The sequence below is a fragment of the Macaca nemestrina genome, chromosome 15 (assembly GCF_043159975.1).
Source record: "Macaca nemestrina isolate mMacNem1 chromosome 15, mMacNem.hap1, whole genome shotgun sequence".
Lineage (NCBI taxonomy): Eukaryota > Metazoa > Chordata > Mammalia > Primates > Cercopithecidae > Macaca > Macaca nemestrina.
In genome coordinates, this window is record NC_092139.1 from 28,054,567 (window position 1) to 28,562,937 (window position 508,371).

At 49.2% G+C, this 508,371-nt stretch overlaps 6 protein-coding genes and 3 long non-coding RNA genes across 46 annotated transcripts; 5 read left to right on the forward strand and 4 right to left on the reverse strand.

Annotated features, from left to right (window-relative positions):
- The first annotated feature begins 7,848 nt into the window (after positions 1 to 7,848).
- Positions 7,849 to 98,059, forward strand: LOC105496525 (NDRG family member 3). 3 transcript variants are annotated; one of them, XM_071079369.1, is made up of 16 exons: positions 7,849 to 7,931; positions 33,864 to 33,968; positions 49,519 to 49,554; positions 65,031 to 65,136; positions 66,214 to 66,334; positions 70,060 to 70,122; positions 71,763 to 71,823; positions 73,451 to 73,537; positions 78,199 to 78,255; positions 83,848 to 83,951; positions 84,929 to 84,994; positions 85,117 to 85,168; positions 90,456 to 90,503; positions 94,899 to 94,934; positions 95,022 to 95,073; positions 97,753 to 98,059. In XM_071079369.1, the coding sequence occupies exons 2-16, from the start codon at positions 33,912 to 33,914 to the stop codon at positions 97,932 to 97,934; spliced, it is 1,128 nt and encodes a 375-aa protein (XP_070935470.1). In that variant the 5' UTR covers positions 7,849 to 7,931; positions 33,864 to 33,911; the 3' UTR covers positions 97,935 to 98,059. The 3 variants fall into 3 exon arrangements, with proteins under 3 accessions (XP_070935470.1, XP_070935472.1, XP_070935471.1); XM_071079371.1 differs by lacking the exon at positions 49,519 to 49,554; XM_071079370.1 differs by lacking the exons at positions 7,849 to 7,931; positions 33,864 to 33,968; positions 49,519 to 49,554 and adding an exon at positions 55,896 to 56,093.
- Positions 98,060 to 105,447: 7,388 nt separating this feature from the next.
- Positions 105,448 to 142,843, forward strand: LOC105496298 (Src like adaptor 2). Of its 3 annotated transcripts, XM_011766613.3 has the most exons (9): positions 105,449 to 106,089; positions 109,937 to 110,024; positions 111,278 to 111,411; positions 117,813 to 117,912; positions 119,489 to 119,575; positions 120,419 to 120,522; positions 140,014 to 140,163; positions 140,941 to 141,073; positions 141,388 to 142,843. In XM_011766613.3, the coding sequence occupies exons 3-9, from the start codon at positions 111,321 to 111,323 to the stop codon at positions 141,506 to 141,508; spliced, it is 786 nt and encodes a 261-aa protein (XP_011764915.2). In that variant the 5' UTR covers positions 105,449 to 106,089; positions 109,937 to 110,024; positions 111,278 to 111,320; the 3' UTR covers positions 141,509 to 142,843. The 3 variants fall into 3 exon arrangements, with proteins under 3 accessions (XP_070935486.1, XP_011764915.2, XP_011764914.2); XM_011766612.3 differs by lacking the exon at positions 109,937 to 110,024 and having other exon boundaries at positions 105,451 to 106,089; XM_071079385.1 differs by lacking the exon at positions 109,937 to 110,024 and having other exon boundaries at positions 105,448 to 106,089; positions 140,941 to 141,518.
- On the reverse strand, positions 142,816 to 149,434 carry LOC105496299 (RAB5 interacting factor). 3 transcript variants are annotated; one of them, XM_071079386.1, is made up of 4 exons: positions 149,139 to 149,429; positions 147,702 to 147,805; positions 145,839 to 145,968; positions 142,816 to 143,378 (listed from the first exon to the last, which is right to left on the reverse strand). In XM_071079386.1, exons 1-4 carry the CDS (start codon positions 149,250 to 149,252, stop codon positions 143,361 to 143,363), a joined length of 366 nt encoding a protein of 121 aa, XP_070935487.1. In that variant the 5' UTR covers positions 149,253 to 149,429; the 3' UTR covers positions 142,816 to 143,360. The 3 variants fall into 3 exon arrangements, with proteins under 3 accessions (XP_070935487.1, XP_011764916.1, XP_011764917.1); XM_011766614.2 differs by having other exon boundaries at positions 142,816 to 143,360; positions 149,139 to 149,425; XM_011766615.2 differs by lacking the exon at positions 145,839 to 145,968 and having other exon boundaries at positions 142,976 to 143,360; positions 149,139 to 149,434.
- Positions 149,435 to 161,101: 11,667 nt separating this feature from the next.
- LOC105496294 (TGFB induced factor homeobox 2) lies at positions 161,102 to 186,198 on the reverse strand. 8 transcript variants are annotated; one of them, XM_011766601.3, is made up of 3 exons: positions 186,155 to 186,198; positions 179,177 to 179,398; positions 161,102 to 164,100 (listed from the first exon to the last, which is right to left on the reverse strand). In XM_011766601.3, exons 2-3 carry the CDS (start codon positions 179,366 to 179,368, stop codon positions 163,579 to 163,581), a joined length of 714 nt encoding a protein of 237 aa, XP_011764903.1. In that variant the 5' UTR covers positions 179,369 to 179,398; positions 186,155 to 186,198; the 3' UTR covers positions 161,102 to 163,578. The 8 variants fall into 8 exon arrangements, with proteins under 8 accessions (XP_011764903.1, XP_011764899.1, XP_011764900.1 ...); XM_011766597.3 differs by lacking the exon at positions 186,155 to 186,198 and adding an exon at positions 186,027 to 186,101; XM_011766598.3 differs by lacking the exon at positions 186,155 to 186,198 and adding an exon at positions 185,934 to 186,054.
- LOC139358468 (uncharacterized) lies at positions 186,148 to 272,889 on the forward strand. 3 transcript variants are annotated; one of them, XR_011613380.1, is made up of 4 exons: positions 186,148 to 186,566; positions 188,117 to 188,219; positions 209,402 to 209,490; positions 265,479 to 272,889. It is a non-coding gene; the product is annotated as an uncharacterized lncRNA (long non-coding RNA). The 3 variants fall into 3 exon arrangements; XR_011613379.1 differs by lacking the exon at positions 209,402 to 209,490 and having other exon boundaries at positions 186,148 to 186,767; XR_011613378.1 differs by lacking the exon at positions 209,402 to 209,490.
- LOC105496295 (myosin light chain 9) lies at positions 218,866 to 227,207 on the reverse strand. The gene is made up of 4 exons (XM_011766605.2): positions 227,094 to 227,207; positions 223,639 to 223,848; positions 220,472 to 220,633; positions 218,866 to 219,606 (listed from the first exon to the last, which is right to left on the reverse strand). The coding sequence occupies exons 2-4, from the start codon at positions 223,820 to 223,822 to the stop codon at positions 219,434 to 219,436; spliced, it is 519 nt and encodes a 172-aa protein (XP_011764907.1). The 5' UTR covers positions 223,823 to 223,848; positions 227,094 to 227,207; the 3' UTR covers positions 218,866 to 219,433.
- LOC105496296 (DLG associated protein 4) lies at positions 238,936 to 473,011 on the reverse strand. 23 transcript variants are annotated; one of them, XM_011766607.2, is made up of 13 exons: positions 472,867 to 473,011; positions 410,437 to 410,667; positions 341,926 to 342,996; positions 338,296 to 338,537; positions 334,756 to 334,870; positions 331,847 to 331,897; positions 327,648 to 327,888; positions 278,031 to 278,392; positions 275,781 to 275,860; positions 274,503 to 274,915; positions 242,688 to 242,779; positions 241,537 to 241,692; positions 238,936 to 240,732 (listed from the first exon to the last, which is right to left on the reverse strand). In XM_011766607.2, exons 3-13 carry the CDS (start codon positions 342,922 to 342,924, stop codon positions 240,514 to 240,516), a joined length of 2,970 nt encoding a protein of 989 aa, XP_011764909.2. In that variant the 5' UTR covers positions 342,925 to 342,996; positions 410,437 to 410,667; positions 472,867 to 473,011; the 3' UTR covers positions 238,936 to 240,513. The 23 variants fall into 23 exon arrangements, with proteins under 23 accessions (XP_011764909.2, XP_011764908.2, XP_011764910.2 ...); XM_011766606.3 differs by lacking the exon at positions 275,781 to 275,860 and adding an exon at positions 275,438 to 275,526 and having other exon boundaries at positions 472,867 to 473,010; XM_071079373.1 differs by lacking the exon at positions 275,781 to 275,860 and adding an exon at positions 275,438 to 275,526 and having other exon boundaries at positions 240,605 to 240,732; positions 241,466 to 241,692.
- LOC139358470 (uncharacterized) lies at positions 294,424 to 295,638 on the forward strand. The gene is made up of 3 exons (XR_011613382.1): positions 294,424 to 294,669; positions 294,842 to 294,934; positions 295,295 to 295,638. It is a non-coding gene; the product is annotated as an uncharacterized lncRNA (long non-coding RNA).
- LOC139358469 (uncharacterized) lies at positions 297,855 to 312,731 on the forward strand. The gene is made up of 3 exons (XR_011613381.1): positions 297,855 to 297,992; positions 302,515 to 302,726; positions 312,380 to 312,731. It is a non-coding gene; the product is annotated as an uncharacterized lncRNA (long non-coding RNA).
- Positions 473,012 to 508,371: the final 35,360 nt, after the last annotated feature.

Sequence of the window (508,371 nt, forward strand, 5' to 3'; positions counted from 1 at the left end):
TGCCATTGCACTCCAGCCTGGGCGACAGAGTGAGACTCTATCTCAAAAAAAAACGGAGGGCTGGGCATGGTGGCTCACACCTGTAATCCCAGCACTTTGGGAGGCCGAGGCAGGTGGATCACTTGAGGTCAGGAGTCCGAGACCACCCTGGCCAACATGGTGAATTCCCATATCTACAAAAAATACAAAAAAAATAGCCAGATATGGTGGCACATACCTGTAATCCCAGCTACTTGGGAGGCTGAGGCAGGAGAATCACTTGAACCCAGGAGGCAGAGCTTGTGCCACTGCACTCATGGGCAGTGCTTTATCCTGGGCGAAAAGGCAAGACTCTGTCTCAAAAAACAAAACAAAACAAAACAAAAGAGTAGGAGGGTTTAACAGAAAATAGGATTCTTTGCCAAGATGCTGAAGTGAACAGTAGTGTTGAGCTATACCTCTGCATTAATTACCAGTAGAACACCAACTAGGCCAGGCACTTTGGGAGGCTGAGGTGAGTGGTCGCTTGAGCCCAGGAGTTTGAGGCCAGCCATGAGCAGCATGCCAAAACCCGGTCTACAAAAAATACAAAAATTGGCTGAGAGTGGTGGTGCATACCTGTATTTCCAGCTACTTGGGAGGCTGAAGTGAGAGGATCAATTGAGCCTGGAAGGCCAAGGCTGCAGCAAGACATGATCGTAGTACTGCATTCCAGCCTGGGCAACAAAGTGAGACCCTATCTCAAAATTTAAAAAATTAAAAATAAATAAAAATAAAAATAAAAAAGGGCCGGGCGCGGTGGCCCACACCTGTAATCCCAGCACTTTGGGAGGCCGAGGCGGGTGAATCATGACGTCAGGAGATCAAGACCATCCTGGCTAACATGGTGAAACCCCATCTCTACTAAAAACACAAAAAATTATCCAGGCATGGTGGCGGGTGCCTGTAGTCCCAGCTACGTGGGAGGCTAAGGCAGGAGAATGGTGTCAACTCAGGAGGCGGAGCTTGCAGTGAGCCAAGGTCACGCCACGGCACTCCAGCCTGGGCAACAGAGTGAGACTCCGTCTCAAAACAATAAATTAATTAAATAAATTAAATTAAATTAAAAAGCCACACACACACACAAAAACCCACCATCTAATTTATTACTTACGTTTCTTATTCTGGCCAGGAATGGTGGCTCACACCTGTAATCCAGCATTTTGAGAAGCTGAAGTAGAGATCACTTGAAACTAGGAGTTCGAGATCAGCCTAGGCAAAATGGTGAGACCCTCATCCCTTCAAAAATTTTAAAAATTAGCCAGGCTTGATGGTGCGTGCCTATAGTGCTCATGCCTGTAGTCCCAGCTACTCAGGAGGCTGGGGCAGGAAGATCCCTTGAGCTCAGGAGTTCAAGGCTGCAGCGAGCTATGATTGTGCCACTGCACTCCAGCCTGGACAACAGCAAGACCCTGGCTCAAAAGCTAACTAACTAACTAAATAAATAAATAAATCCAGGCAGTAGGTGCCATGGCACACTTATGGCTCACTGGACCCTCAACCTCCTGAGCTCAACCAGCTCAAACAGCTGGGACTACAGGTGTGCACCACCACATCTGACTAATTTTTGTTTTGTTTGAGAGGAGTCTCCCTCTGTTGCCCAGGCTGGAGTGCAGCAGTGCCATCTCGGCTCACTCCAACATCTGTCTCCTGGCTTTAAGTGATTCTCCTGCCTCAGGCTCCTGAGTGCATGGGATTACACACACGCACCACCACACCCAGCTAATTTTTGTATATTTAGTAGAGATGGGGTTTCACCATGTTGTCCAGGCTGGTCTTGAACTTCTGACCTTAGGTGAGCCACCCGTCTTAGCCTCCCAAAGTGTTGGGATTACAGGCGTGAGCCACTGCACCTGACCTAACCTTTTTTTTTGTGTGTGTGTGTGTGTGTGTGTGTGTGTGTGACAGAGTCTCGCTCTGCCGCCCAGGCTGGAGTGCAGTGGCGTGATCTTGGCTCACTGCAAGCTCCGCCTCCCGGGTTCACGCCATTCTCCTGCCTCAGCCTCCCAAGTAGCTGGGACTACAGGCGCCCGCCACCTCGCCCGGCTAGTTTTTTTATATTTTTTAGTAGAGACAGGGTTTCACCGTGTCAGCCAGGATGGTCTCGATCTCCTGACCTCGTGATCCGCCCGTCTTGGCCTCCCAAAGTGCTGGGATTACAGGCTTGAGCCACCGCGCCCGGCCGACCTAACCTTTTTTTAGACGGAGTCTTGCTCTGTCACCCAGGCTGGAGTGCAGTGGCACGATCTCGGCTCACTGCAAGCTCCGCCTCCCGGGTTCACACCATTCTCCTGCCTCAGCTTCCCGAGTAGCTAGGACTACAGGCGCCCGCCACCATGCCTGGCTAATTTTTTTTGTTTTTGTAGTAGAGACGGGGTTTCACCGTTTTAGCCAGGATGCTCTCGATCTTCTGACTTCGTGATCTGCCCGCCTCGGCCTCCCAAAGTGCTGGGATTACAGGCGTGAGCCACCACGCCCGGCCCTGACCTAACTGTTGTACTGTCGTTGGAATGGGGTTTCTCCATGTTGCCCAGGCTGGTCTCAAACTGGACTCAAGATATCCACCCACCTCAGCCTCCCAAAATGCTGAGATTACAAGTGTGAGCCACTGTGCTCAGCCAAAATAAAATGTTTCTTATTCTCTGATCCCACTAAAGGGACAAATCCCATTTCAGTTAAACACCCAGTCTTAATCTTAAGTCTTAAACCTTGGCGCAAGTGCCAGTTAATAAGAGATGACATCTCCTTGCTTTGACCTACATTTGTTCTTTATTCCTTTATATATTTACTGAGGACCTGCCATATGCCACACACAGTTCTAGGATTGGAGGGGCAAGCAAAGAGCAAAAACACATGGGTTCTTTCTCAAGATGCTCAGTTTCCTGACGACACAAGGACCAAGAAAAAACACTGCAGAAGAGATATTTCAGTTGACTTGAGAAAGATGAAGGAGTTAAATGGGACATTTCAGGCAAAAGGAGATGCAATTTTCAAAGGCTTGAAGAGCAGAGTGGAGCATGCTAGGATACTTAAAAAAAAAAAAAAAAAAAAAAAAAAAAAAAAAAGGCCGGGCATGGTGGCTCACGCCTGTAATCCCAGCACTTTGGGAGGCTGAGGCGGGCAGATCACAAGGTCAGGAGATCGAGGTCATCCTGGCTAACACGGTGAAACCCCGTCTCTACTAAAAAATAAAAAGAAAAATTAGCTGGGCGTGGTGGCGGGCGCCTGTAGTCCCAGCTACTGGGGAGGCTGAGGCAGGAAAATGGCGTGAACCCGGGAGGCGGAGCTTGCAGTGAGCCGAGATCCCACCACTGCACTCCAGCCTGGGCTACAGAGCAAGACTCCATCTCAAAAAAAAAAAAAAAAAAAAAAAAAAAAAAAAAAGAATAAAGCAGGAGTGCTGGGCACCAGCAGAAGACTGGCCTGAAACAAGTATAATTGAAAGTTATTAGAAGGTTTCAAGAAAGGGCGAGAGGACAGAACTTTATTTTTAAAAGATTACTTGGCCGAGCGCAGTGGCTCACACCTGTAATCCCAGCACTTTGGTAGGCTGAGGTGGGTGGATCACGAGGTCAAGAGATCAAGACCATCCTGGCCAACATGGTGAAACCCCGTCTCTACTAAAAATACAAAAAACTAGCCGGGCGTGGTGGCGGGCGCCTGTAGTCCCAGCTACTCGGAGGCTGAGGCAGGAGAATGGCGTAAACCCGGGAGGTGGAGCTTGCAGTGAGCCGAGATCGCGCCACTGCACTCCAGCCTGGGTGACACAGCGAGACTCCGTCTCAAAAAAAAAAAAAAAATTAGCTGGACGTGGTGTCACGTGCCTGTAGTCCCAGCTACTCAAGAGGCTGAGGCAGGAGACTCGCTTGAAACAGGAAGACCGGAGATCGTGCCACTGCACTCCAGCCTGGGCCACAAGAGTGAAACTCCATCTCAAAAAAAAAAAAAAAAAAAAAGATTACTCTAGTTGCGGTGTGGGGAAAAGACAGAAGCAAGCAAGGTGTGGGTGTGAGAGACCAGTTAGGTTATTGCAGGCGTCAAGGACAGAAATGACAGCTTGTGCTGGGTGTTTGCAGTGGACGAGTGGGGTGAGACTGCTTCTGTTGCCCACAGTGTCTGGAACATAGACATGGAACCTAGGTATTAAAAACCTTACTCTAGCCGGGTATGGTGGCTCACACCTGTAATCCCAGCATTTTGGGAGGCTGAGGCAGGTGGATCACCTGAGGTCAGGAGTTCAAGACCAGCCTGGGCAACATGGTGAAACCCCATCTCCTCAAAAATACAAAAATTAGCCTAGCATGATGGCAGGTGCCTGTAATCCCAGCTACTTAGTAGGCTGAGGTGGGAGAATCGCTTGAACCCGGGAGGGGGCGAAGGTTGTAGTGAGCCAAGATTGTGCCACTGCACTCTAGTCTGGGCGACAGAGCAAGACTCTGTTTCAAAAAAAAAACCCTAACTCTGCCGGGCGCGGTGGCTCACGCCTGTAATCCCAGCACTTTGGGAAGCTGAGGCGGGCTCACGAGGTTAGGAGTTCCAGACCAGCCTGGCCAACATGGTGAAACCCCGTCTCTGCTAAAAATACAAAAAAAAAAAAAAAAAAAATTAGCTGGACGTGGTGGTGGGCCAGCTACTCGGGAGGCTGAGGTGGGAGAATCGCTTGAACCCGGGAGGCGGAGGTTGCAGTGAGCTGAGATCGCGCCATTGCACTCCAACCTGGGCAACAGAGCAAGACTCTGTCTCAAAAAAAAAAAACAAAAAACAAAAAGCACCTAACTCTGCCATTTATTTATGAGATGGAGTCTTGTTCTGTCACCCAGGCTGGAGTGCAGTGGCACAATTGGCTCACTGCAACCTCCACCTCCTGGGTTCAAGCCATTTTCCTGCCTCAGCCTCCCCAGTAGCTGGGATTACAGGCGTACACCACCACGTCCAGCTAAATTTTGCATTTTAGTAGAGACAGGGTTTTCACCATGTTAGCCAGACCGGTCTGGAACTCCTGACCTCGTGATCCACCCACCTCAGCCTCCCAAAGTGCTGGGATCACAGGCGTGAGCCACTGCGCCCGGCCCTTCTGCCATTTATTAACTGTAACTGAGAAATTTATTTAATCTCTTATCTCGAAGGTTGAGAGAATTATAGAACCTGTATCACAAGGATGCTGTAAGGATTAAATAATATAAAAGTTTAGTGGTATCAGTATGCTGCAGAAGGTGAAGCTTGAACAGTGGATAGATGATGGAGCAGTTAGAGATGGGAAAACTAGTTCTATTTGGGATACCAAATGGAGAAATCAACTGGTCTGTCAAATAACACAGGTGGAGAACTGGGTGGAGAAATCTGTACTGGAAATAACATTTGAGAGTTGTTGGTGTCTAGTTATTGATGACTTGAGAATGAATGATATAGTCCACAGTAGAGCAAGAAGGGAAAGTTTGGATGGTCTCATGGAAATCCAACATTTAAGAATCAGAGGAGGGCAGGACACAATGGCTCATGCCTGTAATCCCAGAACTTTGGGAGGCCTAGGCTTGCTTGAGGATTGCTTGAGTCCAAGAGTTCTAGACCAGCCTGGGCAACATGGTGAGACCCTCATCTATATCTATCTCTATTTATCTGTATCTCAAGAATCAGAGAAATGCTCTTAATTGCCTACTGTTTCATAAACAAAGTAGTAAAATGGAGAGAGTTGGAGTGAATTTTCTTTTTTCTTTTTTTTTTTTGAGACAGAGTCTTGCTCTGTTGCCCAGGCTGGAGTGCAGTGGCACAATCTCAGCTCACTGCAAGCTCCGCTTCCCGGGTTCATGCCATTCTCCTGCCTCAGCCTCCCGAGTAGCTGGGACTAAAGGTGCTCGCCACCATGCCTGGCTAATTTTTGTATTTTTAGTAGACATAGGGTTTCACCTTGTTAGCCAGGATGGTCTCGAGCTCCTGACCTCATGATCCACCCACTTTGGCCTGCTGGAATTGCAAGCGTGAGCCACCGCGCCCGGCTGTGAATTTTCATTTTATCCTCAATCTCCTCATCTGTAAAATGGGGATAGATTATCTCTCTAAAGATGATTATACCCTCCCTCATTTTATTTATTACATTGTATTGCATTTTTTGCTTATGAGGATTTGTTCAAACTCAAGAAGTATGTTTTGTATCTTCAACAACAGCAAAACAGGAGAGAATAAAGAAAAATAATACTTACTGAACTCTAAGCATTTTACATGCATATTATCATTCAGTCTTTGCCACAACCTTGTAACTTCTATTTCTGGGTGTGTGACTATAGATGAGGAACTGGGGCATGGAGAGGCATGGAGAGACTTAATCGTCTAACCAAGGACATATGGATACATAGTGGATGGTAAACTAGAACTAATTTGAATTCAGTGAATGTTAACAAACATAAACCATATAATAAATGGCTGTGATCAATTAATGTTAGTTTTCCCTCCAACTAAATTTGGTTCAGGAATTGTGCTTGATGAATAACAATATTATTGTTGCCCTCTGAGATGTTCGGTAATATTTATTTGTTCAGTTTGCCTTAATTAAAAGAATATACTTCGGGCACGGTGGCTCAAGCCTGTAATCCCAGCACTTTGGGAGGCTGAAGAGGGCAGATCACTTGAGGTCATCAGTTTGAGACCAGCTTGGACAACATGGTGAAACCCCATCTCTACTATAAAAAAAAAAAAAAAAAAAAAAAATACAAACATTACCCGGATATGGTGGCCTGCGCCTGTAGTCCCAGCTACTTGGGAGGCTGAGGCAGGAGAATCGGTTGAATCCGGGAGGCAGAGTTGCAGTGAACCGAGATGCTGCCACTGGCTCTGGTTTAAAAAAAAAAAGGGGCGGGGAGAGTGGGGAGGGGCTGGGCGCGGTGGCTCACACCTGTAATCCCAGCACTTTGGGAAGCCGAGGCGGGCAGATCACTAGGTCAAGAGATGGAGACCATCCTGGCCAACACGGTGAAAATCTGTCTCTACTAATAATAGAAAAATTAGCAAGGCCTGGTGGCACACGCCTGTGGTCCCAGCTACTCGAGAGGCTGAGGCAGGAGAATCGCTTGAACCCAGGAGGCAGAGGTTGCAGTGAGCCGAGATCGCGCTAGTGCACTCCAGCCTGGTGGCAGAGCGAGACTCCGTCTCAAAAAAAAAACAAAAACAAAAAACAAAAATAACTTTTAGTCACTAGTACTTAATGCGAAAGAAATAATAGATAATAGAGGAAGAGAGTGTGTCCTATACATTTTGGTGTTGTTTAAATTGTTGGGTCATTAAGTTTAATATCTGCAATCATTCTGGGAAAAAAAATTCCATCTCTAATGTTGTATTCAAGAAAGTATATGATTTGGCTGACAGTTGTAATAGGGGTGATACAATGGAGGACTGATAATTCGGAGCTCAGAGTCTTGGAGTCTAGTTCTTAAATTACTATGTTCATTCACCAAAAATTTACTAAGCTCTTTCCACGTGCCCAGCACTGTGCTAGGCGCCCTGTGACCTTGGGTATGGCTCTAGGGCACCTTAAAAGGAGAATGCCATACCCTGCAAGAGCTTTTAGGGATTTCATAAGGATGCGACTCAGAGAACGGAGGGAAGCGCTCCAGACGCAGCGGTCAACGGCCCTCCCGCCCAGCGCCTCCAAAATCTGAGATTCCACCCTGTGGAAACTCCGCAGCAAGAAAAACTACATCAAAGATGGCGCCGCCGGCCTCTCCCGGCTCAGCCACCATCTTCTCGGTAGTTCCCGAGGTGGACGGGCACAGCACGCATGAGCGGCCCTGGCATCCTCGGCGCGCCTGCGCGGCCGCAGCACCTCCCCCGCCCCCTCGCCGCCGCCGCCGCCGCCGCCGCCGCCGACGCCGCTGCCGCTGCCGCCGCTGCTGCTGCACTCACGGCGGGTGCCCGCGCCTCAGGTGAGTGAGCGCCTCCGCCCGGCCCGCGGGGGGCGCGCGGCGCCGCATGCGGGGGCGTCGTTCCTTTGCCCTGCTCCTTCACTGTATCATCTCCGTGGCACAGCGAGGCCCTGGGGGCCCGTGCTGCCTGCCTCCCCCTTACCCCCGGGGCCCTCTGCCCCGCCCCGCCCGCGGGACCCAGGTCAGCCCGGCTTTCTTCGGCGGCTCCCCGAGCCCAGCCCGCCGGCGACAGCGTGCGGGCAGCAAGAGAGCCTCTCTCCGGGCTCAACGCCCTAGGTCACAGGGACGCCCCCCGCAGGCGCGAACCCTTCTCTCGCTCCGGCTCTGCAGGCAGCAGAGCTCGATGGGCCTTGGGGTTGTTCATCCATCTACCTCGCCCGCTCCAAGAGCCCAGATGCTTGGAAGAGGGACTGTGAGCAGCCGTTGCACCCGTCCGGCCCCAAAGCAGCAGAGGGCATCCTCTAACGGGACCCTACTACTGCCCTACCGGGGAGAGGCTTCTTAGCCCCACTTAACACCCAAGGAAACTGAGGCACGGAAAGGTGAAGTGCCATGCCCAAGGTCACGCAGCTGACAAGTGGCAGGGTCAGCTCTCAACTCAGGGTCTCGGGCTCTCAGGCCAGTGCGGTTGGAATTTGATCTCGTACCTTTGAAAAAATTTTGAAATCACTTGTCATCTCTGAAGTTACTCTCGAACGTCATAAAAGTAGGCTGCACAAAGAAGATTTCCTTGTTGTCGGAGTACAATTGAGGTGTTATTGTAATAGTAATAGTGTTATTAATATAAGAGCTAACGTTCTTCCAACGCTTGCTGTGTGCCAGGGGTCTTGCTAAGCATTTTATTAAGATAACCTCGCATAACCACCTCTGCATGTCCCAATCCAAATGCTGCCCCCTTCCTTGTCATGAAGCCCTTTTTTTTTTTTTCCTGCAGAGCTGGCCTCCCTATCACAGGTAGGAGCCCCATGGCTTAGGAGGCAGGGAAGCTCTCCTTTGGTGGCTTACTGACACAACAAGAGTGATCCTTCCCTACTGGCACCCAGATCCGCCCCCCCCCCTCCCGCCCCGCGCCCCCCTCCCTTACCCTGGCCCTCAGGGGATATTATTAGCCGTCCTTTCTCGGCTGCCCAGACAGCAGGACTAGGCTGACTGGGCTAGCTGGGCAGGCTGGATTTGGAGGTGACAGAGCAGATTTGGCTAGCACTCACCTCATTCCGGGGCTTTCTGGTTCTGCCCTAAGGTTAGGCTTGAACATTTCAGTATTTAAGATAAAGTAAGAAGAGAATGAGAACATTGATAGAGTGGTGCTGAATTTAAGAAGTCTCCCATGATTTAAAGTTCCAAATGAACAGCTATAAAAATATGTGAATGTTTCTCCCCCAAAATAACTAGCTCAAACTGTCGTTTTTCTCCCTTAGCAAATCCTCCTCCACATTTCAAAGGCTCCACTAAATCACCACCTTCTCTGTGAAGCCTTCCCTGCTTGATTTTCCCAGTTAGAATTACACGTTCACAAAACAGGGTCTTAGCCTCAGTCTTACCCTGCGGACTTCTAGCCCCTTGAGGGCATGGTCCATCTTTGCAGCTCCAGATGCGTGGCTCACAGTAGATCCTTGGTAAGGACTCAGTGAATTTCCACTGCCCCTTTTCATTACTCAAAGGGTGGTGTTCTGCCCTTCTGTTCCTCCTTCCTGCCCTTCAGTTTCTCTTTGCTTGTCCCTTCCTTTAGATTTAACTTGTCATCACCATTTACCACTCAAAGGCCTCCATCCACCCTGTCGTTTTTGAAAACTTGCAGATAAGAGCCTTGCATCAAAAAGCCTGTTTCTGGTAAGGGCGCGGTGGTTCACGCCTCTCATCCCAGCACTTTGGGAAGCCGAGGCGGGCGGATTACGAGGTCAGGAGATCGAGACCATCCTGACTAACACGGTGAAACCCCGTCTCTACTAAAAAATACAGAAAATTAGCCGGGCATGGTGGTGGGCACCTGTAGTCCCAGCTACTCCTGAGGCTGAGGCAGGAGAATGGCGTGAACCCGGAAGGCGGAGCTTGCAGTGAGCCGAGATCGCGCCACTGCACTCCAGCCTGGGCGGCAGAGTGAGGCTCCGTCTCAAAAAAAAAAAAAAAAAAAAAAAGCCTGTTTATGTTACTCGAACGTGCACTCATAGTTGAGCTGCTTTTGGTTTTTCTTGTTTGTTTGTTGAGACGGAGTCTCGCTCTGTCGCCCAGGCTGGAGTGTAGTGGCGCGATCTCGGCTCACTGCAAATTCCGCCTCCCGGGTTCACGCCATTCTCCTGCCTCAGCCTCCCGCGTAGCCAGGACTACGGGCGCCCGCCACCACGCCCGGCTAATTTTTTGTGTTTTTTTAGTAGAGACGGGGTTTCACTGTGTTAGCCAGGATGGTGTCGATCTCCTGACCTCGTGATCCACCCACCTCGGCCTCCCATAGTGCTGGGATTACAGGCGTGAGCCACCAGACCCGGCCGAGCTGCTTTTGTTTTGTTGTTGTTGTTGTTGTTATTATTATTATTATTATTATTATTATTATTATTATTATTTTGAGACAGAGTTTTGCTCTTGTTGCCCAGGCTGGAGTGCAATGGCGCAATCTTGGCTCACTGCAACCTCCCCGTCCCAGGTTCAAGCAATTTTCCTGCCTCAGCCTCCCAAGTAGCTGGAATTACAGGTGCCCGCCACCATGCCCAGCTATTTTTTGCATTTTTAATAGAGATGGATTTTCACCATGTTGACCAAGCTGGTCTTGAATTCCTGACCTCAGGTGATCCGCCTGCCTCCGCCTCCCAAAGTGGTGGGATTAGAGGCGTGAGCCACCGAGCCCGGCTGCTTTTGTTTTATTCTAAATTGTTACTTTTGAGCAGGGAAAAATGCCTGTTTATCCTCAACAGTGGAGTTGGTATATGCTGTTTCGATGTACAGGTCAGTTTTCATTTGCATGTTGCAGTAGGATAGCCTGAGGCTTATACTCCTTTAGTCTGTCCCTAAATGCTTGAGAGATCCATTTTTACATTCTTTTACCTTCTGTGGCTGATTGCCCCTGGTTGTATCAAAGTAATCACAATTTTTACTGTATATCATTACATGGAATTTATAATAACAGATATTCAAAAGAGTCCTTTGGGAGGCAGCAGATATGTGCATAGATTCTCTATTTAAATGAAGCTTCTAAAAGTTTTTCCAAATAATTTTCTGTAAATATATTAACTATGGGTAAGGCATGGATGTGTGGCGCCTGATATGATGGAAGATTCGCAGTTGAATCAAACAGGGTCTTGTTGAGAGAGCTTACTAGCTAATTGGGAAACATTGTATCTAACTGTACTAAAATCAAGTCTAAACATTCTCATATTAATGTTACAAACAAAGCAATATTAGACTATAATGGAATAAGATATTCCTACATGGGGTGTTTCATAAAATTGTATGTTATTCAGGCTGAAAAGGAGCATTGAGTCATTAAGTGACCTTTTCTTTTTTTTTTTTTTTTTTTTGAGACGGAGTCTCACTCTGTCGCCCAGGCCGTAGTGCAGTGGCCAGATCTCGGCTCACTGCAAGCTCCGCCTCCCAGGTTCAAGTGATTCTCCTGCCTCAGCCTCCCGAGTAGCCGGGACTACAGGCGCCCGCCACCGCGCCCGGCTAGTTTTTTGTATTTTTTAGTAGAGACGGGTTTCACCATGTTAGCCAGGATGGTCTCGATCTCCTGACCTCGTGATCCGCCCGTCTCGGCCTCAAAGTGCAGGGATTACAGGCTTGAGCCACCGCGCCCGGCCCATTAAGTGACCTTCTCACTTAGCACTGTGATTTAAAAAAATTAATTTACCAAAGAAAGCCCTGAAACCTGGTAAATATCCATAATCAACCTAAGTTTTTGTGTGCTATTTTCAAGTGCTGTTAAGAAAGAAAGGTGGCGGGGGGCATCATCCTGAGAATTGAACTTGTCCACGGTCGCAGAACTGGGGCTACGACTTGAAATTCCAGACTTTTTAGCCACTAAAGGTTTATCAGTATTTTTCTCAGTGAATTCATCCTTAAAGACATTAACCAGGCCGGGCGTGGTGGCTCAAGCCTGTAATCCCAGCACTTTGGGAGGCCGAGACGGGCGGATCACGAGGTCAGGAGATCGAGACCATCCTGGCTAACACGGTGAAACCCCGTCTCTACTAAAAATACAAAAAACTAGCCGGGCGAGGTGGTGGACCCCTGTAGTCCCAGCTACTCGGGAGGCTGAGGCAGGAGAATGGCGTAAACCTGGGAGGCGGAGCTTGCAGTGACCTGAGATCCGGCCACTGCACTCCAGCCTGCGCAACAGAGCGAGACTCCGTCTCAAAAAAAAAAAAAAAAAAAAAAGACATTAACCAGCAACTCTATTAAGATTCCATTTATGTGCTTAGAACAGGGGTGGGAGAAGACATACAGAAACATGATCCATGTCTTCAAGGAAGTTATGGTCTGTTGGGGAAGAGTAAAGCACTGTTCTCTAATGTTGAAGTCAGCATATATGTAATTGTTAAATTGTATGGTAGAGGGACTAGTTGTATCATGGGAGCTGGGGAAAGGGGGGCAAGAAGGATCAGTATGAGATGTGGTGGTGAGACCACTTTGGGTTTTGACTTTCTGGGCTTTGACAGGTGGATAGGGTCAGCATTAATCAAAAGGACAGCAAAACATTTTGAATCAGGGGCTGATAAAACAGACCAGATAGCAGTGCCTACCATGTTTAACGGACAGTAAAAAAATTGGCTTGACTGGCTTAGAGCAGTGGTTCTCAGCCTTTAATGTGCACCAGCATCACCTGGAGAGCTTATTAAAACCCATATTCGGCCGGGCGCGGTGGCTCAAGCCTGTAATCCCAGCACTTTGGGAGGCCAAGACAGGTGGATCACGAGGTCAGGAGATCGAGACCATCCTGGCTAACATGGTGAAACCCCGTCTCTACTAAAAAATACAAAAAAAACCTAGCCGGGCGCGGTGGCGGGCGCCTGTAGTCCCGGCTACTCGGGAGCCTGAGGCAGGAGAATGGCGTGAACCCGGGAGACGGAGCTTGCAGTGAGCTGAGATCCGGCCACTGCACTCCAGCCTGGGCGACAGAGCAAGACTCCGTCTCAAAAAAAAAAAAAAAAAAAAAAAAAAAACACAAAAAAACCCATATTCCTGGGCTTGACCTTCAGAGTTTCTGATTCATTAGCTCTGGAGTGGAACCCGAGAATTTGCAGTTCTAACAAGTTCCCAGATGATGCTGATGCTGCTAGTCTAAGGATCACACTTTGAGAACCACTTCATTAGAAGGTTGAGAAGCTAGAATCAGAAACTGTCAAATAACTTGTTCCAAAAAAGTGCATGTGTGTCAGATGTGAGGGTATACTGACATGGGAGAGTTCTGGAAAGATACATACCAAGCTCTAATGGTCCTCACTTCTGGGAGTGGGATTTAGAGACTTGGGGAATTTACTTTTTTACCTTTCTGTATTATTTTTGTATTGTGCACATAAAGCTTTTGTGTTTTAAAAATGAAAGAAAAATAAGAATCTTTTTTGAAGATATATAGTAAAATATTTATGGATTAAAAAAAGACCTTGCTAAAGTAATCTGGTGTCATCCAACAAACATTTTTAGAGTGTCTGCTATGTGCCAGATGCTGCTAGCTTCTGGAAATGCAAAACCTTTGCTAAAGCTTGCAGGCTGGTGATGGTGATTGAGATGGGCAGATAACAGCTTTAGTTAGTATCATGTGAGCTTCGTAGGAGCAGGGACCAGGGTCTAGCTCTGTGCTTGGCTGATAATAGGCACTTAGTAAATGATGAATGAATGAGCAAATCCAGGTAAGAATTGAAGACAGAAGGAAAGAAAAAAAGGCCAAATGGGAGATTCTGGAAGAAAACAGGCAAGCCTGGATAGGAATGGTGAAAGGAAGGGGTGCATCAAAAAGTACTTTCAAGTACAAAGATTGATAACATTTTGGGTTTACTGCAGAACTGGATGTCAAATTGTTTCTTCTAAAAGATGCCCCCCCCACATTTCTTTTTTAATAGCGCTTGAAAATAGCACACAAAAACTTAGCTAGCTTGATTATGGATGTTTACCAGGTTTCAGAGCTTTCTTTGGTAAATGAATTTTTAAAAATCACAGTGCTAATTCTATAAAACTAATGTATAATATTTACCTACAATTAATTGTTCTCTCATTCATGTGAAATTAACTGATATATGAAGGATGTTTTAAATGTTATACAAAAGTGGGTAGTATTATGTCTTTTGATTTTATCTCTTCAGTGAAAGGGCTAGTAGTCTACTCAAAGTTCTGTGATATGTCTCATAGTAACTGACAGAATTTGACATTTTATCAGTCATAAACAAAAATTTGTTGCCCAGGTGTGGTGGCTCATGCCTGTAATTCCAGCATTTTGGGAGGCTGAGGCAAGCGGATCACGAGGTCAGGAGTTCAAGACCAGCCTGGCCAACATGGCAAAATGTCTCTACTAAAAATACAAAAATTAGCTGGGTATGGTGTCACGCGTCTGTAGTCCCAGCTACTCAGGAGGCTGAGGCAGGAGAATCGCTTGAACCTGGGAGGCAGAGGTTGTGGTGAGCCAAGATCACACCATTACACTCCAGCTTGGGTGACAGAGTGAGACTCCGTCTTAAAAATAAATAAATAAATAAAAAATTGTTGTTGGCCCAATGGGGTGCACTTTGGAGGAATCCAGCTTCTTTGCCTTCTGAATTTAATTCTGTATAAACACTAATTACAATGGCAAACATTAATTAATGTTTTTGATAGGGAGCTGATGTCCTCCCTGGATTTGGGAACAATGTGTTATATGGAGTCTTTTTGTGTGGAGGTGCCAGTTTTTATCTTCCCTAGAGATTTAATATAGTAAATGAAGATTAATTTTCTTTTTTTTTTTTTTTTTTTTTGAGACGGAGTCTCACGCTGTTGCCCAGGCTGGAGTGCAGTGGCGCGATCTCGGCTCACTGCAAGCTCCGCCTCCTGGGTTCACGCCATTCTCCTGCCTCAGCCTCCTGAGTAGCTGGGACTACAGGCGCCCGCCACCGCGCCCGGCTAATTTTTTGTATTTTTAGTAGAGACGGGGTTTCACTGTGGTCTCAATCTCCTGACCTTGTGATCCGCCCGCCTCGGCCTCCCAAAGTGCTGGGATTACAGGCTTGAGCCACCGCGCCCGGCCATGAAGATTAATTTTCTAAGTACAGTGGTGGTTTCCACCAGGCTTTAGCTATAGCATTTGACAATAATCCCCTTATTACCTAAAAGTACCCATGGTCTACAGTCTGGGGTTTTCAATTGATCAAGTAAAATTCTGGATATAGCCACTCTTTATACTTAATTTTATTACTTACTACGTTTTTCTATTGTAAGTCTTGCAGTGTTTTTTGTTTTTTTGTTTTTTTTTTAGACGGATTCTCGCTCTGTCACCAAGGCTGGAGTGCAGTGGTGCAATCTCAGCTCACTGCAAGCTCCGCCTCCCTAGTTCACGCCATTCTCCTGCCTTAGCCTCCTGAGTAGCTAGGACTACAGGTGTCCGCCACCACGCCCGGCTAAGTTTTTGTATTTTTAGTAGAGATGGGGTTTCACCGTGGTCTCAATCTCTTCACCTCATGATCCACCCGCTTTGGCCTCCCAAAGTGCTGGGATTACAGGTGTGAGCCACCGTGCCTGGCCTGCAGTGTTTTTTCAAAAGATGCTGCTGTTTTTAGTTTTAGGGCAATAGCTGTCATTTTGGGGGTACCGCTAGTGTGATGGCCTAAGAAAATCATAAACCCAATAAATCAGAGTAAGAAAAATTGGCCGGGCGCGGTGGCTCAAGCCTGTAATCCCAGCACTTTGGGAGGCCAAGACGGGCGGATCACGAGGTCAGGAGATCGAGACCATCCTGGCGAACACGGTGAAACCCTGTCTCTACTAAAAAATACAAAAAACTAGCCGGGCGAGGTGGTGGGCGCCTGTAGTCCTAGCTACTCGGGAGGCTGAGGCAGGAGAATGGCGTAAACCCGGGGGGCGGAGCTTGCAGTGAGCTGAGATCCGGCCACTACACTCTAGCCCGGGCGACAGAGCCAGACTCCGTCTCAAAAAAAAAAAAAAAAAAAAAAAAAAAAGAAAAATTATATGTAGCTCATAAAGATAACATGAAATTGCTTCCCATTTCCTTTTTTTTTTTTTTTTTTTTTTGAGATGAAGTATTGCTCTGTTGCCAGGCTGGAGGTGCACTGGCATGATCTTGGCTCACTGCAACCTCTGCTTCCCAGGCTCAAGCTATTCTCCTGCCTCAGCCTCCCAAATAGCTGGGACTATAGGCGCACACCACCACGCCCAGCTAATTTTTGTACTTTTAGTAGAGACGGGGTTTCACTGCGTTGGCCAGGATGGTCTTGATCTCTTGACCTTGTGATCTGCCCACCTCGGCCTCCCACAGTGCTGGGATTACAGGTGTGAACCACCATGCCTGGCCTTCTCATTTCTAGTAATAATTTAAGATCAGAAATCAGGCCAGTCTCTGTAGTCCCAGCTACTTACAGGCTGAGGTGAGAAGATCACTTGAGCCCAGAAGTTTGAGACCAGCCTGGGCAGCATAGTGAGACTCCTGCTCAAAAAAGGTTAGAAATCATGTCTGCTTTTCCTTTAATTTGTAATCATCATGTGGTAATCTTTCCAGAAATGCGTGCTTTCGAAACAGATATGGTTGTTTATTTATTTTTTTTTTTTTTGAGACGGAGTCTCGCTCTGTTGCCCAGGCTGGAGTGCAATGGCCGGATCTCAGCTCACTGCAAGCTCCGCCTCCCGGGTTCACGCCATTCTCCTGCCTCAGCCTCCCGAGTAGCTGGGACTACAGGCGCCCGCCACCTCGCCCGGCTAGTTTTTTGTATTTTTTTAGAGACGGGGTTTCACCGTGTTAGCCAGGATAGTCTTGATCTCCTGACCTCGTGATCCGCCCGTCTCGGCCTCCCAAAGTGCTGGGATTACAGGCTTGAGCCACCGCGCCCGGCCTGTTTATTTAAAATGACAGTTTTATCCTTACAGTGCTTCCATATATATATATATTTTTTTTTTTTGGGGGGGGGGGTCAGGGAAGGTGCTTCTTACAAAAGGGCAGCTGCAAAATACGGAGACTTCTGGAACAATTATTTGTTTTTTCTTAAAGCGAAAAAATGGGTGGGATCCAAGGAATCAAAGCAGTAGATGGACAAACCAGGAGCATCCCCAAGTTATTTTCAGGAAACAGAGCAACAAAACACAAAGGTAAAATTTTCAATCAAGGAATTCTTCCAACAACTTAACTTTAGCTAGTCTCGGGGATTCCGAAGCCCTCCCTTTCAGTGGAAAAGTATGACTTATTACTGCAAACACATTACTCCACTACAATAAACACCTTAAAACAGAGTTTTTGATCACATCTGTTTAATTGCACACAAGTAATACTACTGGGTAACTAGAACCAGGTGTGAATGTGTTGAGATTTCTACTGTTTTGCATGATAGTGCTTCTACAAATATATATACATATATATATATTTTTTGTTGTTGTTGGTTTTATTTTTTTTGTTTTTTTTTGAGACGGAGCTTCGCTTTTGTTGTCCAGGCTGGTGTGCAATGGCACGATCTTGGCTCACTGCAACCTCCGCCTCCCGGGTTCAAGTGATTCACCTGCCTTAGGCTCCCAAGTAGCTGGGATTACAGGCATGCAGCACCACACCTGGCTACTTTTTGTATTTTTAGTAGAGACGGGGTTTCGCCATGTTGGCCAGGCTGGTCTCGAACTCCTGCCTCGACCTCCCAAAGTGCTGGGAGAAAGTGTTGCTTTTAAGTCATTTTGTTTGGATGGTTTTAACCAGGGTGTTCACTAAAATATAACTTTGGATGATTAGTCCACAGGGTGTATTGCATTTCCAATACCCCCAGATAGGTACAAGTCTCATATTAAAGTAGTAATGATAATAACAGTACCTAAATTTTGTATGGGGCTTTTCAACGTTCAGAAATTTTTTTTTTTTTTTTTTTTTTTTTTTTTGAGACAGTCTTCCTCTGTCACCAGGCTGGAGTGCAGTGGCACAGTCTCAGCTCACTGCAACCTCCACCCACTAGGTTCAAGCAATTCTCATGCCTCAGCCTCCTGAGTAGCTGAGACTACAGGTGACCGCCACCACGCCCAGCTAATTTTTTGTATTTTTAGTAGAGACGGGGTTTCACCATGTTGGCCAGGCTGGTCTCAAACTCCGCCCACCTCAGCCTCTCAAAGTGCTGGTATTGCAGGCGTGAACCACTGCGCCCAGCCAATTTTCAGAATTATTTTATAGTAACATCCTGGTAAGCTCCAGTAACCTAACCTGAGAGTGTGCGTTAGAAGGATTAATGATCAGATGGCATCAAGTGGGGAAAATTGGTTATAGAGGTCAGGATGCAGATTGCTCAGGTTCATATCCTTGCTCTGCTGCTTGCTAGCTGTGTGACCTTTGGCAAATTACAACAAATTTCATCTGTAAAATGGGGTGGATTACAGTACCTAGCTAAATATGTTGGGAAGCAAAATGAAATCATGAGTCGATAAAGTGCTTATCACGGTACCTGGCATAATGTAAGTGCTCAATAAATTTGGCTAGTATGAGTATTATATACTGCATTTTAGGGCTCTTGTTTGTCCTTTACCTCACTCAGGCCGCCTTAAAGTACAAATTGTTTTCAGGGATTCCGCCTTACATCTGTCAGGAACCCGGTGCCATCTAAGAGCACGCCCAAGGGCTTTGCTGGTGGTAGCTTTCCTCGTGTCCTGAGTGGCCTTCTTCAGGAGTGGAAGGCAGGGGGTTGTGCTTCTGCTTTTAGAGTTACCTTAGTATGACTCCTGTGTTAAAACTTCTGCTGGCCGATGGGTGTCTGGGATTAACCAGAAGGCTTCTAGATGGATCTTGCTTTGTTCTAACAGTTATTTATACCAGGACCCTGGGATGGATAGAATTAATATATAGGACAGACTCAGATTCCCAGCTTGGCAGTCTCTACAAACCTCTCATTTACCACCTTCTGCCAGAACCCAGGAGTGACACAACAGGAAGGTGGGCCTATTGCAGGGATTGCTGCCCTTTTCCTTTCAGGAAAATATGAGGGGTGTGAATGGCTCTTATCTAGGCCTGAGGATGAGCAGGGGTACTTCCTGTTACAGTGAGGATCTGTGAGCATATGGGCTACTTAAGTAGCTGCCTTTGATCCTTCCCACCCCTTAGCTTATGGAGATAGGGGGGATAGCGTCTCTGAGAGTATTTCTTCTGGCGAAGAGGTACCCAGACTTTCCTTTATGCAGTGAAAAATCTCAGTGAACTGTATTTTTAAAAGTGTTCCATGGAGCTGGGTGGTTTGGCTTGTTTATCTGGCTTCCTGGGGGAATCCCCTGAGATCCTTTGCTTTCCTAAGGGCCCCCAGGAGACAGCAATAGAACCAACATCCGTTACCGTTACCGTAGACACTTGAGGGGATGTTTAAGTCAATAGTTTTATGATTAGATTAATTCAGGCTTTAACCCTGAGGAAACTTAAGAGCCAAATCTTCAGATAATTGTGCATCTTCTAGACTGAAGTATGGAATTTAGCCCAGTACTCTGGGATCTCTTTCAGAGCTGAGCTAGGAATCCACATGCTAGTTCCAGCTCCACACCTAGCTGGCTGCGTGAATTCAGAAATCACTTCAATTTTCTGGGCCTCTTTCCTCACTGGAGAATGAGGGCATTACTGTAAACCAGTGGTTCTTAGCCCTGGCTGCATGTAAGAATTACCTGTGAAGCTTTAAAAACAATACGCAGGCCCTACATTAGCCCAATTAAATTGGATCTTTAAGGTTGAGGCTGAGTCGTTGATAATCTTCTCTGCTTCCCAGGTTTAAGTGTAGCTAAGATAACTATGTGCACAACATGACCAAATTTTATTTTATTTTATTTTATTTTATTTATTTATTTATTTATTTTTTTTGAGACGGAGTCTCGCTCTGTCGCCCAGGCTGGAGTGCAGTGGCCGGATCTCAGCTCACTGCAAGCTCCGCCTCCCGGGTTCACGCCATTCTCCTGCCTCAGCCTCCCAAGTAGCTGGGACTACAGGCGCCTGCCACCTCGCCCGGCTAAGTTTTTGTATTTTTAGTAGAGACGGGGTTTCACTGTGTTAGCCAGGATGGTCTCGATCTCCTGACCTCGTGATCCACCCGTCTCGGCCTCCCAAAGTTCTGGGATTACAGGCTTGAGCCACCGCGCCCGGCCAACATGACCAAATTTTAAACAAAAAAAAAGTTAAGCTTCTGTGTCATTATGCTCCTCAGAAACCTTCAGGGGTTGTCTGTGTGGTAAAGTCCAGCTCAGGTGCTCTGCGTTCTGACCCAGCCTACTTCTGCAGCTTGTCTTCTTGTCCAGCTACATTGTTCTTGGTGTCTCCTGAATGTATTGTCCTTTTTTTTTTTTTTTTTTTTTTTTTTGAGACAGAGCCTCGCTCTGCTGCCCAGGCTGGAGTGCAATGGCGCAATCTTGGCTCACTGCAACCTCAACCCTCTGGGTTCAAGCCTCAACATTCTGAGCTGGGATTAAGGCATGCACCATCATGCTCAGCTAATTTTTGTATTATTACAAAATTAATACAAATTTTGTAATAATTTGTATTACAAATTATCAACATGGTGATAATTTGTCACCATGTTGTATCACCATGTTGGCCAGGCTGATCTTGAACTTCTGACCTCAAGTGATCCTCCCGCCTTAGCCTCCCAAAGTGCTGGAATTACAGGTGCCCTGCCTGAATGTATTGTCTTTAATTCTTTCCCAAACCTGATGTCCTCACCTGTAATGTCTCTCTTCCCTTCCCCTTTTCAAAACATATCCCTTCAGGGCCCATCATTCTCCCCTCCCTTGGGAAACTCCTGACCATCCTAGTCTTTAGTTATTTCTCCTGCCTCTGCATAGGTTTTGAGCTTCATTAGCTCTGAGTGTATGTTCCGAACACTAACTGCAATGTAAACATGATAACTCAAGCAACATTCAATCCTTCAGAGAGTGGGACACATGTAAATATAGATTGAGTATCCTTTATCCAAAATGCTTGGGACCAGAAGTGTTTCAGGTTTTGGATTTTTTCCAATTTTGGAATATTTGAATTATACTTACCAGTCGAGCATCCCTAATCTGAAAATCTGAAATCCGAGTGCTCCAATGAGCATTTAGTTTGAGCATCATGTCAGTGCTCAAAAAGGTTTAGATTTTGAAGCATTTCGGATTTTGGATTTTCAGATTGGAGAGGCTCAATATGTGCCACTGGGGTGACTTGTATACTGTTAAACGTGTGATATGGTGTATTGTTGGCTCTTTCATTATGTATGTATATCTTGTAAATATTAGTTGATGGATAGCTATCCATGACCAGCCTCCAGCTGTCATTTTTATCCTTATTTCCTATTTCCAGCAGACCTTGTGCCTTCTCATCTCCTTGCCTTTAAGTTGTCCTCCCTTTCTGGAATTTCTTGTTTTATTCTTATTCTCATCTACAGAAATTTTCTCTGTTTCTCAAGGTGCAGTTCAGATATTACCTCCTCCATGAAACTTCTTCCCAGCACCCACAAGCTGCATTGCTTCAATTATGCCGTAAACCTCTGTAACCCTTAGAGCAGTGGTTCTCAATTGGGAGTGATTTTGCCCCAAAGAGGACATTTGGCATTATCTGGAGACATTTTTGGTTGTCACAGCTGTTGGGAGAGTGTGCCACTGTCATCTAGTATTGTAGGCCAGGGATGCTGCTACACATTCTACAATGCACAGGACAGACCTCCCACAACAAAGAATTATCTGGCCTAAAATGTCAGTTGTGCCAAGGTTGAGAAATTGCCTTTGAGTTTGTCCAGTTCGTAAGCTTATATGTATACTGCCTTGAACTGTAACAATTTGTTTATAGACCTTATCTCCCCTACTTAATTGAATTAATGGGTGAAGACTAATTCCAGTCTTCCATCTGTGCTTTCTTGTTATTCACTACATATCAGGGCTTAATCCTAGAGCCTGTGGCCTAATCCTAACTGCTTAAGCAGAGATAAAGACATGTTCAGTGTGGAGTGTGTGTGGTGAGGCAGTCTTCTCAATTCTGAATTTCTCTTCTTTTCACTCTCTGTCTTTTCATCTGTGATGACCTGGGAGAAAGTGTGATTTAGGGCATAAAGTGAGCATTTGGGATAAGAATACCTGGGTTTCAATTCCAGCTGTGCCATTTATTAGTTGTGGTATTTTGGTCAATCCATGTCACCTCTTCTATTTTTTTCTTTTAGACAGAGTCTCGCTCTGTCACCCCGGCTGGAGTACAATGGCACGATCTCGACCCACTGCAAAGGTGATCCGCCCGCCTTGGCCTCCCAAAGTGCTGGGATTACAGGCATGAGCCACTGCGCCTGGCCATGTCACCTCTTTAAGCCTTAGTTTCTTCATGTCTGTAATAGCCATGATGCCAGTGCCTCAGTGTTTTAGCTCATGGTACCATCATGATATTCCAGTGAGATGTTAAATGTGAAGGTGCTCTGTAAATTGGAAAGTGCTGTAATGATTACTCATATATCCACTGTTCAAAGGTATAAAGAGAGAGGATGTGAATCTGTTTGCTTAGGAGCTCTGCTGACTACCTTCCCAGCTAGTCCCCTGGCCACTTCCTGTGGCTTTCTAACCATAACTGCTTCAGCATCAACTCCAGCTGACCCCTTCCAGGTTATTCTCTCCAGTGTGCCTCCTTTGTTTGTTGCCTTCATTCTGTTTTGGTTATCTGTCTGCAATCTTCCCAAAATCAAAAGTGATCGACTCTGCCCCTAGAATACTAGCTAGTGGCCTGGTGTCAGCACATCCTGGCAAGGCCTGACATAGGCCAAACATGGTCATGGGAAAAAGCTATAAAACAAGACAACTTGCAGTTTCAGAAGCCAGTAACTTTCTTATTGTTCTTGTTGTGTTTATTAAACTAACAAATCTATTTTATATATGTGTGTGTGTGTGTGTGTGTGTGTGTGTGTGTATTTTTTTTGTGTGTGTGACAGAGTCATGTTCTGTCACCCAGGCTGGAGTGCAGCGGTTCAATCTCAGCTCACGGCAGCCTTCACCTTTTGGGCTCAAGCAGTCTTCCCACCTCAGCCTCCTGACTAGCTGGGACTACAGGCACACGTCATCACACCCGGCTAATTTTTGTATTTTTTATAGAGACAGGGTCTTGCCATGTTTCCCGGGCTGGTCTCAAACTCTTGGGTTGACCCTCACTAGGCTAATACCTGGGGAAATGCTTAGGATGTAGTAAGGCTCATGCTGGGGAAGAATGTGAAGTACTACTTTTACAGGGAGCTTCAGGGTCACAGAATGCCAACCCTGTCAGGGACTCAAAAAGGTCATCCTTCCCAATCTCTTCCCTTGACAGATGGGGTAACTGAGGCCCAGAAAGGGAAAATGCTTTGCTTAGCTCCATTGAGCTATGTAGGTGCCCATCTAGGTTTAGAATCCACATCTGATGTGCTTACAGGCTCTTTCCATTACTGGAAGAATCCATGTGTCTCTGCGTGTCTTGTCTTTTTTCTGAGTGAACAAAGATTGCACTCTGTATTATCAGGCTTTAAACTGTGTTCTGCAGAGCCCTAGTGGTCTCACCACCACTTCAAGCACAGCTTCTACATGTTTTCTGTTTTCTATTTCAGAGTTTTGCTGTAAAACTTGAAAGTCACTGATCTTGTTGATCTTTTTTTTTTTTTTTTTTTTGAGACGGAGTCTCGCTCTGTCGCCCAGGCTGGATCTTGTTGATCTTTTAAAGCCCCTCCCAGTATGTGTCTCTCCTGGATTCCTGGTGAGATTTTTGCTTGCATTTCAATTCAGAAATGTTAGTTTCTGTATTTCTATTATTTATTTATTTATTTATTTTGAGACAGGGTCTCACTCTGTTGTCCAGGCTGGACTGCAGCAGTGCAGTTGTGGCTCGCTGCAGCCTCAACCTCCTGGGTTCAGGCGATCCTCCCACCTCAGCCTCCTGAGTGGCTGATGCTACAGGCATATACCATCACGCCCTGCTAATTGTTTAATTTTTGGTAGAGATGTGGTCTCAGTGTGTTGCTCAGGCTGGTCTTGAACTCCTGGACTCAAGTGATCCTCCCACTTCATCCTCCCAAAGTGCTGGGATTACAGACTTAATCCACTGTGCCAACTATTTTCTTTTCTTTTCTTTGAGATGGAGTCTCGCTCTGTCGCCCAGGCCGGAGCGCAGTGGTGTGATCTCGGCTCACTGCAAGCTTCACCTCCTGGGTTCATGCCATTCTCCTGCCTCAGCCTCCCGAGTAGCTGGGACTACAGGCACCCACCACCACACCCGGCTAATTTTTTTTGTATTTTTAGTAGAGACGGGGTTTTACCATGTTAGCCAGGATGGTCTCAATCTCCTGACCTCGTCATCCACCCGCCTCAGCCTCCCAGAGTGCTGGGATTACAGATGTGAGCCACTGCACCTGGCCTAATTTCTATATTTCTAAAAAGTGGTCTACATAGTCATGGACTTTTCAGCATGGAGAACTGAACTTCATTTTTCCTAGATTTTGACACCACTGACTTTTATTGTCCAGAGTTAATGGCCCTTTCATAGTCTTCATCCTCCTCCTTTTTTCTTCAGCATTTGACAGTTTTCCTCTACTTTTGTGTAAATCTCTCTTCTCCCTTGAATTCTTTGACATTGTATTTCTGCCTTTTAGCATCTCTGAATATTTTTTCTTTGTCTCTTACTGGTTCTTTCTTTTCCATCACTGAGTTGTCCTTCAGAAGAGCCCAGGCCTACAGACCTCCTTATCTCTGGTTTGGTGATCATTTGGAGGCTTACCTCACTCATTCTCACTCCCAGTTGTCCTTGGGTCTCTCTTGGATTCCTGACTGAAATTGATTTTCTTTTTAACAAATCAGTTTCTCTGTTACTTTTTCTCAGCTCACTCATTTTCATTCATTGTGCCATAATTCTTTTATCTCCCTAACTGAAAACTTTGGCAAAATCTAACTCTTCTCTGACCTTGTTCTATTTTCTACTTTTTTTTTTTTTTGTCGAGACAGCATCTCCCTCTGTTGCCCAGACTGGAGTGCAGTGGTGCGATCTTGGCTCACTGCAACCTCCTTCTCCCAGTTTTAAGCGATTCTCATGCCTCAGCCTCCCACGTAGTTGGAATTACTACCACGCCTGGCTAATTTTTATATGGTTAATAGTGACAGAGTTTTACCATATTGGCCAGGTTGGTCTCGAACTCCTGGCCTTAAATAATCCTCCCATCTTGGCCTCCCACAGTGTTAGGATTATAGGCATGAGCCACTGTGCCCTGGCCAACCTTGTGCTATTTTTACAAACTTTTTATCCCAGAGCTCCCACTCTCTCTCTCTCTTTTTTTTTTTTGACATTTTGTAATTTCAGGAGTCTAACAGCCCCTTGTTACCTTTCAGCAAGGTTTCTGCAAACTATTTTGTTTCTCCAGTATATTCACATTTTAGTTGATCAGACCTGTTGAGTCTTTAAACAATCGCATCTCAGCCTGGGCAACCTAGTAAGACCTGTTTCTACCAAAAAACAAAAATTAGCCAGACATAGTGGTATATGTCTGTAGTCCTAGCTCCTTGGGAGGCTGAGGTGGGAGGATTGCTTGACCCTAGGAGTTCAAGGTTACAGTGAGGTAACATGGTGCCACTGCACTCCAGCCTGAGTGACAGAGCAAGACCCTGTCTCAAAAAAAAAAAAAACAATTTTTTGGCCGGGCGTGGTGGCTCAAGCCTGTAATCCCAGCACTTTGGGAGGCCGAGGCGGGCGGATCACCTGAGGTTAGGAGTTCGAGACCAGCCTGGCCAACATGGTGAAACCCCATCTCTACTACAAATAAAAAAATTAGCCAGGCGTGGTGGCAGGCGCCTGTAATCCCAGCTACTTAGGAGGCTAAGGCAGGAGAATCGCTTGAACCCAGGAGGCAGAGGTTGTGGTGAGCCAAGATGGTGCCATTGCACTCCAGCCTGGGGGACCAGAGTGAGACTCCGTCTCAAAAAAAAAGAAAAGCAAAAAACAATTTTTTTTTTTTTTTTTGAGACAGAGTCTCGCTCTGTCGCCCGAGCTGGAGTGCAGTGGCACAATCTCAGTTCTCTGCAACTTTCCGCCTCCCAGGTTCAAGCGATTCTCCTGCCTCTGCCTCCTGAGTAGCTGGGATTACAGGCACGCACCATCATGCCTGGCTAATTTTTGTACTTTTGGTAGACACCAGTTTCACCACGTTGGCCAGGCTGGTCTCAAACTCCTGACCTCAGATGATCCGCCCGCCTTGGCCTCTGAAAGTGCTGGGATTACAGATGTGAGCCACCATACTCGGCCCCCAAATTTAAAAATAAAAAATAAAAGTTCCATCTAGTTTACTGAAATTTTGGAATAAGGCAGGACAAAATCAATGGAGTCTTTCTTTACCCCATCCTCACTGATCTCTATTGAAGATTGTTGCTAATTGGCTGGGCATGGTGGCTCACGCCTGTAATCCTAGCACTTTGGGAGGCTGAGGTGGGTGGATCGCCTCAGCTCAGGAGTTAGAGACCAGCCTGAGCAACAAAGTGAAACCCTGACACTACAAAACGTACAAAAATTAGCCAGGCGTGGTCGCGTGTTCCTGTGGTCCCAGCTGCTTGGAAGGGTGAAGTGGGAGAATGGCTTGAGCCTGGAAGACAGAGGTTGCAGGTAGCCAAGATCATGCCAATGCACTCTAGTCTGGGTGACAGAGCCAAACTCTGTCTCAAAAAAAAAAAAAAGATTGTTGCTAATAATAAGCCTTTCAGTTCATCTCCTAACCTCAGATTATCTCCACCTCTCCTCAGTGATGAGGGCACATGTTAGATTTTCATCACTTAAAACTGATTATATCTGAGATCCTAAACAAGATTCTCAGGTGATAGATTTTGAGGCTCACTGTTCTAACAAGCAAGAAATAGCCCTTGCCTCTGAAACTGGTTGCCAAGTAATAGCTAGAACTTCATTTGTCTTTTCTCTACTCATTCCACATCCTCTATGCCCTTAGTGTTATAACTACTGAGATAGTGAGGGCTCTTGTCCTGGTGTGATGACTCAGAGCTTCATTTCTAAGGTATCTGAGTCATTGTTGATATGTATAGGATTGCTTTAGGCTTCTCTTACCTCAAGGAGGTGCCACAGGGTGGGTAAAGAGAAAAAAAAACTTGCTCAGGGTCCTACAATCAGTAGATGGGGCCTGGCACAGACATTATGGTACGTGAGTTGAGTATCCCTTATCCAAAATGCCTTGAACAGCCTAGGTGTGGTAGCTCACACCTATAATCCCAGCACTTTGGGAGGCTGAGGTCGGTGGATCACCTGAGGTCAGGAGTTTGAGACCAGCCTGGTCAACATGGTGAAACCTTGTCTCTACTAAAAATACAAAAATTAGCCGGGCATGGTGGTACATGCCTATAGTCCCAGCTACTCGGGAGATGGAGGCAGGAGAATTGCTTGAGCCCAGGAGGCGGAGGTTGCAGTGAGCCAAGATCGAGCCACTGCACTCCAGCCTGGGTGACAGAGTGAGACTGTGTCTCAAAAAACCCCCCCCAAAAAAACCAAAAAAATGCCTTTAACCAAAAGTGTTTCAGATTTTGGATTTTTTCTGATTTTGCAATATTTGCATTATACTTGCTGTTTAAGCATCCCAAATCTGAAAATGTGAAATCTGAAATGCTCCAAAACCCCAATCTTTTTGAACATGGACTTGATGTTCAAGGGAGATACCCATTGGAGCTTGTTTATGTATGTGTGTGTCCATGTATCCATCGACCCATCCATCCATCTATCCATCCATCTGTCCTTTGTCACTTCTTCCAGGAGCCCATTGGAGCATTTTGGATTTCAGATTTTTGAATTTGGGATGCTCAACCTGTAATGGGAAAGCAAAGGTTTTAAAATCCTTTCCCTATTATTCACTTATTTAGAGGCAGGGTCTTGCTGTGTTGCCCAGGCTGGACTCAAACTCTTGGGCTCAAGCAGTCCTCCTGCATTAGCCTCTCAAGTAGCTGGGACTATAGTTGCATGCCACCACTCCTGGCTCTTTATTAGATGTGGGGATTTTAGAATAGTTACTTAACTTCTCTGAGCCTAAATTTCTCATCTATAAAGAAATAAAGGCTGGGTGCGGTGGCTCACAGCTGTAATCCCACCACTTTGGGAGGCCAAAGCAGGCGGATCACCTGAGGTCAAGAGTTCGAGACCAGCATGGCCAACATGATGAAACCCCATCTCTACTAAAAATATAAAAATTAGCCAGTCCTGGTGGCGGGCGCCTGTAATCCCAGCTACTTTGGAGGCTGAGACAGGAGAATCGCTTGAACCCAAGAGGTGGAGGTTGCAGTGAGCTGAGATTGCGCCATTGCACTCTAACCTATGTGATGAGTAAAATTCTGTCTCAAAGAAAAAAATAAATAAATAAAGATATCTAGGCCGGGCAGGGTGGCTCACACTTGTAATCCCAGCACTTTGAGAGGCTGAAGCTGGCAGATTACTTGAGGGCAGGAGTTTGAGACCAGCCTGGCTGACAGGGAAGCCCTGTCTTTACTGAAAAATACAAAAATTAGCTGGGCATGGAGGCATGTGCCTAATAGTCCCAGCTACTCAGGAGGCTGAGGCAGGAGAATCACTTGAACCTGGGAGGCGGAAGTTGCAGTGAGCTGAGATTGCACCACTGCGCTCCAGCCTGGGCAACAGAGCAAGACTCTTGTCTCAAAGAAAAAAAGAAAGAAAGAAAGATATCTACCAGAGAGGATTGTTATGAGGATTAAACATAAAGTGCCGAGATTATAATTCCTGACAGAGTAGGTGGCCACCTTTTCTCCTTTCCCTTTCTTGCCATTTGGTATCAGCCTCATTTCCTTAATTTGAAGATGGCTAGTTTTTCCTTGTCAATCCTCCCTCCTACTCATATGACTAGGAAAGAGGCAAAAATTATTTACTGCAATTTATAAAATCCCTACTAGCCTTTTGAAAATATTAATAGCTTTTAGTACCAGTATGGGATCTGGCAACCCTACCATTTGTGCAGATGCTGGAACTGCAGGCCTTAGATCCCCAGGAGGGAACCTGTCTGTGTAGCTGAGGGATCTGGAGATGGAGTTTTCCACCAGAATCTTAGTTTTCTTGTATATGTTATACAACTGCTCACTGGCAAGGGCTTGAGACATTGAAAGTGGAGCAAAAATGGAGTCTCCAGAAGAATGCATTAGATCCCCTAATACGTGGAAGGTGAATGTCTACTGCCGTGATGCCAAATCCTGAGTCACCCTGGAGCAGCTTACTGTCCTGCACAGCATTATTGCCCGAGCCTGCATTGGGCCTAGCTGATAGGGACAGCCTTGTCATTTAATTTGTGTCTTCGTTCGTTTGTTGGTGTAAAAATTGCATTTTTCTTCATCTTTAAAAAAATTACATAGTGCTGGGTGTGGTGGCTCACACCTGTAATCCCAGCACTTTGGGAAGCCAAGGCAGGGGGATTGCTTGAGTCTAGGAGTTCAAGACCAGTCTGGACAACATAGTGAAACCCCTGTCTCTAAAAAAAATTTTTTTTTTTTAATTAGCAAGGCATGGTGCCACATGCCCGTTGTCCCAGCTACGTGAGAGGCTGGGGTGGGAGAATTGCTTGAGCCTGGGAGGTTGAGAGCCATGATTGTGCCACTGCATTCCAGCCTAGGTGAAAGAGTAAGACCCCATCTCAAAAAAAAAAAAAAAAAAGGAACACTAGGTGAACGCCTGTCACTTTGGACTTGAGGGCGCCTTAGGCCTTTCTCTGACCTTTTGACAGGCCCACCCATGTGGAGTCATATTTGAATAATTCCCATCTTGAAGTGCATTGCTTTCTAGTGAGTGAATTAAAGTAGGGAATAAAGTGGGTGAGTTGAAAAAACAATTTCAGGAAATCACCATTTAACTGGGAAAAAAGAACAAGTGGAAATAGGCTAAAATGGCTTTCTTTAGATGGAAGGACTATGAGTAAATTATCTGTTCATTATTCTGTGATTTCTGTATTTTCTTTTTTTTTTTTTTGAGACAGAGTCCCGTTCTGTCACCCAGGCTGGAATGCAGTGGCATGATCTTGGCTCACTGCAACCTCTACCTCCCGGACTCAAGTGATTCTCCTGCCTCAGCCTCCCGAGTAGCTGGAATTACAGCACCTGCCACCACACCCAGCTAATTTTTGTACTGTTAGTAGAGACAGGGTTTCACCATGTTGTCCAGTCTGGTCTCGAACTCCGGACCTGAGGTGATCCTCCCACCTCAGCCTCCCAGTATGCTGGGATTACAGGTGTAAGCCACCATTCCCAGCTGATTTCCGTATTTTCTTCTTTTTTGTTTTTTGAGACAGGGTCTCACTCTGTCGCCCAGGCTGGAGTGCAGTTGCGTGATCTTGGCTCACTGCAACCTCCACCTCCCAGGATCAAGCGATTCTCCTGCCTCAGCCTCCCGTGTAGCTGGGATTACAGGCGTGCACCACCACACCTGTCTAATTTTTTTATTTTTAGTAGAGATGGGGTTTCTCCATGTTGGCCAGGCTGGTCTTGAACACCTGACCTCAAATGATCCACCTACCTCGGCCTCCCAAAATGCTGGCTTATAGGTGTGAGCTACTGTGCCTGGCCGATTTCCATATTTTCTAAAGTGAGCACATATTGCTTTTATAAAAGGGAAAAAGCTGGTTTTGTTTTGTTTTGTTTTTAAATTTTTGAGACAGAGTCTTGTTCTGTTGCCTAGGCTGGAGTGCAGTTGCCAGATCGTGGCTCACTGCAACCTCTGTCTCCTGGGTTCAAGTGATTCTCATGCCTCAGCCTGCTGGAGTAGCTGGAATTACAGGTTTGTGCCACCACATCCAGCTAATTTTTGTACTTTTAGTAGAGATGGTGTTTCACCACATTGACCAGGCTGGTCTCGAACTCCTGACCTCAGGTGATCGAGCCTCAGCCTCCCAAAGTGTTGGGATTACAGGCATGAGCCACCATGCCCGGCCGGGAAAAGGTTGTAAGTTGCCATTTTAAATAACTGATAAATAGTAAAGTTCAAATAAAAAGTAGCCACAGTTTATAGTGTTATTAATAAATAAGCAAGGAGTAGATTCCAGTTAGGCCAGTATTTTGAGAGTTAAGTGGGGACTGTGAAAGAGAGAATGTAGGTGCTGGCTGAAACTCACTGTGTAAGAGTCAAACCACCCCATCCCCTTTTGAAATGTGACTGGTATAAAAATAAACAAAAAAAATTCAACTTCTGGGCATTAAGTAGCTCATTCAAGTATATGGGTGCTTGGGATCTGACAAAAGAACCACTGTCCTATAGGGAGGTCAAACATCATCAAGCTTGTGGTCTCTAGGTGGTTCATACTTTTAGAATATTCACAGTTAGCATGTCGGGTTCATAGCCTGAGGAGTGTTCTCAATAGACATCCCCTGGGTCTCTTGAATAAATGATAAGAGGGCTTTTTTTGTTAGTCTGTTCTAACATAGGCGTAGCTGGGAGCAGGATTTATTTCAGTGAGTTGGCAAATAATAGCTAAAAGGTAGCCTGGGACACATACCCTCTCCATAGGTAATTAAATCAAAATCATGTCATTCTATCTCTAGAAGGTAAACAGAACAGTGGATTAATATAGTACACTAGGCTGGGCGCAGTGGCTCATGCCTGTGATCCCAACACTTTGGGAGGCTGAGGTGGGTGGATCACTTGAGGGCAGGAGTTCAAGACCAGCCTGGCTAATATGGTGAAACCCTCTCTCTACTAAAAATACAAAAATTAGCTGGGCATGGTAGCAGGTGCCCATAATCCCAGCTTCTCAGGAGGCTGAGGCACGAGAATCGCTTGAGCCCAGGAGGTGGAGGTTCCAGTGAACCACGATTGTGCCTGTGCCACTGCACTCCAGCCTGGGCGACAGAGCAAGACTAGGTCTCAAAAAAAAAAAAAAAAAAAAATATATATATATATATACACACACACACACACACACACACACACACGTATATATTAGACTGATATCTTTGGAAGGCTTTCTTGATTCCCACCAATCAGACATAATTGCTTCCCCTTTGAATTCCTATGGCCCTTCTTTTTATTTGTCAATTTATAGATCAATGTCATCTCTACTCTTTAGAGGCAGGGACCCTTTTTGTATATTCCACAGTGCAATGGGTACTCAATAAATGGTTATTAAGTGTAAATCCCCAACTCTGAATTAACATTTTTCCTGACTTGATAGGTTTAGGGCCAAGACAAAAAGGATGATGCCTGAAGCTGTGAAGTCTAGGTGGGAATCACTTTCCTGCAATATTGAGTATTTGCAGCCTATCTCCATGGCTTCTTGCATGGTGGGATAGAAGAAGAATCTGTAATTCATTACCCTGCCTATCTCTCTCCAACTTGCCTCTTCTCTCTGAACTCCCCATTCTGCTCTCCCTCTGTATTAGCTCTCTATTGCTAGAGATCACTCTAAAACAAAATTATTATCTCTCATGGTTTCTGTGGGTCAGAAACTTGGGAGCAGGCTTGGTAGGGTGGTTCTGGCTTAGAGTCTCTCATGTGGTTGCAGTGAGATGTCCCTGGGACTGTAGCCATCCAAACTCTTGACTGGGGCTGGAGGATTCATTTGCAAGGTAAATCATGCATATGGCTAGCAGGTTGGCACTGGCAAGTTGGTTCCTCTCCACATGGGCCTCTCTAGAGGGCTGTTTGAGTGTCCTGATGATACGGTGGCTAGCTTCCCCCAGAACTAGCAGTTTATAGTGTCTTGAAGCAGAAACTGTAATGTGTTTTATGATGTAGCTTCAGAAGTCACCTATTGTTGCTTCCTCCATATTCCATTAGTTACACAAGCCATCCCTGATTTATTTGGGTGGGGGATTATACATATGTGTGAATGAATAGCAGGAGTCAGGGATCACTGGGCTCGTTGAAGGCCATCTTGGAGCTGACTACCATACCTTTCATCCACTGCTGTGATTCCCCAAATGAGGATTAGTAAGCTTAGCCTTGGTTCCCTCCTCCTTCATTCCCACTGCCATTCCTAATTCAAGGCCTCATCCTGCAGTAATAACCTTCAATTTTTGTCCCCGCTTAATCCGTCTTTCAGTGTGTTCCAAGCATAGCTTTGAGTATGTTGTTTCTTTATCCATCTTCAGTAATTAAAATGTGTGCTCCATGAGAGCAAAGACTATTGTATTAATTGTATTAATCTGTTGCTGCATAAAAATATTACCACAAATGTAGTAGCCTAAAACAACACATATTTACTGTCTCACAATTTCTGTGGTTCAGGAGTCTGGTGTGGGTTGCGTAGGTCCTCTGCAACATGGCGATCAAGGTGTCGGGCAGCTTCTTATCTGACACTCAGCTGGGGAAGGATCTGCTTCCAGGCTCCTGTTGTTGGCAGCATTCAGTTCCTTGCAGATTGTTGAACTGAAGGTTTCAGTTTCTTGCTGTCTTTCTGCCGGAGGCTGCTCTCAGTTCCTTGTTACGTGGCCCTCTCACAGCACATCAGCTTGCCTCTTCAGACCTAGCAGGAGAGAGTGTCCCTCAGCAAGACAGATGTGAAAATACTATATAATGTAATCATGTAAAGTCACTCATATACATTCCATCACTTTTGCCATATTCTAATGGTTAAAAGCAAGCCACAGGCCCTACCCACACTCACTGGGGGGATTATGCAAAGGTGTGAATACCAGGAGGCAAGAATCCTGCAGACCACGTTAGTGTCTGTCTGCAGTGACTATGCGTCTTTAGCGCCCTGAGCAGGGCATGGCACAGAGTAAGTCTCGTATTTGAATGAATGGGTGTACTGTGACTATTATGTTTCCAACTTCTGGCTTAAGCCTTTTTCTTCACTTTTTTTTTTTCCGTTTCAGAGTTACCAATTTATTCTTGAGACTCCTCTACTCTCGTCATCTGACCTCATGGATGAACTTCAGGATGTTCAGCTCACAGAGATCAAACCACTTCTAAATGATAAGGTAAAGACTTCTCTGTTTTCACTAAAATATGGACAAGCCTCTTCTTCTGATAGTATTTCATTTTCCGTATCATCTAAATAGTAACTTAAAACATATGTGGCTTGATTTTCAATGAAAGGAATACTTTAAACATCTATTTCTTTTTTTTTTTTTGAGATGGTGTCTCACTCTGTCCCCAGGCTGGAGTGCAGTGGTGCAATCTCGGCTCACTGCAACCTTCGACTCCCTGGTTCAAGCGATTCTCCTGCCTCAGCCTCCAGAGTAGCTGGGATTACAGGCACACGTCACCATGCCCAGCTAATTTTTGTATTTTTAGTAGAGACAGGGTTTCATCATGTTGGCCAGGGTGGTCTTGATCTCCTGACCTCGTGATCCACCCGCCACGGCCTCCCAAAGTGCTGGGATTACAGGTGTGAGCCACCATGCCAGGCCAAAAAAATCTATTTCTTAAGCATCTTTTTGATGTTTCCCCCTCTTTTCTTTCTTCCTACTTTTGTTTCCATGAGCCACATTCAATCAAGTTATCTTTGAGATTTTTGTATTTTACAGATAGAGATGTTAAGGGAAAAAATAATGTGGCAATGTTAAGCAGAAAGTATGAGGGTGTGGCTGGGCACAGTGGCTCACACCTGTAATCCCAGCACTTTGGGAGGCCGAGGCAGGTGGATCACTTGAGGTCAGGAGTTTGAGACCAGCCTGGACAACAAGGTGAAACCTTGTCTCTACTATAAATGGAAAAATTAGCTAGGTGTGGTGGCACGCACCTGTAATCCCAGCTACTTGGGAGGCTGAGGCAGGAGAATTGCTAGAACCCAGGAGGCGGAGGTTGCAGTAAGCCAAGATCGCACCACTGCACCCCAGTCTGGGTGACTCAGTGAGACTCCGTCTCAAAAAAAAAAAAGAAAGAAAGAAAAAGAAAGTATGAGGGTGGAGTTTGACTCAGAATCCAAGTGTCTTGACTTTCAGTTTCAATAAGGAAAATTTACCATCCATGACTGGTGATGTATGTGGGCTACAGTGTTCTCCCTAAAGTTTGCCAAGTCTATGATGTGATCTTTCTGTCAGTATCACAGTTTTTATCAGGGAGGACTGGATGTCAGTCGTATACCACATTTTTATGTTAGTGTCAGAGAACTACACAAGGAGCAGATGAGCAGCACAGTTGATGACCACTAGACACTGGTGTGATATGATTTACCAAAAGAAAGATTTTGGCCGGGTGCAGTGGCTGACGCCTGTAATCCCAGCACTTTGGGAGGCCAAGGCTGACGGATCACTAGAGGTCAGGAGTTTGAGACCAGCCTCGCCAACATGGTGAAATTCCATCTCTACTAAAAATACAAAAATTAGCTGGGCGTGGTAGTGCAGGCCTATAGTCCCAGCTACTTGGGAGGCTGAGGCAGGAGAATCACTTGAACCCAGAAGGCAGAGGTTGCAGTGAGCTGAGATCATGCACCTGCACTCCAGCCTGGGTGACAGAGCAAGACTCTGCCTCAGAAAAAAGAAAGTTTTGTTTTCTCTCTTGTTCCTTAGTGTTCAATAAATGTGCCTGAAATTCCGTCTTTTTTTTTGAGACGGAGTCTTACTCTGTCACCCAGGCTGGAGTGCAATGGTACAATCTTCGCTCACTACAAGCTCTACCTCCCGGTTTCAAGTGATTCTCCTGCCTCAGCCTCCTGGGTGGCTGGGATTACAGGCATGCACCTGGCTAATTTTTGTATTTTTACAAAACTGACCTTGTGATCCACCCGCCTTGTCCTCCTAAAGTGCTGGGATTACAGGCATGAGCCACCGTGCCCCGCTGCTTGAAATTCCTTCCTTTCCACTCTATTGTTTTGGTTTATTTTCATTGTCTCTATTGAAGTACTCTTGTAGCTTTGTGTGAGTGAGGTCATGCCATCCTTTCCTGAGGGAGTGTTGATGGAGTATGAGGATAAAGATGGATGGACGGGGGGGACGGGGAGGGGATGTGCGGGTGACACCAGGAGATAATCTGTTGCTTATTATTTTTATCTGCCCAAGGCAAGGCCCTTCACCTGCAGCCTCTGGAGCTGCTGACGTCTTATGTGTTTGCTAGTTTGCTTTGGAATCCTGCCACCCCATTTTCATCCCTGTGACCTCTCCATTCCCACTCCCACCCCTTCTTTTATCTTTCACCAGACTTCTCTCTCCCTTGGCAAGCTGCAGGCTTTTTTTTTTTTTTTTTTTTTTTTTTGAGACGAAGTCTTGCTCTGTCACCAGGCTGGAGTGCAATGGCGTGATCTTGGCTCACTGCAACCTCTGCCTCCTGGGTTCAAGCAATTCTCCTGCCTCAGCCTCCCAAGTAGCTGGAACTACAGGTGCGCACCACCACACCCAGCTAATTTTTGTATTTTGACTAGAGATGGGGTTTCACCGTGTTGGGCAAGATGGTCTCGATCTCTTGACCTCTTGATCTGCCCGCCTCAACCTCCAAAAGTGCTGGGATTACAGGTGTCAGCCTCTGCGCCCGGCCACTGCATGCTTTTTTAACCTCCATTTGGTTTCTCCTGCTGCTTCCCCTCATATTTCCAGAAAACTCTCTCCTTTAAGTACTATTTGTGTATGTGTATATGTGAGGGCTGTTCCAAAAATGTTGTGCCTAGGAGAGGAGGAAGGAAATAAAATCTGAGCCAGGCACACACCTATAACCGGGCTCACACCTATAATTCCAGCACTTTGGGAGGCTGATGCGGGAGGATCACCTGAAGCCAGAAGTTCAAGACCAGCCTGGGCAACAAAGGGAGATCCTGTCTACCAAAAAATTAAAAAAATTATCCAGGTGTGGTAGCAGATGCCTGTAGTCCCAGCTACTTGGGCGGCTGAGCTGCGAGGATCACTTGAGCCTGGGAGGTTGAGGCTGCAGTGAGCTGTGATTGTGCCACTGCACTCCAGCCCGGGCAACAGAGTAAGACCCTGTCTTAAAAAATAAATAAATAGAGAAAGAGGCTCTCTTTCTCTCTCCCTTCCCCTGCCATATGGGGACACAGCAAGAAGGCAGCTGTCACAAACCAGGAAGAGATTCGTCATGAGAAACTGAACCCTTCTAGAACCTTAATCTTGAACTTTGCAGCCTTCAGAACCGTGAGAAAATAAATTTCTGTTCTTTTAAGCCATCAAGTCTATGTGATTTTGTTATGACAGCCCGAGTAGACTAAGACACGAAGCAGTGTCTCACTTCCTAACATCTATCCGCTCCTCTTTGATAGGCCTATGCTGTTCCTACCCACCTCCCACATTCCACCTTACTCCTCTCTCTCCCTGAGATGTAAGTGCTCCTGTGCCATCACTATTCATGAGGACTCTCTCGGCTCTTGCCAAGCAGGTAGATAGGCAAGAGGCCCTCTTTAGATCATGGCACTTCCAAACAAAGACTTCTGTCCCATTAGCCTCCCTCTCCCCCTCCCCAGTACGTGAATGCTTCTGTCTGCCCAGCAGGTGGGTGGTTTTGTGTATGTGGTAAACGGTATAATGATGATAATGCCTCTCATCCATTACTTCATTTGAACCTCCCAATAGCTTGATGAGGAAGAGAACACAGATAAATTTATTCCCACATTGCTAGTGAGTGAACAAAGGCTGGAAAAGGTGAAGTAGCTTACTCCTATTGAGTATCAAAGAATGCCTGCTGTATGGCAGGATTTCTCACTGTTGATGTTTTGGATTGGATCATTGTTTGTTGTGGAACACTGCTCTGTGCATTGTAGAATGTTTAGCAGCATCTTTGGCCTCTACCCACTAGATGCTAATAGTACTCCCCAGTGGACAACTAAAAATGTCTCCAGACATTGCCAGATGTCCCTGGGAGGCAAAATTGCCTTGGTTGAGAACCACTGGTGTAGAGGAAAAACCTCCAGATTTGCATAGAAGTAGATGGCTTGAGGGTTTTGTTGTTGTTTTTGCCTGTCCTGCTGTGATTTATTTATTATCTTTTATGTGCCAAGTGCTTTACATACATTCTCTTTAATTCTCAGAATATCCCTTTGAGATAGATAGTAGTATTCCTACTTCACAGATTAAAAATCCGAATGAAATGCTGGTTTGCCTAGTAAAGAAGTGGCAAAGCCAGACGGAAACCAAAGTCTTTCCTGCTCTTAAAACCTGAGCCGTTTCCACTGTGTTAATCCTATAGATGTTTTGGCATCACCTTTGTGGCTTGCCCTGTCTCTTTTAAGGAGAAGCCTAAAAATGTGCAGTATTTCACCTTATCCTTCTGTCCATTATCCTTATAAATATACTTTTTGCTAAAGACATTGCTGCATCCTCCAGGCTTCAGGAAGCTAAAGGAAGACTAGAACCAACGTTTTACCGTGAAAATTGTCCTGAGATGACTGTAAGGAGGCATTCTCAATATAGCTTTGAGCAAGGCTTATGTTAACTTGTCTCACGTCATTTGTTGGTACTTTTCCCATTTTATTTTAGTATGCCTGTAATTTTGTCTATGGCTCAGAATTGTCAAGAAGTGGATAATTTTGCCATACTTGTTTTGGCTCCAGTGATGAAAAGAAGCAACCACCAGTACTTTGTTTTGCGGGGCAGAAATTCCATGGGCATATGAAGTGATTTTTAAAATAGCATTTAACTATTTTCAGAGCACTTTCACAAATAATATCTTATTTTAATCTTCCAGTCTCTTGTAAGTAGTTGAAGATATTTTAACTCCATTTTACAGATGACACTGAGAGGTTATGTGACTTGTTCAGAGCTAGTGTCTGTTAAGTTGGTGAAGCCAGGATAGAAGCTACGTCTTTTGACTTTGACCTGGACCTGGGGGTCTAGGGTTCTTCCCACCATCTGCTGCCTCTTGTACCTGGTTGCTCCACTCTCCTCACCCAAAACACCTTGTAATAAACAGGAGAGTATACTGTTTTGCTTCATTTTCCCTGCCTTCCTCTACCTACTATTGGTTCAGATACTACCGAACCCTGTGAAAGCAAAAGGTGAGGCTTGAGAAAACAAGTAGAAGGCCACACTTAGCTTCTGAAGAATTGAGGAAATAGCAGAAAGGGGAATAAATGTTTAGTAGAGAGAACAGAAATAAGTTATGTACTTTGTTTTGGTTGTTAAAGTAGAAAGTGAGGTAAATCTTTTTTTGTTTTGTTTTGTTTTTTTGAGATGGAGTCTCGCTCTGTTGCCCAGGCTGGAGTGCAGTGGCATGATCTTGGCTCACTGCAACCTCCGCCTCCTGGATTCAAGTGATTCTCCTGCCTCAGCCTCCCAAGTAGCTGGGATTATAGACACCTGCCACCATGTCCAGCTAGTTTTTGTATTTTTAGTAGAGATGGGGTTTCGCCATGTTGGCCAGGCTGGTCTTGAACTCCTGACCTCAAGTGATCCGCCCGCCTTGGCCTCCGAAAGTGCTGGGATTACAGGCATGAGCCACCACACCCACCTGAAAGTGGGGTAAATTTTACTGCAATTTAAGTTTTCCTTTTCTACTAATTGCAACATGTAAACAGAGGAGGGAGGAGGGTGTTAGAACTAGAGGAGGGAGAACCCTGGGAACAACATTTTGTAACCTCCAGGACAACAGAGATAGCCAAAGCATTTGTGCTCAGGGCTTGCTCTGTTGCCCAGGCTGGAGTGCAGTGGCACAATCATGGCTTATTGCAGCCTCCCGGGCTCAAGCGATCCTCCTGCCTCTGCCTCCTGAGTAGCTCTTGCCACCATGCCTGGCTAAGTTTTGTATTTTTTTAGAGACCAAGCTTTGCCATGTTGAAACTCCTGGGCTCAAGCCATCCACCCATCTTGGCCTCCCAAAGTGCTAGGATTACAGGCATGAACCACTGCCTTTTTTTTTCTTTTTTTTTTTTTTTGAGACAGGGTCTCTGTTGTCCAGGTTGGAGTACAGTGGCATGGCCATGGCTTGCTGTAGTCTCTACCACCTGGGTTCAAGCAATTTTCCCACCTTAACCTCCTAAGTAGGTGGGACCACAGGTGTGCGCCACCATGCCTGGCCAATTTTTAAATTATTTGTAGAGAAGAGGTCTCATTATGTTGCCCAGGCTGGTCTCAAACTCCTGGGCTCAAGCAATCCTCCTGCCTCAGCCTCCCAAAGTGCTGCTATTATAGGCATGAGCCACTGCACCCAGCTCCAAGGTTGTTTAAAAAAAAAAAAAAAGAAAAAACGAGGGGGAGAGAGAGAAAAGAAAAAGCAGCTGTAATTAAAAATAGATTTATTGACATTTTCATCAAAGAATATTCATGAAGTGCTACATCTAGTGTGGACTAGAGAGTGGGTGTCCCTTAATGTACTAAGACATGAGTGTTACATCTGTTGTCATCTGTTGCTGTAGATGGGACTGCAGCAGGAAATGGGTTCCCAAACAAGTTGCCATGCCACCATTACAGACCAGATGACCCTTAACCAGTTACAGGAGGCAATAGGTGATCCACGTCTTAGCCACACCTTAGCAGAATGCCCATGGGATTTTTAGAGTGGAAATTCTACTTTTTCAGCAATCTACAGGGGATTATCTGATTGTAGATAGTTTTATCTAAGTATCCAACCTCTTTATAAATTTCTTTATGAAGTCTGTTTCTTAGTATATTTTGAAGGTAATGATTGCTATAGATACTTAAATATATATATATATATATATATATATATATATATGCACGTATATATAGAATTTTCATTCTTGTCCCTGGATTATCAGTTTGAACTGATTTCTACTTGAAAATGATTTGCTGGGCTAGGCGCGGTGGCTCATGCCTGTAATCCCAGCACTTTGGGAGGCCGAGGCGGGCGGATCACCTGAGGTCAGGAGTTCGAGACCGTCCTGACCAACATGGAGAAACCCTGTCTCTACTAAAAATATAAAATTAGCCGGGCCTGGTGGCACATGCCACCTCAGCTACTCCAGAGGCTGAGGCAGGAGAGTGGCTTGAACCCGGGAGGTAGAGGTTGCTGTGAGCCGAGATCGTGCTATTGCACTCCAGCCTAGGCAAGAAGAGCAAAACTCCGTCTAAAAAAAAAAGAAAGAAAGAAAATGATTTGCTGATGATTTTTTTTTTTGAGTTGGAGTCTCGCTCTGTCACCCAGGCTGGAGTGCAATGATGCGATCTCGGTTCACTGCAACCTCTGCCTCCCAGGTTCAAGCAATTCTTCTGCCTCAGCCTCCCGAGTAGTTGGGATTATAGGTGCCTGCCACCACACCCTGCTAATTTTTGTATTTTTAGGTAGAGATGACGTTTCACCATATTGGCCAGGCTGGTCTCTTGACCAGGCTGGTCTCAAACTCCTGATCTCGTGATCCACCTGCCTCAGCCCCACAAAGTGCTAGGATTACAGGCGTGAGCCACCGCGCATGGCCCTGCTGATGATTTTAATACACTGATTTATTATACTAATTGATTATATTAATCTTTATTATTAAAGAAAAACGGAGTATTTTCTGAGCTTATCTAACTCTTTGCTTGTACAATCCCCCATCTTTGTTTCCACTTTTTGTTGGGAAGGATTATCTTTTTTGTGTATGGCTTTTTAATACAAAGTCATATTTTATTCTCTTTAACAGTTTTGTTTTGTTTTGTTTTGTTTTTTGAATCAGCTTATTTCTGAAACCTTTTACTATTGCAACAACTCACTTTCTCCACTTTAGTCCCTAGCATGTCAATTACATATAACCTTTCCTCTTTGGTATTCGTTTCTTCCTCAAATCAAGTATCTCTATTTTGAGATGTTCAAAACCTCTACAAAATGATATTTGTTACACTCATTAAGTGTCAGGACCAGGAATAGAGCGGTGAATCAGACACAGACCTTTCCTTTACATTCACAGAAGAGGTAAATTCACCCGAAATCTCTTCCTATTGATAGTTGGTCTAAGGTCTTATCTATCTCGTCTTTCTTTACATTATGTCTGTTGCTTCTGTCTTTTGAAACTATGCCTGTTGACCAGATCTCATGTTAGGAAACGACATGTCTCTCCCTAGGAATGACTTGTTTTTGAAACATTTCTCCCTTTCACACCCCCCTTTCTTTTTTTCATAATTCACTTTAATCATTGACCCGTTCTAGTTTATTTTTGCTAATTCTCTAAGCTTGTAACTTACTTGCTGTGAGTTTTACTTGCTGTAATTTACCTTTTGGGTTACTTTATTTACCTTCTACATATGGCCACTAGGCTCCATCAGAAAACACTCCTGTTAGCTGGCTTCTACTTTGACTGCAACTTTCAGTAATAATTAATGGCTTTCCTTGACTTTTTTCCTCTTCAAATTATTCTGTTGTTTTAATTTTTTCCTTGAATCCCTTTCTGCTGCTTAAGTCTGCTTCGTGTAAGAATTTCTCAGAATATGGAATTAATGGCATCTTCAAAATGGACAGAAAAAAGAAAGTACCCATAGCCTGAAATTTCTAGAAGTTTTGTTAGAATGGAACCATATACTGTGAACATCAGAAGCAAACAAAGTGAGGCAGGAGGATTGCTTGAGCCCAGAGGTCAAGGCCACACTGAGCTATGATCATGCCACTGCAACTTCAGCTTGGGTGACAAAGCAAAACTCTGTCTCAAAAAGAAAAAGAAACAGGATAGGTGCAGTGGCTCATGCCTGTAATCCCAACACTTTGGGAGGCCAAGGTAGGCAGATTGCTTGAGCCCAGAAGTTGGAGGCCACCTGGGCAACATGGTGAAACCCTGTCCCTGTTAAAAATACAAAAATTAGCCAGTTGTGGTGGCACGTATCTGTAATCCCAGCTACTCTGGAGGCTGAGGCAGGAGAATCTATGGAACCCGGCAGGCGGAGGTTGCAGTGAGTGGAGATTGCGACACTGCACTCCGGCCTGGGCAGCAGATCAAGACTCAGTCTCAAAAAAAAAACAATTAGCCAAGCAGGGCAGCACATGCCCATAGTCCCAGCTACTCAAGTGGCTGAAGCAGGAGGATCGCCTGAGCCTGGGAGATCAATGCTGCAGTGAGTTGTGATCATGTGACTGCATTCCAGGCCGGCTGACAGAGCAAGACCCTATCTCAGGAAAAAAAAAAAAAGAAGTCTCTAGGGAAGGGCCCCAGAAGGTATTCAGCCTTTTAGAATGCCCCCAATGACTAGTATTGAACTTTTTTTTTTTTTTTTTTGAGACGGAGTCTCGCTCTGCCGCCCAGGCTGGAGTGCAGTGGCCGGATCTCAGCTCACTGCAAGCTCCGCCTCCCGGGTTCACGCCATTCTCCTGCCTCAGCCTCCCGAGTAGTTGGGACTACAGGCGCCCGCCACCGCGCCCGGCTAGTTTTTTTTGTATTTTTTAGTAGAGACGGGGTTTCACCGTGTTAGCCAGGATGGTCTCGATCTCCTGACCTCGTGATCCGCCCGTCTCGGCCTCCCAAAGTGCTGGGATTACAGGCTTGAGCCACCACGCCCGGCCAAGTATTGAACTTTTAATGAGTACCGAGAATAAATAATATGGCCTCAGTTAACCGCAGTTGAATCAAGGACCGGCTAATGATCCCCATTCAGAAACTCTGGAGCCAATTACTGTCACATAGACCTAGTCATTCCCATTTTCCAGGGTGATTACTCATGAAACTGGAAGCCTTTCTCCAAGAGGGTCTGGGATCTGTCTCAAAAAAAAAAAAGGCTGGGTGCGATGGCTCACGCCTGTAATCCCAGCACTTTGGGAGACTGAGACAGGCAGATCACGAGGTCAGGAGATCGAGACCATCCTGGCTAACACGGTGAAACCCCGTCTCTACTAAAAATACAAAAAATTAGCCGGGTGTGGTGGCAGGCACCTGTGGTCCCAGCTACTCGGGAGGCTGTGGCAGGAGAATGGCATGAACCTAGGAGGTGGAGCTTGCAGTGAACCGAGATGGCGCCACTACACTCCAGCCTGAGCGACAGAGCGAGACTCCATCTCAAAATAAATAAATAAATAAAAAGCCAGCAAAACAAGTGCTAAATAGTCTTCCCTCAGTTATTGGTACCTTTTATCTGGGAGTATAGCTATGAAGATGGGATTGAGAACACAGAGTTGTTTTTTGCTAGGTACTCAACAAATAAGACATAGCTTGAGGTTATTGAAGGCATTGCCTGTCTGCTTTTGGCATGCTCCTTTGTGCTCATGTCAGGAACTGAGGGCTTTACAGAATGCCTCATGGTCGTGGTCACATCATTGTAAGAAAGGAGAATTCATGGATACAATGACAGCTGCGTCCCAAAGAGCTAATCAGAATTTGTGGCTCTATATTCTATGACTGAGATTTTAATTCAATCTAGAGTGATTTTTTTCTAATCTTTCTAAATAATCGCTAAAGGAACCTCTGGGACTTCTGTTAGACTGAAGTCCTAATATGGTCTGTTTAGACATCATTATAAATCATTCCTCAAAAGGTGAGGTCAATCTTTAAATCTATTTATTTATTATTATTTTTTTGAGATGGAGTCTCGGTCTGTCGCCCAGGCTGGAGTGCAGTGGCATGATCTCTGCTTACTGCAAGCTCCGCCTCCAGGGTTCACACCATTCTCCTGCCTCAGCCTCCCAAGTAGCTGGGACTACAGGTGCCCGCCACCACACTCATCTAATTTTTTTGTATTTTTAGTAGAGACGGGTTCAATGTGTTAGCCAGGGTAGTCTTGATCTCCTGACCTCGTGATCCGCCCGCCTCAGCCTCCCAAAGTGCTGGGATTACAGGCATGAGCCACTGCACCAGTCCTTATTTATTTATTTATTTGAGATGGAGTCTGCTATGTTGCCCAAGCTGGAGTGCAGTGGTGCTGTCTGGGCGGCTCACTGCAACCTCCGCCTCCCAGGTTCAAGTGATTCTCCTGCCTCAGCCTCCCGAGTAGATGGGACTACAGGCATGCTCCACCATGCCTGGCTAATTTTTTTTTTTTTTTTTTGAGACGGAGTCTTGCTCTGTAGCCCAGGCTGGAGCGCAGTGGCGCGATCTCAGCTCACTGCAACCTCCGCCTCCTGGGTCCCGGTTCAAACAATTCTCCTGCATCAGCCTGCCAAGTAGCTACAATTACAGGCACGTGCCGTCATGCCCAGCTAATTTTTGTATTTTTAGTAGAAACAGGGTTTCACCATGTTGGCCAGACGGGACTTGAACTTCTGACCTCGTGATCTGTCTGCCTTGGCTTCCCAAAGTGCTGGGATTACAGGTATGAGCCAACGCACCTGGCCTAATTTTTGTATTTTTAGTAGAGTTGGAGTTTCACCATATTGGCCAATCTGGTCTTGAACTCCTGACCTTGTGATCTGCCCACCTCAACCTCCCAAAGTGTTGGAATTACAGGCATGAGCCACCGCACCCAGCCCTTTAAATCTTATGTTACAAAATACTAAATTTGGTATTTTTTCTAGGGTTTGCTAGACCCTTTTTTTCTAGTTTTCTAATTTCAGAAAGGGAAGTACATGCTCATTGTACATAATATGAAGAAAATTATAATCACCCATAAACTCTCTCTGCAGAAGCAGCTGCTGTTGTTAATTTTTTGTCTTTTATTTGTTTATTTATTTATGAGACAGGATCTCACTTTGCACCCAGGCTGGAGTGCAGTGGTGCGATCTCAGCTCACTGCAACCTCGACCTCCCAGGCTCAAGTGATCCTCCCACCTCAGCCCCTCAAGTAGATGGGACTATAAGCATGCACTACCACGCCTGGCTAATTATTTTTGCATTTTTTTGTAGAGATGGGATTTCGCCATATTGCCTATGCTGGTCTTGAACTCCTGACCTGAAGTGATCTGCCTACCTCAGCCTCCCAAAGTGATAGGAGTATAGGCATGAGCCACTGTGCCCGGCCTTTTAGTCTTTTTAAATACATATTTTTAGTGTAGCCAAGGTCAAACTGTAAAGACTATTTTGTATCCTACTTTCTTTTCCTTACGTGGTTCTTACTAACCATACATATCTTAAACTGGAATGCAGCAGAAGTTTTTTTTTAAACCCCAGATTTTAACAGAATTTCCTCAATATTTAATTTTTTAATATTGGCTTATTTGTTTTATGAATCTGTATCAATCACCTGTTTTATACCAGGCCCTGTGCTATATTTGGAGGAAGGTACAAGTTGAATCAGGAACCAGAAACTCACTGGCTGACCATTTATATCCTACAAAAACCATCTATCCTAATCCATGAGAGGGCCCTTCCTTTTGCTTCTCATAGTCTATCTGTAAATTAAGCACAATGATTTCTCTGAAGAAGTCCTCAGACATTTCTTAGGGCTAGTGGGAGCCATGGAACACTATGCTCCTTTTAATCAATAGCAACATTCCTTGGAAATGTGCTGCCCAGTCCCATCTGCACAGTATCTTAGTTGTCTTTCCATGCTGTGACTGTATCAGACTTTTTGTGAATTCAGTTTCGTGTTAGGAATAATACTTTACTGTCTCTACCATTCTCTTGCCCGTTCTCAGTGGCATCTGTAGTCTCTCTATAACTGGTAATCTGTTGTGAGTTTACTGCCGCTTTTAGAAAGTTAAGGGCTACTCTTTCATAACCTTATTCCTTCAGAAGCTTTTGGCTTCTAGATCACTGTTATCCAGTAGAAGTTTCTGTAGTCATGGAAATGTTCTGTGTCTGTACTGCCCAAGAATATGAACACTTGAGATATGGCTAATGTAACTGAGAAACTGAGATTTTATTTTATTGAATTTAAATTTAAAGCGTACATATGGCTAATGGTTACCATACTGGATAGTGCAGCTCTAGATAGTCCCTCTTATGGAGTGGATAGTTTGTTTATTTGGGTGTTTATACCACACTGGGCTGTGATTTTTTTTTTTTTGAGACAGAGTTTTACTCTTGTTGCCCATGCTGGAGTGCAATGGCGTGATCTCAGCTCACCACAACCTCTGCCTCCCCGGTTCAAGCAATTCTCCTGCCTCAGCCTCCCGAGTAGCTGGGATTACAGGCATGCGCCACCACACCTGGCTAATTTTGTATTTTTAGTAGAGATGGGGTTTCGCCATGTTGGTCAGGCTGGTCTCAAACTTCTGACCTCAGGTGATCTGCCCACCTTGGCCTCCCAAAGTGCAGTGCTGGGATTACAGGCATGAGCCACCGCCCAGCCTGGGCTGTGCTTTTTAACCTCTCTTTTGTCCAGCCAGCAGTATAGTTGGTGGGATCCCAAAGAACTATTGCTTTTTTTTTTTTTTTTTTTTTTTGAGATGGAGTCTCGCTCTGTCATCCAGGCTGACACGCAGTGGGTCAATATCGGCTCACCGCAACCTCTGCCTCCTGGATTCAAGTGATTCTCTTGCCTCATCCTCTCAAGTAGCTGAGATTATAGGCACCTCCGCGCCCGGCTAATTTTTGTAATTTTTTTAGTAGAGATGAAGTTTCACCATGTTGACCAGGCTGGTCTCGAACTCCTGAACTTGGGTGATCCACTTGTTTCAGCCTCCCAAAGTGCTGGAATTACAGGCATAAGCCACCGTGCCTGGACCCAAAGAACTATTTCTAGGAGGATCATCTTGAAGGGAGATGAGATTACTTAGTATTTTTGGGGATCGGATAGCTATAGTATCTCTGGAGGGGTAGCTTTTGGGAAGCTGTTAGGAACTTTCTGAAAGTCATTGTAGAGACAGAATAAATAGTCGTGATAAATCAGTTTCTACATAATGGGAGACTTTTTTCAGGAAAGGGGTTACACTTTGTGAAAATTCAAGTAGAAGTTTTCTTTTATTCCCAAATACATCACTTGTTACCATTTTTTTTTTCCTTTTTTTTGAAACGGAGTCTCTGTTGCCTAGGCTGGAGTGCAGTGGTGCGATCTTGGCTCACTGCAACCTCCGCCTCCCGGTTTCAAGCAATTCTCCTGCCTCAGCCTCCTGAGTAGCTGGGACTATAGGCGCCCACCACCACGCCCGGCTAATTTTTATGTTTTTAGTAGAGATGGGGTTTCACCATGTTGGTCAGGCTGGTCTTGAACTCCTGACCTCGTGATCCACCTTCCTCGGCCTCCCAAAGGTCTGGGATTACAGGTGTGAGCCATCGCGCCTGGCCCACTTGTTACCTTTTTTTTTTTTGAGACGGAGTCTCACTCTGTCGCCCGGGCTGGAGCGCAGTGGCCGGATCTCAGCTCACTGCAAGCTCCGCCTCCTGGGTTTACACCATTCTCCTGCCTCAGCCTCCCGAGTAGCTGGGACTACAGGCGCCCACCACCTCGCCCGGCTAGTTTTTTTTTTTTTTTTTTGTATTTTTTAGTAGAGACAGGGTTTCACCGTGTTAGCCAGGATGGTCTCGATCTCCTGACCTCGTGATCCGCCCATCTCGGCCTCCCAAAGTGCTGGGATTACAGGCTTGAGCCACTGCGCCTGGCCACCTTTTTTATACTTTTTTTTTTTTTTTTTTGGTTGGGGGAGAGAGTCTCACTCCGTTGCCCAGGCTGGAGTGCAGTGGCAGGATCCCGGCGCACTGCAACCTCCGCTCCCAGGTTCAAGCGATTCTCCTGCCTTGGCCTCCCAAGTAACTGGGATTACAGGCACACACCACAACATTGGCTAATTTTTGTATTTTTAGTAGAGACTGGGTTTCACCGTGTTGATCAGGCTGCCCACAAACTCCTGACCTCAGGTGATCTGCCCGCCTCAGCCTCCAAAAATACTGGGATTACAGGCGTGAGCCACCGCACTCGGCCCCTTTTTTATACTCTTATGACTTGCAATACTGGCATCTGGAATGCTGGAAAAATGCTTCTGAATTATTGCCATTGATTTTTTTTTTCTCAATCGTCATTATTATAATCCCTTTTTAGAAGCTTGGTGAATTCTCCTTAGATTTTTTGACTATGTTTTTTTTTTTTTTTTTTTTTTAATATTTTTTAGTAGAGACGGGGTTTCACCGTGTTAGCCAGGATGGTCTTGATCTCCTGACCTCGTGATCCGCCCGTCTCGGCCTCCCAAAGTGCTGGGATTACAGGCCTGAGCCACCACGCCCAGCCTATGTTTTACTTTTTAAATGATTCCATGACTTGTCCTTTTTCCCTATCAGTGATTTCATAGGATGCAACAGACAGGCCAATGTGTTAAGAACCTTGTTTTGTCTTTCTTTCTCTCCTTCAGTAACACTGCCTTTCTTCTCTGTTAGTTTTCAAGGCTTCCATTTCTGATCCATCCATATCTTTGTCCTCTTCCTGATCCTTTCTTTAATTCCTGGTTCTGCACCTGTTCTCCTTCACCCTTCTCAGCTTTGGCCTCTAACTCCTTTCCTCCCAGGTGCTTCCCTTGCGTGTTCAAGGTATGCTTCCAGACTATGATCCACGTTTTACCCTTTTCCTACAAATTCCCACTGCTCTCCTTAGGTAGAAAGGCAAGAAGTTATAAGCTTGCTAGAAAACTAGGCCCCTTCCCTTTTATCTTCTCATGAGCCCGCTAAAGCATAATCTCACCTCTGAAGATTTAGCCTTTATTAACACATGTTCATAACCCTCCCTGCCTCTGAAACCTTCTGATGAGAACCATTTCAGTTTTATGGCAACCAAAAGGCTGCACATGCACTGCTTTCACTGTGAACTGAATTTGCTGCACATGTGGGGAAACCATGTGGGGAAACTGACTGTATTTTGTGTCTTCTGTTGACAGAATGGTACACGAAACTTCCAGGACTTTGACTGTCAGGTAAGGACTGTACAAGCAACCAGGAGGCTCTGTACAGGATCTCTGCAGTGTTTCCTTTCCTGTAGTGGTGGTCTTGTAGAAGTGGATCTCTCCTTATAGCTAATAATGAGTCCTTAATGTTCGTTTGGTCATTGGATCAAGTTCACTTAAAATGATTTGCAATTGTTGGCCATTGGCACAGTGGCTCATACCTGTAATTCCAGCACTTTGAGAGGCTGAGGCAGACAGATCACTTGAGGTCAGGAGTTTGAGACCAGACCGGCCAACATGGTGAAACCTCATCCCTACTAAAAATACAAAAATTAGCCAAGTGTAGTGGTGCATGCTTATAATCCCAGCTACTCAGGAGGCTGAGGCAGGAGAATCACTTGAACTCGGGAGACGGAAGTTGCAGTGAGCCGAGATCGTGCCACTGCACTCCAGCCTGGGTGACAGAGTAAGACTCCATCTCAAAACAAAACAAAATAAACAAACAAAAAAAAACAACTGATTTGCTGTCATGTTCAGAAATTGCCTGCCAGGTACCTGTTTTATGATTGTAGGTTACTGAATAGAGCTGTCTCTTTGTGATTAAGAGTTATTTTCCTCACATGATATTGGAAACCTCATTTGTCATAGGTGGCAAATGGAGGTTTGCTACCTTACCGCAGAGAAGATAGGAGAGGGGCAGATGGAGGAGAGATTTCTTGACAGTAACATCTTTCCCTAAAAGAAATCTTTCCCTAAATTGTTATGAATACCATGTGCAGATTTCTCTTGGGTTTATGTTTGGAAATGCAGAATTCAACTTGACTCATTAGTGTTTTCTTAAATGAAACTGTTCTTCCTGGTCTGCTTTTGCATCACCTCTGTTGCCAGTTTGGAAATCGGTAAAATGAACCAGCAGTTCATCTATCTCTTTTATCTGTTGACTGGTCCTGAAAGAAATGGGACTAAGGGCCGGGCACAGTGGCTCACACCTATAATCCCAGCACTTTGGGAGGCTGAGGCAGGCAGATCACTTGAGGTCAAGAGTCTGAGACCAGCCTGGCCAGCATGGTGAAACCCCATCTCTACTAAAAATACAAAAATTAGCTGGACATGGTGATGTGTGCCTGTAATCCCAGCTACTCAGGAGGCTGAGGTGGGAGAATTTCTTGAACCTGGGAGGCAAAAGTTGCAGTGAGCTGAGATAACACCACCGCACTTCAGCGTGGGCAACAGAGTGGGACTCTCTGTCTCAATAAATGAATAAATAAATAAATAAGAAATAAATAAGAAAAAAGAAAACATAGGAGTAAGAAATAAGTACAGGGAAATGGAAACCTTATAAACTGGGCATCCTGACCCTCCCACTTTTGGGATAGATGCCATAGCAGCAACAGAAGTGACATGAAGTAGACCCAGAGGGTATTAGCAGGAAAGGAAGGTGCTGGCAACATCCTTGCTTCCAGTATTCAGCCAACCTGTATACCCACCAGCAAATAGTTATTTTCAAATATGCATTTTATGTTAAGTACAGTGGAATCTCTAAGCATTAGCATCAGAACAAAGGACTATTTATAAGCAAAACAGTTATAATAATTTGAATGCTACTGTAGGGTACCTAATAAACATATAGTATCTTCAATACTTAGAGCAATATTACAAGATGGTTTCTTTTTTTCTTTTCTTTTTCTTTTCTTTTTTTGGAGACAGTCTCGCTCAGTCGCCCAGGCTGGAGTGCAGTGGCATGATATCGGCTCACTGCAACCTCCGCCTCCTGGATTCAAGCGATTCTCCTGCCTCAGCCTCTCAGTAGCTGGGATTACAGGCGCCCACCACCACGCTCAGCTAAATCTTTTGAACTTTTAGTAGAATGGGGTTTCACCATGTTGGTCAGACTGGTCTCGAACCCCTGACCTCAAATGATTCACCCACCTCAGCCTCCCAAAGTGCTGGGATTACAGGCATGAGCCACCACACCTGGCCAAGATGGTTTTTCTTATTTCTGTTTTATAGTCAGAAAATTAAAAATTAAGTTTTATAACTTGCCATTGAGTGGTTGGGATTGAAAAACCCCATTCTTCCTGAATCTGTTGCCCATTCTTTCCCAACCTGGACGTATCCGGAGCTGAAATGTAAGAAACTAGTTGTTCTTAAAGCTGAGGTTCCTTGGCAGAACAGATGAGACTCACCTTGGAAGGGTCAGGCTCATAGTATAGTTATAGATTTCTGAATCTCAGTTGCAAACACCTCTTGTAATAACTATTTGGTACTTTGTATATACAACATAATCAGCCTAGTGCTGTTACAGTCATTCACTGTAGGGAATGGCTCCTTTCCTCTAAAACAGTAAGTTACATTATTTTTTAATAAATAGTGACAATGAAGTTTGGGTTTGATTGTTTTTAATTTGATCTAACTTCAGTTATGGTTTGGATCCTAGGTTGAACCAGTAGAGCTTGATTACTGTTAATATTTGACATAATTTACCTAGAAGGAAAACATTAGAGAGAGGGTGACAGTAAAATTCAAGGTGAAGAACTCCAGAAATAGTATGTGTATACACGTGAACTCCTGCCCCAAAGTGTAGAAGTATTAATTTTCTTCAAATTCAGCACCTCCCCTGAAGTAAGAAAATTAGAATATAGCCAGGTGCGGTGGCTCACACCTGTAATCCCAGCACTTTGGGAGGCTGAGGTCAGGAATTCATGAGGTCAGGAGTTCGAGACCAGCCTGGCCAACATAGTGAAACCCCGCCTCTACTAAAAATACAAAAATTAGCCAGGCATGGTGGTGTGCATCTGTAATCCCAGCTACTCAGGAGGCTGAGGAAGGAGAATTGCTTGAACCCGGAAGGCAGATGCTGCAGTGAGCCGAGATCCTGCCGCTGCAGTGAGCCGAGATCCTGCCACTGCACTCCAGCCTGGGCAACAGAGCGAGACTCTGTCTCAACGAACGAAAAAAAGGAATAAAAGAGAAAAGAAAGTTAGAATATAATAGATTACATACTTGTTGCAAAATAAATGAGAAAACACCAAAAAGTAAATAAATAAAAATCACCTGTTATTTCACCAGTGTTAATATTGTTAATATTTTGGCATATGTCATTTGAGATTTTTTTCCATACATATATATAATTGTAGATATGAAATTGAGTTTTAGAAATATAATTATGAATCACTTTGTAATATTAAGGCTTAAAAATAGTCTGGCAAAAATTCTTGATACTTTGGGTAAAGCTTTAAAATAGTAACATGTTCTGGCCTTGTGAAATAGAACTTTTAGTTCAGTTCTGATACAAATAGAAAGTCTGGGTGCTGTGGCTCATGCCTGTAATCCCAGAGCTTTGGGAGGCTGATGCAGGAGAATTGCTTGAGCCCAGGAGTTTGAGACCAGCCTGAGCAACATAAGGAGACCCCCTTCTCTACAAAGAATTAAAAAATAAAAAATTAGCTGGGCATGATGTCATACGCCTGTAGTCCCAGCACTTTGGGAGGCTGAGGCGAGTGGATTGCTTGAGCCCAGTTGTTTGAGACCAGCCTAGGCAACATAGTGAGACCCCAGTCTTTCTCTCTATATATGTAATATATATATATTTAGAGATGGAATATTACATATATATATTTAGAGATGAGGGTCTCACTATGTTCAGTGTATATATATATGTGGGTATATTATATATACCCACACACATATATGTAAACTATATAGATATATTACAGATAACTATAGCATCTGTCGCAATACTCTCTAATATACATATATATGATATACATATATACACATGTAGTATGCATATATGTATATTAGAGAGAGTGTTGGGATAGATGCTGTAGTTTATATGTGTATATGATATATTGCTTTAGATAAATAACACTTATTTTGTGTATAATCAGAAACAAATTTAGAAAACTTGGAAAAGCATAAAAATAAAGATTGCTCATACTTCTGCGGGTAGATCACCTGAGATCAGGAGTTCGAGACCAGCCTGGCCAACATGGTGAAACCCTGTCTCTACTGAAAATACAAAAATTAGGACAGGTGTGGTGGCTCACGCCTGTCATCCTAGCACTTTGGGAGGCTGAGGTGGGCAGATCACCTGAGGTCGGGAGTTCAAGACTAGCCTGACCAACATGGAGAAACCCCGTCTCTCCTGAAAATACAAAATTAGCCGGGCGTGGTGGCGCATGCCTGTAATCCCAGCTACTCGAGAAGCTGAGGCAGGAGAATCGCTTGAACCTGAGAGGCGGAGGTTGCAGTGAGCCGAGATCGCACCATTGCACTCCAGCCTGGTCAACAAGAGCGAAACTCTGTCTCAAAAAAAAAAAAAAAAAAATTAGCTGGGCATGGTGGCAGGCGCCTATAATCCCAGCTACTTGGGAGGCTGAGACAGGAGAATGGCTTGAACCCGGGAGGCAGAGGTTGCAGTGAGCTGAGATTGAGCCTTTGCACTGCAGCCTGGGTGACAAGAGTGAAACTCTGTCTCAAAAACAAACAAACAAAAAATCTTCTATAACAAAAACTATACCCAAGTCTCATACAGTAGCCTGCTTTTTGGAAACAATAACAGTTCATACTAATAAAAATATAGGGGCTGGCGCAGTGTCTCACACCTGGAATCCCAGGACTTTGGGAGACCGAGGCGGGTGGATCATGAGGTCAGGAGATCGAGACCATCCTGGCTAACACAGTGAAACCCCGTCTCTAGTAAAAGTACAAAAAAGTTAGCCAGGCATGGTGGTGGGTGCCTGTAGTCCCGCCTACTCGGGAGACTAAGGCAGGAGAATGGCGTCAACCGGGGAGGTGGAGGTTGCAGTGAGCCGAGATCGCGCCACTGCACTCCAGCCTGAGCCACAGAGTGAGACTCTTGTCTCAAAAAAAAAAAAAGTTGACATTTTCTAGAGCATGTTGTCACGCAAATATAACAAAACTAGTTTAGACTGGCCAGGGAGAGGAAGAAATAGTAACAGGTATGAAATGATCATGATTTAGTTAAGTGTAGAAATATGGGACAAGTCAGATCGTGTCATTCTGGTGTCAACACATTTATTGAAGTCGGAGGACTCAAGAAAAAAGTGAAAGTTGGTTATCACATAATGGTAACATCTTAAACTCTTACATTCTTAAAAGGCTTTTTGTTTTTTTTTTTAAAGATACAGGGTCTAGGCTGGACGCGGTGGCTCACGCCTGTAATCCCAGCACTTTGGGAGGCCGAGGCGGGCGGATCACCTGAGGTTGGGAGTTTGAAACCAGCCTGGCCAACATGGAGAAACCCTGCCTCTACTAAAAAATACAAAATTAGCCAGGCATGATAGCACATGCTTGTAATCCCAGCTACTCAGGAGGCTGAGGCAGGAGAATCACTTGAACCCAGGAGGCGGACGTTGCGGTAGGCCAAGATTGCACCATTGCACTCCAGCCTGGGCAAAAAGAGTGAAACTGCATCTCAAAAAAAAAAAAAAAAAAAAAAAAGATACAGAGTCTTACTTTGTCACCTAGGCTGGGGTTCAGTGACGTGATTATAGCTCACAGTAACCTTGAACTCCTGGGCTGAAGCAACTGCTTCAGCCTCCTGAGTAGCTAGGACTACAGGCACATGCCATTGTGCCTGGCTAATTAGAAAATATATATATATTTTTCATAGAGATGGGGTCTTGCTATGTTGCTCAGACTGGTCTTGAACTCCTGGCCTCAAGTGATACTCTCACTTTGGCTTCCCAGAGTGCTAGGATTACAGACATGAGCCATCCTGCCTGACCTTAAAAAGACCTTCTGTTTAAGACTACATCTTTCATTAGGTGGGAGAGACAGTCCAGAATAGAGAATTATGTCAAGGACCTTTATGATTTCAGGTTGTTTTATAAACATGGAGAATAAAGGGATTATGTTCAAGAAGTGCATAGCCTTGGAGATGATAAATAATCAAAAAGTACTGGGAGAGCCGGAGAATGGTGGCTCACGCCTGTATTCCCAGCACTTTGGGAGGCTGTGGCAGGAAGATCACTTGAGCCCAGGAGTTTGAGATCAGCTTGGGCAATATAGGGAGACTTCATCTCTGCAAAAAATTTAAAAAGTAGTTGGGTATAGTGGCAAGCATGTGTGCTCCAAGCTACCTGGGAGGCTGAGGTAGGAGGATCATTTGAGCCCAGGAATTCGAGGTTACAGTGAGCACCACTGGACTCCAGCCTGAGTGACAACGACGAGACCCTGTCTCAAAAAAAAATAAATAAATGAAGAAAAAGAAAGAAAAGAAAAAGCAAAGAAACTGCTGGGAGAGAGGGGAGAGATCTATGACCAGATGTTCCCTTAGGCTGTGCTCTTTGAGCACAGGCTCATTGTGTAGTCACACTCTAGAATGTTGGGGTGGGAGATGAGATAGCTGGATGAAGAGCCAGTAAAACAGATGATAGTTGACTAAGACAAAAAGGTAGCAACAGCAAGTCACTCCCTGCAGTGGCCTGACAATTGAATCAGCTCCTTAGCCAGGGTCTCTGCACATTCATCTTCAGATGGAGTTTTTTTCAAGCTGTTCATTCACAAGGCCGCGAAAAATGTGCATGCCCATCACCATAGAGGTGAGTGCTTCCTTTCTTTTCGTTTTTTATTCTGCTAAGCATATTTACATTCACATACTTTGAAAATGAAGAACTTTGAGACATTGACAACTTGGGGCTGCTCCAAGTAGGGCAATGAACAGGGCCTAGGACTCTTGGCCGTTGATACTTTGGTTGTTACATGACTTGAGGGCATATTATGGCATGGTAGGGGCTGAGATATCCCTAAAAAGTTGAAATTTTGTAAGGAGCCAATTTTACTTTTGAATATCATCCAAATTATGAAATGGCAACAAAGTAGTAACTTTGCCCTATTCCTTCATCTACTTTTTTTTTTTTTTTTTTTTTTTTTTTTTGAGATGGAATCTCACTCTGTTGCCCAGGCTGGAGTACAGTGGTACAATCTCGGCTCACTGCAACCTCTGCCTCCTGGGTTCAAGCAATTCTACTGCCTCAGCCTCCTGAGTAACTGGAATTACAGGTGCATGCCTCCACGCCTGGCTAATTTTTGCATTTTTAGTAGAGACGGGTTTCACCATGTTGGTCAGGCTGGTCTTGAATTCCTGACCTCGTGATCCACCTGCCTCAGCCTCCTAAAGTGCTGGGATTTTACAGGTGTGAGCCACCGTGCCCAGCCTCCCTCATCTACTTTTAAAGTATTGTGTTTTACCCCACCTGTTATATCTCCCTTTTTACCATCCTTCTCCTGACCTTCCCTGGCAGCTCACTGTCTCATCCCTGTCTACCTCCTGTGTGTATACACACACACACACACACACACACACACACACCCCACCACCACCACCACTAGTTACCATCAGTTACCGGGCCTTGGCGAGGTCCTGCTATGCTCAGAGTCAGAGTATAAACTGGTGTTTCCCTCGATTCTCAGTAGTGGCCAAACTGGAATCTTTAAGCAGGACCCTACTGAAGGTTTGAGTTTGACAGAAGACAGGTTCCAGCAACCAGATTGTCAAGGTGACAAGTTGTTGGACACTCTCTTTAACTTGGATTTGCCTGTAGTGTCACTTCATATGGCAGACACTTTCTCCTTCTCTCCCTTTTTCTTACTCCCTACCCTGCTTTATTCTTTATTTCTCTCAAGAAACAAAACATGAGAGATACTGAAACCTCCTTTAGTTCTCGTTGATAATTTATCCACTCCCAGAAGGAAACAAAGTTCTAAAGTTAGTGTACCTTGTTTCTCCTCCAAGTTTTTATACTTTAGTTATAGGCTGGCTGTGCTGGCTCATGCCTGTAATAGTGCTTTGGATGGCTGATTTGGGACAATCACTTGAGGCCAGGAATTCAAGACTAGCCTGAGCAAATATGGAGACCCTGTCTCTCCAAGAAATCTAAAAAATAAAAGTTAGCCAGGTGTAGGCGTGTGCACCTGTAGTCCTAGCTACTTGGGAGGCTGAGGTGAGAGAATTGCTTGAGCCCAGGAGTTCTGTTGCAGTGAGCTATGATCACATCACTGCACTCTAGCCTGGGCACTAGAATGAGATCCTGTCTCTAAATATATATGTGTATGTATATGTGTGTACACATATGTATAAACAGAATCTATAGTGTTGCTTTTTTAAAAATTGTCATAAGTGGTATTTTTTAATATATATCCTTTTGCATCTTGCTCTTTTACATTTTTTTCAAGATTTTCTGTGTATAGTAATGCTAATAATTCTAGTTCATTTTTATCTGTATGTCATATGAATAAATCATAATTCATTTATTTCCCTATTGATGAATATTTGGGCTGTTTCCAATTTTTTTGACATTATAGAGAAGGTTGTGATGTTTACACCCTTGAACAACACAGGTTTGAACTGTATAGGTCCACTTATACATAGCTTTTTTTCAATACATATATTGGATTTTTTTTTTTTTTTTCTTCAGAAAGAGTCTTGCTCTGTTACCCAGGCTGGAGTGCAGTGGCAGGAACACGGCTTACTGTAGCTCAAGTGACTTTCCTACCTCAGCCTCTGAGTAACTGGGACCACAGGCGTGCACCACCAGGCCTGGCTATTTGTAAAAAATTTTTTGTAGAGACAGGGTCTCACCATGTTGCCAAGGCTGGTCTCAAACTCCTGGGCTCGAGCAGTCCTCCTGTCTCAGCCTCCCAAAGTGCCAGGATTATAGGCATGAGCTATCACACACAGTCAGAAAGCTTTTGGAGATTTATAGCAATTTGAAAAAACCCACAGCGGGGCGGGATGGCTCGTGTCTGTAATCCCAGCACTTTGGGAGGCCGAGGCAGCTGGATCACTTGAGGTCAGGAGTTTGATACCAGCCTGGCCAACATGTTGAAACTGTATCTCTACTAAAAATACAAAAAATCAGCCAGGTGTGGTGGAACCTGCCTGTAGTCCCAGCTACTCAGGAGGTCAAGGCAGGAAAATCGCTTGAACCCGGGAGGTGGAAGTTGCAGTAAGTCGATATCGGGCCACTGCACTCCAGCCTGGGTGACAGAGCAAGACTCTGTCTCAAAAAAAAAAAAAAAAGATAAAAGAAAAAAAAACTCGCAAACTGTGTAACCTAGAGCTATTGAAAACATTAAGAAAAAGTTAGGTATGCCATGATTGTAGAAACTACATGTAGACATTAGTCTATTTTATCATTTACTAACAAAATATACACAAATCTGTTACAAAAAGTTAAAACTTATGCACACACTTATAGATCATACATGGCGCCATTCATGGTTGAGAGAAATGTAAACAAATGTAAAGATGCAGTATTAAGTCTTTTTTTTTTTTGAGACAGAATTTCGCTTTTGCTGCCCAGACTGGAGTGCAATGGTGCGGTCTTGGCCCACAGCAACCTCCACCTCCCGGGTTATAGAAAACGCCTCTGGCCTTTTCTATAACAACAATGGCATCTTCAATGATGTGGTATGGGTATGAGAAATGGGTACCAGACTTTAAGGCAGGTGCGCGCCCGTAGTCCCAGCTACTTGGGAGGCTGAGGCAGAAGAATCACTCGAACCTGGGAGGCAGAGGTTTCAGTGAGCCAAGATTGTGCCACTGCACTCCAGCCTGGCGACAAAACAAGACTCCGTCTCAAAAAAAGAAAAAGAAAAAGCCAGAGGCCATATGCGGTGGCTCACACCTGCAGTCCCAGCACTTTGGGAGGCCAAGGCAGGCAGATTGCTTGAGCTTAGAAGTTCAAGGCCAGCCAGGCACAGTGGCTCAAACCTGTAATCCCAGCACTTTGGGAGGCCAAGGTGGGTGGATCACCTGAGGTCAGAGTTTGAGACCAGCCTGACCAACATGGTGAAACCCCATCTCTATTAAAAATACAAAATTAGCCAGGCGTGGGGATGCACGCCTGTAATCGCAGCTACTTGGGAGGCTGAGGCAGGAGAATCGCTTGAACTGGGGATGCAGAGGTTGCAGTGAGCCGAGATCACACCATTGCATTCCAACCTGGGCAACAAGAGTGAAACTCCATCTCAAAAAAAAAAAGTTAAAGGCCAGCCTGGGCAATATGGCGAAACCTCAACTCTACAAACAGTACAAAAATTAGCCGAGCATGGTGGCATGAATCCATGGTCCCAGCTACTTAAGAGGCTGAGGTGGGAGAATCGCTTGAGCCCAAGAGGTGGGGAATGCAGTGAGCCAAGATCACGCTACTGTACTCCAGCTTGGGTGACAGAATGAGACCCTGTCTCAAAAAAATAATAAAAATAAAATAAAATAAAATATAAAATAAGCCTTGAGAGCCATGAAGCCAAAAACAATAAATTTCTGCCAAAGAAAACTGTGTATAGATGTTGTATATGACTTCACAGGATTTACAACAGAGCCAATCAAGTATCATTAAAAAGATTATGAATATGACCAAAAAAAAGTGGGTCATAGGATGAAGAGTTTCAAGGTATGGATTTTGGAGAAATTTAAGAGCTAGTAGACACCACACCAGAGTAATTAGCAGAAGACAACTTGATGGAGATGAATGCTTCTGAACCAGTGCCAGGCAATGAGGACTATGTAGAAGTAGCAGTGCCAGAAAACAAATTGACATTAGACAGCCTGGCAGAAGGGTTCCAGTTATTCAAGACTGCTTTTCACTTCTTTTATGTCAGGAACTATTCTGTGATACTCACACTTTAACTAAAGTAAACAGTGGAAGAAGGATTGGTACCGTATAGAAACATTTTTAGAAAAATGAGACATTGGCCGGGCGCGGTGGCTCAAGCCTGTAATCCCAGCACTTTGGGAGGCCGAGACGGGCGGATCACGAGGTCAGGAGATCAAGACCATCCTGGCTAACACGGTGAAACCCCGTCTCTACTAAAAAATACAAAAAACTAGCCGGGCGAGGTGGCGGGCGCCTGTAGTCCCAGCTACTCAGGAGGCTGAGACAGGAGAATGGCCCGAACCCGGGAGGCGGAGCTTGCAGTGAGCTGAGATCCGGCCACTGCACTCCAGCCTGGGCGACAGAGCGAGACTCCGTCTCAAAAAAAAAAGAAAAATGAGACATAAAAAGTCAGACAAATTACCATGTGTTTCTGTAAAGTTACGTTAAGAGTGCCTGCCTCCCCTTTCGCCACCTCCACCTCTTCCTTCTTTGCCACCCTTGAGATGGCAAGACCAACCCCTCCTGTTCCTCCTCATCCTCAGCCTACTCAACAAGATAACAAGGATGAAGATCTTTGTGATGATCCACTTCCACTTAATGAATAGTAAATGTATTTTCTCTGCCTTATGATTTTCTTAACATTTTCTTTTCTTTAGCTTACTTTATTAAGAATACAGTATATCAGTGGTCCTTAACCTTTCTGGCACCAGGGATCGGTTTTGTGGAAGACAATTTTTCCACATCCTTGGGGGGTAGGAGATGGTTTGGGGATGATTCAAACACATTGCATTTATTGTGCACTTTCTATTATTACATTGTAATAGATAATAAAATAATTGGCCGGGCGCGGTGGCTCAAGCCTGTAATCCCAGAACTTTGGGAGGCCGAGGCGGGCGGATCACAAGGTCAGGAGATCGAGACCACAGTGAAACCCCGTCTCTACTAAAAATACAAAAAATTAGCCGGGCGCGGTGGCGGGTGCCTGTAGTCCCAGCTACTCAGGAGGCTGAGGCAGGAGAATGGCGGGAACCCGGGAGGCGGAGCTTGCAGTGAGCCGAGATCGCGCCACTGCACTCCAGCCTGGGCAACAGCGTGAGACTCCGTCTCAAAAAAAAATAATAATAATTATGCAACTCACCATAATGTAGAATCAATGCGAGGCCTGAGCTTGTTTTCCTGCAACTAGATGGTCCCATGTGGGGTGATGGGAGACAGTGATAGATCATCAGGCATTAGATTCTCATAAGGAGTGCACAACCTAGATCCCTTGCATGCTTAGTTCACAATAGGGTTCGTGCTCCTATGAGAATCTAAGGTCACTGCTGATCTGACAGGAGGTGGAGCTCAGGCAGTGCAATGGGCAGCAGCTCTTAAGACAGATGAAGCTTCGCTCTTACCTGCCACTCACCTTCTATGCGGCCCGGTTCCTAAGAGGGCACAGACCGATACCAGTCTGTGGCCCAGGTGTTGGGGACCCCTGCAGTATATAATATAACATATAAAATACGTGTTAGTTAGCTGTTTGTGTTATCAATAAGGCTTCTGGTCAATAGTAGGTTATTAGTAGTTAAGTTTTGGGGGCATCAAAAGTTATATGTGGATTTTTGACTACACAGTGGGTTGGCAGGGTTGGCATTACTAACCCTTGTGTTTGAGGGTCACCCGTACATCTCTGCACGTGTCCTTTTGTGTATGTGACCATCTTTGATAGTTCATTTAGATTATATGTTGTCGTTGTTGTTGTTGTTGTTGTTGTTGTTGTTGTTGTTGTTTGAGACAGGGTCTTGCTCTGTCACCCAGGCTGGAGTACAGTATTGTGATCATAGCTCATTGCAGCCTCCACCTCCTGGGCTCAAGCCATTCTCCTGCCTCAGCCTCTCGAATAGTTGGGATTATAGGCACATGCCACCACACCTGGCTAATGTTTTTGTGTGTGTGTGTAGATACGTGGTCTCACTATGTTGCCAGGGCTGGTCTCGAACTAAGTTCAAGCGATCCTCTCACCTCAGCCTCCCAAAGTGCTGGGATTACTGGCGTGAGCCACCACCATTGCCTTGGTTAAGATCCTTTAGGGGTATAGGGTACAAACCAATACAGCTTAAACCAGAGGCATACAGCTAGCACCAGAAACTAAGGCCCCAGCCTTAGATTATATCTATATGTAAAATTGCTATAGGGTAGGCACCTCTTAACTTTACTAGAAATTACCAAATTATTCTCCCAGTAGTTGTTCCAGTTTATATGCCTTACCAGCAATATATGTTGATTCTTGTGGGGCACGGTGGCTCACACCTGTAATTCCAACACTTTGGGAGGCCGAGGCAGGTGGATCACTTGAGGTCAGGAGTTCGAGACCAGCCTGGACAACATGGTGAAACCCCATCTCTACTAAAAATCCAAAAATTAGTGGGGCATGGTGGTGGTACCTGTAGTCCCAGCTACTCAGGAGACGGGCAAGAGAATTGCTTTAACCTGGGAAGTGGAGGTTGAAGTGAGCTGAGATCATGCCACTGCACTCCAGCCTGGGCGGGCAATAGAGTAAGGCTCCGTCTCAAAAACAAAAGAAAACACAACAAAAAAAACAGTATATGTTGGTTCTTATTTATTTCTCTGCATCCTGGCCACTACTTGGCATTATCTAACTTTAAGTTTTTGCCATTGTGTTATGTATGAAATAGTATTTTATTGAATTTAATTTCCATTTTCCTGTCTGTTTAGTGAAGGTAATGTCTTCTTTTCTTATCATAGCACTCTATCTGTTTCTTTTATAGCACCTATCACAAGCTATTATTATGGGTGGGTTTGTTTCTGTGTTTATTGTGTGCCTCCCTATCTAGAACATAATCTTTGTGAAGGCTGGGATCACGTTTCTCAAGTTTACTGTTTTATCCCCACAGCTCAGTCTGAGTGGCATTCAATAAATAGATGTTTAATGAATGAACCAGGGTCGGGAAGTGAGTCCTTTAATAAGTCTGACATTATTGTAAGAGAAATACAGAAATAGGAAGTTATTTCTTTATCTTCCCCCATCCAAACCTTATACTTTATTTATTTATTTATTTTTTGAAACGGAGTCTCAGTCTGTCGCCCAGGCTGGAGTGCAGTAGTGTCACAATCTTGGCTCACTGCAACCTTCACCTCTCGGGTTCAAGCAATTCTTGTGCCTCAGCCTCCTGAGTAGCTGGGATTACAGGCACCTGCCATCATGCCCGGCTAATTTTTGTATATTTGTACAGACAGGGTTTCACCATTTTGGCCAGGCTAGTCTTGAACTCCTGACCTCAGGTGATCTGCCCTCCTCGGCCTCCCAAAGTGCTGGGATTACAGGTGTGAGCCACCATGCCTGGCCTGTACTTTATTTCATAGCCACTACACAGTACCTTATTCTAGTCTTCATTTCTTACGTTCATTTTTCAAGGCTTTGAATATACTTGACTAGGAGGTAGTAGTAATAGAAAATAACAGAAATATTGAGTCACGCATGGTTTCATTTGATAGGGATGGCTATCAGCTCCAGCCTACGGCCTGTAATTTGAGATATATTGATGTCCAATTAGCTTGAGATTATATTCTGTGGCCCACATCAGAGAAACCAAAGTTCTGATGAGGTTCATTATTAGATAGGAAATTAAACTGGAAGCGCTTTGCCTTTTTTGGGATTCTCATTGACAGAGTGCATCTTGTCTTGCCTAATGTAAGACTTTCTGAGATAGTTACAGGCTTTATCAACAGAAATTCACTAGGCTAGCATGGTAATTTTTTTTTTTTTTTTTTTTTTTTTTGAGAAATGTAAAACTTGAGCATGACTAGAATAAATCTCAGTTAACTTTTCTGTAATCCCTTTTTTTTTCCCCACCCAACCACTCTTAGTGCGGCATCTACTCTCAGCAGCTCGGTGCATCCTTTGTCTGCTTTATTCAGTTCCTGAGCTTTGCTGTGGCTACATCTTTAACTTATTGGCTTGGTTAAGATCTTTTAGGAGTAGAGGGTACAAACTCACCCAATATAGCTTACACCAGAGGCAATCAGGGATGTCTTAGAACTTACAAGTACACACAACTAGCACCAGAAAGTAGAGTAGTGGAAATGCCTACTAAAAGCTCCCAAGTTGATTCCTCTTTTCAAGAGAAGAGCCAAGCTGAAGTTAGAATCTCTTAGTTCCAATTACAAATACCTAGGGAAAGATACTCACTCAGCATGGGCCAGATGCCTCCCTGACTCCAGTAAGCTGTGGCATAAGGTTATGTTCCACAGACGTGGTAGCCAAGACCCACCCCTGTAACGTGTGGATGACACAGAAGGGCAGCTCCCAGGAAAGAAGAGATCCTAGGCAGACACACACATAGGTGTCTAGTGAAATTATCTACTGAAATTAATTATAAATTTTCTGAACATGTGTTCAGAAGCTCTGAAACCTCTCACTTGCTACCCAGCAACTTCTTCATATCTTCCATTTCCTTTTATTTTATTTTATTTTTTGAGATGAAGTCTCGCTCTATCATCAGGCTAGAGTGCAGTAGCACAATCTCACTGCACCCTCTGCCTCCCAGGTTCAAGTGATTCTCCAGCCTCAGCCTCCCAAGTAGCTGGGATTACATGTGTGTGCCACCACAGCCGGCTGATTTTTGTATTTTTAGTAAAGACAGGGTTTCATCATGTTGTCCAGGCTGATCTCAAAGTCCTGACCTTAAGTGATCCACCCACCTCAGCCTCCCAAACTGCTGGGATTACAGGCGTGAGTCACTGCATAAACATGTAGTTTATTAATGTGTCCTGCCCCAGCTAGTGGGAAATGGCGGTAAAGCAGGTATTATAAAACTTTGGCAACCTGGGAAGTTCATTCTGCTTTTTCTGAGACCTTATATTATCTTGTTACAGGAACATGACATAGAAACAACTCATGGTGTGGTCCACGTCACTATAAGAGGCTTACCCAAAGGAAACAGACCAGTTATACTAACGTATCATGACATTGGCCTCAACCGTATGTATTTGATTTTACACCTTCCCTTCTTATCATACTTGATCTTTGTATATTAAAAACCAAACAACAATAATATTCTAATAGAGCAGAGGTTTTCCCCTCTCTGTGGTAACCTTCCCTCCTTGTTCCCACATTTGTTAATGGTATAAAGTTCCTGGGAAGTGTGCAGGGGAATATATTTTGGGGATACTAGAATCATATCTCACCTTCATGTCTGCTAAAGGATTGAAGATTATACAATGAATTGCTTAAGAAAGTAGAACTGAAATCCATGTTTTCAAGCCTGTACTTTGTTTTTTTTGTTGTTGTTTGTTTGTTTGTTTCAGGTTAGAAAATTCAGAGTTGGAACTTAACTTTGTTGTGAGCTCTTCAATGAATTAGTAAAAGAGTTCTTGCTAGAGTCTGTCACCAGTGACTTTAAGTGGACTTTTCTAGATGGTAGTGTAAGATTCTGGCCCCAGCCATGGACACACAGAGTCTGCATACATGTGTTTTCTTTCACGCTGCTCTGGCTTTCATAAATGCCCTGCATTTGAGGCTACAGTTGAGTGTTAAAGCTTTTGTAGCCGCCTTGGCATGAGAAGTGATTTAAGCAGGTGTACAAAGAGGGTAGAAGTGGAAGCAGCAGCCCCTCCCTGCACCCTGGCAATTTTGCCGAGAGGCAAACTCCCATGAGGTGAATGTGAGCAGCTCAGGACATTCACTCCACCTGTGCTCTTGGGATATAATCAGTGTCTCTTTGTGAGATAGAGGAATAATGTCCATGAGAAATGACAGCATTATGGGTGTAAGATTATTTTGTGCAATAATCGGAAGCCACCAAACATTAACAAAGTAATTTCTACTTTGCAGACATTATTTAGAATTGAGAATTATTTTCAATATGTATCTCAATATGAGATGTCTTATATTCAGCCTTTAGGGCAGCTTGAATCAGACAGATTGTTCAGACACCTCACTTTGGTGGATTGGTTGTTAAAAAGCAGTGAAAGGAGGTGATGATAGGCATTGACTGAGTGGAGGAAAATTGAGGAGATACGGAGAGCCTGTGACTTATGGGTATTTTTATTCTTATAGATAAATCCTGTTTCAATGCATTCTTTAACTTTGAGGATATGCACGAGATCACCCAGCACTTTGCTGTCTGTCATGTGGATGCCCCAGGCCAGCAGGAAGGTGCACCCTCTTTCCCAACAGGGTAAGGCCACAAAAAGATCATCTGGGAGATAAGCACTCAGAGCAACTGGCTGAGCTCCAATGGGACAAGTGGTTTGTGCTTCCCTTTGATTTTATTACAGTCTATAGGTTATACTTATTGACCATCCATCCTCATATTTTCTCTCCTTGGGCTGAGAGGACTGGTATTTACAGTTTTTTGGGGGAAACTGTATGTTTTCCCATATCCAGGAATGGCTCTCCGTAGCAGGTGCCTGCTTTCCTGTAATCTCAAGGCATAAGTATCTGGAACACCTACTTCTCACTGTCTTTATCTTTCCCTTCCTTATCTATTTGAAAGCTGTCATTTTTTAGCCAGATGTGGTGACTCACACCTATAATCCCAGCACTTTGGGAGGCCAAGGCAGGAGGATTGCTTGAGCCCTGGAGTTCAAGACCAGCCTGGATAGCGGGCCGGGTGCGGTGGCTCATGCCTGTAATCCCAGCACTTTGGGAGGCCAAGGTGGGCGGATCACGAGGTCAGGAGATCAAGACCATTCTGGCTAACATGGTGAAACCCCATCTCTACTAAAAATACAAAAAATTAGCTGGGTGTGGTGGCGGGCGCCTGTAGTCCCAGCTACTCAGGAGGCTGAGGCAGGAGAATGGCCTGAACCTGGGAGGCGGAGCTTGCAGTGAGCCAAGATCGAGCCACAGCACTCCAGCCTGGGCAATGGAGCAAGAGACTCCGTCTCAAAAAAAAAAACAAGAAAAAAAAAAGACCAGCCTCGATAACATAGGAAGACCTTGTCTCTACAAAAAATTTAAAAATTAGCCAGCCAGGCATGGTGTCGTTCACCTGTGTTCCCATCTGCTTGGGAGGCTGTGGTGGGAGGATCACTTGAGCCCAGAAGATTGAGGCTGCAGTGCCTGGGTGACTGAACAAGACCCTGTCCCCAGAAACAAAACAAAACAAAACAAAACTGTCATTTTTGTGTCCTTCCTCAAAACTCCCAACTACCTAGGCCCAAATTCAGGTCCTCCTGAGCTTTCCTGGGAGCATCTCCCCATCCTGATAATGGAAATTTGACTCTCAATCTGATCATGGAAATTTGACTATCTGTGTAACTATTTATTCTGAGAGTCTGTCCTGGCAGATAGAGGTGTGGGCCGATTGATTGGCTTTGGCACTCTCAGCTTCCTCCTATGTCTGCTTTGCAGGGCAGAGTTACAGGCTCCCTACCTGTTTGTTCCCTGGACGGTGTGCTTATCGAGAAGACCTTAGAAGGAGTGAGCACACACACTGTGGAATGCTAATTCTTCCCTTCTCCTTTCACTCATCTCCAGAGGTGCCTTTGGCCAGTGACTGCTGGGAAATAGACAATTGCAGACAAATAATAGCTAATACTTAAATAGTACTCAAACCATGTTCCAGACACTGCTTTAAATGCTTTACATTTGTTAACTCATTTACTCCTCATAACCTTATGGGATAAGTTTACTATTATTCCCATTTTATAAGTGAGGAAACTGAGGCCCCAGAAAAATTAAGTAACATGGCTAACATTACATAGCAAATAAGTGGCAGAACTAAGATTTGAACCCAGACAGTCTGGTGCCAGAATCTGTGCTGTTCTGACTCTATAATGCAAATTGGCCAGTGGTCAGTTTATATCCAGCAAGATTTGGATCCAGTTCCTTTTTTCTATTTTGTGCACAAATGGTTCCACAGCACACCATCCCTTAAGTGTTCAGGCAGAGGCAGGCTGACTTCCCTGTCAGATGTAGAACAGGATGTAGAACAGATACTGCCTCATATATAAGTGGTCATCTTAGGATCAATTCCATCTTCAATTCTGTAATCGCTTTTTTTTTTTTTTTTTCTTTTTGAGATAGGATATTGCTTTGTTTCCCAGGCTGGAGTACAGTGGCGTGATCATGGCTCACTGCAGCCTCAACCTCCTGGGCTCAAGTGATCCTCTCATCTCAGCCTCCCTACTAGCTGGGACTACAAGTGTGCACCAACACGCCTGGCTAATTTTTGTATTTTCAGCACGTCCGGCTAATTTTTGTATTTTCTTTTTTTTTTTTTTTTTTTTTTTTTGTGAGATGGAGTCCCACTCTGTTGCCCAGACTGGAGTGGCGAGATCTCCGCTCACTGCAAGCTCCACATCCCAGGTTCACACCATTCTCCTGCATCAGCCTCCCAGGTAGCTGGGACTACAGGCACCTGCCACCACTCTCGGCTAATTTTTTGTGTTTTTAGTAGAGATGGGGTTTCACTGTGTTAGCCAGGATGGTCTCGATCTCCTGACCTCATGATCTGCCCACCTCGGCCTCCCAAAGTGTTGGGATTACAGGCGTGAGCCACCATGCCCAGCCAATTTTTGTATTTTCTGTAGAGACAGGGTTTTGCCCTGTTGCTCAGGCTGGTCTCAAACTCCTGGGCTCGAGCAATCTGCTTGCCTCAGCCTCCCACAGTGCTGGGATTACAGGCGTGAGCCAACGCTCCCAGTCAGATGCTTACTACTTTTCTAAGAATTCTGATCTGGGTCTGTTCCTGGGCTTGCTCGAATATCTTAGGATCAGATGGTTCATACTATGAACCAAATTCAAAAACAGTAAAATAACCATACCAGACACAGTGGCTCACACCTGTAGTTCTAGCACTTTGTTAGGTCGAGGTAGGAGGATCACCTGAGGCCGGGAATTCAAGACCAGCCCTGGCAACATAGTGCGACTCCATCTCTACAAAAAATTGAAAAATTAGCCAGGCGTGGTGGCACGCGCCTGTAGTCCTACCTACACAGGAGACTGAGGCAGGAGGATAGCTTGAGCCCCGGAGTTCAAGGTTATAGTGAGCTATGATTTCACCACTGCACTCCAGCCTGGGTGACAGAGTGAGACCATGTCTCTTAAAAATTTAATAATAAATTTTAAAAAATAACTATGTTATTCTATGCCTAAGTGAAACAAATAAGCATTCATGCTAAGGGTTTGTAACTGTGTGCCCATAACTAGAAAACCTTTGTTTATTTTTGCATTTAGTTGTCTAAATATAGCGGTAGACCAAGACCCACTTACTGAGTTGACTCTTAACTGCCAGAGGTTTACTGAGCCTGGACTCCAACTGAAGTGATTGTTAGAGGTTTGGAAATACCCTAAGAGAGAACTGTGTTACTAATTCTTTTCATGTGGCACCCTCTGGTCTCAAGGGCTGCTCGTTAGGATATAGAAACAGTGGATTCTTTTACTTTCTCCTTAGCATGGCAGTTGTAGAGAGTTACACAATATGCCACAATCATTTTCAGGTGCCACATCACCTCCTTTGAGCCTTTGGTAAAAGGAAATGCTTTTATCTAAGACTTCTTTTTTTTTTTTTTTTTTTTTGGAGGGGGGCGAAATTTCACTCTTGTTGCCCAGGCTGGAGTGCATTAGCGTGATTTCTGCTCAGTGCAACCTCCACCTCCCAGGCTCAAGCGATTCTTCTGCCTCAGCCTCCCGAGTAGCTGGGATTACAGGCACGCACCACCATGCCTGGCTAATTTTGTATTTTTAGTAGAGATGGGGTTTCTCCATGTTGGTCAGGCTGGTCTTGAACTCCCAACTCAGGTGATCTGCCCACCTCGGTATCCCAAAGTGCTGGGATTATAGGCGTGAGCCATTGTGCCCAGCCTTTTATCTAAGACTTCTGTACCTTTCCAGCTGTTCTAGTAACTGGGAATTGTGAGTACTTTCTAATTCAGGAGATATCCTTCTGGATTTCAGGTATCAGTACCCCACAATGGATGAGCTGGCCGAAATGCTGCCTCCTGTTCTTACCCACCTAAGGTAGGTTCATTCTGTAGTCTTTCATGCAGTTTTTATTGACTTTCTATGGCGAATTCTTTAGTGTCTGTTTCAGAGGATACGATGGTTAGGAAAACAATAGTCACTGTCCTTCTAGAGCTTAGTGGGGTAACAAGTAAGCAAACAAATAATAAAGTTTTATAAAATAAGTCAGTGGGGGTGTTGTGATGGAGAATAAGGGCAGGATCTACATTAGTAAGGCTAGTGAGGGAATTACTCTAGGAAGGTGGCACATACGCTGAGACCTAGAAGATTTAGAAATCTACCTTGAGCTGGGCCCAGTGGTGGGAAGATCACTTAACGACAGGAGTTTGAGGCTACAGTGAGTTGTGATCCCACCCCTGCACTCCAGCCCGAGTAACAGTGACACCCTGTATCTAAAAAATAAAAATAAAGCTGTTTAAATTTTTTTTAAGGGGTTCATCTCACTATGAAGAGAATGCTTTGGAGAGGAATCAGAGAAAGCAGGGAGAACAGTTAAACTTAACAATAGTCCAGGCAAGAGATAATGAAAGCATGGTACTGGATGCTGCTGTTGGGGATGACTGAAGTAGATAGTAGTAGGTAGATGGATATATTCTGGAGGTGGACTCCACTGACTTGCTGATGGGTTGGATACTGACAGTAAGCTACCAAGGATAACTCCCAGGTTTCAGTTTTATGTGTGTGTGTGTGTGTGTATGTCTGTGTGTGTGTATATGTGTGTGTGTGTGTGTGTGTATATATATATATATATATATATATATATATATATACACACAACTTTTTTTTTTTTTTTGAGATGGAGTCTGATTCCATTGCCCAGTCTGGAGTGTTGTGGTGCGATCTTGGCTCACTGCAACCTCTGCCTCCCAGGTTCAAACGATTTTCCTGCCTCAGCCTCCCATTTAGCTGGGATTATAGGCGCAGGCCACCATACCTGGCTAATTTTTTTTGTATTTTTAGTAGAGACAGGGTTTCATCATGTTGGCCAGGCTGGTCTTGAACTCCTGACCTTCAGTGATCCACCCGCCTTGGCCTCTCAGTCCTGGGATCATAGGCGTGAACCACCGCCCCCAGCCTTAGTTATATTTTATTTAACCATTAAAACCAGCTTGAAAGTAGGTGGTGGGATCCTTCTTGTTGTTGTTTTTGAGAAGGAGTCTCACTCTGTCACCAGGTTGGAGTGCAGTGGCGTGCTCTTGGCTCACTGCAGCCTCCGCCTCCCGGGTTCAAACGATTCTCCTGCCTCAGCCTCCTGTTTAGCTGGGACTACAGGCACACGCCACCATGCCTGGCTAATTTTTTGTATTTTAGTAGAGACGGGGTTTCACCATGTTGGCCAGGATGGTCTTGATCTTCCGACCTCGTGATCCACCTGCCTCAGCCTCCCAAAGTGCTGGGATTGCAGGCATGAGGATTACAGGCATGAACCACTGCGCCCAGCTGGGATCCTTGTTTTATAGATAGGGAAGGAACCGAGGCTCAGAAAGTTAGGGAAAAGGAAAAAAGCACTTGCCCAAATTCTCACATCTAATAAATATCAGAGCCAGGATTTCAACCCAGGTTGTATGCTTTCAGTTATGCAGTGCTGCCTCCAAATGAAGTTGACTCTGTCATTTGTCATTATGTCCCATTCACAGCCTGAAAAGCGTCATTGGAATTGGAGTTGGAGCCGGAGCTTACATCCTCAGCAGATTTGCAGTAAGTATATAGAGGATTAGCCTCAACATGCTTGAGGCACTGCCTGGGTCACAGCTATTATGCTGTGTTAAATGACCAGGCAGTATTCTGGGACTTATGTCAATTTTTCTGTAACTTCTGTCAGCTTTAGATGCAGGTTGTATAAAGCCTTGCTTTGTACTTATAATACTTGAAAAATCACAAATGGGGACAGTACGTCATCAATAAAAAGCCATTCCTAGATGCTGCTTATAATGGAATTTTGTACAGCCATTAAAATTAAGTTTACGAAAAGCTTTATAATGATACATGGTTTGCATACATTATAATGTTAACAAAAAAGTTAGAATAGAATAGAATATGACAAAATGTAAAGTTTGTCATAACTGTAGGAAAGGACTGGAAGAAAATGTACCAAAAAATATTAATGGATTGATGTGTGGTAAGATAATGTGAAATTTTATTTTCTGCTTTTTATAATTTCTCTGCTTATCAAATTTTCTACAGTGAATGTAATCACTGTAGTAAGAGAAAAAAAGTAGGCTAGGGGCTGGACGCAGTGGCCCACGCTTGTAATCCTAGCACTTTGGGAGTTTGACGTGGGCAGATCACCTGAGGTCGGCAGTTCGGACCAGCCTGGCCAACATAGTGAAACCCCATCTCCACTAAAAATATAAAAATTAGCCAGGCATGGTGACAGGTGCCTGTAATCCTGTAATCTTAGCTACTTGGGAGGCTGAGGCAGGAGAATTGCATGAATCCTGGAAGCCAAGGTTGTCGTGAGCTGAGATTGCATCACTGCACCAGCCTGGGCAGCAAGAGTGAAACTTTGTCTCAAAATAAATAAATAAATTAATTAAATAAGCTAGAGAGCTAGAACTTGTTTTAAAGAAATTTTTTTTTTTTTGAGACCGGAGTCTTGCTCTGTCACCCAGCCTGGAGGGCAATGGCACAATCTTGGCTCTCTGCAACCTCTGCCTCCTGGGTTTAAGTGATTCTCCTGCCTCAGCCTCCTAAGTAGCTGGGATTACAGGTGCCCGCCAATACTCCTGGCTAATTTTTGTATTTTTAGTAGAGATGGGGTTTCACCATGTTGGTCAGGCTGGTCTGTAACTCCTGACATCATGATCCTCCCCTCTCACCCTCCCAAAGTGCTGGGATTACAGGCACGAGCCACTGTGCCCGGCCAGAAATTATTATCATTATTTTTTTCAATACCTCCTCAGTGATAGGAGAGTCTTCTGAGGATGATATAAACTGTTCAGGTGGTTTTGGGGGAAAAAAAAAAAAAACTTTAGAAGCCCCTGTTGAGAACAAAGATATATGAGTGTGGATCAGCCGCTTGTGCCAACGGCACTTTCCCAATGAGAAAGATCCACCATGAGTTGAACAACTGCATATAGATCTTTGCAAGGCAAGATAATTTGATAGTAAAATAAGTAATTTGATAGTAAAACCAGAAACTGGTTTCCAGATGCTAAGTCAGATTTCAAGAGCTATTTTTCCACATGTTCTCCTTCTTTGTAGTTTTACTTTCAAATGTGAGGCGTTAAGGCATGTAAGAAAGAATTGATCAATCATGTTCCAACTATTTAGAAGAACTGTGGGAGTGTAGCTTTCATACTGTCGTCTTTGCCTCATCTTTCAGCTCAACCATCCAGAGCTTGTGGAAGGCCTTGTGCTCATTAATGTTGACCCTTGCGCAAAAGGCTGGATTGACTGGGCAGCTTCCAAAGTAAGTACCACATGAAGGTGTCCATCGGCTCATCTTCGCCCATCTCAAAACAGCTTACCAATTTTTCATTGAGGTATATATACAGTTAAGGGTAAAAATGTTAAGTATACAGCTTGAAGACTGTTTACATATAAAATCACCATCCAATCAAGATACTTCAGAATGTTCCCAGCTCACTAGGGGATTCCTTTGTATCTTTTCCTAATTGATACTTCTTCTCCTTCCCAGAAATTACCTGTTCTGACTGTTGCCACCAGAGATAAGTTTTATCTGTTTTTAAACAGTTTTATCTGTTAAATTGGAATTGTAGAAAATGTATTCCTTTTTTTTTTTTCTTTTTTTTTTTTGAGACAGAGTCTCACTCTGTCGCCTAGGCTGGAGTGCAGTGGTGCGATCTCAGCTCACTGCAACCTCCGCCTCCTGGTTCAAGCGATTTCTCTGCCTCATCCTCCCGAGTAGCTGGGACTACAGGTGTGCGCCACCACGCCCAGCTAATTTTTGTATTTTTAGTAGAGATGGGGTTTCACCATTTTGGCCAGGCTGGTCTCAAACTCCTGACCTTGTGATTCGCCCACCTTGGCCTCCCAAAGTGCTGGGATTACAGGCGTGAGTCACTGTGCCCGGCCGAAAATGTATTCTCTGTCTGGTTTCTTTCATTCATCACGGTGTTTGTGAAACTCATCCAAGTTGTGTGTAGCAGTAGTTCTAAATTACAATTTGGGCCAGGCGTGGTGGCTCACGCCTGTAATCCCAGCACTTTGGGAGGCTGAGGCGGGCGGATCACTTGAGGTCAGGAGTTCGAGACCAGCCTGACCAACATGGAGAAACCCCATCTCTACTAAAAATACAAAATTAGCCGGTGGTGCATGCCTGTAATCCCAGCTACTCGGGAGGCTGAGGCAGGAGAATCGCTTGAACCTGGGAGGCGGAGGTTGCAGTGAGTCAAGATCGTGCCACTGTACTCTAAGCCTGGGCAGCAGACAAGACTGTCTCAAAAAAAAAAAAAGCCAGTTGTGGTGGCACACGTCTGTGGTTCCAGCTACTCGGTAAGCTGAGGTGGGAAGAATGCTTGAACCCAGCAGGTCGAGGCTGTAGTGAGCCATGATCATGCCACTGGACTCCAGCCTGGGTGACAGAGACAGACCCTGTCTCGAAAAAAAAAAAGAATCTGGCTGGGCATGGTGGCTCATGCCTGTAGTCATAGCACTTTGGGAGGCCAAGGCAGGAGGATCGCTTGAGTCCAGGAGTTTAAGACCAGGCTCGTCAACAGAACAAGACTTTGTCTCTACAAAAATGTAAAAGGTGGTACGTGCTTGTAGTCCCAGCTACTCGGTAGGCTGAAGGGAAAGGATTTCTTGAACCCAGGTGTTCAAGGCTGCAGTGAGCCATGATCATGCTACTGCAGTCCTGCCTGGGCAACAGAGAGAGACCTTATCTAAAAAAAAAAAAAAAAAAGCTTTATTGATACTCAAACCATGAGATTCAATAAGTCGATATGTAGGAACTTATTTGAAAGGTAGTTAGTGATCTTTAAAAAGATTTAAAGAGGGCAGAGCGTGGTGGCTCACGTCTGTAATCCCAGCACTTTGGGAGGTCGAGGTGGGCAGATCACCTGAGGTCAGGAGTTCGAGACCAGCCTGACCAACATGGTGAAACCCCATCTCTACTAAAAATACAAAAATTAGCCAGACGTGGTAGCACACACCTGTATTCCCAGGTACTGAGGAGGCTGAGGCAGGAGAATCACTTGAACCCAGGAGGCAAGGTTGCAGTGAGCCAAGATTGTACCACTGCACTCCATCTAGCCTGGGTGACACAGCGAGACTCCATCTCAAAAAAACAAACAAGCAAACAAAAGGATTTAAAGAGATGGATAATAATTTTTTTTTTTTAATGTAACACCTATATAGTGCTTACTGTGTACCAGGTACTGTTCTTAAATGTCTTTTTTGTTTTTTGTTTTTTGTTATTTTGAGACGGAGTTTCGCTCTTGTTGCCCAGGCTGGAGTGTGCAATGGCATGATCTCAGCTCACTGTACCCTCCGTCTCCCGGGTTCAAGTGATTCTCCTGCCTCAGCCTCTTGCGTAGCCAGGATTACAGATGCATGCCACCACGCCCAGCTAAGTTTTGTATTTTTAGTAGAGACGGGGTTTCACCATGTTGGTCAGGCTAGTCTCTAACTCCTGACTTCATGATCTGCCCATCTCAGCCTCCCAAAGTGCTGGGATTACAGGCGTGAGCCCCCGCGCCCAACCAAATGTTTTAGATATACTTAACCTTTTCATCCTCAGGACAATCCATTGGTACTATTACTATCCTACAGAGAAATCATTTACTTAAAATTACATTGCTAGTAAGGGGGTTGCAGACCCAGAATATTCATTAAAGCATTGTTTTAATGCTTTAAAGCATTCATTAAAGTGGTCGGATCACTTGAGGTCAGGAGTTCAAGACCAGCCTGGCCACCTGGCCAACATGGTGAAGCCCATCTCTACTAAAAATACAGAAACGTAGCCAGGTGTGCTGGCACACACCTGTGGTCCCAGCTACTCGGGAGCTGAGGTTGGCGAGCCACTTGAACCTGGGAGGTGAAGGTTGCAGTGAGCCTGGATTGCGCCACTTCACTCCAGGCTGGGTGACAGAACAAGAGAACAAGACCCGGTCTCAAAAAAAAAAAGAAAAGAAAACAAACAAATGATGTCTTTTGTATTGTTTTTTCGTAATTTTCTGTGATAAGCATATTTTTATTAAAACTGTTAAAATATTCTAGTCACCAGCAAACTGCAGTCTAAATATCCATTTCTTCCTATGTTTACATTTTTGAGAAATGAGGTATTTCTTAGCTGAAACACATTAACAGTGCTATTGCCAGATGCTGTGGAAATTCCTTCTCACAGCCTGGCTTATTTAAAATTTGTCCTGGCTGGGTGCAGTGTTTCACACTGCTAATCCCAGCACTTTGGGAGGGTGAGGCAGGAGGATTGCTTGAGCTCAGGAGTTCAAGACTACCCTGGGCAACATAGTGAGACCTTGTCTCTATAAAAAATTTAAAAATTAGCCTGGTGTGGTGGTGCACACCTGTAGTCCCAGCTACTTGGTGGCTGAGGCCAGAAGACACTTGAGCCTGGGAGGTCAAGGCTGCAGTGAGCTATGATGGCGCCACTGCACTCCAGCCTGGGTGACAGAGCAAGACCCTGTCAGTCAATCAACCAAACTGTCCTAATTCTTACTATGTGGGTACAATTTTTTTTTTTTTTTTTTGAGACGGAGTCTTGCTCTGTTGCCCAGGCTGGAGTGCAGTGGCACAATCTCAGCTTGCTGCAACCTCCACCTCCTGGGTTCAAGTGATTCTCCTGCCTTAGCCTTCCGAGTAGCTGGGACTACAGGCGCGTGCCACCATGCCTGACTAATTTGTATATTTTTAGTAGAGACGGGCTTTCACCATGTTGGTCAGCCTGGTCTCAAACTCCTAACCTCAGGTGATCTGCTGGCCTTGGCCTCCCAAAGTGCTGGGATTACAGGTGTGAGCCACCACGCCCGGCCTGATTTTCTAGTTCATAACCTGTGCATCACTGATAACCTATACAAAGATTTCGGGACTTCTTTCTGGGACTATATGATTCTACTCCAGGCATAGCCATGTCTGTCTCCCTCAGCGCCTCTTCTCCATGCCTACCCCCAATTCAGTACTTCACCCCTGATCAGCAGTACGAGTTCAGCATAAAACCAAGGAAGAAGGCTTAACAGGAATCAGCAACATAATTTGAGTTGGAAATTTTTCTGAAAATAGACTACAGTATGTGGATTTACACAGATTGCTGCATTTATTAGACTGTGAGATGCATCATTTTGAAATGGGAAAAATTAGGAGAAAAATGTTTAAAACTTAAGAACATTCTGTAAACAACTCATTTCCTCCTACTTCCTGAAATGAAGATAGCAAAAACGGGAAGAAAGAGAAAAAAATTGTTTTTGTCTCTTGGAAGTCATGGGAGTGATTGTTAGTCCTTATCAACCATAAGTCCAGTGTGAATACGGAAATACAGACAGGAATAAAATATCAAACAGCCATGAGGTCTAGGTCTTAGGGTTTCAAAGAAGGAATGTTCAGTGTCTCTTCCAGTCCCCTGTTTCACAGCAGGCTTTATTATCACCCTGGAAAGGAGACAGTTTTTTCTGATTTGTTTCTCATCTCTGTGTTTCTTTGAAACCATGAAAATGTATAACAATGAATTGTGGGGTTTTTCTCTTTTTTTTGAGATGGAGTCTCACTCTGTTGCCCAGGCTGGAGTGCAGTGGCACAATCTCGGCTCACTGCAAGCTCCGCCTCCCAGGTTCACGCCATTCTCCTGCTTCAGCCTCCAAAGTAGCTGGAACTACAGGCACCTGCCACCACGCCCAGCTAACTTTTTTGTATTTTTAGTAGAGATGGGGTTTCACCATGTTAGCCAGGATGGTCTCGATCTCCTGACCATGGTCTGCCCATCTTAGCCTCCCAAAGTGCTGGGATTACAGGTGTGAGCCACCGTGCCCAGCCAAGGGTTTTTCATTTGTTTTTTAAGAGATAACATACATAATAAAGTGCATTCATTTTAATTGGGTAGCTTGATAAATTTTTGCATATGCTTACGTTCTTAACACAGAGTTTTTATCTTTTCAGCTCTCTGGCCTAACAACCAATGTTGTGGACATTATTTTGGCTCATCACTTTGGGCCGGTAAGTACCTGTTCCACCCAGAAGAGCTGTGTTTATTGGTTTGCATGCAAATTCTTATTTTACCTCAGGAAAGAAGGGTTACCTTAGAATTCACCTGACCCTAGTAAATAACAGTTCCGATGTAGTCTGAAAGGCATGTGGCCCTGCAAAGGTGAATCTTTAACTCATTGCCACATGACTGTTGACATGTGGAGCTATGAGAGAAGATAGCATCTCCTGCTACCTGTTCCTGTAAGTAGCATGCCATCTGTTAATGTTTGACATCACGTGCCTCCCCAGACATCTTTAGAGCCATTAGGAGGTCTGGGAAAGGCTTCACAAAAATAGAAATTTCAGGGGGGAAAACTATGAAATAATAGTGCTGAAAGAAGCTTAGAGATTATCTTGTTCAAGCCCCGTGTTTTTCAACTGGTGAGGAAACCGAAGTCTTCACAGAAAGTGGCAGTTATCGTGTACATAATTGCTGGGTAGGGGAGGGAGCTTAACTGGTAGGTGAGGGGGACCCTTCAAAGGGAAAAGTGAGTTGGGTGACTGACAAAGGAGTGATGGAGTAAATGAGCAGTGAGGTCAGAGAGCTGTGAGGTGTCTGGAATGAGGAGACGAGCATGGGTGCTCAATTGTAATCTGCTTAATTTAAAATACTATCTGAAGGAAAATGGCAGATGGGAAGAAAACTGCTAGTTTTTTTCCTTTCTGAGTACTGATTATTTATAAGTACTTTAGATGTGCAAACCAAGTTGCTTTTTACATGGTTCTATTAGTCTGATTTTAAGATAGGGAAACCAAAGACCAGAGAGGCCACATAACTTGCCACCACTGTCCAGATGGTAAGTGTGGAGCTGACATTTGAATCCAGGTCAGGCTAAGTCCGAAGTCCATAGTCTTTTATTTCATCATATTTTTATCAAAGTTAGAAATTCACATATATTTTAGAGTAGAGAAGTTCTACAGGGCTTATTACAAAGAATCTGTCACCTACCCCATATTCTGCTTTTTAGTGGCAACCACTTTAATTCTTCCAGCTGACTCCTTTGGGCTTTGCCTCCATCTTGCCCTCTCTTTAATTGAGGTAATTCTTATACATAGTGTAATGCACACATCCTAAGTGCATCTCAGTGACCATTTACTGATGTATAGTTTCTTGTAACTACCACCCAGAACACAAATAAAACATTTTCATCACCCCACAAAGGTTTACTCATTATCCTTTCCCACTCAATAATTCCCCACCCCAAACAACGTTTTCACTCTTCTGTTACCTCCATAGATTAATTTTGACTGTTCTTAAACTTCATATAAATGGAATAACAGAGTGTTTACTTCTCTGAGTCTAGCTTCTTTTGCTCAACATACTATCTTGAGATTCATCCATGTCATTCCATGTGTCAGTAGTTCATTCTTTTTTATTACTGTGTAGCAGCAGTTCATTGTATTAATATACTACAAATTAGGGGTCGGGCGCAGTGGCTCCACATCTGTAATCCAGCACTTTGGGAGGCTGAGGTGGGCAGATCACTTGAGGTCAGGTGTTTGAGACCAGCCTGGCCAACATGGTGAAACTCTGTCTCTACTAAAAATACAAAAATTAGCAGGGCGTGGTGGCATATGCCTATAGTGCCAGCTACCTGGGAGGCTGAGGCAGGTGCCCCATAGTGGGACCCTGTCTTTATAAAAATTCAAAAATTGGCTGGGTGCCATGGCTCACACCTCTAATCCCAGCATTTTGGGAGGCCAAGGCAGGTGGATCACCTGAGGTCAGGAGTTTGAGTTCAGCCTGACCAACATGGAGAAACCCTGCCTCTACTAAAAATACAAAATTAGGCTGGGCACGGTGGTTCACACCTGTAATCCCAGCACTTTGGGAGCCCCAGGCAGGTGGATCACAAGGTCAGGAGTTCAAGACCAGCCTGGCCAACATGGTGAAACCCTACCTCTACTAAAAATACAAAAAAATTAGCCAGGTGTGGTGGCACACGCCTGTAGTACCAGCTACTCGGAAGGCTGAGGCAGGAGAATTGCTTGAACCCAGGAGGCAGAGGTTGCAGTGAGCCGAGATTGCACCACTACACCCCAGCTCTGGGCGACAGAGCAAGACTCCATCTCGGGAAAAACAAACAAACAAACAAAAAATTAGCCCAGTGTGGTGGTACATGCCTGTAATCCCAGCTACTCAGGAGGCTGAGGCAGGAGAATTGCTTGAACCCAGGAGGCAAAGGTTGCATTGAGCTAAGATCGTGCCATTGCACTCCAGCATGGGCAACAAGAGCAAAACTCTGTCTCAAAAAAAAAAAAATTTTTCAAAAATCAGCCGGGCTTAGTAGCACATGCCTGTGGTCCCAGCTACTTGGGAGGCTGTGATGGGAGGATCACTTGAGCCCAGAGTTCGAGACCGGCCTGGGCAACATAGCAAAAAGAAATGCTACTTCATATAGGCCACTGAGGGGAAAGCTAAGGCCAGTATTTAATAATTTCCAGGCCGGGCGTGGTGGCTCAAGCCTGTAATCCCAGCACTTTGGGAGGCCGAGACGGGCGGATCACGAGGTCAGGAGATCGAGACCATCCTGGCTAATGCGGTGAAACCCCGTCTCTACTAAAAACTACAAAAAACTAGCCGGGCGAGGTGGTGGCGCCTGTAGTCCCAGCTACTCGGGAGGCTGAGGCAGGAGAATGGCGTGAACCCGGGAGGCGGAGCTTGCAGTGAGCTGAGATCCGGCCACTGCACTCCAGCCTGGGTGACAGAGCGAGACTCCGTCTCAAAAAAAAAAAATAATAATAATTTCCAAAAAGCAAGAACATCCTCACTATATATAGAGAGTTTTATATATAGAAAGAGAGAGAGAAATATATATATATAATATATATTTTTTAAATTTAAAACATATATATAAATTAAACATATATATGTTTAATTTAAAACATATGAGGTCACAGTGGATTTTCATAAGTCTTATTTTCGTAAGACTGAAGAGTTCATTAAAATTTAAGCATCCAGGCTGGTCTGAAGGTAGGGAATTATCTGAATTGATTGTTCACAGTTAGTTACAGATTGAATTCCCTGTTCTACTCTTTCCCCTTTCTCACTACTACTCTTGACCAGTCAAAAAGATAATAAAAATTAAAAATAAATTTTATTTTATTTTATTTTATTTTTTTTTTTTGAGACGGAGTCATGCTCTGTCGCCCGGGCTGGAATGCAGTGGCCGGATCTCAGCTCACTGCAAGCTCCGCCTCCCAGGTTTACGCAGTTCTCCTGCCTCAGCCTCCCGTGTAGCTGGGACTACAGGCGCCCGCCACCTCGCCCAGCTAGTTTTTTGTATTTTTTAGTAGAGACGGGGTTTCACCAGTGTTAGCCAGAATGGTCTCGATCTCCTGACCTCGTGATCCGCCCGTCTTGGCCTCCCAAAGTGCTGGGATTACAGGCTTGAGCCACCGCGCCTGGCCTAAAAATAAATTTTAAAACATGTAAGCAAGTTAATGCTTGTATTACTTTGAAATGGAAACAAACATGGTTTTTAAACATGAATAATGTTCAATTCACCAATAAGAGAAATAAATTAAAAATACGTTTGTACTAGCAAGGATGTGGGAAGACAGGTAGTGTAAATAAATGAGATAGCTCTATATATCTGGATAAGGAATGATCTTTACCATACTTTACAAGGGAAAGCAAGTATAGAACAATGTCTAGAGGACTGTAATTTGTGTTTTTCAAAACATGGGAGTCTGTTTATTTGTTTGTTTGTTGAGACAGGGTCTTGCTCTGTTGTCCGGGCTGGAGTGTAGTGGTGCCATCTTAGTTTGCTACAGCCTCGACCTCCTAGGCTCAAGCCATCCTTCTCCTTCAGCCTCCTGAGTAGCTAGTATTACAGGCATGTACCACCACACTAAGCTAGTTTTAAAATTTTTTGTAGAGATGGGGGTCTCGCTACGTTAACCCACGCTGGTCTCAAACTCCTGGCCTCAAGAGATCCTCCTGCCTCAGCCTCCTAAAGTGCTGGGATTACAGGCATGAGCCACCACACCTGGCCTATCATTTGGTATTAACTTTTCTTATAATATCTTTAGAATGAGACTGGGGTTCTCACAAAGTTTTCTAGTAGTGATTCACGTACCCTTCAGTTTCAGGTAGACTCTTGTCAGTTTCCCACTGTATTCTGGGTTCATTTCATCCACATGGTTGTGAAAATGTGAAGAAAGTTTTTCCATATCTCTATTTCTCTAACAAGGCTTGGTCACCGGTGAACTTTACATATTGCCCTGGATTAACAGATTTCTTAATTATCCCTGATATTATTTCTTTCCTCCAATGCAAGAATTTTCCTTTCTGCTTAAAACTGCTTAATGATGTATGTGTATATGCACGCACGTATTTACATGTATGCTTATGTACCCAAGAATCTGGCAACTAGCTCTGATGACATCTGAGAAGGCCAGCAACAGAGTGACCATTAAACAGTGGGTGGTGGAGAGGGAGACTTTTCACTGTATAGACCATTTTGTTTCTCTCGTATTTTATACCTTCAAAAGTATTGGTAATAAGATTAAAATAAATGAGCCAGGCACAGTTGAGTGTGCCTGTTGTCTCAGCTCCCCAGGAGGCTGAAGCAGGAGGATTGCTTGAGCCCAGGAGTTCCAAGCTGCAGTACCTTATGATAGTGCCTGTGAATCGCCACTGCACTCCAGCCTGAGCAGCATAGTGAGTCCCCATCTCTGAAATAAAATTTAAAAGATTAAAATAAATAATGAATTACTAAATCAATAAAGTGTCATAAACGCAATGGAATATATAATTATACAGTGTATAATATTAAATGGTGGTACATATAGATAGGTAATATGCTGATTATATCATTGAAGATATAGATAAGTTAATTGCACAGATTTATGGTTATTAGAAGAAATGCAGCCAGGTGCAGCAGATCACTTGAGGTGAAGAGTTCAAGACCAGTGTGGCCAACATGGTGAGACCCTGTCTCTACTAAAAATACAAAAAAATTAGCTGAGCATGGTGGTTCATGACCCTCATCCCAGCTACTCAGGAGGCTGAGGCAGGAGAATCGCTTGAACCCGGGAAGTGGAGGTTGCAGTGAGCTGAGACTGCACCATTGCTCAGCCTGGGTAACTGAGCAAGACTCTGTCTCATAAAAAAAGAAAAGAAATGTTACGCTCCATTTGTTTTACACTTTGTGGTTTATATGTTTCTATAACTTTTCTTACTTAATCTTTAAAACAGCCTTGTCAGATAGGTGGTTATTGTCTTCATTTTATAGTATCTCCGTTTTTGTGAAGAATGGCAGAACATTAAAAAAACACACAAAGAAATCAGGGTTCAGAGTGATGAGGTGACCTAAGTTCCACAACTAGTACTTGAATCCTTTGCTGCCCTCATCTGACACAGAATATGGCACTGAACCAGTCTGATGCAAATCATCAGCCATTCAGCCTACGAGCACATCAGTAGTCCCCAGGCTCTGCCCCAGTTCCCATCATGAGCTGCACGATTTGACTCGTGGTAATGAAAATGCAAACCAAACAAGATGGACTTATTCTGGAGCTCAAAAGCTTGCCCATGTCTTCTTTAAATTGTTCTAGGAAGAGTTACAGGCCAACCTGGACCTGATCCAAACCTACAGAATGCATATTGCCCAAGACATCAACCAAGACAACCTGCAGCTCTTCTTGAATTCCTACAATGGGTATAGTTTTTTCCCATTTCTTCACTTAAATGTAAACAGCTCTAAAAAGAGGAGGGTGGGAGAAGGAGAGAGGACTGTATCTAATGTTGGGACGAGCTTCTCTGAGGTGAAAATGTGAGCCCTTTCTGGCTTTCTAGAAACATGGACAAAGATTGAGGAAATGGATCAGCTGTAACTTAACCAAAGTTATACAGCCAGTAAGGAGTGAAGCCAGATTTTGAACCTTGTCTCTCTAGCTCTTTCCTCTATATAACAGAGCCTCCCTATTTTTAGTTGAAATCAGAAAGATTAAGCCCTGTGCTAAACTCAGTTACAAGGAAAACACCCCTCCCTCCTCCTCAAAATGTAAGTCGTTCTCTTAAGGAATTTATTCCTGTAAAGTAAACACTTAGGGCCCGGCGCAGTGGCTCACGCCTATAATCCCAGCACTTTGGGAGGCCGAGGCAGGCGGATCTCAAGGTCAGGAGTTCAAGACCAGCCTGGCCAACATAGTGAAACCCCATCTCTACAAAAATACAAAAATTAGCCAGGCAGAGTGGTGGGCGCCTGTAGTCTCACCTACTTGGGAGGCTGAGGCAGGAGAGTCACTTGAACCTGGGAGGCGGAGATTGCAGTGAGCTGAGATCGCACCACTGCACTCCAGCCTGGGTGACAGACTGAGACTCTGTCTCAAAAAAATTAATTAATTAAACACTTAGGACTTGAGAGTTTCAGTGGTGTTACTGTTGAGTGTTGAGGCTGTCTCCTTGTAACATCCCAAAGAGTCCTTCAGGGTTAAGCCAGGAGCCTCCTTCCTGCTCCGTACCAGATGCCACTGAAGTGGCGACTCAAGAACCAAGTCACAGGCCTCTTCCCTTCTCAGGTGTGAAGAAAAGATAGTTTCACCTTCCTTGATAAATTTTGGTGTTTATGACCAGAAAACCTGAGTTGCTATGACTTTACCCAAAAAGGGCATTGCTTCTGCTTTGTTTTTCTAGACGCAGAGACCTGGAGATTGAAAGACCCATACTGGGCCAAAATGATAACAAATCAAAAACATTAAAGTAAGTTCTTCAGTTTCCTCAGCTGACTTGCCAAATATCTTTGCCTTTCATAGACTAATTTGGTGTTCAGTGGAATTTATGTGTCTATTTGCTGAGTGACACCTCTTACTTTGCCTACCTAGGTGTTCTACTTTACTGGTGGTAGGGGACAATTCGCCTGCAGTTGAGGCTGTGGTAAGTATGTCCTCATGCTGTGAAGATGAATGAGATCAAAATGTAATAAGATGTATAGGCCGGGTGCAGTGGCTCACGCCTGTATTCCCAACACTTTGGGAGGCTGAGGCAGGAAGATCACTTGAGCCCAAGAGTTTGAGATTAGCCTGGGCAACACAGTGGGACCCTAACTCTACAATTTTTTTTTTTTTTTTTTTTTTTTTTTTGAGACGGAGTCTCGCTCTGTCACCCAGGCTGGAGTGCGGTGGCCGGATCTCAGCTCACTGCAAGCTCCGCCTCCCGGGTTCACGCCATTCTCCTGCCTCAGCCTCCCGAGTAGCTGGGACTATAGGCGCCCGCCACCTCGCCCGGCTAGTTTTTTGTATTTTTTAGTAGAGACAGGGTTTCACCGTGTTAGCCAGGATGGTCTCGATCTCCTGACCTCGTGATCCGTCCGTCTCGGCCTCCCAAAGTGCTGGGATTACAGGCGTGAGCCACCGCGCCCGGCCTACAATTTTTTTAAAAAAATTAGCTGGCGTGGCCAGGCGCAGTGGCTCACGCCTCTAATCCCAGCACTTTGGGAGGCCAAGGTGGGCGGATCATGAGGTCAGGAGATCGAGACCACCCTGGTTTAACACGGTGAAACCCCATCTCTACTAAAAATACAAAAAATTAGCCGGGCATGGTGGCGGGCACCTATAGTCCCAGCTACTCGGAGGCTAAGGCAGGAGAATGGTGTGAACCCAGGAGGCAGAGCTTGCAGTGAGCCAAGATCGTGCCACTGCACTCCAGCCTGGGCAACAGAGCGAGACTCCATCTCAAAAAAAAAAAAAAAAAAAAAAATTAGCTGGCATGGTGACAGCCTGTAGTCCCAGCTACTCTGGAGGCTGAGGTAGGAGGTTTGCTTGAGCTCAGGAGGTCAAGGCTGCAGTGAGCCATGATTGCGCCACTGCACTCCAGCCTGGGTGACAGAGTGAGACCCTGTCTCAAAAAAAAAAGTATGGGCCGGGCGCGGTGGCTCAAGCCTGTAATCCCTGCACTTTGGGAGGCCGAGGCGGGCGGATCACGAGGTCAGGAGATCGAGACCATCCTGGCTAACATGGTGAAACCCCGTCTCTACTAAAAAATACAAAAAACTAGCCGGGCGCGGTGGCGGGCGCCTATAGTCCCGGATACTCGGGAGGCTGAGGCAGGAGAATGGCGTGAACCCGGGAGGCGGAGCTTGCAGTGAGCTGAGATCCGGCCACTGCACACCAGCCTGGGAGACAGAGCGAGACTCCGTCTCAAAAAAAAAAAAAAAAAAAAAAAAGTATGTAGCACACTGCTGACACACTAGAAACAGTCGGTAAATACTAGTTTTTGTTCTTTCTGATTGCACATATCAGGGTTTGCTCTTTGTCATACATTTTGGAAAATTAATTCATCATTAGATTTCATTAGATGGGGTCAGTTTTTTTCTTGATTGCTTTGTGTTGTGTAGTTCACTTTGTGGCAAGTAGTACAACTAAACACCATTTACTTATTGTCAGATTTCTGACAGCCTCAGCCTTTAATCTGGAATAGATTACCACCATAAATCCAGCAGGCTGGAAGGCCACCTCTGCCTCCTTCTGAAGGACATAGCACATGGATAAAAATGATATATGCTCATTGTAGAAAATATGAAAAAAATTTAAAAATAGAAGGATGAGGGGAAAATCATGATCCTATTACCTAAAGACAGAGTATTATTTTTTGCCTTACGTAGACCTGATTATATTAAATATACAAGATTTGGGGGCCTGACTTAATACTATTGATAGCATTTTTCCATTACAGAATCAGTATGTCTGTAGGTTTACCATTATTTAACTTTGTTCTCATGTTCATTAATTCCGATTTTGCACTATTAATGTTACTGTTGGCCAGGTGCGGTGGCTCACGCCTATAGTCCCAGCACTTTGGGAGGCCGAGGTGGGTGGATCACCTGAGGTCAGGAGTTCAAGACCAGCCTGGGCAACATGGTGAAACCCCGTCTCTACTAAAAATACAAAAAATTAGCTGGGTGTGGTGGCATGCCCCTGTATTCCCAGCTACTTGGGAGGCTGAGACAGGAGAATTGCTCAAACCTGGGAGTCAGAGGCTGCAGTGAGCCAAGATCGCACCACTGCACTCCAGCCTGGGTGAGACAGAGAGACACTCTGTCTCAAAAAAATAAATAAAAATAAAAATAATGATACTGTTGGACATCCTTAGAAAATCTTTGAATCTTTTATTATTTCCTTGGGATGGATTTCCAGAAGTGGGATTAATGTGTCCAAAATTATAAATCTTTACAAAGTCTTTCATACATTTTGCCAGGTTCCTTTCCAGAAAGAATATACCAGTATATTGCCACCAGCACTGTATAAGCATGCCTGTTTCACTGCACACTGTCTAGCATCGAATCTTTTTTTTATTAGTAGTTAATTCAATAGGTTAAAAATAGTATCTCACTGTTTTAATTTGCATTTATTTGATTACAAATGAAGTTGATAGTTTTTCATATGTCTTATTATGTGTTTCCTACAGCATATATAACTTAACTAAATATCTCTGTGAAATTACTTGATTTCTTTGCCCTAAATAGAGCAAAACATTATGGAGTAAAGCTTTTTGGAAAGGAAGTCTAACAAATAATCAGAGGTGTAGACATAGTTGAGAAGGTTTGTAGAGTGGGGAAATGTTTGTAGGGTGAGAACATGCAGATGTGAAAGGATACATTTGCATCTCCCTGAACTGTCCTGTAAAACACTCCGTGTCTGGTGTGAAATACATGGCATGACTTCCCATAGAGGCCAATAACGCTCAGTTCCCCTTCCTCAAAAAACATTCCCCAGAGGTAAAAAGGTTATAGAGGTGACCCCAATTTATCAAGAAGGAACTTTATAAAGGTCACTGTTTGCTGGCTAAAAAGGTGGAGATACATGCTTCTAAACTATCAAAAACATTTTAAAATGAACATATATACTTAATACAGGAAAATATTTTTAGAAAATATCCTTAATCAGAATTTCCTTATAATGCTAAATATTTCTGTTCATCTTGTATCTAGTTATTTGCCTTTTTAAAATTGTGTGGACTTAAAGCAACCTCTGCAGTTATTTTTCAAGACTGTATTAATTTGGCCATATAGATAAGGGCTCTTCCTCTTTCTGATTTCCACACCTTCAGTGTTTATGAGAATTCTGCAGCCCTGTCTATACCACAAGTAGATGCTCTTTCATACGCAGTCAAACCTAGTTCCTCTGCCAGAGCATTTTATCCCACAAGTGTGTAGGGATTAAGAGGAATATCCATGCATTGAAGAGCAAAAAGAAACTCTACAAATTCTAGTCATTGTCAGTAACTATTCTTGCTTACTTATTCATTCAACATCATATTTTGAGCATTTCCTATTTACTCTGCTATGAAGAACATGAAAATGAGTAAGACTGAGTGCATTCAGGCAGCCGGGGAGAGAGTAGATGTCAAAAAACAGTGGTTGTGGCTCATGCCTGTAATCCCAGCACTTTGGGAGGCCGAGATGGGCAGATCACCTTAGGTCAGGAGTTCAAGACCAGCCTGGCCAACATGGCAAAACCCTGTCTCTACTAAAAATACAAAAACGAGCTGGGCGTGATGGCACACACCTGTAATCCCAGCTCCTTGGTGGGAGAATTGCTTGAACCCAGGAGGCGGAGGTTTCAGGGAGCTGAGATCGTGCCACTGCACCCCAGCCTGGGTGAGAGAACAAGACTCCATCTCAAAGAAAACAAAACAAAACAACAACAACAACAACAAAAACCCACAGTGATTGTGGTTGGTCTACTAGGTATCAAGACTTCTTATATAATGTAGAAATTGCAAAGTAGTGAACCAAGGAAAGCATGATTGATTATATTAAATCCAGATTTGAGAGTTCATTCTTCCAGAAAATATTTATAGTCTATCTACTATATTCTAAGCACTGTACCTAGCAGTTAGGGATCCAGTTTTTAAATTCTACGTTTTAGAGTTAATGCACATTCTGTAGTGAACGGGTACATTCGTTTGTCACTGTCTGCATTGTCCTTTGTATAGAGCAAATCAAAACTCCGATTTGGTGATCCTGACTTTTATATTTTCCCTGATTTTAGAAGAGTTTTGTATACCCCCCACCCGCAATCCCCAGAGTAAAAGTTCATCTGGATTACTGGGTCTTGCTTAGGTAATTTTAACCACTGCTTGCTGCTACTGCAGTCTATCATGTAGGCCACTGCTCTCCTAAAACAACTCAAATCCTGTCACTTCAGACACCTTCTATGGCATCCTGCCTTCCACAGTCAGCTCCAGCCTGTGCCCCAGCCTCACCTTCAGTCTACCTCACCTCACACTTGCCTCGGTAGCTGTTCTGTTCCCACCCCTGGGGCTCTGCTTATGCTTTCGCCTTAATTCTGGAAGCCCTCAAGCACTCACCCTTTCCCTTTATCTACCTGTAGAAATCCCACTTCTTTCTGTGTTCACTCAGCTCAGTTGCGAAGCATTTGCAGTGGTTTCATTTTGCTTTGTATTACATATTTCACCCTGCTGGATCCAGATTCTAAGCACAGGTTTTACATGTATTTTCTTAGCAAACATATAAACGGAGAGATCCAGTTGATCAAAATAGCTGTAAAACAATGCGGAACCGAGATATTGTCTCCCCAGAACATTTTCTTTGAGATCTCTGCCTTCATGAACACAAGGGTGCAGGATATCAGACATGTGAATGCACAGGGCCACGATTCTTAATTAAATGACTCCATGAGAGAAAAATGAGAAGAGTTCAACTTTGGACTGGATAGCCAAAGATCTTGAGATGGAAAAGAGTGAGGATATAAAGAATGGCAAACCCACTAAGGAAAGAGGTGAAAAGTGAGGCAAGGGAGGTGCCCAGGGCTTAGCCATTAGAACCAGTTGTGCTCAGAAGCCATTAAAGAGATTCCAGCAGGAGAGGACCCACAGTCCAGTCCATTTTTCAAAGAAGTAAGGTAACCTACTTTCATGTTATATAGCTAGTCAGTAGGAAGACTTAGATTCAGCTTATAGTTTTTTAAAGACACATAACTGATTCAGAAAATTAGATAAGTTAAATTTTTAGATCTGCTCAGAAATATCAAAGTATATCATATAAATATATCTCCCATTATGTATTTTGGTAATCTCTTTGGCTGGTTCAGCCTTCTGCAAACTGAGCTGTTGATCTTGCAAGATCATTCTCATGCCGAGCTATTTCATTTTTTTTCCTAGCAACTCATAAAATTATTTTCTCCTTTTTTTTAAATTTTAGGTCGAATGCAATTCCCGCCTGAACCCTGTAAATACAACTTTGCTAAAGGTAATGTGTCTTCTTTCCTCACTTCCAACCCTTATATATGCTTCAGATTAATCATTGGAATAATTGCCCAGAAAGAAGCAAAGCTTCCCTCTCTTTGGTTATCTCATTCTCTTCTTTTTTTTTTTTTTTGAGACAGACTCCTGCTCTGTCACCCAGGCTGAAGTGCAGTGGCTCGATCTCGGCTCACTGCAACCTCCACCTCCCGGGTTCAAGCGATTCTCCTGCATCAGCCTCCTGAGTAGCTGGGAATACAGGCGCCCACCACCACCCCCAGCTAATTTTTCGTATTTTCAGTAGAGACGAGGTTTCACCATGTTAGCCAGGATGGTCTCAGTCTCCTGACCTTGTGATCCATCCACCTTGGCCTCCCAAAGTGCTGGGATTACAGGTGTGAGCCACCACGCCCAGCCTTCATTCTCTTTTTGAAATTATGCTTTTGGCCAGGTGCAGTGGCTCATACCTGTAATCTCAGCACTTTGGGAGGCTGAGGCAGGTGGATCATGAGGTCAGGAGTTTGAGACCAGCCTAGCCAATATGGTGAAACCCCGTCTCTACTAAAAATACAAAAATTAACCGGGCATGGTGGCACACACCTGTAGTCCCAGCTACCTGGGAGGCTGAGGCAGGAGAATCGCTTGAACCCGGGAGGCAGAGGTTGCAGTGAGCCGAGATCACACCACTGCACTCTAGCCTGGGCGACAGAGCGAGACTCCATCTCAAAAATAAATAAACAAATAAAATAAAATAAAGCTTTTTTCCTGAATATGTTCTCATTGTAAAACATTGCAAAAAAGAGGAAAGGATATGGAATAAAATAAATTTAAATTATTCGTAATCCTACCACCCAAACCTCTGGTAAAATATTGCTGTCTTTTTCCTATACGTTTTTACGTCATTAAAATTAAAGAGGGGCTGGGCACGGTGGCTCATGCCTATAATCCCAACACTTTGGGATGCTGAGGTGGGCGGATCGCTTGAGTCCAGGAGTTTGAGACCAGCCTGGGTGACAGAGTGATACCCTGTCAGAGAGTATTTACAACCCTGTATGTTTTCCTCAACTTTATGACATAGCCTTTCCCATGTAACTAAAAACTTTGGCTGGGCGCAGTGGCTCACACCTATAATCCCAGCGCTTTGGAAGGCAGAGGTGGGAGGCCAGGAGTTTGAGAGCAGTCTGGGCAACACAGTGAGACTCTGTCTCTACAAAAACAGTAAGAAAATTAGCTGGGCTTGGTGGTGCGCATCTGTGGCCCCAGCTACTCAGGAAGCTGAGGCACGAGGATTCCTTGAGCCCAGGAATTCGAGGATTTGTGCTCCTGACGCTGCGCTCCAGCCTAGGTGACAGAGTGAAACCCTGTTTCAAAAAAAAAAAAAAAAGGCCGGGTGCGGTGGCTCAAGCCTGTAATCCCAGCACTTTGGGAGGCCAAGAGGGGCGGATCACGAGGTCAGGAGATCGAGACCATCCTGGCTAACACGGTGAAACCCCATCTCTACTAAAAAATACAAAAAAAACTAGCCAGGCGAGGTGGCAGGCACCTGTAGTCCCAGCTACTCCGGAAGCTGAGGCAGGAGAATGGCGTAAACCTGGGAGGCGGAGCTTGCAGTGAGCTGAGATCTGGCCACTGCACTCCAGCCTGGGCAACACAGCGAGACTCCGTCTCAAAAAAAAAAAAAACAAAAAACTTTGTCAACATTATTTAATGTTGTGAGAATTAACATAATGGATGTAAATTCTTTATATGCAAAGCCCTGCTGCTCTATTGGTAAGGAAGCTTTCAGTAACAATTCTCATGATGAGAGTGTATGCATTTTCTTTCTCTTAGGACAAATACAGACCAACTCTTATGCTAAATATCTAGAGATAGTATCAAGTGTCTCCCACTTTTGAGTATATAGGAGGCAAGAATTTCTACCTGTTATTGTTTCAACCTAGCTTTTCCTAGAGCCTCTACTAAAGTGTTTAGGTAGCTGACCTTCTAGTTTGTACTTGGACTACTGTAGATTTCAGTGCTGATCATATGTTGCTTACTGCTACATTTTCAGTCTGAAAGACCTCTGCCATCTTCCTTTTCTCTTTGAAGTGTGTTTGAAAGGGAAGTGCTGTTACCAGAAACAGCCTGTAGTTCCTAGAAATCTAATGTGAGGTTAATGCTCTGAGGTGACCACATTCAAAATGTTCTGCCCTCCAGGCAATTGATGGGCTGGTCTAAAAATTTGGGGGAGGGGCTGGGCATGGTGGCTCATGCCTGTAATCCCAACACTTTGGGAGGCTGAGGCCAGGTGTTCAAGACCAGCCTGCCCAACATGATGAAACCTCATCTCTACTAAAAATACAAAAATTAGTCAGGCATGATGCCGGGCGCCTGTAATCCCAGGTACTCTGGAGACTGAGGCAGGAGAATCACTTGAACCTGGGAGGCAGAGGTTGCAGTGAGCTGAGATTGTGTCCAGCCTGGGCAACAAGAGTGAGACTTTATCTCAAAAAAAAAAAAATTTTTTTTAAGTTTGTAGTTTCAAACTAGTTTCTCACTTCAGGTTTGAATCAATATTCAAATGCAGAAAACTAAACCCTACAATAACCATAGACATAGTTATTTTTGGGCAAAAATGCCCATCTATAACACCATAGAATAGAGTGGATAACTCCTATGGCAGATCGAACTGATTCTCAAACCATTTGATAGGTACCCATCTTGGAAATAGTTTCTTCCAGTATTCTCTCTGCATATGGGAACTGTTCTATATTCCAATCAGGTTTCAGCTCCTAAACTTCATGAAAATACAGCCTGTGCTGGTTTGGTTTTTTGTATATTTGTTAGATTAAATGTTTGTTTATAATCTTATGCTTAGAATTTTCAGCGGCCTCTCCCTTGTTAATCTCAAACTTCTATGTCTTCTGTGGCATTCTCCTCAGTTGTAGTCCCTCCTCATAATAAGTTTTGATGCCAGTGAATTGAAACCATGGGGTTCATGTTCCTTTTTGAAAAAAGCCAGTCAGCCTGAATAGGATATCATCTGAGCCCAGAGTGCGTAACAGCTAGAAGAAAAAGCAGGCCTAGGGCCAGCATGCCCTAAAAATGCTTTACTGTGGATAGTAGATTCAAATCACCTGGGAGCTTATTAGAACTGTAAGTTCCTTTTTTTTTTGGAGATGGACTCTCTGTTGCCCAGGTTGGAGTGCAGTGGCATGATTTTGGCTCACTGCAACCTCCGCCTCCTGAGTTCAAGCAATTCTTCTGTGTCAGCCTCTAGAGTAGCTGAGACTACAGGTGTGTGCCACCATGCCTGGCTAATTTTTTGTTTGTTAGTTTGTTTGTTTGAGACAGAGTCTCGCTCTGTCACCCAGGCTAGAGTGCAATGGCGCCCTCTCGGCTCACTGCAAGCTCCCCCTCCAGGGTTCATGCCATTCTCCTGCCTCAGCCTCCCGAGTAGCTGGGACCACAGGTGCCTGCCACCACACCCGGCTAATTTTTTGTATTTTTAGTAGAGACGGGGTTTCACTGTGTTAGCCAGGATGGTCTCGATCTCCTGACCTCGTGATCCACCCGCCTCGGCCTCCCAAAGTGCTGGGATTACAGGTGTGAGCCACCGCGCCCAGCCAATTTTTGTGTTTTTAGTAGAGATGGAGTTTTACCATGTTGGCCAGTCTGGTCTGGAACTCCTGACCTCAGGTGATCCCCCCGCCTCGGCCTCCCAAAGTGCTGGGCTTACAGATGTGAGCCACCGCGCCTGGCCAGAAATGCATGATCGTGAACCATACCCCAAACCTATCAAATCAGAATCTCTGGGACAGGAATCCAAGAATCTGAGTTTTAACAAGTCCTTCAAGTAATTCCAGCACACACTAACGAAGCCATATCCTAGAAATCCTTGCACGCATGAGAATAACCAGCTGTAAATGTTTATGAAGTGAAAAGCAGCATTACCAAACCCAGCTATTAGAGGAAAGTAACTGACTGAGCGAGCTGGCTGAACCAGTATCAGCTCTTGATGGCTGAGTGTCCTTACTCATGGAGGAAAGATAATGTAGAGTTGAAATGGGACTTGGAAAGCACGATGCACAGAGAAGTTAGGGTCACACTGTTCGAGGGCTCTGAAGGGAACATTCTTCAGGTGCTTTTCATGGTTGAGAATAGTGGTTAACTTCACTATCACCTCAACAGAAAATTCCCACCATGGGCCTGAAAGTCAGGGCTTCAGTCTTATTGAGGAATAAGTATGTAATAATGATATCAGATTTTCATCCAAGGTTATAAATGTTTGTATGTAGGTAAACTTGCAGTTAAACATTAAAACCTAGAATTCGATCTTGTTCTGTTTGAAAGGACTTGGGGTGTTCAGAGCAATTCTCTTAAGGGTAAGTCCCAGCTGACTTGCATATTTTTCCTTTTCTAGATGGCAGACTGTGGGGGACTGCCCCAGGTAGTTCAGGTAAGGAAATTTTTTTTTTTAAACACCCATTTAATTCTGCCTCTCTGTCTGTGCGAAGATTAATGCCCTCTTGTTTTATCCCCCCAGCCTGGGAAGCTCACCGAGGCCTTCAAGTACTTTTTGCAGGGAATGGGCTACAGTGAGTAGTATACAACTTTCTATCTAGCAACAATTTAGGATTATTGGGGTCCAGTTTCACATCTGGGAGCCCACAATTCCTGAGATATAACCTCTGTGGCAGCTAGCCTTAAGCAAGTAGAAACTGAAATGGTTATGGAACATTGATTTGTCCATATTTATGAGAAGCTAACACTCAGCACTTACTTTTTTCAGGCACTATATATTCTTTTGTTTTCTGTTTTTTTTTTTTTTTTTTTTGAGACGGAGTGTCACTCTCGCCAGGTTGGAGTGCAGTGGTGTGATCTCGGCTCACTGCAGCCTCTGCCTCCTGGGTTCAAGCGATTCTCCTGCCTCAGCCTCCCAAGTAGCTGAGACTACAGGCATGTGCCACCATGCCCAGCTAATTTTTGTAGTTTTAGGAGAGACAGAGTTTCACCATGTTGGCCAGGATGGTCTTGATCTCTTGACCTCGTGATCTGCCTGCCTCGGCTTCCCAAAGTGCTGGGATTACAGGCGTGAGCCACCACACCCAGCCTATATATTCTTAATCTAAGAGGTCATTCTGTTATTAGTGCCATTTTATAGAAGAAGAAACTGAGGCTCAGAGAGACTAAGCACATTGCCAAGGGTAAAAATTCAGCTGCAGGGCCATGATTCAAACCCTGGCAGTCTGACTCCAAAGCCCAATTTTGAACCCCTGCAGCTTAGGCTGTCCTAGGTGTGAATCTGAAATTATGATTTGCATTTAAACTCAGCTGGTTAATAACTCCTGACCAAGAGAAATGAAATGGAGACATAGGAGAAAAGGGCAGTATACTTGGGAAAGTCTCCTCCACTCCAGGAGATGAACTTGGAGAGTGTTTTAGAGCAAGTCCAAGGGTGTGTCCATACCATATGCCATTGTCTTGGTCTTTTGTGTTGTAAGACCCCTGAGCTTTCTCATGGTCACAGAATTATCTACACTTGCTCCTTTCTTGGAGTTTTAAGAAAAACTCTTTCACCCAGGTACAGAGCTCCTTACCCAGTGGGGTGATTTTTCTCCTGTCTTTGGTATTAGTGTGGATAATGGTCATTGGAGAGCTGCCTGGTCAGCTGCTCTGGGCAGCTGGGCCCTGGGTGCAGCCCTGTACCTGCCAGGCAGACCATGTATGTCTTGTCTTAAGTGGCTGTGTCATCCTTGCCTGTGAGCTGCTACCAACCGAGCCCACACCCACAGCCTTGTGGCTCACTGGGAGGAGCAGGAGCCCCTCTCCTATCCCATTTTTATCCTTTTCCTATGAAATAGCTGATCTTCCAGCCCACTTCTGATCCAAAGCAAGATGACTGTTTATAGGCGAGGGGAAAACACTTGCCTTTGTCTAGTTGGGGAAAGTAACATTTGAGATGTTATTGAAGTATCTGTCAGCCTCACCTCCTCTCTGGGAGCTTAAAATAAAACTTTATCCCTGGCTTAGAGTATTCTGTCATGTCTACCAGGCAGCTGAGGTTGCCACTTGGCACTCTCGGATCACTAACTTGCCTTTTCCTGTGTCCATCCTGCTTCCAGTCCCGTATGTGCAGCTCAGTCACCTGAGCACTGAGTCAGGTACCTTCCTCTGTGCTGGCCCCGCCCCGCCTTCCAGTCTCTCCTGGCTGCACTGGCTGCCTGCAGCATGTCCGCGGTCTTCCTGTGCAGTGAGAGCCCGATAGAACGTGGCTCAGTACGCCCCAAGAGGTTTAGCCTACAGGTCCAGCCCTGGTCTCCCAGGAGGAAGAAAGGATCTGGTTGTAAGGGGCAGGCCTCCTCTTGTCATCCTAAATCCAGGGTCATAGCAGCAGCTGAAACTTGATAGGCAGGGCACATCTTCCACTGCCACCTACTAATCCTTGAATTAACCTCCAGACATAGGAATCCAAGGACAGCCTTGGCTCTAAATAGGAGGGTCAGAGCCTGTGCCCAGAGAACTCTGCAGATGATAGCACCTTCTGACCCCAGCATTGAAATACAGCATTGAAATACAGTGGCTGCTGCCCAGGAGGATAGGCAGGGAGGCTATATGCCAGGTAAGGCCCAGTCCCAGCCAAGCTGGAAGGACCTTAGAGTCAAGCAGTGGCAGAACAGGAGTCTGAATTTAACACCTACCCCCAGAGCTCCTCCATCCCTGGCAACCTGTACCTCATCCCTGTGTCGAGGTCAGCTCCAAGCCAACCTGCCCTGCCCTTCACCTGCACCGTCCTACACATCTCCTCCCTGGTAGCAAGGTAGCCTGTGGACACGGATGGTAGTCTCGTTGTATCGGGCTTGCACTGTGTTTGTGAAACACCTTCATACTTGTGTGTTTGTCTTTCTTTTCTTTTGGTTTAGTCTTGCATGCACTGTAGGTTTTGGTTACCTGTTTGGGTTCCCAAAGCCTCCATTCTGTCACTGTCTGAATGGTGTGGGCATAGCTAAGAGGCCATACTCTGGACTTAGGGTTTCCCCTTGTTCTGTGGTGACTACAATCAGCTGAGATTCCAACCAGATCTAAAGGATTAAAGTGGCCTCACATATCACCACTCACCTAGAGCAAATAATACCAAATGGGGATGGCTATATCTTGTCCTGGGTGTCATTGTAAATGAGTCGGAAAAGCTAAACATAAAGCCTTTGGTGAGACTCCTAGGTTAGCTGGGCTTAACTAGGGCTTCATCTTCTAGTCCCCTTGGTTCTCTGTTACAGTACCATCTGCCAGCATGACTCGGCTCGCCCGATCACGAACCCACTCAACCTCGAGTAGCCTCGGCTCTGGAGAAAGTCCCTTCAGCCGGTCTGTCACCAGCAATCAGTCAGATGGAACTCAAGAATCCTGTGAGTCCCCTGATGTCCTGGACAGACACCAGACCATGGAGGTGTCCTGCTAAGCAGATGCTCCTCCCCTGGACCATTGCAAGTCCATCCTTCTTCAAATGACCACTCCATAATATAACATTTCATCCATGTAAACTGGCCTCTACTATCTTTAACTCATGCATGGCCACTGAACCTCTCTCTAGTAGCCTGGATTTATCATTCTCTCTGCCTGCCCACCCCCTTTTTTGTATAGCCCAAGAACCACTTCCATGCCATACTGTAACATTCCAACATCTTTAGCTGATCAGATCTCTCCATATCCTCTCTTGCCAGCTTTTTCCCGTGCTCCCCCAACTATGTATCGGATAAGATTCTTTGATCCCAACTCTGTGTGTGTGCGAGCACGTGTCTCTGTTTGTGTGTGCATAGTTCTGTGGTTTTAGACACGCTTTCTTGTAGTGCTTCTGCAAAAAACAAAAAAGGGACTTATTTTGCATTCTCAATGGTGTTTTTAAGGGAATTAGGCAGAATAGATTTCTAGGTTGGGTAGGCCACTGCGTTCTCTTTTGTTTGCAAATTGGTCAACAAAATTTGCAGAGTGATTTCAGGAGAGAGCAGCTCTGAGGAATGTGGAAAATCATAATTGCTATCTGGACCATTGATTGATTGTGAGCAATAGTAGAAGGGTGCCTATTACGTAGAGAGACTCCTTCTGTCCAAATGAATTTCTGTATACTCTTCTATAAATAAAAGGGAGGAATATATTCTGCTGGAAGCCCATGAACCATCGGTGAGGTTCCGATACAACATAGAGTTTTTTCCAAGGAGTGAATGTGGCTTAATTACTGGACTCTCTTAGCACAGGAAGGTGGAAACAAAATGCCAGGCCTCTGCTCTGAAGAGCAAAACTGCTGTCGCTGCAGTATCTGATACTGGACATCCACATATCCACAAGAAGTGCCTCTTAGGTCTATGACAGAGAGTGTCTCCATTCCTCAGTTACCAGAGAGGGGAGAGGTATGGCCTAAAAAGCATGTAGATGGTGGAGAAATGGGTGGGGAGAGAGGAACAACCATTAACATAGTATCATGTTTAATAAGTATGGCCTTGATTTCAGTAGATGTAATGGAAGCCAAATTAAATTGATACAGAACCCATTTCTCAGAATCTTTTTTTTTTTTTTTTTTTTTTTTTTTTTTTTTTTTTTTTTGGAGACAGAGTCTCGTTCTGTCACCCAGGCTGGAGTGCAATGGCGCAAACTTGGCTCACCCTCTGCCCCCTGGGTTCAAGCGATTCTCCTGCCTCAGCCTCCCGAGTAGCTAGGACTACAGGCACCTGCCACCATGCCCAGCTAAGTTACGTATTTTTAGTAGAGATGGAATATCACCATGTTGGCCAGGCTGGTCTGGAACTCCTGACCTCAGGTGATCTGCCTGCCTCAGCCTCCCAAAGTGCTGGGATTATAGGCATGAGTCATTTTGCCCAGCCATCAGAAAGATTGTTAATCCTATGAACTCCCTTTTGTAGGAGAGAAAGGGCCACTCTGTAGGGGCAGCCCTGTCCAGGTAAAGTTGTTTTCAGCCTCCTGTCTACTGTTAAGTGAGGAAGTCACAGCAAGACAGAGAGTATTGCTGGAGGGTGAGAGAACTGTGGAGACCAACTGCCACATAGCAAGAGCCCAGCTCTTGGGAACATTGAGATGTAAGCTCAGGGTTACACAGTTCCAAATCTTGGGAAGGGGCTTTTCAGACACACTGTTTGCTTTCTGCTGAGATAAGGAATGCATCACTCTGCCAGAGTATGACTTTTTACAGATTATTAAATAAAGCTGTATATGTCTCATTGTTACCTGATTGCTGGTGGTATTTCTTTCAAGCCATTCACTGGGGTTCAGGGTGGGACGAGTTGATGTATGCTGGTTCTGTGTTGGCATTTTCACATGTGATTGCTTATCCACCAAGCGACACTGTCCATTTATAGGAGGAAATGAAGCCTGATGATAAATCATTCGCCCAAGGTCATACAGCCAGTAACTCCAGCCAGGATCAAATCCTAGGGAATTATGCAGAATTCTATCTGATGTGTCTATATTTCCCTGAAGCCAAAAATCGTGAGAAGCCTGACAGTATTGTTTGTGATGGAGAAGCTGAGGTCTTGAGAAGGTGGTCCACGTCACAGCTCTACCACCTGTGTGGGATTGCTGAGTCTCACTTCTCATTTAATAATCTGCAACCACTTGTCTGGGTTCCTCTAAGAGACCAGCCTGTGTTTCTCCAGAAATAGCTATATTTGCACCCATCAAGAATAATTTCAGACCGGGTGCGGCGGCTCACACCTGTAATCCCAGCACTCTGGGAGGCTGAGGTGGGCGGATCACCTGAGGACAGGAGTTAAAGACCAGCCAGGCCAACATGGTGAAGCCCTGTTTCTACTAAAAATACAAAAATTAGCCGGACATGGTGGTGCGTGCCTGTAATCCCAGCTACTTGGAAGGCTGAGGCAGGAGAATCACTTGAACCCAGGAGCTGGAGGTTGCCGTGAGCTAAGATCACACCACTGCACTCTAGCCTGGGCTACAGAGCGAGACTGTGTCTCAAAAAAAAAAAAAAAAAAGCCAGGTGTGGTGGCTCACACCTGTAATCCCAGCACTTTGGGAGGCCGAGGCGGGCGGATCACCGGAGTTCAGGAGTTCAAGACCAGCCTGACCAATATGATGAAACCCCATCTCTACTAAAAGTACAAAAAAAAAAAAAATTAGCCGAGCATGGTGGCATGTGCCTATAATCCCATCTACTCGGGAGGCTGAGACAGGAGAATCACTTGAACCTGGGAGGTGGAGGTTGCAGTGAGCCAAGATTGCACCATCACACTCCAGCCTGGGCAACAAGAGTGAGACTCCGTCTCAAAAAAATAATAATAATCATTTCAGGAGACCACCATCTCAGATGAGTTTTCAATGACCCAGGGGCAAGTGCCAGCAAAAGTGCATGTGGATTGCTACATCTGCGAGAGGCACTCGTAAAAAATGACATGGACTGCAGGGTGCAGTGGCTCACGCCAGTAATCCCAGCACTTTGGGAGGCTGAGGTGGGCAAATCACGAGGTCAGGAGATCGAGACCATCCTGGCTAATACAGTGAAACCCCATCTCTACTAAAAATACAAAAAATTAGTCGACCATGGTGGCACGCACCTGTAGTCCCAGCTACTTGGGAGGCTGAGGCAGGAGAATGGTGTGAACCCAGGAGGCAGAGCTTGCAGACAGCAGAGATAGCACCACTGCACTCCAGCCTGGGCAGCAGAGCGAGACTGTCTCAAAAAAAAAAAAAAAAAAAGACATGGACCCTGCCCGTTCTTGCAGAGGAGTTGAAACAAATGTATGTGAACAGATAAAGATTACCAAGCTGAAGTCTTACAATGCAGGCCAGTGGTCCACAGAATGCTGACGTGGGAAGGAATTGATCTGATGGCCTCAGTTGCCCTTTTTTTGTTTTTTGTTTTGTTATATTTTGTTTTGACATGGAGTCTCGCTCTGTCGCCCAGGCTATACTGCAGTGGCACGATATCCACTCACTGCAACCTCCGCCTCCTAGGTTCAAGCAATTCTCCTGTCTCAGCCTCCCGAGTCCTGGGACTACAGGCATGTGCTACCACACCCAGCTAATTTTTTGTAGAGATGGGGTTTCGCTATGTTGACCATGCTGGTCTGGAACTCCTGACTTTTAGTGATCTGCCCGCCTCAGCCTCCCAAAGTGCTGAGATTACAGGCATGAGCTACTGTGCTGGGACTTTTTTTTTTTTTTTTTTTAAATAGTGTCTTGCTTTGTCACCCAAGCTGGATGGCAGTGGTGTAATCATAGCTCACTGCAGCCTCAAACTCCTGGGCTCAAGCCATCCTCCCACTTCAGCCTCTTGAGTAACAGAGACTACAGGCATGCACCACCATGCCTAGCTAATTTTTTATTTTTTGTAGAGACAGGGTATCACTTTGTTGCCCAGGCTGGACTTGAACTCCTGACCTCAAGTGATCTTGCCTTAGCCTCCCAAAATGCTAGGATTACAGGTGTAGGAATCAGCCCTTTATTGAGCATCTATATATAGGCCAGGCCCTTAATGCCTTCCTATAAATTTCCTTCTATTGATCCAGTGAGATACATGCTATTCCCATTTTGTGGATGCAGAAACAGGTCCAGAGATAACTAGTTTGTAAATGGTCACAAAACTAGTAAGTGGCTGTATGGGAAACAGTTTCCTCCACTACACTCAACAATTCCAACACTTCTGTGACCAAATGTATGAGCTTTTTCCCATACCAACCAATTCTCCAACACCCCAGACACGGAGTAGGTGTCCTAAGTTATGACTCCAGCTTCCTGGAGTTAGCACAGACCCTACAGGTTAAGGGTTCAGGCCCACAAGACCTGCTTCAGATGCCAGTTGCAAGCAGTGGATCCCCAGGTTATTCATACTTCTGTCCACCCTGGCTACAAATTGGACCCCCTCCCTCAGGTTTGATAGTTTGCTAGGATGGCTCACAGAACTCAGGGAAACACTGAATTTACTGGTTTATTATTCAAAAGGATATGAGGCTGGATGCGGTGGCTCACACCAGTCATCCTAGCACTTTGGGAGGAGGAGGATCACTTGAACCCAGGAGTTCAAGACCAGTCTGGGCAATATAGTGATCATGAGGTCAGGAGATCAAAACCATCCTGGCTAACATGGTGAAACCCCATTTCTACTAAAAATACAAAAAATTAGCTGGGCATGGTGGCAGGCACCTGTAGTCCCAGCTACTCGGGAGGCTGAGGCAGGAGAATGGCGGAAACCCGGGAGGCGGAGCTTGCAGTGAGCCAAGATCGTGCCACTGCACTCCAACCTGGGTGACAGAGCAAGACTCCATCTCAAAAAAAAAAAAAAAAAAAAAAAAAAAAAAGCATACGATAAAGGATACAACAGGTAAATGGCCAGATAAAGAAGTATATAGGGCCGGGTGTGGTGGCTCACACCTGTAATCCAGCACTTTGGGAGGCCAAGGCAGGTGGATCACAAGATCAAGAGTTCGAGGCTGGTCAACATGGTGAAACCCCGTCTACTGAAAATACAAAAATTAGCCGGGCATGGAGGCAGATGCCTGTAATCCTAGCTACTTGGGAGGCTGAGGCAGGAGAATTGCTTAAACCTGGGAGACTGAAGTTGCCAAGATTGCACCATTGCACTCCAGCCTGCGCAACAAGAGCAAAACTCCATCTCAAAAAAAAAAAAAAAAAATATATATATATATATATATATATATATATGTAGGAGGCTGGACACAGTGGCTCAAGCCTGTAATCCCAGCAGTTTAGGAAGCCAACGTGGGTGGATCCCCTGAGGTCAGGAGTTCGAGACCAGCCTGGCTAACATGATGAAACTGCCTTTCTACTAAAAATACAAAAATTAACTGGGCACAATGGTGGGCACCTGTAAACCCCGTTACTTGGGAGGCTGAGGCAAGAGGATCGCTTGAACCCAGGAAGCAAAGGATATAGTGAGCCTAAATTGCACCACTGCACTCCAGTCTGGGCAACACAGCAAGACTCTTATCTTAAAAAAAAAAAAAAAGGCCGGGCGCGGTGGCTCAAGCCTGTAATCCCAGCACTTTGGGAGGCCGAGACGGGCGGATCACGAGGTCAGGAGATCGAGACCATCCTGGCTAACACGGTGAAACCCCGTCTCTACTAAGAAATACAAAAAACTAGCCGGGCGAGGTGGCAGGCGCCTGTAGTCCCAGCTACTCGGGAGGCTGAGGCAGGAGAATGGCGTGAACCCGGGAGGCGGAGCTTGCAGTGAGCTGAGATCCGGCCACTGCACTCCAGCCTGGGCTACAGAGCGAGACTCCGTCTCAAAAAAAAAAAAAAAAAAAAAAAAAGTATGTAGAGCAAGGTCTGGAGGGGTCCAGGGAGTTGGAGTCTGCCATCCTTCTGGTGTGCTGGATGTGTTCACCAGCCTGGAAGCTCTCTGAACCCCGTACTTGAGGGATTTTTATAGAAGCTTCATTACATAAGCATTATCAATCATTAACTCAATCTCCAGCTCCTCTCCCTACTCCAGAGGATGAGGGTGGGACTGAAAGCTCCAAGCTCATAATGATGGCTTTGTCTTTCTAGTGACCAGTCCGCATCCAGGAGCCCACCAAGTGTTGCCTCATTAGAACAGAAAACACTTCTGTCACCGAGAAAATTAGAAGGGTTTTAAGAGCTCTGGCCAGGAGCCAGGGAGGAACACCAGTGCATATTTCTTAGTGGAAGACCTAGGATTTTAAATTTTGTAATTCTTAGGTGCCTCCCTAAGTAGAAAAGGAGAGTTATGCGGTGGGATTCTTTTAAGAAGAGACCAGAGTTTCCCTACTTCCTGCCCCATTCATGAACTGCACCTTGACGCTTGTTTTGGAAATTTGCCTGTCATAAGAAGATGGGCATTAGAGTTGTATGGCAGCAGGAGTGCGAAGGTGGGCTCAAGCCAAGGCTTACGTCCCTGAGTGGCTGTCACCCATTCTAACATCCTGATGAGAACTTTCGTGCAGAAGTGTGCCTCCACTCTGGCTCCTTCAGCTCGCTATGCCGAGTGCCTACAAAGATAAAAATCAAACCAGCCTTCCCCAGGATCAAGGGAGAACCTCAGCAGGAGTGCTCTAGCTGGCAAGGCCCCAGAAAGGGCTGCATGGGCTGAGCTGGAGTCAGGAGTCATTTCAGTGCAGTGGGCCCTTTGTCTCCAAGAGTACTAATCCCCCTAATGGGGAAGCAGCAAGAGGGTGTGGTTAAATCTTAATGAAAGGTGGGACTGAAGGTAACACACTGATCAAAGACAATTCAGCCGGAGTCAGATTCTTTATCCTAGACCAGTGACTCTCAAGCTTAGGCCTGGACCGTGGCTCATGCTTGTAATCCCAACACTTAGGGAGGCGGAGGCGGGAGGATCAATTGAGGCCGGGGGTTTGAGACCAGCCTGGGCAGCACAGTGAAACCTCATCTCTACAAAAAAAATTTAAAATTAGCCATGAGTGCTGGTGCACACCTGTAGTCCTAGCTACTCAAGGCTGAGAAGGGAAGATTACTTGAGCCTGGGTCAAGGCTGCACTGAGCTATGATTGTGCCACTGCATTCCATCCTGGGTGACAAAGCAAGACCCTGTTAAAGAAGAAATCAAGCCTGGGCATGCATTGGAATCACCTGGAAGCATGAAAACAGCTTGCCGGGCCTACCCCCAGAGTATGATTCCGTGGATCTGGGATGCAGCCTGAGAATTTGCATGTCTAACAAATTCCCGCTGAGGCTGCTGATCTAGGGACCACACTTGGAGACCACTGTCCAGATACTGCTATTCAAAGTGTGGTCCCCAGACTGGCAACATGGGGTCACCTGGGAGCTTACTAGAAATGCAAAATATTGAACTCCGCCCCAGACCTTCTGAATCAGAGCCTGCAGTTTAACAAGATCTGCAGGTGATTCCTATGCACACTAAAGGTTGAGAAGGCACTGCTTCCCAAACTCGGCAGTCAAGGGAATCGCTTGGTTTAAAATTTAGATTCCTGGGCTCCCTGTCTGGTGACTTGGATTTAGAAGGTTTGGGAGATCCCAGAAATTACTACAATTAAGCCCGGTTGAGTGAGTGTTATGGTTAGGCCAGCATGGGAACTCCTGCTCATTTTCCTCAGTCCTGTGTTCCTTGGACAAGACCATGCCACAAAGCCAGAGAAAAACCTTTTGCTCCAGGATCATGACAAGGCAGCAGCTGCTCCCCTAGAAACAGGAACTCGGGGAAGGTGGCTCCTCCATGGTCTGTGATGCCGTCAGAGGAAACGGGTGGTTGTGAGAACCACAGAGTCTGCAGTCGGAGCTAGAGCTCCAAGGACCCCACGCCTTTGTCTCTGTGACAGAGCTCAGAGGGCCCTGGGCTTTCCTTCCCTGGCTCGGCTGTGCTTGGGAGGGTTCCCCAATCCAGAATCCCTCAGGAGCATGGGGCAGCTGATCTATCCCTGCTGTACAAACTGCTGACTGCAGACGGATGCTGAGCTACCCAAACCGACACCTAGCCTCTCCCTGAAGATCCTCCCAGGCTGAGAGTTCTGGGTGTCCTAGGACCAAGGACACTGGCAGACTTCCAGAAGGCCCCCAAAGCCCTAACCTGTCCAGCCAGAGCATGCGTCTCAGCAGAGCCGTCTTCCCAAGCCTTTGATGACAAACCAGTAAGTATGCTTGCTTTTGTTCTCGGATGGCCTAGAGCCAGGTGAGGAAGAATGATCTCCCCGGCTCAGACTGGGTCTGGGCTTTATTTGCTATTGGGAAAAAAACAGCTCAAGGAGAAGGGAGAGTGGCTGTAAAGAGGGGTGGTTTCTGGGGGTCCCAGAAGAACCAAGACCCACCTGCTCCACCTTTGACTGCCTCTTGGAGCCTACGCTCTTCCCTGCAGCTTGTCTTCACGCCCGTCCTAGTCCCATCTCAGTTGCGCATTTGCTGTGTGACTTTGGGCCCCTCTCTGCGCCGCAGTGAGACTCCAAAGGCAGGAATGTGAGGGCTATCATCTCTCAAGACAGTTCAGCTGGAGAGCCTACAGTGAAATCTCACTCTCAAAAGGGTGATATTTCTCAGTTGAAAGAAAGGGAGAGATCTCCCTTTAACTCGATCCAAATTCATTATTATTTTTTGTTGAGTTGGGGTCTCGTTCTGTCACCCAGGCTGGAGTGCGGCGGCGTAATCATGACTATACACTTGAACCCCTGGGCTCAAGTGTAGTGGTGCAGTCCTAGCTCATTGCACCCTTGAACTCCTGGGTTCAGGGGATCCTCCCACCTTAGCCTCCCAAGTAGCTGAGACTACAGGCATGTACCACCATACCCAGCTAATTTGTTATATTTTTGTAGAGATGGCGGGGCCGGGGGGAGGTCTCACTGTGTTGCCCAGGCTGGTCTCAAACTCCTGGCCTCAAGCAATCCTCCTGTCTCAGCCTCCTGAATTGCTGGGATTACAGGCATGAGCCACCGTGCCTGGTCAAATCCATCACTCTTACACCCACCGCTGAAAAATGATCTTCAGAAGCGCAAAATACACATGACAGCAGGCCCAGCCCTTCACGAATGGGCTATGTGACCAGAAGCACAAGGTCGTCCTCTCAGGGAGTTGGTCACTGTATCTGAAATGGGGCCCAAGTGAGACATTGAAAAAAAAAAAACAACCAATATTCTGGGCAGTGAGCTGATCTCCGCTGCCGTTGACTAACTTTTTCCTTTCACCCGATGCCTCATGTCCTCCGGAAAGTGCCTGGCACATAGTAAGATTTTCAAAAATTTGTGTAGTTAATGATTAGATGCTGTCTTATAAAAGTTGTGGCTAATACTGCCTCCTCCTAGGCTGGCCTATCGCATGGTCTTTATTTTGCTCCCAGGGGCTTATTGGCCTTGACCTGACCAAGTCCTTGACCAGGTGAGGGGAGCTGCAGAGACTTTGGGGAGGCTTCCAGCCTGAGTACAGCTCCCCTGTCTCCGTCTGCCTTTGGGCCCAGCCCCCAGCTCCACCTGCGGCAGGAAGGAGTCTCTCGGTCTATTGCAGGTGGTGACTGTGGTCTTCCTGAAGGAGGGGAAAGGAAACTAAGCCTTACTGAGCACCCACTCTGTGCCGGACTCCTGCGACTCTCCCCACAGCCCTGTGGCGCCTGTGGTGCACCTCATTCACAGATGAGATGCAGGAAGCTTGCATGCTTTGCCTGAGGCCACACAGCTCCAACCAGGTTCAAGGGGGCACTCACACTACCCAAGCCAGAGGTTCTCTCCCTGGGGTTTCCTGGTCTTGGGTTTGTAAAATTCCTCCTCAGGAGGATCGTTTGAGCCCAGGAGTTCAAGACCAGCCTGGGCAACACAGCAAGACCCCAATAATGCAAAACAAAACCAAAAAACCTCCTCAAGAACAGCAGCACCATTTCAGTGTACCCAGGCTGCAGGATCCTAAAACTCTGAGCAGGAAGTGGCTGTCAGGACTCATTTCCATGCCACATGCCCATTCTGTGTTAAAGAGCTCCCTTCCAGATGAATGCTGAACTCCCCATAGGGAGGCAGCAGCAAGCAGGTATTGGGTGTTTGTTTGTTTGTTTGTTTTGCAGCAGGGCGGGTACAGAGTCTCGCTCTGTCACGCAGGCTGCAGTGCAGTGGCACAGTCTCGGCTCACTGCAGCCCCTGCCTCCCAGGTTCAAGCAATTCTTTTGCCTCAGCCTCTCAAGTAGCTGGGATTACAGGCACCCACCACCACACCCGGCTCATTTTTGCATTTTTAGTAAAGACAGGGTTTCACCATGTTGGCCAGGCTGGTCTCAAACTCCTGATCTCATGTGATCTGCTCGCCTCAGCCTCCCAAAGTGCTGGGGATTACAGGAGTGAGCCACCGCACCCGGCCCAGGTATTGTTATTCCCATGTCAATGACATGAGGCTGAAGAACAGAGAGGCTGTTCCATCCGCTAAGGTAGGATCTTTACTCCCCAGACAGGACTGGCCCAGGAGGCCACAGAAATCACTCCATGATGTTGATGGACACCCATCCTCATCCAGGAAGGAGCCCACTCTGTCACCACCCCATTCAGTGAGCTCCTCCAGAGTAAGGAGCATGGGTTCCCCTCCAGGGACTGCCAGCCCTTGGCAGGTGCCTGACACAGAGCAGGAACTCCATGAATACCAGCTGAACTGGGCCAAATGTGTAATTGTGCCTTGTCCCTACTGAAAAGAATGAAACCATCTGAAAAGAAATACAAAGCTCTGCCTCCCACTCCCCAAACACTTTAATATAGTGTTTGGAAAAGTCAGCACTACCCTGGAAATCTGGGGATTTAAACTATTCTAAGGATAAGACACCTGTCCGAAGAGCTAACGGTCTCATTTAGTTAATGTGTGCTGAGTGCTTCCCTAAATGCTGAGTAATAGGCAAACAAAAGAAGTTCTTGTCCTCATGCAGTTACAGGATAGTGGCAGATTAAAGAAGTGAACTCTAAAATGAATGACGAAAACTTCCCAAGAGGCTGGGTCCCATGGCTCACACCTGTAATCCCAGGACTTTGGGAAGCTGAGGTGGGAGGATTGATGGAGCCCAGGAGTTCAAGAACAGCCTGGGCGGCCGGGCGCGGTGGCTCAAGCCTGTAATCCCAGCACTTTGGGAGGCCGAGACGGGTGGATCACGAGGTCAGGAGATCGAGACCATCCTGGCTAACACGGTGAAACCCCGTCTCTACTAAAAAAGATACAAAAAATTAGCTGGGCGAGGTGGCGGGCGCCTGTAGTCCCAGCTACTCCGGAGGCTGAGGCAGGAGAATGGCGTGAACCCGGGAGGCGGAGCCTGCAGTGAGCCGAGATCGCGCCACTGCACTCCAGCCTGGGCTACAGAGCAAGACTCCGTCTCAAAAAAAAAAAAAAAAGAACAGCCTGGGCAAAAAGGCGAGAGCCCATAACTTAAAAAAAAGAAAAAGGGCCGGGCACAGTGGCTCATGCCTATAATCCCAGCACTTTGGGAGGCCGAGGTGGGCGGATCACCTGAGGTCGGGAGTTCGAGACCACCCTGACCAATATGGAGAAACCCTGTCTCTACTAAAAATACAAAATTGGCTGGACGTGGTGGCGCATGCCTGTAATCCCAGCTACTCGGGAGGCTGAGGAAGGAGAATCACTTGAAGCCAGGAGGTGGGGGTTGTGGTGAGCCGAGATCGCGCTATTGCACTCCAGCTTGGGCAACAAGAGTAAAACTCTGTCTCAAAAAAAAAAAAAAAAAAACTTGCAAAGAGGCTGGGTGTGGTGGCTAATGCCTGTGATCCCAGCTACTTGGGAGGCTGAGGTGGGAGGATCCCCTGAACCCAGGAGTTCAAGGGTGCAATGAGCTAGGACTGCACCACTACACTCTAGCCTGGGTGACAGAGCGAGACCTCCTGGGGAGGCTTCCAGGAGAGGCCTCTGATGAAGTGACATTCAGGACGTGGTAAAGGAAACAGGGGGCTGGCCAGGGTTTTCATGTGCGTTATCTCTCGGACCTGTATGTTGAGTGTTGTTATCCCCATTTTTCAGATGAGGAAAGGAGGCACAGAGAGGGGAAGTGGCTCAACAGTCAGTCCCCCGAAGCCTTGCAAGTCATCACTGCATCATACAACCCCTGGTACTTTTTTTTTTTTTTTTTTTTTTTGAGACAGCATCTCACTCTGTTGCCCAGGCTGGAGTGTAATAGTATGATCTTGGCTCACTGTGAACTCCACCTCCCAAGCTCAAGCAATCCTCCTGCCCTCCCACCTCAGCCTCCCGAATAGCTGGAATTACAGGTGTGCACCACCACAGCCGGCTAACTTTTGTGGTTTCTTTTATAGAGACTAGATTTCGCCATGCTGGCCAGGCTGGTCTGGAACTCATAAGCTCAAGCAATCTACCCTCCTCAGCCTCTTAAAGTGCTGGGATTAAGTACTCGGCCTCTTAAAGTACAGGGCCTGGTGGCTCACGCCTGTAATCCCAGCAACTCAGGAGGCTGAGACAGGTACTCTTACTGTGACACCAATAAGTGTATCTGTGTCACCGTGGCTTGCTGTGACACCATCTCTCACGCCTGCTTAGATCCCCCTTGCAGACCTCTTTTTTTTTTTTTTTTTTTTTGAGAGGGAGTCTCGCCCTGTCACCTAGGCTGGAGTGCAGTGACTTGATCTGGGCTCATTGCAACCTCTGTCTCCCAGGTTCAAGCAATTCTATCTCAGCCTCCCTCCTGAGTAGCTGGGACTATAGGCACATGCCACCACACCCACCTAATCTTTGTATTTTTAGTAGAGATGAGGTTTCACCATACTGGTCAGGCTGGTCTTGAACTCCTGACCTCAGGTCATGCACCTGCCTCAGCCTCCCAAAGTGCTGGGATTACAGGCATGAACCACCACACCCAGCCCTCCTTGCAGACCTCTGACCCAAGCCACAGGTCCTGGTATGCCTGGAGGGAGCTCACTGTCCTGTCATTGTCCCCTCCTACCCATAGCAGAGTGTGATCCCTGGTCAGAGAAAGGGTTCTAAGTGAGCCGTAGGAAGTCAAAGGAGTGATCAACAAAGGCTAGGGGCTGGGAAGGCTTCCTGGGGAAGGAAGAATAGGATCCAAACAGGACTGACGGAGAGGAGAGGGCATAACTGCCCATGGGAGGGACCTAAGCAGAGGCCCAGAAAGAAAAAGTTGAGCCTGTTGCGGCATAAAAAAGATGAGATGTGGAGAAAACAGCGTCCAATGTGCAGGAAGCCTTCAGGGGCTGGAGCCTGGCCCCACAGGAGGGAGGTCATTCACATGCTCTGTGAGGAGATAGCCAGGGTCGATCTGGGGAGGGAGAGTTATCTGAGATTGGGCCAGAAGCCTTGGCTCTGTCCCCATCACTGTGTCTCTTTCAGATTTCCGTCGATGATGTGCTTCTGAGTGCTCTGCTGAGGAACAATGGGAAGTCTGCCCAGCAGAAGAAAATCCCTGCCAAGCCCAAGCTTGAGTCCCTCTGTCCAAGGCCAGGGACCTGTGACCACGGAAGCAGGTAAGCCTCGGGGCCTGTGACAGCCAGGCCCTTCCCACACAGTACTAGACTTCACTGCCTCTGTGGGCCTTCCTAGCCAGCAGCTCCAACACAGCATAAGCACCACTGAGGTCCTGCTGCATACCAGGCCCTGCCTACTGAGCCATACAGCAGGGTCCTACTGCTCCTATAGAGCCCAACTTAGCAGTAATAGTAAACAATGGGGTAAATGAGAAAATAGGAGAAAGCAATAGGCACTGACCAGAATATTAAACCAGGAGGCATGATAGACCCCCAGGCATTTCCCAAGGCTTCCCTCCTTCTCAACAAGTTGTTTATCCAAACACCGAGCTGGCCAGCCCCACCTCTGCAGCCCCCTAGAGCTGCACTGTCCATTGCAGTAGCCACCAGCCACACGCAACTGCTTAAATTTAAAATTTTAGGCCGGGGTCGGTCACAGTGGTTCATGCCTGTAATCCCGCACTTTGGGAGGCCAAGGCAGGCAGATCACCTGAGGTCAGGAGTTCAAGACCAGCCTGGCCAACATGGTAAAACCCTGTCTCTACTAAAAATACAAAAATTAGCCGGTCATGGTGGCAGGCACCTGTAATCCCAGCTACTTAGGAGGCTGAGGCAAGAGAATCACTTGAACCCGGGAGGCAGAGGTTGCAGTGAGTCGAGATCATGCCACTGCACTCCAGCCTGGGCAACAGAGTGAGAATCTGTCTCACAAAAAAAAAAAAAAAAAAGTCTTAAATCACCCCAGCCACATTTATTTTAAGTAAGTGCTTGATAGCACATGTAGCGAGCGACCACCTTGTTAGACAGCACAGAATTACAGAACATTTCTATTATTGTAGAAAGTTCTGCTATACTGTTCTAGTGGACCTGACAGGTACTGTGAAATTACCTGAAGTGACATTAGGGCTGTCTTTTTTATTTTTGTGCCTTTTTTTTTTTTTTTTTTTTAATGCATGATCTTGCTCTGTCACCCAGGCTGGAGTGCAGTGGTGTGATCATGGCTTTCTGCATCTCGAACCTCTCAGGCTCAAGCGATCCTCCTACCTCAGCCTCCCAAGTAGCTGGGACTACGGGCACATGCCACCATGCCTGGCTCCATTTTAAATGTTTTTGTAGAGATGGAGTCTCCCTATGTTGCCCAGGCTGGTCTTGAACTCTTGGGGTCAAGTGATGCTCCTGCCTTGGCCTCCCAAAGTGCTGAGATTTCAGGCATGAGCCACCACGCCTGGCCCTTGCCAGGACTGTCTTAATGGTAGAAAAATAGCATAGACAATGCATATCCTGAGTCTATAACCATGATTTTCTAATATAGTCTTGACTAAAACTCTCAGTTTCTAGGACAGTTGAACAATAAAAATATCCTAGCAATTCTGGTATTTTGATGTTGGAACTATGGCCCCAGGTCTATTTCTTGTTCCCCCAAACAGGCCACAAATCCTTTCTCAAGTCACACCTTGATTGGGATTTCAATAATGTATTAGGGTTCTCCAGAGAAATAGAACCAATACGTGATGTGTGGGGGGATGTGTGTGTGTGTGTGTGTGTGTGTGTGTGTATAGAGATTTTGTTTTGAGGAGCTGGCTCACACGATTGTGGAGGCTATAAGTCTGAAATCGGCAAGGCAGACTGGAGACCCAGGGAAGAGCTGATGCTGTGGTCCTGAGTGCGACCACAGTCTGGAGGCAGAATTCCCTCTTCCCCAAAGGACGTCAGTCTTGTTCTTTTATGACCTTCAGCTGATTGCATGAGGCCCACTCACATTATGGAGGGTCATCTGCATTACTCAGTCTACTGACTTAAATTCAATCTCGGCTGAGCGCAGTGGCTCACGCCTGTAATCCCAGCACTTTGAGAGGCCGAGGTGGGTGGATCACCTGAGGTTGGGAGTTTGAGACCAGCCTGACCAACATGGTGAAACCCCATCTCTACTAAAAATACAAAATTAGCCAAGCATGGTGGCACACACCTGTAATCCCAGCTACTTGGGAGGCTGAGGCAGGAGAATCACTTGAACCTGGGAGGCAGAGGTTGCAGTGAGCCAAGATCGCACCACTGCACCTGCACTCCAGCCTGGGCAACAAGAGCAAAACTTCGTCTCAAAAAAATAAATAAATTCAATCTCATTCACAGCAACATCTAGACTGGTATTTGACCACATATCTGGTTGTGTGGCCTAGCCACAATGACACATAAAATCAACTAGCACAGATAACAAGATCACACTACTTCACGGAGTATTTCCTTGCTCCCCTGGACAGAGCCTAGGGACATGTGCCTTATATGGCTTTTGTGCAAGTTTTGCTACTGGGACTTTAGTTAAATCACCTAAATTGGCTAGGGGTGGTGGCTCATGCCTGTAAATCCCAGCACTTTGGGAGGCTGAGGCAGGTGGATGACCTGAGCTCGGGAATTTGAGACCAGCTCAACCAATATGGTAAAACCCTGTCTCTACTAAAAATACAAAAGTTAGCCAAGCATGGTGGCATGTACCTGTAGTCCCAGCTACTCTGGAGGCTGAGACAGGAGAATTTCTTTTTTTTTTTTTTTTTTTTTTTTTGAGACGGAGTCTTGCTCTGTCGCCCAGGCTGGGGTGCAGTGGCCGGATCTCAGCTCACTGCAAGCTCCACCTCCCGGGTTTACGCCATTCTCCTGCCTCAGCCTCCTGAGTAGCTGGGACTACAGGTGCCCGCCACCCTGCCCGGCTAGTTTTTTGTATTTTTTAGTAGAGATGGGGTTTCACCGTGTTAGCCAGGATGGTCTCGATCTCCTGACCTCATGATCCACCCGTCTCGGCCTCCCAAAGTGCTGGGATTACAGGCTTGAGCCACCGCGCCCGGCCTAGACAGGAGAATTTCTTAAACCTGGGAGGCGGAGGTTGCAGTGAGCCGAGATCGCACCACTGCACTCCAGCCTGGGGGACAGAGCAAGACCCTGTCTCAAAAACAAAACAAAACAAAACAATACATCGCCTAAATTCCCCATCTCAAGTTTTTCATTTGTAATGTAGAACTCTCCTCAACTATGTGATAATTAAAGATGTGAAAATCTTAGCACACTGTTTTATGGAGCTGACTAAAAAAAGCAAACTTCAGGCCAGGTGTGGTGGCTCATGCCTGTAATCCCAGCACTTTAAGAGGCCAAGGAGGGCAGATCATGAGGTCAGGAATTTGAGACCAACCTGGCCAACATAGTGAAACTCCATCTCTACTAAAAATACAAAAAGTTAGCTATGCGTGGTGGTGGGTACCTGTAATCCCAGCTACTTGGGAGGCTGAGGCAGGAGAATCGCTTGAACCCAGGAGGTGGAGGTTGCAGTGAGCCAAGATCATGCCATTGCAGTCCAGCCCGGGTGACAGTGTGAGACTCTGTCTCAAAAAAAAAAAAAAAAAAGAGGCCGAGGCAGGCAGACCTGAGGTCAAGAGTTTGAGACCAGCCTGGACAACATGGAGAAACCTGTCTCTACTAAAAGTACAAAAAAAATTAGCCAGGCATGGTGGTATGTGCCTGTAATCCCAGCTACTCAGGAGGCTGAGGGAGGAGAATCGCTTGAACCTGGGAAGTCAAGATTGCAGTGAGCCTAGATCATGCCACTGCACTCCAGCCTCGGTGACAGAGTGGGACTATCTCAAAAGAAAAAAAGCAAACTTCACAGACTATGAGCCTACATTGAAGAAATAACATCACTGTGCCTACAAATATGTAGCAAAGTTTACAGCTGGACATTTCAAACAAGATTACTGGGTTCAAAACGATTAAAACCTTAGAGGTAGGCTGGGCACAGTGGTTCAATTCTGTAATCCCAGCACTCTGGGAGGCTGAGGCGGGCAGATCACGAGGTCAGGAGTTCGAGACCAGCCTGACTAACATGGTGAACCCTCATCTCTACTAAAAATACAAAAAGTAGCCAAGTGTGGTGGTGGGTGCCTGTAATCCCAGCTACTCAGGAGGCTGAGGTAGGAGAATCGCTTGAACCTGGAAGGCGGAGGTTGCAGTGAACCAAGATTGCAAAGCGAGACTCCGTCTCAAAAAAAAAACCAAACCAAAAAAAAAAAACATGCCTTAGAGGTAGATCTTGACTAATAGAACAAGGGTCACCTCACTCCTATTTCAGTTACAGAAAATGCTGACAAGCAAACACTGATGAGCCAAGACAATTCCGAGCAGATTTACTTACCTCAAAGAAAAATTATTTAGAATTGTGAGTAAATTCTGTCAACCAAGCTATTAATCTGTCACTGCAGTAAAACAGATTGAAGCACATTTTTTTCTTTTTTTTTTTTTTGGAGACGGAACCTTGCTCTGTCGCCCATGCTGGAGTGCAGTGGCGCAATGTTGGCTCACCGCAACCTCCGCCTCTCCTGTCTCAGCCTCCTGAGTAGCTGGGATTACAGGTGCCCGCCACCACGCCCAGCTAATTTTTGTATTTTTATTAGAGACGGGGTTTCTCCATGTGGGCCAGGCTGGTCTGGAACTTCCGACCTCGGGCTATCTGCCCGCCTCGGCCTCCCAAAGTGCTGGAATTAGGAGTGAGTCACCACGGCCGGTCAGTCTTGCAACCTTTTTTTTTTTTTTTCGTTTTGAGATGGAGTTTAGCTCTTGTTGCCCAGGCTGGAGTGCAATGGTGTGATCTTGGCTCACTGCAACCTCTGTCTCCCAGGTTCAAGTGATTCTCCTGCCTCAGCCTCTCAAGTAGCTGGGATTACAGGCATGCGCCACCACACCAGGCTAATTTTGTATTTTTAGTAGAGATGAGGTTTTACCATGTTGGTCATGCTGGGCTCAAACTCCCAACCTCAGGTGATCCACGTGCCTCGGCCTCCCAAAGTGCTGAGATTGCAGGCGTGAGCCCCTGCGCCCGGCCTCTTGCAACCACTTTAAATCTACCACATGCCAGGCCTTGTGACAGGACCTGGGGACACAGAAGTAGACAAGACAGGCACAGTCCATGCCTTCAGGGACAGTTGAGCCCCAGGGACAGGTGCTAAACCAATCACCAACTAGAACTTAGATTTTGGTGGCAGTATGTTTTAAGGGATTCTGACCAAGAGTGTGTGCAGAAGTGGCTGGTCAGGGAAGGCTTCCTGGAAGAAGGGACGTTTCGGTTGGGAAATGGATGAAGGTAAGTCAGCCAGGCAGAGTGAGGCCATTCAGGGGGACAGTGTAGTGTATGCAGCTGGGTGGCTGCCCCCAGGGGTGCAAGGCCAGGGCTTCCAGGAGGGAAAGGGGCCCTCCCAGGCCACATTTTCCCATTCTCATCAGAGAGCACCTGTCACAAGATGTGCATCATTTGTCCAAGCATCAGACATTTCCCTGCACTGTGGAATGGCCAGGCCTTATGCTGCAAAGACCTCAGAGGAGAGACCCCTGGGGAGCTCTCCAGGCTGGGTTCACTGCAGGGGTCTCCACATGTGTCTGGGAGGATGTGGAGGAACTAGTCCATTTCCAGAATCAGCCTCACTCTTCCCATGCCCACTTGGAGCACAGGCCCTTCAGCCCACACGGCGCCCCCACCCAACCCCCACATCCTTGTCTGCTCGTTTGCGTCCCCTGCCCCACTTCCTGGGGTCCCAGCTCCATCTTAGAGGACCAGAGTCCTCTAAGACCTTGCTTCCTACAGGGTGTCTAGGATGCAGATGGACCCTTCTTGCTGACCCTGGCTGCTTCTCATACTTAATGCGTTTATGTGCTACAAGTGTCTCAGGAATCCTTACAGAGAAAGGACAGGGGGAAGAAGGGAGGGACACTAGGGTGCAGTGAGGTGGCCTTCAGCAGCTGCTGAAAGCTGGATTTTCAGGCTACAAGGCTCGGCAGTCACAGGGAGTCTGGCTGGCCTGAGCAGGCTGCCCTCTGGGGTGGGTGAGGGCATGCGTCCTGTGCTGAGGGTGCCCTTGCCGCCTGAGGCCCAGCCTTGAAATTGGGCCTTATGGTCACCACATCCTGAGCCTCATGGCCATCATGTCCTGGGCAACATAGCGAGACCTCATCTCTACTAAACAATGGTTTTAAATTAGCTGGGTGTAGTGGTGCACACCTGTAGTCCCAGCCACTCAGGAGGCTGAGGCTGGAGGATTTGCGCCCAGGAGGTCAAGGCTACATTGAGCCTAATTTTTAGAGATAAGATCTTGCCCTGTTGCTCAGGCTACGTGCGGTGCTGATGGAGCACGACCCAATTGCAAATTTTTTCTTTCTTTCTTTCTTTCTGTCTGGGCACTGTCAGGGCCCTGCAAAGCTCTGCTGGCAAAGCTTGATTCCAGGGTGGCCCTCTTAGGAAGTGGATGGGACTCCGTCAGGGTGCTTGTGGAGGGCTGATGCTGGGAGCCAGACCCAGGCCAGACTCCACTAGACGTCACGCATGGAGCAGGGCTAGCTAAGTGGGTGACCATTTCTGTCCCTCCATCTAGAGAGAAGCAAGGCCACAGCCGTGGCCCTGGGCAGTTTCCCAGCAGGTGGCCCAGCCGAGCTGTCGCTGAGACTGGGGGAGCCATTGACCATCGTCTCTGAGTAAGTCCATGGGCACTGGGTACCTGAATATGCACTAATAGAGCCAGGCATGGTGGTGCGTGCCTGTAGTCCCAGCTGTTACTAATAGAGCCAGGCATGGTGGTGCCTGCCTGTAGTCCCAGGTGTCACTAATAGAGCCAGGCATGGTGGTGCCTGCCTGTAGTCCCAGGTGTCACTAATAGAGCCAGGCATGGTGGTGCCTGCCTGTAGTCCCAGGTGTCACTAATAGAGCCAGGCATGGTGGTGCCTGCCTGTAGTCCCAGGTGTCACTAATAGAGCCAGGCATGGTGGTGCGTGCCTGTAGTCCCAGCTGTCACTAATAGAGCCAGGCATGGTGGTGCCTGCCTGTAGTCCCAGGTGTCACTAATAGAGCCAGGCATGGTGGTGCCTGCCTGTAGTCCCAGGTGTCACTAATAGAGCCAGGCATGGTGGTGCCTGCCTGTAGTCCCAGGTGTCACTAATAGAGCCAGGCATGGTGGTGCCTGCCTGTAGTCCCAGGTGTCACTAATAGAGCCAGGCATGGTGGTGCCTGCCTGTAGTCCCAGGTGTCACTAATAGAGCCAGGCATGGTGGTGCCTGCCTGTAGTCCCAGGTGTCACTAATAGAGCCAGGCATGGTGGTGCCTGCCTGTAGTCCCAGGTGTCACTAATAGAGCCAGGCATGGTGGTGTGTGCCTGTAGTCCCAGGTGTCACTAATAGAGCCAGGCATGGTGGTGCCTGCCTGTAGTCCCAGGTGTCACTAATAGAGCCAGGCATGGCGGTGCGTGCCTGTAGTCCCAGCTGTCTGGAAGGCTTAGGTGGGAGAATCGCTTGAACTCGGGAGTTCAGGACCGCAGTGGGCTATGATCAAGCCAGTGCACTTCAGCTTGGGTGACAGCAAGACTCTGTCTTTAAAAATAAATGAATGGGCCACGTGTGCTAGCTCACACCTGTAATCCCAGCACTTTGGGAGGCCGAGGTAGGCAGATCACCTGAGGTCAGGAGTTTGAGACCAGCCTGGCCAACATGGTGAAACCCTGTCTCTACTAAAAATACACAAATTAGCCAGGTTTGGTGGCAGGTGCCTGTAATCCCAGCTACTCGGGAGGCCAAGGCAGGAGAATCGCTTGAACCTGGGAGGCGGAGGTTGCAGTGAGCTGAGATCACACCACTGCACTCCAGCCTGGGCGACAAGAGCAAAACTCTGTCTCAAAAAAATAAAAATAGATGAAGGAAGGAAGGAATAGAGATGCTGTCCTGGGAGAAGGGGCCCTTCCCCAGGTAGAAAAGCACGAGCCTTTGCTGAAGTGCTCACAGGAACCCTGTGGTGGAATTTCAGGCGGCTGGACACCCCCACAGGGAGAGGCAGTGGGTGGCCAGTGCCCTGTAGCAGGGAGCCTGGAGTCGTGCCATCTACCACTGGCCCCAGCCCTGACTCAGGAGCTACCTGGACAGGCTAATGCAGGGAAGCCTGGGAAACAGGTGGGACAGGTGGCTGCAGGACCCAGCCTGAGAGGCTCCTTGCCAACCCTGAATGTGCAGTTCCTGGGGCCTTGGCTCATCTGAAAAAGGTACCCCGACTCTTTTCTCTCTCCAGGGATGGAGACTGGTGGACGGTGCTGTCTGAAGTCTCAGGCAGAGAATACAACATCCCCAGCGTCCACGTGGCCAAAGTCTCCCATGGGTGAGTTCCCACCCCAGGCCCGCCTTGCGGAGCTTCCTGCTTTCTCTTCCCACAAGAGCTCCCCTTTAAGCGCGGCTCTGCGCTGAGCAAAGCTGAGGATGGAGGAGAATTGAACCGAGGCCCTGCCCTCAAGAGGGGCAGACAGCTCATCCTAGCACAGGTTGGCCTGTGAGACGTGGGAGCCAGGGGAGGGGCTTGGGAAGGCCCATAGAGGAGGTGTGGAGTTCTGGGCTTTGGAGGTTGCCAGGATCTCATGGTGGAAAACACTGAAAAGTCCAAATAGGAGATGGGAGCATGCCCTGTGAGCGCCTGGCACAGTGGTGCGCACCTGTGGTCCCAGCTACTAGGGAGGTTAAGGTGGGATGATCGCCCGAGCCTGGAAGGTCAAGGCTGCAGTGAGCCGTGATTGTGCCACTGCACTCCAGTCTAGGCCACACAGCAGGAGCCTGTCTCAATTAAAAAAGAAAAAAATCAGAGGGGCAGCTCTTGGGAAGGTGGGGCTTAGAAAGGTGAGTAGATAGAATCAGGGTGCTGGGGGCACTGAGCAGGGATAGCAGAGAGGCTGGGACCAACCCAGGTTACTTGGGAATGAGGTCTCCAGGCAGAGAAAGCTGAGGCTGTCCCCATGAGTTTATCCTGCCAGGGCCCTGGAGCCAGGACTAGGAGGACAAAGATGGCATGGGCCTCCGAGACCCTGAGCCCAGCTCTTTGTGGAACAGGTAGAACTTTGAGGCCCAGAGAGGGAGGGCCTTGTGAGGGTCACTCAGAGGCGGTGGTAAAATCTTGGCTTCCCTCTTCCTCCAGGCTGACCCTGTCCCTTGTCCCTCTCTCTCACTCCTCCAGGTGGCTGTATGAGGGCCTAAGCAGGGAGAAAGCTGAGGAACTGCTGTTGTTACCTGGGAACCCTGGAGGGGCCTTCCTCATCCGGGAAAGCCAGACCAGGAGAGGTGGGTAAGCTCAGCGCCAGCCCAGGCCCTCCCTGCGTGGAGGTCTCAGAAAGGAGCCCTGGCCAGGCGCGGTGGCTCAAGCCTGTAATCCCAGCACTTTGGGAGGCCGAGGTGGGCGTATCACGAGGTCAGGAGATAGAGACCATCCTGGCTAACACGGTGAAACCCCGTCTCTACTAAAAAATACAAAAAACTAGCTGGGCGAGGTGGTGGGCACCTGTAGTCCCAGCTACTTGGGAGGCTGAGGCAGGAGAATGGTGGAAACCCGGGAGGCGGAGCTTGCAGTGAGTGGAGATCCAGCCATTGCACTCCAGCCTGGGCAACAGAGCAAGACTCCGTCTCAAAAAAAAAAAAAGAGGCCGGGCGCGGTGGCTCAAGCCTGTAATCCCAGCACTTTGGGAGGCCGAGACGGGTGGATCACGAGGTCAGGAGATCGAGACCATCCTGGCTAACACGGTGAAACCCCGTCTCTACTAAGAAATACAAAAAACTAGCCGGGCGAGGTGGCGGGCGCCTGTAGTCCCAGCTACTTGGGAGGCTGAGGCCGGAGAATGGCGTGAACCCGGGAGGCGGAGCTTGCAGTGAGCTGAGATCCGGCCACTGCACTCCAGCCTGGGCTACAGAGTGAGACTCCGTCTCAAAAAAAAAAAAAAAAAAAAAAAAAGAAAAGAGCCCACAGATATATGACTGCAGGTGCGGCCCAGAAAATAGGCTTTGCCTGACTCCTCAGTCAACCAAGATTTCCTGAGCCCCAGCTCCATGTCCTGCCCATATGAGCCATGGGGGGCCCAGGCTTGGGGAGATGGAGACAGGCCATGAAAGCAGAGGAGAGGCAGCTAACTTTCGAGCAATCAAGGGAGGCTTCATGGAGGAGTGGGCCATGAGTGGAAACTTGAAGGATGTTCCCACAGGATCCCAGGCAACAAGACACATTGGTGCTGGGGTGGGCCAGGGGGCTATACCTCAGGACAATAGGAGGTTAGAAGTGAGCAAGGCTCCAGCATAGAGGCCTTGGATGCTGGGCTGAGAAGCTCAGGTTTTCTCCCAAGGCAGTGGAACTGCTCCTCAGCAGAGACACGGTGCTGGGCGTGGGCTCTGGGGGAGACGAGAGGATTCATTACAGGGACTCTCTGAGTGTGTTCTGTGGGCCACCTGCTTAGAAATAGAGGAGATGGGGGGTCAGTTTAGGGGACACCGAAAATCATCCTTCTCTGAGAGGTTCATAATCTGTGTTAACACAAGACTTCTTAAGGCATCGCGCTTGCCTAACTGGGCATTTCCCAAGTGTTTCTGAAGGCAGGAGCGTTTCATCATGCAGCACCTGTAATATTCACTCTATGTTCGTTCATTCAGCAAATGCTTCTCCAGCACCCATGATGTGGGGAGCCTTCAGGGAAGGACAGGACCTACTGTATGTGTCAGGCCTTAGGCATCTCTGCTAAGGGAGGTGGACATGGTCCCTGCTCTCAGAGAGCTCCTAGGTCACTGGAAACCAGTGTTCCATGGCACAGAATCTCTATTTGAGATTCACAGTGATGCCAGGGCTTGCCCCTCCAATGCTGAGAGCCAAGTATGATATGACTTGAGGGTGGGGCAGGCAGAAGGCCAGATGTGAAGGGCTGGAGTTCCTAGCCTTGGTGTCGAGCAGTCTGGCTGTTGTCTGCCATGTTGCTGCCATGAGAGCCTATCAGCAATAGAGCAAAAATCTGCATTTCTAAAAACGAATACAGGCGGGACACTGTGGCTCACACCTGTAATCCCAGCACTTTGGGAGGCTGAGGTGAGAGAATCACTTGTGCTCAGGAATTTGAGACCAGCCTAGCCAACATAATGAGACAACTTCTCTACAAAAAAATTTAAAATGTAGTGAGGCATGGTGGTGCCTGCCTGTAGTCTGAGCTACTTGGGAGGCTGAGGCAGGAGGATTGCTTGAGCCCAGGAGTTCCAGGATGCAGTGAGCCATGACTGCATCACTGCACTCCAGCCTGGGCAACAGAGCCAGACTCCATCTTAAAAAAATAAAAGTGAATGTGAATGGCCCACAGTAGGGATCTAGGCTCAGCCAATACATTGGCAACTAGGATTTTTAATAGAGTATAGTCTCAGAATTTCCTTGCGCTGACTAGGAGGGATTCCTCCCTCCCCAAAACACCACATGATTCTGATCTCTTGGCAAAACGTTAAAACAGTGACAGGATCTCTTGGGTCAGTAGCCAGTCAGAGCTAGAAACCCATTGGAAGTCACCTCATGGATCCTCCTCTCCCCACCGTACAGACTGAAAAACAGGCCCAAAGAGGGGTAGGGACGTGCCACATCACACATTCATGTGGGACGTCTCCCACCCCAGGTGCAGGGCCTTTTGCAATGAAAACACAAAGTTGGGCCGGGCGCGGTGGCTCAAGCCTGTAATCCCAGCACTTTGGGAGGCCGAGACGGGCGGATCACGAGGTCAGGAGATCGAGACCATCCTGGCTAACACGGTGAAACCCCGTCTCTACTAAAAAATACAAAAAACTAGCCGGGCGAGGTGGCGGGCGCCTGTAGTCCCAGCTACTCGGGAGGCTGAGGCAGGAGAATGGCGTAAACCCAGGAGGTGGGGCTTGCGGTGAGCTGAGATCCGGCCACTGTACTCCAGCCTGGGCGACACAGCGAGACTCCGTCTCAAAAAAAAAAAAAAAAAAAAAAAAAAGAAAACACAAAGTTGATTGACAGTCTCTTTGATGACCCTGCCTCCCTCTAAGCTGCTGCCCGAGTCCCTTAAGGCAGAGACAAAGAGGGACGTTGAAGGAGCAGCAGCACCCACATTTGTGTTAAACCCTTTAAGTGACTTAAAACAATGTGTGGGGATTGTACTCCCATTGTCTTCATTTTACAGATGGAAAAACTGAGGCTTAGAGAAGAGAAATAGTTTGCCTGGGGAAACACAGCTAGTAAGTGCACAGCCAGGATTCAAACTCAGCCACAGCTCCTCTCACTCCAGGCCCCCAAGAAAGGCCCACACGGGGCAGTAATGTTGGCACTGCAAGCACAGTGACAGACCAGGAAAGGAGGTTTCAGGAGCGGACAGACCTCCTGGCACCCGCCTTGATATGAACCAACTGTGAGAGGCTGTTGGGACCCTTTGTTCTCTGCCTCAGTCTCCCTCCCAGGACCCTCTCCAGCTTCTTTATGTCTCCTCCCTTGCCCTTGGGCGCTCCTGGGTTGACCTCTCTGAGGCCCCTCCTGCTATTTTCTAGGCAGCATCAGCACCCCCACCTCACATACATCCATATGCTGGTGGAGGGGCTGGGGAGGCCAGCCCAGCACAGCAGCTGCAAACAGGAAACCACAGCAGCGGTGCGGAGTGGAGCAGGGCCCCACTGCAGACTGTCCCCCGGAGCTTGAGAAGCCACAGGAAGTGCTCAGTGCTCAGCTGCCCCACCCCTGGCCCATTCTCTGGCCTGGTTCAGCCCCAAGAATATAGTGGCCAGCCCTTATGGCCACTCTGCCCCTTACCTAAGAAGGCACAGACGCAGAGAAAACCGTGTGAATGATAGAGGAGAAAGCCGTATGGATCCATGAATTTTTTTTTTTTTTTTTTGAGACAGAGTCTCACTGTGTCACCCAGGCTGGAGTGAAGTGGCACATTTTGGCTCAGTGCAGCCTCCGCCTCCTGGGTTCAAGTGATTCTCATTCCTCAGCCTCCCTGGTAGCTGGGATTACAGGCGTGTGCTACCACACCGGGGTAATTATTATTTTTTTGAGACAGAGTCTCTGTTGCCCAGGCTGGAGTGCAGTGGCGTGATCTCGGCTCACTGCAACCTCTACCTCCTGGGTTCAAGTGAGTCTCCTGCCTCAACCTCCTGAGTAGCTGGGATGACAGGCATGTGCCGCCATGCCCAACTAATTTTTGTGTTTTTAGTAGAGACAGGGTTTTATCATGTTGGTCAGGCTGGTCTCAAACTCCTGACCTCAGGTGATTGACCCACCTCAGCCTCCCAAAGTGCTGGGATTATAGGCATGAGGCACCATATCAGGCTATTTTTTTTTTTGTATTTTTACTAGAAACGGGGTTTTGCCATGTTGGCCAGGCTGGTCTCAAACTCCTGACCTTGGATGATCCGCCCACCTTGGCCTCCCAAAGTGCTGGGATTGCAGGCATGAGCCGCCGCGCCCGGCCAGAAATACAGACTTCCAACGAGAAGGCACGGTGAAGCCTCTAACGGGACCGAAGTGCTGGGATTGCAGGCGTGAGCCGCCCGCCGTGCCCGGCTGGATCCAGGAAGATCTTTAAAGATCCATAAGATCCACATAAGGCCGGGCTAGGTGGCTCAGGCCTGCAATCCCAGCACTTTCGGAGGCCAAGGTGGGTGGATCACCTGAGGTCAGGAGTTTGAGACCAGCCTGGCCAACATGGCGAAACCTCATCTCTACTAAAAATACAAAAAAATTAGCCGGGCGTGATGGCGGGTGCCTGTAATCCCAGCTACTCAGGAGGCTGAGGCTGGAGAATTGCTTGAACCTGGGAGGTGGAGGTTGCAGTGAGCCAAGATGGCACCACTACACTCCAGCCTGGGTGACAGAGTGAGACTGTGTCTCCAAAAAAAAAAAAAAAAAATCCACATAATTACTGGGACTGATTATCCAGGTCCCCATAGTCACCTCCAAAAGGGGATGGATCAATATGCAGCTCTTCTTATCAAAGAGGAAGACGAAAAACGTGAACAGGGAAAGAAAAAAAGAATTTGCCAATTTTTCAGGAAAGGTAAAGTTTTCCTGCAGATCATGGTCAATTTGTGGGACAAGAATCAGTTTAGGGGCCATGTGCAGTGTCTCACACCTGTAATCCCAGCATGTTGTGAGGCCAAGGCAGGAGGATCACTTGAGCCCAGTTCAAAACCAGCCTGGGCAACAAAGGGAGACCCCCATCTCTTCAAAAAAAAAAAAAAATTTTTTTTTAAAGTTAGCCGGGTGTGGCGGCGTGTGCCTGTTGTCTCAGCTACTTGGGAAGCTGAGGCAGGAGAATTACTTAAGCCCAAGAGGTCGATGCTGCAGTGAGCTATGATCACACCACTGGACTACAGCCTGGGTGACAGACCAAGACCCTGTCTCTAAAAAATAAATACATAAATAAATAAATTCAATAAATCAACTACTGATGCCTGTACCCCACCTCCAGGGTTTCTGACTCACTGGTCCGGGATGTGGCCTGCACACTGTAAAAGCTGCCCAGGTGATTCTGATGGGTAGCCAGGGTCAGAACCCACTAATTTAGTGGGTCTGGACCAGTGCGTGTTGGTAGTGAAATTGAGCAGAGAACATGACCATGGTTGGGGTAAATATTGCGTCATAAAACTTTTGTTTCAGATTTTTTATAAGGTGTGTCCTGGGTCACAGTGTAAACTTCTGTACTGTGGTTTGACACCGCAGTGACTCTAAGGGCCCAAGTGACCTCAGAGAACAGTGGTTCTCAGACTTGAGTGTACAGAAATCATCAGGGGAACTTGTTGACACTGTCGACTCATGGGCCCCACCGCAGACCTAACTGAATCAGACTTTTGGGGGCAGAGGTCAGAAATCTGCTTCTTGGACAAGCTCTCTGGATGGTTCTACTGTTCTCTTGAGTTTGAAAACAGAGTTCCAATCTAGGGAACCCAGAATGAAGTAATAAGAGATAATGTATTTTACAGTATGCTCTTGTCTTATATAATGGGAATTAGCCATTGACCGAGTGAGTGAGTGAGCGATGCCAGGATCAGCTTTTCATTGGCCCAAAGGCACTGATTCCACAGGGGCTTCAAGCCTGTGTGTGGACCAAGGAGGAAGGCCTGGGGCCCTGAGCTACCAGGACACTACTCAGAGTCCGGAGCGGGAAGACCCCATCTTCCCAAGTCCCTCTGGCGTACCTGGCTATATGACAGGCCTCGGGACAGCCATGGCCAGGCTCTACTCAGGCCCCAAATCTTGGTCGCTGAAGGGTGCCTGGAAGACTCTGTGGAGGTCACAGGATTGTGCAGAGGTCAGCACAGGGTTGGGGACAGGCCCCAGCAGCAGCCCCACCTGGCTGTCCTGCTGTATATCTGTTCTGCATCAGGCACTATAAGGGAGATTGATGAGCAAGACGTCGTTCCTGCCCCCGTGGGGCTCACCTCTGCCCACTTTCAGTTGGGAAACACTTACTGAGCATCTCCTCTGAGTCAGGCCTGCTAAGTCATGGCTTTTGTCCTCAGGGTGCAGACAGTGGAGGCAGCCAGATTCAGCATCCCCAAAGCTTCTCAGAGGCCTCAGCAGAGAAGGTTCAGGAGGGTCCTACTAGGCCCACTTCCCACACGCAGCTCCTGATCTGATCTCTCATAGCCCCTCCCAGCATTGTCACTGGACCACCTGACCCCAGAGGTCCCAGAGGTGATGTTGCCTACGCCTGCCGGAGCTTTCTGAAACCAGGAACTTATACTGTGCCTTTCTTTCTGGTGGGTCCTCCTCTAGGCCCCGCATCCAGCCACAGCTTCCAGTGTTCCCTCTGGACCCTCTGCCCACCAGCCACTCTGTAAACATGCCTTGTTCTTTCTACCACTGCATCCTTACACATACCCCTCCCTCCATCTGGAAAGCCTGCCCTCTGCTTCTCCTCACAGCAAACTCACACTCATCCTTCGCCATTTGTTCCAATGGGACCTTCCCAGACCATCGCCTTCCCAGACCATCGCCTACCCAGACCATCACCTTCCCAGACCATCGCCTTCCCAGACCATCGCCTTCCCAGATTATCACCTTCCCAGACTATGTCAATCTTTGTTCTCAACTCCCATAGCATCTTGAAAAGACCTCTTCTGTAGCTATAATAGGTTTATTTCTTTTCTTTTTCTCTTTTTTTTTTAAAGACAGGGTCACCCAAGCTGGAGTGCGGTGGCACTATCTTGGCTCACTGCAACCTCCACCTCCCAGGCTCAAGCGATTCTCCCACCTCAGCCTCCTGAGTAGCTGGGACTACAGGTATATGCTACCATGCCTGGCTAATTTTTGTGGGGTTTTTTTTGAGACAGAGTCTTGTTCTGTCATCTGGCTGGAGTGCAGTGGCACGATCTCGGCTCACTGCAACCTACACCTCCCGGGTTCAAGCAATTATCCTGCCTCAGCCTCCCGAGTAGCTAGGATTACAGGCGCGTGCCACCACACCCAGCTAATTATTGTATTTTTAGTAGAGACAGGGTTTCACTATGTTGGCCAGGATGGTCTTGATCTCTTGACCTTGTGATCCGCCCGCCTTGGCATCGCAAAGTGCTGGGATTACAGGCATGAGCCACTGTGCCCAGCTGTATTTTTTTTTCTTTTTTTTTGAGACGGAACCTCTGTCACCCAGGCTGGAGTGCAGTGGCACAATCTCAGCTCACTGCAAGCTCTGCCTCCCGGGTTCACGCCGTTCTCCTGCCTCAGCCTCCCTAGTAGCTGGGACTACAGGCACCCACCACCACGCCTGGATAATTTTTTGTATTTTCAGTAGAGATGGGGTTTCACCATGTTAGTCAGGATGAGCCCGATTTCCTGACCTCGTGATCTGCCCGCCTTGGCCTCCCAAAGTGCTGGGATTACAGGTATGAGCCACCGCGCCCGGCCTGTATTTTTTTTTTAAAGACGGGGTTTTGCTATGTTGCCTTGGCTGGTCTTGAACTCCTGACCTCAAGTGATTCACCCACCTTGGCCTCCCAAAGTGCTAAGATTACAGGCGTGAGCCACCATGCCTGGCCCAGGTAATTTTTGTATTTTGAATAGAAACAGCATTCTGCTATGTTGCCCAGGCTGGTCTCAAACTCCTGACCTCAGGAGATCACCCACCTTGGCCTCCCAAAGTGCTGGGATTACTGGCATGAGCCACCACACCCAGCTTTTTTTTTTTGAGACAGGATTTCACTCTATTGCCCAGGTTGGAGTGCAGTGGCACAATCATGGTTCACTGCAGTCTTGAACTTCTGGGCTCAAGTGATCCTCCCACCTCAGCTTCTTGAGTAGCTGGAACTACAGGGGGGTGCACCACCATGCCTAACTTTAAAATTTTTTTTTTTTTTTTTTTTTTTTTTTTTGAGACGGAGTCTCGCTTTGTCGCCCAGGCTGGAGTGCAGTGGCCGGATCTCAGCTCACTGCAAGCTCCGCCTCCCGGGTTTACGCCATTCTCCTGCCTCAGCCTCCCGAGTAGCTGGGACTACAGGCGCCCACCACCTCGCCCGGCTAGTTTTTTGTATTTTTAGTAGAGACGGGGTTTCACCATATTAGCCAGGATGCTCTCGATCTCCTGACCTCGTGATCCGCCCGTCTCGGCCTCCCAAAGTGCTGGGATTACAGGCTTGAGCCACCGCGCCCGGCCTAAAATTTTTTTTAGAGACAGGATCTCACTATGTTGCCAGGCTAGTCTTGAACTCCTGGGCTCAAGCGATCCTCCCACTCAGACTTCCCAAGTGCTGGGATTACAGGTGTGAGCCACCACAGCTGGCTAAATTTATTTCCTGAAACAAAATCATGGCCAGGCACGGTGGCTCATGCCTGTAATCCCAGCACTTTGAGATGCCAAGGTGGGTGGATCACCTGAGGTCAGGAGTTCGAGACCAGCCTGGCTAACATGGTGAAACCCTGTCTCTATTAAAAATACAAAAAAATTGGCCGGGTGCGGTGGCTCAAGCCTGTAATCCCAGCACTTTGGGAGGCCGAGACGGGCGGATCACGAGGCCAGGAGATGGAGAGACGATCCCGGCTAACACGGTGAAACCCCGTCTCTACTAAAAAATACAAAAAAACTAGCCAGGCGAGGTGGCGGGCGCCTGTAGTCCCAGCTACTCGGGAGGCTGAGGCAGGAGAACGGCATAAACCCGGGAGGCGGAGCTTGCAGTGAGCTGAGATCCGGCCACTGCACTCCAGCCTGGGTGACAGAGCAAGACTCCGTCTCAAAAAAAAAAAAAAAAAAAAAAATTAGTCAGGCATGGTAGCAGGTGCCTATAATCCCAGCTACTCAGGAGGCTGAGGCAGGAGAATTGCTTGAACGCAGGAGGTGGAGGGTGCAGTGAGCTGAGATCGTGCAATTGCACTCCAGCCTGAGGAACAAGAGCAAAACTCCGTCTCAAAAAAAAAAAAAAAAAAAATCTGGGGACATGCTCTGATGAGAATACAGGAACTACATACGTGAAATGAGGACCGTTAAGGAAAATCCTAGCTGTGGATGTGCTGACAAGACAGCGCTTATCTCCCCCGAGTGTGATGATTTCATACGTGTGTCTGGGCCCAAAGCAGAGTGTCCAGCATGTAGTGGGTGCTCAGCAGATGTTTACTGAATAAATGAATGAGCAGGTCAGCACACCTATGCATGTTGAGAGGGGGAGAGAGGATGAAGAGCTGGGGGAGACTGCCCCTCAAACAGGAAGATTCAGGCCGTTTGTAGCATCAGTTCCAAAGACAGAACCAAAGTCACCTCCCCATTACCCCTAGTGACCTGCTCCCCCATCAGTCACCTGGACCTGTGTGCCCCACAGCACTCTGTCTTCAGCTGAGGGCTGGCTCTGGGTGGGCCTTCTGTCCCCAGGGCAGAGTAGGGCTTAGTAAATGCTCAATATGTGTTTGCTGCAAATCGTGCAATGATAGGCCTTCAAGAATCATTCCCAACACCATCTGTGCCCACAGACAGTAGGAGTGCAAACGGTGATGAGCTCTCCTTTAAAACTGCTTGTCATCGTGACTCCATCCGAGTGTTTATCACAGAGACTCAGTCATTCATTCAACAAACAGATACTGTGTGCTGACTCTGTGCCAGGCACTGTTCACAAAACCAGAGATTCTGCAGTATGAAAAGCAAGATTCCTGCCCACAATCTAGTTGGCAAGGTGGACAGTAAACAAATAAGAAAAGAATGTGAGAGTGATAAGTGCCAAGAGGAAATAAAGCAGCGTTCAGAGGACACGGAGTGCCAGGGTGTGAGTGTGAGCACAGGCCTCAGGGAGGCGCGTGCGTCCTCAGCAGGCAGCCACAGGAGACAGGACAAGGGGAGTGGGGAGTTGGGAGTCAGGTCACACAGAGCCTTTCCAAGGAGAGGACTCGGGATTGATTTTAAGTGTGACAGGGAGGATTCTGAGCAGGGGAGTGAGATGACCTGACTCCTCCTGCCTGCTGCGAAGAGAGGAAGCCACGCAGGAAGCTGCAGCAGGCTCTGTCCAGGTGAGAAGTGGTCGGTTCTTAGCTGTGTTCTGACCACACCCAGTAGGGCTTTCTGTTGGGCTGGATGTGAGGCTGAGAGAGAGGAAGCAATCAGGGATGGATGACCCCTGACCTCTTTATCCCTGAGACCAGATCCCAAGTGTAGCTACCCTTTCTGATTCTAATAACTGGTGACAGTGGCTAGGGTGGGGTGGTTCAAGAACCATGCAAAAGATATAAGGTCTTGGTCACTAGTTCAGCTGGGTTGGTTGGCCTTCTGGGCCTATTTTCAAATATTTAGCCCATTCCCAACCACAGAATTTTTTCAGGGTTACAGCACAGCTCAAGAAGAGACTCTTCTCAAAGGTACAGAATGCAAACCGGGCATGGTGGTGCACACCTAGAGGCCCAGCTACTTGGGAAGCCGAGGCAACAGGATCACTTGAGCCCAGAGTTTGAAGCCTGCCTGAGCAACATAGTGAAACTGTCTCTAAAAAATAAAAAGAAAAAAAAAATTAAGGGTACAAAGGTCAAAGAGCTCTCAGTCAGGCAAAGAAACCAAAGAAAAGGAGGCAGAGACCCCACTGGGGTCACTACACTTCTCAAAGCATATTGACTCTGGGTCACCTTGCTAAATCTACTTTTAGTTCTAGTAGCTTTATGGCAGATTCCTTAGGATTATCTGTATATGATTGTGTTATCTGTAAGTAAATGTAGCTGTATTATTTTATTTTCCAATCCATATACTTTACATTTCTTTTTCTTGTCTTACTGCACTTGTTAGGGCCTTTGGTGCAACACTGAGTAGACCTGGTAAGAACATTGTTGCTTCGTTCCCAATCTTAGATGGAAAATAATCCCATGAAGTATGTTATAGATTTTTTTTTTTTTTTTGAGATGTAATGTCACTCTGTCACCTAGGCTGGAGTGCCGTGGCCCGATCTTGGCTCACTGCAACCTCTGCCTCCTGGGTTCAAACAATGCTCCTGCCTCAGCCTCTGGAGTACCTGAGATTACAGGCGCCCACCATTATGCCCGGCTAATTTTTCTATTTTTGTAGCGATGGGGTTTCACCATGTTGGCCAGGCTGGTCTTGAACTCCTGGCCTCAGGTGATCCGCCTGCCTCGGCCTCCCAAAGTGCTGGGATTACAGGTGTGAGCCACCGCACCAGCCAATGTTCAGTTATTGATTGATTGAGCCAGGGTCTTTCTCTGTTGGCTAGGCTGGAGTGTAGTGGCACAGTCATGGCTCACTGCAGCCTCAATGTCACAGGCTCAAACAATTCTCCTGCCTCAGCCTCTGGGGTAGCTGGGACCACAGGCACGCACCACCATGCCTGACTAATTTTTAAATTTTTTGCAAAGACAGACTCTCACCATGTTACCCAGACTCGTCTCAAATTCCTGGCTGGCCTTAAGTGATTCTCCCACCTCAGCTTCCCAAAGTTCTTAGATTACAGGCATTAGCCATTGCCCCTGGCCAATGTTCAGTTCTTATTTTGTAAATAAATTTTAATTTTACATTTATCCTTATTGTTAAGCAAGTGATGTTCAGTTTTTGTTTTTTGTGGGTTTTTTTTTCTTTTTCTTTTTTTTGAGATGGAGTCCTGCTCTGTCACCCAGGCTGGAGTGCAGTGGCGCAATCACGGCTCACTGCAACCTCTGCCTCCCGGGTTCAAGCGATTCTCCTGCCTCAGCCTCCCAAGTAGCTGTGATTACAGGTGTCCGCCACCATGCCCGGCTAATTTTTGTATTTTTAGTAGAGACGGGGTTTCACTATCTTGGCCAGGCTGGTCTCAAACTCCTGACCTCGTGATCCACCTGCCTCAGCCTCCCAAAGTGCTGGGATTACAGGAGTGCGCCACCGCGCCCAGCTGTGATGTTCAGTTTTTAAGTCAACTCTGCATTCCTGGGAAAAAGCCAATTTGGTCATCATGTTATCTTTTTCTTAATTTGAAAAGTTAAAAATTCCTTAATTTTTATTCCTGGTACCACTACCACAATTTACAGGGCAATATACCTGATGTAAAGAAAAGGCTACAACACTATATTATATTAATCAATCGCTGCACTTTTTGCAAACTGAGGCTCTGACAGTCATGCACAAGAAGGGTTTCCTATTGAAGCTGCAGTAACTTTTCTGATGATGGACCATCGTTCCTTCTGTGGCGGATTTTTAAAGTTCCTCTAACGCATTTGGAACTACTGTCTCCAAGTAACCTGCAGCTTTCCTGACAACTCCTTGCTCTCTCTCTCCTGCTAAGAACTGTAGCCCTGGCTGGGCGTGATGGCTGAGGCCTGTAATCCCAGCACTTTGGGAGGCCAAGACGGGTGGATTACCTGAGGTCAGGAGTTGGAGACCAGCCTGGCCAACATGGTGAAACCCCAACTCTACTAAAAATACAAAAAAATGGCCAGCTGCAGTGGCTCACGCCTGTAATCCCAGCATTTTGGGAGGCCGAGGTGGGTGGATCATGAGGTCAAGAGATCGAGAACATCCTGGCCAACATGTTGAAACCCCATCTCTACTAAAAATTAGCTGGGCGTGGTGGCGCATCCCTGTAGTCCCAGCTACTTGGGAGGCTGAGGCAGGAGAATCCCTTGAACCCAGGAGGTTGCAGTGAGCCGAGATCTATAGCCTTTTTCTGCTGTTTTTAGAACCTTCTGCTACTATATTTACCACTTCCACCACCAATCCGTAAGTACCACCATAGGGACTGCCTGAGCTTCTTCCACCAAAACTACCCCCTTTCATAGGTCCATAATTTGATTGCTGTTGTCCACTATAATTGCTGAAATCATAGTTACCACCACCACCATAGTTACCAGCGCCAAAATTTCCTCCTTCATTGTAACCATCATATTCTCTGCCACCGCCACCATATCCACCACCTTGGTTTTCATATCTTGCTCCACCATCACCATAGCCCCCTCTGCTGCTATAAGCAGGCTCACCATCATTGATACCACTATCACCTCCTCCATAACTACCTCTGCTGCCGCCACCTCCACCCCATCACCTCCTCCATAACTACCTCTGCTGCCACCACCTCCCACCCATCACCTGCTCCATAACTACCTCTGCTGCTGCCACCTCCACCCCATCACCTCCTCCATAACTACCTCTACTGCTGCCACCTCCACCCCATCACCTCCTCCATAACTACCTCTGCTGCCACCTCCACCCCATCATCTCCTCCATAACTACCTCTGCTGCCGCCACCTCCAGCCCATCACCTCCTCCATAACTACCTCTGCTGCCGCCACCTCCACCCCATCACCTCCTCCATAACTACCTCTGCCGCCACCTCCACCCCATCATCTCCTCCATAACTACCTCTGCTGCCACCACCTCCACCCCATCACCTCCTCCATAACTACCTCTGCCGCCACCTCCACCCCATCACCTCCTCCATAACTACCTCTGCCGCCACCTCCACCCCATCACCTCCTCCATAACTACCTCTGCCGCCACCTCCACCCCATCACCTCCTCCATAACTACCTCTGCCGCCACCTCCACCCCATCACCTCCTCCATAACTACCTCTGCCGCCACCTCCACCCCATCACCTCCTCCATAACTACCTCTGCCGCCGCCACCTCCACCCCATCACCTCCTCCATAACTACCTCTGCCGCCACCACCTCCACCCCATCACCTCCTCCATAACTACCTCTGCCGCCACCTCCACCCCATCACCTCCTCCATAACTACCTCTGCCGCCGCCACCTCCACCCCCACCCCATCACCTCCTCCATAACTACCTCTGTCGCCACCACCTCCACCCCATCACCTCCTCCATAACTACCTCTGCCGCCACCTCCACCCCCACCCCATCACCTCCTCCATAACTACCTCTGCCGCCACCACCTCCACCCCATCACCTCCTCCATAACTACCTCTGCCGCCACCTCCACCCCATCACCTCCTCCATAACTACCTCTGCCGCCACCACCTCCACCCCATCACCTCCTCAATAACTACCTCTGCCACCACCTCCACCCCATCACCTCCTCCATAACTACCTCTGCCGCCACCTCCAACCCATCACCTCCTCCATAACGACCCCTGCCGCCACCTCCACCCCATCACCTCCTCCATAACTACCTCTGCTGCTGCCACCTCCACCCCATCACCTCCTCCATAACTACCTCTCTGCCGCCACCTCCACCACCACAGCCTTCTCTTCCACCAAAGTTTCCACCACAGTTAAAATCACCTCTACCACCTCCAAAGTTTCTTCTGTAACCTATAAAATTGCCAGATCCACCTCCATGACCACTTTGCCATACAGCAGACTACATCTTTTGTTTAGTAAGGACCTTTTTCACTTCACAATTATGCCAATTAACAGTGTAGTATTTCTGGCTGGGTGCAGTGGCTCAAACAATAGGGATATAGAACACTTGAATAATGCAATCAACCAATTTGATTTGACATAAAACATGGCACTGTAATCCCAGCATTTTGGGAGGCCTAGGCAGGCGGATCATGAGGTCAGGAGTTCGAGACCAGCCTGACCAACACAGTGAAACCCCGTCTCTACTAAAAATGCAAAAATTAGCTGGGCGTGGTGGTACGCGCCTGTAATCCCAGCTACTCAGGAGGCTGAGGCAGGAGAATCATTTGAACCTGGGAGGCAGAAGTTGCAGAGAGCCAAGATCTCGCCACTGCACTCCAGCTTGGGCAACAGTCCGAGACTCTGTCTCAAAAAAAAAAAAAAAAAAAAAGATATTTCTGAACAGTTCTATCAACTGTATCTTGATTATCAAAAGTTACAAAAGCAAATCCTTTTTTCCACTCTGCCTGTCTTCCATAACTTCTATGGTTTTAATCTTGCCATACTTTTCAAAGGTCTCTCAAATTATATTCTTCTGTATCTTCTTTATTTTATTTATTTTTTTTTTAGATGGAGTCTCGCTCTGTTGCCCAAGCTGGAGTACAGTGGCGAGATCTTGGCTCTCTGCAACTTCTGCCTCCCAGGTTCAAATGATTCTTCTGCCTCAGCTTCCTGAGTAGCTGGGATTACAGGTGCCCACCACCACGCCCAGCTAATTTTTGTATTTTTAGTAGAGACGGGGTTTCACCATGTTAGCCAGGCTGGTCTTGAACTCCTGACCTTGTGATTTGTCCACCTCAGCCTCCCAAAGTACTCGGATTACAGGCATGAGCCACCACACCCAGCCTTGTTTTTATTTATTTTTTATTGAGGTGGAATCTCGCTCTGTCTCCCAGACTGGAGTGCAGTGGCATGATCTTGGCTCACTGCAACCTCCGCCTCCCAGGTTCAAGCAATTCTCCTGCCTCAGTTTCCCAAGTAGCTGGGATTTACAGGCATGTGCCACCATACCCAGTTAATTTTATATTTTTAGTAGAGACGGGGTTTTACCTTGTTGGTCAGGCTGGTCTTGAACTCCTGACCTCAGGTGATCCACCTGCCTCAGCCTCCCAAAGTGCTGGAATTACAGGCTTGAGCCCCACGCCCAGCCTAGATACATTTTCATTATTAATTTCTAATTTAATTCAATTGTGGCCAGACAACATACTTTTAATGATTTCAATCCTTTTAAATTGTTGGTCGGGTGCGGTGGCTCACGGCTGTAATCCCAGCACTTTGAGAGGCTGAGGTGGGCGGATCACGAGGTCAGGAGTTCGAGGCCAACCTGGCCAACATAGTGAAACCTCGTCTCTACTGAAAAAAAAAGTCGGGCATGGTGGCATGCGCCTGTAGCCCCAGTTACTTGGGAGGCTGAGGCAGGAGAACTGCTTGAACCCAGGAGGCGGAGGTTGTGGTGAGCTGAGATCACGCCTGGGCACTCCAGCCTGGGCACCAGAGTGAGACTCCGCCTCAAAAACCAAAATTCTGTTACCACCCAGACTAATCCATCTAGAGTAGTCCAGGTGTGCTTGAAAGAAAATATGTATTGCTGTCTCTGGGTGCCATGTTTTATGTCAAATCAAATTGGTTGATTGCATTATTCAAGTCTTCTATATCCCTATTGTTTTTGTCTTATTACTGAAGAGGATTAAAATCTCCATTCATGGATGTCTATTTCTCTAGGCAATTGTTAGGTTTCATTTATTTTGAAACTGTGTAATTAAGGACTTTTTGTCTTCTTGATGTGTACCTTTATTGCTGGTAATACTCTCGTTTTTGAATTCTACTGTCTGATATTAATATCCCACTAATATTCTCCCATTAATAAGCCATTCTAGCTTACTTATGGTTGTCTGAATATTTTTTTCCATCTTTTTACATTTAGCCTTTAATTTTTAATTTTTATTTTATTATTATTATTTTTTTCTGAGACAAAGAGTCTCGCTCTCTTGCCCAGGCTGGAGTGCAGTGGCGTGATCTTGGCCCACTGCAAGCTCCGCCTCCCGGGTTCACGCCATTCTCCTGCCTCAGCCTCCCGAGTAGCTGGGACTACAGGCGCCCGCCACCTCGCCCGGCTAGTTTTTTTTGTATATTTTAGTAGAGACGGGGTTTCACTGTGTTAGCCAGGATGGTCTCGATCTCCTGACCTCGTGATCCTCCTGTCTCGACCTCCCAAAGTGCTGGGCCTTTTTTTTTTTTTTTTTGAGACAGGGTCTCACTCTGTCATCCAGACTGGATGACACAATCTTGGCTCACTGCGACCTTTGCCACCCGGGCTCAATGATCCCCCTGCCTCAGCCTTCTGAGTAGCTGGGACTACAGGCTTGAGCCACTCTGCCTGCCTGGCCTTGTTTTTATTTTATTTATTTTATTATTTTTATTTATTTATTTATTTATTTACAGAGTCTTGCTCTCTCACCCAGGCTGGAGTGCAGTGGCATGATCCTGGCTCACTGCAAGCTCCGCCTCCTGGGTTCACGCCATTCTCCTGCCTCAACCTCCCAGCAGCTGGGACTACGGGCGCCCACCACCACGCCCGGCTAATTTTTTGAATTTTTAGTGGAGACAGGGTTTCACCGTGTTAGCCAGGATGGTCTCGATCTCCTGACCTTGTGATCCGCCCACTTCAGCCTCCCAAAGTGCTGGGATTACAGGCATGAGCCACCGCGCCCGGCCTTTTTTTTTTTTTAATTGAGAGGGAGTCTTGCTGTGTTGCCCAGGCTGAAGTGCAGTGGTGCGATCTCGGCTCACTACAACCTCTGTCTCCCGGGTTCAAGCAATTCTCCTGCCTCAGCCTCCCAAGTAACTGGGACTACAGGTGCACACCACCACACCTGGCTAATTTTTTCTTTTTGTATTTTTAGTAGAGACACGGTTTCACCATGTTGACCATGGCTGTTCTCAAACTCCTGACCTCAGGTGATCTGCCCACCTCGACCTCCCAAAGTGTTGGGATTACAGGCGTGAGCCACCGTGCCTGTCACTGGCCTTGGTTTGTTTGTTTATTTATTTATTTATTTGAGATGGAGTCTTGCTCTGTTGCCAAGGCTGGAGTGCAGTGGCACAATCTCAGCTCACTGCAACCTCCACCTCCTGGGTTCAAGTGATTCTCCTGCCTCAGCCTTCCAAGTAGCTGGGACTATAGGTGTGTACCACCACACCCAGCTATCTTTGGTATTTTAGTAGAGATGGGGTTCACCACGTTGGCCAGGCTGGTCTTGAACTGAGATTACTGGGGTGAGCCACCGTGCCCAGCCTGTTTCAGTATTTTAAATGTGCTTCTATGGCCAGGCACGGTGGCTCACGCCTGTAATCCCAGCTACTTAGGAGGCTGAGGCAGTTGGATTGTTTGAGCCTGGGAGCTGTCGTCATGCCACTGCACGCCATCCGGGCAAGAGAGCGGGAGCATGGCTCTAAAAATAAATTAAAATCTGGCTGGGCGCAGTGGCTCACACCTGTAATCTCGAGGCAGGTGGATCACAAGGTCAGGAGTTCCAGACCAGCCTGGCAAATATGGTGAAACCCCGTCACTACTAAAAATATAAAAAATTAGCCGGGCATGGTGGCGGGCGCCTGTAGTCCCAGCTACTCGGGAGGCTGAGGCAGGAGAATCGCTTCAACCTGGGAGGCAGAGGTTGCAGTGAGCCAAGATTGCGCCACTGCTCTCTAGCCTGGGCGACAGAAGGAGACTCTTGTCTCCACACACAAAAAAATAAAAAATGAAAAAATGAAACATGCAAAACTGGCAAAACTCTGTCACATGCATCAGTATATGTAATATATACATATAGGTTGAGGAGCAGGAATAAAACCGACATCCATGTGCCTACTTGCCAGCTGAAATTACCTAACAAGCCCTTCGTAGCCCCCTCTCATGCTTCACTGTGTTAATCAGTTGCTTTTCTTCAGAGCTTTGCCATGTGTGCCTGTGTAACATATAATGTCAGTTGGCTGTCTTTGAACTTTAAATAGAATCGGGCTGAATGTATGCTCTGTAATGTTTTTCTGCTTATTTCCAAGATTTCCTTATGCCTATATATGTAGCAGTTATTAATTTTAACTGTTGTATAGTACTACACTCTATAATCCACAGTTCTACTCTTGAGCATAAATGGGTTGTTTGCAGTTTTTGACTTTGTTGTTGTTGTTGAGACAGAGTCTCCCTCTGTCGACCAGGCTGGAGTGCAGTGGTGCGATCTCAGCTTGCTGCAAGCTCTGCCTCCCGGGTTCATGCCATTCTCCTGCTTCATCCTCCCAAGTAGCTGGGACTACAGGCGCCCACCACCACGCCCGGCTAATTTTTTGTATTTTTCATAGAGACGGGGTTTCACCGTGTTAGCCAGGATGGTCTCAATCTCCTGACCTTGTGATCCACCCGCCTCGGCCTCCCTAAGTGCTGGGAATACAGGCGTGAGCCACCACACCTGGCCCGTTTTTGACTTTTACAAACAATGCTGCTGTGCATATTCTTGCCTGTGTGCTTCTGAGGTAATGTGCCTGGGTAGAACTGCTGGGTTGTAAGGTACGTGCATGTTCAGCTCATCTAGTTAATGCCAAACTATTTCCAAGGTGGCTTGTACTAATTTCTCTTCCACCAGCAGGGTGGGAGGTCCTACTTCTCCACTTCCTTGCCAGCATCTTCTTGACAGTGTTTTTGCATCCTAACACATCTGCCACCTGAGTCTTTGTAAGAACAGCCAACGCTGAATGTTCATTCACACGGTGCCAGACCCTGTACTGAGGGCTCTGTGTGTGATTTGATTTCACCCTCACAAGACCCCCATCTATTATGAACATGTTATTGATGACCGAGAGAGCAAGTCTTTGTCTTGCTTCTGCCCAAGACACTTCCCTTCTGCCGGGGCCCCATGGCCATGTTGCCTATCTTCGTTTCCCAACCTGGGTGGGGCTGAGTCCCAGCAGGGCCTCAGCGCCATCCCTGGACCCTTTTCTCCTCAGGCTCTTACTCCCTGTCAGTCCGTCTCAGCCGCCCTGCATCCTGGGACCGAATCAGACACTACAGGATCCAGCGCCTTGACAATGGCTGGCTGTACATCTCACCGCGCCTCACCTTCCCCTCACTCCAGGCCCTGGTGGACCATTACTCTGGTATGGCCTTTCCCTGCCCCCAGGAGTAGGCTGGGATAGTCTGCAGGGAGGAGCAGGCAGTGGTGTCTTCGGATATTTTACCTGCTATGGAGTATTCAGACAGACAGGAGAGGCCTCCCCTATTTTCACACCAGTCCCCATGCCAAGAAATGCAGGCTGGAAGCCTTGTCTTCACCTCGTGCCCTAGCAGAAAAGCCACATACCTCCTGTGTAGGCTCCGGTCAGTACCTTGCCTACCACCCTGGTTCTGATTCAAAGCCCCTGGCAGCAGGTGGAGTTCTCTCCACAGGAACCGGACCCAGAGCTGCTGCTGTGTGGGATTCAATCCTGACTCTCCTTAGTACTTCCTGATGCCGGTCCTTCGACAGACACTGGAAGATGCAGTCACTGGGCACAGCGTCAGGGCGCAGAGAGGGAAGAGCACTCTCAGAAAACTCAGGGGTTTTCTGCAGGTCACTCCATGCAGGAGTAGACAGTAGAAGTAGACTGAGCAGTCCTTAGCTTTCTTCTTCCCAAAGCAATTTCCTAACCAGAAACTTGAGCTCAGGAGGTCCATGAACTCACCCTAAATCATACAGTGATTGTCTCCCAAAAGTTAGCCCAGAAAGACCTTTGACTGCATCTGTCTCCATGAAACCAACAGCTTGGGGCTCATGTCCTGTCACTCTTTTGTAACCATGCCCCCTCCTGCCAAGTGTGGGGGGCTGTCAGGATGAGGGCTGTTGGAGAGAAGTAGGGTGGAGTCGGCCATGTCAGGGATGGAGGTCTCTTCCTCAGAGCTGGCGGATGACATCTGCTGCCTCCTCAAGGAGCCCTGTGTCCTGCAGAGGGCTGGCCTGCTCCCTAGCAAGGATATACCCCTACCTGTGACTGTACAGAGGACACCACTCAACTGGAAAGAGCTGGACAGGTAAAGTCGGGGACTCCTGGAAACATGAAAGCAAGACCAAGAGTTAGAAGGACCCACCCCTGGGAACCACAACCCGAATGTACCTGTCACACTCAGGACACCTGGCAGCTGGAGCCAGGGCACACTGACTCAACTCCTGGAGCACAGCCCAGGCTCGGCAGGTGGGGCTGGGAAGCTGATCTGATAGGGAACAGGGGAGCCCCATGAGGTCCTCATCAGGAGTGAGGGGTTTTGAGAACAGTGCATTTTTGTGTGTAGTGAGTGCAGGGAGGAGGAATAGGCTCCTTGACCCAATTCTCTTCCTTTGTCCACAGCTCCCTCCTGTTTTCTGAAGTTCCCACAGGGGAGGAGTCTCTTCTCAGTGAGGGTCTCCGGGAGTCCCTCAGCTCCTACATCAGCCTGAATGAGGAGGCTGTCTCTTTGGATGATGCCTAGGCCCAAAAGAGAGGCCGAAAGGGAAACCAAGATTGCACACCTAGAACCCCAATTCAGCCCAGCCACCTGAGCACCCCAGAGGCAAGGCTGTGCACTCAGTGAGGGAGGGCTGGGACACAGAGGTGCATCCAAGGTCCCACCTGTACCCTTGCTCTTTCCTCTCTTGGCCCTAAGTCGTCACCTACCTCCTCCCAGTGCCATGACCCCACCTGCGACCTCTAGTCCAAATGCAGAGAAGTTGGGACCAGGGCCAGGGTTCCAAAAAGAGAGTAAGCCTCCTGCGGGTCTGACCTAGTCAGTTCTTGAGTTTGTTTCCAGTACCATCTGGATGCCCTGCCTGCTGAGCCCCGTTCTACATCCCCCGTTAACCAGGCCCCGCCCACAAGGTAGAAACAACCCCTAGCTTCTGTGAGAAAATCATTTTCGGGAAATTGACAAGTCTCGTTGAGACCACCACCGTACCTCAGAAGATAGGACTGTGGCCTAGAAGGGAAAGGAAAACTGAGGAGATGATGTCTTACCGTAGCAGCAGATCATAGGTGCTCCAGCCTCTACATGATCTCCAGAGCAATGAGAAAGACTTCTGACAGTCTAAGTCCTCAAATGTCCCCCATTGAGGACAACAGCCCCAGCTCTTTTTTTCTGAAACGGAGTCTTGCTCTGTTGCCCAGGCTGGAGTGCAATGGCGCGATCTCAGCTCACTGCAACCTCCGTCTCCTGGATTCAAACAATTCTCCTGCCTCAGCCTCCAGAATAGCTGGGATTACAGGTGCATACCACCATGCCTGGCTAATTTTTTTGTATTTTTAATAGAGATGGGGTTTCACCATGTTGTCCAGGCTGGTTTCGAACTCCTGACCTCAGGTGATCCACCCGCCTAGGCCTCTCAAAGTGCTGGGATTACAGGTGTAAGCGACCGCACCCAGCCTAGCTTTCAGATCTCTATTTCATTTTGTGGCTTACCATTCCCTAGCACACTGGCCTTGCCATCTTGTGGCCAAATACAAAATAACACCTCTTAAGTCTAGCACACTGCAGTGAGGCCAGGCACCTCAGTGCTGGGCAGGGGCATCAGAAGGTGCTAAGCCCTCTCTCCACAATGCCAAGACTGAGGCCACAGCCTACACCAAATCCAGCGCTTAATTTCCCTGCTGCCCTCATAAAGAGAAAGAGGTCTGCTGGATCTGCTAAGGGAGCACGGAGAGGAAGAAAGAGGGATGGGGTGGGAGGTACCACCTCGAGTGTTCCTACTGGGTTCCCAAGCTACAGGTGGGGTGGGAAAGGCTTTATCAGGTATCATCAACAGGTTCTCAATTAAAGATTTGATTTATTCAAGTATCTGAAAACATTCTACAATGGAAACTGTTATTAGATGCTGCCTGTACTGTGCTATGGACCACACACATACAGTCATGCTGTTTCAGAAGACTTTAAATGCCACTGATAGTTTAAAAACTGTACACCTGATGGAGAATCGAGGAAGACAATTTAATGTTTCATCTGAATCCAGAGGTGCATCAAATTAAATGACAGCTCCACTTGGCAAACAGCTGTTACTTGACGGTATCCAAGAAGAAATGGTTGGTGACGGATAAATTCAGAAATGCTTCTCCAAAGGTGGGTGGTTTTTAAAAAGTTTCAGGTCACAACCCTTGCAGAAAACACTGATGCCCAACACACTGATTCGTGGTCCAGGAAACATGGGTCTTCCAAGTTCCAAGGGGCTGGGGTTCCCCAACGATCAAGTTCCTGTGCTGTAATCAAGAGGGTCCTTTGGACTGGATAGGGAGCAGTTGGGAGCTGTACACCATCAGTCATAATGAATGGCAGTGTAAAAGATGATCCAGATGACCTAGTGAGGAGACAAGCACTGTTCATAGGTCACCTGGGTTAACACAGGCCCTGATTCCACAAAACAAAAATGCCAGATGAGAATGTGAACACGGGGCTCTCCCGGGGCTATCCATTGCACAATCGGCTTGGGGAGTCTAAGTTAAAATTTCACTGAAATCACACTGTCACTAACAGAGCCCAGGACTGCCCACCTGCACTTGCAAAGCAACTCCTGATAAGTTCCTCCCCTACCAAATGGCAACCCCAGGCCCAGGGAATTGAGGTACAGAGGTGGAAATGATTCAAGTAAAGCATACTACACTGCTAGCAGGTGCTGCGACTACCAGTGTGAAAATACCATTATAATTTGTCAGGTGCATATCAAAGCAGGGATTCTCAAACCTTGTCTACCCATTGTAATCTCCTGGTTCTTTAAAAAACATATAGATGCCCCAGCAATACCTCTCAGAAGATTTTATTGGTTTGGATTAGAGTCTGGACACATAAGGTTTTTTTTTTTAATCCTGCTGGGACTCAACAGGTACACACCACCACTCCTGGCTATTTTTTTTTCCCGCTGTAGAGATGCGTTTCACCATATTGCCCAGGCTGGTCTTGAACTCCTGGACTCAAGCAGTCTGCCTGCCTCAGCCTCCTATAGTGCTGTAATCCCAGCACTTTGGGAGGCCGAGACGGGTGGATCACGAGGTCAGATCAAGACCATCCTGGCTAAAACGGTGAAACCCCGTCTCTATTAAAAAAATACAAAAAACTAGCTGGGCGAGGTGGCGGGCGCCTGTAGTCCCAGCTACTCGGGAGGCTGAGGCAGGAGAATGGTGTAAACCTGGGAGGCGGAGCTTGCAGCTAGCTGAGATCCGGCCACCGTACTCCAGCCTGGGAGACAGAGCGAGACTCCCTCTCAAAAAAAAAATGGGCTGGGCGCGGTGGCTCACACCTGTAATCCCAGTACTTTGGGAGGCGGAAGCGGGTGGATCACTTGAGGTCAGGAGTTTGAGACCAGCCTGGCCAACATGATGAAACCCCATTTCTACTAAAAATACAAAAACTATCCAGGCATGGTGGCTCACGCCTGTAGTCCCAACTACTGGGGAGACTGAGGTGGGAGGATCACTTGAGCCCAGTAGGCGGAGTCTGCAGTAAGCCAAGATTGTGCCACTGCACTCCAGCCTGGGTGAAAGGGTGAGACCCTGTGTCAAAAAAAATAATAGTATACAGTTCAGAAGTTTTCTATATGGGCACAGGTGTGCAAACATCACCACTGATTTCAAAACATTACTCCAAAAAGAGCCTGTTTCCTTTATCAGCTACTCTCCCTCCCCTCCTCCCAGCCACTGGCAAGCACTAATATACTTTTTGCCTCAATGGATTTGCTCACTGGGAGATTTTGCATATAGAATCACACAATATATGGTCTTTTATATCTGGATTCTTCCACTTAGCATAATGTTTCAAGGTTCATCCATGTTATACAGCATGTATCGGTACTTCATTCTTTTTTTTTTTTTTTTTTTTTTTTTGAGATAGTCTTGCTCTGTCTCCCAGGCTGGAGTGCAGTAGCGCAATCTTGGCTCACTGCAAGCTCTGCCTCCCAGGTTCACACCATTCTCATCTCAGCCTCCCCAGTAGCTGGGACTACGGGCGCCCACCACCAAGCCCGGCTAATTTTTTTAGTAGAGACAGGGTTTCACCTTGTTAGCCACGATGGTCTTGATCTCCTGACCTTGTGATCCGCCCGCTTCGGCCTCCCAAAGTGCTGGGATTACGGGTGTGAGCCACCGTGCCCGGCCACTTCATTCCTTTTTAAGACCAAATAACATTCTACTGTATGGATATATATTATCCTATCCATTCATCAAGTGATGGTCATTTGGATTGTTTGTACTTTTTAGCCATTATGAAAAATATTTCCTAGTTTCTTTTTTGAGGTGGAGTTTCCCTCTTGTTGCCCAGGCTGGAATGCGATGGCATGATTTCAGCTCACTGCAACCTCTGCCTCCCAGGTTCAAGAGATTCTCATGCCTCGGCCTCCCAAGTAGCTGGGATTACAGGTGCCCACCACCACGCCCAACTAATTTTTTGTATTTTTAGTAGAGATGGGATTTCACCATGTTGGCCAGGCTGATTTTGAACTCCTGACCTTAGGTGATCTGCCTGCCTTGGCCTCCCAAAATGCTGAGATTACAGGCCTGAGCCACCATGCTCGGCCCTCCTAGTTTCTAATATGTAGCCAGGGTTGAGAATCAGATGTAGAAGCTGACGATGGGCCCTGGATTTACACATTACAGGGGACTGTACAGTATTTCAGACCACATCTTCTAGGATGTGGCTCAACACAGGCCATGGCCCTGAGCCTCAGAAGCCTTTAGAAAAACAGCACCCTGTTCACATAGTGTAACTCAATCAGTGGGGTCCCCTCCTGTAAGTGACACCTCATGAAATGAACAGTACCTGTTATAAAACTATCAGCTACACATACCATGAACAAGGCAAAAGAGGTCATAAACCCTTCTTTCGTGAGCTCCCACGTGCCGCCATATTCTTCCTCATCAATCTGTAGATAATTGCTGAAGTAGAGGTACAGGACTCCTGCATTGATCAGGCAGAATCTGGAGCAAGAGAGAACAAGTACCAAACATAAACTGTAAGATTAGAAGACTCAGAACTTGGGGCCGGGCGTGGTGGCTCACGCCTGTTATCCCAGCACTTTGGGAGGCTGAGGTAGGTGGATCACTTGTGGTCAGGAGTTCGAGAACAGCCTGGCCAACAGGATGAAACCCTGTCTCTACTAAAAATACAAAAACTAGCAGGGCATTGTGGTGGGCACCTGTAATCCCAGCTGTTCAGGAGCCTGAGGCAGGAGAACTGCTTGAACCCAGAGGCGGAGAGGTTGCAGTGAGCCAAAATTATTCCACTGCACTCTAGCCTGGGCAACAGCAAAACTCCATATATAGGTATATATATATTGTGTGTGTGTGTGTGTGTGTGTGTGTTTGTGTATGTGTATTATATAGTTCTCCAAAGCCCCTTGAAGACAGACAGAATGGCTGCTGAGCTGTCCCAAACAGAACCTGACATGGGCCTCCAGGTAGCTCCAGCTAGAGGCAGGCTATGGGAGAAACACACGTGAAGCCGCTGCTTCACAGCCTAGTTGAGCAGGCAACAGCATACCCCCTGTACAACTCCCAGTGGGAGACCATTTCTGGATATCCACTGTCTGTTACTGCTATAGGATGCAGATGTGAAGATGACTGTTCCTGCCCTCAGCTCACCATCAGTTATGGGGCTAGGAACAGCAATGAGCTAGGCACGGTGGCTCATGCCTGTAATCCCAGCACTTTGGGAGGCCAAAGTAGGCGGATCACCTGAGGTCAGGAGTTCAGGACCAGCCCAGCCAACATGGCGAAACCGTCTCTACTAAAAATACAAAAAAATAAGCCGGGCATGTTGGTGGGCACCCGTAGTCCCAGCTACTTGGGAGTCTGAGGCAGGAGAATTGCTTGAACCTGAGACGTGGAAGTTGCAGTGAGCCGAGATCATGCCAGTGCACTCCTGCCTGGGCACCAAAGCAAGACTCCGTCTCAAAAAAAAAAAAAAAAAAGAAGGACCTATGCCAGACATTTTGACTCATGCCTGTAATCCCAACACTTTGAGAGGCCGAGGAAGGAGGATCACTTGAGCCCAAGAGTTCAAGGCTAGCCTAGGCAATGTAGAGAAACCTTGTCTCTACAAAATTTTAAAAAATCAGCCAAGTATTGTGGCTCACGCCTATAGTTCCAGTTACTTAGGAGGCTGAGGCAGGAAAATCATTTGAATCCAGGAGGTCAAGGCTGCAGTCAGCCGTGATGGTGCCACTGTGCTCCCACCTGGGCAACAAAGTGGGGCCCTATCTCAAAAAAACAAAATGAAGGGACCTGAAATAACTTCTGCCAAAGCCAAGGTTTAGCACCTGGCACTAAGCATAGTGCCAGGCACAAGGGAAATGGTCGTCAAATACAGAAGTTCCCACTTCCCAAACTTGCACAGAAACAAAGGTCACAGCAGAACGAGAGGGCATGCCACCAACAAGTAATGTGATAGCCTCTTGCATGAGGTCCCTTTAGACCCATGAATGAATGGACTGGCCCAGCCTTCAGGAAGGCAGGAAGGTAACCTGCCTGACCTGAGATGCTCCTGAGGAGTGGTGCACCAGACCCAGGAGTGCCATTGTAGGGCCGCTGCTTTGCTGTATTCATCACACACACACAGCTCCAGAGCAGCAATGGCCTTTCCTCTAACAGGAAAGAAAGCCTCTATTTAAAAAGAAATGATACCATGAAAATGTAAGATACCCAAGACTTACCCTGCTATTCCCAAGAAACCTCGTAATGGTAAAACTCCCCAAATGACACCCAGGACCACAGCAATGATCTGTCGGAACCAGTAGATCACATCTAAAAATTCATCCTGTAGAAAAGACAGAAAATGCAAGAATTATCTGGGGATGGGTGCCATAGTACAGCCAGAGGGGGGAATATTAAACCTTTCTGCTAAACACATCCAGGAAATTTGTTTCCCCCAAAGGCAACGGTATGTGCTTCCTGTTTCACCTTACTTAAAATGTGATAGAAATGATACATTTCGACATCATTAAGCGATCACTTCCAGAATCTATGCTCTAAATCAAAATTCTAGAGCTGCATATATAATATGACCTGTAATGAAATGATTGTGATAGTAATCGTGCTACTGGCCGCACATATGGACTAGAAGCAAAAATGCTGGAGGCAGGTGCCAGCATATTTAAGTTTCATGGAAGAACACAGACGACGACTCAGGTTTCTGATCTGCCCTAGATTCCAGAAACCAGTCCTTATACAAGAAAGAAATGACACAGCAGATTAGAGACTGCAGGTTTTGCAAGAGTTGGGCAGGGCTGGGGGCAGAACAAGGGCACCTTCAGGAAGTGCCTCCCATCCCCCCTTACAGGAACTTCAGGAAGGAAAATCCCACTTCGGCAGCCCAGAAAACCAAAGAAATGACTGCAAATATAATACTCTTTCCAAACTACCTGGAATCAAGCGGTTTGTGATCACCCCTTCCAGATCATGGAGCAGAGTTACGAAGCATCCTCCGAATGGGACGAGTAAGAACGTCCTGAAGTCCCAACCAATTCTCACACGTATTTGGTGGCATTTCTCTACCCCGACACCTCACACTCACCCAGTGGGTGGTCTCAGTCTCCCCTCTTGACTCATGCTTATCAAAGTATTCAGTCCTTTTCATTCAACAGGCAACAACAGCTCAAGATTAGCGAGCCTCACTATGTGCAAAAGGCTTTAACGCACCACCGTACCCTCACTTCAGAGCTATTCTGACTTAGATTCCGCAAGGAGAGCACCTGGTACGTAGAAAGCATTCTCAGTAGAAGTCTGTTAGTGTTAGTTTGTACTAGTTAATTCGAAAGAGACAAGTAACTTACTCAAAACCCTACTGCACATAAAAGGCGGAGGCCGAATCGAATTCAGCTCCCTTTCCCCGTTCAGGCACAAGCCCTGCCCGCTCCTCGTCAATTCCGCATAACTACGGGGCTTCGGCCTTAGGCCACCCTTCGGGGAGCTCCAAGCCCAGCTGTCCGCCCAGTGCCCGCCAAGTTTGTTCTGATACTCTTGGGCCACCCGCCCCACTGCCCTACTCGATAGCGCCGGAACGGGGGCGAGGGCAGGCCCAGGCCAGTCTTCCCGTTCCCCGAGTCCCAGCCGGCTCCTCGCGTCCGCGCCCTGTTCGGGCTCCACCGTACCTTGTCCTCCCAGGCCGCGTCGCTCCGCAGCACCTTGCTCCAGACGGAGACTTTGAGGGCCCCGTTGGCCAGCTGCGGCTGAGGCGGCTCCTCCTTCCGCCGCCCGCCGCTCATCCTCCCGTCGCGCCGCCCGGGCCGGGCCTGGGGCGCGCGGGCTGAGCCAGAGGGAGTCGGGGTCTAGGGTCGCGGGTCACGGCGCGGGTCGGCTGCAGGCTCAGCGGTCCGGTCCTGCGGCGCGCTGCAGTTCCTCTCACCTGGCCAACCTACCCGGCTCCGCTGGCTCTACTGAGCAGGCGCCGCGAAGGGAGGGGCGGCACAGTGTCGTGCGACCTCCCGCCGACGTGCTGACGCAGCCAATCGGCAGTCGCGCAGCCGTCCGAGTGAAAGAGCAACCATCGCCTTGGCGCAAGCGCGCTACTCGTGGCGGAAATGACGTCAGCCTCTGCCAGGCTCGCGGTAAGGTGTGAGGGAAGGGACAATCTTGGTAGAACGCTGAAATGGGCGCCAGGAGGCGCTGTGGAGACCGAGGAGGTAAGGGAACACCGAGGCTGGACGTCAGCGTCGCCCAGTCGGCCACAGCTGACCCTCGAGCAGCGAGTGGGGCAGGAGCTGCTCTACCTTTCCTTGCGACCTACACGCCGGCTGAGCCCAGACCTTGCTCCAGGGTAGCCCCAAGCTGCCCCGCAGGATTTAGCCGGTTTATTTTCTCCCCTAACCCTGCAAGTTCTGTAGGGCCTTGTTCAAGATGTTAACTCTTCTGTAATAACTAAGCATCTCATCTTGCCCAGCACACTCTTTTGGCATACGAGAGCCCTGAGACCCCAAAAGAGGAAATGAGTTTCTGAAGCCGTATAGCAAGGTGGACTCAACCGGGGACTCCTGAGCGGCAAATACAAGAATTGGGTTAGGTGTCAGAATATCTGAGTGTTCACATACAGCGTCCTCACCATGTGCTGCGTCAGTGCTTCACAAAATGAGCTTCCAGAGCAGCAGCGGCCGCATCGCCTGGGAACTGGATAGGGTGGCAGGTTCTCGGCCCCCATTCCACACCTACTGACTCAGAACCCCTGGGGATGGGGCTCCTTCCGATGTTTGAACAAGCCCTCCAGGTGGTGCCAGGCGCACTGTGTTGGTAAGTCCAGAGACCAAGGCACATCCCTTCTGGACAGTGGATTTTTTTTTTTGAGACGGCACGGTCTCTGCTCACTGCAACCTCCACCTCCCAGGTTCAAGCGATTCTCGTGCCTCAGCGTCCCACGTAGCTGGGATTATAGGCACCCGCCACCACGCTCCACTGATTTTTTTTTGTATTTTAGTAGAGAGGGGGGTTTCACCATGTTGCCCCGGCTGGTCTCGAACTCCTGAGCTCAGGCAATCCGCCCATCTTGGACTCCCAAAGTGCTAGGATTACAGGCATGAGCCTCCTCACCCGGCCTCTGGACAGTGGATTTATAGAGGCAAGTAATGTATCTGGACCTGGGTGTGTCTTGACTCCAAAATCTGTGCTCTTAACGGTTAAACTTTAAAGCTTAAAGAGTATCAATGAGGTCAGAGCATCTTTTGCATACCTATCAACATTCACCTGTAATTCTTCACTTTTCGTGAGTAATAGAACCTCGTAGGGAGGCCAGGCGCAGTGGCTCACTCCTGTAATCCCAGCACCTTGGAAGGCCGAGGTGGGTGGATCACTTCAGGTCAGGAGTTCAAGGCAAGCCTAGCCAACACGGTTGAAACCCCGTCTGTACTAAAAATACAAAAAAAACCCAAAAACAACAACAACAACAAAACTAGCCAGGCGTGGTGGTGGGGACCCGTAATCCCAGCTTCTCAGGAGGCTCGAGGCATGAGAATTGTTTGAACCTTGGAGGCGGAGGTTGCAGTGAGCCAAGATCACGCCATTGTACTCCAGCCTTGGCAACAGAGCAAGACTTGGTCTCAAAAACAACAAAAAACAAACAAAAGAACCTCCTAGAGAGCTTTTCCAGAATACCACAGCTGCTGTTTTCCACCCCAAGCCTACCCTGACATTGTTTCAGTAGATTAAGTGGAGCTGGACCCCCAAGGTGAAACATACTGCGATCACATTACTGTCTGGAACTGGTGGAAGGGCCGTATACATTGTATGGGTGCACACCTTTTGTCCTAAGTTTCCCCATGGGTCTTGTTCTTTTCAGCCCTGCCTCTTTTCTGATCCAGTTTCCCTCCCATATGAAATGGTAAAGCTTAGCCAGTTGAAGGAAATCAAAATATTTTGCCCCAAAATATGGCTCCCTCATATAATGACTATTTTAGTTTAGTTTCTGAGACAGGGTCTCGCTCCGTTGCCCATGCTCAAATGCAGTGGCATGATCAGGGCTCACTGCACCTTTGATCTCCTGGGCTCAAATGATCTTCCCATCTCAACTTCCCAAGTAGCTGGAGCCACAGGCACAGGCACATGCCACCACGCCTGGCTAAGTTTATTTATTTTGATTATTATTATTATTTTTTGAGACAGAGTCTCACTCTGTTGCCCAAGCTGGAGTGCAGTGGCATGATCTCAGTTCACTGCAACCTCCGCCTCCCAGGTTCAACAAGTTCTATTGACTCAGTCTCCCCAGAAGCTGGGATTACAGGTGTGTGCCACCACACCTGGCTAATTTTTGTATTTTTCAGTAGAGATGGGGTTTTGCCATCTTGTCCAGGCTGGTCTCAAATTCCTGACCTCAAGTGATCTGCCTGCCTTGGCCTCCCAAAGGGCTGGGATTACAGGCATTAGCCACCACGCCCTGCCATGTTTTTTCTTTTTCTTTCTTTTTTTTTTTTTAATTTTCTGTAGAGACGGGGTCTCACTATGTTGCCTAGGCTGGTCTTGAACTCCTGGGCTCAAGCAATCCTCCCATCTCAGCCTCCCAGTGTGTTGGGATTACAGGCATGACCCACTGTGCCTAGCATAATGAATATCTGAAATTGAAAACCTTTAGAGATCAGGGGGCTGGAAGAGACTTTTCCCCTATCTACATAAAGATATGACTGACCCACCAAGGAGAAGAGTTCTTGTTCCTTTCCCTGTTATATCACTTTCTATTGCAGAAGATAAGACAGTGTAACCAAACCTGAACAAATCCTTTTCAAGGTAGTGACTGTCTCCAAAAATGATTTAAATTCCAAAGATAACTGTTTACAACTTAACTTCTGTTTCTCATCCATTCTTCCTAATAATCATTTGTTGTCCCTCAATAAAATTCCTGTGCTCCCCCTTCCCATAACCTGTTCTACCAGGATCCAAGTCCCCATTCTTTCTGTAACCTCAAGATAGTACAGAAACTTCTGTACCTGGCTGGGTGCAGTGGCTCACACCTGTAATGCCAGCACTTTGGGAGGCCGAGGCGGGTGGATCACCTGAGGTTAGGAGTTCGAGACCAGCCTGACCAACATGGAGAAACCCCATCTCTACTAAACTTACAAAAAATTAGCCAAACATGGTGGCGTGCACCTGTAATCCCAGCTACTCAGGAGGCTGAGGCAGGAGAATCACTTGAACCTGGGAGATGGAGGTTGCAGTGAGCCAAGATCATGCCATTGCACTCCAACTTGGGCAACAAGAGCAAAACTCCATCTAAAAAAAAAAGAGGCTTCTGTACCTTACTGGGGAGTTGGGGAGCTGGGTCTTCATTCTGAAGACTCCTGTGTATTCGTGTTAAATCAAATTGTATGCCTTTTCTCCTGGTAAACAATCTGCCTCATATTACTGATTTTCAGGGAAACTTCAGGGGGCCAAGAGCTTCCAAACTGACTTGTTTGGAAGTGTACCATTGTTACAAAACCTCTTTTACAGACTCCCTGCTAGCATGTAGTTCAGAAGACAAACTAATGAATCTGTCACGGAACGAAGGAAGAATGACTAACCCTTGGCCTAAAGGTAAGTTTTCACTCTGCCAGGTCTCCTCCTGGTGAAGATATATAATGGGGAACCTGATCTGGGGGGATTAGGGAAGGCTAAACTCTGAAGGAAGAGATTAGAAGGAAAAGAGGGAGGTGAAGGTGGGAGAGAACATTCAGGAAAATGAAACTGTGTGGGCTAATGGTAAGGAATGAAGCCACCAGGGGGGAAGCACAGGGGAAAATCATGCCGAAGAGCTTGCTTCTTATCCCAGGGGTAGGGGAAGCCATCAGGTTTGCATCTTAGAATGATCATGGTTGCTGCTATTTGGAGGACTAGATCAGAATGAATGGGGGACTAGTTAAAAGTCTATTAAAGTCATTTAGGTGAGAGTTGGTGAGGGCACTGAAGATGCAGAAAACTGGATTCAAAAGTTCTTTTTGTTGTTGTTGTTTGAGAAAGAGTCTCATTCTTGTTGCCCAAGCTGGTGTGCAGTGGCATGATCTCGGCTCACTGCAACCTCCACCTCCCAGGTTCAAGCAATTCTCCTGACTCAGCCTCCTGAGTAGCTGGAATTACAGGCGCCCACCACCACGTCTGGGTAATTATTTTTGTATTTTTAGTAGAGACGGGGTTTCACCATGTTTGGCCAGGCTGGTCTTGAACCCCTGACCTCAGGTGATCCACCCGCCTGAGCCCCTCAAAGTCCTGGGATTACAGGCATGAGCCACCATGCCCAGCCCATTCTTTTTTAAATTAAACATATTATTTATTTATGTATTTATTTTGGAGACAGAGCTTCACTCTGTTGCCCAGGCTGGAGTGCAGTCGCACCATCTCAGTTCACTGTAGCCTCTGCCTCCCAGGTTCAAGTGATTCTCATGCCTCAGCCTCCGAGAGTAGATGGGATTACAGGTGTGTGCCACCACACCTGCCTAATTTTTTGTATTTTAGTAGACATGGGGTTTCACCGTGTTGCCCAGGGTGGTCTTGAACTACTGAGCTCAGGCAATCTGCCTGCCTCAGCCTTCCAAAGTGCTGGGATTACAGGTGTGAGCCACCACACCCAGCCAAATTAAAAATATTTTTAAGGGCCTGGCATGGTGGTTCATGCCTGTAATCCCAGCAGTTTGGGAGGCCAAGACAGGAGGATCACTTGAACCCAGGAGCTCAAGACTAGCCTGGGCTACACAGAGAGACCCCATTTCTACAAAAAAAAAAAAAAAAAGAAAAAAACAATTAGCCAGGCATGGTGGTACACGCCTGTAGTCCCAACTATTTGAAGGCTGAGGTGGGAGGCTCGCTTAAGCCCACTGCACTGAAGCCTGGGTGACAGAGAGACTCAGTGTCAAAAAAAAAAAAAAATTGTTTTTTAAATTTTAGTAAAATATATCTAACGAAGTTTATCATTTCAACACTTAAGTGTATAGTTCAGTGGCATTAAGTACATTCACTTTGTTCTGCAGCCATCACCACCATCCATTTTTCAGAACTTCGTGATCTTATAAAATTGAAACTCTGTACCTATTAAAAATAACTCCTCATTCTCCCATTTCCCAAGTCCCTGGAAACCAGTTCCATTCTACTTTCTCTGTAGGAATTTGACTATTCTAATGGGTATCTCATATGAGTACAGTATTCGTCCTTTTGTGACTGGTTTGTTTCAGTTAGCATTATGTCCTCCAGGTTTACCCATACTGTAGCATGTGTTAAAATTTCCTTCCTTTTAAAGCTGTTGTATGTGCATACCACATTTTGCTTTTACCCACTGATAGACACTTGGGTTGCTTACACTTTGACTATTCTGAATAATGCTGCTATGGATTGGAGCGCACAAATATCTGTTCGTGTCCCTGCTTTGTTATTTTGGGCACATTCTCAGAAGTGGAATTGCTAGATCATATTGTAATTCCATTTTTAATTTTTTGAGGAACTGTTGTTTTCCACAGCAGCTGCAACATTTCGCGTTTCCACCAGCAGTGCACAAGGGTTCGGAGATACATGATTTTTGTTGTTGTTGTTGTTGTTGAGTCTTGCTCTGTCGCCCAGGCTGGAGGGCAATGGCGCAATCTTGGCTCACAGCAACCTCCGCCTCCTGGGTTCAAGTGATTCTTCTGCCTCAGCCTCCCAAGTAGTTGGGATTACAGGTGTCCGCCACTATGCCAGGTTAATTTTTGTATTTTTAGTAGGGACAGGGTTTCGCCATGTTGGTCAGATTGGTCTGGAACTCCTGACCTAATGATCCACCTGCCTCGGCCACCCAAAATCCTCCCTGGGTTACAGGCGTGAGCCACTGCGCTTAGCCTTTTTCTGTTGTTAATAATCATCCTACTAGGTGCAAAGTAGTATTTTCATTGTGGTTTTGATTTGCATTTCCCTAGTGATTAGTAATGATTGAGCATCTCATTAGGCAGTATTTTTTTCTTTTTATGTCATGTTTGCTTTTCTTTTCTTTTTTTTTTTTTGAGACAGAGTCTTGCTCTGTCACCCAGGTTGGAGTGCAGTGGTGCCATCTCGGCTCACTGCCACCTCCACCTCCCAGGTTCAAGGGATTCTCCTCAGCCTCCCAAGTAGCTAGGATTACAGGTGCCCACCACTACGCCCAGCTAATTTTTGTATTTTTAGTAGAGACAGGGTTTCATCATGTTGGCCAGGCTGGTCTCAAACTCCTGACCTCAAGTGATCCACCCACCTCAGCCTCCCAAAGTGCTGGTATTACAGGCATGAGCCACTGCATCCCGCTCTAGGTCATGTTTGTATTACATTGTGAAGCTCTGACTGTAACTCCAAGAGCCACTATGTTTGCATGGGATTGGGAGAGGTCACAGAAAGTTCTAGTCAGAAAGGTCCTCAAATCCTGCAGTGTAGCCCAAGGTCATATGGGAAGTTAGAAGTTCAACAGGCATCTGAAACCTGCTCCCTGTTCCTCCTCTTACCTTTCTAGGATCAGACAAAGCTAAGCTGGCAGGCAGAGTGGAAGCCCTTCTCTAGAAGGTATTTTTGGGACTCAGACTTGTTCCCTTTTTGCTTTTACACAAGGCTTTCCTTATCTTAGGAAGCGGGGAATCTGGCTGAATCTCAGCGAATCCATCTGGTTAAAATAAACATCTTGGGTGGTCTGAGATGGAAAATAACTTGATGAAGGGTCAGATTTGGAAGTGGGAGAGACAGATTTAGAAGTAGGACAAATTGCCGGGCGCGGTGGCTCAAGCCTGTAATCCCAGCACTTTGGGAGGCCGAGACGGGCGGATCACAAGGTCAGGAGATCGAGACCATCCTGGTTAACACGGTGAAACCCCGTCTCTACTAAAAAATACAAAAAAAAATTAGCCGGGCGCGGTGGTGGGCGCCTGTAGTCCAGCTACTCGGGAGGCTGAGGCAGGAGAATGGCGTGAACCCAGGAGGCGGAGCTTGCAGTGAGCTGAGATCCGGCCACTGCACTCCAGCCCGGGCGACAGAGCGAGACTCTGTCTCAAAAAAAAAAAAAAAAAAAAAAAAGAAGTAGGACAAATTTTGTCTTTGTGAGTTTGTAGCTTTTTAGCACTAGTTGAACACGAGCTCAGCCTTAGGGCTGTTTCCTCCCAGCTGAATGCCCGAGGGCACTGCCAGCTGCTTGGAGTGGGGTTTGGAGAGGAAGGTATGTTCTGAGAGGTAAGACTGGCCCCTCACAGGCACTGATGGATCACAGGTATCAGAAATCCTGGGGGCAACTACCAGCCATGGAAAGAGCACCTGTTGTTGGAATGGAGGTCTGAGATCGCATCCGGGCCTTTTTTTTTTTTTGGCCTACAATAAATGTCATACTAGTACTTAATGAACCCTTACTAGCTACCAGTCACTTTACTAAATGTTTTACATTCATTTGTTATCACTCTGTCACCCAGGCTGGAGTGCAGTGGGACAGTCTCGACTCACTGCAACCTCCACCTCCCGGGTTCAAGCGATTCTCCCGCCTCAGCCTCCTGAGCAGCTGGGACTACAGGCAACTGCCACCATGCTCAGCTAAGTTTTGTATTTTTAGTAGAGACGGGGTTTTGCCGTGTTTGCCAGGCTGGTCTCGAGCTCCTGACCTTGGGTGATCCACCTGCCTGTCTTTCCAAAGTGATGGGATTACAGGTATAAGCCGCTGCGTCTGGCCACATTTGTTTTCATCCAAAACCTGGCTGGGCTTTTAACCATTATACTAAACTCTTCTCTTTTTATACCTTTACTTGCAATTTCTCTACATTGAGTGTGGATTACTTTGGTAATTAAAATGGTAGGGCTACACTTAACCTTCAAGTTACCATAGCCGCCTGAGTGCCAAGATGGCAGATGGTTCAGAGACCCTTCTTCCTCTCATCTTGTAACTTTGAAAGACAAAGAGTTTCTACTTTCCCAGCCCAGCAGTTTCCTGGGGATAGGTCAGTGTCCTGACAATCATCAAGGTCTGTGGAGCAAGATCATCAGAATCTCCTGTGGCATCAGTGAGGAATGCAGATTCCTGCCCAGACTCTCTGGGCGTGAGGTCTGGGAATATGCATCTTTATAAGCTTTCCTGATGATCTTGATGGATATTTAGGCCTGAGAATCACTTCTCTGTGTAATTAGGCCCAATTCCGCCACTTACAAGCTGTGTGGTATGGGGTAAGTTATTTTACAGGTTGTTTTTCCCTCAGCTGTGTGCTAAGCAAGGTTAGATAGTAACATGTAGATTATCCCATTTCATCCTCCCAAGAGATGTTACTGTTCCCACTTTATTGATGATGAAAACTGAAGTCTGGAGTAGTGAACTGTCTTGTCTATGGTCACGACAACTAATCTGTGACAGACCAAAAATTTGACACCAGGCTTGGGTCATACAGAAATGCCTTTGAAATCAGTAACTCTGACAGCAGTGATGGTTATTTCTGCATCCTTCTTGAGTGCCACACCTTATCCTCTGCAGCTCTAGCGCATAACATAGCAAGGATACACCCATACAAGGCAGACTTGGCCTCTGCCTTATGGGAGTTTTCATGTAGCAGCGTTCCTTTTTTTTTTTTTTTTTTGAGATGGAGTTTTGCTCTGTTGCCCAGGCTGGAGTTCAGCAGTGCGATCTTGGCTCACTCCAACCTCTGCCTCCCAGGTTCAAGCAATTCTCCTGCCTCAGCCGCCCGAGTAGCTGGGATTGCAGGTGCCCGCCACCGTGCCAGGCTAATTTTTGTATTTTTAGTAGAGATGGAGTTTTACCATCTTGGCCAGGCCAGTCTCGAACTCCTGACCTCGTGATCTACCCGCCTTGGCCTCCCAAATTGTTGGGATTACAGGCGTGAGCCACCGTGCCCAGTCCATGTAGCAGCTTTCAAGCTAGACTGTACTTTTAAAATCCAGAGTCCTGAGTCTTACCCCAGAGATGCTTATTCATAGGGCTGAGTCGATGCAAAAAAAAAAAAAAAAAAAAAAAAGGTTCTAAGCCTGGGGGCCATGGAGAAACTACCATTCAAAAACAGTGGAAAGGAAGAGGACTTCTCTGACCACCAGTCTAGAGGATGGCATACACCCTCCCCACCAATCACTACCACTACTTTTATTTTATTTTATTTTATTTTAATAAAGAGACTATCTCAAAAAAAAAAAAAAAAAAAAAAAAAGAAAGAAAAGAAAAGAAAAGAAAAGAACAAGGGTACAGAGAGGCGGTCAGGCAATCCATAGCCAGGTCCAGAGACAGCAGCTATTCACGACCGGGGCAGATGCATTTAAAAGCTGTTTCCTGAATGAGACTATAATAAGAAAGGTGGATGTCCTTAGATCATGTTCCCAACTTCAGAGAAGGGGCCCTTGCCACATTATCCCGCAGTTCACTTTCATTATCTAGAGTGCTTGCTCACTCCAGGGCTCATTTGAAGCTTGATGCAGAAGACACTTTCGGTTTCAGTTCCTTTTATTTTTTTTGAGACAGAGTCTTGCTCTGTCGCTCAGGCTAGAGTGCAGTGGCGCGATCTCGGCTCACTGCAACCTCCACCTCCGTGGTTCAAGCGATTCTCTTTGCCTCAGCCTCCTGAGTATTTGGGATTACAGGGGTGTGCCACCACACCCACCAATTTTTGTATTTTTAGTAGAGACAGGGTTTCACCATGTTGGCCAGGCTGGTCTCCAACTCCTGACCTCAAAAGTGATGTACCCACCTCAGCCTCCCAAAATGCTGGAATTACAAGCATGAGCCACTGTGCCCAGCCAATGTGAATTATATATTAAACTTACTTTGAAAAGGCGTAACAGCACGAGCCTATTCTGCTGAGCTCCAGAGCCAAGTGTGCAGTTTGAGAGATACTAAGAGAGAAGTGGGGGAAAATCAGGACCATGGGTGAATGGCTGAGTTGAGGCTCTTTAATCTGGGAAACTTGAGTGGGGAGGCTCTCTCTCGAAATTCCTAGAGAATGACCTGTAGAAGACCAGACATCCTCCATCCAGGTGTACTGGGGAGAAATTAAGATTTCGTTCACGAAAAGAAACTTCTTGTGCTTAGCTCGTAGCAGTGTTCTAGACAGCTAGATGATAATACATTAGTGGTCACTATATATAACTGCCCACTATATTAATTCAGATAGGTTCTGGGCAGACCTGAGTGACCCTGAAGGAAAACATAATTGAATTTGAATTCTAGCTCCATATTTATATGGGCTATATGAGTTCAGGCAAGTATCTTTTTTTTTTTTTTTTTTTTTTTTTGAGACGGAGTCTTGCTCTGTGCCCCAGGCTGGAGTGCAGTGGCGCGATCTCGGCTCACTGCAAGCTCCGCCCCCCAAGTTCACGCCATTCTCCTGCCTCAGCCTCCCAAGTAGCTGGGACTACAGGCGCCCACCACCACGCCCGGCTAGTATTTTGTATTTTTTTAGTAGAGACGGGGTTTCACGGTGTTAGCCAGAATGGTCTCGATCTCCTGACCTTGTGATCCGCCCGTCTCGGCCTCCCAAAGTGCTGGGATTACAGGCTTGAGCCACCGCGCCCGGCCATCAGGCAAGTATCTTAAATCCCTACTCAATTACTCTCTTAAAAAAAAAAAAAAAGGGGTCTCAGTCACCCAGGCTGGAGTGCAGTGGTCCAATCACAGCTCACCACACCCTCAAACTCCCATGCTTAGGTGATCCTCCAGCCTCAGCCTTGGAGTAGCTGGGACTGTAGGCACAAACCACAGCCCACTCAGTTTCTTTACCTGGGGCATCTCAATTCCATGTGTGTATACAAACATTAAGCAACTGGGGCCGGGCACAGTGGCTCACGCCTGTAATCCCAGCACTTTCGGAGGCCGACGTGGGCAGATCATGAGGTCAGGAGATCATCCTGGCCAACATGGTGAAACCCCGTTTCTACTAAAAAATACAAAAAATTAGCCGGGCGTGGTGGCGCACGCCTGTAGTCCCAGCTACTTGGGAGGCTGAGGTAGGAGAATCGCTTGAACCTGGGAGGTGGAGGTCACAGTGAGCCGAGATTGCGCCACTGCACTCCAGCCTGGCGATAGAGAGACTCTGTATCAAAAAAAAAAAAGAGAGATCGAACACAGCACAGACCCAGACCCAGGCCCAGGCCCACTCAGCCAAACTCAGTCTCCCACTGTTGCAGACCCTGGTTTTTGTAGTTTGGGCTGCAGTTAGTGTGTTGTCATTTCAGTATGGCAGAAATGTATGAACAGCTAATTTAAGCAAAAAGGGGAATTCACTAGCTTACATAATAGGGAAGTCTAGAGGTAGTCCTGGTTTCAGACATGATTGGAGTTTCCACCTCATAGCTGCTTCTCTCTGTGTTGGGTTCACGCTGCAGTTGTGCTCATTTCTTACCGAGAGAGGGGGAGGACAAAACTGCCAGTTCCTCAAGGTTATATCCTCACCACTTAGCAACCCCAAAGCTTAACTGTTGATCCCAGGGAAGACTGGCTCAATGTGGGATGCAAAGGCCCCCTTTACCCTGAGTTGAATGGGATACAGAATGGAGCTGGTGAAAGGGAATGGGGGTACAGCGTGCACAGAACTCACAGCTGGCTACTAGAGAGAGTAAAAGATGTAAAGCAAAGTAGGAAGCCAGTAACTGCCTTGTCTTCAAGCCTGGGCCCTGAGCCCTGGTGGATCAATCATCAAGAACCCTGTTTCTGCTTAAAAAAACAAAACAACAATTTTATTTGACAAAAGACAAAAAAGTTATTTACAGTAGTTTTTGCTCAAATAATTCAATGGGACAACTGTGCTTCTCCTCCAGGTTTATCTTACAACCAAACCCAAGCAGAGTCTGCCCCACGCCAACACCCCACTTTACATAATGGGGGAATGCCAACCAGAATTCAGCAGCATGGCTCCCTCACCCCTCACCACCCTCTGTTGCTCAGTGCACTGTGGGGAGGGAAAATCCCACCTCAGACCAGTACACTTCCAGAGTTCCCTACTACAGGTATCCTGCAGCAGTTGCACCAGACCAGGGCTCACTGACAGGGCTGGGATGGAAAAGGCTGGGCAAATGGCAGCTTCAGTTAACCTGGACGCAGCCATGTTCATTCTTCCCCAATGGGCCTCAGGAGGGTGAGGATCCCTGATCCCCCTGGGGCACACGGGGAGAGGGCACGGGAGGAAGAAGCCAGAGGGAGGCAACACAGAGAGCCCAGGAAACTTGCCCACCTAGAGAGAGCAAAGCTCCCTCTCCTTCAGCAATCCATTCCCACTCCAGCAACAGATGGGCGACTCAGAAGTTGGGGAGCCTCTGTGATGGCTTCAGGGATCTTCCAAGAAAGTACAGAACACATGTTACTGTCTTTCTCCTGGCTAGGCCCACCCAAGTTAGTCAGTATCCAGGAACCTCTCTTCTCCTTGTGCCTGACCTGGTGATTTCAGGAAACTAAAGGCTGCGGTACTGATCTATCTTTTGGCCCAGTGACGTTATTCAGGACAAAAATATTTTGGCTAGCAATAACCTAGGATTAGTGTTTCTTAGGATACATAAAGATGGGACATATTGCTGTTGAACACTGTCAGCAATGAAACAGCAAAAGAGGCTGGGCGCGGTGGCTCACGAGGTCAGGAGTTCAAGACCAGCCTGGCCAAGATGGTAAAACCCCATCGCTACTAAAAATACAAAAATTAGCCGGGCATGGTGGCGGCGCCTATAATCCCAGCTACTCGTGAGGCTGTGGCTGCAATGAGCCAAGATCGCACCACTGCACTCCAGCCTGGGTGACAGAGTGAGACTCTATCTCAAAAAAACAAAAAACAAAACAGCAAAAGAAAAAATGGGGGAGAGGGAGGAGCATAAGACCAATTGTGATCTGTTCACTGGGCAGGGGCCCCTGTAACTCTAATTTAAAGGAAGCTGAAACAAAGACAATCCCAGCTAGCAGGCTTCTAACCCTTTTCCAGCCCCAGCCTTCTCTGAAGGCAGTTCCCTGGCAGCAGTGGACACTATTCCTGCTTTCCCCAGATAGTTTCCTGCCACCATTGTGGGAAAGGCTGCCTCTTTGGAGGACTTCCTGACCAGCAGATGGCTCACTTCTCTCCCAAGTAGGAGGTGCTGGGAGCTTCTGACATAGGGCCCCTCTAATCCAAGTTCCTAAAAGAATTCAAAACTCAGGCTGCAGGGCAAAAATGTTCAAGAACAAAGGGAAAAACATTAAAGAAAAAAAAAAAAAAATCCATCGCTTCAGTCTAGTTTACTCCCCCCACCCCCCAAAACACTACAATAAAAAAGAAAAGAAAAACCAAACACCTTTTGATCTTACCATCCTTCTCTGCTAGGTACCTAGAAAGTTGAGTCAGAGTCTGCTGGACTGCCCCCTGCTGTGGCTTTCTACCCTTCTGTGCCTGTGGCAGAAAAGTCAATGCGCTCATATGGGTTTTTTTTTCCCTGCCTTTTTTTGGGTAAACCAAACCAACGATAAAACCACCATTTGGAATTTCACACTACTGCAGAGACTTAGCTGGCCCCCAAAATAAAAATATTCCTTTCTTGCAAAACAATCCCCAGTGGCAGTGGTGGGTCCTTCCCAGCTCACCATAACGCTATCATGCAGTGCACTCTCGTTCCCCACACCTGGGCTAACTACTGCCGTGAATGCAAACCACAGCAAAAAAGGGAAAAAGAAAACAGTTTAGCAAAAATCTAAACATTCAACTGGAGTCGGTTCTGTTACATCCACTGGGTTCCTCTTTTCTTTTGTTCATGCATATGAACTTGGAATGTCCATACCTGGCTTGACAGAAACAGCACAGGGGCAGCTTGGACCCAACATAGGACTGAACTTGGCAGCTTTCCTGAGCCCAGCCCAGGAAACCAGGCTGGAACAAAGGTGTCCCAGGGATTTTCTGGAGAAGCAGCAGCAGCATCAGCACCATGCTTGTCTCCGATCTCTTGGTCTCATCACTGAGGGGAGGCCTGGAGAAACGGCAGAGTCAGCAGAGGAGAGGGCCCCCATCACAGTGCAGTGGTGCCAGCTGGCGTCTTCCTGCTGAAGACCTCTGAACAGAGGAGATGATCCCAATGTTTGGCAGTGATCCATAGAAAACCCTCTGTATGAAAGGGAACCAAAACGGAAACCCAGGACAGCTGGCTTGAGCCTTGAGCACCCTTGTTGGCAGATGCCTACTGGGGATTTTCAGAGACTAAAGGGATGGGAGTGTGTAGTAATGAGAGTGATGGGTCCTGCTGCTTCTGAAGCTCCATCTCAGCAGCCCTCTGTAGCGCCACCTCCACCAGCAGCTGGAAGCTGCTGAAGTCCTCTTTGTCCTGCTCTGGGGGTGTGGGTGGTGGCGTGTTGAAGAGTCCACCCGTGGGGCTTCCAGCCTCAGCCCTGGTCAGCAGGGTAAGTGTGCTACCAGGGGTCACCAGGGGCTTGGGAGACTCCAGCTCCCCACGTGGGAAAGGGGCTGCTGGCTTTTCCCCCTGGCCTGAGTGAAGCGGCATGGAGCACACAGACAGGGAGAGCACATTGGTGGGGGCTGGGACAGACACCGCCAGCACAGAGGGGCTGCTGCCACGGGGGAGGGCCACATCTGAGGCCTTACCCCCGCGGCGGGAAATGGTAAACTGATTAGGGTCTTTGCCATCCTTCCGAAGCATGTCTGGGAGAAGCCGCCGCCGGGCATTGATGAACCAGTTACATATCTGGAATGAATATACAAGACCGATCAGTTCGCTCAATCAAAAACAGCTATGGGCTGGGCGCAGTGGCTCACGCCTGTAATCCCAACAATTTGGGAGGTCAAGGCGGGAGGATTGCTTAAACTCAGGAGTTCAAGACCAGCCTGGGCAACACAGGGAGACCCTGTTTCTACAAAAGAAGTTAGCCAGGTGCAGTGGTGCGCCCCTGTGGTTCCAGCTACCTGGGAGGCTGAGGTCGGAAGATCGCTGGAGCCCAACAGGTGGAAGCTGCAGTGAGCTATGATCGTACCACTGTATTCCAGCCTGGGCAACAGAACAAGACCCTGTTTCAAAACAAACCAAAACAAACAACTATGAAGCATGTCCTAGGACCTGGGAACACAGCAGAAAACACAGAAGTTAATAGTAGGAAAAGAGAGTTAAATAAGCACACACACCAGCCTGGCCAACATGGTGAAACCCTGTCTCTACTAAAAATAGAAAAATTAGCTGGGCATGGTGGCAGGCACCTGTAATCCCAGCTACTTAGGAGGCTGAGGCAGGAGACTTGCTTGAACCCAGGAGGACGAGGTTGCAGTGAACCAAGATTACATCACTGCCCTCTGGCCTGGATGACAGAGCCAGTCTCAAAAAAGCAAACAAACAAAAACTTCATGTGGCTGGAGCTTAGAGTGGTAACTGAAGGCTACCTCTTAGCAGGAGGATTTGCTTCTTTATTGTTAAGGGTACTGAGGAGCTATATAAGGGTTTGACGTAAGGAGCAACATGTGGAGAACAGACTGGAAGCAGGGAGACGGGGTACTGCTAGTAGTTCAGGTTACATTGAGGGAGGTGGCGAGAGGACAAATGTTTGCTGCGTTTAGGATATTGGAATGGCAGGACCTGCTGCCTGGGTGGATGAAGAAGAAGAGAGGGATTGATGCTAAGGGCAACTCATTCCCAAGTTTGTAGTGCAGAGTTTCACTGCAGGCCGGAGAAAGCCACAAAGGCACAAGGGAGCTATCAGGAAGAAGGTTATTCTTTATTTTTTCCTTATTATTATTTTTTTTTTGTAGAGATGGGGTTTTAGCATGTTGGCCAGGCTGGTCTCGAACTCCTGACCTCAAGTGATCCACCTGCCTCGGCCTCCCAAAGTGCTGAGATTACAGGCATGAGCCACTGTGCCTGGCCTGGAAGAAAGTCATTCTTATTTCTCAGCAATACCAGGAGTAGTAGCCTCAGCAGAACATGCGCTCAACCAACATCCTTGACTTTTTTCCACATGCTGTTGAGAAAGCTACCACTAACTCTGACCCCATTCCCATCTAGTTGATTGTTTAGAAGTATAAAATTTCTCACCATTAAGTGATATGCATGTGGTTTGGGGGACACCTATAGCACCCTGCCCCCTATCTCTGGACGCTCTTAAATAGCCCCCAACTTTACAGCTCTTCAGTCTAGCCTCTTTACTGGTTTCATGTTCTTTCTAAAATGCCATGGCTGTCATTCCTGTTCTAGAAAACTGCCATTTGTCTCCTACTGCCTACACGATAAGTCCAGACTCCAGAGTCTGGACATGAAGACCCTCCCCTGGCTGGGCACGGTAGCTCACACCTGTAATTCCAGCCTTTGGGAGGCTGAAGCAGGCAGATCACTTGAGCCCAGGGGTTCGAGACCAGCCTGGGCAACATGGTGAAACCACATCTCTACAAAAACACAAAAAATTAGCTATTGTGATGGCACGTGCCCTATAGTCCCAGGAGGCTGAGGTCAGGGAGGCCGAGGCTGCAGTGAGCCATGATCATGCCCGTGTACTCCAGCCTGGAGAGTCAGGCTGGATGCTGTAGCTCACGCCTGCAGTCCCAGTACTTTGGGAGGCCAAAGTGGGCAGATGGCTTTCGCTCAGGAGTTCCAGACCAGCCTGGTCAACATGGCAAAACCCTGTGTCTACAAAAAGTACAAAAATTAGCTGGGTATGGTGGTGTGTGTCTGTAGTCCCAGCTACTTGCAAGGCTGTGGTGACAGGATCAATTGAGCCCAGGAGGTTGAGGCTGCAGTGAGCTGTGACTGTGCCACTGTACTCCAGTCTGGGTGACAGTGTGAGACCTCGTCTCAAAGGCAAAAATGTCGGTCAAGTGCGGTGGCTCACGCCTGTAACCTCAGCACTTTGGGAGGCTGAGGTGGGCGGATCACGAGGTCAGGAGACCAGCCTGGCCAACACAGTGAAACCCCGTCTCTACTAAAAATACAAAAATAAGCCGGGTGTGGTGGCGCGTGCCTGCAGTCCCAGCTACTTGTGGGGGCTGAGGCAGAACTGCTTGAACCCAGGAGGCGGAGGTTGCAGTGAGCCGAGAACATGCCATTGCGCTCCAGCCTGGGTAACACAGTGAGACTCCATCTTAAAAAAAAAAAAAAGTTACAGCTTCTCACCTTCCTGCTGCTCTTCAAGGCTTCTTGCTCATTCAAATTATCATTTGAGTGCCTGCTATACTGGGCCCAGTTCTTGGTGCTGGGATGCCTTTGTGAATTAAACAGACATGCACGCCAACCTGTGGAGCTTACAGTGCACCTAGTCATGGAGACTGACAACAACTAGGTAAGTGCCAAAAAGGAAACAGAAATAAAGGTGGGGGGGGTTATAAAGATAAGAGAAACTTCCATGGCTAAGGGTTTTGGAAGGCTGAGACGTAAGGATAAGGAAGAGCCAGCCATATAGAAAGCTAAGAATGTTCTAAACAATTCCAAGGAAAGGCCCTGTCCGTGGGGTTCTCATCTGCCCTCCTTCACCTCTATGGTCCTCCAAAACAGCTGCACCGAGGCAGGAAAGGGTTGGCTTAAGGAACCGGTGAATGGTAGCTCAGGAGCTCAGAGGTGGGCAGGGCTGACAACCAGGCCAGAGCACCATGGAAAACCATTAAATGGTCTAAACGGTGGCTTGACTGAAATTTCACACTCTAGGTCCTTCTTCTGGTCCTGTCTTTTCTCCTACCCTAGCTAACTGCAGCTGCATCTATTTCACAGGTGACTCAAAGACAGCACCAGGCTGTCAGGCTGGAAGGCTCACAGGCAGGGCAGAGCCAGAGGCTTCTTTTTTTTTTTTTTTGAGACGGAGTCTCGCTCTGTCACCCAGGCTGGAGTGCAGTGGCCGGATCTCAGCTCACTGCAAGCTCCGCCTCCCGGGTTCACGCCATTCTCCTGCCTCAGCCTCCCGAGTAGCTGGGACTACAGGCGCCCGCCACCTCACCCGGCTAAGTTTTTGTATTTTTAGTAGAGACGGGGTTTCACTGTGTTACCCAGGATGGTCTCGATCTCCTGACCTCGTGATCCGCCCGTCTCGGCCTCCCAAAGTGCTGGGATTACAGGCTTGAGCCACCGCGCCCGGCCAGAGCCAGAGGCTTCTGTGGCCCTTCTCTCCCATTCCATTCCAGCCAGGAGGGGCCCTGGCCCTGGGGTTCTTACTGCTCCTCTTCACCACTATGGTGCTCCAATGCACACACATACCAGCAGGCTTCGGTGACGCTGGCTGAGCCAAATCCTGCTAGAGCTGTGGGAAAACCCTAAAGAGAGGAAGGGCTTAGCAGTGTGTGTGCCTGTAGTCCCAGCTACTCAGGAGGCTGAGAGAACTGCCTGAACCCAGGAGGCAGAGGTTGCAGTGAGTTGAAATCGCAACACTGCACTCCAGCCTGCGCAACAGAGCAACTCTATCTCAAAAAAAAAAAAAAAAAAAAGGAAGGGCTGAACAGCTGAGTGGGATGAAGGAAGGGGACAAACTTATTCAAACACCTTTGATAGCAGTATCATGCCAGCCCCACCTGCATTATGTTTAATCTGCATACAACCTGAAGAGTAGAGGGCAATGTCCCAAAAGTACTAGAGAGAACTGAGCTCAAAGAGAAGAAAGCCCTTGTGCAGTCACACATCCTCCCAGTGCAGAGCTGGGATTTAAAATGAGGCCTCCTGGCTTTAGGGCTTCCACTGCTTTGCTGTGCTGTCTTTTTTTTTTTTTTAAAGACAAGGTCTCACTCTGTCACCCAGGCTGGAGTGCAGTGGTGCAATCACAGCTCACTGCAGCCTTGACCTCCTGGGTTTAGGTAATTCTCCCACCTCAGCCTTCCGAGTAGCTGGGACCACAGACGTGTGCCACCACGCTCAGGTAGTGTTTTTTTTTTCTTTTTTGTAGAGATGGGGTTTCACCACATTGGCCAGGCTGGTCTTGAACTCCTGGATTCAAGCAATCTGCCTGCCTCAGCCTCCCAAAATGCTGGGATTACAGGTATGAGCCATAGCACCCAGCCAGCTTTGCTGTGTCTTTCCAGAGGAACAAAGGGGATAGCTGAGTAATAATCATAATCCTGATAGCAAACATTTGAACACAAAACACCTCAGGTGCTATTTTTTTTTTTTTTTTTTTTGAGACAGAGTCTCATTCTGTTGCCCAGACTGGAGAGCAGTGGCTCACTGCAACCTCTGCCTCCTGGGTTCAAGTGATTCTCCTGCCTCAGCCTCCCGAGTAGCTGGGATTACAGATGCCTGCCACCATGCCTGGCTAATTTTTTTTCTTTGTATTTTTAGTAGAGACGGGGTTTCACCATGTTAGCCAGGATGGTTTCCATCTCCTGACCTTGTGATCCACTCACCTTGGCCTCCCAAAGTGCTGGGATTACAGGCGTGAGCCACTGCGCCCGGCATTTTTTTTTTTTTTAGTAGAGATGGGGTTTCTCCATGTTAGTCAGGCTGGTCTCGAACTCCTGAACTCAGGTTTCTGCTCACCTCAACCTCCCAAAGTGTTGGGATTACAGGTGTGAGCCACCATGTCTGGTCTCAGGTGCTATTCACATTTCATATCTAATTATTCATTCAATCTCAGCCTATCAGACAGGTTATGCTTATCTCCATTGAAGAAACACATCAGAGAGGTTCAGAAACTTGTTCAAGGTCACAAGTGCAAAAGCTGGGTTTGATCCAGACAGCCTGGTTCTGGGCAGCCACCCACTGCCAGCTGAAGAGTGAGAGGGAGGCTTCCTTGCACGAGAGCAGTGCCTGCGGCCTTCTTTCCCTCCCTCCCACAGCTGCCTCCTCCCGTACCTGTGCTGCAGTACACTGCCCCTCTCCACCTCAGCCCTGGATGCAGGGGAAAAATGGTCAGGTCACAGTGACCTGGGTCAAGCAAACTAAGAAGGAGTGTTGTTGAGCAGGCAGTCTCAGGGAAGGAAGCCTGGGTGTTCCTCAGCAGCTGTGTGGACACCTAGCCCCTAAAGGTACCTCCCATTTTGGCTGAGGATTCAGAGAACAGAAAAACACCCCCTCCACACACTCCCCCACAAGACTGTCCTGTCCAGAGCACTTGGCAGCCTAGCATCTGTTTTGTCTTCTTAGCCCAGAAAAATGCACAGCTGAGGGGCTGGGCAAGGCAAGGCGGGGGAACTGAGTGGCTGCCAGTGCCCTTTCTGCAGCCCCTTCCAGCTGCGCAGCCTGTGCCTAAGTCAGGAAAAGAACCTGTGACTTGTCCCCACTCAAGGTCATGGAGAGATGGTAGGAAGGTCAAAGTGAACTCTGTGATGTATGTGGCGTAACATAGGCTGGGGGCCTGAAAGCCGGTCTCTACCATAAAACAGGGCTCTATCTGAAAGGCTGCTGAGGGACAAGGGAGGAATCACTGTGGCAAATGGGGGTAGGAGGAGCACCAGGAGGCTGACAAGGGCTGTGATGCTAGGAGCAGCAGCTAATGGATGCAGGCACAAACTCTCTCATTTTCATGTCAAGGAAGTGAAGGCACTGAGGCGCCTTTCCCAAACGTCATGGTACCACCATTCATGCTGGGACCGCCATATCCAGGTGCTCTTGAAGGCAGTTCTCTGTATTAGAATCACCTTAGGGGAGATTTTTTTTTTTGAGATGGAGTCTTGCTTCTTCGCCCAGGCTGGAGTGCAACGATACGATCTTGGCTCACTGCAACCTCCGCCTCTCGGGTTCAAGCAATTCTCCTGCCTCAGTCTCCCAAGTAGCTGGGAATACAAGCATGTGACAACATGCCCGACTAATTTTCGTATTTTTAATAGAGACAGGGTTTCACTATGTTGGCCAGGCTGGTCTCAAACTCCTGACCTCAAGTGATCCGCCCCCTTTGGCCTCCCAAAGTGCTGGGATTACAGAGACAGCCACCACGCCCTGCCTGGGGGAGATTTTTAAAAACTGTTAGATAGTGATTTCCCCTCTGGCTTTATTGATCTAGTGGGGGTGAGGGGTGGAGTCGGGTGTTTTCAGACCAGCTACCCAGAAAGTCTGGCCACCCAGGCTTAGGAACCAATGGTTTAGCCTACTGGTTACTTGTCCTTGCAGGCCAAGCCCTTTATTTAAGCCAAAAAGCTTACACAGAAGCTGAAAAAAAAATACAGACAGATGAAAGGCCTTGAGATGAGGAAAAACAGAAGTTGCTTGGGGGAAGAATCAGAGGGCAGCTAGCTTTGGAGTCAGAAAAGAGCAGCTCCTACATCCCTGGCTGCCCTGGGGGTAGGCCAGGACACCCCTCCCCCACAGCTGACCACTACAGCCTCTGCACCAGGCCTCTTTCTCACCCAATAGCCCTTGCCAGGGGGACGGCTGCCTTGCCCTGGTGTTGGCTTTGGGAAGACTTCCCTCAGGAAGCTGCATATGAAAGCAGTCCCGACAGCCAGGAAGTAATGGGAAGGTACCCATCTTACTACTGTGTACCCCAGCACAGAGTCCCGGGCTGGGCACGTGGTATATCCCCAACCGTTGTTACAATAAAGGAATGGGGCCCAGAATCCTGCCAGGTAGTCATAGATCTAGTCCAACCAATAAATTGGGCTTAGAGGATGTCAGAGGGACCCGTGAAAATCCTTTACAAAAGACTTCTTTTTCCCTAACCCTCCCAACTACCTAGCCCCAGGCAAGTACCAGCAAACCAGTTAGTTAAGTGACTCATTGACTTGCTAATGAATCGCTCCTGGGGCGGGGGTTAAAGGAGACAATCAAAAGAGATGCCCCCAGGGAGAGAGAAAACAAGCTAGGAAAATGTTGATACTTGTTCAAGCCAAATGACTGGTGCTGGTGGTTGATTATTATATTCTCTTACTTTTGTGTTTTTTTTTTTTTTTAAAAGACAGAGTCCCACTCTGTCGACCAGGCTGGAGTGCAGTGGTGTGATCTCGGCTCCCCGCAACCTCCAACACCCCCAGGTTCAAGTGATTCTCCTGCTTCAGCCTCCTGAGTAGTTGGGACTATTTTTAGTAGAGACGGAGTTTCACCATGTTGGCCAGACTGGTCTCCAACTCCTGGCCTCAAGTGATATACCCGCTTCAGCCTCCCAAAGTGTTGGGATTACAGGCGTGAGACACTGTGCCTAGTGTTTTTCTTTTTTTCTTTTTTGAGATGGAGTTTCACTCTTGTTGCCTAGGCTGGAGTGCATGGCGCGATCTCGGCTCACCACAACCTCCATCTCCTGGGTTCAAGTGATTCTCCAGTCTCAGCCTCCAGAGTAGCTGGGACTACAAGCATGTGCCACCATACCCAGCTAATCTTGCAGTTTTTAGTAGAGATGGGGTTTCTCCATGTTGGTCAGGCTGGTCCTGTACTCCTGACCTCAGGTGATCCACTCGCCTCAGCCTCCCAAAGTGCTGGAATTATAGACTGCGCTCAGCTTTTATATTCTTAAAATGTCCTTAATGGAAAATGAAATTTTAAAAAATTAAATACAGGAGGCCGGGCGCAGTGGCTCACGCCCGTAATCCCAGCACTTTGGGAGGCTGAAGCGAGCGAATCACCTGAGGTCAGGAGTTCGAAACCAGCCTGGCCAAGATGGTGAAACCCTGTCTTTACTGAAACTGCAAAAATTAGTTGGGCCTGGTGGCAGGCACCTGTAATCCCAGCTACTCGGGAGGCTGGGCAGGAGAACTGCTTGAACCCGAGCGGCACAAGTTGCAGTGAGCTAAGATTGAGCCACTGCACTCCAGCCTGGGCGACAGAGTGACTCTGTCTCCAAAAAAAAAAAAAATTAAAAAAATAATAAATACAGGAAAAAATGATGCTCCCAGGCTTTAGGCAATTTTTCATGATTAGGAACCATTACATTTCCTTACTTCTGAGGTCCTGCCTGTTGACCCTTCCAACACTTTATAGTCCTTTTCTGCTACTTCAACATTATTTACAGAGCACCTACCTACTAGATACCAAGCACTAAGCTACATTAGGGCTGTAACTATGAACAAAACTAGGTCAGTGCTCTCCACACCTCTAGAATTTGGTGCAGTCTAAAAGCAATTACAGTTTAGTGTCCCAGTGCTCTGACCCCTCTATCTGCTGTGAGAGCACACAGCTCCTTTAGGGGATGGGAGCCTCCTGGTCAGGGATAGGGGGAAAATGGTCTGGGGAGGTGGATCAATGTAGCAGGAATGTGGGGGATCAGGGTTGAGGTTTAAGATGTAGACACGGGCAGGTGATGTCATTAGGTTGGCAAAAGCCATTGAAGGTTTTTTTGTCTTTTTTTTTTTTAGATGGACTCTCGCTCTGTTGCCCAGGGTGGAGTGCAATGGTGCAATCTCAGCTCACTACAACCTCTGCCTCCCCAGTTTAAGCAATTCTCTTGCCTCAACCTCCCAAATAGCTGGGATTACAGGTACCTGCTACCATGCCCAGCTAATTTTTGTTTTTTTTGAGACAGAGTCAGTCTGTTGCCCAGGCTGGAGTGCGGTGGCGCAGTCTCGGCTCATTCCAACTTCTGCCTCCCAGGTTCAAGCGATTCTTCTGCCTCAGACTCCCGAGTAGCTGGGATTACAGGCACACAGCACCACATCTGGTTAATTTTTATATTTTTAGTAGAGACAGGGTTTCGCCATGTTGGCCAGGCTGGTCTCAAACTCCTGACTTCAGGTGATCCACCCATCTCAGCCTCCCAAAATGCTGGGATTACAGGCGTAAGCCACTGCGCTCGGCCTAATTTTTGTATTTTTAGTAGGACAAGGTTTCACGAAGTTGGCCAGGTAGGTCTCCCAACTCCTGACCTCAGGTGATCCACCCGCCTTGGCCTCCCAAAGTGCTGGGATTACAGATGTAAGCCACCGCGCCCAGCCTTTTTTTTTTAGAGATAGGGTCTCACTCTGTCACCTAGGCTGGAGGGCAGTGGCATGATCATAGCTCGCTGCAGCCTTGAACTCCTGGGCTCAAGAGTCTCCCATCCTAGCCTCCCAAAGTGCTGGGATTACAGGCATGAGTTACCCTGCCAGCCCACTGAAGTTTTTTTTTTTGAGACAGAGTTTTGCTGTTGCCTAGGCTGGAGTGCAGTGGTGCGATCTCACTGCAGTCTCCTCCTCCTGGTTCAAGTGATTCCTGTACCTCAGCCTCCTGAGTAGCAGGAGTTACAGGCATGTGCCACCATGCCCGGCTATTTTTGTATTTTTAGCATTGAAGAGGTTAACCGTGTTAGCCAGGCTGGTGTCAAACACCCAGCCTGGCCTCAAGCGAACCGCCTGCCTTAGCCTCCCAAAGTGCTGGAATTACAGGCACACACCACCATGCCTGGCCTGAAGGGTTTTAAGTTGGAGAGTGATAAATGATCGTGATCAGATAATGATGGTTTAGACAAGGGTAAGAAAGAAGCCAAAACCCTGAAATATTTAAGGGGTATATGTACAGGAGCTGGTAATTGACCAAATGAGCTGAGGGGAATGAGCTAACTGGGAGGAGTTACCAGAGAGGTGTGCAGCTGGGGCTGACATGGGATTCATGGTCAGTTTCCATCAAGGAGGGCTGGGTGGTCCCCACTGCTCTTAACTCTTGGCATGACTTAGAGCAGGTAGCCACCATGGGTCCCTTCCCTCCAGGGGATGTCCAGTCTCCTTTCCTTAGACTCACATTTCTCCAGGTGAGATCTGTGGATGTGTCACCTTGAGGGGTTCGCTAGTTCTCTAGAAGGATGCTTGGCTTTGGGTTTCCATTTTCATCACCAATAGGAGCATCGGGGCCTAAGGCCATCCAGACCTACTCTACTGAGTCTGTGCCTTTGTCACACCATATCCCGCAGTGCAGTCAGCAAAGCACCACCCGCCATCTTCAGTTAACAGTCAGGTGGAATGTCACGGGTTTTACACTTACCTACTTTGGAAACAGTTTGATTTTTTTTTTTTTTTTTTTCTGAGACGGAGTCTCGCTCTGCCGCCCAGGCTGGAGTGCAGTGGCCGGATCTCAGCTCACTGCAAGCTCCGCCTCCCGGGTTCACGCCATTCTCCTGCCTCAGCCTCCCGAGTAGCTGGGACTACAGGCGCCCGCCACCGCGCCCGGCTAGTTTTTTGTATTTTTTTTTTTTTTTAGTAGAGACGGGGTTTCACCGTGTTAGCCAGGATGGTCTCGATCTCCTGACCTCGTTATCCGCCCGTCTCGGCCTCCCAAAGTGCTGGGATTACAGGCTTGAGCCACCGCACCCGGCCGAAACAGTTTGATTTTAAGGTTAGGTATAAGAACAAAAGCAAAAAGAAGTGGGTTTTTTTTTTTTTTTTTTTTTTGAGACGGAGTCTTGCTCTGTTGCCCAGGTTGGAGTGCAGTGACCGGATCTCAGCTCACTGCAAGCTCCGCCTCCCGGGTTTACGCCATTCTCCTGCCTCAGCCTCCCGAGTAGCTGGGACTACAGGCGCCCGCTACCTCGCCCGGCTAGTTTTTTGTATTTTTTAGTAGAGACGGGGTTTCACCGTGTAGGCCAGGATGGTCTCGATCTCCTGACCTCATGATCCGCCCGTCTCGGCCTCCCAAAGTGCTGGGATTACAGGCGGTTTTTGTTTTTTAATATACCCAGTTTTGTTTTACCTAAGTGATGTGATAAAAATGATTCAAGTTAACATCTTGAGGGGAGATGGGACCACGAAAAATATTTTATTTTTTTATTTTTTGAGACAGTTTTGCTCTTGTTGCCCAGGCTAGAGTGCAATGGTGCGATCTTGGCTCACTGCAACCTCCACCTCCCAGGTTCAAGTGGTTCTCCTGCCCCAGCCTCCTGAGTAGCTGGGAATACAGGCATGCGGCACCACGCCCAGCTAATTTTGTATTTTTAGTAGAGACAGGGTTTCACCATGTTGGTCAGGCCAGTCTTGAACTCCTGACCTCAGGTGATTCGCCCGCCTCGGCCTCCCAAAGTATTGGGATTACAGGCATGAGCCACCATTCCTGGCTGAAAAATGTTTTCTTTCTTTCTTTATTTTTTTTTTTGAGACGGAGTCTCGCTCTGTCGCCCAGGCTGGAGTGCAGTGGCCGGGTCTCAGCTCACTGCAAGCTCCGCCTCCCGGGTTCACGCCATTCTCCTGCCTCAGCCTCCGGAGTAGCTGGGACTACAGGCGCCCGCCACCTCGCCCGGCTAGTTTTTTGTATTTTTAGTAGAGACGGGGTTTCACCATGTTAGCCAGGATGGTCTCGATCTCCTGACCTTGTGATCCGCCCGTCTCGGCCTCCCAAAGTGCTGGGATTACAGGCTTGAGCCACCGCGCCCGGCCAAAATGTTTTCTTTAAAAGGATGGGTCAGGCATGGTGGCTCACGCCTGTAATCCCAGCACTTTGGGAGGTTGAGGTGGATGGATTACTTGAGGCCAGGAGTACAAGACCAGCCTGGCCAGCACAGTGAAACCCTGTCTCTACTTAAAATACAAAAATTAGCGGGGTGCAGTGGCATGCGCCTGCAATCCCAGCTACTCAGGAGGCTGAGGCAGGAGAACCACTTGAACCCAGGAGGCAGAGGTTGCAGTGAGCTGACATTGCACCACTGCACTCCAGCCTGGGTGACAGAGCAAGACTCCATCACACACACACACAAATAAATTAAAGGAGTTAGTAGGTTGGGCATGGTGGCTCACGCCTGTAATCCCAGCACTTTGGGAGGCTGAGGCAGGCAGACCATGAGGTCAGGAGATCGAGACCATCCTGGCTAACACGGTGAAACCCCGTCTCTACCAAAAATACAAAAAATTAGCCGGGCGTGGTGGCGGGTGCCTGTAGTCCTAGCTACTTGGGAGGCTGAGGCAGGAGAATGGCGTGAACCTGGGAGGTGGAGCTTGCAGTGAGCTGAGATCCGGCCACTGCACTCCAGCCTGGGCGACAGAGCAAGACTCCGTCTCAAAAAAAAAAAAAAGAGTATATTTCTCAGGTTTGAGAAAGTGTCCCTGACAAAAAGTAATTCCAATAGAATGTGACAAGTGGTTTGACAGGACAGGATGAGGTGCACTGGGAATATAAGCAGCAGCCCCAAACCTAGGCTGTGGATCAGTCTGGACTCTATCCTGAGGGCAGTAGAGTCTAGGAGTGCCTGGCCCTATCAGATCTGGGCTTTTTTGTTCAAAATAATGGATTAAATGAACAAGGCTGAAGGCAGGGAGACCCGCAAAGAGGCTGTCTACGCACTCCTCGAGGGTAAGAATGTGTCTGGAACCTCTCTGGGATCCCAACTCTGCACAGCCCCATGCTGAGGAGGTACACTGTGAGATGCCATGCACTGCTGGGCACCCAGGGTAGGCCCAAGACTTTGTGCCTTAGGCAGAGACATGAAGCTGAAAACAGTAGAAACACCCACTGTATGCCAAACACTGACCAGTAGCCTTTTTTTTTTTTTTGAGATGGAGTCTCGTTCTTGTTGCCCAGGCTGCAGTGCAATGCAGCCATCTCGGCTCACCGCAACCTCTGCCTCCCGGGTTCAAGGGATTCTCCTGCCTAAGCCTCCTGAGTAGCTGGGATTACAGGCATGCACCACCACGCCCAGCTACTTTTTTGTATTTTTAGTAGAGATGGATTTTCTACATGTTGGCCAGGCTGGTCTTGAACACCCGACCTCAGGAGATCCACCTGCCTTGACCTCCCAAAGTGCTGGGATTACAGGCATGAGCCACCACACCTGGTCATTTTTTTTTTTTTTTTTTTTTTTTTTTTAGACATCATCTCACTCCGTCGCCCAGTCTGGAATGCAGTGGTGCAATCACAGCTCACTGCAGCCTCCATCTCCAGGGCTCAAGTAATCCTTCCTCCCACTTTAGCTCCCCAAGTAGCTGAGACTACAGGTATGTACCACCATGCCCAGCTAATTTTTTTGTTTTGTACAGATGGGGTCTCCCTATGTTGCCCAGGCTGGTCTCAAACTCCTGGGCGCATGTGATCCTCCTGCCTTGGTCTCCCAAAGTGCTGGGATTACAGGCGTGAGCCACTGTGCAGGGAGGGCCTGAGTGAGCCTTGAATTCTCCTCTTCCCCTCCTCCCTACACTCATGAAGGTGCTACAATCACCTCTCTTTTTTCAGATGAGGGAATAATGAGGCTCAGAGAGAAGGCAGTGACTTGGCCAAGGTCCAGGCTTCCTCTTGTGGAGAAGATGGAATCTGAGTCAGGATCTGTAACTTTAGAGCTTTTCTCATACAGATACTTGGATTAACCATTGCCCAGAGTATAAAGTCAGGTGACAGGAGTTCTGAGGGCTGAAATACTTACCGTGTCTCTACATGGAAGAAAGATAGGAAGTGGGAAGACGTGGGAGGTTCAGAGGGGATAAGGGAAGGAGGGAGAGACAGCACCAAAGGTTGGAGTAACAAGCTATCAAAGGACAGAGAGGGAGGCCAGGCGTGGTAACTCAAGCCTTTAATCCCAGCACTTTGGGAGGCCGAAGTGGGCAGATGACCTGAGGTCAGGAGTTTGAGATCAGCCTGACCAACATGGAGAAACCCCATCTCTACTAAAAATACAAAAAATTAGCCGGACGTGGTGCCTGTAATCCCAGCTACTCGGAGGCTGAGGCAGGAGAATTGCTTGAACCCGGGAGGCAGAGGTTGTGGTGAGCTGAGATGATGCCATTGCCCTCCAGCCTGGGCAACAAGAGCAAAACTCTGCCTCAAAAAAAAAAAAAAAAAAAAAAAAAAAAAAAAAAAAAAAAAGAAAGGACAGAGGGGGAAAGAGAAACAGGAGAGTTTGGGGGAGAGGTTTGACTGGCTCAGGAAGGGAGCAGTGGGGGCCAGTAGGGCAGGGCTGGGCCTCTGGTGTTAGGCTAACAGGCTACTGTGTGTCTCTAGGAAGGGGAGAAGCAAACTGGAGGCAAAGCAACAGTGGTCCGGGGTCCCCCGCCTCTGCTCCAGGAAAGCAGAACAAAGGCACCTGCGGGTCAGCAGTAGGCGCGATTCAAAGGCAACAATACTTTGCACTCTGATTAAAAGGGGATAAGGCTATCTCTTTTGAGTGTGTTCATGTGCATGGTTTGCAAAGCACTTTCACATCCAGTTCTGAATCTATTTGTCACAACAGTTCCACCAGGCAGGGGAGGATTCTGCGCACCCCCTGCTCCTTTACAGATGAGGAAATCAAGACGTGAGGCAGAACTGGATTATGAACACAGAACCTCTGACTTCTGTCCTTTCCTGGATTGTGATTCTGTCCCATCTCTTAACCACACTGCAAATCACAGCTGCCCCTTTCAACCAAGTCGCCGTCCAATACTGCGTTGGGGCAGGGGGCCGAATCCTAGATGCTCGATGCCTTCTCATCTTCCCTTGGCCTCCAAAGTTAATGATGACACCCAGACTTTGACAACATTACATTCCTTGCCTCTTCAGAACTATCCAAAGTCTGGGCCGGGCGTGGTGGCTCACGCCTGTAATCCCAGCACTTTGGGAGGCTGAGGCAGGCGAATCACAAGGTCAGGAGTTCAAGACCAGCCTGGCCAACATGGTGAAACGCTGTCTCTACTAAAAATACAAAAAATTAGCTGGGCATGGTGGCGGGCGCCTGTAATCCCAGCTACTTGGGAGGCTGAGGGAGGAGAATCGCTTGAACTCGGGAGGTGGAGGTTGCAGTGAGCCGAGATCGCACCACTGCACTCCAGCCCAGGTGACAGCACAAGACTCCGTCTCAAAAAAAAGGACTATCTAAAGTCTGAAATTGACCACAGCGACCCTATTTCATTGTCTTCCCTTGAGACAGGGAGAGTTAGGTGTTCTCCCCTAACCCAAGAAGAAACTGAAGCCCAGACAGCGAAAGTGACTGGTCCAAGACCACAGTGAGTCAGTGGCGTGGCTAGAATAGGACTAGAACACAGATCCTCTTACCACCCCCTTATCCAGATCCCCTCCTTACCTGCAGCACTGACAGGTTGGTCTGCCCAGAAAGGCTCAGCTTCTCCTGCTCTGAGGGGTAGGCGTTGTAGCGGTGCAAGTACAGCCAGTCCCGGAGGATCTTCACCGACTCCTTGGGCAGGTTCCCCCTGCGCTTCCTTTTGCCCGTCAGAGAGAGGAGGCCTTCGTCCTCGCCTAGATCACTGTCCGACATGGTGCCTAGGGGGCTGGACCTTGGGTAAACCTGGGACAAGTGACACAGGAGATGGGAACATCATTAGCATGTACTGCCTTTTCCTAGTCTCCAAACATGCTCAGCATTACTTGAGCCTGGGACACCAGAAATGGGGTAATTGCAATTCAGAGTCTCAGGCCATAACAAGCAAGCTAGAAGGTATGAGTCCAAAGTTCTTCCACTTCATGGAACAGGTAGGTGACTAGCAAATGGCAGCTCATTCACAAGCAGGACTCGGACTGGAAATAATTACAGTTTCCACTGAGGTCTACTATTCTCCATGTTCGGTACTGAGCATTTGGTTTTTTCTTTTCTTTTTTTTTGTTTTTGAGACAGGGTCTCACTCTGTAGCCCAGGCTGGAGTGCAGTGGCACCATCTCAGCTCACTTCAACCTCTGTCTCCTGGGTTCAAGTGATCTCCCACCTCAGCCTCCGAGTAGCTGCGATTACAGGCATGCATCTGGCTAATTTTCTGTATTTTTTGGTAGACACGGGGTTTCACCATATTGGCCAGGCTGGTATTGAACTCCTGGCCTCAAGTGATCTGACAGCCTGAGCCTCCCAAAGTGCTGGGATTACAAGCGTGAGCCACCATGCCCGGCCTGTACTGAGCATTTTACACGTTATCTCATTTAATTACAATTCCTCAATAAGGGAGAAGCTATTATTATCATCATTTGATAGCTGAGGTAACAGAGAGAGATTAAGACAGCTGCCCAAGGCCAGCGCAGTGGCTCACAAAAAAAAAAAAAAAAAAAAAAAAAAAAATCAGGTGTCATGGTGTGCACCTGTAGGCCCACCTACTTGTGGGACTGAGATAGAATTGCTTGAGCCCAGGAGGTCAAGGCTGCAGTGAACTGTGTTTGTGCCACTGCACTTCAGCCTGGGTAACAATAAAATAAAAAAGGTCTCAAAAAATAAAGGCTGAGCTCGGTGGCTTATGCCTGTAATCCTAGCACTTCGGGAGGCCAAGGCAGGCAGATCACGAGGTCAAGAGCTCGAGACCATCCTGGCCAACATGATGAAACCCCATTTCTACTAAAAAATCAAAAATTAGCTGGGCGTGGTGGCGCGCGCCTGTAGTCCCAGCTATTCCAGAGGCTGAGGCAGGAGAATTGCTTAAACCCGGGAGGCGGAGGTTGCAGTGAGCCGAGATGGTGCCACTGCACTCCAGCCTGGTGACAGAGCGAGAATCCATCTGAACAAAAACAAAACCAAACAAACAAAAGGCCGGGCGCGGTGGCTCACACCTGTAATCCCAGCACTTTAGGAAGCCGGGGCAGGTGGATCACAAGGTCAGGAGTTTGAGACCAGCCTGGCGAATATGGTGAAACTCTGTTGCTACCAAAAAACACAAAAATTTGACAGCTGTGGTGGCAAGCGCCTGTAGTCCCAGTTACTCAGGAGGCTGAGGCAGGAGAATCGCTTGAACCTGGGAGGCAGAGGTTGCAGTAAGCCGAGATCATGCCACTGCACTCCAGCCTGGGCAACACATTGAGACGCCATCTCAAAAAAAAAAAAAAAAAAAAAAAGCTGCCCAAGATACTATGGTGGTCAAACAGAGTTACTATGCAACCCAGAAATTTCACTCCTAGATAGTCCAAGAGAAATGAAAACTTGTGTCCACATAAAACCTCATACACACATATTCACAGCAGTATAGGCTGAGGTAGAAGGAATATTTGAACCCAGAAGTTCAAGACCAGCTTGGGCAACATAGTGAGACCTCATCTCTACAAAAAAAATAAAAGTCGTCTATCTTTTCAATGGTTTATTCGCCCATTAAAAAAAGGAATTCAGGCCGGGCGCGGTGGCTCAAGCCTGTAATCCCAGCACTTTGGGAGGCCGAGACGGGCGGATCACAAGGTCAGGAGATCGAGATCATCCTGGCTAACACGGTGAAACCCCGTCTCTACTAAAAAATACAAAAAACTAGCCGGGCGAGGTGGCGGGCGCCTGTGGTCCCAGCTACTCCGGAGGCTGAGGCAGGAGAATGGCGTAAACCCGGGAGGCAGAGCTTGCAGTGAGCTGAGATCCGGCCACTGCACTCCAGCCTGGGCGACAGAGCCAGACTCAGTCTCAAAAAAAAAAAAAAAAAAAAAGGAATTCATAGCCGGGAGCGGTGGCTCATGCCTGTAATCCCAGCATTTTGGGGGACTGAAGCAGGTGAATCACTTGAGGTCAGGAGTTCAAGACCAGCCTGGCCAACATGGTGAAACCCCATCTCTACTGAAAATACAAAAAAATTAGCTGGGCGTGGTGGTGCGAGCCTGTAATCCCAGCTACTCGGGAGGCTGAGGTAGGAGAATTCCTAGAACCCAGGAGATGGAGGTTGCAGTGAGTGGAGATTATGCCATTGCACTCCAGCTTGGGCAACAAGAGCAAAACTCTGTCTCAAAAAAAAAAAAAAAAAAAAAGTCAGTCCTGACATATGCTACAATATAGTAGGTCTTGACAGCATTATGCTAAGGGAAAAAAGCCAGTCATAAGAGACTACATGTTATATGATTTCATTGATTATGAACTCTATCGAGACAGGGTAGATTAGCTAACTAACAGCTCTGCAATTAGGGCTGTGGAGACAGAATGCTGATAGCTAAAGTGTATGGAGTTTCTTTCTGATGGGGTAAAAACATCCTGGGCCAGGTGTAATACAGGCTCAGGTGTAGTACAGGCTCATGCCTGTAATCCCAATGCTTTGGGAGGCCAAGGCGGGAGGATCCCCTGAGGCCAGTTCAATAGCAGCCTGGGCAACACAAGAAGACCCTGTCTCTACAAAAAATAAAAATTGGGGCCAGGCGTGGTGGCTCACACCCGAAATCCCAGCACTTTAGGAGGCTGAGGCGGGTGGCTTACCTGAGGTCAGGAGTTCGAGACCAGCCTGGCCAACATGGTGAAACCCCCATCTCTACAAAAAATACAAAAAGTAGCTGGGTGTGGTGGTGGGCACCTGTAATCCCAGCTATGCAGGGGAGGGCTGAAGCAGAAGAATTGCTTGAACCTGGGAGGTGGAGGTTGCAGTGAGCCGGGATCATGCCATTGCACTCCAGCCTGGGTGACAGAGCGATTCTCTGTCTTAACAAAATAAAAAAAAAATTAAAATAAAAAATAAAATAAAATAAAAATTAGCCCAGTATGGTGTGCCAGTAGTCCCAGCTGCTCGAGAGGCTGAGGTGAGAGGATCCCTTGAACCCAGGAGTTCAAGGCTGTAGTGAGCTATGATCGCACCAGTGCATGTCAACTTGGACAATATAGTAAGACACCATTTTTAAAAATAAAATAATATAAAAAAAAAGCCACATGCTGTGGCTCACACCTATACTCCTGGCACTTTGGGAGGCCAAGGCAGGTAGATCACTTGAGCTCAGTAGTTCAAGACCAGCCTGGGCAACACGGTGAAACCCCATCTCTGCAAAAAAAATACAAAAATTAGTTGAGCATGGTAACACATGTCTGTGGTCCTAGCTACTCTGGGGGCTGAGGTGGGAGAATCGCTTGAGCCTGGAGGCAGAGATTGCAATGAGATGAGATAACACCACTGTACTCCAGTCTGAGAGGCAGAGCAAGACCCTGTCCCCCCATCCCCCTCAAAAAAAGTCCTAAAATTGACTATAGTGATAGTTGCAAACATACCAAAACCTGCTGATAAGTATACTTTAAATGGGTGAATTGCATGGTATGTGAGTTATATCTCAATAAAGCTGTAACGGAAAAAAATCCCACCCCCAGCTTAGGATACTAAAGTTGGATTTGGACCAGGCGTCTACCCACCTTCTCTTGTGGGCTGTATACTGTACTGTCTCCTAGGTCTCCCAACGCCCAGTGAGAACTCCGGAAACTACAGATCACCATGGTCCTGCAGCAGTCCATGTGATATTTAAGGAGCACCTACTGTGTACCTTGCAGTGAGAGAGGTGAGTCATCTCTCTACTGGTTGCTTCTTGGACATTCTCCTTTGTCAGGCCCCTTGGCCTGGTCCTAGACTCAACCACTCAAAATCCAGATGAATGAGCAAGGCCCACCCTCCACTTGGCACTGTAATCCTGGGCAAGGATCCTCCCCTCTCTGGGCTTGAGTCCTGTCTTCACCTGTCAAATGAAGGAAGGATTTTCCCTAGATAACCCAAATCAGCTGCTCAGCCCCCGACAAAGTTCTGTTTCACACATGCAAAAAATATTTTCTTTTTTTTTTTGAGATGGAGTCTTGCTCTGTAGCCCAGGCTGGAGTGCAGTGGCGCAATCTCGGCTCACTGCAACCTCCGTCTCCTGGGTTCAAGCAATTCTGCCTCAGCCTCCGGAGTAGCTGGGATTACAGGTGTGTGCCACCACACCTAGCTAATTTTTTTTTTTTTTTTTTTAGTAGAGATGGGGTTTTGCCATGTCAGCCAGGCTGGTCTCGAACTCCTGACCTCAGGTGATCTGCCGGCCTCGGCCTCCCAAAGTGCTGGGATTACAGGCCTGAGCCACCGCATCCGGCCAGATTTTCATTTTAAAAGCAAAAGTTCTAGGCCAGGCTGATGCCAGGATCTCAAGGCTCCTCCCTTCTCAGCCTTTTAACAGCTCCCCAGCAGGCCAGCCAACAGACTCTGGCATCTCCCAGGTTTTGTTTCCTCTTCTTGGACCTGCGCCCAGATCTCTGGGCTGGCTAGGCCAGGCTTTCGAGGGAAGGGTCTACCCTTTCAGCCAGGCCACCTGGAGGTGAGACAGGCACTGGTTAGAGGTGCCACTCCTCAGACAGCACCACAGCAGGCGCTTTCTGAGGTCAGACAGACATTTCTAGATGGCCAGGGCAGCTGGGATCCGGGCTCAGTGATGCAGCCCTGGCCGGCTGTGAGAAGTTTACTCAAGGTTAGCTGTACAAATTCCACCCTGGCTGACAGCCAAGTCTGTCTGCAGGGTTCCCCGGGTGGGCCCTGGGGAACGACCTCTCAGCCTACACAAACTTCTCCACCTCGGTAGTTCTGCAACCCAGGGCCATCTATAGGCTGGGAGGTTTCCCACATATGCACCCTACACCGCACCCAGACACACTCAAGCCAGGCAATTAACCAACAGCGCTAGGATAACTGGCCCGGACCCATCGCTCAAGCCCTACAAACCCTAGGGTTTATCACCGACACATATACAGCACGCACACGCACAGATTACAGACCCAGGCCTAGCACGAACAACAGTGACCCACGCAACTAACCCAACTTTTGTACCCGCCCACCCACGAACTCCAACCGACCCGGCCACCCCCAATTTCTCCGACAGGGAAAACTCCAGGCGTCATCACACTAACAATCAGTTCTACCCTCAGTGACCAGTGGCAGCACCCCCTCGACACAACATCCCATGCACCCTCCTACAGACTCCCACGACGCCACCTGCAGCCACTCCCGCACCAACTTTCTGACAACTCCCCTAGCTCGGCCCCGACACTCCCCCCGGCCGCGCACTCACGCCCGCATTCCCAGCAATGCAGACAAAGCGCGCAACCTCCCCCGCGGCCCAGACCGAGTCGGAGCACATGGCTCCCCGGTCGGCGAGGAATCGGCCGGCGCTTGGGGCGCCTGCACCCCACAGTACCCTCACCCCTGGCCGACTCCGCGCACCAGCTCCCCGGCGGGCCCGCCATCCCGGTGGGGCGGGGGTTCTGGAAGAAAGAAAACTCACGTGTCTGTCCTGGAGCAGGAAAAAGTTTGGTTCCCACCCCCTTCCCCGGCAGTTCGGGGCTGGCCGACTCTTCGGGGCGCGGGGCCGGCGGAGCGTGCGCGCTCGGCTTTGTGCTCCGAAGTCGGCCCTGAGGGGGAGGGGAGGGGAAGGGAGGGGAGGGGGCTGGGCTCCCACCTCCGCGCCGCCCCCCCACAGCCCTGCGCCCAGACTCCATGTTGGCCGCCCCCTGCCCCGCAGGCTGCGCGCTTCTCCTGCGGGAGGCTCGGCTCACCCTCGGCCTGCCCGAGGGTCCCGGCGCCAACAAACTTTCTCCGGGGCGCCGGCCTCACGCGCCCCGCTTCCTTGGCCCGCCTGGGAGTGACAGATGCCTCAGAGACAGACTTTCCTTTGTTCCAAAGGAAAGGGGAACTCGCGCGGGCTCCCCAGAGCCCCCCCGCTCCAGGCCCTTACCGCGGCCCCCACTCCCAGCTGTCACTCTCGGCCGCCCCCTGCCCGGCTCGGCGGCGGGGGGCCCTGCCGGCGGTTAGCAACGTGCACTTTTGAAACCAAACAAATCCGCCCCCCCGCGCGCTCACTCAGGTCCGGCGCAGGATCGGCCCTCTCCTGGGGTGGGATCCTATGAAGCTGGGCCCCCCGCCAGGGCCCCGAGCAGGCTTCCTCCCGGGGGCTGGAACAGCCCCCGACCAGCCCCCGGAGCGCAGCGCCTTCGGGACTCACAAACACCCCCTGGGGGCCGTCGGGACTCACAAACACCCCCGAGCTCGCACACCCCCAACCGCACGCGCCAGGACGACGCCCCCTCCCCCGTCCGACTGAGAAAAAGAAACTTTCCAAGTTGTCCGCGCGCCCCCACCCCCATCTGGCCCTCTCCTGCTCCCTGCACTAACTTTTCCGAGAGGCTTTCGGGTCCACGCGGCCTCGGGCTCGGCGCCGGGAGTCCCGGCGGGGGGCGGGGGGCCCCGGGGGCGCGCGCAGCGTACCTGCCCGGCCTGACACTCGGCCTGACAGCTCGCGGCTGGAAAGCACCTCGCGGCCTGACGTCAGATCCCCTCTCCTCCCCCCGCGCCCTCCGCGCCCTCCCCCACCCGCCCGGAGGGAGAAAACAAACTTTGTGAGGAGCGCGACAAGCTGCGCCCACCCCCCGCGGGGCGGGCCGAAGGCGCCGAGGGGCTTCGCCCCGCCCAGCGCGCCCGGAGGGGGCGGGGCCGCGGGCACCTTCTTCCTGCGCCCACCCCGCCCTCAGGAATGCTGCATGGCCTCCCCAGATCGGCGGTGGGAGCCTCAGCCGGGGAGAGCCCGCTCGGGGGCAGGAAGTGGCCCGGCCCTCCTCGTGGAGGGTGTTTCCGGAGCGCCTACTGTGCTCCTCGCCGGAGTGGGGGTCGTTACCGAGGGGGAACTTCTGTAAATCGTAACTTTTGTCATTTCGCGCCCCCCACAAGATGTCCTGCCGGCGGTGCGATTGCTCCCGTTGCTTCGAGGGGAAACTGAGGCCAGTTAGTCCGGGCACTTACCCTCAGCTGGTAAAGGACTGGGCTCTGATGGGGACGCCTGTTATGACCTCAAGGGCCTATAGAGTCTGGGAGGCCGCCTCCGACCTAAGCCCAAAAAGCACATGGTCGGGCTCACAGGGGGCGGCCAGAGGTGAAAACTGCCAGTGTTTTGCAGCGACGCTGTGCGGGTCACTTCGTGTATGTCATCCCGTCTCATCCTCGGGTGATGGGGTATGTGTTGTCCTTTGTAAGTCTCTGGCTTGTTCATGAGCCGCAGAGAGGTTCTTGATTGGCTTTTGTCACATAGTCAACCGGTGTCATTCAGCCCAGGTCGGTCGATAGTGAAGCCTGATCCCTTACCCGTTGTGCTCGGCGTTAAACCATCAGTCCAGGAGCTCCCAGAGTTCCTGTCTGGTTTCTTTTTCCTCTTCTGCCGGTTACACCCTACTCCAGAAGGTTTTCCTTGGCCTCCCCCACCCGGGTCAGTACACTCTTCCCCCGCTGTCTGCTGTGGGTACCACATACTGTGAAATACCTGTTAACCAATCTCCTAGGGCACCCCCACGCCCCCCAGCCCTGTACCCGGGCACGGCTGGGCCCAGATATCTAGGGCCCCTGAGCTTGTAAATCGCCTTGAAAACAGCTTTTGGTCTTAATGGCCCTTTAGCAAGGGAGAACTCTAGGAACAATACTCGTTAATTTTTCGCAAGCAAGCCTTAAGCCAATCAGAACGCCGATTAAAAGATTGTTAAGGTTTCACCTGGACACCCCATAGAAGCCAAACTTCCTGCAAATGTTAAAAACCTCACAGCAGCGGGTGAAATGTCAGTGGCACTGCCCGTTGCTCTCCATTTCACAGACAGGGAAACTGAGGCCCAGAGTGTGGGTCAGAAACAATTTTCTTGGCCGAATAAATGGTGCTTCCCCCACAGCCCTCTGAAAGAAAAAGCCATGTCTGGGTTGCCTTAGGTAAGAAATGTAAAACCAATGGGCCTTGGCCTCTAGGAAATGTATGGGACAGGGACCTTCAGAAGAGGGGAGCCCCAGGGGGAAACGGGTGGGATCAGGTGAGCCTGGAGAGGGGGCTCCGGTAGTGGCTGCTGAGCTTGAACTCTGCACTAGGCATTTTTCTCCTGTATGCCTAAGAGCCACACTGCCCTTTCTGGGGAAGCCACTGGGGGCCTGGGCTAGAGGCAGAGACCGCACCATAAATTGTGCCTGCAGCAGCCCCTTAGACCAGTTCTTCCCAAGTCTGGTGCTAGATGAGGTTGGGGAAATGGAAGGGAGTGACTGCCTCCACCTCCACCTGAGAGCTGCATAACAAAGACCTTCCTCCTGGAGGACGGGGTAGGGGTGAAGGGAGGCTGGTAGCCCATCAGATTTTGCACGTAAGCAAGCTTCACAGGTAAAGCCTTAGTGCAATGAGAGTTTGAGAATTACTGTGTAAAGTTTCTCAACTAGTAAGTATCAGAATTTAAAATGTGTGGATTCTCTAAGCCAGTAATTCCACTTCTAGGAATCTGTGTTTAGAAGTAGCTGTACAACAATGATAAATGCTTATAGAAGATTATTCTTTGCAGAACTGTTCATTCGGGAAGATTGCAAACAGCTAAATACCCCTCACCAGGAGCTGGCCCATTATAGCAACTCTGAGACCTCTCTACTGCAGGCTCTGAAAATGGGGTAAGTTGGTGCACGCTAATGTAGGGGCATGGCCAAGGTGTGTTTATTGACAGCTTACAGTGTCCCAACATGGAGGGACTTTGGACATACTTGGTGAGAACTTTAGTGGGAAAACTTTTTCAAAGTGATAAGTTATTTTATTGTCATTTTTCTCTCCCCCACTTTCTTTTTTCTTTTCTTTTCTTTTTTTTTTTGAGACAGAGTCTCACTCTGTCTCCCAGGCTGGAGTGCAGTGGGGCGATCTCAGCTCACTGCAACCTCTGCCTCCCGGGTTCAAGCGATTCTCCTGCCTCAGCCTAAAGGTGCCCACCACCATGCCTAGCTAATTTTTGTGTTTTTAGTAGAGACGGAGTTTTGCCATGTTGACCAGGCTGATCTTGAACTGACCTGAAGTGATCCACCGCCTCAACCTCCCAAAGTGTTGGGATTACAGGTGTGAGCCCAGCCTTCTCCCCCTCTTTCTAAATTAAAAAACATTGTGGTAAGAAGCTCCCCCCACCTTTTTTCCCCGTGTTTGAAGAAACTGGGTCACTAAGGGAAGAAGAGACTTGCCTAATACGAGTTTGGGGTCCTGACCCCGGGAGGGAGCTGGGGATAGACTAGGAGAGGAAGGAGAGGTGGAAAGGCATCCAAGCCGAGACCAGCCTGGCTGCCCAGGTCATCTAAGTCAGTTCCCTGCCTCCGTGCCAGAAAAACCCAAACCGGAGGCTCTGGGATATGAGGCTCCAGGTTCATCCTGCCAGTTTCTAGTGAACTTGGTAATCACGTAGGTTCAAATGAATAAATCCACTGTGAAAAAAAAAAAAAAAAAAAAAAAAAAGGCGAGCCATTTCCTTTTTTTTTTTGAGACGGAGTTTCGCTCTTGTTGCCCAGGCTGGAGTGCAGTGGCAAGATCTCAGCTCACTACAACCTCTGCTTCCCAGGTTCAAGCGATTCTCCTGCCTCAGCCTCCTGAGTAGCTGGGATTACAGGCATGCAACCACCACACCCGGCTGATTTTGTATTTTCAGTAGAGACGGAATTTCGCCATGTTGGCCAGGCTGGTTTTCAACTTCTGACCTCAGGTGATCCGCCTGCCTCGGCCTCCCAAAGTACTGAGATTACAGGTGTGAGCCACTGCACGTGGCCACCGCTCCATTTTTGATGGAAGTGGGGAAAGGCACCAGCATTTACTGAGAATCCACATGAGCCAAGTCGTGTCTCAGGATAAAGGAGAAGATGGGGTTCTGTGGCGTAGAGGGAAGAGTCCAGCAAAGGCCAGGGAAAGTGGAAGTGTTCAGGAAACAACTGGATTGGGTGAGATGGAAGGGCCGTGAAGGCCAGCATAAAGAATTTGGATTTGGCAGTGTGGGCAGTAGAGAGCCCCAGCTGGTTCCTGTGGAGAGCTGGGGAGAGACTGAGGGAGGATAGTTGGTGACTCAGCTCTGGGTAATTGAGGCTGGGCGGATGGAGACCCGCCTCTGAGATCTAGGGAGATTTGTGGCTGTTATGTTAGGTTCTGCATTTTCATCTAATGTTGGTAAGTGGAATTCCACATCTTCCTCCTGAAAAGTCTTGTAGTGTCTTGTTGGTCAACCACAATTTGCCTAGCTCTCTCCTAGTTGTTGGGTATTTACTCACGTAACTAATTCCTGAGTGCCCGCCTGTGTCTGGCTGTGTGCCTACATCTGGAAAACCTACAGCCAACCTTAGTCCTGAAGGCTTTGGGCGACAGTGCCTTGTGGTGGGAAGGCTGTGGCCCTGGGACTTGGTTGCTAGCCAGGTGATTTAGGATAATCATCCACACCTTCTGAGCCTCCCTTTTCTCATGTTGTGGAAATACAAGGCTTTGGTGAGAGTCAAAGAAAACAGGCACACCCTTTGTTTTATTGTGCCTTGCTTTTTTGCGCTTTGCAGGTACTGCATTTTTTACAAAGTGAAGGATTTTGGCAACCCTGCGTTGAGCAAAGTCTACCGGCATTATTTTTCCAAAAGGATGCTCAGTCTGTGTCTCTGTGCCACATTTTGGTAATTCTTGCAATATTTCAAAGTTTTGTTGTTATTATTTCTAGTATGGTGATCTGCTATCAGTAATCTTTGATGTTACTATTGTAATTGTTTTGGGGGGTCATGAGTGATGCCTGTGTAAGATAGCAAACTTAATCCATCAATATTGTATGCGTTCTGACCGCTCCACCAACCAGCTGTTTGCAATTAGTAATCCTACAGTGGCCTCTAAGTGTTCAAGTGTAAGAATGTGTTGCAAATCTCTCACTTCACATCGAGAGCTAGAAATAATTAAGCTCGGTGAGAAAGGCATGTTGAAAGCCAAGATAGGCCTTTTTTGTTTTTTTTTAGTTTTTAGTAGAGGTGAGGTCTCACTGTGTTGTACAGGCTGGCCTCCAACTCCTGGGCTCAAGTGATCCTCCTGCCTTGGCCTCCCAAAGTGTTGGGATTAAAGGTGTGAGCCACCATGCCCTGCCTCTGGAGTAGCACTTTTAATTTCACTCAAGAACTATTGGCCAGGTGCAGTGGCTCACACCTCTAATCCCAGCTACTGGGGAGGCTGAGGCGGGAGAATTGCTTGAACCTGGAAGGCAGAGGGTCCAGTGGACTGAGATCACACCACTACACTCCAGCCTGGGCGACAGCAAGACTCTGTCTCAAAACAAACCAAAACTATCTGGCTAGGTCTGATGGCTCATGCCTGTAATCCCAACACTTCAGGAGGCCGAGGCGGGAAGGTCTCTTGAACCCAGGAGTTTGAGGCCAGCCTGAGCAACATGGCAAGACCCTGTCTCAACAAAAAATAATCAGCTGGGCATGGTGGCAAATACCTGTAGTTCCAGCTACTTGGGAGGCTGAGGTGGAGGAAGGCTTGAGCCCAGGAGGTTGAGGCTGCAGTGAGGTATAATTGTGCCACTGTGCTCCAGCCTGCGTGAAAGAGTGAGACCCTGTCTCAAAAATTGGCCAGGCGTGGTGGCTTATGCCTGTAATCTTAGCACTTTGGGAGGCCAAGGTGGGCGGATCACCTGAGGTAGGGAGTTCGAGACCAGCCTAACCAACATGGAGAAACCGCATCTCTACTAAAAATACAAAATTAGCTGGGCGTGGTGGCGCGTGCCTGTAATCCCAGCTACTCAGGAGTCTGAGGCAGGAGAATCGCTTGAACCTTGGAGGCGGAGGTTGCAGTGAGCCGAGATCTTGCCATTGCACTCTAGCCTGGGCAATAAGAGTGAAACTGCATCTCAGAAAAAAAAAAAAAAAAAGATCCTAAATTACTCTGCCTGTGCTCCAGAAATGGAACAAGAAAGCCTGGATAACAGCACATCTGTTTACAGCATAGTGTACTGAATATAGGTTCCACTGTAGGTCCCAATCTTGAGACCTACAGTTCAGAAAAGGTTCCTTATGAAATATTACCACTCATTGACACCTAGGCTTCATTGGAAGACTGGGAGTCTGCTCTCGGACCCGGAAACAGCTGGGTATGGCATCCCCAATCAGAGCAGTAGTAATCAGCAGGTCTGAGTTGGCCATTGTGTGGCCAGGGAGCTTAATGAGCATATTTTCTTCATTCTTTTTACTAGGGTCAGGGCTATAGAATGGAAGGGGATCAGATTTCATTTGCATGGTTTCATCCTTTTTATATGTGGGAATTTTCTTTTTTTTTTTTTTTTTTTTGAGATGGAGTCTTGCTCTGTCACCCAGGCTGGAGTGCAGTGGCCGGATCTCAGCTCACTGCAAGCTCCGCCTCCCGGGTTTACGCCATTCTCCTGCCTCAGCCTCCCGAGTAGCTGGGACTACAGGCGCCCGCCACCGCGCTCGGCTAGTTTTTTGTATTTTTAGTAGAGACGGGGTTTCACCGTGTTAGCCAGGATGGTCTTGATCTCCTGACCTCGTGATCCGCCCGCCTCGGCCTCCCAAAGTGCTGGGATTACAGGCTTGAGCCACTGCGCCCGGCCTATATGTGGGAATTTTCTTACCTCTCGGAATATCGTTTAAATTACAAGAGCAAATATACCATGTTCAGGATGGGAAGTTAAACCTTTGAGAGGCACACAAAGAAAAAGCGAAGACCCCTCCCCTGAGCCCTCCCTTCAGCATTAGCAGTGATGACAATTAGGTGTATATTCTTTCTTTTCCACCATCAGATAAGCGCATGTAGATGTCCACACAGGTCCTGAGAGATACTGCCTTCCCTGTTGCTCTCTCTTTTATTTTGCCTCAATTTTCAATAGGTCTGTATTTAATACTTTCTACATAAACATCTCTGCAGTTGTGAGAATTTCCTGAAATAGATTCTCTGAAGTGGAATTACTGGGACCGACAGCATGGGTAGATATTGTGAAAGCAGATTACCAAAGTGCTCACGTGCCGGCGATTGTGGTGTTGGTGAGCTTGTTTTACCCAGTCCGCAGCCACAGCAAGTGTTAGCAATTTTGTGTTAATTAATCTTTCCTCATTTGATGGGTGAAGACTAGCCTAGGTTTTTTTTTCTTTTTCTTTTTTTTTTTTTTTTGAGACGGAGTCTAGCCCTTCCGCCCAGGCTGGAGTGCAGTGGTGCTATCTCGGCTCACTGCAAGCTCCGCCTCCTGGGTTCACACCATTCTCCTGTAGTCTAGGTTTTTTTTTTTTTTTTTTTTTTTTTTTTGAGACGGAGTCTCACGCTGTTGCCCAGGCTGGAGTGCAGTGGCGCGATCTCGGCTCACTGCAAGCTCCGCCTCCCGGGTTCACGCCATTCTCCTGCCTCAGCCTCCTGAGTAGCTGGGACTACAGGCGCCGGTCACCGCGCCCGGCTAATTTTTTGTATTTTTAGTAGAGATGGGGTTTCACTGTGGTCTCGATCTCCTGACCTTGTGATCCGCCCACCTCGACCTCCCAAAGTGCTGGGATTACAGGCTTGAGCCACCGCGCCCGGCCTGTAGTCTAGGTTTTTAATCTGCATTTTTTATTAGTGAGATTGAACACCTTACAATTTCAGAATGATTGGACACTGGTCACTGTGAATCATCTCCATATCTTTTGCAGTCATAGTGATTTCTTTCTCATTTACAAGCTCTATTATACTAGTAAGGGTTCTCTTTGTTTGTTTGTTTCTTTTTTCATTTTTGAGACAGGGCAAGAGCTCTGTCACCCAGGATGGAATGCAGTCACTGCAGCCTTGACCTCCTGGGCTCAAGTGAGCCTCCTGCCTCAGCCTCCCAAAGTGCTGGGATTACAGGCCTGAGCCACAGTGCTGAGCTATGGTAAGGATTCTCAACCCTGGTTTGTCATATTTGCTCCAAGTAGTTTTCCTTTTGTCTAAGATTATTGTTTGCCTTAAATTTTTCTAAAGTGTTTTAATTTTGGGGTTTAAAATTTTCACTTGGTCAAATGTCAGTCTTTGTGACGATACCCATTGCACTGAGTCTCAGAGAGAATATCTGATGTTTTCTTTTTGATTTTGTTTCTCAATGGCTTGTTTAACATTTAACCCTTTGCTGCATCTGGAATGTATTTTGGGTTGCAATGTGCAGTAAGAATCCTTACAGGTTTTTTATTTTTTATTTTTGTCTGATTTTCTGAACTGCACACCATTTCCTTCTTTCCTTTTTTTTTTTTGTATCTTAGTAGAGACGGGGTTTCACCATCTTGGCCAGGTTGGTATTGAACTCCTGACCTCGTGATCCCCCCACCTCGGCTTCCCAAAGTGCTGGGATTACAGGCGTGAGCCACTGCGCCCAGCCACCATTTCTTATCTTTCCTTTTTCTTTTTGAGATGGAGTCTCACTCTGTCACCCAGGCTAGAGTGCAGTGGCACAATCTCAGCTCACTGCAGCCTCCGCCTCCTGTGTTCAAGCAATTCTCCTGCCTCAGCCGCCCAAGTAGTTGGGATTACAGGTGCCTGCCACCACGTCCAGCTCATTCTTGTATTTTTAGTAGAGATGCGGGGTTTCACCATGTTGGCCAGGGTGGTCTTGAACTCCTGACTTCAAGTGATCCACCCACCTCGGCCTCCCAAAGTGCTGAGATTACAGGCATGACCACTGCACCCAGCCTTACCTTTCCCTTCTTCATGGCTTTTCCAAGGTGTTGAGTTCTTACATTATTTTTCATGGTATAACCCAAGGAGAGCTACCTTGATACTGCTACTTTAGAGGATGAAAAGACAGATTTTGGCTTGGGAAGGCCGACATTTCTGTAGTGGAAACGGATATCTCCCATGAAGCAAATGAAGTGTGCCCTTTAAGGATCCTAGTTGCCCATATTCTCTTCCAAAGCCCTGGGAGGAGTCATGTTTTTATGAAATTTACAAAATTCAGAAATTTTAATTGTAATCATAATCAGTTAAGGCAACTTTTTGTTGTTGTTGTTGTTGTTGTTGTTGTTGTTGTTTTTTGAGATGGAGTCTCGCTCTGTTACCCAGGCTGGAGCGCAGTGGTACAATCTTGGCTTACTGCAGTCTCTGCCTCCCAGGTTCAAGCAGTTCTCCTGCCTCAGTCTCCCGAGTAGCTGGTACTACAGGCGTGTGCCACCACACCCTGCTAAGTTTTGTAATTTTAGTAAAGATAGGGTTTCACCGTGTTGGCCAGGCTGGTCTTGAACTCCTGACCTCAGGTGATCTGTCCGCCTCAGCCTCCCAAAGTGCTGGGATTACAGGCATGAGCCACAGTGCCTGGCCTCCATTTCCATTTTTATAGTTTTAATGATTGAAAGAATTTTCCATAGACTAGCTTCTAACTATGATCATTTTAAACCTCGTTTGTCTTACTTTACTCATGTACTTCTGATACAGACTTATAGGACACCTATGTATCATGATCCCACCTCTGCTCCTGCAACTTTGTGCCATGGCAGCCTTTCCTATATCAGGACAGTTATCTATATTTGAACTGCCCATGGAAGTGACTGCAAACCACATAAATAGATAAACCTAAAGTAAACGTATTCCAAACTCAACCCTTGGCCAGATCCAAAAAAAGTTTGAGGCAGGAAGATCACTTGCGCCCAGGAGTTTGGATTTTGATCAGCCTGGGCAACATGGTGAAACCCCGTCTCTACAAAATAATTTAAAAATTAGCCAGGCATAGGCCAGTCGTGGTGGCTTACGCCTGTAATCCCAGCACTTTGGGAGGCCAAGGCAGGCGGATCACGAGGTCAGGAGATCAAGACCATCCTGGCCAACATGGTGAAACTCCATCTCTACTAAAAGTACAAAAATTAGCTAGGCGTGGTGGCGGGTGCCTGTACTCCCAGCTACTCGGGAGGCTGAGGCAGGAGAGTCACTTTGAACCTGGGAGGTGGAGGCTGCCGTGAGCTGAGATCACGCCATTGCACTCTAGCCTGGGCGACAAGAGCAAAAACTCTGTCTCAAAAAAAAAAAAAAAAAGGTCAGGCATGGTGGCTCACTCTTGTAATCCCAGCACTTTGGGAGGCCGAGGCGGGCGGATCATGAGGTCAGGAGTTCGAGACCAGCCTGGCCAACACAGTGAAACCCCCTAAAAATACAGCAATTAGCCAGGCGTGGTGGCAGGCGCCTGTAATCCCAGCTACTTGGGAGGCTGAGGCAGGAGAATCACTTGAATCCGGGAGGCGGAGTTTGCAGTGAACTGAGATTGCGCCACTGCGTTCCAGCCTGGGCTACAAAGCTAGATGCCATCTCAAAAAAAAAAAAAAAATTAGCCAGGCATGATGGTGCCCACCTGTGGTCCCAGCTACTCAGGAGGCTGAGGCAGGAGAATTGGTATTTGTTTTTGTTTTTGTCTTTTTGAGACGGAGTCTTGCTGTGTCACGAAGCTAGAGTGCAGTGGCACGATTTCAGCTCACTGCAACCTCCGTCTCCCAGATTCAAGAGATTCCCCTGCCTCAGCTTCCTGAGTAGCTTGGATTACAGGTGCGCTCCACCACACCTGGCTAATTTTTTGTCTTTTAGTAGAGACGGGGTTTTACCATGTTGGCCAGGATGGTCTCGATCTCCTGACCTTGTGATGGCGGGAGAATTGTTTGAGCCCAAGAGATCAAGGCTGCAGTGAACCATGATTATGCCACTACACTCAAGCCTGGGCAACAGAGCAAAACCCTGTCTCCAAAAAAGAAGGGGAGGGAGTTTTATTCTACCAGGAAGGTACTTGAGAAGAAACACTGAGTTTTCTTTATTTTCTCGATATAAAATGGTAGTGTAAAACCACTGTCATATGAAGGACGATAAAAAATGTTCCCCAAAAAGTAGGAAGGCCAGGCATCGTGGCTCACACCTCACTTTGGGAGACTGAGGCGGGCAGATCACAACATGGGAAAACTCCATCTCTACTAAAAATACAAAAATTAGCTGATCGTGGTGGCACACGCCTGTAGTCCCAGCTACTTGGGAGGCTGAGGCATGAGAATTGCTTGAACCTGGGAGGCGGAGGCTGCAGTGAGCTGAGATCACGCCACTGGCATGCCAGCCTGGGCGACAGAGCAAGACTCTGTCTCAAAAAAAATGAAAATAAAAAAGGAAAAAGAGAAATGTTCCAGGCATTCAAATAATTAAAATACTATGTTATCTATCTGGATTTTGTGATGTGATATTTGTCAACTTTAAAAAATTTATAGGCCGGGCACGGTGGCTCAAGCCTGTAATCCCAGCACTTTGGGAGGCCGAGACGGGCGGATCACAAGGTCAGGAGATCGAGACCATCCTGGTTAACACGGTGAAACCCCGTCTCTACTAAAAAATACAAAAAAAACCTAGCCGGGCGAGGTGGCAGGCGCCTGTAGTCCCAGCTATTCGGGAGGCTGAGGCAGGAGAATGGCGTAAACCCAGCAGGCAGAGCTTGCAGTGAGCTGAGATCCGGCCATTGCACTCCAGCGTGGGTGACAGAATGAGACTCCGCCTCAAAAAAAAAAAAAAAAAAATTTATAATCTGTTATAATTTCTTTTCCTTTTCTCATTTTGAATAAACATTCACATTTGTGCCAGATTTTGTATATTTAATTTTACATTCTTTTTCTAAAAGGGGGCTCCAAAAATTATAGAAGGTTCGGGTCCCATGAAACCTGGATCTGTCTTCAACCATTAGGATGAGTATGTTGTCAAAGATAAGCCATAACCTTTTAGAATATCTAGTTATAACTTGTCTCTTCTGGCCCTTTGGAAATTGGAATTTCTTGTCTTTTATTCTGATTTATTTTTTTCTTCTTTCATACAGTCGTATCTGCATACTGTGATTTTGACACTAAAATAAAACTTACTTTTTTTTTTTTGAGACGAAGTCTTGCTATGTTGCCCAGGCTGGAGTGTAGTGGCATGATCTCGACTCACAGCCTTCGCCTCCCGGTTTAAGCGATTCTCCTGCCTCAGCCTCCAGAGTAGCTGGGATTACAGGCGCAGGCTACCACCTCCAGCTAATTTTTGTATTTTTAGTAGAGATGTGGTTTCACCCTGTTGGCCAGGCTGGTCTCGAACTCCTGATCTCAAGTGATCCGCCTACCTCGGCCTCCCAAAGTGTTGGGATTACAGGTGCGCCGAGCCTAAAATAAAACTTGGAAAGGGATCATTAAGTGAAGGGCAGTTCATGTACTGTGTTCTTTACCTTGACTTTTTCACTTAGCAGCATGTCTTGGAGACCTTTCTCTGTCGCTACATGAAGAGCTTCCTCATTTTTTTTTTTTTTTTTTTTTTTGAGACAGAGTCTCGCTCTGCCGCCCAGGCTGGAGTGCAGTGGCGTGATCTTGGCTCACTGCAAGCTCCGCCTCCCGGGTTCACGCCATTCTCCTGCCTCAGCCTCCCGAGTAGCTGGGACTACAGGCGCCCGCCACCTCGCCCGGCTAGTTTTTTTGTATTTTTTAGTAGAGACGGGGTTTCACTGTGTCAGCCAGGATGGTCTCGATCTCCTGACCTCGTGATCCGCCCGTCTCGGCCTCCCAAAGTGCTGGGATTACAGGCTTGAGCCACCGCGCCCGGCCGCTTCCTCATTTTTTTTAGCAGTTGTCCTTATGCCCTTACGTGACTATCTCGCTTCCGTCTGATGATTCTCTTGTTAATTGTCATTTGGATTTTGATGCCGGAATTGTTATCACTGTCAGTGCTGCAGTAACTTTGCACATATATCATTTCACATGAGTATGAGGCTATCTGTAGGAGAAACTCTCAGCATTTGCATTCCCATTAGCAATGTATGGTAGAAGTTTAGGTTGGAAATAATGTTTTTCAGATTTTTCTTTTGTTATGGTAAAATGGACATAACATTAAATTTGTCATTTTAACCATTTTCAGGTGACATTAAGTACATTCATATGTTATACAACCACCTGCCATCCATCTCCAGTACTTTTTCATCTTCTCAAATGGAAACCCTGAACCCATTAAGCAGTGACTCCCTATTCTCTCCTCCTTGAAGCTGCTGGTAACCCCTCTTCTCCTTTTTATCTCTATGATTTTTTTTCTTTTCTTTTTTTTTTTTTTTTTGGAGACTGGAGTTTTTGCTCATGTTGCCCAGGCTGGAGTGCAATGGCAGGATCTCAGCTCACCGCAACCTCCGCCTCCCGGGTTCAAGCTATTCTCCTGCCTCAGCCTCCTGAGTGGCTGGGATTACAGGCATGTGCCCGGCTAATTTTATATTTTTAGTAGAGATGGGGTTTCTCCATGTTGGTCAGGCTGGTCTTGAACTCTCCACCTCAGGTGATCTGCCTGCCTCAGCCTCCCAAAGTGCTAGGGTTACAGGCATGAGCCACCGCGCCTGGCCAAATTTTTTTCTTTTTATTTATTTTTAATAAAAATGGGGTCTTGCTGTGTTGCCCAGACTGGTCTCAAACTCCTGGCCTCAAGTGATCTGGGATTATAGGTGTAAGCCACTGTGCCTGTGCCTGGTCTTTTTTTTTTTTTTTTTTTGAAATAGAGTCTTCTTGCTCTGTCACCCAGGCTAGAGTTCAGTGGCACAGTCATAGCTTATTGTAAACTTGAGCTCCCAGGCTCAAGGGATCCTTCTGCCTCAGCTTCCTGAGGAGCTGGGACTATAGGTGTGCGTCATTATACCTGGCTAATTTTTTTTTTTTTTTTGAGACAGAGTCTCGCTCTGTCGCCCAGGCTGGAGTGCAGTGGCGCAATCTCGGCTCACTGCAAGCTCCGCCTCCCGGGTTCACGCCATTCTCCTGCCTCAGCCTCCTGAGTAGCTGGGACTACAGGCGCCCGCCACCGCGCCCGGCTAATTTTTTGTATTTTTAGTAGAAACGGGGTTTCACCGTGGTCTCGATCTCCTGACCTTGTGATCCGCCCGCCTCGGCCTCCCAAAGTGCTGGGATTACAGGCGTGAGCCACCGCGCCCGGCTTATACCTGGCTAATTTTTAAAATTTTTTGTAGAGCTGGCGTTTCATGATGTTGTCCAGGCTGTTTTTTGTTTGTGTGTGTGTTTCTTTGAGACAGAGTTTTGCTCTTGCCCAGGCTGGAGTGCGGTGGCGCGATCTCGACTCACTGCAACTTCTGCTTCCCAGGTCCAAGTGATTCTCCTGCCTCAGCCTCCTGAGTAGCTTCGACAATAGATGCCTGCCTACGCCTGCTAATTTTTAGAGTTTTTAGTAGAGACAATGTTTTACCATGTTGTCAAGGCTGGTCTTGAACTCCTGACCTCAGGTGATCCACCTACCTCAGCCTTCCAAAGTGTTGGGATTACAGGTGTGAGCCACTGCACCTGACCAATTTTTGTATTTTTAGTAGAGATGGGGTTCCACCATGTTGCCCAGCCTGATTTCAAACTCCTGACCTGCCTTGGCCTCCCAAAATGTTGGGATTACAGGTGTGAGCCAGTGTGCCTGGCCTGGAATTTCTTTGATGAGAGCTGTGCCCTGATAGTCTCATTTTTCCATTGTACTGGAAGGTCTGGGTCCCTGGGAGCTGAGTGGGGCATGAAGGCCTGAGTGAGCTCTGTGCCTCGCTGACGGTGTTCCCTAGCTGAGTGGAAGAAGACTAAGGGTCTGGATATCCTCAACACTGAGTATATTACTTTCTGTATAAACTTTTTGTTGTTGCTGTCTTCTCCCTCTCCTGTGCCTGGTGTCCATCAGTCCAGGACCTTCTGTATTCTTTGGAAAATAAATTTCTGATCTCTTGGCAGGGTCTGGGTTGCAGCCTTCGTAGGATCTAGGAGTACACTGCTTTTTTTTCTTTTTTCTTTTTCTTTGACACAGAGTCTCACTGTGACGTGATCTCTGCTCACTGCAACATCCGCCTCCCAGGTTCCTGCGATTCTCATGGCTCAGCCTCCCAAGTAGGTGAGATTATAGGCGCCCGCCACCACACCTAGCTAATTTTTGAATTTTTAGTAGAGACATGGTTTTGCCGTGTTGCACAGGCTGCTCTTGAACTCCTGTGCTCAAGTGATCCACCTGCCTCAGCCTCCCAAAGTGTTGGGATTAAAGAATAGAGAAAAGGGCCAGGCGTGGTGGCTCACACCTGTCATCCCAGCACTGTGGGAGGCCGAGGCGGGTGGATCACAAGGTCAGGAGATCAAGATGATCCTGGCTAACACGGTGAAACCCTGTCTCTACTAAAAATACAAAAAATTAGCCAGGCATAATGGCAGGTGCCTGTAGTCCCAGCCACTTTGGGAGGCTGAGGCAGGAGAATGGTGTCAACCTGGGAAGTGGAGGTTGTGGTGGCAGTGAGCTGAGATTGCACCACTACACTCCAGCCTGGGCGACAGAGTGAGACTCTGTCTAAAAAAAAAAAAGGAAAAAAAAAAAGATTTAGAGAAAAGGGAGGCACAGAGGGGCTAAGTAACACCTGAGGTTATAAAACTGGTCATTGGAGGAGGTAGGATTTTATTCCTGAAAGGTTAATGGTAATATTATCTTCTCCATTTCTGACTGTAGTAATTTCAAGTCTTTATTCTTTTTTTCTTGGTCAGTCTAGCTGAAGGTTCGTCAGTTGTTTTGACTTTTTTCAGAGAACCAACTTTTGGTTTTATTTTCTCTATTGTTTTCTGTTGTCTGTTTCATTCATTTCTGCCCCAGCATTTGTTGCTTTTCCTCTTGTGTTTTGCTTACTTTAAATTTAGTTTGCTCTTCTTTTCTAATTTTTCTGGTATCTTAAAGTGGAAGGTTAGATTATTGATTTACAATATTTATTTATTTATTTATTTATTTATTTATTTATTTATTTGAGACAGAGTCTCGCTCTGTTGCCCAGGCTGGAGTGCAGTGGCGTGATCTCGGCTCACTGCAAGCTCCGCCTCCCGGGTTCACGCCATTCTCCTGCCTCAGCCTCCTGAGTAACTGGGACTACAGGCATCTGCCGCCATGCCCGGCTAATTTTTTTTTTTGTATTTTTAGTAGAGACGGGGTTTCACCGTGTTAGCCAGGATGGTCTCGATCTCCTGACCTCGTGATCCGCCCATCTCGGCCTCCCAAAGTGCTGGGATTACAGGCGTGAGCCACCGCGCCCGGCCGCCGGCTAATTTTTTGTATTTTTAGTAGAGACGAGGTTTCACCGGGTTAGCCAGGATGGTCTCAGTCACCTGACCTTGTGATCTGCCCGCCTTGGCCTCCCAGAGTGCTGGGATTACAGGCGTGAGCCACTGCGCCTGGCCTACAATCTTCATTTTTTTTAAAAAAATAGGCACGTATGGGCCGAGCGCGGTGGCTCACGCCTGTAATCCCAGCATTTTGGGAGGCCGAGGTGGGCAGATCACCTGAGGTCAGGAGTTGAAGACCAGCCTGGCCAACATGGTAAAACCCCGCTTCTAAAAATAGGAAATTACCCAGGCGTGGTGGCGGGCGCCTGTAATCCCAGCTACTCGGGAGGCTGAGGCAGGAGAATGGCTTAAACCTGAGAGGCAGAGGTTGCACTGAGCCAAGTTCGTGCCATTGCACTCCAGCCTGGGTGACAGAGCAAGACTCCGTCTCAAAAAAAAAAAAAAAAAGGCACGTATGGCCAGGCATGGTGGCTCATCCTGTAATACCAGCACTTTGGGAGGCTGAGATGAGGATCAGTTGAGCTCAGGGGTTTGAGACCAGCCTGGGCAATGTAACAAGACCCCATCCCTACAAAAAATAGAAAAATTAAGCCAGGTGCGGTGGGTTGCGCCCGTAGTTTCAGCCGTTCCAGAGGCTGAGGTGGGAGGATTGTTTGAGCCCAGGGGTGTGAGGCTGCAGTAAGCCCCGATTGCATGACTGTACTCCAGTGTGGGCAGTAAAGCAAGACACTGTCTCAAAGGAATAAAAAGGCATTGATAGCTGTGAATTTTCCTTCAAGCACTGCTTTAGCTGCATTTCATAAATTTTAAGCCTTTTTATTCATGTCATAATATTTTATAATTCCCTTTTGGATTTCTTCTTTGAATCATTCATTATTTAGAGTATGTTGTTTAATTTCCACATATTTCACGTATTTGTGAGTTTCCCATGTTTCCCAAATTTCTAATTTCATTATAGTGTCCTCACAGAACACACTTTGTATTATTTGAATCCTTTTAAATTGAGGTTTGTTTTATGACCTAGCATATGGTCTTTCCTGGAGAATGTTCCATGTTCACTTAAGAATAATCTGACCCTGGCACGGTGGCTTATACCTGTAATCCCGGCACTTTGGGAGCCTCAGGTGGGAGGATCCCTTTAGCCCAGAAGTGTGAGACCAACCTGGGCAACATAGTGAGACCCCATCTCTACAAAAAATAAAAAAATTAGCTGGGATGGGACATGCCTATACGCCAAGCTACTTGGGAGGCTGAGGTGGGAGATAACCTGAACCTGGGAAGTTGAGGCTGCAGGGAACTGTGATCACACTTCTTCACTCCAGCCTGGTTGACAGAGCAAGATCCCATCTCAAAAAAATGGAGAAAGAAAAAAGAACCTGTATTCTGTGGTTGTAGGGTGCGGTGTTCTGTAGATGGGCGTTAGGTCTAGGTGGTGGGTAGTGTTGTATTCTGTGGTTGTAGGGTGCGGTGTTCTGTAGATGGGCGTTAGGTCTAGGTGGTGGGTAGTGTTGTATTCTGTGGTTGTAGGGTGCGGTGTTCTGTAGATGGGTGTTAGGTCTAGGTGGTGTAGGGTGCAGTGTTCTGTAGATCGGTGTTAGGTCTGGGTGGTTGGTAGTGTTGTCATGTGTTCAAGTCTTCTGTTTCCTGTTGATCTTCTGCCTACTTGTGCTATCCATTATTGAAAGTGGGAGTTGAAGTCCAACTGACTGTTGTTTCCTCCCTTCATTTGTCAGCCTTTGCTTCCTGTATTTTGGTGCTCTGTTGTTTCCATATATGTTTAAAACGTTACCTCTTTTTGATGGAATGACCTTTTTAAAATTATAAAATATCCTGCTTTAGTAGGAAATACTATCTTAGACCCAGACGATCTTGACTCCCGAGCCCATGCTCTTATGCCTGTCCCAACTGCCCTGTCCCTGAAGGTGTGACCTCTGGTATTTCTCCACCTCCTGTATCCTCATTCATTTTGGATTCATCTAAGTGATCTTTGTCAACTTGGTCTTCCTGCCCTGGATCTTGATAAGACCAGCTGAAATTTTATTCCGTACTCTGAGGAAGTCCTCAGGCCTTCCCCAGATGCCTGTAGATTCTAGAAGTTCCCACTCTCCATCATCTTGGCCTCTGGGGCCTGCTTGCGTGCAGCATACCCTGGTGCTGTGTAGTTGCTGTGGCTTGAATGTGCCCCATGCGCGAAGTTCATGTGTTGTAAACTTAATCCCCAATGCAATAGTGTTGAGAGATGGGACCTCTAAGAGGCTCTGCCCTCATGAATGGATTAATGCTGTTACCACAGGAGTGGATTCCTGGTAAAATGTGAGTTCAGCACTCTCTTGCCTTCTCTCCTGTGTACTCTCTCACCATGTGAGAGGCCTTCCACCATGTGATGAGGCAGCAAGAAGGCCCTCACCAGATGTAGTTCCTTGATCTTGGACTTCTCACCCTCCAGAACTGTGAGCCAAATAAACTTCTCTTCATTATCAGTTACCAGTCTCAGGTATTCTGTCATAGAAGCACAAAATGGGCTAAGTTGATAGTTTCCACAGTTCAGTCTTTCGCCTTCATCTCTGCCAGGCTCGCCTTAGACTCTGCAGTCACCAAACCTTGGTGACACAAGTGAATTGAGCCCTTTAGTGCTGGAGGATGAGAGGAAAGGCACACTTGACAAAAAGACAGAGATCAGTTTCCATGTTCTCCATCCTTGGGCATCTTCTAGGCCCTGGTTTTGCAGGGTTTGACTTGGCCCACCAGTACGCAGCCTCCTGTCACTATCCAGCTCCTAACTCTGGTCTCCTCTTCTGTGCATTTCCCAGCCCTCCTTCCCTCTCCCCTTTCCTCTCTGGAGCAAAAACACTTCTCTCCCTCTGCCTCCTGCAGAGCCATTTAACGGCTGCTTTTGTTGTCTTTGTTTATTTGGCCCCCTCAAGGGTCAGGCTCTAACTGTCTTCCTTGGTTAAGCCCAGAGTAATTTAGTAAGAGGGATATGGAGGCAGTTAGATAAGAAAACTTCCCACCTGGCTTTCCATGCTGGCTTTTTCTTTTTTTTTTAGACAGGGTCTCACTGTGTCACCCAGGCTGGAGTGCAGTGGTGCGATCTCAGCTCACTGCAACCTCTATCTCCCGGGTTTAAGAGATTTTCGCCTCAGCCTCCCAAGTAGCTGGGATTACAGGTGTGTAGCACCACACCCGGCTAATTTCATGCTGGCTTTCTTGTTCCAACTTACTACTGTAGTTGGGTGAAATATTTTATTTATTTATTTATTTATTTATTTATTTATTTAAAGACAGGGTCTGACTCTGTCACCCAGGCTGGAGTACAGTGGCGCAATCAAGGCTCACTGCAACCTTCACCTCCTGGGCTCAAGCAATCCTTCCGCCTCAGCCTCATGAGTAGCTGGGACTACTGTTGGCATTTCCTGGACTTTTTGATGATTGGTGGGAGAATAATTTTTTTTTTTTTTTTTTTGAGATGAGTCTTCCTATGTTGTCCAAGCTGGTCTTGAACTCCTGAGCTCAAGTGATCCTTGTGCCTCAGCCTCCTGAGGAGCTAGGATTACAGGCAGGAGCCATCACACCTGTCAGGAGCAGAATATTTGAAGTCAGGACTTTTCCAGAAGAATATGAGAGATTTGTGATTCTGAGGGAATTATCAAACTGAGGCCCAGGCAGAACTCACAGTAAGTCAGTGGTGGAGCCAATTCTTCAGGCCTCTGCCCTGGGATGTATCTTGACTTTGGCGAGCCCTGAGGTGGGTGTACCTTGGGTCATTCCCCCACCTTCCCTGAACCTAATTTCCCATCTGGGTAGCAGCACTGTCTCTTCCTGAGGCTGTCATGAGAGATAAGCAACAAAATACTCCTGCCATGCCCTGCCGATGGCTTGGCAAGCAGTAGGGAAAGTTACAGAAAAAGCACCTTCACTAGTCACATTTGATGACTTCTATAATTATCTGATGCGTTTCTTTTTAAAAATTTATTTTTTGAGACAGGGTTTCACTCTGTTGCTTAGGCTGGAGTGCAGTGACTCAATCTCAGCTCACTGCAACTTCTGTCTCCCGCCTCCACTTCCTGAGTAGCTGGGATGATGAGCACATTGTACCATGCCTGGCGAATTGTATTTTTTGTAGAGATGAGGTTTCACCATGTTGCCCAGGATTGTCTCAAACTCCTGAGCTCAAGCAACCTACCCACCTTAGCCTCCCAAAGTGCTGGGATTACAGGCATGAGCTACCGCGCCTGGTCGGTCTGATGTGTTTCACAAATCAGTGTGTATGTAGCTGGGCATCGTGGTGGGTGCCTGTAATCCTAGCTACTTTGGAGGCTGAGGCAGGAGAATCACTTGAGCCTGGGATGTGGAGATTGCAGTGAGCCGAGATTGCGCTACAGTGGTACTCCAGCTTGGATGGCAGAGCGAAAAAAAAAAGTGTGTGAATGATTCACACTTGTTGCCCAGGTTGGAGTGCAATGGCGTGATCTCAGCTCACCACAACCTCTGCCTCCCGGGTTCAAGCAATTCTCCTGCCTCAGCCTCCCAAGTAGCTGGGATTACAGGCATGCGCCACCATACCCAGCTAATTTTGTATTTTTGGTAGAGACAGGGTTTCACTATGTTGGCCAGGCTGGTCTTGAACTCCCGACCTCAGGTGATCCACCTGCCTTGGCCTCCCAAAGTGCTGGGATTACAGGTGTGAGCCACCGCGCCCGGCTGTGTGTGTGTATTTCATATGAGAAATAGTAGTTTCTGTAGTAAGTCAAATTGACAGAGAATATTTATGTTTTACATGGAATGGCAGGAAGCACCAAAGAGAAATCTGTCCTTTTTGGTTGAGGACAAAGCATATGTCCACGCAAAATATTTGTATATGAATATTCGTAATAACCTTATTCATAATAGCCCCAAACTATAAGCAACCCAAATGTTTATCGACTGGTAAAAGGGTAAATTGGTTGTATTCTGTCTATACAGTGGAATATTTCTCGGCATTCAAAACTATATTTGCACACAATAACATAGGCTAATCTCACAAATATTATGCTAAGTGAAAGAAGCCAGACACAAAATAATAAATATTGTATAACCCATTCATATAAAATTTTAGAAAAGCCAAAGAAATTTATGGAAAGTAAATCAGTGGTTTCCTGGGGTGAGGGGTGGGAGAAGGGCTTGATTTAAAGAGGGGCATAAAGGAACATTTGCCAAAACTAATTTTATTATGCCAATAGAGTGGGCACATTATATGGGTTTTCTTTTTTTTTTTCTTTTTTTGAGACGGAATCTTACCATGCTGTCAGAGCTGGAGTGCAGTGGCACGATCTTGGCTCACTGCAAAAAAAAAAAAAAATTATTTTTTTTGACACAGCCTCTGTTGCCCAGTCTGGAGTTGAGTGGTTCAATCAGCGCTCATTGTGGCATCAACCTCCCAGGTTCAAGGGATTCTCCTGCCTCAGCCTTCCAAGTAGCTGAGACTACAGGTGTGCACTAACATGCAAGGATTTTTTTTTTTTTTTTTTTGAGACAAAGTCTTGCTCTGTCTCCCAGGCTGGCGTGCAATGGCGCGATTTTGGCTCATTGCCACCTCAGGCTCCTGGGGTTCAAGTGATTCTCCTGCCTCAGCATCCTGGGATTACAGGCACCCACCACCACACCTGGCTAAATTTTTTTTTTTTTTTTTTTGAGACGGAGTCTCGCTTGTTGTCCAGGCTGGAGTGCAATGGCCGGATCTCGGCTCACTGCAAGCTCCGCCTCCCGGGTTTACACCATTCTCCTGCCTCAGCCTCCCGAGTAACTGGGACTACAGGCGCCCGCCACCTCGCCCGGCTAGTTTTTTTGTATTTTTTGTATTTTTTTTTTTTTTTTTGAGACGGAGTCTCGCTCTGTAGCCCAGGCTGGAGTGCAGTGGCCGGATCTCAGCTCACTGCAATCTCCGCCTCCCGGGTTCACGCCATTCTCCGGCCTCAGCCTCCCGAGTAGCTCGGACTACAGGCGCTGCCACCTCGCCTGGCTATTTTTTGTATTTTTTAGTAGAGACGGGGTTGCACCGTGTTAGCCAGGATGGTCTCGATCTCCTGACCTCATGATCCGCCTGTCTTGATCTCCCAAAGTGCTGGGATTACAGGCTTGAGCCACCACGCCCGGCCACCTGGCTAATTTTTGTATTTTTAGTAGAGATGGGCTTTCACCGTGTTGGTCAGGCTGGTCTCAAACTCCTGACCTCAGGTGATCCACCTGCTTCGGCCTCCCAAAGTGCTGGGATTATAGGAGTGAGTGACCACACCCAGCCATATATATATACAAAATTTTTTTTTGAGACAGAGTCTCGCTCTGTCATCCAGGCTGGAGTGCAGTGGCGTGATCTTGGCTCACTACAACCTCCACCTCTCGGAATCAAGTGATTCTCCTGCCTCAGCCTCTCAAGTAGCTGGGATTACAGGCACATGCCACCACGCCTGGCTAATTTTTGTATTTTTAGTAGAGACAGGGTTTCACCATGTTGGCCAGGCTGGTCTGGAACTCCTGACCTCAGGTGATCCACCTGCCTCGGCCTCCCAAAGTGCTGGGATTACAGGCGTGAGCCACTGCATCCGGCTTAATTTGTTAAATGTTTTATAGAGATGGGGACTTCTATGTTGGCCAGGCTGGTCTTGAACTCCTGGCCTCAAGCATTCTTTCCTCCTCAGCCTTCCAAAGTGCTAGGATTACAGGCATGATCCACTGCGCCTGGCCAAATTACATGGTTTTTAAAAACCCCACACAGCTATGGGACAAGGACAAACCGAGAGTAAAGAAAAGGAAATGCAACAATAGCAAATAGTTAAACTTAATCAGACGTCAAATTGAGGTCGACCAACAGCTGCCATACTCAGTGAAGCTACACTCTTGGTTCACTGGGTTGTAAGTCTACTTTCTCATCACCCCAGATGGAGACATTTTGCAGCTCAGCATTTCAATAATAAACAGTGTCCTTTAAGGACCAAGTACCAAGGCCAGGCACGATGGCTCACAAGTGTTATTCTAGCACTTTGGGAGGCTGAGGTGGGTGAATTGCTTGAGCCCAGGAGTTTGAGACCAGACTGGGCAAGATGGCGATACCCCATGTTTACAAAAAATAAAAAAATTAGCGAGGCGTGGTGGTGCGGGCCTGTAGTCTCAGCCACTCAGGAGGCTGAGGTGGGAGAATAGTGTGAGCTCAGGTGGTCAAGGCTGCAGTGAGCCGTGATCATGCTCCTGCATTCCAGTCTGAGCAACACAGGCCCTGTCTCAAAAAGAAAGAAGGAAAAAAAATAAAGGGAAAAAAATTAAAAAAAAATAAAGACGGAAAAAAAAAGGCAAAGTACTATGTGCCTGATAGTTCCCCTTTAACTAAAGTGGATTCCTTTCTTTTTTTTTTGGAGACAGAGTCTTACTCTGTCACCCAGGCTGGAGTGCAGTGGCACAATCTTGGCTCACTGCAACCTCCGCCTCCTGGGTTCAAGCGATTCTCCTGCCTCAGCCTCCCCAGTAGCTGGGAATACAAGTGCATGCCACTACACCCAGCTAATTTTTGTATTGTTAGTAGAGACGAGAGTTCACTATGTTGGCTAGGCTGGTCTCGAACTCCTGACCTCGTGATCCGCCTGCCTCAGCCTCCCAAAGTTCTAGGATTACAGGTGTGAGCCACCGTGCCCAGCCAGTGGATTCCCTTCTTAAAGGCAGATTTAGATCTGACTTTTCCGTTTTCCTTTTTTTTTTTTTTTTGAGACAGAATCTCTCTCTGTTCTCTCTCTGTTGCCCAGGCTGGACACAATCTTGGCTCACTACAACCTCCACCTCCCGGGTTCAAGCAATTCTCCTGCCTCAGCCTCCTGAGTAGCCGAGACTACAGGTACGTGCCAGCACGCTCGGCTAATTTTTGTATTTTTAGTAGAGACGGGGTTTCGCCGTGTTGGCTAGGCAGGTCTCCAACTCCTGATCCCAAATGATCTGCCTGCCTTGGCCTCCCAAGTGTGAGCCACTGCGCCTGGCCTCATTTTTCATTCTCAAAGATGAGTGCTTATAATTCTGTTTCTGAGGATCTCCATCCTTAGAGCAGGAGAAACTATTGGAGGTTTTTGGCTGGGGTAGTGATGTGGTCAGATAGACTTGGAAAGTGCAACCTCAAATGGCCCTGTGGAGGGTAGAGGAGAGGGTCAGGAAGGCCAGTTAAGAGGCCATTGCAGGTCGTGTAGTTGCACGCTTGACATTTATGCATTTTTCCATACGTGAATTATGCTTCAGGTTTTGTTTTTGTTTTTATTTTTTTTGGAGAGTCAGAGTTTCGCCATATTACCCAGGCTTGTCTTGAACTCCTGAGCTTAAGGGATCGCCTGCCTCAGCCTACCAAAGTGCTGGGATTACAGGCGTGAGCCACCGCACCCAGCCCATGTTTCAATTGTTTTAAAAAAGACTATCACAGCTGAGCATGGTGGTGGCTGCCTGTAATCCCAGCAACTCAGGAGGCTGAGTTCGGAAGATCACTTGAGGTAAGGAGTTTGAGACCAGCCCCTGTAATATGGCAAGACTCCATCTTTATTTAAGGAAAAAACAAAAAAACTGAAAATCACAGTGGTCCTTGTAAAGTTTAAAGCTCAGATAAAGGGGTTCTGGGCCCAGTGGGAACGGTATGACAAGTCTGGTGACTTGGGCAGGATTCTGGCTTAGAGCTTTCCAGAGTTTGAAGAGGGATTGGGTGAAGGTAGGGGCCAACATGGGGAGAAAATCAAGTCACACTTGAGAACTGAAGGTGGAAATGTCTGAGTGAGACTTAGGAGCCGTTGCTGAATGAACAAACTGACTCTGTAGCTCTGGGGGTCCTGCTAGGAAGGGGAGCCAAGTGAAGGCCTGACACCCATCGTCAAGTGTTGTGGCTCGGGGAATTGGGATGGCCTTCTTGGACCACTTGGGGAAGGCATGGAGGGTCTCTGCGGGAGGAAGTCATTTCTTCATATCCCCTCCCTCCCTCAGATACTTTTCTTGACTGTTTGTCTCTTCTCACAGATATGTCTGGGGGTACAGTGTCCCAGTGACAAGGGTCTGACCCACCTGGCTTTGAGTCTGGTTCTGATGTTCCCTAGCGGTATGATTGAGCCTGGATAGGTTGCATTACCTCTTTGAGCCTCTATTTCCTCATCTCTCAAGTGGGGATGATATCCTGTTTGCTGGCATATGACTCACTTACCCCTTTTACCCCTTTCTAAAAAATGCCTTCTGCAATTTAATTTTAATTTTGATTTTTGTTGTTGTTTGTTTTTTTGAGACACAGTCTCGCTGTGTCACTCAAGATGGACTGCAGTGGCACAATCTCAGCTCACTGCGGCCTGCACCTCCCAGACTCAGATGATCCTCCCACTTTAGCCTCTTTAGTAGCTGGGACTCCAGGCATGCACCTCCATGCCTGATTAATTTTTATATTTTTTGTAGATATGGGGTCTTGCCATGTTGCCCAGGCTGGTCTTGAACTCCTGCGCTCAAGTGATCTGCCTACCTTGGCCTCCCAAACTGCTGGCATTGCAGCTGTGAGCCACGGTGCCTGGCCTGTTCTGCAGCTTCCCTGCTGTCTTTTCTTTTTTTTGAGACAGAGTTTTGCTTTTGTTGTCCAGTGCAATGGCATGATCTCGGTTCACTGCAACCTCTGCCTCCCAGGTTCAAGCGATTCTCCTGCATCAGCCTCCCAAGTAGCTGGGATTACAGGCATAGGCCACCACACCTGGCTAATTTTTTATATTTAGTAGAGATGGGGTTTTACCATATTAGTCAGGCTGGTCTTGAACTCCTGACCTTAGGCGATCCACCCCCTTCGGCTTCCCAAAGTGCTGGGATTACAGACGTGCACCACCACGCCTGGCCTATTTTTTGAGACAGTCTTGCTCTGTTGCCCAGGCACTCCACTCACTGCAACCTCTGCCTCCCGGGTTCAAGTGATTCTCCTGCCTCAGCCTCCTCAGTAGCTGGGTTTTACAGGTGCCTGCCACCATGCCCAGCTAATTTTTGTATTTTTATTAGAGACGGGATTTCACCATGTTGGCCAGGCTGGTTTGGAACTCCTGACATCAAGTGATGCACCCGCCCCAGCCTCCCAAAGTGCTGGGATTACAGGTGTGAGCCACCACGCCCAGCCTTCCTTACCTTCTTATAACATGCCCATATTGTGGATGGAAGAGAATGGTACAAAGTGGGGCCCTTGGGCACCCCAGGCTGATTTAGACTCTTGAGGGCTTAATAGGCCTGGGGCTGCTAGTCCCTTGAGATTGCTTCCTAGCATCTTTCAGCTTGGGGGACCTTACTGGTGCTGAAGAGGCCATGCCTGTCTGGGAATTCTGAGCATTGCGGCCCAAATTCGCTGTGTGACCTTCGTCGTCCCCTAGTGGTGAAGTGTGGCAACATCGTGTCCGGCAGGAATGGGTTTTGTGGCTTTGTGCCAGATTTTGTTGACTTTTGCAGCAGGTGCTGGGTAGGAATTCCCTCATTATACTTTTTGCATTGTGGCTTGCTTTTTAGTTGCTGTTATTTGCTTGGGTGCAGTTCTCGTATTTGCTTTTACACCATTATATTTATTGAATAGGGCTTCATTCAATAAATGCACATCCTCTGTGTTTTCTTACTATATACACGTTGAACATCCCTGATCTGAAAATCTGAAGTCTGAAATGCTCCAACATTTGAAACGTTTTGAGCACCAACATGGCGCCACGCATGGAATACTCCACAATTCACCAGGTGTGATGGGTCACAGTCAAAACTTTGTATTGTGCACAGAATGATTAAAAATAATATATACCAGCCTGGGCAACATGGTGAAACCCCGTGTCTACAAAAAATACAAGAATTAGCTAGGTGTGGTGGCACACACATGTAGCCACAGTTACTTGTGGGGGCTGAGGCAGGAGGATTGCTTGAGCCCAGGGGGTCAAGGCTGCAGTGAGCCATGATTGTACCATTGTACTCCATTCTGGGCGACAAAGATAGACTGTCTCAAAAAAAAAAAAAAAAAGATCTCACAGAGGCATTTGCGGCGCGTTCCATCTGGCTCCACATCCTTCTCCTTACCTTGCCCCAATCTCTAGCCCTGAGACCACGGGCAGAGTTCCTCCTTCACTTTGGCTTTGTTTATTCGTTTTCTGAGATAGAGTTTCACTCTGTTGCCCAGGCTGGAGTGCAGTGGCGTGATCTTGGCTCACTGCAACCTCCGCCTCCCAGGATCAAGCGATTTTCCTGCCTCAGGCTCCTCGGTAGCTGGGATTACAGGCATGCGCCACCATGGGTGGCTAATTTTGTATTTTTAGTAGAGACGGGGTTTCTCCATGTTGGCCAGGCTGGTCTCGAACTCCCGACCTCAGGTAATCTGCCCGCCTTGGCCTCCCAAAGTGGTGGAAGTACAGGCGTGAGCCACCGTGCCCGGGCAATTGGCTTTGTTTTTTCATCAGTTAAGGGTGATGACCAGGGTTCCTTCTGAATTGCAGATAAACCTCCATCAGTTTTTATGTCCTTTCTCCATCCATGCTTGTCCTTATTGAGGTTTATTCATCAGGTAGGACCCTGTTAATTTCAGGTACTGTCTTATATAAGCTTCACTCTTTCTCTCTTCCCAGTAAGGGTGGCTCCATCTTTTTCTTCTCCTCCTCACTTGCATATGACACACTGCATTCAGGACACAAGGTCATCACTATGTCCCCAGGCACCACCTGTAAGCCCCACCCCACCCTAGGAATCCACTCTTGAGGGTTTTGAATGGGTCCTTGGCTATGTATGAAGAGTCCTTTGGGCAATTCTGCAGTGGTTAAGTCTGCATGTTTTAAAATTACACTGAAGTTCTTGGGCGATATTCTCATCCCTTGTCTTTTCTCCCTCATATTGCTTTTGATATGTAGCCTTGTTGATATGTGGACATTGAGTCCTGCACGGTATCCACAGTAGGCATTCATCACGTTTCACTTGCTGATTTTCCTCTTGATAGATACGTAGGTTCCCTTCAATTCCCTGCTACCGTCAGTGCTGCCTCAGTGAACATGTTCTTGCCCCTTCTGGGCCTATGGACAGTTCTCGTATTCGTTTCCAAGTGTGGAGTCGCTGCATCAGAAGGGATTTGCTTGCTCATAGGTGCTATGTGGTTGCTCTCCTGCACTGGTGCGCCAGTGTGTCCTCCCATCACCCATGCCTTAGACTTCTCTGCATCTTTTCCAATGGTATTATCCCTATCTCTAAATTTTGACAAGCTGATGGGCATAAAATGGCTTCTTATCTTTAATTTGCTTTTCTTTCTGACTGCAGTTGTCCCTTCATACTGCAGGTTCTGCATCCATGGATTCAACCAACTTCTGATAGAAAATATCATGAGGCAGGAGGATCACTTGAGCCCAGGAATTTGAGACCAGCCTGGGCAACATAGGGAGACTGCTTCTACAGAAAAAAAAAAAAAAAAGAAAATGAGCGGCGTGGTGGCTCACGCTTGTAATTCCAGCACTTTGGGAGACTGAGGCAGGCAGATCACCTGAGGTTGGGAGTTTGAGACCAGTCTGATCAACATGGTGAAACCCCGTCTCTACTAAAAATACAAAATTAGCAAGGCATGGTGGCGCATGCCTGTAATCCCAGCTACTTGGGAGGCTGAGGCAGGAGAATCGCTTGAATCTAGGAGGCGGAGGTCGCGGTGAGCTGAGTTCGCGCCATTGCACTCCAGCCTGGGCAACAAGGGCGAAACTCCATCTCAAAAAAAGAAAAAACCAATAAAAATAACAATACCACCAAAAAACAATACAGTAAGGCTGGGCACAGTGGCTCACGCCTGTAATCTCAGCACTTTGGGAGGCCGAGGTGGGTGGATCACCTGAGGTCAGGAGTTCGAGACCAGCCTGGCCAACATGGTGAAACTCAGACTCTACTAAAAATATAAAAGTTAGCTGGACATGGTGGTGTGTGCCTGTAATCCCAGCTAGTCTGGAGGCTGAGGCTGGAGAATCCCTTGAACCCAGGAGGTGGAGATTGCAGTGAACCAAGATCGCCCCACTGCACTCCAGCCTGGGTGACAGAGCGAGACTTCATCTCAAAAAAGAACAACAACAACAAAATACTTTCATAGACTCTGGTGTTTTCCCCCACCTGTCTATCTTTCCTTTTTTGTTTATTTATTTATTTATATATTTTAAGAGACAGAGTCTCCCTCTGTCACCCAGGCTGGTGTGCAGTGGCGCGATCATAGCTCAGTGTAGCCTTGAACTTCTGGTTTTCAGCGATCCTCCCACCCCAGCCTCTTTTCCTTTTTTGAAATGGAGTCTCACTCTGTTGCCCAGGCTGGAGTGCAGTGGCGTGATCTCAGCTCACTGCAACCTCCACCTCCTGGGTTCAAGTGATTCTCCTGCCTCAGCCTCCTGAGTAGCTGGGACTACAGGTGTGCACCACCACACCTGGCTAATTTTTGCATGTTTAGTGGAGATGAGGTTTCACCATGTTGGCCAGGCTACTCTCGAACTCCTGACCTCATGTGATCCACCTGCCTCGGCCTCCCAAAATGCTGGGATTACAGGCGTGAGCCACCATGGCTGGCCTGATTCTCTGTTTTGTGTTTGGCTCTTGACCAAGCTGTTTCTCATAGCTGGCAACAATGGTTTTATGATCTCTTTGTTTATCAGGATGGTGGCGGTCTGTTTTTTATCTAGAGAGAGATGACAGGAAACCTGATTTGTTAGATTTTTTTTGGTCATTATTTTGTATGCTTGTGATCTCATGTCACTTAAGGAAACATTGAAAGGAGAAAGCCCATTGAGATGTGGATCAGTGAGTTTTTGTGTTTTTTTGGTTTAACTTGATATATGAATGAGATTGTAGAACTGAAGCTTCAAATCTGTGTTTATAAGAGTTTGAAATAGTCTTCTACCACCATAGTATATCAAATTAAATTATAATGTCTCTTAAATTTTAAGATCTAGGCCAGTCGCTGGGGCTCACACCTGTAATCCTAGCACTTTGGGAGGCCGAGGTGGGTGGATCACCTGAGGCCAGGAGTTCAAGGCCAGACTGACCAACATGGTAAAACCCCAACTCTACTAAAAATACAAAATTAGCTGAGCATGGTGGTGGGTACCTGTAATCCCAGCTACTTAGGAGGCTGAGGCAGGAGAATCACTTGAACTTGGGAGGCGGGGAGGTTGCAGTGAGCTGAGATCATGCCACTGCACTCCATTCTGGGTGACAGAGTGAAACTCCATCTCAAAAAAAAAAAAATTTAAGATTCATTTTGATTGTTTTATAGGGTCTAATGAGGCTGCCAGAAAGATAAGGAAACACAAAAATTTTCAGAAAATAAATGGAATTTCTAATGTTTTAAAAGTTCTAGCCTTTGGAGGAATAAAAAAGGAACCTGTCAGGTGTGGTGGTATGCGCTTGTAGTCTTAGCTACTCAGGAGGATCACTTGAGGCCAAGAGTTTGAGGCCAGCCCGGGCAACAAAGTGAGACCCCATCTCTAACAAAAATTTAAAAATTGGCTAGGTGTGGTGGCACATGCCTATAATCCCAGCACTTTGGGAGGCCAAGGCAGGTAGATCACCTGATGTCAGGAGTTTGAGACCAGCCTGGCCAACATAGTGAAACCCCGTCTCTACTAAAAATACAAAAAATTATGCAGGTGTGGTGGTGGGTGTCTGTAATCCCAGCTACTTGGGAGGCTGAGGCAGGATAATTGCTTGAACCTGGGAGGTGGAGCTTGCCGTCAGCTGAGATCATGCCATTGCACTCCATCATGGGCATCAAGAGTGAAACTCTGTCTCAAAAAAGAAAAAACACAAACATGTAAAAATTAAGGCCAGGCGTGGTGGTTCACACTTGTAATCTCACCGCTTTGGGAGGCCAAGGTGGGAGGATTGCTTGAGCCCAGGAGTTTGACACCAGCCTGGGCAACATAGCAAGACCCCGTCTCTAAAAAAAAAAAAAAAAATTAGTCAGGTGTGGTGGCACAGGTCTATAGTACCAGCTGCTCAGGAGGCTCAGGTGGGAGAATTGCTTGAGCCCAGGAGTTCTAGGCTGCAGGAACTATGATCACACCACTGCACTCCAGCCTGAGCAAGAGAGACCCAGTCTCAAAAAGCTAGACAAATACTAGGAAGAAATAGAAAAATTTACAGTTTTACAATGATGTTGAGCACTTAAAAAAGTATTTGGTGAGTATTTAAAATGTTCTTATTAAGTGTACGTATTTTGGCCGGGCGCGGTGGCCCACCCCTGTAATCCCAGCACTTTGGGAGGCTGAGGCGGGCGGATCACAAGGTCAAGAGATCGAGACCATCCTGGCGAACATGGTGAAATCCCATCTCTACTAAAAATACAAAAATTAGCTGGGCGTGGTGGTGTGTACCTGTAGTCTCAGCAACTCAGGAGGCTGAGGCAGGAGGATCGCTTGAACCTGGGAGGCAGAGGTTGCAGTGAGCCAAGATTGCGCCACTGCACTCCAGCCTGGGAGAAAGAGCGAGACTCTGTTTCAAAAAAAAAAAAAAAGAAGTGTATGCATTTCTTCTGAGATTCCTTTTCACGTTACCATTTTTTTCCGACTGCGTTGTGTTTTTCTGATTGAATTATTGAAGCTTTATACAGATTAGTGTTAACTCTTGTTTAGTTAAATATGCTGCAGATATTTCCTCCCAGTATGCATTTGGCTTTTCACTTTGCTTATGGTTTCTTTAGCCCTATAAAAATAATTTTGACTTCATGCATTTAAATCTGCCAGTCTTTTCCTTTGTGGCTTCTGGGTTTTGTGCTAGACTTGGAAAGTTCTGGGGGTCCTTTACTGCTGGCCTGCGGGTGCTGCAGGCCCTGCCCTGCCCTGCCCAGAGTGCTTTCCTCTTCCCTTCCTGTGGGTCACAGTAGCCCCCAGGCCAGTTCTGAAGCCAGTGAGGCTGGACTGGTCCTGACCTCTTCCCGCCTGTATGCGAAGCTCTTCCGTCTCAGGGTGGAGGTGGGGTGGGCTGTGACAGAATTGCACATTGGGGCTTGACATCTAGATGACACGTCCTTGCCTCCTTCCAGAAATGCCTTTGGTGCTGCAGTGGCTCTGCTGAGAGGACCTTATGACCCTGGTGTCGGGCATGTGTGGTCTGTACCCTGGGACACCCTGAGACCCCCCTCCCACACCCTTGGGTCTGGCAGCATCGAATAGGTGGCTAGGCTGAGGGTCGCCCAGGGCCGTGTGTGTAGCTGGAGGACTGCAGCCTGTGGCCAGGGGTGAGAACATGATTGGGACCGAGTTTGGGATACTATTTGGGCCTGGTTTCGAGCTTGTTCGGGTCTCGCCCCTTCTAGAGTTGATACCGGGGGCTTTTGGGGCTCCGTTTGGAGCCAGGATGAGGAGTTTTAGCCGGGCTCTGAGGAGGGCCTGGCGTTGAGGCCTGCAGGAGGTTGGGGCCTCCTGGTCAGGCACAGGGTCCCCTGGTGCTCGGGTCGCCCTTTGCTGAGTGCTTCAGCTGCCTGCGCTGGGTGACTTCTGGAGAAGGCCTCGGGACCAAGCTGGGTCCACTCACCCGGGTCAGGTGGGGTGGGTCCGGCCTTCACTCTGCCCCAGGCCCGTTGGGTGACCCAGGCAGTCCCTGCCCCTCTGGATTCTCTGCTCAGTCATTCAGTGCTCTTTCTGCCCCTCTTAGGCCCCAGGCACTGCCATCAGTGTCCCCATCATCCACCAGTAGCAGGGGTCCCGGCCGTGCCCACCCTACGTACACAGGGGCATGGAAAACTGTGGCCGCCGCGCTGCTGGTCCTGGGGCTGAACTCGCCCTCCGGCTCCCTGGGGCTGGGAAACCCCTCGTTCCCACCTCCAACCTTGAGCTGCTGGGATGCCTGCCTCATTGCTGTTCCTGGAGGCTCCATGTTCTTCTGGAACCGGAGCTCTAGTCCTGAGGGCTGTGTGGCCTGACCTCTGCCCCGCAAGAGGCCTGGAACCCTCAACAGGATTAGCTGTGGTGATTCCCGTGGTCCTCCCTTTCCCACAAGCCCCGAGAAGGCCAACAGGCCCATTCCCTCCATCCCCTGCCCCTGCTGGTCTCAGCTGAACATAGAGCCCACTTACTAGGGACTCTGGTCCCTAGGGGCTTCAGGGCCCATATGGCTGGAGGACACCCAGTCCTTCCCTGGGCCAGGGTGGGAGGAGCAGGGCAGTAACTGGGGATGGCAGGAGAAGGTGGGAGAGGATTTCAGGTCCGGGGTCCCCTTATTTCACCCCAACCACAGACACACAGACCAGAAGCAGTGCTCAGCCCTCTATTGGAGATTCTGCCTCCTCTGGGACAGATGTCCATGCTGCCCGCAACTCCTGAGCACACTCTCGTGGCAGGTGGCGCGCTCTGGGTGGGTGTGCGGCAGTGGCTGGTCAGGGTGTAGAGGAGGGGACTGAGAGGAGACCTTGGTGAGCTTGCATTTGTGTGGGGATGCACGTGAAGGGGTGTAGGATCCCAGGACCCAGGGCCTCTTTCTCCTTGGGGGCACACAGAGCCCTTTCCTCCTCGGGGAGCAGGCCGGGAATGGGGTCTTCCCTCGGTGCCTCTAGGTCTTGCCCTCCAGCCCATGTCCCCAGAAGGTGGTCTTTCCTTGGAGGTGTCAGAGACTCCAGCCCAGGGCTCTGGGGTCACCATGGGAATACCTGCCTCAGCTCGGCATACCGTTTTCCTGGCCTGTTTCTTCCACTGGGAGCTGGGACCCTAATCCCTCAAAGGGGGGATCCCTGAGCGAAGGTCATGGGCAGGGAGCTGGTATGGACGAGTGTGTGTGGGGAGGGGTGACTGGCGGGGGCTGGAGTGTCAGGGGGCTGGGGTGGCCTAGTCGTCTTTATCCTTGGCGCCATGTTTGAGGATGCGGGTGAACTCCACGTAGTTGAAGTTTCCTTTCTTATCAATGGGCGCCTCCCGGTACATCTCATCCACTTCCTCGTCTGTGAAGCGGTCACCCATGGTGGTGAGCAGCTCCCGGAGGTGGTCCTCATGGATGAAACCTGGGGGCAGGGGCAGGGTGGGTGAGAGCAGGAACTCGGGCTGAGACACACACAGCAGCCCCATCCCTCAGCCCCCCGGCAGCTCTTGCAGACCTAGAGGGGCTGGGAAGATACCATCTTAGTCTCTGGTCAGTCTGAGGAATGAGGACGAGGCAGGAGGGGTGTGGGGATGCACGTGAAGGGGTGCCCGGGTCCTGTGGGGAGGAGTTGTGCAGTGGGACTGCATCCAAGGTGTCACTTGGGGAACTTGAGGCTGTGAACACAGGGGGCCCTGGGTATGCCCTGTTTTAAGCATGAACTCTGGAGTTCCGCTGCCTGAGTTGAAATGCTGATTCGCATTCTCCCTAGCTGTGTGCCTTTAGTCAAGGCCCTTAGCTTCCGTGTGCCTGTTGAATCTAGAAAACTGGGATGAACATGTTGCCATTCTGGTGAGGGACTGTGAAGGGAGTCAGGCCCGTGCGGGCCCAAGCAATGTTACTATGGCCATCATTACCCTGACATGTCCCTGGGAAAAATGAGCTGAGGGACAAAACGTCTGTTAGGAGATCTGAGGATGGGAGCCAGTTTCTATACCTTCTTGGCAAGAAAGGCATGAAATGGTTTGATTTCCGGAAAGGTCTAAAGCAGATGGAGAATGTGCATTGGGCCAGCGGGGGAGATCAAGAAGGCAGGAGCCTTGGGGCATGGGCTGTTCTGGCCTAGCCTTTGCGGGTACAATAAGGAGGTGGCCTGGCTTTTATAGTTGTGGTAACAGAACCTGGGAGATGGGTGATGTCTGTTCTGGCCCTTAGGGGCAGAGGCACTGAATGCCTGGGGCGGCCCTGGCCCCACTTGCATGCAGGGTGGTGGTAGGGGCGCCACAGACCTGAGGCTTCCTCGTCGAAGCAGGCAAAAGCGTTGCGAATCACATCCTCGGGGTCTGTGCCGTTCAGCTTCTCTCCAAACATGGTGAGGAACATGGTGAAGTTGATGGGCCCTGGGGCCTCGCTCATCATGCCCTCCAGGTATTCGTCTGTGGGGTTCTTCCCTGTGGTAGGTGGGGTGTTCCAGCCTGTGGTCCTGGGCCCTCTGTCCCCAGCTGGGGCAACTTCCACCCCCGTCTCCCACCCCTGCCCTTCACGGTTCTGTGTGAGACGGGAGGTAGTGGGTTTTGTGAACTGGAAAGCATGGCGTTAGGGCAGCCACAGCAGTGGGCGCCTGGAGTCCCTGGCTGCTTCCACCAGTTTCCTCCTGTGGCCTGGATGTCAGCAGTCGGCAGTGCTCACTAAAGTATAATAAAAACAACCCTCTGCAGACTGCTTACTGTGGTTGGTGGCCCACGTGCCTTATTGCATTTAACTTTCACCACCCTGTGAAATCAGCATTCTTACCCACTTCACAGGTATGGAAGCTGAGGCACAGAGAGACCAGGCAACTTGTCCAGGGTCAGACAGCAAGTAAGGAGGAGACTTGAGTAGACCTGGCATTTGAACTCAGGCAGCCTAACTCCTAAGTCCAGACATAGTGCTTTGCTGTCAGACAGGCCTGGGTTTGGATCCCAGCTGTGCACCTTGGTTTCCCCCATCTCTTAGGGGAATTGTGAAGACAATAAGACAGTAGTTGCAAAAGGCTCATAACCATGACTGGCACAGGCCTATGGACTCTGGAATCAACTGCTGGGTTTCTTTTTTTTTTTTTTTTGGAGACGGAGTCTCGCTCTGCCGCCCAGGCTGGAGTGCAGTGGCCGGATCTCAGCTCACTGCAAGCTCCGCCTCCCGGGTTTACGCCATTCTCCTGCCTCAGCCTCCCCAGTAGCTGGGACTACAGGCGCCCGCCACCTCGCCCGGCTAGTTTTTTGTATTTTTTAGTAGAGACGGGGTTTCACCATGTTAGCCAGGATGGTCTCGATCTCCCGACCTCGTGATCCGCCCGTCTCGGCCTCCCAAAGTGCTGGGATTACAGGCATGAGCCACCGCGCCCGGCCCAACTGCTGGGTTTCTATTGCAGCCCCACTACTTGGTAGCTGTGTGACCTTGGGTAAATTACTTAACCTCTCTGAGCCTCAGTTTCCTTGTTTGTAAAGAAGGAATGATAATTGCATCTGTTCAACAGGATTGCTTTGAGATTTAAGATAATACCTGCAGGGCTTATTATGATGATGATGATTATATTTGCTGCTCTTGTTTTTAACTTGAAGATGAGGGTGTGGCTCATCTGCAGACCCACTGATACAAGCTACAGACACAATGCATGTTTTTTTGGGTAGACACCCAGGGCTGTCATGAAGTCTCAGGAGTTCAGGGGCCTGGATGCAGGGTGTGGCCTTGGAAATAGGAAGTTTTCATGTCCCTGAGTCTCACACACCCCACTGTGTCTCCCTGGGATGGCCAGGGCAGCTGAGGCCCAAGAGGAGCTGTGACACCAGGACTCCTGTGGGGTACTTAAGCCCAGCCCCTTCTCTCACCAGGCTTCAGTCCTTCCATGAAGCTGGGAAGGCCCCAGATAAGAACCCTGGAGTTGGTGAGGCATGGTGGCTCACACCTGTAATCTCAGTAGTTAGGGAGGCTGAGACGGGTGAGCCCTGGAGTTTGAGACCAGCCTGGCCAACATGGCGAAACCCTGTCTCTACTAAAAATACAAAAATTAGCTGGGCGTGGTGGCAGGCGCCTGTAAAACCCAGCTACTGGGGAGGCTGAGGCAGGAGAATCTCTTGAACCCGTGAGGCGGAGGTTGCAGTGAGCCGAGATGGTGCCATTGCACTCCAGCCTGGACAACAGAGTGAGACTTTGTCTCAGGAAAAAAAAAAAAAAAAAAAAAGAACCCTGGGGTTTACTTCCTGCCAGGTGACCTCCTGGGAGAGGGAGTCTTCAAGCGAGCCTGGCCTGAAGCTGGGAGAGGTTTGGTCCTCAGGGCGAGGGGCAGTGTGCTGTCAGTTCTCCCACTCAGGGTTGCCTGGTTCTCCTGCTCAATGCCTCATGGGTAAACATCAGGGCCATGGCCTTATTTCACAGGAAGAGGAATGTGCACAGGGTTGTACCAGGGACTGACTCTCTGGCCCCAAAGCTCGAGGCTTGACTGTCACGGGGCTGTGTCCTCTGGTCCTGGACTCTCCCTCCCCCAGGCAGTGTCTGGTCAGGATGCTGTCACCCAGCATGAGGGGTGCGCGAGAACTGGGCTGAGAGTGGCTGGCTGTGGCCAGCACTTTGGGAGGGATGTTGGGGCAGGCCTGTGGGTTGGGGCATGGTCTCTGGAGGCCTTGCCTCTGGGCCTGTATTTCCTCATCTGCAGTAGAGAATTGAACTTGATTTTTGTACCCTTAGTTCTAAGGTCCTGATCTTGAGGAAGTCACTGGGACCAGCGAGGCTATGAGAGCCTGGAATGGGTGACCTCTGAAGGAGGGGAGCTGGTCTGGCCTCCCCTCTAGGCCTCAGTTTCCCCATCTGTGCAGTGGACAGCCTGCCGTTCGCTCTTTCATCTAGATGCTGACCCCTTTCTTTCTTTTTTTTTTTTTTTGAGACGGAGTCTTGCTCTGTCGCCCAGGCTGGAGTGCAGTGGCGTGATCTTGGCTCACTGCAAGCTCCGCCTCCCGGGTTCACGCCATTCTCCTGCCTCAGCCTCCTGAGTAGCTGGCACCCATCACCACGCCTGGCTAATTTTTGTATTTTCAGTAGAGACGGGGTTTCACCATGTTAGCCAGGATGATCTCGATCTTCTGACCTCGTGATCTGCCTGCCTTGGCCTCCCAAAGTGCTGGCATTACAGGTGTGAGCCACCGCGCCTGGCCAGCTGACCCCTTTCTTTCAATGAAATGATACCTGGCAGCCCAGTGCACAAATCTGCCTAAGACAGGCCCACTGTGGGGTCAGCCTCTCTACGTTCAGACACAGTGGTGGACCTGCTTTGTGCTTCAGTTTCCCTGTTGAACGGACTAAGTAATGGCAACTATTCTCTAAGGTGGACACCACGCGTCTCACTACACAGGAGGGGCCCTGTAAATGACTGGCAGAGCCTGCCTGGCCCCATCCATCTCACCCCGTCCCTGTCCCAGCTCACCCAGTGAGGCCAGCATGTCGTGCAGGTCCTCCTTGTCAATGAAGCCATCACGGTTCTGGTCAATCATGTTGAAAGCCTCCTTAAACTCCTGGATCTGGGACTGGTCAAACATTGCGAAGACATTGGATGTGGCCCGCTGTGGCCGCTTCTTGGTGGTCTTGGCTTTGGCCCGCTTGCTGGACATCTTGGCTTCTGGTGGGTGGGGCTTCCCTGCAGGAAGGGGTGGGGGTCGGGTGGCCCTGTGACTCTGGGCCAGGGAAACTTCCTGCCTCCTCCAGACCGGCTTTTAGCACTTGGGCCTGGCATTCAAGGCTACCCACGGATTTGGGGCTCCCACCAGCCAGTTCTTCACAAAAGCAGACAAGTGTGGGCTGTGCGATTCTGAACAACTTCCTCTGCCTCTCTGAGCCTGAGAGTCTTCATCTGGGACTTGGGACATGAGGAGTGCCCAGCAGTAGGGATTAACTGACCCAGTGCCGGAGAGTTTCTGGAACAGTGCCGGGCATGGAGTCAGCTATTTTGGCTGTGACTGTTTGGGTAAAACACTTAGGATTGGGCTTGGTGCCAACCGTTACCATGCTTTTTATCTCCTTTAATCCTTAATAGCATTTACACTGTCCGTCTCTCTTTCTATGTGACAAGGTGGGTCCACTCGTGGGAGTCAGTGAGGGCTCTCCTGGGCTGCCATCCAGGCTCCCTGGGCCAGCAGGAAGGAGCTGGATCTGCAGTCCTGCATTCCTGCCGTTCCTTACCCTCCCACTCCATCCCTCCACTGCCCGCCTGACGTTCTAGGAGGCTCTGGGCAGTCAAACCCCTGCCTGCCCACCTCAGGGAGCTCGACCAGCCCCCCAGTGGGGAGTGGTCTAGCCTGATCCTGGGTCCCACTGCTTGTTCTCACTCCCCAGTGCTTATCAGGGAGTGAGGTTTGCTTGGGCTGAGAACCCCAGCTTCTTCACTCTTGCTTAGACCTGGCTTCTAAGCCTCCAGCCAGCCTCTTCTGTCCCGTACAGACGCCGACCTACACCTGTCACTCTGAAGCCCTCGAAGGTTCCTGCTGTCCCTCAGAGCAAGTCTGGGTCCCTCATCCTGGCATTCAAGGCCCTGTGTGAGTCCTGCTTGTGACCCACAATCCTGCCCTCCGGACCTCTGTGGTTCACTGGACACTCCAGGCTTTCCTCTGTGGTCCCTCCTCCCCTGTGCTCTTTCTTCTCCAGCTCAGTTCTTGAGACCCCCACCTCCTGGGGAGCTGTTCCCTGCACGCTTGCTTCCACAGTAAACAGTTAAAGATCTCCCTCCCTTGTGGGCCAGCATAGATCCCCCAGTTTACGCCAATCCCAGGCCATAGTGGGGCTAACAGATGCTTGTTTGACGAATGACTATATGAAGGCAACTACGGCCAGTCTGCTGCTTCCACTGTACAGATGGGAAAACTGAGGCCAGGCCTGGGACTCTTTCCCTGAATGCTTGTCACGGCTTGTGGGGATATGCGCCTGAAGAGCCAGTGCCTCTTTCCCTCGGCTGGGGCAGTGGGCCTGGCTAAGGTTCTAGGACTGTGGCCCCTCTTTCCTCTGCCCGAACCCCCGGGCCCAGGGCCTCCAGGAACCCTGCTCTGCCTATTGTTCACCCTAGGCTGTGTGGTTGCAACTTGAGCTGTTTCCAGGCCTTCCTCCCATGACTCTGTTCCAGTCATTCTCGGTCCTTGGCCTTTGAGATCATCAACCCTGGACCGGGATCCTGGCCAGCCCCAGCTGGTCCCCAGGGCCATCACTGCCTGTAGTCATGAGACAGTAGCTGCCTGTGTCCCAGGGACCAACACACCCAACCCTCAGTGTTTCTTGCATGGTTCAGGAAGGTAGACAGAAGTCCTTCTCGCCCATGACCTGGATGGGAGTGCCATTGTACCCAGATGCCGGCCCCCTCCTCTCCCATGGTTTGGAGGGGCCTATTCCTTGCCTGAGTCTAGTGTTCTCGGGAACTTTGACTCCTGGTGCCCACAGAAGGCTGCATGCAGAGGGGCAGTGCACTGTGCCCAACAGAGGCTGTGATGGCCATCACTGTCCCTACCACACTCCATGAAGCTCCAGGGCAGGCATGGCCAGGCCATCCACAGCTGGGTCTGAGCCCAGCTGGACCCGTCTGCCTTCATGGCCACCCGGTCTGCACTCTCTGCCATGGTGTGACTGGGGGCACTGTGCTTACGGGCTTGCACAAGGCCACCATGTCCACCCCAGCAATCGTGGGAAGTGGTGGGCAGAGGCAGGGGTGCCCCCCATGGTGCAGCTAGAAAAACAGGCCCCAGAAGGGGAATGGAGTGCCCATGAGAGGGGGAGGGGCCACCTGGAAGCCAGGATTCCTGGGCTAGGTTTGGGTCTGTGGAGAGCAAACTTGGCTCCTGGTGCCCTCGAGGCTTGAACAAAACAGGGAGCACTGGTCCTCAGGTGGGCCTGGGGCAGCGAAGCAGGAAAGGGCTGTGTGTGTCCAGAGGCACCTTCTAGAACTGGTGGAGGGGTGAGGGGCAGGCATGGGTGGGGCCTTTAGTTTTGGGGCCATCGCTTCCCCGTTCAGGGGCCCTAGACCCCAGGGATCAGCAATGATGCTTGGCCTGGCTGTGACTATATACCATGTCCCCCATCCTGGTGTCCAGATTCCCAGTATAACAGAAAAGGCCAGGCTGAAGCCAGCACAGGGCAGTGCCCCCATGACCTCCAGCCCCTGGGGCTGGGCAGGCCAGATGCCTGCCTCTCGAGTGCACCTCATCTGAGGCTCCTCCTTAGAGCAGCTGGAGGGCTGGGAAGAGCAGGTATGGGGTTCTCCCAGGCCCGAGTCCTCGTCCTGCCCCCTAGAGGTGAGTCCATCAGGGCCCTCGGCAGACCTTCCCCACCCACAGGCGAGATGACCCAGAGAGGGGAAGCCTGGGTCCCTGCATACATCACTGGCTGTGCCCTGGTCTCCGTCCCTCTCTCCTGGCCCAGGGTGTGGAGATGGGAGATGGGGAGGGGACACGGATGCCGTGGGGGCATGGAGTCCCACAGGGCTGTTTCTCCATCTGTGACACACATGCCTTTACTGGGTCTGGGGTACTGGCGACGGCAACCCCCCTCCCCGGCAGCCTTGCACCCAGGCTTCCCGGCCCCCCCGCAGCTCTGGGCTTGGCGTCTCTAGCTGAGAGAGGGGGCAGGGACTGGACGACGGCCTTCCCTTGCTGCAGGACCACTGCTTCCCAGAGGCCAGAGCAGTCTTCCTGCTGCCCGGCCCCTGGCCAGAGTCCCTGTCGGCCCCTAACAAACTCGCTGCCCCAGCTCACCCCGCGATCTGTGCCCAACAGACCCTACCACATCCCAGTCCGTGGGGCCCGCCTCTGTCTCCCGTGACAGCGGGTTGGGCCCGGGCCACCTTTCATCTCCAGCCCTGGGCAATCAGGCCCATTCTCAAGACCCCTGGGCCCCGGCTCCCACCTGGTGCGGAGAAGGCGCTCGGGCTCGCTGGGTGCGTGGAACTGGGCCGGCCGTCGGGTTGGGACTCTAGGCGGGGGCGGGGCGTGGCGGCCGGGCCTTACAAGGCAGAAGAATGTGCACGGGGCGGGGCCGCGGGGCGGGGTGGAGGGGCCCTCCGCTGCCGTCCGGCCTTATTTGGCCTCGGCCCACGGGCTGGCAGGCGGGGGCGCTCTAGGGTGAGCCCCCCTTCCTTGCTGTGCCAGCCCTGGCTGCACAGAGGGCCTTGTAGGGAGGGGAGGTGATGGGGTGAGCAGGCAATGGGAGTAGGGGAGTGGGGGTTCGCTCTGGGCTGCCCCTTCCCCTCCAGCGAGGCAAGCGGAACGTCCAGCGCCGCTTCCCCAGAGGCCTCCCGCTTGTGTGGGCCGTGGGAGCCGTGGGAGCGCAGCCGTGGGAACGGCTCTCGGCGGGGGGAGGGCAGAGATGGTGGGTGAGGGAGTCCCCAGGGACCCCGATGCCTGATGACTCGCTCTTTCACATCAGCGGCCGCCCACCAGAGCGGGACCGAAGGACCCACTCGGGAAGCACTGGTTTCGTGGAGGGAAATACCATGAACAAGTAGCTCAGCGGCCTAGGGCCTCGAAGGAGCGGGGACCTGGGGGGCGTGTGGGCTGTTCCGCAGGGTGCTGTGGGCAGTGACATTGGGCAGACAGGAGGTGCGGGGGTGAGGGCTCCCGGGCTCAGGGTCGCCAGCAGCAGGAGGCCAGGAGGATGGGGGCGGGAGCCGGAGGGGCTGAGAAGGAGCAGGGACCCCTCGGTGGCTCCCCATAGGCCGCGTGGGGTGTCGGAGGGTTCTGAGCAAGGAGTGACAACCTGGCTTGGGTTTTGACGGAATCCTTTTGGGTGATGTGTTGAAAATAGCGCAGCGGGGGCCGAGTCCCCGAGCAGGGGACCTGTGAGGAGCGACCCAGCAAGGATCAAGGTGATCCGGACTAGCGGGGAGGCCGAGGGACGAGTGCAGAAACTGTTTCCGAGGTGCACCCGGGAGGATCTGCGGGTGGATTGGAATGGGTGTGAAAGAGAAGGGTCAGGGTGGACCCTGAGAGTTTTGATCTGAGCGACCAGAAAGATAGAGCAGCCATTTTCTAAGATGGGTTTGCTGTGTGGAGCAGTTTAGGGATAAGAAACTCTACTTTGGGCAAATTAATTTTAAAAAACTTTTTTTTGAAATGATTTCAGACTTAGGATAAAGTTACAAGAACTGTGCAAAGAACCCTGTATACCTTCATCTGGATTCTCCGTTTGTTACCATTGGGTTTTATCGTATTTTCTTCTTGCTTTCCATATACATATATATAATACATATACATACATTTATATTTATTTATTCGCACCCCCAACCATTTGAGAGTTTCTTCCATACATATGTCCTGTTATCTCTACGTGTTTCAGTGAGTACTTCCTAAAAAGGAGATTCTCTTAAATAAGCCTAGTACAATGATACAAGTCAGGACAGTTTTCACATTGATTTAATGACCTAATTCACAGTCCATATTCAGGTCGTGCCGGTTATCGCAATAGTGTCCTTTAGAGGAATTTTTTCTGGTCCAAGAGCCATAGTAAGATCATTTGTCATCACGTTTCTTTAGTATCCCTGTTTTAAATTTTATTTTTTGATTGTGGTAAAATATACATAACATAAAATTACCGTTTTCAGTGTTTTAAAGTGTACAGTTTGGTGGCATTAAGTGCAGTCACTTTGTTATGTAACCATCACCACCATCCATCTCCAGAGCGCTTTCATCTTCCCCAGCCGAAACTCCCTGCCAGTTAAACACTAGCTCCACCTTGCCCCCTTCTCCCGGCCCTGGCAGCCATCACTCATCTCTGTTTTCTGTGAGTTTCTCTACTCATTGGAGTCTCATGTAAGTGGAATCATATAGCATTTGACCTTTTGTCACTGGCTTATTTCACCCAGCATAATGTTCTCAAGCTCCAGGTTCATCCATGTTTGGCGTATATCAGAATTTCTTTTTGGGGGTGGGGGGTTGAGATAGGGCCTCACTCTGTTGCCCTGGGTGGCATGCAGTGGCACGCAGTGGCACAATTATAGCTCACTGCAGCCTTGACCTCCTGGGCTCAAGCAGTCCCCCTGCCTCGACCCCCTCAAGTAGCTAGGGCTGCAGGCATGCGCCAGCACACCCAGCTAAGTTTTCTACTTTTGTAGAAACAGGGTCTCCCTGTGTTGCCCAGCCCGGTCTCAAACCTCTAGCCTCCAGCAGTCCTCCCACCTGGACCTCCCAAAGTGCTAGGATTATAGGCCTGAGCCACTGTGCTTGGCCCCGGCTAATTTTTTAAAAATTCTTTTTGTAGAAATGGGGTCTTGCCTTGTTGCCCAGGCTCTCGTCCTTTTTAAGGCTGAATAATACTCCATTGTATGCATATTTTGTTTATCCATTCATCATGGATGGACACTGGTTGCTTCCACTTTTTGGCGATTCTGAATAATGCTTCTGTGAACGTGGGTCTCTTCAAGTTCCTGCTGTTGCTTTTTTAACCTGACATTGTGAACATATAAGTCTCTGTTTTCAATTCTTTTGGGTATATGCCCAGAAATGGAATTGCTGGATCAAATGGTGGTTCTATTTTTAACATCCCGAGGAACTGCAATAACTGTTTTCTGTAGTGGCTGTACCATTTTCAATTCCCATCAACAGCGTGCAAGGGGCTTGGTGTGGTTGCTCTTGCCTGTAATCCCAGCACTTTGGGAGGCCTAGGTGGGCGGATCACTTGATACCAGGAATTTGAGACCAGCCTGGCTAGCATGGTGAAACCCCATTCTCTATAAAAAGTACCAAAATTAGCCAGGTGTGGTTGTACATGCCTGTAATCCCAGCTACTTGGGAGGCTCAGGCAGGAGACTCACTTGAACCCAGGAGGCAGAGAGGTTGCAGTGAGCCGAGATCGTGTCGCTGCACTCCAGCCTGGTAGACAGAGTGAGACTCGGTCTCAAAAAAAAACAAAAACAAAAACAAAAAAACTTTGCCTATGTAAAAGCTGTTTTTTTGTTTGTTTTGTTTTTTAAGATTCTAGGTGTTTTAAAAATATATTTTGGATATTAATCCCTTGATATGATTTGCAAATATTTTTCTTGTTCTACAGGTTTTCTGTATTTTAAAGAAAATCCTAAATTGTTATCTTTTATAAACCATAAAATTCACCTATGAAATGTACAGTTCAATGGATTTAGTGTATCTACAAAGCTATGTAATCAGCACTACTGTGTAATTCCAGAACATTTTAGTAAGTAATCGCCCAAAGAAACTCTGTACCTGTTAGCAGTCATTTCTCATTCTCCTCTCATCCCAGCCCCTGGAGACTATGGATCTACTTTCCCTCTCTATCAGCTTGTTTACTGTAGAAACCTGTTTTTGTGTTTTGAGATGGAGTCTTGCCCTGTCACCCAGATAGGAGTGCACGGGGCTCACTGCAACCTCTGCCTCTTGAGTTCAAGTGATTCTTCTGCCTCAGCCGCCCTAGTAGCTGGGATTATAGGCACCTGCCACCACACCCAGCTAATTTTTGTATTTTTAGTAGAGATGGGTTTTCACCATGTTGTCCAGGCTGGTCTCGAAATCCTGACCTCAAGTGATCTGCCTGCCTCAGCCTCCCAGAGTGCTGGAATTACAGGCGTGAACCACCGCGCCTGGCCAGCTTGTTTCCTCTAGAAACTCAAACAAATGCAGTCATACAATGTCTGGCTTCTTTCACTTAGCGTAACGTTTTCAGGGTTCATCCGTGTTGTAGAATGTCCCAGTACCTCAGTCTTTTTCGTTGCCAAATAGTATTCTATTGTATGGCTATATGCTACATTTTGTTTTTGCATTTGTCAGTTGATAGACATTTGGGTTGTTTCTACTTTTTGCCCATTATGAATATGGTGCCGTGAACATTAATCTGCAAGTTTATGTGTGGATATACGTTTTCACTTTCTCAGGTATATAAGAGTGGAACTGCTGGGTCTTATGGTAATGCCTCTATGTTTAACCTTTTAAGGAACTTCCAAACTATTTTGCACAATGTTGTACCATTTTGAATTTCCACTGGCAGTGTATGGTTCCAGTTTCTCTACTTCTTCACTAATACTCGTCTGTCTTTGTATTAGAGCCAGGGTCTCACTACGTTACCCCAGGCTGGACTTGAACTCCTGGGCTTGGCAATCCTTCCACCTCAGCCTCCCAGGTAGCTGGGACTACAGCTACCGGGCCCTGCTTGTCTTTTTAATTCTAGTCATCCTATCAGGTGTGAAGTGGTATCTCATTGTGGTTTTGATTTGCATTTGTCTAGTGACTGAAGATGTTGAGCATTTTTCTTTTTTTTTTTTTTTTTTTGAGACGGAGTCTCGCTCTGTCGCCCAGGCTGGAGTGCAGTGGCCGGATCTCAGCTCACTGCAAGCTCCGCCTCCTGGGTTTACGCCATTCTCCTGCCTCAGCCTCCCGAGTAGCTGGGACTACAGGCGCCCGCCACCTCGCCCGGCTAGTTTTTTTGTATTTTTTAGTAGAGATGGGGTTTCACTGTGTTAGCCAGGATGGTCTGGATCTCCTGACCTCGTGATCCACCCGTCTCGGCCTCCCAAAGTGCTGGGATTACAGGCTTGAGCCACCGCGCCCGGCCGAGCATTTTTCACATGCTTATCATTGGAGATTTGTGTGTCTTCTTCAGAGAAGTGTCTGTTTAGGCTGGCCGTGGTGGCTCACGCCTGTAGTCCCAGCACTTTGGGAGGCTGAGGCGGGCAGATCACCTGAGGTCAGGAGTTTGAGACCAGCCTGGCAAACATGGCGCAAAACCCTGTCTCTACTAAAAATACAAAAGTTAGCTGGGGGTGGTGGTGGGTGCCTGTAGTCTCAGCTACTCGGGAGGCTGAGGCACAAGAATCACTTGAACTCGGGAGGCGGAGTTTGCAGTGAGCCAAGATCTTGCCACTGCACTCTAGCTTGGGCAACAGAGTGAGACTCTGTCTCAAAAAAAAAAAAAAAAAGTGTCGATTTAGATCCTTTACCTATTTAAAAATTTGTCTTTTGATTTTGAGCTATAGAAATTCTTTATATATCCCGGCTATTGTACCCTTATCAGATACATGAGTTGGAAATATTTTCTCATATTATATGGGTTATCCTTTCACTTTCTTTTTTTTTTTTTTTTTTTTTTTTTTTGAGACGGAGTCTCGCTCTGTCGCCCAGGCTGGAGTGCAGTGGTGCGATCTCGGCTCACTGCAAGCTCCGCCTCCCGGGTTCATGCTATTCTCCTGCCTCAGCCTCCCGAGTAGCTGGGACTACAGGCGCCCACAACCGCGCCCGGCTAATTTTTTGTATTTTTAGTAGAGACGGGGTTTCACCGTGGTCTCGATCTCCTGACCTTGTGATCCGCCCGCCTCGGCCTCCCAAAGTGCTGGGATTACAGGCGTGAGCCACCGCGCCCGGCCTCCTTTCACTTTCTTGATAGTGTTCTTTGAAACACAAGTTTTTTTTTTTTTTTTGGAGACAGAGTCTTGCTCTGTCACCCAGGCTGCAGGGCAGTGGTGCGATCTCGGCTCACTGCAACCTCTGCCCCCTAGGTTCAAGTGATTCTTCTGCCTCAGCCTCCTGAGTAGCTGGGACTTGGCTAATTTTTGTATTTTTAGTAGAGATGGGCTTTCACTATCTTGGTCAGTCTGGTCTTGAACTCCTGACCTCGTGATTCACCGGCTTCAGCCTCCCAAAGTGCTGGGATTACAGGCGTGAACCACCGTACCCGGCTGAAGCACAAGTGTTTTTAACCTTGAAGTTTAGTTTATCTGTGTTTTCTTTGGTTGTTTGTGCTTTGGTGTCATACCCAAGAAATCATTGCCTAATCCAAGGTTATAAATGTTTACACTTCTGTTTTCTTTTTTTTTTTTTTTTGAGCCTCTCGCTCTGTCGCCCAGGCTGGAGTGCAGTGGCCGGATCTCAGCTCACTGCAAGCTCCGCCTCCCAGGTTCACGCCATTCTCCTGCCTCAGCCTCCTGAGTAGCTGGGACTACAGGCACCCGCCACCTTGCCCGGCTAGTTTTTTGTATCTTTTAGTAGAGACGGGGTTTCACCGTGCTAGCCAGGATGGTCTCGATCTCCTGACCTCGTGATCCACCCGTCTCGGCCTCCCAAAGTGCTGGGATTACAGGCTTGAGCCACCGCGCCCGGCCACTTCTGTTTTCTTTTAAGAGTTTGATAGTTTTAGCTTTCAGGTCTTTTTTTTTTTTTTTTTTTTTTTGAGACGGAGTTTCACTGTGTCACCCAGGCTGGAATGCAGTGGCCTGATCTCGGCTCACTGCAAGCTCCGCCTTCCAGGTTCATGCTATTCTCCTGCTTCAGCCTCCCGAGTAGCTGCGACTACAGGTGCCCGCCACCACAGCCAGCTAATTTTTTGCATTTTTAGTAGAGACAGTGTTTCACTGTGTTAGCCAGGATGGTCTTGATCTCCTGACCTCGTGATCTGCCCACCTTGGCCTCCCAAAGTGCTGGGATTACAGGCGTGCGCCACTGCGCCAGGCCCACTTCTGTTTTAAGAGTTTGATAGTTTTAGCTTTCAGTTTTTTTTTTTTTTTGAGACGCAGTCTTGCTTTGTTGCCCAGGCTAGAGTGCAGTGGCACGATCTCGGCTCACTGCAAGCTCTGCCTCCCGGGTTCACGTCATTCTGCCTCAGCTTCCCGAGTAGCTGGGACTACAGGTGCCTGCCACCACACCCAGCTAATTTTTTGTATTTTTAGTAGAGATGGGGTTTCACTGTGTTAGCCAGGGTGGAGTTTTCAGGTCTTTAACCCACATTGAGTTAATTTTGTATATGTTGCCAAGTAAGGGTCCAGCTTCCTCTTTTTTGCATTTGGATATCCAGTTACACTAGCACCATTTGTTGATACTTCTTTCCCCATTGAATACCTTGGCACTGTTGTCTAAAGTCAGTTGTCCATTAATGTATGGGTTTATTTTAGACTCTTAATTCTGTTTCATTGATATATATGTCTACCCTTATGCCAGTACTACATAATCTTGATTATTTATTTATTTTTTGAGACAGGGTCTTTCTCTGTCACCCAGTCTGGACTACAGTGGTGTGATCACAGCTCACTGCAGTCTCAACCTCCTGGGCTCAAGGGATCCTTCTGTCTCAGCCTCCTGAGGAGCTGGAATTACAGGCATGTGTCACCACACCTGGTTAATTTTTGTATTTTTTATACAGATGGAATCTCACTGTGTTGCCTAAGCTGGTCTGAAACTCTTGGGCTCAAGTGACCCTCCTGTCCCAGCCTCCAAAAGTGTTGGGATTATAGGCATGAGCCACGGTGCCCAGCCTTGATTACATTAGTTTTGTAGTAAATTTTACATTTCCATATGAATTTTAGGGTCAGCATCTCAATTTCTGCAGAAAAGGGAGCTGGGATTTTGATAAGGATTGTGTCAAACCTGTAGATTAATTTGGGGGAGCATTGCCATCTTACCAATACTAAGTCTTCCAATCCGTGAACATTGGAAAATAAGTAATTTGTGGTGTGCTCCTTTGGGACTGTGAATATTCTGTTCCTCATAAAAATTTCAACCAATACTTTTTTTTTTTTTGAGACAGAGTCTCACTTTGTTGCCCAGCTGGAGTACAGTTCATTGGCGATCCCAGTGCAACCCTTCTCCCTCAGCCTCCCATGTAGCTGGGATTACAGGTGCGTTCCACCACTCCCAGCTAATTTTTGTACTTTTAGTAGAGATGGGTTTCACCATGTTGGCCAGGCTGGTCTTGAACTCCTGACCTCAGGTGATCCACCTACCTTGGCCTCTCAAAGTGCTGGGATTACAAGCGTGAGCCACCGCACCCAGCCACCAGTACTTTTAACATCCATGGATTATTCCATTATTACAATATGATGGTTGCCAAATGGTTCTTTTCTTTTGAGACCTAGTTTCACTCTGTTGCCCAGACTGGAATGCAGTGGTGGGATCTCAGCTCACTGCAACCTCTGCCTGGGTTTAGGGGTTTTAAGCAGAGGGTGATGCAGCCAGTCAGCATTTTGAAAATTCCTCTTGGCTGGGTGCGGTGGCTCACACCTGTAATCCCAGCACTTGGGGAGGCTGAGGTGGGCAGATCACGAGGTCAGGAGATCGAGACCATCCTGGCTAACATGATGAAACACCGTCTCTACTAAAAATACAAAAAAAAAAAAAAAAAAAGAAAGGAAATTAGCCGGGCTTGGTGGCGGGCGCCTGTAGTCCCAGCTACTCGGGAGGCTGAGGCAGGAGAATGGCGTGAACCCGGGAGGCGGAGCTTGCAGTGGGCCAAGATCACGCCACTGCACTCCAGCCTGGGCAAGAGAGCGAGACTCTTTGTCTCAAAAAAAAAAAAAAAAAAAAGAAAAATTCCCGTGGCCACCATATGGTAGGGCCAGGGGCGGCAGCAGAGACCACACCAGCTTTCAGATCAGCCACAGATTCAGATGGGCAGGAGACTGTTAGAATTTCTGTCGTAAAGCCCATTCCACTGCTGGTGCTAGAAATCTCATCTCAGTGGGTCTGTCCTCCACAGCATTTGCCCATGCAGGCTCCGCGTGGTACTTGGCCATCAGGCTCCTGGTGACAGTGGCTTTGTCCTACTGTCCTGTCTATAAGGTCTGGGCGCCCAGTGCTGTTCCCGGTGGTAGCTGAGCCTTCTCTGTGCTGAATATGGAAACATGCAACCCTGGGGAGCTTGGGGTTCTACAAGGGAAACCTGGGCCGTGTAGGGTTCTCAGGGACCTACAGGTGGCTGACAGTCTCCTGTCCCCTCTGCCACTTCTGTGGTCATATCCTGCAGCCTTTAGGAGGGCGCTTCCTGTCTGTCCCTGTCCTGGTCGCCTGTTTCCTCAAGGACTAGGCTTTGGAAACACAAGCTGAGGACTCATTCCCAGCATCTCTGGGAAGTTGCTGTCAGCCTTTCCCTGAAGTGACAAATGCGTCCCTGATGGAACAAGGTACAAGGACATGGGACATCATCTAAGTCATACTTTTGTGAAAACCATTTAATCTGAATCTGGCCATGAGAAAACATAAACCCAGATGGTGCACCATTCTATAGAGTGTGCTTGGATACTTCAAAAACACCAACATTTCAGCCTGGCGCAGTGGCTCATGCCTGTAATCCCAGCACTTCGGGAGGCCGAGGCGGGTGGAGCACGTGAGGTCAGGAGTTTGAAACCAGCCTGGCCAATATGGTGAAACCCCGTCTCTACTAAAAATACAAAAATTAGCCAGGCGAGGTGGCTCATGCCTGTAATCCCAGCTACTTGGGAGGCAGAGGCAGGAGAATCATTTGAACCCAGGAGGTAGAGGTTGCTGTGAGCCAAGATCACGCCACTACACTCCAGCCTGGGTGTCGCAGCGAGACGGTCTCAAAACAAAAAAAATAAACCAAAAAAACCCATGAAAAAAAAAATAAAACACCATCAACATCTTGAAAAACAAAACCAACAAAGTAGGGAAATTTTGATTTGTAAAGAGACTAGAAAGACTAGAAGGACATGGTGGCCTGGCACGTTGGCTCACACCTGTGATCCCAGCACTTTGGGAGGCCAAGGCGGGAGAATCACTTGAGCCTAGGAGTTTGAGACCAGCCTGGGCAACAAACTGAGACTCCATCTCTACAAAAAATTTTAAAATTAGCTGGGCATGGTGGCATGTACCTGTGGTCCCAGCTACTTGGGAAGCTGAGGCAGGAGGATTGATTGAGCCCAGTTGGTTGAGGCTGCAGTAGTGAGCCATGATCACACCACTCACTGCACTTCGGCCTGGGCGGCAGAGTGAGACCCTGTCTAAAAAAGAAAGAAAAAAAACCAGACAGACATGGTAACTGAAAGCAGTGACTGATCCTTAATGGGATCCTGGATGGATAAAAGGGAAAAGGTATAAGGGACAAGGTTGTGAGGGCACCTGGCGTATGGACTATGCTTCAGGCCATATTAATATGTGCACTGAGTGCTCTCCTGGGTAAAGGAGGGGCTCCCTGGAACATTCCTTTCTTAAGTTTGAGGGTGGTGATGGTGTTGTGGTTGTGCAGGAACGTCCTTGTGCCTGGGAGTTGCGTGATGTGTTTTGCAGTGAAATATCAGTGTATGCCACTGACTCTCAGATGGCTCGCGGGGAAAACGATGTGTATGTATCCGAGAGGGATAATGCCCATATGAGCGAAATATCGGTAATTGGTGATTCTGGCCGCCGGATATGTGTTCATTATTATACTGTTCATTCAATGGAGGGGGCATCTTCTCTGCTGTGCCAGGAGGGCTGGGCGTGGGGGTCCAGATTCTGTACATCAGACACCCCTACCCCATCTTGTGCTTAATAGAGAGTGCAGGATCCCTCCTGAGACCCTAATCTAACCCTCAAGTCCCTTCCCCTGCCACAGGAGAAGCAGGCTCTGAAAGGCTTAGGGTCCATCCCCAGTCCCCATGGCCCATCCGGGAGAGCTGGCTGCTGGCTGCACCCCTGAACTTCTGCTTCAATGCCTGATGCAACCGGAAACCTCTTCACTTACCCTTCAAGTCACCGCCAGCTGGGTCTCAGGGTAGGGGTAGGTCTGGGAAGGTGCCAGCCCCGGAGTTAATCTGAGCCACCTGTGGTCACCAGATGCTCCGTCACCACTAACAGGTGTATTGGGGTCTGGCCACAGTTGGGATGGGCTCCCAGGGACCTCTCTGGGGAGGGCCGGGCAGCCTGAACAAAGCTGCTGGGAAGGTAGGGTCTGTGCATCCACTGGGCCTGAGGTCATGAACTTGGCTGGGTTGGGCCAAGGGAGACCAGGAATCTGTGGCTCCAGAGCCTGGCCAGAGAACTTCCTAAAAGGCATGTTCCGGCCGGGTGCGGTGGCTCACGCCTGTAATCCCAGCACTTTGGGAGGCCAATGGGGGCTGATTCTGAGGTCAGGAGTTCAAGACCAGCCTGGCCAACAGGGTGAAACCCCATCTCTACTAAAAATACAAAAATTAGCCAGGCATGATGGCAGGCGCCTGTAATCCCAGCTACTCAGGAGGCTGAGGCAGGAGAATTGCTTGAACCCTGGAAACCCAGGAGGCGGGGGTTGCAGTGAACCAAGATTGCGCCACTGTGCTCCAGCCTGGGTGACAAAGACTGTCTCCAAAAAAAAAAAAAAAAAAAGGCATGTTCCTACCACCAGGGCTCGGCACCTCCTGCTTCTGTGTGGACTGCGTGCCGTTCCCTCCCCCAAAGCTGGCTACCCACTCATCCTTCCAGTCTCTACCAGAACACTCCTGCCCAGGTTGGGTTTGGCAGTCGCCCTGCGGGGTCCTGCAGCCTCATTCTGCTGCGTCTTGTTTTTCACCACCTGTCGTTGACTTGACCTTGTCTGTCACGTTCAGTATGTCTCCCTCACCAGAGTGAGCTCTGCCCCAGCACTGGGCCTGTAGAGGTGCTCTGGAGATGCACTCAGGGCTTGCACCCGACAGAGTGGCAGCAGCTGCAAGGCAGGGGGATACTGAGTACCCCGCCCTGGAGAATGTGCAGACTGTGGATCTGTGGGGAGTGTAAACTGTCCTCTAGGGTGGTCTTTATCAGCCTATCCTTGCTTCTGTGATAGCGTCTATCTTTCAAGGGTTTATTTCAAACAGGAAGCTGGTAAGTGCACACTCATTTTCGGGAGAGGGGACTGTCAGCCCCATCTTCCTGCCCCAGATCACAGAGCTGGCATGTGACAGCTGGCATCCTGGCTGGCACTCGCATCAGGCTGTCTCCACAGAGCTTGCCTTTTGGGGGGGGTCTGGCTCAGTTTCCTGGGCCCACTCTGCTCATCCCCCTGCAATAATGCCACAAGCCCTTGGTACACGTTACCTCATTTATTCTCACAACATGCCTGTGAGGTAGGGAGGGGCAGGGACTGTCCCCGTTTTACAGAGGAGGAAGTTGAGGCACACAGAGGTCAAGTGACTTGCCCAAGGTCACAGACGGCGGCCAAGCTGGAAATGGGCCCCGGAGCAGGCCCTTGGTTCACCTGGGGGAGTCCCCCCTGCAGCAAGCGCCAGCCAAGAGGATGTCTCGGATGCCAGAGAGGCGCATACACAGCGTAGAGCAGCCCCTCGGGTACTGAGCTGGCTTCGGGGCTGAGCCCCTGCCCTCCCCCACCCTGCCCTGCAGGCCCAGGCCATTGCAGCTCAGGGCTCGTGACACCCTGGGAGTGGGATTGGGGGGCTGGAGAGAGAGAAGGATAATTGGGGTTAAAAAAAAAAAAAAAACAAACTCAGAGGCTGGGCAGATGGGCCCTTGGGAGTAGGGGGGAGGGGGTGGAGACCAAAAATAAAAGAGGGCTGCTTACACACAAGGTATGTATTTTTACACACACTTGTACACACACCTAGATATAGTACATGTAAAAATATATGCTATTCACACACCCGCCTCCTGCCAGGTGCCCCGAGAGCCAGCGGCGGCGCTGGGTGGGCATGGGTGAGCAGATGGGCGTTTGTTAAATATACACTCTAAGGTCTATGTGCATATGTACACATACATACAGACACCGCCGCCCGCCCCTCGGGCACCAGACACAGGCGCGGCTGAGGACAGACAGCCCCTTGGAAGCCACTCTGAGTCCTAGATTTTGCTGAAGGAAGAAGGGGCTGGAGAGAATAAAAAGGCGGGAGTCTGGAGTGTGATAACTGTGGCTTCGTCTCATTTCCCCCTCCAAGACTCAAACCTCCCTCATCTGCTCAGTGGTGAGTCCTGCCTGACACTGCCCAGGGCTGGCGGGGCACCTCCCAGTGAGGCGCCTCCATCTGCGTGTGTGTGCGCGCGTGTGAGGTTGTGTGTGAGCACTTGGCGGGGGAGGGAGGGGACGCGTGTCCATCTCTCTGTCCTCTGGGCCCTCAAACCGCAGAGTGGGCTGAGACCCAGAAAGCCGCTTGCCACAATGGTGACCACTGTGTGAGCTCTGAAGGGAAAAGAGAAAAACATAAGAATGAAAATCCAAGGTCAGAGCGGGGGGTAGCCGGGGAAAGGAGGAGGGAACATGGCAGGTGCCCAAGGCTGCCCTTGGACTGTCGTCATCTTGTAAACAAGCTAGTGTGAGTTCTCGTCAGATAGAAGGAGTAAAAAGACCGCAGTCTGGAGGCTGGGCCGGGAGTTGCCGACGTCCATCTATCTAGTCCACCACGGCCAGCAAGAGGAAAAAAAAGTTTTCTAGTTTCGTGATTTTTGTTGATTTTTTGTGAGTAAAATTTTTATAACCTAAAGCTGGGAGGGACCCAAAAAAGCCAAATGTGAGCCCTTGTATGCGTCAATTTGAAAGTTGGCTCAGGGTCTCTAGACAGAATAACCATAGCAAAGGTTGAGAAAACTCTGTTCCATTCGCACTTAGTTTTTGTGGTTTTAATGATTTAAAATCATTTCTTTCCTCCTGCACGGTCTCAGAGCCTGGTCTGGGCCTCCGGGACATAAATCTCGATGCTGTCTGCGCTCTCGGTGGCTGAGTTCTGCCGCACAGAAGCTGCCCGCTTCGCCGCCAGGAGTCTCTTGCGGGCCTCCTGGCGCTGCTTGTCGCTGGCGTCTGAGGCCTTGTCGCGGCTCACTGCCGGCTTGGATTTGGCTGGCTTCTTCGGGACCGGAGGGGGTGGTTTCTTCTCTTCCTTTAGTGAGACAGTGAGGAGGGAACAAAAATAAAATAAAGGTGCCACGTTTTGTGTGGCGCTACCCCCACCATATGCTGGCAGCTGGAGTCTCCACCCCAGCTTCCCCGCATCGGGCACAAGCAACACACACTTGGAATCAGGAAGCCACGAGAAGCGATGACAGTGGGAAGAGCACAAGGCACAGGAACGGAAAGCAAGCCTAGACTCCGAAGGTGCTCGAGCAGCAGGATGGGCAGATCCCCGTGTCCACCCTCATGTTGAACCACCAGGAGCTTGAGACTCAGGCAGGAGCTAGCCCGAGTACAGTCAGAGACTTAAATTTAGGGCTTCAGGTCCCATTTTACAGGCTATTCTAGGGGAGGAGACAGGGCCATGGTTCAATAGGGGTCACTGGTGCTGTTGGTTTGCAGAAGGAGGCCTCGGGGAAGAGGCTGGCTACCACGAGGTCACAGAACTGGCTCCAGACCCCAGGACTCCTGGCAGCAGGGCCCCAGGACAAGGGACCACTTTGCTACCTCCTCTGTTACAACGTGATTGAGGCTGTGGGCGTGCCTCTCCCAGGACCCCCTTTTCTGGACATGCAGGGCAGGACACATGCTTCAGGGGCAGCCTCAACTATACGGAGCAAGCGGCATGCTAGACAAGTGCCAAGCATGGACCCCACGCAGTGATGGACGTGAGCCCCCAGCTCAAAGACGACACACGGAGAAGGGAGCCAAGCAGCACTGACCGATGTGGGCAGCGTTATTGCCGACCAGGAATTTGTCCCTGGACTTCCCCTCCGCACTGCTCCATGCTCACCTTCCTCTTCTCGGGGGTCTCCACCAGCTGCCAGCTGTTGGCCTTGAGGTGGTAGAGTTCATCGAACTTCATGCTGATGTCCTCGATGGACAGCTGTAGCAGGTCCCAGAACCCTGCCAGGTCCTGGGCTGTGGGGCGTGGGTTGGCATCAGGGTTCTGTGGGCCAGATGGGGATCAGTGGGGCGGGCTCAGCAGAGGCTTGTCCTGCTCCCCCGACCCCCTGTCTCCGCCGTCTCTGCTTCCCCTGCCCCGCGCCCTGCTGAAGCATGTTTCCTCTGGCCCCACCAGCACCCGAGGGGGCCCTTGAGGCCTAGTGTCCAGGTCGGTATCTGTATGAATGAATCTAAGCCAGTTCTGGTCAGCACCAGCCTTAGTGGTGGAGATCCTTGGGGACAGCCTATAGGGCTGTGGTGAGGAAAGCACTCCTGTCCCTAATGTATGCCAAGCAGACAGTTGTTTTGCAAGGAAGAAATACAAGTTTTTGGCCATGGTGTGAGTGACACCGATTGCCCCATTCACTCCCAGGTGGGGAAGATCACGGAATCCGTGTTGTCTCCCTCGTGTCACTCTGTTCCATGACAATGCAACCCCCAGGTCTCTGCAGGTCTTGGAGACAAACACTCTCCACTGCGTCCCGCCGGGAGCACACATCCACTGCGTCCCGCTGGGAGCACACAGATTCCCACAGGCAGAACAGCCCAGGACTTTGCTTTTGACCCCAGCAGGGCCAGCCCTGCTAACAGGTAAGAGGGAGGGAGAAAGCCAAGCCACCAATCCCAGCAGTGGTATTTCTTTAGTTCTTACCTTGAATGTCTTCTAAGGTACAGAAAAAACATACATATATATATATATATAATTTTTGAGACGGAGTTTTTGCTCATTGCCCAGGCTGGAGTGCAGTGGCGCGATCTCAGCTCACCACAACCTCCACCTCCCAGGTTCAAGCGATTCTCCTGCCTCAGCCTCCCAAGTAGCTGGGATTACAGGCATGCGCTCTCGCCCCCTTTCTTGTGTAGACACTGACACACATTGCCACTGGCCGCACTGTTTGTGTTACAGAGGAGGGCACAGAGGCTTTGTGGGGGTGGCAGAGTGTAGTGGGCAGCCAAAGGCTGGAAGCCCTGCTGTGGAGGAAGAAGAATCACACTCACCAAGTTTTGCTCACAGAGGCCCCGGAACTGCTGGAATTTCTGGGACATCAGTAGCTGGGCACTGCCCACCGCACTGAGGACTTTTCCTAAGACTGAGAAGCAGAGGGTGGGAAGACTGATTTAGCACAGCACAGCATTTGTGGGGACGGCATCATGCTTTTGATCTCCCCCCGCACACTCCCTTAGGGTAGAACTCATTATTTCATGATGGTGGTGGTCTTCATTTTACCTACACATTAGTCCATTCTCATTGAGAAAAACACAACAATATAAAGTGAACCCCATCCCATTTCCTGAGGATATTTTATGGCAACAAATATGAAAACTGAGTATAAGTGTAAAACATTTTCCAGAAAAACATAAGAAGGTCTTAAGAAATAGAGGCCGGGTACAGTGGCTCACACTTGTAATCCCAGCACTTTGGGAGACTGAGGCGGATCACCTGAGGTCGGGAGTTAAAGACCAGCCTGGGCAGCATGATGGAACCCCGTCTCTACAAATACACAAAAATTAGCTGGGCATAATGGCAGGTGCCTGTAATCCCAGCTACTCAGGAGGCTGAGGCAGGAGAATCATTTGAACCCAGGGGGCGGAGGTTACAGTGAGCCGAGATCGTGCCACTGCACTCCAGGCTGGGTGACAGAGCGAGACTCAGTCTTTAAAAAAAAAAAAAAAAGAAAAAAAAAATTTGATTAGACTCAAATATTTTTAAGAAACTGAAGCAGAACTCTTCTTAGAAAAGGAACTAGGTCTAAGTTTTACAGCTGAGGTATTAAAAACTTTCAAGGAACAGGAAATCCCTTTTTTATATATTCTGTTCCAGAGATTAAATAAACATGGAAAATGATGCAACTTGTTTTAGGAACTCTGACAGCAGATAAGACATGCCAAGAATGGACCACTTTCACTAACATAAATGTAGGAGTCTTAAAGTATAAACAAATAGGATCTATCAGAAGAATTGTAAAAAAATAAACATCCTAATTGATAAGTATTTAACCCAGGAATACAAGGTTGATCTTGTCTTGTGACTTCCAGTTTTAAAGTGCTGGCATCAGCCAGGCATAGTGGCTCATGCCTGTAATCCCAGTACTTAGGGAGGCAGGAGGTCCCCGACAAAAACAGAAAAAATTAGCTGGGCGCGCTGGGGCGCATCTGTGGTCCCAGCCACCTGGGAGGCAGAGGCTGTGGTGAGCTTGGACCATGCCACTGTACTCCAGCCTGGGTGACAGAGTGAGGCCCCCTGCCTCAAAAAATCATAAAGTACTGGCACAGCCGGGCACTTTGAGAGGCCTAGGCCACGTGGTAAAAGCCCATCTCTACAGAAAATACAAAAATTAGCCAGACATAGTAGCATGTGCCTGTAGCCCCAGCTACTTGGGAGGATCACTGGAACCAGGTAGATTGAGGCTGCAGTGAGCTGTGATGACAGCATTGCACTCCAGCCTGAGCGACAAAGTGAGACCTTGCCCCCACCAGACACAAAAAAGGTGCTGGCATAAAGACAATGCTACCCCTCCCCAACCCCCTTAGAAATCACTGAAAAGCAAACAAAGTAAACAAGAAGGGGGAGGCCGAGGTGGGTGGATCACAAGATCAGGGGTTCGAGACCAGCCTGGCCAACATGGTAAAACCCTGTCTCTACTAAAAATACAAAAATTATTCAGGCGTGGTGGCCCATGCCTGTAATTCCAGCTATTCAGGAGGCTGAGACAGGAGAATCGGAACCTGGGAGGCGGAGGTTGCAGTAAGCCAAGATTACGCCCACTACACTCCAGCTTGGGTGGCAGAGTAAGACTCCATCTCAAAAATCAAACAAAAAGTAGCACACCCAATTTTATTTGAAAAATTTTTTTTTTTTTTTTTTTTTTTTTTTTGAGACGGAGTCTCGCTCTGTCAGCCAGGCTGGAGTGCAGTGGCCGGATCTCAGCTCACTGCAAGCTCCGCCTCCCGGGTTCACGCCATTCTCCTGCCTCAGCCTCCCTAGTAGCTGGGACTACAGGCGCCGGCCACCTCGCCCGGCTAGTTTTTTGTATTTTTTTAGTAGAGACGGGGTTTCATCGTGTTAACCAGGATGGTCTCGATCTCCTGACCTCGTGATCCGCCCGTCTCGGCCTCCCAAAGTGCTGGGATTACAGGCTTGAGCCACCGCGCCCAGCTATTTGAAATTTAAAAAGGAGGCTTGGGCATGGTGGCTCACACCTATAATTCCAGTACTTTAGGAGTCTTGAGGCAGGAGGATCACTTGAGCCCAGGAGTTCAAGACAGCCTGGGCAACAAAGTGAAACCCTGTCTCTATGATTGCTTGAACCCAGGGTTTCAAGGCTGCAGTGAGCTATGATGGTACCACTGCATTCCTCCAGCCTGGATGACAGAGCAAGACCCTGTCTCAAAAACAAAAAAGAGTGTGGACTGCAGCAAGAGCTTTCCTGAACCTAGCCGGCAGCAAGGAGAATGACAGGGTTGGGGAGGCCCTGCATTGTGAGCAGCCCTGTAGTTGCCTGTGGAGAAGAAAAGCCTGATAGAACTCTCCCAGGCACCCATTCCCACCCTATTCCCACATATGATTCCTGCTGGCCTGGGACACAGTCCTGGCCCCGATCTCACAATGATCTACTTACAAGAGCTCATCAAGGAAGAATTCGCCTCATTAAGAAATTACTAATTAAAAGGGAACTGACACAGGAGTTAAAGATATTACAGGAACAGCAAATGGCACATGAATACTTACCAGAAATTGTTGCCAGGGAATAGATGAAAATTGTAACATTTATCCATGAATATGTAAAATAAGTCAAAGCAGAGATAGTAAGACAATGGAAGGAGATAAAACAGGGGCTCTGGAACTAGAGCAGGAGGAAAATCAGGCCATCATAGAAACAAGGCCACACTGGAGGTCGCACAGAGGTTCAACCCTGCTGAGGACTTGTCCTGAGTAGCAGAGCCCTACAGGGAGAGGAGGGCTGAAAGGCTCCAGGTACAAAGTGCTTCAGCTGCCCCATGAACAGAACAAAACATTTATTTTAAACGAATAGTTAAGCTGGGGGGAATAAAATGAGCCCCCCAGGGTAGACAGTGGGGACCTGTGCCTGGCTTAGTTTAAAGTGTGGGAATAAAAGGGAGTCTTTCCTAAAAAATTATAAGATCGTACCTGGGTACCTCATCTTTTTACAAACAGAAGTAGGGACTAAGTATTTAAAAAGACAAACTACTAAAAAGAGATTCAGAGACATGGAAGAGAAAGAACATGCATCTATCAGAGTTCTAAAAGGGGACAGAGAGATGGGAGAAATCAGAGGGATCATGGTTATCAATGTGGAGGCTTAGGCCTGTAATCCCAGCACTTTGAAAGGCAAAGGCCAAGGCAGGCAGATACTCGAGGCCAGGAGTTCAAGAGCAACCTGGGCAACATGGTAAAACTCTGTCTCTGTTAAAAATACAAAAAATAGCCAGGTGTGGTGGCACATGACTATAATCCCAGCTACTCAGGAGGCTGAGGCAGGAAAATCATTTGAATCTGGAAGGCAGAGGTTCCAGTGAGCCGAGATGGTGCCACTGCACTCCTGCCTGGGTGACAGAGTGAGACTGTCTCAGAAAAAAAAAATTTTTTTTTTTTTTTCCCCAGAAATTGCTCCAGCCCTCAGAGCCAGGAAGTCAAATGAATCCTAAGCAAAATCCATACTTACTTATAGTAATACAAAGAAAGCTCTTAAAAGGCAGTGAAAGAGGGAGGAAAGTACGATCTCAATCCCATAAAACTGGATGTTGTGTCTAAATACATACAGGACCTAGAAGAACATGTCAAACTGTAAACAGCTGTGATTGCGGATGACTTTGCTCTTCTTGTGTTTCTCAGTTTCCTATAATGCAAATATTAACTTTTTAAATTTTTTATTTGAGAAAATCTCTTGCTCTGTTGTCCAGGCTGGGGTACAGTGGTGCCATCATAGCTCACTGCCGCCTCAACCTCCTGGGCTCCCAAGTAACTGGGACTATAGATGCACATGCCATCAGACCCAGCTATTTTTTTTTTTTTTTTTTTTTTTTTTGCTTTTTGAGACGGAATCTTACTCTGTCGCCCAGGCTAGAGTGCAGTGGCACCATCTTGGCTCACGCAACCTCTGCCTCCCGGGTTCAAATGATTCTCCTGCCTCAGCCTCCCGAGTAGCTGGGATTACTGGCATGTGCCACCACATCCAGCTAATTTTTGTATTTTTAGTAGAAATGGCATTTCACCATGTTGACCAGGCTGGTCTCAAACTCCTGACCTCAGGTGATCTGCCTGCCTCGGCCTCCCAAAGTCCTGGGATTACAGGTGTGAGCCACACGAGTGCCTGGCCTAATTTTTTTGTATTTCTTATAGGAATGAAATCTCACTATGTTAGCCAGGTCTGTCTCAAACTCCTGGGCTCAAGTGATCCTCCTGCTTTGGCCTCCAAAAGGACTGGAATTACAGGTGTGAGCCACAGCGCCTGGCCTACATATTAATTTTTATTTTAAAAAATAAAGGGCGAGGAAAAATTGCTGCCAAAGGAATGAGTTTAACAGCAAACTCTCAACCATAATGGATGAAAACAGTAAAACAATATATTCAAAGTATTCAGATAAAGGTATAATTTACATTTCTACATTAGAGAAAGTATTATTCAAGAATGAATGTGGAATCCCAGCACTTTGGGAGGCCGAGGTGGGCAGGTCATCTGAGGTCAGGAGTTTGAGACCAGCCTGGCCAACATGGTGAAATCTCATCTCTACTAAAAATACAAATACTAGCCGAGTGTGGTGGTAGTCACCTGTAATCCCAGCTACTTGGGAGGCTGAGGCAGAATTGCTTGAACCTGGGAAGCAGAGGTTGCAGTGAGCCAAGATCGTGCCACCGTGCTCCAGCCTGGGCAACAAAAGCACAAAACTCCATCTCAAAAAAAAAAAAAAAACAAAACCAAAAAGAATGTGGGGTGGGTGCAGTGGCCCATGCCTGTCATCCCAGCACTTTGGGAGGTCAAAGAGGGAGGACTGCTTAAGCCTAAGAATTGGAGGCAAGCCTGGGCAATAAAGCTAGACCCTCATGTCTTAAAAAATATTTTTTAAAATAGCCAGGTCGTGCAGGGGTAGAACCAGCTACTTGGAAGGCTGAGGCAGGAGGACCCCACGAGACTGGGAGTTTGAGGTGGCAGAGAGCTATGATTGTGCCAAGACCCTGTCTCAAGAAAATAAAAAAACGAAAAAGAATGTGGATACATTGGTGTAGTGTGGAAGGTTAGAAAAAAAAAAAAAAAAAATGCCAGGCACAGTGGCTCATTCCTGCAATCCTAGCACTTTGGGAAGCTGAGGCAGGTGGGTCACTTGAGGTAAGGAGTTCAAGACCAGCCTGGCCAACATGGCAAAACCCCGTCTCTACTAAAAATGCAAAAATTAGCTGAAATGCAAAAATTAGCTGGGTGTAGTTGTACATGCTTGTAATCCCAGCTACTGGGGAGGCTGAGGCAGGAGGATCACTTGAACCCAGGTGGTGGAGGTTGCAGTGAGCTAAGATTGCACTACTGCAACAGAGTAAGACTCTGTCTAAAAAAAAAAAAAAAAAAAGAATGTGATGGGGAGAGGTCACTTTGATAAATGGCAGGCGGATCACCTGAGGTTAGGAGTTCGAGACCAGCCTGGTCAACATGGCGAAACCCCATCTCTACTAAAAATACAAAAATTAGCCGGGCTTGTTGATGGGCACCTGTAATCCCAGCATTGGGAGTCTGAGGCAGGAGAATCGCTTGAACCTGGGAGGCAGAGGTTGCAGTGAGCCGAGATTGCACTATTGCACTCTGGCTTGGGTGATGGAGCGAGACTCCGTCTCAAACAAACAAACAAACTCTCAGAGGAAAACATAAGACCAAATCTTCATGACCTTGGATTTTGCAATGGTTTCTTAAGACACCAAAAGCATAAGCAAAGGAAGGAAGGAAGGAAAAAAAAGCAGAAAAACTGGACTTCATTAAAATGGAAAACTTTTTATGGATTGAAGGACACTATGAAGAAAAAAGCTGGGCGCAGTGGCTCACACTTGTAATCCCAGCCCTTTTAGAGACTGAGGCGGGTGGATCACTTGAGGTCAGGAGTTCGAGACCAGCCTGGCCAACATGGTGAAACCCTGTCTCTACTAATAATACAAACATTAGCTGGGCTGGTGACTCATGCCTATTAGTCCCAGCTACTCAGGGGTGCTGAGGCAGGAGAATCACTTCAACCTGGGAGGTGGAGGTTGCAGTGAGCTGAGATTGTGCCACTGCACTCCAGCCTGGGCAACAGAGCGAGACTCTGTCTCACAGAAAAAAAGACAATATTAAGAAATGAAGACAACCCACAGAATGGGAGAAAATATCTGCAAATCATGTATCTGATAAGGGTTTAATATCAAGAATATATGTATATAAGAATTCCCTACAACTGAACAACAAAAAGATAAACAACCCAGTTTTCAAATATACAAGGACATCTCTCCAATGATAGACAGATGTTCAGTAAATATGCTCAACATCTCAACAGCATTAGTCATCAGGGAACTGTACATCAAAACCATAATACTTCATACCCATTAAGATAGCTATCAAGGCTCCTGCCTGTAATCCCAGAACTTTAGGAGGCCAAGGTGGAGTATCACTTGAGCCTGGGAATTCAGGACCAGACTGGGCAACACAGTGAGACCTCTTCTCTACCAAAAAAAACAAAAAAAACAAAAAACTGGGCATGGTGGCGCACACCTGTAGTCCCAGCTACACAGGAGGCTGAGGTGGGAGGATTGCTTGAGCCCAGAAGGTCAAGGCTGTAGTGAGCTATGATGGCACTATTGTACTACAGCCTGGGCAACAGAGTGAAACCCTGTCTCCAAAAAAAAAAAAAAAAACAACCCAAAAGCTATCAAGAAAAGTGGAAGCAAGTGTTGCAAAGATGTGGAGAAACTGGAACCCTGTGCATTACTGGTGGGAATATAAAATGATGCAGCTGCTGTGAAAAATAGCTGAGTGGTTCCTCAGAAAGCGAGACATAGATCTGCCACATGATCAACCAGTTCCACTTCTGGGTATAAACCCGAAAGAATTGAAAACAGACTTAAACAGATATTTGTACGCCAATGTTTATAGCAGTTTGATTCACAGTAACCACAAGGTGGAAACAACCCAAGTGTCTGTCAATAGATGAACAGACCTCAACTAAAAAACATCTGTGTGTACACACACGCACGCACGCACACACATGCACAGAGAAAACTCTAAACCCCATATAAAATGTACTTCTCACACATGGAACATTTGCTAAAAATGACCAGTCTTGGCCATAAAATATACAATAAATTTCAAAGAACTGGGTATCATGCAGATCATGTGTTTTGTTTTTGAGATAGGGTCTCTGTCTTGTCACCCAGGCTGGAGTGCAGTGGTGCCATCATAGCTCACTGCAGCCTTGACCTTCTGCACGTGAGCAATCTTCCTGCCTTAGCTTCCCGTGTAGCTAGGACAGGTGTGCGCCACCATGCCCAGCTCATTTTTTTTTTTTTTTTTTTTTTTGAGACAGTCTCGCACTGTTGCCCGCGCTGGTGTGCAGTGGAGCGATCTCGGCTTGCTGCAACCTCTGCCTCCTGGGTTCAAGTGATTCTCCTGCCTCAGCCTCCTAAGTCAAGTAGCTGAGACTACAGGCATGCGCCACCACACCCGGCTAATTTTTGTATTTTTAGTAGAGACGGGATTTCACTATGTTGGCAAGGCTAGTCTCGAACTCCTGACCTGGTGATCCGCCTGCCTTGGCCTCCCAAAGTGCTGGGATTATAGGCGTGAGCCACTGCACCTGGCCTAATTTTTTTTTTTTTGAGACGGAGTCTTGCTCTGCCGCCCAGGCTGGGGTGCAGTGGCCGGATCTCAGCTCACTGCAAGCTCCGCCTCCCAGGTTTACGCCATTCTCCTGCCTCAGCCTCCCGAGTAGCTGGGACTACAGGCGCCCGCCACCTCACCCGGCTACTTTTTTGTATTTTTTAGTAGAGGCGGGGTTTCACCGTGTTAGCCAGGATGGTCTCGATCTCCTGACCTCGTGATCCGCCCGTCTCGGCCTCCCAAAGTGCTGGGATCACAGGCTTGAGCCACCGCGCCCGGCCAATTTTTTTTTTTTTTAATAGAGAAGAGGTCCTACTGTGTTTCCCAGGCTGGTCCTGAACTTCTAGGCTGAACTGATCCTCCTGCCTCAGCCTTTCAAAGTGCTAGGATTGCGGGCATGAGCCACCAGATCATGTTTTTTGACATTAATATAAATAGGCTAGAAACCAGTAATGAAAACATTAATAAACTCCAATATAAAACAAAGACTTACACATCTAAATAACCCAGTAGTCAAAGAAATAACAGTGGAAGTTGCAGATCTTGTCAAATACAGCTAAAGTAGTAAAGAGAAATGCACAGGCTGAAAGCTTATATAAAATTTGGACAGGCTGAAAAAATAAATTAGCTTCCAATTTAAGACATTAGTAAGGGAATAATACAATTAACCCAAAAGGATGAGAAATTAATCAAAATAATAGAGGGTTAATAAAATTAAACCCTGTCAGACTGATCAAGATAAAAAGAAGACAGATGCAAATAATGATTAGGATGGAAAAAAGGATCATGTGATATAGCTATACTAGAAAAGATACTCAAAACGAGAGTTATACAAAACCAGGAAATAAAATCCTGTTTTTCTTTTCTTTTTTTTTTTTTTTGAGACCGAGTCGTGTTGTGTCACCCAGGCTGGAGTGAAGTGGCAGGATCTCAGCTCACTGCAACCTCTGCCTCCCGGGTTCAAGCAATTCTGCCGTCTCAGCCTCCTGAGAGTAGCTGGGATTACAAGCACCCGCCATCATGCCCAGCTAATTTTTGTATTTTTGTAGAAATGGGGTTTCACCATGTTGGCCAGGCTAGTCTTGAACTCCTGACCTCAGGTGATCTGTCCACCTCGGCCTCCCAAAGTGCTGGGATTACAGGTGTGGGCCACTGCGCGTGACAAAATCCTGTTAAGTTCCTTCAGAGACTATGAGAAGAGGAAACGTCCCACACTGATTTTATGAAGCTAGAGAACCTTAATACTACAACAGGACAAGGATAGAAATGAAAGATTACAAGCCAATGTCTCGTGAACAAAGTCAAAATTATTAAATCACAAAATAAACCAAACTTGGCAGTGTACTAAAATGATAATATATCATAAATTCAGCTGGGTTTATTATGGGAATGCAAGACTGATTCAACATTGACAATTGTGATCACTTCTGATTCTGGCTAAGACAAACCAGTGAGTGTCAGACAAGCTGACCTCTCCCACCACTAACAAATTAAAAAAAAATCAGTAACAACAAACCTCATTTTCAAAACATTAAGAAACTACCAGGCCGGGCACGGTGGCTCACACCTGTAATCCCAGCGCTTCGGGAGGCTGAGGTGGGCGGATCACCTGAGGTCAGGAGCTCGAGACCAACATGGCCAACACATTGAAACCCTGTCTCTACTAAAAATACAAAAATTAACCGGGCATGGTGGTGGGTGCCTGCAGTCCCAGCTACTCGGGAGGCTGAGGCAGGAGAACTGCTTGAACCCAGGAGGCGGGGGCCGCAGTGAGCCGAGATTGCGCCACTGCACTCCAGCCTGGGTGACAGAGCGAGACTGTCTCAAAAAAAAAAAAAAAAAAAAAAAAGAAAAGAAAAAGAAACTACCAGCACAACCAGAATTTGAGAGGTCAAGATCCCAATGAGAAATAAGATATAGTCAAGTCTGATATTATGTATCATCTGTGAGCTGGGGGCCCATAAGGCATCTCCCAATTTATAAGAAGCTGAGCAGAGCTTGTAGCAATTTCATGGGAACAGACACAAAATCTGGAATTCAGGGCTATCGAGGCAGACAGCACCTGGAAAGTACATTAGGCTGAGCAAAGCTTCCAGTAGTCTTGAGGTATGAGACAGAGGGAAACTGCAGCTCAGTCTGCCATGAAGGAGGGGCTTGGAAAACACCACTGGCTACCACTGTGACCCCCTGACATGTGAACGCTGCCAACTAGAAATAGATGAGCTGTCACAAGCACCCAGCTCTGAATCACCTCAATACCATTCTGATTAAACTGATCTCACCATACACTAATTACCTGTAAGAAGCGAAAGTTCTCAAAGGGCAGAAAATCATCCTGAGCCTCAAATTATCTCTAGTTTTCAAATGTAACTTCTGACACTGAATAAAAATTAACAGGCACACCAAGAGATATGATGAAATAATTATACACCAAAAGAGAAAAAATAAAAAAAGAAAGAGACCTACAGGGTCTGGACCTACAGAGACCTACAGAGTTACTGGACAAGGGCTTTAAAATAACTGTAAATAAATACATATACAAGAAAACAGATGAAGATCAGCAGAGAACCAGAATTTATCAAAAAAGTATCGAACAAAAAAAAAAAGTATCGAACAAAAAGTCTAGAAGAAGTATATTACTGAAGTTAAGAATGTAACAGATGGTTTTTAAAAATTATTCTTTTTTTTTTTTTTTGAGATGGAGTCTTGTTCTGTTGCCCAGGCTGCAGTGCAGTGGTACTTTCTCAGCTCACTATAACCTCTGCATCCCAGGTTCAAGCAATTCTTCTGCCTCAGCCCTCTGAGTAGGTGGGATTACAGGTGGCCGCCACCACGCCTGGCTAATTTTTGTATTTTTAGTAGAGACGGGGCTTCACCGTTGGCCAGGCTGGTCTAGAACTCCTGACCTCGCTGGGCGCGGTGGCTCACGCCTGTAATCCCAGCACTTTGGGAGGCCGAGGCGGGCGGATCACAAGGTCAGGAGATCGAGACCACGGTGAAACCCCGTCTCTACTAAAAATACAAAAAATTAGCCGGGCGCGGTTGTGGGCGCCTGTAGTCCCATCTACTCGGGAGGCTGAGGCAGGAGAATGGCGTGAACCCGGGAGGCGGAGCTTGCAGTGAGCCGAGATCGCGCCACTGCACTCCAGCCTGGGCGACAGAGCGAGACTCCGTCTCAAAAAAAAAAAAAAAAAAAAAAGAACTCCTGACCTCAGGTGATCCGCATGTCTCAGCCTCCTGAGTACAGGATTACAAGTGGCCACCACCACGCCTGGTTAATTTTTGTATTTTTAGTAGAGATGGGGTTTCACCCTGTTGGCCAGGCTGGTCTCAAACTCCTGACCTCAGGATCTGCCTGCCTCAGCCTCCCAAAGTGCTGGGATTACAGGCTTAGCCACCACACCCAGCCAACAGATGGGTTTAACAGATTAGTCATAGCTGAACTATAAAATAATCTGGTAGGAAATATCCAGACTGAGGCCTAAAGGTAAAAAATAAACAAAACAATAAAGAGACAAGACAGTCGGTCAAACATGTGTAACTAGAGTCCACAATTAGAGAAGAAATATAATGGAGCAGAAATTTGAGTAAGGAATGGCCAGGACTTCTCTGAAATTCATGAAAGATATTATAGTTCAAGATTCAAGAAGCCCTGTGAATATCAAGCAGGAAAAATAAAAGGAAGATCATACCTAGATCTCATAGTAAAACTTGTACAACTAAAACACAAGGAGAAAATCTTAAAAGCAGATAGAGGGGATAAAATTAATCTTCAGAAGAGCAGCAGTAAGACTGACAGCTTACTTTTCAATAAAAAGGCTGGAAATTAGAAGACAATCAAAGACACATTTAGGCCTGGCACGGTCTAATCTCAGCACTTTGAGAGGCTGAGGTGGGAAGATCGCCTACGGCCAAGGAGTCTGAGATCACAGGGGTACACCACCACACCCAGCTATTTAAAAACATTTTTTTTGCAGAGACCCAGTGTCACTTTGTTGCCTTGGCTGGTCTCAAACTCCTGGGTTTAAACAGTCCCCCCATCTTGGCCTCCCAAAGTGGTAGGATTACAAGCATGAGCTACTGCGCCTGACTTTGTTTTTTTAATGGAGCAATATAAGCATGTTTATATGTTGTTGAGAATGACTTTGTTAGAGAAAGGGAGCTTATTATGCTGGAGAGAAAAGGGGCAACTGTTGGGGTTGTCCTTAGGTGAGAAGGAATCGAATTAGCGCCCAAGTAGAGGGTCTGTGCCCAGCCACAAGACCCCATCTCTACAAAAAATAAAACAATTAAATCAGGTGTGGTGGTGTGTGCCTGTAGTTTAGCTACTCAGGAGGCTGAGGTGGGAGGATTGCTTTAGCCTAGGAGATTGAGGCTGTGGTGAGGTATGATTGCGCTACTGCACTGGAGCCTAGGAGACAGAACGAGATCCTGTGTCTTAAAACAAGAAAGAAAAGGCTGGGCGTGGTGCTTCACGCCTGTAATCCCAGCACTTTGGGAGGCCGAGGTGGGCAGATCACTTGAGGCCACCAGGAGTTCAAGACCAGCCTGGCCAACATGATGAAACCCCATCTCTACTTAAAATACAAAAATTAGCCAGGCATGGTGAAGGCACCTGTAATCCCTGCTACTCGGGAGGGCTGAGGCATGAGAATTGCATGAACCTGGGAGGTGGAGGTTACAGTGAGCTGAGATTGTGCCACTGCACTCCAGCCTGGGCAACAGAGCAAAGCTGTCTCAAAAAATAAATAAATAAATAAATAAAATAAAATAGCATTAGATAATACTAAAGGGAGTTCTTTAGACAGAATGAAGGCAATTGTAGGTAGAAGCACACAAATATACAAAGAAGTGAAAAGTAACAAAATGGGTAAACATATGGGTAAAGATAAGTAAATATTGATTGTATAAAATAATGACTTGTTGGCCGGGCGCGGTGGCTCAAGCCTGTAATCCCAGAACTTTGGGAGGCCGGGACGGGCGGATCACGAGGTCAGGAGATCGAGACCATCCTGGCTAACCCGGTGAAACCCCGTCTCTACTAAAAAATACAAAAAACTAGCCAGGCGAGGCGGTGGGCGCCTGTAGTCCCAGCTACTCGGGAGGCTGAGGCAGGAGAATGGTGTGAACCCGGGAGGCGGAGCTTGCAGTGAGCTGAGATCCGGCCACTGCACTCCAGCCTGGGCGACAGAGTGAGACTCTGTCTCAAAAAAAAAAAAAAAAAAAAAAAAAAAAAAATGACTTGCAGCATTTAGAATATATGTAGATCTTAAATAGTACAGCAATAGTGCAAAAGTCATGAAGGGAAACGAAGGGAATGAAAGTGTTCAAAGGTCGTCTTTCCTGATCTGGGAAGTGATAAAAGTACTAGTTTGAATTAGTCTACAAAGACAAGGATGCAGGTTCTCATCTCTAGAGTGACTACTAAAAGAATTTCATAAGTTCACATGAGAAAAGTGGAAACACTTGATTAATCCAAAAAGAAAGCAAGAAAGGAGCAAAATCTATTAATAAAATTCACCACATTTTACATTAAAAAAGAAAAAACATACGACTAAGTGGATAGTAAAAAAAGATTATTTCATTCAATAATTCTAACCAGGAGAGTATAGACTAAGAGTGATCAAAGACATAGAACATTCAGTCCCTTCACACAGTGCTGAAGTGAGTAGTATTTGGTATAATCATTTTGGAGAACAATTTGGCGTTTCTCATAAATCTGAACAAATATCCTATAACAAGCATTTCCAATCCCAGTACATACCTTAGAAAACCCTTGTATATGTGAACCATGAGACATAGTTAAAATATGTTCATAATAATCCACAGCTGGCATCCTACTTAATGGTGAAAGACCAAATTATTTCCCCCTAAGAGCAGGAATAAGAAAAAGAAGGATGTTTGTCCTTATACTTCTATTCAACATTATCCTGAAGCCAGGGCCATTAGACAAAATACCAAATAAAAGCAATACATATTGGAAAGAACAAAGTAAAATCATCTGTATTCTCAGATGACATCATCTTGTAATAAACAAAATCCTAAGGAATCCACAAGAAATATATAAATATATATATAAATGAATATATATATATTTTGAGACAGGGTCTCACTCTGTTGCCCAGGCTGGAGTACAGTGGTGTGATCTTGGTTCACTACAACCTCCGCCTCCTGGGTTCAAGCAATTTTCTGCCTTAGCCTCCTGAGTAGCTGGGATTACAGGTGCCTGCCACCACGCCCAGCTAATTTTTGTATTTTTAGTAGAGACGGGGTTTCACCATGTTGGCCAGGTTGAACTCCTGACCTCGTGATCCACCCACCTTGGCCTCCCAAAGTTCTGGGATTACAGGTGTGAGCTACCGAGCCTGGCCCACAAGAAATATTAGACCTAATAAATAAGTGCAGTAAGGTTGCAAGATACAAAATCAGTATACAAAAATCAACTGTATTTCTATTACACTAACAATGAACAATCGGAAATGAAATTTAAATACTTCCAGGAAGGGCTCACTACCGGATCACTCCTGTAATCTCAGCAACTTTGGAAGGCTGAGGCGGGTGGATCACTTGAGCCCAGTAGTTTGAGACCAGCCTGAGCAATATGGTGAAATCCCATGTCTACAGAAAATTAAAAAAACAGCTGGGTATGGTGGTGTGTGTCTGTCGTCCCAGTTACTGGGGAGGCTAAGGCAGGAGCATTGTTTGAACACAGGGGGTTGAGGCTTCAGTGAGCAGCGTTCATGTCCAGACTGGGTGACAGAGGGAGACCCTGTCTCAAAAAATATATATATATTTTTTTTCAGAGATAGGGGTCTCCTTAGGTTGCCCAGGCTGGTCACGAACTCCTGGCCTCAAGCAGTCCTCCTGCTTTCAGTTTCCCAAAGTGCTGGGATTACAGGTGTGAACCACCACACCCAGCCTTTTTTCTTTCAACATTGATTATATCAGGAAAAAATAAAAATTATAAAAATTTTAAAGGGTAGAAAGCATACAAATACAGTGATTTCCGGGGCAGATAGGCTAGCCGTCCTCAGTGTTTGTTTTCTACTTCCCCCTCAGAAATAGAACCTTTTTATTTTTGAGACAACGTCTTGCTCTGTTGCCCAGGCTGGAGTGCAGTGGCACAGTCTTGGCTTACTGCAACCTCCACCTCCAGGATCAAGCAATACTCCCACCTTAGCCTCCTGAAGAGCTGGGACTACAAGCGCACGCCACCATGCCTGAATAACTTTTTTGTATTTTTTATAGAGATACAAAATACAAAATTAGCCAGGCATGTTGTTTCATGTGGGGTGTTTTACATGGTGTTTCGTGGGGGTTCACTGTGTTGACCAGGCTGGTCTCGAACTTTTGGGATCCAGTGATCCACCTGCCTCAGCCTCCCACAATGTTGGGACTATAGGCATAAGCCACCGCACCCAGCCATACACAGAACTTTTGATTTTTTTTCCTTTATATCTAATAGCAACTTTATTCAGAGGAAATGAAAACACAGCAAGCCTTTAGGCATAGTGTGAATTTCTCAGGACAAAGTACTGTCAATTTTTTTTTTTTTTTCCCTGAGACGGAATCTAGCTCTGCTGCCCAGACTGGAATGCAATGGCGCAATCTGGGCTCACTGCAACCTCTGCCTCCCAGGTTCAAGCGATTCTCCTGTCTTAGCCTTCCAAGTAGCTGGGATTACAGGCGCACGCTGCCACGCCCAGCTAACTTTTTGTATTTTAGTAAAGATGGAGTTTCACCACGCTGCCCAGGCTGGTCTCGAACTCCTGAGCTCAGGCATTCCGCCTTGGCTCCCAAAGTGCTGGGATTACAGGCATGAGCCACCATGCCCAGCCAGTACAGTCAAATTAAAACTCTGAGGTATGGCATGCAAGGTACTAGAATCCTACAAGTTATACTAGGATCAGGATTGGAATACGGATTTCTGTTGTTAGCATGATGCCAACTCTCTATAATGTGCACACTGTCTACTAAGCACAGCATAGGCTTCTGAAAACAAGTGATCTGTGTGGACCTTTTATTTTTATCTGGGCACATAGCCTGGCATCAAACATTTCCGAGACTCCCCTGCAGCAAGATATGCATAGTTATATGTCTAAATTCTGGCCAAAGGGGTGGAAGCAGAAGCAGTGGGTGGGCCAGCTTGTTCTCCTTTGCTATTGGCTCCTTTTGCTGGCTGGAATGCACTTAGGATGCTGGGATCCAGCAGCACTCTGACAGATGAGAAGATCTTATCAATGAAAGCCAATTAATGGCATCAAACCGCAAGGGAAAAAAAAGCCTGTGGCTCCACCATCACCATCTCAGACATTCTTGAGAATGAAATAAACAGTCTTGTTTAAATCACTTTTTAGAAATGTTTTAGTGTTACCTGTAGGCAAACGTAATCCCAATTAATATAGCCTCAAAACTAGTAGGGTTTGTAAGAGGAGTAGGGAGAGGAGTTAATCCAAAAGAAGGGAAGAAAGAGGAAAAAAGACACCTCAGAAAAGGAGGCTGGGCGCAGTGGCTCACACCTGTAATCCCAACACTTTGGGAGGCCCAGGTGGGAGGATTGCTTAAGGCTAGAAGTTTGAGACCAGCCTGGGCAACATAGTGACAGCCCGTCTCTATTTAAATAAATAAATTAAAATACATTTAAAAAGTACAAATCCCCCAAAATAACATGGTAAGAATAAACCTAAATATATAAAAATCACTTCATAAAAATGGACATTACCTATTTCTTTTTTTTTTTTTTTTTTTTTTTTGAGACAGAGTCTTGCTCTGTCGCCCAGGCTGGAGTGCAGTGGCGCGATCTCGGCTCACTGCAAGCTCCGCCTCCCGGGTTCACGCCATTCTCCTGCCTCAGCCTCCTGAGTAGCTGGGACTACAGGCGCCCGCCACCGCGCCCGGCTAATTTTTTTTGTATTTTTAGTAGAAACGGGGTTTCACCGTGGTCTCGATCTCCTGACCTTGTGATCCGCCTGCCTCGGCCTCCCAAAGTGCTGGGATTACAGGCGTGAGCCACCGCGCCCAGCCGACATTACCTATTTCTAAAATAAAAACCAGGAAACCAGATAAAACATAAAACCCAGGTATATGCTGACTACAAGAGACATGATTGATAAGGACAGTGAAAGGTTAAAAGTAAATGGATGGAAAGAGATATACCAAACAAACACTAATCAAAGGAAGGCTGCTACTGCAATAGTCATAATACATATAAGATGACTCTCAGGCAAACACAAACATAGATTCTGAAAAACAGAATGGATCAGTGAACATCTGCCAGGAATATTACAATTCTAAACTTGTTCCAGCCAGTATCTTCAAAAATATATAAAGCAAAAATTGACAAAATTTTAAGGAGAAATGGACAAACCATTTTATAGAAAGTGGTGTGATATAGACATCATACAATGAATGTTAAACAGTAAACTCAAGCTCATCTTTTGGATGAACACACCCCTTCCCCATTCCAGTTCTGCCTTCACATCTAATCTCAGTGGGCCTTGGAGTGACTGGTGAGCCTCCTCTCTCCTGGACGCCAGTTTCAAATCTGCTCTCCAGAGACGTCCTATGCGTCCTCCCCACCTCCTCGCCCTGAGGTGTTGAGTCTGCTCCCACCTGCCTCACCTCACCTCACCTCAGACATGGCCTTCCTCCTGTCCCTGTGGAGAAGCTATCTGTTCTCTACTTGGGCACTAATTCGATTCCTTCTTACCTAAGGATAACGCCAACAGTTGCCCCTTCTCTCCAGCATAAGCTCCCTTTCTCTGACAAGGTCATTCTCAACAACATATAAACATGCTTATATTGCTCCATTAAAAAAACAAAACAAGGCCAGGCATGGTGGCTCATGCCTGTAATCCTAACACTTTAGGAGGCCGAGACTGGGGGACTGTTTAAGCCCAGGAGTTTGAGACCAGCCTAGGCAGCAAAGCGAGACTGCATCTCTACAAAAACAAATTTTTTAATTAGGCAGGTGTGGTGGTGCACCCCTGTGTTCCCAGCTACTTGGGAGGCTGGGGTGGGAGGATCAGTGGAGTCCAGGAGTTCAAGGCTGCAGTGAGCCATGATCGCACCACTGTACTTCAGCCTGGGTGACAGAGTGAGACCCTATCTCAAAACAACAACAACAAACCAGCTCTCTCCTTTGACCCTACATCCCTCCCTTTCTCTGCTTCCTTGTGCAGGAAAATCCATGCAAGTGGTCTCCAATTACTCTCCTGTTTTCTCTTCTCTTAATCCTCCTCCTATCAGGCTGCCTTACCCATGCTTCCGCCATCACCATTCCACCAAAATGGCCCTTTTTGTATCTAATGACCTCTGCCTTTCTAGATCTGGCTTGGTGAGCCCATCAGCTGCCTCTGACAACGTTCTCTCCTTGAGAACATTGTTCAGGTGGCTTCCAATTGCTCTTCCTTTGATCTTGCTGTTTATTCCTCCCTTCCCACCGCTAAGTGTTCATGTCTCTGGGCTCAGTCCTTAGACTGCTTATCTTCTCTACATATTAGGCATTCTCATCTCATTCACTTAATCTATACTCTAGTGACTCCCAAATAGACTTTTCAAACTGGACCTATCCTCAGACTAATATATCCAACTGCCTGCTTGACTTCTCTATTCTGATGTCTAACAAAGCATATCAAATTTAACATGTTCCAAACTCCTCACTTTCCCCCAGATCGACACCTCCTATAGTTTTCCCCATTTCAGTGGCAACGCTATCCTCTTCCTCACTCAGACTCCAAGCCATGTTTGGCTCCCTTACTCTTACCCCATATCTAATCTGTCAAGAGATCCTGTTCTATCTTCAAAACATATCCACAATCTGATTCCTCCATTAAAGTCTCTCTCACCCAGATTGTTAAATCCTCCTAATGCATCTCCCAGCTTCCATTTGTGTGCCAATGAAAGGTACATGGAGGTTCTCATCTGAATAGAGAAGCCAGATTAATCCTTTAAAAAAGTATGTCAAGTTGCAGCACTCAAAACTCTCTGATGAGCTCTTCTTGGAGTAAAACCAAGCCTTTAATAATGGCCTCTGATGGGCGGATCACTTGAGCTCAGGAGTTCAAGAGCAGCCTGGGCATCGTGGTGAAACTCCCAGCTAGGTGTGGTGGCGGGCCTGTGGTCCCAGCTACTTGGGAGGCTGAGGTGGGAGGATTGCTTGGGCCTGGCACTTGGAGGTTACGGTCAGCCAAAACTCTGCCAATGCACTCCAGCCTGGGTGAAAGCGTGAGACTCCATCTCAAAAAAAAAAAAAAAGGGCTTCTGAGATCCCCTGTGATCTGGGATGCCCCCACTCTGACTCCCACTCTAGACTTCGTCTCCCATCCCTCTCCTCTGGCTTATGGCTTCAGCCTGCTGGTGGCTTCCCTCAGCCTTGAGCATGTCAAGCACTTGTCCGTAAGTCAGGTGCTGCTCCCTCTGCCTGGAAAGTTCTCTTCTCCCCAGATCTCTACAGACTTCCTCCCTCCCTCTCTTCAGGTTTCTGCTCACAGGTCACCTGACCAGGGATGCCCTCCCTGACCACCCTCAATGCAACAGCAACACTGCCCCTGCCTGTGCAGCAGACACTATACTGCTCTTGCCCTTCCTGGCTATTTGTTACTGCTTACCTGGTTACTGCTTACCACATTTGGTTATTTGTATCTCTTCCCATGAGGGGAGAGATTTTGTTTTGTTCACTGCTACATCCCCAGAAGCTACAACAGTACCTGGCATATATGGTAGGTACTCAATAAATATTTACTGAGTGAATGACGTTCAGGACCAAGGTAGAGATAGGGACCTATTATTCCACACTGTCCTGAAGCACCTTGCCATACAGTTGGACAAGATATCAATAAGGACAGACAAAATTGGTGTTCTTAGCAAACAATATAATCATTTATGATGCAAACCCAAAAGAACCATGTTGGATTCTCTTGGTTGCCCGACACAAGATCAACATACAAGGATCACACATTTCTACCTACTAGCTGTGACTAATTAGAGTAAGCAATTTTTTTTTTCCTCTTTTTTTTGAGATAGGGTCTCCCTGTCGCCCAGGCTGGAATGTGGTGGCATGATCTCAGCTCACCGCAACCTCCACCTCCTGGGTTCAAGTGATTCTCCTGCCTCAGCCTCCCAAGTAGCTGGGATTACAGGTGCTTGCCATGACACCCAGCTAATTTTTGTATTTTTAGTAGAGATGGGGTCTCACCATGTTGGCCAGGCTGGTCTCGAACTCCTGACCTCAAATGATCTGCCTGCCTCGGCCTTCCAAAGTGCTGGGATTACAGGCCTAAGCCACTGCGCCTGGCCGCAAATATTTTTTAAATGATCAATTTCACAAAACTCAACAAAAACTACTAGAAAGTACCAAGGAATAAATCTAATAAAAATATGCAGGAGACCAGATGCAGTGGCTCATGCATGAAATCCTAGCACTTTGGGAGGCTAAAGCAGGAGGACTGCTTGAGCCCAGAAGTTCAAGACCAGCCTGGACAACATACTGAGACCCTATCTCTACAAAAAAATCTCAAAGTTAGCTGGGCATGGTGGCACACACCTGTAGCCTCAGCTATTTGGAAGGTTGAGGCAGGAGGATCACCGGAGCCCAGGAGGCTGAGGCTGCAATAAGCCAAGATCATGCCATTGTGCTCCAGCCTGGGTGACAGAGCGAGACCTTTTCTCAAAAAACTAAATTAAATGAAAATTAAAATATGAAAGACCTTCATAGGGAAATTACTCAAACTTAGGTAGAAGGATATGATAGGATTCTTGAATAAATGGAGTGATAAAGTTGATTTATAGTTGAGAAGATTCAATGTTTTACAGTTATCAATTCTTCCCCTATTAATCTATAAGCTCACTTTACTTCCAGTTTTCATCCCAACAGAATTTTTCTGAGGAACTTGATATACAAATTATATAATTTATATTGGAAGAATGAATATACAAGAATAGTTTTTCTTTTTGCACAAAAAGGATAAAGGAGCATTCACCCCATTAGATATCAAGGCATGCTATAAAGCCATGGTAATTAAAAGTTATATTAACACAGCTGGGCACAGTGGCTCACTCCTGTAATCCCAGCACTTTGGGAAGCTGAGGCAGGCAGATCACTTGAGGTCAGGAATTCCAAACCAGCCTGGCCAACATGGTGAAACCCCATCTCTACTAGAAATACAAAAATTGGCCAGGTGTCAGCTGGGCGCAATGGCTCACACCTATAATCCCAGCACTTTGGGAGGCCGAGGCAGGTGGGTCAGCTGAGGTCAGGAGTTTCAGACCAGCCTGGCCAACATGGCGAAACCTCATTTCTACTAAAATTACAAAAAATTAGCGGGGTGCAGTTGCATGCACCTGTAGTCCCAGCTACTTGGGAGGCTGAGGCAGGAGAATCACTTGAACCTGGGAGGCAGAGGTTGCAGTAAGCCGAGATCATGCCACTGTACTTCAGATGGGGTGCCAGAGCGAGACTCTCAAACAAACAAAAAAAATTAAATAAATAAATGAAAATAGTTGTATTAACACAGAAGCAGCCAAAAGAGGAACAGAACAGAGCCCAGAAACACACCCCTGCATAAGTATGGAATCTGACAGATAATGACTGGCCAGCATCACTAAACACTGGGGAAAGAAAGAGACTTCAGGCTGGGAGCGGTGGCTCACGCCTGTAATCTCAGCACTTTGGGAGGCTGAGGCGGGTGGATCACTTGAGGTCACGAGTTCGAGACCAGCCTGACCAACATGGAGAAACCCCATCTCTACTAAAAATACAAAATTAGCAGGGCGTGGTGGCGCATGCCTGTAATCCCAACTGCTTGGGAGGCTGAGATGAGAAGCGCTTGAACCTGGGAGGCAGAGGTTGTGGTGATCCAAGATCGCGCCATTGCACTCCAGCCTGAGCAACAAGAGCAAAACTCTGTCTCAAAAAAAAAAAGACAAGCAATAATGTGGCAGAAAATATTGGTCATATTATAATAGGCATAGTGTAATTATCCATATATATAAAGAACTACAAATTGATTTTTAAAGTGCTTTTTTTTAAAGACAGGGTCTCACTCTGTTGCCCAGGCTGGAGTGCATTGGCACAATCATACCTCACTACAGCCTTACTCTCCTGCACTCAAGCAATCCTCTAACCTTAGTCTCCTGAGTAACTGGGACTACAGGTGTGCACCACAGTGCTCAGTTAATTTTTTATTTATTTTTTATTATTTATTTATTTTTTTGAGATGGAGTCTAGCTCTGTCACCCAGGCTGGAGTACAGTGATGCGCTTGGCTCAGTGCAACCTCTGCTTCCCGGGTTCAAGCGATTCTCTTGCCTCAGCCAGCTGGGATTACAGGTGCCTGCCACCACACCCAGCTAATTTTTGTATTTTCGCTGTGTTGGCCAGGCTGGTCTTGAACTCCTGACCTCAGGTGATCCACCTGCCTCGGCCTCCCAAAGTGCTGGGATTTTAAGCATGAGCCACCGTGCCTGGCCAATTTTTTTTATTTTTTAATTTTCATTTGTAGTAGACATGAGGTCTCGCTATGTTGCCCAGGCTAGTTTTGAACTTCTGAACTCAAGGAATCCTCCCACATCAGCCTCCTGAAGTGCTGGGATTAAAGGCATGAGCCACCATGCCCAGAGGATTTGAAAAATACTGAGAATCCAACAGAAAAATGAATAGCGTATACAAGTAATTCACAGGAGTAAAGTTTGAATGGCCAATATAAATAAAATTAAAATATGCACAGCTTCTCTAGTAACCAAGTAAATGTGAAATATATCAACTGGTTTTAATTTTCCACTTATCAAGTAAGTGATTTAAAGTCCAACAAGATCAACTATCAGTAAGTATACTAGGGAAATGGCAATTTTCAAACAGTTGGTATAAGGATAAACTGATATAACCTCTTTGGAGAGCAATCAGGCAGAATTTATTAAAATATGTGTTTCCTCCCATCCAGTGATTCTGTCCAAGATAAGTACTCCAGAGAAATTCTCCCATGTCGTGGTAGAAAGATATGCACCAGTGTTGATGAAACGCTGAAAACACCAAAACGGCCTGGGCGCAGTGGCTCACGCCTGTAATCCCAGCACTTTGGGAGGCCCAGGCAGGCGGATCACCGGAGGTTGGGAGTTCGAGACCAGCCTGACCAACATGGAGAAACCCCATCTCTACTAAAAATACAAAAAATTAGCCGGGTGTGGTGGCACATGCCTGTAATTCCAGCTACTTGGGAGGCTAAGGCAGGAGAATCGCTTGAACCTGGGAGGGGGAGGTTGCGGTGAGCCTAGATCACACCATTGCACTCCAGACTGGGTAACAAGAGCGAAACTCCGTCTCAAAAAAAGAAAGAAACAAACAAACAAACAAAAAAAACCCCCGAAACACCATTAGGAAAATGGTCAAAGAGAATGTAGTATATGCGTATGAATTTAACAGAAATGAACTAGATCTCTATGTATCAAAGTAGACAAGAGTGTTCAAGACAGCGTTCAAAATAAAATTGTTCTTTTAACTGCAGCTTAACAGTGGATGTAACTGCTTCTTTGCTGTGGCAGACTATATTTTCTGAAGGCCCCAACAGTCTCTCCTGTCCCTCTTCCTCTTCTAGAACCTTGATACTTCCCTGTGAAGTATCATAGGTAGGGTCTAATACTCCCCTCCTTCAACCTGAAGCCCTGCCTTGGGCTTGTGACTTGCTTGTAACACAATCAAATACAGTGAAGGAGTTACCAGGTGACTTCCAGAGCTAGGTCAGAAAAGGTGATGCAGCCTCAGTGTTCAACACATACTTGGGTCTGGAGCCACCACGGGAAGGCTGTCATGCTGCGAGGGAGCAAAGGCAGGTGGAGGGACATACACAGGGGCTGTGGCTGGCTGTCCTGGCCTTTGAGTCATCCTTGTCTAAGTGCCAGGCACACACCTTAACTACCTTTAGGTAATTCCATCCCTCAGGTGTCATGTCACCCCCAGCCCTTGAGCCTTCCCATCTGAAGCCCCAGGCTTTATGGAGAAGAAACAACATGTTCCTGCCACGCTCCTTCTGAACTGCTGACATAACAGAATCCATGACCATAATAAAATGGTGGTTTCATGCCATTAGGTTTGGGGTGACTTGTTATGCCCTTCGTGCTTCTGTGCCTTTGCTCCCTCCATCTGGAATGCCTTTCCTCTCCCCGAGCCTGCAGATCCTCTCTGAGGCCCAGCTATGTATGGTATCTCCTTGGTGGAGTTCCTCACAGACGTAAGAGGGGTGACCTTAAAACTTGTGGCCATGGCTGGGTGTGGCGGCTCACACCTGTAATCCCAGTATTTTGGGAAGGCGAGGCGGGCAGATCACTTGAGGTCAGGAGTTCGAGACCAGCCTGGCCAACATGGTGAAACCCCGTCTCTACTAAAAATACAAAAATTAGCTGGGCGTGTTGGCACGTGCCTGTAATCCCAGCTACTTAGGAGGCTGAGGCACGAGAATCACTTGAACCCAGGAGGCGGAGGTTGTGGTGAGCCGAAGAAATCGCGCCACTGCATTCCAGTCTGGGCAACAGAGTGAGACTCTGTCTCACAAAAACATAACAAACAAAATACCAAAAAATTAACTTGTGGTCACAAGTCAGGACCTTGAGTGGATGTACAGAATTTAATCAGAGAGCCTTGTTGTTTTAATTAAGAATATCATTCTTAAGAGACAGGAAACATTATTCACAACAGCCAAAAGGTAGATGCAATCCACCTATCTATTGGCAAATTAATAGATACATAAAATATGGTCTCTACATACAATGGAATATTACTCAGCCTTAACAAGGGAGAGAACTGTGACACATGCTATGGATGAACCTTGAAGACATTATGCAAAGTGAAATATGCCAGTCACAAAAGAACAAATGCTGCATGGTTCCACTTACATGAAGTAGCTAGAATAGTCAAACTCACAGAGACAAAGTAGAGTGGTGGCTGCCAGTGGCTGGGGGGTAGGAGGGAATGGGGAGTCAGTGTTTAATGGGCACAGAATTTCAGTTGGGGAAGACAAAACAAGTTCTAGAGATGGACGGTGGTGATGGTTGTACAACAATGTGAATTTAATTAATGCCACAGACTGTACACTTGGTTGAAATGGTAATTTTCATGATATATATATTTAACCACAATTCAGAAAAAGAAATTGTCTGAAAAGAACATTGTCAAGTTTAAAGTTCTTCAGGTTTAGACAAGAGGGCAATGCAAAATCCAATCAAGACAGGCAGCCATCTGGGTGGGTGGGCACTGCTGGGTTCCCTGAGCAGTCAGAATACGTATTTTAGATAAGGGACATGAGCTATGTGACTCCATCTGTCTGTAAGCTGCAGTAAGTGCTACAGGGCTATGGAAAGGGCTCCCTCTAGAGTGTTCAGCTGCAGGAGTTGTGGTGTGGTTATCCAGAAACATCACGAAAGACCCCTTCCCTCCCAGGTAGACAGGAAGGTAATACCAATATTGTTTGGCATGACATAATTTCCTTTGCAGGTAAACATCTTCTTGCTCTAGAAATAACTATAATTAATATAGTAAAGGAAAGTTAAAGGGAATCAAACCCACAGAATCATCCTATTGGCATGAAGCAATCTGTGCACCCTGCCCCAGGCTTACTGTCTCAATCTGTGCTATTCAATACAGCAGCTACTAACCACATGTGGTCAGTAAGCACCTGAAATGTAGTTTGTCTGAATTAAGATGTGCTGTAAGAGTAAAATATACACTAAATTTTAAAGACTTACTATGAAAAGGAATATAAAATATTGCAATAATTTTATATTGAATATATGGTGAAATACAGGTGACCCTTGAACAACACAGGTTTGAACTGCACAAATCTACTTATGTATCAATTTTCTTCCCATCTGCCACCCCTGAGACAGCAGGACCAACATTCCTCCTCTTCCCCATTCCTCTTCCTCAGTGTACACAGTGTGAAGACAAGGATGAAGACCTTTATGACGATGCGCTTCTACTTAATGAACAGTAAATATATTTTCTCTTCCTTATGATTTTTTCCTTTTGAGACAGGGTCTCACTCTGTCACCCAGGCTGGAATGTAGTGGCCCAATCTTGGCTCACTGCAGCCTCGACTTCCTGGGCTCAAGCAATCCTCCCTGCTTGTCAGCCTCCCGAATAGCTGGAACAACAGGCACATGCCATCATGCCTGGCTAATTTTTACATTTTTGGTAGAGATGGGGGTCTTGCTATGTTGAACAGGCTGGTCTTGAACTACTGGGCTCAAGAGATACTCTCGCCTCGGCCTCGAAAAGTGCTGGGGTGCTGGGATTACAGGCTTGAGCCACCACGCCCAGCCTAAAACCACTATTCTAAGAAGGGGTCCATAGAAAACCTACTTAAAACAAGCTCTGCCCACACAAAACTGCCAGTCAGCTTCTCAGTGCCTCAACTGCTTATCTTAAATTTATATTAATATATGCTCATATTTTTTTAAAAAACGTGGAGACACAAGCAACAAAAGGAAAAAATGGATTTCATCAAAACTAAGAAACTTTGTGTGTCGGCCAGGCATGGTGGCTCACACCTGTAATCCCAGCAGTTTGGGAGGCCAAGGCAGGCAGATCATGAGGTCAGGAGTTCGAGACCAGCCTGGCCAGCATGGTGAAACCCCGTCTCTACTAATAATACAAAAAATTAGCCAGGCATGGTGGCACGTACATGTAATCCCAGCTACTCAGGAGGCTGAGGCAGAATTGCCTGAATCCAGCAGGTGGAAGCTGCAGTTAGCCGAGATGGCGTCACTGCACTCCAGTCTGGGCAACAAAGCAAGACTCTGTCTCAAAAAAAAAAAAAAAAAAAAAAAAAAAAAAAAAAAAGAACCTTTGTGCATCAAAAGTCACCAGGAAGAAAGTGAAAAGAATGGGAGAAAATATCTGCAAATCATATATATGATGAGGGTCCAGAACCCAGAATATATAAAGGACTTACAACTCAATAACAAAAAGACAAATCACCCAATTAAAAAATGGGTGAAGGCCTTGGCCATTTCTTCCAAGAAGACATACAAATGACCAACAGACACATGAAAAGATGCTCAATGTCATAAGAGAAATACAAATCAAAATCATAGTAAGATACTACTTCATCTACTTCATAGCCGTTAGGATGGCTATAATTTTTTTAGAAGACAGAAGACAAGTTTTCGTGAAGATGTGGAGAAACTGGAACCTTCGTGCTTTGCTGGTGGGAATATAAAATGGTATAGCTTCCATGGAAAACAGTTCAGCAGTTCCTCAAAAAGTTAAACATAGAGTTACCAGATAACTTAGCAATTGTACTCCCCAAAGAATTAAAAACAGGGACTCAAACACGCCCATCTTCACAGCTGCATTACTCACAATAGCCAAAAGGTGGAAACAATCCAAGTGCCCAGCAATAGATGAACAAAATGTGGTGTATACTGTACACATAATGGAATATTACTCAGCCACAAAAAGGAAGTTCTGATACATGCTATAACATGGATGAACCTTGAAAACATGCTAAACACAAAAGGACAAGGCAAATTTGTAGACACAGCAAGTAGAGGATATCAGGGGCTAGCCAGAGAGGATAGTGGGGAATTACTGTTTAATGGGTAGATTTTATGTTTTAGATGAAAAAGTTTTGGAAATAGATGCTTGTGATGGTAGCAATATTGTGAATGTAATTAATGCCACTGAATTGCACACTTAAAAAGAGTTAAAAGGTAAATTTTATATGTTATTTTACAACAAAAAAGGAAAACAAAAATAGAAGTTTGACCTAGCATTTCTACTCCAAAAGAAATGAATATACATCCATACAAAAACTTGTACATGAATATTCTAGCAGTATTATTCATAATAGCCAAAAAGTACAAACAACCCAAATGTCCATCAACAGAAGAATGGCCAAATAAAATGTAGTGTGAAATGAAATATTATTCAGCAACAAAAAGGAATGAAATACTGCATATGCTACAACATGGATGAATCTCAACATGCCAAGTGAAAGCCAGACACAAAAGGCCATATATGGTATTATTCTGTTTATATAAAATGTCCAGAATAGGCAAATCCACAGAGACAGAAAGATTAGAGGTTGCCTAAGGCTGCAGGAGCAGCTCCTAATGAGTAGAGAGCATCTTTTTGGGGCGATGAACATGTTCTTAAACAGTAGTGATGGTTGCACCACACTGTGAGTACACTAAATGCCACTGTGAGTTTATTAAATGTGTACTTTAAAAGGGTGAATTTTGAGGTATGTGAATTATATCTCAGTAAAGCCATTATAGGGCAGAAGAAAAAGAGAAAAGAAAAAGAAAACCTTCCAGAAAGTCCAACAAAAAGACATGAGGAAGAAAAGGTGAGAGCCTGAGGATCCACCCAGCAGGTACAGCAACTGACAGAAATTCCAGAGCTAGACAACAGAACAAATAGAAGTGAGAAAATTACTTTTAAAAATTAATACAAGGTGGCCAGGCACAGTGGCTCACAGCTGTAATCTCAGCATTCTGGGAGGCCGAGCCAGGCGGATTATCTGAGGTCAGGAGTTCGAGACCAGCCTGGCCAACATGGTGAAACCCCATCTCTACTAAAAATACAAAAAATTAGCCAGGCATGGTGGTGCACACCTGTAATCCCAGCTACTAGGGAGGCTGAGGCAGGAGAATCACTTGAACCCAGGAGGTGGAGGTTGCAGTGAGCTGAGATCACGCTACTGCACTCCAGCCTGGGCAACAGAGCGAGACTCTGTCTCAAAAAAATAATTAAAAAAGATGGAGTCTTTAAGATTCTGAGGGAAAATTATTTTTAACTTCATATCATTTTTATATTTGCATAGAAATATACAAATTGTATTTACGTATAAATATATTATTATTTTTTTAGACAGGGTCACGTTCTGTCACCCAAGCTGGAGTGCAGTGGTGCCACAGCTCACTGTAGCCTCAACCTCCAGGGCTCAAGCAATCCTCCTACCTCAGCCTCTTGAGTAGCTGGGACTGCAGGTGGCCACCACCACACCCGGCTAAGTTTTAAAAAATGTTCTGTAGATATAAGGTCTCACTATGCTTCCCAGGCTGTTCTTAAACTCCTGGGCTCAAGTGATCTGCCCACCTTAGCCTCTCAAAGCACTGGGATTACAGGCATGAGCCACCATGCCCGGCACCTTTTTTTTTGAGACAAGATCTCATTCTGTTGCCCAGGCTGGAATGCAGGGCTCAATCATAGCTCACCACAGCCTCAAACTCCCGGACTCAAGTGTTCCTCCTGCCTTAGCCTCCAGACTAGCGAGGACTGCAGGCATGTGCCACCATGACCAGCTAATTTTTCTTCTAAAAAAAAAAAAAGTTTTGGCCAGGCGCGGTGGCTCACGCCTGTAATCCCAGCACTTTGGGAGGCCGAGGTGGGCGGATCACAAGGTCAGGAGATCGAGACCATCCTGGCTAACACAGTGAAACCCTGTCTCTACTAAAAATACAAAAAATTAGCCAGGCGCAGTGGCGGGTGCCTGTAGGCCCCGCTACTCAGGAGGCTGAGGCAAGAGAATGGCGTGAACCCAGTGGGTGGAGCTTGCAGTGAGCAGAGATCATGCCACTGCACTCCAGCCTGGGCGACAGAGCGAGACTCCATCTCAAAAAACAAACAAACAAAAAAAAGTTTTGTAGGCTGGCTGCAGTGGCTGATGCCTATAATCCCAGCACTTTGGGAGGCCAACCCAGGAGGATGACTTGAGCCCAGGAGTTTGAGACCAGCCTAGGCAACACAGGGAGACCTTGTCCCTATAAAAAAATTTAAAAAATTAGCTGAGCATGGTGGCACTCTGTGGTAGACCCTTGCTACTCAGGAAGCTGAGGCGAGAGGATTACTTCGGCCCAGGAGTTTGAGGCTGCAGTGAGCTATGCTTATGCCACTGCACTTCCAACCTGGATGACACAGTGAGGCCATGTCTCTTAAAATTTTTTTTTAATTTAGCAAATGGAGCGTATTTTTAAAATGTGGCAACAGGACAAATTGTTTTAGGAAAAACAAAATGTAAAAAGAAGAAAATGCAATAATAATATACTGTTAAGTTCTGCAATAAACAATTTTACACACTCAGTAAACAGAAACACTGATTACTATTTAACCATAAAGTGTGATGTATACAGAGGGTGGGGGAAAGGGAGATAGAGGTTGTGTGAGAGCTAAACACTCATCTATGCCTATGGTAACAGGAAATTAATAGAAATGATTAATTTTAGAGAGCAAATATAAGGTAATCAGTCACATTTTTAAAAACATACATGAAGGCAAATACCAGAATATATAGCTAGTAAAAACTAAAGGTAGGGCAGTGGGCTGGATATTTTCTCTTAGAAGACTCTTTTTTTTTTTTTTTTTGAGATGGAGTCTCGCTCTGTGGCCCAGGCTGGAGTGCAGTGGTCTGATCTAGGCTCACTGCAAACTCTGCCACCCGGGTCCACGCCATTCTCCTGCCTCAGCCTCCCAAGTAGCTGGGACTACAGGCACCCGCCACCACGCCCGGCTAATTTTTTGTATTTTTAGTCGAGATGGGGTTTCACATGTTAGCCAGGATGGTCTCGACCTCCTGACCTCGTGATCCGCCTGCCTCAGCCTCCCGAAGTGCTGGGATTACAGGCGTGAGCTACCGCGCCCGGCCTTCTCTTAGAAGACTTTTAATGCTCTCTGATCCCTGTCTCTGTTTTGATTTTTTAAAATAATTTTCTTGTAAAAAGTTACTAGGTACTTTCCTCACAACACTTCCCCTGCACTAGTGGGTGTGACATCAAAGCTGGGAATTGGCCTAGAGGACAGTGAAAACAATGACTCTGATGAGCCTTCTGCATCATCAAAGGCTGCTGTCCTCAGGGCCCCTCCATCATGTATGGGATGTGGGTCAACACCATTTGGACACTCTGAAGACCTGTCCTTCCTGAGTGTGGAGGAGTAGCTCAATGGGAACCAGAACCTCAGGTGAACCAGGTGGGTGCAGGTCAACAGCCTGGAGCTGCCCAGGACCTCCCTTCCACCACCCAATCCCCCTTCAACCACCTTTGAATCTAGGTTCCCTACACATGTCTAGCACTTTCTTGAACTAACTTCTCAAAGGAGTTTTTGGAAATTGGCATGATATAGGTAGAAACATAAGTGGGAAATAAAAGCATAACTTCTTCACGCCCTGTTGAGACCCAGTTGGATCCCTGGTACTTGGCACACAGGAAGCACTCAGGAAGAAGCTGTTGGCTGAGTGTGGTGGCTCATGCCTGTAATCCCAGCACTCTGGGAGGCAGAGGCGGGTAGATCACCTGAGATCAAGAGTTCAAGACCAGCCTGGCCAACATGGTGAAACCCCGTCTCTACTAAAAATACAAGTCAGCCAGGTGTGGTGGCACGTGCCTGTAGTCCCAGCTACTCAGGAGGCTGAGGCAGGAGAACTGCTTGAACTTGGGAGGCAGAGGTTGCAGTGAGCTGAGATCGTGGCACTGTACTCCAGCCTGGGTGACAAGAGCGAGACTCCATTTCAAAAAAAAAAAAAAGGAAGTTCTTGAAGTCATAATTAGGCTCCCACTTTTCTCTGTGTCAGGCCCTTTACATGCACGACCACATTCAACCCTTACAACATGCTCACATAGTGAGCAGAGGATTAAATCCATTTTACAGATGAGGAAATGGGGGCTCAGAGTAACCTGACCAAGGTTACTTCAGAACTAAGGGAGGAGCTGGGATTCAAACTCAGGTGTGGGTGACCTCACAGCCTGCACAACAAGCAGCTATCACCAGCAACCCTTTCTGAAAAGAGGTTTGGTTCAATAGGTGGATGGACGGAAGAATGCGAAGAAAGTAAGGAGGAGCTCAAAAACTAGCCCAAGAAGAGAACCTAAGAGACCCTCCCCCCTCAGAAGTTCGGAAGCTGCCGGCCACCAGCTGGAGAACCAGCTGCGAACACCTTCTACCCTTGCCCAAGGACCATCCGTGTGGCACCCACCTTCTTCAGAGAGGTTGTTCTCTTTGGTCTCCTTGTCCATCTGGCAGCACCAGCCTTCTAGTCGCTCCGTTTCTGCCTGCAGTAGCTTTAGGAACCAGTAGCCGTCTCGGCGGCAGGCCCCTGGCTGTGCTGGCTCTGCTGGGGAGCTGGAGGAGGTCTCAAGCCAGGGGTCGGGTGGGGGCAGCGAGGACGCCTCTAGGGCAGGGTCGCTGTTGTCTCCATAGGAGAGGTTGCGCTTGATCTGGGCAATCTTGGGGACCTGCCGGGGACCGGCATCGATGCTGATGGAGTTGGGGTGAGGGGTACAGTCCGGGAGGCTCCTCTCAGATGACTTACAGCTTGAGTCATTGGCATCCTGGGTATCCGAGTCTGTGTCCCGTCGGGAGGACATACTGTGAGAGGGGACGCTGCTTCTGTGGGTAGGGGGTGGATGGGGTGGGGACAGGAAGGAGTGAGTCACCAAGAGGGCCAGAGACCAGAGGCCGCCTTGACCCGGACACACGGGAGACAGAGAAACGGATGCATCATCTGCTCACCATGCGCCTGAAGCGGGTCCCACAGCCCCCATCTCATTCTTGGCTCAGCCCTTGCCCCATCCCGCCCAAGCCCACACGCACACACACACGAGGACAAGGTCATAAGGTTGCCTGTTTACTGCAGTGGGGCCAGGAAGACCACCAGCATCAGGGCAGCTGAGGCCATGTCCAGGCCCAGCCGTGGCCCCCGTGGGTGACTGGTCTCACAGAGCAAGTGCTCATCTGTCCACCCGCCCGCCCCTGCCCAGCCTCCCATGCCTGGGCCACCACCCGCAACCCAAACCCAGCTTGGTTATTAGAAATCCAGCAAGGAGAAGTGGGTTAGGGAGAGCAGGAGAGGTGAGAGCGGAGGGAGGGAGAGGAGAGGGGAGAAGCAGCCGCCACCTCTGTCCGACTTACCGCCAATCGTCCTCTACCTGAACCCCGATGGACTGGAATTTGGTAGCGGGACTGGGCTCCTCTTTTGGCACTGGCTGAATGCAGTCAACCTTATTGAAGGACAACGACAGCAACGGCACAGAGACAAAGACAAAAATAAAAAACAAACACCACACTTGCTGCTGAAATTCACATTAGTGGGACGACGCAAACGGACGTGTGGACAGACAGACACGAGGCATGCGGACACTGCACGTGGGCCCGAGGCCGGACCAGGTTAAGCCGGGCACTGCTCATTCGCGTGGAGGCGGGCGGGCAGGTGGATGGGAGGTGGGATGGGGTGGAGATGACTGGCTTTCCCTACTCTGAGGAGGGTGCCATCACATCGATCGCTTTGGGTCCGTTGTCCTCCGAGAGGTGGGAACCGTTCCTTCTAGTCCTCTCCTTCACACGCATCAGAGAGAAAAAAAAAGGACGACGAAAGAGAAAGAAAACACACACACACACAAAGCCACAGCCGTTATCTGGTGTAGTTGAAGCTGGCGGCTGTCTTGAGGCAAAGATCACTCCCCAAACCCTGTGGTGGAAGCCTGGAGGGCAGGCCAGAGGTGCCTGCACTAAGGGCAAACCCTGGACAGCAGTTCTCGATTCAGAAACTGCCACCCAGACAGGAGCCACCGAAGTCCCTGGGCATTATTCATACTTGGCTGAGGTTACCTTTAGCACTGGGTAGCCCTGGGGAGCAGTAGGAAGGACTGGGGTCAGGGCCAAGCGGAAAGCTGTCACCCCTCCACTCCTGTGAAGTGGAAGGAACAGGACAACAGTGATGCCCCGCGCCTGCCTTTCTTCTCCGGGACAAAGGTGCTGGGCCACAGGGCAGCCAGGCCAGCCTTCCTATCATCACTCAAGAATGAGGGAGAACCCACACTCAGCCTAGGGCATGAGGCACCAAAGGGTTCAGGGCATCCTCAGAAACTGGGGACTCTTCAGTCTCTTGGCCTTGTGGAGAAAAGTAGGGGCCAGGGAAGCTTTCTGGGACAGGGATGCAGCCACATTTCCCCTCGGCAAAAGCCGGCTCAAGGAATGCAGCATCACTGGATCTCCAAGAAGCTGCAGTGAGAGCAAGAATGGGGCTGGGGTGAATCCAGGGAAATGATGCCCAGGACAGGCCTAAGAGAGTCCTTATCCCGGTGTCATTTTCTGGGTGAAAGCAATCAAGGGTAGTCCTAACTCTTAGGCTTTCCGGGAAGATAAGCGCATCTGGTTTGGCCAAAAAGAGGGTGGGGCTGCCCAAAGATATGGGTGGTCAGGACCAAGGGTCAAAGATCAGGCTACTCTCTGTGTTTCTGAGAATCCCACCTGCAGGGCAGGGTCTGGACACTTAAGAAGCCCAGAAAACAGACAGCAGAGTCTCCTGGCCAACTCTCTCCCTGTTTGTATGTGGGGAAGCAGAAGCCTAGAGCTGCCTCTTGGAGGAAACAAGTCCAGGCAACTGCAAGAAATTGCTCAGTAAGCCTTCTCTGTTCCATTCAAGCTCCAGTTTGTGTCCCACGCTCCTGCATTTCAGTGCTTTGTTATCAGCTGGGCCACATCCAATTGCTCGGGGGTGGCTGGAGGAGTCCCCTGCAGCCTGTGCCACAACACACAACGCCTCGTCCTCCCTGACTCACCCCCTGGGCTTGGAGGGGGCCTGTCTCCCTGCTCACCCTCACCCACTGTAGCTGCCCCTTCCCTACAGCTCTGAATGTGCCCTAGTTTGGTCTGTAGGTCCAGCCAGGGCAGGGAGAGTCCACTCAATCTGGATTTAGACAAACTCTTAAAAACTACAAGGCAGGGCCCAAGTTTCCCCAGCTCAGCAAACAAGACAGATTATTGATATCGGGTGCATGCAGGAGTGCAATGAAGCAGTGGAGGGGAAGCTGGCACACCTGCCCTGCTGTGTGCCACGACTATGGAGGGCCTGCTGACTTTGGCCACCTAGCCCTGGAGGAATCATCGCCTGGACCCTATCCCATGGAGAGAGGCATTGAGACCGGTATCACCTTTCTCAATGACACGAGCCTGGTCCCTCAAGCCACCTACCTGTCCCCAAGGCCCGAGAGGGCTCTGGGCAAAGTTCCCCTCGAGCAACCCCCATGGCTCAAGGGCCCTGGGTCCTGGGCCCCTGGCCCATCAGCGTCTATGCTCCATGCTGCTCCTGCCGCCAAGCGGGGCTATGGCCTCCGCACCCGAGCTGACCTTGGATTAGAGAACTGTTAGGCCAGTCCCGCCTCCCACGGGCCAGCTGGCAGGGCAAAGGGTGGAGTGGACAGACAGACAGTGGACAAACAGTGGACAGGAGATGGCTGGCTGAGTGTAACTACATTCACTGGGACAACCCACTGGAGAAGCAGAAACACATGCCCGCGGCTGCTGACCAGCGGCGCGTGTGGGCAGACACCAGGGAGGCGTGGCTATGGGTGGAATTCGGTTTGCCCACTTGGGGCTGAACCCCCAAAATAGAGAGACAAACCACCTTTTCCCAGGAGACCTAGTGGGCCTCCACCAGATGTAATTACACGCAGGCAGGTGCACGGAGTGGGCTGAGGACACACAGTGCAAAAGGAGCCCCTACTTGTATTCCTATTGATGACAGTTTCCTTTTGGGGGCGGCCTCGGGGTGGGACTCAGAGCTGGTCAGCGTCCCTTGTTCACTTTTCAGAGATGCATGTTTTGGGGGTGGCTCTGGGGCTTCAGGGGCTGGGGCGACTCCACCACGTGTCACGCTGGGCGGTCGGGTACTGCTGTCCAGGCTGTCCGATGAGTTGCTCAGGCCCGACTGGCTAGTCACCTCACTCTTGTGGTCCTGGCTGTCCAGGTAGGTGTCCTGGGCAGACTCAGTACTGCTCTGGACTGTGACTGAGATGAACGGCTTTGAAGTGGTGCGTGGAGGGACCGGTGGCGGGGTCTTCTTATACGCCACTAGGCATGATGAACCTGCAGATGGATGAGAGAAGGGCAGGGGAGAGGTGAGATGGTGAAGCCCCCAACCCTCTCAAGCCCCTTCCAGTGCAGAAGCCCTGCCTGACTTGGCCCTAGCTCTGGCCTCAGCCATTCTGTCCACAAGGATTTCTGGAGCAGGGAGAATGAGGGTCAAGATAGCAATGACCAAGACAGACACACACAGGCCCTACCCACCCTCATTCGAGAGAAAGTCGTGAGGGGATGCCACCACTGGCCAAAGATATCCCCCACGTCAGTCACACACAAACCTTATTATCCAGCAGGGGCATGTGCTAAGTGAAGTGCGTGGGGCCACAAGGCTCTGACAGACCCTGACCCGTGTCGTGGGGAGGTGGTGACAACTGAGCAGATGTCAAAACAGCTAAGGAATGGTTAACCTTGCTATCTTCAAGGTCACTGAGAGACTCAGTGCTCCCCTGGTCTTTTCCTTCCACACCACCTTCCCTCTCCCTTATTCCCTCTGCTTGGATGCCCCTCTCCGTCTGGTCAAAAATGAACACATTCGTCCGGGCACGGTGCCTCACGCCTGTAATCCCAGCACTTTGGGAGGCCGAAGCGGGCAGATCACCTGAGGTCAGGAGTTTGAGACCAGCCTGACCAGCAGGGAGAAACCCCGTCTCTACTAAATACAGAAAATTAGCTGGGCGTGGTGGCACATGCCTGCAATCCCAGCTACTCGGAAGGCTGAGGCAGGAGAACTGCTTGAACCCAGGAGGCGAAGGCTGCAGTGAGCCGAGGTTCTAGCCTGGGGAACAAGAGCGAAACTCCATCTCAAAACACACACACACACACACACACACACACACACACACACAAAAACACATCCTTCAGGGTCCAGCTAACCCCCTCCCCTATCTTGCCATTCCTGCCCCACCTCTTCCTCCTTATGGGAAACCCTGTACACTGGTCTGCCTCCCTGTTCTCCACTGAGATTCCCAGAGCCAGGCCCTGCCATGGGTAGGAACCTGAGCCATCTCTGAATCTCACCCTGATCCCAGCCAGGGGCTGACCCACAGCAGGGGCCCAAAACACCAAAGGCCCACTGCTTGCTTCTCAGACGATGAACTCTGTTGGCAATAGAAACTGCTTTTCCAACAGTAGCTACCTGCTAGGAGAGTGAGGTTGGATCTAGTGCCTTTCTCAGCACCTTAACTCCAGCTGCCTGTTGCCCTGTGAGAACTGAAACAAGCCCCTACCCTGGTCTGGGCCCACGAGCCAGATAAGCCCTGCCGTCAAGGGGCTACAATCACGGTGATGGTGATAACCCAGGAGAAACTCAAAAAACAAGGCCCAGTATCATAGGAGCTGTGGACAGAGGACTGCAGAAACCACCCATCTGCCACTATGAGATACTATCACATAACCTATCAGAATGGCTAAAAAGTGACAACATCAAATGCTATTGAGAATGTGGAGAAACAGTGATACTACTGTCATGGAAAACACATTGGCATTTTCTTATAAAACTAAACATGCAGCTAGGCATGGTGGTGCACACCTGTAATCCCAGCTACTCGGGAGACTGAGGCAGAAGCTGCAGTGAGCCGAGATCATGCCATTGTACTCCAGCCTAGGCAATAAGAGCGAAACTACGTCTCAAAAATAAAAGTTTTGGTAGAGATGGGGTCTCGCTATGTTGCCCAGGTTAGTCTCAAATTCCTGGACTCAAGGGATCCTCCTGCCTCAGTCTCCCAAAATGCTGGGATTATAGGTGTGAGCCACTGTGCCTGGCCTATAACATTCTTGAAGTGACCTAATTATAGAGAACAGATTAGTAGTTGCCAGGGGCTAGGGCAGAGGAGGTCACTAGGGAGAGGGTGAAGGGGAGGGCAGGAGGGAAGTAGGTGTGGCTATAAAAGGGTAACAAGAGGGACCCTTGTATGAAGTGATAGAGTAGTTCTGTATCGAGTGTGGGGATGGTTACATGAATGCATGCATGTGATAAAATTGCACAGCACTAACACACACACAAGTGAACACAAGTGGAACTGGGGAAATCTGAATAAGGTGGGTGGATTATATCTGTTGACATTCTGGATGTGAGAATGTATTACAGTTTTGCAAGATCTTACTATTGAGGGAAATTGAGTAAAGGGTACGAAGAACCCCTCTGTATTATTTTTACAACTGCGTGTGAATCTACAATTGTCTAAAAATTAAAAATTTAATTTTTTTTTTTTTTGAGATGGAGTCTCGTTCTGCTGCCCAGGCTGGAGTGCAGTGGCCAGATCTCAGCTCACTGCAAGCTCCGCCTCCTGAGTTTATGCCATTCTCCTGCCTCAGCCTCCCGAGTAGCTGGGACTACAGGCACCCGCCACCTCGCCCGGCTAGTTTTTTGTATTTTTTAGTAGAGACGGGGTTTCACCGTGTTAGCCAGGATGGTCTCGATCTCCTGATCTCATGATCCGCCCATCTCGGCCTCCCAAAGTGCTGGGATTACAGGCTTGAGCCACGGCGCCCGGCCTAAAAATTTAATTTAAAATAATCCATCTGTTCATCCAATAGACATCTATGGAACCAAGGCCTTGTACTGGATTCCAGGAAAGCCAGGAGCCCTCATCAGCAGAGAAACAGCTCTGCAGTGAGTTCTTTGAAAGTAACACATGCCACGATGTTAAGCCCAGGGAACTGGATGCTGTGCCTTGTGCCCAACCTAGTCCAGAGGCGGACAAAGTGCTCTGAGTTCCAAGCCAGGAGCACTCACTTCCTACTCATCTGTTCGAAATGTCCCAGTCCTGCTCAGGCCTTGAGAAAACTCAGGGATCCCCCAGACAGACACCTGCATCTCTGGTTACCAACCAAACAGCAGTGTGCAGGCAGAAGGACAGCCACCTCTCTGGGCCAGAAGAAAGGCAGCAGGGAGGCAGGAGACAGGGCTCAGGTCAAAAGGAGTATGGCCCTCTAACACAACATCCTGCGAGAAGGGGGACAGGCCTGCTCAGCGAAGAGAAGCGCCTGCGTTCAGCTGGCCACAAGGCACAGGCTGCGGGCCAAAAGCTGGGTCATTTACTAAGCTGTGCTCAGCAGCTTTGCAGCTTTGTAATGTAAGCCTCAGTGCCTGTGAGGTAGAGATCATGATTATGCCCACTTTGCAGGTGGGGCGTGAAGCTCAGGAAGGTTGGACAACTTGCTCAGATTGCAGGAGTAAGCAGCAGCCGCATCTGCTCCATGGCACAGCCACCTCACTCTGCTCTCCAGGCCTTGGGCCCCTCCTCGCTGGGCTGGGCTGCAGGTGTTTGGGGCCTTCACTCATCACCATACCCCTACAGCATCCTGCTGGGCCCTGGGACCAGTCTGCAGGGGTACACCAAACCAAAATCTGACTGTGGGAGTAGAAAGGGCCTTGACTGAGGCTGAGGCCTGGCTTCCAGGCTCCTGCTTGCCCTCTGGACTTCTCAGTACTCTCATCTGTTCCAGAAGCCAGGGTGGGAGGGATTCTCACTGGGTCACAGCATACTGTCTTCACACAGCCCTTGACAAACTCAAAGCACTGTCCCATTCATCCTCTTCCTCAAGGACGGGTGTGGAGCCTCCCATCACTGTGACTGCAGGGAAGATCCCCTCTGTGAATGCCCTTTCCACGGATGCCTGAAATTCTCTAATTTGAATCATTTTGGTGGTGGTAAGGGTCCAGAAGCCAGGGGGCAGTGTGGAACCAGACTAGCCTGAGTTCAGGTCCCAGCTCTGTCACTGACCTGTTGTATGGCCCCAGTTTCCTCCTTGTAAAAAGGGCGTGATTACGTAGGTTGCATTGCAGAAGCTAAGGCTGGGCCAGGCCTAGGCTTGGCATGACTCCTCATTTCTGGTACAGAGGCAACCGGGCCTGTGGACAGGGTGGGGACAGGGGGCAAGCCAAATTTCTACTACTCCCCAGCCACTGGCAGGGAGTCTGGGCTGGTTCTCTGGCCCAGGAACAATTTCCCCTAAGACCTGGACGTTCGTTTAGAGCAGTTCTTGAAATCTACGGCCACCAGTGCCCAGCAGAGAAAGGACTAACTCATTGAGGATTTCAGGAAAGGAATGGATTTGTTTGGCCTAAAGTCCCAAACAAATGGGTTTTTTTGCCCTAGATCAGAAAACTGAAGCCAACCTCAATTTGCTCAAAATGTTTAAAGGGGTATATATCTCCCTTAGGAGGGCAGCAGTTAGTATGGGGGAGCAAGAACTGGGCATTAAACCTAGCTTAGGCTGTGCGACACCAGAGTCCTTGTTCCCATCTGTGGGGTAGGGATGACACTGTCCATGAAGAGTGTGCATGCAGCATTCACGGGGGTCTGGTGGGGAAGAGGCACACCTTCTTCCCAATGGAACACAATGGAAGACAACAGGACTGCCTACAGCCAGGGTCTGGACAAAGGATTAACCCTCCAGCCTCACTCTCAGAGCTGCTAGGCCCACAGTTCTACTAAGCACCCTCAGAAGCCCTGAGCTCTGGCCTAGGCAGCCAGTTATCAGAGGGAAAGGTGACCCAGCCAGAAAGCAAGTCCAGGCCTGATTCGATAAGAGGAAAGTGAGCTTATCTTGGATCCTCTATGTCTCCTGAGGCCACAGTAAGATAAGTGGTGTTGACTAGCATACAAGATTTGGGGGCTCCAGGGGCTCCCTGGGGGGCAGGCACCCCTCTGCTCTTGAGTATTGCCCCCCTGGAGCAGGGAGATGGGACCTAACCTTGTACAGGAGAGCTCTCATTTCAAGTGTGTGAATGCAGGAAATATAGTGAGGAAATACCTCGCCCCCACCTCTTCCAATACCTCACCCCGGCCACTTCCTCCCCTGCTGGGGCCTTCACACATACTATTCTTCTGCCTGGAAGGCTTCCCTCAGCTACTCATAAGTTTCAGAATTTCTTCCTCTGAGAGCCTCCCCTGACTGCCCTCTCTTTTTCCACCTGGGAATCTCCATCAGAGCACTGACCACATCAGTCCATGGGCTTGGAGGAGTCACCTGACAGTTACAGGCCTGGAGCAATTGAGGGAACTCTGTCCTGCCAAATCATGCCACATGCTAGGACTGGGGTTATGCCTCAAGCACAAAGGCTCTCAATAATTTGTTGAAAGAGAAAATAAACCTCATTATCACTGCAAAAACTCTTAGTTGCAAAAAACCCAGATTATTTGGCCATACAGCAAAGGCTCCCAACACTTTAGTATCCAAGGTTCTAGGGCCCCTCCCAAACCTGAGCCCTTTCTGCTTGGTCCCTGCCCATCCATCTCGGCAGCTTCATCTCATGCCCCTCCCACCCCCTAAGCATACCACCCCCTTCCAGCTTCAGAGAACCAGATGCACAGTGCACCATTCCCAAACACAGCACACCTCCGTGTGTCCAAGCCTTTACATGGGCATCGGTTTCTGCTGGAGCCCCCTTCCCCTGTCCTCCATGCTTCCTGTCATCCTGCCAGCCCCTAAACCACAGCACACGAAACCACCCATCCCCGTGGGCTGCATGCTTGCCTCTCCCAACCCCCTCTCAGCCATGCAGGTCCCTCATGCCACAGCCCAGACACAAGCCAGTTGTACGATGCATCCTCTATGCAGCCTGCTCCCAGCCCCAGATATCTAGTCCAGCCTCTCTGCCTCTCAGCACCTAAGTCTTTTGCTTTTTCTAGAGAAGCTTCCTTATCTCATTATTTCTGTCTTCTACCCCAAGATTTTATCCTCCAAACTGTATTTATCAGGTCAGAATAAATTTGTTTCTGCATTTTTTTTTTTTTTTGAGACGGAGTCTTGTTCTGTTACCCAGGCTGGAGTGCAGTGGCACGATCTTGGCTCACTGCACCCTCCACCTCCCAGGTTTAAGCAATTCTCCTGCTTCAGCCTCCTGAGTAGCTGGGATTACGGGCGTGCACCACCACGCCTGGCTAATTTTTGTATTTTTTAGTAGAGACAGGGTTTCACCAATTGGTCAGGCTGGTCTTGAACTTCTGACCTCGTGATCTGCCCGCCTTGGCCTCCCAAAGTGCTGGGATTACAGGCGTGAGCCACCGTGCCCGGCCTGCGTTTTGTTTTTTATTGTAAAGGTTATAAGATGGCCAAATACTCAGGAGTGGCTGTGACTCCATTTCCTGAGGGATGTGGAGGACACAGCAACCTCAAGAAGCTAGTCCCCTGCATGTGTCTTTGGAGGCCAGGCTGAACTTGGTCCTGAGGCCTAACACACGCCTCATGCCTGCTGGCTCCCAGGTGATGAGGGGGCAAAGGAGAGGTGGTCTGAACTCCTCAAGAGGAACAGATGCCATGGGGCCACAGACAACCTGCAAGCCATGGCTCAGGCTTTACAGCGAAGGCAGTGGGGCCAGGCTCAAGGCCCCCATGAATGGATGAAGCTGACCCCAGAGACAGGCAGACTTCCTTAACTCCCTTTGCTGGTACTGCCAAGCTAGGGAAAAGGCTCATTAGTGGGAGGGCTGAGGGCTGGTAAGATCCCACTCCCTCTCCCAGCCAGCAAGTAACTTGTCAAACCACACAGCTAAATTGGGCAACTCATCTGTGTGCTACGATAAAAACAGAGCTAAAAGACTCCCACCCACCCAGCCTCAAATCCCTCCCTCCTTTCCTCTGTTTCTTCAGCCCAAGGCAGAAGCAGCTGGGAAGAGAATTCCAAGCAGCTAGGTCAGGATCAGGGACAGATTGCCTTCTCTGTTGACAGTCCATGTGACCCTCTCCTTTCCCACTGTTTCAGTCTGAGAGCCACCTCCCTCACTGTGCCTTAAGAATTAGCAACACTGGCCGGGCACGGGCTCATGCCTGTAATCCCAGCGTTTGGGGAGGCCGAGGTGGGTGGATCATCTGAGGTCAGGAAATCGAGACCAGCCTGGCCAACATGGGGTAACCCCATCTCTACTAAAAATACAAAAAACAGTCGGGCATGGTGGTGCAGACCTGTAATTCCAGCTACTAGGGAGGCTGAGGCAAGAGAATTGCTTGAACCCAGGAGGCGAAGGTTGCAGTGAGCTAGGATTGCGCCACTGCACTCCAGCCTGGGTGACAGAGCAAGACTCCATCTCAAAAAAAAAAAAATTAGCAACATCAAACTTTACTTTCAAACTCCAGCAAGAGGGACTGGCAGCCCCTCTCACAGCAGCATCCTCCCCAAGTCCTTCTGGAGATCCTCCTCTGCCCCTCACAGCCAGGCCCCTCCCATCCTTATCTTCTCCCCCTGATCTGGAGCCAGCTTCCCTGAGACTACCACAGATGCCCTCTGGCCTTCTGACCTCCTGTCCCTCCTTCCACCCCAGCCATTTGAGGAATCCAATCATGTCACTGTTTGAAACCATTCAACAGTTTGTAGACTTGGAACAAACCAACCCTTCAGTGGGGGCATTCAGGGCCTCCAGGATCCGCATCTACCTCAGACCCCAACATCCACAGAAGCCAAGAAGTTAAAAAGGTGTCAGGCTGGTGAAGACAGCCACAAAGCTCAGGGAGCTAGCTCTGTCCTTGGAGCCTGGTCCAGAAGCCAGGATGCACTCCCGTCAGTAATGATTCTGATGCTAACAGCTGAGCTTACTGAGTGCTGACCATGGCCAGGCCTGAGCAGTGCTTCATATACAGCTGATCCTACTTACTAATTCTATATGTGCAAAATTACCTACTCACTTGAATTTACTTGCAAAACCAACACTTAAGGGGCTCGCAGACGTGTGCCCACTGCACACATCCCCAGCTGAGGTGGAACAAGGTGACACTCCACCTTCTCACTGCAGCTCTCATACTGTAAACAAGTATCCTTTCACAGGTCTATTTAGTGTTATACTTTTCCCATTTGTGGGCTTTCTGTTGGTGACTTCACTGTTTAGAATGGCCCCCACATAGTGCTGAAGCACTGCCCAGTGTTCTCAGTGCAACAAGGCTGTGATGTCCCTTATGGAGAAAAGTGTTAGGTACGCTTCATCCATGCATGAGTCATAGTGCTGCTAGTCATGAGTTCAATGTTAATGAATCAACAGTATATTAAGTAAAGAATCTTTTTTTGGCCGGGCGCGGTGGCTCAAGCCTGTAATCCCAGCACTTTGGGAGGCCGAGACGGGTGGATCACGAGGTCAGGAGATCGAGACTATCCTGGCTAACACGGTGAAACCCCGTCTCTACTAAAAAAATACAAAAAACTAGCCGGGCGAGGTGGCGGGCGCCTGTAGTCCCAGCTACTCGGGAGGCTGAGGCAGGAGAATGGCGTGAACCCGGGAGGCGGAGCTTGCAGTGAGCCGAGATCCGGCCACTGCACTCCAGCCTGGGCGACAGAGCGAGACTCCTTCTCAAAAAAAAAAAAAAAAAAAAAAGAATCTTTTTTTTTTTTTTTTTTTTTTGAGACGGAGTCTCACGCTGTTGCCCAGGCTGGAGTGCAGTGGCGCGATCTCGGCTCACTGCAAGCTCCGCCTCCCGGGTTCCCGCCATTCTCCTGCCTCAGCCTCCCGAGTAGCTGGGACTACAGGCGCCCGCCACCGCGCCCGGCTAATTTTTTGTATTTTTAGTAGAGACGGGGTTTCACTGTGGTCTCGATCTCCTGACCTTGTGATCCGCCCGCCTCGGCCTCCCAAAGTGCTGGGATGACAGGCTTGAGCCACCGCACCCGGCCTTAAGTAAAGAATCTTTTGGCCAGGCGCGGTGGCTCACGCCTGTCATCCCAGCACTTTGGGAGGCCGAGGCGGGCGGATCACTTGAGGTCAGGAGACCAGCCTGGCCAGTGTAGCAAAACCCTGTCTCTACTGAAAATACAAAAATTAGCTGGATGTGGTGGTCGATGCCTGTAGTCCCAGCTATTTGGGAGGCTGAGGTGGGAGAATCACTTGAACCTGGGAGGCAGAGGGTGCAGTGAGCCAAGATTGCACCACTGCACACTCTAGCCTGGGCAATAAGAGACCCTGTCTCAAAAAAAAAAAAAAAAAAAAAAGAAAAAAAGAAAAAAAACTTTCAACAAAGATATACATAACACAAGGTTACGGACTGACTGGTTGGTTGGTAGAAACGTTATGACCACAGGCTTGCAGTGACCCTGTATTGCCCAGAAGAGCAATGGTTTAGCATTCACTATGACTCTGTGACCTACAGTGAATAATGAGAATCTACTTTAGCTATCCTTTAGCTGACTGAATCCTCAAAACCAGTATGAGGGAGGTTCCCATTTCTCAAATGTAAATGCCCCATTTTACATAGAGGTGGAGATTTGCCTCCACTCACCTCCCAGCTAGGCAGTGCTCAGGCTGCAGCCTGAAACCAGGGTGCCTGAAGGCTGACCACTACCTGATGGCCCCTCTGCTGCACTAACTACCTTTTACATGGCAGTTGTTTTACCCCTAAAAATAGGATGCGATACTCAATGTGCTCCGGGGAGGAGCCAAGGAGCTGACAGGCACGAGGTACTTTTGGATCTTGGGGTGGGCCCATGCCAATTTGTTACCATGGTTTCTGGATTAAGGAGAAAGTGATTGCCTCCTGGGAGGCAATCTGGGGGCCTTTCTGGAAGACACTGAGGTTGCCTGCGTCTAGATGGGTGGCCAGAGTCACTGAGTGGCAAGGAAATACAGAGCTTTCTGGTGAAGGGATACTCTGTGAGCAAAGGAGCAGGGCAAGACAGCCCAAAGCATGGGAAGACAGATGCTGAGTGGGGCACGGTTTGGCGAAACGTCTAACTTAGGTACCTTAGCTGGTGGAGGGAGGATAGGGATTGAGGCAAGGAGATCCAAGGAAGGCTGCCTCCTCTCAGGACTGTCAGCTTCCTGGGGCTGCTCTCAGCAGCAATGGGAACAGAGGCACCTTCTTCCTGCCGTAACATCCCATTTCTCATGAAGTCCCTCCAGACTGGCCCATGGGCAGAGGATTTTACAGTGTACAGACACTGACAGCAGTTAGGAGGGAGTATCACCTACTATTTCGAGAGTCCCAGTGCACTAGGCAGCTCTGCCAGGGAGTGCCAAGGCCATTCAAGCTGAGTGTGTCCAGAATAAATCTGAATCCTCTCCTCCTCCACATCAGCCTTGCTCTCCCAGAGAGGGGCCCTGAGCACTCAGTTATCCCCTCCTTCCACCCTCCTCCATCTGCAAAGCCTCACCCCTCTACCACAAAAACACAGCTAACAGAGTCCAGCTTCTCCTTGCCCCCACAGGCCTGGTCTTTTGCCTCCCTGTTTTCTCTATGGCCCATCTTACCCACAATCACTCTTGGAACCCCGACAGTTTTTAAAAGCTCAAACTGGACTGCTTCTCCCCTTTTCTAAAGCTTTTCAAAGGCTCCCCATTCCAGGCCGGGTGAGGTGGCTCACACCTGTAATCTCAGCACTTCGGGAGGCTGAGGCAGGCGGATCACCTGAGGTCAGGAGTTTGAGACCAGCCTGGCCAACATGGTGAAACCCTGTCTCTATTAAAAATACAAAAAATTAGCTGGGTGTAGTGGCACATGCCTGTAATCCCAGCTACTCAGGGGGCTGAAACAGGTGAATCACTTGAACCTGGGAGGTGGAGGGTGCAGTGAGCCGAGATTGTGCCACTACACTCCAGCCTGGGCAACAAGAGTGAAACTCCATCTCAAAAAAAAAGGCTCGGCCGGGCGCGGTGGCTCAAGCCTGTAATCCCAGCACTTTGGGAGGCCGAGGTGGGCGGATCACAAGGTCAGGAGATCGAGACCACAGTGAAACCCCGTCTCTACTAAAAATACAAAAAATTAGCCGGGCGCGGTGGCGGGCGCCTGTAGTCCCAGCTACTCAGGAGGCTGAGGCAGGAGAATGGCGTGAACCCAGGAGGCGGAGCTTGCAGTGAGCCGAGATCGCGCCACTGCACTCCAGCCTGGGCAACAGCGTGAGACTCCGTCTCAAAAAAAAGAAAAAAAAGAAAAAAAAAAAAAAAAAAGGCTCCCCATTCCATGCAGAATAAAATCCACATTGCTCGCCTCAGCCTACAATAGGAACTGGCCCACCCGCCCCTCCCTCATTCCATTCCAGCCACACCAGCCTTTTGCTATTCCTCAAACGCTCCAAGTATGCTCCCACGTGGGGCCTTTAGACCTGCCATGCCCTGTCTGAAACGAACTTCACCCTCATGTTGGCATGTCTGCTTCTTCTCATTATTATTTTAGGTTCAGCTCAAGTGGCATGTCTTCAGCGAGGACCTCCCTGACCACCCGTCTAAAGCTGTTATTCTTTCATTAAGGACTCTGCTTGTTTCATTCAAGCACTGGTCATTTATTAGCTCACATGTCTTTGGTCTCTCTCCTCTACCAGACAGGGAACCTGAGTATCTGATACAGGTCCCTGACGGTGGGGAACTTGAGTCTCTCATATAATCATGGTGCTTTCTCAGTAGCAAGCTCAATACATGGTTGGGCTCAGTAAATACTTACTGAATGAATGAACAAACCCCTATTTGACAACTGGGTAAACAGAGGCACAGGGAAGCAGAATGATTTATTCCTGGTCTTTTAGTTTGGATCTAATGCCCAGGGCCAGGGCTTTGAAATTCCTTCAGATCACGCCCCACCACACACAGGAGCACAGTCTGGTGGGAGGTAGAACCTTGAGCAAATCTGCTTGCAGCTGGGCAGTGAAGCTGTGGGAATGAGACTGCAACAAACCTTCAGCACTGAGCAATGGCAAGTGTGTGAAAAATAATCATTTCTGAAAGGTGGCAGAGAAAGCATGTGGTGCTTCCAGCAACACTTTCCGGGCAAGATGTAGGATTTGTACAGATTTAAAAGAATCATTACTGAGGCCCGGGCCAGGGGCTACTTTATACTGACACAGCTCTGAGAGGAGTGGTAATTATCACTGATGCTTTATAGATGGGAGAAGAGGCTTTTTACTCTTATGACTGGCAGTGCAGAAAGCTCTGCTCTGCAAGGCCAGGCTGCCAGGATCTAAAATCAGTGCTCGCCATAGTGGGCTGTGTACTCTGCACAGGGCCTGAGTCCCTTCTGGGCCTTAGTTTCCACAGTTGTAAACTAAGTGGGTTGTCCCTGAATGGGGGTCACAGTTCAAATGTGTACAGGGCATCAACCCTTTCTGGCTCACAGCTGCCATGTAGGAGACCAGGGCCCAGCATTGTCAGAGCTGCCAAATGTACCAGAAATCTGGATTTTAAAATATACATTTCAAATTAGCAGATTTTTTTTTTTTTTTTTTTTTTTTTTTGAGACGGGGTTTCACTCTGTCAGGGCTCACTGCAGCCTTGACCTCTGGGCTCAAATGATTCTCCCACCTCAGTCTCCCAAGTAGCTGGGGCCACAGGTGTGCACCACCATGCCTGGTTCATTTTTAATTTTTTTGTAGAGATGGGAACTCACTATGTTTCCCAAGCTGGTCTCAAACTCCTGGACTCAAGCAATCCTCTGGACTTGGCCTCCAAAAGTGCTGGGATTACTGGCATGAGCCACTTTGCCCAGCCAAAGAATTTGAACGTTCCCAGCATATAGAAAAATGTTTAAGGTGATGGATATCCTAATTACTCTTATTTGATCATTACACATTATATGGATATATTACAATATCACATCTACCCTGAAAATATGTACATCTATTATATATCAACAGAAAAATCATTTGAGAAACAGTCAGTGGAAAAAAAAAATCAACTGGCAAAAAAACTCCTCTGCATTTTCAAATGGTGTTAATTCATAATTTTAAGAAATACAATGCAGGTGCGCATGCAGCGGCAGTGGCCTGTGGCACATAAGTCTATGGACTGCTACAGCAGCTGCCCCAGACCTCCTTGCTCCTTCTAGGGCTCCAGCCCCCTCCCTTGCTCCCCAGGAAGCCTGTCCATAAGAGCCTCCTCTTAGCCCGGTGGGAACCTTGAGGTGGAGAAAGCCAGGAGGAACTTCTAGCGGTGTCTCAGTTCCGGCTGGGTGAAAGCAGAGAAAGTCCCTTTTGGCCGGAAGGCCAGGTCTGGTTTCAGGCTCTTGGCACCAGGACACAGGGGGCAGGAAAGCTATATCCAGAGTGCAGGCAGCCACCCTCCTTCAGGGGCCTGGAGCAGAGGCCTGAGAGGGCCTGCTCAGTTGCCAGGGCAATGCCTCCACCCGACCCCCAGCTGCTCCTTTAGGAGAGCTGCTCACTCCCCAACTGGGGTCAAGTGTATGAGGGGCTTTTTTCCTGACATGTTGGGGCCACAAGAGTGGGCCTCTAGGCACACCCACAGTCCAGGGTGGCAGGTCCTCAGTGGGTGGGAAGCTGTCTGCTGGCTGGGAGACTTCAGAAGCTCCCAGACATCTCCCACTGACAGAGGGCTGGACGTGAACTGGCCTAGCATGAAGCACTTTAACTATATCGGCTCACCAACTCTTCACCAGGCTTACCATTCTGATTTCAAGGATAAAAAAAAACAAACAAAAAAACCCCTGAGGCTCAAAGAACTGAGTAGCCCAGGATTACACAGACAGGAAGTGGAAAAGCCAGAATCTGAGCCCAGGCTTTCCGCCCAGAACCAGTGCATTTAGCTGCTTTTTAGCCACGCCCTCCAGGGCTGGGAGTTAGGTGCCACCTGCCAGAGCCTGGCTGAGATCCTGGCCAGGCCAGTTCCCCAGTCAGGGCCTAAATGGGCCCTTTATTCCTGGGGTCCTTAGGCAGGGTTTGACTATTTCCTGAGTGGGTTAGAGGGTGGCAGCTCTGGCTTTGCTGACCATGAGGACAGGGGCCTGGTGACCCCGGTGCAGAACCCCAGCACATGGCTAAGGCACCCACCCTGCCTGTGACTGCTGCTGTCCACTGTCCTCCTTCAGGTCCTGCTCCCAGACACATGGCCCCACATGCTCTGACTCTCTCACCAGGAACACTGGAACTGCTGACATGGGTTCCCAGCCACTCAGGACTTCTCCAGTGTGACTGAGTCTGGTTCTAGGGATTCCCAAGGGGGCCTGGGGAAGGCTCTTTGGACTCTCACCCCACCCCAGGTCCCTCAGAGCAGCTCCATTTCCCCTTTTTTCTCTGTATAGAATTCCCACATGGTATTCTAGGACCTACCAGACTAATTCACTCTCTCACAGTACACATGAAAAAGGACCAGGAAGGCAAATGCACTCGCTGAGGATCTGGCAGCAGAGCAGGGATCCTTGCCTGGGGCTCTGAGTGTGGGAATGTTCCTGGTTTCCCCCCAGCCCGGAGAACACAGTTCCAGGCATTCAGGGAGGCACCTTCCCATAGCTAAACTCCACCTCCTCTAGCCCCGACCACTGACCTCCAAACAGTATATCCAAATAGCATGTAGTTTCTGAAAAACCATTTCTACCACCACTGCAACCATATCCAGTAAGCAGCCTGTCAGGAAACATCTACTCCTCACCCATTCTGTATTGGAATCTGTCACAAACATCATTTTATTTATCCTCAGAGACCCACCTGCAGAGTCTGCAGTGGCCCCTGCCCCAGCCCACCCTGGACACCTTATTACCATCATCCCTAGGAGTCCAAGCTTTAAAGAGATGGTAGCGTCCAAGCTACTGTTACTAAATCACAATCTTGTTTCTCAAAGCTACAACCAACTTGGGCGGGCATGGTGACTCATGCCTGTAATCTCAGCACTTTCGGAGGCTGAGGTGGGAGGATCACTTGAGGTCAGGAGTTTGAGACCAGCCTGGCCAACATGGTGAAACCCCGTCTCTATCAAAAATACAAAAATTAGCTGGGCATGGTGTCTCATGCCAGTAATCCCAGCTACTCAGGAGGCTGAGGTGTGAGGATCACTTGAACCCGGGAGAAGGAGGTTGCAGTGAACCAAGATCACGCCACTGCACTCCAGCCTGAACAACGGAGTGAGACCCTGTCTCAAAAAACAAAAACAAAAACAAAAAAACAAAAAACCAACCCACTAGAAGCAGGTGCTAGTGAGCAGAAGCTGCCCAGTTCAGAGCTGCCTCGGCTCCAGCACAGTGCAAAAACTTGACATGTGCAGCCTCTGTTTGGTCTGGTGAAGGACTGAGGGTAGAGAACGCAAAATGTGGCTTTTCAAATACTGGCTCTATCATAAGAGCTTTGCTGCTACCTTTCCAAAGCCCTAAGATCCCAGAGCCCAGCCTGGGAAGTATTACTTGGAAAGAGCCTCAAAAACAACTACCCTCACTTCTGGAGGGCTGATGTCAAACCCTGGTGATAGGTCACAAAAGCCTGGCTTTCACAAACTGTCATAGGCCCTGTGTCCAGTAAAGCCAGACACTGCCAGGCCCTGTACACCTCGATTTGTGGCCTCTTTCACCATTCTGAATGACCAAGCGAATCCCAGAATAGAAACGCAGTGTTAACAAGCTCATTCACTGGGCCTGGAGTGGCAGGTGGCATATCAGGTGACAGGAGTAGGAGCCAAGATCCCTGGGCAGCCAAGAGTCGGGATGAGACGAATAGTGCAGGACTGAATGGGGAAAACCATGAGTTCACTTCAGGTCAGCAGAGGTAATGCTGCCTGCCTCTGTGCCAGGGACGCCCTGGGGACAGAGACACAGGAAAGGAGAGGGATTTTTTTTCCCCTCAGAGCTTATATTAAGACGCTGAGTTTGGGAACCCAAGTAACACAATTACACAAGAAAAGCGGCATATGTGGAAAAATGGCTTAGTGATGTCAGCAGACCACAGACACTGTTTGAGGATGCAGTGTTACAGGAAAGTCACAGGACCAGAGAGGGCGCAGTCCCCACCGAACTCTGGATAATACTGAGGGTATCATAGGTAACTCCAGGCAAGGGATATTGTCAAACTGGAGCCTGATGACAGAAGGTGACCCACACAGGGAGAAGTCTCAACTCCATCCCAGCAAGTGCTTATTTACAGAGGGAAAGCCATGCAGAGTGCCAGCCACTAGGGACCCAGAATGAGCAGTCCTTGTCCTCAAGAAACCCACAGGAATGTGCAGATATGACAATGAAAAGCCTCTTCCACTGACTGGGCACTGTGGCAGTCACATGGAGTTGCATGAGAAAGCCCAGGACTGACTCAACAAGTGATTGGTGTGTCTGGGACGGACTTGTCACAAATGGGGCATGTGACACATATGCACCAAAAATTGTGCTTAGTGTAAAGTGAGGGATGGCTTGGAGAGGCTAGGCTGGTCACCTGGAGAAGAGAGACAATTTAAAAGGGCATGACTGTCCTCAAATCTTAAAAGACTGTCAAATACACATGTGGCCCCAGAAGGTCACACTACAATCAGAGGGGAAAAAGAAGATGGGGACTGTTAATGGGAAGTAGATTTTTCCTAATTATACAGAGGAGTTTTCTAAGCAGCAGAGCTGGCCAAAGACAGAGGAAGGGCCTAGAAAACGGCCAGCCAGGCTAGATGCAGGTAGGATGGATGCCAGGGAGGAAACTGAAGTCCCCATGGGTGTGAACTTTAAGATTCCTACTGGGCCTGAGACGCTCTTCGCCCTCCTACTTTACGTCCAGTTCTGGATGTGATATCAGACATCATCCTTGTGTGCATGACATTCATAGTTCAACATTTTTTTTTGAGACAGGGTCTCACTCTGTCATCCAGGCTGGAGTACAGTGGCGTGATCACGGCTCACTGCATCCCGGACTCAAGCAATCCTCTCACCTCAGCCTCCTAGGTAACTGGAACCACAGGTGTGCACCACCATGCCTGGCTAATTTTTTTTAGTTTTTGTAGAGATGAGGTCTTACTATGTTGCCCAGGCTGGACTTGGACTCCTGGGCTTAAGCAATTTTCCCACCTAGGATTCCTGAAGTGCTGGGATTACAGGCGTGAGTTACCGTGCCCAGTCAACTTTTTGTTTAGAGACAGGGTTTCACTCTGTCACCCAGGCTGGAGTACAGGGTGTGATCATAGTTCATTGTAGCTTCAACTTCCTGGGCTCAAGTGATCCTCCCACATCAGCCTCCCAAGTAGCTAGGACTACAGGTATGTACCACCGCCCCTGACTAATTTTTTTAATTTTTATTTTTTGTAGAAACAGGGTCTTGCTATGTTGCCCAGACTGATCTCCAACTCCTGGGCTCAGGCCATCATCCTACCTTGGTTTTCCAAGGGCTGGGATTACAGGGGTGAGCCACCGTGTCTGGTCTTTTCTTCCCCCTACCTCCGGAGAATTATCATCAACAAACAGCGAAATACAAAAGGAGAAAGTTCACACAGCCTAGCCACACAAGAGATTTTGTGAGAACACACACCAGGGCTTCAGACAGCAAAGTCAGGAAGTAAAACACCTTCATCTGGGAAGTCTAGCTGCACAAGACCTCCCATCTGAGATGATGAATCCATCAGCAGAATATGAGATCAGCTGATACTTGCTACCCCGCCCCCTTCAAAATACCTGCTATGACAGAAACTGCCAGTAGGTTAGGAATCCCTGGAACCAGCCTTCATTCACTGCGTGACTTAAGCTCCTGGGTCTGAATTTCTCTCATCTATAAAATGAGAATAATGAGGCTTGCCCTGTCCACTGCCCTAGCACTGCTGTGAGTTTCCTAAGACAGGTGGGAAAGGGCTTGGCAGGTGAGGAACTGTCATTACAATTGCCTGAGGAGCCTACACATCTCCTGAGCAAAGGGCCCACGGAGCTGTTGCCCAATCCCAGGCTCTCCCAGGACTCTGCACGCCAGAGGCTGAGGATTTCTGGCCTGGGGCAGAAATGAGGGGCCTCATCCTCTCCAAGGATTGATTTCGGGAAGGTTCATTGCCCTGCCCAGCACTCACAACCATCCAGCCCCTCCACACCATGCTGTAGTAGCACCATTCTAACAGTTTAGTGCAGAGACCACTGGCCTCTCTGCCTTGTCAATCACCCCTCTAACTCTCTATCACCCCCTTCATGCCAACACACCATGCTCAGCTTCCAGGCCTCTGTGCTGCCTGAACACCTTCTTCTTCCTCACTGATTCTGCCTCCTCCTTTAATCTCAGTTCCAGCATCACTCCTGCCAAAAAGCCTTCCCTGACAGTCTTCCCAGGCCCCTGCCCTGGCTCCCTCACTGAACAATATCCCACATTCAGGCACACCACAGGTCCTTGCCCACCACATTGTTTTTACAAACCTCTTTACTCTTCTGCTTCCCCCTTTAAGACCCTGAGCCTCCTGAAGGCAGGGTTGCATCCCTGTGACCTTCATTCCTGGCCCAAAAGAGGTACCCAGGTGAATGCCTGCTGACACTTAGAAGGCAGAACCCCATCCTCTGATTTCACCCGAAAAAATGACACAGGCTAGCAGAGCCCTCATCCTAGAAGACTCTGAAGACTCTAAGTAGAGAAGAGTAAGAAACAACTTAGCAGGCCGGGCGCGGTGGCTCAAGCCTGTAATCCCAGCACTTTGGGAGGCCGAGACGGGCGGATCACGAGGTCAGGAGATCAAGACCATCCTGGCTAACACGGTGAAACCCCGTCTCTACTACAAAATACAAAAAAACTAGCCGGGCGAGGTGGCGGGAGCCTGTAGTCCCAGCTACTCGGGAGGCTGAGGCAGGAGAATGGCATAAACCTGGGAGACAGAGCTTGCAGTGAGCTGAGATCCGGCCACTGTACTCCAGCCTGGGTGACAGAGCGAGACTCCGTCTCAAAAAAAAAAAAAAAAAAAAAAGAAACAACTTAGCAAGCAGATGACAGCGATGCTGGAACAAGTCTTGACCATATGTTCCCCCTCATGCCCACAGAGCCCTCCCCATTCAATTTTCCTCTCAACTACCTCTGAAAGCACAGCATGGTAACATCTGGGAAGATCTCTTTGAAAGAACACCTACCAATCAGAAGGTCACCAACCATCCCATCCTGTCCACAGAACTCTGCCCCAACAATGGCATGGGGTCAGCCACACTGAGGAGTGGCTGAATATTAGCGGCTAATAATCATAGTTGCCAGATGTTTTTCACCTGCTCAGGAATTGGTGGTTATTGCAGTAGCCCAGTCACCATCTGAGGTCCTAACCTCTGCATCTTATATTTGATCCCCTCAAGGAGATGTTTTCATCATCACCCCTGTGCTACTAAGGAAGGAGGAGGCTCAGAGAGGTTGAAGGATTTGCTCGGGATCACACAATGAGTCGTGTTCTATCTGCTAACTGAGTGCAAACCCCACAGGTTTCAACCTCCAGAATGGAACCTTCACAGAATCCAGTCTCACAGTAGTAAAAATACAAGCTTGCTTCGGCAAGACTGACACATACATTCCTACAAAGCTTAGAAGCTGCTGTAGAAAGACAAGTTTGTCCTCCCGCTCTGGTTGGTGGAATGTGACTATGGTACACTCTCACAAAACACACTGAGGCCAAGCCAGCATCCCAAGAAACATCTGGAGAAAACAGACTTTACCTTGATAACACCTACCCCCTGCGAGCTGCTCTGCCCCGATGTTTTTGCAAACATACTTCCGAAGGCTTCAAACTGTCCTGCCAGACTCCTTTCTGCTCTCACAAAGAGACCTGTGACATCACTTGCCCTTCATAGTCCTTCCCCCTCCCAGGACTGCCACCCATCCGTAAAAGCGGGGGACTGCACTAGACTGGGGAGGGCACAGGTTCCACTGGGCATGCTACTTCTGGTTGATTGGCTTTGCCTGTGTTGAGAAGGTTCCTCACGCTGTATCCGGGGGTCAATGGGAGTGCTATGGTTGATGCTGTCTGCCATGGGTCCAGTATGAGGGGTAATTGCCAAGTGCAAGGTATTTGCTGTCCCTGGACAAGATGATCACCATGGAAGTCATTTAGGACTCCAGTCCTATGACACAGAATTATTGTCCTTATCCCCTACCCAAACCTTTACCCTCTATCCTCCCTCACAGGCCCATCAACACCGGAGCTTCTTGAGAAATGTTTCAAATCCAGTAATCCAGTAAGATGGAAAAGCAAACATCTATTTCAAGTCTACTGTCCTTTGAAAGACTGACCAACAAGAAACCTTAAATAGCAACTTGTGGAGGGTAGCTGGGTTTCAGCCCAATTTTATCAGTGAAGTGCTGTATGACCTTGGGCAAGTCACTATATCTCTGGGTCTCCACTACTTCTACAAATTGGGATCAGGAGTCCTATTTTCCTTGCATTTAACTGTGTCCAAACACTGTGCTAGGATTCTTAAGACTGCAAAGGGAAGTCCATCATCTGTCTCACTGACTCTGAGTCATAAATATGTTGGAAAGTATTGTCCCATTTCCCAGAAGAGGAAGCTGAGGCTGAGGCAGGTGGAGGGACTTGGCCTAAATCCTAGAGCAAATAGCTAATGAAGGAATTATGCCTGGGTCCTGTGATCAGATCCACAGCCTTCCTCATCCCATTATCCTGCCTCGATAGGAGGCGGTGACCAGGCCACCAGGGGCTTTGGAACCAAGGCTACCTCTGCAGAGGAGGCTCTCCCAGATGATCAGTCCCTTAGCAATTCTGCCAGGATAAGGCCACACATAAGCTGAAATGTGCATTGTGCATTAACTTGGAGAATTACCCGGGCACAGTGGCTCATGCCTGTAATCCCAGCACTTTGGGAGGCCGAGGCAGGTGGATCACTTGAGGTCAGGAGTTCAAGACCAGCCTGGCGCCGGGCACGGTGGCTCACGCCTGTAATCCCAGCACTTTGGGAGGCTGAGACTGGCGGATCACGAGGTCAGGAGATCGAGACCATCCTGGCTAACACGGTGAAACCTCGTCTCTACCAAAAATACAAAAAATTAGCCGGGCGCGGTGGCGGGTGCCTGTAGTCCAGCTACTCAGGAGGCTGAGGCAGGAGAATGGCGTGAACCCGGGAGGCGGAGCTTGCAGTGAGCCGAGATCGCGCCACTGCACTCCAGCCTGGGGCACAGAGAGAGACTCCGCCTCAAAAAAAAAAAAAAAAAAAAAAAAAGACCAGCCTGGCTAACATGGTGAAACCCCTCTCTACTGAAAATACAAAAATTAGCCTGGTGTGGTGGCAGGTGTTTGTAATTCCAGCTACCTGGGAGGCTTGAACCCAGGAGGTGGAGGTTGCAGGGAGCTGAAATCATGCCACTGTACTCCAAGCTGGGGGACAGAGACACTGCCTCAAAAAAAAAAAAAAAAAGAAAAAAGAAAAAAGAAAAAAAATCTTGGAGAATTAATCACTACCATAAGAGTTAATTATTCAGAGCATTCCCCTCAGCTGCCCTTCAAATATATCTCCTTAAAATGGGCTAGTGAGGGCCGGGCATGGTGGCTCACGCCTGTAATCCCAGCACTTTCGGAGGCTGAGGCGAGCGGATCACCTGAGGTCAGGAGTTTGAGACCAGCCTGGCCAACATGGTGAAACCCCGTCTCTACTAAAAATACAAAAATTAATCCGGTGTGGTGGCAGGTACCTGTAATCTCAGCTACTTGGGAGGCTGAGGCACGAGAATTGCTTGAACCCGGGAGGCGAAGGTTGCAGTGAGCCGAGATTGCACCACTGCACTCTAGCCTGGGCGACAGAGTGAGACTCTGTCTCAAAACAAAACAAAACAAAACAAAAAAAGGTTAAGATGGTCATTAACACAGTGTTAAAAATGGACGAGTGAGTGGCCCACTGAAGAATGAGTCCCAGCAGTTATCAAACTGCTTTGATTTTAGCTGGGCGTGGTGGCGCATGCCATTCCAAACCTAAAAGTCACAAATAAAATATTTAAAACTAAGTATTTTTAAAAATTTTCTGTTTTAACTGTATTTGTGAGCAAGGGCTGATTAATAATCTGCCTACAATCTATTTACTGGAATTCAGCAAATATAAATAAAAGAAAAATAATTCAAATAGAAAATAAAGATCAGAGGTGTACAAAGGCAGTAATGGATGTGTATCATAGAACCTTGGATAGGAATTGGGTAAGAGATTGTATGGAGAGCCAGGCGCAGTGGCCATACCTGTAATCCCAGCACTTTGGGAGGCCGAGGCAGGCAGATCACGAGGTCAGGAGTTCGAGATCAGCCTGGCCAACAGGATGAAACCCCGTCTCTACCAAAAATACAAAAATTAGCCAGGCATGGTAGCAGGCACTGTAATCCCAGCTACTCAGGAGGCTGAGGCAGGGGAATCACTTGAACCCGGCAGGCGAGGTTGCAGTGAGCTGAGATCATGCCACTACATTCCAGCCTGGGCGACAGAGCAGGACTCCGTCTCAAACGCTCAAAAAAAAAGAAAGAAAGAAAAGGGAAGAAACATATTCACTTGCAGTACATTCATTATCACACCTCTTTAGGTTCACCGAGACCCCCAGGGTCCTGCCTGACCTTGAGACTGCTCCAGATGTAACCCCTACCTCTCCTGTTCCCTCAAGATACCCCCACCTTAGGGTAGTGACACCTCCCAGTCAGCCCCTGACTGCCTCCTTCCCATCCCCTAGTCACCTTCCCTGAGATGCCTTCCCCAATCTCTCAGCACCTATTTGTTTCTTTTAGGGTTCTCATCACAAACAGATTAGATAGTATCTTGATTATTTGTTACCTGCTTGGGTGGGGACTCCAAGCTGGAGGGAAGTCAATCTTGTTCCCTAGTCTCTCCCTGGCTCCTGGCACAGCACTTGGCACTCAAGTAAATGAATGGCTGATTGTTTGGAAAGAGAAGTGGAGGTGGGGTGGGAAGGAGGGAGGAGCCCAATCCCTGCCCTCCACCCCCCACCATTCCCACACACTGCTGCACGTGCCTCTCTTAAAGAAACTGCTGGGACAGCAGCAACGGTGGCAGCCCTACCTTTACTGGGTGATACCAGACAAGGCCCCTCTTCCCCACCCGACCTTGGTGTGCACTCCACAGGCAGGCAGACAACTCCTATTACCGCACCCCTGTGCAGGGCAACAGCCACGTCAGGAAGCGTGGGAAAGCAAGAAAGTTCCAGGAGAGGCTAGAACTATCAAACCTATTCTCTGCAGTCAGTAACAGGTCCTCATCACAGTCCCCAGTAGGAAACTGCCCAGATGGAGTGATGATCCTGCAGACAAAACTCTAGCTCCACATACCTGGCAGATTCTGACAGCCCTGGGTAGATTCTCCAGCCTGATCTTGGGTGTCCTGAACCCTGGACAGCCTGCCCTTCTTCCCCTTCCCTCACTCAGGGCATTCGCCTCTCCCCTACCCAGGCCACCTTCCCCCATGAGAGCCCTGCACTTGATAAACAGCCATCAAATAACTGACTCCACTCCAAGCAGCCCACCCAATCCATCTACATCTTTCCAGGCATGGGACATGGACAGTTTTTGGCTATTTCAAGTCTTTTCTTTCCCCCTGGATATCAGTAACAGCAGCAGCTATTACTTTTTTTTTTTTTTTTTTTTGAGACGGAGTCTCGCTCTGTCGCCCAGGCTGGAGTGCAGTGGCGCAATCTCGGCTCACTGCAAGCTCCGCCTCCCGGGTTCACACCATTCTCCTGCCTCAGCCTCCCGAGTAGCTGGGACTACAGGCGCCCGCCCCTGTGCCCGGCTAATTTTTTCTATTTTTATTAGAGACGGGGTTTCACCATGGTCTCGATCTCCTGACCTTGTGATCCGCCCACCTCGGCCTCCCAAAGTGCTGGGATTACAGGCGTGAGACACCACGCCCGGCCCAGCTATTACTTTTTAAATGCTTCCTCTGTACTAGGCACTGTGCTTAGTGCTGTGCACACATTTCTCTTGTCCTCATGCTGGACTACAATCAGGTATTATTAGCATCTCTATTTTGCAGGTGAAGAAACAAGCCCAGAGAGGTTAAGTACCTTGTCCAAGGTCTCACGGCTCTAACTAGCAGCCCAAGAACTGAACCCCAGCAGCCCAACTCCACAGAGATGCTCTTAACTATGGGTACATATGACCTTTGGGGTGTGGATTTCCTGATCACCTACTGTATGCTCAGTGGGTGCCCTTAGAGACTGGACTCCACCTCTGTACTTAGGGACCCTGTGACTGTGCAAGGGAGAAGAGAGGTACATAAAAATATTTGCTGGCCAGGCATGGTAGCTCACACCTGTAATCCTAGCACTTTGGGAGGCCAAGGCAGGCAGATTGCTTGGGCCCAGGAGTTTGAGACCAGCCTGGGTGGCATAGTGGGATATCTCTATTTTTAAAAAATCATATTTGGTCTAGCGACAAAATTGATACCATATTTGCATTGATAAGTCTGAGAATTTCCTTAGTAAAAGCACAGGAAATAGGAACTTGAGACCCCAGCTAATCAGGTAACAGTTAATATCTGAAATACACAGGCCAACCAAAGTGGGTGTTACGATACTCTCTCACCAGCTTCCAGGAACCAAATTCAACTTAATAGAAGAGACAGAAGGAGCTCCCTCCTGCTGATAAACGAAGGAGGAATCTGCAGGCCAGAGAAGGGAAGGGTCTTGCCTGAGGCCACCCATCAACTCAGTGACATAAAGAGGTGAGAAGCCAGCAGTTCCAGCTCCCCCATCCTTTGGCTTTCAAGTCATCTTGGTCCCAAAAAGAAACTATAGGAGGTAAGTGCCCACAGTGACCAAAAGTTTAAGAGTTTTCATGGTAAAGACAGGGCGCTGGCTCTTACCTTCAGGGAGAGTGAAATGCTCTGTGAAAGCTGGGTTTGGGAAGCCAGGACTTCTTTCCCAAGCTGACAGAGGCCCAGCTCCAGCTCAGCTCTGCCCCGGAAGGACGGAGTTTAAAAGGCCTACCTGGAACCCGGCTGGGACCACACCTACATGGGGCTGACTTCACTAGGGAACCCATCCTACTGGCTGTCTCCCAGACAGCAGTGGGCCAGGCCAGGACGCCACTGTCTGTCTGTAGCCTGGCGCCTCTCCCTGCCGGGCCCCACCCAGTCCCTGCCCCAGTCAGGCTCCCAGAGCAAGGGTGGGAGTGGGTAGGGAAAAGGCCGGCTCCCCTCCTCATGAAGCCACCAGGGCCTGGGTCCCTCAGAGCCTCCCCTCAGCCTGGACTGGGTCTGAAGCGGCTGCTTCCTGCTTTGCTGTTTTTCTTTCACTTTGGTTTTTAACCCCGAAGTGAAACTTTACGACCGGAACAATTTGGGAAAGATGTTTAGAGTTAAGGACTAGGAGAGTCAAATGCCTGGCTTCTAATCTGAGCGGAAGTGAGCTGAGACCTGTCAAGTTCACTGGGAGACTTGGGAGGAGACCCTCAACTTCTCCAGGCTGCAGTTTTCTCGCTGATAAAATAAGAGGGAGGAACTGAGCTAGTGATTTTTTTTTTGAGACAGGGTCTTGCTTTGTCACCCAGGCTGGAGTGCAGTGGCACAAACAGCTCACTGCAGCCTTGACCTCCTGGGCTCAAGCAATCCTTTCGCCTCAGCCCCACAAGTAGCTAAGAGTACAGGTGTGCACCACCACACCCAGCTACTTTTTGTATTTTTTATAGAGACGGGGTTTCACTATGTTGCCCAGGCTGGTCTTGAACTCCTGAGCTCAAGTGATCCACCCGTCTTGGCTTCCCAAAGTGCAGGGATAACAGGCATGCGCCACCACGCCTGGCCCCTAGGCTAGTGATTTTAAATGTCACTTCAAACTAGAAAAAAAATGATAGAACTTCACCTTCCTCATCCCTGCTGCCACTGTAGCTAAAACAGGAGTTGCAAAGATGATCCGCTGGGGGGTGCTTTTTTGGGCCATCCTGTTGCCTTGGGGGAGGAGGCAAAAGCCTGCTAGCAGTGTAGACATGCTCCTGGTCTCCCTGACCACCTCTCTTGGATCTACCAACTGAGTTCCTTTAGTCTGCACAGGTCCTAGAGGTCCCAGCAACCTAGGGCAGAGCAAATTCAGGAGGCCCCTAAGTATGATCTTTTTTTTTTCCCCTCTCATCTTATATGTTCTTTCAACAAAAGCCTAAGTGTGATCTTGACCCCATCTCAGCACAGCAAGAGGAGACACCTACCACTAGCTGCCCTAAAATTTCTAGCCAGAGGGCTGACCTGGCCATCTGCTAGGACTGACAACGGCTCACCGGGGAGCTGGTCTAGACTTCGGAATCTCTGCTGACCCTGGCATGCCCACTCTGTCTAGCTAAGACCACTGTAATACATTTCACGACATCTTCCCACTGGCTGGTTTACCAAATAGCCCAGGAACATGAGAAAGGCAGGAATGAGTCTCCCAACCATTCAGACGAGGAAAACTGAGGTTCAGTGAAGGGCAGGGGTATAGCTGCCAAACCAGCACTGGGATTCAGGAGGATTTTTTTTTTTTTTGGAGATGGAGTCTTGCTCTGTCACCCAGCCTGGAGTGCAGTGGCACAATCTCAGCTCATTGAAACCTCTGCCTCCCGGGTTCAAGTGATTCTCCTGCCTCAGCCTCCTGGGTATCTGGGACTGCAGACACCTACCACCACGCCTGGCTAATTTTTGTATTTTTAGTAGAGACAGGGTTTCACCATATTGGCCAGGCTGGTCTCAAACTCCTGACCTTGTGATCTGCCTGCCTTGGCCTCTCAAAGTGTTGGGATTACAGGCGTGAGCCACCGTGCCCAGCAAGGTCAGTAAATATTTGAATGAGCTCACTGGCCCCGCCGTTGCCAAACAGGTGCAACACAAGAGGAGCTCATGGAAGAAACAAATTTGAATCTGGGGGTGAAGGCGGGGTGCCTTTTAAAATATACACATTTTCAGAATGAAAAAGAAGGCAATTAAAAAATATATGACAAATTTTAAGTGCACAGACTCTTGAAAGAGCAATTCCATGTGCAGGAATGGCTCCAGCAGCTACACATGCACTCGTGCATGCAGACACAGAGGAAAGGGTGTTTACTGCAGCACTGTTTACAGCAGCAAGACTGAGAACAAGCTAAACATCCTTGAGTAGAGGACAAACAACTGGTGGTCTATGTGTCAATGGAAAGTCACATGCTCAGGAGCAAAGGTGGCCACGAACCTGTACGTGCCCACCAAGAATAACCTGCAACAGAGACTTACATGAAAAATGCAAGGTATAGAAAAGCAGAGAGAGAATATGCCACTGTTTAAGTAACAAAAAGGGATGTTACTGACAATAGCTGCACGTGGATGCTGAGTATTTCTGTAAGGAAACCTCAAGACTGGTCACAGTGATTAGGTGTCTGGGTAGGACAGGGACTAATTTTTCATTATTTTTTTTAACCAAGTTTGAATTTTTTTTAACCAACATACAAGTATTGCTTTTTCAGTAAAAATACAACTTTTACACACAAAAAAAACCCTTCAGCAAAATGTATCCAGAGATGACTCTTCCTAAATCTCAGGCATCAGACTCCCTGGGTTGGGAGGGGAGGCAGGACCCAGGCACCCAGATTTTGAAATGTCTCCTCAAGGGCTGCTGGTCTAGCCTTGTAGAACAGGCAGTCAGCCTCTGAAAGTAGACTGAGACAGACTGGACACTGTGGGGCTCTGGGGTGTGGAGGAGAGTGTCAGGGAAGACTGAGGGAAAACTTGACTTTGAGGCATAGGGAAGATTTGAAGGCGGCTTTGAATGTTGAACAGGTACAGCTGGGATGAGAGTTCCTATCAGGAAGGACAGGAAATTAAGTGAAACTGATAAGGGAAGGGAAGGGAAGGGGAAGGAATGTCTCTCAGTATGGGATCCTGGCAAGTCCCTTCCCTCCGAGGTTTGGTTCCAACTCATGGGAAAGGAAGGGGCTGGGCCAGAGTCCTTTCCAGACCTGCTATCCTAGGACCTTACTTTATTTCATCTCATTTAATATTAAAGGTGGTGGGGAGGGTCCCAAGCTCAGCACATGGCCACAGAGCTCCACACCTGTGCAGTGTAATTAAATATTTGGAGGCTCCAGAACACTCACACCAGGATCTTAGGTAGAGCAGCCCTTGGGCGACATTCCCCCAGGGAGAAGGAGCAGATGGCCTTCTGCTGAGAGGCCCTTCTTCACCCTGTTAATAATTAAGCCATTACTGAAGACCTCTTTTTTTTTTTTTTTTTTTTTTGAGACGGAGTCTGGCTCTGTCGCCCGGGCTGGAGTGCAGTGGCCGGATCTCAGCTCACTGCAAGCTCCGCCCACCGGGTTTACGCCATTCTCCTGCCTCAGCCTCCCGAGTAGCTGGGACTACAGGTGCCCGCCGCCTCGCCCGGCTAGTTTTTTTTTTTTTTGTATTTTTTTTTAGTAGAGACGGGGTTTCACCGTGTTCGCCAGGATGGTCTCGATCTCCTGACCTCGTGATCCGCCCGTCTCGGCCTCCCAAAGTGCTGGGATTACAGGCTTGAGCCACCGCGCCCGGCCTGAAGACCTCTTTTGTTACCTTTTTTTTTTTTTTTTGAGACAGTCTTGCTCTGTTGCCCAGGCTGGAGGGCAATGGCGTGATCTCGACTCATTGCAACCTCCACCTCCCGGGTTCAAGCGATTCTCCCGCCTCAGCCTCCCAAGTAGCTGGGATTACAGGCATGTACCACCACGCTTAACTAATTTTTGTATTTTTAGTAGAGATGGGGTTTTGCCATGTTGGCCAGGTTGGTCTCAAACTCCTGACCTCAGGTGATCCGCCCACCTCAGCCTCTCAAAGTGCTGGGATTACAGGCATGAGCCACCATGCCTGGCCTCTTTTGTTACTTTGGAAGTTCAGTTTGCAGAGACTTATGCCTTGGCTTGCTTTACACCGTGATGCTCCAGGCTGAGGGCTTACAGGCTGCAACAGTCTAGACCTAAGCCACAGGCCCAAACTACACGGACCTGAAGTGGAGAGGGCCCAGGATGCAGGTTAGGAGCCTGGTGGTGGATCCTGGCTAGATTTCGGTGCTGCTGCTGCTGCAGACTCTGGGAGTCAGAAACTAAGTCTCTAAGGCAGCTCTGACTGTCAGTGTTTCCCCAGGGTCATCTCACTGCCGGGCACAGAGCAGCACTTAATAAATATCTATTGAATAAGTAGCTCAGCCACAGTGACCTTGGTCAAGCCTCTTTCTACCAGTGAACCTCAGTTTCCTCTTCTGAAAAACAAGGATGACAAGAATAGTAATACTTCCCAAAGCTGGATAAAGATCTACGGAGCTAATGTATATAAAAGTACTCTGCAAATCAAAACAGGCTAAACAAATATTAAAGATCCAGAACCAACGTGCTGAAAACAAAACAAAAAGAATATACGTGAGAATGAGCAAAATTACGAGAAAGCACCTGGCTCTAGATGGTCATCAAATGAATTACTACAATGGAAAGGGATGGCATACGTCCCTCTAGTCCACTGCTCCAAAGTCCAAATAGCATTTCTCAGGCCATCTCTGTTCCAAAGGAGCACAAAAATCTCTCCTCAAAACCTTTGTCCAGATTATGGTATGAAGAACACGGTTACAGTTACAATTGTACCTTGCATACCGCTGGGCTCAGAGAATATCTGCCAAAGCAAACTGGTATATAGATGCTGGGGTCTGCTGGAGGCAAGGGAGCAGCGGGGTGAGGGGCGCCTGGAGGCTGTGCCTGTCATGTGGTTGCTCTGCCTCATGACCAAATTTGTGTTCAGAGGAGTGTGGGCTGCACACAGAGGAGAATGACTGGCTGGGAGACCCTGGCCAAGCCATCAATCTCCTGGCTGTACACTGGGACCAACCATTGCTGCCTCCCATGGTAGCCACTCTGTAAGCACTAGTCCCCTTCCCTTTCCCTCTGTCCACTGGGGATTCCTGGCTGCAGCCTGAGAAATGGGTCCTAGGCTCTGTCACTTGGCTCTCCTGCGCGAGGCACCTTGGAGGCAAGTCCCTTCCTGCCTTTGTGGGTGACTGATTACTGCGGCTGGGCCCCTCTCTGGTGGTGGCTAGCTGAGAATTCCAACAGGCTCAGTGGTGGACATGCCTAATATTGTGCTGGACATACACACGGCACAACTCCGGAAGCTTCTCACAGTCCAGTATGTAAAACTGCTGGTGTGAGGGTCCCTAGCTCCTCTGACTCTTCCACCTTGAAGGAATTCTAAACTGGCACCCTGACCTTCAGGATCCTTAGAAAGCAGGATTTGTGGGCTTTTAGGATAAATGTGCTTGCTCCTAATTAAAGGACAAGAAGGCTCAGCTCCCTTGGACCCTAAAAGCAGGAGTTCCCTTTCCAAGAAGCAGAGCTGAGCTGTGGGAAGAGCCACGGTTTGGAGACAATTGGCCTTGGGTCTGAGCTACCTTTTCCTTATCTCCAAAACAGGGATGGTAAGTCCACCGCCTCTGGCTTGTTGTACAGATTTCATGAGCCCCCTTGTGGAGCCCCTGGCGCAGAGCCAGGCAAACAGCAGGTGCACAAGAAATGTGCTCAGACTGCTACATCCTGCCCCAAACCAGCAACACCCAACATTTTCCCTTCTGGCCCATCAGGGTGATGGCCAGGCTTTCCTAAGGGAACACAAGCATTCTCTGCTACCCCAACTGGCTCTTCCTACTCCCACGGGCCCCACCCAAACCTCGCCCTCTTGTGTCATCTGGACGCCTGCAAAGCCTCCTCCCTGTTGTCATTTTTATTCATTCCAATTTATCCAGCCTAATTCATCTTCTGGAAAAAGTCCTCCAGTTGTGCTACCTCTGCTCTAAAACCTTCCATGGCTCCCCGGTGCCTCTGTTTTTCAGCTGTTTAACACTGCCTACAACCTCCTGGCTTCGCCCAGATTTTCCAGCCAGAGCCCTGATGCCTCAGCAAAACTAGCACACTCACTGTTTCCCTAAATGCAAACTTATCCAGCTATGCCCTCTGCCACCTCCGCCTCCCTGGAATGTCAGCACCACCCTCTGCCTCTGCAAATCCAGCCCCCCTCAAAGGGCTCTTGTTTCCTCTGGCTCATGCTTACTTCTTCTTTCTCAGACAATGCTTTTCCTCAGCAGACACTTAATTACAGACTGTCACACAGTCTCTCATAATTGCAGGCTTGTCTTCTTGTCAGACCATAAGTTCCTCAGGGCAGAGAGGCCTTGTCTGTCTATGAATCCCCATCCTCTCAGAGCCTGGCCCAGGGCTAGGAAGGCAGGGCCCAGAAAAGGAGGAGTTTTCCAAGCCTCATTCAGCTCCAGGACGAGTTCGCTTTGACCACTAGGGACCACTTCTCTTGCTTCTGTCCTGTGAGGAAACTGTTCACTGGCCAAACCAGACCTCAGGGCTCCAGTTCTCCACCTGGGGATCTAGGCCAGCAATGTACAGAGACGAGGGAGCCCGGGGCAGGGAGGCAGAGCTGTGGCTCTAGTCTTGCTCTGGGATCCTAGCCATCCCTCCCCGTCCCTGGGCCTGCTTCCGTGCTGTGGAACAACAGCCATGTTTTAGCTCTAGAATGTAGCTTGTATCTCTCTTTAAGGTAGCCTTGGTTTCTAAGAATGGGTGGGTCTATCTATTAACACAGCTGATTCCAGCACAGGTTGAGTGAGGAAAGGCAGCCACAGTTAGGTCTGGGAAATCTGGGAACCTGAGAGAGATTTATACCACACACTTCATCAACCTCATTACATTCCTGTAAGGACTAGATTTCATTCCTGCTCAGGTGTTCAATTTGTTCAATTCCACAGCCCGCACCCTGGCCCAGTCTGACTTGACAGTGCCTGCTGCCAGGACCAAGTAGGGGAAGGGTGATTTACTTCTGAAAACCACCAATCCCCATGCAAAACAAAGCTGATGATGGTGATGACTGCCATTTCTCGAGGGGCTTTTACTACATGAGTTCTCATTTCCATCCCAATCTGACAGGGAAGAAAACTGAGGCACAGAAAGCTGACTAATCCAAGGTCACACAGCAACAAGCCAGGCTGTCATACAAACCCAGGATCCTCTCAGTTCAGCTTTTCCCAGGTCGTAGCTGACAGGCTCTCAGCACCAGCATCCTCTAGAGGGCTGGTTTAAAAACCTAGGGGCATTTGATTCCTGCCCCCAGATCTGACAGATGAGTGTGTCTAGGGATGGAGCTTTATAAAGACAAGAAACCTGAATTTTATATATGAGAAAACTGAGGCACAGAAAGGTGACGTGATCTGCCAAGGTCATCCCTTAAGCATACTCAGGAGTCCTGGTGGGACTCCAGAGCCAGCAAGGAGAGACTTCCTGGGAAAGGTGGCATTTGACAGTGTGGGCCTCTAGGGGAAGAGAGGGTACTACAGGAGAAGAGGACAGCATTAATAAAGGCTGAAGCAGGAAAGGACAGGCAACAACTTCTCAAAGTGGCTAGGGGAAGGAAGAAATACATACGGAACCACAACTGCAGCTTGTCCCCAAGAGCCCATCTGAGCTTCTCGGAAGAAAGCTTGTGTGGCGTTTACAACCCGCAGGTCTCCAGCAGTGGTCCTCTGGGTGTGTCTGGTTGCTGCTCAGGATGAGAAAGCCAGGGGAGGTGGTGACTCAGTCCCCACCCAGCCTCCAGATAGCCTCCTTTTAAATTCAAGATGAGCTCAGAGACTGGGGAAATGTCAAGAAAACCCTCCTCCCAGAACAGATGGGAACAGACCCAGGGAAGGTGGCCTGAGGGGGTACGGTAACAGGCAGAACCCATAAATCTGTGGGCTGTGGAGAAGAGGCCGGGGCTCCAAGCCTGCCTGACACTGCTGTGGCTGTGGGCCCCTGAGCAGGTCTTTGTCTCTCTCTGGGCCCCCTATTTTTCATTCACCTGTGAAACAGGGAGAACTCCACTGGCTTCTGACTTCCAGGCCTGTTGGTGGAGAACAATGGTCGGGAAAGAGCCTGGCTGATTACACAATGCCTCACACAGCCTGGGAGAAATGAGAAGATCACTCCTATTACTATTAGAATAGTCACAGGTGCTTTCCTAGTTGCCTGAACCTCAACCACAGGGCGTGGGGGGAGGGAGAGACTGGGCTTCTGTCTAGTTCCTACAAAGAGAAAAGTCACCCAGATGTTTTTGGGAAGGGAAAGTTCACATTTATTAAGTGCCTACTGTGTACTAGATTTAAAAAAATACATAATCTCATTTAATCCTCATCATAATCCTGTGGTATAAATCTTGAGTCCAGATAAGAAAACTGAAGCTCAAAGAAATAATTTGCCCAAGATTACAAACACAGTGAATGATGGAGACTGATTAAAACCAGGCATTTGTGGTTCTGAAACCCAGAGTTTCTACTCTCTGGAACAGTTTTTTTTCTTTTTTTTTTTTTGACGGAGTTTTGCTTTTGTCACCCATGCTGGAGTGCAATGGCCCAATCTCAGCTCACTGCAACCTTTGCCTCCCAGGTTCAAATGATTCTCCTGCATCAGCCTCCCAAGTAGCTGGGATTACAGGTGTGTGCCACTACGCCCGGCTAATTTTTGTATTTTTAGTAGAGGCAGGGTTTCACCATGTTGGTCAGGTTGATGTCGAACTCCTGACCTCCAGTGATCCGCCCGCCTCAGCCTCCCAAAGTGTTGGGATTACAGGCGTGAGTCACTGCGCCCGGTCGACAGGGTCTCATTTTGTTACCCAGGCTGGAGTGCGGTGGCACGATCTCAGCTCACTGCAGTCTCAACCTTCTGACCTTCTGGATTCAAGCGATCCTCCTGCCTCAGCCTCCTCCAGGTAGCTGGGAATACAAGTGCATGCCACCATACCCAGCTAATTTTTGTATTTTTTGGAGCAACAGGGTTTTGCCCTGTTGCCCAAGCTGGTCTCGAACTCCTGAGGTCAAGTGACCCTCCTGCCTTGGCCTCCCAAAGTGCTGGGATTACAGGAGTGAGCCGCTGCTCACACAATTCTTGAGGGATTCCATGATTTCAGAATCAGTCTTAGGATTAGGAATGTTATTACCATTTTATGGATTAGGAAGCTGAAGCCCAAAGGAAAGTGACATCCCTAAAAGTGGGTGAGATGTGGGGACTGGGATCCTGCACCCCTCACTTCCAGGCCAGGGACCAAGCCCTTCTTCTTTCCCACTGCAAGTAGCTGAAGTAAAGCACCAAGCACAGGGCACACAGTAAAAAGGTCAAAGGATGTTAGAGATTGTCATTATACACCAGGGGCAGGTGATAACAGCATGACAGTGACTTCTTCAGAGGCAGTGCCATGGAACAGGACCCAGAAGTCCTGGCTCAACCCTCTGTGGGTCCTTGGTCCTTCTGGCCTCATCTCTTCATCTGTAAGACAAGGCGCTTGAACAGCTGATCTCATTCTCTGCACCAAAGTTCTAGAACATCCTAAGCTCCTTGACAGAAAACCCCAGCTCTCTGCAGAGCCTCTCTCAGCTGAGGCCTTTGTTCCCCTCCTCTACAGGGGAAGCAGGAAAAGCAGCCACGGCTCACAACTACAAAGTGACTTTATTCCAAGTGCCACTGTCCAAGCAGGGCCCACCCTTAAACAACAATGGGATGGAACATGGAAAATCCAACTGTCCCCCAGCACAGACATCCCGATGGGCACGCCCACCTATCTTTACAAACGGACTAACAAAGAGCAAGCAGGATTGGGGCCTGAATTAAGAAACAGCCGTCTCCCTGCTCTATTGGAAGGGCAGGTGCATTCCCTAATAACCAGGAGGCAGTGGGGAGGAGGTTAAAGAGCCTTGGACTGTAGTGTCCTAGGCCTGGATCCCTGTCCCAGCTCTGGCAGGAGCGAGCCAGCTGTTTACCCTTGGGCAAGCTCCTCTCCCTCGATGGGGCTGTTTAAAGACAAGCTGACAGTTCACAAAGCATGTCTACAGATGTTTCATATGATCGTCATGACAACCCTGTGAGGCCAGCACAATCATCCACTTTTTACAGATTGGGAAACTGACACTTAGAGAGGACAAGGGTCTCACTCAAGGTTACACAACTTGAACCTGGCAGAACCAAGGCCCCAGAGGTTAGACTGCCAAAGCCAATGCTCGGGGTGGTCAGATTAAGAAGTCCTCTCCCTGCTCATCCTGAATCGAGTCTCAGCAAGATCCAGGCAGCACAGACCTTTGTTCACTTGCCCACTCTGGTGTTCTGCAAAGTTCTGGCCATGAACCCCACAACCCAGCTGCCTAGGAGGCTGACCACCGCCCCAAACCCCCCCTGCGAAATTTCATTACTCAAGCTGGCAAGAACGCAGCCCCCACACCCAGCCGGGGCTAAATAAACGTCCAAATGATATCACATCCTGCCGACTCCAAAATAGCCCGGCCTGCCCACAAGCGATCACAAAGTGCCAGGCCATGCGGGGCCAAGTGGGCAGGGATGCCCAGCCCGTGGTGCCCTCCACACACTCAAGCAACTAAAGCAGAAGCCTCAAAGCAGGAAGGCCCCCCACTCCCTCCTCCGCCAGACAGCCTGGCCCCTCCCTCCTTCCCCCCCCTTTGTGGGAGGCCCCAGAGCCCCCTTGCCCCAGCGCCAGCCCTTGCCCCAGCGCCAACCCCATGGAGCCTCGGCCGCGGCCAGCCTGCGGGCCAACTCCGGCCCGACCCGGACACCCCACCACTCACATTGCTTCAAGAGCTCCAGACACAAAGCCATGAGGGCCGGATGGGGGTCAGAGACCCAGAGACCCGGCAAAGATAGAAAAAGGGAGAGGGAGACAGGGAGCAGAGAGAAGGGGAGACAGGGGGCTGGGGCAGAAAAAGCAAGGGGGGGACCAAGGGCCCCAGGCAAAGAAGCAGGCTCAAAGGGGTACCTTCAGCGCAAGAGACACAGAGTGGCGAGACCACCGAAACAGATGTCGCGGCACAGAGGGGCAGGGAGAGCAAAGCAGGGGACCCCGATCCCAAGAAGTGGGGGTGCTCGAAGACCTGAGAGAGAACAAGGAGAGACAGCGACAGGCGACAAACCAGGGGAAAGCAGAGAAGGGCTCCTGAAGTCAGGGAGCTGAGGACATATTGGGGGGGGTCCCAAGGAGAAAGACCCCAAGGGACCTAGGAGCTCCCAGTGGATATGGGGAATACCCAGAAGAGGGAAAGCCCAGGGGGAATGGGGGCTTAGAGGAGGCGAGACCCCAGCGATTTGGGGTGCAGGAGAACCCCCAAAGGATGTGCAAGAAGCTCACGGGGAACCCTTGGGGAGAGTGGAAGGTGTTCTCAAGTGGAGCCCCAAAAGATCTGGGGGCGCTCTGAGGGGGAGTCCCGAAGAATCGGGTCGCCCAGAAAGGGCGGCTCTGAGGGCTGAAGAGCGCTCTGAGAAGGGGACCGGAGATGAGGAGCGAGGGAGGGGCTGCGGGGGAGCGCGAGGGCAGAGACAAAGAGACAGCGAGCCGGGGAGAGACAAAGCGGGCGGAGCGGGGACACGGGCCGGAGGACTAGCGGCTGGACAGAAGGACGGAAGCGCGGACGGACGGACGAACGGACAGACGGGGAAGAGGGCGGGGGCGGGGCAGGGCCGGGTCGGGCGGGGGCGGCGCCCGTCTCCTCGCGGGGCCGCGGCTGCTCCGGGCGGCGCTGGGCGGGCCCCGGGCGTCCGGGCTGAGGAGGCGGCGGCGACGACGTGGACCGGACAGACGGACGGAGTGACGGACGGACTGGCGGCAGCTGCGGCCAGCGGCGGGCACTCACCCTCCTCCCTCACGCAGCCCGGCCCGAGGCTCCGGTTTTGTACGCCCGAGGGGCGGGGCCTCCGGGTTAAAGCCCCGCGCCTGCCCCGCCCCGCCCCGCCCCCCGCGTCAGCCGCGCGCGCGTCGCCAGGGACTCCCGGGCCGGGCGGGGGCGCGCGCAGCCCGCTTGGCACGTGGCCCGCCGCGCGCAGCCGGGCTGGTGCGCAAGCGCGCGGGCCGCCGCGTCCGGCCCACGCCCAGGCCGACCGGCCCAGGAAAGGAGCGCGCGCCCACGTCGGCACGCGCATGCCCGAGGACGGGGGGCTCCGCCCCTCGAACCGCCTCGCCAAACCGGTTCCAGCTGGAACGCGACGCATGCTCTGTGCGGGAGGTGGACCGAGGCGGGAGTTCCCACCAGTTCACCCCGGCGACACCTCGCTGTAGGGGGGGAAACCGAGGCTCCGAGGAAGCTGCCCGAGGTGGCCCTCTCATCCCTGCATAGTCAGATTGGCCCTCCGATCCTGGCTGCTCTGCGTCCTAGGTGTTTCTAGCTGTCCTCGCCACTGCATCGTTCCTTTGCTTTGCTAACCCAGAGTGCTAGAGATTGGGTTCCAATCCCGGCTCCGCCTCTGGAGGCCTGTGTGATTTTGAACATCCGCATTCAGCCTCCCTGAGCTTTCCATTCCTCCTGCGTAAAATAAAACAAGCACACCTACGATCTCATGGAGGGCAAAATGACCACCAGCTCGAGCCCGGTTGGCAGTAGGTGGTGTCTTCACGCCTCCTTGCCTTCCCGGTTGCTGGCTTCTACCCCGTGAGTCCCCTCTCCTCAGTGAATCCAGGTCCTGTCACTGCCTTGTGGGCCTCATCTCTCCAGGCTGCACCTATGGTAGGTCTGCTAGACGCAGACCCAACTCTTGTTCATGATCTGCCTTGCTGGGTGACCTAGGCAAGTCCTTCCCTTTCTCACATCTGTTTTCCAAAAAATGGAGAAAAGAATTTTTGACACATCAAAATATTTTGAGGACTGGCGAAGATGATAATATTTCCAATACCACTGTCATGGTTTTTGCATTAAGGTGTAAAAATAATAAATGGAACCGAGGGTTAGCCAACCATTTTGAATCCAGGCACTGTGCTAAGCACTTTGAAGGTCATAGTTTACTTCATCCTCAGTCACTTATGCTACGCCTGTACTATTCACTTTAAGTTGGTTATTTTTATTTTTTATAGAGACAATAAAAGCCTGTTGCTCATGCTGGTCTTGAACTCCTGGGCTCAAGCGATCCTCCCACCTCGGCCTCCCAAAGTGTTGAGATTACAGGCATGAGCCAAGGTTGATTTACTTAGGAAAAAAATAAGGTACATTTGTTATGGGCCCGGACGACCCAAGGCAGCACATACAGCACAGGACGAAATATCATTATTCCACCTCCATCTCCACCCTCCCAAATTCAATAACACACTCCCTGTGTGACCTTGAACAAGTCCCTTTCCCTCTCTGGGACTCACCAGCCCTATCTGTTCCCTGGAGAGAAACTGGACCAAGGCAAGATTTTTCAAACTGTGGACCATGATTGACACCCTGAATAGAGATCACTGGGGGCACCAATTGAAAAGCAGATTCTGGGCCGAGTGTGGTGGCTCACGCCTGTGATCCCAGCACTTTGGGAGGCCGAGGCGGGTGGATCACAAGGTCAGGAGTTCGAGACCAGCCTAGCCAACATGGTGTAAACTCCATCTCTACTAAAAATACAAAAATCAGCCAGGCATGGTGGTGCGCGCCTGTAGTCCCAACTATTCGGGAGGCTGAGGCAGGAGAATAGCTTGAACCTGGGAGGCAGAGGTTGCAGTGAGCCAAGATCACACCACTGCACTCCAGCCTGGGTGACAGAGCAAGACTCTCTTCAAAAAAAAAAAGAAAAAAGAAAAACAGAAAAGAAAAGCAGACTCAGGCCAGGCATGGTGGCTCATACCTGTAATCCCAACACTTCAAGAGGCTGAGATGGGAGGATCACTTGAGCCCAGGAGTTTAAGACCAGCCTGGGCCGGGCGCTGTGGCTCACACCTGTAATCCCAGCACTTTGGGAGGCCAAGGCAGGCAGATCACCTGAGGTCGGGAGTTCAAGACCAGCCTCACCAATATGGAGAAACCCTGTCTCTACTAAAAATACAAAATTAGCCGGGCGTGGAGGCACATGTCTGTAATCTCAGCTACTTGAGAGGCTGAGGCAGGAGAATCGTTTGAACCTGGGAGGTAGAGGTTGTGATGAGCTGAGATTGCACCACTGCACTCCAGCCTGGGCAACAAGAGCGAAACTTCGTCTCAAAAAAAATAAATTATTTAAAAAAGACCAGCCTGGGCAACATAGGGAGACCCTGTCTCTACAAAAATTTAAAAATTGGGGCCAGGCGCGGTGACTCACGCCTGTAATCCCAGCACTTTGGGAGGCCAAGACGGGCGGATCACGAGGTCAGGAGATCGAGACCATCCTGGCTAAGACGGTGAAACCCCGTCTCTACTAAAAATACAAAAAATTAGCTGGGTGCGGTGGCGGGCGCCTGTAGTCCCAGCTACACAGGAGGCTGAGGCAGGAGAATGGTGTGAACCCAGGAGGCGGAGCTTGCAGTGAGCGGAGATCAAGCCACCGCACTCCAGCCTGGGCGACAGAGCGAGACTCCGTCTCAAAAAAAAAAAAAAAAAAATAGCTGGGTGTGGTGGCATGTGCCTGTGGTTCCTCAGCTTCTCAGGGAGCTGAGGTGGGAGGATTGCTTGGGCCTAGGAGGTCAAAGCTGCAGTGAGCTGTGATCGTGCCATGGCACTCCAATTTGGGTGACAGAGTGAGACACTGTCTCAAAAACAGGGACAGGGAAGAGTGAGGATCCATATACTCAGCACACAGTAGGCACTCGATTAATCAGGCATGTCCTAGTCCCAGGCTTGGTGGACCCCAGACAGGAAGCCTGCCTTTGGCCCAGCATCCTCTGTGGAGAGGCGCCTGTTCCAGCAGTAGGGAATTTTGGTTCCTCATTACTCACTCTAGGGAGGTCTCCTGAGTCCTCCCGTTATTCTCTGACCCTATGGCCCCTGTCCTGACCTCACTGTCACTTACCTAGACCACTGCACCAAGCTTGAGTGACCTCTCAGCCTCTAATCCATCCTGCCCATGTTGCTAGAGGACTTCCCCTGCAAGTCCTGCAACATACCTTCATCACCCATGCTTGTACCTCTTTACCAGGACTGGGTGGCTCCCACGCACAGGGGACAATGGAGAACTCCGGGCTTTGAAGTCAGGCACATCCAGGTAGTAAACAGCTCCCTGGCCTACACGCTGCGTGACTTTGACCTTGATAGACAATCACCTTCTCTAGGCTGATGTTTGTGAAATATCTGTAAATGTGTGTGCGTGTGTGTGTGTGTGTGCACGTGCATGTTGGGATAAGTGGGATAGATCAGGAATTGCAGATGTATGTAACTCTTCTGGCTACAGCAGACATCGCGAATTGATGGTGGCACCTTTCTTTGCTTAACCAAATCTCAGAACTGAGCTCCAGGGATCAGAGATGACACGTGGTTGAAGTCCATTTGCAATCTCTGGACATGATGGTCTTTGAGTTTCCTCTTAGCCCTGACACTGTGGGGACTAGACGGGTTGGGCTGACAAGAGCCTGTGGTGGAGTAAGGGGACGGGTGGGCCCAGGGTAGGGTTGGAGGACAGGGTTGACTGGAGGGTTGACTGTGTACTGCAGTTTTATCAATCTCCCTTCCTGTATATGGAGTGTGGGGGTGTGGTTAGGGGTAAGAAGGGAGTCAGTCAGAGAAGAAGCTGGGGGATGGAAGATGGGACAAAGCGGGGCAGGCATAGCAGCTGGTGACTGGATTGTCACCGATGGGAGGTACCCGTGGGTCCCCAAACCAAGGCCTCATAACACAGATAGAGACTTTGAGGCCCAGGGAAGCCAGGGAAGGGCAGGAGCCCACTCAGAGTGACACAGATCTCAGAGTCCCTGAGCAAGGAGCAAGGGTGGTTCCCAGGCCTGGAGCCCATCCCAGCTCAGCCTAGAGCCACAAGCACTGTCAGGGAGTGAGCCCAAGTGTGTGTGCCTGTGTGCTTGTTTGTACACACTCAGGTGCAGAGAATGCAGCTGGCAGGAATGGGGGTACACCCCGCAGCCCACCACCGTGCCTGCCCAGGCCCCTGGCTGCCATCACAGCCTCCCTGTGATTCAGAGGGAGTGGGAGAGACATAGAAAGGGAGGAAGGGGAGGAGGGTGAGAAACTGAGAGGGAAGGAAGGCAGAGAGGGTGGGAGGGAGAAGCAGAGAACTGAGGGAGACAGACAGAAGGCAAAGATGGTGGGGGGAGAAAGAGGAAGAGGAAGGGAGGGTAAGCTGGAAGAAAGAGAGGGAGACGGGCAGAGTAAGAGGAGGGAGGGAGGAGGAGGGAGGCTGTTCTCCTTCTTTTTCTCAGAGGCACAGAGAGAGAAGAGGCAGGAGGTGGCAGACTGGGGAGTGATGGCACCCCCAAGCCCCCTTCTAGATAGGTCTTTTGGCTGGGGAGGGGCACGCATCCACAGCGGCTGCTTCTCCCACCATCCCAGCTAGAGTTGACCCCGCCTGCCTGTCACCTGCCAGAGCTATTTCTGGAATGTGGAATCTGGGTCAGACAGGGGGAGGGAGAAGGGGACAGCAGTAGTGGCACTGGCAGTGGGGAATTGGCCAGGCACATGTGGGTGGGTGGGCAGGAAGGCAGCTCCTCGCCCTGCCCATGCCCTGCTTGAGAGGGGCTCTCACTGCCTCAAAACTGCCGCTCCCCCACATCTACCCACTGGCCTGCACAGATGCCTCTGTGAGAGGGACAGAGCCTTCATGCCCCTCAGCAGTGTAAGGGCTCAGAACAGCCCGGGGGTGGGGACAGGACCTGATTGCTCACTCCTTGGAGACAGATGCTGAGGAGTAAGGGGGCAGCCTTCTGAGCAGGGGTGACCCTGCAGGGAGACAGTGGCTGGATGTGCAGTGGTGAGGATGTGCCTGTGTGTGCTGGTGTTTGTCTGTGGAGGGAGTGATTTCGGGCAGGCTCGCCATATATGGTTGTACAAGTTTTATACTGATCAAGGATGCTACATATCGGGGTGGGGGGAGCCATTCACCACACAGACATAATTTAATTATATAATTATTATGACAAATTTCTGGCAAATGGAAGTAAAGGACCTTATTCCAATAAAAAGTGTGACCTGACAGTTTTTCAACAGATGGCAGTTAAGTGTCTTAAGGAGTGTCCTTTCTTTCTTTCTTTCTTTTTTTTTTGAGACAGAGTCTCACTCTGTCACCCAGACTGGAGTATAATGGCGCGATCTCGGCTCACTGCAACCTCTGCCTCCCGGGTTCAAGTGATTCTCCTGCCTCAGCCTCCCAAGTAACTGGGATTATAGGTGTCCAGCTAATTTTTGTATTTTTAGTAGAGACGGGGTTTTGCCATGTTGGCCATTCTGGTCTCGAACTCCTGACCTCAGGTGATCCACCCGCCTCAGCCTCCCAAAGTGCTAGGATTACAGGTGTGAGCCACCACGCCCAGCCTTTTTTTCTTTTTCTTTTCTTTCTTTCTTTTTTTTTTTGAGACGGAGTCTCACTCTTATCGCCCAGGCTGGAGTGCAATGGCGCAATCCCAGCTCACTGCAACTTCCGCCTCCTGGGTTCAAGTGATTCTTCTGCCTCACCTCCAGAGTAGCTGAGATTATAGGCACCCGCCACCACACCCAGCTAATTTTTGTATTTTTAGTAGACACAGGGTTTCACCATGTTGGCCAGGCTGGTCTCGAACTCCTGACCTCAGGTGATCCACCTGCCTTGGCCTCCCAAAGTGTTGGGATCACAGGTGTGACCCATCGTGCCCCGCCTCTTTTTTCTTTTTTTAAAGACAGGGTCTCATTCTGTTACCCAGGCTGGAGTACAGTGGCATGATCATGGCTCACTGCAGCCCGACCTCCCAGGCTTAAGCAAATCCCACCTCAGCCTCCCAAGCAGCTGCAATCACCATGCCCAGCTAATGTTTTTATTTTGTAGAGACAGGTTCTCACTGTGTTGCCCAGGCTGGTCTTGAACTCCTGGGCTCAAGTGATCCTCCCACCTTGGTCTCCCAAAGCATTGGGATTATGGGTATGAGCCACTGCACCCAGCCTCTGCTTCTTTTTAGACAGGGTTTTGCTCTGTCACCCAGGCTGAAGTGCAGTGGCTAACTAAAAAAATTTTTTTGTAGAGATGGAGTCTCACTACGTTGCTGAGGCTGGTCTTGAACTTCTGGCCTCAAGAGATCCTCCCACCTCAGCCTCTGAAAGTGCTGGGATTATAGCACCATGCTCAGCACTGTACCTGGCCTGAGCTTGCTCCTTTTGGATGCATTTGTTAAAGACTTACAAGACAAAGGAGCCGAGCATAGTGGCTCATGCCCGTAATCCCAGCACTTTGGGAGGCCAGGGCAGGCGTATCACTTGAGGTCAAGGGTTCGAAACCAGCCTGGCCAACATGGTGAAACCCCCGTCTCTACTAAAAATACAAAAATTAGCCAGGCATGGTGGTGTATGCCTGCGGACTCAGATACTTGGGAGGCTGAGGCAGGAGAATGACTTGAACCTGGGAGGCGGAGGTTGTAGTTAGCCAAGATCATGCCGTTGCACTCCAGCCTGAGTGACAGAGGGAGACTCTGCCTCAAAAAACAAAAACAAAAAAAACAAAACAAAAAAAAAGACTTACACAAGAAAAAGGCCAAGTGCAGTGGCTCACGCCTGTAATCCCAGCACTTTGGGAGGCCAAGGGGGGTAGATCACCTGAGGTCAGACGTTCAAGACCAGCCTAGCCAACATGATGAAACCCCATCTTTACTAAAAATACAAAAGTTAGCTGGGTATGGTGGCACACCCCTGTAATCCCATCTCCTTGGGAGGCTAAGGCAGGAGAATGGCTTGAATTCAGGAAGTAGAGATTGCAGTGAGTTGAGATTGTGCACTTCAGCCTGGACAACAGAGCAAGACTCTGTCTAAAAAAAAAAAGATTTATAAGAAAAGGAGGAACTCAAAAGAAATAGCTAGGCCAAGTGCCATGGCTCACACCTATAATCCCAGTACTTTTACAAGGCCAGGGTGGGAGGATCACTTGAGCCCAGGAGTTCAAGACCAGCCTAGTAGAACATAAGGCGACCCCATCTCTACAAGAAATTTAAAAATTAGCCAGGCATGGTACTGCATGCCTCTGGTCCCAGGTATTCAGGAGGCTGAAGCAGGAGGATCACTTGAGCCCGGGAGGTCAAGGCTATGGTGAGCTATGACCATGCCACTGCACCCATGCCTGGGTGACACATGGAGATCCTGTCTGAAAAAGTAAAAAATAGCTGATCTTCAAGGAGTGTTTAGAGGAAACGGAAGGAGACCAGAACTTGCTTAGTTGGAAAATAAATTTGTCAACTCCAGCCCCTCTAGACAGTAAACCATTCTCAAATTAAGATACAGCTTCATTGGGTATGGTGGCTCACACCTGTAATTCCAGCACTTTGGGAGGCCAAGGCAGGTGGATCACCTGAGGTCAGGAGTTTGAGACCAGCCTGACCAACATGGAGAAACCCTATCTCTACTAAAAATACAAAATTAGCTGGGCGTAGTAGCGCAGGCCTGTAATCCCAGCTACTTGGGAGGCTGAGGCAGGAGAATTGCTTGAACCCAGGAGGCGGAGGTTGCGATGAGCTGAGATCGCGCCATCGTACTCCAGCCTGGGCAACAAGAGAGAAACTCAAAAAAAAAAAAAAAAAAAAGATACATCCTCAGGGCAAAGATCAAACCAAGGTCATGGCCAGTTAAGATGCAGTATGTGAACAGGATCAAATCAAAGTGTGGTTATAATATGTCTTATTAACACTCTAAAAATAGTAGAGCCAGGCGTGGTGGCTCACACCTGTAATCCCAGCACTTTGGGAGGCCGAGGCGGGTGGATCACTTGAGGTTTGACACCAGCCTGGCCAACATGGTGAAACCCTGTCTCTACCAAAAATACAAAAATTAGCCAGGCATGGTGGCGTGCGCCTGTAGTCCCAGCTACTTGGGAGGCTGAGGCATGATAATTGCTTGAAACTGAGAGGTGGAGGTTGTGGTGAGCCAAGATCGCACCACTGCACTCCAGCCTGGGCGACAGAGAGACAGACTCTGTCTCAATCAAGCAAGTAAGCAATCAATCAATCAAGATACCAGGTAGCAGATGCTATTATCTGTTCAAAAGGGCCTACAAAAACTTAAGGGCACGGTCCCACAGAAGCCCAAAGTAAGCATCAAGTCAAGAGAGAGGCATGACTGAAAAACAATTATGGGTGTGGTTTTTGGCACCTGAAATTACAAGGAATCAAATACATAGAAAACTCATCAAATGTTTGAGGTAGGTGCATGGGTAAGATTGACCAGCTTAGGCTAAAGGGAGTAAGACCATTCAAGATGCAAAGGACATCTAGTTCCCTAACTTTCTTTAGGAAGGAAGCAAGCTAAGAAAGGTGTTCCACTGCCCAAGGCTATATTCTCCAAGTTCTCTTTAGAAGTGGCCAAAAATGCTGATGGAGAAGTAAGGGCTTTCAGAGAGCAGAACCAAGGCTGTGGAGAACAACAGACTAGAAAATCAACCCCAGGGAGAACTTGGACCTTATCAACGCATTTGCCCAAAGCATTTGCCTTAACGCATTTGCCCAACAGTTGCTCAGGACTTCAGAACTTCAGAATTGCTGTGGATCAGTAAGTCTCTGAACCTCCATTTTCCCCTTTTCTGAACAGGAGTGTTAACTGCAGTTATCCTGTCCCTGTTTCACCAGTGTATGCTGTGTGGTTGGGGAGGGTTAGACTGTGGGGTAGATAAATAGTTTCTTTAAAAAATTAAGTCAATTGTTCAACAGAAGCCACATCCAGACCTGACATAGATCTTAAGAGTCTGATCCAATCTCATGATTTGATGAGATTTTTGGGGGTCTTGGGAATAAACATTTTCTACATGGAAAGGGCATAAGTAAATACAGTCAAGACAATGGATCATGGAGCACTGAATTGTTGACCCTGATTCTTTTTTTTTTTGAGATGGAGTCTCGCTTTTGTTGCCCAGGCTGGAGTGCAATGGTGCAATCTTGGCTCACTGCAACCTCCACCTCCTGGGTTTAAGCGATTCTCCTGCCTCAGCCTCTCGAGTAGCTGGAATTACAGGCAGGCACCACCACGCCTGGCTAATTTTTGTATTTTCAGTAGAGACGGGGTTTCGCCATGTTGGCGAGGCTGGTCTCAAACTCCTGGCCTCAAGTGATCCACCCGCCTCGGCCTCCCAAAGTGCTGGGATTACAGGCATGAGCCACCGCGCCCAGCCAAAGCCTGATTCTTTACCCCTCCCTGTGGCCATACTCTTTGCCATATGAATATAGTTTCCTACACAAAGGTGAGCAGGTACTTCTCCATCCCTTGTCTACAAGCTCAGTCATATGACTTGTGTTAGCCAATAAGATGTTAGCAGGTGTGACATAAGCAGAGGCCTTGAAATGTGCTTGTTTGGTTAGTTAGGCTTGCTCTTCTGCCTTCTGCCATCACCATAAGGAGAACATGCCCTGGCTAGACCACTGATCCCAGGAGGACCCTTTGGTCCCAGGAGGAGGATGAAAGACATGTGGAGCAGAACTGTCCCAACTGACAAACTTGGGAGAAAGAAATAAATGTGAATTGTTGTATTACGCTGATTTTGTGGTTGTTTGTTATGCAGCATAATTGTAGCAAGAGCTGATCAATACAGGGACCCAGGCAGTATTGGGACATGTAGCCCATCCCCTGTCTTCAGTCCATTCATGAGTGACGGGGGTTGGAAAAACTGGTGAGGGATGGTTTATTTGAAGAGAATTGCTAGGGGTGCTGTCTATCCCTCCAGGCCCACTTAATGCTTAGAGAACTTCGCATGGGTGTGAGGATATGGGAGATGTTATCCTTCACCCAAGGCCCCTTTGGAATTGTAGCAGTGTCTGGGACAGCCTGGGAGAGCTCTTCTGGATTTGGAGGACACAGAACCTGGGCCTCAGCTCCTGTTTGGAGACCTTGAAGTTGGAGAGGCTGGCAGGGCTACCGGTAACAGCAGGACTAGAAGGAAGGCTGTAGCAGGCCAGTCTATACTTCTAGAGGCTGTAGCGGACCAGTCTATACTTTCAGAGTCCCATAAGGCAAAGGCCCTTGTTTTCAAATGCATTAAGTGGTCATCAAGAGGGAAAGTAGTGCTGGAGTTGTCTTCAAAGGATTCTACCCAAGATTCTACTAGCAGAGCCAGGTGCCCTAGCAGAAAGAAGCTGAGTGGGGAGGAGGCAGACTGCCAGATGGAGAAGCTGAGGGGGAATAAGAAACAGTGAGGTGAAGGAAGATTGCCCATGCCAGGAAAGACAGCACTGGGGACCCTGCAGGGTGGGAGAAAGAGCCACCATGTGGCATCAGAGAGTCCCAGTGCCAGACAACACCTCCCTGGCCACCATCCCTTCCCAAGTGGAGGAACCAGAAACTGACAGAGGTGAACAAGGAACAGAGAAGACACCGATCGCCACACCCAGCTCCCCGCTGTGGGCTTCCCAGCTGAGGTCAAGCCCTAGCCGTGGGTGTGCGACATTTGCGGTGGACAAGGATGAAGTTTTGAAATCAGACCAGATTGGACCCTTACTAAATGAAAACGAGATTGTTCCTTAAATATTAAAAGTGACTGGAAAAGTTCAAGGATCTGCCCCAGATATAACCCATTGGCAGGGCGGGGAGACCAGAGAGGGTGCGACAGGCAATAGTGAGACAGTTGTTTCTTGCTCTGCCTCCTGCAAATAGAAGTTCATTCAGTCAATAAATTGGTTACCTGTGTATAGAATATCTATGGGATTCAAGTTCATTTATTTACATCAAACACGGGTTGAGCACTTGAAGCAGTGCCTCTCTTCCTACAACAATCCAACCCCAACCCCAATTGCTTTTTTATTTTTTCTTTGAGACAAGGTCTCGCTCTGTCACCCAGGCTGGAGCGCAATGGCTCGATCTCGGCTCATTGCAACCTCTGCCTCCTGGATTCAAGCGATTCTCATACCTCAGCCACCCGAGTAGCTAGAACTGCAGGCGTGTACCACCACACCTGGGTAATTTTTGTATGTTTAGTAGCTAGAACTACAGGCATGTACCACCACACCTGGGTAATTTTTATATGTTTAGTAGAGACGGCGTTTCGCCATGTTGGCCAGGCGGGTCTGGAACTCCTGACCTCAAGTGATCTGCCCACCTTGGCTTCCCAAAGTGCTGGGATTACAGGCATGAGCCACGTAATTGCTTTTGATTTTCAGGAAGCTCAGAATGAAGTCTGAGAACCAATAATAACAGCTACCACTTACCAAGCTCCTACCACAAGCAAGTCCCTGCCTAAACATGTCCTGTGCACAGTATTATTTCATCTCCTTAAGAGCTCCCTGGGGTCTGGCGTATGACCTCAATTTATACATGGAGAAACTGAGGCTCAGGGAGGAGAACTAGCTTGTCAGAGAAAGCTCAAACCTCTCTCTACTATTGATAAACAATAAATTGTGCTGTTTTCCCTTGGTTTTGATTTTCTATTATTATTTTGAGACAAGGTCTCGCTCTGTCTCCTAGGCTGAAGTGCAGTGGTGTGAACACAGCTCACTTCACCTTTGATTTCCTGGGCTCAGATGACCCTCCTGCTTCAGCCTCCTGAGTAGCGAGGACCACAGGTATATGCCAACCCGACCAGCTAATTTTTTATTTTTTTACAGTCCGGGTTTCATCATGTTGCCCAGGCTGGTCTCCAACTCCTAGGCTCAAGTGATCTGCCTCAGCCTCCCAAAGCGTTGGGATTATAGGTGTGAGCCACTGCGCCCGGCTAATTTTCAATTATTTCTTTTTATTTTTTGACCATCTTAATACTACTTAATAAGGTATCCATGTGCCATGGTGGTTTGCTGCACCTATCAACCTGTCATGTAGGTTTTAAACCCTGCATGCATTAGGTATTTGTCCTAATGCTCTCCCTCCCCTTGTCTCCCACCACCCCCTCCGACAGGCCCTGGTGTGTGATGTTCCCCTCCCTGTGTCCATGTGTTCTCATTGTTTACCTCCGTCTTATGAGTGACAACATGCAATTTTCTATTATTTCATGGCTTGCTCAGTTACACGGGGTCCCTTTTTTCTCTGATCACATATGGGTTATCTTCAGATGATTTAGATCAAGAATCCAGGGCCAGGTGTGGTGGCTCATGCCTATAATCCCAGCACTTTGAGAGGCCACGATGAGCAGATCCCTTGAGGTCAGAAGTTTAAGACCAGCCTGGTCAACATGGTGAAATCCCATCTCTATTAAAAATACAAAAATTAGCCAGGCATGGTGGCACGTGCCTATAATTCCAGCTACTTGGGAGGCTGAAGAATGAGAATTGCTTGAACCTGGGAGGCAGAGGTTTCAGTTAGCCAAGATCATGCCACTGCACTCCAGCCTGGGTACGGAGTGAGACTCTGTCTCATCAACAACAACAACAACAACAAAACACCCAAGAATCCAGAAGGTATTCCCTGATTGTGTATATGAAAGAAGCCTGTAAACGCATCCCTTTGAGAAGGCTCAGTGCAGACCCCACTCTCATTGCAGGCTTCTCTCCAGGTTCCAACCTCCGCTACAGGTTTGCCTACCTGAACTAATTCCAAGAGGCAGGTCAAGCTTCAGGAAGCCCTGACTACAGCAGGTGGCTGCTCTAAGCCAATGAGCAACCAAGTACCCCACAAGCTCCAGCCCCCTCCAATACCTCCCACACGTCCCAGGGGTGGCATCTGCCTCTGGGACCCCCATTTGAGCTCCAGTGGCCAATTGGCTGGAAGTTCAGCTCCAAGGTCTCCTGCTTTTGCTCCCAACCATCCCCCTGGTGCGGGCCAGCCCGAGACAGATTCCTCCCTGTATCCTCCCAGGCTGGCCCACCAGGCATGGTCCTTAGAGTCCCCTTGAAAAGAAAAAAAACCCCCTTCCCACATCACAGTACTCACTCGGAAGCGTGCGACTATTGCTGAGGCTGCCAGTACTGGGCGGTGGGGAGAGGGACTGCAGGGAGACACTGTCTTCCTCCTGCGAGCAGCCTGCCTGGATGGCACGCAGGTAGCTGTGGCTGCGGGAGCGGAAGTAGCTGGGCAGTGGCAAGTCAAGCGTCTCTGCCGCTGTGGACTCTGCTTCACTGCAGGCTGACTCGCAGGCTGCCTCATACTGATCACTCAGCTCTGCCTCCCGTACCTGTCCAGGCAAAGGCAGGCATGAGGGGCTGGCTATCTTGCCCATCATGGGGGGAGAGGTTCTTGGTGGTGGGCTCAGGGCAGGGCTGGACAGTCTGTGGGGTCTGACCTCAGCCCACTCAGCTCCATCTCACTCAGGGTATGTGATGGGCAGATGGAGCCCTTAAGAAAGAAACAGCCCCACCTCTCTGGGCCTCAATTTTCCCATCTCTATAATGAGGACAAAGTTGGAATATCTCAGGATATTAACTCTGTGATAAAAATCAGGGTCCAAACTGATTAATAGACTTTAAGGGCACATCTGAATTTAGTGTGAAAGAGGTCTATAATCAATTAGCAATGTCTGTCCTGAATGTTGGAATAGGGATGGCAGTAGGTATGCTGGATATTTACCATCTTATGGTCCAATCCCTTTATTTTACAAGGAAAGAAACCAAGGGTCAGTAAGGGGAAGACATTTGCCACAGGTACCCAGTGAGGAAGTGGCAGAACCAACACTCCAAATATGTATTTAAGGAAAATTAATCTCGCTCTGGTATACAGAATGGATGTTGGGAAAGGGGTCTGGAATGGAGGCTGAGGCCAGAGATGAAGCTGAAGCAATTGTCTGGTGGGAGAAGATAAAACTGGAGTGAGGGTAGTTGCAGTGAGGATTGATTAATGATGTCTGCCATGGACAGTATGGAAAACGGTGATGTGTATGCTATTTGCTATCTTGCATCTAATTCAACTTTGTGTAGATGGTTCCTAAGTATTTCTCCAGAAATGACTGTCTAGGACCCTGCAAATCTGAAGCCAAGGGTGTGGGCCTTGAGGGGTCTCACCATGCACATACTCTTTGAGGGTTCTAGAAGGGCTATCTGACCCATGTCTCAGGCCATGTTGGTAACTGAAGACCACAGAGGATAAGCTGGGGAGTCAGTTGGCCAAAGATGTGGACATCCTGGGGGTTGGCCTGGGCCAGAGTGGGAGGGGGCACAAGCTGACTGACCATGTGGAGGAAAAGATTGATCTGGGCCTGGGGCCAGCTGTGTCCCACCCAGCTGTGTAACCTCAGGCCATCACCATCTTCTCTGGGTCAGTTTCTCCTCATCTACGTGAAATAGATGCTCATGTTCTCATCTGAGACTGCATCAGGTCAAACAATTAGATGGGTGTTCACCCAATTTGGAGGGTGAATGGAAAGTTCTAAATCTGTGCTTTTTTTTTTTTTTTTTTTCTTTTGAGATGGAATCTTGCTCTGTCTCCCAGGCTGGAGTGCAATAGCGCGATCTCGGCTCACTGCAACCTCCACCTCCCGGGTTTAAGAAATTCTTCTGCCTCGGCCTTCTGAGTAGCTGGGACTACAGGTGTGTGCCACCATGCCTGGCTAATTTTTGTATTTTTAGTAATGATGGGGTTTCACCATATTGGCCAGGCTGGTCTCAAACTCCTGACCTCGTGATCTGCCCGCCTTGGCCTCCCAAAGTGCTGGGATTACAGGCATGAGCCACTGCGCCTGGCCAAATCTGTGCATTTCAATATGGCAGCCACGAGCCATGTATGGCTATTTAGGTTTAAATTAATTAAAATTCAGCCTGGGTAACATAGTGGGACCCCAGCTCTACAAAAGAAATTAAAAATATAAAAATTAGCCAGGTGTGGTAGCGTGTACCTCAAGTCCCAGTTACTTGAGCCCAGGAGTTCCAGGCTGCAGTGAACTATGATCATGACACTGCACTCCAGCCTGGGGGACAAAGCAAGATCCTGCCTCTAAAAAAATTTTAAAATGATAATAATGATTGATTAGGCCAGGTGTGGTGGCTCATGCCTGTAATCCCAGCACTTTGGGAGGCCAAGGCGGGTAGATCACTTGAGGTCAGGAGTTCGAGACCAGCCTGGCCAACATGGCGAAACCCCGTCTCTACTACAAATCTCAAAATTGGTCGAGCGTGGTGGCACATGCCTGTGGTGCCAGCTACTTGGGAGGCTGAAGCAGGAGAATCACTGGAACCCTGGAGGGGGAGGTTGCAGTGAGCTGAGATTGGGCAACTGCACTCCAGCCTGGGTGATAAAATGAGACTCCATCTCAAAAAAAAATTTTTTTTTGATTAAAATTAAATAAAGTTCCATAGTCACAGCAGCTACATTTGACTTGCTCAAGACCACAGGTAAGCCAGACACAGTGGCTCACGCCTGTAATCTCAGCACTTTGCGGGGCTGACGTGGGAGGATCACTTGAGTTCACGAGTTTAAGACCAGCCTGGGCCACATAGCGAGACCCTGTCTCTAATAAAAAATTAGCCAGGGATGGTAGTGCGTGCCTGTAGTCACAGCTACTCAGGATGTTGAGGTGGGACGATCACCTGAGCCTGGGAGGTGGAGGCTGCAGTGAACCATGATCGCACCACTGCACTCAGCGTGGGTGACAGAGTGAGACCGTATCTCAAAAATAAGTAAATAAATAAAGTCACATATAGCTAGTGGCTACCTTATTGGACAGTGTGGATTATAGAACATTTCCATCATTACATAAAGTTCTACTGTATCGTACTGATAAATTAAAATATAGGCCATGTGGCAAACCCAAAATTCACTCAGAAGGAGTGTTAAAGAGATAGGTGTTTCTCCTCCAAAACTGCATCCTGAAGTTATGAAGAGACCCTCGTGACTGCCGGGGGCATGAGGTCTTGCTTTGGGATCACAGAGGAACCACATGGCTCTGGAACTAGACTGTCATGGGTCCAACCCTTGGCCCATCATTTCCTCGCAATATGAACGTGGGCAAGTCACTTAATCACTTTGTGTCTCAGTTTCCCCACCTATAAAATGGGGCTGTAGTCCCCATTTCACAGGGTTGTGGTAAAGATGAAATGAGAGAATTCATATCACAGGCTTAGGATAGAGTCCAAGAGAGTATGCACCTAGTAACCTCTACCCACGAATACAGGTAACTCCGTGGAGTCTGTCAATGTTGGTTAAGATGCTCTTGAGCCATCAGAGGTGAGACCAGCTGGTCAGTGCTGCTGGTGTGTGTATCACTGAGGATTTACTGTGTAGCAGGCACTGTCCTGGGGGCTTTGTATGTTAATGCATCACATCCTTACCACTCGCCTATTAAAGGTAGATGGGGAAGAGGTGGCTTGGCCCACTGTGGGCTCTTTAAACAACTTCTTGAATCATGTGTTCAGGAGGAATACACAGCTCCTGTGACATGGGGGAGAGGGACACATGGGGCAGCCATGGCTGGAATCAGTAGCTGGAGGTCTGGTCCTAGTTTTGCCCCTATGGGTTGTGTGGCCTTGCACAAGTCCCTTACACCCTCCTGGCTCAAAGTGAGGTTGATCTCAGAGTACCTTTCCTGCCCCTGGTTTTTGGTCTTTGGCCTGGGAGGGAGGAGAGGGACACTTCCAGGGGCAGGAAAGGAGTGTCTGGGAGGTGGCGCCCTTAGGGCAGCCAGACAGTGCTGTAAGCAGCATAACCTCGCCAACCTGTGTGAAGCTGGAAAGTCTCCACACTCACTCCAACACCCCAGCATCCTTAAATGTCCTCCTGGGGCTCCAGAAAGGAGAAAAGCCAAGGGATCTGGGGGCTGGGACCTGGAAGCTAATATCACCAGCCCCCAGCCCCTGACCTGTCCAACTTCAACAGTCTCCCTAGGCCTGACCCAGGCTTTGTGGGAGGAGAGAGAAGGGCAGGAGTCCTGGAGTTATTTCTTGCCCCATCCACAGCACCTAGCTCATTCTTCCCCATCTTCAAAAGGAGGAAACTGAGGCACACAGAGGTGAAGCAATAAGGGCAGGGAGTGGAGGGTCAGGACACCAATGTGAGCTTAAACTCCATCCATTGGAAGTGGATTTCCTGGTGATGGCTCTGCTTGTACCCGCCTGGACTGGGTGCTGGGACCACTCAGAGGGCAGGCCTAAGACCCAGACCTACACTCTGGGATTGGGGTGGAAGAGAAGGGCAAACATACTGACCTGCTGCTCATGGCCAAACAACTGGGGGATCAGGGAGGCCTGTCCAAAAATCTGCAGGAAAGAGAGGGTAAGGGTTATGGGAGGACCAGGGCTGGGGCTGGGGTCGGGGATTCAGGGTCAGTTGCAAGGAAACTTGAAGCTGGCTGGTCTAACCTCCTCCCCAGACTGGCTGGGACCCAGCTGCTAGGAGGTCTCACTTGGCTTCTTCCAGGGATGGGAGGCTCACTCCTTCTGGGGCTGGGCATTACTGAGGACTTATAATCTGCTGTTTAAAAGTCCTTCTTGGCCGGGCGCCGTAGCTCATGCCTGTAATCCCAGCACTCTGGGAGGCCAAGGTGGGCGGATCACCTGAGGTCGGCAGTTCAAGACCAGCCTGACCAATATGGAGAAACCCCATCTCTACTAAAAATACAAAATTAGCCAGGCATGGTAGTACATGCCTGTGGGAGTTACTAGGGAGGCTGAGGCAGGAGAATCACTTGAACCCGGGAGGCAGAGGTTTCGGTGAGCCGAGATCACGCCATTGTACTCCAGCCTGGGCAACAAGAGCGAAACTCCGTCTCAAAATAAATAAATAAACAAATAAACAAACAAATAAAATAAAAGTTCTTCTTTAGGTCTAGCCCCTTTGACCATGTATCCTCTGTCTGCTGCCTCTCATCTGGCAGGCAGCCCACCTGGAGATACAGATTAGGGATGGAGCCCAGAGCCTGCTCTGTCCCAGCCTAGGATATCTCTGACTTTGGGGCCAAATATGTGGCTTGGGTCACTCAAGCTTCTAGGGGTGAGGCTGTGAGGGGTCAGAGGATCCTGGACTAGGAGAGAACTGGGACCGGGCAGCGGGTGGTAGGTGAGACCTGCTGCTGCCCCCAGCCTGGCTGATTCATAAGCCTTTTTGTGTAGTTAAAGGGCAAAGGTGTCCCGGGTGCCAGGCCCAGGCCTGGGTGGAGATGGGATGTGTAGAGAGACAGACAGACACAGAGAGAGACATGGAGATGGAGACTCACTGGAGAGAATCAGAGAAAAATGTGAATGAGGGGAGAGAGAGAAAAAAAAACAGACGGAGACAGACACAGACAGGAAGACTGAGATGAGAAAACATGGTGGGATGGGAGAGACAGGGAGGGACGCCATCCATTCAGCAAACACCTACTGAGCATCTGCCCTGTGCCAGGCACTGTGCCAGGCACTGGGGACACTGCAGGCAACAAGACAGCAAGGCCCCCGCCCCCAGGAGATCCTAGTTTTAAGAGGGAGACAGACATTAAGTAAATAAGCAAACGATTCTAGTTCCAGGCAGTGTCAGTTAAGCAGGGTAAAGGAACAGCGCCTGGGAGGGCTACTTTAGACAGAGCGATCACAGGCAGCCTCTCTGAGGAGGTGACATTCGAGCAGAGACCTGAAACGCGAGGAGCCAGCTGTGCAAAGATTTGAGAAGAGGAAACAGCAAATGCAGAGGGCCTGGAGCAGAATGATGTGGCATGCTCCTATATAAGGAGCAGAAAGGAGGCCAGCGTGGCTGGAGCAGGGCAAGGGACAGGGTCCAACAGAGAGGCAGGGCCTAGGTCTTACAGGGCTTCACAGGTCCAAGTAAGGACTCTGGCTTTCCCTCTGCGGGAGGTGGGAGACAAGGGAGGGTCTTGAGCAGGGGTGTGGCTTTGACAGCTCCATTTGGCCACTGAGTATGGATTGGAGGACAGCAGTTCAGGTGTGACTTGGTGGAGTCTGGATGAGGGGGGCAGGGGCAGGGGGTTCCCTGGGCTGGGCACTCTACCCCTCCCCATGTCTGAGGGGCTGGGGAAGGAGTTTGGCTAGGCCAGGAATAATGGAGTTGTGAGGAGTCGGGGTCCCAAAACCTTCTAAGCAGTCCTCTAACCCTGGTCCTGGGCCTGCACGCAGTGGCCTATTCCTGCTGAGAGGGGGCTGGACTCGCACCTGGCTGCCCCACTGCCTAACTGCTACCACCAGCAGGCGTCTGCCTTCTCGGGGGGCTCATCTCCCCATCCAGACAACGCGGGGTGCCTTTTGGTCCTGACTGGTTCTCCCTTTGCAAACCCTAAAGTGCTGAGTACATGGCAGGAGCTGAGGTCCAGGTCTGGGTTGGACAGCCCCAGATCCCTGCCCAACTTTGCCTTCTCCTAGCTGCATGACCTCACCTCTCTGAGCCTCAGTTGCTTCACCTATGAAATGGGAATATGGATAACAAGGCCACCTCTGGGGATGGTTAAGGGCTCAAGGAGCTGATGGTTGAGAGGATGGCATGCAAATTCAACGTGCAGCACAGCGTGCTCCTCACTGACACAGGCAGAGCTGGTTGCGCCTGGGAGCACAACTGCCCACTGAGTAGGTGGGCACAGAGGTCCAAAGTAGAGCAGTCACTTGCTGGAGGCCACACAAGATGCTAATAATAACCAGAAAGGCAGCTACCCTCTGCTGAGCACACCGCCTTCACAATCCCACTTATTCCTCTCAACAGCCCCCAAATAGAAATGCTCACCTTCCTCTGGTAACTCAGGAAACCGAGGCTCAGGGAGGGGAGGTGACTATCCTGGGTTCATACTGTCAAGTGACAAAACTGGGACTCGAACCCAGGTCTCCAGTTCCCTATCCTCATGGTTCTGAACCCCATGAGAAGCAACAGGCGCCCTGCTGGCATCCTGTGTTTACAATGGTGGTATGCGCTTCCTCCCTTGGGGTCCTGGGTCAGGCCCCATAACTGTGCTCTCCAGCCACAGGACAGTCGGTGGGGCAGAGACACACACAGGAGGCTTCAGGAATAAGGACCAAACAGAAGCACAGTGCAGACATCTGGGGGCCACTCAGCATGGGGTGGGCCTGGGGGTGTACTCTCCCCAGACGGGAGTCAGTACTCAAACCCCCTGACTCTCCAGCCTGCCTGCCACCCTCACCTGACTGATGCAGCTGGAGTCATTGAGGCTGTCGCTGACAGGGGTGTAGTCCTCTTCCCAGCTTGGACACTTGGAGGGCAGCAGCATGTCCACTGAATCCAGGCGGTCCAGACTCCTGGTGGGGAGTGGGGAGCAGACAGGGCTCAGCCCACCCATTGTTCAACCAGCTTTTGGAGGCCTTGACCATCTGTGATGCACGGGTGGTCCACCCCTGTGATGCCCACTGGAGCCACAGGGTGGCAGCATGAGCTTGCATTTGACTGTTTAAAGCCCAAGGCTGGCCCTGCCCAATTCTGCAGCCCCTTTCCTTCCTCCTTGCAGGTCTGGGACATTTCCAGAGGCCTGACAGAGGTGGGTTAAGTTCTACAGCCTAGGGTTCCCAAAGGGCATCAGCTCTGTGGCGATGTTCAAGTGGCTTCTATCAGGCCCCTAGACTCACCCCTTATCTCCATGACCCCAGTCCTTTAATCTTTCTCACGTCTACCTGACCCTGGGCCTCCCCCAGTCCTCATTCTGGGGATAAAATCCAAGCATCCAATAGCTCGGGCCCCTGACACAGAAGGGTTTGGACTGGAATCCAGCTTTCTCTGCTGGGTGACCCTGGGCAAGCCATTATCCCTTACTTAAGTCTCAGTTTCCTCATCTCTAAAAATGGGGATGACGCTGCCTGCCTGCTGGGGCTGCAGTGAGGATTCAGTGATGCAGATTAAAGGACATCGGGTCAGGCACAGTGGCTAGCGGGCAAGTGCTAACAGACAGCAGCTCTTACTATTATTGCTACTATTACTACTGTTATTATTATTGCTTCCCTTGAATCTAGGCCTAAGCCCCGGGCTTCCTGCCTCTCCCACCTTACTGCCCACTGGTCACTCATAGATATCCTAGTAGGATCTCAGTACTAGAAAGGATCTTAGAGATCCTACAGCTCAGCCCCTTCACTTAAAGATGGGGAAACTGGGCTGGGCGTGGCTGTAACCCTAGCACTTTGGGAGGCCGAGGCAGGTGGATCACCTGAGGTCAGGAGTTCGAGACCAGCCTGGACAACATGGTGAAACCCCATCTCTACTAAAACACAAAAATTAGCCGGGCATGATGACGTGCGCCTGTAATCCCAGCTACTCGGGAGGCTGAGGCAGGAGAATTGCTTGAACCCGGGAGGTGGAGGTTGTAGTGAGCCAAGTTTGTGCCACTGCACTCCAGCCTGAGGCAACAGAGTAAGACTCTGTCTCCAAAAAAAAAAAAAAAAAAAGATGGGGAAACTGAGCAGGCGTGGGGGCTCACACCTATAATCCCAGCACTTTGGGAGGCCAAAGCAGAAGAGTCACTTGAGCCGAGGAGTTCAACACCACTCTGGGCAACATAGTGAGGCCTGGGAAACTGAGGCCCAGAGGGAAAAAGACTGGCCAAGGTCATCCAGTGGCAGAGGGAAAAACGGAAGTCACTGCCGGCCTGGGCAGTGTGGGGGGTGATAAGCAAGGGGAGAGCAATATATACATATATATATATTTTTTTTCTTTTTTTTTTGAGACAGTCTCACTCTATCACCCAGGCTGGAGTGCAGTGGCATGATCTCAGCTCCCTGCAACCTCTGCCTCCTGGGTTCAAGTGATTTTCATGCCTCAGCCTCCCTAGTAGCTGGGATTACAGGCGTGAACCACCATGACCTGCTAATTTTTATATTTTTAGTAGAGATGCGGTTTCGCCATGTTGACCAGGCTGGTGTCGAACTCCTGACCTCAAGTGATCTGCCTGCTTTGGCCTCCCAAAGTGCAGGGATTACAAGCGTGAGCCACTGTGCCCAGTCACAAAAACTTCTTTTAAAAAATTAGCTGGGCATGGTGGCCCATGACTGTACTCCCAGCTACTCAGGACGCTGAGGTAGGAGGATCACTTGAGTGCAGGAGGTCGAGGTTGCAGTGAGCCATGATTGCACTATTGCACTCCAACCTGGGCAACATAGCAAGACCCTGTTCCCCACTTCCCCCACAAAAAAGATGGAGAAACTAAAGTAAAGAGAGGGGCAGACCTGGAATTGTCTGGTGGTGTCCTGAATTCCATCCTGGAGGCCATTCTCTGTCTTCTGCCCAGTCAACTAGACTCCTGGCTGCTCTGAGAACACTGCCCTCTTCCTGCCTAGGTACCAGTGTCACCTGACCTGTTCTATTCCCTCTGTCTCAGTCTTCCCAGGCCACCTCCTCCATGAAGCCTTGGCTCCTGTCTCCCATAGTTGAAGATCTAGGGAGAAGCTTGTTCCCCTAACTTCGCCAAGCCTTACAGCAACACAATGGGGCTTGGCTGGTGAATTCCAGGCAGGCACTGGGACAGGAAAAGCCTGTCTATCACTCTTTGACTTCTGGATTCACCTCCCTCCCCCATCTTGGAGCTCCCCACAGGGATCAGTTACAGTGGCAAAGGCCAGCGCTCTGGCCTTCCCTAGACAGTGCTGTTACAGGTGATGCACTCACTTAGGGCAGGCTCTCCTAACCTGAAGACCAAGATCCCATGGGACAGTTCCCCTGTGGGAGTGGAACTTACCTGGGGAAGTGGCTCCTGTAGGAGGGGTTTACCTGGACCTATCACCCAAGAGTGGCTTTCATTATTGGGGTTTACCAAAGGATGCAGCTCACCTGTGGTCAGGGCTGAACTGTGAGTGGGGCTCAAGGGGTGGTTCTCTAATTGGCGGGACTCTTCCGAGGTCAATTCATCAGAGTGCAGGGCCAACCTGAGGATCTCATGGAGGGAGCTAACCTGACCGCGGGTTCACTTAGGGGGCCTGGATCATTATAGCAGCGAGTTCACCTGGATCTGAAGCTGAGGGACAGGATTCATCTGTGGGCTGGGATCTCCGGGGGAGAACCGAATGGGAGGAAGGCGAGGCTCCCGGGGTGGGGCATACCTATGAGGGGTTCACCTAGGGGAGGAGGCTTGCGGGTGAGCGGGACTTGTACTTACCGAAAGAGGTTTTCCCCGGGAGGGCTCACAAGTGGGCGGGGCTCACCCGAAGGAGCGAGAAAAGCCTCTGGGAGGGGCTTCCACGCGGGCGGGGCTTTTCTTTTTCTTTCTTTCTTCCTTTTTTTTTTTTTTTTTGATACGGAGTCTAGCTCAGTCGCCCAGGTTGGAGTGCAGTGACGCGATCTCGGCTCACTGCAACCTCCGCCTCCCGGGTTTAAGCGATTCTCCTACCTCAGTCTCCCAAGTATCTGGGATTACAGGCGCCTGCCGCCAGCCCAGCTAATTTTTGTATTTTTAGTAGAGACGGGGTTTCCCCATGTTGGCCAACTCTTGACCTCAAGTGATCCACCCGCCTCGACCTCCCAAAGTTCTGGGATTACAGGCGTGAGCCAGCGGGCCGGGCGGGCCTTATTTTAATGAGGGGGTTCTCTCAGGGAGCAGGACTCATAAGTGGGCGGGGCTCAAAGGGGGCGGGGCTACCACGCGGGCGGGGCTTATTTTAATGGGCGAGTCCTCCCAGGGATCAGGACTCGTAGTGGGCGGGGCTTGCCTGTGGGCGGGACCCTAGGGGTGGAGCTGCGCACCTACCTGCGGGGGTTGCTCTGCTCTCCCAGCGACTGCTGCGTGGCCCTCAGATAGCTCTGGCGCCGCGCCGCGGTCTTGGGTGAGGGCTTGGGGCTGCCGCCAGACTCGTCGCTGTCCTCGTCGCCCATGGCCTTGATGTAGCTGCCGCTGCGCATGCGCCGGCACGGGATGGGGCCCTCGGCCGCGGCATCCGTTTCGCGTGGGGACAGCAGCGTCGTGCTCCACTCGCCGCCGCCGCCGGGTACCTGGGGATGGGGCACAGGACTCAGTGGGGCCACCGCAGAAAATGAGCAGATGGCGAGAACCCCCATCTCTGGGACCTGAATCTCCCTCGTTCCCTGCAGAGTTCGGGCTCACGTGCTGGGTTTCCCGCTTTTGAAACCAAGGGGCAGCAGAGCAGAGCCCTGGGCTGGGAGGAATACCCGGGTTCCAGAGTCTCTCCAGCCTCGGATTTCTCCATGGATCCCAGGCTGGGTTTGCCCCAGAAGCAATGCCCTAGGCCCTGTGGTCACGGTGGCCTCCACTGCAGCCATTTCTGCTTGGCCCCACAGTCACTTCACTCTGGCTGTCTCAGGGGATGCTTATGATCCCACTGCACAGATGAGAACACCAGGCCTGAGGGATGCAAGGCACTTGCAGAAAGAGGCCCTAGACCTGGATCCAGAACCTGAGCCTAGAATGGGGAATCAGAGGACCCTGGCACATCAGCATGGAGGGGGGATGGGGTCCCAGAGTCAATGGATATTCTCTGTCCCCAGGTGGGAAAACTGAGATACAGAGAGCAGAGTGCTTCCCCGGTTCAGGTAGCCACATGGTGAGCTGGAAAAAGGGCTGTTTTCCCATCTGAACTTCAGGGAATCCGTCCACGGAATGGGGCTGTGATAGGGCAGGTGAGGTCATGGCTGTGAGGGCAGCCCTGGTCCCCCAGTCCCCAGTGGTTATGGTGGCAGTAACCAACCGAGGGGACCTCCCCTGTCCTTCTGAGGCCAGGCTCTGCTGGCTGCCCCAGGGCAGTGCACACAGGCTACATTCCTGGCCATTTCATTTACACTGTTACGGAAACACAGTGGACGGTCACTGTGTAATGAAAAATGCATACATCTCAGCACTCACACACAGCCTGTGCACAGAGTGAACATGCCTCATCCTATACACATATCTCAATATGTACAGAACAAGCATACGCCCCATGCCCCACAGTGACTACCCCCAGTGTACCACACACCTCACCAAGGACACACACCAGCAGCCACTTCGTCACGGCAACCCCTCCACAAGTATGCAACATATACACAGAGCACACTCACCTTCCCACTACCCTCCCTCTGGACATTTGCACCAGTAACTACTGCACTGTGGACACACAACGTGTATCCACCTTGCATTGTTCCCGCCTCCACATGCACACAGCATACCCCTCACCAGGCTACACATGTCACCACAGTATGTCCAAGCCCACATACTGAGTGTACACGGCATGCCCACTCTCTATCACATACACATACGCACACTGCCCAAGGGCCATGCCCACACAGGTATGGCACCCTTCTCCATGCCCTCCATGCCAGAGGCCCACTTTCCACAAAGGAAAGGTAACGTCTAGGACTCCCACTCCTGCCCCACCCAGCCTTCCCATAAACCCTCAGCAGACTGCCCAGCCTAGGACCAGTGCATTCTGCCTACAAGCCACTTGCTAGTCCAGCCCCACTATCCCCAGTGTCCCTTGGGAACGTGGCCTTGTACATCACTGCTCAGAAACTGTTGCTAAGCCACCCACTCACCTCCTGTCACCCAAGCAGGCAGCACAGACTCCAGGGCCCACAGGGCCACCCTCTCATGGTGTTTCTGCGGCATTGTTACATGATCAGACCCAACCATACCATTTTGAGAGGAAGCCCGGTCACACATCACCCTCCCTAATGCTTCTAAACCAAGGAAGCAGTTTCAGAACCACAAGAGCCCTAAATATATCAAATACTGCCTGGATTTCAGTTTCCTCCTATTGAAAAAGAAAATGTCTCACTGTTTCTGGTATTTCATACAAGATGATAAGAAGCCAGGGCTTTGTTAGACCCCAAATATCATCTCGTTCAAAATGCATCTCATGGCTGGGCGTGGTGGCTCACGTCTGTAATCCCAGCACTTTGGGAGGCTGAGGCAGGTCCTCACCTGAGGTCAGGAATTCGAGACTAGCCTGGCCAACATGATGAAACCTCATCTCCACTAAAAATACAAAAATTGGCCAGGCGTGGTGGCTCGCACCTATAATCCCAGCTACTCGGGAGGCTGAGGAAGGAGAATCACTGGAACCCGGGAGGCGGAGGTTGCAGTGAGCCAGGATTGCGCCATTGTACTCCAGACTGGGTGATAAGTTTGAAACTCCATCTCGAAAAAAAAAAAAAAAAAAAAAAATGCCTGGGCGCAGTGGCTCACTCCTGTAATCCCTGCACTTTGGGAGTCTGAGGCAGACTGGAGGTTAGGAGTTCAAAACCAGCCTGGCCAACATGATGAAATCCCGTTTCTATTAAACATACAAAAAATTAACGAGGCATGGTGGTAGGTGCCTGTAATCCCAGCTACTTGGGAGGCTGAGGCAGGAGAATTGCTTGAACCCGGGAGGCAGAGATTGCAGTGAGCTGAGATGGCGCCACTGCATTCCAGCCTGGGCAACAAAAATGAAACTGTCTAAAAAAACACAAAAGACTCATTAGAGTTCCCAAGGGCTGGCCAGGCCTGCACTTGCATTCCCCTGAGATGAGGCGCTCACTACCTACAGAAGCGCCTCCTTCCACCTAAAATCTGCTTTCTGTAATTTCCACCCACAGCCTGGTTTTGCCCTGGGGAGCCATTCAGTTCACAGCCCCTTGTTCTACCCGCCTTGAGAGCCACTTGGAAATGTGCAGCCACAGTGATGTCTCAGCCTTCTGCCACTTTCAAGCCATGTGGCCTTGATGCACAGCAAGTGCCTGAATCAGTGTGAGCATTTGAAAGAAGGCGGCTATTCCCCCAAGCTGGGTTAGGACCCCCTGGGTCCCTGCAGTTCTTGGTACTGATCCCCATGACACTCTGCTGACACTGACATGACCGTTCATGTCTTTCCCAGTATCCTAATCTTTGGGACTGTGTCTTCTTTATTTCTGACTCTGTTCATTTAACTGTCCATCTGTCCATCTACCCCCTCCCTCACTTACATTTCCTGAGCACTTCCTGCATGCCAGACCCCGTCCTGGGCCTTGGGGACACATGGCTGTATCAGATGTGATCCCTGTCCTCAAACAGCTATCAGTCTGATAGGGATGGCAGGCAGAGGCTGGCAATTAGAAGGCCATGCAATTGGTTCTGTGAGGGGGTTGGGATGGCACAACTTCCAGATTTGTCTTCTAAAGGGCAGGAACATATTTTAGTCCCTGCTCAGGGCTGGGCTCAGAAAGGCCCTAATTAATCTCTTTTGAGAGCATGACCAGTGGAAGGACTCCCTGATTAGCAGGTACCACTGGGCCACCCATTTTATAGTTGAGCCACAGAGGCCCAGAATGAAGTGACTTGCAAAGTGAATCTGTGGTACAGCTAGGCCTCAAAACTGGTGTCATTCCCAGAGCCCTCACCCCACCCCTGACCCTGGCAGAGACCCACCTGCAGGTAATGGTAGGCTAGACCCTGGTGGCAGGATTTGGACTTGAGCAGGCTCTTATCCAAGGTGGCCGAGGTCTTCTGGCAGACCTCGTGGGCGTGGCTGAGTGTCAGAGTGGACCAGGAGCCTCGTTTGACGTAGTTGGTGTCAGTGCCCACCCCAAGGCTGGGGCAGGTGGCTGGGGGTGCGGGCGGGGGTGGTGGGGCGGTCAGCTCGGTAGTGTTGTTCTTGGTGGCTTTGAGCATGTGCCCACTGATGGTGTTGTAGGCGTGCATGAAGTAGCGTGGCTGGCTGCGTTCTGCCTGGCGGCCTAGTGTCATCAGCCCGGAGGCTGGGCCACTGCTGCGGAAGGCGCCGGCCTCGCCGTCCAAGTTGTCATCGGAGCTCCACCAGCCTGAGATGTTGGAGCGGCTGCGCCGTTTGGGCTCCCCAGCCTTGGCCCGCTCCTTGCTTTTGGCCCTCCGGCCCTTGCCGTCCTCCATGCCACCCTTCTTGCTGCCATTGCCACCGACCTTGCCCGCTGTGCCCTCCAGTGAGGGTGCCTTGGTGAAGAAAAGCCGCTGGACTGAGTGGACCAGGTGGCGGATGCGGCCAGGGCTCTCACCACGGGCCTTGGCCTCACCACGGGGGAACTGGAGGGTGCTGAAGCCATCACGATGGATGGGCAGCTGCTTCTCAAACTGGTCCAGGAGGTTGGCGGGCAGCCGGTTGATCTTGGTGGCCTGAGCATGGCTGGGGAAGGGGCTCTCCTCTGGCACCTCGAAGTGGGAGTTGTAGTGGATGCGGGGAAAGGTGCTGCTGGGCGGGGGCAGCTGGTTGTTGAGGGGAAAGAGGCCATCCCCCGGCAGGGTGTTCTGCCCGGGGAAGCGGGCCTCGCGGGCGAAGGCCTCCGTGGGCGACAGCAGGTAGGGGTTGCGGTCGGTCCCTGCAAACAGGGGCTCGTGGGGTGGGTCTAGGCTGTCGGAGAGGTGGCGGGGGCGGCTGTCACCGAGGCCTTTCATGATCCCGGGCCGAGGGCAGGGGCTGTCACCCTAGCAGGGCGCCCGGGTCGCCTCTCCCGGGCGGCAGCTATCCTGGGGAGAGAAGACAGAAAGCGGTCAGCTGGTCAGCTGGATTTGGGGGAGGGGTGCCAGGAAGGTCAGATCCAGATCGCCAGGCTGGGAGGATCTCTGAAGCCAGTCCTCCATGTTGTGGGCCTGAAGACAGGAGTACACACTGAGGCCCACGTACTCTGTGTGTAAATAAAAGTTACAACTCAAGCTACCGACTATCAGACAAACACAACATCTTCCATTCTTCTAGCTTGAGGACTGTATCTTCAAAACAACCTGGAAAGCCAGGCTCCGACTCAGAGTTCTGGGTCTCCTCTGAATTCCATGATGGAATATGAGTGGTGGGCTGCCCATCCTCCACTCTTTCCGTTTCTGACTCTGTCCCTCACCCCGAGGGGCCACATGGATGCAAATACCCCAGCCCACATCTCCTAGCTCTGTCCACAGGCCCCCAAACAGTCATCCTGGAACCCCAGGATGGTCCCTGTAGCAGGGTCCACCTCCCATGGGAGGACCCTGTGCTGGCTCTGGAGGCAGGCTTGGGTCATTTTAGCAGGGAATCCCAGGGTGCCCAGTATCCAGGGTGGTCTATGGGGGAATACAGTCTGCTGGTGGGCATGTCCCCAGGACTCCTGAACTCTCCTTGCCTTATGGGGAAAAACAGGGGTTTTTAGAGGGCCAGAGAGGATTTTTTTTTTTTTTTTTTTTTTTTTTTTTTAGAGACAGAGTCACTCTGTTACGCAGGCTGGAGTGTAGTGGTGCGATCTCGGCTCACTGCAACCTCCGTCTTCCCAGGTTCAAGTGATTCTCCTGCCTCAGCCTGCCCAGTAGCTGGGATTACAGGCGCACACCACCATGCACGGCTAATTTTTGTATTTTTAGTAGAGACAAGGTTTCACCATGTTGGCCAGGCTGGTCTCGAACTCCTGACCTCAAGTGATCTGCCCGCCTTGGCCTCGCAAAGTGCTAAGATTACAGGCGTGAGCCACCATGACTGGCTTTTTTTTTTTTTTTTTTTTTTTTTTTTTTGCGACAAGGTCACAGCTCACTGCAGCCTTGGCCTCCTGGGATCAAGCGATCCTCCAGCCTTGGTCTCCCAAAGTGCTGGGGTTATACCTGAGGGCCACTGTGCCTGGCTAGAGAGGCCTTCCAAAAAGCAGGACCCAGGGCAAGGCCCATCTCATCCAGGTCTGAGGGCAGTACCGTCCAACTCTTTAACAGAGGAATTCCTATGTCAAATGTAAGCCCTCTGCAAAAACCTGCTCTGCCCTTCACCCAGTGTCTACCAAGTGTGACTGCTGGGCAGGTGCTGAGGGCTTCAGACACCAAAGAGGCCAACAAGCCCATAGGCCCATCATTTCCAATTGAGATGAAGCAACGATAGCCTGGAATAGAGCTCTCAGAGTCAATAACGGGGGCACATCCTCAGGACAAGGCAAGGGCTCACAAGAGGGTGGCACTTAGGTGCAGTTGCTGTGCCTCAGTTTCCCCTGCTGTAAAATGGGACCATCCTGGAAATACTAGTCCAAAACTTAGGTAAGTCCCTTCCCTTGTCTGGGCCTGGGCCTCAGTCTTCCTGTCTACCATGGAGCAGAAAGGTTGGCAAGGTTTCTAAGCCCCCGGCCCCCACCGGCCCTGTACGTGGGAGTCCCAAGACTTGGTCTGGCCTGAGCCTGGTGTGCTGAGGATTGGCAAAGAGTCAGTGTGGCTGGAGCAGAGCAAGTGAGGACAAGGGTTGTAGAGGGAGGGCTCTCGGAGGGGCTGGGTCAGGTCATAGCACAAAAGCTCTGGCTGACATCAAGCATGGAGGGCAGAATAATGGTCCCCAAATATGCACACTACCCTGTCAAAAGGAACTTGGCAGGTGTGGTTATTTTGCAAATGTGATTAAGGATCTTGAGATGGTGAGACTATCATGAATTATCCTGATGGGCACAAGCTAATCACACGGTTCCTATAAGAAACAGGCATGGGCTGGCATGGTGGCTCACACCTGTAATCCCAGCACTTTCAGAGGCCAAGGTAGGTGGATCACTTGAGATTGGGAGTTTGAGACCACCCTGGCCAACACAGTGAAACCCTGTCTCTATTAAAAATACAAAAACTTAGCTGGGTGTGATGGCATGTGCTTGTAATGCCAGCTACTTGGGAGGCTGAGGCTGCTGGAGATTCACTTGAATCCAGCAGGCAGAGTTTGCAGTGAGCTGAGGTCGTGCCACTGCACTCCAGCCTGGGCGACAGAATGAGACTCTGTCTCAAAAAAAAAAAAAAGAAAAAGAAAAAAGAAAAGAAAAGAAACAGGCATGGGCCAGGCATGGTGGCTCACACCTTTACGTAAACGTAATCCTAGCACTTTTGGAGGCCAAGGTGGGGCAGATCACTTGAGGTCAGGAGTTTGAGACCAGCCCGGCCAACATAGTGAAACCCCGTCTCTACTAAAAATACAAAAATTACTGGGCGTGGTGGCGTGCGCCTGTAATCCCAGCTACTTGGGAGGCTGAGACAGGAAAATCACCTGAACCTGGAGGTGGAGGTTGCAGTGAGCCAAGATTGTGTCATTGCACTCCATCCTGGGCAACAGAGTGAGACTCTGTCTCAAAAATAAATACATAAATAAATAAATAGGAAGGTCAGAGTCAGAGGAGATGCGCTGACAGAAGCAGAGATCAGAGTGATGTGGAGACATGAGCCAAGGAATGCAGGCAGGCTTCAGAAGCCGGCAGAGGTGGCTGGGCACGGTGGCTTACACCTGTAATCCCAGCATTTTGGGAGGCCAAGGCAGGAGGATTGCTTGAGGCCAGGAGTTTGAGACCAGCCTGGGCAACAAAGTGAGACTGTGTCTCAAAAAAAGTGATGGATTCTCCCCTAGAGCTTCCAGAGAGAATGCAGCTCTGCAATCTGTTTTAGACTGTGACCACTAGAACATCCTATGATTCAAAGTGCGCCAGTCTGGGAATCAGACAGCACAAAGTCACACGGAACCAGGCCTGGAACCCAGGTCTTCTTGACTCTTAATGCAGGCCCCACCCAGCCCACTGGCCCTGCTGAACTGGAGGATGTGCAAAGAAAGGGAACAATGTGGGGGCTGGATCCACCAGCTGAGGGGCAGAGGGTGAGGAGGATGGGACAGTACCAGGCGTGACCTCAGCAAAGAGTGGATGTCCATCTGGCCTGGCATGGCCCAGTCTCCATCAGCTTCTCCAGCCTTGTCCTCATCTTTTGCTGTCTACCTGCTAGCCAAGCTCACACCCTTCAGGACTTCTTCATAGCTCTCACTGCTCTGGGAAACTCTCATGTGTTTACTTGTTTTCTAGTTTCTTGTCCATCTTCCCCTAGATCTGTGCTGTCCAATATGGTAGCCACTGGGCCACAGAGCACTTGACATGCAGCTAGTGCAACTGGGAAACTGAATTTTTAGTATTTTAAAAAGTTTAGGCCACGCACGGTGGCTCACGCCTGTAATCCTAGCACTTTGGGAGGTCAAGAGATCGAGACCATCCTGGCCAACATGGTGAAACCCCTTCTCTACTAAAAATACAAAAAAATTAGCTGGGCATGGTGGTGGGCGCCTGTAGTCCCAGCTACTCGGGAGGCTGAGGCAGGAGAATGGCAGAGGTTGCAGTGTGCCGAGATCGCACCACTGCAAATCCAGCCTGGCGACAGAGCAAGACTCCGTCTCAAAAAAAAAATCATTTAATTAATTTAAATAGCACATGTGGCAAGTGACTGCCAGGTTGACAGTACAGTCCTAGAGGTTCAACCCTCCCCTTGGAAGGTGCCTCCCTCCCTCATCCCTGCTAAAGCTGGGTTCAGCACATTTTCTTATTCTAATACCTTTTCCATCTTTTTGAGTTATAAGTTTAGTTCATTTGTTTTCTGATCTCCTTATACTCTAATAAATGTGTCACAGAAAAGTTATATATTTTCCTGAGTACCTATTAGCTGCATATCATGGATTTTATTTTTCCAATTTTTTCTCTTATTTTTTTAAATTTACTTTATTATATTTTTTGAGATGGAGTCTCGCTCTGTCACCCAGGCTGGGTGCAGTGGCGCGATCTTGGCTCACTGCAAGCTCTGCCTCCTAGGTTCACGCCATTCTCCTGCCTCAGCCTCCCAAGTAGCTGGGACTACAGGCGCCCGCCACCATGCCCAGCTAATTTTTTGTATTTTTAGTACAGATGGGGTTTCACCGTCTTAGCCAGGATGGTCTCGATCTCCTGACCTCGTGATCCACCTGCCTTGGCCTCCCAAAGTGCTGAGATTACAGGCGTGAGCCACCGCGCCTGGCCTTATTTTTATTTTTTGACACAGTGTCTCGCTCTTGTCGCCCAGGCTGGAGTGCAATGGGGCGGTCTCAGCTCACTGCAACCTCTGCCTCCTGGGTTCCAGTGATTCTCGTGCCTCAGCCTTCCTAGTAGCTGGGATTACAGGTATGCAACACCACGCCCCGCTAATTTTTGTATTTGTAGTAGCGACAGGTTTTCACCATGTTGACCAGGCTGGTCTCGAACTCCTGACTTCCTGTGATCCACCCACCTTGGCCTCCCAAAATGCTGGGATAACAGGTGTAAGCCACCGTGCCCATTCTTTTGTCCTTTTTTCTTTTTTTTGAGACAGAGTCTCGCTGTATTGCCTAGGCTGGAGTGTAGTGGCGCGATCTTGGCTCACTGCAAGCTCCGCCTCCTGGGTTCACGCCATTCTCCTGCCTCAGCCTCCCAAGTAGCTGGGACTACAGGCACCCGCCACCATGCCTGGCTAATTTTTTTTACTTTTAGTAGAGACAGGGTTTCACCATGTTAGCCAGGATGGTCTCGATCTCCTGACCTCATGATCTGCCTGCCTCGGCTTCTCAAAGTGCTGGGATTACAGGCGTGAGCCACTGCTCCCGGCCCTTTTGTCCTTTTTTAAAAAAAATTGAGGAGAAATTAATGAAACATAAAATTAGTCATTTTAAAGTGTACAATTTAGTGACATTTAGTAAATTCACAATGCTGTGTAATCACTACCTCCATCTAGTTCTGAAATATTTCCTTTCTTTTCTCCTTTCCTTTCTCCTTTCCTTTCTCCTTTCCTTTCTCCTTTCCTTTCTCCTTTCCTTTCTCCTTTCCTTTCTCCTTTCCTTTCTCCTTTCCTTTCCTTTCCTTTCCTTTCCTTTCCTTTCCTTTCCTTTCCTTTCCTTTCCTTTCCTTTCTCTCTCTTCTTTCTTTTGATGGAGTCTCACTCTGTCACCCAGGTTGGAGTGCAACGGCGTGGTCTCAGTTCACTGCAACCTCTGCCTCCTGGGTTCAACCAATTCTCCTGCCTCAGCCTCCCGAGTAGCTGGGACTACAGGTTCATGCCACCACATCCAGCTAATTTTTGTATTTTTTAGTAGAGATGGGGTTTCAGTATGTTGGCCAGGCTGGTCTCTAACTCCTGACTTCGTGATCCACCCGCCTCGGCCTCCCAAAGTGTTGGGATTACAGGCATGAGCCACTGCACCCAGTCTCTTTCTTTCGAGACAGGGTCTCGTTCTGTTGCCCAGGCTAGAGTGCAGTGGTGTGATCATGGCTCACCACAGCTTTGACCTCCTGGGCTCAAGTGTCCTCCCACCTCAGCTTCTTGAGTAGCTGAGACAACAGGTACATGCCCAGCTAATTAGAAAAAACTTTTTTTTTTTTTTGGTACAGACAGGAGTCTCACTATGTTGCCCAGGCTGGTCTGGGCTCAAGCAATGCTCCTGCCTCAGCCTCCCACAGTGTTGGGATTACAGGTGTGAGCCACCATGCCCAGCCCTGAAACATTTTCATAACCCCAAAAGCAAACCCCATCCTCAATAAGCAGTCATTCCCTATTTTCCGCTCTTCCCAGCTTCTGACAACCACAGGCCATAGATACCATCTGTATCTATAAATTTTCCTATTTCCCATAGGTTTTACTTTTATTGTAGTAAAATACATGTAACATAAAATTTGCCATTTGAACCATCTTTAAGTGTGCAATTCAGTGGCATTATGGACACTCACAATGTTGTGTAACCATCACCACGATCTATTTCCAAAACCTTTCCATCACCCCAAACAGAAACTCTGTACCCATTAAGCAAAAACTTCTTTTCTCCTCCTTCTCCTAGCCCCTGGTAATTTCTTTTATTTTATTTTCTTTATTTTTTTTGAGACAGTCTCAGAGTCTCACTCTGTCACCCAGGCTGGAGTGCGGTGGTGCTCTTGGCTCACTGCAACCTCTGCCTCCTGGGTTTAAGCGATTCTCATGCCTCAGCCTCCCAAGTAGCTGGGATTAGAGGCGCATGCCACCATATCCAGATAATTTTTGTATGTTTAGTAGAGAATGCGTTTCACCATGTTGGCCAGGCTGGTCTCAGACTCTTGACTTCAAATGAAATGCCTGCCTTGGCCTCCCAAAGTGCTGGGATTACAGGCATGAGCCCCATGCCTGGCGGCCCCTGGTAATATATAACCTACTTTCTGTCTCTCTGAATTTGCCTATGCTAAATATTCCCAATATGTGGAATCATATAACATTTGTCATTTTGTGTCTGACCTATTTCATGTAGCATAATGTTTGTTTTCTAAGTTCACCCATGTTGTAGCGTGTGTCAGAACTTCATTCCATTTTATGGCTGGACACTTCGGTTATTTCTGCCTTTTGGCTATTGTGAATAATATTGCTACAAACAATGGCATCCAAGTATCTGTTTCAGTCTCTGTTTTCAATTTTTTTCAATTCTTTTGGGTTAATATCCAAGTGGAATTGCTGGATCACATAGTAATTCTATGTTTAACTTTTTTTTTTTTTTTTTTTTTTGAGATGGAGTCTTGCTCTTGTCACTCAGGCTGGAGTGCAAAGGCACGATCTTGGCTCACTGCAACCTCCGCCTCCTGGGTTCAAGCCATTCTTTTGCCTCAGCAACCCGAGTAGCTGGGATTATAGGTGCCCATCATGGCACCTGGCTATTTTTTGTATTTTTAGTAGAGACGTGTTTTCGCCATTTGGCCAGGCTGTTCTTGAACGCCTGACCTCGTCATCCGCCCGCCTCGGCCTCCCAAAGTGCTGGGATTACAGGCGTGAGCCACTGTGCCCGGCCTCTATGTTTAACTTTTTGCGGAACCACCAAACTGTTTTCCATAGCAGCTGCACCATGTGACGTTCCCACCAGCGACGTACAGGGGTTCCAATTTTCCCAGATCTTGCCAGAACTTATTTCCTTTTTAAAAAAATTATAGTCATCCTAGTAGGTGTGAATTGGTATCTCATTGTGGCTTTGATTTGCATTTTCCTGATGACTAACGGTGTTGAGCATCTTTTCATGTGCTTATTGGCTGTTTGTATATCTTCTTTGGAGAAATGTCTATTTAAGTCCTTTGCCCATTTTATAATTGGGTTGTTTGTCATTTTTGTTGTTGAGCTCTAGGAATTCTTTATATATACTCTAGATATTGAACCCTTAACAGATATATGGTTTGTAAATATTTTCTCCCATTCTGTCCCTGTGGGGTTTCAGTAGTGTTTTTCTCCTCTTCCAGGACTGGCCACTTACTCACTCTTTCCTTCCTCATTAGCACTGATGGCCTCCCTTCCTCCAGCATCCCCTGGCCTGTGAGCGTCATAAAGAAAAGGAGTGTAAGGCCAGGCGTGGTGGCTCACGCCTGTAATCCCAGCACTTTGGGAGGCTGAGGCGGGTGGATTACTTGAGGTCAGGAGTTCGAGACCACCCTGGCCAATATGGCGAAACCCCATCTCTATTAAAAATACAACAGTTAGCCAGACGTGGTGGCTTGCACCTGTAATCCCAACCACTTGGGAGGCAGAGGCAGGAGAATCACTTGAATCTGGGAGGTGGAGGCTGCAGTGAGCTGAGATTGTGTCACTGCACTCCAGCCTGAGTGACAGAGCAAGACTCTCAAAAAAACAAAAAACAAAAAACAAAAAAACCCAAACCAAAACAAACAAAAAAACAGGAGTCCATGTGCCCGTAACTTTCCTGAGAGCAGGGGCTAGTTCTCATCTGGGGGCAGAGGAATGAGAATGGCTCTGGAGATGGATGTGCAGTGGATGCTGTGATGGCCACCCAGGACCCCCCTGCACTGAGGCACTCACGACCCCAGCTGCCAAAAGCATTGGCTGCTGACAATTTACAGCCAAGTTCCCACTAGGAGCTGCTCTCAGCCATAGGGACGTGCCTCACCCAAGATGCCAGACTTGGATCTCTAACTGCCTCCTTGACATCTTGCCCTGGAAGTCTGACAGGTCCAAGATACAGCACTCATTCTCCCACCCACCCTGACCTGCTCTACCCACAGTCTGTCCTTACACTCCTTCCCAGGGGCACCCTGCATCCAATAACTGGTCAATGTTTGGGTACCAAGGTGTGGCTCCCTTGCCCCAATTCAGAACAACCCTAAAGGGCCATCCCAGTTCCAGAGCTCCCCATGGGATTCGCTGAGGCCTCTGTTGTGCTGTGTTAAGGTTCGACTCTTCCCTCTGCCCAATCCTATCCCCTTCACCTGTCACAGGTGTTCCGAAGTGATTTCCCAGGAAACTTCGACATGCAAACCTGAGTCTGTTTCCTGGGAAGCTAACCTGAGCTAGGGCAGAACTGGATTCTACTCCTTCCCCTCCTCACTGCAGGACACTTGGTGATTCAGTCATTCCTCCTGAGCCTCAGTTTCCTCTTCTATAACATGGGGATAATGATCCTTTTTCCTTTTTTTTTTTTTTTTTTTTGAGACAGAGTCTCACTCTGTAGCTCAGGCTAGAGTATAGCAGCATGATCTCGGCTCACTGCAACTTCTGCCTCCCGGGTTCAAGCAATTCTCCCTGCCTCAGCCTCCCGAGTAGCTGGGATTACAGGTGAGCGCCACCGTGTCCAGCTAATTTTTTGTATTTTTAGTAGAGACAGAGTTTCTCCATGTTGGCCAGGCTGGTCTCGAACTCCTGACCTCAGATGATCCGCCCGCCTCGGCCTCCCAAAGTGCTGGGATTATAGGCATGAGCCACTGCGCCTGGCCATGATCCTTACTTTTAAAAATTATAATAAGGTTGAACTGTGATGTCATATAGAAAGCCTCTGGCATTTCGATGCCCAATCAGTATCAGTCACACTCCGTTCCCCTCCTCACCTCACTGTACTATGCTTCTTGGGGACAGGTCAAAGCTTCCAGGTGAGGAATGCTGCACAGCATGGTGGAAACTGCGTGTAGTTGGACCTGTGTTCAAATACTATCTTTTTTTTTTTTTTTTTTTTTTTTTTGAGACAGAGTCTTGCTCTGTCACCCAGGCTGGAGTTCAGTAGTGTGATCTTGGCTCACTGCAACCTCTGTCCCCCAAGTTCAAGCAATTCTCCTGCCTCAGCCTCCCGAATAGCTGGGATTACAGGTGCCTGCCACCACGTCTGGCTAATTTTTGTATTTTTGGTAAAGATGGGGTTTCACCATTGGCCAGGCTGGTCTTGAACTCCTGACCTCAAGTGATCCACCTGCCTCAGCCTCCCAAAGTGCTGGGATTACAGGCACTGCGCCTGACCCCTTGGATTTAAATTCAAACCCTGCTATTTATTTGCTATGACCTTGAACTGGTCCCTTCCTCCTTCTATGCCTCGGTTTCCTCCTCTAGGCAATGGGGGGTTTGAATGAGGACAGTCTGAGCGTCTGGTCACCCTGACTCCTCTGAGCTCCCTTGGTCAGGGTTCCTGGCCCACTGGGTGCCAGGCCCTCAGTCACCCAACACCCAGGGTGGCAGGATCCTCACCTTGGGGAGGTCTTAAAATAGGCAGGCCTTGACCTTTCAGGGGGAAGCAGCTGGCTGCCTCAAGCTGCCTTTTTCAATGAGTTATACTTAGGCTCATCCGGGTGCCCATAATTACTGCTCATTAATATAAGCCTCATTGCCTTCATGGAAACGCAGAGGGCCCAGCAAAGCTGCTGCCTCCCTGGGAACCTCCCTGCTCCATAGTGCCTCTGTGTCTGCAGCCACCACCCCCACATGCCAGAGTGGGACCTCCCTGCCCTAGCTCACCTCATCGTGGTGCCAGAGTGGGCCTGTGAGCATGGGAGAGCTAATTAGGGATAAGGCCAGGAACAGAACCCAGCATGGCTCTTTCTGACACAAAACTCCCCTGACTGCATCATTCCCTTAAGCCAGAACCTTCTGTGAATCCTTCTTCCCACCTCAGTCCAAACTGCTTGGTGTGGCGATCAAGTCCCTCACTGATCTAACCCTAAACCCTTTTTCAGACATTACCAATCCCATTTCCTTTCTTCACAGCCCTTCCCTTTAACCAGCCCAGATCCCTTACAATTCCCCACTCATATCTTGCATATTTGCTACTACCAGAAAGCCTGCTTCTGTCTAAGGTGGCATGAACAGAGGTAGAGAGTCTAAGTGAAGGGAGGGGTAGTCCTGCTGAACGCTGAGTTGGATGATGAAGGCTCAGAAATGAAGTGAGGTGGAATGGCCGAACATTCTGGGGGTGCACATAGCAGTCCACGGAGGACACATTCTCTGCCTTAGACCTCTGAAGGGACGATGTGTGGAAGGGGAAGGATGGATTCTCTGGGGGCCTCCAGGGCCTTGCTGCTTCCTGGGGTGGGGTGAAGGTAGACAGTGGCTGGCTGTCTTGTACCATGGCTGAGTCTCTGGGCACCCTTCCCGTGCCCAACCCACATCTCTCATACCTGCTCCAGTTCTTGCTGACTTCTCTCCTCTGACATCTAAATGCTAGAGGACCCGGGTGCTCCTGGCCTTGCTCTAACACACCCTCTCCCCTGCTGATCTCATCCTGACATGTGGCTTTAAACACCACCTATCTGACAACTCCTGAATTTACATCTTCCGCCCAATCTCTGTCTCAGACGCCAGACTCGGATCTCTAACTGCCTCCTTGACATCTTGCCCTGGATGTCTGACAGGTCCAAGATAGAACACTGGATCTCTCACCCGCCCTGACCTGCTCCACCCACAGTCTGCCCCGATTCTACTCATGACAACATCACCCTCCTGCTTGTTCAGGTCAGAAACCAGAAAGTACCCTTGACTCCTCTTTCGCTTCCTCTGCATCCCATTCAGCAGCACATACTTTAAAAACAAGTCTCCCTTCCACATCTCCCCGGAGTTCCTCCACTCCACCTCCACAGCCCTGCCCCGGGCCAAGTCCTCACTGTCTCTCACTCAGATGACTGCTGTTCAGATCCTTTCAAAGACTCCCATGGCCCTTGGACTAAAACCTATTTTTTTTTTTTTTTTTTTTTTTTGAGGCAGAGTTTTGCTCTGTCCCCCAGGCCAGAGTGCAGTTGTGTGATCTTGGCTCACTGCAACCTCTGCTTGCCAGGTTCAGGCGATTCTCCTGCCTCAGCCTCCCAAATAACTGGGATTAAAGGCATATGTCACTCAAGAGATCCTCTGGTCTCAGCCTCCTGGGTAGCTGGGACTATAGCTGTGCACCACCAGGCACAGCTACTACTTTTTTTTTTTTTTTTTCTTGAGACAGAGTTTTCGCTCTTGTTGCCCAAGCTGGAGTGCAATGGAACAATCTTGGCTCACTGCAACCTCCACCTCCCGGGTTCAAGCGATTCTCCTGCCTCAGCCTCCGGAGTAGCTGGGATTACAGGCATGCAGCACCACGCCTGGCTAATTTTGTATTTTTAGTAGAGACCAGGTTTCTCCATGTTGGTCTGGCTGGTCTTGAACTCCCGACCTCAGGTGATCAGCCTGCCTCGGCCTCCCAAAGTGCCAGGATTACCGGTATGAGCCACTGCACCCAGCCTAATTTTTGTATTTTTTTGTAGGGACAAGGTTTCCCCATGTTACCCAGGCCAGTCTTGAACTCCTGGGCTCAGGTGATCCTCCCGCCTTGGCCTCTAAAAGTGCTGGGATTACAGGTGTGGGCCACTGTGCCTGGCCTAAAAACCAGTCTTCTTCTGGCTTTCCCAACCTCATTTCCTGCCCCTCTTCCCTTGGGTCTTCATTCTGTCCTTCGGACATGGATGGTTTGCTCCTGCTTTTGCCCTGCCTGATCCAGCTGCCTGGAGTGCTCTTCCCTCCTGTGTCCACATAATGCCCCCTCACTTCATTCAGGGCTTGGCTCACAGGCTACCTCCACTGAGAGGTGATCCCTGACCACACCGTCCAAAGCACTCCTCGCCTGCCAGCCCCTCTCTGCTGTCTCGGATGTATGCCTGAAGCAGCCTGGGATAGCAAGGACAGACTGTGTCTCTGCCACTACTGTGTCGCCAGCATCCAGCACGGGGCCTGGATATAGTAGGTGTTCATGAAGATTGTGTTGAATGAAAGAGTGGTTGGAAGGCCTTGGGGACGCCAAGAAACGATGTAGTAAGTGAGGCAGCTACGTTTTCCACTCAAGCCAGTCAGGCTAGTGGGGAGAGCTGTGTGTGATCCTTTATTAGTGCTTATTGTATACCAGGTGCTTCACATATGTGAGCTCATTTAATCCTCACTACAACTCCTCCTGCTGGGAATGCTGCATCCACCATGGCAGCCAGCCTCCAAGATACACCCCAGTGGTCCCCACCTGCTGGAGTCCCATCCTTGTGTACACCCCTCTCCCCCAACATGAGCAGGTTTGACTGGTGTCACCAATAGGATATTGTGGAGATGACTGAGTGTGACCTCTGAGGCTAGGTCAGGAAAGACACTGCAGCTTCTGCTTTGCTCCCTTGGAGAAGTTAGCCACCATGTTGTGAGGACACTCAAATAGTCCTAAGGAGAGGGCCATGTGGAAGGAACTAAGGCCTCCTGCCAACAGCCAGCACTAACTTGCCAGCCCTGTGGGTGAGCCACCTTGGAAGGGGATCCTGCAGCCCTAGTTAAATGGCAGCAGCCCCAGCTGACAACTTGACTGCATCTCATGAAAGACCCTGAGCCATTACCCGATTCCTGACCCCCAGAAGCTCTGTGAGATGATACATATTTATTGTTGGAAACCATGGCCAAGTTTTGGGGTGATTTACTATGCAGAAATAGTTCCCTGAGGACGAAGTGCAGTGGCTCACACCTATAATCCCAGCACTTTGGGCTGAGCAAGAAGATCACTTGAGGCCAGGAGTTCAAAACCAGCCTGGGCAACATAACGAGACCCCATCTCTACCAAAAATAAAGCATGAGAAAATTAGCTGGGTATGGTGGCACACAGCTGTAGTCCCAGCTATTCAGGAGGCTGAGGTGAGAGGATTGCTTGAGTCTGGGAGGTGGAGACTACAGTGAGCCATGATTTTGCCACTGCACTCCAGCCTAGGTGGCAAGAGTGAGACTCTATCTCAAAAAAGAAAAAAGAAAGAAAGAAAGAAATAGGTCACAAATCCACCCATGTTAGAGGAGCAACAGCAGCTCAATGGCTAAAGTCACCTCTCTAGGCCCCATATCCAGGAGGGGGTGGCGCTGGGTATGAATCTGAGCCTGATCTTTAAGCCCACATCCCATGGCCCTGCCCATCAAGCTGAGTTGAGATTCCAGGATTCTTTCCATCTAAGACAGCTCCATAATCCTGATGCATTCAAGGTCTGAATTGTTTCCAGCCTAAGTCCGTGTCCATAGCAACTGTCTGAAAAGCATGACATTCAATCAACTAGTTGTTTGGTCAACAAGATAGCAGGACATGGCTGCTGGGGATGTGTGACCGACACTGCTCCCACCTCAGGTCCTTCCTCCACTTGAAGACAACCATTAGAAGTGCATTCCCGGGCCCATCCTGACAGTGAACTCTGAACACAGGGCCCAGGATGTGGATGCCACAGCTCCTCAGGGGCTCGGCGCTTGGTAGGGACAGAGCTGCTTACTTGGCCTCTCTGTGACCCCACCCCCATGGAAACCTGCCTAGCCTCAGCAGAGACTCTGGGGGTCACAGGGGCTCCATACACAGCACTTATCTTTCTGTGGTAGATACCAAAAAGATAAGAAAACACAGACCTAAGAACTGAAGGCTTCTAGACCCTCAGAGCAAAGGGACTACAGAGGTGGAACCAGGGTTGTCCTTCAAAAACCCCAAACGGGCCGGGCGTGGCGGCTCACACCTGTAATCCCAGCACTTTGGGAGGTCAAGGTGGGTGAATCACTTGAGGTCAGGAATTCGAGATTAGCCTGGTCAACGTGGTGAAACCCTGTCTCTTCTAAAAATAAAAAATTAGTCAGGTGAGTGCCTTAATCCCAGCTACTTGGGAGGCTGAGGCAGGAGAATTGCTGGAACGCGGGAGGCGGAGGGAGGTTACAGTGAGCCAAGATCTCACCATTGCACTCCAGCCTGGGCGACAAGAGCGAGACTCTGTCACACACGCCCGCGCACACACACACACACACACAACCAAATGAGGCCAGGCGCGTTGGCTCACGCCTGTAATCCCAGCATTTTGGGAGGCCGAGGTGGCGGATCACCTGAGGTCAGCTCAGGTCAGTGACCTGAGGTCAGTTTGAAGCTAGCCTGGCCAACATGGTGAAACCTCTCTCCACTAAAAATACAAAAATTAGCCAGGCATGGTGGCAAGCACCTGTAATCCCAGCTACTCAGGAGGCTGAGGCAGGAGAATCGCTTGAACCTGGGAGGTGGAGGTTGCAGTGAGCTGAGATTGTGCCACTGTACTCCAGCCTGGGCAACAAGAGCAAAACCTCATCTCAAACAACAACAACAAAAACCAAAAAAACCCCACCAAACTTCAAATGGGATCGCTTCACTCAGTTCCCCTAAAATGCTTCAAGGTCTACCCTCAACCTCAGGCAGAACTCCAGCCTCAGGCTGGGCATGGCAGCTCATGCTTGTAATCACAGCACTGTGGGAGACCGAGATGGGAGGATCACTTGAGCCCAGCAGTTTGAGATCTGTCTGGGCAGTATAGTGAGGCCTTGTCTCTCCAAAACATTAAAAAAAAATTAGCCAGCCGGACGCGGTGGCTCAAGCCTGTAATCCCAGGCACTTTGGGAGGCCGAGATGGATGGATCACGAGGTCAGGAGATCCAGACCATCCTGGCTAACACGGTGAAACCCCATCTCTACCAAAAAAAAAAAAAAAAAAAATACAAAAAAACTAGCCGGGCGAGGTGGCGGGCGCCTGTAGTCCCAGCTACTTGGGAGGCTGAGGCAGGAGAATGGCGTAAACCCGGGAGGCGGAGCTTGCAGTGAGCTGAGATCTGGCCACTGCACTCCAGCCTGGGCGACAGAGCGAGACTCCGTCTTAAAAAAAAAAAAAATTAGCCAGGTGTAGAGGTGTATACCTGTAGTCCTAGTGACTTAGGAGGCTGTGATGGGAAGATTGCTTGAGCCTGGGAGGTTGAGGCTGCAGTGAGCTGTGATTGTGCCACTGTGCTCCAGCCTGGGCAACAGAGTGAGACCCTATCTCAAAAACAAACAAAACAAAACAAAAAAAACAAACAACCCAAAACTCCAGCCTGCTCAGCCCTCCCCAGCCATGCCAGTCTCCTTCTTAGTTACCTCCCCAGCACTCCCAGTTCTTGCCTGCCATGGGGCCTTTGCCCATGCTGTTCCATCCACCTGTTCCATCCACCCGTCAACACTTCACATATTCGGCTGCTTCTATTGATTTAGATCCCTGATTAAACGTCACCTCCTCAGAGGCCTCCCCAGACTCCTGTGTCTAGAAGGCACCTCCCTCCCACTGCGCTCTCTTGACACCCTTCCTGATTGCTTTCCAGACCTGTATCGGGGTCTCTCGTTATCCTGCTTGGCTCCTCACATTCTTGATTAGTGCCTCCTGCGCTCTGTGGGCTCCAAGAGGGGAGGGACTGCACCTGTTTCATTTTCCACTCTATCCCTGGTGCTAAGCATGGAGTCGGCACCTAGTAGGTGCATAATAAACACTTGTTCAATGAATGAGGCAGTCAGACGGACAGAGCCTCAAAGGGAGGGGAGCTAGAGAGCTGCAGCTGCCCGATGGGAGAGAAGGGAGTTGATGGCTAGGTCTCTCCACATCTCTTTTTTTGCTTCTTCTCCATGTCTGAATCCCACACAGGCTGGGCTGGTATTTCTGTTCCTGAGAACATTCCTAAAAACACTCTGTCCTTAGCCAAGTCTTTCCCTGCTTAATATCCTTGAAGCTCAGAGAAGACACGCCCTGCTCCAAGAAATCTTCCCTGACCTTGAAAGTGGTGGGTAAGGCCTCCTCTGGGCTCCCCCTGATGGGAGCTCCCGTATGAGGAGTCACGGATTAACCCAAGTATCCCCCTGAGCCAGAAGCAATGATGCTGTGCAGAGCTGGCCCGCTGTACATGGTGGTGCACGGAGAGGGTGACAGACATCCTGGTTTGCCCAGGTTCAACCAACTGTCCCAGAGTCCCCGATGGTTAGTGCTGTTTCATTCTCAAAAACGTCATGGTTTAGGCCAGGCACGGTGGCTCACGCCTGTAACCCCAGCACTTTGGGAGGCTAAGGCAGGCGGGTCACTTGAGGTCAGGAGTTCAAGACCAGCCTGGCCAACATGGTGAAACCCCATCTGTACTAAAAATACAAAAATGATCCAGGTACAGTGGCACCCACCTGTAATCCCAGCTAGTCGGGAGGCTGAGGCAGGAGAATTGCTTGAACCCAGGAGGTGGAGGTTGCAGTGAGCCAAGATCATGCCATTGCACTCCAGCCTGGGTGACAATGTGAGACTCCATCTCCAAAAATAATAATAAATAAATAAATAAAAATAAATAAAAGTCATGGCTTAATGAATTATATGCTCATCAGCAGAGGAAGACAGGTCTGTGGCTGATGTGAAGCACATGAGTCTGGTCTGAGCTTCTTCCCTGGACTCCCAAGCCAAGATCCCTTCAACCCTTGGGGAATCAGGTTCCCCCACCCTCACCTAGTAAAAGTCTGAGTTGAGGGGATGAGAGGGTGATCTTGATGATGATCATGAATGGCCCCTCCCCTCCAACTCCAGGCCTCACCTGGAGACCACCACTTGAGATTCCGGGCTTCACTGCCACTCCATGTGTTGGCCACAGGGAGGTTGAGTACAACCCCGCCCCTGCAGATAGTGTATGTGTGCATGCAGCATGGAGGCTGGGAATGTGGCTCTGGAGCCAGCCTCCTTGAGTTTGAATGCTGGTGCTGATATTTACTTGCTGTGTGACCTTAAGCCACTTACCTAACCTCCCTGAGCCCCAGTGTCCTCAAAGGGTTGTTGGGAGAGATCAATGAGTTAACACAGACAGATGGCTCTCAGCACAGTGGCTGGCATACAGCAAATACCCAAGTATTGCTGTTACTATCCCTAACAATGAGACCCACCTACACAAGGAGGTCAGGGTGCTAGAGGAAGGGTGGGCTCCAGAGCCAGACAGGACTGGGCACAGTCTCTGTTTAGCCATCTAGAAGTTCAGAGAGGGACTGAGATTTGGCCCAGTCACACAGCATACTGGTGGCAGCTGCAATTTGTACCCAGACCTCTGGACTCCTAGGCCAGTGCTCTCTGGAGGTTTCTGGAGTTTGTTTTGTTTGTTTTTGTTTTTGTTTTTTGAGACAGAGTCTCACTGTGTCACCCAGGCTGGAGTGCAGTGGCACAACCTTGGCTCACTACAACCTCTGCCTCCAGGTTCAAGTGATCTTCGTGCCTCAGCCTCCTGGGTAGCTGGGATTACAGGCATGTGCCATCACGCCTGGTTAATTTTTGTATTTTTAGTAGAGATGGGGTTTCACCATGTTGGCCAGACTGGTCTCGAACTCGTGACCTCAGGTGATCCACCTGCCTTGGCCTCTCAAAGTGCTGGGATTATAGGCATGAGCCACTGTGCCTGGCCCTCTCTGGAGGTTTTGAACGAACAAAGGTTGGGTATGTTCTGTGCTGTGAGCTCTTTCTGCATGGCCCTCATCCCTCCTTGTATTCCCAGAGCACAACTGTCTAGACCTGCTCTAGACATATGATTAAACTTAGATAGAATTAAATGTAAAATTTCAGCTGCATTTGTCACATTTCAAGTACTCAGTGGCCACAAATGGCTAGTGGCCACCCTGTGGACAATGCAGATGTAAACCACTGCCATCAGCACAGACGGTTCTCCATAGGCAGCACTGGCCTAGAACTTGATTACTGCATGTCAGTGTTTCCCATGAGGCTTACATGCAACTGGATGGGGACAGGAACAGGACCTCTGCCCTCTGGAGCCCCCATGGAATATTCTCTAAAGCCTATGAGTTGTGGGATGTCACTCAGCACCAAACCTGTCGTGTCTGGTCCAACTCTCTCATGCTCCACTTTGCTAACCAGGCTCAGGCAGGGGCTGACACTTGCCCAAGGTCACACAGCAGGTGGAGGCTGCCAAGGGCTCAGTTCTCCTGACTCTGAGCTTTCTGTACACTCAAGCTGGAGAATCAGCAGCCTGGCCACGCTTGGCAGAAGTGCTAGTCAACAGAAACAACTTTTTGCTGATGAATAAATACCAAAAAACACCCTGGGATGGACATTCCTGGGGCCTTGCAGAAGAGCTGGTGGGGGACAGCTGGCCACAGCTGCAGGGTGAGCACCCATCAGCCCTAGAGACGGCTCTCCAGGTCACCAATGGGACAACTATAGGGCTGGGAAGGGGACCAGCACAGGCATTCATCTTTCCCCCTTCCCATTCCAGCAGGATCCAGATAAACCATGATCACCCCCTTGGCTGCCGTTTTCAAGCAGTGTTTGTTGTTGCACTTGTGAGGGCTGGGACCCCGGACCTGGCTACCTTACCTTGTGACCTCAGGCAAGTCACCTTTTTCATCTCAGTTTTCTTCATTTGAAACTGGAGCTGACTATCCCAACAGTGTGGGGCTCTCGTGAAGGGCAAATGGGACCAGCTGGATGGGAAAGTGCTTGTAAACCAGGCATCCCTAAAGGCGGAAGGGAACAGGTTTAGACCCTACCTGACTTGGATACAAATCTCACTCCACCTCTTCCCCTGTTGTATTGCCATACAATGGAATATAATTCTGCCGTAAGAAGGAATGAAGTTCTGATCCACGCCTCAGCAGGAATGAACCTCAAAAACATGCTCACTGACAGAAGCCAGATGCAAAGGCCACATAAGATAGGACTCAATTTATATGAAATGTCCAGAATAGGCCAGTCACGGTGGCTCATGCCTGTAATCCCAGCACTTTGGGAGGCTGAGGAGGGTGGATCACAAGGTCAGGAGCTCAAGACCACCCTGGCTAACACGGTGAAACCCTGTCTCTACTAAAAATGCAAAAAATTAGCCGGGCGTGGTCGTGGGCGCCTGTAGTCCCAGCTACTTGGGAGGCCGAGGCAGGAGAATCACTTGAACTCAGGAGGTGGAGGTTGCAGTGAGCTGAGATCATGCCACTGCACTCCAACCTGGGCAACGCAGTGAGACTGTCTCAAAAAAAAAAAAAAAAAAAAAAAGTCCAGAACAGGCAAATTGATAGGAACAAAAAGTGGATTAGTAATTGCCAAGGGCTGGGAGGACAGAGGAATGGGGAGTGACTACTTAATGGGTACAAGGTCTCTGTTAGGGGTGATGAAAGAGTTCTGGAATAAGGCCGGGTGCAGTGGCTCATGCCTGTAATCCCAAAAATTTGGGAGCCCGAGGTGGGTGGATCATCTGAGGTGGGGAGTTTGAGACCATCCTGGCCAACATGGCGAAACCCTGTCTCTTGTGAATGAAGACCTTTTCAGAGCTTACTGATCAGGTGCTTCCTACATACACGTAAGCACTTTGTTTGGATGATGTTTTTGAATCCTCAAATCAGCCCTATGAAGGAGGTTTCATTGCTGGTCCCATTTTATAGAGAGAGAACAGAGGCACAGAGAGATGATTTATACAAGATCACACAGGTGTCAGAGCTGGGATTTGAACCCAGTCAATTTGGCTCCAAAGCCCATGCCACCAATGAGCTTCCTGTGCTGTTTCTCAGCTCTCAGGAGACAATGTTCAGTTGGTCACCATCTCACAGAACCCTGAGCTTGGTCCATGCTCAGGGAACATAGCCTCTAACTGTGGGCTCACCAAAACCTTCCTCCAACAGACAGGCTGGGAGATGACTCTCAGGGGAGGGCTGTGCAAAGGCTGTCCATGCTGCCCTGCCCTGCAGCCTCAGAGCTCTGACTGCGGGGCAGGCGGATTCTGGAGGCCACCTGCCTCGCCCCGTTTCTTTCTGGTCCCCACTGGGGAACCATCCTGGAAGGTCATGCTGGCAAACAGCAGAACAAAATGGTCAGAATGCAGCAATTGCCAGCACATTTAATTCAATTCTTCCAACATTTATGGAGCCTGCTCTGTGACTCAGATGGTCCCAGCCCTTAAAGAGCTTGTGGACAAGTGGAGGGAGGCAGAAATACACACAGCACTTGGATAACACATAAAGATAAATCCCAGAGTGTCGAAGCCAGGATGTGCAGTCCTGTGAAGAGAGAGATTAATACTCAGGGGGGCACCAGGAAGGGTCCCCGGAGGAGGTGGTATTTCTGCCAGATCTCTGAGGACAAGTAAGATTTCAACAGACAAAGGTGCAGGGAAGAGCATTTCATAAAAAGGGATAAGTAGAGACAAAATCATGGTCAAAGGTGAGGGATTCAGGGAGCGCTGGGGACAGCAAACTGTCCATGTGGTGGGCGTGGGCTTTGAGGGGGACAGGGAAGCAAATGCCTGGGCTCAGATCATGGAGGGCTTGATGCCCTCTGCCCCTCTAGGAACTCTGGATTTAAACTGTAGGCCATCAGCCATCAAAATAGAGGAGACCCCAAAGGCCATGGGTGCCAGCAATTCCACTTCTAGGAATTACCAACGGCCTTGCCTTCTGCATATGGGAAATGATGGGTGTGTGGGGCGTTTCCTGACATACTATTTGTATTAGCAAAGGCCTGAAAACATCCCAAAAGGCTGTCCATGAGGAGACCTGATACAAGATCACCTAGCACACTATGGAATGCTATGCAGCTGTCAAAAAGAATAAGGCGGCACTGAGTGTACTGACACGGAAAGCTCTCCAAAGGTACTGTGAAAATAGCGAGGGGCAGAACAGGGTTAGGGCATCTGTCTTGATTTGGGTTCTCTGAGAAGCAGATCCTTAGATAAGAATTTGAATCTAATGCCAGGAGCGGTGACTCACATCTGTAATCCTAGTACTTTGGGAGGCCGAGGTGGGTAGATCACCTGAGGTCATGAGTTTGAGACCAGCCTGGCCAACATAGTGAAACCCCATTTCTACTAAAAATACAAAAATTAGCTGGGCATGGTGGCGCATGCCTGTAGTCCCAGATGCTTGGAGGGTGAGGCAGGAGAATTGCTTGAACCCAGGAGGCGGAGGTTGCAGTGAGCCGAGATCATCCCACTGCACTCCAGCCTGGGCAACAGAACAAGACTCCATCTCAAAAAACAAAACAAAACAAAAAAAGAATTTGAATCTATTTGGGAGGTGAACCCAGGAAGTACAGTGTAGGGGTGGGGACACAAGGAGAGCCAATGAAGGCTACACAACCTCGCTGTGACACCCAGGCTCAACCCTGCTGGGAACTCTGCTGATATGGTTTGGATATCTGTCCCCTCCAAATCTCATGTGGAATGGGGTCACCTGTGTTGGAGGTGGGGTCTGGTGGCAGTGTTTGGATCATGGGGGCGGATCCCTCAAGAATGGCTTAGCACTATTACCGTGGTGATGAGTGAATTCTCACTCTGGTAGTTCACCAGAGATACAGTTGTTTAAAAGGGTACGCACCTCCCCTGTCCCCCACACTCCCTCTCTTGCCACGGATTCACCTTCAGCCGTGATTGGAAGCTTCCTGAGGCCCTCAACAGAAGCAGATGCTGGAGCTATGCTTGTATAGCTTGCAGAACTGTGAGCCAATTAAAGCTCTTTTCTTTATACATTACTCAGCCTCGGATATTTCTTATAGTGATGCAAAATTGGACTATCACATCTACACTTCAGGTAGAACACATATCTCAGAGTTATCCCATGCAAGGGCGAGGGAGTTGGTATTCTCCACTTCCTTCTGCGATGGCTGAGGGCTGCCCCTAGGGAAATGAACACCCCAGCACTTCCACCCTCCCAATGCAGGTTGAAAGAGAGCCCTCAGCTGGAGAAATGCAGATTTTTCCAGAAGGAAGTGGTTGGCATATACCTAACTGAGCTTGAGGTGGTAGAGGCAGGGCACAGACAGCATCTGCTACAGCATGTGGCTACCAATCCTCTAAGAGGGGGCAAAAGAATATTATTCGTATTTGCCTATCAGTGGAACGGTACCCAAGAAACTAGGAACAGGAACAGGGTGGATGGAAGAAAGAGTAGGAGGAGGACTTTTTATTACATTTCTTTCTTTCTTTTCTTTTTTTTTTTTGAGCCAGTCTTGCTCTGTTGTCCAGGATGGAGTGCAGTGGTGTGATCTCGGCTCACTGCAACCTCTGTCTCCCGGGTTCAAGCAATTCTCCTGCCTCAGCCTCCCTAGTAGCTGGGATTACAGGTGCACATCACCATGCCCAGCTAATTTTTGTAATTTTTGTAGAGATGGGGTTTTGCCAGGCTGGTCTCAAACTCCCGACCTCAGGTGATCTGCCCACCTCAGCCTCCCATAGGATTACAGGCATGAGCCACCGCACCCGGTCTATGTTTCTTTAGAGTTAAAAAAAAAAAATAAGTCTTAAAAAATTTGTTTTATTATACTTTAAGTTCTGGGACACATGAAAAAAATAAGTATTTTAGGCTGTGCGTGGTGGCTCATGCCTGTCATCCCAGCTTTGGGAGGCTGAGGCCAGGAGTTGGAGATTAAGAGTTCGAGGCCAGCCTGACCAACATGCCAAAACTCTGCCTCTACTATAAGAATACAAAAAAATTAGCTGGGCATGGCTGCACATGCCTGTAATCCCAGCTATTTGGAAGACTGAGGCATGAGAATCACTTGAATCCGGGAGGTAGAAGTTGCAGTGAGCCAAGATGGCGCCACCACACTCTAGCCTGGGCATCAGAGTGAGACTGTCTCGAAAAAAAAAAAAAAGCCTTTTATTTGGCAATAGTTTTAGATTATTCTAGGTTACAGATAGTACAGAGAGTTCTTGTATAACCCTCACCTGGTTTCCTCTAATGTTAACATTTTACATAACAATAGTTCATTTGTTGAAATTAACATTGGTACATTACTATTAACTAAATTCCAGACTTTATTCGGATTTCATCTTTCCATTAATGTCCTTTTTCTGTTTCAGGATCCAATCGGGGATATCACATTGCATTTAGTCATTAGAATTTTAATCATGTGAATATATTATCTATTGTAAAAATTTATTTTAAAATATAATAAGCTGCAGGCTCCTGGGAGTCCTAAGGTTTCCCAGCAGGCATGACCTGACTGGGGGTTACCAGATGGCACCTCAGTGCTGCACGCCTGGGGAAAGGTGAGCCCAGGCTGTGCAAAGAGCACACAGGGGCTTCTAACTCTGAGGGTTCCCCCAGCACAGGCACTGGCTGGTCCCTCTTCCCGCAAAGGCAATGGCAGGATGAAACCTGTGGCAGATGCCTACTGCAAATGCTTGTGACTGCCTACAGGAACAAGCTCAGCTTGGACATGGGCCAAGCAGGAAATATCCGGGAGACGATGCCTGCGGAAGCAGCTCTCAACCAATGATGGATGGGGAGCTGGTGGATAAACATCCCGCCTGCTTAGTCCTCGGGTGCATATAACTCTGCCTTGTGTATTCTGCTTGGTCCTCCAGGGGTTCCTAGTGGAGCTGAGCCCAGCCGTCAACAGGGATAACTGCCTGGATAATAATCCTTGCCCTTCTCCCTGTTCTTCCCTTTCTCATCCCCTACCATAGTTTCCGGGGATTATCTACCAAACAAACTCCCCACAATCCTTGTCTCAGGGTCTCCAGGAAAACCCAAACTAAGATAAAACCCAAGCCCCCTGGCCTGGCCCCTAAGTCTAACCTTGCCCAGATCCCCGTGTCTCCTTCCTCATCAGCTTCCCACCTGGAAGCCACACACAAAGGGCCCTTCGGAGCTTCCAGAACACATTCTGATGTCCCAGACTTCCATGACTTTGCTGGGATTCAAACCCAGGCTGCCTAAGTCCAGAGACCATGCTCTTAACCACCATCCACATCTTCCCGACTCCAACCACATCCTCCTTGACTAAAGGGCCTCCCTGGCTGCCCTGCCTCCCTGGCATTCAAGGCCTTTGGCAACCTGCCCCTGCCCACTTCAGCAGCATCTCCAGCCCACGCCATTCACTCTTCCCAGGACACACTCCCTCTTGGCTGTTGTGTGTTTCCTCCACCTTGGTTGGCCTTCTCCTCCCCCGGGTCTGCAGCAAGGCCCCGCATACACACCACCTCCTCCAGAGGCCCTCCCTGACTTGCTCCTCAACTGACCATAGCCGGTTGCCATATCTTCTATCTGGAATGTTCTCCCTTTCCTTGATTGCCAAGGGAACTCCTATTCATCTCAGTGGCTGGGCCCAAATGCCCTTTCTTCTGACTCTTGGGGGGTACATGGTGCTTGAGTCACCCCTCTAGCAACTCTGGAGTCTTCTTTCCCACACTGTGAGCCCCTTGAGGGCAAATGCATTTCTAAGTCATGACCATATGCCCAGCTCAGAGCCTGGTATACAGCAGGTGCTAAATAAAAGCCAGGTGAATGAATGGATGAACAATGTAGGAAGAAGTGAATGACCATTTAGAATCACAATTTAAAGGGGAATACCATTCACTGAAGGTCAGCAGTACTCCAGCCCCAATGCAATCATGGCTCACTGCAGCTTTAAACTCTGGCCTCAAGCGGTCCCCCAATCTCAGCCTCCCAAGGAGCTGGGACTACAGGCATGTGCCACAATACCCTGCTAATTTTTTCACTTTTTGTAGAGACAGGGTTCTTGCTATGCTGCTCTGGCTGGTCTCAAACTCCTGGCCTCAAGTGATCCTCCCACCTCAACCTCCCAAAGGGCATTATTACTTCTGATTGAAAGATGAGGAAACTGAGGCTCTAGCTCCTCTGGTAAGTTGCAGAGCTAGGATATGAACCTGGGTCTGTTGGACTCCTGCAGGCTTCCCACTGTCCCCCACACCCCTACTCTAGAAAACTCGGGCACAGAGGTTGCTGACTGGTCCTCATTGGGCCCCTAACTCACTACATCATCTGAGGCTGGGCCCTGTTAATCTCTGGGCCTGTTTCCCTCTGTACGCAATGCGGGGGTTGGCTAGAAAGGGGGTCTTTTTTTTTTTTTTGAGACGGAGTCTCGCTGTGTCGCCCAGGCATGATCTCGGCTCACTGCAAGCTCCGCCTCCCGGGTTCATGCCATTCTCCTGCCTCAGTCTCCTGAGTAGCTGGGACTACAGGCGCCCACCACCACGCCCGGCTAATTTTTTTTTTTTTTTTGTATTTTTAGTAGAGACGGGGTTTCACCGTGTTAGCCAGAATGGTCTCAATCTCCTGACCTTGTGATCCACCCACCTCAGCCTCTCAAAGTGCTGAGTTTACAGGCGTGAACCACCATGCCTGGCCGAAAAGGGGTCTTTAAGGTCTGTTACAGCTCACACTGTCTAGGATTCCAGGGTCTGCCAGCCCACTGCCTTGGGTGAAGGGGACTCGCCCTGTCCCTTCATCACTCAGGGATGGGAAGGGGGGTTGCGCACAGTACTTTGTGGTTACAAAGCTGTGTTCCAGCGTTGGGAGCCATCCAAGGTTCCAACATGGTCCCAAACATACTGCCATGAGCTGCACCTCCACTTTAAAGAGGGGCATCAACAACTGATCGGCCAGCCCCCTGGGGGTCCCCACAGGTGCTCCGTCACCCCTTCCCAGCCCTGTGACTAAGACATGCAGAGCGTCTGTGCCTTGCAGAGCAGACCCAGCACTGTGACCAAGACACGCAGACCGTCTGTGCCTTGCAGAGCAGAGGTGACTCAGCCAGCATGATTTCAAGGGTGATTTTTTTTTTTTTTTTTTTTTTTTTAAGACAGAGTCTTGCTCTGTCCGCCAGGCTGGAGTGCAGTGGTGCCATCTCGGCTCACTGCAAGCTCCGCCTCCCGGGTTCCCGCAATTCTCCTGCCTCAGCCTCCCCAGTAGCTGGGACTAGAGGTGCCCACCACCATGCCCGGCTAATTTTTTGTATTTTTAGTAGAGACAGGGTTTCACCGTGTTAGCCAGGATGGTCTCAATCTCCTGACCTCATGATCCACCTGCCTCGGCCTCCCAAAGTGCTGGGATTACAGGCGTGAGCCACCACGCCCGGCCTTCAAGGGTGAATTTTTCACTGCCACCCAACTCCCCACCAAGGAGAGGGGCTGAATGGGTGGAACAGGGGGCTGAATGCTCTCCTTATGGCCCCAACTTCCAACAGCAAATGTCGCAGTTGGAGCCCGCAGCTCCAGACTCCCGGTGGCACCAATACTTTCCTTGGATCACTGCCTCAGCACCTTTGAAGAAGCATCGCTGCACCCCAGGGGCTGCTCTTACCTTGGGCCCTGCTCTCAGGGACCAGCCTGGCATGGTTTCTTGGTCTCCCCTTTCTGGAGGTCCTCAGCCTGGAGTCCATGTAGGCCTGGATGTCCTAACATAGGTGTGTAACCATTGGGGTGCCCTCACTCCACTCTCTCCCCAACTCCCCATTTAACAGGCACCAGGTCCTTCTATGGTGGCAGTGCCCAACACCCTAACCCAGTCCTGGCTCCCCTCCCCACGTTCTCTGCATGGTTGGATCCTATTAGCTCTGGCCCAACCAGTCCCCAGCCCGCTCCAGCCTCCCTGCCCCATCCACCATCATTATTAAAATAGCACACGCCTAGGATGTGTTCAAAGAATAGTAAGTCTCCCTCCCACCAAGGCGCCCCATGTGTACTCCCTGGAATTTCTCATGTGGTCTGCCAGAAATGTCCCAGCCTCCCTCGCATGTGTACATAATATTTAGAATAACTAACACTTACACTGCCTCATGATGTATCAGACTCTGTTCTAAGCACCTTACGTATGTTAACTCACTTTCACCCTCAACAGCCCCTTGAGACAGTTGGCTGCTAGCAACATCTCCATTTTGCTGGCGAGGAGACTGAGACACTGAGAATAAGTAACTTGCCTTAGTCACGGAGATGGGATTTGAACCCAGGCCGTCTAAGTACAGAGTCCATACTCTTAACCACTGTCCACATCTTCCTGACTCCAACCTCCTCTTCCTTGACTAAAGGGCCTCCCCAGGCTGCCCTGCTTCCCTGGTATTCAAGGCCTTTGGCAACCTGCCCTTGCCCACTTCTGTGGCAGCATCTCCAGCCCACACCATTCACTCTTCCCAGGATACACTCCCTCCTGGCTGTTTGTGTGTTTCCTCTGCCTTGATTGGCCTTCTCCTCTCCCGGGTCTGCAGCAAGGCCCAGTGCACACACCACCTCCTCCAGAGGCCCTCCCTGACCTGCTTCTCAACTACCCTCTCGGCCGCAGCTGCCTCCCTCCAGGAGGCTCCGAACCGTGCAGAGGCTGCTAGATCATCTGGACTCTGTACTGGAATGAGGGTCCCCATGGGACTGGTGGGCTCTGCACAAGCTGCAATGGCAGCTTACTCATTTTTGTTTCTGCTTCATTCATTCATTCATCCATCCAACAAATATTTGTAAACATCTCCCATGGGCTAGGCCAGTGCTCGCTAAGAGAGCTGTCTTGTGGGGAAGACTGACGTCACACACAGAAACACCATCTATGCGTGCCCATCCTCTCTGCTCACTGCATTCCACTCCACCCCCTCATACACGGTCTCTCATAGAGGAGCTTTCAGAAAAAGCTCGCTGGAAGGCGAGATGGATGAAATAGGATCGGATCTATGTGGGATTTCTCAGGAGTGAAGGGATGTGACAGTTGCAGCCTATCTGCTCGAGACGCCTCCTTTACAATGACGTGGTCTAGTGCCTGGGGATGGTACCTTCCAGGGGAACAGCCTGCAGCCTGCAGCCTGCATTGGTGCCTCTCAGGGACTTTGGGGGTAACCACAGGCCTCTATGTCCCCCTCTGGCATGCCCTGCCCCTGAGTTCCACCACCTGGGGCTCTGCAGTTGCTCTGACACACTGACCCTGAGTTCACCCTACCATAGGTCCCTACAGGAACTCTTAGGAATCACCAAATCCAACCTCCATTGTACAGATGGGGAAACTGAGGTTTAGAGGGGACACCTGACACTGGAAGGTACAGTCAATTTGTGATAGCCAGCCTCCAAGGTGTCCCCTGATGAGTCTCGTCTCCTAGTATTCACAGCCTTGAATGGTCAGTCTCCTCCCATACTGACTAGGGTTGACCCGGGTAACTAATAGGATATTGTGGAAATGACAGCATGTGACATTCAGAGCTAGATTATAAAAGATACTGTAGTTTCCAACTTGCTGTTTTGGATCTCTTGCTCTGGGGGAAGACATCTACTGTGTTACAAAGGCATTCAAGCAGCCCTATGGAATGGTCTATGTGGCCTCCTGCCATCAGCCCTATAAGTGAGCTTGATGTGGCCTCCTGCCATCAGCCCTATAAGTGAGCTTGGAAGCAAATCTTCCAGCCCCAGTCAAGCCTTCAGATGGCTTCAGCCCTAGCTGACATCCTGACTGCAACCTAATGAGAGATCCCTGAGCCAACACCACCTAGCTAAGCTGGTCCTAAATTCTCGATCCACAGAAACTGTGTGATAACATGTGTTTAGTGTTGTTTTAGGCTGCTAAAGTTGTTTTGCAGGAATAGATAAGCAATACAAATTTCCTCTGGAAACACGTTGAGTTTGCTTGTATACTTCCAGAGATGGGTAAACCACTACCTCACAAAGCAGTTGTTCTACCACTGAGCAGCTCAGACTATCTGTCTCCTTGAGGTTTCTTCTTTGGCCCCAGCTTTGCCCTCTGGGATGATAGGTAACACAAGCTCCCTTTGCCCTTGGCTGGCCACACAGGGATTGCATCCTGCTATGGTTTGAATGTTTGTCCTCTCTAAAATTCATGTTGAAATTTAATTGCCATTGTGACAGTCCTGGGAGGTAGGACTTTTAAGATGTGTTTAGGTCATAAAGGCTCTGCCTCATGAATGATATTGCAGGAGTGGGTTCACCTCCTCTTTCCATCGTTTCTCTCTCTGTCTTTGACTTTCTGCCATGTGATGCCTTCCACCATGTATGACATAGCAAGAAGGCCCTCGCCAGATGCCACCACCTTGATCTTGGACTTCTCAGCCTACAGAACTGTGAGCCGATTCATTTCTGTTCATTATATATTACCCAACCTGTGGTATTCCACAGCAGCACAAAATGGACAGCAACACAAAATGGACTAAGACACATCCCCTCTGGCCATCTCTTCTTCTGCCAGCTACACAGCCCTGGGCAAATCCACCCCTCTTTCTGTCCTCTTTTCTCAGAGGACAAGGCTCCAGGTTTCTACCCACTCTGTGCTCTCTTTAAGCCATGTTCTAGATTATCACAGAGTGGCAAAGAGGAAGTAATACCAGCTATAGAATCCAACACACCCAGGCTAAAATCCCAATTCCTCCACCATCTGTTTGAACTTTGAGTATGTTTCTTCCCCTCTCTGAGCCACTGTTAAGATGAAGGTAGTAACAGAGGGTGACTAAGAGGAGTAAATGAATTACTGTATTTAATAATTTTTTTTTTTTTTTTTTTACGAGGCAGGGTCTCGCTGTATCACCCAGGCTGGAGTTTGTGATGATAGCCACCACAGCTTGGAATTCCTGGGCTCGAGAAATCCTCCTGCCTCAGCCTCCCAAGTAGCTGGACTACTGGCATGCACCGTCATGTCCAGTTAATTTTTTAATAGTTTGTAGAGACAGGGTCTCACTGTGTTGCCCAGGCTGGTCTTGAACTCCTGGGTTCAAGCAGTCCTCCCATCTTGACCTCCCAAAGTGCTGGGATTACGTATGAGCCACTGCCTGAATTACTGTAATGATGATGATCGCAGGAGTAACAGCAACTGTTTCATTCATTAGGCACACATGATCCACTAGACGCTTGACACACATTAGCCCATTTAACAAACCCGAAGTGTAGATGAGATTATGCCTTTTTTTTCATTTATAGAGAAAGAAACTGAGTCCAGAGAAGCAAAGTGACTTGCCCAGTTGGTAAGTGGTGGAGATGAGATTTGAACCCCAAATGACTCTGACCAGGTTAAGGGATATCCTGAGTAACAGCAAGTTCCTTTTTGTCAGCCTATTCCCATCAGTAGAACCCTGGCAGGGAACCTGGGGCCAGGTTTGCATTTGCACTGACTTGGTGGCCCTCCCATTGGCATGACATGTGTCTTCCTGGCCCTGCTCATTTGCAGTTGTGAATGGTTTCACAATTCATCTACTGAACAGAGATGTAGCATGAACCGACACCCCCAACCCTGGCCCTGCCACTGTCTCCAGCTTTTTCTCACACCTCACTCCCAGTCACTCCCTTGGCTCCAGCCACACTGGTTTTCCTGATCCTTCAACTCACCAAGCACTTTCCTGCCTCAGGGCCTGCACACTGGCTGTACCTCTTTCTCGAATACTTTTCCCAATTCAGATCTTGGCACAGACATCACCTCCTCAGGGAGGCCTTCCCTGATTCTTCAGTCTACAGTGGGTGCTCCCTCTTTTTCTCTATCACAGCAGCCTGTGTGTTTTGTAAAACTCATCTCTGTCAAAAGTGGTCTTCATTTATGTGCTCATTTTTGCTGCCCTCTTCCCAGATTGTGAGCTCTGCCAGAGGGGGGAGACTGACCTGTCTTATTCAAGGCTGTGTCCCCAGCGCTAACCACGATGCTCCACCCAGCAGCTGCTCAGGGACTCTTTGTCAGATGAATGAACATGAACTTCCTTGCTCAGCACTAGGGCATTGGGGGAGAAGCAGGAAGGGTGATGTTGCAAACCCATTCTGAAAGTGAGGCCACACAGCCTGGGAGGGAAAAGCGACCTGCCTGGGGTGACACCAGGGCTAAGCAGCAGCACGTCACAAAGACTGGTCGCTTGCCTCTCAGTTCAGAGCCCCTCCTCAGCCAGGACTGTCTGGACCCACCAGGGAGGCAGCTGGAGGCTAATTGATATTCTGCCCGGGACTGCTTGGAATGGAATAAAATATTTATCTGTGGCTGGAGGTTTGCAGAGGACATTTAAGATGGATCGCGTTTTCATGTGCCTATGAAATCTAATTGGATTCATTGTAGGATATTTGGTTTCTCGGAATAGGCACATCATTTTCTCAGGGAGCGGCAGCCTCTGCCGCCCAGGATTGGATGGGTGCTGTTTTGGCCTCAGGCTGCCCAATTGGCCAGGGCCAGGTTGGGCCTCTGGTTGCTGGGCGGTGTGTGTGTGTGTGTTGGGTGTGGGGTGGCGGTGGCAGGAGGAGTCTGACTGGCCTCTCTGTGGGATGGCCTGATTTCCTCTGAGGTTCCCAGCCACAGAAAGCCAGTTCTTCCGGCAAAGGGAGGGATTCCTCAAGAAAGCACATTGACCCTCACCTCCCATTCCCCCCTGGCCCCTCAGCGCCCAATGACAGCTGCCTGGTGGCCTCCAAAACATCTCGAAACTCTGCACCTGGTTTTCATCGCTATTGCCAAAGGCAGCCCCTCCTCTCACTCCTATTCTTCTGTACCAGGCACGTCATTGGTCTCCTGCCCCCAGATTCCCCCCACTCCAGAGTGCAACAGATCTTCCTAAAGTATACGTTTCAAGTTCTGCCTCCCACTTTCCATACGAACAAAGGCAAGCCTCTTCCCTAACCCCTAGCCTCAGTTTCCCCATCAGAAAGGAAGGAGTTGGGCTGCAGCGTTCCCACGCCCACCCAACCCCCTCAGACCCCAAATGCCATTTTTATAGAAAATATTTTGTAATGTCCCCTTTTATTCTCCTGAAATAAAATTCATAGATCATATTACCTACCTGCACACATAATTTAAAAACATGCAATGCCCTAACTGAAATATAAAGGAGAAGTGAAAGGAAAGTAATTTATAATACGACTCATATTGTAAAGCACAATGCTGGGATACAACTCGTCAAGAAGGCATAATGAGGGAATCGGATGCCAGCACCTACACGCAGAATCCGTGACAGTTACAAATGCAGACAGAGAAAGATGTGCTGTTGAATCAGCTGCTCAAATATCACTGGTACCACAAGCTAGAGGGATGATCCTTCTAAAATGGTGACCAACTCTTGGTAATATTCTGAACCAACAGAAGAAGCACATGCATTCTTTGGCACTCATGACATTTACATTCCTGGTATATTAAAACGGGGTAAAAAAGTACTTCATGCTTGTATACGAAATACAGTGAGGGTCCAGGATCAGGGAGTTACAAATAGGTTTTTTTGTTTGTTTGTTTCAGTTTGGTTATTTTTGCCTACAGGAATGGCTGGCAGGACATTTGAAAGTCACATGGAACGCAGCTGGGATAATTCTTCACTGTGAAAGTTTGGCCTGAAGGTTACCAGTTTCCTGCCCTCTAAACGCTAGTAGCCCCTGCTCAGTTACTGTGGTAACAAAAATAGCCACTGGGAGGCGCTGCTTTGCCCTTGAGAGCCTCAGGACTACAGCCTGACTAGCAGATTCAGAGCTCACCACCAGCTCTATTTCCTGCACCTGTGGCAGACATAACTAATGGAAACCTCACTTTCTCACTGATGGGATAAGGCCTAGAATCCTCGAATCTGCACTCTATGCAACCCACTGGAATTAGCTTATGAGCTGAAACTTGAAACTCATTCAACTCTTCCAAATACTTACAGAATTTGACAGAGCTAACTGTAGGGTCTGTGAGGTTCTTTAGTTTCACTTTCATAAGGCTCCAGGCTTCCCTGCCACTCCCCAGCTCAAGGCCCACCCATAGCTCCCTAGTGCTGGCAGCAGACAGCTCTGTCCCTTGGCTGGCCATTCCCAGCTCTCTCTGGGTTGGTCCAATAATGACAGACACAGGCAGAGAACTTCAGAGATTGCAAAGCAGGCATAATCTTATTTTTTCTTACACAGAATGTGAGGCAGGCAGAGCAAGGGTATGGGTCCCATTTTATAGATAAGGAAACCAAGCCTCTTCAGGTGGAAGTGACTTGCCCAAGGTCACAGAGCTAGGAAGTAGTCAGCACTGGAACCCAATTCTTTTGAATGTAAAGCCCTCATCTTGTCCAGCCTGTGCTTTTTATGTTTTTTTTCCATCTTTTTTTTTTTTTTTTCTTGGTTGTTGTTTATTTTTTGAGACAGAGTCTCACTCTGTTGCCCAGGCTGGAGTGCAACCTCCAGCAACCTCCTGGCTCACTGCAACCTCCGCCTCCTGGGTTCAAGCAATTCTTGTGCCTCAGGCTCCCAAGTAGCTGGGACTACAGACATGCACCACCATGCCCAGCTAATTTTTGTATTTTTGGTAGAAATGGGGTTTTGCCTTGTTGCCCAGACTGGTCTTGAACTGCTGACCTCAAGTGATCCGCCTGCCTCAGCCTCCCAAAGTGTTGGGATTACAGGCATGAGCCACCGCGCCTGGCTACCCTGTGCTTTTTAGCCTTGCTGTGTCTCAGGTAATCCAAGCTCCAGTCACAGCCAGCCACACGTTATTCCCCAGCAACTCCCATCATACCCAGGAACCACAGCATAGTGGCTGAGAATGTGGGAGCTAGAGTCAGACTGTATCTGGCTGACTTCGAATCCTGACTCTACCATTTGGAGCTGTGTGACCTTGGGCAGGTTACTCAACCTCTCTGGTTTCCATTTCCTCATCTATAAATGGAGGTAATGGTATCTATCTCACAGAGCTGTTAAAGGGGGTTAAACGAGGCAATCACATAGAACATTTAGCATAGTGTCTAGCAAGCAATAAGAGTTTAAGGGATCTTGGCTGGTATTATTGCTTCCACAGCTCCTGCCACCTGATGTACTCTTTTCTATGGCTGTGTTGGTAATATCTTCTCTAATAAACATCACTCCTTTGACCCCACCACCTCCACCAGACTGATCTTACCTCACCCTGATTCCTAGCAAATTTTATCAGTGTTTCCATTTTTGCCAAGAGTTACTCCATACCTCCATGCCTTTGCCCATGCTGTTCCCTCTGGGTGGAATGCTTTTCCCATCTTGCCTCCTAGCCTAACGCTTACATTTTTAAGTAGGACCTCCAGAAGGCCTTCCCTGAGACACACAGACTGGATCAGGAATCTCCTCTTGGGTCCCACAGCCCTTGGTTCTCTCTAACACACCAGAGTTGTCACTGGACATCAAGAACAGAGAGAATTTTGAACCCCCAAATTAGCAAATATGTGTTTTTTCAAACATATATGTAACATTTACAAAAACTGGCAAAGTTTTTTTGTTGCCCAGGCTGGAGTGCAGTGGTACAATCTTAGCTCACCGCAACCTCTGCCTCCCGGGTTCAAGCGATTCTCCTGCCTCAGCCTCCTGAGTAGCTGGGATTACAGATGCCCGCCACCATATCTGGCTAATTTTTGTATTTTGGTAGAGACAGGGTTTCACCATGTTGGCCAGGCTAGTCTTGAACTCCTGACCTCAGGTGATCCACCTGCCTTGTCCTCCCAAAGTGCTGGGGTTACAGGTGTGAGCCACCACGCCTGGCCTACTCTGCCAAGTTTTAAGCTACAAAGCAAATCTCAGCAAATACCAAGGAAACAATGCTGTAACAAAAGATAACTGAAAATGACCCCATATGTTTGAAATTTTAAAAACTGCTATTTCGAAATAACTCATGGGCTGAAGAAAAACCAAAAGGAAAATAAGAAAAGACTTAGAAATGAATGATAATGAAAATACAATAGATCAAAATTTGTGGGATGCAGCTAAAGCTGTATCTAGAGACACATATAGTCTTCAGTGCTTATATTAAAAAAAAGAAAAAGAAAAAACAGACTGAAAAGTAATATGATAACTCCAAAAGTTAGAAAAGAAACACCAAAATAAATCCAAAGAAGGGAGAAGGGCGGGAGTGCCTGCCAGTTTCCACATATACCACCCTTAGGTCTCTGGGGAGTATCTCTGGGTCCTGCAGGCTGGCCAGGGCGTGACACGGGAGGGTTGTTAGTGAATGTCAGTTGAATGCATGCTCTGGATAGAATAGTTTTGGTTTCTCAAGTTGGGTTCCCAGAACCCCTGAATTAGGACTCACCCGAGTCTAAATGGAGTGAGACCCCAGAACTTACATTTTCTAACAAGCTCTCAGGCAAGTCCGTGTGTACTGGTCCTTACCCCCATGGCAAGGGAGTACAGGGCTGCCCCAGGGAAACTTACAAGGTCAGGCATGTCTGTTAAGGGAACCTGCCCTTCCTCTTAGGGACCTTCCTCCCCACTGATGTTTTTGTTACCAGCTCCATACCACTTAGAGATAATCATGTCCCAAATCTAAGCCTCAGCTTACTTGCCTGGAATATGGGAATAAAGATGGTTCTTCCTCTGCAACTTAGGCGCCCCAAGGTTTTTCTTCCCAGAGACTCCTCCCTGGGCACAGGTCAGCTTCCTGTTCCAGGGTGGGTTGTCACTCTTTAAAAGGGCACAGCTCTCAAAAACCACTCTCCCTCTTCTGAATCATTTGAATGCAACCGACCTCAGAGGGCAGGCAGGGCTCGTTATGGTCCGTGTTTTATAGATGGAGAAACTGAGGCTAAGTAAGGCTGCCTTCAGGGTGAGAAGTCAATAGGCCCCTGGAATCACCCCCAGAGGAAGATGAAAAGTTCCATCTATCCGTCATGGTATATGTAGTGTGTATGTGGTGTGTGTGTATGTGGTGTGTGTGTGTGTGGTGTGTGTGTGTTGGGTGTGTGTATGTGGTCTGTGTGTGTGTGAATGTGGTGTGTGTATGTAGTGTGTATGTGAGGTGTGTGTGGTGTGTGTGCGTGTATGTGGGGTGTATGGGGGGTGTGTGTGTATGTGGTGTATGTGTGTATGTGTATGTGTGTATGTGGGTGTGTATGTGTATGTGTGTGTGTATGTGGGTGTGTGGGTGTATGTATGTGGGTGTGTGTATGTGGTGTGTGTGTATGTCTGTGGTATGTGTGTGCACGCCTGTGTGTATGTGTATGTGGTGTGCATGTGGTGTGTATGTGGTGTGTGTGTGTGTGGTGTGTGTGTGTTGGGTGTGTGTATGTGGTCTGTGTGTGTGTGAATGTGGTGTGTGTATGTAGTGTGTATGTGAGGTGTGTGTGGTGTGTGTGCGTGTATGTGGGGTGTATGGGGGGTGTGTGTGTATGTGGGGTGTGTGTGTATGTGGTGTATGTGTGTATGTGTATGTGTGTATGTGGGTGTGTATGTGTATGTGTGTGTGTATGTGGGTGTGTGGGTGTATGTATGTGGGTGTGTGTATGTGGTGTGTGTGTATGTCTGTGGTATGTGTGTGCACGCCTGTGTGTATGTGTATGTGGTGTGCGTGTGGTGTGTGTGTGGTGTGTGTGTGTCTGTGGTGTGTGTGCGTGTGTGCATGTGTGTGCGCACGCATCTGTGTGGTGTGTGGTGTGTGTGTGGTGTGTAGTGTATGTGGTGTGCGCGTTTGGTGTGTGTGGTGTCTGTGGTGTGTGTGCATGAGTGTGCACGCATCTGTGTGTGTTGTGTGTGTGTGGTGTGTGTGTCTGATGTGTGGTGTGTGTGTGGTGTGTAGTGTGTGGTGTGTTGCGTGTGTGTGTGGTGTGTGCGTGTGTGTGGTGTGTGTGCGTGTGTCTGGTGTGTGTGTGGGGTGTGTGTATGTGGTGTGTGTGGTGTGTATGGTGTGTGGTGTATGTGTGTGTGTGTCTGGTGTGTGTGTCTGTGTGGTGTTTGTGTGTGTGTGGTGTGGTGTGTGTGTAGTTTGTGCCTGTGGTGTGTGTGTGGTGTGTGTGTGTGGTGTGTGTGGGGTGTATGTGGGGTGTGTGTGGTGTGTGTGTGGTGTGTGCGGGGTGTGTGTGGTGTGCGAGGTGTGCGTGGTGTGCGTGTGGTGTGTGTGTGGTGTGTGGTGTGTGTGTGATGTGTGTGGTGTGTGGTTGTGTGTGGTGTGGTATGTGTGGTGTGTATGTGGTGTATGTGTGTGGTGTGTGTGGTGTGTGTGTGGGGTGTGTGTGTGAGGTGTATGTGTGTGGTGTGTGTGGGTGTGTGTGGTGTGTTTGTGTGTGTTGTGTGTGTGTTGTGTGTATATGTGTGTGTGGTGTGTGTGGTGTGCGTTGGTGTATGTGTGTGGTGTGTGTGTGATGTTTGTGTGTGTGTGGTGTGTGTGTGGTGAATGTGTGTTGTGTGGTCTGTGTGGGGTGTGTGTGTGGTGTGTGTGTGATGTATATGTGTGGGGTGTGTGGGGGTGTGCGTGGTGTGCACTGGTGTGTGTGGTGTGTGTGTGTGGTGTGTGTGTGTGGTGAATGTGTGTTGTGTGGTGTGTGTGTGGTGTGTGTGGTGTGTGTGGTGTGTGTGTGTGGGGTGTGTGTGGGGGGGTGGGGGTGTGTGTGGTGTGTGTGTGGGGTGTGTGTATGTATGTGGTGTGTGTGTGTGGTGAATGTTGTGTGGTGTGTGTGGTGTATGTGGTGTGTGGTGTGTGTGTGGGGTGTGTGTGTGGGGTGTGTGTGTGGGGTGTGTGTGTGTGGTGTGTGTGTGGTGTGTGTGTGGTGTGTGTGTGGGGGGTATGTGTGTGGTGTGTGTGTGTGGGGTGTGTGTGTGTGGTGTGTGTGTGTGTGGGGGTATGTGTGTGGTGTGTGTGTGTGTGTGTGTGGTGTGTGTGTGTGGTGTGTGTGGTGTGTGTGTGTGTGTGGGGTGTGTGTGTGGGGTGTGTGTGTGGGTGTGTGTGGTGTGTGTGTGTGGTGTGTGTGTGGTGTGTGTGTGGTGTGTGTGTGTGTGGTGTGTGTGGGGGGTGTGTGTGGTGTGTGTGTGTGTGGTGTGTGTGTGTGGGGGTGTGTGTGTGTGGTGTGTGTGTGTGTGGGGTGTGTGTGTGGTGTGTGTGTGTGGTGTGTGTGTGGTGTGTGTGTGTGGTGTGTGTGTGGTGAATGTGTGTTGTGTGGTGTATGTGGTGTATGTGGTGTGTGTGTGGGTGTGTGTGTGGTGTGTGGTGTGTGTGTGGGGGTGTGTGGGGGGGTGTGTGGTGTGTGTGTGGTGTGTGTGTGATGTTTGTGTGTGTGTGGTGTGTGTGTGGTGTGTGTGTGTGCGGGTGTGTGTGTGTGGTATGTGTGGGTGTGTGTGTGTGGTGTGTGTGTGGTGAATGTGTGTTGTGTGGTGTATGTGGTGTGTAGGGTGTGTGTGGTGTATGTGATGTGTGTAGTGTGTGTGTGTGTGGGTGTGTGTGGGGGTGTGTGTTTGGTGTGTGTGTGGTGAATGTGTGTTGTGTGGTGTATGTGGTGTGTGTGGTGTATGTGGTGTGTGTGGTGTGTGTGTGGTGTGTGTGTGTGTAGTGTGTGTGTGTGTGTGTGTGTGTGGTGTGTGTGTGCTGGGTTCTGGGTGAGGGCATTGGGATGATCATCCTCTTAGATGTGGGAACATCAGACCTGGAAGAGGGACTCAGGCCGGTTGAGTCACCCCACTCAACTGCACTTCTGCGGTGTTGAGGGGCAGATGCTGGCCCAAGGTCACCCAGTAGGAGGATGTCAACCTCAGACCAGACCTTGGGGCTCCAGCCTTTCCGGAGGTGGTGCTTCCCTCCTCAGTGGGCGAGAGTCCCCACTGCCATGATGTTGTTTCAATGGGACTCCCAAGATTGCTGTGTGTGCAGGTGGGCTCCTCAGAGCTGGTGTGGGCTTGGAGGCTGGGACCAGGCAGGCCTGGGCCTCAATCTCATCAGCCCAGCCAGTCTCAGGGACCTCTGGGACTTCTTAAAGCCTCATGCCCTTATCCAGAAAACGGGACCAGTAATAACTGCATCTCTTATGAACTTGATCGTGAGGGCCACAAATGATCAAATACGTGTGACCGTCCAGCACAGACTAATGTTTGCCACACTCCTGCTCTGAGCAGGGTCAAGAATGGCAGTGCTGGCCGGGTCTAGGACTTTGGGAGGCCAAGGCGGGCGGATCACCTGAGGTCAGGAGTTTGAGACCAGCCTGGCCAACATGGCGAAACCCTGTTTCTACTAAAAATACAAATATTAGCCACGTGTGGTAGCATGTGCCTATAATCCCAGCTACTCAGGAGGCTGAGGCAGGAGAATCACTTGAACCCGGGACGCGGAGGTTGCAGTGAGCCAAGATTGAGCCACTGCATTCCAGCCTGGGTGACAGAGCAAGACTCCATCTCAAAACAAACAAACAAACAAACAAACAAACAAACAAAAAAAACAAAAAGGCAGTGCTGACTGTGATAGCTACACTGCTGACCATTGAGGGCCGGGCTCTGGGCTAAGTGCTTTAGGTTCACGCATTCATTGAACAGATATTTGGATACTGAGCTCCTACTATGTGCCAGGCACTCAAAGCTCTGGGATATAGCAGCAAAGAAGACTAAGTCCTTGCCCCATAGAGCCTATATTCTAGTTGGGGAGACAGGTAACAGATAAATGAATATATAATATAACATCAGGTAACAATACCTTCTTGGAAGCCAATTAGAGCAGGTAAAGAAGAATGCAGTAGAAATGCAGAAGAAAGTGCGATAGGGTTAGGAAAGTCTTTCTGCAAAAGCAATATTTGTGCAGAAGTGATTGGTGGGTCTTGTGGATGACTGGGGAAAGGGCATTCCTGGTAGAGGAATGGTGAGTGTGGAATGGGCGTGCAGCTGGTGTGTGTGTGTTGGGTGAAGAGATTGGTGCAAGGAGGCTGGTGTGGCTGGAGCAGAGAGAACGACAGGGAGGTTGAAAGAGGAGGGGAGGAGCAGCTCTAGGGAGGGTCCTGGAGGGCCACAGCACAGCCTCTGATCTCCCGGTGAGGCATTTTTATCCCCAGGTTGCACAATCTGGGTGGAGGAGCCAGGTGCCCACCCAGGCAGTGGCATGCCAGGGCCTCCTCTCTTTCCACGCGGCCTCCACAAGCACTGCTGGAACCTGGAGCACATCCTGAATGAGAGGTGTGTCTCAGGGAGAGGTCCCTGAACCCTGAGTTTCCAGAAGCCAGAGCCTGTGAATGTGGGAGGCAAGGCAGGTCAAATCTGGGTCATGGAGAGGCTGGGAGAGGGACCGGAAAGGGTGGCAGAGGCAGCCACCTGGGGCTGGGTAGGTGGGGGCGGCCTCTCCATGGCGACAGCGTGGGGAAGCACCGCTGGAATTACTCACAGAGGCCCGTGCGCACACATGCATATACCCAGGGCCACGTGCACACACACGCACCACAGCCCACGCAGCCCCGGCTCACTGCAGAAGCCACTTAATGACTGACGTCACGCCCTGGGGGAGATGGGGACCATGGAGTCCACCTCAGGAATGGGGAACGGGACAGCACCCAATGGGGCCAGGGCTCCTGGGTACTCCCTGCAGCTCACACCCCCACAGGGCAGAGTCGCAGGGCAGCGTCCCCAGCACCCATCCAGCCAATGCTTCCGCAGGTCCTGTTCTGTGATAGGCCCCAGCCAGTGTGTCAGGGAAGGGAGACCACAAACATCTAACCACACAGACGGATAACGGTGACAGCAGCCGCTGGAGCCTGGGAGATGGGGTAGATGGGCTGAGGAGAGCACTTCACAGGGACAAAGTGAGGTCTGACCTAAAGTCTGAAGGATGAGTAGGAATTGACAGAATGATATGTGTGTGTATGTGAAAGAGAGGGAGAGAGAGAATTTTCCAGGCACAGGGGACAGCATCTGCAAAGGCCTAGAGGCTGGAAAAAGATTCACAGGTTCCGAGAAATAGAAGGCAGGCCAGTGTGGCGTGGAGGAGGGAGGGGGCGCCCAGTGAAGGTCACCTCCCTGTGTGTACAGCAGGGTTCAGGGCGCAGACTGTGGGCAGGTGAGGGATGAGTCGCTGAGCCCTCTCCTCAGCTGCCCCAGGGCTGGCTGAGACACAGGCTAGGTTTGGAATGCACACACTCCCTGTGCCACTCTGGGCAGGTCACCTCCCTCTCTGAGCCTCAGTTTCTCATCTGAACAATGGAGACCCCAATCTATATCTAATTCCAAGACAACATGGCTAAAGTGCCACGAAGGGTGCAGGCACAGAGTACTGACTAAGCGGAGCCTCTCTTTCCTTCTCTCCTAAGTGAGAGTGTCAGCCTCTCTCACCTGGGGAGAGTGGGACCAAAATTTCCCACTTTGGTCCTCAGCTCTCTAAAGGGGCTGGGGCTGGGACAAGCTGTGCTGGGATACCCAGCTGGGGCTGGGACACCTGTGCTCCCCAGGGGCTCGGTGTGGACACCTCGGGGGAAATAAGTCCAGAAATCCAGGCCAGCCCATCCTCCCCAGCTCACCAAGTAGGCTGGTTTTCCAGACCCCGGAGCGTCTCCCAGGAGCCCAGAACTTCATAAGTTAGCAGCTGAGGGACAGGGATCAATTTCGTTATTTACCAGATGAGGAAGCTGAGGCCCAGCAAAGAGGAGACCCTAGGTCAAACGGCGAGGGAGTGCAGGGGTTGGTTCTCACCCAGGCCTCTCTCACTCCAGGCTAAGGAGGCACTTCCAGTCTTGCTCAGGCTCTCGGTCAGGTCTGTGTTCCCATTCAGTCGCCTCCCCATGCACCTCATCCCCTGGGATTTGAATCACTCCTTCCATCCCTTCTGCCCTAATGACTCCCAGTTCTCCAGTCCCACCCTAGTCTCACCCCTGAGCTCTTGACCAAAGCCAAACCCCTCATGAAGGCCACATGATTCCTTCCTAACCATTCCTACCCCCGCCATTCCCCCACCCCCAGCCTCCCTTTCCCAGTCCTCAGCCCATCTGGCCTCCTCTTTCCTGCCTCAGGGCGTCGTACTGGCTGTTCCCTCTACCAGGAATGCTCTGGCCCAGACCCTCGTGTGGCTTCTCCCTTGATTCATTCAGGGCTCAGCCCAAGTGTCACCTCCTCAGAGATGCCTCCCTGACCCCCTTCCTCACTCCCATGTCACTCAAGAGCACAGCATTTGTTCATTTATTTTACTTATTGTCTATCTCTTCCACCAGACTGAGAACCTTAGGAAAGTTGAGGTTGGGTCCTGTCTGTTACAATAGCGTAGGGCCTGATACAGTGCCTGAAACATAGTAGGTGCTTATTAATAAACGTCTGTCAAATGAATGAATGCATAAACAAATGAGTGAATGGGCCAGGTGCGGTGGCTCACACCTGTAATCTCAGCACTTTGGGAGGCCGAGGCGGGCAGATCACGAAGTCAGGAGTTCAAGAGTAGCCTGATCAACATGGTGAAACCCCATCTCTACTAAAAATACAAAAATCAGCCGGGCGTGGTGGTGCATGCCTATAATCCCAGCTACTCAAGAGGCTGAGGCAGGAGAATCGCTTGAACCCGGGAGGTGGAGGTTGCAGTGAGCCGAGATCACGCCACTGCACTCCAGCCTGGGCAACATAGCGAGATTCGGTCTCAAAAAATACCCCAAAAAACAAGAACAAAAAAAATGAGTGACTGAATGACAGGCAATCCTGAGGCTCTAACCCCACCTGGCTGTCTCCCCTGCATGCTGGCCAGACATCTGAGACTCAACGCATTTGAGCTGAATTCCAGATCTCCTCTGACACACTTACTCCTCTCCTGTCTCCCTCCTAGTGGCAGTCTCTAGCACCTGAGCTGGAAGCCGAGGTCCCCTGGCTCCCTGGCTCTTGCTCCAACAGCTCCTGCCTCCCAGATCACTGGCTTTCCATCCCTGCTGCCTCACTCTGAACCAGACCACCCTCCCCTGTTCAGGACACGACCCCAAGCCACTCCCTGCCTATTACCCAGGCCCTGAGGCCTACCAAGTGAAGTCAGGGCGAGTTTAAGGATGCTCCCAGGAGCCTCTGCAATTCCTCCAAAAGGACAAGCCTTAAGCCGCCTCCCCTCAAGGGTGACCTGTGATTTAACTGAGACATCTGGAAAACCCTGATGGTGCACCTTCAGGCACTGGGACAGGCTATGGGAAAGCTATGGCAGGTGCTGCCCACTTGCCCACGTGTTACTGGTTGCATTGCAGATGGCATTAACACCCGGCAGCTCCTCTGCCAGGCCCAGGGCTGAGCTCTTTGCACCTCATGGAATCCCACTCCCCAGCACTGTAGACTGGAGGGTGAAGGGTGGGCGCTGTTCCATTTGCAAAACAAAGGGACCAGAGCTCAGAGCTGGGTAGTGACTCATCTGAGACACCCAGTCAGGAAGCAGAGCTATTGTCAGCCTCCAGCGCCCCAGCCTCTTCCACCCAGCCAGGGTTCGTGGCTGCTGGGAACAGTGTTGGGCACAAGAGAGAAGGCAGTTCCGAAATGCAGGGGCTGGGACTTCAATTGGCGACAGGTGGGACTGTGATGAGGGCCCTCTGTAGTGGGTGCGTTTGAAGTTTTTGGGGCTTTAGAGGATGAATAGAGCTGCTCTGAACCTGGTCCCTGGGGCTGGTTTTATCATGAAGGACACAGATTTTATAAATATCTCAGCCCTCACCACAGATCGCATGGCCTGGAGAATTAGAGAGGAGGCAAATTAGGAGAAGGGGCGGGAGAGCTTTCAGCTGTGCTGGCAGCCTGTTTGGGGTTGCAGAGGAGTTCATGGTCAGAGTGGGCGGCCTGAATGGTTCTGTCTATCACCCATGGCTATAGGTCCCCAGGCCACCGCAACCAGGCCAGGGTGTTGGGGGCAGTCTCTGAGATAGAACCCTCAGGGCACAATCTGAGTCATTGGCCTAAATGGGGGTGGGGCCCCTCAGCAGAGTTTCTAGCAGTTAAAGGGGGAGAAGGACTCCCAACTATTCATGTCCCCAACTGCCAACAATTTGGGTCAAGGCCAGAGCTCAGAGCTTAGTCTGGGGCCAAGGTCAGGGCTCAGTTTGAAGAAGAGGTCAGAGTTGAGTCTTGGATCAAGGTCAGGTCCCAGTATGGGGCCAGGGTCAAGGTTCAACCTAGGGCTCAGTCTGGGACCAGGGTCAGGGTTTAGTCTGTGATCAAAGTCAAGGCTCAGTCTGGGGGCAGGGACCAAGGCTCAGTCTGTGGATAGGGATCAAGGCTCAGTCTGGGGCCAGGGTCAGGGCTTAGTGTGTATCCAGGATTCCTCAAGTGGGTAGTTCACTCCTTATACTAAGTCTTACTTAGGGACAAGCTAGTTCTCCTCTTGCAGTAACACAGACCCAGGATCCAGGACTCTGCTCTCTCCTGCAGAAGGGAGCTATAACCAGAAGTTCAGTTAGACTAGAGGGGGGTACAGTAGAGGCATGCCCCCCTACTCAGGATTGCTATTCTGGGTCTCTGTAAGTCACAGCGTGGGAGTTAAATATAGGGGACACCACGTGGCAGGCAGTAGGTGGTTAATGACCCTGCAGGAGGCGAGTCAGAACCCAGAGAAGAAGCTGTAGTGGGGGTGAAGAGGGGGAACTAGCTTTGGTCAGAGAGGCAGGAGGCTTGGGTTTGAGGCCTGCTAGGTCCCTGCCTCTCTATGTGACTCCAGGTTTAGCCCTGCCTTCTCTGGGCCTCAGTTCTCCTATCATGGGAGTGCAGCTGAACTTGAATCTCTAAGCTCTCTTCATCTGTAACAGGCTGTGGACGACACTTTCTCAGGCTGGGTCTGGTGGGGAACTCATGACCTCCATTGTCATCTCCAGGAGTCAGAGCCTTACTCAGCTTTCAAGTTCTATGCCAAATATGATGTCCTCTGTGATGTCTTCTCCCAGCTGAAATTCACTGCCCCTTGGTCCAGTTTGCACACTTCTCTGCCCCTATTTCAGCCTGGAGCCCATGCTGCCATGCAGCAGGATAGGTGTGGTCCTGGCTGTTTCCCCCATTAGGAGGCCAGGAGCCCAACCTCCACCACCCATGCTTTAGTCTCATGGCCTCCAGGGTACCACAATCATGGCCCCTCTGAACCCCAGAACCTTTGGGGACTAGAGTCATAGCAGCAGCCCCTGTTGTTACTGTACTTACTGTATGAATGGCTCTGATGACATGGATACTCTGCATACACCTGAACAATTAATTGACTTATTTTCCTTTCAAGGAAACAGTGAATCATGCTACTTCTTGTTTCTTTTTTTTTCTTTGTCTACTAGGAAGCTCAGAAGCAAATTTATAGCCTACCTTTAATAAAGGTTAACCTAGAATGATCTCGTTCTGTCTTTTCTTTTCTTTTCTCCTGTTCTCTTATTTATTTTTCTTATTTATGTAGGGGAATTTTTTAAAAAAGACAGAGGAAGAAAAGGAACAAAAGAATCATTCAGGAAACCTTCACAGCTTAGATTCATAGCTAAAAATGATAATTACTAGAGTTCATATAGAGAGTGCTTAGCGTGCAACAGGTCTTAGGTAAGCCCATGACTTGGCATCACTCATTATCTCCTGTAATCCCCACCACATCTCTAAGGGAGAGATGAGCATTACTGTTACCCATTTTGTGGATGGGAAAGCAGAGGCACAGAGAAAGTAAGTAACTTGTCCCAGAGACACACAGTGAGAAAGAACCAGAGCTGGGACTTGAACCACCTGACTCCAGAACAAGCCTTCTTAACCACTGTGCTTTCCTATCTCTCAAAATAAAACTATGTCTATGCAATAGCAGAGGAAAAGGTCTGGGAAGGTCTGATGACCCCTACATTGACACATCAGGCCTGGAATCCTCCCTCCTCCCAAACCCTAGACTCATATATCCAATTTTCAACTTAGCATCTCCACTTGGATATCTAACAGGCATCGCCAACTTGACATGTCTAAACCTGAACTCCCAACCCTGCAAACCTGCTCTTCCCGGCCTTCTCCTTCCCACTGATGGGGGCGCCACCCTCACAATGGATCAGACCAAAACCCTGGACTTGGCCCTGACTCCTCTTTGTCATTCCCACAACCAGCACCACAGCAAATCCTGTCATCTTAGTTTCTCAGGCAGAGGATGCAATGGTGGTCTTTGTCCTGGCCAGAGCCCATCTGGGTGCTGCTTTCAGCTCTGGACACCTCTCCTGATGGGTAGGCATGGAACAGTGACCAGGAGCATCATGAAGGAGTAATAATCGCAGGAAAAATGTGAACAGCTATCACTTCCTGGGCACCTGCACCAGGCTCAGGCCTTATCCTCTGAATCATTTACATCTCTCATCAACCCTCTGAAGTAGAGGGTCTACTACCCCCATTTAACAAATGAGGCACAGAGAGGTTAACTGCCTTTCCCAGAGTCACACAGCTAACAGGTAAGTGAGCAGGAATTCTAACTCAATGTGTCTGACTCAAGCTCAAACACACCATGCTGCCTGCCACTAAGCCAAGTCTTTGACGCACATCAGAGGGAGCCAGGGTTATTGAGTTTAGGAGTCTGGAGAAAAGAGCCGAGGTGGAGGGGAAATGTCTGCTCTCCGAGGTCAATGAAGGGTGGGCCACGGGGGAGGGACATGTATTCTGGGGCCTCCAGGAGCTGGGGAGGAAGTGGGCCACACGGAGGCCGACTTCAGCTCAGTGTAAGACAGCACTTTCTAACAATCAGGCCCCCGACAGACACACACAAAGGAGTGGGCTGCCTTGACTGATGGGAGTCCCATCTCCAGAGGTGCCTGACAGTGTCATGCTATGGATTACACCGCTGGCAGCAAAGCAGAGTGGGAAGAGAACATACAAAAGAAGAATCAAGAAGTGGGGACAGGGAGGCTTGTCCTACCGGATATCAAGCCACATAATACAGCTATCTGTGGCAGTTCTCAACAGCCGAGGGACTGCCCTCGTAGGGCGACTTTGCAAATGGTTGGGGTAGTTTTCTTCGTAACACTGACTCAGGGGAGGGTTCTTTTTTTTTTTTTTTTTTTTTTTGAGACGGAGTCTCACGCTGTTGCCCAGGCTGGAGTGCAGTGGCGCGATCTCGGCTCACTGCAAGCTCCGCCTCCCGGGTTCCCGCCATTCTCCTGCCTCAGCCTCCTGAGTAGCTGGGACTACAGGCGCCCGCCACCGCGCCCGGCTAATTTTTTTGTATTTTTAGTAGAGACGGGGTTTCACCGTGGTCTCGATCTCCTGACCTTGTGATCCGCCCGCCTCGGCCTCCCAAAGTGCTGGGATTACAGGCTTGAGCCACCGCGCCCGGCCGGGAGGGTTCTACTGAGTGCCAAGGACTGGATGACGGGTGCTCAAGAACCTATAATGAACAAGACAGTCCCACCCAAGGAAAGATTGTTGTACCCCAAATGCCAAGATGTCCCTGTTGAAAAATGATGAGATACAGTGATTAGTGTAGAACTGAAACAAAGAGATAGACAAAGAGATCAATGAGACTGTAGAACAGAGTTCCCAGAAACAGATCCATAAATACATGGGCACTTAAACATAAAATAGAGATGGTATTTCAAATCAGTGAGAAAAGGACAAGGCGTTCAATTGATGCTGCTGGGACAATAGGCCAGCTATAGAAAAATGAAATCAGATCCCTATTTCTCACCGCATGCAAAGATAAAAGACCTAAACTTGATTAAAGATCTCAATATGAAACAAAAGGAAATAAAATGAAAATACTTAGAAGAGACCTAGAATATCTTTATGACCTTGGGTGGGGAAACTTCTTAAAAGAAGTTGCAAAGAAATAAAAGCAAGCGAAGGCGAAAATAAACTTTCCTACCCCCAAAGTTTAAACTTCTGAATGAAGAAGACATAAAGTTAAAAGACAAGCAACACAACTTGGAGAAAATATTTGCAACAAACATAACAAGGATTAATATTCACATATATAAACCTCTTTTACAAATTAGTAAGAAAAAGATGTGACCCATAAAAAACTGGGCAAGTATATGAACAGGCATTTTGCAGAAGAGAAAAATTCAGATGACCACTAAACACATCAGGAGACACTCAGCTTCTCTAATAGTCAGGCGACGCTAATGAAAATGAGATATTTTCTCCCAGCAGATTGGCAAAATTAAAGAGTGATGAATCAACTGATGCTGAGGTGCTGAGGAAATGAGGACTCAGATATATCACTAACAGGAGTGCAACGTGGCATAATTACCTTGGAGGGCAATTTGGCAGTGTTTATTAACACAGAAAATCCTGCTTCCAGGGAAATACTAATGCACATTCACAGAGATCTTCATGGTGGAAAGCCAGAACCACTGAAACATCCACCAGCAGGAGGGTGTGGTATAAGCATACGATGGAATACTATTCGGCAGAAGAAATGAACAAGCTACAGCTGCACTTGTATACATCTCAAAAATAAGTGAAAAAAGAAAAATGCAAAGATATTAATTGATTATGATATAATTTATGTAAGAAAATCATTCAGGCTGAGCGGGAGGATCACTTGAGTCCAGGAGTTTGAGACCAGCCCTGGCAACACAGTGAGACTTCGTCCCTACAACAAATCAAAAAATTAGCTGGGTGTGGTGGCACATACCTACAGTCCCCCAGCTACTTGGGAGGCTGAGGAGGGAGGATCACTTGAGCCTGGGAGGTCGAGGCTGTAGTGAGCTATGATTGCGCCACTGCACTCCAGTCTGGGTGACAGAGTGAGACCCTGTCTCCCCCTCCCCCTGACCCAAAAAGAAAACCGTTCAAACATTACCTCTGGGTTTGGGTTTGTGAGTTCCCTCTACATGGGATGACTTTTAGTATTTCCTTCTTTCTTCCCTCCCTCCCTCCCTCCCTCCCTCCCTCTCTCTTTTCTTCTCTTCCTTCTTCCCTCCATCCTTTCCTTCTTTGTTTCTCCCTCCTTCCCTTCCTCCCTTCCTTCCTCCTTTTCTCCATTTTTTTCCCTCCTCCCTCTCTACCTTCCTGCCTTCAGCAAACATGCTTGCTCTGTGCTCACAGGTGCTGAACATGAGATCAAGGCCCCAAGTTCTAACCTTGCTATGCAAGGAACTCCCCTATGATTTGAGCCCCACAACGACCCCTGACCCTGGCCCCACACTAAGCTCTCACCTCAGACAATGTGTCACGCTTGCTTGCTTTCTGGTTCTGTGTCCTGCTGGCTGCATGGGCTGCTGAAAGGTTCAGGGGAGAGTGTGGATGAGGCGAGTTTTGTCTCCTAAGTGATCCCAGCCTCCGCTGAGGAGGCTGGCTGGTGGTGCTGAGGCCCCCGCCTTCCTTTCCCTCCTGTTCTCCCTATCACTCCTGCCATCTTTTTCTCCTTTTCTTCTTCACTCTGCTTTAGTGCCAGGCTTTGGAGCCAGGGTAGGGTGTGTGGGGAGGGTGCAGCTAGATCTCTGGGCCCAGAGCTCCAGAGCTAAGCCTCCTGGGCTGAAGTGGAGAGGCAGATCTCTTAGGCCATAGGTGATCATGAGAGCAGGTGGCCACCTCCTCCCAAGAGCCAAACAGCTGTGAAGGGCAGCCACCATAATCATGTCCAGAGCCTCAGATGGTCATAACAGGGCCCTGGAGACAGGGTGGCTGAGGACGGCCTAATTAGGCATGACAGCAGCCCCGTGAGGCGTATGCAGCTTGGAGCCATTAGGGAGGCTGGTGGAGGAACAGCCAGAGCTGGCCCAGCCACTGACCCCCCACAGGGATGCTTGGCTCTGGGGCTTGAGACTGCCTGCCCGAAGGAATGTCTGTCAGCTGGGGCTGCCAGGTGCTGCCCTAGCCATGCCTGCTAGTCCTGCTGAGAAATGGCATTGGTGGCTCACGGCAGCAGTTCTAAGCCCTTTTGCGCTTTTGCTTCTTGCTGTGCTTCCTGGGGTTTGTGTGGGGGACGGTCTTTCCCTCCTCTGGCTCTTATTTCTACTACTAAGAACTCCCTGCCAGCCCTTTTCAACCGACTGTCTCTTCTGATCCTGAAAACCATCCACAGGGCAGTGATTATAATGCTCTTCTGCTAAGCTAGAGGTGGAAAAACTGAGGCCCAGAGAGGGATGATGACTTGTTTGAGGCCACAAAGCTCACATCCAGGATTTGAATCTTGGGTCTCTGACACACAGCCCCTGTTTGTGACACAACAGCATTTCCTCATCTTCCTGGGGCTAGTGGTGAGGGGAGGACAGTGGTGCCATATTCCTAGGAGAGGAAAGACACCAAAGGAAGCCAAATCCAGCCTGAGTCCTGCAGCCAACTCAGCATGCCCCCAGCAGGTCACACCCTTGTTCTGGGCTGGACCAGATGACACTCAGGATTAGATACTCAAGTCTCCAGTTCTCCAGGCCTTTCTCAACACAACCTCCTAGCTAAGTAACCCCCTTCCACTTCCGTATCTGTAAAATGAAACCAGTTGCTCTTCACCAGTGTGGTTATGCAGGTAGAATGACCAGGTTTGTCAGGTGCCCAGTGCAGGTCCTGGCACACAGTAGATGCACAGTAAATGGGCACTTTCTTCTTTTCCACACAATCTCTGAGCCCTCCACACCACCACCCCGACCTCCTTGTTTCCTTTCTGGGCTCAAACCTCAGACCTTGCAGGAAGTTCTATGAGATTCCAAGAGTATCTGCGTTTGACAATTCACTCATGCTTTCCTCTGTGTGTAAGACTAATGCCACCACATCTGTGCATCAGTTTACAAAGCTCTGCCCCACCCATTAGTTTGTGTTACACTACCAATGACCTTCCTATTATGACTGAGGAAATTGAGGCTAGAAATACAGTCCCCAGGTCACTCAACTTCTCTAACCTTCAGTTTGCTCACCTCTAACATGGGAATAAATATTAGTACCTCCCCTAGTAGGTTGCTGCTTAAAAATAAATGGCATAATATGTCCAAAGTTATTAAAAGGGTGCCTGGTAGATTGTAACAGAGGCTCAAATCCTACCTCAAATATTGCTCAGATTTGCACAATGCCAGGGCCAAAGCTTCTGACCTCCCAGCTGGGTCCCCAGAAAACCACAGTCCTGGAAATGATACATGACAGCTCTCTGAAGACAGAACCGAGGACAGCACCCCCAGGCGTCAGGACCAGGCTAAATCCCTACCCTCTCTATCTTCAGCACCACGGACAACACCCCGACATCAGCACCAAGGACAGAGGCAAACGCGTGTCCCGCACCCCGAACAGCACAGCTCAAAGGTCAAAGTGTCAAAATCCCCTTCCCCCATGCTGAGGTGGCAATGAAAATTTCTTTCTTTCTTTTTTTTTTTTCCTAGCTAGTTACCTGTCCCACAATTAGTAAGGCCCTGCGAAGCTATTCAGGTCTATTTCTATTTGCATCTCTTTCATTCCAGAGGCCAGTTTTCCTGTGCGTTTCTCACCCCGTGAAGTTCCTTGGATTGGGGTAGCTCAGGAAGGCTTTCCGGAGGTTCTTGACTAGGAAAACCCACCTTCCTAGGCCAAGAGAGCCTCCCAAACCTTCCCTTTTTTACCTACTGGCTTCATTTCAGACACAAGCAGGGATGGTCACTGGATACAGTGTCACAGCCAAGTGCAGCAGCAAGGGACAAGCCCAATGTCACCTCATCTCAAGGGCTGGGCTTGTTGCCCTGCTCTCAAGACAGTGAATAAGGAGAAACACTTCTGATCCTTCAGCCTGTCCTACTCCATCACTCATCCCTGAGGCCATCTTTTATTGGTTCCTTGCCCATTTGATGAGGGCTAGATTTATTTCTGCCCTGACCACCTCTCTGATATCACTAGCTGCCCACATAGTCTCGAAGTAAACAGCTTGAGCTGCTTTGAGCCCTTTTTTAAGGACCCTCAGGACTTCAGTTCAGTGGAGACCCCAGCAGAGCCAGCAACTCACTCCTTCTAAAGCAGCCAAAGGGGAAGATGGGGCACAATAGAATACCAGTGTCCTCTGATACAGGGGAAGAAGGCCACCTCCTCAGAGTTGTGGGGCATTGAGATGCTGTGACCAGCAACAAGTGTGGCATATAATAAGGGCTTAGTAAACAGCTTAGTAAACATTTCCCTTTCCCAACAAGGACAATGTAATGATAGCAATGATGATCACTATCATGTTGAGTGTCTACTATCTGCTAGGTTAAGATATTGAGGGGTAGACAATGCAAGGACAATTATAATCATTTTGCTGATAAGAAAACCAAGTCAGCTAGGCGCAATGGCTCATGCCTGTAATCCCAGCACTTTGGGAGACTGAAGTGGGTGGATGGTTTGAGGTCAGGAGTTCGAGACCAGCCTGATCAACATGGTAAAACCCCGTTTCTACTAAAAATACAAAAGTTAGCCAGGCGTGGTGGTGCACGAATATAGTCCCAGCTACTCAGGAGGCTGAGGCAGAAGAATCGCTTGAACCCAAGAGGCAGAGGTTGCAGTGAGCCGAGATCATGCCATTGCACTACAGCCTGGGTGACAGAGTGAGACTCTGTCTCAAAAAAAAAAAAAAAAAAAAAGAAGAAGAAGAAGAAGAAAGAAAAAGAAAACTAAGCCAAGGCAGGCAGGAGGATCATTCGATACCAAAAGTTTGAGACTAGCTTGGAAAACAAAGCAGGACTCAGTCTCTACCCCACCCCCCCACCCCCCAGGCACAGTGACACTACTCAGGAGGCTAAGGCAGCAGGATTCTTTGAGTCCAGGTATTCAAGGCTGCAGTGAGCTATGATTGCCTCACTGCATTCCAGTCTGAGAGAGAGAGCAAGACTCTATCTCAGAAAAAGAAAAAGAAAACCAATGTTTCTATGGGCCAAGAAATCTCTCAAAGGTCACACAGCCAAACAAGTGACAAAACCAGATCTCTGCCCTCAAATTCCAGGCTGCTTCTCCACCTCCAGATCTCCCATAATTACAATTATCCTCACTTCTCACCTCAGGGTACTCAGCACAGCCCATTCACTGCTTGCCAACATCCAGTGCTGGATGCTCCATGCCCAGCTGGCCAGCTGTCAATAAGCTGCCAGACTCAGATACTGGGGTGGGCAAGGATGGAAGCAAGGCCCAGATTCTTTGCTCTCCTGGGACCCCATGAGATTCCAAGGGGCTCAGATGCAGCCCACTCCCATTCCTGCCACAGGTGTCTCTTTTCCTAACATGGCAAGGAGAAGTCCCCATCCCAGTTCTGCATCAGCCTCCTACACATACAGGGGGGCAGAGCTTATGAAACACCCACCGTCATCACCAACATCAGTGATAGCCCCACCAGGACCCATCATACCTGTCATATAAGTAAGGAAATGGAAGCCCAGGGAGGGAAGGGACTTACCCCAGGACACCTGAACAGAATGTTTTCAGGACTCTAGACTCCTCCAGTGCCTCTGCCCCCAGACTGGGGGCTCAATGAAGGCAGGAGTCACAACATTCTTGTTCACTGCTAGGTTCCCAGCACCCATCTCAATGTCCACCACAAAGTGACTTTCTTTCCCTGCTTCTTCTGAAGCGAGGGATGATGTGTCACCCACTTTCTCTAACCAATCCAGAGTCTTGTACATACTAGGCCCCTAGTGGGTGTTTCTTGAACCATCTCATTCATTCAATAACTATTTATTTTGTGCCTAGTGTGTCCCAGCCATTGCTTTAGGTGGAGAAACCACAGTGGTAAGAAAACACAGACAAAAATAAATCCTCTGTTTTGACACTGATTGAAGTGAGTGAATTTGTTTCCTTGCCCATCTTCCCTATCTGTTGTGAGTGCCAAAGGGGCAGGGACTGTCACTGTCATGCCCAGTACTGTGCTCAGTGCCCAGAACACAGTATATGCTTGCTTGCTTGCTGAATGAATGAATGAATGAATACATGCAGGTAGAGTAGTAGAATAAAGGCAGCCACCATTTATTGAAAGGTTGTCGATTATTTTACATACATTAAATATCTCTTATAATCTTTCCCTGTGAGGTGGGTACTTTAAGGTGGATCATGCTAGCTATCCTGCTAGCTATTCTTCCCTTTTTCCTAACTGAAGGGCCCAGTTAGAAATATTCACTTCATCAGCTTCCCTTGCAGCTAGGGTGTTCATGTGATCAAATCTGGCAAAAGAGATGGATGCAAAAATCCACTAAGTGGGGCTCCCAGGAAATCTTTGTTTTCCTGGTAAGAAAAGGAAACTCACGAAGCATGCAGGCTTTACTCTCCTTTTCCTGCCTGGAATTCAGATGCAGCACATGGCAGAGGAGCAGCCATTTTGTAGCCATGAGAATGAAAGATGCACGTTAAGGATGTCAGAGGCCTGGGCCCTGGATGTTTCACTTGAATCACTGCACTGGCCCTGGCTTGCCTGCCTGCCTCTGAGATTCTCTCTCTCTCCTTTAACACAGACAGGGTCTTGTTCTCTCATCCAGGCTGGAGTGTAGTGGCATGATCATAACTTACTGTAACCTCGAATTCTTGGGCTCACTGCCTCAGCCTCCCAAGTAGCTTGGACTACAGGAATGCACCACCATGCCTGGCTAATTATTATTTTAAAAATTATTTTTACTTTTTTTGAGACAGGGTCTCACTTTGTCACCTAGGCTGGAGTACAGTGGTGCAATCTCAGCTCACCACAGCCTGGACCTCCTGGGCTCAAGTGATCCTTCCATTTCAGCCCCCCAAGTAGCTGGGACTACAGGCACATACCACCACCCCTGGCTATTTTTTTTTTTTTTTTGTATTTTTTGTAGAGGTGGGGTTTTGCCATGATGCCCAGGCTAGTCTAATTTTTATTTTTTGTAGAGATGGGGTCTTGCTATGTTGCCCAGGTTGGAATGCAGTGGCATGATCACAGCTTGCTGTACCCTTGAACTCCTGGGTTCACATGATTCTCTCACCACAGCCCCTGAGCAGGTGAAACTACAGGTGCCTGCCACCATGCTTGGCTAGTTGTCAAAATTTTCAATGGAGACAGAGTCTTACTATGTTGCCTAGGCTGGTCTCAAATTCCCGACCTCAAGTGATTCTCCCACGGTGGCCTCCCAAAGTGCTGGGATTACAAGTGTGAACCATGGCCCTGAGATTCCTGTTACATGAGAAGAATAATCTTCTGGGTATTTACACAAATGTTACTTGTTTTGTTACATGCAGCCAAATGCAATTTCAACTGATTCGGTATTATTATAACAGGCGAGGCTTAGGGAGGTCAAGTGATTTTCCCAGAGTCACAGAGCAAGGAAGCAGATCTGGAATTGGCCGCTGGGTCGAATGCCAAAGCCTGTGCCCACTGTACCTGTGTGCTGTCATTCCCAAAAGCAGCCCGGGCTGCCGGGAAGCCCCTCCCCACAACCAGCACTGGGCTCTCCTCTAAAACTCTTCCTGACTACCCTGAGGTCTGAGTCTAAGTTTTCCTGATATCTTCTCTCTTACCTGACCCCACACCAGCTACAATGCAGGTCCAGATCCTCCTTTCAAAACACATGTGCCTCGAGTCCCAGGATTCGGCTCCGAACCTGACCCTGTGAGATGCTCTCTGCTCATCCACTTCTCCCTGGTTCAGAATTCCCCCCAACTGCCCCAAAAGCATGCACAGCAGATGCTCAAGCCATCTCTGCAGACAGGTCTCCTGGTTCCATCTCTTCCCCCCGACAGGGTCCTGCACCCACCACCAGAATAATCTTTCTCAAGAGCATCTCTCATGGGCCTGGCCCTTGAGGCCTCCAGGGTCTGGCTCCAGCCACCTTCCCAACCTTTGTTCTCGCTGCCCCCTCTGCCTCCTGCCGATTGACCCACCCAGCATCGGCAGGGCCAGCTCCAGTGGGTGCATGAGAGGACAAAGAGGCCCTCTCTGACCACCCTGTCTCCAGCAGGTACCCACTACCACAGTCGTGGTCCCCTCTCTCAGCACCTGGGGCTATTTGAGTGTCACCCAGAGTGTCGCTAGCTTACTGCTGGCACGTTTGCCATTGCCTCCCTGTCCCAGAACCAGAGCTTGTTGAGGGCAGGAAGTGTGCCCATCTTTTCCAACCATTTCCCCAGTCCCTGGCACAAGGCCCGGTACTTGGGCTCACTCAGGAGGTGCTGAATGAAGCTCAAACTTGCTTCCCACGCCTTCCCACCACCCACTTTCTACTCCAGCCAAATAGAACTACTCCAGCTTCCCCGAACCCTCCTACTGTGGCTGACACCCAAGCGTCTCCTGGACTCTGCCTCCAGCCAGGCCTGCAGAGAGCCCAGGCCTTGCTGGGCCTTCCTCATCCCTTTTCCCCATCAAAACCAAGCAAAGGGGAACTCCAGACTCGGATGAGATGAATGAGATTTAGGGACACAGGTGCGTGCAGGCATGCATGCGTGCATACATGCATGTGTGTGCGTATGTGTATGGGGGGAACTGGTGTCTACATTCTACCCTGGATGTGGCAGCCTCTTCCTGTCCTTATTCTTGCATTTCTGCCACTGGTTACACCAATCTGAGCTAAGTCTGAAATGCCCTGGTGTTCCTTGAGTAGCCACAGCTGTAGGAAAGGAGAAGGGGAAAAACATTAACATTTACTGAGCCCATATTAAGCACTAGGCGCTGTTCTAGCCCAAATAATAATGGTAATAAGGATGATGATAATAGTAGTGGCTAGTATTTGTCGTGCATTTAGCATGTGCCAGGCACCATCCATCCTAAGGCTTTTAATCAGATAGATCCTACTAGTATCCCCATTTTACAGATGAAGAAAAAGAGGCTCAGAGAGGTGGAGTCGCCTGAGATCACAGAGGCAGGAAGTGGTCCGGAGCTTGGCTATCTATCGTCCCAAATCTGCTACTCTGCCAGGTTGAGTAGGGTAACACCCAGGTGTCTTGGCATGGGGGGAGGAGCTTCCCCTTGCAACTCCTGCTGCCTTTGAGTGAAAGGCTGGAAGCAGCAACTTCCCGGCAGAGCGGGGCTCTCCTGGGGGACGGCTGGGCTGGTAAGACTTACCCTAATCAGCAAAGCTGTAGAACAGTGCTCCAGCCCCCCAGAGGACCAGGCCCGAGGAGTAGCAGGGTGGACGGAAGTCGTCGAGCCTGGGCTCCGCTTCCCCAGTAAGGCTGAAGATTTTCCCAAAAGCCTGGGCCAAATTTATCTGCCAATCCCCCGAAGAGCTGATTCCAGCGTCTGTCTGGAAATGTCAGCCCATGTGGTTGGAGGAACGCGGGGAGAGTTTTCCTCTAAATAGCAGGAAGCATATGGGAGGCGGATGGCATCCGCCGCCCCAACCTGCCAACTCTTGCTCAAGTGGGAGCTAAAAGGGGCCCAGAAGGGTCTGAAAATCCTACCACCTCCCAGGGAGGTTGAAGGGGGAGCTGGAGACAGAGACTGTGGCAATGAGAAGGGCGGAAAGTGGGTCCCGAAGGGCAGGCAGGCAGGAGCACCCTGATGAGCAGAGGTGCCTGAGGCTCTCAGATGGGAGTGACACTCCCAGGAATCTAGTGCAACGACCACAGTAATAATAGCCACCATTCACTGAGCGCTTGCAATGCGCCAAATCTGGGTTAAGCACTTTATTTGGATGATTTCACTTCAACTTTGCAATCAACTCTAAGATGGGGGCTGCTGCTATCCTTGTATTACAGATGAGGAAACCAAGGTTCAGAGAAGGAAGGACCTGAAATCACACTCTCTCTGGGCTGGAAAGGACCTTCCAGATCCTCGGCTGAATCACAAATCCTCTACAGACTCTGCCAAGCTATGGTGCAGCTGCCGCTTGAACACTCTCAGTGATGAGGAGATCGCCACCTACCACCCAAGCTAGCCCATCTGCAGAGAATTCTTTGTATCCAAAAGGTTTTCCTAGCCTAAGCTGGGATCTCCTTCCCTGGAGCTTTTCCTGTGAGTGCCAGACCCAGACCCTGCCTCCTCCAACAGAGATGGAAAGGCAGGAAGCCAGACCCTCTCCGGTTTCCCTTCTCCAGGCAACACTCCAGGTCCTCACACAGCCGCCCAGGCGGGGATCTGCAGCTCCAGTGCCAGCTCTCTCACCCACCTCTGCCCCTGGACCGTGGTAACCAGAACAGCCTCCAGTCACCAAGCACTTCCTATGTGCCAGGCACCGTGGAGAACCTGCCCTTGACACACTCTCCTCCGACCTTCCCCATGATACCTGAGGCAGCACTAGCATCACCTCCGCTTTACATAGGAGAAAACTGAGGCACTACAAGGGGAAGAGACGCAGGACCCTGGAGGCCTCACCAGGCTGCTGCTCTAAGTCTCTGAAGAGGTCCCTCTGGGCTCCACCTGGGACACTGACCCAGGCTTTGCCAGGATTCACCTCAACACTGGTCCACAGGGCCCCCAAGTCCACATCACCCTCCTAACTCTCTCCCCTTGAGCAGTACTCAGTCTCCACATCTTGTTGACTCTCCCTGCTAAACGCCCTTCTGTGCCATTCTCATGGTCCTGTCCTACCTGCTGTCACCCCCAAGACCAGCCCAGGATCTTGGTTTATTTTTTTTTTTAAATTATATGTATATTTTGAGACAGAGTCTTGCTTTGTCTCCCAGGCTGGAGTGCAATGGCGCGATCTCGGCTCACTGCAACCTCCGCCTCCCAGGTTCAAGTGATTCTCCTGCCTTAGCCTCCTGAGTAGCTGGGATTACAGGCGCCTGCCACTGCACCCAGCTAATTTTTGTATTTTTCAGTAGAGATGGGGTTTTGCCATGTTGGTCACTGAACTACTGACCTCAGGTGATCCACCCGCATTGGCCTCCCAAAGTGCTGGGATTACAGGCGTGAGCCACCATGCCTGGCCTTAAAAATATTTTTTTAAAGAGATAGGGTCTCTGCTGGGCACAGTAGCTCAAGTCTGTAGTCCCAGCACTTCAGGAGGCCAAGGCAAGAGGATCACTTGAGCCCAGGAGTTAAGAGGCTGCAGTGAGCCCTGATCTTGCCACTGAACTCCAGCCTGGGCAACAGATCGAGAGACACTGGAGAGAGAGAGAGAGAGAGAGAGAGAGACAGAGAGAGACAGAGAGAGACAGAGAAGAGGAGAGGGGGGGAGAGAGAGAGAGAGAGAGAGAGAGAGAGAGAGAGAGAGTTGCTCTGTTGCCCAGGGTGGAGTACAATGGTGGGATCATAGCTCATTGCAGCCTTGAGCTCCTGGGCAAAGCTAGGATCTTTCCAACACCCAGACCTAACCTGCCTTTGGCTCCCTTTTACTTTAAGGGTCAAGTTCAAATTCCCCAGCCCAATAGTTGAGGCCTTGTAAGCTCCAGCCTTGGCCGACCTCTCTAGCCCCATGTCTCCCCACCATCTCGCACACCCTTCTGCCAAACAGCTCAACAGCAGGCAGGTGAGATCTTCAGAGAGCCCCTCCCAGTTGCTTCTCCCTGCAGAATCCCTGTTCATCCTTCAACACTGCTTGGAGGAACAGAATCAACTGCCTTGGCCCTGGAGATCCCTGAGTGATCAGCACCTACCTCTCATCTCTCATGCCTCACCTGTCATCGCTGACGGAGACGCTTCTCTCCTGGGCTGAACTGAGAATTTCCCCTGGGAAGGGGCAGCTCTGATTCGTCCTTGTAGCTCCATGTCTAGTGCAGTACCTGGCACATGGTAGGCACTGATAAATGTGGAGTGTGGGGACAAATGACTAAATGAAGACCATGGGGCATGATAAAGTATTAGAGATGACCCACAAAACGCAGCTTGTGCAAGTCATAACTTTGCTATATCAGAAACAAAAAACGCTGCTGTCAAAACAGTCACAAAGCATTTGAGGATTTAGAAGAGAATCGGGGGATGATCTGGGAATGACTGGAGTTTCCAGAAAAAAGCTGCCCAAACCCAAGTAGATGAAGTGACCAGATCCCACCTGTAGGGTGGCAGGAGACAAGGAGCAGGGCCACAGAGGGGAAGGTGGGGGAGAGGCTGGGTCCATGTCCCAGCCCTGCCTCCAACTTGCTCTGCGTTGTCACGTAGGCAGCTTGGCCTCTCTGAGCCTCAGTTTCTTTCTGGGTAAAGGGGGTAAAATGCAAGGGGCATTTGGAAAATGGGCTGGAGCAGCAGATGTGTGTCTAAAGGCCTAAACACTTCCTCTACTGTCAAGGCAATGGGACTCTCTCTGCCCTGCATTCAAACTCCCAGCAGGGTTTGCAGACATCCAGGGCTTCCTCATCTTGGACCCACCTGACCTGGAAATGCAGGCTTCTGCTTGCCCTCCCAGCAGGTCATTTGGGGGACAACCCTCAGTGTCTTGGGCAGTGCCAGGCTTGTGGACTTGGTCCTGTGAAGAAGCTTTCTAACTAGCAGTGCAGAAAATGGAGAGTGAGCTCCCCATCTCTGGAGTTACGCAAGCAGTGGCTGGGCATCTCAGGACAGGAATTCTGACTCAGGATGGGAAGGAATTTAGACCAGTAGATATCTAAGGCTCCCTTGAGGGGCATTGGGTCCTTTTTCTCATTCCCCATGTGGGGCCTTGATCTAACTCCTCCAGGCTATGCTCCCAACACAAGGCAGAGTGAGCTCACTGACACTTCCCTCATCCCACAATATCCCCCAAAGGCTCCCCACTGCCTTCAGGATCAAGTCCAAGTTCTTACCCTGGCATTCAAGGCCCCTGTGGTCTGGGCCTGCCTCCTCTCATCCTATAGTTGCACCCCCACCACATGCTAAGGGACTTCGACACATTGTTTCTTCTGCCTACAACATTCTTCCAGCATTCTGGTTGGCTACTCAGTTTAGGTATCACCTCCTCCAGAAAGCCTCTTCCTTGCTCCCAGGCTGGGCTTTTCATGCCCGCAGCCCCTGTATGCACATCCACCTTAGCACCTCTCACATTCCAGACAAATAAATCTATGTGTTCCCCTCTCCCTGAAAGACTGCAATCATTTGGAGGGCCAGGACAGCTCCCTTGCGGGACAGAGAGGGTTGATATCTCCTGAGTGAAATTGGTACTTCAGAGATTCCAGTGTTCTGACTCCAAGAAAGTCTAAGGCTGCCTCAGGGAGCTTCTGACCATAAGATCGGGGTTCGAGACTCCTTTCTTTTTCTTTTTCTTTTTTTTTGAGACGGAGTCTCACTGTCACCCAGGCTGGAGTGCAGTGGCATGATCTCGGTTCACTGCAAACTCTGCCTCCCACGTTCAAGCGATTCTTCCACCTTAGCTACCCAAGTGGCTGGGATTACAGGCGCTGGCCACCACACTGGGCTAATTTTTTATTTTTAGTAGAGACAGGGTTTCTCCTTGTTGGCCAGGCTGGTCTTGAACTCCTGCCTGACCTCAGGTGATCCCCCCAGCCTTGGCCTCCCAAAGTGCTGGGATTACAGGCGTGAGCCACTGCACCTGGCCAGGACTCCTTTCAATAGTTGTATTGTTTTTTTTCTGATTATGAAAATCATGCATCTTGGGGAATTCAGATAATTACGGAAGGTGGGAGCTGCTGGATTTGGCCACCATTTGGTCTACTTTAGGTCATAGCCCACATCTACTTCTGGGGGAGCCACTTTTCCCCATTCTCCACTCTTGAGGTTCCAGTGGTGTTGACTCCACCCCCAGCTAGTGGGGGGTGGCACATAGGCCCAGGCTGCCAATCAGAGCACCAAATTCCCCTTAGCAACAGCAATTGATTGAGGGTGGGCACATCCCACAAATTTGACCGATCAAAGCCAAGACTTAGTTCTGGGACTTGTGTTTGAGCAATCAGGGAAGAATTTTTGCTTATTTCTTTGGACATGCATCTTATTACCTGTACATGAGAGCTTAATGAGAACATGGGAACAACCCAGAGAGAGCCGACTTGAGAAACAGAGAAATCAAGTCCTGGCAGCGCTGAGCCCCTGGATCCAGCTGAGCCTGAAGCCATCAGACCTCTGGACTTTACAGTTACAAGTCAATCAAATCCATTTTTGTTTAAACTAGTTTGGGGTGGGTTTTCTGTCACCTTACTTGAAAAAACTCTGAATGATACAAACAAAAATAAAAATAGAGCTCACCTATATCTCACCATCCAGAGAAAGCCACTATCAACAGTTTAATGACTAGTCTTCTGAGCATCTCCCAAGGCAGGAGCATACATGTTTATATATTTTTTTCATAATAAAAGTGAAAAAAAAAAAACAACCAGTAGATACCTAAGTAGATATCCTGTTCCTCCCTGCAAATCCTAACATTCAGGAAATATTCCAAATCCAGATGTCACACAACATACACCAATTTTTAACCTCCTGTTTTTCCCAAAAAATGCACCATGGACAAGCTTCCATGTCAACAAATAGAGATTTACAGCACTGTTTCTATAGCCGTGGAGAATGGCATTGTCTGGCCGGATGTAAGTTATTTAACCAACTCTCACAAATAGAGAATTGGGTCGTTTCTAATTTATCACTACAATCAAGAAAGGTGCAGTGGACTTACTTGCAAAATGCATATGTTTGCAGTTGCCAGATTATTTATGACTAAGATGCCATGATTCCGAAAGTTTGACTTCATGAGTGTACATTGTTCTGCCTGAGATTTAAGTCTCTTAGTGGCTGTAAAGTAGTATCTGTTTTCCTGGGCAGGTATACTAGTTGTGAAAAAAAAAAAGGCAAATCCTGGGCCAGGGTGTCCCTATCACAGCGTATTTGGCAAGGATGCTCACTGGCAGATGCGAGGGACGTGATGGGGAGGGAGGTGAATGGGGGAGGGAGGTGGTGGGGAGGGAGGCAGGGTGTGGGGTGGCGCTGACCTGAAGTCCAGCTGGCCTTGTGCCCAGCCAAGCTGACAGTGTGACAAGGCCCAGGGTGGGCCTTGTCTCCCAACTGGGTCTGACTGCCAGTGACAGAGGGAGAGGTAAGCCTGGCGAGCCCTGGCAGGACATGGCGACACACGGTACGTGTCACCTTTAGCAGTCACCGTCATAACAGCAGCAGCACCGTCAGGGATGCGACCCTGGTACTGCCCTAGCCCTCCACATGTTTCTACTCACTTAAGCCCACACCCACCCTCTGATGCTATTCTTATCTCTGTTTTGCAGAAGAGGAAACTCAGCCTCAGAAAGGGCGAGTGACTTGTCCAAGGTCACACAGTCAAAGGGATGACCCAGATCTGCTGATTTCCCAGCCCCTGCCTTATCCCATTGAGGTGGGTAGCAGGAGAGAAGAAGTACCCTAGACAAGATGGTGGGAACCCTAAAATCCTCTGTTCCTCCCCATGAGTCCTCAAACTCAGGAAAGACTCCAAATCCAGAAAAGTAGAAAGAAGAAGCAAAGCTCACCCATGCCTCCACTTCCCAGGAAGAGCACTGTGCAGTTTTCAGAAACACATATAATTCTTACAGAAATGATATAATGCTACCCATGCTGTTTTATAACCTCTTAAAAAAAAAAAAACTCCACGACACACTATGAAGTTCTTTATGCAACAATAAATTTAGCTCTGTGGCCCCGTTTCTAACAGCTGCAGCAGGCGCCACTGTGTGGCTGCAGTCAAATGGCTTTAACTGGCCCCGTGGTGATGGACAAACGGGTTGTCCCCAATTGTCCTGCTAACAGCAACGATGTTACGTGAGCACTGTCCAGCATGGCTGGATCCACATCATCCTTTCGGGTCTCAGCTCAAATGCCATCTCCTTAGAGAGGGCCATCTTGGACAGTGCCATGTCACACAGGCCTCCTACCGGTTCATCTTCATGATGTCACCATGTTAATTTCCCTCACTGCACCAATGGAGTCTCTCCTCATTCCATTTATGTCTTTGGGTGACTGTATAATATCTGCCCCTCCCCAAGCCTGTGTGCTCCAGGAAGGGTGTGGACTAGCAGGGACTAGACTCAAGAGATGTCCTTGGAACGCATGAATGAAGAGATGCCCTGTCAGGACAGCAGACTGCCCCACTCCATGACATGTCCCCAGAGTCAGTTCAGGGCCCCATAGAGCAGCCTTGGAACTCACTTCCAGCCATGTGCTGCTTGGAGCATCTATGCCCAGATGCCTGCCCCACCAGAGACCCTGGCACCAAGCAAGGCTCTCTGCACGCACAGGATACAAGGCAATGGAGCCTGGCAGAGCAGCTCCACTACCCACTGTCTGTGTGGACTTAGGCCTCAGTCCCCTCATCTGTAAAATGGGGCCAATACTGCTAATCTCACAAGGTTGTTCTGAAGATTAAAGAAGGTAACAAATGTGTTTAGCACATAATAGGTCCTCAGAAAATTGCAGTTTGGCACCCCCCATCCAGTGAGTTCACAGGTGGGTCTGACCCTGTCTCACCTGGATGGCATTTTTTACCTTTAAAAATTTTTAATGTTATTTGTTTATTTATTTATTTAGAGACAAGGTCTTGCTCTGTTGCCCAGGCTAAGGTACAGTGGCATGATTATACCTCATCGCAGCCTCAAACTTTTGGGCTCAAGTGATCCTCCCACCTCAGCCTCCTGAGTAGCTGGGACTACCGGCACATATCACTATGCCTGGCTAATTTTTTAAAAATTTTTTTGGAGAAGGGGGTCTTGCTATGTTGTCCAGGCTGGTCTTGAACTCTTGGCCTCAAGCCATTCTCCCACCTCACTCTTTTATTACTTTGGATGAGACTTGAGTATGCCTTGGCCTTCTCCTTGGGCCTGTCCCTAGGAATGTCCCACTCCTATCCTTTAATACAATTTTTTTTTTTTTTTTTGAGACAGGGTCTCACTCTGTCACCCAGGCTAGAGTGCAGTGGTGCAATCTCGGCTCACCATAACCTCTGCCTCCTGGGCTTGAGTGATCTTCCCACTTCAGCCTCCCAAGTAGCTGGGACTGCAGGTACATGCCACCACACTCAGCTATTTAATTTTTTTTTTTTTTTAGAGATGAGGTTTCACTATACTGACCAGGCTGATCGTGAACTCCTGGGCTCAAGCAATCTTCCTGCCTCAGCCTCCCAAAATGCTGGGATTACAGGTATGAGCCATTGCGCCCAGTTCTTTGATACTTGTTAAACAGCTAAATGCTCTGCTCTGTCCCCTTGGAGACTCCCAGGCCCCTCATCTGCTGCCTATGACTGCACACACCTGCCTGGCCTCCCAAGCCTTAAAAATACAAGAAGCACAGACGTGTCTGAGGAACAAATGGAGGAACCCCCGACCTTTTGCAGGGAACTTCCTGGACCCTGATCCTTGCACATGAGGCTTAAATCAGTGTGTCTGGTTTCTCATCAAACCTCCTCCACTCTTTGGCAGCACGACAAGTAGCTTTACCTCTCCAAGCCTCACTTTCCTTCTCTGTAAAATGGGCAGAATAAAAGAATCCAGGAGGATTCAAGAAGATAAAAAATGCTTAGCAAACAGCCTGTTAGCAAGTGCTCAATAAACGTTAGCTATTATTGTTACAATTTTTTTAGCCTTTTTACGGTGATATGTAATATAGACAGTAAAGTGCACAAAACAAAAATGTTTACTGCAATAAAATATCAGAAGGAAACAGTCATGTAACCACCACCCAGGCCACTGCTGGCCCCTCAGAAACCCCCTGAGGTTCCCTTCCCAATCTTTTGCCTTCTTTTCTCCACCAAGGGAATCCTTGTCCAGCCCTTATGGTGCCATTATTATTATTATTATTGTTATTATTACTATTATTATTATTTGAGACAGAGTCTGGCTCTGTTGGCCAGGCTGGAGTGCAGTGGCACGATCTCGGCTATTGCAACCTCCGTCTCCTGGGCTCAAGCAATTCTCCTGCCTCAGCCTCCCAAGTAGCTGGGATTACAGGAGCCTGCCACCACGCCTGGCTACTTTTTGAATTTTTAGTGGAGATGGGGTTTCACCATGTTGGCCAGGGTGGTCTCGAATTCCTGACCTCAGGTAATCCACCCATCTCGGCCTCCCAAAGTGCTGGGATTACAGGCCTGAACCACCGTGCCCAGCAGCCATTACTGTATTAATAAGTGGATGAAAAAAAAATAAATGAATGACTGTGTGGCCATTCTGCTGTGATCCAACCAGGTCCCTCGGTCTCAGGACCCAGCACTCCTGGCTGCCTCTGCCCTGGAGACACCTCATCCCATTTTCCAGCTCCGGCTTCAGCTGTTCTTTAAATAACCAGCTTGTTAGCAAAATAGCAGCAGTAACACCTCCCTCGCTGCCGCCCGGGCCTCCATCTTTCCACACGATGCTGACGGCTGCTCACCCAGCTCGTGCCAAGGAATCCCGTTCTCCGTCACTGGGCCACACACGCCAGGGGCTGTCTGCTCAGCTGCGTTCTCAGAGCCTGGCCCGGGGGGTGGAGGTGGGCACTGGATGGCAGTAATTTTCAGGAAATACTGGGCTGATAACAGATGAGCCCTCACCCCAAAGTCCCTGCCTCAGTCTCCCCATCCACAGGGTTAGGGGGGAGTTCAACTGAAATAATGAAAAACGCAAAGCATTTAGTGCAATGCCAAACACATAGTAATTGCTCAAGAAATGCTTGTTGTTATTCAGCCGGCCCTCATTACACATTTAGTCCCTGGAGAGGCCTTGCATTCCTTGAGCACAATAAGGAGTGTTTGCAAATGATTAAATCCTACAGACACAGCTCTCAGACCAAGCTGTCCTTATCACCTTTCCTGCACCAGCTTCTCAGCCAAAAGCAATGGCTATTTGTAGCTGCAACAACAGACTAGGAGCTGGGTCGGGGGAGACGGGTTGGGGGGGCGGCTAATTAATGGGGCCCTTTTCATGGTTAGTCATAATAAGGCGGGCGCCACCCCAGTGGGCAGCTCCTTGTTCTCACAGAAGCACTTCTACATACATTATCTACAGTGAACTTCATGGGTTAACAAAAATAAAACAAAAAGATCCCATTATATTTGCATATTATACATATTTACGAATCTTTTCCCTTCTCATAACCATTCCATCAGGGAAGTTGGGCAGGCTCTAGCAGATGAGAGAATTGGGACCAGAGGAGCTGGCCACCCTGCTGAAGGCATGGGTTCACTGCAAGTCATCTGGGGCAGCAGGGACCGGCACTGGCCAAAAGGCAGGAGGCTCTCGGGCCCTGCTGGTGTCCGGGTGGAGGGAGGTGAGAGAGGCTTCCCTCCTTCTCTCCCTCTTTCCTTCCTTCCACAGCTATTTACTGGGTACCCACTGTATGCCTGGCATGGGGCCAGCTGCTAGCTGGCCAGAGGGGAATGAAGTGGTTGTTCTTTGTCCTTGCAGAGCTAAGGCCAGAGAAAGAGGCAGATTTTTACCCCAGTGGCCCCATGTAGTGCTTCGTGGTGGCTGGGTGAGCCTGCGCGTAAACCCCTTGACCTGGTTGAGCCTCTGTTTCTACATCTGTGAACTAGACTGTTATGCCAGCAGCGCTTTGGGAAGTGGAAGGTGAAGAAAAGATGCAAGCAGCATGGTGAAGCGGTGGCACTGTGGTTGCACCCCCAAACAGATGGTCAGAGACAGGGCAGGCCCAGCACCTCATCCCAATGGCAAGGTGGGAGCTGGAGGAGCATGGGGAGAACAGGCCAGAGGGGCAAGAATGCAGGGCCCCCCAAGATTCAAGAATTCTGATGGCCTCCCCTCAAACCACCCTGAGGGCCCCAGAGGTTCCATGGTCTTCAGCACAGCTCACAGCTCCCTTCCTGTCCTGAGCCTATGTGCACTACCTGCTCCCACCTGCTTGGGTGTGGCAAGAGCTGGCCTTTGAGGTGGACAGAGCTGGGCTTGCTGTGCACCCCAGGCAGGTGGCTTCCCCTCTCTGAGGCTGATTCCTCTGGAAAATGGGCGTGATCACCACACCCACCTCCTGGTTGTTGGGAGGACTGGCTAAGACAGGCCAGTTGAACTATAAATGGTGCCCAGACATATACAAACTCTCACTGAGGTCCCTCTGCCAGCGTGTGGGTGCCAGTGGAAGTGAGGCTGGGCATTTCCCAACTGTGCCAAGCATGGGGGGCTGGTGAGGAGACCAGGCCTGCGGACGCAGTTACTTACCAACCAGGGAGCTATGAGCACAGGAAACACGGCAAGCTGTCGGGGCCCAGCAGGCATCAGCTCAGGCGCGGGCACTGGACCGAGGGCTGGCACACACATCCCTCTAGGCACTCGATCAGAGGTGCCGGCAGGAAGCAGCTCGGGACAGGGGCTCTGCCACCGCCCGGGGGTCACCAGGTCCAGGTCACACACAGGGCCCCAAGGTTCCTGGCAGAGGGGAGGCACGGGTGCCTGCAGGAATGGGGAAGAATGGTGATTAGGAGGTGCTGGAGGTAAGCCCTCCACCTGAGACCCTTGGACTGGCCCTGGGGACACGAGGGAAGGAGACAACATGGAACAGTGGTCATAGAAACCCAAGTGTTTGCACAACACTACATTTTCCAAAGCACCCTGGCATCCCAGCTCATGTGCGCACCCACATTGTTTTTTTAGAGGCAAATCTGCATGTCATGCATATTTACAATGCCTTTCCCACCACCCACAGAATCCCCACAGCAGCCAGGAAGCTGGGTTCCAAAGGCTCAAATCCTTCCCTGTCTTGCTTCTTCCTCCTTTTCCCCGGATGGGGGAAGTTGGGAAAGGGGCAGGAGTCATGCGGTCCTGAGTTCAAATCCCAGCTCAGCCTCTCACATGTGGGGTGACACCGGGGAGGCAGCTTCCCCTCTCTGAGCCTTAGTTTCCCCACCAGCCAAATGGGAACAAGAGCGCCTCCTCTGAAGGCTACTGTGAGGACTGAGAAGACAGTGCAGGTGAAATATTTGGTGCATAATATGTGCCCAATAAGCCCAACAAAGGCACTTCTAAGAGGCCCTTCACTGCATCGCATCACCACTTCCATGTGGCGCATCTCGTGTGAGAGCACAGGGAAGCCAGGTGTCCCTCTCCACCCACTTCCCCTGAACAGGTGCCACTGCTCCTGCCTGGATCTGTAAATCAGCAGGAACCAGGCCAGGCGCAGTGGCTCACGCCTGTAATCCCAGCACTTTGGAAGGCGGAGGTGGGTGGATCACTTGAGGTCAGGAGTTTGAGACCAGTCTGGCCAACATGGTAAAACCCCATCTCTACTAAAAATAAAAAAATTAGCCGGGTGTGGTGGCACACGCCTGTAATCCCAGCTACTCAGGAGGCTGAGGCAGGAGAATCACTTGAACCTAGGAGGCAGAGGTTGCAGTGAGCCGAGATGGTGTCACTGCACTCCAGCCCGGGTGACAGAGTAAGACTCCATCTCAAAAAAACCAAAACCAAAAACAACCCACGAATCAGCAGGAACCAGTCCTCCAGGCAGAGGAAAAAGGCCCCTCTATTCCACACCCTCTCCCGGAAGCCTTTTGGCTGCCCTGGAGGCCTCAGTGGAACACCCTCCGCCCACCCTCCACCCTCTCCCCTCCCATTTTACAGGTCAAGAAACGGAGACACAGAGGAAGCCGAGCTGGCGTGGGGACACAGAATCCGAGTGGTAGGTCAGGATTTGAACTCAGGCTTTCCACATCTGAGCCCTGGGAGGAGAGGTCCAGGTCTAGGGGGCCCTGGGATAGGAGGAATGAGGAGAAAGGGGAAGTCACTGGTGGGGGAGGCTCACCTTTCTCCCCTCGCTATCTCAGGGGCCTGAAAGGCCTCGCCATCTCTCCTGAGCATCTGATCAAGAACCAAACCTCCAGCATCTACTCAGTGCCAAACCTGTAACAGGCTTTACCTCATTTCCTTTCTGCCACAGCCCTACAATGTCATCTCTATTTTCCAAAGGAAGCATCCAAGGCACAGAGAGCTTCAACAACCCCACACCCAGGACGAGGCAGGGCAGGGCCTCCAACCCAGGCACCTGACTCCAGGATGATGCAGCCTCCCCCAGGGAGAACGTCACCAAACCAAGAAAAACAGGCATAGCCATCTGAATAAAAGTGTTAAGGAGCAGGAAAAGAAATACAAACTTCACTACATTCTAAGTCAGTAGACACAAATTCTCGAAGATGCATAAAATATTTCAAGATTCACCATAAGGTGTGAAAATTTCCAGGGCGGGAAAGACCGGTGTTTGAGAAGATGAGTTCCTGACCGAGTTGTCACTTTTAGCCAAATTCACCCAGAGCCCAAAGCTGAAGGAAAAGAGGTGGCAACCAAGGGGGGGCGGCCTGTGCACAGCACAGTAGGGTGTGCCAAGGCCCTGGCCTAGGAGCCTGAGGCCTCCTCAAATTCCCCACCTCTTCCTTGCTGACAGAACAGCAAGTCTCCTTGATCCCCACTTCTTCTTTTTTATTTTTTGAGACAGAGTGTTACTCTGTTGCCCAGACTAGAGTGCAGTGGTGCAATCATAGCTCACTGTAGCCTTGACCTTCTGGGCTCAAGCGACCCTCCTGCCTCAGCCTCCTGACTAGCTGGGACTACAGGCATGCACCACCACACCTGTCTAATTTTTGTATTTTTTGCAGAGATGAAATGTCGCTATATTGCCCAGGCTGGTCTCAAACTCCTGGCCTCAAGTGATCCGTCCGCCTCAGCCTTTCAAAGTTATGGGATTACAGGCATGAGCCACTGCGCTTGGCCCCGCTTCTTTATAATGGTCGGGAAGCACCATTATACAGTCTCTTGGGTCCGGGCCGTCTGTGATGCTGTTAAAGATTCTGCAACTTCCAATGTGGATGAACTTTGAAACGTGATGCTAAGTAGAAGAGGCCAGACACAGAACACAGCACATGGCATTATTCCATTTCAGTGAAATATCCAGAACAGGTGCCACTGCACAGATGGAAAGTAGATCTGGGCTGCCTCAGGCTTCCTGGTGTGGGGACAGGGACTGAGAGGAGGTGACAGCTAAGGAGTGTGGGGTTTCTTTTTGGAGGTAACGAAAATGCTCAAAACCAGATTGTGGTAACAGATACACAACCCTGTAAATATACTAAAAGCCATTAACTATATAATGGGTGAGTTGTATGGTACATGAATTATATCTCAATTCTTTTTTTTTCTTTAGAGATGGAGTCTTGCTATGTTGCCCAGGCCTGGCCTCAAATTCTTGGGTTCAAGGGATCCTCCTGCCTCAGCCTCAAAAGTAGTTGGGACTACAGGCATGAGCTACTACATCAAGTTAGTTTTTTTTTTTTTTTTTTTTTTTTTGAGACGGAGTCTTGCTCTGTCCCCCAGGCTGGAGTGCAGCGGCACGATCTTGGCTCACTGCAAGCTCCACCTCCTGGGTTCATGCCACTTTCCTGCCTCAGCCTCCCAAGTAGCTGGGACTACAGGCGCCTGCCACCACGCCTGGCTAATTTTTTATATTTTTTAGTAGAGATGGGGTTTCACTGTGTTAGCCAGGATGGTCTTGATCTCCTGACCTCATGATCCGCCTGCTTCGGCCTCCCAAAGTGCTGGGATTACAGGTGTGAGGCACCACGCCCGGCCAGTTTTTTGTTTTTTTTGTTTTTTTTTGAGATGGAGTCTCGCTCTGTCGCCCAGACTGGAGTGCAGTGGCACGATCTCGGCTCACTGCAAGCTCTGCCTCCCGGGTTCACACCATTCTCCTGCCTCAGCCTCCCAAGCAGCTGGGACCACAGGCGCCCGCCACCTCGCCTGGCTAGTTTTTTGTATTTTTTAGTAGAGACGGGGTTTCACCGGGTTAGCCAAGATGGTCTCGATCTCCTGACCTCGTGATCCGCCCGTCTCGGCCTCCCAAAGTGCTGGGATTACAGGCTTGCGCCACCGTGCCCGGCCTTCGGCCAGTTTTTAACTGTTGTAGAGATGGGGGTCTCATTATGTTGCCCAGGCTGCTCTTGAACTCCTGGCCTCAAAGGATCCTCTCACTTTGGCCTTCTGAATAGCTGGGACTACAGGCATGTACCACCACGCTCAGCTTCTATATCTCAATTATTAACACTTAAACAAAACAAAACAAAAGATTCTGCAACTTCCCAACAGGTAGTCATCCTCTGGGAACCTGTGGTCCCTTGTGGTCCTTGTATGTCATGTTCTCCTCCTCCAGGAAGCCCTCTCTGGCCCCGCAGCACCCTTCCCTCCTGCCTGTTACTGGCTCCTAGAGCTCCCTTGCCTTCTCCTCACCACTGCTCATGCCGATGTAAGGTAACCATTGCCATGATCATTGGCTGACACGGCCTCCTCCATCAGCCTGGCACACAGGAGGTGCTCTAGAAATGTTTGTTGATTGAATAAATGAGATAAAATTCCAAACCCTAGGATGCACATATGGCTTCTGGCCCTGGCTCTATTACCTTCCAGCCGAGAAACCCGGGCAAATCATGGAACTGCTCAAGTCTTAATCCCTACTTCGGGGTAGCCAGGGATTCAGAAGGAAATGGACATGGAAAGTTCTTTTTGAAGTGGCTCCTTCCACAGCTGCTCCCATCTCAGTCAATGGAATCTTGTCCTTCCAGCCACTCAGGCCCAAGCCAAACATGAGGCCTCTCCCACCCTCGCCTCTCACACGCAAGCGTTCAGCAATGCCACCGGTCCCCCTTGACCCACCCTGCTGCCACCGCTGTGGACTGGGCCACCATCACCTCGTGCCTGGATTATTCATGCCCTCTCTGTTGTCCTGCTTCTGACCCTGCCCCCAGCACAGAAGCCAGAGGAAATGGGTTAGGCCTTAAGTCAGAACTTGCCCCTCCTCAGCTCCACACTCCCCATGGCCTCACTGCACCTTGAGTAAAAGCTAACAGCCCTGCAGACACCACAGGCAGCCCTGTGCCACCTCTGATTCCCTCCTCCACCTGCTCCCTTTGCCCTAGCTACGCTGGTCCTCAAATATACCAGGCACGTGCCTAACTCAGGGCCTTTGCACGTGCTCTTGCTCTGCCTGCAATGTTGATTGATTGTGTTCAGATGTCTGTGAACCTTACCCCCTCCCTTCCTTCAGAATCTTTATTGAGACCTGACCTTGCCAATGAGAGGGGGTTTGAGCCCAGCAGGAGGACTCAAAAGTATGAACTCCAAGTAAAAATCCAGGCCCTGCCAGTTACGTGGCTGCATGACCTTGGGCAAATATCTTCTCTGCAACTCAGCTGCTCATCTCTAATGTGGGGGTAGTTATAGCCCCTTCTTTATATGGTGGTTGTAGGGCTCAAATGAATTCAGCGAGTGTAACCTGTGTGTCTGCTACACTCCCCAGCCCTCCACAGCACATTCCCTGGGCCTGTCCCTGCCTGCTTTCCTGTTTTTCTCAGCCCATATCATTATACAACAGGCCATGTAATTGCGTAATTTATCCTGATCATTGCCTGCTCCTCTCACTACAGTTGTCAGCCACGAAGGGTAGAGAGTTCTGTCCGCTTCATTGCCACACGCTGTACCCGGCACGTGGAGGTGCTCCGTGAATACTTCATTCAACAAATATTTTCAATACTGGAGATATTTCTTGACCAATTGTCATGAGCTCTGGGTTTTCCCTCCTTCCCCGTTGCAGATGTGACATTTCTCTCTCCAGTCCAGCTCACACCTCTGAGTTCCAAATTCCTACAGCAGCTCTGCTAGCCATCTTGTGGACAGACACTGTGTACTCAATGTGTCCAGGGCCCAGTCTGTGACTTTCGCTGGAGACCATGCCCTCATCCCAGTATCATCTAACCTGGTCACCCTCAGGTGACCAAGAAGCCAGGAAGCTTCTATCCCTCTTCCTCCTCCTCTTTCACACACCCAGAAGTAAAGCCCAAGACTATGTCCTATCTTTTTTTCTTTTTCCTTTTTTTGAGACAGTCTCACTCTGTCGCCCAGGCTGGAGTACAGGGGTGCAATCTCGGCTCACTGCAACCTCTACCCCCCGGGTTCAAGCAATTATTGTGCCTCAGGCTCCCAAGTAGCTAATTTCTGTATTTTTTGTAGAGATGGGGTTTCATCATGTTGGCCAGGCTGGTCTTGAACTCCTGACCTCAAGTGATCTGCCCGCCTTAGCCTCCCAAAGTGCTGGAATTACAGGTATGAGCCACCATGGCTGGAAATGTCCTATCTTTTTTTTTTTTTTTTTTTTTGAGACAGAGTCTCGCTGCGTCATCTAGGCTAGAGTGCAGTGGCGCGATCTTGGCTCACTGCAACTTCTGCCTCCTGGGTTCAAGCATTTCTCCTGTCTTAGCCTCCCGAGTAGCTGAGACTACAGACATGCACCACCATGCCCCGCTAATCATTTTTTTGTGTTTTTGGTAGAGACGGGGTTTCATCATGTTGTCCAAGCTGGTCTCGAACTCCTGACCTCAAGTGCTCCACCTGTCTCAGCCTCCCAAAGTGTTGGCATTACAGGCATAAGCCACCATGCCAGGCCATGTCCTATCTTTTTAAAAAACCTCCTACACAACCCTCAAACCCCCTCCCTTTGATCCCCCAGAGTCACCCCCATCCAGACCAGTACCATCTCTCGTTCGGACACTGCAAGAGCTTCCTCCCTGGGTGCCTGGCTGCCTCCCTGGCCCGTCTTCTCTGCAGCAGCAAGAAGGATCTTTTCAGAACGCATGTGGAACAAATGAACGCCTCACTCTGCAAGCCTGAAAAGCCAAAATCCTTGCTGACTCAAAAAACAAAAAAAACAAAGCTTTTCAAAAGAATTCGACTCAGGGCTCCTCAAATAATGAATGGTCTCCCAAACCTTGCCACCCCAGGCCCAGTTAAAATGGTATTTGTTGTACAAAAATTTAATTTACAAAATGGATTTACACAGAACCTTTTAGCTCAATAAATATTTGCAAAGTTAAACTGAAATGGAAAAATAATTTTTTAAAAATAGCACTGACGGAGTTCCCTTGTGCCCTGGGGGCTTCTTACACCCCCAACGCCTTGTTTCTCCTCTCCGCAAGCCTCTTCTGTTGCTCTGACGCTCCTGGCTTTTCTATCTGGGGGACTATAATTCTTCCCCCTCCCCTGCTGGCTCTGAGATGTGGCTGTTCCGCTGTCCTGAGTCCTTCTCACCCCATGCCCAGCCCCCAGGTGGTGACGCCATTGGCCCCCACGACTCGAATCCCCACCCATACTGACCTCCTGAGTCTCTCCGTGCAGCCCAACGTCGCTCTGAACCTGAGGCTCATCTCCCCAGCGGCCTCCTAAACCCTTGGCCCATCACACCCCCATGTCCAAAATGGACCTCATCCCCTTCTCCCCTAAACCCATCCCACCCTGATGACACCATGATCCACTCAAGTCCCCAAGCTAGAAAACTGGCATCACCCTAGACCCCTCCCTGCCCCCATCCCTCCCCATGCCCAGCCCCCCATGCTCTGCTCAGGCCCCGTCCCGCTGAAGGCACTGCAACACATGCCACCCACCCACTCCTCCGCCAGTTTGTCCACCCGCCCCTTGGTTCACCCTTCATCCACTCCCCCAACCCTTCCAGCTACTCATCACCCACTCACCAAACCGCCACCCACAATTAGCCATGGCCCCGATTCCCCAAGCCATCTGCAGGACTTTATGACATGAAAACGACTTAGACCCATTCCCAGCCTCGAGATGCTCACACACCAGAACGGAGTAGTAGCAGGTGAATAGGAGTCTGCAGAGGCTGGAGGGGACCAGGAGTGTGAACAAGGGCACAGACATCGGAGGGAGACACCTGGGAGGTCTGAGGAACTTGACCAGAAGAAGGTGGGGAGTGACAGAGATGAAGGTGGAAAGGGCAACTGAGGCAGGCTCTGCAGGGCCTGGAGGACCAGGTCAGGAGCTGGACTTCATCCCAGCATTGACTCCGTGGAGCTAAACAGCCTGGGGTCAGATCCCAGCTCTACAGCCTCGTAGCTGTGTGACCTTGGACGAATGGCCTTAGTGTTTCCTGTCTGCAAAATGGGAATAATAACATACCTATTACAAAGGGCTGCTGTGAGGGCAGAGCTAATGCATACACGTAGTATATCTCTTAGCACAGTGTCTGGTAGACAGGAAATGCTCAAGGAGTACAAAGCTGCTATGGCTCCTGGTACTCGTATTACGATCCCCTAATCAGCTAGTAGACAATGGAGTTTTATGCAGAGAGGGCACATGCCCCTGCCCAGGATTCAGTGGGCTGGCCCTTCCTCCCAGCCTCACCATTTCTAGCCTTGCCCTCACCTACCAACTGCCCCAAGCCAGCCACACCCACTGGCCACTGCTCCAGATTAGCCCCCAGCGCTCGATGAACTCCCAGCATGCCTTGCCCTCATTTTGAGAAGCTTGGGCAGTGGCTCCAAGCTGCAAGAGCCTGGGAGGTGTCCCCTCCAGAATGTTCTGATAGGAACAGCCCATGCAGTCTCTCACAGCTCTAGGAACACCGCTATGTGCCTCACAGCAGGTCCTTGCATGCAACACCAACTGGGAAGCCCTTTACCTAGCTTTTTCCTAGAACCCACCGCTCTGTGTAGGCCACAGATGAGGACACTGAGCCTCAGAGAGGAGAAGGAAGATTTCTTTGCCTCAGGCTACACAGCAAGTAAATGGCTGAGCAGGGGTTCGAATTCTGGGTCGGACTCCAGAGCCCCAGCTCTCTCCCCTAAGTCTCAGAAGCCCCTGCAGAAGGATCAGGACTTAAAATAACACATGGGCATGGACTTTCAAGGCATGGAGGAATGCTGTCCAATAGAATTTGTGTCATGACGGAAATGCTCTAATCTGTGCAGTCCCATAGGGTGGCCATGAGCCACGTGTGGCTACTGCACACTGGAAATGTGACTAGTGCAATTAAAAGACTGATTTTTATACAAAAATTAGCCAGGCATGGTGGTGGCATGTGCCTGAAATTCCAGCTACTTGGGAGGCTGAGGCATGAGAATTGCTTGAATCTGGGAGATGGAGGTTACAGTGAGCTGAGATTGCGCCACTGCACCCCAGCCTGGGTGACAGAGACTCTGTCTCAAAAAATAATAATAATAATTAAAAAAATACAAAACTGATTTTTAAATTTAATTTGAAGTTCAATAGCCACATGTGGCTCGTGGTTACCCTACCGGACAGCTCAGGGCCAGGTAGCTTTTAGCATTCTCAATCCCATACTGGAAGGACTGGAACTGCTTGAGTTCTATTTCTTCTTGAGCATTTCTGGGATGCTCATATTTTTTACAAACTCACAAAACATTTTGTCAATTTGTCAGAAAGATTTCTACCGTGATCTACCTGGTCCCTGCTTTTATAAACTGAAGCTGACCAGCACCCTCAAGTTAACTGCTTCTTTACAATTCCAAGTCCTTTAAGAAATAGTTGCCAAACTCCTGCTCTGGGCCAGGCACTGCAACACATACGGGGGACAGGAGCCCGACATGCTTGTCCCTGTCCTCAGGTACTCAGGGTCTGGCAGGAGAGACGTGCCATACATTAGGTTCCACAACAGAGCAGTGTAAGAGTGAGGTTCATGCAACAGCTGGGAAGCCACAAGGACGGGGACGGACTCAGCTGGAGGAGTGAGAGGAGTGAGAGGAGGGACAGTGACGTGGGGCCACCGCACTGCAGTTTGCATTTTCATATTCACTGTCTCATGCGTACCTTACTGTGGCCCCATGGGGGAGGTTGGGCCTTGACTGGTTTCTGGTTTTCTGTGCCCTGGATTCACTTCCAGAATTAGCAGTGAGTGTAGGCCACAGCCCTAAACCCTGGGACACGGCAGCCAAGAACCATACAGCCAGTGACAGCAGAGCTGGCTCGGACTCCCTGTCCAGTGCTCCCCTGAATCCACCAGTCGCTTCTTGGGAAGGTTCACTCAGGACCCAGCCAGCTGGTGTCCAAATTTGTTTTCAGTTGAGAACCTAGAAATCAGATGTTCCCTAAGCCCTCCAAAGGGCAAGTCCTGTAAATCCGTAAACTTCCCGGCAGCTCTGACGGGATCCACGGCTCCCTCACCGGCCATCTGGCCTCCTCCCATCCCACTTGCTGACTTCCAAAGGCTGTGGAAAATCTTCACCTTAATGACATTTCCCTGTAATCCCGTTGTTCGTATTCCACACTCTCAGGGCCTGCCACAGTGGCCCACTCTCGCCTGCCCTACTTTTCTTTTCTCGGAATCATTCTCCGATCTCATCGTTGGTTCATTTCGTTCATCTTGGGAAGCATTTCTATGCACTTCCTAAAGATGCTCCTGCTTGGGGTCTTTGGGCCTTGGAAACTCAACCAATTCCAGTCCTTCCATGTCTTCTTGTTCACACTGAGCTCAGACGGTCCACAGCCATGCTCTTCCTCCCTCCCTTGTTCGAACCTTCTTTGGATTCCTCACAGTGGCTTTGGAGCAAAAGGCAGAAATACCGTATTGCAAACCAACACTTCTTGAGCCCCAAGGGCTGATGGGAGCCCTGACCCAGGCTGGGGTGATTATAGAAACAGCAAAAAGGAGGCAAGGCTTTGGTTGGGCCTTAGAGGATACACAGGTGTCCACTAGGTGGGCAGAGTGGGAAGGGTATTGGAGGCAGAAGAAACAGCTGGTACAAAAGGCAGAAAGAGGGACAGAGCACGCCATTTTTGGGAACTTCTGCACGAGTCAGGTGCTGGTCTGTGTGCTCTGGAGGAGAAGGAGAGGAGAGAGGGGAGAGACGGGGCTAGAAATGCAGGTAGGGGCTCACTCACGAGGGTCCTGCAGTGCCAGTCCAGGGAGTCTGGCCTTTACCCTGGGAGCAATGGGAGCTTCACCAAATGTGTGTGGGAGAAAGATCACCCAACAGCTTTGTGGGGTAGTATAGAGGTGGGTGGCGAGGTCCAGGCGAGAGCTGACAATGGTTCACCTAGGGCACTGGGGCCCAAAGACAGCAGACAGATTCAGGAGACATGCAGACTGAAAAATCAATCCAATTTGGGGCTGGTTTGATATGGGGAATGAGGCAGAGGGAGGATTCAGGGATGACTCCCAGATTTCTGTCCTGATGACTGGGGGATATATTGAATACTAAGGTTTTGGTTATAACAGGGGCCTGAAACTTTTTCTTAAAAGGCTGATGGTATATATTTCAGGCTTACAGGCCATATGGCACTGCAAAGCAGCCATTGACAACACATTAGTAAGTGGCAAGTTCTAACTTTTTTTTTTTTTTTTTTTAACAAAAACAGGCTGCCCATAGGCCATAGTTTGCTGACCCCTGAGATACAAACAAGAACAACAATGGGCCAGGCGCAGCGGCTCACCCTTGTAATCCCAGCACTTTGGGAGGCTGAGGCAGTGGATCAGCTGAGGTCAGGAGTTCGACACCAGCCTGGCTAACAAGGTGAAACCTCGTCTCTACTAAAAATACAATAATTAGCTGGGCATAGTGGCAGGCGCCTGTAATCCCAGCTACTCAGGAGGCTGAGGCAGGCGAATCACTTGAACCCAGGAGGCAGAGGTTGCAGTGAGCCAAGATCGTACCATTGCACTCCAGCCTGGGTGACAGAGCAAGACTCCATCTCAACAACAACAACAACAACAACAACAACAACAAAAGAACAATGAAACCATCTCAAGCTGGCTTTAACAATAAAGTGAATTGATTGATCCATGTAACTGTCTGGATTTGTGGTGTACTTCAGGCACAGCTGAATCAGGGTTCCAGCTTCTTAGCCCTGTCCTCCTCCATGTGTTAATTACATCCTAAAGCTGGCTTTGCTAATGTACACAGGGTGTCTGTTCCAGATATAACAAACATACTATCAGGGGCATGAAAAAGGGCTGCTGTTCCAGCCCCAGTCCTAAGAGTCACTCTGATTGGACTGGTTTATCTCACTTGCCCATCCAGGAACCAATCATCAGGCCTGGAGGATGGAACACACTGATTGACCTAGCCTGGGTCATGAGCTCTATGCCCTGACTGGCTTAACCTGGGGCCTGAGCTCTATCCTCGTGGGAGGGGTGGAGTCAGTTTCCCTACAACTGTGTAGCTCCTCAACAGGAATCAAGGTCTGGTGGGCTGGAAAAGGGAGGTTATACAAGAGAAATGAAAACATATGTCCCCATGAAGACTTGTACATGAATGTTCATAGCAGCATTATTCATAATAGCCCCAAACTAGAAATAATTCAAATGCCCATTGACCAGCAAACAGATAAGCAAAATGTGGAATGTCCATAAAATGGAATATTACTCAGCACTAAAAAGGAATAAAGTACTGATACATGCAACAACACAGATGAATGTCAAAAACATTATGCTCCTGGGCGCAGTGGCTCACGCCTGTAATCCCAATACTTTGGGAGGCTGAGGTACGAGGACTGCATGAGCCCAGGAGTTTAAGACCAGCCTGGGCAAAATGGTGAAACCATGCCTCTGCAAAACCCACAAAAATTAGCTGGGCATGGTAGCACGCATCTGTAGTCCCAGTTACTCAGGAGGCTGAGGTGAGAGGATCGTTGAGCCTGGGAGATCAAGACTGCAGTAAACCATGATTGTGCCACTGCACTCCAGCCTAGGAGACAGAGCGAGACCCTGTGTCTTAAAAAAAAGAAAAAAGAAAAAAGAAAAAAAGAACAGGAAAAAAAAATCATTATGCTGAGTGAATGAAGCTAGACGTGAAGACTACATGTTATATGTCTCCACTTATGACCTTTCTAGAAAAGGTAAAACTACAGAGACAAAGCAGATCAGAGGCTGCCTGGGGCCTGGGGTGGGAGTGGGGACCAACTACAAATGGAAAGAGGGGACTTTTGAATTGTGATGTTAGCTGCACATTGTATACATTTATTAAAACTCATCAAAGAGAATGCTTAAAACAGTTGAATTTTATGGCATGTAAACAGCACTTCGATAAAGCTGCTTGTTTGATTTTATCTGTTTTGTTTTGTTTTCTATGGACAGGGTCTCGCTCTGTCACCCAGGCTGGAGTGTAGTGGAGTGATCATAGCTCACTGTAGCTCTGAACTTCTGGGTTCAATCAGTCCTCTCACCTCAGCCTCCTGGGTAACTGGGACTACAGGCACACCACGCCTGGCCAATTTTTTTCTTTTCTTTTTCATTTGTAAGAGATGAGGGGTCTCACTATGTTGTCCAGGTTGGTCTCAAACTCTTAGGCTCAAATGACTACCCTGCCTCAGTCTCCTGAATAGTAGGGATTACAGGTACAAGCCACTGTGCCCAGCAATACAGCTGTTTTTAAAAAAAGGCTCGTGGAGATGCAGTGAGGGGAACCTGGGTGCAGCCACGAGGGTCAACTCCAGATAGTGCCACTCTCTAGTCAGGGGACAGAGTGGCAGGAGAAGATCTATGGATAAATGCAGGAGTCAGTCCAGATGTGCTGATCAACTACAAATGGACAGGGGGGACTTTTGAATTGTGGTGTTGGTTGTGCACTGCAAAAATTTATTAAAACTCATGACAGAGAATGCTTAAAATAGGTGAATTTTATGGAGTGTAAGCAGCACTTAAATAAAGCTGTTGGTTTGATTTTGTCTGTTTTGTTTTGTTTTCTACAGACGGGGTCTGGCTCTGTCACTCAGGCTGGAGTGCAGTGCTGTGATAACAGCTCACTGCAGCTTTGAACCCCTGGGCTCAATCAGGACATTGGGAATGCAGTCCGGGAGAGCTCCAGGGAAAGGCCAGCGGTAGAGCTACAGTTATGGGGACTGTGGGTGTTCAGAGGGACACTGGTGGAGTTGACAAATCTCCCAGAGAGAGTGTGCCTGAGGCGGGAGGCCGGCCGGCACAGACCTCTGTCCTTCCCATGGCCATCCCCACCTGACCCCTGCTGGCCTCCCGTTTTGTTCTCCACAGTTGTCAAGAGGCAGTGGGGGAAAGAGAGCAGGCACTCTAGAGAGCTGACCTGGATGCAAACCCACTTCTGCCCCTCATTTGCTGTGTGACCTTAGGTAAGACGTTCAACCTCTCTGACTCAGACGGACATGATGATGGCACAGCTGTGGACAGGAACACACAGGACATTCTGTACAGAACTGGATCTATAGGAAGCCCATGGCAGGTGTGGCCTCCTGTCCCTTGGGCCGAGCCAGCCATCAGAGCTGCTGCAACTTTTCACTGCCTTTGCCAGCTCCTCTTCCTCTGCTGGTCCCCTAAGTCCCTCAGAGTTCTGAATGGCAAAGTGGCGGACCCAGGTTGGAGCCCCAGCTCTGCTCCAGCTCCTGGGACCAGGGCAAGTCTCTCTCCAACACCAGGCCTCAGCTTCCCCAGCAGTATGGTTCCTGGGCCCCTGTGGCCTGCATGTGCTGAGTTTGTAACCAGGCGATTAGAAGAAATGCTTCTGCCCTTTATGGTGAAAACAAAAGAGTCCTCAAAAAGATCAGCAGCAGAAAAAAGGCCCCAGGGCTGAGGAAACAGCAGAAGGGGCCTTCTCTCTCCTGCCTGGCCATGGAGAAGCTGCACCTGGGCAGTGAAGCCCAGCCCAGTGCAGATGCTGACTCAGTCACTTTGCAGGGACAGCTGAGGTCACTGCGTGACTCCTGCCAGAGCCGCCCCCTCTCAGTCTTCCCAGCAGGACCTGCCACAGGGCAGTGTGGGTGGGAGGGGTCTTTCTCTCTCTGAGCCATGGCTGCCCCGTCTAAAACCCCTCCAGAAAAGCTGCTCTGCAGGTCCAGTTTTCTCCCCACCCTCCGCTCTGAGCTCATCGGGTACCCCGGCCACCCCTTCTCCCCATTTTCCATGGTTCCAGGCCCCCTGGAGTCTCTGAGGCTGCCCCAGCACCTCCATGGGAGATGCCAAAAGGACGATTCACCAGAGTCAAGGAATTGAGGCCCAGAGAGGGTGATGCATGAGCAAGGCCACACAGTGGACGCAGGAGGAGGTGGGGGTAGTGCAGGACTTGGGCCCCCCGAGCAGCCACTCATTTTCGTGGCTCCCCTCTTGTGGATGTTATGACAGCAAGAGTCCCATTCTTTGTCTGTATAACTCAGACTAACACCTAGACTTTCAGTTCACCAGACATGCCTCCCGTCACCCACACCTCCCTGCCTGAAGTGACCATAGGGGCCCCACCCTCTCCCCTCCCCTAACACTCACTCTCTGGTGACCCTTCCAGCCTCCTATCCTGCTCACTGGCACATCCAGCCTGGCCTCCCCCGAACTGTAGACGTCTCCATGCAGCCCTGCCCACTGGGCCTCTCCACCTGGATGTCTACAAGGTATCAGACAATTTTCACCACCTTCCCTTCCTCTCCCGAACCTGCTTCTCCAGTAGTTTTCCCCATCCCACCTGGGGGTGGCTCCAGTTTTTTTTCCCGGGACAAAAACCTTCCCGTCTTCCTGGACTCCTCTCTCTCGCCCCACACTCAATCCTCCAGGAAATCCTGCTTCCCCTCCCTTTAAAGCATCTCTAGGATCCAGCCAGCCCCCCCGACTTCCACTTCTGCCACCGGGTCCCAGCCACGGTCACCCCTCCCCCAAATGAGAAGCCCCATGGCCTCCCTGCCTCCACTCATGATCCCTTCAGCCCCATCTCCACACCGCAACCAGGCGGTCCTGTTGAGACACAGGCTCTGCTCAAAGCCCTCAGTGGCTCCCATCTCACTGAGTGGAGGCCGAGACCTCGCCCTGGCTTACAGGGCCCCATAAGTTCTGGCTCCCATGTGCGTCTCTGCCATTCCCCACTCTCACCATCACACTGTCCTTCCCCCACTCTGGCCTCCCAGCTCCTCTTCAGTTGCAGCTGCTCCACCCCAGGCCCTTTGCACTTGCTGTTTCTGCTGCCAGGACCACTCTTCCCTGGATCGCCCAGGGTTCCCTCCCTCCCTCATTTCCCTGAGCTTCTGTAGCTGTCACCTCCTCAGAGAGGACTTCCTGGACCCGGACCAGGCATCCTGTCTCACCTGCCTGCACTTCCTAGCACTTTGTCCTGGTCGTTTTGCTTTTTAGCACTCACACCACTGACCTGGCAGCACATCACACCTGCAGGTGGGTTTGGAGGAGCTCCCATTTCTAAAGTGAGTTCCAGGAGGGGAGACATTGTCTCTCTTCCCCACCAACACATCTGCAGCCCCCACCACAGTGTCTGGGGCATAGTAAGTGCTTAGTAAATATCCGTCAAACAAATGAAAGACTGTGACCTTGCGCCTGCCCTGCTGTCTCGTGGGGCAGTGGTCCCCAAACTTTTCGCCACCAGGAACTGGTTTCATGGAAGACAGTTTTTCCACAGATAAGGGGGGATGGTTTCGGGATGATTCAAGTGCATTACATTTATTGTGCACTTTATTCCTATTATTATTACATTGTAATACATAATAAAACAATTATACAACTCACCATAATGCAGAATCAGTGGGAGCCCTGAGCTTTTCCTGCAACTAGATGGTCCCTCTGGGGGTGATGGGTGACAGTGAGAGATCATCAGACATTAGATTCTCATAAGGAGAGCTCAGCCTAGATCCCCCACATGCGCAGTTCACAACAGGGTTCGAGCTCCTATGAGACTCTAATGCTGCCGCTGATCTAACAGGAGGTGGATCTAACAGGCCGGCCACTCACCTCCTGCTGTGCAGCCCAGTTCCTCACAGGCCACGGACCGGCACTGGTCGTAGCCCAAGCGTTGGGGACCCCTCTTGTAGGGGGTCTGCCATTTATAAGTACTGATGACACCCCAGGTCTTGCCCACCTAGAAAAGATGGCACAAAGATGGCAGTAATCCCAACAGAGTGGGAGCAGTGGGTGCCACTCCCTCCTCTGTGCCAGGCAGGGGGGCTCCAACCTCTCCAGGAGCAGCCTCTCTTACGATCCCCATTTCACAGAGGAGGAACCGGAAGTTGTGAGAGGTGAAGTCACTCGCCAGAGGGCAGGCGGCACACGCTGGAGTTAAGATTAAAGTTTAGATGTGTCTGGGCCCACAGATACCTCTGAACCAACAATCCAGCTGCCCTGGCATGGCATCTGACTCCTCAGGCCTTTGGGATTCCGGAGTGAGGGGTTTGTGGTGCTGGCAGGGACGGACTTTCTTCCCCCAGTCACAAGCAGCCTCTGGGGCAGCAGAGGCCCACAGCCCACTGCAGAAAGTCAGGCAGTGAGGGACGTTCCCCTCCAGCATCTGCGAAAGGGAGACTGAGCCAAACTGGTCAGCAGTCCTCAGCACACATCGCATCTCTGCCATCTGCTGTGAGCACTTCATGATCACCTACTGTGTGCAGAGGCCTGAGCCGATACTTTTTGGAACAACGGAGGTCATGACCTGCCCCTTCCCCACCTGGTGCCCTGGTACAGAGGGCATGCCCTTGTCAGCCATTGTATCATCTGATTCAACCCAGGGAAATGACAGAGGGACACTATCAGGCCCATTTCACAGACCAGAGAAGCGAGGCATGCATTTTTATTCAGCACCTGCAAATCGAGATATTGAAGGAAGTTGAATTCTGAGTCTCAGCGGGGTCAGGACAAGGCAGGTGCTGGGGATGGAGAAGGGGTCTCCCCAGGGCCAGGTGGATGGATAAGGTCACAGGACCCCACTGACCCACCCAGGAGGGACTGCTCTCACCCAGGCACTTGCTCCCGCCTCCCACAGCCACTGGGCTACTCATCTGCTATATCCACAAGGAAACTGTCTCCAGCACACAAGGAGAAACTGATGCCAAAGGGCTGGGGGGCCTAAGGGCAAGCTGAACTCAGGGGATGATGCAGGCTTGGCACCCGCCAGCCTCCTGGCTCCCTGTGCAGATCCCCATCCTGTCCCCATGGCACCTCCTCCATGGTACCTTCGCGTTTGAGGACACAAAGAAGCCGCTTGGTACCCACAGGCTAAAAACGTGGCAACTGAGAGATGCTGGTGCACTCACCTGCTTGGGAGCCCATGGGGATGAGGGGCCGGCATCAGCACAGCTGTGCCTGGTGGGGCTGCTCCTTCAGGGCGGGAACACGGCGGGGCGGGGCGGGGCTTGGGAAGATGGCAGTCGGGGGAAGACAGCCCATCCCCTGGGATACGGGGATGCTGCTTTCCCAGAAACACCTTGGGGAATTTGGTTTCCCAAAAAATAGCTATTATTTATTGAAGTGATGACCGCATACTTTATCATCCCAACAGGGATACTTATGAGCTTGAAAAGGAAGCTGTTAGTAATTACTCCAGAACTGTCCTGGGCAAATCATGACATGTGGGTACCTTATCTGTTGAACAACCAGGATGAATGCTGGGCACGTCATATCCATTGCCCTTTTTTATCCTCACGATGACCCATGAAGTTACTGCAGCAGCTCTGGCCTCCTTCCTGTTCCTCTGTCAAACTAGGCACGCCCCTGCCTCATGGCCTTTGCACTTGCTGTTCCCTCTGCTCAGAGCCCCCTTTCCATTAATGGCTTGTCCCTTACTTCATTCAGGTCTGTGCTCAAATATCCCCTCTTCAGGCTACATTCCCTTCACCTAAAATAGTACATCCATCTCACTATATTGTTTTGTTTTGTTTTGAGACGGAGTCTCGCTCTGTTGTGCCCAGGCTGGAGTGTGGTGGCGCCATCTCGGCTCACTGCAACCTCCACGTCCCAGGTTCAAGTGATTCTCCTGCCTCAGTCTCCCAAGTAGCTGAGATTACAGGCGCAAGCCATCACACCTGGCTAATTTTTTTGTACTTTTAGTAGAGACAGGGCTTCGTCGTATTGGCCAGGCTGGTCTTGAACTCTCAACCTCAGGTGATCCACCCGCATCGGCCTCCCAAAATGCTGGGATTACAGGCGTGAGCCACCACGCCCGGCTCCATATCACTCTTTATTCCTGATTTTTAAAATCATAATACTTTTCACTGCTTGATGTTATTTGTTTGTTTAGTGTCCGTTTCCCCCTCTAGAAAGTAAGCTCAGCCAGGTGCCGTGGGTCACGCCTGTAATCCCAGCATTTTGGGAGGTCGAGGTGGGCGGATCACGAGGCCAGGGGTTCGAGACCAGCCTAGCCAACATGGTGAAACCTCGTCTCTACTGAAAATACAAAAATTAGCAGGGCGTGGTGGCACACACCTATAATCCTAGCTACTCAGGAGGCTGAGGCAGGAGAATTGCTTGAACATGGGAGGCAGAGGTTGCAATGAGCTGAGATTGTGCCACTGCTCTCCACCCTGGGCGACAAGAGAGAAACTTCATCTCAAAAAAAAAAAAAAAAAGTAAGTAAACTCTGCTAGAGCAAGGACTTTGCCTTTTTTCTTCACAGCTGGCACAGCACTCAAAAGGTGGCCATAACTCAGAGTAAAGCTCACTAAATATTTGTTGGATAAATGAATGAAGAGTAATGACCTCCAGTCAGGTGAAGAAACAGCATGGCAGGCATTGCTAATTGTCCCCCCATATCTCCTCCTTTCTTCTTCATTAACTGAACTCTTTATTTTAGCTGGGCCTTTGGCCATCTAGAATAAAGTGTACATTTCCCTCCCTCCTGTGCAGATAGGGGTGGCCATGTGACTATGTTTTTGGTAGAAGGATATAAACGGAAGTCATATGTGCACTTTCTAAGAAAATCAGCTTAGACGTCATACATGCAATATGGCTGGAATGTGGATAAGATGGCTGGAGCTGGAGCAGTCATCAGGAATCATGAGGTAAAGCTCCATTCTATAGAAGGCACAGTAATAACTCCTTATTGAAGAAGTCTAGGTTCTTAATGATCATGGAGACACCAATTAGGCCCTGAACTGCCTACCCAGTCTCATATTTGGGAGATAAATAAATTTTCATCCTATCTAAGCTACTGTTATTATTATTATTATTATTATTATTATTATTATTATTTAAGAGTCTTGCTCTGTCATCTAGGGTACAGTGGCACAATCATAGCTCTCTGTAGCCTCAAACTTTTAGGCCCAAGTGATCCTCCTGCCTCAGCCTCCTGAGTAGTTGGGACTACAGGCACATGTCACCACATTTGGTTAATTTTTAAAATTTTTTGTGGAGACGGGGCCTTGCTATGTTGCCCAACCTGTAAGCCACACTATTTTGAGGTCTCCTGTCACTTGTAGCCAGAGTCCCGCAGCTTTTCCATGAAAGTGCCAAAATTCATGCCCTGACCATCAAGCCTGTGTGAGCATATTTCGTTTTCCACAGCACCCCAGCACGGGGATTGGCACGTGGTAGGTGCTCAACAAATACTAGTTGAATGAATGGACAAACAAGCTTCTCTTGGCCTGGGCTGATGCTGGTGCTCAGTGGCCCATGATCTGGCCCCATCTGCCCCCTGACTCCTCTCTCACTGCCCCTTAAAGAATCAATCTCTCCTCCCTCTAAGCCCTAATAACCTTGCTTCTAATCTGATCCTATTACCTGACTCTTGTCAAGTCCATAGACACAGGGGGTCAGCACTCTTCTGAATGACCCTCTGGCCCAGACCCCAGCTGGGAACTGGGGTTGCTGATGATGGACCATCCTCAGCCTTCCTTGAGGTTCTGCCCCAACGAGATCTGGAAGGCCTGCACTACCACATCTCCCCAACCACACAGAGCACTCTGAGGGCAGGGACGGTGCCCAGCACCGGGAGTGGCACAGGCAAAGCTTCAGGAAGGAGGGAAAGACTGGAAATGTCCACACCACATACTGTGGGGTGACAGACCTGTCAATGTTCTCTCAAATGTCCCCAGTATGCTGCCCAAGTTTCCACTGCCAGAGTCTCTGTCTTGGGCCGAGGTACTGAAGGCCCCTGTTACAAGAAACCCCTTCCCAACCCTGTGACAATCATTTTTGGCCACTGTGGCTTCAGCATGGATTCACTTCATAAGAAACAGATTGGAAGGTCTGGGTATGCTTGAGTTTTAAGAGGAGAGAGATGATGGGAAAGAACTGGAGCTGGAGGGGAAGAGTAGAAATTGGGGTCATAGAATGAAAAAAACAAATGGGTCCTAAAACCCTCAAGTGACAGAAGGAAAACAGAGAAAGGAAATCAAGGGGCTTGTATAAGATGTAACATTCCAAGTCTTTGACAATCCAGATAAATCCCACCTACTTCTCCCAATATATCATCCACCAGCTCCCACACCACACACCAGGCACAACCTGTTTTTCCTGCCTGCACCACTTTGTGGGCTCTGTTCCCCATCCACAATGCCATCTGCCAATCTCAGCTGGGCAACATCCGTCCCACTCTTTCAGGTCTGGCTGAAACCCACCACTTCCAGGAGGGCGTCCCAGATGGTTCCTCTCTGGGCCCAGCACCTTGCCTAGGCTTCCAGTGCCTGTCCCAGAGGGCAGAGCTCCTGCTGACGGTGAGTAGGGCTATCTCACCCACATGGTCAGCATATGGCTATACCACAGTTCTTCACTGAACCCCCTGAGGTAGCCACAACAGTGCCAGAGCCACTGACAAGCATGAGGTACCCACACCCATCAGACCTTGGACTCTGCCCATAGAGTCCTGGATCCCAGTGGTCTTGGTGAGGCCAGGGATTTGCATCAAGTCCCTCCAAGGGATTATAATTTATGCTAAATTTCAAGGCCCTCTGACAAGGCAGGTAAGAGGTCAATGTCTGCTGGAATGAAAAAAATGTGAGGCTGGGCGTCGTGGCTCACACCTGTAATTCCAGCACTTTGGGAGGCCGAGGCAAGAGGATTGCTTGGGGCCAGGAGTTTGAGAACAGCCAGAGCAACATAGCGAGACCCTGTCTCCACAAAAATAAAAAAGCAAGCCTGGTGTAGTGGTAAGTACCTGTAGTCCTAGCTACTTGGGAGGCTAAGGTGGGAGGATCACTTGAGCCTGGGAGGTCAAGGCTGCAGGGAGCCATGGTTATGCCACTGCGCTCCAGCCTGGGTGACAGAGCAATACCCTGTCTCAAAAAAAAAAAAAAAAAAAAAAAAAAAAAGTAATAGGATCAGGAGGAGGCAGCCCCCAATGTCCTGAAGAAAAGCTCTTACAGTGGGGCAGGTGGGTGGATTCTGCTCATTCATTCAACAAATACGTCCTGGGCACTCACTAACAGGTGACTATAGTAACAGCTGACATTGGCTGTACACTCGCCATAGGCAAGGCTTGAGGCTTATACCATCTGAGTCAATCTTCAAAACAAGCCTGTGACGCAGATGCCATCATTCTTCCGTTTCACAGATGAAGAGCCCGAGAGAGAAGAGAAGTGACCTGCCCAAAGTCTCACAGCCTTGGCAGAGCTGGAATTTGAACTTAGACTAGTTGGCCCCAGAGCCAACGCTCTATCTGCCACAGTGTGTACCAGACCCTGGAATGTGACCACGAACAAATGGCCCTGGCCTTGGTTTGTCCACCAGCAAGAGAAGAGATACCAAACACAAAAACAACACACGCTTCAAATTATGGCACCTGTGAGGAAGGACAAAAAGCGATTCCTCCAGAAGCCAATTGCAGGGGGCCTATTGCAGGTCTCTCTGAAGACAGTACCTTTGCCTCAGTTCTCTCATCTATATAATGGAATAGTGGGGCCAGCTGATACCTGGGAACCTTCCAGCTGGGACATCTCAAGAATCCAGCCTTCCTTTCTCTAGGCCTCAGTTTCCCCATCTTGTATAATGGGCTGGAGGGAAAACAGAGCCAGTAGTGACTTTAGGTCCCTTCAAACTTAATCCTGAGCCTCCCAAGGCTAAGTTCCTGAAGTGGGGTCTTTGGGAGTGCACCCTCCACCCATTTCCATGGTGATGGCAAGGCCCAGGAGGAGTGTGGAGGTGCTGGGACATAGAAGTAGGGCTCTGGCTCCTCCTCTCCCAAAGGGCCTCTGGGTCCAGTGGACTCGATGTGCCTAGGGAAGGAGGGGGGACCCTTAGCTTTGCTGGCTCATCCAGAGCCCTGCTGCCTCCACATGGCCAATATGAGGTGGAGGGTCTCACCCCACCGAATAGGACCTCACACCCAGGGCCCTAGCCCGAGCCAAGGCTCAGGTCCACCGGAAGCTGTCCAAGGTGCTGAAATCCCAACCAGGCTCCCGAGACCAGGTTCCCCATGGAAAACACTTCTAAGAGCAGCTGGAGGTTGGGGACTCAGAAAGGAAGATTAGTACCTGGGGACAGGTAGGGAGCCATGGTCAGCTGGGCTCTACACACCCCAGCAGTGTGAGTTCAGGCCAACTCCTCTTTTGTGCCTCAGTTCCCTCAAATGTAAATTGGGGACAATAAGCACTGACCTCAAGGGTCTACAGTGAAGACCAAGTGCAAACGAGGCATGTGGTAGATGGAGGGGCCCAGTGAGCATCAGCCATCACTGTTACATTGTGGACTTGTTACTATTTCGGGAGGCTGACTTTGCTTGGGTGCCTGCTGTGTGCCCGGTCTTCCAAGAATTTTACCTGCTTCTACTCCCAGCAGTCCAGTAAAGTACGTAGTAAAATGGGGATAAGAATACAGATGAATATTCTGAGACTCGGAGAGGTGAAGTTAACTGCCCAAGGTCACACAGCCAGTGAAGTGTCGGGAGCAGAGATTCAGACCAGGTTAGGTTTGAAATCACTGAATCTATCCCACCACACTCCCACTGTTCAGATGGGGGAAGTGAGGACCAGAGAGGGACCTGATTTACCACGAGTCACCCAGAAAACCCACAGTTCCATCTCCCAGCACAGACTTTTTCCGGATGCTCCATGCTAGGCTCCCCTGGCAAGGTGTACAGGAATCCCCCGCACCCCCATGGCCGGAACAGCAGGCAGGCAGCTCCCTCAGTAGTGATCCCACTGCCTGCTGGAGGGTTCTCTGTCAAAGACAGAGACATGAAGTAGCTCAGAGACAATGTGTGTCAGCTGTAGCCACGGGCCAGCAGCCACTCGGGGCCCACCAGTGCCCTTGCCAGCAGGCATCTGAGTACCAGGGAGAGGGTGGCACCAGAGCAGTGCTATTGGGGCCCCTCCAGCTCTGGCCTGGTTTCCCAGCAAGGAAAAGGCCCAGACATGCACCCAAGCTGCTCCTGTCCCAAATTTCCTGCTGAGTGAAGTGTGTGCATGCATGCGTGCAAACACAGATATAGTTCAAATTCACCCAATGGGGGGTGGGAGGGACCTAGCAGCCTCAAAAATCCATTTTTTTTCCCTTGAGGAGGTGCAGCTTTCACCTCCGGTGGGAATGGGGGCAAATGAGGCACTAAAAAGCGGCGGAACTAAGAAACCTGGCTTCCCATCCTGCTCTGCTCCTTCCAAGCTGGGTGACCTTGAGCACGTCATAAAGTTGGTCTGATGTGGCACTGACTCTGTGAAACACGGTTCCTGGGCCCTGGTGTGTGGCATCAAGGGATCAGTTTTGAGACATTTAAATTGGTCACTGCCCAGTGGGGATGAGTGGCTTCAACTAGAATCCCAGGGACAAATTCCAGCTCCCAGGCTTCAGTCCTTCTTGGCCACCCTGGGTCCAAGCCACAGCTGTTTGTTGCCACAATGTCTGCAGCCGTCTCCCCAGACTCCCTGCCTTCCACATGCTGCTCTAATTCACTTTCACAAAGGCCAGAGGGGTCTTTGTAAAACGTGAGCCGGTGAGCTGCCGGCACTTCAGAGGCTTTCCAGCGCACTTAAGAAAAGGCCCAAACTGGGGCTGAGGCCCAGAGGGCCCCTCAGGGCTGAGCAGTCCCTGCCCCTCTCTAGCATCCTCTCCCTGTCCCCTCCCCCTCACTCAACCCCTCAGGTGCCCTGCCCTCCTTGTTCTTCCCTGAACGTGCCAGCCTCTATCCCACCTCCAAGCTCATGCCCTTGCTGCTCCCACCACCAGCTTACCTCCTACTAGCATGGCTCCTTCTCACGTCTCAGGACTTAGCACAAATGTCGCGTCCGCTGAGCGGCCTTCCCCAGCTCCCCTGCAGTCTATAAGGTACCTCCCAGTACTGGACACTAGTTCTGGCTTTTGATTTCTGCTGCCCACTAGAGGGCCTCTCTGCCAGCAAAGGCCTCTCCGTGGGCCTCAGTTTCCCCACCAGGACTATGCGGCAGAGGAGCCAGGCTCTGAGCCTTTCCAGTTGGCAGAGTTTACCTCCATCCTGGCCCTGCCCTGCATTGACCCATTTTTCTGAGGCTTCTCTGAGCTCAGACAGTTGCTCCCTGCAGGCCCCAATCCCATAAATCATAGCTGATTCCACTGAGCGGGGCAGCTGCTGGCGCCAAGGCATTCATCAGCATTGGTAGTATTGAGGCTGCCACAGGGCCTTGGCGGGAGCTGGGCCTGGCCTTCAAGGCTGGGAACCTGCTGGGCTGAGGCCTCCAGCCCCAAACAGACTCCCTTTTCCCTGATACGCCCTTACCCAGACACACTCACTGGCCTACCCTGTCTATCCAGCCCCCAACTCCATTCAGCCAACAAGCACTCCCATTATCCCCTCTGGAGGCAGTGCCTTGGCTTCCAGGTTCTTGCAGTGGGATGAAGAAATAGGCGTCATATTGTGCCCCACTTTGCCAAAGAGGAGTCTGAGGCACAGGGAGAAGGAGTGACTTGCCCAAGGCCACACAGCAAATGTATGGAAGCCCCTGGCTCTAAAGTTCTGACCATTGCCCCTCGCTGGGGAGACCCCAGCCTGGAAAGAGGGTGGTCGGGGGCTATGTGCACAGCCTCCTACCTGGACCTCAGGGGTCCACTCCGGTCACCAGGGGCTCCTGGGAAAGGAACCCTCTTGTCCCTGACACCCCGATCCAACAGCCTGCTGCTGTTCCCACTCTTCAATCTGCTCAAAGAAATGAGGAGAAAGTCGAATGAGGTGCGCCTGGGGAGCTGAGCCTGCTCTGCCAGCCTGCAGGAAGGCGGGAGGCTGTCGTGGTGCCCACTGGGTGCTGAGGACGGCGCCCCAGCAGCATTAGGAAAACGCTGGAGAGCGGAAGCTGGGACGACAGGCCCGCCCTTCCCCCAATGTCTGGGTGACTGGGAGAAGCTTGTTCTCCCATCTGTTCACCTACCCAATATTTGCCAAGCGCCTACTGTGTGCACTAGAGCAGAGGAACTGAGGGGGTGGCAGCCCAGTGGCCCTCCCTAGTGCAGCTCTGGGAGATCAGATCCCACCTCCTCCCCGCAGGAGCTGCATGCCCTTCAGCAAAGCCTGTGGCCCCCTGCACGTCATTCCTCATCTCCAAACCAGGATGGATGGAAACCGCACCTCTCTCAAAGGGTTACTGCGGGAGCAAAGGCTTTCGGAGGTGGTTGCATGGTGCCTGGCACGCAGTGCATATCAATGAGTGCCAGGCATCACCGTCGTTGGTACATGCCAGGCACTTTGCTAGGGGCTGGGGTTGGGGCAGTCAACAAGACAGATGAGGACGCTGAGCTCCTGGCAAGGGGGTGAGACAAAACTGGCAAAACAACTGTAAGTCGTGATAAGTGTCCCAAGGGCCCGGGACAGAGAAAATCAGGGGCCAAGACAAAGGTCACAGAAGGCTCCTCTGAAAAGGGCACTCGGTGGAGAGTCTTGATGGATAAGAACTGGGGAAGTGTTCTGGGCAGAAGGGATGGCGGGGCCGAGGTCCTGAGGTGAGGAGCAGCCCGTTAAAGGTTTAAGGACCTGAACAGAGAGCTGTGCAGACAGGGAGGATTGCGCAGAGGGAGCATGTGCCCTCTCTGGCCTCAGTTTCCCTCTCAGTGCAATGGGGTGATGGAAGTGCCTCCCAGCTCTCCTCAGAGATACCACCAGGAGCAGGCCCAGTTTGTTCCAGGAGGAGCATGGGGAGGGGTGGGAGGCGCTCAGGGAGACCTGGCCCAACTTGCTGGCATGTGACCTTGGCTGTGTCCCCTTCCCCTTTGGGGCTGACTCAAAGCTACGAGTGGTGCCTGACTCACTCCTTTGGTGACAGCTAATTATGCCTCCCCCTCCACCCGCTGGATCGCAGCACCTGCATCAAGCTCTTTGGCTCCTGACAGCCCCACCGAGGGACCAGGCTGAACTGGGAGGACCCTGGGGTCTCCGGAGGGATGCCAGAGGGAGGCCTAGTCTGGGCAGCAGTGTCTCCGCCTCTTCTCACGCACTCAGCCCTGCTGCCCAGGAACTCCTGCCTCACCCCAGAGGGTGGGCAGGGGTGGGGACACAACCAATGCCACTGATCAGATGTGGCCATTTCCCCGGCCACAAAGACCAGGGTGCAAGGAGGCCAGCAGAGACCCCCAACCTGGGCTGGAGGCACGTAGGTGTCAGGGGCACTGGGGACGAGCTGGCGATTGTGGGGAGCCCCTGGTGTTTCCTGCCTGAGCCCCCCAACTCCCTGGCACATGTGCCACGGAGAGGGTGAGTCACTGGAGACCCATGCACGGGCCTCTCCTGAGAAGCAGCCATGTGCGGGGAGCCACAGCATGGGGCTGGGCAGCCTTGGCCCAGCCTGCAGCGTGGGTATGGCATGGGCATCCCAAGGACATCCCCTTCCTCACCATCTCCCCTTCTGGAACAGCCAGAAATTTCCACAAAACGGAGGATGTGCAGGGGCTGCTGGGCAGCCAGAAGGGAGGAGCTGACGCTGGGGACATGGGGCCCCTCCACCCCACTCCTACTTGGGGCTCTGTTCCCAGAGGTGAGGGTGTTGGGAACTTAGGCCTCCTTCTACCACAGAGGGGAAAACAAAAAAACCCAAAACCCCACAGGGTTGATTAGCATATTTACGTGGGCAGCAAGATCATGAATATGCTAATCAACACCCATGGCTACTCCAGGCTCCTCTCCTTCCCTACTCTGCGGCTGCCTTAGCCTTGCTCTCCCACCCAGCCTCCACTGCCTGCCTGTCCAGCATGCACCTCTTGCCAGAGGCCCAGAGCTCAGGCCCTCCAGGATCTTCCCTCCTCTGCCATTCCCACCTTAACGCCTCTGCTGGAGCTGTGCGTCCCCTCCATGAGCAAATGCCAGCCCTGGCTCTGCCTCTCCACAGGAAACACAGCCTTCTCAGTCCACCTCGAACGCCACGCTGCCGGTCCTGCAGATGGCCCGCTGGGAGTTTGTGCCCCCCATTCCCCTGCTCCACTCTGGCCTCCTCCAGCCTCCCTTACTCAGGGGGCAGAGTAAGCACATCAAAACACACACTGGGTTGGGCGCCATGGCTCAGGCCTGCAGTCCCAGCGTTTTGGGAGGCCAAGGTGGGAGTTCGAGCAAAACTCAGTTCCCACAAAAAGTTTTTTAAAAAATTAGCCAGGGGTGGTGACATGCACCTGTAGTCCTGGATACTAAGGAAGCAGAGGTGGGAGGATCACTTGAGCCCAGGAGGTTGATGTTGCAGTAAGCAAAGATCGCACCACTGCACTCCAGCCTGGGCTACAGATAGAGAACTTACGTCAAACAAACAAACAAACAAAACAGTCCAGGTGCAGTGGTTCATGCCTGTGATCCCAACGCTTTGGGAGAACGAGGTGGGTGGATCACCTGAGGTGAGGAGTTCAGGTCCAGCCTGACCAACATGGTGAAACCCTGCCTCTACTAAAAATATAAAAATTAGCTGGGCATGTTGGCACACACCTTCAGTCCCAGCTACTTGGGAGGCTGAAGCACGAGAATGGCTTGAACCCAGGAGGCAGAGGTTGCAGTGAGCTGAAATCACACCACTGCACTCCAGCCTGGGCAACAGAGCAAGACTCCATCTCAAAAAAATAAACACACACCGTATCATATTACCTTCTGCCTAAAACCCTCCATGGCTCCCTACTGCTCTTGAGATACACTCTGCAATGTCTCCCAAGAAGGCCACTGAGTCCCCAGCCCCTTTCAGCCTCCTCCCTCTGGCTCTTGCTCCCTGGCTCACCAGTGTTCCCAGGCTTTCATGCTTGCTCTGCCCCACCTATCGCAGTGCCTTTGTCATGCTGTTTCCCTGCCCAGAATGCCCTTCTCTCCCTCTTCACCTGTCACTTCTTCCTCAGGGCTTAGCTCAAATGGCATTTGCCCAGGGAGGACCTCCCAGCCCCTGACTGCACTGGGGCCTTTTACTGAGTGGCACGGTTGCATTTATTTATTTATTTATTTATTTATTTTTGTTGTTGTTGTTGTTGTCATTTGTTGACTCTCCTACTGGACCGAGGGCTCCCCAAGGACAGAGGCCAGTCTGCCCAGGGCTTTGCACATAGGCGGTGCTAAATACATGACTAAATGAATAATGTTTTTCTTTTTTTGAGACAGAGTTTCACTCTTGTTGCCCAGGCTGGAGCGCAATGGCACGATCTCAGCTCACTACAACCTCTGCCTCCCCGGTTCAAGCGATTCTCCTGCATCAGCCTCCCGAGTGGGCAGGGATTACAGGCATGCACCACCACACCTGGCTAATTTTGTTTTTTTTTTTTTTTTTTTTTTAGGAGAGATGGGGTTTCTCCGTGTTGGTCAGGCTGGTCTTGAACTCCCAACCTCAGGTGATCCACCCACCTTGGCCTCTCAAAGTGCTGGGATTACAGGCGTGAGCCACCGCGCCCAGCATGGTGTTTCTTACTACCATTCCAGTAGCCTCCAGATGGGCCCTCCTGCCTCCTTCCTTGCACTCATGGCTGAGTCTCTGCCAGTGCCCAGCTCTCAGCAGACAGAGCTCCCCACACCATGCATCTAGGGCATCACACACAACTTAAGAAGCTCCCCTCCCAACCCCGCAACCTTCCCAACTTCCTGGGCAGCTGAGGACCATGAGGTTCAGGGGCACAAGCTATGTGCCCACACATGTGGACCACAGGACTGGGGCAGACCCAGGCCTTCCAGACTCCCCAGTCCCACTCCTCCCTCCCCTCCCCTCTTGGGGCCTCAGCTTCCTCATCCTGGCACAGGCCAAGCCCCATTCCCTCTTGGCATAGTGGTGAGGATAAAGGAAGGCAGGGGTGGGGAGGTAAGGGCCTCTGAGTGCCCAGCAGGCTGACATCCACCAAGAGGGGTCACAGGCATGCCACCAATCCCAGCTCAGGCAGCAGGCAACGACCACCCTAGCCCTTCTTCCACCAGAAGAGGGAGAAAGAACACAGGGCTGCGGGCTGCAGAGGGACCCAGTGGGGTGGGGAGGTCTGGGCTTGAAACACCCTGGGGGGAAGCACCCTCTTCCCAGAGGAGAGGTTATTGTGACAGCTGCATCCACTGCAAATTTAACCCTCAGGATCCCAGAGTCAGGAGACCACAGGAGGAACAGCCAGTGTCCCTGCCTCCCGTCTATGACTGAACCCACCCACCAGAGCCCACAGCACAGGGCAGACCCGGCCCTCTCAGGCCCATCTCAGCTCAGCACTCAGTGGCTTAGGCCTCCTACTTTACCTGGACTCCCTTCCTGCCTTCCTCAGCTGCTTGGAAATGCCCACTCATCCTTCACATCCCCAACCTGGAGCCTTCCCTGCACCTACCCAGCAGGCCTCGCCCCCTCCACCACCCCCACCACTTCCCTCCCACCCCCCACCACAGCCTGCCACTGGGCACAGCATGTCATTTCCATGAATTCTTGGGCCAATGAGCAGTAACCCCTAAAACACTCTGTTGGTTCTGGCTTTGCCCTCGGGGCTGAAGCAAGCCTGACCTCCAGTACGTATGTAGATCATGCTGGGGCTGTATCTGGGCTTTGTCCCTTGGGCAAGTCACTTAACCTCTCTGAGACCCAGTTTCTGATGCGCAGAATGGGTTTGGTCATCCCCGCCCAGCGTGGGGAAACACTGCTGCAGCTGCTGCTGGGCCCCACCCACTCTCTCCCGACTCCCCCAGCTCCCTCCACGGTATCTGCTTTTTATTTTAAGTCCAAAATGTATCTGCTGTAGGAGGAGGGAGGGGTGTGGGCATAGCAGAGAAGGGGCTGAGATGGGAGACTGGGTGCTGGCTGGGGGCCCTTCGGGGGTCTGCTGGGCTCCAGTGGCCCCAGGAAGGAGAAGAGGGCTGGCTGTCTCCGCAGCAGGTGGGAGCAAAGCTGAACTGATGCCCACTCTGGTTGGACACAAGGCCCCAGTCAAGGGTGGGCACATCAAGGCAGCCAAGGAAACCAGAGGAGTGGGGAGCAGCTGATGGTGGGCTGCCCTCCGGGCCCTCCAGTTTCCCAGTTCCCCTGCCCCTGGGACTGCTGAACCCCATTGCCCCTTGGTCCCACCCACACCCACAGTTAGGAGAGTCACTCATCCACAAACACCCCCTGGTACTCACGCCAGCCATCGTCCTAGGGACTGGAGATAAGATGTGAGCAAAACACACAGGGCTGCTGACTTGAAGTCCAGTGGGAAAGATGGAGATTAAACAAACAAATGTACAACATGTCAGGGTGTGATCACAGCCATAGGCATAACAGAGCAGGGAGAAGTGAGAGGAGGGCTCTTTGAGGAGGCGACATTTAACGCAGGCCCAAAGGAGATGAGGCGGGAAGCCCTGCAGGTGTCTGGGGGCAGAGTCTCAGGCAGAGGAAACAGCAAGCGCAAGGGTCCTAGGGAAGAAGATGATTCTGACGGAGCTGCCAATATTGGTGAGGGGAGGAAATCAGGATGGGGCATCAGCAGTTGTCTCCTGGGTGATGTTGGAGGTCAGAAACTTCAGTTCTGTGGCCTTTGTGTCATCATCAGCCAAGTGGGCATGGAAAGATGTTGTAGGTGGTTACAAGGATGGAAATGGAGGAAGTTGGTGGTAGAGGTGCCCTGCAGCTCAGGGCAACACACTATAGGTGTTCCATGGGCATGGACTGGATTGGCAAGCTCTCTAAAAAGAACTGTCCTCTGGAGGCAGGGGAGGATGGCCCTGGCCACAGGTGGGAGCAGCACTTAGAAACAGGACTCTGTCATCCTTCACTCAACGATATTCCTCTGACCTGATCTGCCAGGTCTTGCAGACCCCTGAGTTTGCAACCCCTGGGAGTAAACCAATCATTAAAGGCAGGGAAACTAGGCCCCTAGGAGGGGATGCTTGGGCAGCTCTGGGAAACCAGGTCCTAAAGGAGGAGCTGAAGAAGGCTTCCCAGAGGAGGGCAACTCTACACCTGGGTCTAAAAGGATGTCCAGGTAGGCAAACGATGACGGGAGGCACGACAGATGGGGAAACAGCATGTGCAAAGGCAAAGACGGGTCAAACCTCCTGCACGCGTGGAAACAAGAGGGAGGAAGAAGGCAGCAACATCTGCTATAAGGGCAGCTGACGTGTCCGGAGCAGCTGTGTCCGGAGCATCTACCACGTGCTAGGCTCAGACACACAGCCTCGCTTGATCCCCACAGTCTTGACAGTCACAATAACATGACCCCCATTTATTGAGTGTTCAGCATGGGCCAGGGGTTGGATCATCTCTTTATTCCTCTTAACAGCCCTGTGGAGGCAGGAACTCAGCACTCCCATTTTATAGATGAGCAAACGGAGTCTGCGGCCATTTAAGCATCTTGCCCAAGGTCCTGCAGCCAGTAAGTGGCAAAAATGAGACTCAAACCCAGGTGTGTCCTACCAGCTCCCTACCACCAGGTCCGTTTACAAATCAATGTCATGCCATCTGTGCTGGGAAAATCTTCTGGTTGTATCACAGGCAGAGAACTGAGGCCTGGCGGTGGCTGTACATGGTCTCAATGGCAGTGTCCCCTAGTCTCCCCATGGTAGGGGCCACAGCTCCCATCTTGAAGTCTCCAGCTCAGTAAGAAGTGGGGTGAGCGCTTGGCAAGGCTTCTTCCCACCCACCCCAGGGGCTCAGGCACCAGCTCCAACCTGCAGCTTTAATTAAAAGGCCTTTTCAAACCATTAGCAGCAATAATAATAAAATCCCAAATAGGAACAATAAAGCAGTATGACTGTCGGAGAATTAAAACGGGCACCTGGCGTTCTGCCACCCCTGGGGGGCAATTGGGTTCAGGCGGGAGGCATGATTTTCACCTCCAGTAGACACGTCAGTCCCAGACACAGGCTGAGAGGCAGGGCTTGGGGACAGGGACCACCCTGTGCCGGGGACTCGGCTGCCCCTAGGCCACTGTGGAGATCCTCACAAAGAAAGCCTTAGCTGCCATGTCTCCGGCAGTCCCCACTCCCCAATCTCAGTAACCAGCGTTCCCCACCTCCAGGACTCAGCCAGACTGCCTTCCTTGCCCTTCACCTAGCCCAGCACAAAACCCAGCAGGCTCTGCCACTAAAATTGAATTGGCCCCTTGCCTTGACCTCCCCAGGCCCTGTCCTGCTTCAGGCCACCTTCATCTCCCCTGAAAACAGCACCAGCCTCCTACGTGGGGTCTCCATGGCCACCTGGGCCCCTGCAAACCGCGCTCCATGCTGCACACACAGGGGGCTTTTCAAACCACAAACCAAGCCCTGTCTCCGCTGCTACGCCCCTCAGACCATCAGTGGCTCCCCCTCCCCTGGCCCTCGGGTCACACTCCCTCTCATCTGCTCCCTGAGTGAGCTTACATCCTCTCACCTCATGGGCTTTGCAGGATGCGGGTCAGACACGTCCCTGACCAGCTCCCTATCAGCCAGCGGAGCTCAGCCTCAGTAACACCCCGTGAAAAGTCTCTGATAACTCCCCCTGCCCTCAGAGGCCCTGCAGACCAACCCCTCAATTGTTCTTTTCCACACTGCAGCATTTTTGTCAATTTCTGGTCTGTCCATCCTCTACCTCTCATGTGAGAGACCTGGGAGGCCAGGCGCTGGGTCTCGCTTGTTCACAGCTGTGCTCCTGGTGCCTAGCCCTGTGCCTGGCACACAGAGCTCAATCTGTGTTTGCTGAATGACCCAGCAACACGGCATCCCTGCTGACCACAGAGTCGCCGCTCCTCAGATACCTGGGCACCTCTGTGGGTCGCTGGGTGGGGACAGTCGCTTTCCAGCCTGCCTGGGTTTCTTGCTCCTAGTGCCTCTGAAGGCAGGTCCCATGAGCTTCCAAGTTCTGCCTTAGCTCCATAATGGCAGGGACTGGGGAAAATTATCTAGATTTTCACCCATTTGGGAAACACCTGTCAGTGCCTCCTCAGTGCCAGCCCCAAGCTGCGTACCCGAGATCCAGACCCACATGGACCCACGCTTGAAGGGCTTCGAGGCCAGCAGGGGCAGACCCAGCCAGGAAGACCTGGGCTACAGAACGCCGTGTGATGCACAGGGCAGAAGGGTGGAGTGGTTTGCAGGGAGTCACACAGCCACCCACACATTCAAATCCTCACCTATGCTATGCAGCCTTGGGCGAGCCTCAGTTTCCTCACAGGACTGCTCCAAGGAATCAAAGCCATCCACTGGATAAAGGAGGAAGCGCAGTACAGCTGTGACCACCCAGGGAGTCAGGGGAGGCTTCTGAGAGGAGGTGACACTGGAACCAAGCCTTGAAACATGCACGGGAATCCACCAGGCACACAGAGGTGCATCAGGCAAAGGGCAAGCGTGGGCAAAGGTGGAGTGGCTGGAACAGAGTGAGGTGCTCAGGGAGCTCAGGGGTTTAAAAAAAACCCCTCTATTAACTTCTTAGTATGAAAAATGTCAAGCACACACCAATACAAGAAGAGCTGCATTTTCACGGTGAATTTGCAGCAGGATGAGTATGCTGCCCTGATGCCCTCTCAACCCTGTGCCCACCCTCTGTGACCCTCAAAGTGGGACCAGATGGCCTCAGAATCCACTTCAAGGCCAAGGTCTCTGAAGCCCCCACAACTGAACAAATGTTCAGTCGTTAAGAGCCGGAGGTAGCATCTCCCTTTTACTAGCTAGTAAAAAAAGAGAGGGAGAGAAAAAGAAGAAAAAATAAGTCTTTTTCCAGCCAGACTACATCCTGCATCTGAGAGGGTGAGAATTTGCTCTTGGAAGGAAAGAAAGAGCCTCCTGTCTGGAGCTTCCTCTTTGAAGCTCCATGAATATACATGGTGGCAGGCGAGAGCGTTCTTTGAGATGCTAACAAGCTGCCTTACCTTGGAAAATTGAGGTCATGGCTCAGAGGGGGCCTTGACTGGTGGGGGGCTGGGATGGGATAGGAGGTGCCAGAGAGAATGGAGACCCAGGCAGGCCCAGCTCTGATCCAGGGCAACTCCTTTCCCCTCTGAGTCTCCACTTCCTCACCTGTGAAATGGGGACACCTCCTCCAGGGGCTGCAGGGACAGATGATGCACAGTGAGGCACCCAAGATGGCACAGGCGGGCGGATCACTTGAAGTCAGGAGTTCGAAACCAGCCTGGCCAACATGGCAAAACCCTATCTCTACTAAAAACACAAAAATTAACTGGATGCAGTAGTGGGCGCCTGTAGTCCCAGCTACTAGGGAGGCTGAGGAAGAAGGCTTGCTTGAACCCCAGAGGCAGAGGTTGCAATGAACTGAGATCGTGCCACTGCACTCCAACCTGAGCAACAGAGTGAGACCCTGTCTCAAAAACAAAAACCAACAAATAGGGAATGGGCAGGACAGAGAGAGGCTGCAGGTGTCGAAAGGAGAGGGAAGGAGCGGGGCTGTGGAGATCGGCCCATTTCTTGGTGAAGAGGACGAGGCTCAAAGGCTGGGAAGGACTCATTGGAAGGCTCTGAATCCCTTGCCCAGCCCAGCCTCCTGCCCCTACCCAGACCTCATCCTCTCCATCCTGTCCAGATGACTGGCCCAGCCTCCTCCTGGGCATCCCTTCTCCAGAGGAAGTCTCATGCCCATGAATCTGATCACATCACTTCCCGGCTCCAAGCTTTCCAAGGTCTCTGGCTTGACTCAGGGAAAACCCATGTCCTTCCTATGGCTAGATGCACCCCCTGTCCTTATTTCTCTCACTTCATCTCCCCCTACCTGCCCCTGACTCTTTTCCAGCCGCATCTGAACATGGCCACCAGCACAGCCTCCCCTGTTTGTTCCCTGCCTGGAACCCCCACCCCATCCCAGATCCTCAAAAGACTGGCTCCTTTATAAGTGTTCAGGTTTATAAGTGTTCACTTTATAAGTGTTCAGGTCTCAGCTCAAATGTCACTTCCCCAGAGAGGCCCTCCCTGACCACCCCAGCAGACGCCTGTCACCCTGCTGCTCTCCATCACAGCATTTATACTAGCAGCAATTATTTTACTTTTGTTGAGAGCTCTGTGAGGGCAGGGACCACATCTGTCTCCAGGGCACACAGTAGGTGCTCCATCAACATGTTAAACACCTGTGAGTGGGTAAGTGAAAAGAGGCTGAGGCTTCCATCTCTGCATCCGTCTTTAGTGATGTGGGAGATTCTGCTGCCAGGGAACCCCCTTCTCTGGGCCCTCTCCCCAGGGACAGAGTGAGTTGGGGCTGAGGCTGGGTGGGCAGAGGGCCAGCAGCCTGAGTGACCCTGCCTGGCTCCTAATGCTGCCCAGACTGCAGGTCTAATTGCTACAACTCCAAAGCAAAGGGAGGTAATGAGGTGGATTAATGTTCCCATGTTGGTCCTGCTCCCTCCAAGGCCATCAGTGAGCTGGAGGAGGGGCAGCTGGGGCTTCAGGAGATGGGCCTCCCAGTGGCTGGGGCGCCTGACCCCAAGTTGGCCCTCCCACCTGGCCTCTCCCACTCTTCCCCTCATTTTCTGACAGCGTGAGTCCTCCCTGAAGGGCCGGGAGCAGATGCTCAATAGGTGCCTTTGGAGTGTGGGCACTGGACAGGGGACCCATTTATTTCTCAACAGCTGAGAGAGGAAGCCAAGGCCCAGGGAAATGGGGTGGCCTCCCCACAGGCCCCCAGCTGGGATGAGCTGTCTCTCTCACATGGCCCACCTTGTGAGGGACAGCCCAGCCCTCTCTCCTCACCACTTAAATTGGAAGCAAGGGAATGATAGATGATGATAATCATAATAGTAATAATAATAATAACGACAACAGTTAACATTTACGGTCCATAAGGCACTGTGATAAAAACTCAAAAGTCGGCGGGGCCTGGTGACTCACACCTGTAATCCCAGCACTTTGGGAGGCTGAGGTGGATGGATCACGAGGTCAGGAGATCGACACCAGCCTGGCTAACATGGTGAAACCCCGTCTCTACTAAAAATACAAAAAATTAGCCGGGCGTGGTGGCAGGGGCCTGTAGTCCCAGCTACTCGGGAGGCTGAGGCAGAATTGCTTGAAGCTGGGAGGCGGAGGTTGCAGTGAACCGAGATCACACCATTGCACTCCAGCCTGGGTGACAGAGCGAGACTTCATCTCAAAAACAAAAAAACTCAAAAGTCACTGAAGCCTCAGCAACCCTATGAGGTAGGTCCCATAAAGGCACATGTTACAGATGAGGAAACTAAGGCACAGATAAGTGAAGGCGCTGAGCTGAGGTCCCACAGAGAGTAAATAGGTCCGCCTCTAGAAGCCATATAGTCCACCACCTCCCTCCATATTCTCCACTCAGAGTCCAACCTTGGCTCTAGCCTGGGGCATGGAGGGGCAGTCACCTAGCCCTATTCCAGTCCTGCTACCCCCACCACGACGGCTGGAGCTGCCAATATGGTCAGAACCTTCCCCACAAAACCCTCCTCTGGCCTGGCCCATCAGGCTCCTCACTCCTTCAAAGGCAGGCTCTGGAAGAACGAGACACGCTGTGTTTTAATTGTCATCATCATTTTTTTCTCGTTACAAAAGCAATATACGTTCACTGTAGAAAACTGGAAGAAAACAGAAAGTCATTAGGAAAATAAATAAAATTATTCTTCTCCCAGAGATGACTGCTTCTGATATTACGGTCTGTGTCCTTCAGTCTTTTTTTTTTTTTTTTTTTTTTTTTGAGACAAGAGTCTTGCTCTCACCCAGGCTGGAGTGTGAGATCTTCGCTCACTGCAACCTCCACCTCCCCCGTTAAGTGATTCCTCTGCTTCAGCCTCCCAGGTAGCTGAGATTACAGGTACCTGCCACCATGCCCAGCTAATTTTTGTATTTTTTAGCACAGACAGGGTGTCACCATATTGGCCAGGCTGGTCTTGAACTCCTGACTTTGTGATCTGCCTAACTTGGCCTCCCAAAGTGCTGGGATTACAAGCGTGAGCCACCGTGCCCGGCTCAGCCTTTTTATTTTCTATACATAATCAGGGATAGAGAGGAAGTGTCAGGACCAAAAGCTTGGTGGAGGCCACTTCTGATTCAGTTTTTCCATCCACGTCATCAAGACATCTCTCAGGGGCACAAGGTTCGCGCTGTGTCTGGCCCTAAGCTGAATATCTTGCACACATTACTTCAGTTAACCTCACTACAATCAGATAATATAAATATTAAAATTCCAGTTTTACAGATAAGCAAATGATACTTCAGAAAGGTAAAGTAACTAGCCCCAGGTCACATAACTGGTGACCTGAGGTACATCCAGGTTCAAATTCATGACTGTTTGGCTCCAATAATCTGAACTGTTTTCTTAAAATTTCCTGGAGCTGAAATTGCCAGGTCAAACATATATAAAATTCCAAGCTTGGCCAGGTATGGTGGCTCACGCGTGTAATCCCAACACTTTGGGAGGCCGAGGTGGGCAGATTACCTGAGGTCAGGAATTCAAGACTGGCCTGGCCAACATGGTGAAACCCCGTCTCTACTAAAAATACGAAAATTAGGCCGGGCGCGGTGGCTCACGCCTGCAATCTCAGCACTTTGAGAGGCCAAGTTAGGCGGATCACAAGGTCAGGAGTTCAAGACCAGCCTGGCCAATATAGTGATACCCCGTCTCTACTAAAAAATACAAAAATTAGCTGGGCGTAGTGGCTCATGCCTAAGGCTGAGGCAGAAGAATCTGGTTGAACCTGGTTGCAGTGAGATGAAATTGCACCACTAAACTCCAGCCTGGGCAATAGGAGTAAAATTCCGTCTCAAAAAAAAAAAAAACCCAAACTGTGTGACAATTCTGTACCAACTTGCCCTGGAGAAGCTGAGTGATCAAATCAAGGGGCACACCCAACCACCTGACACACTGGCCACTCTACCAATGTGCACTTTAAACACAGAATTTTTTTGTTTTTTTGAGATGTTGTCTTGCTCTGTTGCCCAGGCTGGAACACAGTAGTGCATTCTCAGTTCACTGCAACCTCCACCTCCTGGGTTCAAGCAATTCTCCTGCCTCAGCCTCCTGAGTAGCTGGGATTACAGGCGTGTACCACCACACCCAGCTAATTTTTATATTTTTAGTAGAGACAGAGTTTCACCACGTTGGCCAGGCTGGTCTCGAACCTCTGACCTCAAATGATCCACCTGCCTTGGCCTCCCAAAGTGCTGGGATTACAGGCGTGAGCCACTGTGCCTGGCAACCTTGGAATTTAACCAGATAATTCTTATCTGGAACAAAGGAATGTCCTGGAATGCAGGTATATCCCTCAGCCTAGCAGATGGATAGAGAAACTGAGGCAAAAGTGGCCTCCACCAAGCTGTGGGCTCTGACACTTCCTCTCATTCCCTGTGCTGCACTCTGCCAGGTGTAAAATTATAAATTATAAATCTTCACATTTCAGGAACTAAATGAACCCAAGGACAAAAAATATGAAGAAAACCATATGGAGGTAAATCATAACCAAAGTATTCAAAACCAGTGGTAAAGAGTAAATCTTGGCCTGGTGTGGTGGCTCAAGCCTGTAATCCCAGAACTTTGGGAGGCCGAGATGGGCGGATCACGAGGTCAGGAGATCAAGACCATCCTGGCTAACATGGTGAAACCCCATCTCTACTAAAAAATACAAAAAACTAGCCAGGCGAGGTGGCAGGCGCCTGTAGTCCCAGCTACTCGGGAGGCTGAGGCAGGAGAATGGCATAAACCTGGGAGGCAGAGCTTGTAGTGAGCCGAGATTGTGCCACTGCACTCCAGCCTGGGCAACAGAGTGAGACTCTGTCTCAAAAAAAAAAAAAAAAAGAGTAAATCTTACGCCAGGCATGGTGGCTCATGCCTGTAATCCCAGCACTTTGGGAGGCCGGGGCAGGTGAATCACTCAGGGTCAGGAGTTCGAGACCAGCCTGACCAACATGGCAAAACCCCATCTCTACTAAAAATATAAAAATTAGCCAGGCGTAATGGTGCACACTTGTAGTCCCAGCTACTCGGGAGGCTGAGGTAGGAGAATCACTTGAACCCGGCTGGCAGAGGCTGCAGTGAGCTGAGATCATACTACTGTGCTCCAGCCTGGGTGACACAGTGAGACTGTCTCAAAAAAAAAAAAAAAAAAAAAAAAAGAGAAAATCTTAAAAGTAGCCAGAAAAAAAAAAAAGATATGTGTTACATACTGGTAACAAAGATACGCATAACAGCATATTTCTTGTCAAAAACAATGCAAGTGAGAAGACAGTGGAACAACTTTAAAATACTGACAGAAAAAAAAAATCTGTTAACTTATAATTCCATGCCCAGTAAAAATAACTTTAAAAAAATGAAGGCAAAATAAAGACTTTTTCAGACACAGGAAAGCTGAAAGAATTCCTCACCAGCATACTCACACTATAAGGAATGTTAAAATCCTTCAGGCTGAAGGAAAATGATACCAGAGAGAAATATGAATCTATAAAAAGGAATGAAGAGCATTGAAAATGATAACTACATGGGTAAATATATAGGATTATGTTTCTTATTATTTAAATATCTTTAAAAGATAATGACCATTGAGACAAAAACAATAACAATGTAGTGTTGTGTTTATTACATATATAAAAGTCAAATGCATAATAATAATAATAATAATACAAGACCGAAGAGATGGAAGCATGCTATTGTGATGTACTATACATGAACTGATATAATATCACTTGAAAGTAAACTGCTTTAAGTTTAAAGTATAGATTGTAAGCCATACTACAAACACTAAAATAAAAGTTATAGCTATAATTAACAAGAAATAAAGTGGAATAACAAAAATGTGATTAATTCTAAAGGTAGCAGAAAAATAAGAAAAAAGAAACAAAGAATAGTTGGGGCAAATAGAAAACAAAGAGCAAGATAAAAGACTTAAACCTGGGGTGAATCTGGGGCCCAACTTGTTGGGTTTTCCCTGAGTACTGCTTTAACAGCATCCAGGAAATTTTGATATGTTGATATATGCTGCCTACAAGAAATGCTCTTCAGATATAAAAACACAAACAGGTACAAAGTAAAAGGATGAAAATATATAGACCATGTTAATACCAATTTTAAAATCTTGAGGGCTACATTAACATTAGAAGAAGTCTATTTCAGGCCAGGCACAGTGGCTCATGCCTGTAATCCCAGCACTTTGGAAGGCCAAGGCAGGAGGATCACCTGCCTTGGTCAGGAGTTCAAGACCAGTCTGGTCAATATAGTGAAACCCTGTCTCTACTAAATATACAAAAATCAGCCAGGCATGGTGGTGCGCACCTGTAATCCCAGCTACTCAGGAGGCTGAGTCAGGAGAATTGCCTGAACCCAGGAGGTAGAGGTTTGCAGTGAACTGAGACTGTGCCATTGCACTCCAGCCCAGGCGACAGAGTGAGACTCAGTCTCAAAAAAAAAAAAAAAAAGGTATATTTCATAATATTATAAAATCATTTCATAATGATAAACAGGTCAATGCATCAATAGGAATGATGATCCTAAATATGTATGCATTGAATAAAAAAGCTTCAAAATACATAAAGCAAAAAGGGATAGGAATGTAAGGAGAAATAGGCAAATCTCCAATTATAGTCAGAGATGTCTATAGCTCTCTCTCAATAATTGGTAGAGCAAGTGGACAGAAAATAAATAAGGATAGAGAAGATTTGAAAATGATCAACCAACTTGACCTGACATTTATAGAACACTCCATAGCCTAACAACAGAATACATACTCTTTTCATGGAACATTTACCAAGATAGACCAGATTCCAGGCCATTAAACAAGTCTCGATACATTTTAGAAGATTAAAGTTATGCAAAATATGTTATATCATCTTAATGGAATTAAAAAACTAAACTAAAAACAATTAACAGAAAGATCCCTGAAAAATCCTCAAATATTTGGAAATCAGATAACACATTTCTAAAAAACCCATGGGCCAAAGAGGGAAGCAAAAGGGAAATTAGAAACTACTCTGAACTGAATAAAAATGAAAATATAATATATCAAAATGTGTGGGGTGCTGCTAAAGCAGTACTTAGAGGAAACTTTATAGCACTAAATGCCTATACTCATGAAGACAAAAGCTTTAACATCAATGACCTCTGCTTTACCTTAAAAAAACAAAACTAGAAAAAGAAAAACAAATTAACCCTGAACTAAGTGGGAGAAAGAAAACAGCATCAGAACAGAAAATCACTAAAAGAGAAAACAAACAATAAGAAAAATCAGTGACACCAAAACTGTCCTTCAAAAAGATCAATACAATTGATAAATATGTAGCCAGACTGATCAAAAATTAAAAATAAGAAAGACAGAGAGATCAGACACATATTACAAATATCAGGAATGAAACAGGTCACATAGCTACAGAGTCTACAGATATTAAAAGGATAATAAGGTTCAAAACTTATTACAAAGCTACAATAATCAAGTCAATGTGGAACTGTCATAAGGATAGATCAATGGAACAGAACTGAGGATCTAAAAACAACTACAACAACAAATCTCACATTTATGGTTAATTGATTTTCAAAAGCGGTGCCAAGACCATTCAATGGAGAAAGAACAGTCTTTTCAATAAATGGTGCCAGCACAACTTATTATTCATATGCAAAATAATTAAATTTGACCCCTACCTCACACCAGGCACAAAAAATTAACTCAAAATGGATCAAATACCTAAATGTAAGAGCTAGAACTATAAAGCTCTTTATTTTATTTTATTTTATTTCATTTTATTTTATTTTATTTTATTTTTTTGACAGAGTCTCACTCTGTTGCACAGGCTGGAGTGCAGTGGTACAATCTCAGCTCACTGAAACCTCTGCCTCCTGGGTTCAAGTGATTCTCCTGCCTCTGCCTCCCTAGTAGCTGGGACTACAGGTGACCACCACCACACCCGGCTAATTTTCGTATTTTTAGTAGAGGTGAGGTTTCACCATGTTGGCCAGGCTGGTTTCAAACTCCTGACCTCAAATGATCCTCCCAACTCAGCCTCCCAAAGTGCTGGGATCACAGGCATAAGCCACCGTGCCCAGCCGAACTATAAAGCTCTTAGAAGAAAACACAGGCATAAATATTCATGCCATTGAATTAGGCAACTGTTTCTTAGATATGACACCGCAAGAAAATACACCAAAAGAAAAAAAAAAGAGATGAATTGGACTTCACTAAAGTTTAAAACTTTCGTGCTCTAAAGCAGGGGTCCCAAGTCCCTGGGCCATGAACCTCTACCAGTCTGTGGCCTGTTAGGAACTGGGCCACAGAGCAGGAGGTGAGCAGCCGGCAAGCCAGCGTTACCGCCTGAGCTCCTCCTCCTGTCAAATCAGCGGTGGCATTAGATTCTCACAGGAGTACAAATCCTACTGTGAACTACGCATGCGAGGGATCTAGGTTACATGCTCCTTATGGGAATCAAACTAATGCCTGATGATCTGAGATGAAACAGTTTCATCCCAAAACTTGCCTTCCATGAAACCAGTTCCTGGTACCAAAAAGGTTGGGGACCCCTGCTGTAAAGGCATTATCAAGAAAGTGAAGAGACGGCCGGGCGCGGTGGCTCAAGCCTGTAATCCCAGCACTTTGGGAGGCCGAGGCGGGTGGATCACGAGGTCAGGAGATCGAGACTATCCTGGCTAACATGGTGAAACCCCGTCTCTACTAAAAATACAAAAAACTAGCCGGGCGTGGTGGCGGGCGCCTGTAGTCTCAGCTACTTGGGAGGCTGAGGCAGGAGAATGGCGTGAACCCGGGAGGCGGAGCTTGCAGTGAGCCGAGATCACGCCACTGCACTCCAGCCTGGGAGACACAGCGAGACTCCGTCTCAAAAAAAAAAAAAAAAAAGAAAAGAAAGTGAAGAGACAACCCACAGAATAAATAAACTCTACTCTTGGTATATAACCAACAGAAATAACCTCATAAGTTTCCCAAAAGACATCTATCTATAAGAAAGCTCAAAGCAGCACTATCCATATAGTCAAAAACTAGAAATATTCCAAAATCTATCAAGAATAGAATGGATAAAGTATGACATATTCGCTAAATGGAATACTAGGCAGCAATATAAAAGAATGAACTTACCAATACACCCAACAGCCATGATGAATCTCATTGACAAAGTGAGGAGCAAAAGAAGTTAGCACAAAAGAGACAATCTGCATGATGTTGTTTATATGAAGGTGCGAAGAAGACAAAACGAAGCTATGGCTTTAGGAGTTAGAATACTGGCTAACCCTGGGGGAGGGAGGTAGGGAATTAACTGGAAAAGGCAAGACAGAGCCTTTTGGTAGAGCTGGAAATATCCTATATCTTTTTTTTTTTTTTTTTTTTTTTTGAGACAGGGTCTCTCTCTCACTCCAGGCTGAGTGCAGTGGTGAGAACATGGCTCACTGAAGCCTCAACCTCCCAGACTCAAGCGATCCTCCCACCTTAGCCTCCTCCCGAGTAGCTGGGACCACAAGCACGCACCACCATGCCCAGCTAGATTTTGTATCTTTTGTAGAGACGGGGTTTCACCATGTTGCCCAGGCTGGTCTCAAACTCCTGGGCTCAAGCGATCCACCCTCCTCAACCTCCCAAAGTGTTGGGATTACCGACGTGAGCCGCTGCACCCGGCCTGGAAATATCCTGTGTCTTGACCTCAGTGGTGGTTACAAGGGTGAGATATATGCATATATCAAGCTATACTACCTGCTTAAGATTAGTACACTCTACAACACGTGTTATACCACAACTCAGAAATTTCAAATATAATAATACCTGGCAGGATGGCCAGCATCAAGGGGAGAAGTAGCTGCAGATGAGCCGGACTAATGTGACCCTATTGCAAAATCATCTGCACAGATGCCCTCCGTCTACAGACGACTTTGACATGCCAAGAGCTACCATTTATAAGCACTTGCTGTGTGCCACATGCTGTCCTAAGCAGTTCATTAAGTCATTTCATCCTCACAATAGTCTTATGAGGCAGGCACCATCACTGCCCCTACTTTACAGATGACGGGAACTGAGGCACAGAGAAGTTAGGTAACTTTCTGAAGTCAAGCCCCCAATAAGTAGCAGAGCTGGATTTGCATCTAGACCTTCTGGCGCCACAACCCATACTCTTACATAAATTCCCAAATCCTGACCATAGTGCAGAAGGCCCCATACGGTCTGGCCCCCGCCACCCTCTAGTGCTTCACCTGTCCTCCCTCCACATCCCAACACTCCAGCCTCACCATCTTCCTTCCTCTTCCCTGAAAACCCCACCTTCCTTACACCCCGGGGTTTGCACATTTGCAGTTTCCTCTGCCGGAATGTTTTCTTCTGCTCCTCTTTGCTGGGGCAACTTCTCATCCCTTAGGTCTCAGTTCAAGTGTCACCTCCTCCAGGAAGCCTTTGCGACTCCAGTCAGGGCCCATGGTCCCCGTGACCCTCCTCCGTGGGCCTCATCACTGTTTTACCTGCTTTTGGAGTTCCCTAAGGGCCACTCTATGCCAGACCCTGTGGTGGGCAGAGGGGACATGGCTCTGAGTGAAAGGGACTCTCCTGGCCCTTAGGGCTGGAAGGTCGGCATCAAAATGTGGTCACCACTGCAGGTAGATCGAGGGGGATCTGTACGTTTTTCTTTATACTTTGGGTTTTATCTGCTGGATATTTTTCTGGTGGGCAGGTACTATTACCAAGCCCTCGGCATTTCCCCACTCTGGGACCCCCACCTTTCTCCTTCCTCGCTCCCTCCCCATGCTCGTTCTCCCAACTCTGCCTACAGCCCCAGTGGGAGGGATATTAATAAGCAGGAGTGAGAAGGTCACCCAGCTCACAAGCACTGAGTCCTCCTAGACTCGGGCGCAGATGAAATGCACTGAGGCAGGGGAGCGCACCAGGCGCTGAGCACGTGTGAGCTATTTCTGATTCCCACCAGGCCGGGCAGAGCACATCTGAGGTGGAAGCCGGGGCCAGCCTGGTGAGTGGCTGTGGAACCAATGACCAGCTGCCCCAGCCATGCTCACACCAGACATGGCCACTGCCCTGCTGGAAACTCCCCCGCAGCCCTCCAGGGCCCATGCGGCAGCTGAGGCCCTCAGCCTGGCACTCGAGGCTCTGAAAGACCCCATCCCTGCCTGTCTTCTTGCTCCCCATTTTCCCAGGTGCAGCCAGGTCTTCCCTCTACCCTGGCCCTTTGCACGTGCTGTTCCCTCTGCCAGGAAGGCCTGTTCCATCTCCAGGTGTGGACTCACTCTCACTTAACCAACGGGTGTCCGCTTGGACCACTCCTTCCTCTGAGAAGCCTTCCCTGACCATCACCCCAGCGTGGGTGCCCTTGACCTAGGGCTTCCTGCTGCCATGCAGGTACCCGCTGTTGTCTTCGTGGTCTATGATCCCGCTCCTAGACTGTGATGTGGCTCCTTTGAGGGCCTTCATCTCCATGTCCTACATCCAGCAAGGACCTGGCCCGCAGCAGGCGCAAATCCTCTTTTGCTAACTGACTACACAGGGGACAAAGTGCTGAGTCCTGGGGAGGACTACAGGAGGGTTCGGGGACTCAGAGGAAGTTGGGGGCAGATGGAGAGCCAAGGATTGATTTGGCTGTGACTTGGAGGTAAAGAGTCAGAGAGATGTGGCCTTAGGCAGCAGAGAGGGTGCAGAGGGAGACCAGTCCACAGTCAGTAGAGGGCCAGGCCTCTGTCTGATCAGTGTCCCCCTCACCCAGCCAGTAGCCCCCAGAGGTCCCAGGCAGGTGGGCAAAGGGGGCCCAGACTCCAGGTGCCAGGTGTGGCTGCTCACAGGCCCTGCCTCCCCAGCCCTGACAAGTACAGCGGATGCAGAATCTGTCTGGAACAAAGCATTTCATCTAAATATATCTGCTTTCCAATGCAGGGCACGCAGCAAGGGACTGGGGGGCACGACGCAGGCCTGCAGTGTGAGGAGAACCGGAGTCCCCACCCACAGCCCCACAGCCCCACTGCCGCCTGCCCTGGCAGAGGGAGTCCACCAGGGCGAGGGTCAGGGTGGCCCTGGCTGGGCCCCTCCAAGCAGGGTTCCCATTGCCTGAGCTCCCACCCCAAAGCTGCCACTTTGAATGTGGGCCAGGCACAAATCAGGACAATAGAGGAGGGAGGGGACACAGGGTGGGGCTGGGGAAGGGGGACACAGAGGAGGGCTTGGAGGAGGGGACAAAGGGAGGCCTGGGAGAGGAAGACACAGAGGCGGGCCTGGAGGAGGGGGACACAGAGGGAGGTCCGGGGGAGGGGGACACAGAGGGGGGCCTGGGGAATGGGGACACAGAGGGGGGCCTGGGAGAGGGAGACACAGAGGGAGGCCCGGGGGAGGGGGACACAGAGGGAGGTCTGGGGGAGGGGGACACAGAGGGGGGCCTGGGGAATGGGGACACAGAGGGGGGCCTGGAGGAGGGGGACACAGAGGGGGGCCTGGGAGAGGGAGACACAGAGGGAGGCCCAGGGGAGGGGGACACAGAGGGAGGCCTGGAGGAGGGGGACACAGAGGGAGGTCTGGGGGAGGGGGACACAGAGGGAGGCCTGGAGGAGGGGGACATAGAGGGAGGTCTGGGGGAGGGGGACATAGAGGGAGGCCTGGGGGAGGGGGCCTTGAATCCAGGTTCCTCAGATTCCAGACTCTCCCCACTACCTTGCTGTGAGAGAGGCACAGAGAAGGAGGCAACTCCAACAGGGTCACACAGAGGCCTGGGGTGGTGAGGGGAGGAGGACCCAAGCACCCACCTCCCAGGCCTCCTAGTCACCCTGGGGGCCCCTAGATTTCTCTTTAGCTCCTTGATGTTCTCCCAAGAATCCCTAAGGAGTTGGGCGGCAGGAAAGGCACTGGACTGAGAGTCATGAGGCTGTGATGCTGTCCCCGCTCCACCTCTGAGGCCTTTGGACTAGTCATCTGTGGGCCCTGGTTTCCCCCTCTGTGAGGTGGGGACAAGCACTGTGCCCTCTGCGCAGGGCTCTTTCCACAGTGCTCACCCTTGGCCCACTTTCCCAGGCTGGCCCTTCTGTGAGCTGCCCTGGGCTAGGCTAGGGAGGGAGTGCCAGAAGGTTCCGGGGGGTGTGCGGGTGTCAGAAGAGAGCACAGTAACACCAGCTGCCTTATTTTGGGGACTTGCTGTATGCCAGGCTCTGTCCTCAGTACTTGAACACACAGGACCTCAATTCACCCTCAAACCAAGCCTCTGAGACAGGCAATGACACTGTTATCCCTCCGAGGACAGAGGGGGAAACTGAGGCTGAGAGAGGTTTCTGTGACCTGCTCAAAGTCACACAGCCGGTGATCGGAGCAGGGACTCAAACTTGGGCCACCCCTCAAAATCGGCAGCTCCCTCCCTCCAGGCCTGAGACTGATGCCCACCTTTCCAACTAGTTTTGCTCTTTTTTTTTTTTTTTTTTTGAGACAGAGTCTCACTCTGTTGCCAGGCTGCAGTGCAGTGGCGCAATCTCGACTTGCTGCAACCTCCACCTTCCGGGTTCAAGCGATTCTCCTACTTCAGCCTCCTGAGTAGCTGGGACTGCAGGCATGCACCACCACACCCAGTTAGTTTTTGTATTTTTAGTAGAGATGGAGTTTCACCCTGTTGGCCGGGATGGTCTCCATCTCTTGACCTCATGATCCGCCCACCTCGGCCTCCCAAAGTGCTAGGACTACAGGTGTGAGCTACTGCTTCTGGCCTCAGTTTTGCTCTTGTAATGGTAAACAAAATCAGAAAAAACCCTGCTCATTAGAACAGCTCGTCATCAACAATCACTGCTATGAACACCTCATTTCCAGACAGGCCTGAAGACCCCACCCAGCCAGAGCCTCTCTGCCCTTGTCCGTCTCACCCAAGGCAGGAGGGTGCAGTGGTTAAGATCCTGGGCAAGGGCTGGATGCACACTTGTAATCCCAGCACTTTGGGAGGTTGAGGAGGGAGGATCGCTTGAGGCCAGGAGTTCAAGACCAGCCTGGGCAGCAAAGTGAGACCCCTCTTTACAAAAAATTTTAAAAATTAGCCAGGTCCAGTGGCACACCCCTGTAGTCCCAGCTACTTGAGAGGCTGAGTGGGGAGGATCGCTTGTGCCCAGGAGTGGGAGGCTGCAGTGAGCCATGACTGCACTACTACCTTTCAGCCTGGGAGACAGGGAGACAATTCTGGGTCCACCAGCTGCCGGATGAGCGACCTTAGGAATGTCACTCTTCCTCTCTGTGCCTTGCCTCCTCTCCTGTGAGGACAGTGGCCCCTTCTGCTTAGAGTCCCAGGGCATATTGGAGAGACAGCTGGTGTCAAGCTGTGACCCAGAACCCACTCAGAAACAGCCCTTATCACTGCCTAACCTGACCATCATGAGGGTAAACTGGATGCCCTCAAAGTCACTCCTGGAGTGGACTGTGTGTGTGTGTGTGAGTGAGAGCACACATTTATTAGTGCTTTAAGCTGCTAAGTGTTGGGGTAATTTGTTCCACAGTAATAGGTAGCGAGTATAGAAGATGAGCCTTGATTCAGGGTAGAATTGAGGCTGGAGAGAATCAGGGCTGGCTTCAGAGGCTGTGCTGGACCATGCTCCCAGGCTGGGCACGCCCAGGGCTCTTTCCTTTAGTGGCCCTGATCTGTCCAGAGGACCATCCCTGCCAACCTCAGCCAGCCCTGTGTGGCTGCTCTTTATGACTGTGTTGGACTCAAGAACGGATCTGACTCAGCTATGTGCAGCACCCAGTTAGACGTGCTCACCTCTCAGTTTTCAGAAAATTCTCACAAGAGTGCTGGGCTCGGTGGCTCACACCCACACCACCAGCAACTCGGGAGGCTGGACAGAGGATTGCTTGAGCCAGGAGTTCAAGACCAGCCTGGGCAACATAGCAAGACCCCATCTCTAAATTTTTTTTAAAAAATGTAGCTGGGCATGGCAGCATGCAACTGTAATCCTGGCTACTTGAGAGGCTGAGGTAGGAAGATTGTTTGAGCCCAGGAGTTAAAGGCTGCAGTGAGCTATGATCATGTCACTGCACTCCGACCTGGGCAACAGAGCTCTGTCAAAAAAAAAAAAAAAAAAAAAGAGGAAAGGAAGGAAAAGAAAAGAGAAGAGAGGAGAGGAAAGGAGAGGAGAGGAGCGGAGAAGAGAGGAGAAAAGAGAAGAAAAGAAAAGAAGGAAGGAAGGAGAGAGAGAGAGGAAAGAAAGAGAGAGAGAGAGAAAAAGAAAGGAGAGGAGAGGAGAGAAAGGAAGAAAATTTTCACAGTAGCCTCCTTGGAGGTTAACATTATTATCCCCAGTGCCTAGAATAGTCTCTGGCACATAACAGATATTCATATTAGTGTAGACTAGGTTACAGTAATAAATAGACTCTAAAATTTCAGAGGCTTCAAGAACAAGAAATTTATTCCTATCCTGGAGAAAGATTTTCAAACAGTTGAGCTTCTTCCCGGTTGAAAAGCCAGCCCTGGTAGGTGTGCAAGCCAAACAGGTTGCCGGTCAGCCAGCTCCCTGTCTGCCCAGCCTCAGTTACTCCCTCAGTGCCAGGTCCAGGTGAGGGGGTGGCCCCCAGAGAAGAGGCTGGGGAGGAGAGGAGTGATGGGCTGCAATGGGACGGGCTGGCCTGGGCTGCTGTCCAAGGCACCCCCGGGAGACCCAGCTCCTCTGTGAGGGGGCGCTGGGGAGCACTGCTGAAGGGGATGGGCTGGTGAGCTGGGCTGCCTTTCCACCCCGACCTGTTCTCAGGCCCACCTGGACTACCAGGCTCAACAATGCTCAGGTAACACACACGCTGTGCCCCTGCTGTGTGCCAGGCCCCAGCCTCTGCCCGGTGGGAGACCCTCACAGTCTAGTCCGCTGAGGGGGTACGGTGACCCATATGGTTGGGAAAGGCAGGTTTCCTGGAAAGGGGAGGTCCGAGCTGAGCCATCAGTAACAAATCAGAGTTACCAAGCCAAGACTGTGGGGAAGGATTTCCAGGGAGAGGGAACAGTAAGCACAAAGGCAGGAAAGCCAGAGGACATGGAAGGTTCTGGGCATGCCCAGTCATTCAGCATTCAGGTGAGCTGTGGGTGGGGTGAGATGGGGGCACAGCAGGAGGGGCTGCTGAGGTGCACAGAGGCAGGTGACAGGGGCAGCAATGGCCTCATTCAGGGCTCTGGGCCATGAGCAGCTGGATGTGGTTACTTAACCTGCGTGGAGGACGCACCAGCAGGAAATCAGTTAGGAGGCAGGGATGGTCATCTTTGCCAGAGGCCATGAAGGCTGTTGCCAAAAGATGCTTGAGAAGGGGAGGTCAGTGAGGAAGGAGCCCAACTTCCGCTTTGTGGCTGATCCCCCAGACGCATCTCAAGGGCTCAGGATGAGACGCTGCCTTCCCGCTGGCCTCCAGGACCAGGCTTGTCATTATCAAACCCAGCCTTGCAAATGGTTCCTGAAAGCCACAGGGCTGGTGGGCCACACCACCCACTCCCAGGCTGCCCACTGCCTTTGTCTCTGCCCGGCCAGTGTCAGCAGAGAGAGGCCACAGACTGAGATGGCAGAGGTCAGTCACCTCTGGCCTTGGCCTCAGCAGCAGGCAGGCAGCCAACACCGGGAAGTACCAGGAAGGCCTGGGGAGTGGTCGGCGAGGAGAGCACTGTAGGTCTGCCCTGCTCTGGAACCTTCTGTGGCTCCCTAGTTTCTTTCAGTGGGATGCTCCCAACAAGAGGAGGCTGAGAGGCTGGGAAGGGGAGGCCCAGCCCCTCTGACTTGCTGCAGGGCCTCAGGAACGTTGCTCAAATGTCCTGAGTTGGACTCAGTGATGGCCACTGGCTCTGCTAGCTGTGGCCAGGAAAGACCATCCAGCAACCCCAGGGACCCAACCATGTTCACCAAGTTTCTAGTCTTGCCTAGGCAGGCTGCTTCGTGGCTCCGAGCCTCAGTTTCCTCCTGTCACCAGTCCTTGCGGTCCATGAAGCCCACGCAGCCAGCCCTGACTCTTCCTTATTCCAAGTTCCTGGCTGCTCTGTCCAGGCTTGTGACCCATGGCTCTCCGTGCTGCCCCCACACCCCACCACACCCCCCCTCACTCTCAGGTCTCAGCTCCTGGACCCCAAGACGGCTAAAGTCTCCTCTTAGCTCTCCTGGGTCGCAGTGTCTGTCACTATTGTGAGTTTATATTCATCTGGGAGGTGATGTAACACAACACACACAAACACACACCTCACAGCACACACACACACCACATCACACACACCACACACACATCACACCACACATCACACACACACCACATACCACACATCACACACCATACACACACCACACACACATCACACCACACACATCCCACACACCGCACACACCACACATGCACCACACACAACATACATAACACACACACCACAAACACACATCACACACCATACACACACATCACACACATCATACATAGCACACACACCACACAACATACATAACATACACCACACACTGCACACCCACACCACACACTCATCACACCACACACATCCCACACACTGCACACACCACACATGCACCACACACAACATACATAACACACACACCACACACACCACACACCATACATAACACACCACAAACACACATCACACACCACACACACACATCACATACACCATACATAGCACACACACCACACAACATACATAACATACACCACACACCACACACCCACACCACACACACATCACACCACACACCCACCCCACACACACATTACACCACAAACCCACTCCACACACATCATACCACACACCCACACCCCACACCACACATCACACACACTACACACCACACACACACCACACTATATATAACACACACACACCACACACACCATACATAACACAGACACAACACACAGCACACAGCACAACCACCAAACATACACACACTACTACACACCACACACATTACACACCACATACCCACACCACACATACCATACATAACACATCATACACATCACACTTCATACACACCACACACCACATCACACACACCACATACACATCACACACACCACACCACATACCACACATCACACACCACACATCACACACACCACACACACACACCACACACACATCCCACACACTGCACACACCAAACACACACACTGCACACCATACATAACACACACACACCACACAAACACCACACACCATACATAACACACCACACACACACATCACACACCACACACACCACACACACACATCACACACATCATACATAGCACACACACCACACAACATACATATACACCACACACCCACACCACACACATCACACCACACACACATCCCACACACACATCACACCACAAACCCACTCCACACACATCATACCACATACCCACACCCCACACCACACATCACACACACTACACACCACACACATACACACCACACCATACATAACACACCACACACACACATCACACACCACACACACCACACACACACATCACACACATCATACATAGCACACACACCACACAACATACATATACACCACACACCCACACCACACACATCACACCACACACACATCCCACACACACATCACACCACAAACCCACTCCACACACATCATACCACATACCCACACCCCACACCACACATCACACACACTACACACCACACACATACACACCACACCATACACAACACACACACACCACACACACCATACATAACAGACACAACACACAGCACACAGCACAACCACCAAACACACACATACCACTACACACCACATACATCACACACCACATACCCATACCACACATACCATACATAACACATCATACACATCACACTTCATACACACCACACACATGCCACACAAATACCACACCACACACACCATACATACCACACACACAGCCCACACACTGCACAGATGCCACACACAGCACACATGCCACACTGACATCACACACACACCACACACATGCCAGATACCTCAGACACCATAACACACACACACCACACACACAACCACCAAACACACAACATATATACACCACACACGCACCACACACATGCCACACACACCACAAACCACACAGATGCCACACACACCACACACCGAACTACCAAACACACAACACATACACACCACACACACCATACATACCACACACACACCACACAGATGCCACACACATCACAGAAATGCCACAAAGATACCCCTCACACACACCACACACATCACACACACACCTCACATACATACCACACACACCCCACATGTATACCACAACACCATACAGATACCACACACACACCACACAAATCACATACACACCACACAGATACAGATACCACACACACCATACATGCCACGTGTACATACCACACAGTATACATACCACACACACAACAGATACCAAACTCATACCACACACACACCACACATACAGCATACATACTACACACACCACACACACAACAGATACCAAACATACACCACATACAGCACACACACACCAAACACAACACACACACATCACACACCCTACACACACACCACATACCACAACACACCACACACCACATACATGCCACACATCACATACATGCCACACACACCATACACATGTCACACAGACACTACACATACACACCACACATACATACCACACCATACATACATATCATACATCCACACTCACAGCACATACCACATACACACCATACATGCTTCACATGAACATACCACACACCACACACACACCATACACACCATAGTCCCACACACATCACACACACCACACACACCACACACACACCATACATACATCATGCACACCACACACACCACACACACAGCATACGCCATGCAGCACACACACACCACATACACACGACACACACACTACAAACACCATACACACCCCACACGCACACCACAAATAGATACATGACACACACCACATGCACATCACACATACCACACACCATACACACCACATATCCTACACAGCACACACATCACATACCATACACATCATACACACACCACACCACACTACACACACCACACATACATACCACACACACATACACACACCACACACACACTACACACTACACATACACACAAACAGCATGCACACACACACACCCCCTTCACATTCCCTACACACACACACACACACACACACACACACAGAGGGAGTGGGAAGGACCCTGAGGGCGGCCCTCCCTCCCTGTCCCCATCGGCACTCTCCCAGAGTCCCCTGTGAACCAGATCTACGAGGGTCGGATGCATAGATGGGCAGAGGTGGGCCTGGCCCCTGGTCTAGTCAAGATCCCCAGAGCCGCCCGCCTTTGCACGCGCCTCTGCTCCCAGCATGCTGTCCCTGGAAGGCCTCGTGCACTCCCAGTCCTCCGGGAATCCCTCACACCCCGAGGTGGCAGGTCCCTGAGGAAGTGTCAGATGCCAACACCCCTTCTCCTGCCGCCACACTCACTTTGAGGATAGGAGCTGTAGGTCAGGTGGGGAGGCTCAGAAAAATTCCAGCAGTACCAGGTGGGGCTCAGAGAAGGGCAAGGCAACCCCAACATCACCTCCTGACTCTTGCTGCGGAAACTGAGTCCCAGAGAGGGCACAAGGAGCCCTCATAAGGAGTGGCCCAGCAGGCCTCTTGCCTGGGGTCTACCTTCTCAACTGGGTGCATGAATCACACACACCTGGGTTCAAATCCTAGCTCTACTACCCACCAGCTGTGCAGCCTCGGTTTCCCCAGATGTAAAACAGGGATGACCACAGCACCTTGCTCCCTCAGCTGCAGGGTGTGCCCATGGAAAACACAGGCGGCAGAGGGTCCTGACTCTATCTCCAACCCAGCAGTCTCTGGACCACAGCCCTGTCTCCCCAGCAGCAGACCAAGTCCAGTCAGGAGCTCCTCCCCAATTGCAGGTGACCCCCTAGAGCCGTCACTGCAAAGTTGCCTGGTCAGCCCCAGAATCTCACAGCCCAGCACACACAGTACACACAGTTGGGAAAAGGCAGGCAAGCATGCCAGGGTCACACAGCAAGGCCTTGGCATGCTGAGACTCCAACTTGGGCCCTGTTCAGCTGAGCCTCCAGCCTTGAGCCTCCCACTCCCTGAGTGGATATGGCAGAGCTGAGGAGGTGTCAGGGCTTGGTGGCAGCCACAGAGGGAGAGAGGCAGGCAGGCGGCTGGGGGTGGTGGGAAGAACCTCTCCCCCTGTCTCTAGCAAACCCAGATTCCCGTTTCCAAGCTGCACTCCAGAGTCCTCGGGTGCTGCGTCACTGCACGCAGTCAGCCCACAGTGGGCGGAAGGAAAGGCTCCCTCCCCATGGCAGGAGCTGGAAGACAGAGGGCGGTGGGGAAGCCAGGTGGCAGGTCAGGGGTGAGGACAGTGAGGACTCCCTGACACCGCTCAGAGGGAAACCCAACTCGTTTCATCCCTGGAGTCACAGAGGGCTAAACCGGGAAAGACTCAGAAACCAAACTCCCACCTCTACTCCCACCGAGTAGCTGGAGGCCCAGAGAGGTGCAGGCAATCAGTTAGGGACACACAGCAGCAGCAAACCTGCTCGTTCCTCTTACTACAAACCCCCAAATACCCAGCACCCATGTCCTGGCAGCTGCAACAAAAAGCCTCCTGGACCCACCTCTGTCTGCCCCCGCAGGCTTATCTGTCACTACAGGAAGAAAAATACCTGAACCCAGAGGCCGAGTGCTCAGTCTCAGCCCAGCACCTGGGGGGTGCAGAGTCCCACTGCCCCCACCAGCACAATACCTCTTCAGGACGTGGTTCTGATCCCCCATCTTGAGTCCCAGTGCAGTGCCAGGTACACAGCAGGCACTCCATAAGTGCCTCAATAAGTCTTTTGCTCCATTTAGACACCAGGATGCCTGCCCCATTTCTACATCATCAAAGACAGAACCTGCCCACATCTTTGCTTTCTAAAGATGACCCCCTCACGCACCAAATGTTCTGTTAGCCAGTTTTGAAGCAGACTCCCAGAGGTGGGTGACCGGCACAGCCCTTCTCTCACCTAAGCAGAGTGCAAATGTGACTGTGGCTGGGGGGTGGCTGCACTGTGTGTGCGCATGCGCACATATTGAGGGCTCTGCCCTTTCCATGAACAGTCCCAGAAACCAAATATCTTGTTCTTCCTCACCAATGGACTGCCGGTCATGGTCACTCCTTATCACCCACATCACTCCCCGTGCCCTGTGAGAAGCCTGAGAGATGCGCTGGCTTAACCAGAATTGTGTGCTGGGGAAGTGCAGAGGAGTCGGGAGAGAGGCCACAGTTCTCTGATGCCCATTCCTCAGTACCCGCGAACCTCATAGTTCAGATGGGGCCCCTGGAGGGGCTGGAGGAGTGGTGGCCGCCGACAGCAGAGCGGCCACGGAGTCCAAGGGTAGTCCCGAGGCTGCTCTCCAGACCGGGCCCAGCTCTGCCCCCAGCATGTCTGTTCAGGTTTCCCTAAGCCAGGAACTGGGACTGCTGCACTTGATTCCCTCCTCACTCAACGCTTGCTGTGGAACAAACAGGAACTTCAGAATCCCCAGAACACGGGGCTAAGACCAGCCTCTAAACTCTAACTGACTTATGTCCAAACCCTGGCCTCTGTCTTCCAGTCCCTGTCATGGGGAGGGAGCCTTTCGTCCAAATGCTGGCACCTCCACTTCACCAGCTGTGCAGCCTTGGCTCTCTGTGCCCCAGTTTCCTGTTCCATAAAATGGGGGTGATAATCATAACAGGGTGTGATGGAGGCTGAAAGAGAGTCCAGGCATCAAGTATTGCATCAGTGCTCACTAACAGAGGGCTGAGCAGTGCACATGGCCTGGGAGATGGTCTAAAACGCTTTGTTGAAGGAATGACTGAATGAAAAGAAATGCTAGCCAATGATACAGTTATTATTATTATTATCACCGTCAACATCAGCAGGGATCCCCAAGCCTGGTTTTGCAACCAGCCCTGGTGAGGGGTGTAGCAAAATTCTCCAAACAAAATGTGCTTCCATTCATTTTGGGTTTTTGAAAAGGCCACGTCAGACAGCTTGGTGGCGAGGAGGCGGCGTTGCGAAACCTAGCACAGAAGGATCCTGGGCCCCGCTCCTTGGCTCAGGAAATAATGTGCGATCTGCAAGCGAAAGGCCCCTACACACTGCCCTCCCGGCAAGGACCCAGTGAGAGGGGCGCCTCGGCTGAGGGTCCACCCCCCACCCTCCAAGTGACTTTGGGCAGCCACCCAACCACTCTGAGCCTCAGTTTCCTCATCTGTCAAATGGAGACAATATCCCTTTTCATTCCTAACCCTGGCTGCAGCTAGGATGGGTGATCAAATGGGTTCTACGAACTGTAGAGTACTGCACACCCCTAAAGGCTTCAGTCCTGGCCCTGGAGGAGCTGCCAGGAGATGCTGTGGAGGGGATATAGGAACAGAACAGGCAACCCTCTCCCCAATAGGTCACAACGAAAGAATGTCTAGTCATGTGAGTCTCAAAGCGTCCCCCCATATTCTGATGAAGTAGGAAGTGGGCCTGTCTTTGGTACAACACACAGGACTCCTCAGTGACAGCTTTTCCCAAAGATGCCCAGTGAGTTTGCTCTCCAACCCCCTCACTCCCTTAACCAACAGAGTCATCTGTTAGAAGAAACTGCCAAGCCTCGTCAGCCCCATGCTGACGCCAGCCCTGGGAGCTTACACACGAGAGCTGCCCTTCAAAGCCACTACAGCAAACCCGGTGGCTTGCTCTGGATTCAAACCCTGGCACCTCCACCTCACTAGCTGTGCAGCCTTGGAGACCTTACTAATAAACTAAACTAATGCTCAGTTTCCTTGTCCAGAAAACAGGAGGAGAGCCCACCAGATGTCCCAAGATGCAGGGCTCTCAGGATCACAGACTTCGGACAGTGGAAGGCAGAAGGCCCCTCAGAGATCACCAGGTCCAAGTCTTCACTCTATCAAGGGCGCCCAGAGAGGGGACACGCCTCATCCAAAGAAACACAGCAAATTCGCAACAGGGCTCCTAGAAGAGTGGATGCCCACCGTGCTGCACCCTATTCCCTCCACCACCAGCCTCCCTGTGGCCCACTCAGGAGTGGCCACCTCCGCTTAAAAGGACACATAACCCGCAGCATCCCCAAGCTCACCCAGCATGTGGCTGCCTTCCTGTCTTTATTGATGCAGTTCTTTTCTTTTCTTTTTCTTTTTCCTTTTCTTTCTTTTTTTTTTTCTTTTAGAGACAGGGTCTCACTATGTTGCCTAGACTGGTCTCAAACTCCTGGGCTCAAGGAATCCTCCCACCTTGGCCTCCCAAAGTACTGGGATTACAAGCATGGGCCACTGTGCCTTATCCATGCAGTTCTCACAGCCAGCAGTGTCCTTCCCCACTATTCTCCATCTACCCAAATCCCCAAAGCCTCCAAAACCCAGCTCAAGTGCATATCCTTTAAGAAGCACTTCTGGCCCTTGGACAGCACCAGTCTCCATCACTAGGGAGCACCTGGCAGGATGGCTGCAGTTTACAGAGTGGGATCCTCGCAGGTCTGACTCTGTGTCCCCAAGCCTGGCACAGGGCTGGGCACTGAGTGGGCCTCAGGAAGCACTAGTAGCCCAAAGAACGAACAGAGGACTAGGAAATGAAAGAGTGAACAGGCCAGTGACCTGGCGAGTGAGGGAAGGCTGAACAGGTAGACAGGTGATGATGTGAGCAAATGAATAGCCACAGGGGGAAATGCCTGGCCGGGGGCACACCCATAAAGATGCTGGGTCTGCCCCAGCATGGCCCCTCGCCCTCTTGTAGAGCCCTTGGGTGTCCCACAGACCTGCTGGGATTTTAGAGGCTACAGGCCTGTAACTCCCACAGATTCTGGCTAAATGCCTCTGTGTATGCAGACCCAGCTGGAGGCCGGGAACGCACATGGACAGTCATGTTGGCAACGGCCTGGCCAAGTCTCCCCCCATTCCCCAGAGCCCAGCCCTCTACTCAGAATGGACCAGGTCGTCAAAAGTCAAAAGAAATGGATGAGTGCCCACGTTGAGCCAAGACATCTTCTCAGCATCAGGGGAATGGCGTGAAGAGGCAGGCGGGACCCTGCCCATCTCTGCACCAACCACACCCAGAGACATCCAAGAAGGATGGGGATGGGGTAATGAAGCACAGGCCCACGGGGCTGGGCACGTGGTGACAGTGACACAGCCTGGCCTGGGCATCGAGGAAGGCTTTCTTCTGGAAGCGATGCTTAAGCTTGGGTGATGAGCAGTAGTTGAACAGGCACATGGGGGAAGGGGGCTGGAGATGTTCAGGCAGAGGAGCCAGCATGTGTGAAGACCCTGAAGCTGGAGGGAATGTGGCCTGTTCCAGGAACTGAAGGCAGGCCAGGGGGACCTGAGCCAAAGAGGGAGGGGGTGGGGAGCAAGACGTGGCTAGAAAGTAGCTAGTTGGGGGGAGGGGGAGGTTGGGTTTCATCCTGCAAGCCATGGCATTTATTGAGTACCTACTGTGTGCTTTCTATTAAAAAAAAAACCCTGCATTCAAGATTGTATTAATTCACATTTCAGAACATTTAAATGAAAGTGTTCAAATGCACTGATGTCAGATAATGCGATTTTCTAATGCTTTTCTGAATGAATGAATACCCATCACAGAAGTATAGGAGGGTAGGGACCACCCGCTTCTGTCACATACAGTGCCCAGGATACGGTTCCTCAGAGCCTCCCCATCATGTGAAACTGCTGGCATTTACGAAGCCCGTGGCTCACAAACCACACAAGAACCTAATGAGATGTCAGTGGGTGCCCCTGATACATCCGATACGTCAGCGTCTCCTGAAAGCTCCAAAGCACACATTCTCTCCTAGTTCCCAAGTGCTGCACAGCCTTCCTTCAAAAACACCAACTCAGCTGCCAGGCAGCTTCATGCCCGGGGCACAGCCCTCAGACCTGCGGCTCCATCTCAAGGCTGGCACCAGCCGGATGCTTCCTGGGGTTCCACATAACCCAGCCATCAGGTCCTGTCCAGCTCACAGTTTCTCTTCAGCATGGACACTGTCTCCAATACCTGACACAGGCTGCCTCCCCCCACAAAACAGAGGCTCCTGGAGGTGGGGACCCTGTCAGCCATTGAACTCCCCAGCGCCCCAGCACAGGCCTCACCAGGCCTCTGGCAGGTAAGTACGGGGTCGCCATGGACACCACACACAGGCACACTCCCAGAAGTTGAGTTGTGCTGTCCCAGCTCCTGGAGGACCCAGGATCCCTGGCCCACCCCTGCCACAGCGGGAGACAGGCACTCTCGCCAGCCCCACGTGCATAGCCAGCATCTCCCGAGCTGCTGGTAACACACTTGGAGTCTGCCGCTGACTGGCCCCAACAGCGGGCTCTGGGGCCTGGTGGTGGCTCCAACACTCCAGCCACCCATCAGCCAGGCCAGAGCACGAGCTCTGCGGCCCCACCCTGGGACCAGGCAGCCCAGTGCCCTCTGGCAGAGAAGGCAAGGGAGAGCTGGCCACCAAGGAGGGACAGAAACAGGGCTCCTCCAACCGGCGTTCTCGGAGATGGTCCTGTACAACTGATTCCCACCACCTCCAGCTGGCAGAAAACAGCCCCCTCCCACAAGTGAGAGCTCAGAGGCAGAGAGAGCCAGGACTCCCTCCTTCCCACTGAGGACTAGTCTTGGAGAAGAGGTGCAATGGAGGTAGAGGCAGGGCAGGCCAGTCTCCCCAGGGGCTGGAACTGCAGCCCCCTCCCGCTATGTCATTTCCACTTCCAGGCGGGTGGAGGTGCCGGGAACCTTCTCCCCATCAGCGCTGCCCTCCAAGCTTAGGGCTTCCCATTCTCAGGGCACCTCCACTACCCACCGCACCCCCTCCCCCTCGCAGAACTGGCCTTTGCCAATCACAACCCCTCCCCCATTTCATTTTTTCCCACATCAACAGTCTCTGACAGCCCGTCTCTTTAACACAGGCAGCGGAGGAAGAAGGGGAGAAGGGACAGAGGAATAGAGGGATGGAGGGATGGAGGGATGGAGGGGGATTGGAGCGGCAGGTTGGGCCAAAAGAGACCAAGGGCCATCACACGTCCAGGTAGCACATGTCCCCTCCCAGCAGGCCCGGCACATCTGGACCCAGCTGGTCCCCGCGGCCACCTGGTCCATCCGCCACTGGGTCTAAACGTGAACCCCTGTCTCCGTGGGGCGCCGCACGTGGGGGCCTCCAGTAGCCATGTGAGTGCCCCCCCAGCCCAGGTGCCCAGGTCAGCCCAGCCCCTCGCAGGGACGCAAACAGGGAGGGGGCGCTATGCAGCGCGTGAGGGGGGTGCTGCCCCCGCCCCCTCCCCAGATGCCTGGTCCGGGAAAGAGCTCGGGAAGAGGGGAGCCAGCGGCTCCTGGGGCTACCGAGGCGGGATCCGAGGCAGCTGGGATGAATGGAGGAATGCCCCGACCAGCATAGCCCTGCTCTCCCAGGCGCCAAGGTTGGCCGGGCACGGGAGGGGTCCGTCTGACCCCCAGGCCGCCCTGCGGATTAGGGGGCGGGCCTGAGAAGGGGGCTTCCAGGCTTTGGCAGCCGCTTGATACAGGGTACGGGGGAGTCCGCGGGAAAAAGAGCCAGAATGCGGGTCCGGCCCCGGACAGGGGTTCCGGGCCCCAGTGCCGCCGCCCCCGATTTGAGGGTCCGGGGAGATGTAGATGGGGCGATCCCAACCAGAGAAGGCGCTTCCCAGCCGCACAGCCGGCCCCTCGGACCCGGGCTCGGAAGATAGAACTGGCAGGGGAGGGGGCTTTTCTGCGCCAGCACCGCCCCCCAGTTCAGGGAGGTCTGTCGGGGAGGAGACCGGATTGGGGGGTCTAGACGAGGGACTGAGCGCGCCGGCCCGGGAAGGGGGTAGGAGCCGCCGCGCGCCACCCCCGCGCCCTCACCTGCGCCGGGCTCTTCGGCCGCCTCCGGCCCGTTTGGCCGCTCCGCTGCGCCGCCGCCGCCGCCGCCGCCGCCTCTCGGGTCCGCTCGCAGGTCCGCGCGCCTAGGCCCCAGCCCCCGCCCCGGCCCCGGCCCGCGGGCGCCCCATGCCTCTCCTCCGGCCGGCGCGGCGCCCCAGATGCGGCTGCGGGAGGAGGAGCCGCGCGGCCCCGGCTCCCCGAGAGCGGCGGGGAGGGGGCGGGGAGCGGGGAGAGGCGCGCGGGGGAGGGGGCCGTGCGGCTGCGCCCAAAACCAGGCGCGGATCTGGCCGCGGGCGCGGGGCTGGGGGGGCCTTGGGGGGGCCCGCGCAGTTCCTGGCGCCCCACCCCCACCCGCGCCCCCGCAACCCGGGGGAAGCGGGAGGGTCTCTACAGCCGGAGACCGCTCTGTCGCTAGCCGGAAGAGCGCTTGGAAATCCGGGGCCGCCAGTCCAGAGAGGGCAGGCTACTGGAACAAGGTCACACAGCGCGGCCCGCGGTGGCACGGGACCCCGGAACCCCAGGCTATGGGGCGGGCCGGTAGGAACCTGTGTTGACCATCGCTGCCCCGTGGAGGAGGGAAACTGAGGCCCAGAGAGAACAAGACTGGTCCCGGTCACACTGCGCGAGTCAGGAACCACCCCACCCCCGAGAACTCGGGGCTTCTGCCTCTGGGAATGGGTGCCCCCTCCCGGTGACCTGCTTCCGCAGAACCCTCTCCCAGGTGTCTTCTCGCCTCTGGCTGAACGGGGGTTAAATGCAGTCTCTGAAGTGGGATGGACCTGAACTGCGTACCAGCCCTACCTCTCCTGGCTCTGTGGTTACAGACAAAAGACTGTCCCTCTTTGAGCCCCATTCCTCCACCTGTAAAATGGGGACACCATGAGTCTCTATCGCCAACTTGGGTGAGAAAACCAAAGAGATAATGGGTATAAGCTCTTTACTGGTGCCTGGCATTCAGTAGGTGTCAAATGAATGTGCCTGCCTTCCCTGGCTCCCACACACAGCCATCTCCAGAGAATGCCAGCTGAATGCAGAAGGGTCAGAATGGGTGAAAGGGTGGCCTGCAAGGCTCCTCACAGCCCTATTCCAGTCTCCTCCACCACCCATCCACCCTGCTCACATCCCCAACCCAGTGATGACTGTTCCAGTGCCCAGCCTCTGCCTTTCCCTGTGCCTGACATGCCCTCCCACCTCTCTACCTGACAAACTCCTACTCATCCATCAAGGCCCAAAGCAATCTGTTTCGTACCCCAGCTTCTCATACTCCCTACTAGTCTACCCATGTTTCCTTTCTTCAGAACATATTCCCTTTCCCCCAGTGTCTGGTCTGGGTTTGTCTCTATCTTCTCTGGCTCTAACAACTGGGGTGAGAGGAAGTCACTCAGAGGAGATGACACCCTGAGGCCCAGTGCTGCCCAAGAGGGCTTCCTGGAAGAGGTAGCATTTTAGTAAAGCCTGGATGGAGAGGTGAGTTTAACACTTGTATGCAGCAGGCAAAGAGGTGGCATGTTTGGGCAGGGTGTCAACAAGGAGGATAGTGGGCTCCCTGGAGCAGTGGGAAGATCTTGGCGAATGAGCTGGGAGCCAGCAAGAGCCAGGGGCTGGACAGCGACCTGGCAGTATATATATGATCAGGTTGAAGATGAGCAGGCTTTGCCCTCGAGAACACCTCACACGGGGGCCCGGGAGACTTGCACAAGGATGTTCATAGCAGCATCGTTTGTAATAGTGAAAAGTTGGACACAGCCTTAATGTCCATCATCTGGAAACTGGATAAATAGCAACACATTCAGACAATGGAAAACTGTCTCTGCTCCACAATCCTCAAAATAGGTGAATGCAAGCTTATGCATCCTGAGGCTAAATCTCAAAAACACACTGTTGATTCAGTTTGTGAAAATCCAGGGTTGTACACTTATAATTTGTGTGCTCTTTGTATGAATGTTGCTCTTTGTATGAATGTTATACTTCAACACAATTTTTAAAATAAAAATATATATTGTTGGATGGAAAAAGCAAGTTGCAGATGGAAAATATAATTTCATGCCAGATATATAAAGTTTGAAAACACGCAACACAATACCATATATTGTTTAGCGACACATACATATGTAATACAAGTGTAAAAGCATGCATGGGAGTGATAGACAGCAAATTCAAGAGAGTAGTGACCGTGAGGGAGAGAGGGAAGGGAATGTTGTAATAAGGGCTTTAAATATACTTGAAGTGGTTTATGTCTTAAGCTGGGGTGGTGGGCACATGGGTGTTTGTCATGCTGTTCTCTAGACTTTTCTTTGGACATTAAATATTCCTATTGTAATACTTTTTTGTTTTGTAGAAAGTCAGGTGGTGCCTGGGAAGGCAATGGGGAGCCATTGCTGGTTCTTGAGCAGGAGTGTGACATGGCAGTGGACTGGAAGAGGCAAGGCTAGAGAAAGGAAGGTCAAGGAGGCTAGTGTGATGGCACAGGGGAGAGATGCAAAGCTCCAAGTGGGAACAAGGATGGGGTTATGAGGAGGAGGGGAAGAAAGGGCAAGTTTTAGAGGAATAAGCATTGGGCATGCTTAGGCAAGGGTCACAAACCTAAATGCCCACAGGGCTTGGACAGGTTGTTTAAGCAAGTTGTGAGCCTGGAGTTGTGGGGACTGTGATACATAGTCCAGCAGGAGCAGCCCCTACTCAGCACCAGCTGATTTTGCCATCTAGGGAAGGAGACAGTGGAGCCATATCTTATTTTTTCAAGAGTAACTAGCAGTTAAGATTTTCTGAAATGTAAAACTTCAGAAAATCCTGGAAAATAATGGCAACTAAAGTGAAAAAATTGTTAACTCTATGCAAACCAAGCCATATAGGTTCACAGCCTCTCCAGTGAGGAAGAGACTTCAGGAGAAGAAATGAAGGGATAATGACATAGAGTTTTCCTGCCTGTGAGGCTGAGGAGGCTCACAACCTGAGCAGCAATCAGGGAGGGCTTCCTGGAAGAACTGGCACAGGACAGCGAAGGGGGAAGGCATTTCTGATCGAAAGAACAGCATATGCAAAGGCAGGACTGAGTTGAGGGAGCCTAAAAGAAAAAAGAGCAAAAAACAGGAACAGGCGTTTCACAGAAGGGGAAACATATGGCCAGTAAACATACGAAGAGGTGCCTGACCTCGTTAGTCATGGGGGAAATGTAAGTCAAGACCATGATGAGATGCCACTGCACGCCCAGTCGACTGGTAACAATGAGAACGCGGGACAATACCAAGAGCTAGGGAAGCTGTAGCTCAGTGGCAGCTCCGAAGTTGCTGCCAGGAGGATGATCTGGGCCACCCACTGCGACCCAGCACTTCCACTCCTGAGGTTTATGCCCACGAGAATCCCATGCAGAGGTACACTGGGCCAGTGCTTCTCAAATGTGAATACCCAGTGAATCCCCCAGGGGTCTTGTTAAAATGCAGATTCAGTTTTGGCGGGGCTAGGGCATGGCTCCAGACTCTGCATTTCTAACAAGTTTCCAGGGGATGCCCAGGCTGAGGATGCCCAGGCCGCATTTTGCAGAGCTTTAGGATTTATGCACAGGAACAGCCACACAGCACTGTTTGCAATAGCAGAAGACCGGAAGACAACCTGATTGTCAATTGAAGGGAGAATAAATAAATAAATAATGGTATAGTCACATACAGCCTTCAAACAAATGAATCATGATTATATACAACAACCTGGAGACATTCTCATCAACAGTATTGAGTTAAAAAGAAAAGACGAGTATATACAGTATGGCACTTTTAACATAAAATTAATAAACAAGTAAAAACAAACTACATATTAATTAGGTATATATACATGTAATAATACTAAAAACAAGGAAACTAGCAGAGGATAAACTCAAAATTCAGAATCTTAGTGACCTCCAGCAGACAGCTGGGGGATGGGACGGGGTGCAGCACAGAGGCAGATGTCAGATACTATTCTGGTCTAGTTCTTGGGGTGAGCAGTGGATCCAGGTGCGTATATTAGATTATGTTTTCTACTATCTTGTATTATATACATTGTAGGACTTGATGCACCAATGCTGAAGGCATGTCATGAACCAAGGACTCAGTTTAACTCACTTGTGTGTATCTGAAGTATGGATTTTTAAAAAGAGAGAGAGAAACTCAGAGACAAAGACAGAAAAAGAGTTGGAGAGGCCCACAGAGATGGAGTGAGAGTGGAATATAAGCCAGGTCTGTAATTTGATAATGATTAAATCCAGATAATGACCATATCTACCTAATGATGACATTGAGCTTGTACCAAACCAGATAAGGTCCAGATCGGTCAACATGGATCTGGGGAATGCCCACTCCAGTGCTGTTCTCTGTATTCATCAAGCATATGTCAGGCAGGGCCCACCCCTCAGGGAAAAGGGGAGGGAGGAGCCTCACAGGCTAGCCTGGGCCAAGGACCCCTGCAGGGATCCTCCTCCCAGGGCTCTGGCTCCAGTCTGCCCCTTCGCAATCCATCTTCCACACCAGCCCCAGACAGATCTTTCTATAATATGGATCTGACTGTGCCCCTTTCCTGTTCAGAAGCCTGCCTTGGCTCCCTAGTACCTGGGGATAAAGTCTGACCTCCTGAGTCTGGTATTCAAAGCCCTTCACCAGTTGGCTTTCACATCTGCTCCTACCTCAATCTTGGCCAAACCCCATGACTCAGGTACAAGCTCTGCAGTTTCTCCTGAAGACAAGCTGTTTCACACCTCAGCCTTTATCTGAAATGCCTCTTCTCCCATTGTGTAGTCACCTTGCAAAATTCAACTCAAATGTCACCTATTCTGGGGAAATCACCCCTGACTTCTATGTCTCATTCCTGGTTTTATATCCCCAAAATACTTTATGATGACAAAGACACACCACGTCTCAAAGCAAATGCTATTGGTGCCTGCCTTGAGTTCTGCTGCAGCCTTGGTGGACAGCTCCTGAACTCTGGTCTGCTGCAAGCACCCACCAGGTCTCTCCACTTTTCTGCCTGATGGCATTTTCTGAAGTTGCAAGAGCTTGTCCCATCCAAGCACAGGATGGCTTGGAAATGCAGGAGAGTAAGGTCCCCAGCAGAATCTTCAGTCCCTTGGGGAAAAGAGTCACAAAGGAAATGCTGCAGCCTCCGAACCTTCAGGGAGACAGTCTCAGGCATGCTTTCCACCATTCTTCAGAAGGTCCCCACAGAGCTCCAGTGGCCCACAGTGGTGCCCTGCTGGCAAATGCCCATTTGATTGACTTTCCCTCCTCCTCTGCCTCCCTCCTGCAGACCAGGATCACCTCCCAAATAAACTACATGCACTCAAGTGCCTGTTTCAGGGTCTACTTGGGAGAAACCCACACTTAGGCACACCTGTTACTTCTACCTCTCCCACAAGTCTGGAAGTAGCTCCTTGGGGTTCAGGCCACATTAAATTAACCTCATATTGTGGTATTTGAGACCTGTCACGGTTATGGCTGTAATCCCAGTGTTTTGGGAGGCTGAGGCAGGAGGATTGCTTGAGGCTAGGAGTTCAGGACCAGCTGGGCAACACGGCGAGACCTCATCCCTACAAAATTAAAAAGTTAGCTGGGTGTGGTGGTGCATGCCTGTAGTCCCAGCTACTTGGGAGGCTGAGGTGGGAGAATCACTTGAGTCTAGGAGGTCAAGGCTGCAGTGAGCCGTGTTTGCACCACTGCACTCTAGCCTGGGTGACTGGGGGAGACCCTGCCTCAAAAAATAAAAAAATAAAAAAAGGCAGCATTTGACAATCTGCGTTCATACTACGTGCTGCTTGCATCTGTATGAACTTGGCCACGCTCAGCCAAAACAAGCAGAAGATTCTCAAACTTTTAATGACACTTAATGACATGTATCCCAGGAGAGGGGAGCTATGCAGAATTACCTCCTTTCTTCTCCTTCCCCATATTTTCCAAATTTTCTATATTGTTCAAATTTGTTCCAAAATAAATGTCTAAGTGTCATGTATTCCTTTGCTCTGTTTTGCTGTGTTTTCCCGGTGTAGAGGGAGTGTGGGCTCTGGAGTGAGCAGCCCTAGATTCATATCTTGGCTCTGCCACACACTGGCTGTGACCAGGCAAGTTACCCAACCTCACTGGGTCTCAGTTTCCACATTCAAAAAATGGACACAGCCCAAAACAACACAAACACCTACTTTGCAGGGTGGCTGGGACTTTTATAATGGAAGCACGTTGTGAACCACAAAGTGAATTGCAAGGCTGAGTTATCGTCTTCCCCGGGGCTGGCATCAGGCCTGACATGGAGGAGGTGCCTGGGAAATGTTTGGAGAACAAAATGATTGAGGCTAGAAGTAGCAATTCCACACTGTTCCTTATTCATTCATTCACTCACTTGATGCCCACTGATGCCTACCCAGGTCCAGCCCCTGCTGGGTACCAGGGATGCAGAGTTGCATGAGGAATGTCACTGGCCTCAAGGGGCTTGCTGTCCACAGAGGAGACACAAGAAAACCCACCACTCCTGGAGGGCACCAACTGAGCTTTGGGAGAGGGTGGGAAGGGTTCCAGGAAGAGGCGGCCCCTAAGCTGTGCAGGACTTAGCCTGAAGAGCAAGGGGAAGACAGAGGGGACGTTGCAGCATAAGGACTTGCTCAGAGACCCGGAGGCCAGGCTGGGGCACATCTGAGCCACTACTGGCAGCTCACTGAGAGGGAAGCCTCGAAAGCTTAAAAGGTGAAGCCAGAAAGGTTGGCAGGGATTGGATCATTGTGACCGTGAGGTCCTCTCAAGGCATCAGGACTTTCTATTGAAGGTGATAGTGATCTATAGAAAATGAGGAAAAGGCTGGGAAAGAACTGTTGACTTTTTTTTTTTTTTCTGGAGATGGGGTCTGTCTCTGTAGCCCAGGCTGAAGTACAGTGGCATGATCATGGCTCAATGCAGCCTCAAACTCCTGGGCTCAAGTGATCCTCCCACCTCAGCCTCCCCAGTAGCTGCGATTACAGGTGCACGCTACCGTGCCCTGCTTGAGTCTTTGATTTCGTGGACTTGGGTGATTCATTTTGCCTCTCGGGGCCTTGGTTTCCTCGTCTGCACAATGGGGACAAAAATCTCACAGCAAGGATATTCTGAGGAAAACGTGAAATGAGGTGTGCTCATTGCCTGGTAGAGAGGAGGAAGGTGTTCAGTTCCGTAGATATGAGTTGAACGAGTGAATGATTGAATGAGTGAATGAATGAATGAATGAATGAATGAATGAATTTCTGCCCAGCTCAGGAGCACCCTGAGACCTTCCCTTATACTCTCCTAAGCCGGGAACTCACCAGCCCCAATCCACCTTCTCCCTCCCCACCTCCCTTGCAGTAATACCTCCCACTCACCCCCAGGCCACAAGGCTGGAGGGCTGGGACTTTTTCAGGGCCACCAAGTGAGGTAAATGCACAGCGGAGTCCATTGCTCTGTCCCTGCTCTGTGGTGCCAGGAGCATTTTTCCTCTGCCCCTCAACATAGATTTGCCATAGGCCCTGCCTAGTGCTCTCTGAGATGAGGCGGCACCTGGGTCTCACTGTCTACTTGAAGGGCCAGTACAGCCTGCCTCTGCCTGCCAGATGCCCGAGCCACCATCCGCTCCCACCCGAGTCCTCGGCTCTTCTTAAAATAATTCCTCCTGTTTCCTTGGAGACATCTCTCACATGGAAGAAAGGAAAGGCGGAAAGGAGGAAGGGAAGGAGGAATATGGGCTGGATGCCATTTCCTGAGCACCTACTGTGTGTCAGCACCCCTGTGAACTGGAGATCGCTCCAGGGCCTTTGCAGTTAAGGAGCTGAGGCTTGCAGACCTGAGATCATTTGTGCCAGGCCTCGGAGCCGGGCCAGGATTTGAACCCAGGTCTGTAGGACTTGAAAGCCAAAATTTGTTGACAGGATGGAAAGGTGTGTTTGGGACTGTGAGGGAGAGTCCTGTCCCTACTCCAGGTCCAAGTGTCCTGACCAGGGCACTGCTTGTTTCCCAACACCCTCTCCCTTCCTTGATTCAATTCAGAAAACATTTCTGGGCACCTTTTGTATGTCAGGCCCTGGGCCAGGCACGGGGTAGGAGGAGTGTCTCAGGAACAAGACAAGGTCTTCTCCCTTCGAATGCTCAGAGCGTGGGACAAGTGGGAGGGGTAGAAGGATAGAGAGAAAGAGGCCCCTGGCCCTGTATTTCCTGAGCATCGCGCCAAAGTCTTCAGAGGGGCTTTCAACTGATTCTCCCGATACCTCAGCTGGGAGGATTTAAAAGCCCCCTTTTCTGAGGGGAAACTGAAGCCCAAGTAAGTAAATGCATTTTTCCAAGGGAGAAAGTGGTGGAGCCGGGATAAAGTCCCAGGTTATGCTGAAGTGGGCAGAAGACGACTTTCTGGAATTGTCCCACAGACCCATACAAAGCGGGGTGAGGGAGGGGTTGTGGCTGGGAACCCAAGGACCCTTGGGTGGAGAGGGAGAAATGGAGGGATGTGGACAGATGGGTTTCAGCGCTTTTCTGGCCTCAGCTCCCTCATGTCAGCTCTGGGCCTGACCTCACCTGGGTATCTGACACCTTCACCCAAGTAGAGGGACAACCAAACCCTGCCTGCCTCAGCATCTAGTAAATCCCACTCAAAGCATCTCGTAAACAGGCCTCACCAGTGAACATCTGGTCAACCATCAACCCATGCATCCTCTGGTGACCCACCCAAGCAGCCCATCTTGTTGACCCTATTCATCCAAATCTTGGATTTAGAGGCAACTCTCACATCTGAAGTCTAGGAGAAGAGAGGCTTTTTCCGAACAGAAGGAAGCCAGGGACACCAGAAAGGAGGCCACTGAAACTGTCCAGGAGAGAGCTGATGGGACCTGGACTGGGCTGGAATGTAGGAGGGGGAGGAGGGAACAGTGGAAAGACATAGCAAGTAGGCAGAACTGACATTGTTGCTGATGGATCCCAAAGTGGGGATGGGGGAGAAGAGGAGGCAAAACCAGGCTCCAGTATCTGGTATGAGGGACTGGTAGGGCTGCCCTGGAGACAGGAGGTCTGGGCAAAGGGCAGGGGGAGGCAGGAAGAGGAAGGCCCACTTGGGGACTTGTGTGCACTGTCTATGGGACACAGAGTGCTGTTCCTCCTTTGGCGCCATGTTTTAAGTTTGCAAACAGCTGTTAATCCACAGTCTCCCTGGAACCTCCCAACAAACCTGTGGGGGTTGAATGAGAAGATGTGCTTTTTCTCAGAGGGAAACTTGGAGGCTTAGAGGGTGGTGAGGACCGACCCACGGATTCACGGAGTGACTGTGGGGCCGGGTGTTTTGCTTCAAGACCAAGGCTTTTCTCTTGCACACAAGGAGCCTGCCAGGCATCCAGAGGCTTGAAAAGAGATGTCCAGAAAAATGGGCACTCAGGGGAGAGGCTGAGCCTGGAGAGGGAATGACTGAAGGCGTGGAGTGAGCAAGGTCATTCAATAAGTGGGCCTTGAGAGAGACAGGAAAATCCTCCGGGCAGAGCCTCAGGACATAGCCACTTCATGAGTCAAGCAAAAGAGGCTAAAAGAATGTGAGCAGGTAAGAAGGAAAACAGCGAGTGGCATGTGACAGAAGTCAGGGCAGACTGTGCTTCCCGGAGGAGAAAGTGGCCCACAGCGCTATGAGATGCAGGCTGCCTCTGCACCACTCACACCTGAGCCCTGTGGGGAGGCTCAGAGGAGACAACGGGCACATCGTAACAGGCCAGGAGAAATTGTTCTGGTCCTGGCTCTGCCACCATCTCTCCAGGTGACCTTAGACAAATCCCTTTCCCTCTTTTTTTTTTTTTTTTTTTTTTTTTTTTGAGACGGAGTCTTGCTCTGTAGCCCGGGCTGGAGTGCAGTGGCCGGATCTCAGCTCACTGCAAGCTCCGCCTCCCGGGTTCACGCCATTCTCCTGCCTCAGCCTCCCGAGTAGCTGGGACTACAGGCGCCCGCCAGCTCGCCCGGCTAGTTTTTTGTATTTTTAGTAGAGACGGGGTTTCACCGTGTTAGCCAGGATGGTCTCGATCTCCTGACCTCGTGATCCGCCCGTCTCGGCCTCCCAAAGTGCTGGGATTACAGGCTTGAGCCACCGCGCCCGGCCCCCTTTCCCTCTTTGCACTCCTATTTTCCCCTCTGTCCAATAAAAGGACTCAGTTTCTGGGCATTTTTAAAAGAATATTTACTGGGCCAAGCGTAGTGGCTCATGCCTGTAATCCTAGCACTTTGGGAGGCTGAAGCAGTTGGATCACCTGAGATCAGGAGTTCGAGACCAGCCTGGCCAACATGGTGAACCCCTGTCTCTACTAAAAATATAAAAAATTAGCTGGGCATGGTGGTGGGTGCCTGTAGTCTCAGCTAGTCGGGAGGCTGAGGCAGGAGAATCACTTGAACCCAGGAGGTGGAGGTTGCAGTGAGCCAAGATCACAACACTGTACTTCAGCCTGGGCAACAGAGCGAGACTCTGTCTCAAAAAAAAAAAAAAAAGAATATTTACTGAGAGCCTGCTATGTGTCAGACACTGTCCTAGGGATTTGGAGCAAACAAAACATAAAGAACCTGCCTTCGTGGAGCTTACATCTAACAAAAGGAACTGGTCAATAAACAAAAAACATAATAAATCAGTAAATGACACAGATGGCTATAAGTTCTATGACAAAAAGGAACGAGACAGGCATGGTGGCTCGTGTCTATAATCCTAGCATTTTGGGAGGCTGAGGCAACAGCATCACTTGAGTCTAGGAGTTTGAGACCAGCCTGGGCAACATAGCCAGATCTCATCTCTACTAAAAAAACTGAAAATTAGCCAAGTATGCTGGGGTGTGCCTGCAGCCCCAGCTATTCAGGAGGCTGAAGCAGAAGGATCATCTGAGCGCAGGAGATGGAGGCTGTAGTGAGCTATGATTGCACTTCAGCCTGGGCAACAGAGTAAGACCCTGTCTCAAAAATCAAACAAAAACAAAAACATAAAAAAGGAAAAGCAGAGAAGGTAAGGGGAATAGGGGGTGCTAGAGTTGATGAAGATGATTAAATAGGGAAGTCAGGTAGGACTCACTGAGAAGGTAAGATGTGAGGAACAGAGCAAAGGAGGCAGCCCTGCAGATATCTCGGTGAAAAGCATTCCAGCTGGAGGGAACAGCAATGCAAACAGCCTATGGTGAGAGATACTACACTCTCACCACTGTCAAATGCTATCGATTTTAAACATTATATATAAATGAATAAGTCTTCAAGAAAGTAGGGAAATTCTCTTGTGCCAGAAACAAAGCAGGAATATGAGTCCTGGGAGATCAACCTACACTGGTGTTGTGGGACGCCATGCAGACATCTCTAACTCAGGCAATACAAAGCCTGCAGCCTATACAGGACAGACAGCCAAATGAGTCAGCGACCACCCTACACAAATTATGGACTCAGGAAAGGCATGATTTTTTTTTTTTTTTAATCCTGCCCCATGAAGACAGACAGCAAAGAAAATGATCTGTCTCAGCTTTGGATCTGGGTGGGATTAAAGAGGAGTAACCTCTGAGAAGTTGTGGATATTGACCGGCCCTCACATGGATTCAAGGCCTGAATTCTAAATATTTACGTGATACCAAAAAATTCAAGCTCCGAATTTCTTTCTTTCTTTTTTTTTTTGAGATAGAGTCCCCCTTTGTCACCCAGGCTGGAGTGCAGTGACACAATCTTGGTTCACTGCAACCTCTGCCTGCCCGATTCAAGCAATTCTCCTGCCTCAGCCTCCAAGTAGCTGGGATTACAGATGCATACCACCACGCCTGGCTAATTTTTGTATTTTTAGTAGAGACAGGGTTTCACTAATGTTGGCCAGGCTGGTCTTGAACTCCTGACTTCAGGTGATCTACCCACCTTGACCTCCCAAAGTGCCGGGAATACAGGCGTGAGCCACTGCGCCTAGCCTGAGAATTTCCATTGTAAATGGATAGGAAAATTAACAAAGCCAAAGGTTGGTTCTTTGAAAAAAGATCATGAAGAGAGAGAGAGAGAGGGAGATAACATAAGTTATAAACATCAAGAATGGCCGGGCGCGGTGGCTCACGCCTGTAATCCCAGCACTTTGGGAGGCCGAGGCGGGCGGATCACAAGGTCAGGAGATCGAGACCACGGTGAAACCCCGTCTCTACTAAAAATTACAAAAAATTAGCCGGGCGCGGTTGTGGGCGCCTGTAGTCCCAGCTACTCGGGAGGCTGAGGCAGGAGAATGGCGTGAACCCGGGAGGCGGAGCTTGCAGTGAGCCGAGATCGCACCACTGCACTCCAGCCTGGGCTGGGCGACAGAGCGAGACTCCGTCTCAAAAAAAAAAAAAAAACATCAAGAATGAAGAAAGGGCATCACTACAGATACTATAGACTTATTTATTTATTTATTTATTATTTATTTTTGATACAGAGTCTCAATCTGTCCACCAGATTGGAGTACAGTGGTGCAATCTCAACTCACTGCAACCTCCGCCTCCTGGGTTCAACCAATTCTCCTGCTTCAGCCTCCCGAGTAACTGAGACTACAAGAGCACACCACCACGCCTGGCTAATCTTTGTATTTTTAGTAGAGATGGGGTTTCACCATATTGGCCAGGCTGGTCTTGAACTTCTGACCTCAAGTGATCTGCATGCCTCAGCCTCCCAAAGCACTGCACCCGTAGATACTATAGACATTTAAAAGGCAATAAGAAAATATTGTAAACATCTTTATGCCAAAACTTGGATGATTTAATTGAAATTGACAAATTCCTTGAAAAGCATTACTTACCAAAAGGATACAAGAAGAAATAAAAATTTTGAACAGCCTTATACTTATTTTTAAAAACTGAATCTCTAATTTAAAGCCTTCTCACACAAAAAAATTATCTAAGCCTGGATGGTCTCACTGGTGAATTTTCCCATTTAGAGAATAAAGAACATTAATCCTATAAATTCTTCTAGAGAATAGTAAAGGAGGGAATATTTCCTGACTCAATTTATGAATACTTCCTGACTCACTTTACATTACAAAAAAGAAAAATTATAAGCCAATATCTACATAAATGTAGATGCAAAAATACTAAACAAATATTAACGTAATAAATCTAGTGTTATATAAAAAGAACAATACAACATGACCAAATGTGATTTATTTCATGAATTTAATGCTGCTTTTAAATTCAAAAATCAGCCATGTGCGGTGGCTCACATCTGTAATCCTAGCACTTTGAGAGGTTGAGGAGGGCGACTGCCTGAGCTCAGGAGTTCAAGACCAGCCTGGGGAACACAGTGAAACCCCATCTCTAGTAAAATACAAAACGTTAGCTGGGCGTGGTGGCATGCACCTGTGGTCCCAGCTACTCGGGAGACTGAGGTGGAAGAATTGCTTGAACCCGGGAGGTAGAGATTGCAGTGAGCCGAGATCGCGCCACTGCACTCCAGCCTAGGTAACAGAGTGAGACTCCATCTCCATTAAAAAAAAAAAAAAAAAAAATCAATATGGCAGGGCATGGTGGCTCACACCTGTAATCCCAGCACTGTGGGAGGCCAAGGGGGGCAGATCACTTGAGGTCAGGAGTTCAAGACCAGCCTGGCCAACATGGCAAAACCCCATCTCTACTAAAAATACAAAAAATTAGTCGGGCATGGTGACACACACCTGTAATCCCAGCTACTGGGGAGACTGAGGTGGGAGAATCACTTGAACCTGGGAGGTGGAGGTTGCAGTGGGCCAGGATCTCGCCACTGCACTCTAGCCTGGGCCATAGAGCTATAATCTGATTTTAAAAATCAATCAATATGGCCAGGTGCAATGGCTCACTCCTGTAATCCCAGCACTTTGGGAGGCTGAGGTTGGTGGATCACTTGAGGTCAGGAGTTCGAGACCAGCCTGGCCAACATGGCAAAACCCCATCTCTACTAAAAATGCAAAAATTAGCTGGGCACGGTGGTGCATGTCTGTAGTCCCAGGTACTTGGGAGGCTGAGATGGAGAATCGCTTGAACCCAGGAGACGGAGGTTGTAGTTAGCTGAGATCTTGCCACTGCACAAAAAATCAATATAATTCACCACTTTAAAAATGTTCTGTTTGTTTATTTATTTATTTATTTATTTATTTATTTATTTATTTTGAGACGGAGTCTCGCTCTGTTGCCCAGGCTGGAGCACAGTGGCGCGATCTCAGTTCACTGCAAGCTCCACCTCCTGGGTTCACGCCATTCTCCTGCCTCAGCCTCCCGAGTAGCTGGGACTACGGGTGCCCGCCACCACGCCTGGCCAATTTTTTGTATTTTTTTTTAGTAGAGACGGGGTTTCATCATGTTAGCCAGTATGGTCTCGATCTTCTGACCTCATGATCCGCCTGCCTCGGCCTCCCAAAGTGCTGGGATTACAGACGTGAGCCACCAGGCCCGGCCATTACTTTAAAAATGTTCTAAAAAACTATCATTTCAAAAAATGTGGGAAAAAAATAAAAAAATGTGGAAAACATTTGGTAAATTCAATACCCATTCAAAATAAAAATTATGCATACTAGAAAATGAAAAGGTCTTCACTTACCTTATAATGGGCACTTATAAAACCCTATAGCTAACATCACACTTATTGGTGAAAAACATTTAGAATGCTTTTCCCTTTAGATTAACTGTCTACTGTCATTATTTTTATTTAACATTGTATTAGAGATCCTAGTCAGTGCAAAAAGATGAGAAAAAATGTACAAACTGGAACTGAAGAAGTAAAAATATCATTATTCACAGACGACATTTTGTGAATGTGGAAAATCCAAAAGAATCTACAAACTATTAGAGTTAAGAAGTGAGTTTAATCGGATTATAGCTCTATGGCACAGGCTGGAGTGCAGTGGCGAGATCCTGGCCCACTGCAACCTCCACCTCCTGGATTCAAGCAATTCTCTTGCCTTGGCCTCCTGAGAAGCTGGGATTACAGGTGCACGCCACCACACCTGGCTAATTTTTTTGTATTTTTAGTAGAGATGGGGTTTCACCATGTTGGCCAGGCTGGTCTGGAACTCCTGACCTAAGGTAATCCACCCGCCTTGGCCTCCCAAAATGCTGGGATTACAGGCATGAGCCACCGTGCCTGGCCCAAACAAAAAAATTTAAATAGACAATATAATATCACCAAAAACCCATAAAATACCCAGAAATCTCTCTAATGAAAGACGTGTAAGACTTTTACACTGAAAATCACAAAACCCTGCAGAAACAAAAGAAAAAAAAAACCTAATAAATGGGGAGATATATCGTGTTCATAGCGAGAATCTGTTTCAAAAAAAAAAAAAAAAACCAATATGGCCAGGGGCGATGGCTCACTCCTGTAATCCCAGCACTTTTTAACTATTTGAAAGATAACAGTTCTTCCCACATGGATCTATAGATCCCAATCCCAATTAACATCCTCTTGGGAACTTGATAAGCTCATTCTAAAATTTATATGAAAATCCAACAGACTTTCAATTGCAGAGACTGTATCGAAGAAGTAGCATGAAGCTATAGGACTAATATTACTAGATTTCAGGGTATATTATAACATATATTGGAGAGAAAATATTTACAACAAAGGGCTGGTATCTAGGATATATAAAGAACTCTCAAAACTCAATAATTTTTTTAAAAAAAAACAACAAACAATCCAATAAGAAAATGGGCAAAACACATTAGTGGACATTTTACCAAAGAAGAGATACTGATGGCATATAAGCCCATGAAAAAATGTTCATCATCATTAGCCATCAGGAAAATGCCAATTAAAAGCACAATGAGATAGCGTTATATACCTATCAGAATTGCTAACGTGAAAAACAGTGACAACACCAGATTTTGCAAGAATGCAGAAAAAGTGAATCACTCATATGTTGCTAGTGGGAATGTAAAGTGGTACAGCCCCTCTAGAAAACAGTTTGACAGGTTTTTAAAAAATAAAATTAAACATAAACTCTGGGAATTAATAAGCAATTATAGCAAGGTTGCAGGATACAAAGTTAATATACAAAAATCAATTACTTTCACCAGCAACAAACAAGTGGAATTTGGAATTAAAAACCTGATACCATTTACATTAGTATCCCCAAAATGAAATAGGTATAAATCTAACAAAAATATGTATAAGATCTACATGAGAAAAACTATAAGATTCCAATTAAAGAAATCAAAGAACAGAATACATGGAATGTTATTCCATGTTCATGGATAGAAGATTCAATCTTTTCAAGATGTCAGTTCTTTTCAACTTGATTTATAGTCAATGCAATCCCAATCAAAATCCCAACAAGTTATTTGAGGGTATTGACAAACTGATTCTAAAAGTTATACAGACAGGCAAAAGACCAAGAATAGACAATTAAACATTAAAGATTTATAAAGTTGGAGGGCTGATACTACCCAGCTTCAAGATTTACTATAAAGCTATTACTGTCAAGACAATGTGGTCATTGGTGAACGAAAAGACAAACAGATCAATGGAACAGAATAGAGAGCCCAGAAATAGAACCACGTAAGTATAGTCAGCTGATATTTGACAAAGAAGCAAAGGCAACACAGAGGAGCAAAGAGAGTCTTTTCAACAAATGGTGCTGGAAAAACTGGATATCCCGTGCCAAAAACAAACGAACAAACAAAAATAGTCTAAACACAGACTTTTTATCTTTCACAAAAATTAACTCAAAATGGATCATAGACATAAATCATAAAACACAAAACTATTAAAGTCCTAGATGATAATAGGGTAAAGCCTACATGACCTTAGGAATGGTAACGACTTTTTAGATACAAACAAATACCACCAAAGGCAGGAGACATAAAAGAAATAATTTATAAGCTGGGTTTCATTAAAATTAAAAACTTCTGCTCTGCAAAAGACAATATCAAGAGAATGAGAAGATGAGCCATAGACTAGGAGGAAATACAGTCAGGCATTGCTTAATGGTGGGGATATGTTATGAGAAATGCTTCATTATGTGAATTTGTCCCTGTGCAAAGAACATCATAGAGTGTACTGGCACCAACCCAGGTGCTATAGCCTACTACACACCTAAGCTGGGTGGTATAGCCTATTGCTCCTAGACTGTAAGCCTGTACAATATGGTACAGTACCATATACTATAGGTAACTGTACACAATGGTACATATTTGTGTATCTAAACATATCTAAACAGAAAAGGTACAGTAAAAATATGGTGTAAAAGATTTTAAAATGGTACACCTGTATAGGGCATTTATCATCAGTGGAGCTTGCAGGAATGGGAGTTGCTCTGGGTAAGTCAATGAGTGAGGGGTGAATGAATGTGAGGGCTGAGGACATTACTATACACTAATATAGAATTTATGAATACTGTATACTTAGGATACACTAAATTTATAAAAAATATTTTTCTTTCTTCAATAATAAATTAACCTTAGAACTCTCAAGGAACTCTCAAAATGCAACAAGAACTCAACTCAGATTACTGTACCTTTTTTACTTTATAAACTTTAAACTTAAAAAATACTTTTTGGCTTGGCACGGTAGCTCACACTTGTAATCCCAGCACTTTGGGAGGCCGAGGAGGGTGGATCACCTGAGGTCAGGAGTTCAAGACCAGCCTGGCTTACGTGACAAAACCCTGTCTCTACTAAAAATACATTAGCCGGGCATGGTGGCCGGCACCTGTAATCTCAGCTACTTGGGAGGCTGAGGCAGGGAGAATTGCTTGAACCTGGGAGGCAGAGGTTGCAGTAAGCCGAGATTGCGCCACTGCACTCCAGCCTGGGCAACACAGCAAGAATTCATCTCAAAAACCAAACAAAACAACAATGACAAAAACTTTTGACTCTTGTGTAATAACAATTAGCTTAAAACACAAACACATTGTACAGCTGTACAAGAATAAACACGAGATGCATGAGCCGCTGCCAGCATACCATGGCATACTGTTTTAAGTAAACTTTTTTTAATAGTAGAAGTACGCTCTAAAATAACAATGAAAACATGATATAGTAAATACACAACCAGTGACAGTTGTTTATTATCATTATTAAATGTACATAATTGTATATGTTAGACTTTTATACTACTGGTGGCACGGTAGGTTTGTTTACATCGGCGCTACTACAAACACATGAAGAATGTGTCAGCCTAGAACATTAAGACATCTACTATGTCACTAGGCAATATGACTTTTTTTAAAGCTCCATTATAATTCTATAGGACCACCTACATATATGTGGCTTGTCATTGACAGAAACATTATTATGCGGTGCATGACTGTATTTGTAAAAGAAATACTTGGTAAAGGACTGTTATCCAAAATACACGAAGAACTCCTAAAACTCAACAATAAGAAAACAAACAACCCGACTTAAAACTGGGCAAAAGACCTTAACAGACACCTCTCCAAAGATATACAGATAGCAAGTAAACATATGAAAAATGTTCAACATCATATGTCATCAGAGAATTGCAAATTTAAACAACGAGATACCACTCCATACACACCTATTAGAATGGCAAAAATCCAAAACACTGACAACACCAAACGCTGGTGAGGATGTGGAGCAACAGGAACTCTCATTCACTGCTGGTGGGAATGCAAATGGTACAGCCACTTTGGAAGATGGTTTGGTGGTTTCTTACAGAATTAAATATACTCTAACCATCTGATCCAGCAATCATGCTCCTTAGTATTTGCCTAAACGAGTTGAAAACTTACATCACATAAAAACTTGCACTTCAAATTCTATTTCAGTTTTATTGATAATCGCCAAAATACAGAAGCAACCAAGATGTCCTTCAGTAGGTTAGTGGACAAGTAAACTGTGCTATATCCAGACAGTGAAATATTATTCAGCACTAAAAAGAAAGGCACTATCTAGCCATGAAAAGACATAGAGAAATATTAAATGCCTATTACTAAGAGAAAAGAGCCAATCTGAAAAGGCTACCTACTGTATGATTTCAACTGCAGTTGACCCTTGAACAACACAGGTTCTAATCACACAGGTCCACTTATATGTGGATTTTATATATATATATATATATATAAAACAACTTTGAAATTTGCAATAATTTGAAAAAATTCACAGATGAACCACCACCCCTGAGACAGCAAGACCAACACCTCCTATTGCTCCTCTTCCTCAGCCTACACTATGTGAAGATAAGGGTAAAGACCTTTATGATTATCTACTTCCACTGAATGAATAGTAAATGTATTTTCTCTTTCTTATGATTTTTCATCATAACATTTTCTTTTCCCTGGCTTACTTGATTGTAAGAATACAGTATGTAATACGTATACCATACAACATAGGTGTTAATCAACTGCTCGTTATCAGTAAGGCTTCTGGTCAACAGTAAGTTATTAGTAGTTAGGTTTTGGGGGTCAAAAGTTATACTCAAATTCTCAACTGCACACAGGGTCAGTACCCCTGCCTCCTGCATTGTTTAAGTATCAGCTATAAATGACATTCTGGAGAAGGCAAAATTATGGAGACAGTAAAAGCATCAGGTGGTTGCCAGGGGTTGGGGGTAGAGAGGGATGAACGGGTGGAACATAGAGGATTTTCAGGGCAGCGAAAATTATCTGAATGACACTGTAATGAGAGACACATGTCGTTTTACATTGGCCAAAAGCCACAGAATGTACACCAGAGTGAACCCTAATGTAAACCATGGTCTCTGTGTGATAATGATGTGTCAATTTAGGTTTATTGATGATAACAAATGCACCACTCTGGTGGTGGGATTTCGAGGCAGGGGAGGCTCTGTGTATGTAGGGTTGGGGACATATAAGAACTCTCTGTACCTTCCATTCAATTTTTTTTCTGTAAATGTAAGATGGCTCTACAAAATAAAGTCAATTGAAAAAAACACCCTAAACATACAGTTACCATACACCCCAGAAATTGCACTCTTGGGCATTTATCCAAGAGAAATAGAAACTTATGTTCGCACAAAAATCATGTTCACATAATTGTTTATAGCAACTCTATTCATAGCAACCCCAAACTGGAAACAACTCAGATATCCTTCAACAGATGAATGGCCAAACAAATTGGTGCATCCACACCATGGAATACCATTCATCAATAAAAAGGAACAAACTACTGACACACGGAACCACCGTGTGCATCCCACGGGAATTTACGCTGCGTGAAAGAAGCCAATCCCGAAAGGTTACACATTGTGTGATTCCATTTATATAACATTTCTGGATAAAGACACAGAAATGGAGAACAAATTAGTCAGGGATTGGGGTTAGGAGTGTGGTGAAGAGAGAATGTGGAAGGGTGGCGGAGGCTAAAAAAAAGGGAAACACGAGATTCTGGTGGTGATGAAAGTGTTCTGAAGCTCCACTGTGTGTGGATACGCAGACCTACACAGGTGATAAAATTATACAGAACTAAACATACACACACTCATGCACAAATGAATGCAGGTAAAACTGGGGAAATCTGAATTAGACCAGAGGGTTGCATCAATATCAATGTTCTAGATGTGATATTATACTACAGTTTCACAAGATGTTACCATTGGGAGAAACCAGGTAAAGGGAATGTGGGATCTCTCTGTATTCTTTCTTACAATGGTGTGCAAATCTACAATTCTCTCCAGACAAAAAGATTAAATAAAAATAAGCTATAGTAATCAAGACAGTGTGGCATTAGTGCAAAGACAAACAGATAGAAAGTACTGAAGACAGTCCCAAACTGGACCCATGCCCCATCAGCTGGCTCATGACGTATCCTGAAATTCAGTGGGGGATAGGGTGGTCTTTTCAATAAATATGCCACCAAAACTAGATATCCATATGACAAAAAGGAATTTTGACTCTTATCATGCACCATACACAAAAATTAATTGAAGATATAATTAATTTCAAAATAGATCAATTTCATAGATCTGTACAAAAACGATACAAATTCTAGAAGAAAATATGAATAAATATCTTCATTTCCTAAAAGATATAAGAAACACTGGTTGAGCACGGTGGCTTACACTTGTAATCTCGGCACTTTGGAAGACTGAGGCAGGAGGATCACTTGAGCTCAGGAGTTCAAGACTAGCCAGGGCAACATGGTGAAATGCCATCTCTACAAAAAAATACAAAAATTAACTGGGCATGGTGGTGTGCACCCGTAGTCCCAGCGACTCGGGAGGCTGAGGTGGGAGGATCACTTGAGCCTGGGAGGTTGAGGCTGCAGTGAACCTTTGTCATACCACGGCACTCAGCCTGAGCAACAGAGCAAGACCCTGTCTCACAAAACAAACAAACAAAGAAACACTAATGATAAAAGAAAATAATGATAAATTAGACTTCATTAATATTGAACTCTTCATTTAGAAGAGGTAAAAGGCAAGCCTCAGACTAGGAGACATTATGTTTTCAACACAGATATCCAACTGATGGCTGAGAGCCAGACGAAAGAGCTCCCAGGAACCTACAGGAACAAGACAGACAACCCAATTTTACAAATAGACATCAGAACAACAGTTTAATGATGAGAACCTGACAAGAGTGGCCACTGGCCCTGCCTCTGGCAGCTGGCTTTCCCTTGGCCCGGATGGTGCAGGACACAAAGCATGAGCCTGGTCACAGCTTCCGCTGCCCCTAGAGGGAGGGAGGAGGCGAGATCTAAATCAGGGAGGGGAGGGGAGAGGTGAGATCTAAATCAGGATCTCCCGACAGGCCCTACAGGAAGAAAAAGACTCAAGAAACCAAGTCTGAGATATCTCACAGTGGTGGATTTCGACCTGTTGCCAGGGTTGGGGGAGGCCTTCGATGCGAAGTTTCCTCAAGTAGGAGCAGGATTTCCTGAGGAAGGGATAGGCCTTGGGTCTGAGCGCCGCTGACCAAGAAGCTGCCTCAGGGAAGATGGGGAACACCGAGGCACTAAGTCGTGCGGAGTAAGATTCTCTTGTGGCCACTGCAAACTGCCCCCTCCACTGGTCAATGCTGGCTGACTCAAGATGCTCAATGCCATCTGGGGTCCTATGTCTGAGGAAGCCCCCCATGGGCAGCCCAGAGATGGACCTCAGGAATTCCACCTTTTGTCACACGTCAGTTTTTATCAGTGAGGAAACAAAGGCACAGAGGGATTTCATGTGACTTGCCCCAAATCCAAGAGCAAGCCAGTGGTGGAGCCAACATTTAAGTCTAGGCAGCCTGACTCCAGAACCTTCTGTGAGAAGGACCATGTGGGCACTGGGTTTACCAGAAACCAGCGCTTCATGGCTCCAGAGACCATGTTTTGAAAGACTCCAGCCCACAGTAGTACTAAAACAGAAATAAAGCCAAATGGGCAGTTAGTGAAATATTTCTTAAATGTTTAGCCATAGACTTCTAGAACTAGAAGGGACGCTGGAGACCACTGAGCTCAAAATCATTGCTCACTGCTGCTCACAACCAGGATTTCCTGAAGGATCCCAACAGTATCAGCAAACCTGCAGACGGAGGAATCCATGCGGAAAAAGACCCACTATCTTTTACATGCAATGTGAAAATCCAAAGATCTTTCTCAACTGAAAGTCCTTCTTTTACAGTTAATTCATGGTTGACTCATTTGCACGCAAAAATCTGACCTCAATGGATATGAAGATGTTTTATACAAATTAGTGTGAATATTTACACAGTTTGCTGCAGAAATATCAATTAGTTTTATTAGAGGTGCTACCCTAGACACAGTGGTGTCCTGGAGCTAATCCATCCTGGCTCATGGGAACCATTTGTTAAATATTCAGGAGTTTTGCGAGCCATTCAGTAACTTGAAATTGGCTATGGTTGAACTATGTATATCATGGAAATCAGAAAATATTGCAAATCGGCCGGGCACGGTGGCTCACGCCTGTAATCCCAGCACTTTGGGAGGCCAAGGCGGGTGGATCACGAGGTCAGGAGATCGAGACCATCCTGGCTAACAGGGTGAAACCCTGTCTCTACTAAAAATACAAAAAATTAGCCGGGCATGGTGGCGGGCACCTGTACTCCCAGCTACTCAGGAGGCTGAGGCAGGAGAATGGCGTGAACCCGGGAGGCAGAGCTTGCAGTGAGCTAAGATCCCACCACTGCACTCCAGCCTGGGTGACAAAACGAGTCTCTGTCTCAAAAAAACAGAAAAACAAAAAACCAAAAAACCCAGAAAACCCTGCAAATCAGCTGCGAAAAAAAACCTGGCCAATCTGGTTGGGCGTGGTGGCTCACATCTATAATCCTAGCATTTCAGGTGACCGAGGTGGGAGGATCACTTGAGCCCAGGAGTTTGAGACCAGCCTGGGCAACATGGTGAACCCCCCTATCTATAAAAATACAAATATTAGCCGGGTGTGGCAGGGCACGCCTGTAGTCTCAACTCCTCAGGAGGCTGAGGCGGGAGGATTGCTTGAGCCTAGGAGCTTGAGGCTGCAGAGAGCCGAGACTGTGTCACTGTACTCCAGCCTGGAAGACAGAGCAAGATCTTGTCTTTAAAAAAAAAAAAAAAAAAAAAAATCTGAGAACCGGTTTGCCAGCACATCACTGCCCTACACTGTGCTGGAGGTGTTATATAACCTGGAATATAAGCCACTTTACCTTTCCAGTGAATTCCACTTAATTGAGTTCAGAAAAAAAAAAAAAAAAAAAAAAACAGGCAACAGACTACACTACATCAAATAGATCAAAATAGCCAATAAACATGGAAAGGTGTTCTACGTCATTAATCATCGGGAAAATAAAAATTAACACCATGGTGAAATACTACTACACTCCCACCACAATGGCAAACTGTCAATGCGAAGTGCTGGGAGGGGTGTAGAGTAATCAGAATCCTCATATGCAGATGGTGGGAGAGTAAATTGGCACAACCACCCTGGAAAACTTCGGCAGGGTCTACTAAAGCCAAACATCCATATATTCCATCACCCAGTAATTTCACTCTGGGGTATTTACCCTATAAAAATAAATGCAATGTTCACCAAAAGAAATAAACAGGAATGCTCATGGAAACTTTATTCATCATAGTTCCTAACTGGAAATTAGCCAAATGTAACTTGGATAACTCATCAGGAGAATGGAAAACCCAACTGTGATATATTCATACAACGGAATACTATACAGAAATGAAAATAAAGACAGTGTCACCACATGGGATAACATGAATGAATCTCACAGATATACATCAAGATAAAGAATACTACAGTCAGGTAAGGTGGCTCATGCGTGTAATCCCAGCATTCTTGGAAGCTGAGGCCAGAGGATCACTTGAGGCCAGCAGTTTGAGACCAGGCTGGGCAACATAGGGAAACCCCATCTCTACAAAAAAATTTTTTTAAAAAATTAGCCAGTGTGGTGGTGCATACCTATAGTTCCAGCTACCTGGGAGGCTGAGGTGGGAGGATTGCTTGAGCCCAGGAGTTTGTGGCTACGATGAACTGTGATTGTGCCACTGCATTCCAGCCTAGGTGACAGAGTGAGGCCCTGTCTTGAAAACAAGAAAAAAAAGTACCACATGGTTTTGTTTGTATATCATTTCACAACTCCTCAGTGATTTGGCAGAAGTTAGAATGGGGCTCCCTCTTGGGGCGCAGGTAGACTGGAAAGGGAGATGAGGAGACTCTGCAGTGCTGAGAACGTTCTATATCTTGATCTGGATGGTGGTTATGGGGATGTACATCTATTTAAAATGTGCATTTAAAATTAATGCACTCTATTGTATGTTCCCTCAATAACAATTCAATTTAAATGTTTTGCACTCTCCCTGGAAGTAAACTCCTTCAGCCTGGTCCTCAGTGAAATTCCCAGAGGTCCGACTGAAAATAAAAATGAAATTCAAAGCATCCAAGAGACATGCCACCCTGAGCAAGACAGAAGAAACAGCAAACAACAAAGTCAGATCCACAAAGACTTCAGATATTGGTATTGTAGGATTCAAAATGTAAAATACAGTAAATACATTCCATGTGTTTACGGACAGAACAGAGGAGCTTGAAACAATGAATACGCAGTGAGGGATGCTACAGAAAGAACAGGCAGGTTTGAAAAAGAACCAAGCCAAACTTCAAGAAATAAAAAATATACAATAATTAGAATTTTTAACTCTTAGAAGGGTTAAACCACAGGTTGTTAACCTCAGCTGAAGAGAAAAAAAAATGTGATCTGGAATCTGAAGAAATTGTCCAGAATACAGCAGAAAGAAATGGAGGGAAAACTAAGACAGACACAGAGGATAGATGAAAAAGGTCTGACAACCTCTACTTTGAGTTCCAAGAAGAGATAATTGAGAAAATGGGGGAAAGGTAGCATTCAAAAAACTGTCCAGAACGGATGAAAGATACGAACCCTCAGATTCAGGAGTCAAAATGAACCCCAAGGGAGATAAATTTTAAAAACAAACAACAACAGGTCGTTCACAGTGGCTCACATCTATAATCCCAGCACTTTGGGAGGCAGAGGCAGGCATTTCACTTGGGTCAGACGTTCGAGACCAGTCTGGCCAACATGGTGAAACCCTGTCTCTACAAAAAATACAAAAATTAGCCGGGCATGGTGGCACGCGCCTATAGCCCCAGCTACTCAGGAGGCTGAGGCAGGAGAATCACTTGAACCTCAGACGCAGAGGTTGCAATGAGCCGACGCCACCACTGCACTCCAGCCTGGGCAACAGAGCAAGACTCCATCTCAAAAAGGAAAACAAAACAAAACAAAACAAAAACCAAATAAAACCCAAAAAAACAATAAAATGACACTATATATCCAGTGAAGAGCCCTTTCCAGCCCCAGGCAGACTTTATGGGGTGCAGAACCTAAGCCATCTAGCTGACCCTGAGGGGAGGTCTGCTGTTTCGACTTAAAACACCTGTGAGGCCATATATGGGGAATCTCAAGACCACAGTGGGAAATCTGCCCAGTAACGGGGCACTTGGTTCACTGTCTTCAGGCCTTCTCTGTGGCAGCCCCACCTTCCCAGAACTCACTGGAAACTAGGTGGGGCTCAGCCTCCCACTCTGGTCTCTGTGCTTCCAGACTTTTCTTTTCCTGTTCATCCATCACACAGTAGCAGGAGCAATTTATTGAAATCACAACTCTGACCCTACCTCTCCTCTGACCAACCCTCTCCACAGCTGCCCGCCACCTGCAGGATAAAGCCCAAACTCCCTGGCTGGTACCGTAGGCCCGCTCAGATCAGCCCTGATGACACCTCCAGACTTGTGTCCCTCGACACCCTGTGATCTTTCATCTCTCTGCATAACGTGCCGTTCCCTCCGCCTGGTGCGCCCTTCTCCTTCTTGAGTGTCTTGAGAATTTCTGCTCATATGCTTTAAGATTTTGTTTAAATGTCACACGCTCACAAAGGCCTCCCTGCTGAACTTTCTGCCCTCCCCACAGCAGTCACAGTGCTTCTCCAGCTTGAACTTTTCATACTACACCATCATGGTCTGTTTATGCGTCTGTGCCACTGAACATGCCATGCACTGTGAGCATATTGAGGGCAGGGACCAGGTCCTGCTGCATCTGTGCTGCTGGGAGCCAGCCAGGGCACATCATAGAGAGGTGGGTCCTACTCCATTTAAAAGGTGGGAAAGTCAGCATGAACCAAGGACAGTTAAAATTACCCTGTAAAATCCAATAAACTGCCCCAGAAATGCAGCTATGTGGTTTTGCTCTCACCTCCAACCCCACAATTAGTAACATGGCTCACCTCATACTTCCTCTGGGCCACACACCCATTGTGCAAAATGGCATGAAAAGTCAACTGTGCTTTTAAAATTCGTTTTCCATCTTTCTTTATTGCTAAGAATTGAACTCATATAAATTAAATGTGCATATGGTTAACTGTACTACTGAATAAATGAAAAAAAAAAAACAGATGAATGGGAGAGTGGATGGGAAGATAGATTTATAGGTGGGTACATGCCTGAATAAAAGAATCATACTCATGTTAATAAAAATAGATAATATTTATCGAGTTATTAATATGTGCTGGGGACTTTACATTTATCAATTCATTGAATTCTCAAACAATCCCATGAGGCTTATATTATGATCCCCATTTTACAGATGAGGAAACTGAGTCATAGTGAAAGTGAATAAGGTATATAGGTGGGTAGACTAAATGGATGGATGAAAGGATAGACGGATGGATAAATTGGATAGATGGGTGATGGATGAATAGGTGGATGAATGGATGGATACATGGGTCGGTGGATGGAGGATGAATGGATAGGTGTGTGGATGGGTGGGTGGGTGGATGGATGGATGGATGGATAGATGGATGTGTGGATGGATGAATAGATAGATGGGAGACCAGGTGGCCAGACTGATGGAGGGGTAATAGGTAAATAAATAAAACAATGTTTGTTCCTCGGCGTCCAGCTGAACCTCTGCCTTGGTATCTCTGGCCTTGTTGCCTGGATCTCAGAAGTCAACCTCAATCCAAGCTGCTCTCCCTGTCATCCATTCAGACTGGCCCCCATTCAATGCTGGCTGCCCCTCCACCCTTGAGGCAATCACTCACACCTGGATAACCAATTCCTCCCTACTGTCTTTGGTAGTAAATTATGTGACCAAAGATGTCCTTAACAGTATCTCCAATTCCATATGTTATCCCATTGAGAGGTGAGGTCTGTGTCCGCCTGTCTTTAATTTGGGTGGACTTGTGACTCTTGCAGAAATGATACAAGGCTATGTGATTTCCAAAGTTAGGTCGCAAAAGAGATTCAACTTCTACTTGCCTCTTTTGGGAAGAGAGCCCTTAGAACCCAACTTGTCCTTAGAACTCAGCCGCCATGCTGGGAGGAAGCCCAAACTAGCCCACAGGAAAAGACAGCACACAGGTAGCTGTTGCAGCTGACAGCCCAGCTGAAGTCCTACCTGACAGCCAGCATCAACCGTCAGACATGTGGGTGATGATCCTCAGATGATTCCAGCTGCCAGCTGTCATGGTACCCACAGCTACTGAATCTTCCTAGGTGAGACAGTGGACATCATGGAGCTCACGCCCCCACTGTGCCTTGTCCAAATTCTTGACCCACAGAGTCTGTAAACGTAACAAAATTGTTAGTTTAGGCCACTAAGATTTAGGCTGATTTTTTTTCCTGTAGTAATAACAGGAACATCCTCCCATCAGCAGCCAGGTCCTGCCTTGACTACCTTTGGGGAGGTGGCAGGGAGGGTCTGGGCTTTGCTGAACCATATATCAGTCCACAGGGGAGACCCACTGGGCACAGGGAGCAGGGCCTCTCCGGAGCCTCCCTTCCCTGACTCTTTAGGGTGAAATGAGGTCAGCTTCCAGGTGTCCTGGATTCCCTACAGACAGGGGTCACAGACCAGGCTTGGGCCCCCTGTAGATGAGGCAGGGCCTCGGAGCGGGAGATTGACCCCAGCAAAAGCTTGTTCTAGCTCCATCTGAGCCTGGCCTGGTTTGCTTCCAGGTTTTGTTCTTTTAAAAACTGGTTCACTCAGTGGGTATTTAAGACAAAAGCCACAGACTGTGGTCTGATTCGAGGGAAAAAATAGTATGGGGGGTTGGGAATCCGACAGATCTAGGTTGAAGCCCAGCTCTGCCACTTCCCAGCCATGTGGTCTTGTGAGTTGCATCACCTTTCAGGGCCTCTTCTCTGTGTGGAGATAAGAATAGCTACCCTCATAATGGATTTGTTGTGATAAGAAATGAGATTCCAACCTGAGCAACATGGTGAAACCCCGTCTCTACAAAAAATACAAAAATTAGCTGGACGTGGTGGTGCGTGCCTGTAGTTTCAGCTACTTGGGAGGCTGAGGTGAGAGGATAGCTTGAGCCCAGGAGATGGAGGGTACAGTGAGCTATGATTGCACTACTGCACTCCGGCCTGGGCTACAGAGCAAGACCCTGTCTCAAAAAAAAAACAAAACAAGGCTGGACGCAGTGGCTCACACCTAATCCCAGCACTTTGGGAGGCTGAGGTGGGCAGACCACCTGAGGTCAGGAGTTCAAGACCAGCTTGGCCAACATGGTGAAACCCCATCTCTACTAAAAATACAAAAATGAGCCGGGTATGGTGGTACACATCTGTAATCCCAGCTACTTGGGAGACTGAGGCATGAGAATCGCTTGAACCTGGGAGGTGGAGGTTGCAGTGAGCTGAGATCATACCACTGTACTCCAGCCTGGGTGACAGAGCGAGATCAAAACAAACAAACAAACAAACAAACAGAACAAAAACGAGCAAACAAAAAGGAATGAGATAAACTATGGAAAGCACCCTACTCAGTGCCTGGCACACAGTAGTAGGAGCTTAGTAAATGTCAGATGTTACCTTGTCTCCTTTCTGAGTAGAGCATGATGATAGCCTATCTCTTTCATCCACAAGGCCTAACACGGTGCCTCATAAGCCATAATTACTCAATAAATGCCTTAAAAGAATGGATGAATTTACCAGAGGCCTCTGAAGTTCTTCTTCACTCGTCTCTAACCTTGATCCATGCATTGATACGACTCTCTTCCCCCACGGACTCAGACCTCCCCAGGGACGAGGATGGTTGCTATCTCATTCACCTGTTTTATCCTCAGCATACAGTAGGTGCTTAATTGGTGACTACCAAACAAATCAGGTGCCTCCCTGCTTCAGCGGAGTCCTCAGTTCAGGGTCTGCACCTGCTCCTGCCAGGCACTGAGGTGAGGCTTTCGATTTATCGTCAGCCTCTATTGGCCAGAACGATCCACTGACCACCGCTCCCCCAACCCCGCCCAACCAAGCCCCAGGTGCCCTCACAGCTCACATGATGGATGCCCTCCCAGGCACATCCACAGACTTGAACACCTCTCAGAAATTCCTGCAGGACAATAAAGCAACTGTAATTTTGGAGTGTGTCTGCGATTCCGTTCCCCCAAGCACAGATCCTGGGATGAGGAGTTGGGTGCAAGTAGTTTACATGGGACAAGGGGAACGAGCCAGGAAAGGGAGGGAAGTGGAGACATGAGCCGCCACTGTGGGTGACTGTCCCACTGAGGGTCAAGGAAGTCCTTCCTGGCCAGCCCCCAGGCCCTTTGCTCGAGAGCAGCTCCGGGGGAATCGAGTCTTGGCACTTCTAGAGGAGTAGGCTCTGCGCAGACTCTCGGGCTGAGAGTCACAGGGAGCCCTCGGCCGGCACCTCTGGGAATGCGGGCAGGACACAGCAGCCTGTGCTACAATGTGATGTCCACAGGTGAGGGACAGCCAACAGTCGTCATTCTTCAGGGGCTCGAGGCACAGGCAAGAGAGGCTTTGTGAACAACAGACAGCTCTGGTCCTTCACTGTCCACTCAAAAATGTAGGTGCGTGGGGCCACACTGTCTCAGGGATAACTTTGTATCCGCTCTAATTGATCGTATTTAAAGTAACTCATTTGGAGAATCTGGGACTTTAACAGTTATTTGTGTAAGAAACCTCAGATCCCAGCGGAGAGGGTGGAAACCACTGTGCCACGGAGATAACGATGATCCCCAAATGCCCTCTCACTCTTCAAAGGCAGATTCCTTAGATCCAGTCTTCTTAGGTGGGCTGCAGGCTCCAGCCCCTCTGGTCTTGCTGAAAATCCAGAGCCTCCCAAATTACAAGAGCAAGGAGTTCTTCCAGGGCTTCCCAGGCTGTAGCTCCTTGGTTGGCCCAGAGGTTTCTGCAGCTGTCTCTAGATGTTCCCTCCAGAAGCCGGTCTCTGCCTCACCTCTTAGCGGCCACCTATGAATTGAGGCTCCTTGACTATTTCTAGACTTTTTGTTTTTCCTTTGCTTTCCTTTCCTTTTTTCTTTCTTTCCCTCCCTCCCTCCCTCCATTCCTTCCTCCCTTCCTTCCTTCCTTCTTTCTTTCTCTTTCTTGTTTGTTTGTTTGAGACAGAGTCTTGCTCTGTCACCCAGGCTGGAGTACAGTGGTGTGATCTCAGCTCACTGCAACCTTCATCTCCCAGGTTCAAGTGATTCTCCTGCCTCAGCCTCCACCAGCACTGGGATTACAGGCACACACCACCACACCTGGCTACTTTTTGTATTTTTAGTAGAGATGGGGCTTCACCATGTTGCCCAGGCTGGTCTCAAACTCCTGGCCTTAAATGATCCACCCGCCTCGGCCTCCCAAAGTGCTGGGATTACAAGTATGAGCCACCACACCTGGCCTAGATTTTTTTCTATATTAATTTAAGGAAGAACCACCTCTGAGTAACAGAGTTGGTACATAACAGTGATAATAACAAAGATAATAATATTAATACTTATCTCCTTGAATCCTTTTTAGAGCAAGGTAGAACATAGAGAAAATAGTATCTAATGGTTTAGCACTTTGCAGCTTACCAAAGGCTGTCTCACATACTAGTAATTTATTGAACACTATGAAATTAACAAGACAGACAGTCCCTATCCTCATGGAGTCCATATTCTGGCAAGAAAGATGGACAAGAGAGAAGCAGTTACAGCGAAGTGTTAAGTAGCAGCGTTTGATGAGTGTTTGCCAAGCACCAAGCGCTGTGCTAAGTTCTTTGTGTGAGTTGCCTTATTCAATCCTTAAGCAATGCTTTGAAGTGATAAGGTCTTGTCCCCAATACACAGATGGAGAAACTAAGGCACAGAGAAGGTAAGCAGTCTGCCCGAGAGCACATAGCTGGCAACGGAATTTCGTACCCACGATTTTCTGATTCCAAAACCCATGGATCCAGGCTGGCTTATCCTTTGGCTCTCTACACCTCAGTTTCTCCATCTGTAAAATACGAGTAAATAATAATACCCCGCTTGGTCCAGCCCATGGCATGTCATGAGGATTAACCAAGACAGTGTTGGGAACACTGTAAATGGCCAAGAGTGAGCTGCTGTTTTTCTCACTCGTGGCTGAGGCTCTGGCCTCTCGTGCCTGCCCCTTGCCCCTGAAGGCCACCCGTGCATGGCATGGGCTGCGGCCAACTGGCAGGCCTCTCAGTTCCCAAGGAAATCCCGGTCTGCCCTCACCAGCTCTCTAATGACAACATGGTTCTGTGGCGTCTGTGCTGATTTAATTATAGATTAATCAGGAGACCCAGGCAGAAGCTCCTCTCTTTTCCCCAGCAAGCTGCAATGTGGCCCCTGTGTGTACACGCATGCGAGGGACAGAGGTAAGGCCCCTCTGGCTCCCACCTCGGGGGATGGCTGATGTAAGTTGGGATCCCTCACCTGGGGCTCAGGGGTCTCCCAGCCTCCACCTGGCTGGCCTCTCCCAAGCTGTGTTCCCATCCCCAGCCTTTGCCTTTGCTGTCCCTTAGACCTCAAGTATCCATCTTACTCCGTCCAGTCTTGTTACAGCCACATTTTCAAGGTTCAGCCTAAATGCTGCCTCCTACAGGAAACCTTCCGGATGCCCAGCTGGGATGATTTCCTCCCCTTCTGAACCCCCAGGCAATTGATCTGGCCTCATCTGAAGGCCCTGACCACTCTGTAGCCTGATTCACCTCTCTGATGGGATGTAGTCCACCCGAGCTACAACAGGGCAATATCCCCAGCGCCCAGAACGGGCTTGGCAACAGTAAAATAACACAACGAATAACTGAAGGGAATAACCGACCTAGAAATTCCCAAGGGCCAGAAGAACCTGGAGTCTAGAGCCCTGCCTCCTTCCAGAGCCCCAGCCTCCCCGCTGGCCCCTGGTGGGGGCTACATACCCTGGACAATCCCAGGGGCCCTTCCTGAGAGACCGGACTGCATCCTCTGGCCCCACCTGCCTTTTGGGAACTGCCCTCCTGACCCTCACTTGAGGGGAGGAGCTCGTATCAGCAGTCAGCAAAGGCTGGACAGAAACAGCCCATAGCCTCATCGCCAGGGCAGACCCGTGCACCAGCCCACCACCCCGCTTCTCCAGGACCCAGAGCCACGATGAGTCACTGCTCAGTAGGAACGCCAATGACAACAGGGAACTACACTGAATACCCACTGTGATCATTTATGTATATTCTCTTGTTCGATCTTCCAGTGACCCAGAGCAGGGGACATTATTGTCCCCTTTTGCAGATGAGTAAACTGAGAGGCGAAGTGATTTTATCAGCAATGGCAGAGAAAGATGTTAGCACAGTTTGGCTCCAGAGCCTCCACCCAGGGACACCCCCCACCCCCTACCCACAGGTGCTGTACCCTACACCACTCTCTGGCTGCAGCCTGCGCCCTTGACCTCTGACCCCCGGTTGCCCTGGTGGCAGGTGGGACCCGGGAACCAGGCAGCGCGCTGCCCACTACTGCCCAGCATTCTGGGGGCGGCATGAATGAACCGGCTCATGAATATGCAGGCAGGCCGGGCTGCGGAGCGCTCTCAGCTAAATCTGATCACAATGCGGGATAAATTAAGCGGCAGGATAAATGTATTAAAAATAACGGTTGGAGGAACAGGCTGTTCAAGGTGGGGTCTGGGGAGGAGGGGAGCGGCGCAGTGGGGGAAGTTCCACCAGGCACTGCCAGCCGCTCCCAAAGAGCCCCAAATGAAGTTCCCTTCCGTGGGGGAGGACCCTCTCCCCATCTCCACCCTCCCCTGGTTCCTATGGAAACGCAGAGCAAGTTTAGGAGGGAAAATGCCTGGAGATGAGGAAAATGGGGAGGGACTAAGAATAGCAGCTGGGCTGGGGCTGGGGCTGGGGACAGATGCAGACAGGGTCTCTTTCCTGACACGGGTGAGGAGAAGACCTGGGCCAGGGCAGGCTCCCCACACCCCTGCAGGCTTCCATCAGCATCAGGAGAGGGGCAGTGGGGGAGAGAACCACGTTCTGCCAGCCCCAGGGCCGAATACAGATGGTGTCCCTGGATAATGGCAGCAATAATAACAGCAGCTATGTCTCCACGGAGCATTTGTTCAGGGCCCCCCAAAGGGAGGCAGGCACTGGGGCATCTCTCTCTCTACAGGCAGAGAAGTGCAGCCCAGAGGTACGCGGTGACTCACCCAGCATCACACGGCTGGGACTGGAGAGGGCAGCCTGGCTCCAGGCCTCTCTCCTGACTGTTGCAGGCCCACTGTGAGTCCCAGCACCAGCTACACAGGGCAGAGCTTGCTCAGCAAACTTTTTTTTTTTTTTTTTCCCCTTTGAGATGGGGTGTCAATGTATGGTCTCGAACTTCCGGGCTCAAGTGATCCTCCTGCCTCAGCCTCCTGTGTAGCTGGGATTACAGGCACATGCCACTGACCCTGACCCTTGGTCAGCAAATCTTTATTGAGCAGCTACTATATTGCAGGCACTCGTGTAGGCACCGGGGCTACAGTGGGCAGGAGCGTGTTCTTACTGGATGGAGACCGGGTGGCTTCCAGACTCCCTCTCTCGAGCCCAGATAGGGGGTGGGTTGGGAGCTCGGACCAGGGAAAGAAAGGTTCTGGGAAGCCAAGGATGGCTTCGCAGAGCTTGGAGGACAGAAAGCCTGATTAGACTTTGGCTGGGTGGGACAATCACAGGCTCCAAATCCAGCTCTGCCACCTGCTGGTTGTGAGATCTTGGGCCAGTTACTCACCCTCTGCACCTTGTTTCCTCCATCTAAAAAGTGGGGATGATGGCGGTACCCACCTTCTATGACCTAAGCAAGGTACTAACTCGACAGTTCCAGGCACGTACTGAGCGCGCTTAAATGTCAGCTTATCATAGTATTTTGTGTTTTTTGTTTGTTTGTTTGTTTGTTTGAGATGGAATCTTGCTCTGTCTCTCAGACTGGAGTGCAGTGGCACAATCTCGGCTCACTGCAACCTCTGCCCCCCGGGTTCAAGTGATTCTCCTACCTCAGTCTCCTGAGGAGCTGGGATTACAGGAGTGTGCCACCACGCCTGGCTAATTTTTGTATTTTTTGTAGAGATGGAGTTTCGCCATGTTGGCCAGGCTGGTCTCGAACTACTGATCTCAGGTGATCCGCCCATCTCAGCCTCCCACAGTGCTGGGATTACAGGCTTGAGCCACCATGCCTGGCCAGCTCTTCACAGTTTTATGATTTGACCGTTCAGGCAAGAGCCCCGCTCTCCACTCCACCCACCCCCAACCTGAAGGAGCCAAGGGTGTGCTTCTGTTCTTTCTCCAAGACCCCCGACCTCAGGCTCCCAGAAGCTGTCCCCTGGGGGAAAGGGGGTGGCCTACAGGCTCACAGGTCATTGGCCACCCAGCCTCCCCCAATCACACCTGGGCGCTGGGTGGATGTTTGTGAGCGAAGCACACCACGGCCCACCCATCTCTCCTCCGTTCCCAGCAGGCCCAGAGTGCAGCGGTGGGGAAGGAAAGAGAGGAGAGGCCACGGAGAGGTGAACCCCACCTGAATCAAGTGACAAAAAGGGAAGTTGGGGGGTGATGAGCAGAGAAACTTTGCTCCAAGAGATGTCTCCTCGGCAGCTGCCCATAGTATCGAGGCACACGGCCTGTATACTATACTGCACATATAGTATACTATACTGTATACTGCACACGGCCTGGGCACTGCGCCACACTGGGTTTGCAACGGGCAGCCCTGACGCTTTCCTTCATCTCACAAGATGGGTTCACTTGTGCTCTGGAGGGGATTAATAAACACGGGAATTCAATGCAGGGCAAGAGTGGAAAGAAGCCGAAATGGCTGAGCCTAATGCGGGACCC

Coding starts and splice junctions, on each gene's coding strand:
- LOC105496296 (XM_011766606.3), bottom strand. CDS start 342,924: ATGAAAGGCCTCGGTGACAGCCGCCCCCGCCACCTCTCCGACAGCCTA. Junction 338,538..341,925: donor TAGCCTACCATTACCTGCAG/GTGGGTCTCTGC, acceptor CCCCATCCCCAG/GTACCCGGCGGCGGCGGCGA. Junction 241,693..242,687: donor GCCTCTGTGAGCAAAACTTG/GTGAGTGTGATT, acceptor TCTGGCCCACAG/AACCCTGATGCCAACCCACG.
- LOC105496525 (XM_071079369.1), top strand. CDS start 33,912: ATGGATGAACTTCAGGATGTTCAGCTCACAGAGATCAAACCACTTCTA. Junction 66,335..70,059: donor GCACCCTCTTTCCCAACAGG/GTAAGGCCACAA, acceptor TCTGGATTTCAG/GTATCAGTACCCCACAATGG. Junction 83,952..84,928: donor TTCTTGAATTCCTACAATGG/GTATAGTTTTTT, acceptor TTGTTTTTCTAG/ACGCAGAGACCTGGAGATTG.
- LOC105496294 (XM_011766595.3), bottom strand. CDS start 183,259: ATGGACTGCTGCAGGACCATGGTGATCTGTAGTTTCCGGAGTTCTCAC. Junction 179,399..183,160: donor TATACAGCCCACAAGAGAAG/GTGGGTAGACGC, acceptor CACTTGTCCCAG/GTTTACCCAAGGTCCAGCCC. Junction 164,101..179,176: donor CCAACCTGTCAGTGCTGCAG/GTAAGGAGGGGA, acceptor TATTCATTCCAG/ATATGTAACTGGTTCATCAA.
- LOC105496298 (XM_011766613.3), top strand. CDS start 111,321: ATGGGAAGTCTGCCCAGCAGAAGAAAATCCCTGCCAAGCCCAAGCTTG. Junction 117,913..119,488: donor CCATTGACCATCGTCTCTGA/GTAAGTCCATGG, acceptor TTCTCTCTCCAG/GGATGGAGACTGGTGGACGG. Junction 140,164..140,940: donor CCTGGTGGACCATTACTCTG/GTATGGCCTTTC, acceptor TCTCTTCCTCAG/AGCTGGCGGATGACATCTGC.
- LOC105496299 (XM_011766615.2), bottom strand. CDS start 149,252: ATGAGCGGCGGGCGGCGGAAGGAGGAGCCGCCTCAGCCGCAGCTGGCC. Junction 147,806..149,138: donor ACGCGGCCTGGGAGGACAAG/GTACGGTGGAGC, acceptor TCTTTTCTACAG/GATGAATTTTTAGATGTGAT. Junction 143,361..147,701: donor GGTTTCTTGGGAATAGCAGG/GTAAGTCTTGGG, acceptor TCTCCTCACTAG/GTCATCTGGATCATCTTTTA.
- LOC105496295 (XM_011766605.2), bottom strand. CDS start 223,822: ATGTCCAGCAAGCGGGCCAAAGCCAAGACCACCAAGAAGCGGCCACAG. Junction 220,634..223,638: donor CGACATGCTGGCCTCACTGG/GTGAGCTGGGAC, acceptor CACCTACCACAG/GGAAGAACCCCACAGACGAA. Junction 219,607..220,471: donor CTTCGACGAGGAAGCCTCAG/GTCTGTGGCGCC, acceptor CCCTGCCCCCAG/GTTTCATCCATGAGGACCAC.